Genomic DNA, 424,866 nt, shown 5'->3' on the forward strand with positions numbered 1-424,866 from the left:
AAATGTTGTCTCATGAGCTAAACAGAAAAATGTATTTTTTTGCACGTTTTTCCCCATATTTTCAGTAGTTCCTTCAATTGAGGCTTGCTATGAGTTGCACAGATCCACTTACTTGATCATATTTTCTTTAGATAGAGTATTAACTCTTCAGCACAGAAACATGGGAAGTCACCACAGTTCAGAAGCATCTACAGCTAGGTTTGAATTTTGGCCCTGTCACTAACAAGATGAGTTAACCATTGATGACTAAATTTGACTCTCAAACACTCAGATTACTCCATTTTAAACTAGAGCTAGTATAACCTACATGGCAGTGTAAGCATAAATATTTCATGAGATGATGTATTTAAAAGTGAAAGCACAAGAGGGCATGGCTTACAAAAGGTGTTAACAACATGTGATCCCTTTCACTATTCTTTTCTTTCTTTATCTTCTCCACTATGATACAGAATATTTTCAGGGCTAGGATTATCCCAAGGGCAGGAAAACCATAAATTTTCCCAAACCAACCCACTGGAAAAGGATATATGAATTTCAAAGTTTTGTTTGCCGACTCATGAGCTAAAAGTTACCTTTGATTTCACAAGGCCCCACAGACAGCTGGAAGAAATGTTTTTGGAGAAGATTCTCTGGGGTATTCTTTTTATAGTTGAAAGACACTTTTGAATGCGATATGGTTTTTCCACAGTAGCTTGAGGCCTTGAACAGGGAGAAAGAAAGGGAAAAGTGAGTTCAAGTCTCTATGACCTATTCTTTCAGAATTAGCAGATTTTAAGTATTTTGAATATATTCCTTTAAAGGATAATATCATGTCAGTAAGGCACAGTGATATTTTTTCCTACTATCATGATCTTGCCTCAGGCTTTAAATTAGTGAGGTGGGATCCATCCTGAGAGTTGCTGGGAAAGCAAAAGATTCATTCTCATTAAACCCAGAATGTGAATATTTCTCTTCTCTCCTCTTTCCTCTGCACTTCACTGAAGCATATATTATCTTCTTTCACGAGACAAGAGAGGAAAGGAGATCACACTGAATCAGCTAAGAGTTTTCCATGAGGTTCTCATAACCTTTGGGGTTTACAAGCACATATATTATTTGTTCTCCCCAGTTATTCAAATCAGCTATTCTTTGGAAGAGTGGATGATGATGTGAAGAGTCTGATAATGTTGTCTATAAAAGAAAAAGAAAAAAAGTAAAGAAATGAGGGAGGTTGGTAAAATTGAAAATAAATAAAGAAAAACAGAGAGAAAGGGACAACAAGGAGAAAGAAAATAATAGCACAGTTAATAACCAGTCCTTTATACTGTTTAAATGATAAATTGATTATGCATTATCTAAAATGTACTTATACAGTACTCCAGAGTTATGATCTCTTTCATTAAAAAGAAGGACAGAGATAGAGAGTAAGAAGTAGAGAGAGAGAGAGAAAGTGAAGTGTCTCAACACCCATCCAGTTATCTAAGTCAGAACTTTGGGAGTCATGACAGACTATATTCTCTCTCTTTTCTGCTGCTAATAATAAATCACTAAGACTTGTTCATTCTATTTCCTAAATACTCAAATCTACCCTTCAGCACACACACAAACTGCTAACCCTCATCATTGTTTTATTTTAGGCAGACATCACATTTGCCTGTTTCACTGAAATAGATTCCCTACAACAAGTCTCTTCCTTCTTAAAAACTCTCTCATCCACTACCTGAGTGATCTTATTAGAATGTAACTCTGATCATAGCTCTCCTGTTGAAAACTTTTTCCCTAAAGAAGAGATTTCAAACTTCTTATCATGGTATATAAAGATGCTTTTGATCTGGACTTCTGCTTCCACTCTGGCCTTCTTCCTTCTCTCCTAAGATATGTTGTTGAATGAATAAATCAATGAATATTTTCATCTTAACGTATCAATCTATTTTTAGTTTCCAAACTCTTCTATATTCTCTCATACTTCCAAGAATTTGAAAGCACTGTTTTCTCTGCTTATAAGATCCTTTCTTATTCCCTTCCTTATCTGTTTACTCTTTTCATTTGTACAGGCAGCTGAAGAATTACCTTTTTGATCATTCCTTTCTTAGCCAACCCTAAATTATGCATTTACTTGCTTGTCTGCATTACTAGACCATCTGCTATTTTAACACAGAAAGTTTCTTATGTGTGACTTTTTAACTTTTAACATGAAAGTGTACGCCTAGCAAATAATATATTTTAATTATTAAAGGATTCAAAGTAACATGTTTAAAGTGAATAAATAAATAAAATATAAGGTAATGTTATCATTGGTATTTCAATTTACTTTCGTACATCATCCTTTATTCCTATTCAATCTATCTGCGCTTAACAAATGTTTTGATTTTTATTCAAAATAAAAAATACAGTGAATAGCAATAGATCTTTTTATCTTATGAATATTCTCCATATTGATATAAGTACTAATCTCAATTTCTTGAAATAGGAAAACAATTAGAGCAAAATGCAATATAATATTGGAAAGGAAAAAAATAGAGAAGGACATGGACAATAACTGTTTCTTAAACTAGCAACAGCTAAAGTTATCAGATTTGATCATTATGTGCTAGAAAGACCTAACAAAATGCAGAACAGCGATTATAAAGACCCAAACCAGGAAATAACTAGGAACTGAACTGAACTCAAAAGCAATTTGACAAAAAACTGAAAGGCTAGTTTGGCTGAAATCTACTGAGTTTCTCACTGATATTTAAATACATTTATCTGATAATAAAACTCAGAAGAAATCATACCCCCATGATCAAATGCTTTACAAAGAAAACCAGGGATTTCAACTTCTCCCCAAATAATGTCTTTTTTTTTTTGCTTTGTCTCTCAAACTCCAAAACATTTAAAAATATTTAAATGTGGAATATATAGGATTTCACTAATTCTCAACAATCATAATTTTCATTCTATTTGCTCTACACAGGTAAGTGCATGAACCTACAGGTAAGCAATCTTTCACGCTAGATGATAAACATTTTCTGATACTGGGTCTTCAGAACCACACTGGATGTGGTGAAGTGAAGCATAGTTGGTGAGTGAAAACTGATTAGAAACATTCTTGCAAGATGCAAAATTATATTCACAGTAGCTTAATCAAAAAAGGAAATTCATTGGATACAGAGGGATTACATAAAAAGCAATAGTAGAAAATGTATAGTCTGTATTCAGAATGAAAGGAATCATGAAAATAGGTTATAAACTCGGATTACTCTCTCCATCTCTCTGTGGCCATGGGGTCTCTGATTTCTGCACCTCTGACGTCTGTGTTATTTCTTCTTTCTCTTTGCAGACCAGCTTTCTCTATATCTGATTGAACAAAGGCTGATCTATGTGATCCACCAATTCCAGCATTCATTGTGGACTAACTAGAGTTTTGCTTTGTTTTGTTTTACATTTTAAGTTCAGGGGTAAAAGTGCAGGTTTGTTACAAAGGTAAACTTGTGTCATGGGGCTTTGCTTATGTTCTAATTTCATATTCATAGGGAAGAAAATCTGACTGTTCCATTTCGCGTTAGGTTGGACTTGACAGATATAGCGAATAAATATATGTGTATCCTATGCAAAATTTGGGATATATTTAGTAAAAAAATTATACATTCTTTACCTGAAATTCAAATTTAACTGGGTGTCCTGTATTGTTTCTGTCCACGCTAAGTTAGGTGTTTTCTACTGGTCCTATCAGTTGTTGTCAGTGTGGGTGGGAACACAGCGAATGGAGCAAAGGATGGTGTTATACTTCACTAGGTAATTGGGTTATCAACTTTTCTCAGGAAGAGTGATGTGAGCTTAATATGCACATAGAGTAATCTATAAACAAGAGAGAATAATTTGGTTCTCATAGAAGATAAGAGGCCAGAATGTATTACCATTCAGATAACAGGTAGAAGTTTAGCCAGTTGACTCAGAGATAATTAAAATAATTTCAGTAAAGTGAAGTTTTTAAATGACATATATTTTTTAAATAATTTACAAGATTATTTAAAAAGACGAAATGTCATCAACATGATTGATTTAAATTTCATTTCAAAAACACAACCTGTCTACTTACTAGCATTTTAAAATTACATATTTATTCTTTTAATTCAGATAAACATTCTAAGAAATGCCATTGTTATTTCTGCTTTGTAGTTGAAGATGTTGAAGCTTAAAGAGGCTAATTATCTATCTAAGTTAACACAGCTAGAAAGCAACAGAAGCAGAATTTAAAGTCAGGGCTGCCTGAAACCAGAACCTTTCCATTGAACTGTGTTGCTTCCAAATGTCGTTGTTTTATAATCCTAACATCAGCATTATTCCAAGCTGCTACTAACAATTGCTATAGCTCTTCTGTTGGAATCTTAAATCAGCAGCCTCAATTTATGTGATGAAAGACTGAGGGACCACTTCCATATGAAGCAAAAGCAAGAGTGCTTGGCTCCGACCCAGTATTTTCCCCAGAATTGCTTTCCTTATCCCCGTCTATTTTCTAACCCTAAATGAGTGTAGCACTGGTTGAGGTACATTCCACACTCTTGAGAATAACAAATAACGTATAACCTATGCATATTCATGAGTAGAATTGTAGTTATGCATGAATGCTCTACATTAGTGCCTAATATCAACATCTACTTATTTTTCTGTTGTTTAAAATAAAGGATGGGCATGGAGGGGTGTTAGTTAGTTCAGTCACTAATCAAAGATAATTACACCATTGCAATTCCAAACGTTTATCTGGGCTTCTGTGAGGCAAGCATGAAATGAACATTTAATGTACTGGTTTAAGGCAGGCCCTATGAAATGGGTAACAAGGGTGATGATAGAAACTCTTTGCAAAATTAAAGCACCAGAGATAGTCCATCTGGAAAGCATAGACAAATTTAATTCAGTGCTTGGCAAGATGTTTTACAGTTAGTGAGGGCTAAATACATATTTTCAGATGGATAAATAAATTAATGAATTAATTATTGTGAGTAAAAGGTAAATCCCTCTAACATTAAAATATTTGAATGGCATGGAGGCAAGGTTACAATCTTTTCCATGAATCTTAAAACCTGTATTGCCTACCAGTAGGGCATTTTTTTTATATATACATTAGGTACTCAAACTACACTGTCAATGGAGAAATGATAAACCAAATTATGGCTCTTAACTGTGGCATAAAATGAAGTCATTGCTGATCCTAAGACTAGTCATAACTTTTCAGCAATAATTTTTAGGCATTTTTCTAGGCATTGATGATACAAAGGTGAAAAATACAATGACAGTTCTTGTCCACATGAAGCTTAGGTTTAGTGTGAGGAGACAGACCTTAACAGAAAAATTGAATGAAGATATGTTTAACATAAAACTAAGATATTAACAAATGTAGGAAAGTTACGTGGTACAATGAAAGTACAAATTTGGAAGGTTTTAGTTGATCAGAAGTTTTGAGAATGCCCCCCCGCCCCCAGCTCTGGGGAAGTGTGGTCTGTCGAGGAAATAATTCACTAGGTAAAGGGAGTAGAGACTTTTCCAGTCATAATACTCTCTGGAAGGGCAGACCATCACCTACCCTAGGAACTGAAAAAAAGTTTAGTGCACCTATAACAGAAAATGAGAGAATGAAAGAGGTGAGACTGTAAAAGTAGGCAAGGTCCAGACCATGCAAATTCTTACAGATGATGTTATGCAGGCTGGGTCTTATCCCAATAGCCAATAAAAGTTTTGGGAAAGTCAGTGTTAGATGGTAGAAGTCCATCAATGAGAATCAATGAGAAGAAACGCAATTAAGATTTGCATTTTTTTAAAGATCCCTCTGGTTGCAAATGGTAAATGGACAGGGGCCATGAGAATGAATATGGCTAGACAGATTAGGAGTCTGTTGGAATATCCCTCATGGGAAGGCACATTACCTAAGACCAAAATCAAGATTGGGAGTGTATGAGTGTATGTGTAAGAGCTAAAACTGAGGGAAATGGCAAACAATTTGATGTGAGAGATTAGGGTGAAGGGAGTATCAAATGTGATTTTCTAAGTCTCTGGCTTATGAAACTAGATATCTAGCATGGGAGAAATGGCCAGCTGGCTCCCCACCAACAATTTTTACTTTATCTTTCTATAATATAAAATTATTTCTAAGAAATTCCAACCCCATGCATCAAGTTTTTGCCAAGAAATATAGACAAAAGTGATGTGTGTTACGTGCTGTTGAAGTGGTTAAGAAGCAAGCATGCTTTCCTCATAGTCTCTGTCTATATTCCATGTGAGAGCCAAAAGTTGTCTATGCTTGCTATTTCCAAATTGTCAACACTGCAACCCACATACTTCAACTCATTTCAAATGGTAATTTTTTCCTAATGATGAATAATTGATACTGCAAATATTCAGAAAATGTTAAGAGGAGACAGGCTCCCAAGAAGGGTGAAAATGGAAAGAAAAAAGATAGGCTGTATTTTAACAGGAGATACTAAGGAAATACTGGGTTTCAAAGTAACTAAGTTGAAATTTGTGACAGCAAGAAATAGAAGAGTGTCCGGAATTGGTGGGTTCGTGGTCTCACTGACTTCAAGAATGAAGCCTCGGACCCTCGCGGTGAGTGTTACCGTTCTTAAAGGCGGCGTGTCCGGAGTTTGTTCCTTCTGATGTTCAGATGTGTTCAGTTTCTTCCTTCTGGTGGGTTCGTGGTCTCGCTGGCTCAGGAGTGAAGCCGCAGACCTTCAGGGTGAGTGTTACAGCTCTCAAGGCGGGGCGTCTGGAGTTGTTTGTTCCTTCCGGTGGGCTCCTGGTCTCGCTGGCTTCCGGAGTGAAGCTGCAGACCTTCCCGGTGAGTGTTACAGCTCATAAAGGCAGTGTGGACCCAAAGAGTGAGCAGTAGCAAGATTTATTGCAAAGAGCAAAAGAACAAAGCTACCACAGTGTGTAAGAGGACCGAGCGGGTTGCCACTGCTGGCTCGGGCAGCCTGCTTTTATTCTCTTATCTGGCCCCACCCACATCCTGTTGATTGGTAGAGCCGAGTGGTCTATTTTGACAGGGCGTTGATTGGTGCCTTTACAATCCCTGAGCTAGACACAAAGGTTATCCACGTCCCCACCAGAGGAGCTACATACAGAGTGTGGACATAAAGGTTCCCCACGGCCCCACCAGACTCAGCAGCCCAGCTGGCTTCACCCAATGGATCCCGCACGGGGGCTGCAGGTGGAGCTGCCTGCCAGTCCCGCGCCGTGCGACCACACCCCTCAGCCCTTGGGTGGTCCATGGGACTGGGCGCCGTGGAGCAGGGGGCGGTGCTCGTCGGGGAGGCTCGGGCAGCACAAGAGCCCACGGCGTGTGGGGAGGTTCAGGCATGGCGGGCTGCAGGTCCCGAGCCCTGCCCTGCGGGAAGGCAGCCAAGGCCCGGCGAGAAATTGAGCACAGCAGCTGCTGGCCCAGGCGTTAAACCCCTCACTGCCCGGGGCCGGCAGGGGCTCCCTGCCGCTCTGAGTGCGGGGCCCGCCAAGCCCACGCCCACCCGGAACTCCAGCTGCCCCGCAAGCGCCGCGCGCAGCCCGGGTTCCCGCCCGCAGCCCGGGTTCCCGCCCGCGCCTTTCCCTCCACACCTCCTCGCAAGCTGAGGGAGCCGGCTCCGGCTTTGGCCAGCCCAGAAAGGGGTTCCCAGAGTGCAGCGGCGGGCTGAAGGGCTCCTCAAGTGCCGCCAAAGTGGGAGCCCAGGCAGAGGAGGCGCCGAGAGCGAGCGAGGGCTGTGAGGACTGAGAGCACGCTGTCATCTTTCAGAAGGAGGTCTTATCTGATGACTTTTATTTTCTCCATGAAGCCGGTAAGGACATCTGCTGAGGTTAGCAACTTGGGAAAGGTAAAGGTTTGAGAAGAAATAATTCAAAAAAGTTATTTCAATGAGGAAAAAAACTAGGCTGGCCAGTTTCACCAGGAGTGTTGAAGGTGTGTTTGCTATTGGTGATCATGGAAATATAATGATAATAAGGTGCAATGTTAAGCAGATTTTTCTAGTATCACTTACATACAGACACAGAAAAAGTGGATAGTGGGTTCACAGACAGGGGATGGAATTTTAAAGGGATACAAGAGAGATTTTAAGTTATCGGCAAGACTCTTGCTAAAAAGCCGAACTCCGAGTGTTAAGCTGACTTAAACAACTTCCATTTTAGCCTTGTACAAAATTGAAAGGCCAGTAACAAATTCCATTTTTGTTGACAAGATTTGTGAAATCAAAACTTTGTACTCCTTTTGTTAGGCATAAGTTTCATTGATTGATAAATCTGTGGGTCCTGCATCTGCATGAATAACCTCTGATTTTGCCCTGTGCCCATATGGAACTACGACTTACCACCTCCTTGTATTTTTTTCCCTTTCAGTTTTTAATTTAAGTTTGGGGGTACATTTGCAGGTTTATTACGTGGGTGAATTGTGTGTCATTGGAGTTTGGTATACAAATTATTTTGTTACCTAGGTGGTAAGCATAGTACCTGATAGGTAGTTTTTTTATCTTCAGTCTCCTCTGATGCCCCACCCTCAAGTAGGCCCCAGCGTCTCTCGTTTTTTTGTTTGTTTCTGTGTACTCAATGTTTAGCTCCCACTTATAAGTGAGAACATGCAGTGTTTGATTATCTGTTCCTGTGTTAATTCCTTAGAATAAATGCCCTCCAACTCCATGTTGCTGCAAAGACATGATTTCATTCTTTTTTTAATGGCTGCATAGTGTTCCATGGTGTATATCCACTGCATTTTCTTTATCCAGTGCATCATTGATGGGCATCTAGATTGATTCCATGTTTTTGGTATTGTAAATAGTGCTTCAGTGAATATATGAGTACATGTGTCTTTGGGTATATATTCAGTAATGGGATAGCTGGGTCAAATGGCAGTTCTGTTTTAAGTTCTTTGAGAAATCTCCAAACTGCTTTCCACAGTGGCTGAACTAATTTACATTCCCACCAGCAGTGTATCAACATTCCCTTTTCTCCAGAATCTTGCCAGCATATGTTATTTTTTGACTTTTTAATAACAGTCATTCTGACTGTTGTGAGATCTCATTGTGGTTTTGATTTGCATTTCTCTAATGATTAGTGACATTGAGCACTTTTTTCTATGCTTGCTGGCCATGTGTATGTCTTCTTTTGAGAAGCATCTGTTCATGTCCTTTGTGCATTTTTAATGGAGTTGTTTGTTTTCTGCTTGTTGGTTGTTCAATTTCCTTATAGATTTTGGATATTAAACTCTTGTTGAATGCACAGTTCACAGATATCTTCTCCCATTCTGTAGGTTATCTGTTCAGTCTGTTGATAGTTTCTGTTTCTGTGGAGAAGCTCCTTAGTTTAATTAGGTCCCACTTGTCAATTTTTGTTTTTGTTGCAGTTGCTTTTGGAGTCTTCATCATGAAATCTTTGCTTGGGCTTATGTTCAAAATGATATTTTCTAGGTCTTCTTCCAGGGTTTTTATAGTTTTAGGTCTTACATTTAAGTCTTTAATTTATTGTAAGTTGATTTTTGTATATGGTGAAAGGTAAGCATCCAGTTTCAATCTTCTGCATATGGCTAGCCAGTTATCCCAACACACTTTATTGAATAAAGAGTTCTTCCCCCATTACTTATTATTGTTGACTTTGTTGAAGATCAAGTGGTTGTACATGTGCAGCTTTATTTCTGGGTTCTGTAATCTGTTTTTTGGTCTATGTGCCTGTATTTGTATCAGTATCATGTGGTTTTTGTTACTGTAGCCTTGTAGTCTAGTTTGATGTCAGATAGTGTGATGCCTCTGGCTTTGTTCTTTTTGCTTAGGATTGCTTTGGCTATCCATCTCTTTTTTGATTCCATATTAATTTTAGAAGAGTTTTCTTTAATTGTGAAAAACAACATTGGTAGTTTGATACAAACAGCATTCAAACTGTAAATTGCTTTGGGCAGTATGGGCATTTTAATAATATTGAGTCTATCCAAGAATATGAAATGTTTTTTCCACTTGTTTGTGTCATCTCTGATTTCTTTTACTAGTGTTTTGTAATGCTTGTTGTAAATATCTTTTACCTCCCTAGTTAGTTGTATTCCTAGGTTTGTGTGTGTGTGGCTATTGTGAATGCAATCGCATGTTTTATTTGACTCTTAGCTTGGACATTATTGGTATGTAGAAATAATACTGATTTTTGTGCATTGATTTAGCATCCTGAAACCTTGCTGAAGTTTATCAGATCTAGGAGCCTTTGAGTAGAGACTATGGTGTTTTCTAGGTATAGAATCATATCATCTGCAAAGAGAGATAGTTTAATGATCTGTTTCTATCTGGATGCCTTTTGTTTCTTTCTCTTGCTTGATTGCTTTGGCTAGGACTTCCAGAACAATGTTGAATAGGAGTGGTGAGAGTGGGTATCCTTGTGTTGTTCTGGTTCTCAAGCGGAATGCTTTCAGCTTTTGTTTTTTCAGTTTGATGTTGGATGTGAGTTTTTCATAGATGGTTCTTATTTTGGGAATGTTCCTTGTATGCCACATTTCTTGAAGATTTTTAACATGAAAGAATATTGAATTTTATTGAAAGACTTTTCTGTATCTATTGAGATAATTATGTGTTTTTTTTAATTGTGCTTATATCATAAATCACACTTGTTGGTCTGTGTATGTTGTACTAACCTTGCATTCCAGGAATAAAGCTTACTTGATCATTGTATTAGTCGGTTCTCATATTGCTAATAAAGACATACCTGAGACTGCATAATTTATAAAGAAAAAGGCGTTTAATGGACTCACAGTTCCACATGGCTGGGGAGGTCTCACAATCATGGCAGAAGGTGAAGGAGGAGCAAAGGCATGTCCTACATGGTGGCAGGAAAGAGAGTGTGTGCAGGGGAACTGCCTTTTATAAAACTATTTGATCTCATGAGACTTACTATCATGGGAACAGAACTGGAAAAGCCCATCCCCATGATTCAATTACCTCCCATTTGGTCCCTCCCGTGACATGTGGGGATTATGGAAGCTACAATTCAAAATAAGATTTGGGTGGAGACACAGCCAAACCATATCAATCAGGTGAATTAGCTTTTTGATGTGCTGCTCAATTTGATTTACTAGTATTTTGCTGAGGATTTTTGCATCAATGTTCATCAGGGATATTGGTCAGAATTGCTTTATGGTCGAGCATGTAGTTAATATTGGAGTATGTACCCTGTGTGGATGAGAAGAATGTATATTTTGTTGTTGTTGGGTGGAGCGCTCTACAGATGTGTGTTAGGTCCACTTGGCCATGTGTCAAGTTTAGGTCTCGAATATCTTTGTTAGTCTTCTTCCTCAATAATCTGTCTAATATCCTGGCTAATACAGTGAAGCCCCATCTCTACTAAAAATACAAAAAATTAGCTGGGTGTGGCGGTGGGCACCTGTAGTCCCAGCTACTCGGGAAGCTGAGGCAGGAGAATGGCGTGAACCCAGGAGGTGGAGCTTGCAGTGAGCTGAGATTGCGCCACTGCACTCCTGGGCAACAGAGAGAGACTGTGTCTCAAAAAAAAAAAAATAAAAATAAAAAAATCTGTCTAATATAGCCAATAGGGTATTGATGTCTCCCACTATTATTGTGTGATTATCTAAATTTCTTTGTAAGTCTCTAAGAACTTGATTTATGAATCTGGGTGCTCTAGTGATGGATGCAAATATATTTTCTTATTGAATTGAACCCTTTATCATTATATAATGCCCTTCTTTGTTCTTTTTGATTATTGTTGCTTTAAGGTCTGTTTTGTCTGAAATAAGAATAGCAATTCCCACTATTTTTTGTTTTCCATTTGCTTCACAGATCTTTCTTTATCCCTGTACTCTGAGCCCATGGTGCATCACTGCATGTGAGATAGATCTCTTAAAGACAGCCTAAAGCTGGATCTTGTGTCTTTATCCAACTTGCCACCCTGCACCTTTTATGTGATGGCATTTATGCTGTTTGCATTCAAGATTAATATTGATTTGTGTGAGGCTAGGCATGATGGCTCATGTCTGTAATCCTAGCACTTTAGGAGGCCAATGTAGGTGGATCACTTCAGGCCATGAGTTCAAGGCCAGCCTGGCCAACATGGCAAAACCCCATTTCTACCCAAAACACAAAAATTAGTCAGGCATAGTGGCGCATGCCTGTGATCCCAGCTACTCAGGAGGCTGAGGCATGAGAAACATTTGAGCACAGGAGGTGGAGGTTGCAGTGAGCCAAAATTGCACCACTGCAATCTAGCCTGTGCAACCCTGAGACCCTGTCTAGATAGGTAGATACATAGATACTAATTTAATCCTGTCATTATGTTGTTCACCAGTTATTATCTAGACTTGATTGTGTAGTTGCTTTAAAGTGTCAATAATTTATATACTTAAGTGTGTTTTTGTGGTAGCCAGTAACTGTCTTTCATTTCCATGTTTTGCACTCCCATAAGGTCCTCTCATAAAGCAGGTCTGGTAACAAATTCCTTTAGCATTGGCTTGTCTGAAAAGGATTTTATTTCTCCTATGTATATAAAGCTTAGTTTGGCTACATATAAAATTCTTGGTTGGAATTTCTTTATTTAAGAATGCTGAATAGAGGCCCCCAGTCTTTTCTGGATTGTACAATTTGGCTGCTGAAAGGTGTGCTGTCAGTCCGATGGAGTTGTCTTTGTATATGACCTGCCCCTTATCTCTAGTGGCCTTTACTATATATATTTTTTACATTAATGTCAGAAAATCTGATGGCTATGATTTGGGATTGTCATCTTTTCTAGCGTCTCACAGGAGTTCTCTGCATTTCTTGAATTTTAATGTCAACCTCTCTAGTGAGGTTGGGTGGAGACTATCCTCAAGCATGTTTTCCAAGTTGCCCTCTCTCTCTCCCTCTCTTTCATGGATGCCAATAAGTCATAGGTATGGTCACTTGACATAATTTTGTATTTCTGTGAGGTTTTGTATATTTTTAAATATTCTTTATCTTTTTTTTTTGACTGAGTTCATTTGAAAAACCAGTCTTCAAGCTCTGAGATTCTTTCCTCAGCTATGTCTATTCTGCTGTTAATACTTCCAGTTGTTTCTTGCAGTGAGTTTTTCAGCTCTATCAACTCTACTTTTTTTTTTTTTTTCTTAAAATGTCTAGTTTGTCTTTCAGCTCTTGAATCATTTTAGTTGATTCCTTAGATTCCTTGGATTGGGTTTAAACTTTCTCTGAATCTCAATGATCTCCATTGGCATCAAGATTTTGAATTCTATGTCTGTCATTTCAGACATTTCAGCCTGATTAAGAGTCATTGTTGAGTATCTAGTGTTGCCATTTGGAGGCAAGAAGACACTCGGGCATTTAGAGTTGCCAGAGTTTTTATGCTGTTTCTTTTGCATTCTGTGTGGGTTGTTGTTCCATTAATCCTTGAAGTTGCTGTCCTTTGGATAGGACTTTTTGCCTTTGTATTCTTCAATGCTCTTGAGTGTTTGGCTGTGGTATAAGTTAGGTTTAGTTGACTGGCTTTTTTTCTGGATGATTTCAAGGGTCAAGGCTCAGCTTAGCACTTCTGGGCTGTGTACTTTATCACTGGGTGGCTGGGACTAAGCTCACAGCTTTGTCCTCTGGCCCTTCAAGGTTAGGCAGCTGCTACACTGGAGAACCCAAGGTGTTCCTAGTCCACTGGCAACAATGTTTTGACGGGGAGTGCCAGAAAACTTGCTTCAGTGGGCCAGTGGTATTATGGTCCACAGTCACTCACATGTACCTGTGGCACCAGGGCAGCTGGATCCTCATCTGTGTGTGCTTGCTGGCAGAGGTGGGTTGGTGGTAGGGTAGTGGCATGGTGGGGTCTGCAGCATGTGTGCATGCCAGCTAAGTAATAAAATGAGGCTGTGGGTAGGTGGACACTGGCAGAGGCCCCTCTGCAAAAGGTTTTGATGGTTAAATGAGGGCTGCTGATGAAAGAGCTATGGTAGTGTCTGCTGAGATGGACCCTAGTTGGGCATATGAAGCTGTGCTGCAAGCAGATGTGGCCAGGCAGAAACTCTGTAAGAGGCTGGCAGATAAGAGTACACTTGGGTCAGACATATTGGAGACTGGGTAATTTATGAAGAGAAATGGTTTAATTGACTCACAGTTCAGAATGGATGGGAAGGCCTTAGGAAACTTACAATTGTGCTGAAAGGGGAAGTAAATGTGTCCTTCTTCACATGGCAGCAGTAAGGAGAAGTGCAGAACGAAGAGGGGAAAGCACCGCTTATAAAACATAAGCACCCCTTACAAAATCAGCTCTTGTGAGAACTCACTCACTATCATGAGAACAGCATAGAGGTAACCACCCCTATGATTCAATTACCTCCCACAGTGTCCCTCCCACAACACATGGGGATTATGGGAACTACAGTTCAAGATGAGATTTGGAGGGGGATACACCCAAATCATATTCTGCCCCTGGTCCCTCACAAATCTCATATCCTCACAATTCAAAACACGATCATGCCCTTCCAACAGTCCCCCAAAGTATTATCTTCTTTCAGCATTAACTCAAAAGTCCAAGTCCAAAGTCCCATCTGAGACAAGGCAAGTCCTTTCTGCCTTTGAGCCTGTAAAATCAAAAGCAAGTTAGTTACTTCCTAGATACAATGGATGTGCAGGCATTGGCTAAATACACCCATTCTAACTGGGAGAAATTGGCCAAAATGAAGGGGCTACAGGCTTTATGCAAATTTGAAATCCAATAGGGCAGCTATTAAACTTTAAACATCCACAATTATCTCCTTTGACTCCATGGCTGACATCCAGGGCATGCTGTTGCAAGAGGTGGTTCTCCCATGGCCTTGGGCTATTCTGCCTCTGTGGCTTTGAAGGGTACAGCTCCTCTCCCAGCTGCCTTCATTGTTGATGTTAAGTGTCTGTGGCTTTTCCAGGTGCACGGGGCAAGCTGTTGGTGGATCTGTTACTCTGGGGTCTGGAGGACAGTGGCCTTCTTGTCACAGCCCCATTAGGCAGTGCCCCATGGGGACTCTGTGTGGGGACTCCAACACCACATTTTCTTTCCACACTGCCCTAGCAGAGGTTCTCCATGAGGGCCCAACTCCTGTAGCAACCTTCTTCCTGAACAACTGTACATCCTCTGAAATCTACATGGAGGTTCCCAATCCTCAATTCTTGACTTTTGTGCACCTGCAAGCCCAATACCATGTGGAAGCTGCCAAGACTTGAGGCTTGCACCTTCTGAAGCCCTGGCCTGAGCTGTACCTTGGTGCCTTTTAGCCATGGCTGGAGCAGCTGGGATGCAGGGCACCAAGTCCCTAGTCTGCACATGCAGAGGCGCCCTGGACCTGGCCCAAGAAACCATTTTTTCCTCCTAGGCCTCTGGGCCTGTGATGGGAGGAACTGCCACAAAGGTCTCACATATGCCCTGGAGACATTTTCCCCATTGTCTTAGTAAGTAACATTTGGCTTCTTATTACTTACGCAAATTTCTGCAGCAGGCTCGAATGCTTTCCTAGAAAAGGGGTTTTTCTTTTCTTTTCTTTTTTCTTTCTTTCTTTTTTTTTTTTTTTTTTTTTTTTAGATGGAGTCTTGCTCTGTCACCCAGACTGGAGTGCAATGGTGCGATCTCAGCCCACTGCAACCTCCGCCTCCCAGGTTCAAGTGATTCTCCTGCTTCAGCCTCCTGAGTAGCTGAGATTACAGGCATGTGTTACCATGCTCAGCTAATTTTTGTGTTTTTATTAGAGATGGGATTTCACCTGACTGAACTCAAGTGATCGATCTGCCTTGGCTTCCCAAAGTGCTGGGATTACAGGCATGAGCCGCTGTACCTGACCTAGAATACCTGATACTGGATAACTTATAATGAACAAAAATTTATTGGCTCGTGGTTCTGGAGGCTGAGAATTCTAAGACTGGGGGACTGGCATCCTGTAAGAGCCTTCTTGCTGTGTCATCCTATGGTGAAAGGCAGAATGGCTAGAGAGGGAGAAATAGAAATAAAGTGAGAGGAAGAAAAAGACAAGGAGAAGGGGCAAGGGGTTACAAAGTTTTCCTTTCTTGTGATAATATCATTCTTGTGATGAGAGTATTAATCTATTCATGACAGCAGAACCCTAATGGCCTAATCACTTCTTAAATGTCTCACTTTTTAATCCTGTTACATTGGGGATCATGTTTGTAAGACATGAACTTTGGAGGACATCTTCAAACAATACCAGAGGGAATGTAGCCCTACCAACTCATCAACTTCAGACTTCTGGCCTCCAGAACTGTGAGAAAATAAATCTCTCTTGTTTTAAATCATCATTTTTGTGATAATCTGTTGCAGCAGCCCTAGGAACCTGATGCACATATTTAAGGACAAAATTTAATGTGACATTCAGGTTTTTATCTTCTGCCTCATTTACTGGTCTTTTCAGGGAAGGAGAGTAAATTCTGAATGTATAATTGGGAGTAGTATGTAGGCATCAATGGCATCACCTCTTCCTCTTCCCTTTTTCTATGGAAATTAGCTGTCACCAGGAGCCCTGTCTCTTCGTCTGCTCCTCTATGTTAAAAGTTGTCGAGTAGGGATGGGTGTGGCTGCATCATTTTTCCAGCACATCCTGTGACTAGGCATGTAGATATGTTTAATCATTAAGTCTAATATTATGAAGCCAATTGTTGCCACTCATACACCTAAGCCACAATCTCCTATTTCTAATTTATTAGTAATTAAAACGATATTTTTTTCTACATTGTTATCTCAGGGTTTATTTACATTTTAGTTAACCAAAATATTTCCATAACCCCTTCACCTCCATTGAGTCACCCAAGATGATTGAGAAGAAAAGAAAATACAAATTTGTATTAGTGGAAGAATATTTTATAGATTCACAGGACTCCCCCCACCACCAAAAAAAAGAATGATGTCTATATTCTTTTATTATTATTATTATTTTTAGACAGGGTCTCACTTTGTCACTGAGGCTGCAGTGCAGTGGCACCGTCTTTGCTCACTGTAACCTCCGTCTCCCGGGTTCAAGTGATTCTCCCACCTCAGCCTCCCAAGTAGCTGAGATTACAGGTGCATGCCACCATGCCCAGCTAATTTTTGTATTTTTTGGTAGAGACAGCATTTCACCATGTTAGCCAGGCTGGTCTCGGACTCCTGACCTCAGATTATCTACCCCCCATTGGCCTCCCAAAGTGTTGAGAGTACAGGCGTGAGCCACCACACCTGGCCATGTTTGAATTCTTAATGCAATTATATATCTAATTAAAGATAATATAGGTACATATTAAACATTTGGATAGAAAAGTATTTCTCAACCTAGAATCCAAATGCCCAGCCAAAATATCCTTTAACTATAAAGGTAGAAAAGGTCACTTTTGTAGCAGGGAAATAGAGCAATTGAGGTGTTTTTTTTCCTAGCTGAGCCACTATTTTATCTGATAATTTTGGCACCATGCAATATTGCATTGAAAGTGTTTTACAGAATCATTGGAAGATATAAAGGTATTTGTCAAGAGGTATAAGCAAGTTAAAAGTTATTAATGCCAAAAAATAATCAATGACATTAAAAAAATGGAAATTGGTTTATGAGCAAAAGTATTTATAGTCATAATACTTAAACACTATATTTAATAATTATGGTATAATCATATTGAAAAGGATAAAGAAGAAGAGTGAAAAGTATAAGAAAGGTAAAAGATTTTTACCTTTTATTTCATAGTACTGTGTCAATCAATACATTTAAATATTTAAAAGATGAGTGTGTGTGTGTGTGCATGCGCTCACAATTTTAAAGGTATATAAGAGAAGAAATGGATGGGAGGTAAATTTCCAAAGGTGATAGTAGGAGAATGAGAGGAACAGCTATATTTTTTATAAGCTTATGTTTATTTAACTTTTTAAACTATCCGCATGGATTCTTTTAAGAAACATAAAAGTTGATTTAAAATGGATAAAAATAAAAGTCCATAAATTTAGCATATAAACTTGATTTATTCACATATAGTCATAAAATAAATCTACAAACTATATAGTGAAAACAAAATAAATCTCACCCTGTAGTTATATATTGATTTACATTTGTGTGCAATTTGGTGATGAGAAACAAACAGGCATAAAATAAAAATTGGAGCCTTGGGCTTTAATATAAGAGTGAAAATTAAATATACACATAAATAAAAATATAAAGTAAAAATAGAAAGTTGAACTAAAGTACTAGGCAGCTATAAAATGAAAGCAGGAAAATGTAAGTAAAGTTTTGGGTGCTTATATTTTTGGGGCAGGAGGAAAAAGTATTGATGAACTTTACACTTTTAAAATATATCATAATAAATGTATATATGTAGCAATTAGTGAATTTATTAGAGTTATGTATATTTTAAAAGCCTTGTGTATCTGAGGCACTTTATAGTTGTGAATAGAACAAAGATATTTCTCATGAACATTATCATCTATACAAACACGTTTTAAGTTCACATGGAACATTTTCAAAATTTATCACGTATTAGAGTCTAGTAGTGACACATGTATCATGTATTAGAGCCTAGAGACTTCCTAAAAGGAAGTCTCAAGACAAACTAAAAAATCAATATTATTATTAACTAAGTGCTGTGACCAAAAAAATGCTATTCAAGTGAAAATCAATTCAAAAAAACATATTTAGAAATGTAAAGAAAAATGTCACATACACTAAGTAATTCATAGTCCCCAAAATATAATGAAAATTATAAAAAATTTAGATCATTGAAACAGTAAATACATTCTGTACAAAAATTTTGGAATGCAACCAAAGCAATATTTATAAGAAAAGCATATAATCTTAAATTCACATATTACAAAACAAGTTGCGCCGGGTGCGGTGGCTCACTCCTGTAATCCCAGCACTTTGGGAGGCTGAGGTGGGTGGATCACGAGGTCAGGAGATCAAGACTATCCTAGCTAACACGGGGAAACCCCGTCTCTAGTAAAAATACAAAAAAATTAGCCGGGCGTGGTGGCCGGCGCCTGTAGTCCCAGCTACTCGGGAGGCTGAGGCAGGAGAATGGCACGAACCCGGGAGGCGGAGCTTGCAGTGAGCCGAGATCGCACTACTGCACTCCAGCCTGGGCGACAGAGCGAGACTCCGTCTCAAAATAAATAAATAAATAAATAAATAAAAGTAAACAAGTCGCTAATCTTTTAAACTAAAAAGGTACAAGAACAGCACATTAAGTTTAAATAAATAGAAGAAAAAGATAATGAACAGAAAGTTGAATTTAAAAAACAGGCAAAAGCACAGCAGAAGACAATACAATCAAACATTATAATTAGTTCTTTAGAAAAATGCTAAATGAAATAACTAAAATGGACAAAAATAAATTTATAAATCAACAATATTAAGAATGAAAAGAAAGATAAATTTAATTTCTTTAGCTAATTTCAGAGATTGTTGTATAGATTATATGAGATTAATTCAAGTAAAGCATCAAATCATAACTATTATTATGGCATCTAGTAGTGAATTAATTGGTAACTATTAATATTTCCCCTACTGTGCTCACATTATATATTGTCCATTTTGCATTTGAAATAGTTAATTACATTTTATCTCTTTCTACATCTACCTGTTCCACTATATAGGGAGCTCTTTAAAGGCAAGGCAGAGGCTCTATTATTTTTAATTTTTCTAAATGTAAAAATAAATAGTCAATATTTGTTGTATTAATTACTAAATGAATAAAACAATTAGTCAATCATCCCATCCATCCATCCATCCATCCGTTTATCCACTAAGTGGAAAATCTTGGATCCTTTGGCTTTGCTATGCAGATTAGTAGAAACATGGGTACAAGAATGTTTTTGAGGATTTAAGTAAAAACTTATTTGATAAAAACGTCTAGATTTTTTCAAAAACAGTCTTGGGATGAGGCTTAAAACCTTTTAAAGTGTTTAAGCCAAGTTTTATTAATTTGAATTATCTGTCTTAGAGAATATATATATACACACACATATACATATATTTATATAAGATTTATATACATAATTTCACATGTAACTTTATATATAATTATACACATATATACACACACCCATAGACATGCAATTGTTCCACAGTATGTATGAGGGACTGGTTCCAGGATCCCTGTAAATACCAAAATTTCAGGATGCGCAATCACTTATGTAAAATGATGTAACATTTGCATATAGGGTATATTTGCATATACAATATACAGTCATCTGTAGATTTCTTATAATACCTAATACAATGTAAATGCTGTGTAAATAGTTGTTATGCCATATTTTTAAGTTTATATTGTTTTTTATGGTTACATTATTATTTTAAAAATATTCTTGATATGTGGTCGGTTGAATCCACAGATTCCAAACATGAGGACGTGGAGAGCTGACTGTATTTATATAATATATTCATATATAAACATATATAAAATATGATATGTATTTAAAGAGAATATACATACAACTTTTTTGTTATTAGGCTCTGCCTACATCAGAAGATTTGAAGCAATTAACACAACACAGATATTGTCTGGTGCCATTAAAAAGAATTATGTTGTGATGAGGTTATTTTTCTACGTGTAATGAGAACAAGTTGAGTTTTAATAAAAGTGTATCTTTAAGCTTCCGGGTAACCAACGCAAAAGGGTAACATATTTCTCCGTGTCTGATAGTGAGAAGTTCCTCTCTTAATCTGTTGATAAACTCATTGGTAGCATTAAAATAAAAGAGTTCCTTCATACATTTTATGGTAAGAGATATTGAATAATAATTTGAAAAATGTCTCCACTAGCAAGGTTACAAAAGGAGACTAGAGAATGATTTTAAATAACTTTTTTGCTTCAAGTTATATAAACTATTTGACTAAAAAGATGACTAGTCAGTAAGTCCTGCTTTAGGACTAGACTAGAAAGATGCACAATTTAGCACATTAATTTTTAATACATAAACGCTAAAATATTTGAAATCTTTGTAGAATAATTTGATAATCTCCTTCCAATATTAACAATTGTACCTGGGTTTTCTAGGTTACTAGGAAACCTCCTATTTAGCACTTTCTACACAAAATAGCCCTCCTTTCTATTCCCAGCCTGAATTAGGTATACCTCTCCTATGGCCACAAGTCTCTTATAGCACCTGTCACTTTGGGTCTAAGTAATTTGGGCATATAATTATCTTCCTCTTAATTGAGAAACCTTTATGACAGGAAACATCTATTAGCCATATTTATGTTCTCAAGCAGCATAGTTGGCCCTCAGCAGATGTTCTATGTATAAATTGATGGAACCATGAAATAATTAATTAATGAGCTGGCTTCTTGACCTTGTCTTCACAAACAGGTTAAAAAAAAGATTTGCATCTTCCAAATCATACCTTACTTAGAAATGAGAATTTCCAAATGAATGGCTGTTAGTTTCCTTTCTAAGCATGAAAATTTAATTCATTCTTGTTAAATGCACACTCTCAAGCAGGATTGTTGGCATCTCTCTATTTTCACCCTGGTAAAGGAAGTCGGAAGGACTACTCTGACAAAAGCAGCACTAAACTATAGAGTAATTACCATAAGTTACTGCAACTTCGGGATTTGGAAATTAATGGTGTTGGGGAGAAGGTTAAATATGCATTGCTCCCATTAGTGCAGGATTGGATTTTATTGCCATTTTCTACCCTTCTTTCAAGAATGCCTGTCATTCCAGAGCGAGACTCCGTCTCAAAAAAAAAAAAAAAAAAAAAAAAAAAGAATGCCTGTCATTCATGGGCATCATAATTAAAGTCCACTGCAAATAAGGAGAGTTGAAAAAGGAGTTTCAGACATTAGAGCAGCATCCTCTGCATATGACTCCTTATAACATTTAGTTATTTTTCTATGGCAGTGCTTTTTAAATATTATATATATATTATATATATATATATATTTTTTTCTGTTGCATCAGATTCTGTTGCATTTGAGCTTTCAATATGACCCTGAAAGGTGAGGGAAACAATCAATTACTTTTGACATTTCAAACCAATAATAAATTTACTGGATAAAATCCCAAAACTTGGAACCCTACTGTAAACTTTTTCTAAATTGAAATGTGGTATAACTGATTTCTGCTGTAATCAAAGTAAAGCCCAGAAGAGGAGCTTCTAATAGTCCTGATGTCTGTGGAATTGAATTTTAAAGCCTCTCTTCTATACTGTAAAGCCAATATTTCAAATAAGAGCTGGGAAAATGGAACTCTGCATCCTTAGCACATATTTAGCTCTTTTTGGGCCCTACCTTCATTGTTCACTCCCTGTATTGTTTAATTCCTGAACATGTCTCTCTTACCCACTCAAATGTTAGCTTTTTTCAGGGAAGCAGCTAAGCTTGTTTCACATTCATGCATATTTTTGAGGCCCTGGCTTATTAACTGCATAAGAGATTCATTATGTTCTAATTCAAAATGTACAATGTGCACAAAAATGCTCAGTTGTGGCACATTTGAACCTATTCATGTCTTTAAACATGAAGTTCAAGATAGAACATCTGCAGTTCTTTGTCTTAGGCTTTGCATTAATTTTCTATTGCTGTGTAACATATTATTAAAATCTTAGTGGCTTAAAACAATACAAAATTACTATCTCACATTTTCTGCAAATTAAGTCTGCAATGGTTTCACTAGCATCTCTGCTCAGGACCTGCATGGCTGAAATCAGCTGCTGGCTAGGGCTACTATTTTGTTTGAGGATCAGGTTCCCCTTCCGATTTTATTTAGGTTCTTGGCAGAATTCTTACCTCCAGTCAGGGGTTATTCTTAGTTTCTAGAGGCTGCTGCCATTCCTTGCCATGTGGCTGTCCCCACAACATGACAGTTACTCCTTCAAAGCCAGCGAGAGAATATCTCTGCTGCTTTGAATCTCTGATCTTCTCTGTTTCTGACCCGAGACCCAGATTTAAAGGGCTCATGTGATTAGGTCAGGCTTGTCTGGATAATCTTCCTTTCAGTTAACTCAACTGACTGGGAAACTTGATTATATCGGAAAAATCCCTTTGCCATATAAAGTGAAATAATAATGGGAGGGCTAATTAATCATACTCACAGGTCCCATCGACAGTCATTGGGAGGGGATTATATAAGGGTGAGGATCATCATGGGTCATCTTAGAATTCTGCCTACCACAAATTTACAAATTAAATTGTTGAGTTTGTAATTTAATATCTGAAATATTAAAATATATATATTTGTATTTAAATATATATATGTGTATGTGTGTTTCTGTGTATGTGAGTGTGCACGTGTATATATATGCAATAAACATTTCTGGATAGAACCTTCTAGGTCAATCAAAATTTATCTGAAAAAGGCACAATGCAATATGAACACATAACACTGTAAAATTACAATTTTACAGTTTCTCAATTAAGAAACTTCTAACTTCCACATACTGGCCTACCCTGGGGAATTTGAGAGCAAATACGGGCTTTTTCTTCAGCTCTTCCTGAAGCTGGGTAGTGTTACTCAATGGAAAATCTGTGCTCCATTCACTGCTGGACATTCTTGGGTCTTATTATTAGCATTTTACAGTGACCACGGGTAATTCATGTGACTTTTATGGCGACATGAAACACAGTGTGAAAATTAACTGCAGCTTCTTTCCAGTGTGGAATCTTCCCTGACTACTTCTGTGGGTAATTTCATGAGAGCATCCTTTTTAGCAACAAATCTAGTTTTCTATAACAATCTATCAGTGACCTGAGCTCCTCAACATATTAGACCCAACAATTTCTTTGTACTGATGCTTCATGGTCAGAAATGCAAACCAAATCTTAATTCAATTCATACTTTAAAAAACAGCTAAAAGAATAATAACTTCATTTTTCTTGAGCAATTACTCTCTTGCAGGTTATGTGATAACCATTTTACACACAATATATCCTTTTTAAGATGAAAAAGCTGAGGAAGAAATAAGTTTCATTATTTGCCATCACACAGTTAAAAAGAATCAGAGTCTAAGTCGGAGGCTCTCTGAAACCAAACCTCTTTTCTAGGGCCATTGGTTACCACTTCCTGTGATTTTCCATCTTGGCGAATAGCAAAATACCTACCCTATTCTTTTCCATTTTCATTCCTCAAGCTCTCAGGTATGCAATTAGGTTAATTTCTGGTTAACTGAGTAAATTAAAGTTGGGGGTATTGATTTACACCCCAGCCAGATTTTTTATTCAGGAATATTATTGGGGTTTTTTTTTGGCAAGTTAAACATATTAAAGCTTACGGTTAATATTTTTAAGCATAAATATATTTAAATACTCAAACATGAAATTAGCTTTTGTTTTGTCATAGCCATTGAAAATGTATGGTATTTACTTTTCTTTTTTTTGTGTGTGTGTGTGTTTATTCACCATCATAAACATTCCTAGCATGTATAAACACTACTCTGTTTGATATTGTGCTGACTTTTACATAAATTATCTCATGTAAGCCTCATAAAAATTTTCAAAACAAATATTATGAACCTCACTTTATTGGTTAATAAACTGAGTCTCAGGTTAAATAACATAGAAAGTCATATCACTAGTACTAGAGCTGGAAGTGAACTTTTTCTACTTCTTTCAAATACATCAGGTAATCTTCCCTGGCATACATTAGTGATCTAAAGGGAAGGGACCATGTTTTATAACTTTTCATTTTTTTTTGAGTGCTTAGCATGGTGTCCTATAAACCCTAGGTTACCTTGAAATGTTAGTTGAAATTCAAAGGCTAAAACGATGTTCTTTCATAGAAATTAATCTTAAGGAGAAAGGAAACTAGCAAAGACTACAGAATATTCATATTATTAATGTCCACAAGGTGTATCTTAAAGTTGGGAAATTTATCCCAGCAAAGATTGTAAATATTATTTTAATAGCACCAACTATTGGTATTGTTTTTGAAGAATAATAATAAAAACTTGCATTTGGAAAACTTCCTAGTTTATGACATACTTTTACCTTCTACCGTTGTCTTCAATCAATGAATGATTTTCATTAATAAACTTATAAATGCACCCCCAAGATATTATGCCAATGAACAGGAAGGAATAATTGCCTTAAACTGGAAAAGTTTAAAATAAATTCTTAGTTTAAAAAAAATCAGCCAGCAACAGGATATACTTCATCTGGCTGTAGCATTTTGTAAAGAATGGACTTGTAAGTCCTCCTACTTAGCTAAGAAGGCTTTTCTAGGTGTAGTGAGCTGTTTCAAGCAAGCCATTTCAATAATGCAAGAGTGTAAACTACTTTAGAATTACACTGTAAACAGAATTTTCAATCTTGTATTGCAATTATACATTAAATGCAGAATCAGCTTAGAATATAGAAATCCCCAAAACTGTTGACAGGAATAAAAAAGGGACTTGATTCTGTAAACAAGGGCACAATTTCCCAGCAGCTGGCTTGGGTTGCCCAGCAGCCACTCAATTAAGTTTTTGCTGCATAGGCAAGTTCCACAGACGTTTATTGTGAGCAACACATTCATGGAAAAAACTGGGCACTGAATACCTACATTAGTCATCTCTTTTTTTCCTCATTCTTAAAATTGCCTCAATGCAGAATAATGAAGCATGGGAGCCAGGCATGACAATGTGGCCAAAATCATGGATATTAGAATTGATTTGTCTGGGTTCAAATAGGAGACATGGCCCCTAAAGGAACATGGGCAATTAACATTTTAATGGTAACTTAGCCTTCCCATCTATACATTGGGGATAATGTTTCTATCTACCTCTTAGGCTTATTGTAAATTCTAAAAGATACAGTACATGGAAAAATATTATCTCAGAGCTTGAAAGTGTAACTCCTAAAAAAAGTATATATTTTTTCTTTTTTATTGACACATAATAGTTGCACATGTTTGTAGGAGAAACAGTAATATTTCTATACATGCACACAATGGATAATGATAAAATCAGGGTAATTAGAGTATCCATCAACTGAAATATTTATCATTTCTTTTTGTCATAAACATTCAAAATCCTGTTTTCTAGCTATTGAAAATATATAATAAATTATTATGAACCATATTTACTCTACAGTACTATGTCACTAGAACTTATTATTTCTATTTAACTGTAATTCCATGCCCATCAACCAATCTCTCCCTATCTTTTCTTCCCCGCTACCTCACAGCCTCTAATAACCAGAATTCTATTCTCTACTTCTATGAACTCATTTTTTTTTTAGCTTCCACATATGAGTGAAAGTGGATGGTATTTGTCTTTCCATACCTGACTTATTTCACTTAACATCATGTCCTCCAGGCTCATCCATGTTGCTGTGAATGACAGGGCTTCATATTTTAATGGCTCAATAGTATTCTATTGTGTACATATACCACATTTTCTATATCCATTCACCTGGCTGTGGACATTTAGGTTGATTGTATATCTAGGCTATTGTGACTAGTGCTGCAATAAACACTGGAGTGCAGGCGTCTCTTCAATATACTGATTTCCTTTGTATAAATATCCAGTAGCGAAATGGCTGGATCATGTAGTTCTATTTGATGTTTTTAGAGAAATCTCCATACTGCTTTCCATAGAGGCTGTACTAATTTACATTCTCACCTACAATGTATAAGAATCTCGTTTTGTCTGCATCCTAGCAAGGACTTGTTATTTTTTATCTCTTATAATAGCCATCATAATGAGGATGAGATGATATATCATGGTGATTTTGATTTGCATTTCTCTGATGATTTGTGATGTTCAACATTGTTTCTCATATACTTCTTGGTCACCTATATGACTTCTTTTGGCTTTGTCCACTTTTTGATCAGATTATCTATAATTAATGTTGAGTTATTTGAGTTTCTTATATATTCTGAATATTAGTCCTTTGTCAGACGAATAGTTTGGAAATATTTTCTCCCATTCTACAAGTTGTCTTCCCTCTGTTGATGTTTCATTTTCTGGGCAGAAGCTTTGTAGTTTGATATATTTCTATTTGTCTATTTTTGTAATTTTCACTTGTGCTTTTTAAATCTTACTCATCAAATCTTTGCCTAGACAAATGTCCTGAAACATTTTCCCTATGTTTCCTCCTAGTAGTTTTATCGTTTCAGGTCAAACATTAAAGGCTTTAAACCATTTTTAGTTTATTTCATATACAATGAGAGATGGAGGTCTAATTTTATTCTTCTACATATGAATGTCCTGTTTGCCCAGCACCATTTGTTGAAGAGAGTGTTCTTTCCCCAATGTGTGTTCTTGTCATCTTTGTTGAAAATCAGTTGGCTGTAAATACATGGATTTATTTATGGGTTGTTTGTTTGTTTTTGAGATGGAGTCTTGCTCTGTCACCCAGGCTGAAGTGCAATGGCACAATCTTGGCTCACTGCAACCTCCGCCTCTTGGGTTCAAGCGATTCTCCTGCCTCAGCCTCCCAAGTAGCTGGGATTACAGGTGCCCACCCCCGCGCCTGGCTAATTTTTGGATTTTTAGTAGAGACAGTGTTTCACCATGTTGGCTAGGCTGGTTTCAAATGCCTGATCTTAGGTGATCCGCCCACCCTGGCCTCCCAAAATGCTGGGATTACAGCTGTGAGCCACTGCGCCTGGCCTATTTATGGGTTCCATATGCCATTGCATTGATTCATGCATCTCTTTTTATACTAATACCATGCTGTTTTGGTTATTATAGCTTTGTATTATTTTTGAAGTCAGCAAGTGTGATGCCTCAAGCTTTGTTCTTTTTGTCCAGTATTGCTTTAGCTACTCAGGGTCTTTTGTGGTTTATCGTGAAGTTTAGGATTCTTTTTCCATTTCTGTGAATAATGTAATTGGTACTTTGATTCTCTAGATTGGGTAGCATGGTCATTTTAACAATATTAATTTTTTTCAATCTAGGAGCCTCAAATGTCTGTTCATATTTTGTGGCCTCTGTAATTTTTTTTTATCAGTGTTTTGTAGTTTTCATTGTAGAGATCTTTAACTTCCTTTGTAAATTTATTTCTAGATGTTTTTTAGTAGCAATTATAAATGGGATTGTTTCTTTGATTTCTTTTTCAGCTAGTTTATTATTACTGTATAGAAATGCTATTGAGTTTTGTATATTGATTTTGTATACTGCAATCTTAATGAAATTTATCAGTTCTAAGAGGTTTTTGATGGAGTCTTTAGGTTTTTCTTTATGTAAGATTATGTCATCTACAAAAAGGAAAAACATGATGTTCTCTTTTTCTATTTGGATGCCTTTATTTCTTTATCTTGCCTAATTGCTCTAACTAGGACTTCCAGTACTTTGAAGAATAAGTGTGGAGAAAGTGGACATTCTTTTCTTGTTTCAGTTCTTAGAGGAAAGGCTTTTAATTTTTCCCTGTTCAGTGTAAGATTAGTGGTTAGTTTGTTCGTTTTTTTTCCTCACTTGCCTCTTTTCCAAGGTGGTGACTATATAAAGGTTACCTCTCCAGTATATGTTCACAGTCACAAAGGGAGGCCTACGAGGGAATGCTGTGGTTTACTCTAATATGGAGAGGTGTAATCTCGTCCCTGGAGAACTCCTGTTGGTGTTTGCCCAGGAATGACTAATTCCCTATTTTTGGAGTTGACAACCACTGCCAAAACTCCTGGCATGGACCCTGCTCTGTGGCCAACTCATGCTGCTCCAATTCCTCTGATAAGTTCCACTGGCAGCCCTCTTAGCAGCTCTATACCCTGCTGGCAGGGCACACAGGACTCCTGGGGCTACTGCACATGGCATGTTGACCATGGCCAAAGAGGGAGTAGCCCTGAGTACTTATTTCTAGACCCTTTCCTCTGCCCTTGCTCCTCTGCTGCTCCTAAGCCTTGCTGCATGTGGTCAGGAGCAGCATACTAGATATTATTAGATTTTCCCGTTTCTTTCAAGGAGTTTTATCACTCCAATTTCCACTTTCATCAATACCTAAAGTGTTGGAAATTGTGGGTTCCTTTTAGGGACTCATGTAATATTCTCTCCATGGATTCATCCCCTGTAAAACATCCTTCTACTTTAGCAATGAGGAGCTTCTACTTGCTTTTCCTACCTGGGAGGAACTTTCTTTAGTTAATGCTCTGTCACCACTACATAATGGTTCAATGAAAAAAAAATATGGTTCAAATTATCCAGAACTAGATTTATATTTTAAAGGGATGCTTTAAAATTAATAAAATTCTTATCACTATAAAATGGGGTGTTCATTACTAATGTCTTATAACAGACTTCTTTGACCATCCAAAGCACCCACAATTACATTCATTTTAGCATTTATCACATTGTTTTATAACTGTGTACTTATCTATCTCCCCCTCTAAACTACCTGCTCTTCAGGGCATAGACAGATTCATTAATGCATGAACAGATGAACTTGAGCAGGAGGAAAGGGACCAGGCCTGAACCACTTGATCAAAGTAAAGATGAAAAAACACTTATGAATCAGTAAAACATGTATGAGCCAATAAGACGGTTTCCATTTTGTTCCCAGAAATGTTTACTATGTTTATGCCCATAGAAACCTCAGCAAATTCCGGACTTAAGAAATAAATTTTTATGGCCTGTTGTAACACTTTATTTTTTGTGTTTCTTAGAAGCCTAAAAAGGAAACCAGTATACTTAAATATATTAGTAAAATATTTGTATCGTTAAAATATTTGTAGTTTTACACATAATTGGGAAAAGGTAGCATGGTGTGACATGGGAAATTCTTGACTAAGAGATACATATTCTGTATTCTAGTCGTGCCATAGTTCCTCAATAGCTGCATGATGCTGGTCAAGTCATGTAAAGCTTAGTCCTCAGTTCCATGGCCTGTACACATTAAAACACTCACTATTAAGTTGCTACAACATTTAATTTGTGTAAGCTTCATATTCAGAAGATGTAAAGTCAGATGAGAAAAACACTACTTGAAAAAAATGTTATAAGAACTAAATGAGGCTATATTTAGAAAAATATGTTGTGCAGTGATAAGAATATAATAAAATATAAGATTTATATTTAAGATATATTAGGCACTTATTATGAGCTTACAAGAATTTCCTATGTATTAACTTACTTAATTCTCACAACAACTTTAACAGAAATCCACATAGTAGTTGTTATTATACTAACCTGACCCTCTATTGGCAGTATCAGATAAAGCTTTTCAGTTCTCTCAGCATCTAGTCTGTGTCTTGAATCATCATGTTTGCTCCATCTCACCTGCCACCAGGGCTAATTCTGTCCATGCTCACATGGTTCTGCTTCCTGAAGCTGATCAGCTATGTGCTCTAACAGACTTTGGATTCAGTTGAAGGGCCATATCACAAGGTATAGGACCTTGCACCCAAGGTGGTTACCAAATGGGTGAAGTGATGTAAACCAGAAGTGCAAAGGACATAGCTTCCTCTGGGGGGAAATGTTGATCACTGTGCATCAGAGGATAGGAGAAAGTAATTAGTCTTTTTTTTCTTCTCCCTTCAATAACAGTTCTGTCTATTCACACTTTCTGGAAACACACTAGGAACCTAAGCCAGTGTACTGACTCTGTCAACTAAGTGTATTGCCCTCACTCAAATAATGATACAATAACCAGTGTAACAATACATTGCTTCTCATCCTTCTCTGCCTTATTTCCCCTTTCCTTCACTTTTAATGTCCCAGGATTGCATGTCCCAAATCAGCATTGGCATCTAAATATTGCAACAGGCTCTGCTTTCCTGGGAATCAGGGTTAAGATAAATTCCTCCCTGACTATGATACTGATGAGAAACATAGTAATGACAGCCTCTTATATTTGTAGAATGCAATGCAGTTGTAGAGCTCTTCATCACTTTATTTTTCTCATGAGTATCATTCTACTCCAGTTAACAAAAGCTATTGTAAACAGAGCACTATAATCTCAAACTTTACATAACATTTCTTTAAAAAATATTTCCATACTGAAGTATTATTTATGTACAATAAAATAAATGCTCAAATCATAATTGTTGAAGATTGTTTAAACAATCTTAATTGTTTGATGATCTTTAACAAATAAAATTTCCTGAACTGTCATCACCCAAGTCAAGATACAGAACATATTTATCATCCCAAAAAGTGTCATGATGACTCTTTCTAGTCAATCATTTCACTTCCAGAGGCAACCACTCTTCTGATTTATATAACCATATACTAATTTTGTCAGTCCTTGAATTTTATATAATTAAATTATAGCATTTTATATCTGGCTTCTTTCTCTTAGAATAATATTTTGAAGATTCGGCTATGCCCTTTTGGGTTTCAGTATTCCATTACTTTTTAATGCTGAGTGGTATTCCATCTAATGATTGTACTGTAATTTGTTTACCTAGTTATTTGTTTACTTTGAATGACATTTCTTGTTCACATCATTTTTTTATTAACTAATAGCCAACTGATAATCTGAGCATGAGGACAATTTGTCTCTATCGATAGTATATACAGAGTAACTCTCTGTATCTGGATCAAAAGTGATAATTAATAATGGACTCTAGAAAATAAGCCTCTTACAACTAAATTTGCAGATGTGTGCTCTGCAAAACATAAAGTTCTAAGAACTGATTTTTTATAACAAAAGTTTTTGTAATCAAATAAAATGTGAAAACTCTGTAACTCTCTCACAAACATACTAGCTTCTTACAAGCTCTGAGATTTCCTGCAGTTAAAGAACCTTGTTTATTGTTTTGAACCCAGATTTCCAAAGTTTATTAACCTTAGAACTCCCCCTATTTGGAGTTTTCTTATTTATTTTAAAATCGTTGGTCTACATACATTTTTTTAGCTATCTATCTATCCATCCATCTGCATCTGTCTACATATGTACACACATACACCAATGCATAACATTGTACTACTACTAACACACATGTACATACATGTTTTTTAATGGTATGCACCTAACTGGATTATTGAGGCAGTTATCAGATTAATTTAATGAACAGTATTCTAACCCAAGTCTAATGCTCTATAAGAACAAATTCTCCTGTACTTAAGGAATAAAAACTCATGAAATATGCAGATCATATAAAATCCCCAACTGTTGGTATGAGGCACAGAGAAAGGTAGAGAGTTTTCCCAAAGCTACATTAAAGTTCATGGAAGAGCGTTAAAATTTTTTCCAATGATCCTCTCTAGTTTGCCTCTTTATATATATTAAACATTTTTGAAAATAAATATACACATGGAGATGAGGGATCACAGAAAGTGGGGCAAGCTGCATGCCCACTGGGGAGTGATGTGGTATGTATGTGTGTGAGGGCTGAAATGAGGGTAAAGGTGGATGGAGGAAGGGGATGATAGAGAGCAACTGAATGTCCGTGAGAAAGAGTGTAGAAAGGGCAGAGTGGGGGTGTATGGAAGGCCAATGTCATATCCTCTCCATAGAACAGGACTGTGTGTGCTATGACTATGGATTCTTGGTAAAGGTATCTTAGACTTTTCAGTTCAAACAAATTATACAACTGAGACTCTCATGAGAATGTTTCCTTTTAGATTTTTGTATGAAGACATTTGACACAGGTCAATAGTAAGATTCCTCTACAAGAACGTGTGAAAAATTATGACTCATAATTAAAATGTAGAATGAATGTATAATGCCAAAGATCCAAGATAAGCAAAAACATCATAAGAGATGGAAAGAAAACTAAGCTCTTCACCCAAGGGATTAACTTCTCTATAGAGAAATGTGCCCATTAGGAAGCAGCTCATCAGTCAGGAAGTGCAGAAAGGAGGAGCTAGAGATTCTAGTCCAGTCAGTTTCTATCCTCCCAGTGCGAAGGAGAGTCCTCATACAAATCCTCAATATCCCAGTCCCTGTGGCCAAGTGATTTATGCTGTGTAGATTTTCTCATTGAGACATCAGAGACTATGTCTGGTGATACTCAACACACTCACAACCACTGAGTGACCTGACATATTTCCATGTTCAGCAAGCAAATTTAGGTCGTAATTTGGCTTCCCAAGAAGATTTGCTTAGTGGGAGAGTGAACTGGTCATATTGATGCAAATGTACTCATCCTTTTGACAGTTATACTTCTCATTGTAAATCAATAAGATAGGCTCTGCTTTTTACATCACTCATCCTAAGTTTGATTTGTGAGAATTCAAAAGAGCACTTCTTAATATGCTAACCAGTTATATGCTTAATATGCTAACCAGTCTTTGAGCTGGTGAGGCTGAAGGCCAGCCTGTAGACCATGTCAAATTCTCTAAGACAAAGACAGCCAGCTGGCTTTTCCCTTGAAACCCTCAACTCTTCTGTGTTTTTAGCTTCAAATCTTTACCAATCCTATCCAGAAATGAAACATATGCCTAAAGCAAACTAAAGATTGCATTCAATGAAAAAATTCCTTTAGTAGGTGGGTTTTTCCCAAGCCCAGGAAAATACTAAATATAGTAATTATTAAAGAATACTGGAAAAACAATTGAATTTTTCCTGTCTTCAAACCTTCAGTTACATTTACTAAGATGTCAAGTTAGCTTTTTATTTCTGTGGCATATTATGTAGAGGGGAGTTTAGGTGCAAAAATTTATATTTTCAATGATGTGCACTAATGATTTTAGGAAATTGCCATATTGTTATTGCCCTGTTTTAATAAACATTGTATCTAAGGTATTCTCTGTGCTTCAACGCAGGTAAGATAAGCTAATTTATTCTAATACCTATCTTCTTGACACTGAGTAAATTCTTCCTAATGCACTAATTATGACTCCAGATAGACCAATGATTATTTCATATATGCTAATTAGGAATCACTTTATTCAGTCAGCCATACACATCAGTAAACAAGTGTAATGAATTCCCCAGGGAGGTGATAAAAAGACAATGATTTGCTTTTCACTACAGCTTGGAGAATTTACCCTACAATCAAGGAGTAATTAGAGAAGAAAATGAAGAGTTAGAAAACATATTTGCAGGTGTGAGCACTTGGCAAAGCATGTTTCTTTGCAAAGATGAAATTGAAATGGATATCTTCGTTACTAAACATATATGGAGAAATACGTTAGTTATTATGCTCTCCTTTCATAAGTAAGCAAAAAAAGATACAATCAAATGTAATCATCTCATTTAAATGCTAGATTTACACAAGGGCAAAAAATGAAATCAACTCAGTATGTTCCTAATTATTTATTATTTTATTGTAGGGTTTTACCCCCTCAATATCAAGCTTATTTTGCAATAGACCTCTCATTCTAACTTTGAGTTCATTGTTGAGTGATTAAAATAAGGAACAGAGGTGGTGGTTAGGAGACGCAGAGTCGTTAAACTAACTGATTTAACTGCTATCTGTATTGGACTTTGCATTTTCCATCCTAATTTTTGCTTCCAAAGACATTTTCAAAAACTGTCATGTTGAGGGAAGAGGTATGGCTTTACAATACATCATTTGTTATCTATCTATTTTTTCTTATCAAGTCAGATGTCACAAGTACAAGCTGTATTCTTCCAGTATAGCTTTTAGACTTAGTTTGACTCTATTTAATTTGCTTGCTTGCCAATTATTGTTACGTGGCGCCAGTAAATACAATCTTATAACTAATAATGATCCATGTTAGTTATGGTAAAATTCTCAGAGGTTCTATAGTTCACATTAGGGGTTGAAAGAAGAACATTTTAATTATTTGGAAAGCAGTCAAACAACAAATCAAACATTAACAGACTAAAAGCTTCTTTATAAAATTATAATTTAGCTTCTGGGCTTTAATAATAACTTGTTTTTCTGACCATGGAAAGACTTTAGAAAAAGTAAGCAAGCCATTCTATTAGTCGTAATTCAGGAATAAAATCTTGAACTCATGAACAACAGCCTGAAATAAGGGAGAAAGGTCCCAGCTTATTAAAATTAATGTCAATCAGTTTAGACAGGAAATCAATAATTGTCCACTTAACATTGTCCATTCTGCCATAATAGTGAGAAATAAGCTTCATATCTATTTTAGTTCCACTGAAACTTTACTAGGAATTTATTGTGGATGGGTAAGTTTAGTCATTTTGGAAAACACCTTGGAATAATTTGCCAAAATAATCATAGGCTTCATGCATTTAGCTGTGTTTCCTCTGTTAGTCTAACTTGGACTGATCATCAGAGGAAACCATGAAAAAAGATTTTGAAAGAAGAATGTGCAAGAACGTAAACATTGGTAGCATCTTTTGAAATCTTAAAAATCATCTTTTTTATTTAAATATGTTTGCTAATAAATAATGGGTTTATGACACTATAATAACACGTGTTTCAAAAGCAGAGATTATCTCAAAAGTATCATAATTCTAGTTCTAAAAAAGGAGCACATTTAGGCATAGGGCAATCATTTACTATCTTCATTTAATAAAGTTATGAAAATAGAAGTTATAGTAGCTCATGGATGATGAATTGAATGGTTATGACAAATGATGGGTTCCATAGAGAGGTAAGACTATTGTATGGTTCACTTCCTTCTAAATACTAAGTCCTAATTTTCAGATATATGTCCCACAAAAACCATTAGAGGAAACCATCTGGAAACTAAAACTCTCATTTACTCTTGAAAGGTTTACAGACATATGAGACGTTTTTTTAAAAAGAGGAAGAAAGTGAGAGAGCGATGATATGTTTATTGTGCACTGAGTATTAGTGGAAAGGAAATATTAGGATAGGTGTTGGAAAGGACAGGGAGCATCTAGCTAAAATATCTTACTTTATAAGAGAAAAGACAGATTTCCCCAAGAGCATTAGCTAATCAAAGGCAAAGCAGGAATTTGGAGGAATATTTTGGGGTTTCTAATTTAGCGTTCATTCCACTGTATCCAGCAATCTTATTTTTTCTAGCCCCAAAAGGGAAATTTTAATTTTAGTTTTCCTTTAATCATTTTTGAAATAAAATAAATTAATAAAATAGGGAAGCATTTAATTCTAGGTGATATCATGTTTTGCATTACGCTGAAATAATTGCTGACTTTAGGTGTGTAGGTATTTCTTCTCTCAGATTACTTATGTCATAATAACAAATATCGTAACATATCTCCATGAAACAAAATGCACTTAAATTCAATGATATTCTGTCACAACCACTCTTAAGAAATTACTCCATGAAGCTTTTAGCTTTAATCATTCAAGAACTCTACTAGAAAGAAATAATTAACGACCCCGTTGCAAGGTGTTAAGACACTGTCAAAAATGTTAAGCTCTGATTAATTGCTTTTTTATTTGAGTAGACATGAGATGCTCTTATGCTTTCCCAGCATGTAAAATGTCTCCTCAGAAGTAAAATAAAGCCATCATAAAAATAAACACGTTCTTATATGTCCAAGGCCTTTTAAAAATAAACACATAAGAGATGCTAAATACTGAAAGATGGCTGTCACCTAAGAAGAGGGTGGAGGCCATTCCTATATCAAAGTGGTAGTGGGTAGTGTCAAAGCATTCAAGTGGTGATTTAAAATGTAGCCACTTGAATCGTATTACAAACCCATACTATTTACGTTTGACTCTTGGCTCTCTACTTATGATCTGGATGATTCTGTGGAAGGTATCCAAATTACCCTGTGTTACCGGTGGCATATCCATGTGGGTGTGCAGCAACTTCAGTTCTTGCCTCCTCAGAAGACAGAATTCGACTGAGGGGTATAAGGCAGAGAAAGACACCAAGACACTAAAGCAAGTTTCAGAGCAGGAGCAGTTTATTTTAAAAGGCTTTCGAACAGGAAAGAAAGGAAAGTTCACTTAAGAGATCCAAGTGGGCTCCTGAAGATCAAAGAGAGCCTTTGACCTTGATCCTAGGGCTTTATAGGCTTGGGTCTTTCCCATGATTCTTCCCTTAGCTTGGGCTTCCCGCATGCGCAGTGCCCTCCTTACCCTTGGGAAGTGAGCACGCGCAGTGCGTTTAGGAAGTTGTACGCATACCCAACTGAAGCTTTCTTCCCTTCTCCAGTGGAGTGCACCTGGTAGGTCGTTTTTTGCCATTTCATCTCTTAACACACATTCCCAGAAAGTTTATTCTCGCTGGCATCTGCAATTCAATTAGTTCTTTAGTGTTGATAGCTGTGGATTTGATAGCTGTGGATGGTCAGGAGATTGTCTTCTCCCTGGCGCCCAGGCACTGGCTGCCAAATTATTATTTTTAGAGAGCAGTGTGATAATCGTCAAACCATCACCTGATACTCCTAGTGAGTAGGGGGAGAAGAGGCCTCTCCTGCCCCACTCATGCCAATCTAACTACCTGTAACATTTGCACAGGTGAAATAATCTCTCTCTACTTAACTTGTCCCATCTGTATAATGTGACTAATAATGGCATCAGTTACTATTAGGGCTTCTGTGAGAGCTAAATATGCTTGCTAAAAAATGAAAGAATAGCATAAAGCAAGCAATCAATAAATTTGACATATGCTGCAATGACAATTATAAACTCCCTTTCCTCTCTGATCCATTCCTATGTAGATTACCTAGAGAGGTCTGATCTTAGCAACAGATGAATGGGACATTGGCCAAAACCAATTTTCATATTTTAAAAGTCAATTATGGATTGTTTTATGTAAAAATATAGCAAGGCATTTGATTAAATTGGAAGTGAAGGTTTTAATCCGTTTTCTAGTCACATTTGCACCCTTAAATTCCATGTTTCTGAGACACTTTAAACCATTGACAAATTAAAAATATTACAATAAAAGACACAATTCTAACTCAAATATAAAATGCCTTGGCTAAAATATCTATTCCAGAGTTAAAACTATTGGCTAGCTTTGGGCTTAAATAGAAAAATCACAATTCATGATGCATCTTGAATTAAATAGAATATAGTTTAAATTTGGCAACAATTTAATTCTATTGGCAAATATTTCCTGTATCATTATACTCATTTAACAGCGACTCCAAAGCATAGGTGGAGATTAGTGTTTTCAGCCAACTAACGAAGCATTTATTGACCTGCTGCTGAGTACTGATTAATATCCTAGGAGCTAAGGTGTATCTTTAAGTTTCTCATTTACTTCTATTTTTTAAAATATACTGTCTGAAATAGAAAATTAGTAAGTCATATAAATTCAATTGAACAAACATTTATAATACCTAGCACTATGCTAGATGGGTAAGGGGAAAGTAAGATGATTGAAATAGGATGTCTTTCCTTAAAAATAATACAAATTTGCCGGGGAGATATTTATAATCATAATAATTGATAGATGTTACATGTTGTAGTAAGTACTTTATATGTGTTGTCTCGATTCATTTTCACAACCACCCTATAGCTAGGTACTAACCTAACTCATAGTAAGAAAATTGTATCTTAAAGAGGTTGAGGGACTTTCTCAAGGTTACATGATAAAGGCTGGGAGAGGTTAATCACTCATTTGCATCACCACGGGTGGAGCCTCATTGTTCTACCTCTGCGTAGGCCTCTGAAATCTCCAACAAAAATAGCTCTAGGCTTCTGCAACTAGACACAATATTCCTTCAGGAGCTTCACACATTCTCTCCTTCCTTACAAATTTTAGTATATATAGCCAGGCACAGTGGCTACTCCAGAGCCTGAAGAGCAGGCTTTCGAGGCCAGCCTAGGGAAGATAGCAAGATCCATCTGTATAAAAAAAAAGAAAAGAAAAGAAAATTAGCTGGGCATGGTGGTGTGTGCCTGTAGTCCTAGCTACGATGGAGGCTGAGGCAAGAGGATAGCTTAAGCCCAAGAGTTCAAGAGTTCAAGTTTAAGAGTTCAAGTTCACTGTACTTGAACTCTTGAACTCTTGGCCTTAACCTATCCTCTTGCCTCAGTGATCATGCCACTGCACTCCACCTTGGGTGACAGAGTGAGACACTGTTTCTGGAAAAAAAAAAATCAAATCCATTATATTTTAATAAAAATATTCTATGAATAATAGCTCTACTTTCTAAATAAAAATAATTGATAAAAAGATATAATTTTTAAACACCATCTAAATTTATATCATTTTGAGAGGTTATTTGTCTATCTTCTAAGTTTTTAAAAAACTAACAGATACAATTGTATGAATTTATATGTAACACTAGATGTTTTGTAGTATATATACATTGTGAAATGACTAAATGTAGCTGTTATAATTAACATTTGTATTGCCTCACATAGTTATCATTTTTGTGATAAAAAAACTTAGTATCCACTCGACATTTTTTAATTTTTAGTTTTTAATTTTTATGGGTACATAGTAGTTGTACATGAGATGTTTTGATGCAGGCATGCAATACATAATAATCACATTATGGACAATGAGGTATTCATCCCCTCAAGCATTTATCCTTTATGCTACAAATAATTCAACTTTACACTTTTAGTTATTTTAAAATGTACAATTAAATTATTATTGACTCTAATCATTCCATTCTCCTATCAAATAGTGGACTTTATCACTCTTTCTAATTTTTTGTTGTACCCATAACCATTTCCACCTTTCACCCCACATGGACTACCCTTCCAAACCTCTGTTAACCATCCTTCTACTCTTTATTTCCATAAATTCAGCTGTTTTGATTTTTAGATTCCACAAATAAGTGAGAACATGCAATAGTTGTCTTTCTGTGCCTGGTCTATTTCAGTTGACAGAATGATCTTTAGTTCCATCTATGTTGCAAATGACAGGATCTCGTTTGTCTTTATGGTTGAATAGTACTCCTTTGTGTACATGTACCACACTTTCTTTATTCATTCATCTGTTGGATGGACTTTAGGTTGTTTCCAAATATTGGCCATCATCAACAGTGCTGCAACAAACGTGGGAGTACAGATATATCTTCTATATACTGATTTCCTTTCTTTTGAGCGTATACACAGCAGTAGGATTGCTGGATCATGTGGTAGCTCTATATTTAGTTTTTTGAAGAACTTCCTAACAGTTCTTTGTAGCTTGTACTAATTTACATTTCCAGCAACAGTGTACAAGGGTTCCCTTTTCTCCACATCCTCAGCAGCATTTTTTATGGTCTGGCTTTTGGATAGAAGCCATTTTAACTAGGGGGAGGTGATAGCTCATTGTAGTTTTGATTTGCATTTATCTGAAGATCAGTGATGTTGAGCACCTTTTCGTATTCCTGTTTGCCATTTGTATGTCTTCTTTTGAGAAATGTCTAATCAAATATTTTACCTATTTTTAATTGGATTTTTTTTTCATTTAGAGTTGTTTGAGCTCCTTGTGTATTCTGGTTATTAATACCTTGTCAGATGGGTAGATTGCAAATATTTTCTTCCATTTTGTGGGTTGTCTCTTCACTTTGTGTATTATACCCTCTTCTGTGCAGAAGCTTTTTAACTTGATGTGATTCCATTTGTCCACTTTTGTTTGGTTGCCTGTGCTTGTAGAGTATTACTTAAAAAATGCTTGTCCAGACCAATGTCCTAGAGAGTCTCCCAAAGTTTTATTATAGTAGTTTTATAGTTTGAGGTCTTAAATTTAAGTCATTAATCTATTTTGATTTTATTGTTGTATATGGTGAGAGATAGACATCTAGTTTCATTTTTCTGCATACGGATCTCCAGTTTTCCCAATGCCATTTGTTACAGAGACTGCCTTTTTTTCCAGTGTATAAACTTGGCACCTTTGTCAAAAATGAGTTCACTGTAGGTGTGTTGATTTGTTTCTTGGTTCTCTATTCTGTTCCATTGGTCTATGTGTCTGTTTTTATGCCAGTACCATTCTGTTTTAGTCACTATATCTCTGAGGTGTAACTTGAAGTCAGGTAATGTGATTTCTCCAGTTTTGTTCTTTTTGCCTAGGATAGCTTTGGCTATTCTGGGTCATTTGTGGTTCTATATGAATTTTATGGCTTTTTTTTCTATTTCTGTGAGAACTATCATCAGTATTTTGGTAGAGATTGCACTGAATCTGTAGATTTCTTTGGGTAGTATGAACATTTTAACAATAATGATTCTTCCAATCCATGAACATTGAGTATCTTTTTTATTTTTGGTGTCCTCTTCAACTTATTTCATTAACGTTTTATGGTGTAATTATAGAGATATTTTACTTCTTTGGTCAATTTAATTCCTAAGTATCAAATTTTATTGACGGCTATTGTAAATGGGATTACTTTTTAAAAATTTCTTTTTCAGATTGTTAAATGTTAACATTTAGAAATGCTATGGATTTTTGTATATTCGTTTTGTATCTTGAAACTTTACTGAATTTGTTTGTCAGTTCAAATAGCTTTTTTAGGTGGAGTCTCTAGGTTTTTCCAAATATGAAATCATATTATCTGTAAACTAGGCTAATTTGACTTCTTCATTCCAGTTTGGAAGCCCTTTACTTCTTTCTCTTGTCTGATTGCTCCGAGCATCCTTGTGGTGTTCCAGACCTTAGAGGAACATTTTTAGTTTTTCCCCATTGAGTATATTAACAGACATGGTGTCTCAACGCTTGTAATCCCAGCACTTTGGGAGGCTGAGGCAGGCGGATCACAAGGTCAGGAATTTGAGACCAGCCTGACCAACATGGTGAAACCCCATCTGTACTAAAAATACAAACATTAACCAGGCGTGCTGGTACACACCTGTAATCCCAGCTACTCAGGAGGCTGAGACAGGAGAATCGCTTGAACTCGGGAAACAGAGGTTGCAGTGAGCTGAGACCACACCACTGCACTCCAGCCTGGGCAACAGAGTGAGAATCTGTCTCAAAAACAAAGCAAAACAGTGGGTCCACTGTATATGGCTTTTAGTATGTTGAGGTATGTTACTTCCATACCCAGTTTTTTGAGGGTTTTCATCATGAAGGGATGCTGAATTTTATCAAATGATTTTTCAACATTAGTTGAGATGATCCTATAGATTTTGTTCTTCATTCTGTTCAGTATGATGTATCACATTGATTTAACTACAAATGTTGACTTGCATCCCAAGGATAAATTCCACTTGGTCAGAATGAATGATCTTTTGTCATGTCGTTGAATTTGGTTTGCTAATATTTTCTTGAGGATTTTTGCATTGATGTTCATGAGAGATATTAGCCTATAGTTTTCTTTTTTTGGTGGGTGTTTGTCTGGTTTTGACATCAAGGTAGTACTGACCTCATAGAATGAGTGTGAAAGTTCGCCCTTCTCCTCTATTTTTTGAAATAGCTTCAGTGGGATTGGTATTAATTCTTTAAATGTTTAGTAGAATTTAGCAGTAAAGCCATTGGATTCTGGGCTTTTCTTCACTTTGGGACTTTTTATTATGGCTTCTATCTTGCCACTTGTTATTGGTCTGTTCAGGTTTTTAATTTCTTCATGGATCAATCTTGGTAGATAGTATGTGTCTTGGCATTTGTTTATTTCTCCTAGATTTTTCAGTTTATTGGGCATGTGGTTTCTCATAGTAGTCACTAACAATCCTTTGAATTTCTGCAGTATCAGTTGTAATGGCTCCTTTTTCATCTCTGATTTTCTTTGTTTGGGTTTTATGTCTTTCTTTTTAGTTAATGTTGCTAAAGTTTTGTCAATTTCGTTTAACTTTTCAAAAAACTGAGTTTTTGTTTCCTTTATCTTTTGTATTGTTTCCTTCATTTCAATTTTATTTATTTCTGTTCTGATCTTGATTATTTATTTTCTACCAGTAATTTGGAGTTTGGTTCACTCTCGCTTTTCTCATTCTTTAAGATGTATCGTTAGATTGTTTATTGTTTTTCTTCTTTTTTGATGTAGGCACTTGTATCCATAAACTTCCCTCTTAGTACTACACTTGCTGTATCCCACAGGTTTTGGTATGTTGTGTATCATGTGATTTGTTCCAAGAAATTTTTCAATTTCCTTCTTAATTTCTGCATTGACCCAGTGGTCATTCAAGAGCATATGGTTTAATTTCCATATATTTGTATCACTGGTCATTCAGGAGCATATCGTTTAATTTCCATGTATTTGTATCATTTCCAAATTTCTTCTTGTTATATTGATTAATAGCTTTATTCTGTTGTGGTCAGAGAAGATGTTTAATATTATTTCAATTTTTGAATATTTTAAGACTTTCTTTGTGACCTAACATATGGTCTATTTTTGATAATAATCGACACGTTGAGGAGAAGAATGTGTATTGTGTAGCCATTGAATAAAATGTTCTATAAATATCTATCATATCAATTTGGTCTATAGTGCATATTAAGTCAAATGTTTGTTGATTTTCTGTCTGAAAGATCTATCCAATGCTGAATATGAGATGCTGAAGTCTTCAGCTATTATTGTACTAAGGTCTGATATGGTTTGACTCTGTCCTCAACCAAATCTCATGTTGAATTTTAATCCCCAGTGTTGGGTTAGGGACCTGGTGGGAGGTGATTGGATCATGGGGACAGATTTTACCTTTGATGTTCTTGTGATAGTGAGTGAGTTCTTATGAGATCTGATTGTTTGAAAGTATGCAGCACTTCCCTCATCACTCTCTCTCTCTTCTGCCACCATGTGAAAACGTACCTGCTTCCCCTTCACCTTCTGCCATGATTGTAATTTTCCTGAGGCCTTCCCAGCCATGCCTCCTGTACAGCCTGTGAAACGGTGGATCAATTAAAACTTTTTTCTTCATAAATTACCCAATATCAGGTAGTTATTCACAGCAGTGTAAGAATGGACTAATACAGGGTGCATCTCTCTTTTTAACTCTAATAATATTCGCTTTATATGTCAGAGTGTTCCACTGTTGGGGCATATATATTTAAAATTGTATCCTCTTGCTGAATTGACCCCTTTATCATAATATAGTGACCTTCTTTGTCTCATCTTATGGTTTTTGTCTTGATATCTATATTGTCTGATGTAAGTATAGCTGCTTTTGCTCTTTTTTGGTTTCCATTGGCATAGAATATCTTTTTCCATCCCTTTATTTTTATTCTATATGTGTCTCTATCGGTTAAGGATGTTTCCTGTAGGGAACAGATTAATAGGTCTTTCTTTTTCTTCAGTAAGCCATTCTATGTCTTTTGATTGGAGAATTTAGTCCATTTACATTCAATATAATTATTGATAAGTAAGAACTTACTCCTTCCAATTTTTTGTTTTCTGGTTGCTTTGTAGTCCTTTCTTTCTGTCTCTTCCCTTACTTTTCTCCTTGCTCTCTCGCTTCCTTGCTTTCTTTCCTATCTTCCTTTTAGTGAAGGTGTTTTCCTCTGGTGATATGATTTATTTTCTTGCTTTTTTTGTGTGTATCTGTTATGTTTTGAGGTTACCATGAGGGTTGCAAATACTATCGTATAACCCATTATTTTAAGCCAATAACAACTTACAACTGTTTCCATAAACAAAAAAGCGGAAAGAAAACTAATAAAGACTCTCTGCCTTAACTTTATCTTCTACTTTTAAACTTGCTGTTGTTTTTGTTTATATCTTCCTATATTGTCTATGTCTTAAAAAGTTGTCGTAGTTATTATTTTTGATTGCTTTATCTTTTAGTCTTTCTACTTATGATAAGAGTAATCTACATACCACGGTCAAAGTGTCACAGTATTCTGTGATTTCATGTGTACTTACCACCTGTGTGTTTGAAGGATATTTTTGCTGGATACATTATTGTAGGATAAAAGTATTTTTTCCTCAGCACTTTAAATATGTAATGCCACTCTCACCTGGCCTTTAAGGTTTCCACTGAAAAGTTTGTTGCCAGACATATTAGAGGTCTTTGTATGTAATTTGTGTTTTTTCTCTTACTGCATTTGGGATCCTTTGTTTGTTCTTGATCTCTGAGAGTTTGATTACTACATGCCTTGAGGTAGTTTTCATTGTGTTAAATCTACTTTATGTTTTATAATTGTCTTGCACTTGCACTATAAGATTGCTGATATCTTTCCTTAGGTTTGGGAAGTTCTATGTTATTATCCCTCTGAGTAATCTTTCTACCCTTGTTTCTTTCTCTACCTCCTCTTTAAGACCAATAAGTCTTAGATTTGCCCCTTTAAAGCTATTTTCTAAATCCTGCAGATGTGCTTTTTATTTTATTCTTCTTTCTTTAGTCACCTTTGACTGTGTGTTTGCAAATAGCCTGTCTTCATGCTTACCAATCTGTTCTTCTCCTTTATCAATTCTGCTATTAAAAGATTCTGATGCATTCTTTCCAGGATGTCAATTGCGTTTTTCTTTTATTATTATTATTATTATTATTATTATTATTATTATTATTATTACACTTTAAGTTCTATGGTACATATGCACAATGTGCAGGTTTCTTACATAGGTATACGTGTGCCATGTTGGTTTGCTGCACCCATCAACTTGTCATTTACATTAGTTATTTCTCCTAATGGTATCCCTCCCCCAGCTCCCCACCCCCTGGCAGGCCCCAGTGTGTGATGTTCCCTGCCCTGTGTCCAAGTGTTCTCATTGTTCAGTTCCCACCTAAGAGTGAGAACATGTGGTGTTTGGTTTTCTGTCCTTGCGATAGTTTGCTGAGAATGATGGTTTCCAGCTTCATCCATGTCCCTACAAAGGACATGAACTCGTCCTTTTTATGGCTGCATAGTACTCCATGGTGTATATGTACCACATTTTCTTAATCCAGTCTATCATTGATGGACACTTGGGATGGTTCCAAGTCTTTGCTATTGTGAATAGTACCACAATAAACATATGTGTGCATGTGTCTTTATAGCAGCATGATTTATAATCCTGTGGGTATATACCCAGTAATGGGATGGCTGGGTCAAATGGTGTTTCTAGTTCTAGATCCTTAGGAATTGCCACACTGTCTTCCACAATGGTTGAACTAATTTACACTCTCACCAGCAGTGTAAAAGCATTCCTATTTCTCCACATCCTCTCCAGCATCTGTTGTTTCCTGATTTTTTAATGATCACCATTCTAACTGGCATGAGATGGTATCTCATTGTGGTTTTGGTTTGCATTTCTCTGATGACCAGTGATGATGAGCATTTTTTCATGTGTCTGTTGGATGCATAAATGTCTTCTTTTGAGAAGTGTCTGTTCATATCCTTTGCCCACTTTTTGATGGGGTTGTTTGTTTTATTCTTGTAAATTTGTTTAAGTTCTTTGTAGATTCTGGATATTAGTCCTTCGCAGATGGGTAGATTGCAAAAATTTTCTCCCATTCTGTAGGTTGCCTGTTCACTCTGATGGTAGTTTCTTTTGCTGTGCAGAAGCTCTTTAGTTTAATTAGATTCCATTTGTCTATTTTGGCTTTTGTTGCCATTGCTTTTGGTGGTTTAGTCATGAAGCCCTTGTCCATGCCTATGTCCTGAATGATATTGCCTAGGTTTTCTTCTGGGGTTTTTAAGGTTTTGGTCTAACATTTAAGTCATTAATTCATCTTGAATTAATTTTTGTATAAGTTGTAAGGAAGGGATCCAGTTTCAGCTTTCTACATATGGCTAGCCAGTTTTCCCAGCACCACTTATTAAATAGGGAATCCTTTCCCAATTCCTTGTATTTGTCAGGTTTGTCAAATATCAGATGGTTGCAGATGTATGGTGTTATTTCTGAGGCCTCTGTTCTGTTCCATTGGTCTATACATCTGTTTCAGTACCAGTAACATGCTCTTTGGATTACTGTAGCCTGTAGTATAGTTTGAAGTCAGGTAGCGTGATGCCTCCAGCTTTGTTCTTTTTGCTTAGGATTGGCTTGGCAATATGGGCTCCTTTTTGGTTCCATATGAACTTTAAGGTAGTTTTTTCCAATTCTGTGAAGAAAGTCATTGGTAGCTTGATGGGGATGGCCTTGAATCTATAAATTACCGTGGGCAGTATGGCCATTTTCACGATATTGATTCTTCCTATCCATGAGCATGGAATATTCTTCCATTTGTTTGTGTCCTCTTTTATTTTGTTAAGCAGTGGTTTGTAGTTCTCCTTGAAGAGGTCCTTCACATCCCTTGTAAGTTGGTTTCCTAGGTATTTTATTCTCTTTGTAGCAATTGTGAATGGGAGTTCACTCATGATTTGGCTCTGTTTGTCTGTTATTGGTGTATTGTCTGTTTTTGGTGTATAGGAATGCTTGTGTTTTTTGCACGTTGTTTATATCCTGAGACTTTGCTGAAGTTGCTTATCAGCTTAAGGAAATTTGGGGCTGAGACGATGTGGTTTACTAAATATACAATCATGTCATCTGCAAACAGGGACAATTTGACTTCCTCTTTTCCTAATTGAATACCCTTTATTTCTTTCTCTTGCCTGAATGCCCTGGCCAGAACTTCCAACACTGTTGAATAGGAGTGGTGAGAGAGGGCATCCTTGTCTTGTGCCGGTTTTCAAAGAAAATGCTTCCAGTTTTTGCCCATTCAGTATGATATTGGCTGTGGGTTTGTCATAAATAGCTCTTATTATTTTGAGACATGTTCCATCAATACCTAATTTATTGAGAGTTTTTAGTATGAAGAGAGGTGTTGAATTTTGTCAAAGGCCTTTTCTGCATCTATTGAGATAATCATGTGGTTTATGTGATTAATTACGTTTATTGATTTGCGTATGTTGAACCAGCCTTGCATCCCAGGGATGAAGCCAACTTGATAGTGATGGATAAGCTTTTTGATGTGCTGCTGGATTTGGTTTGCCAGTATTTTATTGAGGATTTTCACATCGATCTTCATCAGAGATATTGGTCTAAAATTGTCTTTTTTTGTTGTCTCTGCCAGACTTTGGTATCAGGATGATGGTGGACTCATAGAATGAGTTAGGGAGGATTCCCTCTTTTTCTATTCATTGGAATAATTTCAGAAGGAATGGTACCAGCTCCTCTTTGTACCTCTGGTAGAATTTGGCTGTGAATCCGTCTGGTCCTGGATATTTTTTGGTTGGTAGGCTATTAATTATTCCTCAATTTCAGAGCCTGTTATTGGTCTATTCAGAGATTCACCTTCTTCCTGGTTTAGTCTTGGGAGGGTGTGTGTGTCCAGGAATTTATCCGTTTCTTCTAGATTCTCTAGTTTATTTGTGTAGAGTTGTTTATCGTATTCTCTGATGGTAGTTAGTATTTCTGTGGCATCATTGTGATATCCCCTTTATCATTTTTTATTGTGTCTATTTGATTCTTCTGTCTTTTCTTCTTTATTAGTCTTGCTAGCAGTCTATCCATTTTGTTGATCTTTTCATAAAATCATCTCCTGAATTCATTGATTTTTTAAGGGTTTTTTGTGTCTCTGTCTTCTTCAGTTCTGCCCTGATCTTAATTATTTCTTGCCTTCTGCTAGCTTTTGAGTTTGTTTGCTCTTGCTTCTCTAGTTCTTTTAATTGTGATGTTAGGGTGTCAATTTTAGATCTTGCCTGCTTTCTCTTGTGGGCATTTAGTGCTATAAATTTCCCTCTACACACTGCTTTAAATGTAGCCTCCACAGCTGGGAATGTGCTGAGTCTCGTCTAAAGCCAACAAGTCTCAGTGTCTCACCCAAGGCACTCAAGAATGCACCTGAGTGTTGCTGTGGGTTATTCAGGACCCAAGGACTTTTCAGTTAGCAAGTGATGACTACTGCCAGAACTGGGTCCTTCTCTTCAAGGCAGCACATTCCTTGCTGGCCCATCATGTGTCTACAATATTCATGAGCTAGGGCCTGGAAAGGAGAATGCGCAACTCTGCCTCATGCTCTATTATGTTGTGGCTGAGCTAGTATCCAACATGCAAGACAAAGTCCTCTCCTCTCTTCCATCTACTTTTCTCAAGTGAAAGGAAGGGATCCTTTTTGGAGCCATGAATTGTGCACCCTGAGTTAGGGTAGGGGCGGTGCTAGCACTCCCTTAGCTGCTCCAGGTAGTATCTCAGTAGTTCACCTGTTCCCCCAATTCCACTGGCTCTGGGCCAAATTCATCACCATGACTCACCAGAAGTTGCAGTCTTTGTGTCCTAGAGTGTCTTTTAAGTTTATTGTGGCCCTAGAGCACTTTAGCCAGAGGTAGCGGGACTTTTAGGATCTCAAATTGTGACCACTGGGATCAGAGATACCCCTCTGACTTGGGCAGATGGGTTTAAATACTCCTACTGTGGGCAAATGTTAGCTGAGTTTTGTCTGTTTTCCCTACAGGGCAGCACTGAGTTCAATGCCTCACAGTTTTTGCCTCTTCCTCTCCCCAAAGCACAGAAACTCTCTCTGTACCACGTACCTGCTGCCAGAAGCTGGGAAGGAGTGGTGCTGGTGATTCAAAACTGATTTTCCTGCCTCTTCGATGCCTCTTTTAGTGACATACAGTTAAGACCAGGCACTGTGAGTACTCAGCTGATTTTTGGTCTTTATGAAGGTGCTTTGTTATGTGTGTAGATAGTTGTTAAATTGGTGTCCTTGCTGGGGGAAGATCAGTGTAGCCTTTTTTCCGGCCATCTTGTTCCACCCTTTGGTCTACTCTTTTGGCATTTTTTAAGAATACAGTACATTGTTTTTAACCATAGTCATCATATTGCACAATAGATCTCTTGAACTTATTGTTCCTAATTAACTGAAATTTTGTATACTTTACCAACATCACCCCATCCCCTTCCCCCAGCTCTTAGTAAGCCCCATCTACTCTCTACCTATATTGGATCAGCTTTTTTAGATTCCACATAAGTGTGAGATCATCCAGTATTTGTCTTTCTGTACCTGACATATTTCCCAACAAATAATGTCCTTTAGGTTCCACATGTTATCACATATGGGGGGAATTCCTTCTCTTTTAGCAGAATAATATTTTATTGTACATACATGCTACATTTTCTTTATTCATTCATCCATTGATAGCTACTTAAGTTGATTTCATATACTGAGTACTGTGATTAATGCTGCAGTAAAAATGGTAATGCAGATCTCTTTTTAAAATAATGATTCATTTCCTTTGGATTCAAATATAGTAGTGAGATCACAGATTCACATTATTGTTCTATTTTTAATTTGGTGAGGAGTCTCCATACTGTTTTCCGTAATAGCTGTACTAATTTGCATTTCCACCAAAAGTGTGAAGAATTACTTTTTTTCCACATCCTTGTCTACACTTACTCTCTTTTGTTATTTTTTAAGCATGAAAGCCCTCCTAACAGGTGTGATGTAATATTCTACAGGTTTAATTTTAATTTTGCTGATAATTAGTTATGTTGAGCACCTTTTGCTACAGTTAGTGGCCATTTGTGTTTTCTTTGGAGAAGAGTTCATTAATTTTATTCATTCCATTTGCTCATTTTAAAAACTGAATTATTTCCTTTTTTGTCTCCTGTACTGTGAGAGTCCCTGATGTTGGATATTAACCCTTTATCAGATCAATGGTTTAAAAAGATTTCATTCCATTTCATAGGTTGTCTTTTCACTCTGTTGATTTTTTTTTTCTTTTTTTTTTGTGCGGGAGCTTTCTATTTGATGTAGTCCCACTTGTCTATTTTTGTATTTATTGCCATTGCTTTTGGTATCATATCCAAAAGATTATTGCCAGGCCAATGCCACAGACTTTTTCCCCTATTTTTTCCTTGTAGTAGTTTTATACTTTCAGGTTTTACATTTAATTTTATGATCCATTTTTAGTTGATTTTTGTATATGGTGTGAGATTATGTCTGTTTTTATTCTTCTACATCTAGATATACAGTTTTTCCAACTCCATTTATTGAAAAGACTCTTCTTTCTCCATTTTGTAATCCTGGCACCTTTGTTTCAAACCAGTTGGCTATAAATTTATGGATTTATTCCTGGGCTATCCCTTCTGTTTTCTTGGTCTGTGTTTCAGTTTTGAAGCCAGTATTTGATGATATTCTGGTTATGATAGCTTTGTAGTATATTTTGAAGTCAGGTAGTGTGATGCATCCAGATTATTCTTTTTGCTCAAGATTACTTTACCTATTCAAGGTCTTTGTGGTTCCATAAGAATTTTAGAATGTATTTTTATATTTCTGTGAAGAATGTCATTGGCAATTTGATGTAATTGCATTAAATCTGTAGATCACTTTGTGTAATATGGAAATTTTAACAATACTAGTTTTTTTTCAATTTCTGAACATGAAATGTCTTCTCATTCGTGTCTTCAATTTCTTTCATCATAGTTTTATAGTTTTCAAGATAAATATTTTTCACCTTCTCAGTTAAATTTATTCCTAGTTTTTTTGTAGCTATTGTTAAGGAGATAGTTTTCTTGAATTAGTTTTCAGATAGTTTGCTGTTAGTGTATTAAAACACTGCTGATTTTTTGTGTGTTGATATTGTAGCCTATAACTTTACTGGATTCTTTATTAGTTCTAACAGGTTTTTCTGGTGTGTGTGTGTGGAGTCCCCAGGATTTTCTATATATAAGATCACATCATCAGTAAACAGAAACAATTCTACCTCTTTTTTTTTTCTATTAGAATGTCTCTTATTTCTTTCTCTTGATTAATTGCTCTGGGTAGAACTTTCAGTATTATGTTGAAAAGAATTGGTAAGAGTGGGTATCCTTATATCATTTCTGACCTTAAGGAAAAGCTTTCAACTTTTGAGTGTTGAGAATTTTCACTATGGATTTGTTATATATGGCCTTTATTGTGTTTAGTAACATTTCCTCTGTACCTAATCTGTTGAGAGTTTTATTGTGGAAGAATGCTGAATTTTGTCGAATGATTTTTCTGTATTTACTGAAATGATGATATGGGTTTTGTAGTTCATTATGTTAATGTGATGTATTGTATTTATTATTTTGTATATTTTGAACCACCCTTGCATTCTTGGAATGGATTCCACTTGATCACTGTGAATGATATTTTTAATGTGTTGTTAAATTTGGTTTGCTAGTATTTAGTTGAAAAATTTTGCACTGATGTTCATCAGGGTGTTGTCTTATAGTTTTCCTTATTTATAGTATCCTTTTCTGGCTTTCACATTAGGGTGAGACTGGTCTTATAAAATGCCTTTGGAAGTATTCTCTCTCCTTCAATTTTTTTTGAAATAATTTGAAAATAATTAGCAAAAGTTTTTTTTTTTTTTAAATGTTTGGTAGAATTCAGCAGTAACGCCATCAGGTTCTGGGCTTTTTTTTAATGAGATATATTTTATTACCATTTCAATGTACTTATTCATTATTGTTCTGTGCAGACTTTCTATTTCATCATAATTTAATCTTGGTAGGTTGTATATGTCAATAAATATATCAGTTTCTTCTGGATTATCTGTATTGTTGCTATATACTTTTTTGTAATAGTCTTTTAAGATCCTCTGTATTTTTGTTGTATAAGTTGTAATGTATTCTTGATAATTTCTGATTTTTTATGTCTTCTCTCCTTTCCTTATTTAGTCTAGCTTTCAGTTTGTTGATTTTATCTTTTTATAAAAACAACTCTCTGTATTTCCATTGCTATTATAATCTCTATTTTATTAATTTCTGTTCTAATTTTTATGATTTCCTTCCTTCCATTAAGTTTGGGCTTAGCTTATTCTTGTTCTTTCTAGTTCCTTGAGGTGCAACATTAGGTTGTTTATTTGAGATGTTTCATTTTTTTGGATGTGTTTATTGCTATAAAGTTCCTTTTTAGAAGATTCGTATGTTTCCATTTTCATTTGCCTCAAGAGTTTTTTAACTTCCCTTTTAATCTCTTTATTGAGTCAGTGGTTGTTCAGTAGTTTACTGTTCATTTTCCATGTATTTGTCAAATTTCTAAAGTGTCTTTTGTTATTATTTCTAGTTTGATACCATTGTGGTCAGAAAAGATACTTGATAAAATTTCAGCCTCATTAAATTTGTTAAGACTTGCTTTGTGGCCTAACGTCTGATCTCTCCTGGAGAATGTTCCATGAAGAATTGAGAAGAATGTGTAATCTGCAGCTGCTAGATGGAATGTTAGGTCCATTCAGTCTCGAGTGTAGTTTGTTTGATGTTTCTTTGCTGATGTTCTCTCTGGATGGTATATCCATTAATGAAAATGGGTTTTTGAAGTCCTCTACTATTATCTCTTCCTTCAGTTCTATTAACATTTGCTTTATATTTGTAGTTGCTCCAATGTAGGCTTATCTCATTTAGAAAATGCCAACATGCTTTCATTGGCCTACAAAGCCCACACAACCTAGTTTTATGCTGACTCTCTGGACTTATTCTTTCCTAGATTTTCCCTTATTCACTCTGCTCTATCCACATGGGATTTCTTTCTGGTCCTTGAATGCCATATTGCATGCTCAGGAGTCTGAACATATTTTATAAGCAATGTGAAACAAAATTTTTGCTTCACATCATTTCTTCAAGCAGGGCAATCCTTGTTTTCTTGGAGTCTGCTCAATCCTGAGAAGTTGAGGCAACATCTAAAATTTGACATAGTGGTTCCAATAATTTAAAACTTTATATTTCCTTCAAAGAACATTTTTATCATTCAGTGGATTTCAGTATCAGTTAGAGTCACTGAGCTGAGTTTTGGGTAGTTAAAGTTACAATGAGATAATTTTATTGAATACTGTACACCAAAAATATAAAAGTGTTTGAAGAGTAGTACAGAGAATGAAGGCTGCAGGAATTAACTTAAAAAACAAGTGAATATGTGCTAGACAGGTCAGAAAAGGTTTCGGGGAAAGATAATATTTTTAGTCATGTCTCGAAGAGTAAGCAGCAGCTGGATAAGTGAAAATAATCAGAGGGATAGTTCAAGATGCAGGATTCCTGAAGAGGGCAAAAAGACAAGGTTTAAGAGCAGAGCATCAAGAGGATCAAATTGGCTATAAAAATGAGCTTACATTAGAAAGTAAAGTGCATGAGATATTTATTCTCGGGTTTTCTAAATTTAACGAGCTTAATCCTTCTACAATCTGAAGGGTTGGTAAATTCTAATCTACAAGATTCCATGAGAATATTGTGTTGATTTGTGTGTATTTACAGCATCTTAGCTTGATTATATTTTTTATAGTAGAATATATTTATCTTCAAGATATGCAAATATTGGATTTCGATGGTATTTTTTTTTTCTCCTTAAGTGACAAAACATTCACAGTCACGTTGCTTAGTTTAAAAATCAAGCAAGTCTTTAAGTAGTACTTTTCCTTCAAGGTATCTGATTTGATTTGAAGCATAAATCAAATCGTATCTGATTATTATTTGATTTGTGGGCAGTCCATTGTAGGATAAGGAGCCAGCCAGCAGAGAAATACATGCAAAGCTCAGCTTCTTCCTTAATGCCATCAAAATATTCACTTTCCTCCAATTCATTCTTCCTGGCGACGAAAAAAAAAAAAAAAGGAACAAGCATGCTCATTATGTCAGTGACCCAGTTTCAGTATCTTTCTTCTCCATTTCTTTGCACTATTCCAAATCCTGTTTCCATAGTCGGTCTTTTCGCATTTTTCATTTGGAATGACCGCCTTTTGTGCTTCTGAGATGTTGCAAGTGAGTACAAATCAAGGAGAAAATAGGTTATCCAGGCACAAGTTTTATTTATGCTTTGACTCTAGTGTCATTGTCTTCATTGTTTTACGTGCATAGTTGTATTTTCCAAAAGATAAAATGTCACTATCTCAGGTTTTTATTAGTATACTGAAATTGATTTCAAGAAGCAAACTTGGCACAATTATTTAATTTTAGGCAACTTTTGTTAAAAAAAAAGAATGGTTTTACTTCAGAGCCATTTAAATTATATAGATTTACTTTTTTATTTAAGCATGGAAACAGAAGTTCACTATCAAACTTAGAGACAAAAGTTGGCTTTTATAAATTTTGAGATTAAAATTTAATTCTCTAGCCAAGGACAGTATCAATTAGTAGAGAAAAATTCTACCTAATAGAATATAGTTTAAATTACTTAACTGTGTAATTTCTAATTTCCTATTCCCAGATATTATTGGGTTCCTTTTTTTTAAATTATACTTTAAGTTTTAGGGTACATCACACACCGGGGCCTATTGTGTTCCTTTATAACTGTAGCAGGCAGTTACAAAAATTAACATTTGAAGATAATTGGTTATTTTTAGTATATTTGAAAAATGATCCTGCATATTACCTGATTTTTAAGTAAAAATATTTATGTTCATATTTTTGTCTGTTAATTGCTTCAAAAATTTATATCTTTATTGTCATTCAAAATCCATTTTACTCAGTTTTCATGAAGCCGTTCTTTTTTCAAAGTATTACTGAGATTTTGAAATTTGATGTTTTATTTTAGGCTAGATTATCTCCTAACTTTAAAACTTTGGATGAATAATTATAAAGCAGCAAATTGGTGTTGCAAAGAGAAGACATGAAAAGCAGAGTTTAGTAGATATTTTCTATGATTCACTCTTGAGAGAGATAACAGAAACTGAAGTGAAGTATCCTTGATCTTGGAACTCCATTCCTCCCCTGCTGAGTGAGAGGAGTCTCAGACTGTGGAAAATAAATGGCTGACAGAACAAGATCATAGAGTTTTCCTATATTCTGTAAGTTACTGACAAAAAGCAGGTTGAGTTAAAACTAAGTCCATGTAACCCAGCATGTTGAGAAAGATCTTTGAGAAAGAGTCCTCAGATTGTTCTTCAGCTTTGAGAGACTGAATGGATCAGACAAGGATAACCAAAACCTAGACCTTGTTGCTTTAGAGGAGTCAGGAATCAGCAAAATAATTTTGAAACATAATAAACATACTTTTTATTGCTTTGTCTTTGTCATTGGTAAAAAGGCACTCAGTTATAAAACTCTATGGTAAGCCATCTCTCCAAGCTAACACAAAAGCACAAACAACAGTCAATATCTCTTTGAAAATGATTTTAAGCTAGTTGTTGAAATATTTAATAATTGCATGGATAACATACTAAAAAGGGGGAAGACATTTAATTCTGAAAATCAGGTTCTCTCTCAACAAAAAGATTTCTGAAGGAGAGAGGGAGAGAGAGAGAGTCTGAAAATGTAGGGGTACCAAAAATTCAGTATTCCAATATACTGGTCAGCCATTTTCTGTTTCCATTTTGAAGAAATGTTTAATTTTTTTTGCTAATTTTTTCTTTTGACATCCATAGTTACATGCTCAGTCACAGAGCTTTTTATAGAAAAATGTATGATGTAAAGGCACAGGAGGCATGACTGTATTTCTTATCTGTGCTAATATAGCCAAGATGGTCTCAGCTGAGCATTTAGCGGGAAATTGGCTTGGAGTCTACTGAGACGTTCCTCTACTACTCAGGTGATATTTATAAAAATTTATAAGAATTTGGGGATGGTAGTTTGGAAGATTTTTAGTGATGGCAACTCCAGGCTTTTTCTTGTTGTTGCTTTGTTGTTGTTGTTGTTGTTGTAGAGAGAGCAGGGGCAGGGGTGGTAATTTGGTATACAGATACCAGGGAGAGATAAGAAACCACTGTGGTCCTGACACAAGCAAAGTTAAAAGGAAACACTAGGGCATCTGGCAGCTTTGCAGAGGGAAAGCAGTAATTTTAATAAAGGCATCAGTAGAACTGGCAGCACTGATAAAGAGCTCCAATCTAAGGGTTTGTGGGACTAGCCCTTGATGAGATGGCCAAAGTAGAAAAATATGAAATAATATGAAAATATTTTCTTACATAGTACACCACAAAATAATTGTAATGCACAGGCTGGTGAGATTTAGGGAAAATTAAGTTACACGATAACTAGCCATGTAGTCTTGGAAGTGACATTTTATCCATGTCAATTTCAATTACCTTCTTAAAAATTAGGTTGCCTAGGATCAAGAAATAGCAAATATATGGCTTGTCTGATATCTCTCTCCTGTCCTGGATTATTTATGGACACAGTTAATGGATCCCAGCACTCTCTCATGCAAACCTTTGGTTTGGTTTCAGAAATATGTATACAGCCATGCACATCATAATGACATTTTGGTCAATGATGGACTGCATATATGGTGGCTTTGTAGGTTATAATATATTTTTACTGTACCTTTTCTATGTTTAGATAGACAAATACTTACCATTGTGTTACAATTGCCTACAGTATTCAGTACACTAACATTGTACAGGTTTGTAACCTAAAAGCAATAGGGTCTACCATATAGCCTAGGTGTGTAATAGGCTATTCCATCTAGGTTTATGTAAGTACACTCTTATGATATTCATACAATGACAAAATTTCTTAATGACACATTTCTTGGAGCATATCCCCATCGTTAAGTGAAGCATTACTGTATATTTAATCTCTACATTTGAACTGTGCAAAAACAACCAATTAATCCAGGCTAACATGCAAGGATTATTTGTATACTAGAGGATCTCTGTATTAGTTCATTTTCATGCTTAAAAGACATCCCCAAAACTGGGAAAAAAATGTTTAATTGGACTTACAGTTCCACATGGCCACATGAGGCTTCAGAATCATGGCAGGAGGCAAAAGCCTCCTCTTACATGGTGGCATCAAGAAAAAATGAAGAAGAAGCAAAAGCAGAAAACCCTGATAAACCCATCATATCTCATGAGACTTATTCACTATTATGAGTGATAGTAATAGGAAAGACCAGCCCCCATGATTCAATTCCCTTCCCTTGGGTCACTCCCACAACACGTGGGAATTCTGGGAGATACAATTCAAGTTGAGATTTGGGTGGAGACACAGCCAAACCATATCATTCCACCCCTGGCCCCTTCAAATTTCATGGCCTCACATTTCAAGACCAATCATGCCTTCCCAACAGTCCCACAAAATCATAATTCATTTCAGCATTAACCGAAAGTTTACAGTCGAAAGTCTCATCTGAGACCAAGCAAGTTCCTTCTGCCTATGAACCTGTAAAATTAAAAGCAAGCTAGTTACTTCCTAGATACAATGGGGGTACAGGTATTGGATAAATACAACCATTCCAAATGGGAGAAATTGTCCAAAACAGAGGAGTTACAGGGCCCAGGCAAGTCCAAAATCCAGCGAGGCAGTCAAATTTTAAAACTCCAAAAATGATCTCTTTTGAGTCCAGGTCTCACATTCAGGTCATGCTGATGCAAAAGGTGGGTTCCCATGGTCTTGGGCAGCTCTGCCCCTGTGGCTTTGCAGGGTACAGTTTCCTCTAGGCTGCTTTCTTGGACTGGCACTAAGTGTCTGCGGCTTTTCCAGGCACATGGTGCAAGCTGTCAGTGGATCTACAATTCTGGCGTCTAGAAGACAGTGGCCCTCTTCCTACAGCTTCACAAGGTAGTGCGCCAGTTGGGACTCTTTGTGGGGGCACCAACCTCACATTTTCCTTCTGTACTGCCCTAGCAGAGGTTCTCCATGAGGGCCCCACTCCTGCAGCAAACTTTTGGCTGGGCATCCAGGCATTTCCATACATCTTCTGAAATCTAGGTGGAAGTTCCCAAACCTTAATTCTTGACTTCTGTGCACTCACAGGCTCAACACCACGTGGAAACTGCCAAGTCTTGGGGATTCCAACCTCTGAAGCCACAGCCCAAGCTGTATGTTGGCCTCTTTCAGCCACAGCTGGAGCAGCTGGGACACAGAACACCAAGTCCCTAGGCTGCACGCAGCATGGAGACCCTGGGCTAGACCCAGGAAACCAGGTTTTTCTCCTGATCCTCCAAGCCTATGATGGGAGGGGCAGCCATGAAGGTCTCTGACATGGCCTGGAGAAATTTTCTCCATTGTCTTGGGGATTAACATTAGGCTCCTTGCTACTTATGCAAAATTTCTGCAGCCAGCTTGAATTTCCCCCTAGAAAATGGGTTTTTCTTTTTTTATCACATAGTCAGGTGGCAAATTTTCCAAACTTTTATGCTCTGCCACCCTTATAAAAGTGAATGCATTTAATAGTGCCCAAGTCACCTCTTGAATGCTTTCCTGCTTAGAAATTTCTTCTGCCAGATACCCTAAATCATCTCTCTCAAGTTCAAAGTTCCACAAATCTCTAGGGTAGGGGCAAAATGCCACCACTCTCTTCGCTAAAACATAAGAAGAGAGAGTCACCTTTGCTCCAGTTCCGCAACAAGTTCCTCATCTCCATCTAAGACCACCTTGGCCTGGATTTTATTGCCCATATCACTGTTAGGATTTTGGACAATGCCATTCAACAAGTCTCTAGGAAGTTCCAAACTTTCCCACATTTTCCTGTATTCTTCTGAGCCCTTCAACTGTTCCAATCTCTGCCTGTTACCCAATTCCAAAGTTGCTTTCACATTTTTTGGGTATCTTTTCAGCAACACCCCACTCCTGGTACCAATTTACTGTATTAGTTTGTTTTCACACTGCTGATAAAAACATACCCAAAACTGGAAATAAAACAAGGTTTAATTGGACTTGCAGTTCCACGTGGCTGTGGAGGCCTCAGAATCATGGCAGGAGGTGAAAGCCTCTCTGACATGGTAGCAGCAAGAGGAAATGAGGAAGAAGCATAAGCAGAAACCCCTGATAAACCTGTCAGATCTCATGAGACTTATTTACTATTATGAGAATAGCACAAGAAAGAATAGCCCCCTTGGTTCAATTACCTATCCTTGGGTCCCTCCCTGAACACATGGGAATTTTGGGAGATACAATTCAAGTTGAGATTTGGGTGGAGACACAGCCAAACCATATCAGTCTCCAAAATAATACTTTTCAGCTTTAAAGCTCTATTGTTTTACCCTTGTTACTTAAGTCACATGTTATAAAAATAGCCTAGATTCTCTTTGAATGACTAGATGGGGATATATGAAGATTAATTATATACTGTTGCTGAAACCCAATAAAACAAAGCAAACATACATCAAGAAAAGAAAGTACTAATATGCTTCTTAATAAATCCTCCCATTCACTCAAATAATAACTACTATTCATTGAAGTCTTACTATATATATATATATATATATATATATATATATATATATAAAAATAAATAAAATGTGCTAATTTATGAACAATATGTAATTTATAATCTTTAACTACAAGATGAAACATCATTATTATTTACACTTGACAATCAATTTAAAAGAGGTTTAGGGGTGGATGCTGTGGCTATAAATTCTAAAAATTCTAACACTTTGGGAGGCTAAGGCAGGAGGATCACTTGAGTCTAGGAGTTCGAGACCAGCCTGGGCAACATAGTGAAAACCCCTGCTCTAAAGCAAACAAAAAAGTATAGCCTGGCATGGTGGAGCACACCTGTGGTCCCAGCAACTCAGGAGTTTAATCACATGAGCCCAGGAGATCAAGGCTGCAGTGAGCTGTGATCGCATCACTGCTGCTGCCCTCCAGCCTGGGCAAAGCAAGACTCTGTCTCAAAAAGAAATAAATATAAAAAATAAAAATAAAAAGAGTTTTAGAAATGGTAAGATGCTTGGCTAAGTTTACATGCATAATAAATTGTGTGTCTGGTCTTCACATTTAGAATTCACTAAAAGTGGTTGAGACCTTTAGAATTTGTCTATAATTTTCACATATGAAAAAAATCTTTAAATAGAAAACACGTAGTGCATATGGCTAGAATCTTATCAAGCTTTGTAAATATTGAGAAACACTTTTCTCTGTAATGATTAAATCTAAAATAGGACTTTATTAACTTTAAAACATTCTCAAGCTGTCATGAAGCAAAAATAACAACAAAGAAAACTGTTTGTATCTGTTCCCTCCCCTGGCTCAGCCACACTAGCAACTCAGAAAGTCAGCCAATTGTCAAAGGTACTCAGGTAATATACAACCTGAGTTCTCTGTATTTACCAGTGCTAGGTGACTACGGTGGCTTATCAGTTATCCAGCAAATTCACCTAGAACATAGGAAAATAAAGGAATCTCTGCAAAATATTTTTGATAAGTAATACAGGTGTCCTCACTTCATTCATCCACTAAAATTTTCACCTATAATGAACTTCCTCTCAGTTTTACTGCCAGTAGAATTGGCAACAGTGACATAGAGCTCTCTCAAAGAATTGAGTATAAATGAAAATAAATGTGAATGGCTTAGGCTGAGGAAGCCTTAGAAAGATTCAGAGTGTCACAACCTTCAACAAGGCATAGGAGTAGCAAAACAACAACAACAAAAAGTATTTATGGTACCCACCCAGAAATGATGGAGAGAGCCCCCTGAAGGAGCCTTGAAATAATTTGTCAGATACAAAAGAATGTCAGGAGGAACAGGTGTGATCCAATGCCCAAGAATACAAAGAAATCTTAGACTACCACGGATCTTAACAGGTGTCAATGTGGTAAGGACATCAAAGGCTGGTGGTTTCTATCATCTAAACACTTTTGAATGATATGTCAGCCCTGTCCTACATCCAGAATGTAGATATTGCCCTGAAGTAAAATTATTTCTCTCACCTTATATGAAATAAATAATTTTGCCATATATTAAATTAAATTGTATCACACATGCAGAAAAACCTTAGTTTCTTTGCATCATTTTATAAAATGAAATTTTTATCCATTGCATAAAAAGGATAAAAAACACACATATAAACAACCATAAATAAAAGGTATAGGGCAAAGAGAGTTTGATGGGTGTACTAGTCTGTTCTCATGAAGCTATGAAGAAATACCCCAGATTGGGAAATTTATAAAGGAAGGAAATTTAATTGACTCAGAGTTCCACATGGCTGGGGAGGCCCCAGGAAACTTACAATCTTGGTGGAAGGCACCACTTCACGGGGCAACAGGGGAGAGAATGAGTGCTGAGTGAAGGGGGAAGCCCCTTATAAAACCACTAGCTCTTGTGAGAACTCACTCATTATTTCAAGAACATCATGGGGAAAACTGTCCCTGTGATTCAGTTATCTCCACCTAGTCCCACCCTTGACATGTGGGGATTATTACAATTCAAGGTGAGATTTTGGTGGGGACACAGAGCTAAACTATATCAATGGGTGTACAAATAAAGTTCTAAATATGGAACTGAGAATAGGAGAGAACTTTCTTATAGTTTGAAAAATAGGTTTGAATTATGGAAAATGTATGTCAAGGAAAGTTATTTTTGCTAGGGTGGCACCCATTGCTCCTCTTTCTGCTAACAGCACCTTTAATTTCCTTTGTCACCACTGAGTTTCAGCATATGTTGAAACCTCTCTCATGCCACAGGAGTGAATATTTAACCCAGGCCTGATAAAACAGGATGTTTTTTCTGTAAAAATGAATATATAATACAAACAGCATAAAACTTTTGAAGTACACAGTTCATTGGTCTTCGGCCTAGATACATAGTTGTGCTACTATCATCAATATCTAATTTTCAGAAGAATGTTATTGCCCGCAAAAGAAACTTTGTACCTATTAGCAGTCATTCCTCATTCCTAATCACCATCAGCCTTTGGCAATCACTAATTGACTGTCCATCTCTTTGTATTTTCCTGTCTGGACATTTCATACAAATGGAATCATACAATATGTACCCTTTTATGTCTATCTTCTTTTACTTGGTATACTTTTTCCAATGTTTATTCATGTTGCACTATGTGTCAGTACTTCATTTATTTTTATGGCTAAATAATGTACCACATTTTGTTCATCTGCTTACCATTTGGCAGACTTTTGAGTTGTTTCTACCTTTGGGCCCCAAAGGTGGAAACATTCATGTACAAGTTTTTGTAGTAATATATAATTTCAATTATCTGGTGTACATACTATGAATGGAATCACTGTGTTATGTGCTAACCCTGTGTTTACCTTTATGTTTAACATGTAAAATAATAAAAACTATCTGGAGGGCCTTGAAGTAGATTTAACCTCATCCTTTTCTTTCCAGTGGCTTCCAGGCTGCTGGGTTTCTCCATGATTGTAGGTGGTTGGATTTCTATGTTGCTGTGGAGCTCAGATGAGAAGAATTAAAATAGCGATAGTTAAAACCCCCCAAATCTCACTGTTCTTATCAACATTGAGAATTTTCCTTGAATAAACACTCCCTAGATATCTGCAAACTTTTGGTTAATCATCAGAGTTCTGAAAAAGACTGAAAATTTCTGCCAGTGTTCTCATGGATTTTTGAAGATGAGATGTTTGGAGGTTGTTACTCTGACATTTATTACTGATATCACTTTCTCCCTAGTTTTTGCAATGATCAGTTCTTGCAGGCAAATGACTTAAGCTAGTCCTAAGAAAATGATTTTACTTTTGTACATGCAGAAGACTTGGGGTATGCATATAGTAGTTATTTAAGGTGCATTGTCAATATTCTCTAGCCCTTCTGATTTTACTGTATGTCTGGCAACTTCCAGTTACAGATGTTTGCATATGGTTGCCTCTGAAAGACTTTCTCTAAAGTAATATATGTCTGCTCTAACCTCAGGTACATCAGTCTGAATATGCTTGCTATAAACAATAATCGATGGTAGTTGGAGTACAAATATTCAATCTTCCTGGTTTAAGGTGGTACAAATTTGGGATATCTGTTGCACCAAATCACCCTACAAAGTCAAGCTTTAGTTGCCCACATTGATAGTTGATGTTATAATGTACATTATTGGCTTCTTAAAAAAATTTTCCCTGTCTTACATTCCACTGGCATTTCCTGTACCTCTAAAGTAAAGTACTTGGACTTGAATTTTTGTCTCAAAGTCTGCTTCTGTAACTCAGACTTAGGGAGGATTTCAGTCTGGAACCAAATGCAAACATGTTCTACAATAAGCATTCTTCCCTGAGAAGAAGCCATTTGGAGATAAGATTTGGGAGATCGGAGCTGAATTCTGGTGACAACATTTATACCCTTTAGAAACCCTGACTCTATGTTTTTCTGTGGTCATTCAGTTACATGAGAAAAAAAAAAGCCATTTTTTCTTTTAAGTAAGTTTCAGTTGGGGTTTCTATTGCTTGCCTCTGAAAAAATTCTGAATAATAAAATACAACATTGCTGACTATAGACAAAAAACAAACAAACAAACAAACAAACAAAAAACAAACAAAAAAACCCCAGCATGATAACAGTCTTCAATAAAGAAAGCAGTGTGAAACCCAGTAAAGTAATATACAGCACTTTGGCAGAGACCCAGTGGTCTCTTACCAGGAGAGATCAGTCAAAAGATATTTATAAAGTTTGGGATCTAACCTCCAGTAATTTAAATCAAGTCTTTTAGGGTAGGTACCAAAATTGAACTGAAAAATGAAACAATGTAATTGTTCAGTATTGGTGCACACAGCACAGTGAAGCAAATCTTAATAAGTAAATTGTTTGTCTGAGAAGCAAGCTATTTGCCCAGTTGAGCAACCATTATCCTATGAGAAACATTTGCTCAGATGAGCACACTACTTATTCAGATACACTGATATGCAGGAATATCATGAAGCAATCAGCTAAGTTGTTTATTGGCTTAACATTTTCTTGGAATAGTTAAGTCTTGTTGACACAGGTATGCTCAGCTTTCAATCCTCAGCATTAAGCTATATGATGCAGGTGGTCTTACTTCCTGGTAAAGATGAGCTGGATTTGTCTTTATGGAGGAAGGGTCAGTGTTTTTATGGAATAAGGACATTCTAAGCAAGAGAGAGAAAAAAAACCATGAAGGTGATGAAGAATGTATATAAAATATTAAAAATAAATAAATTATTTGTTCTTTGCTGGATTTGAGTGAATAGAGAATTAGCTAAGAAAGGGAGTTTAGGTTACATAGCACAGAACTAGGAATCAGAGCTCTGTTCTCTCAACAAGGAGGTGCCTTCAAAGCTTTTAAATATCTAACCTTTGGGAAATGTTTGTGGTTTCCATGGGTTTTTATTTAATTGTTGTTAGTTTGTTTTTTGGTTAGTTTTGATAGAAAATCTGTTTTGAAGTGGTCATACAATATAATATCAATTGAGAAACTGTTTCTCCAAATTTATATTTTAGGATATGAATATGTTTGATATTTTAATACGAAGAACCATGCTTTGAAGTTGATTGACAATGAGAGTCAAATGAGAGCAGAAGAGCGAGACTTTGTGCATCTTCACTTCCATCTCTGCATACATTATGGGGGTAGAGAAGAGGCATTATCTATTCATTTTGGAGGCAAGAAAGGGACAGTCCAAAATATGACTTAATATTAGTCAAGTAACACTGCTAAGATTCATGGCAAAGAGCTCTTATAGTGATCAATATTCTATTTTTTTTCAGATTCTAAGAAGTCCCAGGAAGAACACAATAGCAATTTAATGTTCTTAGACAAATCATGAGTTTCATATTTAGGCCAATCTAGATTCTAATCCTGACTCCGATATTTAAAAGGCATATGACTTTGGACAAGTTAGTTAACCCCGTTTTCTCTCTGCTCCCTTAAGATGATGCTACCTTGTGAATGTGTTGTGAACATTAAATAAGGGAGAAAAGCAGGTATAAGGAAAATGGCTGTGCTTCAGTCAAGAATAGGCTGAGGTAAACATCCGGTGCAGCATGACACAGCAGGATGGGAGTGCAGGCACAGAATCCCATACATTATATAACCACAGTTACGTAACCATGTTATGGGTGGGCTCATCACCTGGCTCTGAGCCATTATTGTCCGTGAGTCACATAACTGAATTGCACTGCTGACTTAGAGAAAGAGAGCCACCGGCCGCCTTGCAGGTGGACAGAGGGGAGCCAAGAAGAGGCCAGTGCACCAAGGAGTGCAGCTGCAGGCATGGGGGTGGGCAGGAGGCACAGAGCCGGTGCTGAGGGGCTGCAGTCAGAGCAGGAGGTTGAGAAAAAGGCTTATGGAGAGAGAAAGAAGAAAGCAATATCCCGTCTACCTACAGTCCCTTGAGTGTTCTTTCAACTACCTGCCACCTATCCACCAGCTCCCCTTGGACCCCAGCTTGGGTGGGAACCTGACACTTGGCATACTAAGCAGCATTCTGAGGTGAGTGAGCCCTCAGTCTCCAATAATCCCTGGTCGGCTATGTGTCCGTGCTCCTTGGATGGGCCCCGGTGGAAACATGGGCGGTGGTGGATGAGTCCCCCATGAGCATGGAGAAAGCACTGAAGCATCTGGAAGCACAGTGCACCAAGAAAGAGTGAGTCTTTGCCGGCAAAGTTAGGTGGGCATTTTTGCTGTGCTAAGGGAAGTGCATGCTCAGTCCCTGCAGGATGCAGTGCAGGTAGGAAACTCCCACTTAGTCTGATACTAAGGAGGAAAAACCCCCTCTGTGGGCTTGCCCCTTGGTCCACCAGAAAATAGAGCATGAACAGCTACTTGAGACCCAAAGGTAGGCCTTCTTATAGTGTCTACACCCCCCGCTGAGTTGCATAGGCAAACAATGTTGGCAGCATTCAGGGAAACCCCTACCCACCTGGGAAGTGCTGTTAACTTTGTGGAGGCAATGGTCCCCGGAGCAGCAATTCCAGTAAATGCCCACGATGGGGCAGGATGATGCTGCTCAACCCAGTCCTGCCTGGGTGCTCCAGCTAAAGGATTACTTGCAGATGGGTGGAGGAATACAGCCGTTTGTGTTTGATTAGGGAATTGGCTGAGGTGCCCAGCTTGGTGGGACACTGGATGACCAGAGGCCACATATGAATTTGGCAATCCACTGGTCCCCTACCAGGGTACAGTGGGTGCTGGCACTGGTAGATACTAGCACAGATTATAGCCTTGCCTATGGGAACTGGGATAAGTTTCCGGGCAAGGCTGCATACATATATGGGTATGAAGGCTGGTCAGTGAGTGTAACCTGTATCTTTGCACGTTGGCATCAATTGCTTGGCTCCCCACTTATACACTGTGTTTGTGTCTCCCATACCTGAATTACATTTTGGGAGTGGAATTATAATTATTATTATTAATTTTTATTTTTTATTTTTTGAGACGGAGTCTCGCTCTATCGCCCAGGCTGGAGTGCAGTGGCGCAATCCCGGCTCACTGCAAGCTCCGCCTCCCGGGTTCGCGCCATTCTCCTGCCTCAGCCTCCGGAGTAGCTGGGACTACAGGCGCCCGCCACCGCGCCCGGCTAACTTTTTGTATTTTTAGTAGAGACGGCGTTTCACCGTGTTGGTCAGGATGGTCTTGATCTCCTGACCTCGTGATCCGCCCGCCTCGGCCTCCCAAAGTGCTGGGATTACAGGCGTGAGTCACCGCGCCCGCCGGGAATGGATATTTTGCACTACTTGGCAGCTATGCCATCTATCATGGGTTTGATGGATTACTTGGCAATGTAATAGGGACAGTACCGCTATGTGGTGGACTTGACTTATGCATTGTTCTCAATTGACATTGCTCTAGAGAGCAAGGAACAGTTTGCATTCACATGGGAAGGGCGACAATGAACTTTTACAATGTTGCTGCAGGACTATGTGCATAGACCCACCATATGCCATGGTCTCGTTGCCACAGATTTAGCCACCTGGAAATGTCCAAAGGAGGTCCACCTGTTCCATTATGTTGATGATATTATGTTAATGTCTGATTCTCTTGCAGAGTTAGAAGCAGCAACACCCCTCTTGTGACAACACCCCTCTTGTGCCCACACGTGGTTGGGCAACCATAAATCCAGGGTCCAAGGACCTGGATTGCCTGCCAAATTCTTAAGAGTCATATCCCTGGCCCACCACAGTTGGGCAGCTGCAGACCTCTGTGGGCCTCCTGGGGTATTGCCGGGTGTTTGTGCCCTATTTGGCTCAAATAATAAAACCGTTGTATCGGTTGACAGAAAAGGGGGCTACTTGGGACAATGAAGCTGAGACAACATTTCTGGCATCCAAAGGGGCTATTCAGCAAGCACAGACCCTACAAATCATTGACCAGGAGCACCCATTTGAACTTGATGTGCATGTGACAACAGGTGGGTTTGGATGGGGCCCATAGCAGTACATGGAGCACTTTAGAACAGAAGTAGGCTTTTAATCCCAACTTGGAAAGGGAGCTGAGCTCCAGTACACATTAATAGAAAAGCAGTTAGCAGCTTCATATGCTGCCCTTCAGGCTCATGAGAGTGTAATGGGACAGGCTATGGTCATCATGTAGACAACTTACCCAATAGCGAGGTGGGTATGTTCATGGGTAACAACCCCCAGGAATGGGATGGCACAGTCATCCACTTTAGCAAATTGGGGTGCCTACTTAGAACAGAGGAGTACTCTGAGTATGAGACTCTTAATAGAATTACAAGAAGTCTTGGGACCTGTAGTCCTGATTCAAGATAAGGCCATGGGTCAGCCTGAGGCACCCTTAGACCCTGAGCCATAACTGTTTAAAGAGGGCCACTCCCCGCCCCCATCCATGATGGGGCATGATATATGGATGGGTCCAGCCAGGGTACTACTTCTACCTGGACCACTGTTGTGGTCCAGCCTTATATTGATAGCATATGGTTTGATACTGGGTGTGAACAAAGTAGCCAATGGGCTGAACTCAGAGCAGTGTGGATGGTGATCACCAAGGAGGTGACACCTATGGTAATCTGCACCAATAGTTGGGCAGTTTTTTGAGGCTTAACCTTGTGGTTAAATACCTGGAAGATACAGAATTGGCTAGTTGGTCACTGGCCCATTTGGGGCCAAGACATGTGGCAAGACCTAAGGGAGGAAGGATGACCTCCTCCAACCAGGTATGGGGATGAATGGAACCTGTCGTTGTCTGCCCCAACACCCCTAAAGGAAGGGGAACAAAAACCTGGCTTTGGCCATGGACCCTCCAAGCCCCCCACTGCAGATGGCTGGCTATTGTAGCCCCCTGATGGGAGAGTCTACGGTATGATTTATAAGTCACTTCTTGGGTATTTAATACATGGCCTCCATGATTGACCATTCCTTGGGGGACTGGCCTGGGGGTTCTGCCCCGTGAGTGCATCTCCCTACTAGAAGACCTCCCTTGGCCTAGCAGATAAAGTGTGAGGAAAATGGCTGTACTTCAGTCAAGAATAGGTTGAGGTAAACATCTGATGCAAGATGACACAGCAGGATTGGAGTGCAGGCACACAGTCTCATGCATTATATAACCACAGTTATGTAACCATGTTATGGGTGAGCTTATCACCTGGCTCTGAGCCACTATTGTCTGTAAGTAACATAACTGAACTGCGCTGCTGACTCTAAGAGACAGAGCTCCTGACTGCCTTGCAAGTGGACAATGGGGAGCCAGGAAGTGGCGAGCACACCAGGGAGTGCAGCTGCAGGCATGGGGGTGGCAGAAGCCATGGAGCCAGCACTGAGAGGGGCTGGGGCTGAAGATGGTGGCCGAGACAAAAGCTGATGGAGAGAGAGAGAGTAAAGCCATATCTATCTACCTATGGTCCCTCAAGTGTTCTTTCAGCTACCCGCCACCTTCCAACCCCTCCAGTTGAACCCCAGCTTGGGTTGGAACCTGACAGCAGGGGTTAACAGTTTGGTCCAAAATTGAAAAGCATTAAATATTAACATATCTTTTTAGCCTTTAGCTTACATAGAGTTTTATGAAAATATGCACAAAGAAGGGGGAATTATGACTCTGGGCCAAATTTGTAATTGAAACAGTGGCTGAATTTCAAGCCTTCTAATAAGCCCTGGCTTCTCATGCTCATGTATTTGTTTCACCTGCAATTTTCCCTGAGACTCTTCAGTCATATTAACATCACAAGGAAAGTTAAAGTTTTAAAGCTGGTTCTCTCGAGGACATCTATCTTTTGATCTCCCAGAGAGATCAGAGCTTTAATCTGAAAAGGAATGATTATGATTGGACATTTGACTATTGTGCAGAGAAAGCCCTCCAGGGAAACACACCAGAAGTAACTATTGCTTTATGGGTAAGCATGAGGAGTGTCATGGCTAAACTGGAGGTGACAGGCAGGGAATCAAGAGTTAGGAGACAGGCTCTGCTTATTCCTGTAGACATTCAACCATGTCACAACTTTATGCTCAACTTCTTTATCTATGAATGGGAGACTTTGCAAGGCCGTTACCAGTATTCTATGAAACAATGTGGGTGAAGTGTTTTAAAATTTCTAAAAATACATATGAATATGAATGTCAATAGATTTTTATATTGATTTTCTTCAGATACAGAGATGCAAGATAAAAGCAATTAAAATATGAGGCAGCAGCAGCCAAGTTGTTATGTGATCTCAGGTTATTGCAGAGTCCTTCCTACCACAGGAAGTAGGAAACTAGCAAAAGATTAGCAATAGTGCCACTGAAAAATCTTTCAGGAATTTGTAAGTTCTCAATGCATGAGACTGCAGCAACGGACAGCACTAAGTGGGAAAAAATGTCCTTTTGATACCTTTTTCTCATATTCTGCACAATGTTTAAACACAAACTTGAAAATTTGTTCTTAATCCTGCATTCTTTAGGAAGATATTCTATTCTATTATTAAACAAGTCTTCACTGAGCACCCACTGTGTGCCAAGATGTTGATTTCCACGTAAGGAGAGCCACTTATGTGCCAGGGATCATGTTAAACACTTTAAATAATTATCTTATTCAATTTTTATAACAATTTATAAGGTTCATGTTGATATGCCCTCTTTAATATATCAATAAATAGACTCAGAAAGATAATGTAACTAATATAATGTAGATATGAGGTAGATTTGGGCAGAATTGAGGTTTAAATCCAGTTCTGCACCATTCCAGAGGCTGTGCTCTCAAACACAATGCCCTATTGACAGTTGAGTCTTTGGAAGTCTTTACTCTTCTTCAACTGATTTAATTAAATTTCACAAATGTCTGTAAAAGAGACACAAAATGAAATTTAATTTATGTCAATTTTCAGAATAAATTTGCCTCATCTAGCAATTTATGGGTCAGGATAATAATGAAAATACTGTGAATAAACATTTGAATGTTCTCATGCAGGAGGATTTTAAGCAATTTTATTTCATATTTAGTCCTAAACAATAGAAATTTAAACTTTGCTTTACATCCCCAACTTTTGGATTCAGACGTCAGATATTCACAGTGTTTTATTTGTCTTTCAAGACAGGAAAACAGAGATTCTTTATCTTGTAGTATACATGTATTTGTTGTAGTCCAGCTTATTCCATTGAAATACTATAAAATATGTCTCCAATTAATTTATTTTTCATTCTAATTTTTATTTTAGGTTTAAGGGGTATATGTGCAGGTTGGTTACATGGGTAAATTGTGTGTCATGGGGATTTAGTGTCACCTAGGTAATCAGCATAATACCTAATAAGTAGTCTTTTCAATCCTCACCCTCCTCAAATCCTCCACCTTCAAACAGGTCTCAGTGTCTCTTGTTCCCTTCTTTGTGTCCATGTGTATTCAGTGTTTTGCTTCCACTTATAAGAGAGAACACATGGTATTTGGTTCTCTGTTCTTGCATTAATTCACTTAGGATTATGGCCTCCAGCTCCATCTAGGCTGTTGTAAAAGCCATTATCTCATTTTTTATAGCGCATAGTATTCTATGATAAACAGATACCACCTTTTCTTTCTCCAGTCTGACATCAATGGGCAACTATGTTAATTCCATGTCTTTGCTATTGTGAATAGTACTGTGATGTATATACACATGCATGTGTCTTTATGGCAAAATGATTTATATTCTTTTGGGTATATACCCAATAATAGAATTGTTGGGTTGAATGGTGAGTATTTTTTAAGTTTTTTGAGGAATAGCCACACTGCCTTTTACAATTGCTGAACTAACTTAAATTCCCCCCAGCAGTGTAATGGACACGGGTATCACTTTTATCCACAATCTCACCACAATCTGTTATTTTTTGACTTTTTAATAATAGCCATTCTGACTGGTATGGGATGGTATCTTGTTATGATTTTGATTCACATGTCTCTGATGATCAGTGATATTGAGCATTTTTTCATATGTTTGTTGGCTACATATATGTCTTCTTTGGAGAAGTGTCTGTTCACGTCCTTTGACCATTTTTTAAATTTTTTTTTCTTGTTGATTTGTTTGAGTTTGCTATAGTTTCTGGATATTAGACCTTTGTCGAATTCATAGTTTGCAAATATTTTCTCCGATTCTATAAGTTGTTTGTTTACTCTGTTGCTAGTTTCTTTTATTATGCAGAGCTCTTTAGTTTAACTAGGTCCCATTTGTCAATTTTTGTTTTTGTTGCAGTTGCTTTCAGAGTTTTGTCATGAAGCCTTTGCCTGGGCCAGTGTTCAGAATGGTATTTCCTAGAATTTTTTTTCTAGTCTTTATAGTTTTAGGTTTTACAGTTAAGTCTTTAATTCATTTTGAGTTGATTTTTGTGTATAGTGAAAGGGGTCTATTTTGAATCTTCTGCATATGTCTAGCCAGTTATCCAAGTAACATTTATTGAATAGGGATATCATTCAGAGTTACCAAATAAATGCCGTAAGTCACATATGATGGAATGCCTGTGAACGCCAGAAAGTAGTTGCAAGTGTGAGAGTAAAAGAGAAAGAGATAAAAATAAGTAAAATCTATTTTCAAAACTTTCTCAACAGCAATACCGATGCACTCAAATGCAGAAATGAAAACCCATAAACTGAAAATATTCAAGTCCAGAAACTGCAATGTGCAGTGTCATCAGAAGGCTTCATTTTGTGTCCAGCCCCACACAGAAGGGAAACCACAAATCACTTCAAATATGAATAACTATAAATCATAAACTTGGTTCCTTACAATTCTTCAAGATGAGTATTGCATGGGAAAAGATTTTGTATCTTGGACCAAAAAAATAGTTTTGGAGGCTTACAAATGTTTCCCAGTGATATCAACATATCACACAAGCAGGTAGCCAAATCCCAATCTTGACTTTCCATTTATCTGACATTATTTCTGTCACAGGAGAGGATCTGAGATGGTATAGAAGTGTTTGTATCCCAGCAGCAGGTGGAAGCCAGGGGATGTCTACCAAAGTTGTAAATGCATGTATTCTGTGGTGTAGCTGAGAGATAGCTGCCTCACAGAGTATGCCATGGAAAATTCTAAGGATGATGAGGCCAGACCACTCTGCATGGATCCACAGCAGGTACGCAATGGAATGAATGTGGCTGGCTGCCATTATTAAGAGGCTTTTTTTTTTTTTTTTTTTTTGCAATTGGAGCTAGGCTTTTTACTAGTACTAAAGGTGCAGAAGTGCAACTACAGAAGTTTATGCATCATATATCTATAGTAAGAGAGAAACATAACTCAATATGTTTAATTATGATGGTCAGTTTTTTCACTAGTTTATGACCACAGACACCATAGGCCATTTTTAGTCTATAAAATTAGGCAATTTGTAGGATTTTCTGGTAACAGAGCTAATACACCCGTTCTAGAGGATAATTTAGCAATACATACCAAAAGCCTTAAAATGTGCATATCCTTTGTGTAGGCAATTTCAATCATAGAAATTAGTTTTAAGAAGGATTTGTTCAACTATCTAGCTAAAGAATGGTTACTCATGACAACATTAGTCATAAGAGTAAAAATTAGAACCGATCTAGTTCCTGTATACAGAAATGGTTAATAAATTGCCATATATCAATAACTGAAATGCTATTCAGTTATTTTAATGGTCACTGTCACTGTGCATTATGATTCTTAGAAATTTGAGAGTCACAGACCATTGTAAAAATAGGATAAACATTATGGGCATTCTCCTCTTCTAAAATGTACATGGACTTACCTAAAATCATGTCCAGAGATAAGAACAAAATGCGAAAATGTTCATGATTTCCCAAGTGCATTTAGGAATCTGAAGTTAAAAATTTTACATTAGTGACTATTGAATTATAAAACATTCACAATATATTAGCCGAAAAAAGTCAGAATATGTATCTTATATACAGAATTATTCCATCTTATATTTATATGACATCTGCATCAGTGGAAAGAAACTATATCTTGAAGTTCACTTTTGTCTTTTTAGAAGTTTGCTGAACCGGGCCAGGCATAGTGGCTCATGCCTGTAATCCCAGCACTTTTGGAGGGTGAGGCAGGTGGATCACCTGAGGTTAGGAGTTTGAGACCAGCCTGGTCAACATGGTGAAATCCCATTTCTACTAAACATACAAAAAAATTAGCCAGGCATGGCAGTGGGCACCTATAATCCCAGCTACTTGTGAGGTTGAGGCAGAATTGCTTGAACCCAGGAGGTGGAGCTTGCAGTGAGCCAAGATCGCGCCACTGCACTCCAGCCTGGGCGACAGAGCAAGACTCCATCTCAAAAAAAAAAAAAAAAAAAAAAGTTTGCTGAAACAAAAAATACTCAATTGCCAATATTAAAGAGAATTTATAACTTTTAAGCAAAGGTCACATATTTCAACAAAAATATTTTATACATAAAGTAATGATAGGTCTTAATTTGGCAGTTTTCTGTGTTTCTGTGTAAGCCTTTTGTGCAGGTGGTAGGGGGCATGACTGAAAGTATTACAGTTAGCTGCAATTATTATAATAGAAACCAATTCTAGCTAATTTAAGCAAAATGACCGTTTATCAAAAGGACAGACACAAGCTAGATGACAACTTCTAGAATGGTGAAGACCCACATGAATTTCTCTGCAGTGAACCAACTATAATGTAAAACATCCAACTAGTTAATCTTTGGAAATTTTCATAAGGACGTAAAACAAATGGATAAACATTTATTCAAGAAAATCTGTTGAATTTCATCAGAATTCTGTGGCACTTGAGTTACGACTCACTCTTCCTATCTTAATTCACCATGGTGTAAATTTCAGTCCAGGTAGATGAGGCCAAAAAACAGGGCTCCTTCTGTCCCCAACACCTGCATTTCATTTAAGGACTATAGCATTTCCCTGGGAGAGGCGATTTGCCATATTTCCTTATCTTTCCAAGCTTCATGTTGGAGAGGCTAAAATCAAACTTTCTGCAGCTGGGAGGTCAAGAACACTCCTTTTCCACACAGTCCTGAAAAAATTAGAGCAATAAGCCAGTAATTAGTTAGCCTAATAGCTGAGTGTTATACCAACAGAAGCACACAGATTAAAAAAGAGATCAAAAATAGAGGTAACAAGAACCCTGCTAACACCACTGTAATCTCACAAACACTAGACACATGCCCCACACTCTACTTTTTGAGGAGTGAAGATAAAGTCTACACATTGTGGGAGATAATAGGCTTTATCCAAATAGCCTAACCAAAGAACTAAACAAATAGATAAGCCAATAACAATAAGCCCTGGATGTGGTCAGTAGGAAGTTAGCAAAATACATTATCTAAAATGGGCATATTAAATAAAAATTATGATGATAAATGAACAGGCAATAGAAACTGCCTGTCAGAGGGGTCAGATGTAAAACTTAGCAGACAGAAACTTCCAAGAAGCCATTATAATCATGCTCAAAGAAATAAAGTTATAAAAGTAAACCATAATTACACAAGAAAAGACAAAAATTCCAAACATAGAATGTAAAGTGATAAATGTCATAGAAGGTCTGAATAAAAATTCTATATTTGAAAAGTAAAATCATAAAAGAGAAACTCACTGGAGGGTCCCAACAATAGATTTGAATAGTTTAATAGAGATTATGTTATCCTCAGAAAAGAGGGAGAAAAAAAGATGTGAGAAAAATGAATATAATCCCAAAGAAATATAGGCAAATATTAAGCAGAAAAAACCTATGTATAATTGAAATACTAGAAAAAGAGAGGGAGAAAAGAACAAAATAAATATTCAAAGAAATAATACCTTAAAATGTCCCAAGTTTGATGAAATTATAAAGCTAACATCAAAGAAGTTCAAGAAACTTTACCTAAAATAAGCCAAAAGGATTGGGTCAGGCATGGTGGCTCATTTCTGTAATCCCACCACTTTGGGAGGCAGGGACAGGAGGATTGCTTGAGGCCAGGAGTTAGAGACCAGCCTGGGCAACATAACAAAAACCCACCTGTATAAAAAATAAAACATTAAAAAAATTAGCCAGACACAGGTACATGTTTGTGGTCCTAGCTACTCTGGAGGCTGAGGAGGGAGGATCACTTGAGCCCAGGGGTTCAGGATTACAGTCACCTACGATTATACCACTGTACTCCAGCCTGAGCAGGGTGAAAGAGCAGGATCCCATCTCAAAAAGAGATTCAATCTAGACACTTTTCAGTAAAAATATCGAGAGGAAGAGAGAAAAAATCTTGAGAGTACCAAGAGAAAAAATAACATATCAGATAAAAAGAAACCCCGATAGTATTTATAGTTAATTTCTCATCAGAAATAACAGATACCAGAAGGCACTGGGGTGACATATTCAAAGTGCTGAAAAATACACTTTTAAGCAAGAATGTTATATTAAGCAAAAGCAAAACAAGGTTTTAAAATTAAGGCAAATAAAAACATCCCCAGATAAAGAAACACTGAAAGAAGTTGTTGCTCACAAATCCACCTTACAAAAAATACTAAAGAGGCCAGGTGTGGTGGCTCTCTCTTGTAATCCCAGCACTTTGGGAGGCCGAGGCAGGTGGATCACGAGGTCAGGAGTTCGAGACCAGCCTGACCAACATGGTGAAACCCTGTCTCTACTAAAAATACAAAAATTAGCCAGGCACAGTGGTGCACACCTGTAATCCCAGCAACTCAGGAGGCTGAGGTAGGAGTGACCTGAGATCATGCCACTGCACTCCAGCTTGGGTGACAGAGCAAGACTCTGTCTCAAAAAAAAAAAAAAAAAAAAAGGGAAAAGAAATACTGCAGAAAGTTCTTCAGAAAGCAAATGATCCTAAAAAGAAATGTTCAAATCCATGCGTGTGCACACATATGCAATGAAGAGTACTGGTAAAGGTAATTATGTAGACAATTAGACTGTGTAATTACATTTCATCTCCTTTCATCTCTTAATTTCTTTAATTATCAATTATATAAAGTAATGTGTATATAATTTTACTGTTGAGCCTGTGACATATAGAAATGTAAAATATTTGGCAATAAAAGCAAAAGGAGGTGGGTGAGAGCAAAGCTATATTGGAAAAAGGAAATGACACCAGAGAGTAACTAGAATTCACAGGAACAAGTAAAGAAAACCAGATATGGTAAATAAGAAAGTTATTATTACAAACTCTACAATTATATGCTTGATGTTATTTCTTCTCTCAGCTTTATAAAAAATTAAAATTATATAAAATAATAATTTTTACAACAGAGTGTTGGATGTGTAACACATACTGATGTAGCATGTATATCAATAATGTTACATAAAGGAGGAAGAAGAAATAGACCTATATAGTAACAATGTTTTGTATTTCATTGGAATTAAATTAGTAAAAATTTGTAGAGGATTAGGGTAAGATAAGATATATATGGTAACCCCCAAAGGAAACACTAAAAATTTTTAATAAATAAAAATTTATAAAAGGAATAAAAATATTGTACAAGAAAATATTCACTTATCCTAAAAGAAAACCATGAAGAAGGAATAGAAGAACAAAGAAGACATGAACAAAATAGAAAATAAAACCAAAAGAGAAGATCATGTTCTAACTTATGAGAAATTATCCTAAATGCAAATGAATTAAACACTTCAATCAAAAGGCAATGGGATGCAGTGAAAGTAGCCATGCTTACAGGGAAATGTATAACTATGTTGGATATATTTAATGAGTAGAAAGATAACACATAGAAAACTTAACCTTTAATGTTGACACTGAACACCAAAAAAAAAAAAAAAAAGCACATTAATGCTAGAGCAAGCACGTGGAAAGAAATAATAAGGATTAAGGAGAAATTAGTGAAACATGGAATAGTAAAACAAAAGAGAAAATCAACAAAACTAAACATTAGTTCTTTGACTGTATCAATGAAATTGATGAAATGTAAGCTAACCTAACCAAGACAATAAAGGTAGAAGACTAAGTCAGAAAGGAAAGAGGGCACTAATGACTTTCGAGAAGTAAAAGGGATCATAAGGGAATATATATGACAAACCATTGTATACCCACAAACTAGATAGAAGAAATGGACAAGTTCCTAAGAAGACAAAACAACGACAACTTATTTAAGAAGAAATGGAAAATGTAAATAGGCCTATAACTAATAAATCAAGAGACTCAATTGGTACTTTAAACATTTCCCAGAAAATAAAAAAAGTACAGGCTTGTTGTATAAGGCCAGTATTATCCTAAACCAGATAAAGATATCATAAGAAAAATAGCAGACTAAATCCAGGGAACATGTAAATAGAATGATGTACCATGATAAAGTGGGATTTACCCCAGGAACACAAGTTTGTTTTAACATCTGAAAATCAATGTAATACACTGTATCAAAATACAAAAACTGCATGAGTATCTCAATAAATACAGAAAAACATTTGACAAAATCCAACACATTTTTAATAAAAAATACTTAGTGATCTAGGAATTGAAAGAAACTTCCTCAACCTCATAAAAGGCATCTACAAAAATCTAGGACTAAGATCATAGTTAATGGGGAATGACTGAGTGATCATAAAAAATACAAAGATATTGACTCTTGCTATTTCTTTCTAACATTGTAATGGAAGTTCTAGGCAAAATAATTAAGCAAGAAAAGGAAATAAAAGGTAGTTTATGTCTTAACAAGAAATAAATTAAACTATTTTCAGATGACATTATCTTATATTTAGAAATTTCAAAGGAAACTAGTAAAAAATAGAATAAATGAGTTTAACAAGGTTGCAGAACAAAATATTGATATACAAAAATCAATTATCTGTATATATATTAGCAGTGAACAATCTGCAATGATTCTGTGTACAATAGCATTAAAAATAATATAACACTTAAAAATATATTTAACAAAGCCAGTGAAAAAATTATATGCTGTGAACTATAAAACATTGTTGAAAGAAATTAAGGAAAAACTAGAGAAGTGGAACAAACCTTGTTTCTGGATCAGAAGACGTAGTTATTATTAAGATAGCAACACTCCCCAAGTTAATCTACAGATTCAAAACAAACATTATCAAAATTTCAGCTGAATTTTTTTTGAAGAATTTGACAAACTAATACTAAAATTTATATGAAAATGGAAGGGATTAAGAACAGCCAAAACAATCTTGAGAAAGGAAAACAAGGTTTAGGGACTCACACATCCTCGTTTTAAAACACTGCAGCTTGAATTGCCACCATTTTAATCAGTAGAAAAGTGAAGGACCTGCTGCCTTTATTGTTGTTGCAAGAAAAAACTTCCTCTTATGTCAGTAGCTCTAGGATGAACTATGATGATTAGCTAAGCTTAGGAACACCTTTCTAAACATGTTGGTCAAAAATCTGGGAAAGTGAGGAGAGTGTCTCCAGCCAAATAATCGCAGGCAAGATCAGCCTTTAGTTAGTACTTACAAGGTAAGGAATCCCTCAAATATAGAAAAAAATGTGCTGATACTGGGCAATCAAAACATGAAAAATGTCCACCCTGATATGAATATGGATGTGGGTACTCTAATTTAAAACAAACTGTGAAGGCCCCTACATATATATTTATTAAAAAGTTCTACAAGTTTTTAATACCAAAATCTTAAGCAGCTGAGACATTTTCTTCTTTTTCTGTCAATCAGTATTTTCTAAATATTTTAAACAATGAAATAATATTTATTTTTAATAGAAAAATTATTTTATTTTAATTATTTTTAAAAATGATAACCCAAATAGTTTTCAGTCACTGCTTTATTTTTTATAACTTTTAATTCCTCTAAGTATTCATAGGAACACCCAACTTGAATACTATAGCAATTCCTTCACAAGCATGTTTTTTAATTTTAATTAAATTGATGATATATGCATGGCACATTGAAAATAAAAACGATGCTTTTCACTTGTACCTTTTGGAAAGCTGCACATATCATCATCATATCTGTCATTAATGATTCAGTCATATACTCATAAATCTTCCATGAACAGTGTAGTCTATTTCTAATGAAAGCTTTCAGTTTAGAATAAGAAGCATTCGACTGAGGCATTTTCAAAGTTTTCTTTCATTCAAATTGCTGAGGAAGCTTTAAGTGCCCTGCTGTCCAAATGACTTAGTGAAATTAATGATCCAGATTCAAAGTTAAAGCGTCTGTATTCTTTCTGGAAACTAAATCAGAACACCAGAAACTGGGAGAAAGCATGCCAGGGAGTTGCACTAATAAGCCTGTGATACCAGTGCTTTTCTAAGGCACCAATAAATCAACATTATTTCAAATTCCCTTGGTTCCCTAAAAAGAGCAATTATGCTAGTCAATATAGTAGGGTTGGGCCTGGAATCTGAATCATATGCCAAGTGTGGTAGAAATGTTTTTATTGAAGCTCTCAGGCAACAGTTTAAATAGTTTTTCAAATGAGATATGATTTTGGGATAAAGTTAAAAACACAGAAAGTGCAGTTTAATAAGCTGGACTGTTCATAGCCGGACAGTTACTAGGTGTCTGACCTTAGAAACCATTACAGAAAGAAAATATTACATGAAAACAGGATGCATTAAAACAATGAGACTATATTCCACCCAAACCAGAAAGATAAATACATTGTATATATCTATAACTTTACTCCACAGGCAATTGGAGGGATGAATGCACATAATTTAATAAATATAATTAACTTTTAAGAGGGCTCTTTCTCTGGGTTATTTATGTATTTATTAATTAATACAGCAAATATTTACTGACCACCTACCATGTGCCTGGCATTCTAGTGATGTTTGTATGCACGTGGCAGCAGAATGAGGAATAATGAGGTGGAGGTTGTACATAAAGCCAAGTAGCTCATATTATTGAGGGGTGTGTGTGTGTGTGTGTGTGTAGAGTAGCTCAAAAGATGCATATGAAAATATCATACACACACACAGACACACATACATAGAAACACACACAGATACACACACACATGCATACACACACACACACACACACACACACACACACACTTACCAAAACATAAGGGGTTCTATCATCCTTATTTAGAATTTTGGGAGTCCAGAGAGAGTCTGATTCAATTTCTGCACTTATTTTAATGTAACATACTAAAACTTCTAGTAGGCCTTTTAGCTATATGGTCACTAAGGTATTTTTTAACTTGAAAATTTTAAAATTATTCTATATATCAGTTATATCAATAAATTTGAATAGGCTGAAGTCACCTATTAAAAAGAAAATTATTTTCAAAATTGTCTAGCAAAGAAATACCCAACTATAATCTGTATACCAGAGACATGTCTAAAGAATAATACAAAAAGGCTAACAAAACCGTGGAAAATATATATACTAGGCAAATAGAAACAATAAAGTAGACATTATTTTGCTGATTTCAAAGTGTAATTTGCATTAAGAAGTATCAAATTCAACAAAGGACGCTTTTACTAATGCTAAAGCCAATAATTTAGAATAATTATATAAGTTATATACACAAAATGATAGTAATTATCTTCATAAAGAAAAAATTACAGGAAATACATGAATACATAGATAAAAATACACTAATATAAGAACAATTTTAAATTCCACTTTCTGTACAAGACATATCAGTGGCCAAAAAAGCAAGTAAGAATACAGAGGACCTGATCAACCTAATCAGTAAGGACAACCTTATGGCTACATATTGAAGTATACATCCTGATAATAGCAAACACACATTCATCTTAAGAATATTGGAACTGTCACAAAATATAATCATATGTGGGGAATTTAAGAAAACTAGTAAGTTCTATAAAGTAGAAATATTATAACAGCATACACTAGTATCACAATAGAATAAAACTAGGAACTGTTAAAATAAAATTAAAATGAAGACCAAGCCTGAAAAATTCCTGGCAAACAAAACCAAATAGACCTTAAAAATAGCCTGAACCTTGCTTAAACTGCAAGCGTAAGTGGAACTTTCCATGGGACATTTCTGATAAATGCTTATGTTAGACAGAAACAAAGTCCTGCTAATGATGAGCAGCCAGCTAACATGTGGTTATGTGACTAGAGACTTTTCAATAAGGTAAACCAAAAAAGGGCAATTTGTAACTACAACCAACCATTGACCCTGTAAATACTTGTCTATGTCACCTTGTCATTGGAACACTAAACCTCTTTCAGCTTGGCATTTCCTGATTCAAGAATTGCTTACTTAAACTCTTTAAAATTGTATTATGCCTAAGAGTTTTCTTTTACAGTTTGGTGGCAGAAGTGAGATATGAAGGCAATCACCAGTGACTCCTGGGAGTATCATGGAGCCAGGTGAAAGGTCCACACGGAGCTCATTGTGCCCACTGCTTTCTTCCTGCAACCGGAGTTCCTGAATAAGTGTCTTTCTTATTCTGTGCTCCACATTTTACATCCTGAGCTTTCTGAGTTTGAGTAAATTTGTTCCAATTTGGTGTGGAGATTGGACTGAGTATTCAACAGGAACTAAACTGGTTCCAGTTGGAGGCATTGGGTAGGTAAAAGCTTAGAAGGACTGAGTGTGATGGGTTTATAAGCATTAAGGAGTCAGGGACTTCTCTATTTGGAATGCTAGCTAATTTTATGTTCAAAAATTATGGACTCAAAGCCTGCACCTTTCTAGAGACATGGTTGTACCTACCTTGCCGGAGATGATTTAGAGTTGCAGTGGAGAAGTTTTATTTGAGATAAAAGTATTCATTTATTGAATCTATTGGCAAGGAAGCAACCTTGAACACCCCAGTATCAATGGGATGCATTTTGTAATGGATATAGAGTCTTCTAAAAGACTTACTGATTACAAAATTGACTCTCTAAAAAGACCCTTTACTAAAGGGAAATAAGGCATCTAAAACTTAAACAACAAATTGAGGGTGAAAATAAATAAAATTATATGGTAACTGATGTATCTATGAGCATTTTTCTCCCTTTATCCTCCTCTACCTTCTCTAAAGGTTATTTTGAACCTTTAACCCATTTATTCAACTATCTTCTTGCCCTGAACTTACTAACTCTTTTGCTCAACTATCCTTTTGCCCCGAGAATAACGAGAAAAAGACAGTTAGCTTAATGTCTTATAAGGCTAGATCTTCAGAACAGCCAGATCTGGCTCTTGTAACTACTTTTACTCTTTGGTCAAAAACTAAACTCAGAGCTATAACAAAAGATATTTCAAATATTAGAGAAAATCCATTAAAGAATTACTGAGGAATTTAGAATCTTCATAGGGGCCTATAACCTGGTGATCCCTGATTTGAATCAGTTTATGCACATGATATTATAACCTGGGGAAGAAAATAAATAGGTAACTACAGGGAGATGGGATAAGCCTCAGGAAAGTGCTGATGACCTTTCAAGAGACACTTCTAGAAATGGCTCTTAAGTTGCCTGAAAAACTTATAGAAGATATTCCCATTGTCTTCCCAGAAAAGATTGACTGGTACATTATTAAATCATATAAATAGAAAAAAGAGATACATTTCTTTCTGATTTCAGGGCTAAATTGGAAGTCTTAGTTGTTAAACACTCTGGTCTTAAAATATAGCAGCATGTATTTCCTGGTGGAACTGAAATGGTTCTTAATGGCCCTATTCATTAATTGGCTTTGACCAGAGCTGCATGACCTGATAAAAACAAAATAAAAAAAAAAAACAACAACCCATAAGATTGAATGGGAAGTCACTGATATGACTGAAGCAGTCCCCATAGCTGAATATTTTGAGAGCACTTTAGAACAAGAAAAGAATCAAATGCTGAAATAAAACAGTGAAAAGATTGTTTCTGCATTAGATGAAATTCCCGAGAGCTTGACTCTTGAAACAATAATCAACACGGATGGGGCTACAAGAGATTTTCCACTAAGTTATTCTCATAATATCCTTAAATAAACATAGGGAAACTAAGATCTCAATCAACAGGGAACTATGTATAGTGTTGGTGGATGCCAAAGCCACCTTATCCACTTTAAACCCCAGCCTACTAAATCAACAAATCTCTTGGAGTAAAGAAAATATTTATGTGGTAGTGTTTTCAAATTAAGGTCAGAGAATTCCTGTGTCTAAATTAGTCCAAATGACTCTTAGGCCATTCTCAGAAAGGCATGCCTTCCTACTATGTAATATCATTCCAGTAAATTTACTGGGATGAGCTATGCTTTCCTAATTGAGAGGACGCATAACATTCTCTTCAGAAGGATAATTATTCCTAGAGTTTCCTGGCCCTCCTGAACCTCAATTGTTCTGTTCCCTACAAACAGGAGTTTATAATGTTGAACCCAAAACTTACGGGAAAACCAGATCTCTCTGAAGTACCCAAATATATGTGGGCTTCTTCTTCAGCTGACATAGAAAAAATTAAATGTGCTAAACATATGAAAGTTCAAATAGACTATTCTAAGCTATTGCCTAAATTGCCCCAATACCTGCTAAAGTCAGAGGCAATTTAAGGACTTTCACCTATTGTGGAAGATTAGTAAAACAAGGACTTACAATTCCTTCTGTTATTCCCTGTAAGACTTCAATTTTACTAGTTAAAAAATCGAATGGGGCCCGGCGCGGTGGCTCACACCTGTAATCCCAGCACTTTGGGAGGCCGAGGAGGGTGGATCATGAGGTCAGGAGATCAAGACCATCCTGGCTAACACGGTGAAACCCCGTCTCTACTAAAAATACAAAAAATTAGCTGGACGTGGTGGTGGGCGCCTGTAGTCCCAGCTACTCGGGAGAGTGAGGCAGGAGAATGGTGTGAACCCGAGAGGTGGAGCTTGCAGTGAGCCGAGATCGCGCCACTGCGCTCCAGCCTGGGTGACAGAGCAAGACTCCGTCTCAAAACAAAACAAAACAAAACAAAACAAAACAAAACAAAACAAAATCGAATGGATGGGGTTAGAGATCTGTTCAAGGCATATATACAATAAATAAAATTAGGGTATGCATATTTTCTGTGGTTGCAGATCCTAACACTTTGTTATCTAATGTGCCTACACATTCTAAGTCGTTCACGGTGATACAACTCTGCTCCGTCTTCTTTAGTATTCCAGTTGTTAGGAGAGCCAACACTTGTTAGCCTTTACCTGGAAAAATCAGCAATGTACCTGAACTGTAATGCCACAGGGGTTCACTGAAACCCCATCTTATTTCTTTCAGGCATTACACTAAGACTTGTCAATTGTAAAATTTTCTAGAAATTCCACTCTAATTCAATTTGTTCATGATCTACTGTTATCTTCTTTTATCAAGATTCAATTTATCTTTTACAGCAGTTAGCTTACAAGGGTCATATGGCCTTTATGGAAAAACTTCAGTTCTCTTCATAAAAGGTCCACTACTGAAGACATAGTTTGACAACAGAATGAATTTCCCTTTTACCTGAAAAAGTGAAGATAATTGAAGGGTTTCTTAGTCTGACAACTCAAAGACAATTAAAAGGTTTTGAGCTTTGCAACAACCTGTAACATTAGGGCTCCCAAGTAATAAATAATTTTTCCTTGTTTGTTCACAAATGTGATCATCAAGCCTTGGAAGTCCTTAACTCAGGAACAATGACATTAACCTATTGGTTATTATGTCCTACAGATAGATGCAGTGGCCAGAGCATATCCAATTTGTCTAAAAGCAGTGGCCACAGCAACTAGATTGTTAGAAACCTAATCTCACTTAGTATTAGAGAATGAGCTTTACCTACAAGTTCCACATGCAGTCAAAAACTTATTAAATTGCAATTACACCTAACATTTTTCCTCAAGTAGACTAACAATATATGAAATCCATCTCTTTTTATCTTCTAATCTCCATCTCAAATATTATATTCTGTTTAACCCTACCACTGTGCTGCCTTTGATTGAAGATGGAGAAGACTATAAGTGTGACATTATAACTATTGACTCTTCACATTGACTTACAGGAAACTACTAGGTAATCCTGAATTAATACTTTATGTTGATGGATCTTATGCAAAAATTATAGAAGGGAAATATGAAGAAGGATATGCTGTAACTAATTAACATGAACTAATAGAAAAGGAAACACTCTCACAATTTTATTTAGCACAACTTGCAGAATTATATGCTCTTACTAGGCTTGTTGTAGATAAATCGATTAATATGTATGCAGATATTACATATGCCTTTGGAGTTGTCTGTGATTTTGGAATAGTACAGAAACAGAGAATTTCTCACTTCCAGTGGAACCCCACCAAAAATGGGGTTCAATAGGATAAACTTCTTTCAGCTATTCTGCTACATTCATAGGTTGCTATTATTGACATTGATGCTTATACTTGTAAGACAACCTGAATATGAAAGAAATGCATTAGTAGGCTTTCATATCAGGTCAGAGAGCACTAAAATTATTAAAATATTTAATTTTCATGAACTTCATAAAACGTATCCCAATCAGATCACTTATGATAATTTGTTCAATAAAAAATGCTGTGCACCTGAATTGGAACAACAAAAATAGCATATAAAGTGATGCAAATTTAAATGTTAAATGGGACCTACTGAAGGCCTAGACAGTCATTTCATGCTTCCTGAGTTCCTAAAATTGCTACTGTTAAAGGTTCTTTACTCCACAACCCATCACGAAGTAGACAAAACGGTTCAAATTATGAAAAAGAACTTATGGGGTGATTGTTCTAAAGCAGTCAAAATGGTTTATAACCAATGTCTGACTGGTTAAACTCATAATACTAAAAAAAACCCTGAAGGTTTCCAGTGGCATATTTCTACCATATGCTGGACAATTTGAACATCTGCAGATGGATTTCATTCAATTGCCAACTTCAATTGGATATCAATATATTCTTGTGATTAAGAGCCTTTTTTTAAAGAGGGATTGAGGCTTTTCCTTGCAGAAAGAATGATGTCACAACAGTAGCAAAACTATTAAAATATTTGTTTCCTTTGTGGGGCATCCCTAAATAAATTTCTGGCAATAGGGCATACCATTTTACTGGACAGATTATCAAAAAATTAAATGAGATTTTACAAACCCAATGACACTAACATTGCCTTCATCATCCTCAGTTTTCTGGAAAGATTGAAAGAGCAAATGGTATCTTAAAAGTAAAATCTTAAAACTAAAATTAGCTAAGCTAACAGAGTTGACTGAATTACCTAAGCCAAAAGTTTTACCACTGACCTTAGTGGCAATTAGATCAATTCCTATGGGTACAACAAACTGACTCCTTATAAAATAATTAATGAAATACCTATGCCATTTATAATGGAACACCATGTTTTTCCTGCACTTGTTAAATCTGACTCAATACTGCAAGACCTTGATGCATTATTCCAAAGTATATTTTCACCAAATGAAAGATGGTTTCTGTGACCCATTTAGCAATGGTGATCAGGCCTTTCATTATCTAGAATCTGGAGATTGGGTCTTTTTGGATATAACACCACAGAAAAACTGCCTTTGAGCATCACTGGAAGATACTATATTTGGTTCTTTTTACCACACACACTGCAGCAAAATCTCAGGGTCTTGAGCCTTGGGTCAATGTCTCTCAAATAAAGAGAATTCCCTTAGACTTTTGTACTTGTTAAATACAGATGACTTAAAATTAAGGCTATGCAAAGGAGAGCCTTCCCTAGAAGCAAATGACATCATGAAGTAGACAGCTTTACCAATATGGGGAACAAGAGTCCATTTGACTCCACTCCATTGACTAAAACTTGTTTCTATTTTACATTAACAAAAAATGTTCAAACTCTTATTTTTTAGGAAATTTTACTATTTATACTGCATATCTTCTATAGTCTACTGTTGAAAATATAGCTACTTTCATTAGTGAAAGCAATTGCTGGCTATGTAGTCATCTAGATGAATGGGCACAACCACCATGAATACTAGAACATGCACCAGTACACACTTGGGTGATCAATTTAGGAAGCTGGATTTATAAAAAGTTTGGTATCCTTACTTTGGCAGGCATATTTATGCTCAAATGACTTGGCACTGGCAAAAAGCAATAGAAACAAGGGATACCCTATAGCTATTGATTTTATTACTGGTAATTTATCTTCAGGCATAGAAAACCTTAATGGAACTGGACCTAATCTAGGCTATATTACACACTCCTTCTGTAATGAAACACTTTGATTTTACATAAATAATGAAGACTAGACTTTTATATATAATGACACAGATATAAAATCAGAACATGACAATGATACCCTCAACCATGTTATCAGACAACTCCTCAAAACTAGACATGGGTTTATTGGAAACTCTAAAGGCAAATGGAATGCTTCTTTAGTTCCACTATCTAAAATAAATGATAGTCTTATTTATTGGATATATCAATATCTAAAGCATATTTGAGGAGGAAATCAATAATTCTTAGTTGGTTATGGCATACATGGGTTACTTTATCAAATTCATAAAATGTTTTTTGTTTCTACTCCTATCTAAACCATACAAGTTTAGCCTAGCAATATGTAGATGCAGATATGACAACAAATAACCATGACATTTATATCACCTCCAACTGGTGGGTGATAGGATCCACTTTGATCCTTTTCCTTTAATAGTACTGGATTATTCGTTGTGTGTGGCAACAACATATATAAAAGTTTTCTACATAAATAATCTGAATGCTGTGGTTTGGGCTATCTCCTACTTAAAATGACCAGATATGACTTTTTAAATGCAAGTCAAACTAATTTAGTGTCATTCATATGTAAAGCGACCCCTACAAATGAGCCTCTTATGATCTTCCAAACCCAATTATACAAAGGGGTTCCAGATTTCATTATTTTGTAAGAATTATTTTTTTCTCAGTTGGCAGTCTCTAAATTGAAAACATGCTTATTAATATTCCAGCAAGTATCATTTGAAAAAAGTTCAAATGATACTTTGAATTATCCTAAAATAGTACAATCTGGCATAAATAATTTGGCCTCAATAGTACTCCAAAATAGTAGTTGTATTGATATTTTAACGGCTTGAGAGGAATTTTTGCCCTAATTGTGAAAAGTGTTATTTCTATGTTAACAAATCAGACATGCCTTCAATTTAAAAGATCTTAAATACAAGTACATTTTTTTTTAATCAGATAAGCACTGCCTCCTGCAATTATTTATTCAGTTGGTTAAATCTTGGCTTCTGGTAATCTTTGCTCAGAGGAATTTTTCAATCCTTGGCTATTGTTCTCTTTATAGTTATTATGTTTACCTCTTACTCCATGTGTTGTATTCTTTCGAGGGTTTTAAATGCTTTCCAGCCGTTCCTTTCATGTCAGATGATTTCCATCATGGTCAGACAAGGAAACCAATACTGACTATGGAATTGCTGATGGTGGTTATATGACGCTAAACCCTAGTGAACCTATTGATAATAACAACATCTACTTGACTCTTTGTTCCAGCAATTACATCAATAGTGGTAACTGAGATTAATGTTATGCTATTTGGTCACATTCTTAGCTTGCTGAGAGAATGACCAAAAGAGGGGAATTGTTAATGCAAAGTTAAAATAGGTACTAGGCCTGTAAATTCCTGAGCAAAACCAACTGGGCTTTAAAAATAGCCTTAACCGGTTGATGCAGTGGCTCTCATCTGTAATTTCCGCACTTTAGGAAGCCAACTCAGGAGGATTGCTTGAGTCCAGGGGCTTGACATCAGTCTGGGCAACATAGTGAGATCCCATCTCTCCCTCAAAATTGGAAATATTAGCTGGGCATAGTGGTGTACATGATCACAGATCACGCCTGTCTCAAACACCTGGGCTCAAGGTATCCTCCCATCTTGGCACCTCCCTTGGGCCCAGATTTCTTGGGCCCAGGTGTTTGAGGCTGCCATGATCTATGATCACACCACTGTACTCCAAACTGGGCAACAGAACCAGACCCTGTTTCAGAAACAATAAAAACAATGAAAATAGCCCTAACCTTGCTTAAATTGCAAACATATGGAAAATTTAACTAGGGTCATTTCTGACAAATGCTTATGTTATACAACCTCAGCCATTGATAAGCAGTCAGTTAACATTTGGTTATTTAGGCACTTTCCAACCATGCTATGGTTTGAATGTTCTAAAACTCATGTTTAAATTTAATGTTAGAGGTGGAACCTTTGGGAGGTGATTGGATACTGAGGACTTTGCCCTCAAGAATGTATTAATGCCATTATTGTGGGAGTGAGTTAGTTATTGAGACAGTGAGTTCCTGATAAAAGAATAAAGCTTGGTCCTCATTTTCTCTCTGTCTTGCACACTCCCAATGTGATGCCTTCCTCCATGGGATGAAATCCTCACCAGATGCCAGCATCATGCTCTTGGATTTTCCAGCCTCCAGAACCATGAGCCAATACATCTATTTTCTTGATAAATTACTCAGTTTGTTGTATTCTGCTATAGCAGCAGAAAATGGACTAAAAAGATAAACCAAAAAAGGGAATTTTGTAACTGCAACAATCAAATAATTTATTTGCTTCTGTACTCACCTTCTAATTCATAACTACCTGCTTCTGAAAATTTGCCTTTGGAACGCTAAACCTCTTTCAGTTTGGTGTTTCCAAATTCATGAATTGCTTCTTACTCAAATATACTCTTTAAAATATTATTGTGCTCAGATTTTTATTTTGTAGAACTAATAACAATATAAAGAAATTCAGGCCCTTTAACCTGAAAATGAAAAAAATCATATAATAAATGACTTGTGAGTGAAAAAGAAAATTAAAATTATAGAGTTTCTAAAAATTAATAAGAAAATATAATAAATCAGAATCAATGGGACATATTTAAATAAGAATCAATGGAAAATTAAAATATACACAAATAAATGAATTCATAACCATAAAAGACGGAAAACAATGGGATTAAGTTTCTATCTAAAATGCTAAGAAAATGGTGCATTCAAAGCAAGTGTAAGAAACAAAATGATTAAATTAAAAGCAAATGTCTTGAAGAGCATAGAAATATATGTAGAGCATAGAAAAAACAAATAGATGGACTGCTAGTCAACTTAATCGAGGGAAAAAGGAAACATAAATATAAAATAAGATATGACAAAGGGAAAATAACCATTGAAACAGAATACATTCAAAAATGTTTTAAGAGACTACGTTATAGATTGCTGTGACCACAGTAGAGATGGAAAGCTTAACTATGTCAATTTCCATTGAAGAAAACAGAGAATGGTATTTTAAAAAAACATATAAATACAAATCCTAGATCAGAGTTCTACCAAATGTCCAAAGACCAAAGATAGCCCCAGTGATATGTATAACTTTCTCCAGAGCCTAGAAAATGAAGGAACTTTTGAAATTTCTCTTTAACAGTAATACCTAAACCTGATAAAGGTTGAAGACAGGAAGGAAATTACAGACTGATATCACTTATGCAAAACTAGAATAAAACCTTTTTAACAGAAGCCAATGTCACAAGAAGAAAATAATACCCAATGATCAAGTGAGATTTATGAGAAGAATGCAATATTTGTTCACTATTAGCAAATGTATTAATATGATATAACATATTAATAGATCTAAGCAAAACGCAATACATGATTATCTTCATAGACGCTAAAAAATCCTTTGACAAACACAATATCCACTTGTAATTGAAAAATACCCAGAATATTGGAATTGGCTATTTTACAGACATTGGATGTTATTTTGAATACAATGGGAAGTTAACGAAGAATGTTTAAGCAAAAGCAGTAACATGAGCTAATTTGTTTTCAAAAATACCACTCTGGTTCCTGTGCAGCAAATAAAAGACAAGAGGGCCAAGAGCAGAAACAGGGAGTCCAGGAGTAGCTACTTCAGTAAATTTCTGGTCTTGACCTGAGAGAATCCACATTGCAAGGAAAGAAGAAACAAAGAACCCTTCAGGAAACAGCCTTAGAAGAGGCCTAACCTATTTTCAGGTCATGGGTTGCAATGAAAAGCCACCACAAATTCTGGGGAAGTTAGTTAAACTTTGTGACCTATTTTATACATAGTTTCTTTTATACAGAAGTAATTATTGTGTGAGTTTTTATCATAGATTTATCAGACATTTCAACTCATATCTTTTCTAGGAGAAAATTCTAACAGTTGTGTTTGTTAAATTTAAACAAATAATTCTTTTTATTCAATTGCTATTATTTTTAAGTGTTAATGTATCCAGCCATAATAGCATTTTATTGATCTACATTTTTAATTACACATTCCATCACTGAAAGTTAATCTGATAATGATTATCCATTGAGTAAACATTGAATGGTAATTAGAAGGCTAGAGATGCTCTTGGGTAGTGACAGGGAAAAGTGATCATTCTCTCCATTAGAAATAGCATAATTACCGCACAAGACTAAGGAAAATGCATAGAATTCATTAATGAGTACATATCAGGCCTTGTTTGTGTTTCTATGAGAAACCCTAAGCTTATGCCTAGAACTTGACATTCAAGTGAATCTGGAAGAAAATGTTTGACCAACTGGGCATAGGTGCCGGTCTAGGTAAGCCTAGAAAAAAATGGCTCCTACTTACTGTTAAGTCAGAAATTATTTTTATTAGACATTATTTTCCTTCTCCCCTTTTTTACTGGAATTATTATGTCATCTGGATTTGTTATTTGTCTGTTTTTAAGCTCATTGTGTGTATGTTTCACACACACACACACACACACACACACACACACACACACACACTAATGCAAATGGCTCTGTGCCCTGCTTCAAGGGAACATTTCCGCCTATGATTGAAATTCTACTCCTCTTTCTTCAGAAGAAACAGCAAAACCCATTATCTTGTTTTCTTCGCTGTTACACAAGTGAAATCTATTTTACCCAAAGATCTAATTCATGTTGCTTTTTCACTTAAAATTCTTCAAAAATCCTCAGCAGTTACAGAATAAAGTCCACACGTTTTAACATTGCTTCCATAATCCTGAAGCTACTTTACCTTCTGAACTTCTTCCCTGTGATCTTTCCCAACTCAGTATTTTGGGACACATTTTCCCTTTTACTGGCATATTCTTCTCTTACTTCCTTGTTTGATGTTCTTCTATCCATTCATCAAAACACAGCTCAAATGTGATTGCCTTTGCCTAGAATTCCCTAGCATAGACATTTCTTATTTTGTTTATATGTAGCACATATCTTCATTAGAGTGCTTAAAATATTATTATTGTTTATAGCTTTGTCTCTAACCAATTAGTGAGCTCTTGGTGTTAGGAATTGATTCTTCATTTTAAATTTTTTAATGTTTTTATTTATTCAACAAATATTTATTAAATGCCTACTGTTTGGCAAGTCATGAAGTGATATAAAGTGAAGAAGACGGAAAGAAGCAACTTTAAATGGAGACAGCAGGGCAATTTCCCCTAAGAAGATGATACTTGAAACAAAATTGAAAAATGAGGAGGTGCCAACTAGTGAGGCTCTGCCAGAGATAAAAGCAAGTGGAGACAGGTTTAATACAGACATAAGATTGGCATGTCTGGGAACAGAAACAGACCCTTGAGACTGGAGAGGGAGGGATGGAGAAATGATAGAATGAACCAAACTCCTCTCTGTTTTCACAGATGGCGTACTGAGCCTGGAAAACAGAAAGATTTCTCCAAAGTAACTTCCTGAATAAACGTTGTGTTTAAAAGAAATGTTAATTAACCAAGTTGTTTAGAATGATATAATTTAATAACTGAAGAGATGTTTAGAATCCATCAAATCTTACCTTTTATCACAGATGGGAAAAATAATAATAGCCAGTCCCTGAGACCAATTTTCTAAGATATATTTATCACATGAAATCATTTCAGAGAAAATAAGCAAGAAATGAACAAGGTTTTTAATGGCAATTCTACTGAATGTTTAAAAAAACAACATTTCTCATAGTTGTTTCTTGTGCTGATCTTTAAAAACCAAACACCGCATGTTCTCACTCATAGGTGGGAACTGAACAATGAGAACACATGGACACAGGAAGGGGAACATCACACACTGGGGACTGTTGTGGGGTGGGGGGGGGGAGGGGGGAGGGATAGCATTAGGGGATATACCTAATGCTAAATGATGAGTTAATGGGTGCAGCACACCAACATGGCACATGTATACATATGTAACAAACCTGCACGTTGTGCACATGTACCCTAAAACTTTAAGTATAATAATAAAAAATCAGGGCATATTGAATTATTATTCAGTGGGTACATTAAGAACAGAGACTTCAACACTGTGCAATATATGCATGCACTTGTACCCCATAAACATATAAAGGTAAATAAATTTTTAAAAACAAAAAATGAATAAGTTATTATTCAGTGATAGACAACCAATTTAATAAAGTCTAAATATATCAGTTTCTGATTATGTGACTTGATATAAGGACATGTCTTCAAAGATTTAGAAGAGTAGTTTTCAAACCATACAGGCTCTAATACTCAGGAAAGCTACTGAGGGGATCCCAAAGGGCTGAGGGCCCAGCTGGCTGGCTAGTGAAATCACCTTGGATTCTACCTGCACCTAAATAAGATCAATTCTTTTTTTATCCATTTATATATCAAATTTCTGCACAATAATTATTTTAAAGAGAGTTATGCTACTAAGAATAATAGAAATCTGTTGATCTAAAGAAATATTTAGTTGTTACCTGAAGCACAATGTTTCTTTAAGTCACTTTTATATCTACTACTTTTTATATATACTTTTTATATACACTGCTTTTCCTGAGCACAGTGTAAAAGGCCAGGGCAAGCACATACTCACCTCACAAGCCTTATATCTGCACTTTTCCCATCAGTCTTCCTCACATGTGATTCCAACCTGTTACTGACTTTCTTGATACGACCTTAATATTCAGTGTCTCATGTCTCTCTTGCCTTGCTCTTTGGACTTTACATTCTTTACTGTTTTCCCAGCTCTAACCGCAGACCTTGACCCCTCTCCACAGCCCTTCTTCTTTTCTGTAAAGCAAATATATTGCTTTGGGTCACCTCTTCTAAACACTTCTATTGTTTCAATTTAGTAGTGCAACCCTCCTAACCCTGGCAGGACTCCTTGTGATAGTGCTTCCACCAAGCCCAGCTCACATCCTCAGTGAGAACGGCCATTAAGAGATACTGTGCAACAAGGGGCATGTTCTAAAATACCAGTTTCCTATTTAACCCTACTGACAACCTACTTTCGTTCTTTTTTTTTATTTTTTTAATTATACTTTAAGTTCTAGGGTACATGTGCACAACGTGCAGGTTTGTTACATATGTATACATGTGCCATGTTGGTGTGCTGCACCCATTAACTCGTCATTTACATTAGGTATATCTCTTTTCTACTTGATTCCTCCCTTTCTCTTTCTTTCCTCATTTCTTATATGACACAACTGACTACACTCTGTGGTAGTGGAAATAACACAATAAATTAGTGATAGAAATCATGAGTTCTGTGACTAATTGTAGGATAGTGAACATATACCAAATATATCACAGAGGCTCTGTACACATCTCTATTTTATGCTTCCAGAAAAATGACATCACATAGGTGAAAACAACTTAGAAAGTACAAATCGCCACACAGATGTTAATTATTAATATGATTGTGTTTTCAGCTATAGATTTTATTTCAAATGATTTCCCTTTATAGGTGCATTTTATAGCTGTTTACAGCCCTTTCTCCCTGTGAAGACACAGGTTGAATATCTATCTTCCTTTTGAATTATGGAACAATCCCCCTATGTCCGTATTCCATTCTTCAATTACCACCTCTACTTATCCTGCTGCAGAATTAGATAAAAGGTTCACCAAGCCAATTTCTGTATTTGTATAACAGTTCAAGTGTTTTAACAGTATTAATTAGATAAATTCAATCACATGCCAAAACTCAGTGTGTACATAGTACTTTCTAATAGGATAGCCACTTCAGGAAAAATATTGGAGAGGCTCTACTGTAATCTATGTTTAGAGTCATATCATTGTTATCATTCTCCTTTATCTGCAAGTATGACTCACTCAGAAAATGCTTCTTTAATTTTGCCTTTGTTTGCTAGCCCATGTTTTGAATGAACGTATTTTGCCAAACTACTTCAGTTATGGGTAAAATACTTTATTTAGAATGCCACTACGTGTAAGAATAATAGCAATAGTGACACAAAACAATGAAAGTTACATTTATTTGGGGACTGCTATATGAAACATTCAATTGGATGCCAATTTTACAGACAGGGAAACTGAAACTCAAAGAAGTTAAGCCACAGCAAAGTTTAGAGAGCTGGTTAGTGTTAACTGTATATGAAAACAAACTTTCCATATCAATATAAAATAAATACTGGGCCGGGCGCAGTGGCTCATGCCTGTAATCCCAGCAATTTGGGAGGCTGAGGAGGGCGGATCACAAGGTCAAGAAACTGAGGTCCCCCATGTTGGCCAACGTGGTGAAACCCTGTCTCTATTAAAAATTAAAAAATTAGCTGGGCCTGGTGGCATGCACCTGTAATCCCAGCTACTCAGGAGGCTGAGGGAGGAGAATTGCTTGAACCTGGGAGGCGGAAGTTGCAGTGAGCCAAGATCATGCCACTGCACTCCAGCCTGGCAACAGAGTGAGACTCCGCCTCAAAAATAAATAAATAAATAAATAAATAAATAAATAAATAAATAATACTCATCATAAAATAGCACACAATATTAGAGAGTGGTTATAACCTACCACAAAAGATAGTCTTTGAGATAACAAAGTGGAAGAGCTTCGGGATAAATCCAGCTTTAGGCTTACAAGAATCTAGATGGTTCTCTTTAAGAAAAGTAATACAAAATTAAAAATAAAAGTAGAAATTTATTTAGAATAAGAAAAGAAACATTAAGAAATCACAGAACACAAAGATCATAGAAACATAAGAGTATTTTATATTATTTAGCCGCTTAACATACCTTTATAATACTTTTTTTCATTTATTATTTGACTCTATACTCGTTGATTGAATCTTGATATAACAGATTTATAATATTATTATCTACGGAGAGACTACAAAGATAGTTTAGACTTTCTTTAAGTATTGTTAACCAAAAACAACTTTTGATAATAGTTTACAATTATTTTTGGTTCATGATTTTCATCATGTAAATGTTTGGAAATTTTGCTTTTGAAATGATCAATCAGGTTTTCTTTTTACACATGAGTTGACTTATTTTAAAACATGTCAAGTTTTCTCTTACTATGCTGGGTTTTAAATATTCTTGTACTTGTTGACCTTCATTAACAAGATTTTCTTAATATCTTTATGTCATATTCCTAGGTGAGTTAGCAGAGGAGGTGGCAAAAATATACCTGGAAACTGTTGCTACACTGGGCAGATTTATAATAACTAAATTTAGTGATAACTATGCCCAGAACTGACTGTGAACCACATAATACATCACCATGAAACCCAAGTAAATGGATCCCCAAGTCAACTTCTACTTCTCTGTATCCCAAAATTGCTCATAGCTGTTCCAATGCCACCTACCTCAAGGGAAAGGATAATAAAGGGAAGGTTAAAATGGAACGAGACAGCAGTGTTAACCTCTTACATTAAAATATTTCTATTTTGAATATTTTGTGAAAACATATAATCTGCCTTATATCACAAAAGCCACTAGGGCCTTGGAAGGGGTAAGTGAGAGGCCTAATGTTTACGTTTCTTTCATGTCATAGTAAATCCACTTCTGAGGAGAAGAATGAAAGCCAAGGCAGATATGAAAGAGCCATGGACTGCTGACCTTTGAACCCTGAGAGGAGTGCAGAGCTCACTCATATTCTAATGAAGTATTTTTCTACCCTTATTATGATTCTGACTCACTATACTTCTTATCAAAATTACATGATGAGGAATTGTATGTTTGAATAGCAGTCAAATGAGAAGAGACTTTATCATTTAGCAAATCTATCTGCCCAATTTCGTAGCTTGAGACAATGCAAAAATGTCAACCCATGATCTCTATCCCATTTTCTTTTGATTATCTCTACAGCTTGTAAAAATCTCTGTACTTTTTTTCCAGTTTAATTCTATCTAGGTTATATTATACATTGATTTAGTTGAATAAAATCTATTACATAATAATGCTTGGTGATTATTACTTTTATAAACCCAATTTTAGTCAGTTCAGTGTCATCCCAAAGGCACTGTTACATGAAATGGATTAAATTTTCTCCCCTTTCTTTCATCTTGTCCCAGTTAAAGTAGGAATAAGATGATGTTGAAAAAATGATTGACTCTGTGTAGTTGGAAGAATTCTAACATGACTCCTGTGATTCCTGCACTCTTGTATGCATGCAATGAATAATCCCCTACCCCTTGATTATAGGCAGAACCTATGAATATGAAGGGATATCACTCCCAAGATTAGGCTACATTATGTGGCAAATTGGAAGGGATTTGATGGACACCTTTTAAGATTCCTATTCTGTTAACTTTAAACTAATGAAAAGAGGGATTAGCTGAGTGGGCATGACCTAATCAGGTGAGTTCTTTAAAGGAGGATTTAGAGGTCAGAGAAAGAAGCAGTCAGCATGGTTGAAACCATCAAAGACTCTCTTTCTTGCTGGCCTTGAAAGAAGCAATATGCTTTGTGGTGGAGAAAGCCACATTGTCGGGGAATGGTGGGCAGTCCTAGAAGCCAAAGACTTCAATTCTGCAAACACAAGAAATTAAGTTCCACCACAAACAAATGAATATATGAAACAATCCTGCAATCCAGGTGATATCACAGCCTCTGTTGACACCTTGATTTCAGCCTGATGAAACTCTGAATAGAGGATCTCTGCCCTGACACCTGATCCATAGAAACTGTGAGGTAATAAACTTTGTCATAATTTGTTACACAGCAATAGGAAACTGATACGGTCTCATTTAACCTAAAGGACAACAAGGTAAGCCTTATACTAGAAAATTTAATTCAACAAAACTAATGAAAACATATTCCCCAAAATTTATTAAGTTTATGTCTGGGCTCAGTATCTTTCCATCTGTGAAATGGGAATTTAGGAGAAGAATATTATGCTTCAGCAGTCTTCCAGACTTTTGGCTTTCATAGACAAGAAAAATTTCAGAAAATTATTTTGAGACCAATTGAAAATTTTCAACTTTTTATTTTACTAAGTATATAACTATTCATTATTAGTAAGCTAGTATGGAAAATAAATAATGTTGTAACATAAATTGTGATAGTTAATTGTATGTGTCAATTTGGCTAGGCAGCTCTACCCAGTTATTCATTCAAATACTAGTTGATATGGTTTGGCTGTGTCGCCACCCAATTCTCATCTTGAATCCCCATGTGTTATAGGAGGGACCTGGTGGGAGGTAACTGGATCATGGGAGCAGGTCTTTCCCATGGTGTTCTCATGGTGGGTGGGTCTCATGAGATCTGATGGCATTATAAAGGGGAGTTTCCCTGCACAATCTCTTTTTGTTTGCCTGCTGCCATCCATGTAAGATGTGACTTGCTCCTCCTTGCCTTCCACCATGATTATGAGGCTTCCCCAGCCATGTGGAACTGTAAGTCCATATTAAACCTCTTTTTTGGAAAATTGTCCAGTCTTGAGTATGTCTTTATCAGCAGTGTGTGAACAGACTAATACACTAGCCTAGGTGTTGCTGTGGAGGTTTTTTGTAAATGTGATTAATGTTCATAACCAGTTGCCTCTGAGAAAAGATTACCCTAGATAATCTGAATGGGTCTGAATTAATCAGAGGAAAGGCCTTGAGACCAAGTTGAGGTTTGCCTGAGCAAGAAGAAATTCCACCTGTAGATAGCAACTTCAGGCCATCCCAGAGCATTCCAGCCTGCCCTGCAGATTTCAGACTTGCCTTGACCATCTCCACAAACTTGTAAATCAATACCTTATCTTTTAATATATACCTCCCTCCCATTGGTTCCATGTGTTTGGTTGAACCGTGACTGATAACACAAATATAAAACAATAAACCAGTAATAAATTCAAATAGGATGATTCACTACACCACAATTATTTTTATTCAATACTTCATGAGTTGACATTGGGATGAGACTAGACTCAGCATTAAATTTCATAACATTACTTTGTACTTTATTCTTTTCGATTCAAAAATCCGTATGCATCAGAAAAAATAAACAACTAATATCCTCTGCTTTCTCTAGCAAGCAAATAGGTTAACTGTTTATGAAAACTTTTATGATTACTTCAGGGTTCTATAATACAAAGAATAGAAAGTAATGCATACAGGAGAAAAGAAAGGAAGGAAGAAAAGCAAAATCCAGATGCCTGATTCCTTTACCTTCTGAATTGACCTTAACAACACTTAAGAAGGCTGCATCAAGTATGTATTTTATCTTGTCAGTCACAGTCATATCGAACTCTATTCTTGGTTTAAACATAAAAGAGCAAGATTCACAATGATTGGAATAAGTTTTCTTTGGCAAAGCTCTACAGAATTGCTATTAGAATTGCAATAAGCAATACTATTATCCACTTTCAGGAAGTATCTGTCCTGCTGATTGCCCAAATTGCACACATTACACACACAAGCTGGGGTTGAATTTTGCCAAATCTGCATTACAAAAGTAGCCTTATTCAGAGGAAATTCAGTATTTTCTTAATGATTACATTAGTTCTTGATAAGTACTTTATAGAGTACTCAAGAAGGGACTATTGTTTAAAAGCATAATGTTTTATGGACACCTTTGTATTGCCAGAACACTTTTGTTGAAGACTTGGTAAGCTAGATTTCCTGGTCAGTACCTTGGCAATGGTTTTAGAGCTACATGAGAGTTCTTAAACTGCACTAAAATCCTTCAGGCCATGCAAGCTCAGTTCTGCTCAAATAACATTGATTGGACATCTTACAGTTCAGAGATGCAACTTGTAACAACTAATTGCACTAAAAGTGCAATTATATAGGACCGGGAAGTTATGAACTCTTGAGAATCCTGGGGTAACAATAACAACAAGTCAATGTTCATTCACTGAAACTTGAAAATTATTTTTATATATCTGAAGTAAAGAGAAACTATAGTTTATTAGTTTGTTCTCATGCTGCTGATAAAGACATACCCAAAACTAGGAACAAAGAGAGATTTAATTGGACTTACAGTTTTGCATGGCTGGGGATGCCTCAGAATCATGACAGGAGGTGAAAGGCACTTGTTAAATGGCAGCAGCAAGAGAAAATAAGAAAAAAACTAAAGCAGAAACCCCTGATAAACCCAGCATATCTCATGAGACTTATTCAGTATCACGAGAATAGCATGGGAAAGACAGGCCCATATGATTCCATTACCTCCCACTGAGTCCCTCCCAGAACATGGAATTCTGGGAGATAAAATTCAAGTTGAGATTTGGGTGGGGACACAGCCAAACCATATTATATAGGAAACTTTATCAAGATTTTTTCAAAATTGTTTTTGACCAAGTTTAACATAGATCACAGATAGCCTACCTTAACAATGTTCAATGAGAGGGAGGAATTTTAATGTATATTCCATACAGAATTTTGTTTATATGCATATATATGTATTTTATATATATAGTGTATATATGATATATTAACATATAGTATATCTAATATATACACTATATATTAACATAGAGTATATAGATATATTTTTATATATATGATATATATGCCATTAAAAGACACAATTACTTTTGCACCAAATATAGGCTTAAAACAACAGAGATTTTTTCTCTCACAGTTCTGGAGGTAAGAATTCCAAAATCAAGGTGGTGATAACATCATACTCTATCTGAAGGCTCTAGGGGAAAATTTGTTTCATGCCTTTCTCTTAGTTTCTGGTATTGAGGCAAACATTAGCACTCGTTTGTTTGTAGATACATCACTCCAGCTTCTGCCTCTTTCATCACATGGTGTCTTTTCTCTTTGTGTCTGTCTCTGTATCTCTTCTGTTTTTCTTATGAGGAAAGTAGCCACACAGAATTAAGAACCTACTCTATTGTGACCCAAGCTTAACCTGTATTTTAATTACAACCAAATAAGCTCACATTCATAAATACTGGAGACTAGAACTTTAATATATGTTGGGAGTATATGATTCAACCAATAACAAGGAGCATAGGTGATGTTGCATAGAATCACATTATTTATTATATTTACAGAAAATAGCACCCTCAGACATCTTATCACCATCTTGATTTTCCAGAATCCAAACTAACATATAACTTTAGATCTGAATTTGTGAAATTACTGACTTTTAAAATGTAAAATGGGTATGTAAATTTTTTCAATGGGTATAAAGCCCTGTCCAGGGCCATAAGAAACTCTAGTTAAGAAGGATAGAGAAAATCCGCTGAGTTTCCTAAAACGTTGTCCTAAACTAACGGGAGAAACAAAAGGAAGGTCTCTAAGCACATGTGCTGCCATAAAAAAAAAAAAAAAAAACTTACAGGAATTAACAGTTTTAAGATATTGGAAAATAGCCCAGGATGATTGAGATAAAGAAACATTAGCTCTACCTTCCAAATTACTGAAGGGGAGAGTGGAGCCCAAACAGAGAACATATTAATCTCACCTGACTGTGAAAACAGGGTTCCATGTAGTCATGAAGCCAGAATTGGAAAGATTGGGTAGTATGGAAAAGAATAGTGAGAATAAAAGAAGTAATGAGGGTGAAGAAAAGGAAAAATCAGTTGGGTAGACAATTAAGATTAGTCCTCGGAGAAGCAGCCTCCCTGAAAAATCACAGCTACAGGCAAAAATAGAGCAGCCTGGGCGACACTCAGACTAACCTGCACAGATAAGCAGGCAAGGGAGGCAAGGTCCATCATAGAAGCCTTTTTATTCTTTATTATTATTATTATACTTTAAGTTCTGGGATACATGTGCAGAACGTGCAGTTTTGTTACATAGGTATACACGTGCCGTGGTGGTTTGCTGCACCCATCAACCCGTTACCTACATTAGGTATTTCTCCTAATGCTATCTTTCCCTGGCCTCCCACCCCATGACGGGCCCCGTTGTGTGATGTTCCCTTCCCTGTGTCCATGTGTTCCCACTGTTCGGCTCCCACTTATGAGTGAGACCATGCAGTGTTTGGTTTTCTGTTCTTGTGTTAGTTTGCTGAGAATGATGGTTTCCAGCTTCATCCATGTCCCTGCAAAGGACATGAACTCATCCTTTTTATGGCTGCATAGTACTCCATGGCGTATATGTGCCACGTTTTCTTTATCCAGTCTGTCATTGTTGGACATTTGGGTTGGTTCCACGTCTTTGCTATTGTGAATAGTGCTGAAATAAACATACGTGTACATGTGTCTTTATAGTAGAATGATTTATAATCACTTGGGTATATATCCAGTAACAGGATTGCTGGGTCAAATGGTATTTCTGGGTCGAGATCCTTGAGGAATCACCACACTGTCTTCCACAATGGTTGAACTAATTTACACTCCCACCAACAGTGTAAAAGGATTCCTATTTCTCCACAACCTCTCCAGCATCTGTTGTTTCCTGACTTTTTAACAATCGCCATTATAACTGGCACGAGGTGGTATCTCATTGTGGTTTTGATTTGCATTTCTCTAATGACCAGTGAGGATGAGCATTTTTTCTTATGTCTGTTGGCTACATAAATGTCTTCTTTTGAGAAGTGTCTGTTCACAGATGTCTTCTGAGAAGTGTCTGTTCATATCCTTTGCCCACTTTTTGATGGGGTTGTTTGTTTTATTCTTGTAAATTTGTTTAAGTTCTTTGTAGATTATGAATATTAGCACTTTTTTAGATGGATAAATTTCAAAAATTTACTGCTATTCTGTAGGTTGCCTGTTCACTCTGATGGTAGTTTCTTTTGCTGTGCAGAAGCTCCTTGGTTTAATTAGATCCCATTTGTCAATTTTGGCTTTTGTTGCCATTGCTTTTGTTGTTTTAGATGTGAAGTCTTTGCCCATGCCTATGATAAAACAGACTTTAAACCAACAAGATCAAAAGAGACAAAGAAGGGCATTACATAATGGTAAAGGGATCAACACAACAAGAAGAGCTAACTATCCTAAATATATATGTACCCAACACAGGAGCACCCAGATTCATAAACCAAGTTCTTAGAGACCTACAAAGAGACTTAGACTTCCATACAATAATATTGGGAGACTTTAAGACCCCACTGTCAGTATTAGACTGATCAACGAGACAGAAAATTAATAAGGATGTTCAAGACTTGAACTCCACTCTGGACCAAGCAAGCCTAATAGACGTCTACAGAATTCTCCACCCCAAATCAACAGAATATATATTCTTCTCAGCACCTCTTTGCCCTTATTCTAAAATTGACCACATAATTGGAAGTAAAAACACTCCTCAGCAAATGCAAAAGAACGGAAATCATATCCGTCTCTCAGGCCACAGTGCAATCAAATTAGAACTCAGGATTAAGAAACTCACTCAAAACCGCCCAACTACATGGAAACCGAACAACCTGCTCCTGAATGGCTACTGTGTAAATAACGAAATGAAGGCAGAAATAAAAATGTTCTTTGAAAACAATGAAAACAAAGACACAACGTACCAGAATCTCTGGGACAAATTTAAAGCAGTGTGGAGAGGGAAATTTATAGTGCTAAATGCCCATAGGAGAAAGCAGGAAAGATCTAAAATCGACACCCTAACATCACAATTAAAAGAACTAGAGAAGCAAGAGCAAACAAATTTAAAAGCTAGCAGAAGAGAAGAAATAACTAAGATCAGAGCAGAACTGAAGGAGATAGAGGCACAAAAAAACCTTCAAAAATCAATGAATCCAGCAGCTGGTTTTTTGAAAAGATCAACAAAATAGATTGCTAGCCAGACTAATAAGGAAGAAAAGAGAGAAGAATCAAACAGACGCAGTGAAAAATGTTATAGGGGATATCACCACTGATCCCACAGAAATACAAACTACCATCAGAGAATACTGTAAACACTTCTACGCAAATAAACTAGAAAATCTAGAAAAAATGGATAAATCCCTGGACACATACACCCTCCCAAGTCTAAACCAGCAAGAAGTCGAATCCCTGAATAGACGAATAACAAGTTCTGAAACTGAAGCAGTAATTAATAGCCTACCAACCAAAAAAAGTCCAGGACCGGACGGATTCACAGCTGAATTCTACCAGAGGTACAAAGAGGAGCTGGTGCCATTCCTTCTGAAACTATTCCAAACAATAGAAAAAGAGGAAATCCTCCCTACCTCATTTTATGAGGCTGGAATCATTCTGATAGCAAAACCTGGCAGAGACACAACAAAAAAAGAAAATTTCAGGCCAACATCCCTAATGAACATCGATGAGAAAATCTTCAGTAAAATACTGGCAAACCGAATTCAGCAGCACATCAAAAAAGCTTATCCACCATGATCAAGTCAGCTTTATCCCTGGGATGCAAGGCTGGTTCAACATACACAAATCAATAAACATAACCCATCACATAAACAGAACCAATGACAAAAACCACATGATTATCTCAATAGATGCAGAAAAGGCCTTCGACAAAATTCAACAGCCCTTCATCCTAAAAACTCTCAATAAACTAGGTATCAATGGAACGTATCTCAAAATAATAAGAGCTATTTATGACAAACCCACAGCTAATATCATACTGAATGGGCAAAAACTGGAAGCATTCCCTTTGAAAACTGGCACAAGACAAGGATGCCCTCTCTCACTACTCCTATTCAACATAGTATTGGAAGTTCTAGCCAGGGCAATCAGGCAAGAGAAAGAAATAAAGTGTATTCAAATAGGAAGAGAGGAAGTCAAATTGTCTCTATTTGCAGATGACATAATTGTATATTTAGAAAACCCCATCTTCTCAACCCAAAATCTCCTTAAGCTGATAAGCAACTTCAGCAGTCTCAGTATACAAAAACAATGTGCAAAAATCACAAGCATTCCTATATGCCAATAACAGACAAACAGAGAGCCAAATCATGAGTGAACTCCACCTGCACAGACCTAGGGGGACTGAACAAAATAGGGCAAACGTGGGAATAAAAGACAAAGACAAGAGAGTATATTTGGAAGAAGGGGTCAGGGGGCACCTTGTCTCTAGTGGACAAGGGCCCTGAGCTTTACGTAGCCCTCCGTATTTATTAGGCAACAGAGATAGTGAGAAAAGGGGGGTGATTGTTGGATAATTGTCCATTGGCCCTTTGTTTCACAGCAGACTTGTGAGACTGCATCCTTGGAACAATAGGTGCTAATTTTCTCAGTAGGTAACTTCAAGGAACCAGGGAGTGATGTCCCTCAGCAAACCTTTTGGTGGCAGGGTAGTGTGAATTTGCCCACATCCTACATTCATGATAAACAGTTTGCTGTTTGATCATATAGCCCCCAGCGGAATGTTGAGTTGGTCACGTCCCATGGGCCTTTGGCTCCCTGCGAACTCCCATTCACAATCACTACTAAGAGAATAAAATACCTAGGAATACAACTTACAAAGAACGTGAAGGACCTTTTCAAGGAGAACTACAAACCACTGCTCAAAAAAGTAAGAGAGGACACAAACAAATAGAAAAACAGTCCATGCTCATGGATAGGAAGAATCAATATTGTGAAAATGGCCATACTGCCCAAAGTAATTTATAGATTCAATGCTAACCCCATCAAGCTACCATTGACTTTCTTCACAGAATTAGAAAAAACTACTTTAAACTTCATATGGAACCAAAAAAGAGCCTACATAGCCAAGACAATCCTAAGCAAAAAGAATACAGCTGGAGGCATCACACCACCAGACTTCAAACTTTACTACAAGGCTACAGTAACCAAAACAGCATGGTAGTGCTACCAAAACAGATATATAGACCAATGGAATAGAACAGAGGCCTCAGAAATTAACACCACACATCTACAACCAACTAATTTTTGACAAACCTGACACAAACAAGCAATGGGGAAAAGATTCCCTATTTAATAAATGCTATTGGGAAAACTGGCTAGCCATATGCAGAAAACTGAAACTGGTTCCCCTTACACCTTATACAAAAATCAACTCAAGATGGATTAAAGACTTAAACATAAGACCTAAAACCATAAAACTCCTAGTAGAAAACCTAGGCAATACCTTTTTATCCTTTGTGTGATTAGCGAGTTCCCACGAAAAAGCTTGCTCGCCTTTTCAGGCATATACACAATGGTCTCGGAGGGAACTTGCACAGGGAGGAGGGGGGCTTACCTGAAACAATCCTACAGTTATATGAACAAGAGAAGTGGCACTTTGTGCTTGCCTAGAGATATACCCACAACTACATAGATAAGGGGGAGTTGTTCAGCTTTTCAGATGAGAGAAATTACTCAAAGAGCTACAGAGATGAGAGGAGTTTCTTATAAAAGCTTTTGAATTCAGCTGTAAAAATGGCAACCCACTAGGGCTTCCCCTCTGCTGTGGAGAGCTTTCTGCTTTTGCTTATTAAAATTTCACTCCAACCTCTCCCTTTGTGTCCATGCCCCTCAGTTCTCTTGGTCATGAGACAATGAGTTTGGATAACACCTTACAAAATGAGACCAGTGACCACTGACCTATTTCTTTAGTTCCGGAAATCTGCATAGCAATGACTTTGAGGCATTGGCCAGCTAATAAGCTGTGCATTCATAGAGTAAAACTCTTCATGGCTTATCAGAGAATACATACAGGGAAGGTGTGAGCTGAACAGAAATTGTGGGAGTGGCACAGTGCTAGGCTCAACCAGAGTGGAGAGACTTAATTTAACACACCAGGCATAATTTATTTCATACTATAGAAAGTTCTAATCTTAGTAGTAATACTATACTAGAACCAAAGCAAGGGCTATTGTAGATACATTCTAACAAAGGCTAACATCAGGCCTTAAAAGTATAAAGCCAATCTTCCAGTAAATTAACAGGCTGTCAGAGCAAAATTCAACATATTCTAAAGGAGTAAAATAAAACATCCTCTTATTGTAGTACTCATTATATCCAGTATAAATCTTTTAAAAAACTCACTATGCTAAGAAACAGGAAAATGTGACTCTAACCTGGTGATAAATAGTCAACAAAAATAGATACTGAGATAACACCAATGTTGGAATTAGCAGACAAGGGTGTTAAAGTATTTATTATATAAATTAAAGTATCTATATATTAATACAGTCATAATGAAAGAAAAGATGAGAAATCTCAGCTGAGATGTGAAAACTATTAAAAAATGGAATTCTGGAACTGAAAAATAGAATAAATAAAGTGAAAACTTTTTTGACTGAGCTTTTAAGCAAATTGGACATTTCAAAAGGAAAGATCAGTGAGTGTGAATCTGTATCATAAAAGCTATTCAAATTATAGCCCGGAAAGTAAAAAAGACTGGAAAAATTTTTAGAGGCCTTAGAATACAATATAAATGGACACTAAAAGAAAGTTTTGAAGTTCACAGCAATTATTTTGTAGAATATTTCTCAATTTAGATTTATCTGATATTATCTAATGGTTAGATTTAGGTTACAAATTTTTGGCAAGAATCCCACAAAGTGTAACTATGTTCATCTTAGAGCCTCACATCCAGAAGTGCATAGTATTGGTTTGTTATGTGATTTTTTTGTTTTTACCTTGAGACAGAGACTTGCTTTGTTGCCTAGGCTGGACTGAAGTGGCATGATCACAGCTCGCTGCAACCTTAACCTCTTGGTCTCAATTGATCCTCCTACCTGAACCTCTCAAGTAGAGCTGGGACTACAGTGCACACCACCATGCCCAGGTAATTTTTTTTTTTTTTGTATTTTTTGTAGAGCCAGGGTTTTTCTATGTTGCCCAGGCTTATCTCTAACTCCTGGGCTCAAGTAATCTGCCTAGCTCAGCCTCCCAAATTATGGGATTATAGGCATGTGTCACTGCACTGGCCAGTTTGGTTTCATTAACTGCGGTTACTTAACAAGATAGTATCTTCCCAGTTTTTCCATTATAAGGTTATTTTTCCTTTGTAATTAATACATAACTATTGGGTGAAATACTTTGAGACTCTCTAAGTATCATGTTCCACATCAAACTTGCACCCATTAATTATAGCATCCATTAATCATTCTATTCTTTCTATTCTATTATTTCTGCATATAGTACTACTATAAAGAAGAATCTTTCCTTTTTCTCCATCTATTTTTTAAATCAATGGACTTATACACTTTTACTGTTTTAGTGGATTATAATCTATTAGTGTTTTCACTTTTTGATTCTTTGATTACCCTTGCTTTGGACACTGGTATAATTGCCCATTGAGTTCTTCCTACCCACTGCATAAACAAAATCAATCCACTGAGACCATGGAGTGGCAGTAAAACAAGATTTTAATTGACTCAAGGCTGGTCACACCTTGTGTGGGAAGAGATATTACTGAAATCAATCACTCTGAAGACTCAAAGGTTAGGGGATTTCAAGGACAGTTTGGTGGGCAGGGGACTAGGGAATGGGGACTATCTATTGGTTGGGGATGAAATCACTGGGGTGTGAAAAATCGTCCTCGTGTGCTAAGTTCTCCTATTGGTGGGGCCAGAGGGTCAGCTGAGTCATGAATCAGGAGTTCCGGTGGGATTGATCTGAAAGACATCTCAAAAAACTGATCTTAGATTCTCTAACAGTGATGTTATCTATAGGAGTAATTGAGGAAGTCACAAATCTTGCTACCTCCTGCTACATGACTCCTGAGATTATATCCCCATTTTAGCAGTAATCAGGCCCATCTCTTAATCCTAACCTTGTGGACTTTCATTAATTTTACAATGGTGGTTTAGTTTGGAGAAGGGCTATTTTCATCCTTGATTTAAGGTTAAGCTATAAATTAAATTTCTCCGAAAGTCAGCTTTGTCTACACCCTGGAATGACCAAGGATAGCTTGGAAGTTAGAAGCAAGTTGGAGTTAACGATGTCAGATTTCTCTTATGATCATAATTTTGCAAAAGCCATTTGACTGGGGCTTGGGGCTTCAAGCTAGCTTCTCTGTTTTTGTGACATGCACCCAACACTTTTTAGCACTCCTTAATTTCTGGCATGACAAAATGTTCTTATCTCGTTTTGTACTCTCCTCCTCTAACCCTGGAATTAGCTATTTCTCCAGAGAGCATTGTCTCCTTTTAGTTGGAAATGGTATTTAGAACCTCAGATCTAAGAGCTCGGTGTGCTCACTGCTACTGAGATATTCTTTTCTAGGTGTCTTTTTCTAGGGCTTTTCAGTGGACAGAACTAAATAAATGTATTTACTATTTATCTTTCTTTATCTCATCTCTCTAAGAGTGTGTGTGTGTTCATACATATAATATTGAAAGCCACTAGTTTATAAATATTGAGATCTTGAATTCTAGTCCAATACTGCAGGGTTCTTTCTAGCTTCCCGCCTCTCCATATTCATATCTCATTTTTCTAAGAGTGAAAAATCTGGCTTCTAACATTAGTATGTTATTAATGAATTTGCTCTATTCTATAATAAACAGAAAATAGTTACATCTTTCTTTAAAAAAATTAAATCTACTATGTGAAATTCAAGATTTGTTTGATATTCCTTTTGTCTTTAGGCTGAGGGTATGTGGTCAAAATGCTGTGTGCAAAAGTGCTTTGAAGTAGTTTCTTTATTTCCTTCAGTGTGGCTAGATTAAATGCAGTTGAATCCTGTTTACATTAAAGTTGGGGGTTTTTCCTATCCTTAAAGTTTTAATTATATTTTCCTGAACATGCCTATTCACGTTGTTATAAAAGGCAAATCTATACAAAAAGACAGACACATTCAGAAAAGCAGCACTATCTCCCCTATGCCTTCCACTTCATTCCCATAGTTTACCCATTCCAAGTTTTGTTTTCTAATTTTTTTAAAAAAATCACTATACACATTATATGTAATTTTCCCTCTTTTCTCACATGAAAGATAGCTACTACATAAGTATTCTTCTGTATTTTTTGTTTTTACTCAATGTATTCACCATATCAGCTTACAGAGATTTTCCTCATTCTTCTTTATAGCTGCAGAGCAGTCTTATATGAATAAATCATAGGTTATTCCATCAATCTCATATGTTTGGGAAATTAGGTAGTTTATAATATTTTATAGTCACAAATATATTTTGTATCATAGGGAGTATATCTTCAGACAAAATTTACAGAAGTGATTTTTTCTTTAATGGTATATGCATAATAATATGTATATATGTATAATGCATATGTATCTTCACTGAATGCTGCCCAATTCTCAAGTGTAAGTGTTGGATCATTTTATGTTTCTTCTAGCAATGTGTGAAAGAGCCTCTTTCCCTACTGCTTCACCAAGTTTAAAACTTCAAATTTTTTCAACTTGATAGGTAAGAAATTACATTTTGGTTTTATTTTTTATTTCTCTTCTCATGGGTGAAGGTGAACATCTCTTAAAATGTCTAAGGGCCATGTAATTCCACTTACATGCATTTTCTGTTCCTGTCTTTTGCCCATTTTTCTATTAGATTTTTTTTGCTCAATTTTTATAAATTTAGTATGTAGGGATATAGGGATATTGGCCCTTTATCTGTGATATATGTTGCAAATGTTTTCTTTCAGTTGTCATTTGTGAGTTTTTTGTATTATTTTGTTAAACTTTTGCTTGCAATTTTTAGATGTAGTTGAATTTAATTATTTTCTTTTGCACCTGGAGATTTAATAAAGTTATAAATTCTTTCACAGCACACCCATTTTAGAACAATGTACTCATGTTTTATTCTAGTACTTTTTTTACATTTACATCTCTAATGTATTTGGAATTTATTCTTGTATGTGGTATGAGATATTATCGTAATTTTATGGGTTTCCAGAAGGCTATCCAGTTCTCTCAACATTATTTATGAAAATGTTTGTGTTTACCCCAGTAATTTCAATAGCATCTTTATCATATACAAAATATCTACATTTATTTGTATTCATTATGAACTTTCTATTTGATTCCATTGGCTTGTATGTCTTTTTATGTGCCATGAACACACAGTTTTAATCACATGCTTTATAGTATGTTTTAAATCTTGTAGCGTTGGTCTCCTTTATAGTGCTTTTTTTTACCATAGTTTGCAATATACTCTTAAATGTTATTTTTTCATATGAACTTTAGTATCAACTTCTCTAGCTCTAGGTGAAAGCTTGTTAAAATTGTATTGGAATTGCATTACATTATTACATTTATAAGTAAAGCTATGCAAAATCGTCTCTTTAAATTGTTAAACTTCTATGTCCAAGGACAGGTGATTTTTCCATTTGTTCATGACTTGTTTTGAGTCTTTCAGAAGTTTTAAATATTTTTCTTCTTGTAGGTTTTATATATTTCTAGGTAGCCAGTTTCTAAGTGTTTTAAATTTATGTGTCGTCACTAACTCTATTATTTGTATCTCTGAAGAATATTGATTGTTGCATGTTAATTTTAAATCCTGGCACCTTACTGAATTTTGTTAATAGTGAAGGCAGCATGCACACTAGTGAATTGAATGCAATGTTACCTGGATTGGGAGACACTCACAAACACACCAACAGAGTCACTTCTATTTGTGCCAGGAGTGCATGAATATGAGGAGTTTGGAAATGGAAAATATCGTGGTTGGTTTGGATGCATCCTAAAAAAGAGAGAATGGAATCGTCATGAGTGCAAAGAACTGATGTGGAAAGTCAATAAAAACACCGTCTAGAAAATTAAACACAAATTTTACAAGCTGGCAGTCAAGGATTTACTACTTGAGCTTTGAAAAAGCTTCCCACACAGTGTTGGAGAAAGAGTGGTAGGATTAACTTTTGAGGTAGGCATTCATCAAGCTCAGTCCCAAAGGCAAGGGCCCAAAGAAAAGAAAGGTCAATTTCTGGCAGTCAGTAGGGATGATGGAACGATTTCAGTGGAGCGGTAACTGGAGTCTAAGGTGCTAAACTGAGGCCTAGCAGAAGCAAATAATTGATAAGAAGAAATAAATCTGGAGGACAAAAGACATGGTGACTTATTTTCAGCAGATGGTGTCTTAGCCTAAAGGGACTACTTTTAAATTATTGGGCATATCGCCTCCTGGATCTGACTTGAAATCATAAGATATGTATTTGATCTTTGATAGCAATAGTTCAAGAAAAGCTAAATGCAGAGCCAAGGTCTTAGCCAATGTGTAAAATAGCTAAAGATCAAGCCAAAGACTATGGAAATTGAGAAAATATATCTTAAGTCACATAATGTCCTGAGGAAAAAAAAAACAGAGTCAGAGTATTTTGTTAGAATCCACACAAGATGGTGGCAAACTCAGAGGCTGAGTAGAAAAGTCAAGGTGAATTTTCAGAACCCAAAGTCAAGTTAAAATTCTATCACAAGGGTCTGGTGCGGTGGTGCACGCCTGTAATCCCAGCACTTTGGGAGGCCAAGGTGGGTGGATCATAAGATCAGGAGATGGAGACCATCCTGGCTAACACGGTGAAACCCTGTCTCTATTAAAAATAAAAAAATAATTAGCCAGGCCTGGTGGCGGGCGCCTGTAGTCCCACCTACTTGGGAGGCTAAGGCAGGAGAATGGCATGAACCCTGGAGGCGGAGGTTACAGTGAGCCGAGATGGCGCCACTGCACTCCAGTCTGGGTGACAGACCGAGACTCCATCTCAAAAAAAAAAAAAAAAAAAAAAAATTCTATCACAGAAGTCAGCTAACTTTGACCAACCCAGGCCACAGGGAGCTGACAAGCCTGAATGTATGACTAAGGATTTAGACTGAAGTGGTATTTGGATAGAAGCAGAGGTAAGGAATACAGTTTGAAGTAGAACAATGACTTTTAAGCATTTATTTTTTAAAACAATGAAACATTTTGATTTAAAGGAAATCTAACATAAAATCTTAGTACAGGAAAGAGATGAAGTTTCTGACTAATGTGCGGGCCATGTTCTGGGAGAGAGGCAAGCTCTATCCTCTCAGCTTCCACTGTACCTTTTGTAGCAAAACTTTAATCACTCCCACAGAAACCTAGTGCTTTAAATAACACAGTTTTGAAATTATCCGGAGCAGGAGACTGAAGGTATCACATCAGAATCTGCAACTTGCAAACAGATTAAGTTAACAATCGTAGTGTATCAGAAAAAGCAAGGTTTTTGGAGTCTGACGGACCTTGTTTTCAAATCCAGTTCTCAAGTTGCATGACCTTGGTGGATTTGCTTTATCTATTGGAACCTCAGTTTCCTTATATGGAAAATTGGTAAATAATCCCCATATTGATGAATTATCCTGAAAATTCAAAGATAAAAAATGAATAAAGTACATAATAGGGTATTAACTTATGTTAGTGTGTTTCATGCATTTTAGACATGACTTTTGCTGTCAGATAGGAGCTGCCTTTCCTGTCCCTGGTTTCAAGTAAAATTCATGGTTTAGGCTAATCAGAAACTGTGTGTGGAGGCTGGTTTCTGGTGTGCATGTTTCTGCTCTTTGACTTGTGATGAAGGGTGCAGAGAGGTACTCTGAAGTGCTCTCCTGGACATAATGAACCGTTCATCAGATCTCTCCCAACTGCCTTTTCCAGTTGTATTTCCTTCTACTTTCTTGTACTAGGGATTGATATTCAGCCTGTGCAAGCAACTAGAGTCCCAGATGTTTAAGGTCAGCACTCATACTGATTGAGATATGCCTGTGTCATATTCATTTTAAATATTTTGAATATCATTCCTACAAAGAGTGAGTTAATCACTGTTTGTACAAAGAGTTAATTTTAATTACAAAGAGTTAATCACTGTCATATGCTTAGTACATACATTATGTCAGGCATTATGCTAATATTATATACACATGAACTAGATTCAATATTCAATATTACATGCAGATGAACAAAATTCATGTGCATATAATATCAGCACAATACCTGACATAGTATATGTACTAAGCATGTGATAGTCATCCTCTGAGAGAAGTATTGACATTATCCACATAATCATCATTTTATAGAGGAGGAAACTCTAGTTAGTTCTTTCCCTGAAGTCTCACAGCTAAGAAGTGCCAGTGTCAGTATATAAACTTAAATTTCTTATATTCCAAATTCTGTGCTCCTTTCATTATACCATATTCTCTCTCTTAGCACAGATATTCCATAATTGAAAAGCCTGAAATGTATTATGATAAAATCAGGTGGCCCATTATATGGTATGCAGGAATAGGTGACTTCTAAATCCACTGATGCTGAGTTTCCAGGTTTTTTTAGGCTAGTATAGAAGTAACTTGGAAAAAAGATAAGTAAAAACTGTTGTAGAAGTACAGTGAGATTTGTTTTTTTGCATGAATGCAAATAGAATCAAAATTTAAACAGTCAAACTCTTAATTAGAGCAGTAAAAAAGAGGGTCTTAGTAATTTGTTGATTTAACTAGCTTTTACAACATTAAGTTGGATGAAGACCTTATCTAAAATGGCAAGGGAGGCTAAGAGAGATCAATTAATAGTTTTAAATATTGGCTTAGTGATAAGAAAATAATTATTTTTTGTGTCCGTGGGTTCATAGAGCATTGGTTTTATGGTTAGTTGTTTATCTGCCTTTGGGCTAAAAAGACTTTGTATTTTTAATTGTGTGTCCAAATACATTTTATGGTGAAATTATCTCCCATCAATATGTCTCCAAGTTATGTTCTTGCTACTGATGGCTAAGGATAAGAATGAGCATAATTTAGAGCAAAGAGAAACATTAACTATTCAGGTTGCCAGCATAGCTGAAGGAGGAGATGATCTTTAAGTTTCTTTTTAAATTTTAATTGAAAGAAATGTAGCTGTCCTCTAACTAGAGATTTTAGAAGAGACTTATTCCCTGACTACCTCCTCTAATTCCTTCACACTTAAATGGGCATCTTAAAGAACTAAACATATTTGGCTTGGAGACATGAAGTAATCTGTTTTCATTTAATTGAATGCTTGATTTCTTTTGGTACAGAGAAGCCTAGCATCATTTTATAGGATCAGTGGATTTGGTCAAATGCACTGAGCTTGAGTTGGTAAACTGAATTAAGGTTCTTTATAATGGACAAAAGCCTTGTTAAGTTCACACAACTTCAAAGATTATTAGTTTCATTTTCTGAATCAAAATCTGCCCACTGTCAGACTTGCAAAATTCATGACAGTTTTCCTTTCAACTGAAATCTTCCAAACCCGGAAGGAAATCATATCTGGATTTTGGAGGTTTTAAAGGTGGTAGCTCTTAGCTCTCACGTGATCTTAATTTCTCAAATTCCTCATGCTTATCCAGTTTATTTTGTGCTCCATCTCCAGATTCTTTTTTGTGTTCTTGCAGCGTTCAGAAAAAAAAAAGAAAATCCTCTTCAGAAGAGTATGAGTTTCTATATTATGGCAGGGAAAAACACTTGTTATCACACTGAGTAGCAAGACATCCTAGGAAACTAGAGTTCAAAGAGCTCTCTCACCCCACCCATTGAGCTATTCAAAGGAATCCTGCTATGTTATTTGCAATGGAAAGAACATCCTCACGACTTAAAATGTTTCAACATAGACTCAGGCAAAATCTGCAGGAAACATGTCCTTGTTTATCCAAGATGACAAAGATAGCTTTCATATTTATTTCTGACTGTCTCTGGTTCTTAAAGCCTTCGTTCAGCTCTTTTCGTTCAGGGAAATAACTAATACAGGAAAATACTAATATGGTTAACTTTTCAAACTAGAGTGATTCTAGTAGCAACCCTAATTTTTCATGCTGATTGATTTTTTTCACGTGTCTAGTTTAAAAAATCTGGAATGCCCTTGATGAATCCATATTCTTAAACAAATTAAAATTGGCATTCTTATAATAAGAGGTCTCTATTAGTAAAATTTTGCTTGTCATTCATACAGAAATAATTGATGCTTATAATGATGACTTAAGGCTTTCAAATATTCCCAAGTGCCATTTGAATTATCAAAAAACATTAGGTTGCACTCAGCAGAGATTTATTTGTCAGTTATTAAACTTTTAGTCTGTTATCTTTTCATATTACATGATTATACTTTATTAAATTTTCTATTTGATTTATTAGAAAATCCCCTTCCACATCATCCTATGCAACAGCAAGTGTTCTGAATTGAATTTAGGCTATGTATGACATAGTCAATATTATAAAGGGGAAGTTCCTGAAAACTTAGTACATGCCAGGTCGTTTTTGAATAAACACTGTAATTTGGAAATGTTTTAGACTTACAAAAAAGTTGTAAGGATAACACAGAGAGGTCTCATGTACACCACACCCAGTTTCCCCTATTATTAACATGTTAGTATATTTATCACAATTAATAAATATTAATATATTATTATTAACTAAAATCCAGAGTTTACATTAAGATTCACTCTGTCACATAGTTCTGTGGGTTTTGGTAAATATATAATATCATGCATCTATTGTTACATTATCATATAGAATAGTTTTACTGTCCTAAAAATCTACTGTGTTCCACCTCTTCATCCCTCTTTCCCTTCTACTGTTCCCTTGGGAACCATTGATCTTTTTATTGTCTATATAGTTTTGCCTTTTCCAGAATGTCATATGGATGGAATTACACAGTGTGTAGTCTTTTCAGACTAGCTTCTTTCACTTAGCAATATGCATTTAGGATTCCTCCATTTTCTGTGAGTTGATCCTTCATTTCTTTCTATTGCTGAACAATATTTTATTATATGGATATGCCACAGTTTGTTTATTCATTCACCTATTGAAGAACATCTCGTTTGCTACCAAGATTTGGCAATTAAAAATAAAGCTGTTTTGGGAACTTTGTCAATATCTACAAAATCTTTCTGGAAGTTTGATTGAGATTGTGTTGAATCTATAAATCAAGTTGGGAAGAAGTGATACTTTAACAGTATTTAGTCTTCCTATTCATGTACATGAAATATGTCACCATTTATTTATATCTTCTTGATTTGTTTTAGAGTTTTATAGTTTTCCTCATATTGTTACATTTATACCTAAGTTTAATGGTTTTGGTGCTAAAGTAAATGATGTTTTATTTTTAATGTCAAATTCCAACTGTTGGCCGGGCATGGTAGCTCATGCTTTTAATCCCAGTGGTTTGGTAGGCTGAGGTAGGAGGATGGCTTAAGCTCAGGGTCTTGAGATCAGCCTAGGCAACGTAGCAAGACCTCATCTCTACTAAAAATGAACATAAATAGAAGTAATTCCAATTGTCCATTGCTAGTATAGAGGAAAGCAACAAACTTTTATGTGTTAACTTTGTAAACTTGTGATAATTACTTATTAATTCCAGGAGTTTTTTGTTGATTATTTAGGATTTGCTACATAAAAAATCATGTTTTCTGCAAGAAAAGACAGTTTTTTTTTCCCAACTTAAATATTTTTTCTTCATTTATTTCATTAAGTAGGACTTCCAATATGATGTTAAATAGGAATGGTGAGAGATGGGATATTTTTACCTTTGTCCTGATCTCAGGAAGGAAACTTGAAGTTCCTCACTATAAAGCATATGAGCTGTGAATTTTTTACAATAAATGTTTTTTATAAGTTTAGGAAATTTCCTTCTATTTCTAGTTGGCTGAGAGTTTCTCACATGGATGAGTGTTGAAATTTGTCTAGTTTTTCTGCATCTGCTGATACAATATATGATAGTTCTTCTTTTAGCCTGTTGAATGGATGAATTGTATGATTTGATTTGTCAATATTGAACCAGGCTTGCACACTTGGAATAAATCTATTTGTAGTATATACAGCAGTCTCCCCTTATCAGCAGGAGACATGCTCTAAGTTCCTCAGTGGATGCCTGAAATGAGGAATGGTACCAAACGCTATATGTGTTGTTTTTCTATATATAATACACATTATAAAGTTTAATTAGGTACAGTAAGAGATTAACAACAATAAGTAATAACAGAACAACATAGCAATATACTGTAATAAAAGTTATATGAATGTCATCTCTCAATATATCCTATCATACTATATCACAGGTAAATGGAACTATGGAAAGTGAAACCGTGGATAAAGAAGTACTATAGTAATTCATTCTATACATTTTTGGATTTGTTAATTTTTTTGAGGATTTTTGCATTTATGTTCATGAAAGATATTAGTCAATAACTCTTTTAACATTGCATGCAGGTTAGGTCTGTTGGTGATGAATTCCATCAGGTTTTCTCTGAGAAAGCCTTCAACTTTTGAAGAATTTTACTGGATATGGAATTCTAGTTTGAATGGGGATTTTTTTCAATACTTTACTATTTTATTCCACTCTCTGTTTATTTGCATGGTTTCTATTAAGTCCACTGTAATTCTTATCTCTGTTCATTTATAGGTAATGTCCTCACTACCACCACCACTTTCTAAATTTTCCCTTTTTTGTTGATATTCTGTCATTTCAGTAAGATATGCCTTGGGATATGTGTGTATGAGTGTGTGTGCGTGTGTGTCGGTATTTATCTTGCTTGGTTTTCTCTGAACTTTCTGGATCTATAGTTTGGTGTCTATCTTTTTAAAGATTTTATCTGTTATTATACTTACTTCAAATATTTTTTCTGCTCATTCTTCCTCTCTTCTTCTGCTATTCCAATTATGTATATGCTACATCTGTTGATATTGTCCCACAGTTCTTGCGTGTTGTATTTTCATATTTGTTCTCTTTGTATGTCAGTTTAGGTTTCCATTGACCCATCTTTAAGCCCAGTAATCCTTTCTAGGCTGAGTCCTGCCTACAGATGAGCCCATCAAAGGCATCCTTCATTTCAGTAACAGTGTTTTTGCTTTGTAGGCCTCCCCTTCCCTCCCCTTCCCTCCCCTTCCCTCCCCTTCTCTCCCCTTCCCTCCCCTTCTCTCCCCTTCCCTCCCCTTCTCTCCCCTTCCCTCCCCTTCTCTCCCCTTCCCTCCCCTTCTCTCCCCTTCCCTCCCCTTCTCTCCCCTTCCCTCCCCTTCTCTCCCCTTCCCTCCCCTTCTCCTCTTTTTGAGACAGAGTCTCACTCTGTTGCCCAGGCTCAAGTGCGATGGTGCAAACACTGGAGCCTTGACTTCCTAGACTCAAGCCATCATCCTGCCTCAGCCTCCCAGGTAGCTGGGACCACAGACGCACACCACCATGCCTGGCTATTTTTTATATGTATTTTGTAAAGATAGGGTATCGCCATGTTGCCCACGCTGGTCCCTAACTCCTAGGCTTAAGCAGTCCTCCTGCCTCAGCCTCCCAAAGTGCTGGGATTACAGATGACAGCCACCACTCCTGACCTCTAGCATTTTCTACTGATACTTACTTAGAATTTGTATATCAATGCTTACATTACTGATATATTCTTACATGTTGCCTACTTTTCCCACTTGAGCCTTTACTATATTACTCATAGTTATTTAAAATTTCCAGTCTGACAATTCCAACATCTGTAGTATATCTGAGTTTGAATCTAATGATTACTTTGTTTCTTTAGACTGCATATTTGCTCTTTGGCATGCCTTGCAATCTTTTGTAAAAAGCCAGGCATGTTTTATTAGGTAATAGGAACTGAGGTAAATCGGTTTTCTGTGTCAGGATTTATGTTTATCTTGCTAGGTCGTCAGCTGTGTTTAATGTTTTCCATAGCTATACAGGCCAGAAGCTTCCAAGTCCTCTAGTGCCCTTGTTTTTGTCTTTCTTCCTGACTTTGTGCTTCCCTCAATACTCCTCCTCAGAGACGTCCTCTGCCATGCAGTTTGTTAAGCTGTCATTCACTGTAATTCTATTGGAGACTTCTTGATATACTGCTAGGGTATGGGGGAGAGAGAACTTCCTATAATCTTCCAATTATATCTCAGTCTTTGAGTGGGTCTGTCTCGTGGCACTGTGACCTTTGCAAATGTTCCTCCAGTGATACAGCTTTTTTCCTCCTTGCTTCCTACTCCCTTCCCTGGCTGCATTATTACCAACCTGTTTTCATCAATCCCTGACCAGTGTTGAAAATGTGTTTCTCCCCTCTCAGCTGAAACAGGAACCCTGAAGGAAATAGAGCGGGAGCAGTTTCTTTCCCCAAGCTAGGATAAGGCTCTGGCAAAGTTCCTTCTGCTGGAAAGTAAGTATTTGCTATAGAAAAGGCTCTGGGTATATTTTGCAATGATTACTCTTCTCCCTGACAAAACCACCTGGGGGTCTGTCTCGCCTTCTTAGATCTCCCTCATGAGAGCCTAATGCATTTCATAGTGTTACAGCCTGTGAAAGTGTGAGACAACTAAACTGCAGTGACCGGAACATTCTCACTCTCAGGCTAATGCACACTCAACCTCCAGCAATTCATCAAAATAACCATTTCAGTGTCCCTACCTGTTATGGCTGCAGCAAGTTCTGCTCCAGGTAAGCACATCTCAGCAGTGTCCCTTTAGATGTGCCAACCGCTCCAGATTTAGGGCTGGTGGTCTGTCCAGCAACCTCAGTTTTCTGATGGGCCCACAAAATACATTTAGTTTTAAGTTTATTCAACTTTTTCTTGTTGCAAAGACCTTGAGTGATGACATTAAAGTTCTTTGCATGCTGGAGCTGAAGCTGAGCAACAGTATTTTTAAAACATATCTTGTTTAAACTTCAAATCAGTACTAAGATAGAGGAAAGTAATTTGACAAAAACCATACAATTAATAAGACAGAAAAGGAACCAGAGTTTATTTTTTATTATTTTATTTTGGTTCTAATTTATTTGAGATAGGGACTTGCTCTGTCACTCAGGCTGGAGTGCAATGGTGCCATCATAGCTCACTGCAGCCTTGACCTCGTAGGCTTAAGCAATTCTCCTGCCTCATACTCCTGAGTAGCTGGGAATGCAGACACACGCTACCATGCTAGCTAATTAATTTTATTTTTTGTTGAGATGCAGGCCTTGCTTTGTTTGCCCAGGCTGGTCTCAAACTCCCAGCTTCAAGTGATCCTCTCGTCTCAGCCTCCCAAAGTGCTGAGATAATGCCTGGCCAAGAGCCAGAGTTTAAATTTAGGTCTCCAAATCCAAAGCCTTATGTCATCCCATTACCACATGCTATTTCAGCACTTATCAGTAGTAGCAACAGGAGCATGAAAGATTGGTGTAAATTTAGGAGGCAGCAGGTTAAATAAGCATCTGAGATCTGTAATTATTTTCAAGCTGAAAAATAATTTGTTCAGTAACTACTATTCAAAGAAGGTCAAATCATTTCCTACTGTACTTAGTGATGGATAATACAGTTCAATAGCTTTCACTTGGGGAGTTTGTAATGTTGCCATTGACCTTGTACATCGGCACCTGCATTATGAAGGGGCAAATTTACTAAGTAACTGAAAACTCACAAACATTGCAATAGACCAACACCCTATAACACACATTCATTCAAAGGCCAATAACAGCCAAATGCTATAGCATTTGAGGGCTTGGAAAGGAGAACACAATAACAATGAAAATGAAATATTGGCTCTCCAAGTAATTTTGTAACCTTCCATTAGCTCTCATATGAACAAAAAACAAATACTGCTATTGTTTTGTTTACTAATTTTTTTCTTTTTTTTCTTTTTTTTTTTTTTTTTGAGATGGAGTCTTGCTCTGTCGCCCAGGCAGGAGTACAATGGTGTGATCTCGGCTCACTGCAACCTCTGCCTCCTGGATTCAAGCAGTTCTCCTGCCTCAGCCTCCTGAGTAGCTGGGACTACAGGCACACGCCACCACACCCAGCTAATTTTTGTATTTTTAGTAGAGATGGGGTTTCACCATGTTGGCCAGGATGATCTCAATCTCCTGACCTCATGATCCACCTGCCTCAGCCTCCCAAAGTGCTGGAATTACAGGCGTGAGCCACCAAGCCTGGCTCTTGTTTATTAATTTTAAGGATTTTGTTCTGTATTGTTTATAAGTTTCATAATGCATGCAAAACAGATACTATCATCCCAGTTTTGCAAATAAGGATATTAAGACACTGAGCCCCAAGAATTGACCCCAGATTTATTATAAACAAAGCTCTTCTTCCTTCTATCAAACTAAGCTGTGGAGAAATTGATTTTCATTTGTTTTATGTGCAAGAGCAGCACAAGTAGAGTTTAGGAGAGAGAAGAAGGTGACTAACCTCGATAAAGTGATACACTTTATAACTCTTTTTACTGGAACTCTTCAACTAGATTTTTTTTTTCCTTAAGATGTGGTATGGGCAATGACAAAAGTCAGCTCCTGGCTTTGGTAAAAATAAATGCACAGATATTCTGCAGCAAAGACTAGTTCGCCACTTGCTGGTATTCACAATACCCTGAGTGTACACTTTCTTTATTTGTTTGAATGTATATTCTATTTCCTCATGCATATGTAATCTTGTAGAACAAAATGTGGCCTTTAGTTAGTTTTGAATTTTTTTTAATTCACCCCATAAACGAGGGTCTCTTTTGTGTACTTCCTTGCATTTTAAAGGTTCCTAATTTATATATTTCAGTTATATTAAAAAATTCTCTAATGCAAATCAATAGACTGACCACATAGGCCAATGACATAAGCCGTTTTACTAGCCATGTATAGTATGTATGATTCCCTTACTTAAACTTTAAATAAGTACTTTATTATTATTGTTAATTTATTATTAGTAGTAGTAGGAGTAAGTAGTATCCATTAAATCATGAGAAGTCTAGCCCCATAGTAGTACATATTTGCAATGAGGATACAAAGCAGGAAGACTGGTGAGGAGGAGAAACAGATGGCTGCCTGCAAAACCTCATTTTTAGTATCATTGGGAAGCCACCTGCTAAAAATATGCCTTTCACTAGCCTGCTTCAGTGTGGGTTTTCTAACATTAGAAGTTCAATTTTTTGGTTTATAAGGAATTTATATTCCAAAGATTTAAAAATATGTTTGAATTCAGTGAGCTTCTATTATATTAAAGCAATTTAATTAGTGCAAAGGAAGGGAAATTGTTCTTTACAATGGATACCTTATAAGGTAGTGTGTGATCAATGCCCTTTAATCTCTAGGATTTTGTTATTGTTGTGGTTTGCTTATTTTTTAAACCACATAGATATCTTTATAAGGAATAACACTTTTTTTAAGAGTTAAAGATAATGTAGTGTGTATGCACACTTCCCACCTAAGAGGATTGCCTTGTAGTAAATGAAATAAATATTAAGATATAGGTCATGATACAGATATGATCTAAGGACAGTGTATCCACAAGGAAAGGATAAAACAATTCTATCTGGGAAGACTAGGCTTGAATTATTTCTGAAGAAAAATGAGATTTCAGGAAGACTTTGAGGAGAAGTTAGTGGGACGCATAGTAAAAACTGTACTTAAGAAAGAATGTACACAAGTTGGCTTACTTCTACCATACTTAGGTGTATAACTTCACCTCTCTGAGACTTAATTTTCTTATTTATATGAAGTGGGAATTAGCATAAATTAGGAATAAAAAGAGCTATATGTTTGCTCCCACGGCTTCCTTATGTGTCACTGACAGATATCATTAATGACACAAATCACTCTACAAATAAACCTAGATAAAGCCTAAAAATACTTTCCAAAACAGCAGGCAGATGTAGATAACCTTATGGAATCCACAATAGCAACAAAAATAAGTGAGAAATTAAGAAAAGTTAACAAAGCTATAGAATACTGGATCTAATCACAAAAATCTTGTATTTCCATGTTCTAGTAAGGAAATATTAGAACATGAAATCAAAGTTATAATAGGTCACCTTGACATAACCCTGCTTGCTCTACATACTAACGTCTGCCTGGTGTGGCTGGTTTTTAATTTTACCCATTCTATCAAATGTAGAGTAGTATCTCATTGTAGTTTAAACTTGTATTTCCCTAATGATTAATGAAGATTAGTATCTTTTAATATTTAATCCATACATCTTTTTTGGTGAAATGTCCATTGACACCTTTTGTCCATTTTTAAATGGATTTTTGTATTCTTGAGTTTGGAAAACTTTTGTAAGTTCTGGATTCAAGTCTTTTATCAGATATATAGTTACAAATATTTTATTCTGATATGTGGCTTGCTTTTTCATTTTCTTAAACATGCTTATTGAAGAGCAGTTATTAATTATTTGAAGTCCAATTTATCAATTTATCCTTTTATATATCATGTTTTTGGGGTCATATCTAAGAAAATTTTGCCTAAATACTGCAAATATTTTTCTCGTATGTTTTCTTCTAGAAGTATTAGTTTTAGGTTATACATTTAGGTTTATAACATATATTTGTGTATATGATATGAAGCATAGAATTATGCATATGGGTATCCACATTTTTCATTACCATTTGTTGAAAACATTACTTTTTTTGACAGAATTATCTCTGTAACCTTATCAAAACCCAATTAATCATATATGTATAAATCTGTTTCTCAACTCCATTCTCTTCCCTTAATCAAAGTATCTTAATGTTAATATATTACCTTGATTACATTAATTTTATGGTAAGTTTTAAAGTCTTGTAGTATAAGTTATTTAATTTTGTTCTTTTTAAAAGTTGTGCAATCTAGTCTATATTCTTTGCATTTCTATATGAATTATAGAATTAGCTTGTCAGTTTCTACAAAAGAATCCACTCTGATTTTGATTGGGATTACATTGGCTTTGTAGTTCAATTAGGAGAAAATTAGCATTGCAAGAGTATCAAGTCTTGCTATCCATGAACAATATGTATTATCCTTTTATTTAAGTAATATAATTTCTCTCAGCAAATTTTTATGGTTTTCTGCTTATAGGTCAACCACATCTTTTGCTAGATTTATCCTAAGTATTTCTTATTTGTGGTGCTATTGTAAATAACAGTTTATAATTACAATTTTCAATTGTTCTTTACTAGTTTATAGAAGTAGAAATTTTTTTACATAATAATCTTACGTCTTACAACATTGTCAAACTCACTGATTTGTTCTAGTAGCCTTTTTGTAGATTAAATCACATTTTTTTCTATGGACGGTCATGTTATCTGCAAATAAAGACAGTTTTACTTCTTGTCTTACCTGGATATGTGTTACTGCTTTTTCTTAACTGAATGTGCCAAATAGAACCTTCAGTGTATGTTAAATAGAGCTATTGACAGAAGACTTCTTTCCCTCATTTTTGACTTAAATTGATTAACTGTCTCCTTACTTGCAATGTTTTCAATGAAAAATTTGCCATCTTTCTGTTTTTCTTTATACAAACTGTTTATTTTTTCCTTTGATTACCTAAAAATTATATCATTATTTTTAAAAAATATGATATAATTATGATGTTCCTTGCTATAGTTATCTTCATTTTTCTTATGCTTAGGGTTCATTGAGCTTCTTGGATCTATAACTTTATAACTTTCATCAAATTTGCAAAATTTTCTGCCACTGTGTCACACACACACACATACACATACATACAAACACACATACAATTTTATGTTTGTTTTCCCATCTCTTCTCTTTCAAGAATTCCAACTAAAAGCATGTTAGACTGCTTTAAGTTGTCCAACTGCTTATTGTTTCCCTGGTTATTTTTCCTTATTCTTGTTTCTCTGTGTGTTTTATTTTGGAAAGTTTCCATTGTTAAGCCTTCATATTCAAAGGTTATATTTTTTCTGCAATGTCTAATCTGCCATTAATTCCATCTAGTATATTGTATCTCCAACATTGTAATTTCTATTCCTGGAAGTTTGATTTGTTTCTTCAATGTATTTTCTATGTCTCTTTTGTTTTTTATTTTTTGAGACCTAGTCTCGCTCTGTTGCCCAGGCTGGAGTGCAGTGGCACTATCTCGGCTCACTGCAAGCTCTGCCTCCTGGGTTCAAGCGATTCTCCTGTCTTAGCCTTCCCAGTAGATGGGGCTACAGGCACACACCACCACGTCTGGCTAATTTTTGTATTTTTTAGTAGAGATGGGGTTTCATCATATTGGTCAGGCTGGTCTCAAACGCCTGACCTCAAATGATCCACCTGCCTCGGCCTCCCAAAGTGCTGGGATTACAGGCATGAGCCACCGTGCCCAGCCTATTTTCTGTGTCTCTACTTATATCATGTTCAGTCTTTTCTCTAGCTTAAGAACATGTGGGATACAGTTGTTTAACTGTTTTAATTTCATTGTCTACTAATTCTATAATCTGTGTCATTTTTGGTTACCTTTCCACTGACATTTCTTCTTATTGTGAGCCATAATTTACTGCTTTTTTGCACTTCTAGTATTTTTTTTTTTTTTTTTTTTTTTTTTTTTGACGTAGTCTGTCACTGTCGTCCAGGCTAGAGTGCAGTGGTGCGATCTCGGCTCACTGCAAGCTCCGCCTCCCAGGTTCACGCCGTTCTCCTGCCTCAGCCTCCCAAGTAACTGGGACTACAGGCACCCACCACCATGCCCAGCTAATTTCTTTTTTCTTTTTTTGTATTTTTAGTAGAGACGGGGTTTCACCGTGTTAGCCAGGATGGTCTCGATCTCCTGACCTCTTGATCTGTCCGCCTCTGCCTCCCAAAGTGCTGGGATTACAGGCCATTTCTGGTAATTTTTTATTGGAGGCAAGTCCTTGTGAGTTTTGCCTGTTTGGAATGCTGAATATTTTTTGTATTCCAGAAAATATTATTTAACACATTTCTGGGTTTTGCTTTTAAGATTTGTGTGGAGGGGGAGAGTAGCTTTTATTCAAGGTTTAAATTTTTCTACTACTAAGGCAAGATATTTTTAGTAGTCTAACTGATTTCTTGTGAATTATGAGGCCTCTACTCTGATTGTTGAAAACAGGTTCTATTCCTGCATTTTGTTAAGAGCTGGTCGTTCTTTCTAATTTTTCAGAGGGTTCTTTCTCTGACCTTGGGTAGTTTTACGTGCTGATTGGTACTTAACTAAATACTTGAAGAGGACCCTGTAGGGATCTCTGGCATTATGCCTGTGTAGTTTTCTTCTCTCTGGCACTTTATCCTGTTAACTCTCACCACCCTTGCTTCCACAGAATGCTGGCTCCATCTTCTTGCCTCACTGAGTATAATGAACTTGCCTAAGTTCTCCACCCTTTAATGCAAATTATATGCATCAGAGCCATTAAGCGATGGAAATTATAAAGTTTCTCTCATTTTTTCCATATCTTATAAACTACTGTCCTTTGTTGCTTAATGTCCAATAATTTGAAAGCCATTTTTTATACATTTTGTGTACTTTATAAATTGTTTTTGTTTGGAGATAAATCTAGTTCCTGATAATCTATCTTGACCAGAAATATAAGTTTCACATTATTGATTATTGCTGTTTTAACTGACCACCTTAACATAAAGGCTTTTATTAAGAGGAAATAGAGACATGAATAAATCTAAGGAAGAGGAGAACCTTATAGAGGAAGTAAAACATGGCAAAGACCTAGGCTAAGAATAAGCTTCTACATTTAAAGAATAGCAAGAAGGCTGATGTTGAAGAGGGCTGAACCACAGTGAATGAGGGGAGAGAATAACGAGACAGATTTTCATAGAGTTAAGAAGGTAGGTGATATACAACTGTCTCAGAACTTAGAGTACTTTTCTTCTTATTAGTCCATATTATGGTTCTGATCAGGAGAGTGAACTGTTTGTATGTACATTTTTAAAAGATGACCTTAAATTTTATTTGGAAAATTGACTTTAGGAAGAAATAATAGAAATAGAGAAGTTAATTCAGGAATTGTAATAATCTGGATGAGGGAAGTTGGTAGATTAATGTGTTAACAAGTAGAAAGGGTGAGTAGTGGTCAAATTCACAACGTATTTTAAAGATAGAGATCACAAGAGGTTTCCATGAATTGGAAGTCAGCCATGAGAAAAATAGATAAAGTAAAGCAACTGCTGGGTTTTGGGCTGATGCTATGCTGTTTCATTTGTTCAAATGCAGATTAGAAGAGAAGTCATTCTGAAAGCAAAGTAAGGCAAGAATTTAATTTTGGCCATGTTCAGTTTTGAATTACAATTACACATCGAAGCAGAAATTTAAGTAGCCACTTGGAAAAGCTAGTCTTCTACAAATTAATCTTATGTTGTAGCAGTGAAAACTCACCTCATCCAGCAAGCTGTTTATGACTTCTTCCTCCCTCTACTATTTGCCATGTCTCCTCAGAAGTTTTCACTGGGATTTAGTCTCTGGAAGCAAGGCACACTATAATTCTCCACCACACTCCTCTCTGCAATTCATTATGTAGTTCTCAGTTCTTTTAACCTCTAAGGAAAATTCCTCATATTAACTCTTTAAAAAAGAAATTCTTTTAAGGGATTATATAGTCAGCACCATTATTTTTTAGATAATACAATTATACAACCACTTCCGCCAAAACCCCAAGTTCTGAAATGAGGCTTAATGGTAAAAAGGAAAATTTGATTTCCTTAGGGAAATCCTTAGAATCCCAGAAACAAAGAGGGAAACAAGCATTGTCTCCTCAGTGTCATGTTTACAGTTTTCTTCATATTATTTGCCTCTTATTTCTTCATAACCTTGAAGTTAAGTAAAACTTTATTTGACAAACTGAATAATTCAAGTGTGGGGTTCTACTCTACCCCCTTTATATCACTGTACTAGATATTTTATAAGTTAAAAACAAAGATCTTAATACTTAAGAAATATAAGGAAATATTCTGGAAAACAATGAGAGTGAAGAATTTGTTGCTGCCCAGTCCTGATGACAGACTTGAATATTAATCAAATATTAATAATAGCAATAATGATTATATTCCACATGGTGATGTTTTATGTCTTTCTATCGTATTCACACCAGTGAGCACATTCTATCATTCTAAAACAACTGGTCTAATTTTTTGGATATTCTCCATTAAAATGCACTAAAATAATATTGCCTATCACTTGCTAGTCTTAAACTGAGAAAAAAGGAAATCTTTACCGCAAAGTAGTAAAACTCTGAGAACCTGCAGCTGAATTCAGACTAAAAATCATAATTCCAGGTTAAGTCTAAATAAGTTTTTAAAGAGTTAAAATATACACGTCCTAAGATGAATTAGTTTGACATGATTTGGTAACATGATGTGGGCATCCAGATGGCTCATAAAAATGTTTCTTTATTTATGTGGCCAGTGTTACTCAGCAGAAAGTTAGTTTGCTATCTGAAATGTCAGTTCCCCCAATTCAGGCAATATTTTCCCTGATTATATTTTTGTGCACATCTGCACCCACTAACCTTCTCACCTTCATTCCCAGTCCCAATTCAATCCATGCTTCAGTAGAGAATTTGAGCAGCTTCAGTTCTTTTTTTGCTTCATTGTGTATTTGAAATGGGTTGAGTTGGGAGACTAATTATTAAACTGCTCTGCCTGTTGGCATCAAAAGGAGCTTATGTTTGTATTGGTCTGATTAGAGACCTGTTTTCTTATTCTCAGGTGAACTAAGGACATTTATTTCCTCTAAATTAGTGGGACTTAATACAAAAAACACAGAGCTGATAAGAATTAAAGAAAATAAACTTTTAACGCTGCTTCTCATCCCCTATAAATCCAGTGGTTTGAAAGAGGTAGATTCTTCACCCAAAGGAAAGTAAAGGATTTTAGTTTTTCGTGCTCTAGAATATCAAAATGGCCTTATATGCTGCTGCTAACAAAGGGGCATGCTTCAGGAAGCCCATGCCCATGAGGAGCTAGACTTCCAAATTTCTTCCACACCTTTAGAAAACACCATAACATCATTGTGGGTCTAACCACGACTTTTAATGGCCATATGCTTCGATACTCTACATTAAACCTGCACTACCTTCAACTTGGCCAGCCTCTCCTTTAATCTGCTCATCTTGCAGTGAGTATAGAGCTGTGTTACTCTGATTCAAAGAAACACTCTAAAATATAGCATGTGATGGACATTGTGATTAGTTCCCAGCACCCATTTCACCCTTGCCAATGATTCACCTATCCAGAAAAATGTTCATGTGACACAATTCTGATCATGGAGGAAAGTCACTTGGGTGGGGATTAGTCTGATGAAAGTCTCCCCACTCCCAAGAAAGATGAAGAAAGACCACTCTACCCCTTCCTATGGACGTTGACCTCTCTGAACGTAATTCCATAAGAGCTGTAGCCATCTTGCCACACAAGTTGAAGAAGCAACCTCTCAGAGATGGTGACTAAAAATATAGAAAAAATCAACGTCTTTAATGACCCTCCCTGTTGGGCCCCAGATTACGCTGTTTTGGAGCTCAGTATCTGTGGTATTCCAGTTATGTTACATGAAACTTTTTTATTTCTTTTCTTTTTTTTTTTTTTTTTAAGATGGAGTCTCGCCCTGTCACACAGGCTGGAGTGCAATGGCGTGGTCTTGGCTCACTGCAGCCTCCACCTCCTAGGTTCAAATGATTCTCCCACCTCAGCCTCCCAAGTAGCTGGGATTACAGGCATCTGCCACCAGATTTTGTATTTTTAGTAGAGGCAGGATTTCACCATGATGGCCAGGCTGGTTTCGAACTCATGACCTTGTGATCCACCCGCCTCGGCCTCCTAAAATGCTGGGGTTGCAGGCGTGAGCCACAGGGCCCAGCCTAGATGCTACTTTTAAAATTATTTTCTTGGTTTTTTTTTTTTTTGAGACGGAGTCTCGCTCTGTCACCCAGGCTGGAGTGCAGTGGCGGGATCTCGGCTCACTGCAAGCTCCGCCTCCCGGGTTCACGCCATTCTCCTGCCTCAGCCTCCCAAGTAGCTGGGACTACAGGCGCCCGCCACTACGCCCGGCTAATTTTTTGTATTTTTAGTAGAGACGGGGTTTCACCGTTTTAGCCGGGATGGTCTCGACCTCCTGACCTCGTGATCCACCCGCCTCGGCCTCCCAAAGTGCTGGGATTACAGGCGTGAGCCACCGCGCCCGGCCATACTTTTAAAATTATTTTCTATCATTTTAAAGTAAGATTTTAATGGATATGGACAAAAGAATCCTGAGGCATGATATGAAGAGTTTTAATTAATGCCACTTGTCCGTGACAAATCCTCTCATAATAAAGTCAAGGGTTTTTAATAGATGACTTAATAGAAAACATCAGTATGAAGAGAAGCTGTTCTTCCTCTTAATATGTGAAGGGTTATCAATTTCTAAAATTAATTCTTTATTTGCCTGGTCCCCATGTAGCTTTTCCCTGTAGTACCAATAGCTATATTCTTCTGAAAGTGAAAGTCTATATCTTTAGATTTGAATGAATGAAGAGTTATCAAACTGAATATTCATCATGCACTCTAAAGAATTATACCTAATCTGACTTTTTTTCTGATTTTGAAAGTAACAGTCAGAATAAATAAAATGATATCATGACATTTTATTAATGGATTCAGTCTCCAAAAGTTGTTGAATAAACTGAAGAATGGCTGTAAAAAAGGAATTTAGATGAATTCCTTGGTGTCTAACACTTTTCTGGATGCAGCTGCTCTTGTATCTGCCTGAGCTTGCTGGGCCTCTGGGGAACCCTGCTGAAAACCTACTTACCAAAATAGAAATTAGGACATTGTAATCATCAAATGTGGAAAAGGAAATAGTTGGAGATGGGAAAGCTTATAAGCCTTTCTTATTTTACTTTCTAACAGATAATTTTGGCATTTTTATTTTAATGGATATAATTATTAATAGAAATGTAAGTGTGCCTTCTTATGAAATAGTGCATTACATTTCTTAACAAAGATTTAATGTCCTATGTAAAACATTTGCTTTATGCCCTCTCTATTAATCTGAGACATTATATCATGCACTATGAAATTTATATCTTGAGATGGCATATGTTATATCACATGATGTTATATGGTATATCATTTGTGGCACCTCATTAGGGTGAGAAAACTGAGTTCACATTATTTGTCTCTGTTATATGAGGAAAGCCCTTTTGTGAATCTCATTTCTCTATCTCTAAAGGAAGGGTAATATTTGACTTACCTTGTAGAGCTGTTGAAAGAATCACATAAGGTACTATAAGAATAAAACCACTTTGTAAGTTTTATAAGTAAAATGCAGTTGTATTTCTACCACAATGCCAAGTTTGACTGAAACATAAACATTCTATTTAATGCATAAAATAAATATGTTGTCTTTTTTATAAATGGAGTATTGCATGTGAAATAAAAATCATATAGTAATCAGAAGTGATACAGAAGGGTGAGCAGCTACAGTGGCCAAGGGAGCACTTAAGTTACCCCTCCCCCCAACACCAGGTAGTGCAGCTCAAAGCTCTGGGAGAGACTTCTTCCTTGGGCTTGAAGAGAGGGAGGAGAGAGTAAAGAAAACTCTTGCTACTTTGAGACCAGCTCAGACACAGTAGGATAGGACAACAGGCAGAGTCCCAAGCCTCCCATTCCAGGCTCTAGTTCCCAAATGGATAACATTTCTAGACACACCCTGGGCCAGAAGAGAACCCACTTCCTTGAAGGGAAGGACACAGTTTTGGCAGGATGCATCATTTGCTGATTAAAGAACCCTTGGATCTTGAATAAGCATCAACAGTAGCAGAAGCTCTTTAGTTTAATTAGATCCCATTTGTCAATTTTGGCTTTTGTTGCCATTGCTTTTGGTGTTTTAGACATGAAGTCCTTGCCCATGCCTATGTCCTGAATGGTATTGCCTAGGTTTTCTTCTAGGGTTTTTATGGTTTTAGGTCTAACATGTAAGTCTTTAATCCATCTTCAATTAATTTTTGTATAAGATGTAAGGAAAGGATCAAGTTTCAGCTTTCTACATATGGCTAGCCAGTTTTCCCAGCACCATTTATTAAATAGGGAATCCTTTCCCCATTGCTTGTTTTTGTCAGGTTTGTCAAAGATCAGATAGTTGTAGATATGCAGCATTATTTTTGAGGGCTCTGTTCTGTTCCACTGGTCTATATCTCTGTTTTGGTACCAGTACCATGCTGCTTTGATTACTGTAGCCTTGTAGTATAGTTTGAAGTCAGGTAGCATGATGCCTCCAGCTTTGTTCTTTTGGCTTAGGATTGACTTGGCAATGCGGGCTCTTTTTGGTTCCATATGAACTTTAAAGTAGTTTTTTCCAGTTCTGTGAAGAAAGTCATTGGTAGCTTGATGGGGATGGCATTGAATCTATAAATTACCTTGGGTAGTGTGGCCATTTTCATGATATTGATTCTTCCTATCCATGAGCATGGAATGTTCTTTCATTTGTTGGTGTCCTCTCTTATTTCTTTGAGCAGTGGTTTGTAGTTCTCCTTGAAGAGGTCCTTCACATCCCTTGTAAGTTGGATTCCTAGGTATTTTATTCTCTTTGAAGCAATTGTGAATGGGAGTTAATTAAACTAAAGAGCTTCTGCATAGCAAAAAAAACTACCATCAGAGTGAACAGGCAACCTACAGAATGGGAGAAAATTTTTGCAATCTACTCATCTGACAAAGGGCTAATATCCAGAATCTACAATGAACTCAAACAAATTTACAAGAAAAAAACAAACAACCCCATCAAAAAGTGGGCAAAAGATATGAACAGACACTTCTCAAAAGAAGACATTTATGCAGCCCAAAAACACATGAAAAAATGCTCACCATCACTGGCCATCAGAGAAATGCATATCAAAACCACAATGAGATACCATCCCACACCAGTTAGAATGGCAGTCCTTAAAAAGTCAGGAAACAACAGGTGCTGGAGAGCATGTGGACAAATAGGAACACTTTTACACTGTTGGTGGGACTGTAAACTAGTCCAACCATTGTGGAAGTCAGTGTGGCGATTCCTCAGGAATCTAGAACTAGAAATACCATTTGACCTAGCCATCCCATTACTGGGTATATACCCAAAGGATTATAAATCATGCTGCTATAAAGACACTTGCACACGTATGTTTATTGTGGCACTATTCACAATAACAAAGACTTGGAACCAACCCAAATGTCCAACAACGATAGACTGGATTAAGAAAATGTGGCACATATACACCATGGAATACTATGCAGCCATAAAAAATGATGAGTTCATGTCCTTTGTAGGGACATGGATGAAGCTGGAAACCATCATTCTCAGCAAACTATCACAAGGACAAACAACCAAACACTGCATGTTCTCACTCATAGGTGGGAATTGAACAATGAGAACACATGGACACAGGAAGGGGAACATCACACACCGGGGACTGTTGTGGGGTTGGGGGGAAGCGGGAGGGATAGCATTAGGAGATATACCTAATGCTAAATGACAAGTTAATGGGTGCAGCACACCAACATGGCACATGTATACATATGTAACAACCCTGCATGTTGTGCACATGCACCCTAAAACTTAAAGTATAATAATAATAAAATAAATAAATAGATAAATTAAAATTAAAAAAAAAAAACAGTAGCAAGGCAGTACTTGCCACAGGGCTTGGGTGAGACTGAGTGCCATGTTCACTTCAGGTCTGACCAAGCACAGTCCCAGTGATTGTGGCACAGCGGTGCTTGTGTTACTCTTTACCCCAGCTCAAGGCAGCTCAGCATGGAGAGAGACACTCCATTTGTTTGGGGGAAAGTAAGAGAAGAGAACAAGAGTCTCTGCTTAGTAATCCAAATAATTCTCTCAGATCATACCCAACCCCACAAAGGCAGGACCTCTATAATACTGCAAGTGTCACAGCATTACTGGTCTTGGCATACCCCCTGATGCATATATGGCTTAGATAACAACACCCAGGTCATTTCAAATACCTGGAAAGTCTTCTCAAGAAGGAAGGGTACAAACAAGCCTGGACTGTGAATACTACAATAAATACCTGACTTTTTGGTGCCCAGACATCAACAAACATCCACAGACATAAACACCATCCAGGAAAACAGGACCTCATCAAACAAACTATATAAGGCACCAGTGATCAATCATAAAGGGACAGAGATATGTGACTTTTCAGACAGAGAATTCAAAATATCTATGTTGAGGAAGCTCAACAAAATTCAAGATAATGCAGAAAATGAATTCAGAATCCTATCAGAGAAATTTACCAAAGACATGGAAATAATTATTTTTAAATCAAGCAGAAATTCTGGAATTGAACAACTAAATTGACATACTGAAGAATGCACCAGGGTCTTTCAATAGCAGAATTGATAAGGGAGAAGAAAGAATTAGTGAACTTGAAAATAGGCTAACTGAAAATACACAGTCAGAGTAAACAAAAAAAAATTTAGCAGGCTTATAAGATCTAGAAAATAGCTTCAAAAGGCAAATCTAAAGAGTCTTAAAGATATATATATATATATATATATATATATATAGAGAGAGAGAGAGAGAGAGAGAGAGAGAGAGAGAGAGAGAGAGAAGGGTAGAAAGGATATTACTCAAACATATAATAACAGAGAACTTTCCAAATCTGTAGAAATATATCAATATTCAAGAACAAGGAGGTTATAGAACACCAAGCAGATTTAACCCAAATAAGATTACATGAAGACATTCAATAATCAAACTCCTAGAGGTCAAAAAATTAAGAAAGGGTCCCAAAAGCAGCAGGAGAAAAATAAATAATATACAAAGGAGCTCCAATATATCCAGGAACAGACATCTCAGTGGACAGCTTACAGGCATGATATATTAAAAGGAAAAAAGGAAAAGACATTTTCCTGGAGTAGTATATCCAGTGAAAATATCCTTCAAAAATGAAGAAGAAAAGACTTTCCTAGATGATCAAAAGGTCATGGATTTCATCAATATCAGACCTCTCCTACAAGAAAAGCTAAAGAGTGTTCTTCAATCTGAAAGAAAAGGACATTAACAAGGAGTAAGGTACAAATCTTTCACCTGAAGGTACAAAACTTACTGGTAATCCTAAGTACACAGACACAGAATATTATAACACTGTAATTGCGGTATGTAACCTACTCATATCTTGAGTAGAAACACTAAAAGTTGAACTTCTCAAAAATAATAACTACAACAACTTTTCAACACAGAGGGAGTATAATAAGATAGAAATAACAAAAGGTTAAACAGTGAGGATCAAGAAATTAAAGTTAGAGTTTTTATGAGTTTTCTCTTTGCTTATTTGTGAGTTTTTTATGCAATCAGTGTTAAGTTGCCATTAGTTTTAAATAATGGGTTATGTTATTTGCAAGCACCATTGTAACCTCTAATCAACAAACTTACAACAAATACACAAAAAGTAAAAAGCAAGAAATTAAAACATGCCATCAGAGAAAATAACCTTCACATAAAGGAAGATGGGAAGGGAGGAAGGAAGGGAGGTAGGAAGGAAAAGACCAGAAAACATACAGAAAACAATAATAAAATTACAGTAGTAAGTTTTTACTTATCAATAATAACATTGAAGTTAAATGGACTAAACTCTCCAATCAAAAAGACAGAGTGGCTGAATGAATAAAAAGCAAGATCCAATGAGCTGTTGCCCACAAGAAACCCACTTCATCCTTAAGGACACACATTGAAAATAAACAGATGGAAAAAGCTATTCCATGCATATAGAAACCAAAAAAAGAGCATGAATAGCTATACTTATATAAGACAAATAAATTTCAAGACAAAAACTATAAGATAAAAAAGATCATTATATAATGATAAAGGTGTCAATTCAGCAAGAGAATCTATCAATTTGAAATATATATGCACCCAACACGGCAGGACCCAGATATATAAAGCAAATAATATTAGAGCTAAGGAGAGAAACAACCCCCAAATATGATAATAGCTGGAGACCTCAACACCCCAATGTTAGCATTGGACAGATGAGCAAGACAGATAATAAACAAAGAAACATCAGACTTAATCTATACTGTAGACTAAATGGACCTAATAGATTATTTAAAGAACATTCTATTCAATGGATACAGAATACACATTCTTCTGAGCACATGGATCATTCTCAAGGATAGACCATGTTAGTCTACAAAATAAGGCTTAAAAATTTCAAAAAAGTGATGTCATATTAAGTATCTTCTGTAACCACAATGGAATAAAACTAGAAATCAATAAGAAGAATTTTGGAAACCATACCAACACATGGAAATTAAGCAATATGATCCTGAATGACTAGTGCTGAATAAAGAAATTAAGAGGGAAATTGAAAATTTTCTTGCAACAAATAATAATGGAAACCCAACACACAAATCCTATGAGATACAGCAAAATCAATACTAAGAGGAAAGTTTATAGCAATAAGCACTTACATCAAAAAAGTAGAAAAATTTCAAATAAACCTAATAATGCATCTTAAAGAACTAGAAAAGCAAGAGCAAATCAAATTCAAAATTAGTAGAAGGAAAGAAAGAATGAAGATTAGAGCAGAAATAAGGAAGATTAGACCACTGATACAAAAAAACCAATGAAACAAAAAGTTGATTTTTTTGAAAAGATAAACAAAATTGACAAATCTTTAGCTGCACTAACAAAAGGAGAGAAGACTCAAATAAAAAAAATCACAGATGAAAAAGGAGACATTATAACAGATACTGCAGAAATTCAAGGGATTATTAGATGCTGCTATGAGCAATTATAGACCAAAAATTGGAAAACCTAGAGGAAACGGACACATTCTTAGATACATACAACCTAACAAGATTGAACCAAGAAAAAGTCCAAAACCTGTGTAGATTAATAACAACAAATGAGAGCGAAGCTGTAATAAAATGTCTCCTAGCAAAGAAAAGCCCAGGACTTAATGACGTCAGTGCTGAATTTTACCAAACATTTAAAGAATAAGTAATACTAATTCTACTCAAACTACTCTAAAAAATAGAAGAAGAGGGAATATTTCTATACTTATTCTATGAGGCCACTATTACCCTGATACCAGAATCACACATGGACACATCAAAAAAAAAAAAAGAATATTACAGGCCAGTATCTCTGATGAATATTAATGAGAAAACCCTCAACAATGAGCAGATACAGTGGCTTATGCCTGTAATCCCAGCACTTTGGGAGACCAAGGTGGAAAGATGGAAGGATCACTTGAGCCCAAGTTTGAGACCAGCCTAGGCAACATTGTGAGACCCGTCTCAAAAACAAAAACAAAACAAAACAAAACAAAAAACCTCAACAAAAAAATACTAGCAAACTGAATTCAACAACAAGCAACACATTGAAAAGATCATATATCATGACCAAATGGTATTTATCCTGGCATGCAAGGATGGTTAAACATACACAAATCAATCAATGTGATACAGTGTATCAACAGTATGAAAGTCAAAAACTATACGTTCATTTCAGTTAATGATGAATAAAGCATTCATAAAAGTCAACATCCCTTCATAATAAAAACTGTAAGAAATCTGGGTATAGAAGGAACACACGTCAACATGGCAAGCCCACAACTAGCATTATACTGAACATGGAAAAACTGAAAGCCTTTCCTCTAAGATCTGGAACAAGACAAGGATGCCCACTTTTACCACTGTTATTCAACACAGTATTGGAAGTCCTAGCTAAAGCAATCAAAAGAAAAAGAGAGAGAGAGAGACAGAAGGAAAAGAGAAAAAGAGAGAAAGAGAGAGAGAAAGAAAGAAAAGGGAAAAGAAAGAAAAAGAAAGAAAGAAAGAAAAGAAAGAAAGAAAATGGAGAGAGAGAAGGAGGGAAGGAAGGAAAGAAAGAAAGGGCATCCAGTTGGAAAGGAAGAAGTCAAATTATCCTTGCTTGCAGTAGATATGATCTTATATTTGCAGAAACCTAAAGACTTCACAAAAAACTATTGGAACTCATAAACAAATTCAGTGAAGTTGCAGGACACAAAATCAATATATAAAATAAGTACCATTTCTATATGTCAGCCATGAACAATCTGAAAATGAAATCAAGAAAGTAATCACATTTATAAAGCTACAAAGAAAATACCTAGGCATTGCTATTTATATACATAAAAGAAAGGAACACAGTATATTAAAGAGATATCTGCACTCCCATGTTTATTGCAGCACTATTCACAGTAGCCAAGATTTGGAAGCAATCTAAGTGTCTCTCAACAGATGAATGGATAAAGAAAATGTGGTACATATACACAATGAAATACTATTCAGCTATAAAAAAAATGAGATTCTGTCATTTGCAGTAACATGGATGGAACTGTAGGACATTATGTTAAGTAAAATAAGCCAGGCACAGAAAGGCTAATTTTGTATGTTTTCACTAATTTGTGGCAGCTAAATTTAAAACAATTGAACTCATGTAGACAGAATGATGGTTGCCATAGGCTGGGAAGAGTAGTTGCAGGGGGAAGCAGGGGTGGTTAATGAGTACAAAAACAGATAGAATGAATAAGACCTAAGTTTTGATAGCACAACAGAATGATTACAGTCAACAGTAATTTATTGTACATTTAAAAATAACTACAAGAGTATGATTGGATTGTTTGTAACACAAAGAAATGATAAACATTTGAAGTGATGAATACTTATTCTGATGTGATTATTATGCACTGTATACCTGTTTCATGATATCTCTACGTACCCCATAAATATATACACCTACTATGTATGCATAAAATAGGAAAAAAAAAGAAATGATACAAAGGAGAAAGTAATTTACTCAGTCTATGAGTATAGTAGAGAAGTCCTCAAGAACTGACCACCTGAGCTGAATTTAGAGGACCACTTAAAAAACAAAAAACAGTTAACCTGTTCTTCTTTGAGAGCACAGAATGCTAGGTAAAAAAACATGGAGGTAGCAAAGAAAATTCAATGTGCAGAAAACCATGATTAAGTTGGAGTGGCCAAAATCTAGCAGTGCTGGGGATTGGTTGGTGCTGTGAGGGTGGGGGTCAAGTTTAATGTAGATTGCAATGAAATATAAATCTAGATGGGACCAAACCAGAAGGTCTGTATATGTGATGATAAAGGATTGGGCCTCTCCTGTAGGCCTGGTTGTTCACTGGAATGATCCATAAGACATTGGAAATTATTATTGACCTCACCTCAGACCTTTTGATTAAAAACTTGGCTCTGGTGTGGACTGAATGGTGAGACTTGGAACTACAACTACACAAGTAACGCATCAGTCAGGTTTCAGAACCACTGATCTGAATGAAAGAAAGCCACTGAGGATTTTGAACAGGAAAATAACAGGGTCAGATTTGCATTTAAAAAAAAATCACACAAGCAGCTGTGTGGACATCAAGGGAAGGGAATGCAACCTAAGGAATATAATTTAAGGCATGGCAAAAACCCAGGAGCCAGACAAAAAGACAGATAGCAACAAAGAAGCAGGCAGGCAGAGTCAAGGAGCCCAAGGTGGTAAGGGAGGGAGCCAGAGGAGAGAGGAAGGAATGAGGTTAGTGGTGTGACAGCATTCAAGACAAGGAGGCCTCTGTGGCCAATAAAAAGAAGGTGGCTTTTCCCTAGAAAAACATGGGAAGTGATTGAAAATCTTAAGCAGGACAGTGAGGTGATCCATAGCTGGGAAATCATGTTTGCCCTAATTGCAAGAAGTTTTATTAACAAGTGGCGCTTTAGGAAAAAAAAATTTGGCTTAGGGGGAATGTTTCCTTAGCATGGGTACTAACAGGTGAGAGCTAAAGTAACTGGTCTCTGACATCTTGATCAGAACCACAGTTTGCAAAGCATGTTAATTCAGATGACAGGGACAGAGGAGGCAGGAAGGTCTGATTTACAGGAATATATATATATATATATATATTTACAGGAATATATATATATATTTACAGGAATATATATATATATTTACAGGAATATATATATATATTTACAGGAATATATATATATATATTTACAGGAATATATATATATATATTTACAGGAATATATATATATTTACAGGAATATATATATATATATTTACAGGAATATATATATGTGTGTGTGTGTGTGTGTGTATATATATATATATATAGCCAAGGCCCTGGTGTAGAGAAAAGAAGGGGATATCTCAATACCAAAAACATCAGCCAGTTTTTCACTTAGGGAAAATAAATAATGTCCTATGATCACTGAGTTCAGTCAAACAAATACAAAAACCTATGCTCTGTGAAGCAGTGCATTTTAGTTGCAGCAACTATCTACCTTGGATTTCTTATAAAAGTTCCAGTTTAAGTATTCAGCATTGTGGCCATGTGTCCATCTATGTGTCCTGTGTTTTTGGGGGAAGGGTAGTTACAAATACCAGCTCTGTTTTTGGTTTCATGTGGCCTGTGTAAGTAATTTAATCTTCTAGTTTATTATACTGAACAGAATTGGATTTGCAATTATGTAAGTCTATATCTTTATCTCACGTTTTTCCACTGGACACTTGAACATGTTCCTTAAACTCTGAGAAACCTAGTTTCTACTTCTGACATCTATTTATAAGCTCATTATGAGAATCAAAGGAGTTAAACTGGGTTATATACCAAAACAGTGCCAGATACATAGTAGGCCTTTTGTAAAAGCTAGCTTCATTTTTCTAACTGTCTTTCTTCATTTTCAAAATGAGAGACATAGGTAAGAAGGGTAAAACTGTCCAGCATGTAGTCCCCAAGCTGCTATCCCTCTCTTTATGCCTTCATGGCAAACATTGTAATTGATCACAGCCCTCTTTGTTTTGAAACCAGAAGGAGCTTTAAAATTCTTTCCAATACCCAACCTTGAACTGCTTCTACCAGGTGCATGGACGTGACATTTGAGATGAAACTTGTTTGTCATCCCTGGAGTGGATACTCTCTAAGGTTTCAGCTGTAACAATCCAAGCCCATAACAAATGGAGCCTAATTTCCAAATGTACAAATGAATGGAAGGCAAATTTTTAAAAACTAAGAAGATATAAGCAATAAGATATGGGATATATCTTGTATAGGATATATCAAGATATATGATATAGGATAAACTAGCCTGGCAATTGAGCCTTTTGGGAAGTCCTGAGAGGGGAGATGACATTGGAACTGGTCTTTGTGATGGGAATAATTTTGCCCCCCACAAAGATGCCCATGTTTTAATTCCTGGAACATGTGAACATACTACTTTACGTGGAAAACTAATTTTTCAGTTGTTATTAAGGCTCTTAAGATGGGAAAGTTAGCCTCAATTATCCAGGTTGGCCCAATACATTAACAAAGATCCTTCTAAAGAGAGAGAGGGGCAGGAGAGTGAGAGTCAGAGGAGATTGGAGCATGGAAGCCAAGGTCAGAGTGAGGCCCCTCAGCAAGGAGTGCAGGAAACGAGTTGCTGGGAAGGGTGAGGAGCTGGCTCTCCCCTAGAGCACCCAGAAGAAATGCAGCCCTGAGGGTTCCTTGGTTTTATCCTCATGAGACACATTTTGGGACTTCTGACTTTCAGAACTATAAACTAACACATTTATGTTGTTTTAAGCCACTAAGTTTGTGGTATTTTGCTACAGCAACAATGGGGAACTAATATAGGGCTTGAAAGAAGGATATGGAGTGAAAATAAAGAGGGACAATTTGGGTGAGTGGTAAATGATGAGCAGAGGCCTAAATGTGAAAAGAAGCCAAGTATATGGTGGGGAAGTGTGCATTTTGACCACATGGAAGAGGTGAGATGGGCTGAAGACAAGAAGGACAGCAGCTGAGGAGTTAGACTAGTCTGATAAGCCTACTGAATAACCTTGGGCCAGTTATTTAACTTCTCTAGCACTGCAGTGTTTCTTATCTATAAAAATAAGTATGACAATACTGCCTGTTTCACAGGTTTAAATGATATAGTAGATACACAGTTTCTGTTACTGAATAAGTGCTCCATAATGGAAGCTGCTATTTTCATGAATAAAAAATAAAGTTGAATTGCCAGCTTACTAGATAATAGGAAACTCTGAGGAACCTCTGAGGACTAGGCTAAAATTAGTAAACTTTTTTCTCTAGCTATTGGGTGGCCACTGGAAGATCTTGACCAAGAAAGTATTAATAACTTACAAACAAAAACATGCTCTTATGGTAAATTAATATGACAAAGAAAAAAGACAGAAAAAACATCTACCTAAGGGAAAGGTTGAGGGAAGGAGGTTGATCTTCACATGGACATAGGAAAAGCTGGGCTTTTATTGCTCAAGCATGCCAGCTGACTCTAATGGCTTACTAAAGGGGAAGAATGTGGTAATGAACACATCACTAGCCTGGGAGTTGGGAATAAAAGTTCTTACTCTGGTTGGGTTAGCCACTCATTGCAACACTGAGCAAACCCCTTGCTGTGTATGATCTTGAATCCCCGAGTGGTGAATTCAAATAGTCTTTGTGACTCATCATTTGCTGAGGCTGTGCTATTTCAGAATCATACTTTTCTTGGACTAATCTTTGTGTGCCTGAGGTCAGATGATTTATCTTGAGAAAACTGCAAGGATGAAAGAGCACTCCTAAAAGAAAATTAGTTCTAATTGCTATGAATTTCAGTGACTATTTAAGCCTGACATAAACCAAATAATTAAATCTTTTATGAGGATGTGAAGACTACCTTCCGGACATTAAAAAGGTATAAATGAACATGTAAATATTGTGTTTTGTGTGCAGTTAGATATTTGCTATCTATGCTAAGCATCTGCTGTGTGGCATCCTTTGGTCAGGACCTTTTGCTTAAATCAAGCCAGGAAAAAAGAGTATTTTTACCCCATGCTTTGATGTTCAAATAGGATTTTGCAGAAATATATCCAAATTATAAATATGTCTCCTACTCATGAAACTGGCACACTTGTTAAAAATATGGAATTATTCTCATGAGGGAGAAGAGCTCCAATAAAAATTGTCCAAATACTATGTGAAAATCAGCAAAAGATAAGAGACATTAAATAGTTTTTGGTCAGAAAAATTTCCAATACTAAGTGGAAACAGGATACCTTCTGCCTTAGCCAGTGACCCTGTGGCCTAACCTACCCTTTGGAACAGAGGGAAATGCTGATGATAATATGAAGGAGAGAAGTGCTTTCATCAATAGTCAAGAGTCAGTAGGACATCCTTGATGCTAAAGAAAAGCTACCAAAAATTTTTTTTTAGAGACGGAATCTTGCTCTCTTCCCCAGGCTGGAATGCAGTGGTGTGAGTATAGCTTACTACAGCCTTCACCCCCTGGACCCAAGCACTCCTAGCAATTCAGGCTTTCAAGTAGCTGAAACTACAGGCTCACAACACCAGGCCCAGGTACTTTTAAAAACATTTTTTGTAGAGATGGAATCTCGCTATATTGCCCAGGTTGGTCTCAAACTCCTGAGCTCAAGTGATCTTCCTGCCTTGGCTTCCCAAAGTTCTGGGATTACAAGCATGAGCCACTGCACCTGGCCAGAAAGCTATTTAAATTCCTGTTTACAGAAGAGTAAATGAATAAAAATACAGCAATGAATAGGGAACACTCATAAGTGTTATTTACATTGCCCAAATGTCACTGAATCCTCTAACATCCTGAGACCCCCTTGATTTGGTATCTAAATAAAAGAACTCCAGACTCCCAGTGCACAAAATGTAAGAAGTCCAGTGCATTGTCAGGTTTTTGATAACTCCTGGGGTGGGGGAGGGTGTAGCTTGTTTACTGCCCTAAGTATTATTTTAGCTTCTAGCTCAGTTCTTGATCTCTCTCAGACTGACCCTGCCACCCTGCCATGATTGAGAGCTGCTCCAAAACTTGAATACATTGTCCCTCTTCCACACTACATTTTCTCATTGTTAGTCACTTAAGTTGTCAAAGCGGAGTTTAATTGAAGATCACGGAAAACAAAGTAGAATTATAGAATTAATCAGAAAACACCTGAACATCGAACATCAGATCTGCATGAAATTAGTTTGCCAGTTTTCACTCTCCGTAGACCATAGCTTCTCACTACATTGCCTTTACCTTCTCTTAGGAAGCACTCCTCCAGAACTTCTCTTTTCTGAATGTGCAGAAACATCACTTCCATTATGCATCACTCTGAGCATAAAACATAAACTTAAAGTTCCTAACACTTCATTATGTACAGCCATTTAAGTCCTCTAGCCAAGATTTCGGGAAATGCCTTTATCCAATAAACATGCCCAAGTAATGACTTCTTAAATCAAAGTGCCACCTAACCTGAGGCTCCATCCTTAGTGCAAAACAACCAGCAGCTTGGAGTTTGGGTGTTTCAGCATAAGTTTACTGTATCTGTTTGTGTGAATGTGGGGGGTTGCAGGAAGGGGGTAGGATTGGGGAGGTACAGAATCTCATTTCTCTACCAGAACAAACCCCATGTGTGCCAGGTTTGTTTTTGTTGCTGTTGTCCTTGTTGTTGTTGCTTGCATCATCCTCCATCTTTCTGTTCCCCTTCCTTTTCTTCCTCCTTCCTCTACTCTTTCTTTTCTTCTTCCTTTTCTTTTGCTTACTCTTCTTCCCCCTCTTTCTTGTAGCCTTTTTCCACCTCCTCTTCTTCTTATATTAATTTTTTGGAATATTAACTCTAAAATGGATTCATAATTTATTCCACCAGAGAAAATCCAGAATCTCTAATTTGTCTTTCAAATCTCTCTCTTAATGAGCCCAGCCTACCTGACTTACCACTTGACTCCTTTGAATAGCCTTCGTTTCAGCAAAATTTAATCATCTACAGATCCCTGACTGTTCCCCCCAGTTGAGGTGCTGCTCCTTCCATTTTTTTGTTTGTTTTTTTGAGATGGAGTCTCGCTCTTGTTGCCCAGGCTGGAGTGTAGTGGCCCAATATCGGCTCACTCCAACCTTCGCCTCCCGGGTTCAAGAGATTCTCCTGCCTCAGCCTCACGAGTAGCTGGGATTACAGGTGTCTGCCACCATGCCCAGCTAATTTTTGTATTTTTAGTAGAGATGGGGTTTCACCATGTTGGCCAGGCTGGTCTTAAACTCCTGACCTCAGGTGATCCACCTGTCTCGGCCTCCCAAAGTGCTGGGATTACAGGCGTGAGTCACCATTTTTATCAATCCTATATTTCCAAACCCAGCCCACACTCAAAATTCATTTCAGCATCACATTTTTCATTACTCAAGTGTAGATAATTTTCTTACCTTGACTACCTTTCAGGGCTCCCAAGAGAATCCACCTCATAGATCATAGATGGCACATACCTTCAATCCGCTTCCAATTCTACTACTATGAGTCAGATTACAAAGCCAGAAAGACCTGTAATTCAGTTCTAGCCCTGCTTCTTCCTAGTGTGTGCTTGTTTGTTTGTTTGTTTGCTTTTACCTTGGATAGATTAGTTTGCCTCTGTGTGCCTATTTTCCTCATCTGTAAATGGGGATTAAAATAGTACCTACCTCAAGGGTTACCGGGAGGATAAAATGAAGGAATGTGCACACATTGTTTGACACAGTGCCTGGCACATAGCAACAGCTCCATAAACATTAACTATGTAGTAATATTTTCTAACATCAAATAAGATTCCATGATTTCAAAACACACTTCCAGGTTATTAAATAAAAACATCTGGTCTACCCTGTGAAATGGGTAGAATAAATTTCTAATGCCTATTTTGTGGACGAGGAAACAGTCTTCGAGACAAAGACCAACTTTGCTGGACTTTAGCAACAATTAAAACTTAAGATAACTGCCACCATTGTTTTGGTTTTTACCCTGAATTTAGGTACAGATAAATTACATTCACCTGGACAGGATCTTCAGTCTTTAAGGAGTTTATAGGAGTGTCCTAGAAATAGAAAATAGTATGAGCTGCCTGGGCCCTATTGCCACTGTTCAGGAGACTGAAATAGGAGTGGAAGGAAGAAAGAATGGTTTTATCTCTGGTTGTGAATTCCCCAGGGGGAAAAATAATTGAAGAACTGTTTATGATAGAAAACTATAATGAGGAGTAATGGAATGCAATTAAGGGAAGAGAAATAACAAGCTTATAATAAGGTTCCAGTATGAGGTATTCAAATTTAATTGTGTTTTTTAAGTAATGTCAGACTCACAGATGCTGTAGCAACAAAGACTGTATACAAATGGGTGCATAAATAAATGACTTTATAATCTACACAATCACAGTGGTGTGCCTTTTAAGCCAAGATGCCATTTTGCAACTGCACATTCAGAACTGGCATTGCAAATGCAAGAAAAAAAAACCTCCTATTGAGCGGAGAATGTGATTGTTTCCTATTTCTCATAACTTACTAAGAGGAATAAAAATATCCTCTCCTCCACACACACACACAATGGAAAATTGCCCAGCCTTTTCAAATTATTAGGTTTGCATACGTTGTGATCCATTTTTGAGTTGAAGCATTACACACTAGGAGGTTAATTTATCCAACAGAATGTTATAATCAACCATTTCAAATGCATTGCTCAGATCCCCAGAGACCTTAGGGGTGAAAGGAAAAAGATATTCAAATTAATTTTTATGTCTCCCACACTGCTACAGAGATGCAGCTAAAAATGTCATTCAGAACTAGTGCTGCAGGAAAAGTGGGAACTTGAAGAAGATCCCCTGCTTTTCTGCTGTTGGCTTCTCTGTGGAATCGAATTATTTGGAGTTCTTTGTTTTAAAGTCATTATTTTTCATTAGATGGGCCGCTGCTGTTATTCAAAAGTTAATAGCAAGAATATGTCTGGCTGACACAACAAATACAGCCATAGTTCTACAGTTATTAATGCCAGTAACAGTTTGAGATACAATAAATGACTGTGCACTGTGGCATTTACCACTCACACAATAGCAGGGAACTGTGCTGACGATCCGTCTTCTGAAAAGAGAACACACACACACAGACACACACACATCCATATGTGTGTACACACACTGAACCCTTAATACTCTTGTGATGATGGCTACCAGATACATCATGGCAACTAAATGAAGTTTTATAAGTGTAGGGTTTCAAAGTATGATTTATGATGTAAGGGAATAAATTGTGACACAAAGCATTTGTCTGGGAATTTGGAGGGCATAAGGAAGAATTGGCAGTCATATTGTACTTCTCCAGATTGTAAGGACATATACAAATAACTCACTAAAATGCTTGCATGATTCTTTCAGCCCTTTTATTTCCAGTGGTAATTGTGTCACCAGTCACTGGTTCCAGGGCTTAAGTGATTTGATTCAAGGCTAGCCTTGGTCTCAGGCATTATAATTGGATTTTCCTTTTTCTTAGAGATTTACAAGGTGCATAGGCATATTAAAGTCTTTATGGAGCGCTGCAATGCGTGGATATAACATATTTTCAACATTTAACCTTTTCTTTTTGACTTACTAATTAACATTGTATATAGCAGCATTTTATGAGTACTAGTTTGGAAACATGGTCTTAATTCCCTTCTTCCCTCATATATACAAACACACATGAAGAATTTTTATGATTCAATAGAAATGAGGTTGTTCCCCATATCATTCCAATTGATGAGACTCAGATGCTCAAATTATTGGAGAACTGTTACCACCCTTCTGCTATGTGTTCTTCCACTGAACCGCCAGCCTGGAGAGGACTAAAGGTTGCAAGATTCTCATGGGTCTTTTGGGTTTCAGTTCTTGTTCTGACCCAGTGATCTTCTATTGTCCGATTAATTTCCAAACTCCACCACTGTTGGGGCTATTTTTCTCCTCCACATAAGAGCTCTCCTACATCATAACAGGGACAATTAATGTGCAAAATACAAAACTTTGTGAGAACAGCAGTCTTTCCTGTATCACCAGCACCTACCCCATGCTAGCCACAAAGTCAAGGCTTACTAATGATCATGGCTAAATTAAATGAAAAACACCAGAGCTTTTCACAAATCCATTAAGCCTGCTAGAATTTTGGCCAAAGATTTTTCAGACCAATTTTTGGAAGGCTTATCACTATGCTTCTAACTCCTAATTGCTTCATGCCTATCATCAATAAGCATTTATTCAGCAACCATATGAACAGATGAGTGCTTCGCAGGGCAAGTTTAATTGACTTATTCTCTTCCCTTTCAGAGCAGACAGTCTTAATTTCTTTTTTCGATAAGCGTACATATCTTCATTCAGTTAATAGAATGTGACAAATTGCTATTATAACTCTTAAGTACCTTTTCATATCTAGCAGTTTGTCTCTTCTCCAATTGCATCAGGTTCCTAGGTAGATCAGTACGTATTCAATGCAGACTAAAAACATTCATAAGCTTGATTGTTCAAGTCATGGCCTAGCTGCTGTCATTTTCTGGTTAACTAAAGGTCACTCTCCAGTCTGCTGTTCTGTTTTGTTTGACATTGAATGGTTCCCCAACTCATCATCCAATGCATCAGTTCTGTGCTGTGTTACAGATAGAGAATCATAGACGCAGGATGTCAGGCGTGAAAAGATGTTAGACATTGTTTAGTAGTAGTTGTGTCGATGGTAACATTTTCACTACCTTACCTTTGTAAACATTTTTAAATGTAGGAAATATTTTCTCATATCATTTGATCCTTAGCATCACCTATAAAGTCAAAGACAATAAATCAAGGAGATGCTGATCTTCTCAATGTCACAAAACACCAGAACTTTTCCAGTCTTTGGACTCTGAATCTTCCATTCTTTCTCTATTGTCTTAAGAAGGAGGTTGAAGAAGAAGAGAAGAATAAGAAAAAAGAAAGGGGAAATAAAAGAGAAGAGAAAGATGAGGGGGAAAAGAGATGAGGAGAGAAAGGAGGGAGAGAAGAGAGGTGTTAAAACAGAAAAAATAAAGGAAGACAAGTACTTGACTCAAAGTATGTGTTTAGCAAATATTTTTGAATGAATGATAATATTTATTGTATGCATATAAAAATCATTTGTGTTTAAGTTTCCTCATATTTTTCTCCACCTCTAGTTGTTGTGAAGATTAAATAAATATCTATTCAAAATACTGTGTGTATGTGTATGTGTATATGTATATAATGTTTACAATAGCTCAATACATAGTAAATACTCAAATAATGTTAACTGTTATTAAATTGATAGTATTTTACAGGTTAAAAAATTTTGAAAATAACATAATAATTAACCTTCAAGATAACCCTTTGAGATCAGTGATTATATCTTCATTTTATAGATGAGCAAACTGAAACACTAAGTATGAGTGACAATATCCAGCAGCAATACCTAGCTATTTACCTACCACACAGCTGCCTCCTTCAACTAACCCACAAATGGGAGTGGAGACTTCACAGTATAATTGGATATGTCTGTGATTTCATGGTTAATTTAGATGCAGGATATTAAGCTACATGCACCCCAACCTCAGGACACAGCCTGGATACTGAAAAAATCTTATTTTATCTTTAATTGTCCTAATTGTTAGCTTGTTACTTGAGATCTGCCTCTCTTGATAAGAATAGTTCAGAAAGAAAAAAAAAAGAGCTAGACAACTGGTATAGTTAATTGAGCTCTAGCTAACTAAGATTTTACTTTCTAATTATATCTTCATATTAGAACATTTGTGAACACTCACTGTAAGACAGAGATAAATTGGGAAGGAGCGGGTAAACCAACCTGAGTTTTCACTGCATTTGTAAGTCAAGTACTGGCTATAAAACGGGGAGTTCTCCTCTCCCAATCTGGAGCTTTGTCTTTTTCCTTTTCTATTTTGTTACTTACAAAGGATACAAATACATTTTCCCAAGTCAGTTGGATTCTAACCCAAACTAATCCTCACCAAGAAGGAAGAAAACGAGACACAGTTCCCAGTGTCCACTTCAAGTGCAAGCTTAAATTAGGCCACAGCAAATGACACATTTTTTGCATTCTATCTTTGATGGATTGATTACATGTGTCATACTGAGAGTTGTCTCCTTTGCCTCAGTTAATAAGCACTGTTCAAAGTATCAGCTGGCAATTTTCTCATTGGTTAAGATTTTTATTAAATCAAATGTTATGTGATTATGGTATCATTATAGGTAATTTGATATTAGGAGGGCTGTGTTAAATGTTGACTCTACCGTTTACTTACTACATCTTTAGTATTTACCACATCTTTAGCTCCTGGAAAGGTTGCTTAAACCTCTTGAGTCTCCAACCAAAAACTAGGATATTAATATTTACCCCTGGAAATGGTTGGAGAATGAAATTAGTTTTTTGTGCATTAATGATAATTTCTCAGTCTAAAACAATGTTATTTACAGTTAGGTTACATGAGTAGGTGTTGAATGTTGACTAAGTATCTTTGATTGTGAAATGTTTGCAGTGAGTTAACCCTAGTCCCTTGCTTTAAAAATCCTCAGAGCTTGAACCTCCATAGAGAACCTTGCTGCTGCCAAAGCCTAGAAACTTCAGATGGAGGGTCTGATAAAGGCAATGCTTCTAAGGATTTTGGGCAACTTCGTTTAACCTAGCAATAAGATTTAGACCAAGCTCTCCCAAGTTGGTCCTTAGACCTAACAACATCTCTGTCTTTGTCTCTCTTGTTAATTGTGTCCTACTGGCCTGTACTAATACTACAAGGCAATTAGCTGTGTTAATTAAAAATACCAGCCAAGCAAGATGCTTAGGAATGTTTCTGCCAAAGGCAGTCTCCAGTTTTAAACAGCCAGATTGATTTAAGGGCTTTTAACCAACTGCTCTATAAATTTCACAACCAATAGCGAAGTGCTATGGAACAGCAAGTGAAGGTTGAAAACCCAGTGGTTTGCAAGCTCCCTACCATATGAAGGAGCCACAGAAGGAGAGTGAAAATGAAACTTAACAGCCTCAGGGCAGTGGGAGAGGTTTTGAGGGAAGGCTGTTGAGCAACCAAGAGAAATTAAGCGTGTTATTTCAGAGCTAGATGTAGATGGGTTAGCTTCTGTAACTTACCATAGTCAAAAGGGAACTTTGGAAGGTGCTGAAGCAGTAGAAGGTAGATTGGAAAATTTCAGTGGACCATTCTAGTTGTTGAAGACATAGAAATGAGGGCACTGCTTGGCAGTGAGGGTGTTTATTTACCGAAGCCAGGCTTGTGATCTATTGGAAAAGGAATAGACTATACAACTCTGTGGTTTTAGAGCTAGGGAAAATAACCCACTTCAGAAACCACCAGAGTAGCTGGCTAGTCCATATATTATCCCATGGCCCAGATGGTAGACCATAGTGAGAGTCTCAACCATTAGCAATGCATCCTGAAGCCTCTGGAAGCAGATGGTAAATCTGTGGTTCCAAATAATCTGTATAAAACAGGACTACATCCAGTTAGTGTATGACAAGGGAGCAGTACGTAGTCCCTTTCTTTCCAAATCCCCAGTAAGTCTAGGCAGGGTGTCAAAACCCCAGCAGAAGTGGATTAGTCATACTCCTGAATGTTCTAAAACATATGCAACTTTCTTTTTGTGTATTGAAATTACAATCTATCTACATTTTTAATACTTGAGACATTATTTCATATGCTAATATAATATTCATCAGACTTCACTGGGCACCAGAAGCATCTATAAAGTTTAATTACCTAGGCCTCCATACAGACCTATTGAATAAGACTCTCCAGAGGCTGTACCCAAGTATCTATATTTTTAAGAAATACCACAGGTAATTTTTATATTCACCTAACGTTGAGAAGTATGGTGTTTATAGGTTTTTAAAGGGTAGAAAGACTGCAGTGTAGTGTGTCCATACATGAGCCTTGGAGTCCAACAATCTTAGCTTTTATACTTAAAAGTTGTGAGATTTGGGTAAGCTATATAGCCTTTTTAATCTTCAGATTCCTCAAATGAAAATGGGAATAATGATAGTAATTCCACATAGCACTGATATGAAGATTATTAAATGAGTTCATATGTGTTGAAAGCTTAATCCAGTGTCTGGCAAGTAGTAAGTACTAAAGAAGTGGGGCTATTATTGACTGATGTAGTAATTTGGTCTTTGCTCCTTTTAGAGCACAGTCAAAAATGAAAACACCCCTAAGAGATGTAGGCTATTAAAAGAGCAGAATATAATAGTAGAAAGAATACAGGCAGACTCTGGGTTGTAGCTACCACTCCACTACTCTCTAGTCTTAGGGAAGAAATTTGAACTCATGACCTTTAGTTTATTCATTAGTAAATTGGCATCATAAATTATGGGGTGACCCAAATTCAGTTATGGTCTGATTTTGTGTGCCCCAACCTAAGAATGATGTTTACATGTTTAAAGGGTTGTTAAAAAGGAAATACTATATGTGGCCCACGAAGACTAAAATATCCACTGTTCTTAAAGAAAAAGTTTGCTGACCTCTCCTAGATCGGCATTTTCCAAACTTTAATATGCATATAAATCATTTGATGCCTTCTTTAAAATGCATATTCTTATTCAGCAGATCTGGGGTTGGGCCTGAGACTCTGCATTTTAACAAGCCACTGAATGGTGCTGATGCTGCTTGCTTAGGGATCAATGATGCTGATGTTACCTGCTCATGTTCAGTATCAACCCTGGATATTCAGCTTTAACTGGTAGTGGGTAGGGCCGGGGCTTTTCTTATATTTGTAAAGCTCATGAGCTGATTATAATGTGCAGCTAAGGCTTAGAGCATCTGATCCACTTTGGAGCCCCTCTGCAGAATAAGTTCAATCAGCTGTCATCTTAGAAAACAGAATCAAGGGCCAGGCATGGTGACTTACGCCTGTAATCCCAGCACTTTGGGAGGTGGGGATGGGCCCAGGAGTTTGACATCAACCCCGGGCAACATGGAGAAAACTCATCTCTACAAAAAAATACAAAAATTATCTGGGCGTGGTGGTGAGGGCCTGTGGCCTCAGGTACTCAGGAGGCTGAGGTGGGAGGATCACTTGAGCCTGAGAGGTGGTGGTTGCAGTGAGCCGTGATCGCACCAGTGCATTCCAGCCTGGGTAACAGACCAACACTTCATCTCAAAAAAAAAAAAAAGAGAAAATAAAATCGAGTCTCTAGGAATGTGATTCAAAACAGATGAGTTCTAATAGGAATAAAAGGAACAGCAAAGGAAAGAGGTCTGGTTGTTAATGGGCTGCACATAAAATGCAACTGTTTAGTTCTTGAATTTTTATAGCTCAGAACATTTGTCTGGTTCCTTATCTGTTTGTTCCTTATTTTACCAGCCTTGCTTCTTCACTTTCTATTAAGTTAAATTAATTAATTAACTGGTTAATTTGTGGATCCCTTTCTAGATATGTGCCCTTGCTTTCCTGGACCTATAATGGTACCTGCATTGCGTTGTTTGTTATCTAACCCTATAGAACTTGACTTCTGGTTCACCTGAATTGAGTAGCTATCAACACCTTCTGTTGGATTTAATTCATGGCCCAAACCCCAGACTGAAAATATAGAATGATGGAACCTTAAGTATAAGAGCTAGAAAAGAATTCAAAATACTGTAGTAGAAGAATGTAAAACAGTTTCTGCCACCATTTCTGTCCTGCCCTCCCGTTCTCCTTCTCCTATAGCTATACAACATCATGACACAAAACAAGAGAATATAACTAGCATTTAAGAATATGAACTGAAGGGTTGATCACTATCCCTCTAATATCAATTAGAGGAATGAAAATATTGACAATGAAAATAAAAACCCACCTTCTGATTTTGTACCCAAGGAAAAATCAGTAAGTCATCTCTGATACTTCACAAATTTACATATTTGAAAAGGTTTCTCAGCTATAACTTGGGATTCGTAAGTGAAAAATATTTAGAGAAGGTCTTCAGGCCTGCTGGCAGTTTTACAGAAGTGCAGCTATTCTGGGATTCTGTGATCTTAGGCATTTACTTATTTGACTCTTCGACTGACTGAGTTAAGGGTGACATGAAACATAGTGTCATCACCTGAAGAACTTAAAAATAGTGACAAAGATCAGGCAAAGCCATAACCTCTCACTGTGGTGCCTGGGAAGAAACAACATGATAGAGGTGACCTGTGGGCAGTATAAAAGAAGATACCAGAGTGCTAGTAATGAGAAAAAAACAACTCAATTTGAGCTCCAAGCCTCGGAGCCTTGTTTCACCCAATCACTGTCAGCTGCAGCAGTAACCACTGCATAGATCCAACCAGGGTTGTTGTGAAGCAAGTGTATCAGTGGCCCATCCCATTCAAAGCTAGCTGTTAATTTATGGTTGACTAACACTTTATTTTACTGCCTAGAACTCCCCGCTATAGTACCTATTAAGTTATATATGCCACAAACTAAGTGAAAACTCCACTGACAGTTATCATTGGTCATTGATTGTCCTTTGTCATCATTAGACAAAGATAATGGTTTCTACCCACTAAGTGAGGGTTATTTTCTATAAATAGACCACTGCTCCCAGCCCAGTTATAGTATGCTCAAAAGCCATTCCAAAGTAACTTTGAACTATTAGTGTGCTTTAGAATGGCTCTACTGTTGGCACAAGCAAGATGTGATGTATTGTTAACACAAATGTAATGTATGCTTTGTAATTAAAAAGAAAAAAAATAAGCCAGGCACGGGGGCTCATGCCTGTAATCCCAGCATTTTGGGAGGCCGAGGTGGGCAGATCAGTTGAGGTCAGGAGTTCGAGGCCAGCCTGGCCAAAATGGTGAAACCTCGTCTCTACTAAAAATACAAAAATTAGCCAGGTGTGGTGGTGCATGCCTATAGTCCCAGCTACTCTGGAGGCTGAGACAGGAGAATTGCTTGAACCCAGGAGGCGGAGACTGCAGTGAGCCAAGATGGCACCAATGCACTCCAGCCTGCACAGTAGAGAGAGGCTCTGTCTCAAAAAGAAAAAAAAGAAAGAAAAACAGTAAGTCCTCAAAAACAATGTTTGCCTTAGAGAATTTAAATTATGGCTTAGAAAAGAAAAAAAATATCAGGATTAAATTGGAAAAGCTCTAGTGTTCTGGTTATTGTTTTTTGATTTCTGTTTGTAATCCTGGTAATGCGGATGTAGCAAAAAATCTTTTCAGTAATTCCTAAATATTGCTTTATAGTCTGGCATAATTCACTGATAATTTTATAATTATGTGTTTTTACAAAATCTAGTAAGCACATGTATGTTTGTGTTTGTGTCTAAAGTTAAGATTTTCCTTTAATGAATCATAAGAGATCAGAGAAGTCATGCATGCCTTCAAAGGTACAATAAACGGGATTAACACTTTTACCAAAAAAAATCACCTGCTATAAAAATGTTAAGGTACTGAGAATACACTCTTGTCCCTTCACATTAGATTTTTCATACTTAATCTTTATGAATCTTAATTTAAGGTCATAATGTATACCTTCTTGCACTATATTGATGCTTAAAATGGAATTCCACGTTTCCTGGCTTGAAAAACACATCACATTTTAAATAATTTTAATCACACACAGTATATCCTATCATTGGGCTTTGTCTGGATCTGTCCAGAGTAGAATTTGGGGACATCAGTGCGGCCTAGTCAGTATCCATGGAGGTACTCTACATTCAGAAAGTCCACTGGCCCACAACCCAGCACCCTGAGTGCTCCTCCAATCAGCAGGTAGTGGTAGGACAGGAGGCAATTTCAGCTTCCCAGAGGTGGGGCCGATAGAGGAGCAGGATGAGAGCACAGTGCTATATTTGATCACGGCAAGGAGAAACAATGGGCCTCTCATGTCAGCAAATATATTTTTTGTCATTTAATATCTCTGTGCCTCAATTTTCTCATCTATAAAGTAGGAATAGTGATAATGTCTTCCTCATAGGTGTATTATGACAATTAATAGGTTAATATATGCCAAGTAGTTGAAATACTACCTGGGGCATAGTAAGTTCTACCTAAGTGTTTAATGATTACTATTAAAACACTTGATTATCTATCACAATACGGGCTGTGGATAAATGATAGTTATCATCTTACTTTCTACAGTTACTTCTTTCTCCAGCATGAAGTAAAACAACTTGAATAAGCCAGACAATAAAATTTCCATTGCCATCAACCCAACTGTCATTTGTACTAAGTCACACAGTTAGTAAGTGACTGGAACAGAAACTTGAATCTAGATCTATCAAACTCCATAGCCCAAGACTACTCTTTCAAATTCTTGTCTCCCTGCACTTTGATATTGGCATAATGAACAAGCCATTCACAAGGAGAGCCAGATTAGTGCACAAGCCCGGTTCAGCACATACCACCTGAAGTTACCTGCAGCTTCAGTAGTCATGGTAAGAAGCTTGTTACCATCATCCCAGTCGGTGGAAATGCTTTGAAAGGGAGGAGCTAAACCCACCATAACGTGGCACTCTCAAAGAGGGTGCCAAATGAAGCAGCTCAATAGAAAAGTTTTGAAAACTTTAATCTGGTCTAAATTGAGATCAATCTGTCCCTTGTGGGCATCAAACATAATGAGGCAGTAAGAGGTGACTAATCCAATCCAGAAGTTTCCCCTCATGCCTCCCACTGTGGTGAGGCCTGCGCTACTGTTCTATAAAAGGCTGTTTCTGACAGCAGATGTGACACAGCTGATGTACCTGCTAAACACACCTGTACCAGCTCAGCAGGATGCATGTATGATGAGTCTGTAAAAAGGTGGTAATACAGGAATGAACATAGAGATCTCTGGAGGATCCAGTGACATTCTAGCTGAGGGATAAATTGTCCATGGGGAAAAAATTGTGATCAGTAGATTGAAGGCAAAGATCTTCTCCCACAATAATGTGGAGTTGTTATTACTCTTTTGTTTCTAAATCTGGACATTTTCCTAGAAGAGTTGCTAAGACAATGGATGTAACGTGAGCTCATCTCCTTCAGGTGCTGCAGAGAAAGAGATAAGAATATGATCCAACCATAAGAAGCAGTATTACTGTACATTACAGAAGAATGTTTGAATTCAAGAGACTTCCTAGTCCTGTCCATGCTTCAGGACAAACACTATTAATGCACTACTAAGCCTCAAATACTCCTCTAGTAAAGGGAGCAAAATTTTTTTAAATCATCTTTCAATATTAGGTTTTTGGGTGAGGTTAACAAGGTTTTCGGAATGAAACTGCCCAGAAAGTTATGTTTGGAACCAATCAACTCATTTAACATTTTATGTCAGTGTTGTTAAATGGAGTTTTATGCAAATTGAGTATGTTAACATTGTTTCGTGGTATGAATATTTGTCCTGTATTTCAAATATTCCCAAGAGAGATGAGAAGGGGAAATTTGCTATTATTTGGCAATATTCCAGAAAGCTAATTACCTAAAAGAGGATTTATGAAAGACTGCATAGATTGTTGTTCTTCACATGCTTTTTGCAAAGGTGAGATTTTTTGCTTGAAGTATTTTTAAAATTTCTGTGCCTTCATACATTCTGTTTCTGGAGCTGAGGATGTCTCTTGCCATTGTCCCCAATTTTTCTTGCAAGTAGTTACTTATTGTATCAGTCTGTTTTCACAGTTCTGTAGAGAACTGCCAAAGACTGGATAAATTATAAAGAAAGGAGGTTTAATTGACTCACAGTTTCACATGACTGGGGAGGCCTCAGGAAACTTATTCATGGCCGAAGGGAAAGCATGCATGTCTTACATGGCGGCAGGTGAGAGAGAAGAGAGCAAACGAAGAAGAGCCTTTTATAAAACCATCAGATCTTGTGAGAACTCACTCACTATCATGAGAACAGCATGGGGGAAAACAACCCCATGATCAAATCACCTCCCACCAGGTCTCTCCCCCAACATGGGATTACAATTCCAGATGAGATTTGGGTGGGGACGCAAAGCCAAATCATATCACTTATCCTTTCAGACTCAGTTCAATTGTCACTTTTGTTATGAAGCCTTTTATAACCCTCCTTGGCAAAATAGACCATGCCTTTGTGCCACTTATATACACAATAATCGCATTGTTACTACATCATTACATTTTTTATTTAAATACCTGGTCCCCCCAGTAGCTTAGTAATTCCTCCTTGGTGTGGGCCAATGTCATATTTTCTTTGAACCTACAGTACCTATAATCAATCTTTGAACCTAGATCTCATTAAATATCTGTGGAAGGAAGGAAGAAAGGAAAGCAGGGATGGAGAAAGGGAAGGAGAATGGGAACAGGGGAAGGAGAGAGGAAGAAAACATCATTACCCTCAAGCTAGGGGAATTTCGTAATCCTGGAGAATAAAAATGTAGGGGGGAAGAAAGAGCATAGGACTAGAATACAAGCTTAAATTCCACACAGTGTCTGTGACTTTGAGCAAAAGCTAAACCTTGGATTTTTTGGTAAAATTACAAGGATGTTAGAATTAAATGAAATAATATATATGTATGAAAGCACGAAACACATAGTAGTTTCTCAAAGATTTAATCATTGAATATTGGTTCAATAAACCATAAACTAATTATCTTTTAAAATCCTGAACAAAATAAAATAAAGCACACTTGGCAAAGACTCTGCCTTCAGAATTTCTGTGTATCAAGATAATTTTCTTGTAAACATCAATTTATTTTTGTACTGCTAAAGCAATAGCAACAGCAAATTTTCTCAATGGAATGCCTCCCAAACAGCTTACTTTATACACTGACTTTTCCTGCCAGAATTAATTTTAGGGGGTAAGACATTTTTTATAGTCTCTTTAGTCCATGAAAATGCATCGTTTACATAAAAATCCCTAAGCTCATTAGTAAGGCAAAAACTCATATTTAAGCAATTAACCATAAAAATAGAAAACTGATCAGAAGCACAATGAATTGGATTGGCAGATTTCTCTTTCCACACTGCAGAAACCCATTTTATCTTTAGCTCTAATGTGCATCTCCAGGAGAATCTCATCTTTATCAAACTATTCTTCATGTATATTTCTTTGAGACCCCTGTCATCACAATCTGTTTTGATTATAAGAGAAGACAGCTTCCCCTTCACCCTCTTGCTTTTCACACACTACTTGAAGCACCCATGCCAAGATTCCAGTAGAAAAAGAGAACAGGAAGAGATGTGCATTTAAGTGCTATAGTCTGGTCCTATGTAACTATTTGAACTGCCCTTTCTGAACCACCTTCTTAGTTCCAATCTGGTGAACCTCTCCTTTCCTTTACATCTACATACTGCACGCGTAGCTTCTTGCTCCTTTTTTCTGTGCCTTTGCTAATATAACACTATTCTCTCTCTCCCTCTTTCTGATGTTCTCCTTGTTCTTTTCCATCTTTCAAGACCCAACCTAAGCTCTAATGGGCTGCTTTAAGCTCGTTCTCCCTAATCTCTGTGCTGAGTTTATATACATACCCAATAACCAGCACGTTGTTCAAGGCAATCTTATTCTTTAATAATTTATTTTTAAAACTTACCATTTTATACCAGATGGTTTGTGGCTTATTCTCTCTTTCATACTATGTGTATACTCTTAGAGAAATGAACTCAATTTCAGCACATAGATAGGCACTCAGATAATGATTTTCTTTTTTTTTTTACTAATCGAAGGTGTTTTCATTACAATACTTAACTGAAGGCAGACCCCACATAAATACACATACACATGCATTCTGTTTGTCATCAGAAAAGCAAAGTGCAGATTATAAAACATCTAGGTTCCAATCTGTTTTGTCATTTACTACATTTGTAGACTTGAAAAAATTACTTTTAACATTGATTTTACAATCTTAATTAAGAAAATAATACCTGCCAAGAAGGTGTTTTCTTAGCTGTAAAATGAAGATAATAATTGTACCTACCTCATAAATTTAATTATGAGAATTTAATGAGAAAATAAAATAGAACATTTCAGAGCTGTACTGGGCACAGAGAAGGTGTTTAATACATTTGGTTATTATTGATATTATTATGGTTCATAATAATGTGACTAATATATCCTGCGTACTAATTAGCACATGGTAGAACCCCAATAAATGGCAATTCTGTGCCTTCTGTTTTCTTCCTTACATGCACCTTTTCCTTCTAAAATTTGAGAACTCCAGCAGGTTTTTATAATCAATATCATGAGTGAACTTACAGTGAATCTTTCCAATTCATTTTCGCAGCAGGAAAATAGCTGATGTATTATTGACCTCTCTTAATATGCTGAAAACTGGTATTACAATGCTGGGGAAAGATGATGCAGCAAATATGTTTCATCCATTTGTTCTATAAATTATTGATGGAATAACTACACCAGACATCATTCCAGCCCTGGAAGCATAGCAGTGGATAAGGCAAACAAGCATCCTGTGTGTATTGAGCTTACATTTTAGTAGTATAAAAAGATGGTAAGCAAACAATCAGATAAATAACCATTTCAGGTATTGACAAATATGATGAAAAAGAGAAACAAGACAATGTACCCTAATACTAAGAGGGGTTGGGTAAACTGGATATGGTGGCTATGGAATCGCTTCCTGGGAAGATGACATTTGAACTGAGATCTGAGTGATGAGAAGGATACACATATGCAGCAATCTAAGAAATAGTGTTCCAGAAAGAGGGAAGAACAGTGTAAAAACCCTGAAGCAAGAAAAAATTTGAGCTCATTACAATTTTTCAGGTGTAATAATACATTGACAAAGAACAAGTCAAATACAATAACTGATTACACTTCCTGGATATATGGCATTTGGGTATTTTTCATCAAGTCTCGAGTTCTGGCTATGAACCTGCACCTGACAAGGGAATACTATGTGTTAGTTTACACTGTGCATTCTGCAAACTCACCATTCATGGCATGATACCAAATGATTCCTATTAGAGAGAGGAACATCAAGCTTTTCTTTTTATAGCCAATGTCTCTCTTTTAGGACAGAATGCTGTAAACCTACATTTTCTTATTCAGCAAGATTCCCCATCCAAGGCCTTATTTTTAGAATTATATCAATAATAATTTTCCTGTGATGGCCCATCATATTTGAGATCCAATTCATTGGTGTTTATACAGCTGATTAAACTTTTCACTCTGCTGTATCTTAGCTATAATGTGTCAACAGTTTTGTCTACATTGATAACCTCCCAGTGCAGAGGTGCCATAATTAAGCATCTTGTTTTGACAGAACTGTTACTGTACTGGCATTTAGAAGGACAGAAAAAAAGTAAGAAATAAAAAAGCAATTTATTTTCCTAATATTCAGTGTTTATGTGTGCAGTAGATGCTAAATATCTGTATACCCAATGCTCTGCAAATAAGTGGATTGGAGGAATTGCTTTACTGTAATATTTTTTATCAGTATAAATAAGATTTATAAAATTATGATACAACTAATTTTTCATCTAAAAAAAGCATCTTTTAAAAACAAGGTCTAAAACAATAGTGAAAATTGGTGCTGTTTTAACATTTGTTGTTTTTTTCCACGTGGATGGAGAATTAAATTACAACAAAAGTTATTGATAACATTCTATGGGTAAGGTAGCACACCAGATACTTTAAGAAAAAAATTAATTATTGATCCTTTCTGTTCTGGGAGTTCATAGTCTGGAAAAAGACAAGATGTAAGATATGAACCTGAAAGACTATAAAATATTGACCTGAAAGTGATTTTTTTAATAAAAGAGATTCAAAGAAAATGTTTTGGTGGTCTAGAGTCAGGATTGATTAGGTTTCATAGAAAAGGTGGCATTTGAACAGAACATTAATTGAAAAAAAAATGGTTTTTGATCAAAAGTATTGGGACAGGAAAATATGAAGATGAATGGAGACCTAGGGTAATTCTGTAGGACCATACTGAAGAATTCACTAGTGAAATAAGCATGGTAAAGAGGTGGCATTTTTAAAACTGCTAGGTGAACAAAGTGGAAAGTATGCAACAAGGCTTTTGGTTGACAGTCCCCAAACCTCCCCAGGTGGTGGCATTATTCTGACAAATGTACTTTCCTTCCTTCCTTCCTTCCTTCCTTCCTTCCTTCCTTCCTTCCTTCCTTCCTTCCTTCCTTCCTTTTCTTCTTTCCTTCCTCCCTTCTCCCTCCTTCCCTCCCTCTCTTTCCTTCTTTAAATTCATTCCTTTGTTATAAATGTATTGTTCTAACTAGGTGCTGAGTTGAAGTAATATATAAAATAGGCCTCATCATTTGCTCTCATTGGCTTATTATTATTTATATACTCTTGTGAGGGAGATAGATAAAAGCCTAATCCTAAAATAAGTAAATTTACAGCATTATAAATCATGTAAACATTATTGAGAAAATAAAAAAGAGTGAAACCAAGAAGTATAAAGGTTTTTCTAAAGATGTGGCATTTAAGCGAGTCTTTTTAAAAAAAATGCAGAAATAAGACTTTTAAAGAAGATCAAAGGAACATTCCAAGAAGAGGAAATATTATTTGCATAGGCCTTGAGCAAGGTTAACAGTTTGGCCTATTCAGGATATTAGAAGAAAATAGGAATGGTTGGAGAGAAGTTAAGGATGGGGAAAAAGCTAGGCAGAGACCAGAATATGTGGTAATTTAATGAAATGGGTTTTTAATGAAATGGGAAATCAGTCACTGATGAATTATAATATTAAGTGCTATTCCTGCTATGAAAATAAGTCAGTGGGAGTGAGGGTAAGAGTGAAATTAGGGAAAGTAGCTAAAAAATTGTATCTCAAGCAGGAGATGGTAGTACATTATGATATCATTAGTGTATGATCTTTAATGGTGATAGCAAAACTGATTGGAGGTGGGACCAGGTATTAAACTCCCCAATTATTTTTCTACGACTCAAAATCTGGAGATAAGACACTTTGAATCCCTCTTGACAGCAATCAGCTGACTACCAATCTGTTGAGAGCACCACATTGACAACCCTGTCACCTTCCTGTAATGTGCAAGTCCATAAATAAACAGTTTCTGAGTCACTACCTTCTGACCTCTATTTACACTTTTATGCAATCAGTCTTGTGACACAGCATTTACAGTGAAATCTTTATCAAGCCCATTAACGATGTAATATGGATAAGTGAGAGAGAGCAATCAATACACAGGGAGAAATATATACCACCTAACTTGGCCTCAACCACATACAACTGAGGCCTCAGTCTCTGGGATGAAACTATGAGCTTTGATCCAACCTCAACTCTCTTTCCTATGCTCCTTAGAGCAATGTGCATTTGGTATCCTTAGTTTCTTCTTGGCAAGCATTCCAATTTGCATATTTTCAGTAAGTTACTTTATTTCTAAACCTTCTACTCACCAGCATTCTTTTCCCAATGACAGAACACCTAAAGGCTTGAGGTATCTATAACTTAGCCTTTATAGGCAATCATCCTGGAAACTTAGAAGCCATTGTCCTTTCACCCAGAAAAAAAAATAAACACACACGCACACACACACACACACACACACAAACAAACAAAAAACACCTCCATTCTCATCAGACCTCAGATCATCTCAGCCACAAATTTTCAACCAAATGTTCAAATACTGTTATGAACATAATCTCATATAGTTGTCCTTAAAAAGCAGACAACCAAACAAAAAAGATTCCAGGATTCAATAAGAGTTAAAAATGCTACATACTTTAATCACCATCTCCCACTTTAGAGATCCATGATGCATTTTAGCATATACAAGTTTTGTGAAATCTTACAGTAGACAATCTTGAATTTTAAGTAACAGAATATTTGGCAAATTCACCTAAGGAAACTATTCTGTGAATACCTACAAATATTCTTCTGGATAGAATTCTGCAAAATATGCCTTGGAAAATGCTGTTGTATTATTTATTGCTATTTTTATCCATATTTCTGATTAATTAATTTATTTATTTACTTTGAGACAGAGTCTTGTTCTGTCTCCTAGGCTGGAGTGAAGTAGCGTGATCTCGGCTTACTGCAACTTACGCCTCCCTGGTTCAAGTGATTCTCATGAGTAGCTGGGACTACAGGCACAGGCCACCACACACAGCTAATTTTTGTATTTTTACTAGAGATGGGGTTTCACCATGCCAGGCTGGTTTCAAACTCCTGGCCTCAAGTGATCCACCTTCCTTAGCTTCCCAAAGTGCTGGGATTACAGGCGTGAGCCATGGCACCTGGCCAATATGTCTGATTAAATTAAATCACTATGGTATCCATGAGGGTGCTCACCAATACCTCTCATTCTCCATTTTTTAGATCCACATGTGGATTTTACTTTCCCTTTCCTTTTAAGTTAAGCATGGACATATGACTGCTAGAATTAGTAAAATATGAGCAGAAGTGTGTCACTTTCAGAAATAAGAATTTAATTTCTGGTACGAGTCTGTCCAGAGTGCTCCTGATCATGCTATGAAGAAGTGCTTATCATTCCTATATTGTGAATGACAAAACTAATTTTCAGAGAAAACTAGGGAAGGATTCTAATCTGTGTGTTTCAAAGTCCATACTTTTTCTAGTACACCTTGCTGCCTGAAGTTTATATTTATATCACACTAAGAAAATGTTAAGGTTTATATGCACCTATCATCTTTCAAAAAGAGATGTTATTCTTTTAATGGGTTTAATTTTGAAACCATTATTCATGCAAAATTCAGTACACTATTCCACCTACTTATGTTTTCATTAGTGTGAGTGTCTTGAGTGAAAGCCAACATTACTCATTTCCCAACAGCAAAAAACACATATCTATGCATTTCTTCCTTTGAGTTAGTAGAAAATGACAAAATATAATATGTCCTTATGTTATTAAAGTACTCAAACCAAGTTAATGAAACCATTCTAATTGAAGACAGCAGGATGTCTCCTATATATCTCTTTTGGAGAATTAGACAAACGTTCAGGAAATTTTGATCCCTGTTCTGCTTTTTACTTTAATTTCCTGTTGTGTTTGGGGAAGTCATCAAACTCTTTCATTTGTAATTTCCTCATTTGTAAAATAAGGATAGTAATGTCTGCTTTGAAAATGTCATAGGTTATTTTTATTTATACACTCATGAAACTTAAATTTATACGTTTATGAGATTACATAAAGACACATGCACACACTACCACTTTGAACCTAAAAACACTCTTAATATGTAGTATTATTATTCTCTTCTAACTCATTTCTCTTTTTATTATTTTCATCCAAATTACTTATTATAACTATAGTCATTGTTTTCTCTATAATGACCAAGAAAAATAAAAAATTTTCACTATTTCAACAATACTTTTACCAATATCTTAAACTCTCAACAGTAGATTAACAACTAGTTATTTCCTGTTATCTGAATCCTACTAACTGAGCACTGCTGGAGAAAGTCGTATTACCAAACATTTACATCATAAAATATATGATAACCAGTCTCACATGGGCCTTGAACATCATACACAAACCTTACCATTTCACTCACATTCTCCTTAACCATTTTAAACATTGCCAATTCTCTTAAAACTCTGATATCCCCAGGAGCCATCCAATCATACACACATATGTTTTTGTTCACAGCAGATACAACCTCATCTTCCACTTCACAGAGGAAATTATTTTCAGTATAAATGCATTAGGTGCCTATTAAATAACAGGCATTGATTTAGTTGCTGGGAATATGGTTATCCAACAGACATATAATGTCCCAGGTTTTTGAGTCTTTATATTCAAATAAAAAAAACAGACAATAAATATGTGAACAGATTTCAAATAAACGTATGGTTAGATAGAGAAAATTCTAGAAGAATAGACAGACAAGGATTGATCAGTATCATAAGTTCAGGTAGTGATGTGTTTTGAGGACAATAAACCAAAATAATAAGATAACAATATGTATACCTTATATACAGTGATCAATAAAGGCCCTTCTAATGAGGAGTCACTTGAGCAATGAGGCAGAGACTGCTGATTATTTATCCCAATATCAGTAATTCTTTCTTAGTAATAGAGCTCTAATTTTTAGTGGGCACATGATCACCAAGAAAAAGTAACACATTTCCTGTACTCTTCTGTAGCTAAGTGTTGCTATATAACTGAGTTGCAGCCAGTGCAATATTAAGAAGTGCCTTTTGGTACTACTGGAAGTTCTTCTTAAAAGGGAGGAGATGAGATTTTTTTTTCCACTTCCTCCACCCCACTGCCTAGATTATGTTGCAATGTTGCAGTTGTAATGGGAAGATACTAGCAGAAGTAGGAGAAAAGGCCTGTGGAATATGTCCATATTTGCATTTGAGAAACAACACTGGCTGCTCTCTGAAGAGACTATGCGGAGCAGAAACAAAGCAAGGTAACTCATTGGGAGGTTATTATGCTCACTCTAAGGCAGCATGATAGTAGCTAGGGAAGCTGCAGAGGGTATGATAAAAGGGGTTGTATTTTGAATATATTTTGCAAGAAGCTAACAAGGCTTGCTAAGAGTTGAATGTGAAGAGTGGCAAGTGGGAAAGACATGCACCAAGGCTGACTCCTAAATTGTTGGCCAGTGAATTGTGGTGCCATTTACTCAAGTGATAAAGACTGGGGAAGAAGCAGATCTGAGGGAAAGTGGATAGTGAAGAATCTTAAGTTTTATTTTGGATGTGTATGTTTAGCCTGGCATGTCTATGAGACATTCAAGTGGAAACATTGAGAAGACATTTGCGCATTTCTGGAGCCCTGGGAGTAAAATAAGATATATACATCAGGGAGTTATAAATATACAAGTGGCATTTAAGCTATGAAACTAAATAAAATCAATTAAATAGAGAATCTAGATGAAGAAGGACAGGGGATTACAGACCATGTGTCACTGCAACTTTTAGAGTCCGGACAGATTGAGGGAAGTCAACAAAGAAGTCTGAGAGGGAGAAATCTGGAAGGTATTACAGAGAAAACAGGAGGGTGTTGAGTCACAAAGCTTGGTGAGAAAGTGCTGCAAGAAAGAGTATCAGACGCTGCTGAGAGATTGAAGAGGTAGAGAAAGAGAATTCATCATGAGTTTGCAAAGATGGAGAGCAACGACCTTGATAAAAGCTGTTTTGGTGAAATGGTAGGAACAAAATCCTTCTTGGGATGAAGAGAAAGGGGAGGAAGTAATTGGCTGTTCTATGAAGAGGAGCAAGGAAATTCCACAATAGAAGGAGTGTGATGAAGAGCGAGTTGTTTGTTCGTTTGTTTGGCTAGTAGGTTTATTGGTTTTGTATATTTTTATTACTTTCTAAATAGGAAGATATTTTTAAGTGTCAGCAAGAAAATTGGAGTAAGCTAATCAATAGATAAATTAATAATGTAAATAAAGGCAGGCTAGAGTATACCAGAGGAATGGATCTAAAAGTAAGAAAGGCAAGCTGAATTTACAACCACGAGAACTGGGATCATGTCTGCTATTGCTAACTATTAAATCCTCAGTTCCTAGAATAGTGGTGAAGACATAGTAGATGCTTATTTATTAGATGGTAAGTAGTTAGATGAATTAATGAATGCTAGGTCTATAGTTTTAACCTGCATATTTTATTACAAAATCTTTCATTCTTATTATTGCATTTTCTGCTTAAAATATCTTGGAGCTTCCCATAGTCTGTTTTAACAGGGATTGTTTAAATACAAGCCTCAAGTTGGCACAAGGACACATGATGTGTGTCTCTGCCACATAATGGCTGGTCTCTGCCTGTCACTGTAGTCTCAGTTCTCTACATTCCCACTTGCATCCTACTCTACATTCACACTGAAGTGAATTACTAGCTCTACAAGTACATCATGCTTTAGTGCCAAGTGTTCTCTGTTCTTGCAAAAACTCTCCCTCATCAGCACCCTGTATTTGCCAAATCCAATTTATCCTTTAGCAATCAGCTTAAACACCATTCCCCCGGGAAGATTTCTCTGACCTGATTTTCTGAACTAGACCTTTTTGATGTTCCCAAAGCAAATGCACAAAGCTCTTACAAATAACTATGATATAATATTAATTTTGTTTATTAGCTTGTTTCCGTAATTAAAATTAAACTCTAAAGTAAATATGCTTTTCATCACTGAATACCAAGAACTTTACTTAAGACATTTAGTTAATGCCATTAAGTATCAAAAAGATGACCATGTCATTTAATCAACCAAAAATATTTACTCTCTCAAAGTCTTCAAGAAATGGGAGTGTCTACGTTGAAATTTTCCTCATATTTTCTTGTTGCTATCTGATTAAAAATTCAAATACTTAATGAGCCCCAAATCTTAAAAGAGCTCATAATATAAGTGAGCCAGGTCATATAAAGTAGCACAGTATCATCATGAGTTAGTGTAGGTTCGCAAATAACAGGGTTTCCATCTGGCATTCCTTCATCCTTTGGCAAACATCCATAATTAATTACAGTAGCCCTACTGAGATGGGATGTGGCCTTAGAAGCTGTTTTAGTGCAGTATTTTTATGCACACTGTATGAAAGTTTGCATAGAAAATGAAATCTATTTTCATTCCCTGAGTTAGTACAGTGAATTGGATAAGAGTAATGTCCTGGGTAAATGGAATAAAGTTCAATTCAACCTTGATGGAAATAGGGAGATAAACTAAGGAAGGTTTACAGCATTGTGTATGCATTGGGAAAAGGGCAGGTAGCCTCATGACACCAGATAGCTGACAAGAAAAAGGAGTTTAGCAAGAGAATGAAAAAGAGATCATGGATAAATTTGAGATATTTTAAAATCTAGTATGGTCCGGTGGTTTCTTATAGAGACCATAAAGTTTCTCCAGCCCTGACATGAATCTCCATGAACATTAGTGCAACTCTTAGTCATCTGGAGGGCTGTAGCCTGGGCCAGATGCAAAGGAATAGATTGATCTTGAAGAGTCCGAAATCTGGTGTTCAGAAATATAGCTGATAATTTACCTGAACAAGGAAATACCTTAGCAGAACTCTGAGATTCCTAGCGCAAAAGAACACTATTACATAATAAAAGCTGTGAAATTCTTGAAGGCAAGAGCTTCAGTTTAACAATCACTGAATCACCTGACATGGTTGGTACCTAATAAATATCTATTCTAGGACTGCCAGCAGTGCCTCACAGTGATATAGTTTGGCTGTGTCCCCACCCAAATCTCAACTTGAATAGTAGTTTCCATAATCCCCACGTGTCTTGGGAGGGACCCAGTAGAAGGTAATTTAATCATGGAAGCAGTTACCTTCACGTTATTCTCATGATAGTGAGTGAGTTTTCATGAAATCTGATGGTTTTACAAAAGGCTTTACCCCTTTTGCTCATTCTTCTATCTCCTGCTGCCTTGTGAAGAAGGACATGTTTGCTTCCTCTTCCATCATAATTGTAAGTTTCCTGAGGCTTCCCCAGCCATGCTAAACTGTGAGCCAATTAAACCTCTTTCCTTTGTAAATTACCCAGTCTCAGGCAGCTCTTTATTAGCAGCATGAGAATGGACTAATACAGTTAATTGGTACCCGGTAGTGGGGCGCTGCTGTAAAGATACTTGAAAATGTGGAAGTCACTTTGGAACTGGGTAACAGGGAAAGGTTAGAACAACTTGGAGGGCTCAGAAGAAGACAGGAAAATGTGGGAAAGTTTACAAGTTTCTAGAGACTTGGAGGGCTCAAAAGATAGGAAGATGTGGGAGAGGTTGGAATTTCCTAGAGACTTGTTGAATGGCTTTGACCCAAATGCTGATAGTGATATGGACAATAAAGTCCATGATGAGGTGGTCTCAGACAGAGATAAGGAACTCATTGGGAACTGAAGTAAAGGTCACTCTTGCTATGAAAAAGACTGACAGCATTTTGCCCCTGCCCTAGAGATCTGTGAACTGTGAACTTGAGAGAGATGATTTGGGGTATCTGGTAGAAGAAATTTCTAAGTGACAAAGCATTCAAGAGGAAGCAGAGCATAAAAGTTTGGAAAATTTGCAGCCTATCAATGTGATAGAAAAGAAAAACCCATTTTCTGGGGAGAAATTCAAGGCCGTGAAAGTATCATGAAAGAGGGGGTCAATAGCCTGTAAAGCCACAGGGCAGAGCTGCCCAAGGCTGTGGGAGCACACCTCTTGCATCAGTGTGACCTGGATGTGAGACATGGAGTCAAAGGGGATACTTTTGGAACTTTGAGGTTTAATGACTGCCCTGTTGGATTTTGGACTTGTATGGGGTCTGTACCTCCTTTATGTGGGTGATTTTCTCCCACTTGCAACAACTGTATTTACCCAATGCCTGTACACCCATTGTCTCTAGGAAGTAACTAACTTGCTCTTGATTTTCCAGGCCCATAGGTGGAAGAAACTGCCCTTGTCTCAGATGAAACTTTGGACTTTGCCTTTTGAGTTAATGCTGGAATGAGTTAAGACTTCAGGGGACTGTTGGAAGGGCATGATTGTGTTTTAAAATGTGAGGACATGCATGAGCTTTGGGCGGGGCCAGGGGCAGAATGATATGGTTTGACTGTGTCCACACCCAAATTGCATCTTGAATTGTAGTTCCCATAATCCCCACATGTCATAGGAAGGACCCCTTGGGAAGTAATTTAATCATGGTAGCAGTTACTCTCATGATGTTCTCATGATAGTGAGTGAGTTGTCATGAGATCTAATGGCTTTATAAGGGGCTTTCCCCCACCCCTTTGCTTATAATTCTTGTTGCTGCTGCCATATGTAGAAGGACATATTTTCTTCCTTTTCTGCCATGATTGTAAGTTTCCTGAAGCTTCCCCAGCCCTACAGAACTGTGAGTCAATTAAACCTCTTCCTTTATAAATTACGCAGTCTCAGTTATGTCCTTATAGTGGTGTGAGAATGGATTAATACACACAGTAACAGTGTAGTTTCTTAATCTTCCAAAATGTCTCCTGACCATTTAGGGAATATTGGTCTCATAAATGCTCCCTAAGAAATGCCTTAGAAATCTCAGGCACCCAAAATGACTGGATAAGCTATAGTGTAGATCCCAGTAGTGAGCTTTGAGGAATAAATCAACAAGATAAAGATGACAAACTAGTTTGTAAATGTTATATAATCTGACAATATAAATGTAATATAAATAACAAAAATGGGAGAAGATGAGACTAAGTGGATAATGGAATATGGTTGCTGATGACCTCATTAGTATTGACTTGTAAGAAAAATGAAATAACAAAAGCTTAAGCATTTTTAAAGAGTCGAAAATATCTTTAAGGTAATGTTTGTCATTGAAATTAAGTAATGGAGGAGAGAAAATGAGAAAAATTGATGCTAGCTATCTTCATTATTGTTCATTGTAAGTAGCTAATAGACATCATCCAGAAAAGACAGTGCTATGGATATTATATAAAGAAAGGTATTGGTATAATGAAAACCACTAGAACAAAAAGATAAACTATCCTAAAAACCAAAATAAATACCATCAACATTTAAAAAAATCATAATGTAGTGAAAGATTTACTGTGTGTAAGTGTGTGATTATATAAATATAATGCAAAATCGTATGACAGAAATTAGAATTTTGAGTAGCTCATTAGTAAATATAAATGTGCTTAGCTTTATTAAAAAAACTAAAAAGATGTTTAGATTGGCTAACAAATTCATATCCAATTGTTTGCTGAACACAAGAGACACACCTAATATAAAATGATTTAGAAAAGTTAAAAATAAAAGGATGGGCAAAGATACATGAAGAAAATACAAATGAAAAGAAGAAGTTGTAATTCTGATATCAGACAAGGTAGAATTTAACCAAACAAGAAAACTTTATAAACTAAAGGCCATAATTAAAAACACAGGTAAAAGAGTTATTTGTGTGCTTTTAAAAAACATAGCAGCAAATTTTAATAGGACATACTAGAATAAATTCATTACTGTTTTTCTTAAGATACATACTTTCTAACTTTCACAACAGGAAATGTTTGAAAGTAATGAGAGTTTGAGAACACTTAGTTCATCTAGTTCCCAGGTTGTGGGCCCAGAGCCCCAGAGGTAATGTCTAATCCCAGATGTGGGGAAACATAGGTACTCCATAAGTCTGTCATTTCTTTTTGCTGGAAAGAAAGGGGATGCACAAAGACATATGTCATGTCAAAGGGTCACTGTCAAACATGAAGGGACTTCTAATGGCCAAAGATTCAAAAATGACAAAAGTTAAGCATTGAAAAAATAATAATTGAAATTGATTCAGACTCATTTCATATATAAATACCTGTAAAATTATGATGATATGTAGAAAGAAAGAAAGAGGTAGGAGAAGAGAGCTATCCACACCTCTCCCAATTAATTGGTTGTATTAGAAGTAACAGGCCCCAAATCCTTTCTCTAACAACTTAAGAATTAAATGCTTTTCTTATTGCAATTGTTTTTCAGTTTGCTCAAATCATACTATTATCTAAATATTGAAAAGTTATTCTTTGTTAAAATAATTATTACTAATATATGTAGAAGAAATGATAGAATTACAAATATTTTGCAATTTCCCATTTAATCATTGGGGCTGGCACCAATAATTAAAAACAGGAGACAATCATGGGAAATGCTGATAAGAAAAAGAATAAGAGGATGGGGCTGTCACACCCTGAACTCACAGGTAAATCATAGCATCACCAAGAGATAGTTACATATTTTGTGTCTCTTGATATGGTGAATATAAAATATTTAGCACCATCTGTAAAATATTCTTACCAAATGGTTGAACCTGATTCTAGTAGAATGTAAGTCATGAGAGCTCATTTCCAGTTTTCAGGAAATAATAAGGTTAGAAAAAACAAAGACATATCTTCAATATGGAACGTCCTTCAAATTGGCTGACCTATTTTGTTTTCTTTTTGCGTAAATCAATAGCATGAAAAAAAGGAAATGTACTAGTCCAGCATTAAAGAGGCTCAGATTCATAACAACCATATGTAATGATAGACGTGGGTTGAACCCTTATTGAAGCAACCCATACTTTAAGTTGTAAGGAAACAACTGAGGAAATATGATTATAAACTAAGTATTAGATGGTTACAAGGATTTGTGTTTAAAAGAAAAAACAAGTAGAAAAGAAAATTGAATATAAAGAGACAGATAAAGCAAGTGTGGCAAAACCTAAATAATTCTTGAGTCTGAAAGATGTGTTTGTGGGGTTTTTCACACCATTGTCCTTATTTTGTTAATGTTTGAAAATTTTTAGAGTAGCTTTTAATAAATGTAAATAATAAAAAGGAAAAAGTTCTCATCTGTTTTATAAACTTTGAGAATAATTAAAAGAATAAGGCTTCTAGGAAACACAAAGCTCTAATCAGGAGCACAGAATGATGGCTAATTTGTTTTCAGAAGTAAAACAAGTACCCAGCACATAAAGCCATTTTTTTATAAACCTTACTCAAATTGTAATGCAACTGCTAACCTTTGTAAATGGGATTTTTTAAATAAAAATGTGCCCTGAGGCAATTTATATTTATTGTCATGTCTATGGCTAAAACCAAGGAAACCAAATTCTAGTTGCAAGAAAGATTGTATTTCCCTTCTTCGTGAGCCTAGTGTAAGGGAGATTGGTGGCTTTCCGTTTCCTGCATTTTTCCTTTTGTAATAAAGCATTTAAGTTTATTTCTTAGCAAGACCTGTTCTGCAGTCAGAAAAGCTCTGGGGAAGATTTGGGCTTTAATGCCAGCAAATGGAATCATGGATGGTGATGTTGATCTAGCGTTTGGCTTGTAAGAAATGCTGAGCCAAATAATCCTGCAGTGTTCTAGAGGGATCTTGTGATATAGTTTGTCTTTCTGTCTATTCACAATCAAAAATAAATCACAGGATTAGCTTACCTAGCAACAAGCAATGGGATGTTGAGTTTTAGAGAAATCAGAAAGACTTGATCTATGCAATTGAATGCCACTCACCTCCAGAATTCTGTTCTAACTCATTAGGGTGGGCATAGATGTCTTGGACTAAGTGAAAATGCAACATCAGTGAAATGTGTCATTTAGCATCTGCTAACCTCCTTGGCTCTCTTCTTTCCATCATGATGTTCCCCTTTCTTTTGGTCAAACATAAGCTTTCCTGCCCCATTTAGTCTCTGGCAATGAAAAAGTGGTGAACATATTTATTACAAGTGTCCATGACATCGTAGACAAACCTTCCCAGGACTATTGACATTTTAAAAGCATTCATAATTGATTCAAAGTGGATAGTAATCTATTAGAGGGATTTCGGTAACCAGCACACACTATATATGGAAAAGAGGAAAACCCATACCTAATTATGATAATAGCTAATATTACTTGGGCATAGACTACGTGTCAGTTATTTTCGTGCATAATTAATTTAATCTTCACAACAACCCTGAAGTATAAATATGATTATCACTGAATTACAGGAAACCTAAGACACAGAGGAGAAAAGCAGTTTGCACAGATCACACAGCAAGTGAGTATCAGAACAATGTTAGGACTCAGTCAGTTTGACTCTAAACTAGTGATTAATATGAGCCTGGCAATGTGCTAAGCACTTTGAATTATATATTGACTCCTCTGCCTCTGTGACTTGTTGCTATTGTTTGTTTTGGCATTTGTTTTGTTTATTTATTAGTAATTTGTCTGAATTGATTTTGTGAAGCCCATTTTCCCTCCCATGTGCAGCCTCAGATGTCCCTTCTCAAAATTTTTCTCCTTGTTTGCGTCTTTTAGCTCAGTTTCCTGAGATTAGCCCCTGAGTCCATAAACCCCAAATATTGGTTAAAGGTTGTGCTTCAGCCCCATTGGTCAGTTAAATTTCCACCACTCATTACCTCTGGATATGTGTGTGTGTGTGTGTGTGTGTGTGTGTGTGTGTGGCTTGGATATTTTGGATATTGCTTTCATAATTCAGGAAGTTTATGTTTCACATTCAACCAGGGACTAATAGCTCAGAAGTTTCCTCTCCAGTTATTCATGAGAGGGCTCAGCTTTGGCCAGGCACACTCTTCCAGACCACCAGGGTGGAGAGTGATTACTTTTAAGCCTGGTTTCTAGGTATTGACCCTGGATCAGAGGATTACATTGTTCAGCTAGTGTTTAGTTAGATGTTGTGCTTAATCCTCTTGAGTCAGTGAGGCTTCTCCCTTTTGCTGATGGATCTCTGTGTTGCTTAAGGAATTCTTTCCATTCCGCCCCATGTCCCATTCTGATTACTTGAAATGAATGCAGCCTAGTGTATGCACACTCCCTTTCACACCCCCAGGGATAAGTGTGATCCCAAGAGGTGTCTCCTTGGCTGTCTTTTTCTGTTATTACTTCTGGCTGGTCTTCCATTTTTAATTTCAATAGGATCATAGAACTACCAGCTACTCTTAATCACTTGTTAACAAAATCTGCATTTATCTTTAGCCATGAACTCCCTCATGCTTTGTGCCAAGTAAAGTCAGTCCGTTTAGTCAGAGCCATGAAGCTGAAAGCTGGGAGTTGGGAACAGCAGTCCTTTGACTCCTTTACTTTAGCAGCACTCAGGGGTACAGCAGCCTTTTATCTTCTCAGCTTGTCCTTCCCAGCATAAAACCTCTATACTATAAACAAGTTGGGCCCCAAGAGTTTTGACCTGTTGTGTCTAAGGCAGGGCTTTTGTCCAATGAGTGGAAACTTGGGTGAGGGAAGGGAGCCTCATTCCTCTCGACCATGCTCACCCAAAATAAAACTTGTAACATGGAGTTTGGAGGGCAGATCTAAGAGATGCCTGTGGCCTGCTCCTTTCAGAGTAAAACTGTTGGTTGCCCGAGACTAGGAATTGCAGGGACAGACAGCCTTGTCTTCTTGGCCATAACCACCCAAAATAGAGCACCTGAACAAGCAGTTCTAAATCTGAGAGCTGATGGGGAAGCTGTGCATGGGATAGGAGCAGGTCCTGGCCTGGCCTGGCCTAAATGCAGCAGATTCTCACTCTTCCTGTTCAGATTTCATAGGGCGTCTCGTACCCCTGTTTCTCCATTTGATGCATGCTGTTAGGACAACTTTCAGAGATTTCAGTGGATTGTTTATGTTTTATAATTATAACTAGTTAAATGACTTTTTTCCCCAGGGAGATAATCCACCAACCTCCTCGCACAGCCATTCTGGAAGTCCCAAGTCCTGCCTCTAGAGACTAAATGAAACTTACTTGTCTCTTTTTCACTTCTCTCACATCTCTGTTAAGTGACAGGTTGGCTAATCAACTTAATGAATTACTATCTGCCTTTAGTCATATCTGAAATAAAGTGGGAAAAAAGGAAATGAGGAAAAGAGAAGATAATAAGAGATGAAGGGAAGAGGGTGGAAAGTCAGGGGGAGAAATCAGGGACAGAAGAAGCAAAAGGTGTAAGCATCTTTAAAAGTTGTAAGACCTCTTGCCATCAATAATCTTATTTTTTGGCTGACAATAATCTCACAGAGGAAGGCAGGGTGGGAATGATTACCTCATCCTTTACAGTGAGAATATCAAGGTCAACAAAGGTTGGAGATTAGCTTAAAGTCACATGGTACATGGAAGAGCCCAGAGAAGATCCAGGTCTTCTGACCCCTGGTCTTTCATCCCTTCCACTACACTCTGAGGCCCCAGTCACTCCCTGGAAGGAGTAATGAGAGGCTATCTGGTACTGTAGCAGGCCCATCTAGGAAGATAATCTGAGGAAAAAGAGCCTTCGGTACTTTATCACGGAGGTGGCTACTGTATATATGTCAAGTCACTCTTCTTTTTAAATATCTTGTCTCTTGGAGTTTGGAATGACTGTTTAGATGAAAGCACCCCCTTAAAGACCATTCTAAGGAGCCACCGAAATGCAGTGCTTTCAAAAATTAAACAAGACACATTTTACAATTTTCCAAACATCAGACAATTACTAACCCTCACTCTTAGTCCTCTGTGAGCACAAGTGATAACACAGGTCACACAGATGCCTTTCTCCCTCTTTAGATCCTCTTTAATACCTGGAAATTGGTTTAAATTTCCTGACTGCTCTAGGTGACAGTGGTTCTTGCAACTCTTCAATTCTCTTCTTTCCCCCTTTTTAATCAGAAATCAAGATGCTGCCCTGAGAGTCACCTCTCATGCAGAGTGAGAAATCTAATAACTGAAAGCTTTTCTAATTTTTGCCCTCATTTCCAACTTAGGAACAATGGGATAAAGCCAAATATGCACACCTAATCAATCACATACGATACCCTGCTTCTAGTTAGCTTGTCTATAGCTTCCCTGTGCCAGCATAACCAAAGTTTTCCTTTTTTTCCACTGTAAGGCTTTCTCTCTCTTCTGCCTGCCTTGGAGTCTTTGCCAGAATAAGGGATGGTGGCTGATTTCCTTACTTTAGTAAGCTCTGAATAAATAGCCTTTGCTTGTTCTCACTGTGGTGAGCTTCATTTATTTCCTATATCATGGATTCAAAATCCTTTACAAACCATGAAGCAATATTAAAAACATTATTATGGTTATCATAATCTGTTACTTCCCAAATTGTGGACCATACGACTAGAAAGGCCATTAAACATTTCCTAGTGGTTTTTGTTGTTGTTGTTGTTGTTGTTTATTTTCCTTCAAATGAAAACCCAGTGAGTGTTGAAAAGGCCAAACCACATGTCTCTTTCTCATATTCTAGTTCAGGCCTTGCAGTGTCCACTCAAAATCTACTGATTTAGTTGAATTACCTAATTATTCAAATGAAAAAAGTAAAGCTCAGAAAGAAGTAGCTTGCCCTGAGTCACAGAGCCAGTTACTAGAACCTTTCTTATCTTCTAACTTCCTGTCAAAGTTAACTTCTCATACACACTATGTCAATGCATTATAACACTGGGGGAGCTGTATGTCCTGCCAGGTAACCTGGGCGCAGGGATTTACAAGCTCTCTGGAAAGAATTGCAATTATGTGGAAAGAGAAAGGAAAGGAACAAAAGGGTGACATCTTGGCAAACAAAGGACATATACCCACTCATCGCCTGAACAGAATAATTTTTAACATTAAAGGAGGTAGCTAGAGCTCAACTATTTCCCTTTTATTTTCAAAATAGTGGGAACCTCCCTTTTCTACAATTTAAAAGAGTAAAAGATAAGAAAGGGACAAATAGACAAATAATGTGAAGGAAGAGCAAATGCTACAGACAAAGCTTATGAAGAGGCAGTCTTGTCTGGGTGATGGTGAATATGTTGATGCATTGATGTGCATGATGCTTGGAGACTAAGAAAGAAAATGCCAAATGAGCCTGAACAGCAGTGCATGTTAAGTGGTATTGATGGATTTGAGTATAAATTGGCTGAGGAAAAGTGGTTGCAATAGATAGCTCATGCTGGGGATCTGAATGTATTTCTAATTGTATTAAAGGAATATGACTAGACATCCTACATTATGCTGGTCATCATTCTCCTCATCACCGTCCATATTTCCCCCAGTGGGGAGAAGGAATCCTGTGGGAAATTAAGGAGAATACAAGTCAAATCGGAGCCTTCTCTTGCCTGGCTATGCTCCGGGCTCCCTTTGTGCCACTTTGTGTAGATTTAAGAAACATCAAAATTTTGATGAGCATCATTTCATTGGACTATAAAGTTCATATTTTATATTTATCCTTTAAATGATGTATCCTTTTTAAATGATGGATCCTTTTTAAATGATGGGTTGTGAATAGGAACCAGACTCATTCAAGCTATGCCAGACTGGGTTTTCTAAGGCAATTACCCATTATTGTTGGGATGCTTCCTAGTTAATAACTCTCAAAGGGTAGCCTATAATTGAGCCTCTGGATAACCATAAGTCACATGCACATTTTCAGTGAGATTTATAGTTTTTTTAATTCTCATTTAAATAAATCTATGAAGCTAAATCTTTGTTTTTCCTGTTCCATTGATGAGACCTGTACAGTTTCATTTTAGAGAGTTTATTCCAGATTGTTCCTGTCCCCAGTGTTAAGGAAACCTATAAACTCATAAAATATTAGTAGGTCAAACTCGAAGAAACTTAAAAACTATTTATTCAATATTTAATTTTATTTCACGAGATCATTTATATGCAAAGATATTAAGTGACTAGGCCAAATTCACAGAAATAGTTTGTGCTACTGCATGAACCAGGCTTCAGGTAGCCTCATAAACTCATTCTATTTGACAAAGAGGTCTAGCTATCCCCCTTAAGGGAAAATGACATTTCAAATTAACTTGCCAAAAAAATATGTTTGTTGTGTCTAGAAGTTTCATTAGGTGTCAATTTTGGCAGATATCTTTTGGAAAATTCTTGTGACAATATTAAAGTGAATGCTTGGAAGTCACGCCCTGTGACAAGAAAATAAAAATTGGTTTTCTAATCAAGTAGGCATATATAATTTAGGTAGTAAATGACCAAATGGTGTGCGTTGCTGTTTTTTTTACCAATTACAGAAGTAATTTGTAAAGTAGAGAAATAACTGAATCTTTCACTTGCAAAGATAAATCTATTTATAAATAAATCTATTTGTCTGCCTATAGCATAGTCATCTTAAGTTATGAATATATAATATTCTCCCAGAGAAGTGTGTGTGTGCACACGTGTCCCCTCCTAAGTTTACTTAGAAATTAAATAACAAATGTCAATTTATGGCCAAAGATGTTTGCTACATCATGTTTATTACTTGGCTGAGAATACTCAAATGCTCACCTAAAATATGAAAAAAAAAAAAAAAGCAATAGATTAGCCAAAAAACAACCTGTATTCAGAAAAAAAAAAAATGTAACCAGAGTTACGGAGCCTCCAGAAAGAGGATTTAGATCATTAAGTCAAGGGAGTGCTGTTCATAAAAAAATCAGTATTACCAAATGAGGGTGCACATTAGAATGCCCTAAAGAGCTACAAGCAAACATTGAGGTTCCCAGGCCCCTTTCTCAGATATTTTGACTCAGTACGTTGGGGTAAATTCCAAGAATCTATATTTTTCCAAGTTTCTCTGATGACTGTCATGCAGTCAGTCCATCTCTCAGCTTTCAAGAACCACTGCATAAAATAATATTCCACTTCTTCTGAGAGGCAAATATATTCTAGCAAGAAATGACAATCAGTATTTATTAAGTATATTTTGTAGCATTTAATATAAGGGTTAGGACTTTTAAATATTATTTCATTTAATCTCCCCCACAGTCCTGAGAGGTGGGTACTGTTTTCTGAATTTTCTTACCGAAGGAACTGAGCTTTAAACACCTTAAGCAAAGGCCCAAGATCCCAAACTTAAGATTCTAAATTCTCTGATCTTTAAACCAAATTATGTTGCCTCTTCATTGCTACAAGTATCTTTGAGGTTTCCTCTTGGACTATTTAGTCAGCTAACTAATATTTACTGAGCATCTACTAAGGGCTGGCTAATGTAACTTAGTTATATATGTTGACTACTCTCTTTGAGAGCTTTTTTGCTTGGATAAAAATAAAAAGTCAAGTACTCATTTAAAATGTATTTTAATGTGTCTCTCAGTGAAGAACTAGACCTGTACTTAAGCAAGGATGGCTGGTATCCGCCAATGACAGTTGGTGTTACGGACACTTAGCACCAAAACATCTTCTCAATGATATTTAATCTCTCTTGCATTCAATTTAGCATGAACAGTGAGATTGTCTATGTGAGGCAATGTATAATTTTGAAGAAATAACCAACAACAGTGGAACACAGAACGAACACTGGGATTAACACCAGAATATCCACTTAATTCCTGGGCTCTGTCACTAAGTGACTGTCACTTGAATTCTGTGTATGATGTTCCTCAAATATAACATAAGGAAATGGGGCAAATGTTCCAATTCTAATGATCTGTGATTAGTATGTCTGAGAAAATATTTTTAACAGGGAGACCTTTCCGCCAGTCCTTAACCACCCTTTTTTTCCCTACACAAGAGCACACAGACTCAGACCCAAGGAAAAAGCTATCAACTGTCTTTAAAACTGAGTTACTTCACTTCTAAATATCTACCAACGTGTCATTTGGAAAATTTTATAGATGGGATAGTCAGTAAACTTATGCAACTTATTTTATAGATGGGATATTCAGTAAACTTATGTATTCACTCCAAAAGCAACTGCATATCAGCAACATGAGAGCTCTTTGCAAGGTGTAGGTCATTTGGAAGAAATATGTATTAAAAAGGTAGCAGTTGAGGTTGGTCATGGTGGCTAACACCTCTAATTTCAGCACTTTGGGAGGCTGAAGTGGAAGGATCACTTGAGCTCAGGAGGTCAAGGTTGCAATAAGCTATGATCATGCCACTGTGCTCCAGCCTGGGAAACAGAGTGAGACCGTGTCTCAAAAAATAAATAAATAAAATTTTTAAAAAATTTAAAAAGTTAGCAGTTGAAATCTCTGATGATAGATGGTTAGGGTGCAGTCAAGCTAGACGCTGGAGTAGTTTTTGGCAAGTTGTGCTTGCACAGTTAGTTGCTGAATCTGTCATCTTCAGTTAAGGCTTTGATGACCACGTGCCTTGTGAACATGAAACTATGTAGGTAGCTCAGTTAGGTTTAGGGAAGGATAGCCCAGGCCACGTAATTTATTCAGCTAAAAAGACAAAGCATTTGAATGTCAGGTAGTTGGCAGTGACCCATAAGTGCTATTGCCTAATAGCTATTGGCAGCCATTTCAAGAATTCCAGAGACCCAGATTGTAGAATTCACTCAGTACAAATGAGATGGATGACCTGGAGCAAGTCTCTTCCCCTTTCTGAGCCCATGTTTTCCCCGTGGTTGATTATGTATTATGAGTGAAGGCAGGGGGGCCTTCCTTGTTATTCCAGCTTACCATTAAATACTCAGCATCTAACTGATAGTAAAAAGTAAATTAGTTTTTGTTGTCTTAATGAAAGGGGCTAGACTTGATGATCTCTAGGGCCCAATTAGCTCCGGCATTCTACAGTTGTATCTTTTCTGGCACATACTCACCTTCACATAAGTCCTTGCTCTAGGCTGCTCGATTTATGCCCTGTATTGAAACTTAGGTAAGAGCCTCCCTTTTGGGTCAGTCCCTTCCTCTTGATTTCTCATCATTATACTTGTGACCATAACTTAAATAAATTCCAGTATCAACCCACAAGCCTGATGCCATGCACTGTTATCCATCTTTCACATTTGTGTATTGTTTATATGTGTATTTTCATTCTCCCAGTGCTTTCACTTTATATAGATCATTACAGAGTGAATTTGAACATACTTAAAAATTCAATAATAACCCTAGAACCAAAGAAATATAATGTTTTTTTATGTCCTATGAAGCTACCAAGAAGAGAAATATTAATAGCAAAAGAGATACTTCTAGAAATTTTTAAGACATCCTGAATATACAGCTATGCAAAACTAAATAGTAGTTTATTCCTAAGGTATGAGGTTAGGAGAGGTAACTACACTTTGATAAAAGTTTCATATTCAGCATAATGACAGGTGTCATCAACTCTTAAAATCACAACTTTCACTTCTGGAAAAAAAAATCTCATTGATCTTGCCCAATTCTTGTACCTCACTGGTGAGACACTGATTGAAATAACTTATTTGCCTTTCCTAACTTCAAGTAACATAGGAGTTGCAAGATTATTTATTTATTTATTTATTTATTTTCCAGTGGCCGAATTCTCTGAGCTCAGGACATTATTCTAAGGACTTGTTTTATTTTAGTATTTTTTTTAAATAATCCCCCGATGCCCTTTGAATAACTGGAGTAACACAGACAGTGTAATTGCTTTGAGGAACTGATGACTAATATTCCCAAAGCAAAAAGAAGGCAAAGCATTTAGATAATGAAATGTCAATCAGTGTAATAGAAGTGTCACTTACTTATTACTTACCAGTGTCTGAAAAGATTGCATGGTATTTGAAGACACATCTGTGTGTCAATACAACCAAAAACATTGTGCATGCACACATGCAGTACTGTGGCTCTCCTTACATGCTTCAAGATACTCCACCTACAATAACGTAGCTACAAAGACTGGTATGTAGAAGATTATGTGTGCATGTGCATCTGTATGAGTGTGTCTGTGTGTCCATCTGTCAACTTTCAGGATTCTGTGAAATGCTGGCCTTCTTGATCTAACACTGCAAAGCCTGCATCTGCAGCTGCATTTTTACAGATAACCAGGATGTTTTGTTCAGAGGAAACTGCAGTGCCCTTGACATTGAACAGTGCCAGAAATCAACTCAAGACCATCAAGCAAGGATTTTAAGTGCATAAAAGAACAATTTTTCCATAAATATTTATAGGAAACACTGCTCTGCATGAGTGAAAATGATAAGGATACGTAGTCAATAATCAAGTTGGGTTGTTATTTGTATGTAAACATTTAGAAATGGGCGAAAGAAAGAGAAAGTCCTACATTTTATTAAATAATCCAGACATTGCTTCAAATATTATGTTTTTCTGCCGGGGCTCCTTGCATTTTCCCTCATGCTGGCATCAGATTTTAACTTCTTCACAACCCTATATGTGAGTACTTTCAATCTCCAGAGCAAAGAGAAACTTTATTTGTTGGAAGCAAATGACATTTCAGAAGCAACATCTTAAAACTGAATGTCAAAATTAAGAAAATTTAGGCCAGGTAGCTTCAAACTAACATTCGAAGATATTTTTTGTGTTACTCAGGTAAAAATGACCAATTGGCAGTTGTGATTTTGATACAATACATATAAGAACGTGTTATTTTCCTGTGGCTGCTATAACAAACCACTGCAAACAGGCAGCTTTAAACAACATAAGTCTCTTGTCTCACAATTCTGGAAGCCATATGTCTGAAATCAAGGTGTTGGCAGGGCCCCACTGCCTCTGGAGGCTCTAAGGAAGAATCCTTCCTTCCCTCTTCCACTGTCTACTGGCTTCAGGTATTCCTTGGCTATGGTTGCCAAACTCCAATCTCTGGGTTTGTCTTCACAAAGCTTTCTTTTCAATGGCTGTGCCTTTTTCTTCATTTGCTTATTATAAGAATACATGTCATTGAATTTAGGGCAACCTGGATAAATTAGGATAATCTTATCTCAAGATTTTCCACTGAATTATATATGTAAAAATATTTTTTTTTTCCAAATAGAGTCACATTAACAGTTTCTGGGGGTTAGAAAATAAATGTATGTTTTTGGGGACCACCATTCATTCCACTACAGCAGGGGCCCCCAACCCCAGGGCCAAGGACCGGAGCCTGTCAAGAACCAGGCCACACAGCACGAGGTGAACATTGAGTGAGCGAGCAAAGCCTCATCTGTATGTACAGTCACTCCCCATTGCTGGCATTACCACCTGAGTTCTGCCTCCTGTCAGATCAGTGGCAGCATTAGACTTTCAGAGAAGCACAAACCCTATTGTGAACTGTGTATGCAAGGGATATAGGTTGCATGCTCCTTGAGAATCTAATGCCTAGTGACCTAAGGTGGAGCTGAGGTGGTGATGTTAGCACTGGGGAGTGGCTGCAAATACAGATTAACATTAGCAGAGAGGTTTGACTACACAGAGACCATCATAAATCAATTGCTTACAGACTCATATCAAAACACAATAAGTGTGTGGCAAGTGACAAGCTGCATCTGGTAGCAGGCTTTATATTGGCAAGTGAGTTGATGTACTTCAATTGTCTGTTGCATCTGGTGGCAGGCTTTAAGTCACAATCTGACACTTATTTTAGTCTGCAGATGGCCTGCACATTATTTTATTTACCACTTCCATTCGTGCCTCTTTTCCACACTGTGCACTTGTCTCTGTCATGGTGTTGGTAAGCCCGCAAGCTAACCCTAGCTAAAATGAGTAAAAAACAAACGTCCCTACAGAGCTTCTATGAAAAAGGGGAAAGACCCAATGATGAGACAGCAGAAGACTCTAAAACTGCCAACAAAAAGAAAGCTGCATTTAAAAGAAAATACCAAGAGTTCTACTTAAATTATGGTTTCATTGCAACAGGAGATTCACCTTGTCCAAGCCCGCTTTGTATCATATATGGCAATCGGCTATTCAGTGAAGCCATAAAACTTTCAAAACAGCTGTGCCCCATGGAGACTAAGCACCCTGCATTAAAAGGCACACCTTTGAAGTTTTTCAAAAGAAAAATACAAACACAAAGAACAGACGCAATTATTGAAGGCCACCACTTCATCAAATGTGTGTGCACTGAGAGCATCATTCTTAGTAGCTAATCGCACTGCTGAAGCTAAGAAAACTTTTACTATTGGTGAAGAGTTGATTCTGCCTGCTGCTAAGTACATTTGTTGTGAACTTTTAGGAGAGGCTGCAGTTCCAAAGGTGGCACATGTTCCTCTTTCAGCTAGCACCATAACTAGATGAATTGATGAAATAGCAGAAGATATTGAGGCATAATTGTTAGAGAGGATTAGTGAGTCACTGTGGTATGCAGTCCAGGTTGATGAGTCTATTGATGTTGACAACAAAGCAACAAGGCTTGTTTTTGTACAATATATTTTTCAGGAGGATGTGTATGATATGTGCACTTCTGTTGCCAACCAACACCACAGCTGCAGAACTACTGAAGTCTTTGAGTAATTACGTATCAGGAAACTGAGTTGGTCATATGGTATTGATATATGCACAGATGGAGTGGCTGCCATGACTGGATGGCTTTCTGGTTTCGCTACTTGGGTCAAAGAGGTCACTTCTTAATGTGAGTCTACACGCTGGGTCATCCACAGAGAAATGCTGATGAGCCAAAAAATGTCACCTAAATTTAACAACGTTTTCCAGTATGTGATTAAAATCATCAACCGCATTAAAGTACATCCCCTTAACTCACTTCTGTTTGCGCAGCTCTGTGAGTATATGGACGCAGAGCGCATACGTCTTCTCGTATACGCAGAAGTGAGATGGCTTTCTAAAGGTAGATCACTGGCCAGAGTCTTTGAGTAGCACATTTTAGTGGCACAGAATGGGTCACAAGACTTGCTTATTTGATGGCATATTCAACCTGCTCAATGAACTCAATCTGTCACCTCAGGGGAGAATTACAACTGTGTTCAAGTCTGCATATAAAGTGGTTGCATCCAATGCCAAACTGGAATTAATGGGGGCAATGAGCGAATGTTGGGATTTTTGACATGTTTCAAAAATTAGAAGAAATTTTGAAAGATACTGAGCCAGGGCCTTCTTTCTTCCAGCTGGTGCATGATCACCTATCTCAGCTTTCAAGAGAGTCTGAACATTATTTCCCAACCACAAAAGACCCACCTCCACAACTGGGAAGGAATGGATCTGCAACCCATTTGTGAATAAGCCAGGTGAATTGACTTTGTCTGTGCTGGAAGAGGATCAACTGCTTGAAATCGCAAATCGAGGTGGCCTTAAAAGTATGTTTGAGACAACTTCAAGTCTTTACACATTCTGGATTAAAGTCAAGGCAAAATATACTGAGATTGCCACGAAAGCACTGAAAAACCTGCTTCTATTTCCAACATCCTATCTTTGTGAAGCAGGGTTTTCTGCAGTGACAGCAACCAAAATAAGATTACAGAGTAGACTGGACATAAGCAACACACTTGGGGTGTCACTGTCTCCCATCACCCCCATTTGGGACAATCTAGTTGCAGGGAAAAAAATTCCAGGGTTCCCACTGATTCTATGTTACGGTGAGTTGTGTAACTATTTTATTATGTATTACCATGTGATAATAATAGAAATAAAATGCACAATACATGTAATGTGCTTGAATATTCCTGAACCCACCACCCCCAAACCCAGCCGTTGGAAAAATTGTCTTCCATGAAATCAGTACTTGGTGCCAAAAAGGTTAGGGACCGCCGCATTACAGAATGTCATAATTGCTGCCTTTTATGACGAAAATGCTGTGTCTCAGTAGCTAAGACAGGCACATTGATCAACAACTACAAAATCTAAGTGTATTTAATATTAAGGTCTTTTAGATAACTTAATAGGCTTTTGAAACAACAGAGAAGCCCTCACTTTGCAGATGTGTAAGTAACTTTTCCATAAAGTTAAATGAAACCATTAAAATATTTTCAATTATTGGTAATACATCCAAATAGTATGAATGGGGAAAATAGGATTAGTGTTATCTGATTGCCACTAGGGGGAGGAAAAATCAGCAAATGAGCAGCAAATATGAACTGGAAGAAAATGCTCCAAAAAGTTGGCGTGGCATATGTATTTTGGTTAACATTTGTGAAGTATAAGTAGTGCATTACACAATTAAAGAAACATTTTTTATTTTTTTACTTTTCTATATATTCTACATTAAAAATATGTTCTAATTATACACACACATTTAAAAGAAAAAAGTCAAAAGACATATAAATATCATGGGAACATGGAACTTTAGAATGAGTCAGGACAAGTCTTAGATAACTTTGCTCAGCCTCTCTCCTTCGTGTGACATCCCTAGTAGAACAAGGTACACCTACCTCTACTTGGAAACTTCTGGTGATGGGGATCTTGTTTTTTTTTTTTTTTTTTTTTTCAGTCTAACTCACTCTAGTATTGATCATCACTGAGTCAGAAACTTCTCCCCAAAATGGACTACAACATGGCTACATTTTATATTCACTTGTGGCACAGTGTTACCATATATTGAACTACAGGTTGTGCACTGCACAGCTTCATAGATTACAATATGCATAGCACACCCTGAAGATCAGCAGTGTCACAGGGTCAAGATTCCTTTCATGGCCTATATCATTGTCCAAGTTGTATATATTCTTTCTTTGTCTTCCTTTTTCTCTTCCTCTTCTTCCTTTTTTCCTTTCTTTTAGCATTACTTGACCTCTTTAGAGGGAAGATGTGGCTCAAAATATTGCTTTGGGTTAATGTTCTTTGTCTTACATTTTTCCTGGAAAAAAATTAATCAGTGGTTTTTTCTTGATTTTCCACATTTACGAAGTTTGCTTTTAGACTGCAAAGTAACTCACAGCACAGTTTCAGATGACTTTTATTGACTCATGATCAAGGGAACCCTCAACACACAAAAGAAATTGAGCATGAATTTGTCATAACTACTGACTTAAGGCTAAGCAAGGCATATATACATATATATATGTGTGTGTGTGTATGTTTATCTAATTCTCACAACTAATCTGTGCAATAATTGTTATAGCCACAGCTCTGTCCTGGAGTCACATTAAATAGTTCCCTCATCTGCCAATGCTCCTTTATTATGGGCTCTCATGCATACTATCCTCTCTATTGAAACACTCACTCTGACCATCCCAACTTCCTCTTTTGTTTATTCTCTCTTTTGCCTGACAAACTCCAACTTATAATTCAGGTTTCAGAATAGACATGGCCATTTCCATGATCTTCCATGACGGGCTAGTTGCCCTCCCTATTTGCTCCCAAATGCTTTGCATGTCCCATATTTTATCCCATAAATTTATATTATAGTTGCCTATGTACTAGTCTAGTCTCGTGTGCTAGACTGTCTAACAATAGTCTCTTGTATTAGACTGACCACCGTGAGATCCAGGACCATAGAAGGGGGAACATAGTTTAATCTACTACAGTGTAGTGAGGACATGGAACCTGCACCTATGCTTCCTGGATGTAAATCCTGTCTTTACCACTTACTAACTGAGGGTCTGCAGACAAATTAAATGAATGAGTCTGTTTATTTGCAAAATGAGAATAAAATAGTCCATACTTTCTGCAATTGTTGTGAGAGAGAACACAGAAAAGGCGCTGAGAGGGTACATGGCATGCAGTAAGTGTTATTCGTTTTATTGAGGCTAGTCATGAATGTAATCTCAAGCTGGCACATAGTAGATGCTCAGAAATTTTTGGAGACCCAGGATCATCTCAAATGTAACTTCTTCTATAAAGCCTTCTCAAATGCCCCATTTAGAAGTCTTCCTCTCAACTCAGATGACACCTTACCTCCTACTATTTAATAGTACTTCTTATCTATTACCATATATCCAGCGAATGTTTTCTGCATGTCGTTTTCTTCCTACCAAGCCAAAGCTTCTAGCTGGCAGGCTCCATATTTGTCTCTATTCATCACAACACCTATGGTAGAAAACAATTGTTGGATGAATTAATGACTCAATAAATCAATTTTAAAAAAAAAGTCCATGGCTGGGCGCGGTGGCTCACGCCTGTAATCCCAGCACTTTGGGAGGCAGAGGCGGGCGGATCACGAGGTCAGGAGATCGAGACCATCCTGGCTAACACAGTGAAACCCTGTCTCTACTAAAAATACAAAAAAAAAATTAGCCGGGCGTGGTGTCGGGCGCCTGTAGTCCCAGCTACTCGGGAGGCTGAGGCAGGAGAATGGCGTGAACCCAGGAGGCGGAGCTTGCAGTGAGCCAAGATTGCGCCACTGCACTACAGCCTGGGCGACACAGCGAGACTATGTCTCAAAAAAAAAAAAAAAAAAAAAAAAAATCCAAAAAATCAAAGCGAGTCCTTGGAGACAGGTTGAAAAGGGAGACTGAGACTGAAAATGGGGCTGAAATTTGAATATTAAGCTAAGAAATTTAGAAGAAAACTGCAAAAAGAAGATGTCTTGCGCACCAAAACTCAGCACAACTGTGAAAGGTAGGTGGTTGCTGCTACTAGGTGATCTGTCAAACTTTGTCACACACAGGAGCCATGTCACAAACCAGGGGCCTGATAGGTGCTGCCTTTGCATTGGAAACCATAAAGGGAAAGACTTCACTTCCAGAATTGGCTACTTTGTGCCCAGGAAGCAGAAAGACAACACTGAACTTTTCACATGGTCTTTGATAAAAGCGCCTGCACAGTGCATGATTGATAAAGGAGAAGACAAAGCTGTTCAACTATGAGACATTACTGGATTTTAAATATTTAAAGTTGATAATTTCTAGTTCAAGATATTGAACTAGAAATGTGAAGAGGTAGGGATGGTGTTCACACTTAACTTGTTGGAAAGATGACCACACATCATATGGAAAATCCAAGTCCAGTGAGAAAACAGAAAAATAAGTGTATAACAATTTTTGAATGATGTAAAAGTGAATTATTTCTGGATGAGTTTTCTGAAGTATGTGCTGAAAACATAACATCCAACAGGTTAGTCTTTCTAAAAAGAGTTCCCCTGATCAAATAGATTTGGGCAAATGTGCATGCTCTAGGTCTCTCGGATAATGGACATCACAATATTAAATGTTCTGAAAAGTCTGGAAGTAATAAAACTTAAACTTCACTTGAACCCTGAAAGGCAGTGACTTAACCAAAATGATCCCTGTTGATAAAAAAAAAAAAGGAAGAGAATTTACTTCTATTTTAAATTTTCATTAAAAGTGTTGTGACTCCTCTTATTGACTTGATACAATAGGATTATGGAAAAATAACTTTGAAGAAGTTGAGAGATACCCTTAGCTCCTCTTTTTTACTGATACTTACCATGTAGGAACCAGTCTATAAACACTGGTTAATGTCTGGATTCTTGTACATAGGCAGTGAACTGCACTTGGATGTAAATCTTAATTTCCTCATATCTAAATTTCAAGATCATTCCAGTTTATATACTCATATATTCAGAAGGGAAGTCTAGTTTCCATACCTACTCACTTCTCCCACTATAACAGCTGGGCTTGACTTCTGAAATGTTCCTCTGTCTTCCTCCTAGAAAACTCATATGATGTCCTCAGTAAACTTCTCAATAAACTTTTCTGTTGTTGTCCCCCCCAAAACTCCAATGCTTTCTTTTGTTGTTCATTTGCCTTGATCTTTCTGCAGCATTACCTGTGGCTCTTCTCTTCTCTTTTTAGCTGAATCCTTCCTTATTTATTTTCCATATCCAGGATGGGTAATTGAAATAAAGTGAGATTTGATTTAAATTATAGAACAAGGCAGTGTCATTCTTTTGCTGAACTGAAAATTGCAATGGAAAATCTTTCTTGCAACTTTTTCTTTTTGGTATGGATTTTTTTTAAATGTGAGGTTAAGACCCAGGAAACCTGGAATTCAACCCTAGGCCTTGCTATTAAGCAGTAACATGATCTTGAATAAAAATCAATTCCTGGCCCTTTGTTTTTTATCATCTATGGAATGAAGGAGAGAAACTTTAGAATATCTATACGTCTTTCTTTTACTGACATCCTGAATGCTCAGAAAATGCTTCTTCACCATATTTATGTGACTTTATCAAAATATTTGTCTCAGAGCCTACATAACAACACTATTTTAAAGAAAAAATCTTAAAATGGATAGCCTAGTGTTTAACTGTGCAGACCTTCACACCAGAATGCCTGAGTTCAAATTCTACTCCCACCATTTCGTGTCTGTGTGATGTTGGAAAAATCACTTAACTTGTCCGTGCTTCAGTTTCCTCATCTGAAAAAAAAAGAAAAAGAAAAAAAAAAAAGATACAGCAGCAGTTTCTCCCTCAGAGAGTTTTGAAGATTAAAGAAATTAATAAACGGAAAGCACTCAGAATGCTGCTGGGTATATAGGGAATGCTATGTACATGTGGTCTTTATTATTAATGGATCTTGACAGTGGTTGAAAACAAAGTATTTAAATATGGTTTTATCCTTTTCTGTCTAATTATGCAGCATTGGTAATTTTTTCACTGCTTGTGAAAGTTTGATTCATTGCAGAGAAAACCAAATACGTCATTGATAGCTTTAATTATAAACCCATACTCTGTCCACAATAATTTTTTAAAATTAAACATAGTCTCACTTTTCCTACTTTAGTAGACTATGTGAAAAAAAAAACCTTTTGATTGACAAAATGATGACTTTGTGATACATATACAAAGAAAGTAGCCAACAATACGTTGTTATAATTCTTTCTTTATATAAACTTGGTGTCTCTCAGAAAAGCTGAGAGGAGAAAGAACAGCAATCATATATTCGCAGCATTTATTATAGTACCCTTCTTATTTACTATTTCTGGTTCTTGGCATTTGTGTTTGTATATTTGAATTCCTGTCTGGTGTGAGTTCCTTAATCAAATATAGCTTTGTTCCTACTCAACTCCTTTGTGCTATAATCATAACTTGATGTGATTCTTTAATTTGCCTTCAGTTACTTGAAGCTAGCAGAGGTCAGTTCATAAGTTAAAGGAATAAAGTTTTGTTCATATCATAAAAGTGCAAGGTGAGGCTGCAAATGCTGATGTGGAAGTTACAGTAAGTAATCCAGAAAATTTAGCTAAGACAATTGATAAAGAGGGCTATGCTAAACAACAGACTTTGAATATAGACAAAACAGCCTTATATTGGAAGAAGATTCCATTTATGACTTTCATAGATAGAGAGGAGAAGTCAATGCCTGGCTTCAAAGCTTCAAAGGACAGGCTGACTCTCTTCTTAGGGGGTAATGCAGCTGGTGACTTTAAGTTGAACTCAATGCTCATTTACCATTCTGAAAATCCTGGGGCTCTTTAAAATTACCCTAAATCTATTCTGCCTGTGCTCTACAAATGTAAGAACAAAGCTTGAATGACAGTACATCTATTTACATCATGGTTTACTGAATATTTTAAGCTATCTGTTAATACTTACTGCTCAGAAAAAAAAAAAATCCTTTCAAAATATCACTGCTATTGAGAATTCACCTAGTCACCCAAGAGATCTGATGGAGATGAACAAAAAAGTTAATGTTTTTATGTCTGCTAAAAGGACATCCATTCTGCAGTCCATGGATCAAAGAGTAATTTCTACTTTCAAGTCTTTCAACTCTCAAAGGCATTTCTTATTTAAGAAATATATTTCATAAGGCTATAGCTGCCATAAAGAGTGATTTGTGTGATGGATCTGGACAAATTAAATTAAAAACCTGCTGGAAAGAATTCACCATTCTAGATGCCATTAAGAAAATTCATGATTCATGGGAGGAGGTCAAAATATCGACATGAACAGGAGTTTGGAAGAAGTTGATTCCAAAACTCATGAATGAATTTGAGGGATTCAAGACTTCAGTGGAGAAAGTAACTGCAGATGTGGTATTAAATAGAAATAGCAAGACAACTAGAATTAGAAGTAGAGTCTGAAGATGTGACTGAATTGCTGCAGTCTCATACTAAAACTTGAAGGGATGAGGAGTTGCTTCTTATGAAAGAGCAAAGAAAGTGATTTATTGAGATGGAATCTCCTCCTGGTGAAGAAATCATGGACATTGTTGAAATGACAATGCATCCGGATATGAATGTAGAGCCAGTGGCCTGCTTTTGTCTTCATGACTTTCTTGCTTTGGCCCCAAGGTTGTGAGCAGGGGCTATGTAGCCTCTAGTCTTCTCAACCTCTCCTGGTGTGAACATTGAATTATAATAAACTGAGATGAGGGTTATATGAGCCCCATCTTCTCAGCATACCTCAGCACTTCCTCCCTCCATGAAAGGTAAAAGCTGTCTTTTTTTAAATTAAACTTTCTATATTGAACAATTATAGATTCACACATAGATGTAAAAAATAATTCAGAGAAACCCCATATATCTTTTATCTAATTTCCCCCAGTGGCAACACCTTGCAAAACTTTAGTATAATAACAGAATTAGAATATTGAGGTTTATATAGTTAAGACACAAATATTTTCTATCAACACAATTAACTCTTTTGTTGCCTTTTTATATTTATATATTTACTGAGACAAGGTCTCACTTTCTTACCCAGGTTGGATGGAGTGCTGTGGCCCAATCTCAGCTCACTGCAACCTCCACCTTTCAGGTTCAAGCAATCCTCCCACCTCAGCCTCCCAAGTAGCTGTGACCACAGACACACACCACAACACCTGGTTAACTGTGGAAACCACTAATCTGTCCTCAATTTCTATAATTTTGTCATTTCAAAAATGTTGTACAAATGGAATCATAGAGTATATGACATTTTTGAATTCATGTTTTTACTTAGCAAATTCTCTGGAGATTCATCCAAGTTTTTCATGTATCAGTAGTTTGTTCCTATCAATACCATAGTATGAATGTACAACAGTTTGTTTAACTATTCACACATTAAAGGACATCTGGTTTGTTTCTAGTTGTTGGCCATTATGAAAAATAAAAAGGCTGCTATAAAAATTTACATGCAGGATTTTTTTGTGAGCATAGGTTTTTATTTCTTTGAGATTTATGCCTAAGAGTATAATCACATAGTTGTTGCAGTTTTAGTTTAAGAAACCACCAAACTGTTTTTCAGTGTCTGTGTAATTTTACATTCTTTCCAGAAATCTGTAAGGTACCTGTTGTTATGGGCTGAACTGTATCCCTCCAAAATTCATATGCTGAATGCCTAACCCACAACGTGGCTGTATTTGGAGATGGGGCCTTTAGGGAAGTAATTAGTTTAAGTGAGGTCACGAGAGTGGGTCCCTAATCCCATATGAATGATGTTCTTATTATAACAGGAAGCAACACCAAAGATCATTTTCTCTCCTTTTGTGTGAAACCAACCTAATTGTGCCATAGATAGTTTATGGGATAATCATAAAAATTGGCCCTGCCAGTCTTAAAACTTGAGAAACTTACAACTGCCTTATCTGAGTTTCTTTCTCAGGAAACCAACCATCAGGCCTCCCAGATAGTATCAAGAAATTGAAACTTAACCAATCATCACATCTGGGCAATGAGACACCAGACCCCCTCATTCATCGTGATTGTTTCTTTACCTGCTGTAATTATTGGTTTACTAAGGGACCACCTGCTTCCTATTGACCAACTCCTCTTCCTTACCCCTCTCTAATTGCTGTTTTCCTGCACATAGCTACATTCCTTTTCTGCTATATAAACCTTCAATTTTAGTTAGTCAGGGACATGGATTTGAGACTGATCTCCCAACTCCTCTGCTGCAGCACCTGAATAAAGCCTCTTCCCTGGTCATTTTCTGCTCAGTGATTGGCTTTTTGTGTGGTAAGCAGCAGTATCTAGACCAAATCCCAGAGTTCCTGTAACATATACACACACAGAGAAAATGCTTTGCACAGACATAAAGAGAAAGCAACTGTTTGCGAGCCAGGAAGAGAGAAACCAAACTGGAGAGCACCTTGATGTAGAATTTCTAGCTTCCAGAACTGTGAGGAAATACATTTCTGTTGTTTAAGCAACCCAGCCTGCCATATATTGTTATACAGTAGCCCTAGCAAACTAACACATTGTTTCTCTACATTCTTTCCCACTTTTGATATTGCTACTCTTTTATTTTAGCCACTCTAAGAGGTTTATAGTGATATTGCATTATACTTTTATGTGAATTTCTCTAATGACTGATGTTGAGCGTCTTTTCATATGTTTATTTGCATTATATATTTCTTCTTTGGTGAAGTATCTTTTCATGTATTTTGCTCATTTTATAATTGGATTTTGTTTTAACGGGTGAGTTTTGAGAGTTCTTCACTTTTTCCTGATAGCTCAGATATGTGGTCTACAAGTGTTTTCTCTTATTCTGTAGCTTATATTTTCATTCTCTTTAGAGGGTCCTTCACAGAAGAAAGTTTTCAATTTTTATAAACTCCAACATACCAAATTTTTATTTTACGGATCATGCTTTTAGTGTCAAATCTACAAACTCTTTGTCTACCCCTGGATGGCAAAGATTTTCTCCTTTTTTTTTTTCTCAAAAGCTTTGTGGTTGTATGTTTTACACATAAGTCTGTGGTCCATTCCGTGTTAATATTTGTGTAAGGTATGAGAAGCCAAAGTTCAGCTTGTTGCCTATGGATATATGTTACAATAAAGACTATACTTGATCTTTGTCCCTGGTTTCTGGCATATGGGAAGCTAGAATGGACATTCTGGCTCTCCACATGGTCTCCACTGACACTATAGTAGTGGCCGCCCTGTTACCACTGAGCAATGGGGCAAATCCTTACTTGCCATTAGGCCTCCTCTGATACAACCCCACGGGGACCAGGAGGGACATCTCATTTTTGCTGGGTGGTTGTAGAATCTAAGGCTTTCCACACGATCTCCCTGATATTTATTTCTTGATCCTTTGGCTAGGAAGAGGAGGCTTTGTTTTGGGGCATATACACACACGTTGGTGTTTCTGGGTTGCTGGCCCCTTTAGCTCCAGGTCTGAGATACATAAGACAAAAAGAGCACCCAGGGATCTCACCACCCTGTTGCTCCTCCAGTCCTGAAGTCTCTAGTCGCTTTCCTTCTTCTTTTTACTTTTCAGAGGTGTATTTTCATTTCATCTGTAGTATCCAGTGATATGGTTTGGCTGTGTCCCCACTCAAATCCCCAGGTGTTGTGGGACAAACCATGTGGAGATAATTAAATCCTGGGGGCTGTCCCCCTATCCTGTTCTCATGATAGTGGTTAGTTCTCACTAAATCTGATGGTTTTATAAGGGGCTTTCCCCCTTTGGCTTGGCACTTCTTCTTGCTGCCGCCATGTGAAGGAGGATGTGTTTACTTCCCCTTCCACCATGATTATAAGTTTCCTGAGGGCTCCCCAGCCATGCTGAACTGTGAATCAATTAAACCTCTTTCCTTTATAAATTACTCAGTCTTGGGTATGTCTTTATAAGCAGCATGAGAATGGACTAATACATCCAGGGTTTTAGTTGTGCTGAGAAAGAAAAACAAGAAGAAGTAAATTTATTTCATCTTTCCAGAATTTGAAGTTTCTGAAAATGCTCTTTTAAGCAGAATATGATGGACATTCAATTGGCCAATCAACTACCAAACATAATATTTTGGTTTATGGAATCTACCATTTTTGAAGTCTTGGTGGGAGGCAGAGCCTTACCTTGCATTTATAGAAGTGAAAGCTGGTGTCTGGGCATATGACTTAGTCTTGTTCAATCAGATGCCACCATGGAAGATTTGATTCTGTAGTAAATGGCACATGAAAGAAGAGATAGTTGAGAATTTATTTCTCTGCTAACGGTATCATGCAGGGTCCTGGCACTCAGTGTCCAGTGGCAGTAGCAGTGATATTCAAATTAGGCTATTTTTAATGATGATAATTTAGTTGGTACTCTGGATATCTACTTGGTTTTTTACCATTTTATTGGGGTTCATGTTTCTCTTTTTTTTTTTTTTTTTTTTTTTTTTGAGACGGAGTCTCGCTCTGTCGCCCAGGCTGGAGTGCAGTGGCGGGATCTCGGCTCACTGCAAGCTCCGCCTCCCAGGTTCACGCCATTCTCCTGCCTCAGCCTCCCAAGTAGCTGGGACTACAGGCGCCCGCCACTACGCCCGGCTAATTTTTTGTATTTTTAGTAGAGACGGGGTTTCACCGTTTTAGCCGGGATGGTCTCGATCTCCTGACCTCGTGATCCGCCCGCCTCGGCCTCCCAAAGTGCTGGGATTACAGGCGTGAGCCACCGCGCCCGGCCTCATCTTTCATTCTTCCTTTAGATTTTGTGTTCTCCAAAGTTTTATTGCAATCAAAGAGAATTGTATTTCCCATTAGAGAGACAGGAGATGCTGAGGGATTAAATAAAGAGAAAGAGACAAAAGCAAACTCCCAGCTCTTGGCAACCCCTTTCTTTTAATCTTTGCTCTTTTCTAGCACAAATAATATATATTCTGCTCAGAGAAATTTATCTTGTTAACATTAGCTATTGTTATAAAACACACACACACAAATATATACAAGAATGATTTAAGAATTTTTTTCTGGTAAAAATATGGATAATTGCACGAGGCAAATATGCAAGGAAATATTGTCATGGTGATTTTTACAAGCCAGTCACCTGCAGTAATAATTCCTAATGACCCAAAAATATTCAAAAGAGAGACAGTAAAAATCCAACACTCTGGCTGCACATGAAGACTGCTTTCGTGCTCTAAGCCCAGCCCCCAAGTATGAAAAGTAAATAAATAAATATAACTGGAAGCCCAGGACACACGATGGGTTCAGAACATAAAACGGAATTCCACAGCACAGCAAGAAACCAAGTGGTTTCTTGACAGGCAAATTCCTTTCCACAAAAAGCATAGGCCTTATTAAAGTGTTTCTCAAGTTCAAAGACAGGCGAGATAGATGGGGCTGCACACTGTAGATATGGACAACTCATCAGAACCGTTACCATATTTGTTGGGAAGCAATAGACCAAACAGAAAACCTCAGTCTCACCTCTCACTATGTAATTTGCTGTATTTATCTGGTAGGCAAATATTCTTTGAATTAAAGTTGCTTCACAACTAGAAGACTTTTCTTAAATGCCATTTCAGAGAAGGCAATGTTTAACATTCCCACATCAGAGAAATAAAAACAATTCCTAATTCTTGTTAAATGTATTTCAACTCTTTGACATGTCTTCACGTCAATTATATAATTCCAATCTCAAAACAACCTGTGAAGTCATCAGGAAAGGATAGGAAAAAATAACATATTTACTGAGTGCCTACTATATACTAGGTTAGATATATTTTTTCATTTTATCCTTACACCAACCCTTTGATTTAATGTATTTAATTGATGAGATTGAGAGAGATTAACTGGTTGCTTCAGGTCAGTCAGATCCAGGGGTAGATCCCACGTCACTTGGCTTCCAAGTCTATGAAGCCTTTTTCAGATTCTGTTGTGGCACTTTTTGGTTCACTTAATGGAAAAATAAAGTCATATGCTAAAGAGTAAGGAAACTCAACCCATATTTTTTGTGCTTCTATTTAAAGCATGATTTTGCCTCTGAGTGGATATCAACAGGAAATAGTTCCTGTATCATCAACAGAACAAGCAGCTGGACTGAGGAAACAAAAACACAAAGTCCAAAATAGTGATATTGGCAGGGTAGACATTACACGCAGGATACCGGAAGGCCAGTCAGACCATGAGGGCTTATGCTGCAACCCCTAAGGTGAGAGAAGGCTCCAGAACCACTTTTAAAAATGGTACTGTATAGTGACATCGGGCAAGTCACTTAATCTTTCTAGGTATCAGGTTTGTTACCTGCAAAATCTTTAATTTAACTCACTAATTTGTAGTCTGAGGTATAGGAGGAATTGAGAAGCCTAGAAAGCCTGGTAAAGGGTGGATGGGCACAGGTACTGACAAGGATGTGAAATCTGTGAAGCTTTCCCACCTCCCTTTTTGAAGCATATTTCTTTTCATATGATAATCCTTTTTCTCTCATCCTTTTCCCATTCTTGCTAATCCCATTCATGGATTATTGATGTATTCCTCCCCACAGTACATCAAAACTCTGAAGGCCCCCTACACCATATAACATGATACAGGCTGATAAATCATTACATATATATGCACACGTACACACTCATACCCTAAGTTTCTCTATACATACACCTAGACACATATACCTGATTTTGCTACAAAACATTGAAACACGCAGACTCATCCCAGCTGTGTAACTAGCCAACTCTGTAACCTTGGGAAAATCATATCATCTTTCCAGGTGTCAGTATCTTCATCTACAAAATAAAGAGCTTAACCTAAATTATTTCTGAACTAGCTGATAGTCCTCAAATCCAAGAATAGCTTGTTCTCTGTTACTCAATGTTCTTATGCTAACTCCAACTGAAAAATTAACATATGGTTTCTTCCTCACTACTAAACAGATGAATGATCTTTGTTATCCATTATGCAAAAGGAAGACTTTATAAAATACATAAATTTGAAATTGTATGTGTGTTAATCAACCAAAAGATTATTAAGTTATATTCATTGGAGTCCACTAATGGTAGAAACAATTTGGAAAGATATATATATGCACATGCACATAAATTTTTAAATTTTTAATTTTTTTTCCCTATAAAACAAACACCTTCACCTCAGAGATTTATTCTCTTATCATTTTCCCAGGTCATAAGATTTGAAATTAAACAAAGTGGCCACTCAATGACAGCTCTTTACATGGAAGTTTCAATTCCAGGAAATCCAGACTTGAATTCTTAGGCTTCTCTCTTCATATCTGTTCCAAAAGAGCAGCTCCTAAAAGTATAGCATTTCCAGCTGTCAGATTTGATTCAGACTAAAGAATATATAGTAATTTTCCACTTTGAAGTTTGGCCTTGAAAAAATATATATCTTCACTCTTGTTCTTATTTAAATTATTATTTTTTTTTTTTTTGGCAGAGTTTTACTCTTGTTGCCCAGGCTGGAGTGCGATGGTACGATCTTGGCTCACCGCAACCTCCACCTCCTGGGTTCAAGTGATTCTCCTGCCTCAGCCTCCCGAGTCACTGGGGTTACAGGCGCACACCACCACACCCAGCTAATTTTGTATTTGTAGTAGTGACGGGGTTTCTCCATGTTGGTCAGGCTGGTCTCGAACTCCCAACCTTAGGGGATCCGCCCATCTCGGCCCCCCAAAGTGCTGGGATTACAGGCATGAGCCACCACGCACTGCCTTAACTCATTCTTTATATAAAATATTACATATACATTTCAGAAACATCTCATACGTGTTCAGTTACATTTCTCACTATATTTATAATAATTATATTGAAGGCCCAAGCAAGTGACCTCACTAGCTCTTTTACTAACATAACTATGTTTGCCTTATAGAAAGTCACTAATGATAAGGAGCAGAAGAAGAAAAAGAGTTTTTCCTTTATCCCTTCCTGGTCCAGCTGTGTATTTTTCACATGAGAAGATGGAAAACCTCTCCTCATCCTAATATAACCCATCTGTTAGTGGCAGAACCTCAGAGGCATTAGAAACAGTTCTCTTTTCTGTTCAAAATATTCACAGTCCTTGAATCATCTGCATGTTAAACAATATTCTAAGCAAAATCCACACCACTTGAATAATTGTACAGACTTCTAAAAGATCTACCTAGAAACTTGTGGCTTATATCATGTATGAAGTCTGATAAGTTTGTTCGTTAAAAAATCGTATCACCTTATCATCACATATTGCTTATTGTTGATAAAAAGGAAGAAGCAATGCCTCTTGTTTTTAATCTATTATGACAATACAGAATTAAGGAAAATGAGTTTTAATAGAATGTTTATTTATTGTGCAGTTTCAGAGTCAAATTCAGAAAAATACAGGAGTTGGAAAACTGAGTGCAAGCATTTGTTTTGCAGTTAATGCATTTGTTCTCATTCAGCAAGTCAATGGCCTCCTCTAGGATCCTGTTACCTCATCCATAAAAGAAAAAGGATTTGGGAATTCTAAGTACCCTGCAGTTCAGACACACTAAGATCCTTCATCTCATCCATTGGCTTATAGAGGTGACAAGTTAGGTCTCCTGAACAGTTTCCAAAGGCATAAAAAAGTCGATAGAATGATTCTTTCCAACATAAGAAAAATAGTAAAACTGTACATAGGACACTATAAAATGACATCGAAGGAGACAGAGGCAATTTGCTCATTTGGAGAAAATAGCAAGATAAGATATGAAGTGCAGTGTAGCAGGGGAATGACACTGGATCATAACACTGAGTAAAAAGATTTTGAATAAGAGGTAGGCAACACATTCTGGAACAAATTACATTGTGGAGGGAAATTGTGTAAATATATAAGCTTTAGAGATGGTAAACTAAAGCTCTTGAACCAGTGGACTAAATATAAAAAAAGAAGTTCTAGAAGAGGGCATTTCTACATTTATCAAAGCATGCACTTCAAAGCCTCTTTCTCCTTTCCTACCGCACCAACTTTGAGATTTTAGCTTTCTTTGTTAATAAAGTATAATTCCTGTGACCAAGTGATGGCATCATACACCCCAGGAACCTTATAATAAAGTCTCTCCAGCCTTAAAAAAAAAATCACTTAAATTCAAGAGTTCATTTCTAGGTAAGCTAGCCAATGGGTCAAAGTGAAAAAATCCAAAAGTTAAGTTTGTTTTGATTTGTTTTTCCCCACATAATTATGACTTCCATAATTATGGCTCCAATTAAAGCAGAAACTCTGAGCTCTAGTAGGATTTTCTCTGTGAAGTAGCTTGTATGCTCCCTTTCCTGGTTTTCCAGATTGGCTTATAACTTCTGAACAAGGTTTAATAGCTGATTCCCAACTGCACTTAATGGAGAGTGATCTCAATACCAGTGTTGTGGAATGAGTCAAGCATAGATGGGGTTCCAAAATGCAGGGCTTTGGATAGAGTTTTAATTCACACTTGGCTGTAGGGAGCCCTATACTCACAAATAAGCCAAATTTAACTCTAGGTTTCCTCCCTGTCACTTTATCTACTACGTGCAACTTTTTAAATAGAAGCCTACCTGATTCTTTAAGAAAACTTTCTGCTAGGACATCTTAGAAAGAAAAATGACATTGTGAGGATTTAAATATAGCGAGACATTTTAAATCTTCATGCTATTAGACTAACCAGCTATCATCATCAGTGATAGTGGTGATAACTGTATCATGGTCTAGCAGATGAGAAATAGGCAAGCAGAAGCTTTTGTTCCAATTCCACCTTGATCATTAGCTCACTGAGATATTTCTCATAAGTAAAAAATACTTCAACTCCCATTTCTAAAGCTTGATTATTAAAGAATTGTTGTTTGCTGGCTTCAGTTAAGACATATATGGAATAAGTATATTTTTTAAAAAGTTAATTGAAATGATATGCCCTTATTTTAAAGGTTCCTATAGGGTAACGCACTTCAACCTACAGAATATAATAACCTTTACATTGACTTCTTATGGAAGCTTAAATATCTCTTCCTGTCAGAAAGATAGAATTGACATACTTCAAGTTCTTATGGGATGTGTTTAAGTGTAGCTTGGTTTTGTAGTCCAAAAATTCATAATCTATAGAAAAAAATTTCAGGAGACCAAGTAGGATTCTATTTTAAAAGCAAGAAAAGTCAAGTAGCATCCCCAAGTCTTTCATGAAATCACACCATTTCACGAAACTGCTCCATCTTACAAACTTCTTGGGTAGTAATCAAAGTAATCTGCTCTCTAGTAACTTCCACCTGTATCATACAGTTGAAAAAAAATGAAGGCTATGGAGTTACAACATTATAGTAATTGAGCTGCCTAACCCCAGACCTGTTGAACCAGATAATGTGTTTGTTTACTCTGTCAATTCTGTGTGGGAGTGCATAGCTCCAAAAGAGCATCCGTCACTCCCTCCAACTTCCCCATCCAGGAAAACAGCTACATGCTCATGCAGGTCAGAATCATTTATATTGCAAAATATATACAAGTCCTACCCTCAGTATCTTCAGATATGGATATATATTGCTTGCTTGGATTAATCTACCTCTCTATTCTACAACCTGAGCCATTAAGATTACTTCTGCCATTGCACCCCATCACAAGTTCAGCTCATATTCCTATTGATGGATAAAGGATGCATCAATAAATAGGGGAACAGTAAGAATAGAGACAGTAATCATTTTTTTTCTAGAAAATTATTTAATGGGACCTGACTCCCTAAAATTCCAATGGGGGACAACTAACTATTCTCAATTCCTGATGTGTTCATATTCGTCCACATTTTTATTTAACATATTTTTGTTTTGTTTTGTTTTGTTTTGTTTTTGAGATGGAGTTTCACTCTGTCGCCCAGGCTGGAGTGCAGTGGTGCGATCTCAGCTCACTGCATCCTCTGCCTCCCGGGTTTAAGCAATTCTCTACCTCAGCCTCCCGAGTAGCTGGGATTACAGGCACCCACCACCACACCTGGCTAATTTTTTTTTTTTTTGTATTTTTAGTAGAAAGGGGGTTTCACCATCTCAGCCAAGCTGATCTTGAACTCCTGACCTCATGATCTACCCACCTCAACCTCCTAAAGTGCTGGGATTACAGGCATGAGCCACCTCGCCTGGCCTAACATGTTTATTGAGACCCTAATATGTTTCAGACACTGTGCTAGGCTTTAGTGGTTCAGTGTTGGCTCAAACAGTGTTTGCTCTCAGGGAGTTCATGCTCCAATCTGGCAGAAAGATAAGTAAATGAAGTCATACCTCAGAGATATTACAGGTTCAGTTTCAGACCACCATAATAAAGCAAATATTGCAATAAAGTGAGTCACACATTTTTTTTGTTTGTTTTACAGCACATGTAAGAGTTATGTTTATATTATATTATAGTTTACTTGGTATTCAGTAGCATTATGTCTAGAAATGCACATATTTTAATTTAAAAATGTTTTATTCTTAAAAATGCTAATGGACATCTGAACCCTAAGCAAGTCATCATCTTTTTTCTGGTGAAGGTTCTTGTCTCAGTATTGATGGCTGCTGACTCATCAGTCTGGTGGCTCCTAAAGGTTGAGATGACTGTGACAATTTCTTAAGATAACAGTGAAGGTCACTACATCGATTGACTCTTCCATTCAGAAAAGTTTTCTCTGTAGCGTGTGATGAAAAGTTTGATAGCATTTTACCCAGAGTAGAACTTCTCTCAAAATTGGAATGTATTATCTCAAACCCTGCCACTGTCAACTAAGTTTATGTAATATTCTAAGCCTTTTGTCGTCATTTCAACAGTGTTCACAGGCTCTTCACCAAAACTAGCTTCTATCTCAAGAAACCATTTTCCTTGCTTATGCATAAGAAGAAACTACTCATCTATTCCAGTTTTATCATGAGATTGAAGCAATTCAGTCACATCTTCAGACTTCACTTCTAAATCTAGTTTTCTTCCTGTTTTCACAACATCTAAAGTTACTTTCTCTACTGAAGTCTTGAACCTCTCAAAAACTTTCAATCAGCAAGGATTGAACTCAGATTCTTCCAAACTGTTGTTCCTGTTAGTATTTTGATCTCGTACCGTGAATCATGAATGTTTTTAATGGCCTCTAAAATAATAAATTCTTTCCAGAAGGTTTTCACTTTACTTTGCCCTGATCACTATGGTAGCTCTAGTGAATCACTATGGCAGCTATAGCCTAACAAAATGTATTTCTTAAATAAGAGGACTTACTAATTGAGATTACTCCTTGATCCATGAGGTACAGAATGGATATTGTGTTAGCAGACATGAAAATAACATTAATCTTCATGTACATCTCCATCAGAGCCCTTGGGTGACTAGCTGCATTGTCAATGAGAAGTAATATTTTGAACAGAAACTTCTGAGAAGCAGGTCTCAATAGAAGGCTTAAAATATATAGTAAGTCATGATGTAAACAGATGTGTTGTCACCAAGACTTTGTTCTTCCGTTTATAGAACACAGGTGGAGTAGATTTAGCAAAATTCTTAAGGACCTTAGCATTTTCAGAATGGTAAGTAAACACTGAATTCAGCTTAAAGTTAACAGCAGCATTAACCCCTAACAAGGGAGTAAACCTTTGAAGCTTGGAACCAGGCAATTGACTTCTCTCTAGCTGTAAAAGTCCTAGATGGTATCATCTCATAATATAAGGCTGTTTTGTCTATATTGGAAATCTGTTGTTTAGTGTAGCCACCTTCATCAATTTTCCTAGCTAGATTTTCTGGATAACTTGCTGCAGCTTCTAAATCAGCTCTTGCTGTATAACCTTGCATTTTTCTTTTATGAAAACGGTTTCTTTGTTTAAACCTCCTGAACCAAGGTCTGATAGTTTCAACCTCTTCTGCAGCTTTCTTACTTCTCTCAACCTTCATGGAATTGACAAGACTTAGACCCTTGTTCTGGGTTAGGCTTTGGCTTAAGGGAATGTTGTGAGTGGTTTGATTCATTAAGACCAATAAAACTTTTTCCATGTCAGCAATAACACTGTTTAGCTTTCTTTTATTTGTTGTTCATTCAAGTAGCACTTTTAATTAAAAAAAAAAAACTTTTATTTTGCATTCATAATTTTGCTGATTGGCACATGACACTTAGCTTTTGGCCTATCTGAGCTTTTAACATGCCATCTTCATTATGTTTAGTTATTTCTAGCTTTTTGTTTGAAGTGTGAGATGTGTGGGAATGGAGCAAGATGGTAGAATAGAAGGTTCCACCAATCATCCCCCTGCCACTACAAGGACACCAATTTAACAATTATCTACACACACACAAAAAAAGCACCTCCATAAGAACGAAAAATCGAGTGACCACTCACAGTACCTGATTTTAACCTCATATTGCTGAAAGAGACACTGAAGAGGTAACAAAAACAGTCCTGAATTGCCAATGGCACCTCTCCTCCATCCCCCAGCAGTGGTGGCATGGTGTGGAGAGTGTTTCTGTGCACTGGGGAGAGGGGAAGCACAGAAAATATGTGGCATTGTACTCAGTGCTGCCCTATTATAACAAAAAACAAAACAGGACCAAACTAAGCTGACAGTCACCCACGGGTTTAAACCAGCCCTAGCTAGGGGAGTCAACCATGCCAGTGGTCAGAACTTAAGTTCTTGCAAGCCTTGCCCCTGAAGTCTAGAGTGTTCTGTGGTTCTGCATAAACCTGAAGGGTAGTCTAGGCCACAGGAGCTGCAGTTCTGTGGCAAGTCCCAAGTGCTGAACTGGGCCCAGAGCCAGTGGATGAGGGGGCCATGAGACCTACTGAAGCATCAGCCAAGGCTGCTAAGGGAGTGCCGGCATCACCCCTCCCCTAACTCCACGCTACACAGCTCATGGCTCCAAAAAAGTCCCCTTCTCTCTGCCTGAGGAAAGAAGAAGGAAGAGTGGGAAGGACTTTGTCTTGCACCTTGGATACCAGCTCAGCCACAGCAGGATGGAGCAGTGGTCAGAGCCATGAGGCCCCGTTTCTAGGCCCTAATTCACAGACTACATTTCTAGAAACATGCTGGGCCAGAAGGGAACCTGCTGACTCAAAAGGAAGGACACAGTACTGGCAGGATTAATTACCTGCTAATTGAAAAGGCCTTGGTACAAATAGCCAGCAGGAATACCCAATACTACATCAAGGGCTTTGAGTGAGACTCTGAGACTTGCTGTCTTCAGGTGAGACTGAGCACATTCTCAGATGTGGTGGCTACGGGGTGAGATTCCTTCCCATTGAGAAAAGTGGAGGGAAAAGTAAAGGGGACTAAGGAACCTGGTGCATGGAAGGCAAGGATCCAGTACTGTTAGAATTCATCACCTGCTAACTGGGAAGTCCTTGGGCTTTGAATAACCAGCAGTGATACCCAGGCACTATGCCAAGGGCATTGGATGAGACTCTGAAACTTGCTTGCTTCAGATGAGACTCAGCACATTCCCAGATACAGTGGCTATGGAGTGAAACTCTTTCCACTTGAGAAAGGTGTAGGAAAAATTTAAGGAGACTTTGTCTTATACCTTAGGTACCAGCTTGGCTATAGGGGCATAAGAGCACCAAGTGGGCTCTTAGGGTCCCTGATTCTAGGACTTGGCTTTTGGACATTTCTGGACCTGCCCTAGGCCAGAGGGGAGCTCATTGCCCTGAAGGGTGAGTGCTAGGTCAGGCAGCATTCACAAGCTTACTGGAGAGCCCTTGGGACTTAAGAGAACATTGGTAGTAGTCTGACATTACCTCCTGTGGCCTGTGGAAGTGGTGGCCATGGAGTGAAGCTCCTCTGCCTTTGGAAAGGGGAAGGAAGAGTGGGAAGGATGGCATCTTTTGGTTTGAATGCCAGCTCAAATTCAGTACAATAGAATACTAGGTGGACTTCTAAGGTTTTTGACTATAGTTTATGGCTCACAGCTGCCACCTCTGGACCTGCCTAGAGCCTAGCAGACCTCATCACCCTGAAGGGAAGGACACAGGCCTGGATGGCTTTGCCACCTGCTGATTATAGAGCCCCAAGTCCTGAAGTAAACATAGGTCATAGACAAGCAATGGTTACAGTAAGCACTGGGCAAGACCCAGGGTTATGCTGGCTTTACATCTCATCCAGTACAGTCCTAGTGGTTGTGGCCATGGGGGTGCTTGTGTCACCCCACCCTCTGCTCCAGGTGGCTCAGAACAGAGAGAGGGGCTTTGTTTGGGAGAAAATAAGGGAAGAGAACAAGAATCTCTACCTGGTAATCCAGAGAAGTCTTCCAGATCTTGCCCAAGATCGTCAAGGCAATACATGTAGAAGTTTGCAAGAACCACAGTGTAGTGAGCTTGGGGTTTCCCCTAAAACAGATGCAGCTTAGATCACAACACCCAAGTCCTTTTGAGTATCTAGAAAGCCTTTCCCAGAAGGATGAGTACAAACAAGCCCAGATTGAGAAGACTACAATAAATACCTAACCCTTCAAGGTCCAGACACTAAAGGACATCTACAAGTATCAAGACCATCCAGAAAACACGACCTCACCAAAAGCACTAAATAAGACCCCAGAGACCAATCCAGGGGAACCAGAGATATGTGACCTTTCAGACAGAAAATTCAAAATAATGATTTTGAGGAAAACAAAAAACTGTAAGATAACACAGATAAGGAATTCAGAATTATATGAGACAAATTTAACAAAGATATTAAAATAATTTAAAAGATCAAGCAGAAATGCTGGAGCTGAAAATGCAACTGGAATATTGAAGAATGCATCAGAGACTTAATAGCAGATTTAATCAAGCAGAAGAAAGAATTAGTGAACTTGAAGACAGGCTACTTGAAAATATACACGGTCTAAGAAGACAAAAGAAAAAGAATAAAAAACAATGAAGGACACCTACAAGATCTAGAAAATAGCTTCAAAAAAGGCAAATCTAAGAGGTTTTGAACATAAAGAAGAGGTAGAGAAGGAGATAGATATAGAAAGTTTATTCAAAGAGATAATAACAGAGAACTTCCCAAACATAGAGAAAGATATCGATATCCAAGTACAAGAAGGTTATAGAATACCAAGAAGATTTAACCCAAATAAGACTACCTCAAGGCATTTAGCAATCAAACTCCCAAAGGTCAACGATAAAGAAAGGATCCTAAAAGCATCAAGAGGAAGGACACAAATAATATACAGCAGAGCTTCAATATGTCTGGCAGCAGATTCCTCACTGGAAACCTTACAGGCCAGGAGAGAGTTGCATGACATATTTAAAGTGCTGAAGAAATAAAAATTCTTACCTCAGAATAGCATATCCAGTGAAACTATCCTTCAAACATGAAAGAGAAATGAAGACTTTCCCAGAAAAACAAAGGCTGAGGGGTTTCATCAATATCAGACCTGTCTCAGAAGAAATGCTAAAGGGAGTGCTTCAATCAGAAGGAAAAGCACAGTAAAGAACAATAAGAAATCACCTGAAAGTGCTAAACTCACTGGTAATAGTAAGTTCACAAAAGAACACAGAATATTATAACACTGTAACTCTGATGTGTAAACTACTCTTGTCTTAAGTAGAAAGGCTTAATGAACCAATCAAATGTAATAAGTACAACAACTTTTCAAGAAATACACAGTACAATGAGATATAAATAGGAAAAAAACAAAAAGTTAAAAAGCGGACGGATAAAATTAGGGCATGGAGTCTTTATTTGTTTCCTTTTTGCTTATTTGTGTGTTTGTATTGCAAACAGTGTTGTTATTAGCTGCAAATAATGGGTTATAATATTCTATTTGCAAGCTTCAAAGCAAAGGTTACTATTTGTAACCTTAAAGCAAAAACCATGTAACAGATACACACACAAAAAAGCAAGAAATTTAATTATATCACCAGGCAAAATCACCTTCACAAAAGGAAGATGGGAAGGAAGAAAGAGAAGGCCACAAAACAACAAGAAAACAGATAACAAAATGGAAAGAATAAGTCCTAACTAATCAATAACATCATTGGGTGTAAATGGGCTGCACTCTCCACTCAAAAGACACGGAGTGGCTGAATGGACAAAAAAAAAAAAAAAGAAGACCCAGTGATCTGTTACCTACAAAGAACATACTTCACATACAGATGGAAAATAAAGAGATGGAAAAACTTATTCCATGCCAATAAAACTGAAAAGAACAGGAGTAGTATACTTTTATATCAGACAAAATAGATTTCAAGACAAAAACTATAAGAAGAGACAAAGAAAGTCACTATATAATAATAAAGAGGTCAATGCAGCAAGAGGATATAATCATTTAAAATTTATAGGTACATAACATTGGAGGACCAAGATATATAAAGAAAATATTATTAGAGCTAAAGAGAGAAATAGGCCCTAATACAATGATATCTGGAGACCTCAACACCCAACTTTCAACAATGCAAAGATCTTTCAGACAGAAAACTAGCAAAGAGAATAGTGGACTTAATCTACACTATATAACAAATTGACCTAAAAGATATTTACAGAACATTTCGTCTAACAGCTATATATGAGAATAGACTATATATTAAGTCACAAAACAAGTCTCAAAACATTTTTTAAGTGGAAATAACATTAAGCTCCTTCTCTGATTATAATGGAATAAAACTATAAATCAATAACAAGAAGAATTTTGGAAAAATATAAATACATGGAAATTAAACAATATGCTCCTGAATGACCAGTGGATCAGTGAAGAAATTAAGAAGGAAACTGAAAAATTTCTTGAAACAAATGACAATGGAAGCACAACATACCAAGACCTATGAGATACAACAAAAGCAGTACTAAGAGGAAAGTTTATAGCTATAAAGGTTTACATCAAAAAAGAAGAAAAAATTCAGATAGAAACCTAATGCTGCAACTTAAGGAACTATAAATACAAGAGCAAATCAAACTCAAAATAAGTAGAAGAAAAGAAATAATAAAGATCAGAGTAAAAATAAATACGATCAAAATGAAGAAAGTTATAGGAAAGATCAATGGTATGAAAAGTTGTTTTTTTGAAGTTAACAAAAATTAACAAACCTTTTAACAAACCTTTAGCCAGAAAATGAAGAAAAAAAAGATCAAAATAAATACAATCAGAGATGAAAAAGGAGACACGATAACTGATGTTACAGAAATTCAAAGATTGTTTAGTGGCTACTGTGAGCAACTACATGTAAATAAATAGAAAACTCCAAAAGAAATGGACAAATCCCCAAACACATACAACCTACCAAGATTGAACCATGAAGAAATTCAAAACCCTCGCAGACCAATAACAAGTAATGAGATCTAAGCCATAATAACAAGTCTCCCAGTAAAGAAAAGTCTGGGACCTGATGACTTCACTGCTGAATTCTACCAAACATTTAAAGAAATCCTACTTAAACTATTCCAAAAAATATAGAAGAAAGAAATAGTCCAAACTCATTCTGGAAGGCCAGTATTACCCTGGTACCAAAACCACATAAAGACACATCAAAAAAAGAAAACTATAGGCTAATATATTTGATGAATATTGATTGAAAAATTCTTAATAAAGTACTAACAATCTGAATTCAATAATGAAATAAAAAGATCATTCATTATGACCAAGTGGGATTTATCCCTGGGATGCAAGTGTGGTTCAACATATGCAAATCAATCAATGTGATACTTCATATCAACAAAAAGAAAAAAAATGATCATTTCAATTGATACTGAAAGTGTTTTATAAAATTCAACATCCCTTCATGATAAAAAAAAACTCAAAAAACAGGATAAAACAAACATACTTCAACATAATAAAAGCCATATATGACAGATCACAGCTAGTATCATACTGAAGAGGAAAAAACTGAAAACATTTCCTCTAAGACCTGAAATATGACAGGATGCTCACTTTCATAACTGATATTCAACACATTACTGGAGATCCTAACTAGAGCAATCAGACAACAAAAAGAAATAAAGGGCATCCAGCTTGGGAAAGAAGTCAAATTATGCTTGTTTGGAGATGACATGACGTTAGATTTGAAAATGACATGATGTTATATTTGGAAAAACCTAAAAACTCCACAAGAATCTATTAGAACTGATAAGCAAATTCAGTAAAGTTGCAGAATAAAAAGTCAACATACAATAATCAGTAGCATTTCTACATGCTGACAGTGAGCAATCTGAAAAAAAATTTTAAAGGTAATCCCATTTACAATAGCCACAAATAAAATTAAATATCTAGAAACTAACCAAACAAATGAAATATCTCTACAATGAAAACTATAAGACACTCATAAACAAAATCGAAGAGGACACCAAAGAATGGAAGGATATTTCATGTTCATGGATTGGAAGAATCAATATTGTTAAAATGTACATACTACCCAAAGCAATCTACATATTCAATGCCATTTTTATCAAAATACCAATGACATTCTACACAGAAACAGAAAAAAAAAATCCCAGAATAGCCAAAGATAGCCTAAACAAAAAGAACAAAACTGAAGGAATCACATTACCTGACTTCAAATTATACTATAGAGCAATAGTAACCTAAACAGTGTGGTACTGTTACAAATACAAATACATAGACCAATGAAATGTAATAGAGAACCCAGAAGAAACCCCACACACTCACAGGAGATTCATTTTCAACAAAGGTGAAAAGAACATATTGAAGAGTCTCTTCAATAAATGGTGTTAAGAAAAGTGGATATCCACATGCAGAAGAAAGGAACTAGGCCTCTATCTCTTGCCATACAAAAATCAAATCAAAATGGATTAAATACTTAAATATAAGATCTCAAACTGTGAAACTACTACAAGAAAACATTGCGGAAATTATCCAGGACACGGTCCGGACAAAAATTTCTTGAATAATACGCCACAAGCACAGGCAACCAAAGCAAAAACTGGACAAATGGGATCATGTCAAGTTGAAAACCTACTGCACAGCAAATGAAACAATCAACAAAGTGAAGTGACAGTCCGCAGAATTGGATAAAACATTTGCAAACTACCCATCAGACAAAGAATTGATAACCAGAATATATAAGGAGCTCAACCAACTCTATAGGAAAAAATCTAATAATTTATTATAAAAAAAATGGGCAAACGATTTGAATACACATTTCTCAAAAAAAAAAGACATACAAATGACAAACAGTCATATGAAAATGTGCTCAACATCATTGTTCATCAGAGAAATACAAATCAACACTACAAGATATCATCTCACCCCAGTTAAAATGGCTTGTATACAAAGGACAGGTAATAAATGCTGATAAGGATGTGGAGAAAAGGAAACCCTCCTACACTCTTGGTAGGAATTTAAACTAACACAACCACTACAGAGAATGGTTTGGAGCCTCCTCAAAAATCTAAAAATAGAGCTACTTTAAGATCCAGCAATCCCACTGCTAGGTATACACCCAAAAGAAAGAAAGTCAGTATATCAAAGAGATATCTGCGCTCTCATGTATGTTGTAGCCGTGTTTCAATAGTCAAAAGTTAGAAGCAAACTAAGTATCCATTAACAGATAAATGGATAAAGAACATGTAGTACTTATACACAATGGAGTACTATTCAGCCGTAATGAATAATACATGGATGAAACCGGAGGTCGTTATTCTAAGTGAAATAAGCCAGGCACAGAAAGACAAACATTACATGTTTTCACTTATTTGTGGAATCTAAAAATCAAAGCAATTGAACTCATGGAGACTGAGAGAAGAAGGATGATTACCAAGGGATGGGAAGGGCAGTTGGGGGTATCATGGGAAGGTGGACATGGTTAATGGGTACAGAAAGGATAGAAAGAATGAACAAGGCTAGTATTTGATTGCACACAGGGTGGGTATAACCAATAATAATTTAATTGTACATTTAAAAATATCTAAGAGTATAATTGAATGGTTTGTAACACAAAGGATAAATGCTTGAGGAAATGGATACCTCATTTTCCATGATGTAATTATTACACATTGCATGCTTATTTTAAAATATCTCATGTACCCCATAAATACAAATACCTACTATGTAAAGACCAAAATTAAAATTAAAAACTAAACAAAATAAAATGAGAGATATGTGTTTCTTCCCTTCACTTGAACATTTAGAGGTGTACTTTCAATATTTTTGTATCTCAGGGAATAGGGAAGCCCAAAGAGAGGGAGAGAGTTGGAGAAATAGCTTTTCAGTGGAGCAGTCATAAAACATCCAATACTTACTGATTAAGTTCATTGTCTTATGTGGGAGCAGTTAGTGGTGCCTCAAAACAATTAGAATAGTAACATCAAAGATCACTGCTCATAGATCACTGTACCAGATATAATGATGAAAATCTTTGAAATATTGTGAGAACTATTAAAATGTGACACAAAGACACAAAGTGAGCACGTGTTGGAAAAATGGTGACAATAGCCTTGTTAGACATAGGGTTGCCCCAAATCTTTGATTTGTAAAATAAAAAACACTATCTCAGAAGTACAATAAAATGAGGTATACCTGTTAATAACAGTTCACCGTGATAAATGCTATGTTAGATCAAGTCCATGATGCTGAGGGTAAAAAGGAGGTAAAGAAAGGTCTTCTGAAAAATTATTCTAAGTTGAGTCATTATCTAGCAATGAGTCATTATCTAGCAATGAGAGTGAAGAAGGTTTGCTGGGACCTTGAAAATGGTCCAGTATGTCTCATGAGACCAAGATGAGAGAATAAAGGGATAGAAGTAAATAGAGTTTGTCTTTCAAAGAAGTTCTGAGATCCACTCATGGCATGATATTAAGCTCTCTGTGTATATGTATATTATGAACAACAAAATAAAACATGGCATCAATTAAGGACAGTAGAAAATGTTTGGTTCAGCTATAAAGATGGTGTATACATTTTTCTGAATGTCAATTTTATAGCTGAGAATTAATGCAAAAACATGTTCATTGATGGAAAACATAAACTTTAATTCCTTTTTCACGGATTAGATACTAAGGTGGGAGACATCCTTAGGTAACAGAGAAGTAATGTTCCCATTTCACAAGTGAGGAAATTGAAAGATAAAGTTCAGATAGGTTAAATCTTGATATTCACAATTAAAACCAGAATTAAAATTTACTAATGTCAGATAAGCATGTCTAGCAACAAATGACATGCTGCAATTATCACTTGGCATGCACTCAAGAAGAGCTAGGCTCTTGCTCTAACTTGATTTGATATTTAGGCAAATGGCTACCTAGTCTTGAAATGATAAGGAAGGTCCATTTTATTTCTAACCTTCGTAGATTCTTAAATATTTTACTTTCAAGTACAAATAATTTTACTTTGTACCTACCAATTTTAGAAAAATGTAAATTATAGAATATTCTACTATGTTTAATTGAAAGTATGCCAACCTGTTAAATAGGTCAGTCTAAGCTTTTTCTGTATAAGCTTTAAGATTTCTAATTGCACCATGGTACTAAAGATTCGATGACATGAAGTATTGTTGAGTACAGAACTGTTCCCAAGCAAATGTCTAAGCGGTTGTTACAGGGAACTTCTTCATGTTCCCTATGGCTATTTTCTATTTGCTTCCACCTCAGTATTTTCACCTGTGGATGCTGTGGTTCTAGACGGAAAGTGTTAGAAAACCTACATGTAAGTGTTCCCTAGACTTCAGCAGACATCATCTTATCTGGGAGAAGTTTATATAAATCTTGAAACACTTAACAATTGAAGATTTCTATGTTAATTTTTTCTACTCTAGGCACAAATTTCCTCCTTATAAAAGTGACCATGTGACTTGGATGCTTGTGTTTATTGAGCACTTACTATAGGCCTTTCATCTCTCCAGGTACGTTCCCTATATTATCTAATTTGATTCTTATAACATCCTTATAATTACTCTTACTATATTTCTAATATCTATTTAACAAATAAAAATATTGGAGGTGGGGGTAACATAGAGACACTAATCAACTTGCCCAAAATTGTACACCTAGTAAACTATTCAGTCAAAATTCAAATCTAAACTATCTGATTCAGGAAACTGGCTTCAGGTTTTTTTCTAGTTGTGAAGATACTCCACACTTTGTGAAGTAATGTAGTGTTTACAAAACATTCTCATTCTTTTCTGTCTCTGGAACTGAAACAAATCATCCAAGGTTATTAGAACAGTTATTCAGATCTTCACTTTAGAGAAATAGCTAAGTCTCCGAAGGATGATTGATTTAAGCTCTTAGAGCCAGAATCCTCTAGGTTCACTGATTCATTTACTCTTTCTAGAAGAAGGTATTTCCCCTGCTACACATGTTATATTTTTGCAAGGGAAGTAAAATAGGAATGGAAACACATCCCAAACACCATTCCCAACTATTTCTCTTAGCTTTTTAGGAGCTAAAATTTGGTTAAGGAAATTACCAGATGACAGCACTTTTATGTTGAAAAATGCAACCATAGCTGAAAAGAACTGTTGTGAGTCCAAGAGAACAAATACATTCAATGGGAAATGTGGTAACCATACTTGGGTTATTCTCACCACATACCCTACGTGAGGAGACAAGTTTGTAAAATCAAGGAGTTTGACAGTATAGCAAATCAGGACTAACAACAGCATAAGCAAGAAGCAGGATGATGTGTGCAGAATATATTAAATACCTACCAACCTAGGCTAGTTACTCAAAGCCATATAATTCCAAATGTTTTGTCAGAAGATAAATCAGTAGGCTTGAACTACTCCACACAGGGTGTGCTGTGTAACAAAATCAAAATCGTAAATCTGTTAAAGTTTTTCGGGTACCTGAATGAGGGAAATGTTTCCTGAAGGCATCTGAGAGAAAGTTGGCACAGTATGGGAGAAAATACCCAAGATCAGAAAGCAAGGGACTCTGATTCCAATTACTGCTTTTGATTTCATTTGTGATGACGTTTTACAAAAGCCTTTTAACCTTGTCATTATCGCTTATCACTTGGGAATTATATATCTGTCCTGCTTGGTTTGACAAGTTAATATGACATTCATGTGAGAAAGGAGTTGTGAAAGAAATTTGTAAGTTGGCTGGGCATGGTGGCTCATGCCTGTAATCCCAGCACTTTGGGAGGCTGAGGCAGGATTGCTTGAGTCTGGTCATTCAAGACCAGCCAAGAAAACATAGCAAGACCCCATGTCTACAAAAAATTTTTAAAATTAGCTGGGTATAAAGTGGCACACACCTGTGATCCTAACTACTTGGAGCCCAAGGCAAGAGGGTCACTTGGGCCTGGGAAGTTGAGGTTGCAGTGAGCCACTGCACTCCAGCTTGGTGACAGAGCTAGCCACTGTCTCAAAAAAAAAAAACAAAAAACAAAAAACAAAGAAGAAGAAGAAAAAAAAATTTAGCTATGTGTATGTAGGGTTAGGTGATATAAGCAATAAAAGGAATTGCTTTTAGATAGGTCAACTGTACACAATATATCTAGGAAGGCACATTTACTGACAGCTATTAAATCTAATGAAGAGGAAGCCATTAGCCAGAGGTTGTTTCTGTAATAAGAACTTCGAGATAAGCAAACCAAAACTCAATTCAATGTAAACAGTAAAACAAAACTTAATAATTCATAAACTGCAAACTAACCTCTAACTAGGGACTTTCCACCAGATAATACCCAAATAAGGCAAAGTCTAGGCGAAGTCTAGTTGTAGCCAGCCAAGTACTTTCTCTTCTTTTCTTCCATATTCCATCTTTAAAAGCTCACTGCACATGCTACAGAGGAGAGCACAGAGCTCTCTGAACTTCTTCTGGTTCTGAGTGCTGCCCAATATATATACATATACATATATATACACATATACATATATATTTATATATATATATACACACACACACATATATGTATATATAAATAAAGGAAATTCCTGGATGACTATATATATACATACATATATGTGTGTGTGTACCTATATAGGTATGTGTACATATATATAGTTTGTGTATATGTATATTTCTTTGTTCACATATACTCTATCAAATTTAATTTGTCTACAGTTTTTCTTTAAAGCAGCATATAATAAGCTTTGCACTATGTTAGGCACTTCTCAGTTTCCCTGATTGTCTGTCATTATCATTTTACTGATAAGAAAATTCAGTCTCCAAGAGGTTAACGATTTTTCTTAGGATTACACAGCTAGTAATCTGTAGCACAGAAATTCAAATCTATATGTAGTCTACCACAAAAGAAAAAAAAAGGAATGGAAGAGACAGATGAAAGAGTCAGAGAAACAGGTGAACTGGAAAAGTGCAGCATCATGATGGCATAGGGGTGGAGAGAAAGCTTTCCTCTTGGGCCGCTGAAGGTTCACTGAACCATCAACTCACAAAAGGCAGATTAATTGGAGAAAAAGCATCCAAATATATTTAACATGCAAATGGAGAGAATCAGAGTGATTACTCCATCCCCAAGAGGATTCAGAAGCACATAATCTTCTTGGCAAAACAGGTTACGGGACAGGGTAGGAAAGCAATTCTGTTGAGGGGAATACTAGAGAGAATGAGTGGATCAGGGAACAGAGATCAACTGTATTATCTTGTGAAAAGATCTGTTTAGGCGTGGTTACATTCTTGGTCTTACAGGGAGGAGAAGAAAAAAAAACAATTTTTCTCCCTTATGGGTCTGGATCTTAGGCAGATAAATGAACTTCAACTTCTTTGGGAGAAGTGGTTGGGGGAGAGGTCAGAGAGACCTTGAGGCATCTTCAGTTCAGCATGTCAAAATGCCATATTCTGGGGTAACATTTTGTGAACCCCAACAATGGACAGTGGATGAGAAGTTTTCAAGGAAGAAATAATTCGATGTTTGAGGCCTGGAGAGGTCACTTGAGACCTTTTGAGGTCCAGCTTCTATGAGTGTTATGATGACATATAATTCACATTTCAAGGCAGTAAGCTGCTGTTCATTCCCTAAAGAAACTAATTTGCTTCTGTTCTTCCACAGTGAGAAGCTGTACTCTTCTCCCTACAGACTACCTTCTTTATTATAACAGAGACTTTGTGAAATGTTCAGATGGATGATTCAGGGTGAAATCTGTGACCATTCTCAGGAAAACTATCTCATAGTACTTGTCCTGTGAAAAGAGGATGAGATACACCAAGTGCATTTTCTCCTCCTCCTCCTAATCCTCCTCCTACATTTTAGCATCATCATCATCATGAAAGCTGGAAAACTCCTCTAGTTTCCAGCAAATCATTTAGCCTTTCTCATCATATTGCCTCTATTTGTAAAATAAGATGGTTGGATCAGGCTATTTCTGCAGTCCTCCTCAGCTTTAAAATTTGAGAGAATTGTAAAATTAATCACAGTGAGCTCACTCTGTATAAGACACAGGGAAAAGAGCATGACTATAAATCATAATCCTTACCCTCAAGGGGCCTAAAACTAGAGTGAATCTGGAAAACTGGGAATCACAACAAAAATTAACAGAAAACATCACTAGGAAATACTAAAATCTTAATATGATCTTATATGATATTTAATAATATTTACCATTGAAGGTTAGATTGGGCTATTTACCTCTTTCCTTTATCAGATAACCCTTTACTTCACTACCTCTGCCCATATACTCTTTCATTTTCATTTTTCAAAATTATATTTTTGATTCAAAGCCCAAGCCTCAAATACCTTCTCCAAAAGGCTTCCTTCCCTCAACAAAAAGGATCTCACCATTCTTTATATTCCAGGTTTACTTTCTGATTTACCCGTACAGTATCATAGCCTGGAGGCTCCTGAGATGCATTCTTTTTTGGAAGGGGCCTGATTTTGAAGTCTGACTCAGCCACTGATTAGTGAGCAGGCTTTCCTAAATCTTCCTTTCCTCTCTAGTAAAGTAGGTCAGATCGTAATCTCTTCCTCACAGGACCATTGTGCAAATTAAAGGAGATAACGTGAATGGTTTGGTAGCAACTCAATGAATGTATCTGAATCCTCCCGTCAATTTACTCTGCTGTCCATTATAGTCAGTTATGTATCTGTTTTATCCTGTCTGGTCGAGAATGGAATCTGAGGACCAAAACTCCTCTCTTACTCATCTCTGTGCATTTTCCTCTTTGCCCCTGCCCCTTCCTCCAACCCAGTACCTAGCATGGTTTCTTCATTTATGTGTAAATTTTATCAAAGTGGTGTCAGTCTGTGCAAATCATCTGCTGAAGTCTGTTAAGAACGTTCAGCAATATACACTTCAACAGTAACAGGGACAGTGTGGAAAACCCTTGTTTTCTTCCTACTCTCCAATTCTTCTGCCTCTTTCCACTGCTTTGGAGAGGAGGTTACAATCAGAGTCATTTCACCATAAGAAAATCATCAATTTTCTAATGAAAACCCCCCTCCTTAAATATTCAGCCGTGGCACAATCCCTAAAGGAGAGAACACATTAATGCAATGCACTTGGCCAATTTGTGAGCCCTGACTTGTTGAGCACAGACTCTTCCCTGACCCTGGAAGACAATCGGCAGGACCCCTGAATAATGAAGTATGAATGCTCACCATTGTGCTATCTCTAGCTACACCAGCTTCTACCTAATCTTTTTTTTCCTTTTCATTGCTCTCCTTTGCAACTTCCTAAGGATTTGGCCATTTTCCACTGTGTCCAACCTACGAAGCTGTAAATACCTGACTGAGAAACACAAAATGTGTTTATAGGACTTCTGATGGCTTCTCATCTAAACCATAAATGTGAAATGCATTTCAACATTTCTCAGAAAACACCCCATCCCCCAGATTCAATTGGCAGCACAAATTTACTTCTCAGAAGACAGCACCAAAATCTCAACATTGGCATTTTGAATCAAGCACACACACGCAGCTGCATTGTGTTAACAAAAGTGAAACATTATTAGGTCGCATACTCTGAGTGACAATATCCTCGAATGATCATTTCTGTGAGAAATTAAGCTATGAGAAATTCAATTTGGTAGCATTTGGGCATTACAGACAGCTAGTCTGTTTATATCAGCAAGGCTTTGATGTTAAGACTCTGTAACTGCAGCCACAGGAAAAGCAGACTGAATACAGGGTGGATAAGGTCACAGATATAAAAATCAGATAGAGTTCTGTTCTATTATCTACATAGTGTGTACTTTGGGAAGTTACTTAATATTTCTAAGCCTCAGTTTCCTCATAAAAATAAAAATGGCAAGCAATATGAAAACTATCTAATAGAATATTTGTGACACTAAATTGTAATAATGTATATAAATCACTTAGCCTAGTATGTGGCATTTATTAACACTCAAGCAAAAGTGTAATTTTTTAAAAAAAGACTCTTATATCCCTTACATGACAGAAATATTAAGACCAAAATGGTTACTGAGCCCTCAAAGGTATTATCTCATTCTGGCTGAGCTATCTGGACCTGGAGAAAAGTCTAGAAAGACTCTATTTCACTCCAAGTTTCTTGACCCTATCTTTATTTTTTATCTTCTATCCACTAGGACCTGTGATCAGGCCAGGATTAACCAGTGTTCTCTAGGATTAACGTTTTTGGCAGCTGGGGATGATTGCCTAAGATAATTGTTTTTGTGTCTGCCTCTCCTGCTAGAATGCAAACTCTCAAGGGCAGGACATATGTCTTTCTTTATCCTACCTGTTAGTGATCAACAGGAGAAGGCCACTGCTTAACTGTTAGTGTCAGGTCAGCTCCAAGCTGGTACTTCTTAGGAACTCTTTTCTTTTCTTTTTCTTTTTCCTTCCTTCCTTCCATTTCTTTCTCTTTCTTCCTTCCTTCCTTCTGTGATAACTAATTTATCTCATAGATGAAAAGGACTAGGAAGCCCTTGCCATCATGCCATGTATTTTATTTACATGCTTCATCTCATATAAGCTTCATAATGATTTATGAGATAAACCATTTCTGTTATTCCCATAGTATATACAAGAGAAGTGGAGATTACAAGGGTTAAATAAATTTGTCAAAGGTCTTCCAGCAAGTGACTGAGCCTGAATCCCAAACCAGACCTTGCTTTGTATATAATTTACAAGTATTGATGGATGTAATGAAGCTGGATAATTGCTATGAAATATTATTTATGGATTTCCCTATTATGTTTTCAGTTTTTATATGTATCTTATCCCAGATCACAGCAACTGACTCCCCTTGAAAGTTAGAGAGCTCAAAACTGATTTATCAATACAACCACCTCATATGACCAGATTTTCACAGGGTCAAATCTGGTCCTTTTATTCTCAGAGTTCAAGTCTCAACATTAAAATGTATAGCATCAGTATAACCTACCCTGTAGAAAGCTCCCCAATATGTAGCAAGGCATGCTCCTTACCCCACACATCCTTACTGGCCAGAGGTTTCTAGAGGAGGAGATCCTATATGCAATGTTGGTCCACTATCTCTCCATTTTTCTATGGCTTAAGTAAAAGAAGATATTGACTTTGGGATGTCAGCTCAGAGACTGAACAAAGATGCCTCAGTGAATAGGAATATATGCTCTTAGCTGGGGAGTAAATGCCAGCTTTCACTTAAAATACATCCAGGGACCTTACTTCCAGCAAAAATCCCTTCCAAAATTGAGGCCCTAAGAGATCACTAGAGATATGTGAAAGACCTCTGTACTTGGTCCCACAACAGGCCAAGTTTGTATTAATTCTCAGGTGAAGACACATGAAACAGGTTTAACCTATTTTCAGATAGCCCAGAAATCAGTCAGTGGGGAGCCAAGAAAAGCTTTGAGGATGATAAAGTCATTTACTTTGTATTAACAGAAGTTAAGAAGTCCTTTTCTGGAATCTTTATTTGGAAGTCCTCAATGCCTCCCTAACCAAAATAAATCCTTCCCCCCGCCTCTTTTCTTCATAAGCCCCTGGTTACTGCACAGTATCCTCTATCCACAAATATGCCTGGCTAATTGATCCTCTTAATATTAGGGGGTGACTTTCTCAGATGATTTCTTCCTAACCTTTTTGGCTGCTTATAATCCTATTAGCAAGCTCCTATCATAGAACATTAATGTGGTTGTATCTGATTTAATTTTTAGCCAATACCCTACAAAATGCAGTAGCTTATTAGTGATTTTTATGTCATGTGGTTTTAGCAAAATTGAATGATAATGGGATGTGATTGGGTGGAAAATTATAGCAATAGGGTGCTTGGCTTCTATAATTGCAGCATAGGCTTTAGTTAGGAATGGGACTATCAGAATTTCTTTTACTTAAAAGTGATTTCTAAGGCATGGAAAAATCACTGTGTATTTACAATTTATCCAGTAGATGATTAAGTGGCTTTCACTGGTGGATAGTGAGACAGCCTTGCAAATCATAGAGACGATCAAGGAAAGCAGAGGGAAGATAACAGTGGCATTGTCTCATCTGAAGCTTCATTTATTTCTCTCCCCCATAAATGAAGTAGAAAGGGATATAGGATCATGGCAGTAATGGTGGTCTTATCTAAAATAAACTTATTAAATGAGACAGATTCTTTATTAACTAGTCAGGAGTCAAATGATTAAACAGCTTTTCTTGCCATTGAATTTCTAGCAGAAATCAATGTACATTATACAGTTGCAGCAGCTGAGATTGCAAAAGCCCAAGGACAGCGTAAAGACTGATTTACTGAAATATTTTATCAGCATAATGGTCAAGAGATGCAGTTCAGTTTGTCTGTGGAGTACAGCTTATCTTATTCATTGTTGTATGTGTTAGAAAAGCTACTTGCATAATCTTCCCAATTGTAATATTCCTGCTGCAAAACCATAACTGTTCCAACCGAAAAGAATTGTCCACATTCAGGATATTTTTAAGAATGAAAAATTGGTTTATGGGGACTTAAATATTGTCATTCAACTGTAGACAGTGCTACCCAATGGGTTTGGCATGGTTGACGACCAATGCGATGACAAAGGGTTGTTAGACACAATGCCAGGTGCTGGCTGTACCTCTGCACAACACGTAAGAGGCACAGAAAAGACTGCAGTTTATGCTCTTGCATAATTCAAACAACTCACTTGAGCTTGTATGCAAACTTTTTTTAATGCCTACAGCTTTTGGGAGTTTGTACAAATAATTGTCTTTCCAATCTAAAATTAAGAGAATGATGTAAAGTTTAAAAAGAAGAAAAAATATAAACTTAAAGTACAATGGTCAGCAGCTGAAGAATTTCCTTCTCCTTGATTATCAGTAAAGAAAGTTTATTTAATTACTTGTGAAATGTCTGCTTCTAAAAAGGATTTAAAGTGGCTTACAATAAAAGCCATATATAATCAAAAAACCACTTATCTAATACTATGTAATCAAACTAATCCAAGAGTTAATGGTATAAAATAACAAGCACTTTTTTCTGCTCACAATTCTGTGTGTCAGGACTTGGGAAACGAAACAGTAGGATGGTTTGCCCTTGCTCCACAATTTACTGGGGTGATTTGAACAACTGCAAATTTCTGGGATCATATATCTAGAGCCTCAGGTTGTATGGGTCTTCTCCATGCCACCCCTGCTAGGGATGGAATGCTCAGAGTGGCCCTTCAATTATGTCTTTGGTTCTGCTGGAATGACTAGGACAGCTGGGGCTCCTCAGGACTTTGATGGACTCTTCCCAGGCAGCTTCCTCACAGTATGTCATCTTGGGATAGTTGGGCTTAACATGGCAGCTAGTTGTCCCTCGTGATCCGAGATGCATGAGCAGAAGCTGGAAAACTTCTAAAGAATGAACCTCTGAAGTCCCAGAACCTTCCATGTGTATCCTCCATCACATTCTAGTGGTCAAACAGATCACTAAGGCAGCCTTGACTCAAAGGAGATAAATTAGACAGTACTTCTCAGTGGAAAAGAGTAGCCCCGAATATGCAGTCATCTTAATTTACACCACAGGCATAAGGTGATTAGTAATGATAATTTTAAAGTAAGAGGAGCTGTACCATTGAGGAGACAATTATCCTAGAAAAAGAGGTTAATGACACCTTCTACTATAAGCACAGAATTTAACCTTGAACTTCCTAGTGATCAAGGAAAAAGAAAAAGGAAGAACCAGCAACATAATGTTTATTATTTCAAAAAATTAGAGAAAGGTTTTTTCTCAATTATTTTCCAAAGACTAGAATAATAATCAGCAAATATAGAGCATGACATGTGTATTTTATACAGTTCCTTTCTTCCTAAATCTCCCTGTTTGTCTCAGTATCCCAGCCTACCTTTGTGGTGGTAGTCATTCTAGATAGGAAAGTTACTGCTTAGAATGCAGGCTGAGACTAAGAGGGGTGGAAGAAAGAAAGAGGAGAAATGAGGGTAAGCTGAGACAAACACAAAGAAAAAAAATAAATGAGCACAGAGAGAGAAAGAGAGGGAACAAGAGAGAGCAAGAGAGATAGTGAGACAGAGAGAGAACTAGGCAGACAGAGTTTGGCTTGCTCGAACTCAAATGTCTCTAGGACTTGTTTGGCAGGTACCTAAAATATCTGCAACACATGAAGCCAAAATGATAGAAAGAAGTGGATCCTCTGTCAAATGGAAATGTGCATGCCTCATCTAAAAGCACTGTTGTTTTTTATTATTGATTTAATGCCAAATATACCCATTTTTATGGCTGACTTTAGGCTGCTGCTGAATGTCAGGTTATATCGCTTGAATTTGCTTCTGTGGAGAAATTCTGAGCTCTGAGTATGAATAATTATACTGCTGGATTTTTCAGGTCCCTCTTGGTAGAGAGACCCTCCAGGATGGCATTGAGGGCTGATCATAGGGATTCACATAAGTGACCTCCTTCTGTTCTCAGCTACTGAGAAATAGGACCTATCATCTTCTGAAATACTCACTTTGGAAAAAATAAGAGGAGAATTATTATTGCCCATAAGGGATAAAATAATGAACTAAATGAAGCTAGTGCCAAATACTCTTGCTGATCCAGAGCCTTAGAACTGAGAAATGCATCAATGTATTTTGTAATGCAAGCTACCACCATGCCATTTACCTCTGATTGTTACCTTTTGGACATCTAATGTACTAAAAAACAAAAAATGACCATGATGTGTTCTTTACTAATAGAAATACAAGCAATGTTAGCACTCCTCAAATTCTGACCAAAGGGTTATTTTCCTTTTCTTCCTCCTCCTCCTTTTAATGGGCTATCATTAGAACCAATAAATACTCAGAAAAGTGTCATAGCTTCTTGTTTACTTTCTTTTAAAAAATGTGTATATTTAAGGTATACAACATTGTTTTGATATGCATATACATAGCGAAATAATTACTACAGCTAAGCAAATTAACGTTTCATCACGTTCCATAGTTACCGTGTGTGGGTGTGTGTGTGTGTGTGTGTGTGTGTGTGTGTGCGTGTGTGTGTGGTAAAAAGCACCTGAAATCTACTCTCAGCAAATTTTCAGTGCACAAAACAATATTATTAACTACAGTCCTCATCCTATACATTAGATCTCTAGATTTATTTATTCTACCTGACTGCAATTTGTACTTTTTGATCTATTTCTCCTTGCCTCCCACTTCCTGCCTTTGGTAACCAACATTCTACTCTGTTTCTATGTATTTGACTTTTGTAAAATATTACATGTATAAATGATATCATGCAGTATTCTTTTTCTGTGTTTGGCTTATTTGACTTAGCATAATGTCCTCCAGGTTCATTCAGTTGTTGCAAATGGCAGTATCTCCTTTTTAAGGGCTGAATAATATTTCTTTATACATTAATCTGTTGAGGTTTACTTACATTGTTTCTATATCTTGGTTATTGTGAATATGCTACAATGAATATAGAAGTGCAGCTGTCTCTTCAACATACTTACTTCATATTCTTTGGATATATACCCAATAGTAGACTTGCTGGATTAAATGCCGATTCTATATGGTAGTTCTAGCTTTAATTTTTTGAGAGACCTACATACTATTTTCTATAATGTTTTACCAGTTCATATTCTCATCCACAGTGTACAAGCGTTCTTTTTTCTCTTCACCTTCACCAACACTTATCTTTTTGATAAAAGCCATTCTAAAAGATATGAGGTGACATCTCATTGTAGTTTTGATTTGCATTTTTCTGATGGTTAGTAATGTTGTGCACCTACATCATAATCTGTAGAAGAACACTGAAAGTGCTTTCTCTAAAATCTGAACAAGTACAAGGTACAAGGCAAGGATGCCTATTGTCAACACTTTTATTCAACATAGTTCTAGAAGTTCTAGCCAGAGTAGTCAGAAAATAAATAAATAAATAAATAGCATACAAATCAGAAAGGAATAAGTAAATTTATTTGTCTGCAGATGCCATAATTCTATATATCTAGGAGCTTAAAGCCTCCACCAAAAACAAAACAAAACAAAAACCTGTTAGAACTAACAACTGCATTAAGTAAAGAAACAGCATACAAAATCAACATATAAAAATCAGTTGCATTTCTTTATATAAGGATCTTTCTGAAAAATAAATCAAAGAAACAATCTTATTTACAATGGCATCAAAAATTAAAATATTGAGAAATAAATTTAACCAAGATCTTCACAAACAAAACTATAAAATATTGATGAAAAACACTGAATAAGACACAAACAAATGGAAAGACATCCTGTGTTCATGGATTATAAGAATTAATATTGTTAAAATGTCTGTATTATCCAAAGCCATATACAGATTCAACACAATCCTTACCAAAATTTCAGGGGCATTTTTCATAGAAACAGGAAAAACAAATCTAAAATTCGTTTGGAACCACAAAAAAACCCAAATGGCCAAAACAACCTTGAGAAAGAAAAACAAAGTTGGAGGCAACACCCTGCCTGATGTTAAATTATATTACAAAGTTATAGTAATCAAAATAGTATGGTACTGGTATACAAACAGAAACATAGGCCAATGGAACAGAATAGAGAGCCCAGAAATAAACCCAAGCATATAAAGTCAACTAATTTTCAATAAGGCCATAAAGAAGAAACGGTGAGGAAAGGATAGTCCCTTCAGTAAATTATGCTGGTACTCTTTCTTTTTAATCAAAAATATTTTTTCTTAAAAAGTACACTTTTTAATAAAAATAAAACATGCTCCTTTCTATTGCCACAGTTTCTCTCTTCCTTTTTTACAATTATGTGGCAGAGGCTGACAGTGTTTCTAATTTTCTGAACTCCCCTTAGGTAATACATGTTTGTTTTCTAGCAGAGTATATGGCAACCCAATTTTTCTTTTGCTAGTCTCTTCAAATTTAATTATTTTGTTTTTTCCAGTTGTGAGGGAGTCAAACCTGGACATGCTTTATATCTATACCCCCATGGCTCTCCCTGCAGTGTGCCATGTGACAATGTGCTCTTTCCATCATAATGCATCACTTCAATTTAGACCTCACTTTATGTCCAAAGCAGATTTTTTTCAAAGACTGAAGCTGCAGTTCCTTTGATGCCTAAATTAAATGTTAACTAATAGTCAATTTTTCAGATTCCACTCAGGCTATACGAAGTTGGGAAAGAGTCCAGATACCTAGTGGGTCATTTTGAAACAAGTAACTCAAATGTCAATAGATACTAGCCTTTGCTGAGATATGCAAAGTTCATCTGAGTTTCCCCAAATGATGTAGATTCTAAATAGTTTCGATCCTTAATGTTTTCTTTGCTGGTCAGTTTTCTCTGATTCATTGATTGGGAAAAATTAGGTAAGATACAAGAAATTGGACCTCTTTAGATTGGGGTTGATTATCATGAATAAATAATTTGAACTTTCTAGTAAAATGGCCCTGATGGTTTCCATTCATGTATTTGCCAATTAGTTATCTGTATTCCATAAGAAAAAAGGTTTTAGTTCCTATTAACACATTTTACCATTCAGTTTTAATTGCAGTCATAGACATTTGTACTCTAATGTAACAGAACAAAAGATATCATGAAAAAATGAGTTCTATGGGAAAGAGAAAAAAATCATTTCATCTTAGACAAGGAAAATGTATTACAAGTGGGAGCATTCTAAATCCTTAGGTTTCATGAGTATTCCATTTTTCTTGTTAATAGACAGCTGTGCTTTTTATGAACTTCTAAGAGTTGACCAACTTTAGTCAGAGTTGGAGTTATTAAAGGCTGAGGACAGAAGACATAGACTCTCTCCAAAGTGGGCATTTGCAGTGTGGAATTACAGTAAGCGTTCTCATCAACCTTTAGATTGACATTCGCAGTAATGGAATTTATTGTCATTCACTCCCTGCCACAAAGAGTCTAGAATTAAAAGGTCTTGTCCTTCATTGTTAAATACTGATAATTTTCCCCCCTTCAGAATCTTTTGTGAAGCTCTTGCTGGTCCAACTGATACTATTTTTCTTCTAATGAAAAATTTCTTTCCTCTGTAATTCATTTTAAAGGGACCCCAGCAAGTACCCAAACAGGCAACACCTATGTGTAACCAGGCAGAGAGAATGGACCAGAGAAGGGACCCTTTTTAAATGAGGTTATAGGGATGGATAAACGCAGGGGACCCCAAGCAATTGTATATCTCAGGGAATCATGGGATTATATGGTCACTTAAAGTGGAAGTTTAGTAGAGTCTTAGAAGACTCACCAAGTCCTAACAGGTGAAAGACAGAAGCCAAGGTATACCTTAAGACAGTATTGACAAGGAGACAAGAGGCTTCTGGAGTCTGGGATTGCACTGAAGAAAGGGAGTGGAAACTGCAGTCCCCACGTTATGAGACTTTGGTAAGATTTCTGAAAGCTTTGTTACTTCAAATTTTTTTTTGTTATTTTTATTACCACTGTTGGTGTACCTGAGTGAGAAAACTTATTAAAGGGGAAGAACTTGGGTACCCTGCATCTTCCCACAGCTAGACTTGAAAGGATTTAATCTCTAAAGGAAAGAGTGTTAGTGGCTGCTGGAAGAATGAGAATGAGAACATAAACAAGCTGAGTCATTTGTGCTCACAAAGAATAGGCTGGTGGATGTGAGCTGAGCAACAGACCAAGAAGTTTGACACTCACAAAGTCCTTGTGGTCTCTCTACGTCTATAACTCACTAACACAATTACAAGCACCGTGTCCATTTTAATGAAAAAATTAGGGCCATTGGAAGAATAATAGTTTAGCAGAATTAATATTTTACATGATTAATTAAATATTATTTTATCTTTAAACCAACATTCTCACAGCATTGGTCTCATAAGAGTAAATGAGGTGTCATTTGTATCTATTATTTTTGAAATGTCTATTTTGCAAAATTTTAAGAGTGAGGCATGATTTTGGAAGGAAAGATGCTTTCATTAATGGCTTAGATTTCTGACATTGCTTATAAGTAAGAATTATTTGAGAGGTCCTAACAAATAATAATAATTAAGAATTAAAAGAAGCTTTATTTGAAAGAAAACACTGATTCATGCTATGGTTTCCTCTTTGTATATAACCCAAAGATTACAGGGTACTAAATATCACTTGAGAGATGAATATACCCGAAATAGCAAATAGGCACTAATTATGTAAATATATTTTTTAGCAAGAGAAACACGTTTTTGTGGATTTATTAATCCTAGGAAAAGAGAAGAAAAAGCCATTATAGGGGGAAAATAACGAGAAAAAGAGAGAGCGACCAGGAGAAGATATTGAAAAAGCACTGAAGCTCAAGCACAGATTTACTAGGTATCAGATGAACCAGTGATTAGGCTTATCATAAGACCAAAAAATACCTGCCTACTAGTTCTTGTGTTACTTAATATTATCTTATTAAAAATATTTTTGGGGTATTCTCTTAACTTATTGGTATTAGTGAAGCAGGGTGTTTCCCCTATCTCTTCATGAAACTCACAGCAGGAGTACCTCGTTTACTCAGCCCGCTGCTCTCAACTACTTGCGGGAGGGAGTGCATAAGTGAACGAACCAGGACCTGGAGTTCATGAGTGCTAGAACCGGCTGGCCTGGCCACTCTGTCACCCGCGGCATCAAATTCTCTGATGTCCAGCCATAGTCTTTGATGTCCACCTGCTTCTCCCCTCTGCTGGCTGAGCCTGGGGTCTTTATAAGGCACAGGATGGGGTGAGTCAGGGCCATGGGTGGTTTACGAAAAGGCAGCATTCCAGTGGGAAAACATGGATATAAGTTCTCACTTTGGGCCCCATCTCAGGCTTTTTGGCTTGAGAGTGGAATTTCGCCAGGGACCCACCCCTCTCTGCCTAGAATTATTCTGCCTCCTGTTGCTATCAGTAGTATAATTTGGTAAAACCATTCTTGAGGGCATTTGGCAAAATATACACAAAGCCTTAAAACCCAGCATATTTTGTTCACTCTAATTCTTTTTTCCTGGAGAAACATGCACACCACATAAGCATGTTTCCTAATGTGAATAAATGAAAGTGACCTAAAATTCTGATGATAGAAAATTAGATAAATAATCTATAATATATTCAGAAGATTGAATACTCTGTAGCTATTAAATAAAGGTTATAGAAGATTAATTATATGGGAAAAATTATCATAATAAATTAAATAAATGAGGTAGCTATTTCATAGTGCTAGAGCTCACAGCACTAGAAAAGTGTGAAGAATCTAAAAGTCGTATATAATGCACTGGAAGGAAGAAATACAACTTTGCTGAAGGATGCCTGAAAATATTGATTGTGTGTTTCACTGATTTCTACTAGGTCAGAAGGAAACTACTTGCTCAAAAGGAGACCAGAGGAATGAAAATGTGTAAGACTTTGATTTGTTCATTCATTATTCATTTACTTATTCATCTATTCATTCAGCCATCACTTTTCAAATGCCTACCACACGCCAAGCACTGGGCTAGATACAAAGTATGACTGAAGAGTGAGGAGTGATGAAACTAGATAAGCACAAAGAAATGGCTCAAGAAGATTCTCTACACGCCTTGTACCTGATTTGGGGTAATATTTCGGGCAACGAGGAGTCATTGATGAATTTTTGGTAGGGAAATGACAAGGTTAGATTTTTACATTAGACCATCTTGGCAGCAGTTGGGAGGATGGACCATAGGAGGAGAGGACTAAAGTATGTAGTGATTAGGCTTTTGGGGTAGTAAAGTGAGCACCAGGGAGGCCTGGAACCAAGGCAGTTGCCCAGGATATAGAAACAAGGGCAAATATTCAAAAGATACTTAGGAATTATAATTCAACATAGAGACTAATTGTTTATACAGTGCACAGGAATGGACACAGTTTTTGATACATCTTGGGTTTTTAATTTGGATGGAGAACAGAAGAGTTTGGCAAAATATTTTGAATAGCACTCTATGGCACTTCATACTTTTTTAGTATCTCTATATACATATATGTGCTTAGATACAAACTCTATCATAGGAGCTTTTTCAATACAGAAAAGCTGGTTTTAATCCTCTACTATGGACGTTTTTTTGTTGTTCACCTCACTCTCTATGGCTTCCTTTGATAAAGTCAGACATTTGCCACTGAAGTTTAAACTTCTAAAATTTCTGATGGAAATGTAGAATGAGATAATAAAAATGAACATTCATGGAGCACTGACAATGTACCCAGGTCTAGGCTAAGTATTTTACACATATTATACAATTTATTTATTACAACAACATTAGGTAGGCATGCTCACTTTACAGATGAGAAAATGAAGCTCTGAGAAATGACCACTTGCCCAAAATTATACAACTAGTAAGTTGCTCAGCCAGAATTTGAACCAAGGTTTTCACTTTTAAACTTATATCCTCTAAACTCTATCAATTACCATCTGAAATTTCAGACATTCTTAGAAACCATATCTTTCCGTAGGCATTATGGATGAGTTTTGGTGATTTGAGTGGCAGTGTGATCTGATGGCAAGATCATTGAACTGAGGGTTGAGAGTCTAAATTCCTAGTTTGAGCCAGACAACACATTTTTTTATGTGTGTGACCTTGACTAAGTTACTTAACAGCTCTGGGTTTCATTTCCTTCATTTTAAAAATAAGCAGATTGAATTAGGAGTCACTTCCAAGCTGTTATTGTATTTGTAACTTGAGAAATTTGAAATTTCTCTTTTCGCCCACATAGGACAGGGTTTCAAAGCCAAATATAGTTCTATATACTAATGGAATTTGCTTATTTCAAATGCAGAAAAGCTACATTCTGATCAGTTTTGAGTATCAGTTTTCTCATCTGTAAAATGGAATAATATTAATACATAGCAGTGTTACTGTGAAGATTGAATACAAAATTATAATCCTAAGTGGTTTTCACTAGTTCAGTCATCAGAAAACTAAAACAACAAATAAAAATGTCTGTGTTGGCCAGGTGCGGTGGCTCACGCCTGTAATCCTAGCACTTTGGGAGGCTGAGGCAGATGGATCACCTGAGGTCAGGAGTTCGAGACCAGCCTGGCCAACATGGTGAAACTCCATCTCTACTAAAAATACAAAAAGTTATCCAGGTGTGGTGGCAGGAGCCTGTAATCCCAGCTACTCGAGAGGCTGAGGAAGGAGAATCGCTTGAACCGAGGAGGCAGGGGTTGCAGTGAACTGAGATTGTGCCACTGCACTCCAGCCTGGATGACAGAGCAAGAACTCAGTCTCAAAAAAAAAAAAAAAAAGTCTGTGTATATTTATCTGTATCTGGTCTACATAAATATTATTAGATTAAAAAATGAAGTAAGAAGTAATTTGATAAAATTCATTATTCCCCTAGGCCTCTAAGACTTCAAATAATAAGGGGAAATAAGCAAAGTTAGAATTTTTCTATTGTTCTGATTTACATCAGGATTCAGGAATTATTTACAATTAACTTTCTATACTTGTCCCTTATTGATCACTTGATGCATATGCTTTTCTGGAATTGGATTGTTATCCAAGCATGGCAAATTAAACTTCCGATTTAACAATTAAAACCATCAGGCTGACGAATGAGACAGTGAGGCTGATTTATTCTGGGTTAGATTCTGGCTCCCAGGCATAAATGAGACTTTCTTTGTTTTCAAGAGAAGCCTAGCAGGCTGGCTCAGGTGGCACAAGCCTGTTACTGATCTCGACCTATCACAGTCTGCAGGCATCTCCAATGAACGAATGATGATCCTAACGGTATTCAGAAACAAGTCACTTATGATGATGCCAAAGTCATTCTCCCTTCATGGCCATTAAAGACTGGTTTATTACTCAGAAAAATTAACTATCTGGAATAAGCTTTTAATTGGCCTCTCAATAGATATATAGAGAGATTAGATGGATTTTATAAATTAGTCTTTAGGTTTCTCTTTGGACTACTCATACTAAGTGAAACCTTCTATTAAAATACACATACAGTCCTTTAATTACATGAGAGGATTATGTTACAAAACACATACCTTTGGAATCAGACAGATGTGGGATCAAATTTTCGATTCAAGATTTACTAGTAGTTATATGCCTTGTGTATTAGTCCCTGCTTACACTGCTGTAAAGACATATCTGAGACTGGGTAATTTAAAATAAAGAGGCTTAATTGGCTCATGGTTTGGTGGGCTGTATGAGCTTCTGCTTTTGGAAGACCTCAGGAAATTTACAATCACAGCAGAAGGCAAAGGGGAAGCAAGCATGTCTTCATATTGCTGGCAGGAGAGAGAGAGAAAGAAAGGGAGACAGAGAGGTGCTACACACTTTTAAACAACCAGATCTCATGAGAACTCTATCACGAGAACAGCAAGGAGGAAGTCCACCTCCATGATTCAATCACCTCTCACCAGGCCCCTCCTTCAACACTAGGGTCTACAATTTGACATGAGATTTGGGTGGGGACACAAAGCCAAACCATATCACCTTGGTTATATAATTTCTACCTTACTTACATAACCTAACCTCTCTGAGCATCAGTTTATCATCCTGGAAGTAGAAAAATATAACAAATATTAACACCTACCTTACGGGATTATTTTAAAGATTAAGAGTAATGAATAAAGTGCCAAGCAGGCCCCCTGGCACATAGTAGACACACAGTAAATGGTAGTTTCCATAAAAACTGGAGTGCTGTGGTTTGAATGCTTTTGTCCCCTTCAAAATTTATGTTTTGGAAACTTAATCCCTAATGCAACAGTGTTGAGAGTAGTCACATTTTAGGAGGCGATTAGGTCATGAGAGTTCTGCCCTCATGAATGTATCAGTGACACTATAAAAAGGGCTTATGGGCTTCCTCTCTTTCTCTCTTCTGTCAGGGGAGGACACAGTGTTCCTTCTGTCTAAAGGATACAGCAACAAGGAGCCATCTTGGAACCAGAGAGTTATTGGTTTTCAGTCTCCAGAACTGTGAAAAAAAAACTTCTATTCTTTAGAGTTTACCTAATCTGTGGTATTCTGATAGAGTAGCACAAAACAAAGACACAGAATAATCTCTGTTACAGTCCAGGCCTCTTCCTTTAGCAGTCATTGCATGTAAGAGTATCTAGAAAATACAAACATAGTTCATAGTCATTTGGGACATTTTATTAATGTTGTGAAGTAAGACCTCTATATGGAATAGAGAAATGTGACACCTCAAGCATCTTCTAGAAGTTCAATATTTATCACCCCAAAACCTTCTTTCCTCACTAAATAGTTACAGAGGTCATTCTTAAATCTAACTTTTCTGAAATCATGCCTTCTTTCTAATGTCCGTGGAAAACAGAAACAGCATCTGTGGATAATTCCCAGCCATCTTGGATTTCTGAAACAAGATTGACATCTTATCTACATTTAACTAATTAAAAAGAAAACAGAGAATAAAAAAGATACTCCAAAAAAATTAAACCAGCTTAATAGAAGGACCTTATTAAAAGACAGTATATATGCCAATATCAGGACATTCAATCTATTCTACTTTTAGCTAAGTGTTGAATTCCCAGTCAGGAGGTAGATGAATTGCTAAACATTCTTGTTTGTCTGCATGATTTGCTTCATTGTTTTAATAATAAGCCTCATGACCTTAAAGTATGTTACAAAAATCTCCCTCCCATTCCTCACTGTATCATCAGTAGTCACCAGATAACAAGTTTCAATCATTAATATGCAACAGTATACTGAGAGTACAGCAGAATTATAAATAAACATACATACAAAAATATTTCATAATTCATTTCCAATAACTGAGTGCCTTCCATCACCAGGATTCCTGTTCCTTTGCTTCAGAATAATATTCCTCTATATATCAGATAGTCCTAAGTACCTACCACAAACACAGGCACTGTTTTGATGACAGAGACACTGCTGTTAAGGGAAGAGGGTCCGGGGGAGAGTGAGAAAAGAAAATATTCTCAGATCATTAATCCTTTTTACTTTTTCTTTTTTAAATTGCAAATGTTTTCACTTCCACAAAAATACTGAATGTGTATTTCCCACTAATGTACAAAAGGGAATTTTCTGAGACCTATCCTGGAGGAAAAATAAAACTGTCAAAGAGACTTCTATTGCTAAAAGATTAATATTATGATAATTACTTTCTAAGATGTAAATTAAGAAAGCGCCAAAATAGTCTCTTGCTGACTTTACATCTCTATAAAATGCAGCCAAGCTGACATCTATGTTGTATCTGTGGTAATCTGACTTACTTGGCTCCCAGGGCTGCTGGAGGTGTGTGTCAGCAATTTCTTTATCAGTTCTTACCTTCCAGAGATTTCTAACTCTTCACAATGCAATCATGAATATTCACTAGAAGCCAAAATTGCACAAATTGAGTCCCAGCAGAGTACTGTACTAGTGTGTATGGCTAATAACTCGAAATCAAGATTCCCTAAAATGTTTCAGCAGAGTTTTGTAAAAGAAACTAAGCGATTTAGCAAAAGTTAAACAACAAAACCCTAATCAATATTCATCACTCTTGAATAACAGAAAAAGGAGCACTGGTCAGCATGTTGAAGGATATGAATTAAAGCACTCCTTCCTCTATTTAGTAGGTTTAATACTAACCTTTAGGCAAGTCATTTCACCTTTCTAAGATCTGTTTGCTCCTAAGATGGGAATAAGCCTTCTTAGATTTTAAACATTGGACTAGTGTCTTAACCACTCAAGAATTTGATTTCTTAATCTGTAAAGTAGGATAACGATTCTTACCTTATTTAACACCTTACACAATGTCAAGAAGAGTAGTGTATCTGGTCTACCCAGTTTGGTCATGGTTTCTAACCAAAAAGACATATTGGTTACACCTGGACTCGGGTAGATTGCCTTAACAACACCTGAGTGCTTTCTTCACTTGGTCTTCTGCTGGAAACAAAGAAGGACTAACTCCACATCAGGAAGTAAACTCAAGCCATTACTAATCCTTAACGTAAATACAAAGATACCTCGTAGAGCACAGCTGTAGCCATGGCGTGTTAATTATCCGGGGTATTAGATCTGAAGATATTCCTGCCTTATTCACAAAGTGCGTATTTATACACACAAGAACTCTTCAACAAAAGATTATCTTTTATGGAAATAATGTGGTCTTTTTTATTAAAATTATTCTAGAGTGATGTGGTTTTAACTATCAATCTCTCTGTTGTTGCAGGGTATAACCAGGAGTTGCGAAGTGGTCGTAGTTGTTCATGTCTCAATCTGGATCATCTTTGCTTTTTGCTTCTGCTTTGTGCTATCCCTCTTCCCGTACCTCAGTTCTATCTGGTGAGTTTGAATATCAGGTCTGATTTACCTCTATAGCATTCTTAGTCTCTTAAACTGCAATTGTACAAAGTTCAGCCATCTAGACTGTGGGTTTTTCCTTGACTACAGCAGAACCTATAAACAAAGTTCCTATTTGCTATTGTAGAAAATCATAAACTTAAGAACGGAAAAAAGGGTTATTGCCCTTTGAGATATTTATGGGGACTCACTTTGCCTGCTATAGTGAGATTCCTTTTATAAGCACCTCTGGTTTTTAAATGGGAAAGAACTATATTTCAAGTAAATACTCCCTGGAAGCATCTTCCCCATTGCTCAAATATCTTGTGCCCAAGGCTACACAGGCTAAGATAAAAGCTCTCCATTTGGGACAAAAGATTTTCCCTGACCTGGGGTTACAAATGGGTTTTTTAGACAACTAAACAGTGCACAAAACTGTTAGAAAAAAATCCCCAAATGTAGGAGCTGTGTTTCTTTCTTAAGAGAGACAACGCTCTTACAGAAGCCAAGAGTTTATCTCTCCCCTTCTTGGCTCCCATCAGCACTCAGATGGTTTGCTGGTTGTTTCTCCTACCCCAAACTGCTTGAGGAAGCAACAGTGTTTTATTCATACAATATGTTTGGTGCTTAGCATAGTGAGTAGCACACAATGGGCACTTACTAAATGTGTGTTGATTGATTACAGGCATGGATTCTAATACATGCAGAAGATATGAATGAGCACCAACCATGTCCACGGTTTTTCAAAATGCAATTCTTGATAGATAGTTGTATCTTATGATATGATTCTGACTTCGCCTCTCTAAAATGCAGTGTAGAGTTAAATATTCTGCTTGAGATTTTACTGTATATAATTTTCCAGCATACCACAATAGTAAATGTACTCTGGAATGCAAATCCAGTAATTAAGCTGGGTATGCTGCAAAGCTGGCAATGTCTTTGAAAACATATTTTCTAGAGAGTAGGCCTAGCTTAGATTTTTCCGCCTAATTTCCATTCTGTTCAGACAGGCTTCATGAGCAGTAACTTTTTCTTCATTATGGGTGCTTTGTTTATTATTTTTTAAATTCTTCCCACAGACAGGTCATTACTAACCAGCTAATGAGCTATTCTTTACGTATGATTTATATGAAAGCAGCAGAAAATATGCCCTATTAAGATTCGCTGCAGAATATATCCCCTTAAAAAGAGGTGGCCTGGAGAATAGCGTGAACCCAGGAGGCGGAGCTTGCACTGAGCAGAGATCGCGCCACTGCACTCCAGCCTGGGCGAAAGAGCAAGACTCCGTCTCAAAAAAAAGAAAAAAAAAAAAAAGAGTTGGCCTAATATAATAAATGTGGAAACAGTCTTGGTAAGGAATATTACCTGATATAGAAGTTTTCATAAAGAAGCCCTAGTTTGTGATGTTGAGAACTGATCTTTTCCTTGGACCTGTGCCATTGAGCCCAGTTCTGGCTCCCACAGTGCAGGTCTTCTGTGTGTGCAGAACAAGTGCATGTGGCTTTGAAGTTGCCATACACCATATGAATGAAAAGACAGAAAGAGTCCTTAAATAATTAACTGCTATATTAGATCTGCAGATGTTACAGTCAAACACATGCAGTGCACGCTTGCATGACACACAGCAGTGGTGTCTGGAGGTAACTGTTCATCTACTAGGAAAGTATTACATAATTGATTAAAATAATCTTAGGGAGTTGGCACAGCATACCCCTCTGCTTTTGCCAATGGCTGAGCCAGAGATTGAGATGCATTTTGGAAACACAGAAATCCAGTTTTGTTGGAATTAGTTATCAAATTAATTCAAGAGCTTAAGAAACTTGACAACTATCATGCAGAGTAAGTAACAAAACCCAAGACAGGCTGATTATCAATCTATGGTCTTAAGCACAATTTGCTATTAGACACTAGCTTCCCAGCCTGACTCCGAGTCTAGCTTTCATTCTCTCTGCAGTCCCTTCCAGGGAATTCCCTGTAGGATTTCCCCACAGAGCCCCTCCAGATAAATAGAGCTTCCCCAGCTAATCAGGCTGCTAAGATAGTCAGGCTTGGACCAGGACTCCTGCTTACTGGAGAATACAATAGACGTATACAACGTGGCCCTGCTGGGAAGAAACTTATAGTCTGCTGAAGAAGATCAGCCTATGGGTTAAACAGTAAGACATATGAAATGGTAGATTATTAAAATGAAAGTATGAGCCTGGGGTTTCAGAAGTTTAAGATAGAGATTCCATGATGACTAAAGTGATTTTTAAAGACTCTATGGAAGAGTTCAAATTTAGATTGAGACTTCAAAGATAAGTGGAGTAAACAAGAAAGGCTATGGGATAAGAGATGAGAGGAAAAGTAGACTTACTGAGTCTCTGAGTTGCCATACGTCTTCTTGGTCACAGTCTGTATCCTCTCTGAAGCAATGATTTTCCCCATGCTACTGTTACACAGATAACCATAAAACCTCTTGCTTGTACATGTTCAACAATTAAAAAAAAAAACCAAAAAACTCCCTTCTGTAGCTTTTAGCTTTACTGTTGGACACTGTTCATGACTATCATTGTGAGAAAATGCTTCTGATTTCCCTATAACTTGCCCTCATTGTCCCTAGTTTTGCCATCTGGAGTAGCATAGAACCAGTCTGTTGCATGAGGAAAGGCACAGAGCCAGGAATGAGCACTATGCCTTCCTGAGACATTAAGGGGTAATGTTCTGATTATAGTGGAAGATTTACTTGGAAGACTTAATTAGATAAGTCCACAGAAGCTAGGAAAGTAGCTTGGGGGAGGAGTTTGAAGGAGGAGAAGGTAAAAGAGGAAGAGATGAAGTCAGCAGCTATTATGTATCAAATGCTATTCCTTTTGCAGTAAATACTTATTGAATGCCTACTATTATTTCAGACAGTCTACTAGGACTTGGGAATGTGACAATGAAGAAGGTAAATATTGTGTCTGTTGTAGTAACCAAGATAGACTACATTATGCAACCCCAAATCTCTGTAGCTTAACACACAGAAAACTTACTTCTAACACATACCACAGGTCCAGTGCAGGACATCAGGGAATTCTATTTCATGTAGTCACTCAGGGGCCTAAACTGATGGAGGCTCCATGTCAAGCTACATTGCCATGATCATTAGAACAAGACAAAGAGAACTGGATAAGGGAATCAGCTACTGAAGCTTCTACCCAGAATGACCGTATCACATCTGTTCACAGATGATGGCCCAAAGCAAGAAATATAACCACAACTATCTTCCAAGTTGAAAGGAAGTTCAATCTTCTGGCACACTTGGCAGGTCAATTGGAATATTTAATAGAGAATACTGATTACTACCATATCTGACATTATGGAACTTGGAACATAGGTAATTAGGTGAAAACAGGCAAGTTTACAGGCAGTTATGATCAGTACAGTCAGTGCTATGATACGGGAAGATCTGTGGGAGGAGCACCTAACTCAGATTTTTGGAATAGTCAAAAAAGAATTACAAGAAAAACTGGTAAAGCCAGAAAGATGAGTACAAATGTAATTTAATAAAGAAGTAATTGAGACAGGGACTGGCAGGAATTTAGACCTGTAAACACCTAAAGACAAAGTATGTTAGAGGATCCAATTAAAAATAGCTGGATAACGGTGTTGGGGAGAGGTGTGCTTGGTAAAATTGGAGAAGCAAGCATTGCTCAAACCATGCAGAGGCGTTGTCAGCCTCACTGATGAGTTAGTGTTTAATCCTGAGAACAGTGAGGGACCATTTGCTAGACTTGAAAAAGATCTCTTGTTGAAGTGTGAAAGATGGATTTTGGTAGGGGGTGACAGTATTCTATTTGCAAGATACTTCCAGTACTTAACATATCCACAGGGTAGTTGTTATTATTTCCACTTCACAGATAAAAAAAAAATCAAAGTTTTAGAAAGGGTAAGTATATTCACAAAGATCATAAGGTTGTTAAGCAGATGCATTCAGAAGGGAGAGTAGAAGAGACTCAAAACCTGAAATGCATATGGTATCGAAGTCCATGCTTTATGGACTTCGTTATGATGTTGCCTCCTGATCATTCTAGAATATAATAACAGCACAAGAAGTGCTTCCATCATGATGAACTTATAACCTAACCTCTTGACCAAAGAGTGGCTTTAATTCACAGGGGAAGTTGGCATAGAAGTGTTTATACTTTACATTTTACCTCATTGACCTGGGTGACTGGGTCAGCATTTGGAAAGGGATGAGGGGACTGCCCCATCACCTCCTCAGTTTCTGTAGGTCATAGGATAAGAGTAGCAATGCTCTTAGTGAGAGAAACTCTCAGGGAAAAAAAATGAGGCTATAATAGGCACTGCTTCAAGTGAACAGTGAGATTTTTCTCCTTGTCAGAAGTGTCTGCTCAATCTAGGAACTAAAGACCAGCCTGGGTGGCTCTTGCCTTTCACAGCTCAAAATAGCAAAAGGCCTGGATGCATAAATACAGTGAGATCTGACAAGCCGGTAAAGAGGACAGCTTACTTTCTGTACCTCCCTTGGTACCACAATCCAAGGATGAGATACAACTAAAGTTGATTTCCATATATCACACTGCAATCTTTTCTAAGATTGATTTTCAAAATTGTTGCTCATGGGGGTGTCATTTGTTCAAATACATAGTCCAAGTTGTCCTTCACTTGAGATTCCAGTTGTTCTCAGAAGCTGCCTTTGAATCAAAGTTCTAGTTTTCAATTTTTGCAATTGCCTTTGCACTTTCCCTCATGCTTCCAGGGGTCCAGGTTAATAATGTTGGCAGCTTCCAGTGTTTGATCAGTTATTTATGATATCTTAAAATAAGTACTAACTGTGCATTTCTCTGGTATAATTTTGATAAGATTTGTTTTAGCTAAAACAAAAATTAAAATGTACAACACAATTCATTAATGGTTACTGAAAGTCTTCAATGCATTAAAACATTTGAATTTAAAATAGGTTATTATGATAGAGATTTGTATGTGTGTAGATGAGAAAAATTTGGAAGATGTTTACATATAGTGATCATCATATAATTAGCTTCTTTGGGAAAAGAATTATCTTATTCACTGTTCACACATGGAGATACTCGGAGGGTATGAATTGAACAAATGAACAATTTGAGTTGCTATAGAAGTGATAATAATCCCTTTATATTTCTCTACCACTTGAACTATTTGCTGAATTGAATAATCTCATCTTCAATCTCATTTGAATATTTTGAATATCCTACGAAGTATATGGGCTTGATGTTGTTATCCCTATCAGGGAAGATCCTGCATCTATCTGATCATGGATACAAGGAATTTAAATACAGATCTTTTCATAACCACTCCACTGCACCAGGCATAATCTGCAGCATTGCTTTAAAAACAATTACTTGATTTAAGAAAAATTGTGAATAGATACAGGTTTTCTTTGCCTTCTGAACCCTATCATTCAAATACCCTTTTTTACCTTGGGAATTTCTAGTGAAGCCTGTGTGAAGCCCTCTGAATGCTTTTTCCTCTTAGGTATTCTCTCCTCAAAGCTTCTTCTCAGAAAGGATCTGAGAAATGCTGTCATACCAAATCATAGCTTAATAGTGACCTCTTTTGGAAGGTTTTGTTTTTAGCAGAGTATATTACACAATCTGGTACTGTTCATTGTCTTCCCTGGTCTTAAAGTGCAGCTGGTGTGTCATATCACTATACAAGAAGCTCGTAAGAGCCAGCTCACTATGGTCAAGATCCTTGGACCAGGGGCTGGCCCAGATTGCCCTCCTGCTTGTCACCTTGACCTGCTCTTATAGTGCATGCCTTCCATGGCATCATAATGTGGACCCTCCTATGTGACTCAAAACCTTCCTATTTTTGTCGACTATTTGGACATTTTTCTGCAGCTTCCCTACATCACTTAGTCAGGATAGATAACCTGCAGCTTCCCTACATCACTTCCCATTTTTCTGCAGCTTCCCTACATCACTTAGTCAGGATAGATAACCCACTGTTAGCAGATATATATCAAATAGGTATCATTTCTGCCCACCATCAACAGCAGGATTTCTGGCATCAACCACCAATAGGAGGAGTTGGGGAAAATAAAAGAACATTCTAGAGCTTCTGATATCACATTTGTTCTGCATCTGCTTAAGACTTATGGCTATAACCTGTTTATCATAGCTGATTTCTTCAGTGAATGGAAGGATGTAAAAACTGCTTAAAATATTGATAGCATCCTTTCCACAAGCTCTTGTTTATCTGCCTTTTGTCCTCCCTACTCACTGCCCCTGTATCTTCATTGTTCTAATACTCACTGCTTCCAATTCCAGCTCGCCAACTCCAAACACCACATTGTTTGCACAGCGTGCAAATGGCAACCTTACCTGATATCTGACCTAAACTCAGGGTTTGGCACCCCAGTCTAAGCCTATCAGCCTAGTCCCAAATTTATCCAGGAAAGGAAGATCAGAAAACCCTTATCATGTTCTTCTGGTATTTTCTAACCTTAGAATTCCTGACTCTAAAAAATTAGACATCTAACCCTTTTCCCTGCCAAAATTTCTGAGTCCAAGTAGTGCCTTGATTATTTTCTCTCCTCTCTCATATAGGCCCTGGTATAACAATGCTGATTCATACATTATGATGACAATAACAGGCAATTAAATCGAGTATTGAGATGATAATTTATGGAGTATATGAAACTTAAAATCAAAACTTAAATATACCATTATCTCCATCATAAGGAACAATTAAGATATAAAAGCAGTTTACAAAAATGAAATGTTTAGGGAAAAGTGATTGAATAATGAGTGATGATAATAAAGAATTTACAAAATATGTATACAATCACACTTAAAACTAGGGGAAAATTACTGTTGGTATTGGAACCGAGAGATATGACCTAAAGACATATGAGATTAGGACAGAATGACAGTCGCTCCAATAGAACTGTCTATTCATGTTCAGAATGAAATTTTAGAATATAAGCTGTATTTTCCCCTTCAGTCTATGTAGATTTGTTTTTCCTCCTGTGGGTTCTCTGCAAGTCAATGTAACAGTCCCAACCACTTGCCAATTAAGCAAGAGGAGAATATTATTGTAAACAAGAACAAAAAGATACTAGTACACTCAGAATACCATACCATGTATAAAGACAAAAACGGGACTCTCTTAGTCTGTTTTGCTATGACAAAATACCTGAGGCTGGGTAATTTATTTTAAAAAGAGACTTATTTGGCTCATGATTCTGGTGGCCAGAAGTTCAGAATTGAACAGCTATTTGGTGCATACCTCGTGATGCTTCCACTCATGGTGGAAAGCCCAAACTGGGGAGTGTATGAAGAGATTACATTATGGGAGAGGCTAAGAATTCCTTTTGTAGAACCATAACTATTCCATTCCCATAAGAGAGAGAGCTCACTCCGCCTGGTGGGAGGGCATTCATCTACTCATGAAGGTCCTGCTCTTATGACCCAACTACCTCCCACTATTTCCCATCTCCTAATGCTGCCTCACTAGCATGACACATTAACATGACAGTAACATGAGTTTTGGCAGAGACAAACCACATCCAAACCACATCAGGGTCCCGCAGTCATTGTGGCTTCAGACAATTGTTGGTGTCTTTTTTGCTCCAAATACCTTTTGCCCTTTGCTGCCCAGTTCTCAATTGTACGTTATCTGTTCCCTGTTGAAATGAAGCTAAGAACAAGAATTCAGGCAAGTGCTTTCATAGTGAGAAAACATAGTTATAGTTCTTGACCTCAACAACTTATTTATTTTATTTGGGGACAATTTCAGCTGAACTGAAAGGCTGTCACTCAACACAGCTTCTATTTATCCACATGTTCCTTGGCTAACCCATGTAGAAGATAAAACCTCTTTACCAAATTGCTATTGTAGAGGTTAGAGATCTTGGTCTTTTAAAAGATAGCTCTCTTTATTTCACTGCCTTAAGCTAAGGTTCCAGGCTTAATGATCTGACATGTTAGTTTGTAGAATTTTATCTGGCAAAGATACGACTAATTTATTTCTGTGCAAAAGGTAAAACCAAAAGTTACATTTTGCCCTGTAGGACATTCATTTTGCATCTGACCTGGAAATCTCATCCTAAGAATTTTTTGCTGAATTGTCTATAAATACACTTTCAACTGGTCTTAACATCTTACTGTTTCTCTAATGAACTGAATAAAATCTATGATATGTTCACTTCACATTTGTTTTATTATTCCTATCAGAGAATAATAATAAAACATGAGGGTCATGGTCTTAACTTTTTAAAGATTTTGCTTTAGCGGTTTTAGAAAGTGTTCCACCAAGATACTTACTTAAGTAGACTAACCTGACAGACAAGGGAAGGATAGGGAGGGAAATCAAGACTAGAATTAGAATAAAAATACCTGAGTCAACTAAACTGAATGACTTGAAAGGACTACCTCAGGGTTTTTTTAATCTCAGGCACATCTCTTCCTGACTCCCCGAATATATTGTAAGCAGCAATACAACTTTAACATTGCTTACCCTGTTTCTCTAAGTTCATTTGTTACTTTTTTCCGATTTGTAGTATTTTTTTTTTTTCTGGTTCGCAGATGGACTACAGGTTTGTCTCTATTGGTAGCAAAATTGATAAAGTATTTGGCTTTATGATGCTACCATTTGGGATCTCTGTCAAATGATGATATTTATTTTCTGTTAGATAAAGGTAGAGAATCTGATTTGATATAATTTGTTTGCCTCTGTATCAATTGTGAGCTCAAATCAATTAAGAATTTTGTACCTGCTGGAAAAAAGAATACATCTTTAGGATGTGGACTGGAAGGTTTATATATTGCTCTGTTTATTTTTAACCTCAGAACTGAAACTATAGAGCTTTCTCTGTATTTCTGTAATTGATAAAAACTTTATATCTTTCACTGTATAGGTATGAAATGTTTTCCTACCCTAAGAAGATATTGATAAATTAGATTATAACATTTTTAAATTGAAGAAATTCTGCTCTCATAGAGAGATAAATACATTTTTATAGAAATTAATGTTTCCCAAATTCAAAGAAATAAGAAAACTGAAATAATATTATAGTTTAAATATTGTAGACTTTAAAAATCTCTAGAAATTCCTAACTCAGAAATATTTTTACTTAATAATACAAGTTCACATAACTAAGGTGAATCTTTGTACATATCAAATCAGTTTAATAATTTTGATTTTTAAAAAATAAAAGATAGGTATAAGCTTTTTCCATAAGTTTATCAGTATGGAGTATAATACAAGTATATACTTTATTTTTAAATAAGATTTGGGTTTGTTTTGTCATGAAAAGTTCAGTTACTCTGAGGTTTCTAAACTTCTTATGCTGTTTATTCATATATCAGGGAAGCCAATATTACTCCTACAAAATGTAACATAGGGAATGGACCTTCTAAGGAAATACTAAGTTTGTATCTGTGTGTATGTGAGCTAAGCCCTTGAAATAAGACTTAAGGGCTACCATGGATGTGATGCTTTAGAATTTCTGAGGTGCTTCTCATTAATTATCAAGCATAAAATATAACAGAGGGGACAAACATGCAGTGTTTACTACTATTGGGTAGAAAATAAAATTATTTTATTTAATTTTAATCTCAAGAAACAGGTATTGCAAATATTATATTCATTTTATTGAGAAGAGTGAGTCAAAAACGTTAAGTGACTTAGAAGATAACCCAGGTAATAAGTGGTGAACCTAGAAAATAAGAGATACAAAACACATCCTTCTAGCCAAGTGCTTTCTCCATTATAATAGTGGACTCTATATTTTGAGGACTACAAACTTTTAACAATATCTACATTTTGAGCATGCATCCCCTAACATGTAAATATTTGTTCACTTGCTTTATGTGTAATATTCATCTATCACATATACTATAAAAGAAAAACAACCATTTTACATTTTGAGATATAAAAACATAGAGGAGTTCTACCCTTTTCTCCCCATAGCAAGTGAATCATCCTTACACACTTGAGGGAATGTGCTATACATTAATTTCCCATTTATAATTTGTATTATTACTTATTTGTATTATTACCTATTATCTCAGTATATGACCAGCTTGGAGCCCCAAAGATCAAAGGAGATATGAAGAATCTAGAGAAAAATGGATTCTCTCGTGTTGGCCCTAACTCCTCTACAGTTACCATTTCAGAAATATAGTCCTTATTTTTGCCTAGAAGTCTAGGTTCCAACACATTTGTCACCCTCTCGCTTGGCTAATGTGCCCAAAATGAAACATATTGCATTTGTAGCCTTTGGGCTCCACAGTGTGCTCTGAGTTCTGCTAGGACAACTAGTGTTTATGTAATCAGAAAGGCCTTGACTATGGAAACGAATCACCTCTTCCTCCAAGTTGAATGTATTTATTTTTTATGCTTATCTTCAAAACCTTTCTGTGAGGTGTGGAAATCAGATATTATTTTCCATTTAATGGGGAAGAATCCTGAGGCTCAATATTAAGTATTATTTGCCTAATACACTTTAAATAGTAAACTATTAACAAAATTGTGTTGAATGAATGAATGAATGAGGCTAAGGAGCAGAACTATTTCTAAAATCTAAGTTGTCCAACTTCTAGTAGTGATGGATATTTTTCTTAAAATGCAATTGCCCCAGACAAGGGAAGGATAGGGAGGGAAATCAAGACTAGAATTAGAATAAAAAGACCTGAGTCAGGTTCTAAGTCATTTCTTAGCTTTCTTACTTCAATAAGTCACTGAGCCTTAGATTCCTTAGATTCTGTAAAATGGTGTATTTAATACCTGTGCAGCCCATCTCAGAAAGCTGTTAACAAAGTCAAACTAGGCAATCCATATAAAATTGTCTAAGAATCTTATTTCCTAAATCCCCTAGATGACTGAGAGGTAGGACTTTTTTCAAAATACCTGGATCAAGAAAGCCGTAAGTATGAAATATATTTATCAGCTATTCTGATAAAAGTATTCATCAGAATTAAGGGCTTCATTCTTCATCCAGTCACAAAATTGCATTATGATAAAAACTTTTATTCAACATGCAATATGAACTCATCACCAAATGTTATAAAAGCGTCCAAGATGTTAGGAGTCACTTCAAGGTAATTACAATCTATTTCTGAAAATTTATTATTATAATTTATTTTTTATAGCTCTGGAGGCTCAGGGTTTGGTTTCTTCTGGGGCTTCTCTTTTTTGCTTACAGATGGCCACCTTCTCCTGTGTCCTCACATGGTCTTTTCTTTGTGAGCATGCATCTGTGGTGTCTCCTTGTGTGTCCAAATTTCCACCTCTGATAGGAACATCAGTCACATTGGATTAGGGCCCACCCCGAAAACGCCATTTTTACTTGATCACCTCTTTAAAGGCCCTATCTTCAAATACAGCCACATTCTGAGGTACTCGGTTTTAGGATTCCAATGTACATATGAATTTTGAAGGGAGACTGTTCAGCTCATAACAGAAAGATAATCTAAAAATGCATGTGTGACAAAGATGAAAAGATAAGACAGAAAACTATGCTGTATAAATTCTGATAAAAGATAATTACCAAGGATTGAAGAGACTTATGAGAACATTTTTAGAGAAAATGAGATTGTGGTGGGTTTTGAAGTAGAGAGAAATAAAAGAGTGGGTGCTTGCTCACAGGAAGAACAATATGGACATTTGATAGGAAAAAGGATGTAAGTGAAGTACTTGCCTTACATGGCTTATCTGCCCCTGCTGCATCTCAAGATAATAAATAATAGTATTTACTATTATGGGTAACATTTCAGGTTATAAAATATTTTCATTTACATTCACTTGATCATAGTATTCACCTCCTAATAATCTATATTACAGCAACCTAGGTGTACTGACTCCAAAACAAGTTCTTGCCACCACATGGCCTTGCCCGAGCATTATAACTTTTAAAATAACATTTGATGTCCCACTTTATACCCTTGGATAAGGTAGAGCTGAAGTGATCTGGATATCAGATGTCAAGAAGGAATGAAAACAGGATAAAGCAAATGTTATTCGAGTTGGGGGCCAAATAAACACTATGCTATTCAAATAAACCCTAAACACAATGGGTGTCTGAGCTATTTTTATTGTATGTGTTAAGATGTAATTAAGAGTTTTTTTCTCTTCATATTTTTCCTGTATATATTTGAATCTAGAGAATCCAAGTCATTCTAAAAGATGTCACTCCTGTCAGCTTCCAGCTATTTTGTATAGTGTTTAATCAACTGATGAAGTTGGGTGCATGTCTTAAGATATGAAGTCATTTTGTCTGATTTGAAGTTCCTTTATTATCTATGTGATATATACTGTATATGTATTCTGTACCAGGAATGCATTTATAAATTCTTTCCTCAGCAACAGCTAAGATTTTTTACAAACTCAACATTTAAAATATTTAACTAGCATAAAAGAGATGGGACATGATCAGATAGCTGGAAAAATATTACTTAAGCCATTATTAAAAAGGTCAGGATATCAGGTGTCACATGGGTCTGTAGGCTGGCAAAGCTACAAAGATAAAATTATACAGAATAACTTCATCAAAGACTTTATTTGAAACTTCTTGCTCATCTGGTAACATATCCTAAAATGCATACCGAAACATGTACCTTACAAAAACCAATTATACTTTTTAGTAATATATCCAAAAATAAATAAAAATAACCAGAAACCTAGAGAGATGTTTATGTATAAAAAAATTATTAGACTAATATGTATAAAAGCCAAAGGGTGGTCACATTTCTGACAATATGGAAATTATTATTATTTTTTAAGGTGATTTGTTATTTCTTTTTTTTTATTATTATTATACTTTAAGTTTTAGGGTACATGTGCACAATGTGCAGGTTAGTTACATATGTATACATGTGTCATGCTAGTGTGCTGCACCCATTAACTCGTCATTTAGCATTAGGTATATCTCCTAATGCTATCCCTCCTCCCTCACCCCACCCCACAACAGTCCTCAGAGTGTGATGTTCCCCTTCCTGTGTCCATGTGTTCTCATTGTTCAATTCCCATCTATGAGTGAGAACATGTGGTGTTTGGATTTTTGTCCTTGCAATAGTTTGCTGAGAATGATGATTTCCAATTTCATCTATGTCCCTACAAAGGACATGAACTCATCATTTTTTATGGCTGCATACTATTCCATGGTGTATATGTGCCACATTTTCTTAATCCAGTCTATCATTGTTGGACATTTGGGTTGGTTCCAAGTCTTTGCTATTGTGAATAGCGCCACAATAAACATACGTATGCATGTGTCTGTATAGCAGCATGATTTATAGCCCTTTGGGTATATACCCAGAAATGAGATGGCTGGGTCAAATGGTATTTCTAGTTCTAGATCCCTGAGGAATCACCACACTGACTTCCACAATGGTTGAACTAGTTTACAGTCCCACCAACAGTGTAAAAGTGTTGCTATTTCTCCACATCCTCTCCAGCACCTGTTGTTTCCTGACTTTTTAATGATTGCCATTCTAACTGGTGTGAGATGGTATCTCATTGTGGTTTTGATATGCATTTCTCTGATGGCCAGTGATGGTGAGCATTTTTTCATGTGTTTTTTGGGTGCATAAATGTCTTCTTTTGAGAAGTGTCTGTTCATGTCCTTTGCCCACTTTTTGATGGGGTTGTTTGTTTTTTTCTTGTAAATTTGTTGGAGTTGATTATAGATTCTGGATATTAGCCCTTTGTCAGATGAGTAGGTTGCGAAAATTTTCTCCCATTTTGTAGGTTGCCTGTTCCCTCTGATGGTAGTTTCTTTTGCTGTGCAGAAGCTCTTTAGTTTAATTAGATCCCATTTGTCAATTTTGGCTTTTGTTGCCATTGCTTTTGATGTTTTAGACATGAAGTCCTTGCCCATGCCTATGTCCTGAATGGTAATGCCTAGGTTTTCTTCTAGGGTTTTTATGGTTTTAGGTCTAACCTTTAAGTCTTTAATCCATCTTGAATTAATTTTTGTATAAGGTGTAAGGAAGGGATCCAGTTTCAGCTCTCTACATATGGCTAGCCAGTTTTCCCAGCACCATTTATTAAATAGGGAATCCTTTCCCCATTGCTTGTTTTTCTCAGGTTTGTCAAAGATCGGATAGTTGTAGATATGCGGCGTTATTTCTGAGGGCTCTGTTCTGTTCCATTGGTCTATATCTCTGTTTTGGTACCAGTACCATGCTGTTTTGGTTACTGTAGCCTTGTAGTATAGTTTGAAGTCAGGTAGTGTGATGCCTCCAGCTTTGTTCTTTTGGCTCAGGATTGACTTGGTGATGCGGGCTCTTTTTTGGTTCCATGTGAACTTTAAAGTAGTTTTTTCCAATTCTGTGAAGAAAGTCTTTGGTAGCTTGATGGGGATGGCATTGAATCTATAAATTACCTTGGGCAGTATGGCCATTTTCACGATATTGATTCTTCCTACCAATGAGCATGGAATGTTCTTCCATTTCTTTGTATCCTCTTTTATTTCATTGAGCAGTGGTTTCTAGTTCTCCTTGAAGAGGTCCTTCACGTCCCTTGTAAGTTGGATTCCTAAGTATTTTATTCTCTTTGAAGCAATTGTGAATGGGAGTTCACTCATGATTTGGCTCTCTGTTTGTCTGTTGTTGGTGTATAAGAATGCTTGTGATTTTTGTACATTGATTTTGTATCCTGAGACTTTGCTGAAGTTGATTATCAGCTTAAGGAGATTTTGGGCTGAGACAATGGGGTTTTCTAGATATACAATCATGTCGTCTGCGAAGAGGGACAATTTCACTTCCTCATTTCCTAACTGAATACCCTTTATTTCCTTCTCCTGCCTAATTGCCCTGGCCAGAACTTCCAACACTATGTTGAATAGGAGTGGTGAGAGAGGGCATGCCTGTCTTGTGCCGGTTTTCAAGGGGAATGCTTCCAGTTTTTGCCCATTCAGTATGATATTGGCTGTGGGTTTGTCATAGATAGCTCTTATTATTTTGAGATACATCCCATCAATACCTAATTTACTGAGAGTTTTTAGCATGAAGGTTGTTGAATTTTGTCAAAGGCCTTTTCTGCATCTATTGAGATAATCATGTGGTTTTTGTCTTTGGTTATGTTTATATGCTGGATTACATTTATTGATTTGCGTATATTGAACCAGCCTTGCATCCCAAGGATAAAGCCCACTTGATCATGGTGGATAAGCTTTTTGATGTGCTGCTGGATTTGGTTTGCCAGTATTTTATTGAGGATTTTTGCATCAATATTCATCAAGGATATTGGTCTAAAATTCTCTTTTTTGGTTGTGTCTCTGCCCGGCTTTGGTATCAGGATGATGCTGGCCTCATAAAATGAGTTAGGGAGGATTCCCTCTTTTTCTATTGATTGGAATCATTTCAGAAGGAATGGTACCAGTTCCTCCTTGTACCTCTGGTAGAATTCGGCTGTGAATCCATCTGGTCCTGGACTCTTTTTGGTTGGTAAGCTATTGATTATTGCTACAATTTCAGATCCTGTTATTGGTCTATTCAGAGATTCAGCTTCTTCCTGGTTTAGTCTTGGGAGGGTGTATGTGTCGAGGAATTTATCCATTTCTTCTAGATTTTCTAGTTTATTTGCATAGAGGTGTTTTTAGTATTCTCTGATGGTAGTTTGTATTTCTGTGGGATCGCTAGTGATATCCCCTTTATCATTTTTTATTGCATCTATTTGATTCTTCTCTCTTTTTTTCTTTATTAGTCTTGCTAGCGGTCTATCAATTTTGTTGATCCTTTCAAAAAACCAGCTCCTGGATTCATTAATTTTGGAAGGGTTTTTTGTGTCTCTATTTCCTTCAGTTCTGCTCTCATTTTATTTATTTCTTGCCTTCTGCTAGCTTTTAAATGTGTTTGTTCTTGCTTTTCTAGTTCTTTTAATTGTGATGTTAGGGTGTCAATTTTGGATCTTTCCTGCTTTCTCTTGTGGGCATTTAGTGCTATAAATTTCCCTCTACACAGTGCTTTGAATGTGTCCCAGAGATTCTGGTATGTTGTGTCTTTGTTCTCGTTGGTTTCAAAGTACATCTTTATTTCTGCTTTCATTTCGTTATGTACCCAGTCGTCATTCAGGAGCAGGTTATTCAGTTTCCATGTAGTTGAGCAGTTTTGAGTGAGTTTCTTAATCCTGAGTTCTAGTTTGATTGCACTGTGGTCTGAGAGGCAGTTTGTTATAATTTCTGTTCTTTTACATTTGCTGAGGAGAGCTTTACTTCCAACTGTGTGGTCAATTTTGGAATAGGTGTGGTGTGGTGCTGAAAAAAATGTATATTCTTTTGATTTGGGGTGGAGAGTTCTGTAGATGTCTATTAGGTCCGCTTGGTGCAGAGGTGAGTTCAATTCCTGGGTATCCTTGTTAACTTTCTGTCTCGTTGATCTGTCTAATGTTGACAGTGGGGTGTTAAAGTCTCCCATTATTATTGTGTGGGAATCTAAGTCTCTTTCTAGGTCACTCAGGCCTTGCTTTATGAATCTGGGTGCTCCTGTATTGGGTGCATATATATTTAGGATAGTTAGCTCTTCTTGTTGAATTGATCCCTTTACCATTATGTAATGGCCTTCTTTGTCTCTTTTGATCTTTGTTGGTTTAAAGTCTGTTTTATCAGAGACTAGGATTGCAACCCCTGCCTTTTTTTGTTTTCCATTTGCTTGGTAGATCTTCCTCCATCCTTTCATTTTGAGCCTATGCATGTCTCTGCACATGAGATGGGTTTCCTGAATACAGCACACTGATGGGTCTTGACTCTTTATCCAACTTGCCAGTCTGTCTCTTTTAATTGGAGCATTTAGTCCATTTACATTTAAAGTTAATATTGTTATGTGTGATTTTGATCCTGTCATTATGATGTTAGCTGGTTATTTTGCTCGTTAGTTGATGCAGTTTCTTTCTAGTCTCGATGGTCTTTACATTTTGGCAGGATTTTGCAGTGGCTGGTACCAGTTGTGCCTTTCCATGTTTAGCGCTTCCTTCAGGAGCTCTTTTAGGGCAGGCCTGGTGGTGACAAAATCTCTCAGCATTTGCTTGTCTGTAAAGTATTTTATTTCTCCTTCACTTATGAAGCTTTGTTTGGCTGGATATGAAATTCTGGGTTGAAAATTCTTTTCTTTAAGAATGTTGAATATTGGCCCCTACTGTCTTCTGGCTTGTAGAGTTTCTGCTGAGAGATCCACTGTTAATCTGATGGGCTTCCCTTTGTGGGTAACCTGACCCTTCTCTCTGGCTGCCCTTAACATTTTTCCTTCATTTCAACTTTGGTGAATCTGACAATTATGTGTCTTGGAGTTGCTCTTCTCGAGGAGTATCTTTGTGGCGTTCTCTGTATTTCCTGAATCAGAATGTTGGCCTGCCTTGCTGGATTGGGGAAGTTCTCCCGGATAATATACTGCAGAGTGTTTTCCAACTTGGTTCCATTCTTCCCATCACTTTCAGGTACACCAATCAGACGCATATTTGGTCTTTTCACATAGTCCCATATTTCTTGGAGGCTTTGTTCATTTCTTTTTATTCTTTTTTCTCTAAACTTCCCTTCTCGCTTCATTTCATTCATTTCATCTTCCATCACTGATACCCTTTCTTCCAGTTGATCACATGGGCTCCTGAGGCTTCTGCATTCTTCAAGTAGTTCTCGAGCCTTGGCTTTCAGCTCCATCAGGTCCTTTAAGCACTTCTCTGTATTGGTTATTCTAGTTATACATTCTTCTAAATTTTTTTCAAAGTTTTCAACTTCTTTGCCTTTGGTTTGAATTTCCTCCTGTAGCTCGGAGTAGTTTGATCATCTGAAGCCTTCTTCTCTCAACTCGTCAAAGTCATTCTCCGTCCAACTTTGTTCCGTTGCTGGTGAGGAACTGCGTTCCTTTGGAGGTGGAGAGGCGCTCTGCTTTTTAGAGTTTCCAGTTTTTCTGCTCTGTTTTTTCCCCATCTTGTGGTTTTATCTACTTTTGATGTTCAATGATGGTGACGTACAGATGGGTTTTTGGTGTGGATGTCCTTTCTGTTTGTTAGTTTTCCTTCTAACAGACAGGACCCTCCGCTGCAGGTCTGTTATAGGAACAGCTCCGGTCTACAGCTCCCAGCGTGAGCGACACAGAAGATGGGTGATTTCTGCATTTCCATCTGAGGTACCGGGTTTATCTCACTAGGGAGTGCCAGACAGTGGGTGCAGGACCGTGGGTGCAGTGCACTGTGCGCCAGCGGAAGCAGGGCGAGGCATTGCCTCACCGGGAAGGCAAGGGGTCAGGGAGTTCCCTTTCCTTGTCAAGGAAAGGGGTGACAGATGGCACCTGGAAAATCGGGCCACTCCCACCTGAATACTGCGCTTTTCCGACGGACTTAGGAAACGGCACACCAGGAGATTATATCCCGCACCTGGCTCGGAGGGTCCTACGCCCACGGAGTCTCGCTGATTGCTAGCACAGCAGTCTGAGATCAAACTGCAAGGTGGCAGCGAGGCTGGGGGAGGGGCACCCGCCATTGCCCAGGCTTGCTTAGGTAAACAAAGCAGCCGGGAAGCTCAAACTGGCTGGAGCCCACCACAGCTCAAGGAGGCCTGCCTGCCTCTGTAGGCTCTACCTCTAGGGGCAGGGCACAGACAAACAAAAAGACAGCAGTAACCTCTGCAGACTTAAATGTCCTTGTCTGACAGCTTTAAAGAGAGCAGTGGTTCTCCCAGCACGCAGCTGGAGATCTGAGAACGGGCAGACTGCCTCCTCAAGTGGGTCCCTGACCCCTGACCCCCAAGCAGCCTAACTGGGAGGCACCCCCCAGTAGGGGCAGACTGACACATCACATGGCCGGGTACTCCTCTGAGACAAAACTTCCAGAGGAACGATCAGACAGCAGCATTCGCGGATCACAAAAATCCATGGTTCTGCAGACACCGCTGCTGATACCTAGGCAAACAGGGTCTGGAGTGGACCTCTAGCAAACTCCAATATGGAAATTATTAACTAAGTTATGATGCAACCATAGGATTAACTATTAAGCTACCATTAAATATTAGAGGTCCACGTAAACTCTCATCTTCAGTCTGGGAATCCTTCACCCTATAGCTCTAGAGCCTGGCTACTCAAAGTGTAATCTGTAGACCACTTGCATCAGCATCAGCTTGTTAAAAATGCAGAATCTCAGGTTGCTCCCCAGAGTGACTGAATTAGAATCTACATTTTAACAAAATCCCAGGAGGTAGCTATGCATATTAGAGTTTGAGGCATCATGACCTAGAAGAAAAAGGAGTGTCACGTATGTCTGATTTGCAAATAATAACACTAAGGCATAAATATATTCTCTGTGAGACGGAAGCCTAGGTGGGGCTACATTCAACTATCTTTTTAAAATGATAATTTAACTGAGATAGTGCAAGTTTATTTACTGTTATTGTGTTTGGTAGAATTTTTCCAGAAAATAATTCACTTACTAATAGATAATAGCAAACTGGTTAAAAAGAGCATGAGTGAAAACATTTATCAGCTACTTTGTCCTCAGAATCTCTGGCTTCAACCTTATCTCTAAGCCCACTTAGAAAGTAGTTAAGTTGCCACAAGGAAGTCATATGCAAGTCTTATAGTCATAGTGCAGCATTACAGACAAAACCAAGGAGAGGCAGCTCAGAATCCTTGTCAGGTATAAAAAAAGATTCCTGGAGGATGTGGTTCCACTTAAACTTGAAGGATGTTGTAACTACATAGTATTCTGAAAATTAAGACCAAGTATTACACAAGTTATGAGACCCCTTCAGTGCCATACTATCTGGATTTTCAAAAAGATTTTCCAATGTCTCAACTAAGACCTTATATATAATACCTTCCCTTTCACATGTTTAACAATCAGATGATTAAGACCAAATATTGTCTCAAAAAAAGCTCTGAGAAGCATATTACTCTGACTTTTTATTCATGCCAGCCACACAATTATTCATTCATTTACCTTTGAGCAACTACTATGTGCCAAGTACAATGGCTTTATGATGGAATGCTAAATTACCGCAATCCCCCATAAATGGCTGATCATCTAGGCAGACAAGTAGTAAAGTGACTGAATCAATTAAGTTCAATGTGAAATATGCCATCATATGGACATGATACAAATGCTTAATGGAAGTATTTATTTCATTCTGAGATAGGGAGAAGTGTAAGGTTTCTCAGAGATAGGAACACTCATCTGGCTTCTATTTACACCACTTTGTTAATACTCTCCTAGTCCAGAATATCAGAGCCATCTGATTTATTCTGCACCCCACACCTAACAGAAAAAGATTAGTAGCTACCATACTCTGAATAACTGCTATAGGTGTTACAGTAGGTAGTTAGTCAGATATGAGCGGGATAGGAAAGGCTCCCACCACCACTAGGAATGTCACGCAATTATCAGGTGATGGTCAGGTGGTTATTAAACTGTCTCTCTAAAATAATAATTGGCCACAGCCAGCACCAAGGAAAAGCGGTCTCCCAATAGGTAAAAACCGGAAATTGGTGATTAACAGCTTCCCAATAAAATCTCAGGAGTTGGGCAAGTGGACTCAAGAATGCAGTTTAAGAGGCAAAATGGCAGAGTTTAACTGGTGTATTACCTACTATATGACCTTCTAGGGACATATGATTGGTAAGGGAAGAATGCCTCCAGTGAGCATGTGTACAGCTCCAGTAAACACATTGTGCATGCTCACCTCCCAAGTGCGGGTGGGCCACTGTGCATGCAGACAGCCCACCCTAAGGGAAAAATCAGGGGAGAAGGGATGCAAGACCCCAGAAACATGCCAACATATAAAACCCGAAGTCAAAACGTCAAACGGTGCACTCGATCTCTCAAGTCACCTGCTAGGCCCTCTTCCAAGTGTGTTTATCCTTGCTTTCATTCCTGCTTTAAAGCTTTTTGATAAACTTTCATTTCTGGTCTAAAGTTTGCCTTGGTCTCTTATTCTGCCTTTTGCCCCTCACTGGAATTCTTTCTTCTGAGGAGGGAAGAATTGAGGTTGCTGCAAACCTGTACAGATTTGCTGCCAATAGAATATTTGGTGCTGTGTCTCCAATATGTTCCACTAACATAGGTGTCAGACCTTCTGGGTGTTGGCACACTTCTACCCAATCTTTGCATCTCAGTTAATATCTCCAATTTCCATATAGTTGGTTAGGCTAAAAACTGAGGAATCATCTTTGAGTCTTTTCTTTTCCTCACCCCCACAATGAATCCAGTAGCAAATCTTCTCATGTTTACCTTTAATGTAAATTCCCAATCCCCACTTCTTTCCTGTCCACTGCCGCCACCAAGTCTAAGCCTCCATCACTGCTCACCTGGATTCTGCAAGATCTTCCTATATGACCTGCCATTCCTTCTCTTGCTCCTCATCAGATGTTTCTTCTCACAGTAGTTAGAGAAATTCTTGCATAATACAGACAAAATTGTACTATTCCCTGTCCTAAAGCCAGCTGATGTCTTCCCATTCACACATGGAATAAACAGAGTGTCTATTAGAACCTCCATGATTTGCTCCTGTATCCCTAAAACCTTACCACATGCCAGCTCTCCATTCCATACTGGTCACATTTATATTCCTGATGTACTTTCTCATGGCTGAGCTCTTGCTTGTCCTGTCTCTCTGCCTGGAACTCCTATTTATCTTGCTGCTAGAATGACTAACTCTCATTCTTCTGGTTTTAACTTAATTACCATTTCAGAGAGGCTTTTCTAAAATAGTATGCCCAAGCCCTACCCCATTATACTGACTATATCATCTTGATTATTTTCTTTATACAACTTATCATCAAGTTATCAAATGCAATGGCTTAAAGAAGAGGATTTATGGTTCCCTATAATCTCTATCAGCACACATAAAGTCAAGTCACATAACATAACATCTACATTACAAGAATATGACTGTCATATTTCAAGACAACACTCCCAGCTGCCCACCATCATCCAAACAGGTTGCAGACCCTAACACCTATATAAAATGCTAGCAGTATCACTGATTATCCTCAAGTATTATTCTTTAACTCATTTATTATTTGTTTACTGTCTATCATACTATAATATAAGCTTTTGATATACCTAACATATAGCACAATGCAAGAGCCAATAAATATCACATAAGTAAATAAATGGGTCAACTATACAGACACAGCTGTACTTATAATATCAATAGAATGTGAGGACCATGATCCATCCATTGCCTTTTGTCCCCTCACCCTTTAGCTATTCATTAATTCCTTGATTCATTTAGTCATCAAATATTTAATAAAGATTACATTTCTAAGAACTAGGAAGACAGAAGTGAACAAGACAAACAAAACCCCTGCCCTTGAGAATCTTATATTTTTCTATTAATTTAGTTGGAAAAGACAGACAATAAATACAACACATAAATAAACTATATAGTAAGTTAAATATGTCATGAAAAAAATAAATTAGGGTGAGGAAATAGGAAGTACAAAGGGAAGGGTGCCAAATTTAAACAAGGCAGTCACGATAGGTGATACGTGAGCATAGAGCCAAAGGGTGTAAATTGCAGATTCAGTTTTCAGAATGGGTTTTACTAAAATTGATTGCATGCTTGGATCTTAGTCATAGAATAGTGGACCAGGAAGGCATCTTAAAGATCTCTGAGCTGGGCATGGTGGTGCCACCTGTAGTCTGAGCTACTCAGGAGGCTGAGGTGAGAGGATCACTTGAGCCCAAGAGTTTGAGGCTGCAGTGAGCTGACTGTGCCACTGCCCTCCAGCCTGGGTGACAAAGCAAGACCCTGATGCTAAAACAAATAAACAAACAAAACAGCTCTGTGTAGTGGAGTACCATTCAAGACAAGCCACAACTTCCCAAAGGACTCTAATACAATTGAGGATGTCTAGGTGATGCTAATTGTACCTGAAATGACCTCACATCTTCTCTTTCTTTGTTTTGTTCTTTGATATGTGTTGTGTTACATCATTTAATTGCGTTTTATTTGGTGTGTAAGCATGATAGAAGACAGTAGAGAAAATATGAGGCTAGCTCAGAAGATAATTTGTTGGTCTAAACCCAGAAGAATACATCTTCATCTCATGGAATGAATTAAAATCATCACTTCACCCACTGTCTGGCACAAAGAAAGCACTTGGAAGTTGTTAACTTTAGGAATTGTTAACTGACAATATCCTTGTCATCATCTTCATCATCATCACTTCATTTACTCCTCAGGGTTTTGAAGAGGGTCCTATTACTACTTCCATTTAACAGATGAGAAAACTGAAGGTAGAGAGATTGGGTCAACCTAACTTCTCAAGTGAATTCAAACTAAACCAATATGACATTCATTTATAGTGCCCAATTAATTTGCCAACTAATTGTGGAACAGAAGATTGGAGAAGACTCTGTACTCTATGCTCTATCCCACCTTATCCTTCATTCATATTTTCAGCAAAGGAAATAAACGAATCTACTCCTTTACCCTAGACTTGTGCATAAAGACTGCAAGGATTTCCCTTTTCCCATTTACTGGCATTCCACCCTAGTCAGAGAAGAATGGCTTAGGAATGCTTTACATGGGCACTAGTTCTAGTCATGGCCCACAGCCAAGATGTAAGTGATTTTTTAAATAAGAAACTTCCAAAAAATTTGGAAATGTTGAAACACTTTTTAAACAATGACAAATCATATTCAGAAATCTAAAGGTACCATCATGTGCCATTGCTTTCAGAATCATGTTCAACTGGTGAATTAAATAACAGGAGTCTTGGGAGACACTGTGGCAAACTGAGGGGGCAGCCAGCAAATTCACTAAAAGTATCAATTTGGAATTTCCTACTCTGTCTTCCCTGAAGATAAGTTTAAACATTTACATGTTTTAAAGTTCCTTAATCTGACTTACCTCAATAATTCTATCCTTATGCTTTCTGGTTTGTAATCATTATAAGTCAATTTCTCTCCCAAAGGCAAAATCTAAAGAAATATGTATATATATATATACATATTATAGACATTTATATATATTCATTCCAAGACAGCTTACAGCTGACTTGGTTTTTCTCTCCTATTTTTATGTTGCACAGAGAGAGGCTGAAATCAATGTAGTGCCTTTTTGCCACCTAGTGGGAAATTTAATTTTGCTATTTCTTCCTTATCTCTTTTTTGCCAAGAGATAATAGAATTCTGTGCAAACAAAGCAGAAACAGGGAAGTCTATGTGTATACCTTCAGCATAGAATATCAGAAAGACAATGTATGTTTCAGAGAAAAGATCTGTCAGTGGTTAGAAGTTCAGGAGTAACATTCTTCCACTGTATTCTCAAGTCTGGTATTCTTTGATATCATTGTACTATCATTTTCTCTGCATTCATCTTTTAGGTTGCATTTCATGAGATCAATAGTATAAATATTATTCTGAAGAGTGTAGACCTAACAAATTAGTTACATCCAAATTCAGTATGCCTGAGGCTTCAAGGTCTCTTGAAAGAAAAAAAAATTCTAACGATAAAATATCCAACAATTAAAAATTTGCATCAAGAAGAGTAAGAGCTTCAATTTAATGAGAGTTTATTATGTATGGGATGCATTATGTATGTGAAATGTTGAGCAGAGTAGCTATCACATAGTCAGGACCCATAGTTATTTTATAAGAAAAGCTGTTAATTACCTCACATCTATTATTTTGCTTTATCCTCACTATTGCCTTCAAAAAATGATATTTTTCAGATTTTACATATGAGAAACTGAGACTCAGAGAGTTGAACTTATAAATGGGGAAGCCAGAATTTTCACTCTTGTGTGTCAGCAACTAAAATTTATTTCATAACCTGTACTCATTGTCCAAATAAGTCAATTAATAAACAAAATAAGAAATTCATTGCACTCCTAATAAGTAGAACTTTTCCCAATACAGTCATGTTTCATGTAACAATGTTTCAGCCAATGAAGGACCTCATATATGACTATAAGAATATAATGGAACTGAAAAATTCCTATCACCTAGTGATGGATTAATGATCCCGACCCTATGTAGGCCTAGGCTAATGTGTGTATTTACATCTTCATTTAAAAAAAAAAAGGTTAAGAAATACAAAAAATAAATAAAATAAAAATTAAGGTTTTTAAATAGAAAAAAGCTCATAGAATAACAATTTAAAAAGTATTTTTATACACTTGTAGAATGTGTTTGTGTTTTAAGTTAAGTGTTATTATAAAAGGGTCAAAATGTTTTTAAAAATTAAAAAGTTTATAAGATAAAAATGTTATAGGAAGTTAAGGTCAATTTATTATGGAAGAATGAATTTTTTTTTTTTTTTTGATACAGAGTCTAGCTCTGTCACCAGACTAGAGAGCAGTGGCGCGATCTCAGCTCACTGCCACCTCTGCCTCCTGGGTTCAAGTGATTCTCCTGCCTCAGCCTCCCTAATAGTTGGGACTACAGGCACATGCCACCATGCCCAGTTCATTTTTGTATTTTTAGTAGAGGAGGGGTGTCACTCTGTTGACCAGGATGGCCTCGATCTCTTGACCTCATGATTGGCCCGCCTCAGCCTCCCAAAGTGCTAGAGAAGAATGAAATTTTTTATAAATGTAAGGTAGCCTTGGTGTACATAGTTTATAAAGTCTACAGTAGTATACAATAATGTCCTAGGTCTCACATTCCATATAGCCTATAGCCTAGATGTGTAGCAGGCTATACCATCTAGGTTTGTGTTTATACTTTATGATGTTCATACAAGGATGGAATCACCTAACAACACATTTATTGGAAAGTATCCCTGTCATTAAGTGATACATGACTATATATGACTCTACAGCAATGTTGCCCACTTTTTTGACAGTAGTATATTTATCTATATGGGTACGTTAGACCAAAGAGCAATAAGACTTAGCCCCAGGTGCCAAGACCTATGAACAGATCAATAAAGACCTTAATACGACCCAGTGGCCTATAAGAAAAAGCCCCATTGTTTCAGAGGAACTGCTGATGGAATTGTTGCTATTCAATTGGTATGTTATTATAGTGGTGTCCTGGTAACCACAGATTGATGGGAGAAATACCAACACAATGGATAGAACAATGGTATATTTTGGTAGCGTATGAGAGGTCACACAGCATCATCTTTATGATCTTTGACTCTGGAGCCAAACAGCCTGGGTTTGAATGATGGCTCGGCCATTTACTAACTCTGTGACTGTATGCAAGCTACTTAACCCCAAATGCGTCAGTTTCTTCATCTTTAAAAATAACAATAACACTTCCTACCCCACTGGGATATTGGAAGTGCTAAATGAGTTATTTAATATAAAGCCCTTAGGATGATGCTTGACTAAATAGTAAGTGTCAATAAATTTTAGACATCATAATAGAGCTTTTTTTTTCAGATCTGTGACTTTATATTCAATCTGTTCTTCAGTTCCTGTGGGAAAGCAGACACAGCTCACTAGACTCAAAATGAACTATACCAGGCATGAGATTTAAAAAAAATCATTCACAAGAATTTTTCTCTGAGAGAAAACTCCATCTTTGATCATGAGAATGAGTTGAGGTGAAATGTAAGAACTTCCACAGATGGCTTCAAAGAGAGAGACAGACAGAGAGAGAGAGAGAAAGAAAATTCTTCTACAAAAGGGAAGAAGAATATGAGATTCCAAAGGGTGAGTGAGGGGCAGTGGATATATAAGTGAAAGACAACAGGAATCAGAAAGGTAGAGGAATATTGGGGAAATGGTAGAGAAATAGGACTTAGGAGCAGCAGCAAAGAAAGTTCATAGAATTGTCCAAAAAGGGATTTTTAAGTTGTGTGCTAAAACTGACCCCTATCCTCGTTCCACTACAAAATCTAAAATAAATTCTACATTCCTTACTAATGCTTTTGTGTGAGGAAATTATTTTGGAAAGTTCAAAGACATTTTATATGGGTTCAGGTGGATGCCAGGAACAGAGAACAAACAACAACACAAAGGCTCAGAGGCTAGCATTAGAGGCAAGAACTAGAACTAGAGGTAGAAATCCCCAGATATCAGTAAAACTATGAAGAAAGCTACAGGTTTCCAAGGGCATAGAATTGATTAGAATCTTAGTAACACTGACTCTGCCTTAATTTAACTTTAGTGATGTTTTAAGTATGACAAAAGATCAAGACATTATTACATTTTATGATTTTTTTAACTGCAAGAGTATAACCAGCAGAACATATAGTATTCTTTTGTAAGACATTTAGCAGAGACATGGTATTATATAGAATCAGGATTATAGACTGAGAATATTCCACAGAGAAGAAAAATAAGGGGAAGCAATGCAGGCAAAGATCAATGACACTTGTCATGGTAATGAGGCAAACTAAAAAGCTGAGTGTACATGAAAATTTATTTCAATTAATAATAGACATTTTAAAATTTCACAAATATATTCCCATCCATTATTTCATTTAATTTTCATGCTATGCCTATTATTAGGATAGGACAGGGATTATTCTTCCCTTTTATTTGAAATAAACCCAACAACCTTTAATAAGTTCTATCTTTAGTAGAAAAACAAAGCAGAATGCACATTCAAATTGTCTGACCACTGGTCTAAAACTTATTTGTTCTTTCATTCGATAAGTATGTATTGAGGGCCTACTAACGATCTGGCTCCATGCTATATTCTGTAATGAGACATCTCTTGAATATAAACTATGCCTTCTTGAAAATAATGACTTGCAGGGGCCAACAGTTCACAAATATTTTTCTAGAGAAAGAAGAAAGTGAATTGTGTGTTAAGGGTTTCTTCCTACTGTTTATACTTCAAAAGCAAATATATCCTTGCAATGGTGGTAGCTTCATGTCACACCACCTACCAGACTCAGGCCTGGAAGAATATACTAGGAAACCCTTGGATATTTGTGGCCAGATGCATGTACTAAACATTCCATTATTCTAGTTTCTTTGTTCCAGGGGCAGCTTGTTCTGTAACCACTGAATAATACTGCTTAATTTCAGAGTTCACTATCATGGTTTTGACTGGTTTAAGCAAATATAATTTATGATCTCTATGTGCCACATGGGACGCTGGAAACTAGTTTCCACAGTACTTCCAACAACTCCAATATAAGTAAATCCCTGTCTCTCATCCTATGATCCTCATTTATAAAATGAGAATGGTAACAGTACTCAATTCACAGGGTTACTAGAAAATTTGATGGATTTGTATACAGAAGTACCAAACACATGGTCGGTGCTTAATGATTGTTATTTTTTGTTATTAATATTCTGTTATAAATTTAGAAGGTTAATTATTTAACCAAGATCCCATAGCTAGTAAGGGGTAGGGGCTGGTTCTGATTCCAGAGCCAGGGATTTTAAACTCAGCTATCCTAAAGTAGAAATGTAATTATGTCTGGCAATGAGACCCAAGCAGAGGGTCAGTGAAAATGAAGTTAGAATGGTGAGCATAAGAAAGGGGAAAAAAATTTAAAACTGTTTCAATAACTTGACTTGATGAAAGCAATGACTAGATTCTGTGAAAAGAAATACAAACTAACGAGCCTCAGGGCAAAAAAGTAAGAACAGGGATTATTATCTAAATGGCTCATTTGCTTCTAAACATTAAACTGGTGAAGGATGGAAAGAATATTGGGGGCTAAGGCACATCAGAAATCATCCTTGCTTTTAAGAAACCATAGAAAACTTTGAAAGGCAATATGGGCACATATGATAAGCTGGCACAGACAAGGAAAGGAAATTTATTTGAAAATTTACACAAAAGCTAGAAGAAAAACTCAAATATACAAGAAATGAAGAAAATAAGAATTGTTTTATAGATTGGTGTTCAAAGGAAAAAATATGAGAATGCACATAGCAAAGTGTCCATAATGTTTCGAAACATGGAAGGTTTCAGTGTCCCTTGGCAATGAATATTTTAATATATTATTTCAAATAATGTAATTATTCAATCAAAAGATCTATCAGACTGTGTCCATTACCTATTATATCCCACTTCTAGGTATCAATATCTTTTAGCTGTGTAATATTATAAACCAAAACCTTAAGCAACAATGAGTTGTTTATTATATCTTATAATTCTGTGGATCGATTGGGTAATTCTTATGTTCACCTGAGCTCACGTGTGTGTTGCATTCAACTGAGGAGGTCAGCGTGGGAATGGACTTAGCAGGTACTGCTAGAATGGCTGCAGTTCTCCTCCTAGGTAGATTTTTGTTCTTGGCTGATTTTCCAACATGGCAACTTCAGGGCAGTGTTCAGGAGGCCAAAGGTATAGGCTACATCACCTAGGTTGCATGCAAAAAAAAAAGCAAGTCAGAAGTCCAGTACAGATTCAAGAGATAGGGAGGTAGACAACACTCCTTGATGGTAAGAGGTGCACAATATTGTTGATGTGGTTTTCAGCCTACTTCTGGGAGTGTCATAGATTGAAATATATTAGAGGTTCTCCTGACTGATCTTTATTTTTTGTACATTATGAAATTTAGTGATGTGCATAATCCCTGAAAAATCTTAAATCCATAATTACCACATCTCCCTCAAGATTAATGGCATTGATGTACTTTTTCATATATACTTTCTTTTAAATGATATTATAGGAAAATAAGACTGTGACCTTTGCACTTTATCACTGAAGAATCCAGACTCAAAATAGTGTGAAAAGAATGTATGTGGTTTCTTATAAATATCTCAATTTTCCACATTTAGAGAATTAAAAATTAACCATATAAGCCTGATATGTCACATCTCAGAATCCTTTGCAAATATTTCTCTCATACATATCTTTAGGGATTACTTATGGGATAATTTGCCATGTAAAGGCCTGAAACTGATAAATTTCTGGAGATAGAAAAAAATAAGCCAAAATATATGTGCTTTCAGAACAAAATGTTTCTCTTCTGTCACGAGATCTGGGAATCAACTTTCATTCAGGTTGACACGCATTGTTGTAAACACTTGAAAGAAAGTATGTAAAGACTACAAATTTATTATATTAATTTCATGTAGCTTTACTGCCTTTCTATGTTTTGATTCATTCAAAAACCTAGCATGGGCCTGAGACATCGATGGTATCAACAATAGTGGCAGCCTGGCTCACTGTACCTGAGAAACTCAATTGTGCCCTGCCCACTTGCCTATTCATGGGTTCCCTACCTTGTGCAGGAGAAAACAATGGTAACCGGCATCACTTTAGGGAAGAATCTAAGACTACCTAGGCAAAGGAAAAACCTGAGTACATTCTTCTTCCAATTTTCCAATGTGCAATAAAACCACTGTTGCTACATTAGAAGATCTGTAGATTGATTAGGAGAGAGCGGTGGTGTAGGAAATTCCTTCAGTTTAGATGTAGGTCTAAAATGTACCTTTGTTCAGAACTCTATATACATCTTCTGAAGTAAAACAGCCCAAGCTATGGTGTCACAATCCCAATAGCTACTTAACAAGATCTGCACTGATAACCATTGCCTAATCCATATTAGCTCCACTCCTAATATACTGCATACTGTTGTAAGAAAACTGCACACAAAGCACAACTGTAACCTATTTACTGTCTTACGAGTAGATCTTAGATTTTTTTTCCAGAATGTTTAGAAGCACATTTCAGGTTTCCTAAAGACATCTCAAAACTGGAAGTTGAAAAAAAATTTAAGCAATTAGTTTAAGAAAAGGTAACTGAGAGCATTTCATATACTAGAACTACCTCAAAGTAGTCAGAATGTGTGAGAACATAGGGAAGGTGGGGTGGTTCCTGAGAAGAGCGATGAGCAGCTGAGTACAACTCACAGAGAAAGTCCTGCCTGAAGGATTTTCCTGTTGGTACAAGCACCCTGCTCCTCTGGCAGCATCCTCAGCAGAAGTTGGAATCTATGCCTCCTGGAACTTACCTGACATGTGTGGTACTCACAATAAGAAAATGAAGCCATCTTAATCTGAGATAAAAACAAGCTTGAGGTCTCCCTGGACCTGGGTCAGTCCACATTTTGCAAAATTTTGTAAACATGACGTGAAAACCTAAGGTCATGCGCTAAGCCCATGCACTAAGCTGTAAGGGAAACATTATTCCATCGCAATGTTATTTATTTTTAATTTTTACTGGGAGACGTTGAATCATTAACTTGAGAAACACATTTTCTAGATCCACTTATAGTCTAATAATCGAGAATTACAAAATGAGCTAAACCCTTTAACATACTATCCAGTGTGCTTGGTCTATTGGAGTCCAATTTCTGGATTATTCTTTGTAGTTTGTAGTCATCCTAGACAATGTGTTAATTCTTCAGGCTCTATCAGGCATGGTGTAGGACAAACAGCAAAATATGTTTTTCTGTTATGCTTCCAAATAAAACAGGTGCTAATGACAACTATTTATAAATAACCACTAAAGTGTTTCTTATGTTGTTTTAGGTGTGTGTGTGTATATATATGTATATGTGTATATATGTGTGTGTGTATATATATACATAAACATGTGTTGTATGTATATATATACACACACACTTATATACCCCACACACATATATGTGACTCACTTTTTACCATATATACAGATACATGGCAACATATACATATACATATATACATGTGGTATATATGTGTATATATAAATATATATGGCATACACATAGATACATGTATCTATGTGTGTACATATGGTAAAGAGTGAATCAGACCTGGAAAAACATGAGGAAATTGGCATCATATGTAGCGCATTCCTTTTGTATGGACTGAAATGGAAGTCAACTAGAATATAGTTACCTTAAATGTTTGTCCTCACTATTTCAACTGAAATTTTGTGGCAGTTCTGCTAGAGTTTGGTCTACATCAAATCTTAACTATCATCTTAATTAAGAAAATCATCATGTTTATTGCATTATGGTAGCTTCTCCACTGTTCCAGCTTCTAGACCTCTGAGACTTGTTCACAAGTGGATTCAAAAAACAATAATAAAATTGAGGATCTTATTTATGCTCTACATGAGTTATTGTACAGTGATTCAAATTTAATCACATGGATGATTAAAATAGGCTCTCAATTTCTGTTGAGCAATTTCAACTTCACTCTTTTCTTGGTAAATAAACAAACACATCAAACTACTGGTTTGGAGTGGGCTGTAAGCGAGACTCTGGTGACATCAGAATGAATAATACACATTTTCCATTCTCATAAGGATATATGCTGATTTACTGCAATTCTCAACTTTTCTATTCTTAAGACTTCTTTATACTCTGAAAAATTATTGAGGACTGTAAATAAATTTTATTTATGTGGTTTATAATTATGGATGTTTATTATATTAGAAACTTCAATTGAGATATTTTATTAAAATATTTAAATAACAATAAATCCATTAAAAATTAACATAAAAACACATTGTTGTGAAAAACGACATTTTAAAACTTTTAAGTACATGGACTCATAACATAAGGGTTTGTTGTATAGATTATTTCATCACCAGGGTATTAAACCTAGTACCCATTAGTTATTTTTCCTGATCCTCTCCTTCCTCCCACCTTCCACCCTCAGGTAAACCCCAGTATCTATCACTTCCCTCTATGTGTCCATTTGTTCTCATCACTTCAATTCCATTTATAAGTAGGAACATGTGGGATTTGATTTTCTGTTCTTCTGTTAGTTTGCTAAGAATAATGGCCTCCGGCTCCATGTATGTTCCCGCAAAAAACATTATCTCATTTTCTTGTGGCTGCCTAGTATTCCATGGTGTATATGTGCCTTATTTTCTCTATCCAGTCTACCATTGATGGGCATTTAAGTTGATTCCATGTCTTTGCTATTGTGAACAGTGCTGCAATGAACATACATACACACGTGCCTTTATGATAGAATGATTTATATTCCTTTGAATATATATCCAGTAATGTGATTCCTGGGTTGAATGGTAGTTGTGTTTTTAGCTCTTTTAGGAATTGCCATGCTGCTTTTCACAGAGGTTGAACTATTGTATACTGCCACCAACAGTATATAAGAATTCCTTTTTCTTCACAACTTCATCAGCATCTGTTATTTTTTGAATTTTTTTTTATTATACTTTAAGTTTTAGGGTACATGTGCACATTGTGCAGGTTAGTTACATATGTATACATGTGCCATGCTGGTGCGCTGCACCCACTAACTCGTCATCTAGCATTAGGTATATCTCCCAATGCTATCCCGCCCCCCTCCCCCCACCCCACCACAGTCCCCAGAGTGTGATATTCCCCTTCCTGTGTCCATGTGATCTCATTGTTCAATTCCCACCTATGAGTGAGAATATGCGGTGTTTGGTTTTTTGTTCTTGCAATAGTTTACTGAGAATGATGATTTCCAATTTCATCCATGTCCCTACAAAGGACATGAACTCATCATTTTTTATGGCTGCATAGTATTCCATGATGTATATGTGCCACATTTTCTTAATCCAGTCTATCATTGTTGGACATTTGGGTTGGTTCCAAGTCTTGCTATTGTGAATAATGCCGCAATAAACATACGTGTGCATGTGTCTTTATAGCAGCATGATTTATAGTCATTTGGGTATATACCCAGTAATGGGATGGCTGGGTCAAATGGTATTTCTAGTTCTAGATCCCTGAGGAATCGCCACACTGACTTCCACAATGGTTGAACTAGTTTACAGTCCCACCAACAGGGTAAAAGTGTTCCTATTTCTCCACATCCTCTCCAGCACCTGTTGTTTCCTGACTTTTTAATGATTGCCATTCTAACTGGTGTGAGATGGTATCTCATTGTGGTTTTGATTTGCATTTCTCTGATGGCCAGTGATGATGAGCATTTTTTCATGTGTTTTTTGGCTGCATAAATGTCTTCTTTTGAGAAGTGTCTGTTCATGTCCTTCGCCCACTTTTTGATGGGGTTGTTTGTTTTTTTCTTGTAAATTTGTTTGAGTTCATTGTAGATTCTGGATATTAGCCCTTTGTCAGATGAGTAGGTTGCGAAAATTTTCTCCCATGTTGTAGGTTGCCTGTTCACTCTGATGGTAGTTTCTTTTGCTGTGCAGAAGCTCTTTAGTTTAATTAGATCCCATTTGTCAATTTTGGCTTTTGTTGCCATTTCTTTTGGTGTTTTGGACATAAAGTCCTTGCCCATGCCTATGTCCTGAATGGTAATGCCTAGGTTTTCTTCTAGGGTTTTTATGGTTTTAGGTCTAACGTTTAAATCTTTAATCCATCTTGAATTAATTTTTGTATAAGGTGTAAGGACGGGATCCAGTTTCAGCTTTCTACATATGGCTAGCCAGTTTTCCCAGCACCATTTATTAAATAGGGAATCCTTTCCCCATTGCTTGTTTTTCTCAGGTGTGTCAAAGATCAGATAGTTGTAGATATGTGGCGTTCTTTCTGAGGGCTCTGTTCTGTTCCATTGATCTATATCTCTGTTTTGGTACCAGTACCATGCTGTTTTGGTTACTGTAGCCTTGTAGTATAGTTTGAAGTCAGGTAGTGTGATGCCTCCAGCTTTGTTCTTTTGGCTTAGGATTGACTTGGCGATGCGGGCTCTTTTTTGGTTCCATATGAACTTTAATGTAGTTTTTTCCAATTCTGTGAAGAAAGTCATTGGTAGCTTGATGGGGATGGCACTGAATCTGTAAATTACCTTGGGCAGTATGGCCATTTTCACGATATTGATTCTTCCTACCCATGAGCATGGAATGTTCTTCCATTTGTGTGTATCCTCTTTTATTTCCTTGAGCAGTTGTTTGTAGTTCTCCTTGAAGAGGTCCTTCACATCCCTTGTAAGTTGGATTCCTAGGTATTTTATTCTCTTTGAAGCAATTGTGAATGGGAGTTCACTCATGATTTGGCTCTCTGTCTGTTGTTGGTGTATAAGAATGCTTGTGATTTTTCTACATTGATTTTGTATCCTGAGACTTTGCTGAAGTTGCTTATCAGCTTAAGGAGATTTTGGGCTGAGACAATGGGGTTTTCTAGATATACAATCATGTCATCTGCAAACAGGGACAATTTGACTTCCTCTTTTCCTTATTGAATACCCTTTATTTCCTTCTCCTGCCTAATTGCCCTGGCCAGAACTTCCAACACTATGTTGAATAGGAGTGGTGAGAGAGGGCATCCCTGTCTTGTGCCAGTTTTCAAAGGGAATGCTTCCAGTTTTTGCCCATTCAGTATGATATTGGCTGTGGGTTTGTCATAGATAGCTCTTATTATTTTGAAATACGTCCCATCAATACCTAATTTATTGAGAGTTTTTAGCATGAAGGGTTGTTGAATTTTGTCAAAGGCTTTTTCTGCATCTATTGAGATAATCATGTGGTTTTGGTCTTTGGTTCTGTTTATATGCTGGATTACATTTATTGATTTGCGTATATTGAACCAGCCTTGCATCCCAGGGATGAAGCCCACTTGATCATGATGGATAAGCTTTTTGATGTGCTGCTGGATTCGGTTTGCCAGTATTTTATTGAGGATTTTTGCATCAATATTCATCAAGGATATTGGTCTAAAATTCTCTTTTTTGGTTGCGTCTCTGCCCGGCTTTGGTATCAGAATGATGCTGGCCTCATAAAATGAGTTAGGGAGGATTCCCTCTTTTTCTATTGATTGGAATAGTTTCAGAAGGAATGGTACCAGTTCCTCCTTGTACCTCTGGTAGAATTCGGCTGTGAATCCATCTGGTCCTGGACTCTTTTTGGTTGGTAAACTATTGATTATTGCCACAATTTCAGCTCCTGTTATTGGTCTATTCAGAGATTCAACTTCTTCCTGGTTTAGTCTTGGGAGGGTGTATGTGTCGAGGAATGTATCCATTTCTTCTAGATTTTCTAGTTTATTTGCGTAGAGGTGTTTGTAGTATTCTCTGATGGTAGTTTGTATTTCTGTGGGATCGGTGGTGATATCCCCTTTATCATTTTTTATTGTGTCTATTTGATTCTTCTCTCTTTTTTTCTTTATTAGTCTTGCTAGCGGTCTATCAATTTTGTTGATCCTTTCAAAAAACCAGCTCCTGGATTCATTGATTTTTGGAAGTGTTTTTTGTGTCTCTATTTCCTTCAGTTCTGCTCTGATTTTAGTTATTTCTTGCCTTCTGCTAGCTTTAGAATGTGTTTGCTCTTGTTTTTCTAGTTCTTTTAATTGTGATGTTAGGGTGTCAATTTTGGATCTTTCCTGCTTTCTCTTGTGGGCATTTAGTGCTATAAATTTCCCTCTACACACTGCTTTGAATGCGTCCCAGAGATTCTGGTATGTTGTGTCTTTGTTCTCGTTGCTTTCAAAGAACATCTTTATTTCTGCCTTCATTTCGTTATGTACCCAGTAGTCATACAGGAGCAGGTTGTTCAGTTTCCATGTAGTTGAGCGGCTTTGAGTGAGATTCTTAATCCTGAGTTCTAGTTTGATTGCACTGTGGTCTGAGAGATAGTTTGTTATAATTTCTGTTCTTTTACATTTGCTGAGGAGAGCTTTACTTCCAAGTATGTGGTCAATTTTGGAATAGGTGTGGTGTGGTGCTGAAAAAAATGTATATTCTGTTGATTTGGGGTGGAGAGTTCTGTAGATGTCTATTAGGTCCGCTTGGTGCAGAGCTGAGTTCAATTCCTGGGTATCCTTGTTGACTTTCTGTCTCGTTGATCTGTCTAATGTTGACAGTGGGGTGTTAAAGTCTCCCATTATTAATGTGTGGGAGTCTAAGTCTCTTTGTAGGTCACTCAGGACTTGCTTTATGAATCTGGGTGCTCCTGTATTGGGTGCATATATATTTAGGATAGTTAGCTCCTCTTGTTGAATTGATCCCTTTACCATTATGTAATGGCCTTCTTTGTCTCTTTTGATCTTTGTTGGTTTAAAGTCTGTTTTATCAGAGACTAGGATTGCAACCCCTGCCTTTTTTTGTTTTCCATTTGCTTGGTAGATCTGCCTCCATCCTTTTATTTTGAGCCTATGTGTGTCTCTGCATGTGAGATGGGTTTCCTGAATACAGCACACTGATGGGTCTTGACTCTTTATCCAATTTGCCAGTCTGTGTCTTTTAACGGGAGCGTTTAGTCCATTTACATTTAAAGTTAATATTGTTATGTGTGAATTTGATCCTGTGATTATGGTGTTAGCTGGTGATTTTGCTCGTTAGTTGATGCAGTTTCTTCCTAGTCTCGATGGTCTTTACATTTTGGCATGATTTTGCAGTGGCTGGTACCAGTTGTTCCTTTCCATGTTTAGTGCTTCCTTCAGGAGCTCTTTTAGGGCAGGCCTGCTGGTGACAAAATCTCTCAGCATTTGCTTGTCTGTAAAGTATTTTATTTCTCCTTCACTTGTGAAGCTTAGTTTGGCTGGATATGAAATTCTGGGTTGAAAATTCTTTTCTTTAAGAATGTTGAATATTGGCCCCCACTCTCTTCTGGCTTGTAGGGTTTCTGCCGAGAGATCCGCTGTTAGTCTGATGGGCTTCCCTTTGAGGGTAACCCGACCTTTCTCTCTGGCTGCCCTTAACATTTTTTCCTTCATTTCAACTTTGGTGAATCTGACAATTATATGTCTTGGAGTTGCTCTTCTCGAGGAGTATCTTTGTGGCGTTCTCTGTATTTCCTGAATCGAATGTTGGCCTGCCTTGCTGGATTGGGGAAGTTCTCCTGGATAATATCCTGCAGAGTGTTTTCCAACTTGGTTCCATTCTCCGCATCACTTTCAGGTACACCAATCAGACGTAGATTTGGTCTTTTCACATAGTCCCATATTTCTTGGAGGCTTTGCTCATTTCTTTTTATTCTTTTTTCTCTAAACTTCCCTTCTTGCTTCATTTCATTCATTTCATCTTCCATTGCTGATACCCTTTCTTCCAGTTGATCGCATCGGCTCCTGAGGCTTCTGCATTCTTCACGTAGTTCTCGAGCCTTGGTTTTCAGCTCCATCAGCTCCTTTAAGCACTTCTCTGTATTGGTTATTCTAGTTATACATTCTTCTAAATTTTTTTCAAAGTTTTCAACTTCTTTGCCTTTGGTTTGAATGTCCTCCCGTAGCTCAGAGTAATTTGATCGTCTGAAGCCTTCTTCTCTCAGCTCGTCAAAGTCATTCTCCATCCAGCTTTGTTCCGTTGCTGGTGAGGAACTGCATTCCTTTGGAGGAGGAGAGGCGCTCTGCGTTTTAGAGTTTCCAGTTTTTCTGTTCTGTTTCTTCCCCATCTTTGTGGTTTTATCTGCTTTTGGTCTTTGATGATGGTGATGTACAGATGGGTTTTCGGTGTGGATGTCCTTTCTGTTTGTTAGTTTTCCTTCTAACAGACAGGACCCTCAGCTGCAGGTCTGTTGGAATACCCTGCCGTGTGAGGTGTCAGTGTGCCCCTGCTGGGGGGTGCCTCCCAGTTAGGCTGCTCGGGGGTCAGGGGTCAGGGACCCACTTGAGGCAGTCTGCCCGTTCTCAGATCTCCAGCTGCATGCTGGGAGAACCACTGCTCTCTTCAAAGCTGTGAGACAGGGACATTTAAGTCTGCAGAGGTTACTGCTGTCTTTTTGTTTGTCTGTGCCCTGCCCCCAGAGGTGGAGCCTACAGAGGCAGGCAGGCCTCCTTGAGCTGTGGTGGGCTCCACCCAGTTGGAGCTTCCCGGCTGCTTTGTTTACCTAAGCAAGCCTGGGCAATGGCGGGCGCCCCTCCCCCAGCCTCGCTGCCGCCTTGCAGTTTGTTCTCAGACTGCATTGCTAGCAATCAGCGAGATTCCGTGGGCGTAGGACCCTCTGAGCCAGGTGTGGGATATAGTCTCGTGGTGCGCTGTTTTTTAAGCCGGTCTGAAAAGCGCAATATTCGGGTAGGAGTGACCCGATTTTCCAGGTGCGTTCGTCGCCCCTTTCTTTGACTTGGAAAGGGAACTCCCTGACCCCTTGCGCTTCCCAGGTGAGTCAATGCCTCGCCCTGCTTCGGCTTGCACATGGTGCGTGCACCCACTGGCCTGCTCCCACTGTCTGGCACTCCCTAGTGAGATGAACCCGGTACCTCAGATGGAAATGCAGAAATCACCCATCTTCTGCGCCGCTCACGCTGGGAGCTGTAGACCGGAGCTTTTCCTATTCGGCCATCTTGGCTCCTCCTCCCTTGAATTTTTAATAGTAGCCATTCTCACTGTTGTGAGATGATGTTTTACTGTGGTTTTGATTTGCATTTCTCTAATGATTGTGATGTTGAGCTTTTTTTCATATGTTTCTTGGCAGCGTGTATGTCTTCTTTTGATAAGTGTCTGTTCTCGTCCTTTGTCCACATTTTAATGGGTTTGGTTGTTTTCTTGTAAATTTGTTTAGGCTCCTTATAGATGCTGGGTATTAGACCTTTACCAAATGAATAGTTTTCAAAATCTTTCTCCCATTCTATAGGTCATCTGTTTACTCTTTTGATAGTTTCTTTTGCAGTGTGAGTAGCTTTAGTTTAATGAGGTTCAATTTGTTAATTTTTTCTCTTGATGAGAAATTTTTTCATCATAAAATCTTTGCCCATTCCTGTGTCCTAGTATTGCCTATGAGGTTGTTTTCTAAGGTTTTTATATAATAGTTTTGAGTTTTACATTAAATCTTTGATCCATCTTGATCTGATTTTTTTATATGGTATAAGAAAGAAGTTCAGTTTCAATCTTCTGCGTATGGCTAGCCAGTTATACCATCACCACTTATTGAATAGGGAGCCCTTTGCCAATTGCTTGTTTTTGGCAGCTTTGTCAAAGATCAAATGGTTGTAGGTAGCCTTATTTCTGGGTCTCTATTCTGTTCCATTGGTGTATGTGTCTGTTCTTGTACCAGTACAATGCTGTTTTGGTTACTCTAGTCTTTTTTTTTTTTTTTTTTTTTTTTTTTTTTTGAGATAGTCTCACTCTGTCACCCAGACTGGAGTGTACAGTGTCATGATCTTGGCTCACTGCAACCTCCGCCTCCCAGGTTCAAGCAATTCTGCCTCAGTCTACAGAGTAGCTGGGACTACAGGAACAGGAGCTCCTTGTAGAGTTTCTGCTAAGAGTTCTTCTGTTAGTGTGATGGGTTTCCCTTTGTAGGTGATCTACAATGGGAAGGTAATTTAACATTTTTTATTTCATTTTACCCTCTAGAATCTGAAGATTATGTGTATTCAAGATGGCCTTCTTGTGAAATATCTTACTGGAGTTCTCTGCATTTTCTGACTTTGAATATTGACTTCTCTAGCTATGTTTGGGAAGGTCTCATGGATGATATCCTAAAATATGCGTTCCAAGTTGCTTCCATTCTTCCCATCTCTTCCAGGAACATCAATGAGTAGATTCTATCTCTTTTCACAATCCCATATTTCTTAGAGGTTTTGTTAATTCCTTTTTGTTCTTTGTTCTTTATTCTTGTCTGTCTTATTTCAGAAATTTTAAAACTATACTAAGGTCTCAATATCTTAATCTACTCTCATAAACAGCATAGTCAATATTTTAGTATATTTGGAGTTATTTCTAAATTGAAAAGTATTGGTTTATCAAATGCCTAGGAAGCCTTCTTATTTGAAGCTCAGTTTCTTCAAATGAACAATCAAATATTTCATCCAAAAGAGAAATGTATGTTTTGATAAAATATGAACAAAAGATGACCCTTGATAAAGGCATTTTATTACTTAGAAAGCCAATATTTCTTTGCTGTAATTTTTAGAAGATATATTCTTATTAGAAAAAGGCATTTTTCTTAATAATATACATTATGGCTAATTGTAATAGAGAAATAGAAAATTACTGAAAAAATTCAGTTGTTGCTTGTCTATAGACAAATAGAAGCAATAAAATACAATAATATTTTTTCCTCTTCTTTCTTAGGACCATATCTAAAAAGAGCATGTTTTCTGGCATATTTTTCATTATTCAGGAGTTTTTGAAATATGGTCTAACTTTTGAAAAATCAGTATAATAAAAGCCCTGTCATTTCAAACCATCTGGAACCAGTTTCCTTATTTACTTTTTCTTTACCAGTGCACTTTATTTCTTCATTTGATCTTAAGTTTTTGTATAGTATTCTCTTATTTCACTATAAAGGATTCCTTTAATATTTCTTATACGGCAAGTCTGTTAGCAATACATTCTCTCAAGTTTTGTTTATATGGGAATTTCTTAATTTATCTTTCATTTTTGAAATATGGTTTTATCAGATATAAAATTATTGGTTAATAGTCTTTTCTTTCAGCATTTTGTGTATATCATACCGCTGCTTCCTAGCCTCCATTTTTTTTATGAAAAGTCAACAGTTAATCTTATTGATGATTCCTTATATTTGATGAGCTATTTTTCTCTTATTGTTTTCAAGATTCTCTCTTGTTTTTGTCTTTCAATAATTTGAATGATGATTCTAGGTGGGATCCCTCTGAATTTACCCTATTTACATGTGAAACTTCTTGTTTTTTTAATCTTTATTTTAAGTTCAGGGGTACATGTGCAGATTTGTTACATGATTGTTTAGACTAAGATATTTAATCAAAATTTGGAAAATTTCAGCCATTAATTCTTCAAATATTTTTTCTTTCTCTTTGTCCTCTCCTCCTGTAACTCCAATTATGCACATATTGGCATGGTTATGGTTTCTGACAAAGCTCAGAGACTGTGTTTATTTTGTTTGTTTTATTCCTTCTGCCACTGAAAATGGATAATCTCAACTTACCTAACTTCAAGTTTATTGATACTTCTGAGAAGTCAAATCTTTTGTTGAGCCCCTCTAGTGAATTTTTTATTTTAGTTATGATAATTTTTAACTCTAGAATTTCTATTTGGTTATTTTCTATAATCTTTATCCCTTTACTTTTATTCTCCATTTGGAAAGACATTATTTGAAGACTGTCCTTTAGTTCTTGAAAAACTGTTTCCTTGAGTTCTTTGAATATACTTATAATAGTTGATTTAAAGCCCTTGCCTAGGAAGTCCCAGATTGACGCTATCTTACAGACTATTTCTATTAACATTTTAAATAATATGGATATGTAAATGCTGGAAATAAGACATCTTTTCCCCTCTGGATTTTACTGTTGTGGTTGTCTGTTCTTGTTGCTGTTTATTTATTTAATAATTTTTCAAGTCGCTTCCAAGATGGCCAAACAAGAACAGCTCAGATCTACAGCTTCCAGTGAGATCAGTGCAGAAGATGGGTGATTTCTGCATTTCCAACTAAGGTACCTGATTCATCTCATTGGAACTGATTAGACAGTGGGTGCAGCCCACGGAGGGTGAGCTGAAGCAGGGTGGGGCATCGCCTCACCCAGGAAGCACAAGGGGTAGGGGGATTTTCCTTTCCTAGCCAAGGGAAGTGGTGAGTGGCTGTAGGAGCAATACACTCCTGCTCAAATACTACGCTTTTCCAAAGGTCTTTGCCGCCAGCAAAGCAGGAGACTTCCTCCCTTGCCTGGCTCAGTGGGTCCCATGCACACAGAGCCTTGCTCACTGGAGCCTGGCTGGGGGAGGGGTGTCAGCCATTGCTGAGGATTGAGTTGGCAGTTCTATAATCACAGTGTAAACAATGTGGCAAGGAAGCTCAAACTGGGCAGAGCCCACTTCAGCTCAGCAAGGCCTACGGCCTCTCTAGATTCCACCTCTAGGGGTAGGGCATATCTGAACAAAAGGCAGCAGACACCTTCTCCAGACTGAAACGTCCCTGTCTGACAGCTCTGAAGAGAGTAGTGGTTCTCCCAGCACTGTGTTCGAGCTCTGATAACATACAGACTGCCTCTTCAAGTGGGTCCCTGAACCCTGTGTTGCCTGACTGGGAGACACCTCCCAGTAGGGGCCAACAGACACCTCGTACAGGAGGGTGCCCCTGGGGGACAAAACTTCCAGAGGAAGGATCAGGCAGCAATATTTGCTGTTCTGCAGCCTCCACTGGTGATACCCAGGCAAACAGGGTCTGAAGTGGTCCTCCAGCAAACACCAAAAAACCTGCGGCTGAGGGACCTGTCTGTTAGAAGGAAAACTAACAATCAGAAAGGAATAGCATCAACATCAACAAAAAGGACATCCACACCAAAACCCCATCCATAGGTCACCAACATCAAAGACCAAAGGTACATAAAACCACAAAGATGGGGAGAAACCAGAGCAGAAAGGCTGAAAATTCAAAAAATGAGAATGCTTCTTCTCCAAAGGAACACAACTCCTTGCCACCAAGGGCACAAAACTAGATGGAGAATGAGTTTGATGAGCTGACAGAAGTGAGCTTCAGAAGGTTGATAATAACAAACTTCTCTGAGCTAAAGGAGCGTGTTCTAACCCATTGCAAGGAAGCTAAAAACCTTGAAAAATGGTTAAAAGAATGGCTACCTAGAATAATCAGTGTAGAGAAGAGCTTAAATGACCTGATGAAGCTGAAAACTACAGTATGAGAACTGCATGAAGCATACACAAGCTTCAATAGCCAATTCAATCAAGCAGAAGAAAGGATATCAGTGATTGAAGATCAAATTAAGGAAATAAAGCAAGAAGATAATATTAGAGAAGAAAGAGTGAAAAGAAAGTAACAAAGCCTTCAAGAAATATGGGACTATGTGAAAAGACCAAATCTACGTTTGATTGGTATACCTGACAGTGACGGGGAGAATGGAACCAAGTTAGAAAACACTCTTCAGGATATTATTTAGGAGAACTTCCCCAACCTAGCAAGGCAGGCCAACGTTCTAATTCAGGAAATACAGAGAACACCACAAAGATACTCCTCAAGAAGAGCAACCCAAGACACATAATTGTCAGATTCACCAAGGTTGAAATGAAGGAAAAAATTTTAAGGGCAGCCAGAGAGAAAGGTCGGGTTACCCACAAAGGGAAGCCCATCAGACTAACAGCAGATTTCTCTGCAGGAACCCTACAGGACAGAAGAGAGTGGGGGGCCAATATTCAACATTCTTAAAGAAAAGAATTTTCAACCCAGAATTTCATATCAGACCAAACTAAGTTTCATAAGTGAAAGAGAAATAAAATCCTTTACAGACAAGCAAATGCTGAGAGATTTTGTTACCACCAGGTCTGCCTTACAAAAGCTCCTGAAGGAAGCACTAAACATGGACAGGAACAACCGGTACCAGCCACTGCAAAAACATACCAAACTGTAAAGACCATTGACACTATGAAGAAACTGCATCAATTAACAGGCGAAATAAACAGCTAGCATCATAATGACAGGATCAAATTCACACATAACAATATTAACCTTAAATCCAAATGGGCTAAATGCCCTAACCAAAAGACACAGACTGGCAAATTGGATAGAGTCAAGACTCATTGGTGTGCTATATTCAGGAGACCCATCTCATGTGCAAAGACACATAGGCTCAAAATAAAGAGATGTAGGAAGATCTACCAAGAAAATGGAAAGCAAAAAAAAGCAGGGGTTGCAATCCTAGTCTCTGATAAAACAGACTTTAAACCAACAAAGATCAAAAGAGACAAGGCCATTACACAATGGTAAAGGGATCAATTCAACAAGAAGAGCTAATTATGCTAAATATATATGCACCTAATACAGGAGCACCCAGATTCATAAAGCAAGTTCTTAGAGACCTACAAAGAGACTTAGATCCCCACACAATAATAATGGGAGAATTTAACACCCCACTGTCAATATTAGACAGATCAAAGAGATAGAAAATTAACAAGGATATCCAGGACTTGAACTCAGCTCTGGACCAAGTGTACCTAACCGACATCTACAGAACTCGCCACCCCAAATCAACAGAATATACATTCTTCTCAGCACCACATCGCACTTATTCTAAAATTTACCACATAATTGGAAGTAAAACACTCCTCAGCAAATGTAAAAGAACAGAAATCACAAAAAACTGTCTCTCAGACCACAGTGCAATCAAATTAGAACTCAGGATTAAGAAACTCACTCAAAACTGCACAACTACATGGAAACTGAACAAACCTGCTCCTGAATGGCTACTGGGTAAATAACGAAATGAAGGCAGAAATAAAGATGTTCTTTGAAACCAATGAGAACAAAGACACAATTTACCAGAATCTCTGGGACAAACTTAAAGCAGTGTGGAGAGGGAAATTTATAGCACTAAATGCCCAGAGGAGAAAGCAGGAAAGATCTAAAATCGACATCCTAACATCACAATTAAAAGAACTGGAGAAGCAAGTGCAAACAAATTCAAAAGCTAGTAGAAGACAAGAAATAATTAAGATCAGAGCAGAACTGAAGGAGATAGGGGCACAAAAAAACCTTCAACAATCAATGAATCCAGGAGCCGGATTTTGAAAAGATCAAAAAAATAGATAGACTGCTACCAAGACTAATAAAGAAGAAAAGCGAGAAGAATCAAATAGATGCAATAAAAAATGATAAAGGGGATATCACCACCGATTCCACAGAAATAGAAACTACCATCAGAGAATACTATAAACACCTCTACACAAATAAACTAGAAAATCTAGAAGAAATGGATAAATTCCTGGACACATACACCCTCCCAAGACAAAACCCGGAACAAGTTGAATCTCCGAATAGACCAATAACAGGTTCTGAAATTGAGACAACAGTTAATAGCGTACCAACCAAAAAAAGTCCACAACCAAACGGATTCATGGCCAAGTTCTACTAGAGGTACAAAGAGGAGCTGGTACCATTCCTTCTGAAACTATTCTGATCAATAGAAAAAGAGGGAATCCTCCCTAACTTATTTAATGAGGCCAGCATCATCCGGATACCAAAGTCTGGCAGAAACACAACAAAAAAAGAGAATTTTAGGCCAATATCCCTGATGAACATCAGTGCAAAAATCCTCAATAAAATACTGACAAACCAAATCCAGCAGCACATGAAAAAGCTTATCCACCACGATCAAGTCAGCTTCATCCCTGGGATGCAAGGCTGGTTCAACATATACAAATCAATAAACATAATCCATCACATAAACAGAACCAAAGACAAAAACCACATGATTATCTCAATAGATGCAGAAAAGGCCTTTGACAAAATTCAACAGGCTTTCATGCTAAAAACTCTCAATAAACTAGAAATTGTTGGAACGTATCTCAAAATAATGAGTTATTTATGACAAACCCACAGCCAATATCATACTGAATGGGCAAAGACTGGAAGCATTCCCTTTGAAAATCAGCACAAGACGAGGAGGCCCTCTCTCACCACTCCTATTCAACATAGTAGTGGAAGTTCTGGCCAGGGCAATCACGCAAGAGAAAGCAATAAAGGGTATTCAAATAGGAAGAGAGGAAGTCAAATTGTCTGTGTTTGCAGATGTCATGATTGTATATTTAGAAAACCCCATGGTCTCAGCCCCAAATCTCCTCAATCTGATAAGCAACTTCAGCATAGTCTCAGGATACAAAATCAATGTGCAAAAATCACAAGCATTCCTATATACCAGTAACAGACAAAGAGAGAGCCAAATCATTAGTGAACTCTCATTCACAATTGCTACAAAGGGAATAAAATACCTAGGAATACAACTTACAAGGGATGTGAAGAACCTCTTCAAGGAGAACTACAAACCACTGCTCAAAGAAATAAGAGAGGACACCAACAAACGGAAAAACATTCCATACTCATGGATAGGAAGAATCAATGTCATGAAAATGGCCTTACTGCCCAAAGTAATTTATAAATTCAATGCGATCTCATCAAGCTACCACTGCCTTTCTTCACAGAATTGGAAAAATCCACTTTAAACTTCATATGAAACAAAAAAAGAGCCCACATAGCCATGACAATCCTGGGCAAAAAGAACAAAGCTGGAGGCATCATTCTACCTGACTTCGAACTATACTCTAAGGCTACAGTAACCAAAACAGCATGGTACTGGTACCAAAACAGATATAGACCAATGGAACAGAATGGAGGCCTCAGAAGTAACACCACACACCTACCACCGTCTGATCTTTGACAAACCTGACACACACTAGCAATGAGGAAAATATTCCCTATTTAATAGATGGTGTTGGGAAAACTGGCTAGCCATATGCAGTAAACTGAAACTGGACCCCTTCCTTACACCTTACACAAAAATCAACTCAAGTTGGATTGAAGACTTAAATATAAGACCTAGGACCATAAAAATTCTAGAAGAAAACCTGGGCAATACCATTTAGGACATAGGCATGGGCAAAGATTTCATGTCTAAAACACCAAAAGCAATGGCAACAAAAGCCAAAATTGACAAATGGGATCTAATTAAACTAAAGAGCTTCTGCACAGCAAAAGAAACTATCATCAGAGTGAACAGGCAACCTACAGAATGGGAGAAAATTTTTGCAATCTATCCATCTGACAAAGGGTTAATAGCCAGAATCTACAAAGGACTTAAACAAATTTACAAGAAAAAAGCAAACAACCCCATCAAAAAATGGGCAAAGGATATGAACAGACACTTCTCAAAGGAAGAAATTTATGCAGCCAACAGACATATGAAAAAATGCTCATTATCACCGGTTATCAGAGAAATGCAAATCAAAATCACAATGAGATACCATCTCACACCAGTTAGAATGGCAATCATTAAAAAGTCAGGAAACAACAGGTGCTGGAGAGGTTGTAGAAAAATAGGAATGCTTTTACACTGTTGGTGGGAGTGTAAATTAGTTCAACCATTGTGGAAGACAATGTGGCAATTCCTCAAGGATCTAGAAATAGAAATACCATTTGACCCAGCAATCCAATTACTGGGCATATACCCAAAGGAATATAAATCATTCTATGATAAAGACACATGCACACATATGTTTATTGTGGCACTATTCACAATAGCAAAGACCTGCAACCAACCCAAATGTCCATCAATGATAGACTGGATTAAGAAAATGTGGCACATATACACCATGGAATACTATGCAGCCATAAAAAGATGAGTTCGTGTCCTTTGCAGGGAATAGATGAAGCTGGAAACCATCATTCTCAGCAAACTATCACAAGATCAGAAAATCAAACACCGCATGTTCTCACTCATAAGTGGGAGTTGAACAGTGAGAACACATGGACACAGGGAGGGGAACATCACACACTGGGGCCTGCAGGGTGTGGGGGTTAGGGGAGGGATAACATTAGGAGAAATACCTAATGTAGGTGATGGGTTGATGGGTGCAGCTTTCCACCATGGCATGTATATACCTATGTAACAAAACTGCACGTTCTGTACCTGTAACCCAGAACTTAAAGTAAAATAAAATAAAGAAAAATAATAATAATTTTTCTGTACTATTTGTTGCTTGGGGCCACTGACGTCTCTGCTCATTTAACGTAGAAGTCAGCAAATAATTAGGCAGAGATCTGCTTAAACACCTTGAATTAGTCGGTCTCCTCCTCTTTGTAAAGGCTCTCTTTGTGTGTTGGAGCATGCCTTCGCCTTTCCAGCAGTTTATGACTGTGTTGACTGTGTTTTCTTTTTCTTTTTTTTTTTTTTTTTTTTTTAGAAAGATTCTTGCTCTATCACCCAGGCTGGAATGTAGTGGTGCAATCTTGGCACACTGCAACCTCCACCTCCAGGGTTCAAGCAGTTCTCCTGCCTCAGCCCCTCCAGTAGCTGGGATTACAGGCATGCTAATTTTTGTATTTTTAGTAGAGACAGCATTTTACTATGTTGGCCAGGCTGGTCCTGAACCCCTGACCTCAGGTGATCTGCCTGGCTTGGCCTCCCAAAGTGCTGAGATTACAGGTTTGAGCCACTGTGCCCAGCCTATGACTCTATTTTAACCTTCATATTCTGCTTGCACAAAGGCTCAATGTGAGCCAGAGGTTAAACACCAAGACCTTATCAGGTCTTTGCTGGGAATACCCCCAATACTGCACCTGCATGCTCCCTTCCAAGTCCTTAAAAATATTTCTGAACTTTTCACATACCTATGGAAATCTTATTTCCCAAATTTTCTTTTTAAATTGTTGGGTCAACCTCTTGTTTCCCTGAATTTGTATTGCTACCTTAGGCAGCTATAATATTAAACAATAGAAAATGATTGTTGGCAATAAGAATACTGGAGATATGGCTTTTATCACTGAGTAAGCCTTGAGTTTGATCATATAAAGATAAGCATTGTGAATTGAGCTTTTCCAGGGAGCTGCAAGACAAATTAAATAATGACAATTCTATGAAGATGAGGTCATTAAGCAGCATATGACTACAAACTTATACAAATAAAAAAAATTTCGGAGTTCTGAAGTAGTCATGGCAGTGTGAGCATATACAGTGCAAATAATACTCAAAGTGAAAATAAATTCAGCCCACAGACACACTACTTTTATGGCCTTAAGGACTTAAGGACTTTGTAAATTCTGTTATGTTTGCAATTAAACAAAGATGGAAAGAGAGAAAACTTTAAGAAAGAATGGGAAGAATGCATTTCAATAAATTAAAAAGCCTCCAGAGTTTCCAAAGGAAGGGACATAACTTAAGCAATATCAGAATTAACTACATTCAAATAGTACAGAATGTTTCAATGCAATTTAATTTGAATTGCATACATTTCTGGAGTTTAAGAAAGCATTTACATTTAGAAATAAAGTTAGAGCAAATACCAGTTTTCTAAACTCTTTTCTTCTTTCCCTCAATATTAGGCTTACTAGATATAATACAAGATACCCTAATAAAATTGAATATCAGGTAAACAACAAATAACTTTTTGTATAAGTTTGTCCCTAATGTTGCATGGAACATATGGAACATTGCTGTACTAAAAAGATTTTTATTATTTACCTGAAGTTCAGATTTAACCCAGCATTCTGTTTTGTTTTTGCTGTTTGATTTTTCTGTATCTGACAACCCTACTCAATATGCAGTACATTCAGATAATCCATGTTCTTACTGTCTTTGCCCTGGAATCCATGTTCTCAACCTTATCCCCATAAGTGGAAGTTCCCACTCCAAAATGCAAAGAATGATATTTTGCTCTCCACAGATGATAATGTCAGTACATAGCATCCTTCAAAACAATTTAGCTTTAACCTGCTTCTACTGCTTTAACTATCCTTTCTCTTTCGAAACACACAAATAAACATATTTCTTCCCTTGGAAATCTGTGCTCCAGCCACATCTTAGCTTTTGTATAATCTTCCTTCTGTTTGTAACAAGCTCTTCTTTCTGCATTTCCCACCTTCTGCTTATTTTACACCTACTCATGTATCAAATCCAAGCTCAAATACAGCCCCCTTTCTATAAATTTCCACTCCTTCAGACAGAGTTAGGGAGTCATTCCTCTATGGAATTGTGCTCTCATGTAACGGTGTATTTATTCCTATTGCAGTACTTATGCTACATTGAATTACAGTGAAACCCCACAGTAATAAGAAATTGGATATTGCTTGGTTGGTAATTAGCTCCTTCACTTGCTCCTCATTTTTATAGTGGAGCAGGAGGCAAGCTAAAGTTTCATCTTGGCCTGGGGGAAAGGGCAGGGTGTGGGGGAGAGATGCTGAAGGCAATCCCATTATGGGATGCATTGCAAGGGGTAGACAAGGAATCTTTTGTGATCCTTGATTTGAACCACCTCAAATTTGTGAATATGGATTCCTCACTCAAGGTAACAGACAGCTTCCTGAATTACTAACTCTCCCCAGGAAAACCAAAACACCATTACTGTCTCCATCCTTATTCAAGCTAGAACAGATAAGCACCAATAGAAAGCATTGAATTGCTCTTTGTAGGTCTCTAAGAACTTCCTTTATGAATCTGGGTGCTCCTGTATTGGGTGCACAAATATTTAGGATAGTTAGCTCTTCTTGTTGCATTGATCCCTTTGCCATTATGTAATGCCTTTCTTTGTCTCTTTTGATCGTTGTCGGTTTAAAGTCTGTTTTATCAGAGGCTAGGATTGAAACCCCTGTTTTTTTTTTCTTTCCATTTGCTTGGCAACTATCCCTCCATCTCTTTATTTTGAGCCTATGTGTGTCTTTGCACATGAGATAGGTTTCCTGAATACAGCACACTGATGGGTCTTGACTCTTTATCCAATTTGCCAGTCTGTGTCTTTTAGTTGGGGCATTTAGCCCATTTACATTTAAGGTTAATACTGTTATATGTGAATTTGATCCTGTCATTATGATGCTAGCTGGTTATTTTACCCATTAGTTGATGCAGTTTCTTCATAGTGTCAATGGTCTTTACAATTTGGTATGTTTCTGCAGTGGCTGGTACCGGTTTTTCCTTTCCATATTTAGTGCTTCCTTCAGGGTCTCTTGTAAGGCAGGCCTGGTGGTAACAAAATCCCTCAGCATTTGCTTGTCTGTAAAGAAAATCATCATTCTCAGCAAACTAACACAAAAACAGAAAACCAAACACCGCATGTTCTCACTCATAAGTGGAAGTTGAACAATGAGAACACATGGACACAGGGAGGGGAATATCACACACTGGGGCCTGTTGGGGGGTGGGGACTAGGGGAGGGATAGCATTAGGAGAACTACCTAATGTAGGTGATGTGTTGATAGGTGCAGCAAACCACCACGGCACATGTATACCTATGTAACAAAACTGCACGGTCTGCACATGTACCCTAGAACTTAAAGTACAATAAAAAAAAGAAAATGAAATAAACTGTATAAAAAAATACGAAAGCATCAAATTGCAACGTTGATGGAAAAATATAGGTGGAATCCTGGAATATAAAGAAGGCTAGCTTTATGCAGTCTTGCCTTCAGCAATCTTGCAATAATGTGACCATATTTTTATAAGATTTTATTTTGGAGGAAACCCACTGGTCAAATTAAGGCAAGGTGTTCTGTGTTATTTTCCCCCAAATGTTTCTTTTATTGGACAATGAGCTCCACGAGTACAATGATTACGGTTTACTCATCTCTGTAATCTCAGAGCCCAACGTAGTGCCCATCTCAGAGTAAGTAATTTGTAAAAGAATACAGTCATTTGTTGAGTAAATAAATGAAATACAGTGTATCTTTTGCTTTATCAAAAGTTGGAAATATTTAAATCTGGTGTTAGTATGATTATACAAATTCATTTAGCTTGCCCAAACCTGCCATTCTATAATTGTTCATTTTCATCATCATTTATCTCCCCAATGAAAAGATATTTCTAACTCTCATTATACTATTAATAAAGCTTCTTGTTTAGGTCTTGATAATGCTATTGTTGTGGAGTAAAGCGATCATACTTGACTGTGGATTACAACACTATCCCTAGAGGTATTACATCTTCAGTGGGTTTTTCATATCTTAACGAAGAACCACTAAGTTGTAGATTAGAATTGACTTGTATAGACACAAACTGCATTTTTTAACCTGAAGTATTTTTAAATCTTAACTTAAAAAATAATTTTCAACACAAACATTACGATCATGGGTACAGAGATGGTGGTATGCATGTATATTCAAATATGCAAGTTATACCAAAGAAACTTGTGTTCTTGCTTTCAGTACAAAAAAGTTAGCTATAATTTTAATGTAATTATACATCTCACAATTTTTTAATAGACCTGATTTCAAGAATTTAAAAATTTTTATTGACTAATAGTTATATATTTACTAAATGTTCAATGAAATAATATTTATAACTGAATATGATATAATTTGTGTATTTTTTAAGTTTCTTACATTAATATATTCACTTATAAAACTATCCTGTCAAACAAGATTAATTGCTTTGTTTCAGAAATATGGTAACCAGCAAACAGGGTTCAGCCCATCCAATCTTAGCCAAAACATCTATGTGTTATTCTGTATTAGTACATACTTTTGGTTCAGCATTTCCTTGACCCCTTTGTCTCTTCCTTTATTCATTTTACTCTCTTTTTTCCTTTTCCTTATTGGTCTATCCCATCTTCTAGAGGCTGCATGAAAATGCAAGCAAAAGTTTGAAACAAACTGACAAAAAGATATAAAGAAAGAAAAAGTGCCATTTGGCTGCATTGAATTGCTCTTCAGAACAATGTTGTATATTATATTACAATAACACAGATTATAACCAGAATGGAGCTATTTTCTCATTAAGATGAATGTAATGAGAATGATAAATGAGTTCAAATAAAACCTATTCAAAACACATTGCTAAGCTTTATATCCCCTCCTTAGATGCTGTATATAGCCTTGTTTCATGATGTCATTATCTCTTTGTGAAATTTAAAAAAAAAATTAGCTGACAGTTTAAGAAATCTGTCACAACAGTTGTATACTACAATCTGTCTAATTTAGGAGACATTTTCCTGTCACAGCACTGTTCTGTGAGTATTTAATCTGTTTGCCATTGAGTTTAGGGTAATTTGGAATTACTAAAGATGATGAGTAGTATAACAGACAGAAAGAGTCAGCTGATGTAGGTTCTAGTTTCAGCTCTGTATTAGTTTCCTACTGCTGCTGTAACAAATTAACACAAATTTAAGGGCTTAAAACGATACATTTTTAATACTACAATTCTATAGATTATAGATATAACACAGGTCTCACAGAGTCTAACCCAGTCCTGATCTTGTGGGCCCCATTCTTCCATCCTCAAAGTCAGTAATTTTATATCTCTTCGACCATTGTTTCACAGTCACACACTCTCTGGCCCTTCCCTCAGCTGTGAAAGGTACTTTTAAGGACTCATGTAATTAGATTGTGCCCACATAGATCATCCAGGATTATCTCTGCCTCTCAAGGTTCTTAACTTTAATCACATCTGCAAAGTCCCTTTTTCCATGTTTGGTGGTAACATATTCATAGGTTCTAGGAATTAGACATGAACACGTTTGGCAGAGGGCATTATGATGCCTACTACAAGTTTCATTCATATCACTTTATGACCTTAGTTAATCATTAAGTACTTTAAACTCTTAGCTCCCTTTTCAGCAAAATGGTGATAATTAATCACTCTGCTGATTAAGGAGGCCTTCCTTTATTTTATTCTCTTTGTCACTTTTCCTAAGATTTGTCATAAAGTGTAAGGTAATGAAGGTGAAGTTATTTGCATTTTAGAAATCAGGTTATATTAGTCCCAGATTTGCTTTGCAATTTGCCAACTTATTCATTAATTCATATACTCACTAAGTAACTGTTGAATACTTACTATGTGTCCAATGCTGTTGTACATTTTACAGACATGGTGGTGAACAAATAGACAAGATACTGACTATTGAGGAGATTTAATGAAAAGATAGGTCATGTAACTGAAAGAACACTGGGCAGCTACTCCAGTTAGGGTGAACAAGGACTACTCTGAGGAGGAAAGCTGAAATGTAGCATACTCAATTTCCAGGAATGGCAAGGAGATCTGAAATAAGAGACCTTGCAAGACAGTAGGAAGAGCATTTCAGGAAGAGAGAAAGGATCTAAAATGGATTCAAGTTTGGTCAGTTCCAGGAACAGCTAGAAGGCCAGGTAATTGAACAAAATAAGGAAGAGGGGAAGTGAAAGGACTAGGTTGGAAATGTAGGCAAATAATTTGGTCAAGTAATTAAATGAGAAATGGTGAGGAACAGAACATATGTTCTTGTTGACCAAGTCCATATAAGTTTCTCCTTCCCTATTTTATTGTTCTTAAAAGATAACTGACAAAATCACCTTCCTGGGTTTTTGTTGTTGTTTTAATCTAGATAAGCGGTCCCCAACCTTTTTGGCACCAGAGAGCAGTTTCATGGAACACAATTTTTCCACAGACAGGTGTTGAGGGGATGGTTTGGGGATGAAACTTTGCCACCTTGATCATCAGGCATTAGTTAGAGTCTTGTAAGGCGCATGCAACCTAGATCTGTCCCATGCGCAGTTCACAATAGGGTTCCCACTCCTATGAGAATCTAATGCCTTGCTTATCTGACAGGAGGCGGAGTTCAGGCCGTAGTGCTCGCCTGTCGCTCACCTCCTGCTGTGCCACCAGGTTGCTAACAGGCCAGGAACTGGTACTAGTCCGTGGCCCGGGAGTTGGCGACTCCAGATCTAGATGATAAGCTAATATAGTAATAAACTATCCTGTAGGGAATTTAGAGAAAAACAAATAAACATGAAAACCAATATTTCAGTACTCTCAGTGCAAAAACTAACTAGTAAGAGAGGCCTGGGAATTCTTGGTCTTTATCAGCTGTGGTCTGAGGATGGAAAAATGATTTGAGTATTTATCTAAATATATCTATAGTTCACCATTACTCTTAAATAGGAAGTTTAGCTGGGCATTACATTCTAGTTGGGTACTTTTGCATTAATACATAAAGATACTGTTTCATTATCTTCCGGCATCAGTCTTACTGAAGAAAATAAAATTTTGTTCCTTAGTAAACAGCCTTTCTCAACTTTTAAAGATATTATATTCTCATTGCTTTTGGTTTCTGAAATCTCACTATGATGTGCCTAAGTTGGATTTCTTTTCATCCTCCTAAAATTTTGTATAATTTTCAAATTATGGATATTTATCTCTTTTTAATCTCTTGACTATTATATCTTTAGATATTGCCTCTTCTACATTCTCTGTTTCTGGAACTCCTGTAGGTATATGTTTACGTTTTTAATGCCATCCTTCATGTCCCTTAATCTTACTTACATATTGTTTACTTTTTCCTGCTGCAACATTGGCAACTTTTTTGTTCTGCCTTCAAGTTCAGTAAGTCTCTCTTCAAATAGTAATAAAGAGCAAATACTTTTAAAAATCTTTCTTGGTATCAGGAACTCTTTGAAGCCTTTTTTCTACATTAATTCATTTAATTAGCACAAAAAGCATAAGCCATTTATCATCTTATAGATGAGGAAACTGTCTAATTTGCTTTGAGTTTTTTATTTCAGTATCTGCATTTTTGCATGTTCTGCTTTGTTACCAATTTCTGCTTATGAAAAATAGCCACAGTTACCTTTTCCAGAGCCACATTATTGTATTTAATGAATTTCTTCCACAAAAAAATAGTGTTGGTGTATGTAGTTTTAGATTTAAATAAATTATAATTTCTATATATCTTATAGTTTCAACTTGTATCCAACTCGTACAGTTTTACTCATTTACCTTCAACTTATATGTCTGATTTCAATTGATTATTTTGTCATATGTAAAGCATATGTCATGTTTTACTTAGCGTAAGTTAGATTATGCTGTGGTAGCAAATGTCTCCATCTCAGTTGCTTACAACCACAAAGATTTATGTTTTAACATGCTACATGTCCATCAAAAGTCATCTTTCCTAGCAGTCTCTGATAGAAATGGCAGTTTTCACATTCCATTGGCTAAAGTAAGTCTTGTGGACAAACCTGTCATTACTGGAGTGAGAAATTAGAATTCTTCCTTGGGGCCTGGCAGGGTAGCTCAAGCCTGTAATCCCAGCACTTGGGGTGGTCAAGGTTGGCAAATTGCTTGAGCCCAGGAGTTCGAGACCAGCCTGGGCAAAATGGCAAAACCCAGTCTCTAGTAAAAATACAAAAATCAGCTTGGCATGGTGGTGCACACCTGTAGTCCCAGCTCCTGAAGAGGCTAAGGTGGGAGGATTACTTGAACTCTAGAGGCAGGGGTTGCAGTGAGCTGAGATCATGCCACTACACTCCAGTCTGGGTGACAGAGTGAGACTCTGTCTCAAAAAAAAAAAAAGAATCCTTTCTAGAAAGTGTAAGCAAATACTGGTAAACTGTTGTTCTACCTTCCACATCCACGCTTTCAACTGCCCAACATTTTATTTCCTCTCGCTTTGACATGTAGCACTCACTCAGTAATCCTTCAAGAGAGACAAGCCCAAAAGTCCTAACCATTCTCTGCTCTAACCACAAATCCAGAATCAGTGACTGGTGTTGGGTCTCTTTATCACTTCTAGAGATGAATCCTCTTAGTTAAAAAAATTTTGATATGAATAAAATGTTTAGGACCTTACACACTCTCAAAACACGATGACAGGACAGAGATAAGCTCGTTCAGACGTGGAAAGAAGGCGAGGATGCCTCCAAGGGCCTGGGAGAATACCCTACTACATTTGTCAGTAGCAATTCCCAAACCTTGCTGGGCAGAAATGTCAAAAAGCCCCTGTCCTCAGGGTGAGGGACATTTTTTTCTAGGCCGAGATTCTACTCTATAAGATTAGTTCCATAGTCAATTATGCTCATAAATTTTGGCTCCACTCGAGTTATTTTTCTCTTCCATGATCTTCTTGGGCACATCTCAAGGAAGCATTTAAGAATATTTCTTGCTAAGAAGCTGAGCAGCTCTCTCAGTCTGCTTTCCAGAGGATTTGGGGCCTATGTTTGTTAAATATCACAAGCGATTTATATCTAGGTTTGTAGTGCTTCTACTAGTACAACTCTCTCAAAAACATCCCTTTCTCAGTTACTGCCACCTTGAGCCTATAAAACTGCACTGGAGAAGCCACAACCTTAGACTTTTTTGCAAAAATACTTTTTTCTAACCAAGAAAATTTACTGGGTACAAATGTAATCAATTCTATGGTTTTAACAACAAGTATAAGGACAACACTATCAATTTGATTCTTAATAGGAATTTGACTTTTAAGCTTTCAAGTCACTCAAATAAGTTTTTGACTTCATTTTTTACCAACTGAGAATGAGAACCTGTTGTTGTCTTCCACACCTGAGAGTTTCTCAATTACTGGAATTTATTCTTACAGCAGACATTACAGGATATCTTTTTCGCGTTGCCACGTCAGTACTGGCTGTCTCTCAATGGATAGTACCAGCGTCTCTTTACCTGTTACATTTCTCCAAAGCTCTAGAAGCATGTTCTGCCTAAGTGCATGGCAGTGGATGACTCTGAAACATGTCTCCCACACCATTTTTGAATGCTTCCAAGTGAGATTATGATACAGTGCCAACAGAGGTAGCTGGCTTGAATGCTTTCCTTTCTCATTCCTCCCACTCCCTATTTGTGTTTCCTCTTCATCCCAAATAAATTATTTTCAGTTTAATCCTTGGATAACAAGATCAACTATTGGGAGAATTCAAACTAGCCAAGTTCACTTTTATTCCTGTGTGAAACCTGACAATTCTTTGCCAAGTACAAATATTTATTGTATTAATTTGTTAAACAAAACAATTTTGACCAACCAACCACTATACCAATAGTCTTGTTGTTGTTAATCTCTTTTCCAAAAGCTACAGACTTATTACATACTTTAGAAATTATTTCATTCAATAGTTATACCAAATTGTTGCCCGTGATTAACATGGATCGCCATCTTTCCAGATTCTAACAACAGTTTTTTCCCTACCCCTTTCCAACCTTGAAGCCATTGACACATAGTTTAGATTGTATATTATTGAAAAATCATATTCATGGTACAATTTATGCATTATTCAGGACTGGCTACGTTGTGCTGCAGTAATTAATGATCTCCAAATCTAATTTGCTTACAGCAGAAGAGATTTATTTATTAGTTGGGCTGGATGTCTTCATTCTGGGGCCAAGAATGAAGGGTTAAGCTCTATAAAAATTGCAAGTCATCGTGGCAAAGAAAAGAAAGGATGAATGTAATAAAATACAAACTGGATCTTTAATAATGTCAATTAGATAAAATACAGAACATTCAATTACATTTAATTTCTGATAAATGATAAATACATTTTCTGCATAAGTATATCTCAAGTATTACATGGGGTACACTTATAAAAATTACTCTTTGTTTATCTGAAATTCAAATTTAACTAGATGTCTAGTATTTTTACTTGTTAATGCTAGCAACCCTACTACTATGGGCTGAGTTGTGTACCCCCAAAATTTATATATTAAATCCATAACCCCAAAACCTCAGAATTAGACAGTATTTGGAGATAGGGCCTTTAAAGATATTATTAAGTTAAAATGAGGTCTTTAGAATCTGCACTAATCCAATCTGACTGGAGTCCTTATAAGAGGAAATTTAGACACACAAAGGGACACCAGGGATGCATGCACCCAGAGGAAAGGACACAGAGATGTGAGGACACAGAGAGAAGGTCGCCATCTGCAAGCCAAGGAGAAAGGCCTCTGGAGAAACCAAACATGCCTGTACCTTAATACTGGACTTTTAGCCTCCAGAACTGTGGGAAATAAATGATGCTTAAGCCACCCACTGTATAGTACTTTGTTATGACAGACCTAGGAAACTAGTACACCTACTCTTTAAGCTTCTGCTAGAAAGTGACACATGCAATTTATGCTTGCATTGGCTAAAGCTGATCACATGGCCAAGCCTGACTTCAAAGGGACAGAGATACACAATTCTCCCTCTTGTTGGGGAAGCAAGTATTGATGGAAAGTAACAAAATCTATCACCTTTTTCTATTCCTTTACTACTAGACATCAAAGCCCCATTAAATTATTTGCTCTAACAAACGATAAAGAATCTCATCTATTTGTGCATTAGAAATCAACAAATTCTCTGGGATATATACACCCAAAAAATGTAATTGCTGGGTCACTGTGCATATGCACACTAATTTCATTAAGAATTTCCTGGAAGCTCTCCAGAGTGGCTACACATCTGGTCACTTTCTCACAAGAAATGAGGTTTACCTTCCCTGACATTCTCTACAGCCTTTGGCATAAACATCTTTCTTTTTCTCTAACTAATCAGTATGAAGTGGCTTCACATTAATTTGCAGTCCTCTAATTTTTAATGAGGTTGCACATTCCTGCATGCATATATTAAACATTTAATATCCCCTTATGTGAGTTGTCCTTTCATGTCCTCTGTATCCATTTTTCTATTGGGTTTTCTGTATTGATCTTCTAACTCATAGGAGTTAATTGTAGTTATTAATTATTTGTCTCTTAAATTTCCAAATATCTTCTTTTAGTATGTCACCCATTCATTAACTTTAATCACAGTGTCTTTCCCTGAATATAAATTCACTAGTTTAAGATAATTTTTTTTCTACTCATAGCTAGTGCTTTTGTAGACATGTTTAGAAAAATTTTCCTTCTGGATTTTTCACAAATAGTTTCTGAATATTCCATTGGGTTTATAGTTTTACTTTTACATTTGGGGTTTTAGTAATTTAGACTCTATGGGCTATTTTTTTCTATATGGACTATATGGCCTATATGGTCTGTATGGACTCTATTTTTTTCTGCATAGTAACTAAATGTTAGTTACTAAATGTTAATTTTCTACATGGTAACTAAATGTTCCTAACACCAACCATTGTATAATTCATTGATTCCCCAGCAATTATGATGTTATTCCTATTAGATACCATATCCCTATATTTCCATAAATCTATTTCTGGGCTCTCTATTCTGTCCTCTGAATTCTCTGTTTCTTTATTAAGATCTTACCTTATTAATTATGATGATTTTGTACTATGTTTTAAAATTTTATAGAAAATATATTCCCTTTTTCCCCTTATTTTCAAAATTGCCTGATATATTTGAGGATATTTATTGTTCTAGTTATATTTGGATTACTCAAAAATTCTTTTTAAGATAGAAATTGAATTTAAAGGTGAGTGGTTGATTGTTAACATCTTTACATGTAAAATTATCCTATCCATAAATATATTATTCAGATGTTCTTTTGTGCCCTGTAATAGAGTTTAAATTATTATCTGCAGTAAAGGTGATATGTATCTTAGTTGGGGCAATTCTCAATTTTTTATTCATTTAGTAATCGATACCTTTTTCTTATTTTATTTCATTATTATTGATTTTCAGAAACGTCACTAAATTTTTGGTATGTTGACCTTATATTCAACAACTTTCCAAACTCTATTATTGGTTGTTACAGACTATTATTAATTCTACTAAGTTTTGTAGGGAAATTATCTCATCTGCAAATAATAACAATTATGGTTATCTTGTCTATTTTTCTTGCACAATTATATGTTATGCTTATGTCAGATCTTTCTGCACTTTAATGGACAGTACAATTGACAAAGAATCACTGTCTTAATGCCAGCTTCAAAGGGAATGTGTATCAAGTTAAGGAAAATGTTAATGCAGGCTTTATTCAGAGTCTTTACATATTTAAGTTTTAGCTTTTGTTTTCTAAGAATTCTTTTTCATCATCAGTAAGTGTAGGCCTTTTTTCAAATGCTTTTGCTCAATCTATGGAGTTGGTCATTTTAATTTTTCTCTTTAGGTATATTAATACGGGTAATTATAGTAAAATCCATCATTTTTTTCTCCTCATGGCTAGTATTTTTCAAATTGCGTTTAAGCAATCTTTCTCACCAATATTTCTCACAGATCGTATCCTATTATTTATTTTACTGACTTTATACTTTCATTTTTCACGTTTTGAGCCTGACAGATTTTCTAAACTCAGCCCATCTTTATATACTTATTTGATAAATATGTGTCTTTTATGTTAGTTGGTTTGGGCTTGTAATATTTTGCTTATGATATTTGCATATGTTTTTATGAGTAAATTTGCTCTTTTTTTCCTCACATTTTCCTTATTCTATTTTAGCATCAAGACTATATCAGCCTCATAAAAAGAGTTGGGTTGGGCCGGGCTTAGTGACTCACGCCAGTAATTCCAGCACTTTGGGAGGCCAAGGTGGGCAGATTCCTGGAGCACAGGAGTTCCAGACCAGTCTGGCAAACATGACTAAACCCCATCTCAACAAAAAAATTAAAAATTAACTGGCATGGTGGTGCCTGCCTGTAGTCCCAGCTACTCAGGAGGCTCAAGTGGGAGGAATGCTTGAGCCCAGGAGGGCGGAGGTTGCAGTGAGCCATGATCGTTCCACTGCACTCCAGCCTGGGTGACAAAGCAAGACCCTGCCTCAGAAAAAAAAACAAAAACAAAAACAACCAGCTGGGTAATTTTCTCCTTTATTACTTTTTTACTTTCCAGAACAACTTTTATTGAAGAAATATTTGTTCCTTTATAATATCTAGACATTAAAATTTTCTGGGAAAATATAATTTTATTTCCATTCTATTTCTTCTTGTGTCAATTATTACATTTTATTTTTACTTATCTATTTCACATTTTAAATGTATTAATGAATATTTTATAATATTTTATAGTGATTAATCCTCCTTTGTCTTTTTTGAGCAGAAACAATTTCCATCTTTTCTCCTTTTCTTCCTCCTTTTTTTTTCACTTCAGTCTTACCAGAGATTTATCAATATTGTTAGATTTTTCAAAGAACCATGCTTTGGTTTTATTAATTTTATCTATAGTTTATTCCCTATTTAATTGACTAATGCCCCAAAATTTACTATTTCTTTCTTAATTCTTTGTGTTTATTCTATCTTTATTTTTATAGCTTCTTTCGTCAAACTTTTTGCTTACTTGTTTTCAATGACTGCTATTTCTTCACAAAGAGTCAAAATTTTAAATTTTCATTGCGTACCACTTTAGATTCATGCTACAAATTTTCACATGTGGTGTTTTTATTGTCATTCAGTTTTAAGTTATTTTATTTTTATGATTTCCTGTTTAACCAAGTGATAATTTCATATAATTTTTTAAGTTTCAAGGCATATGGGATTTTAAGCTATTCTTTGGTTACCGATTTCTAATTTTAATGCATTATTACCAGAGAACACAGTTTGTACTATTTTGTTGGGATGTACTGAAGCTTCTTTTTCTTATCTACTTGCAATGGATACCATGGCAGTCTTTCTAGATAGTTTCTTCAGGGATGATTTCCCTATATTCCAACGTCCAGAAGCATTGGTTGCTGATTGCTCCAAGCTTGTCCCTCACAGGAGATAATCCTCAAATGCAAGGAAATGCCTGTTTCAAGGATCTCTCCCTTCCCTGGTTCAGCATGTTGCCAGTGACTACAGACAGTGACATGCAAAGTCCCTTTCTCTCAGTTTGGAAAATCTTGGAAGAGCCCTCATTAGGATTGGCTGAGCTTCACTAGCAACCTTTTTGTGGGTCACGTTCCCTTTCTGCCTGAAACTAGTGTGTTCACTTATGTACAAATATATCTCCTAAAAGCACATTCCCAATAATATTCTGCGTATTGCTCTCCATCTTAGAGTCTGTTTCCAGAGAAATGTTAGTGACTGGAGCATGCATGTTAAAGAGAGTGTGTATTCTGTGTTTGTTGGTGTAAAATATTATAGGCATCTTTTATATTGCCCTGCTTAATTTTTATTGTTTTTTAACATGATTTATTATTTTCTGACAGGAGTTATTAAAATCTTTTGCCTACAATTATTATTTTGTCAATTTGCCCATTATTATCTAGATTTTACTTTGTATATTTTGAGACTATATTGTTAACTGCATATGTACTCTGGAACTTTAAGTATTCTTGATAATATTCAGTACGTGGTAATTTTCTTTGATGCTTTGGCATTTTTGTGCCTGAATTTCTTTATCTGTCTAACATTACACCTTTACCAAATTTCATTTAGCTGCTCTTTGTCTGCTACACCTTTATATCATCTTTCATATTCAAACATTCCACGTGCTGCAGCTCTAAATAGGAGAGATGTTAATGAAATGCAAAGACTGTCTCAACAGTTAAAATAAAGGGGTTTGTCCTATTATAAAGGGAAGAGTGAACCAGAGTAGAAGTGAGCCCGTGATAGGTATCTATTGTTTTTCCTCCAGGTGTGTCAACAACCTAGGTGAACAATTTCTTACTCTGTTTCTCCAATGCAACAGTAAAGGCAGAGCCTCACTACCCACAGATTATAGGATAATATTCAGCCAGCTATGAAGAGCCAATAGCAATGAACACAGGCCAAACTGGACATTATTGAGAGCGAATATTAAAACTTTAGTTTATAGTAACCTTGGGACAACTAGCATAAACTATGCCTGACCTAAGGAAATTGGTGTATATAATCACCCTGATTCTCCCTTTATCTCCCACCTCTGTCCTATGTACAAAGTACTTACAACAATGTTTTTGAGGAAGAAATCCAACAAGATGAAACAAAAGAAAGTCCAAAATGCTCTTCACAATTGTAGAGATTTTTTCTCAATTTAAAAACAAAACAACAACAAAATACCCTAAGTATATACCACTCAATATATTGAATGAAAAATTAATAAACCACAATTCCTATCTAGACATATCCCAGCAACATATCTGAATTAGATGAATAAAGAAAAAAATCTTTCAAGTATCTATGCAGGAAAAAGTTCATCTACAAATAAGAACCATGCTAGCCTCAGACCCCAACAACTTAAGATACATAGTTTCAGAAAAAAATGGAATAATTTATAGAGAATATGAGAAGTGAAATGATGTGATATTTACAGGGTATAGTTAAGAAACTTAGCCTTTAAATATTAATAACAGAAGAAAGACAATCTAAATATACAGGAGCTAAGAATATGCCACTCAACTTAGACAAACAAAACTGAAGTCAAAAAAAGAAACCACAAGAGACAATTTGCTAGAATAAAAATGGCCTGGAAGACATTCCTGTGGGACTCTAAAATATATGATATCCAAATCACAGAACAGTGCTGATACCAGTGAGTACCAAACCAGATTAACCTCAACACAGCATTCAGCCTGCAAGAAAGTGGATGTGTTTAGAATTCCTTTCACAGTGACACCAAAATAAAGCTTCAAATAAACAATCTCATGATTGTCATACTCTTCAACGGCAGTAATACTTTAAGGCCGCAAAAAGAAGTCTCCTACAAAAGCCATTATTTCAAGAAGGTTTACCAACAAATTCAAAAGTCCGCTAAATATGATTGTAGCTTCTGTATTGAAAAACATAGGTTAACCTTTAACAACAATAACAACAAAAACTACAAAGAAATATGCCAACATGTTGGTGTAACTTTACCTGGTTGTTTAGATAAGATTGATGGTTTTCTTTAGAATACTTTAATGTTTTAAACAAAGTATTACTTTGTAAATAAAAAATAAACTTTATATGAAAACCAAATGTTCAAATCTAGATCTCCCCCAAAAATATAAATTATTATTATAAACCCAGGTTACCATTCCCCTCATCCCTGTCTTATCCTCCTGAACTGTATTTCTAGAAATTGTTTTTATCTATTGAAAAAGCAAAAATGTCACTACACACAACAGAAGATGACAGAATACACAGAGTGAAGGGAATTTGGAGATGTTGTAGTTCGGTGGTTCAAAACCAGGGCTGATTTTGCCCCAGTGATATTTGGCAATGCCTAGAGACATTTTTGGTTGTCACAATTGGGAAAGGGGTTGCTGCTGTCATTTACTGGGTAGAGGCTGGGGATTCTGGTAAGCATACCTCAATGCACAATGCCTGCCCAGTAACAAAGAATTATCCAGCTCTAAATGTCAAAAAATACCAAGTTTGAGAAAACCTGATCAAATTCAATTCCCTAGATGTATAAATCAATGAGAATATAGTTAACGCTACTGGCTATGCATTTAAAAATTGTTAAGATGGTAACTTTGATGTTGTTATTTAAAAAATAAATTATGATAAAAAGATAAAAAAATATGGTCAAAGAGATTGCAACTCTTTTCCAGCGTTGAACAATTATTATGTGACAAAGAGTAAGCAACCACTAGTGACACAGTTAGTACATGGCAAAAAGATAAAATTGTGTGATTAAGAATTTAGTTGTTTTTATTCTAGAAGCAGAGAAGTGGTGGAGATGAGGCCCCAACTCCTTCATATGGACAATTTTTTTGTCTTCCTTGGGCAAGGGCCTAGATAATTCCCAAACTGTGCAGATCCAAGTTTTTCCTGCTGTGCATGTGTCAACCAGCCTGCCATATAGGCCCCTGAGGTCCATCAAGGTGGTTGTTTCTGCTTAAAAAATTTATGAAAGGAAAGATTGCTTTTCCTCCATAGTTAACGAGGAAATAAAAAAGGGTGCAGATTTTTAAATCTCTGCCAGATGTTGTTTAAAAATATCATCACTCTTTGAGAAGAGTGAGTTCTATCTGCAGTCAGCTAGGTCATCCCCCCTAAAAGTTTATGGTTTCATCAATTTTCTTTATGTGGATGTAGACAAGACCAATAGTCTCAACCCCCAACTATTTATAAGCACATTTTCTTCAGGCCTTTAAACACAGGCAGATAAAACTGAGTTGAAGACACTTTGGGCCAGGGCACTATTTGAATTATAATATTCCTGTGCTAAAGTCAAATTATACACGGTCTCTGAATTAGAACTATTAATTTTGAATCATGTTGTATTTGCTTACAGAATATTGGGTCTATGAGGTAGGAGCAAATTGTGTGAATACACCCAAAGAGAGGAGTCACTTTATGAGGGTTCTAATGAGAAAATAAACTAGTATATTAAGAGGAAGACTTGATTAAGTCCAGGAAAATAAGTACAAAAGTAAAGCAAGAAATAGGAGGATTAGCAATGAAGTGAGATATTGAAAGTTTCAAGAGCAAGACAAAGTAAGTTTAGGTTTAAAATGGTAGGTACGTTGAGAATTCTTTCGCTGTCTTTTTTATGGTGCCTTTCCTAAGTTACTGAGAAAGAATAAAAGCTTTCTAAAGGGGCAGTACAGAGCTCAATAATTAAGATTCAATTTCAGTTTGAACGAAAATGTTAAATTCCGTAATTTGAGAAGGAAATGACTTTTGTTTTTGTTTGTTTGTTTGTTTGTTTGTTTTTTGTGGTACAAAACCCAAAAGAAGGGAGCTCAGTAGTGGAACAAGGATCTGGCAATACATCTTAGACTCTATAAGGTAGCAGAGTTTGCCGTGAGTGGCCATAGAATGGAGTTAGTGTGAGACAAGAGACACAGATTCTGGAGTGAGCAATGAAGACTCATGTATTCAAGTGACTCAACTGCTTTTATTTTTCTGGTTATGCAAGCATGAGTCAGTATAAATGACAAATTTGGGAGAGAGGATGAAATGCTGAATGGGAAGCTTTGGGTTGTTTTTAATTAATAAAATTTAAGCAGTGTAGTTCTACATAAAAGGAGTAGTGAGGTTAGAGAGGTGTAGTAGAAGAATGTGTGTGTGTTAGAGCATAACAGATCTGGGTTTCAATTCTAGTATTTCTACCTAGTAGTCTCTTACTTCTTCTTTATCTTCATATTTCTCATCTAGGTAATGGAGAAATTGATATAAATCTCATCCATTAGTTGTATAAATTAGCTACTTAATGAGTGCCTAGCACACGTAGTATCTCAATGAGTAAGTTCTTTTGTTATTGTTATCGTTAAAGTTTACTATATCCTATTTCATGCTCAGGGTTCATAGACTTAGCTTCCAGTCTTATATACCCTGACACATACACCTCACTATGTTTCTTCAGCATTTCCCTAAATTGGATATGAATCATAATATGTTTGTCTGTACTTTATCAGTGTTCCTTTTGCATAATGCATTTTCTAATTTAGTGAACATTTACCCTAAGTATTCAATTTATCCCTCTCCTTAGGTATGCTTTTATTATTATTAAAAAATTTTTTTTCATCAAATTTTATTTTACGTTCCAGGGTACATGTAAAGGATGAAGGAAGTGCAGGTTTATTATATAGGTAAACATGTGCCATGGTGATTTGCTGCACAGATCAACCCTTCACCTAGGTATGAATTTCAGCATCCATTAACTATTATTCCTGATGCTCTCCCTCCCCCACTCCCAACCACAGTACCCAGTGTGTTGTTCCCCACCATGTATCCATGTGTTCTCATCATTCAGCTCCCACTTATAAGTGAGAACATGGACAGTGTTTGGTTTTATTTTCCTGAGTTAGTTTGCTGAGGATAATGCCTTCCAGCTCCATTCATATCCCTGCAAAGGACATGAGCTTGTTCCTTTTTATGGCTGCATAGTATTCCATGGTGTATACGTACCACATTTTCTTTATCCAGGGTGTCATTCATGGGCATTTAGGTTGATTCCATGTCTTTGCTATTGTGAATAGTGCTGCAATGAACATACACATGCATGTGTCTTTATATACATGTACACATGCACGTATACACCCAGTAATGGGATTGCTGGGTCAAACGGTATTTTTGCTTCTAGGTCTTTGAGGAATCACCACACTGTCTTCCACAATGGTTGAACTAATTTATACTCCCACCAAAAGTAAAAAAGTATTCCTTTTTCTTTGCAACATTGCCAGCATCTGTCATTTCTTGACTTTTTAATAATCTGCATTCTGACTGGCATGAGACGATGTCTCATTGTGGGTTTGAATTGCATTTCTCTAATGATCAGTGATGTTGAGTTTTTCTCATATGTTTGTTGGCTGTATAAATGTCTTCTTTTAAGACCTGTCTGTTCATGTCCTTTGCCCACTTTGTTTTTTTTTTTGATTTGTGTGTGTGTGTGTGTGTGTGTGTGTATGTGTGTGTAAATGTGTTTAAGTTTCTTGTAGACTCTGAATATTAGAACTTCGTCAGATGGATAGATTACAAAAATGTTCTCCCATTCTGTAGGTTGTTTGTTCATTCTGATGATAGTTTCTTTTGCTGTGCAGAAGCTCTTTAGTTTAATTAGATCCCAACTGTCAAATTTTGCTTTTGTTGCAATTGTTTTTGGTGTTTTGGTCATGGAATTTTTGCCTGTGCCTGTTTCCTTAATGGTATTGCCTAGATTTTCTTCTAGTGTTTTTATACGTTTGGGTTTTACATTTAAGTCTTTAATCTATCTAGAATTATTTTTATATAAAGTGTAAGGAAGGTATCCAGCTTCAATTTTCTGCATAGGGCTAGCCAGTTCTCCCAGTACCATTCATTATATAGGGAATCTGTTCCCCATTGCTCATTCTTGTCAGGTTTGTTGAAGATCAGATGGTTGTAAGTGCGCAGTCTTATTTCTAAGTTGCCTATTCTGTTCCCTTGGTCTATGTGTCTGTTTTTGTAATGGTACCAAGCTGTTTTGGTTATTGCAGCCTTGTAGCGTATTTTGAAATTGGGTAGTGTGATACCTTCAGCTTCATTCTTTTTGCTTAGGATTGTCTTTGCTATGTGGGCTCTTTTCAGGTTCCACATGAATTTTAAAATAGTTTTTTTTTCTAATTCTGTGAAGAATGTCAATGGTGGCTTCATGGGAATAGCATTGAATCTATAAATAACTTTGGGCAGTATGGCTACTTTCACGATATTGATTCTTCTATCCCCAGCATGGAATATTTTTCCATTTGTCTTCTCTGATTTCCTTGAGCAGTGGTTTGCAGTTCTACCTGAAGAGATTCTTCACTTCCCTTGTTAGCTGTATTCCTAGGTATTTTATTCTCTTTGTAGCAATCGTAAATGGGAGTTAGTTCATGATTTGCCTCTCTGCATGCCTATCGGTGGTGTATAGGAATGCTACCAATTTTTGCACATTGATTTTGTATCCTGAGACTTTCTTGAAGTTGCTTATCAGCTTAAGAAGCTTTTGGGCTGAGACGATGGAGTTTTCTAGATACAGGAGCATGTCATCTGCAAACAAAGATAATTTGACTTTTTCTCTTCCTATTTGCGTATGCTTTATTTCTTTCCATTGCCTGATTGCCCTGGCCAGAACTTCAAATGCTGTGTTGAAGACGAGTTGTGAGAGACTGCATCCTTGTCTTGTGCCAGTTTTCAAGGAGAATACTTCCAGCTTTTGCCCATTCAGTATGATATTCTCTATGGGTTTGTTATATATGGCTCTTATTATTTTGAGGTATGTTCCATCAATACCCAATTTATTGAGAATTTTTAACATGAATGGATGTTGAATTTTATCGAAGGCCTTTTCTGCATCTATTGAGATAATAATGTGGTTTTATCTTTAATTATATTTATGTGATGAATTACATTTATTGATTTGTGTATGTTGAACCAACCTTGCATCCTGGGGATGAGGGCAGCTTGACCGTGGAGGATAAACTTTTTGATTGGCTGGATTCAGTTTGCCAGTATTTTATTAATGATTTTTACATCGATGTTCATCAGGGATATTGGCCTGAAGTTCCTTTTTTTGTTGTATCTCCACCAGGCTTTGATATGAGAATGATGCTGGGCTCATAAAATGAGTTACAAAGGAGTCTCTCCTTTTCAATTGTTTGGAATAGTTTCAGTAGGAAAAGTCTCAGCTCCTCTTTGTACCTTTAGTAGAAATCAGCTATAATTCTGTCTGGTCCTGGGGTTCTTTGGTTGGGAGGCTATTTATTACTGCCTCAATTTCAGAACTTGTTATTGGTCTATTTAGGGGTTCAACTCCTTTCTGGCTCAGTCTTAGGAGAGTGTATGTGTCTAGGAATTTATCAATTTCTTCTAGATTTTCTAGTTTATTTGCATAGTGGTGTTTATAGTATTTTCTGATGGTTGTTTGTATTTCTGTGGGGTCAGTGGTGATATCCCTCTCATCATTTCTGATTGTATGTGTTTGATTCTTCTCTCCTTTCTTTATTAGACTGGCTAGTGGTCAATCTACTTTATTAATTATTTCAAAAATCCAGCTCTTGGATTTGTTGATATTTTGAAGGGTTTTTCGTGTCTCCATCTTCTTCAGTTCTACTCTGATCTGGGTATTTCTTGTCTTCTGCTAGCTTTGGGGTTTGTTTGCTCTTGGCTCTCTAGTTCTTTTAGTTGCGATGTCAGATCATCCATTTGAGATCTTTCTAGCTTTTTGAGATCTTTCTAGCTTTTTGATGTGGGCATTTAGTGCTATAAATGTCCTTCTTAACACTGCTTTAGCTGCGCCCCAGAGATTCCGGTATGTTGTCTCTTTGTTCTCATTAGTTTCAAATAACTTCTTGATTTCTGCCTTAATTTCATTATTTACCCAAGAGTCAGGAGCAGGTTGTTCAATTTCCATGTGTTTGTGTGGTTTTAGGTATGTTTCTTAATCTTGAGTTCTAATTTGATTGTGCTGCGATCTGAGATACTGTTTGTTATAAATTCAGGGGTTTTTTTTGGCATTTGCTAAGGAGTGTTTTACTTCCAATTATGTGATAATTCTTGAGTAAATGTCATGTAGTGATGAGAAGAATGTATATTCTGTTGTTTTTGAGTGGAGAATTCTGTAGATATCTACCAGGTCCACTTGATCCAGAGCTGAGTTCAGGTTCTGAATATCTTTGTTAATTTTCTGTCTTGATGATTTGTCTAATATTGTCAGTGGGGTGTTAAAGTCTCCCACTATTACAGTGTGGGAGTCAAAGTCTTTTTGTAAATCTCTAAGAACATGCTTTATGAATCTGGGTGCTCCTGTATTGGTTGCATATATATTTAGAAGAGTTAGCTCTTCTTGTTGAATTGCGCCCTTTACAATTATGTAATCTCCTTTTTTGTCTTTTTTGGTTTTTGTTGGTTTATAGTCTGTTTTATCAAATACTAGGATTGCAACCCCTGCATTTTCCTGTTTTCCATTTGCTTAGTAAATTTTCCTCCATGCCTTTAATTTGAGCCTACATTTGTCTTTGTATGTGAGATGTGTCTCTTACCACACACCAATGGATCTGGACTCTTTATCCAGCTTGCCATTCTGTGTCTTTTAATTAAGGCATTTAGCCCATTTATATTTAAGATTAATATTTTTATGTGTGAATTTGATCCTGTCATCATGATGCTAGCTGGCTATTTTGCAGAATGGTTTATGGAGTTGCTTCGTAGTGTCACTGGTCTGAGTACTTCAGTGTGTTTTTGTAGAGGCTAGTAACAGTTTTTCCTTTTCATAATTAGTGCTTCCTTCAGGAGCTCTTGCAAGGCAGGCCTGGTGTTGACAAATTCCCTCTCCATTTGCTTTTCCAAAAAGGATTTTATTTCTCCTTAGCTTATGAAGCTTAATTTGGCCACATATTAAATTCTGGATAGGAAATTCTTTTCTTCAAGAATGCTGACTATTGGCCCCCAATCTTTTCTGGTTCATAGGGTTTCCGCTGAGAGATCTGCTGTTAGTCTGATGGGCTTCCCTTTGCAGGTAACCTGGCCTTTCTCTCTGACTGCACTTAATATTTGTTATTGTATTTCAACCTTGGATAATCTGACGATTATGTGTCTTGGGGTTGATCTTCTCATGGAGTATGTTACTGGGGTTCTCTGTATTTCCTGAATTTGAATGTTGACCTGTCTTGCTAGGTTGGGGAAGTTCTCCTGGATGATATCCTGAAGTATGTTTTCCAACATGGTTCCATTCTTCCTGTCTCTTTTAGGTACCCCAATCAGTCATAGGTTCAGTCTTTTTACATAATCTCATAGTTCTCGAAGGTTTTGTTTGTTCCCTTTCATTCTTTTTTCTCAATTATTGTCTTCCTGTCTTATTTCAGAAAGATAGTCTTAAGCTCTGAGATTCTTTCCTCCACTTGGTCTATGTGGCTATTGATACTTGTGATTTCATTGTGATGTTCTCATTTTGTGTTTTTCAGCTCCAGCAGGCCATTTATGTTTCTTTCTAAACTGGCGATTCTGGTAATCAGCTCCTGTAATCTTTTATTATGATTCTTAGCTTCTTTGCATTGGGCTAGAATATGTTCCTTTAGCTCTGTGAATTTTGCTATTACCCACCTTCTGAAGCCTACTTCTGTCAATTCATCAATTTCAGCCTCCACCCAGTTCTGTGTCCTTGCTGGGGAGGTGTTGTGATCATTTAGAGGAGAAGAGGCACTCTGGCATTTTAAGAGTTTTCAGCATTTTTGGATTGATTCTTTCTCATCTTTGTGGGCTTATCTACCTTTGGTTATTGAGGTTGCTGACCTTTGAATGGGGTTTTTGTGGGTTCTTTTTTTGTTGATCTTGTTGTTGTTGTTTTCTGTTTGTTTTTCTTTTAAGAGTGGGGCCTCTCTTCCATAGGGCTGCTACAGTTTGCTGGGGGTCCACTCCAGACTTTAGTTTGCTCAGACTTTCCCACACCTGGAGGTCTCACCAGTGAAGGCTGCAAAACAGCCTGCTCCTTACTTGGGAGTTCCGTTCCAGGTGAGCACTGACCTGATGCCAGTCCAAATGTTCCTGTAGGAGGTGTCTGGAGACCCCTGTTGGGAGGTCTCACCCAGTCAGGAGAAACAGGATCAGGGACTCACTTAAAGAAGCAGTCTGCCTGCCCCTTGCCAACATGAGTGTTCTGCACTGGCAGGAACCCTCCTCAACCAGATTTCCAGGACTTTCCAGAGCCAGCAGGCAGGAAAGGCTGCCAGCTGATCTGCCGATATGGTGGCCACCCATCCCCCTGGTGGCTCTGTCTCAGGGAGAGATCAGCGTTCTGTCCGTAAAACCCAAGTCGGAGTTGCTGAAATTACCACAGGGAGGAACTACCCAGTGAGGAGGGATGGATCAGGGTCCCACTTAAAGAAGCAGTCTGGCCACGATCTGTCACAGCAGCTGTGCTGTGCTGTGCTGTGGGGAATTCCCAGACTCCCCAGAGATGGCAGGCCAAAATGGTGAACTGGAGCTGCAGAGATGGCAGCCACTCATCCCCCCAGGAACTCAGTTATCTCAGGCAGTCTCCAGTCTGGTGCTGCTGGCCAGCTGATATTCCAAGCCAGTGGGTCATAACTTGTGAGGTGCTGTGGGAGTGGGGCTCGCAGAAGGACACTGCTTGTCTCCCTAGCTTCAGCCCCTTCCTAGGGGAATGAAGAGAGGATCTCCTGTCTCACTATTATTTCCGAGGCTGGGGAATGCAAAAACTCCTGGGACTTTGTGCCGGCCTGAGTGGCTGCTGAGACTCCACACAGCTCTGTGCTGCAGGCCTAAGGCCCTGGTGGCATGGGCTCACGAGAGGGTCTCCTGATCCGCGGGTTGCACAAATTCATGGGAAAAGCATGGATTCCTGGGCAGGGTCACACAATTACTCACCACCTCCCTTAGGTGGGTGTAGGGGCCCATCTGGTACCGTGTTGCTCCTGGGTGGGCCATCACTCCACCCTGCTTTTCCTCACTCTCCATGGATCACACCGATCATGTAGTCAGTTCCCATGCTAGAACCTGGATACCTCAATTAAAGATGTAGAATTCACTCATGTTTTTGTTCTCCGTGAGAGCCAGGCAGACAACAGCTGCCTCTCTTAGGCCATCGTGGCTACCGGCAGCTATGCTTTTATTTCTGTCCTCTTTGGCTCACTATAGTCACAAAAAAGTCTAAAGATGATAACCTTCCAAGTGAGACTAAAACTAAAAGTAAGTAAAGTAACCATACATTCCAGTTTACCCAGAACTGTATCCATGGATGTGTCTGGCCTCCTACATAGTTAAACATCTGTCCATTTTTTTAATGAAGTTTTATTATTAACAAGTGTATTAAAGAATGCTGGAATAGGTTTGGTAGACCTTTGCTTTGTGCTCCCAGCATCTGCCGAGATTTCTCCCCGTAGTGTCTAAAACAGATGGGCAGTTAACAGAATACTCACTGTAATAGGAGAATAAATCTGAAATATGACCTGTGATGACCCCTTTCTGGTTCTTTCTTAAATTTTCAAGGAGTTCAATTTCAAGGACACTATATAGGATACTCATTCATAAAACAAAGTGACCTCAGACTAAAGCAGCCTTGGAGAACTAACTCTTCACTTTGAGGTAGTAGTGGATTACTTTTTGATTCTGTTATGCCTGCCACTAGACGAGGTAGCCAATTTTACTGTACTACGGCATTCAAAATGTTTATATCCACCAGATTACCAGTCGGTAGGGTTAGTACAAATCAATAAATATTATAACTGGATTATACATGAAACATGTGTGAAATACAGGCTGAGAAATCCTGCCATAGATTAGATAGAGAGTACTCAGAATATTCTTGCTACAATGGTTTTGTCACATATAATGGTATAAATCTAAAACTATTTTATTATTTTGTAACATTTATATTTATTTTGTAATAACCCCTTTGGCAACAACGTGTTAACAATAAAAAGATATTTGTACAAAATTTTAGGTACAGAATTTCATTTTCTCACAAAAGTTGACACTTGCACAAGTTTTGTGTCAATATTTACAATCCATCATGGAGACCAGGGTGGTATTAGTGACCAGAGAAAAACATAAATCTGTTGGGGTATCTCTGTCACCTTCAAAAGTTAGTCAGAAAAAATGTACACAAAGATGACAACTTATCATCAGCAAGTTTATGTAATGTAAGTTTGTGATATGTAAATTGCATGCTATATATCACTATGTGAAGCATGACTGTTCAGTTAGATTGCATTACTATTCTTCAAAATTAAATTTGCTCATTTTCAATTCCAAGTTCTTTTGGGCATATACAAAATTCAAGGAGTAGCTAATGCATTCGCTCCATTAGTAGAAAAAAAAAGAATTTTACAAACAGTTTTAAATGATTAAACTTTTATATCAACTTTAAATAGAAAGTCATGTAGGTACAATAATATTTCAATAATTTCAACCCATTCATGGAATCAAAGTAAAGCATTTTGGTGTTTGTTCTCTAAAAGATGAAGCATCTGACATTACTTTTAATATAAATTTAACTTAAAAGTTCAAAATTAAAAAAATGTTATTGTGGTGATAATATGAATAGAAATTTTGGTAGACCATAATGTTATGATGACAAACAAGGTGTGTAGAGAATTTTAGGACAGAAATATAATTGAAATTAATTGTACTAATAATATAATTTACATGTGTATTAAACTGTTATTCTACTAATTAAAGTTGTAATTGCATATATTTACCAATGCATATGTGTGTGTATATACACATATCCAGAAAGAAAGATGTACAAAGTGAAAAACTACAACACTTTTGAGATAAATTTTATGTTAAATACTAAAACAATGCTTTAAGATGGCAGACCATAACTGCTCTCTATACTGTCCTTTATCAATAGGAGCCTTTTAAGAACTATCTTGTAAATAAACCTGAAATGCTTGATATTATTTAGCTTTATTGTAAAAAAAGTCCTCCAAAAATTTAATCTTTTAAAAAATCGTTTTGAAAATTTTAATCAAAATATTCAACAATGAATCACCAAAACAATAAAAGAACATTATAGAAACAAGAAACTAAACAAATCAAACAATAAGGATGCAAATTGTGCACTAATATAATTTTTAAATTTTACAATGGCACTTGGAAAGATCTTGTGTTTTGGCGAAAGTCTTTTGATAGTGATCTTAATTTCAATTGTATATACACTGTATTTATATTCTGTGCCAAACTGTAATGAAACTAGAAGGCCTACTATGTTACAATATGTAATTTTGATTAAGTATGCAAAATAATAGTAGAGACCACTAATTGAATGAGTTTGTCTTATAAAAGTATGTAAAAAAGAGAAGCACTATGAATTGTTATAATAAGAGTACAGTAAAAATGTTTGGCTGAAACATTTACACACTTCACAAAATAAAAGTTAGAATTGACAATACACTTCATTTAGAATAACATGCTCTGAGCCATGCACCTTTGCACAGGGTAGAGAGATTTTTTTTACATTAAAGGTATGATTAAAAGAGTAAGCATTAATTGAAGGTGTCAGCACTTTCAAATTTCCTAGCCAGAAGATTGTAGGCAATCTTACTAAAACTTTAATAAGACTATTAAAATATACTTTTCAGATAAATATCCATGACACAGTATTAAATGTAAGCAAGAAACTGATTAAAGTATGTAAAAATATATTAAGAAAAATTATTATGCTTATGCAATTTTTAATGCTCAATCAACACAATAAATGGTTGGGTTGCTGTTTATGTATTTGATTTAACATTCAAAGATCTATCTTATTTTTAACTGTTTTGCATCCTTACTTTTTTTTTTTTTGAAACAGGGTCTCACTCTGTTGCCCAGGCTGGAGCACAGTGGCATGATCTCAGCTCACTGCAGCCTCCACCTCCCAGGTCAAAGCAATTCTCCCACCTCAGCCTCCCAAGTAGCTAGAACTACAGGTATGTTCCACCATGCCTGGCTAATTTTTGTATTTTTTGGTAAAGACGGGGTTTCACCATGTTGGCCAGGCTGGTCTTGAACTCCTGACCTCAAGTGATCTGCCCGCCTTGGCCTCCCAAAGTGCCTCCCAAAGGGATTACAGGTGTGAGCCACTGCACATGGCATATCTTTACTTTTGAAAATAGTTTTGAACACAAATGAAAGCGATTTGGAAGTAATATTACTTTCCAAATTGCTTTCATTGTGTTCAACACTAATTTAATTTTAACTATTTTAATAGATATGTAAGTTATTTATAACTTACATATTGTATGTTAAGTTATAACTTATAATTTATGTAATAAATATATAATTTATTATAACATAAATGTTAAATATTAATAAATATATAAATTATTTTAATTATTTTAATAAAATTTTATATATATATATGCACATACACACACATAGAGAGAGAGAGAGAGATTGAGAGAGAGAGAGCATTCTTACATTCTTTATTCTTAGAAGTGTCCTGGTCTAGACAATAAGTTATATGGTTATCCTGCCTAGGATGACTCTCTTTTTGGTCACCCTCTTCTCATAAATTGGATTCAGCCAGTGGGGAAAAAAATACCTTAATTATATAAGCACCTTATAAGGAGGGATAAGGGGAAAGGAAAGAGAAGTCATGGGGAAGGGAGTAGAGGAGAAGAAGAGAGAGAGAAGGAGAGGGAGAGGGAGAAGTGAGAGCGGGAAAAGGTTTCAGCCATTAATAGTTCTGGATTGAGGGGGGAGGCCAAAATTCTACACCGTTTCAAATTTTCAACCTGATTTGTTCTTTCTTTTTAATTATTTTTAAATGTAGAAGTAATTTATATATAGTCTATTACAAAAGTCTGCTCTGTGTATTGCTCTGCATATTGTTCTATGAATTTGTATCTATGTATGCACCATGTGATCATTACTTAGTCAATCTCCCAGAAACTTCTTTTTTGTCCATCAAAGTCAATATGACCTCCTTCTCAGCCAGCCAGAGGGAGTCACTATTCTAATTTCCCCATAGAATATTTTTTTCCTATTCTTGAAACTAAAATTAAAATAAAAACTTCTTTTTTGTCCATCAAAGTCAATATGACCTCCTTCTCAGCCAGCCAGAGGGAGTCACTATTCTAATTTCCCCATAGAATATTTTTTTCCTATTCTTGAAACTAAAATTAAAATAAAAACATATAGCTAAGTACTCTTTTGTGTCTGATTTATTTTGCTCAAAATAATGTTTTTATTATTTATCCATATTGTGGTTTTTTTCTTTTGTATTACTGTGTAGTATCTCACTGTAGGAATATATCACTGTTTATCCATTCACTTGTTTATAAACATTTAGGTTGTTTTCATTTTAGGGCTATTGCAATTAAAGCTAATATAAACATTTTGTACAAATTTTTTGGTGAACATACGAGCATTTTTCTCTTAGATATATATCTAACAATAGAATGGCTGGGTCATAGGGTAGGTGTATATTTAGTTTATTAGAAACTTCCTGGAAGTTTTTCAAATGTTAAGACTTATTTTACTTTTAAAGAGTTATAAGTACAATTTTGTTGCTCTACACATTTACTAATATTCAATATCATTAGTTTTGTTTCTGTGTGTTTTAATTTTTAGTCATTATGATGGAAGAGCAGTTTTAATTTACACTTCTCCTATGAGTAATATTATTCAGCACTTTTTTCATACACTAAATGTTCATTCGTATACTTTCTTTTTGAAGTATCTGTTCAAGTCTGCTATGGGCTATGGAGATGATGTATCTTCCTTGCTGATCTGTAGGAGTTCTATGTATTTTCAGTCTATGAGTCCCTTGTCAGATGCAGGTATTTTTAAATAAATTATAAATATTTTTCCCCTGTCTATAGTTTTCCTTTTCTCTTACTTAGTGGTATTTTTTGATAAGCAGTAGCTTTTAATTTGATAAAGTTCAAGCTATCATTTCTTCTTCTTTTTTTCTTTTTATGCTGTTAAATAAAATGCATAGCAGGCTGTTGGATCTGACTGAGCCCCTGCACTAGATCCGACAGACCAAATAAACCAAGGTGGAGTTACTCATGCTAAAGTACCATGCCACCAAGCCAAAACTAAATTATTTATCTGACCTTCCAAGAAATCCATCAAGTTAAGAGATAATAGCCAAATCTCCAAACAGATCAGTGTTAGCCAGCATAATAAGGAAGTCCTCTCTGCGTTAACCTTTGCAAGGAAAATAACTTTAAAATGACCAATCTACATTTTCTTCTGTTTCTGCTTGCTTAAGCCCTTTTCTGCCTATAAAACTAATGTCTCCTGCTCAGATCATTGAAACACTCATTCTATCTTCTGCTTTTTAGAATGAGTCATTACCCAGTGCTATAATTACAAATAAAATCCAATTGGATCTTTAAACTAAATTTGCTATAATTTTGTCTTTTGACATTGCTTAATATCTTCACCCATGCTAAGGTCACAAGGACATCTTCCTATGTTTCCTCCCACTCTCCCATTTATATCTATGATCTATCTTAAATTAATTTTTGTATATGATGTGAGGTAGGTGTCAAAGATCAATTTTTTTCCCAAGGAACATCTAGTAGTTTCAGTGCTACTTATTAAAAAGACTTTTATTTCCTCCACCGAACTTCATTAATGTCTTTGTCAAAATAATTATTTCTTTTTTAAACCAAAAGAGAGAGGTAAAAGGGCTTTGTTAAACAGTCATTATACAATTCAGCAGAAAACGTCCTTCATGGAGAGCGGAAGAATTTGAGGTCAACTTAGGGTTCTAAGCAAGCTGGACCTCACATTAGCTTTTGCAATCAAAAGCAGCTTCATTGATCTCTTCTTCATTTCTTTTCTCTCTGTTTCTCATTCACAATATCTATAAGGAACACTCAAACTGCTGTTTTAATTGTATGGATTCCTTGATCAAAACAGTTATTTCTCAATATACCTAATTACCTGGTTTCTAAATAGCCTTGACCGGAAAATCTCTTCTACTTATTCCTCAGATGGCATGAGGCATTAGCTATAACAGAGTGTGCTTGGAAAAATTTTTATAAGGAGACTGGAGACAACTCTTTTCCCTGGATTGCCACTGTGGGTGACCTTGGGCATGAAGCTTATCAGTCCTTGTTCTTAACATCCTCATCCATCAAATGATGGTGTTAGATGTTTGATGTAAAACACCCATCGGCCCCAACATTCTAGGATTCAATGAGGGAATGAATGTTTTGCCTTGATTAACAGCCTCTGCTTCATCATCCATTAGTATGCTTGATAGCAGGGAAAAGAGTGACGGACTTTTTTTTCCCACTCCTTTTATTAAACTACCCAATCCAATTAACTCCAATTAAAATTTGTAGTTTTAATTAGTTTGTCTGATGGGTTTTTTAAAAAAACTCATAAATGTAGATCTTTGCCCTTCCCTTTTTAGGCTTGGCAGCTGTCATGCTCCTTCTAATTTGAGCTCCTCTCACCCTTTTGTGCCACCTTTGATTCATTATTCTTTGTTCTTGTGTATTGATTATGTCTTTTTTCTCCTTCTCCTGATAGTGATAATACCTTGCTTAAACAAAATTTTAGAAGGAGAGTCACAAAGATTTTGAATTACCTAGAAATGGTTTTATTCATGAGAGTTAAGTATTGTTAAAGGGCTTCTAGCCAGTAGAAATATGTCAGCATCCCAGACACATGTTTTTGACATTTTTCAGATGTATATCATACATCACCCTTCCATGACCTGCTGAGGCTGACACCTAAAGCATAACGTTCCTGAGGAGAAGAAGGAAAACTCTCATACCCAATATACTTTCCACAGCTGCACATGTTCACTGATGCTTGGTTTTGTAAGCAATACATTTAATTATATTTATTTTTGTACATCAAAATCAACTTAATAGGAATCTAATATTCATGAGGACAAAGTTTTTGCCTGTTTTTAAAACTGCCAGCACGTCAAATCATGCTAGAAAATAATGGATAGTAAATACTTGTTGAATGAATGAGCTTATAAGTTTAAAACTAAACCAATTAAATAAATTTATTTAATTGTATATTATTTAAAATATTAATATGTTATTTTACTTCAAAACCCTTCTCCATTACTGAAGATTTATTATTAAAAAAATATATCTTGAGCATAAACTATGCACCAACTGTTATACTAAGTTTTAATGGGCATTTCGTTATCTACTACTCAAAACAATTTTATGAGAGAATTGCTATTATTATTTTAACTTTTAAATTATTAAATTCAGGGTTCGAAAATAATAAATAACTTACTAAGATGTTAGAATTAGTAAGCAACAGAATCAGAATTATAGCTCAATTGCAAATAAACCCATAGAAAAATTTTGACATTGAGAAAAGAAGAAAAAAAAATCACCATAACACAATGATAATAGTATCATTATTCTGCCTTTTTTCACATAAATTTTTGGTTTCAGATAATGGTATCAGATTATATGTTTAAAAACTATGTTTAAATTGTTACACCAGGTGGCATCTTGTTATAACTAGCATCTTAATGGTTGCATATATCATTAATTAGTTATCTTTCAGAACCCCATGAAATGAACTAACTTGGGGAATAATCCTTACTCCTGTTAGGCTAAACTTATTCTCAAATAAAAATCAATAATATCAATAATACCATAAGGTAATATTATAGTTGTTCTTACTATTCCTGATAGTGATAACTAAATATGCTGAAAATTTATCAAGAGCCAGGCATTGTAATAAGTACAATGAAATGAGATACTATCCAATTGAAGGAAAGAAAGGGAACTGAAAGCAGAATTTTGCTTTGGACTCTAACACCAAGGCTGCCTTATTTAAACCCAGCACTGCACAGACCCCCACAAGCCTTGATTCTAAGCTGGTACCCGTAGACTGAGCCTCCAGACCTGCCCCAAAACTAGGCAGGAACCTATAGGACCTTTGAGGTAAACTTGGTTTGCATCTGCATTACTGCCGGCTGACTACAGTAATCTTGCGCTCCAGAAAACTTTCAGTGGCAAGCAGGCCTAAATAACCTTGGACTTGTAAACTCTGGGCATGACAGAGCTTCATGCCAGCCTCAAGAGTCATAAGATTGCAGCTCAGCACCATGTTAGTTGCAGCAGCCCTGGGCTTAAGAAATACGTTAGACAGCCTGCAAAGAATCACTGGATAGGTTTACTGTTCAAAAATATATATTCCTAGACAAACCCAGTTTGTGAAGACTGGAATGAGTATGTATTTCCTACAATGTGCTTATTACTCATGGCCAGAAGTATCAAAAATAATCAGGAAATTTGACATCAACAAACCAACAAAATAAAATGGCAGTAACTGACCCTAACAAAATGGAGATATATAAATGACCTAACAAAAAATTCAAAATAATTGTTTTAAGAAAGCTCAGCAAACATTAAGAAAATACAGAGAAACAATTCAATAAAATGAGGAAAATAATAAGTGAGCCAAATGAGAAATTTAAAACTGAAATTGATATGATTTTAAAAACCAAACAGAAATCCTAGAAGTAAAAAATATAATAATTAAAGGGAAAATGCAAGAAGAAGCATCAACAGCAGAATTGATGAGGCAGAAAAAATAATCTGTAAACTTGAAGACAAGTTATTTTTAAAAATATACCCTGAGGAGTAAAAGGAAAATAGAATGTAAAGTTTGATGGTTAATATTGTCAACTTGATTAGATTGAAGGACGCAAAGTATTGCTTCTAGGTGTGTCTGTGAAGGTGTTGTCAAAGGAGATTAACATTTGAGTCAGTGGAATGGGAGAGGCAGACCCACCCTCAATCAGGGTGGGCAACATCTAATCAGCTGCCAGCCTGGCTTGAATAAAACAGGCAGAAGAAAGTGGAATGAAGAGACTTGCTGAATCTTCTGGCCTTCATCTTTCTTCTGTGTTGGATGCTTCTACCTGGGCACCCAAACTTTCTCATACATCTTCTGAAATCTAGGCGGAGGTTGCTAAGCATTCTTCATGCTCATTCTGTGCACTTAAAGGCTTAACATCATGTTGAAGATGCCAAGGCTTACAGCTTGTGTTATCCATAGTGGAAGCAGAACCTGTACCTGAGCCCTTTTAAGCAATGGCTGGAGCTGGAGAGGCTGGAATGTAGGCAGCATTGTCTTGAGGCTGCACATGGCAGCAGGAACTGGGCCTGTCCCATGAAGCTATTCTTTCCTCTTAGGCCTCTGGGCCTGTGACAGTAGCCTCTGCTGTAAAGTTCTCTGAAATGCCTTCAAAGCCTTTTCCTCCATTGTATTGGATAGTAGCACTTGACTCCTGTTTAGTTATGCAAATATCTGTAGCAAGTGGTTGCTTCACAGCTTGCTCGTATTTCTCTCCTAAAAATATTTTCTTTCTCTGCCACATCTGCAAATTTTCCAAACTTTCACATTCTGATTTTCTTTAAATATAAATTTTAACATAAAGTCATTTCGTTGCTGCTACATCTGAGATAGGCCCCTAAAAGCAGCCAGGCTACTTCACGAACACTTGTTGCTTAGAAATTTCTTCCATCAGATACCCTAAATCATCACTTTGAAGAAAAATTTTCCACAATACTTAGGACATGAACAGAATGTAGCCAATTTCTTTGCTAAGGCATAACATGCATGACCTTTGCTCTTGTTCCTAATAAGTTCCTCATTTCCACTGGAGACCCCTTCAGACTAGGCTTCACTGTCCATATCACTATCAGCATTTTATTTACAACCATTTATCCAGTCTCTAAGAAGTTCCAAACTTTCCCTTATCTTCTCCTGAGCCCTCCAAACTCTTCCAGCCTTTGCCTGTTACCCACTTCCAAAGCTGCTTCCACATTTTCAGGTATCTTTATAACAATACCCCACCCCCAGTCTGATTTTCTGTATTAGGCCATTCTTGCATTGCTATAAAGAAATACCTGAAGGGGTTGGCCAAGATGGCTGACTAGAAGCAGCTAGTGTGTGCCACTCTCATACAGAGAAATATAAGGGGAAGTAAATGCAGCACCTTCAATGGAAACATCCAGGTATGCACACTGGGACTCAACAAGGAAACAGCTTGACCCACAGACAACAGAGAAAATCAAAGCAGGGCATCCATCCACCCAAAAGTGACACAGAGCCAAGGGAGCCTCCACAGCCCAGGGAAGTAGTGAGTGAGTGAACAAACCTGGGGACCCACATTTCTTCCATGGATCTTTGCAATCCTAAGGACACCTCAAGAGCCCACTCCACCAGGGCCTTCCATCTGACACACAAAGTTATGTGGCGTCTCAGCAGAGCAGACACTCAGGCACATGAAGAGGCCCAGGAATCTTAGATACCTGGGCTTCCCAGGAAAGGTTACTGCAGCTCCAGCAAAGCTGGAGGTTAGAACTTCATACACACCCCTAGGAAAGGGGCTTAATTCAGGAAGCTGAGCAGCAACAGGCTGAAAGCCCTGCTTCTATAGAAACCCACAGAATAACACTGGCATAGGAGTTTAGCAAGCCATTGGTAGCAGCATTGCACCTCCTTGACATGGAGCTCCCAGGGGGAGGGGCAAGCCACTATCTTTGCTGTTTCACAGCCTTAATTATTGTTTCTTAAGCTCTAGGAAGTCTGAGGCAACTGGAGTCTAGAACGGTCCTCCAGCACAGTTCAGCAGCTCTATGGGAAAGTGGCCCAACTGCTCATCCATCATTTCTCTTCATTGAGTGGAATCTCCCAACCAGGGCAGGGTCTTCAGTCACCCTTGTCAATGTTTTCCAGCCAACAGTGGATACAAACCTCCCTGGGACAGAGTTCCCAGAGGGTGGGGTAGGCTGCCATCTTTACTGTTTCACAACCTTAACTTTTGTTGCTTTCTGGATTTGGAGAGTCAGAGGCAACTGGGGGCTAGAATGGACCCCCAGTGCACCACAGCTGCTCTACAATAAAGTGACAAGACTACTTTTTTTTTTTTTTTTTTTTTTTTTTTTTTTTAACACAAGTCCCTGATCTTCCTCCTTACTGAGCAGGACTGCAGGACATCCCGACCAGGGACTCCAGCTACCCCTGCTGGTGTTTTCTGGATGGCAGCAGTTTCAAATCTCCCTGAGATCACCCTAGAGCTGCAGTCTTACAAGAAATCTCAAAGGGGTACTATATATGGAAAGAAAAGGCTGTTACCAGCCAATAAAAATACACACTAGGTACACAGACCAGTGACACTACAAAGCAACCACACAAACAAGTCAGCATAGTAACCAGCTAACAACACAATTACAAGATCAAATCCACACATATCAATACTAACCTTGAATTTAAATGAGTGAAGTAACTTGTTTAAAAGACACGAAGTAACAAGCTGGATAAAGAACTAAGATCCAATAGCATGCTGTCTTCAAGAGACCCATCTCACATGCAGTGACACCCATGGGCTCAAAATAAAGGGATAGAGAAAAATCTACCAAGCAAATGAAAATCAGAAAAAATCAGAGGTTGTTATCCTAATTTCTGACAAAACAGACTTTAAAACAACAAAGATTAAAGAAAAAAAAAAACAGAAAAATATTACATTATGGTAAAAGGTTCAATTTAACAAGAAGAACTAAATGTCCTAAATGTATATGTGCCTGATACAGGAGCACTCCGATTCATAAAATAAGTTAATATTTACCTACAGAGGGACTTAGACTCCCACACAATAATAGTGGGAGACTTCAACACACCACTGACAGTTTTAGATAGATCATTGAGGCAAAATATTAACAAAGATATTCAGGACCTAAATTCAACATTGGACAACATAGATCTAATAGACATAAACAGATCTCTCTACCCAGAATATACATTCCTCTCATTGCCACCTGGCACATACTCTACAATCAACCACACTATCGAACATAAAACAACCCTCAGCAAATGTAAAAAGAAATGAAATTATATCAAATACACTCTTGGACACCAGCACAATAAAATTAGAGATCAAGACTAAAAAAATTGCTCAAAACCATGTAATTACATGCAAATGAAGCAACCTGCTCCTGAGTGACTTTTGGGTAAATAATTAAATTAAGGCAGAAATCAAGAAGTTATTTGAAATTAATGAGAATAAAAATACAGCATACTCAAGTCTCTGGGACACAGCTAAAAGGGTGTTAAGAGGGAAATTTATAGCACTAAATAGTTATAAAGATCTCAAATTAACAACCTAATATCACAACTAAAAGAACTAGAGAAGCAAAAGCAAACCAACCCCAAAGCTAGCAGAACACAAGTAGTAACCAAAATCAGAGCTGAACTGCAAGAGACTGAAACATACTAACAGAAAGATACATTCAAAAGATCAACAAATCCAGGAAATGGATTTTTGGGGGAAAAAAAATAGGCCACAAGCTACACTAAGAAGAAGAGAGAGAAAATTCAAATAAACACAATTAGTAATGGCAAGGGGATATTACCACTGACCTCAGAGAAATACTAATAATCATCAGAGACTACTATGAACATCTTTGAAAATCTAGAAGAGACAGATAAATTCCTGGACACATACACCCTCACAAGACTGAACCAGGAAGAAATTAAATCCCGGAAAATACAAATAATGAGCTCCAAAATTAATCAGTGATAAACAGCCCAAACCAAAAACACCCAGAACCAGACAGATTCACAACCATATTCTACCAGATGTACAAAGAAAAAGTGAAATCATTACTACTGAAACTATTCCAAAAAATTGAGGGGGAAGGATTCCTTCTCAACTCATTCTATGAAGCCAGTATCATCCTGATACCAAAATTTGGCAGAGACACAACAACAACAAAAAACATTCAGGCTGCTATTCTTGATGAACAGATACAAAAATCCTCAGTAAAACACTTGCAAACTGAATCCAGCAGCACATTAAAAAACTAGTCCACTATGATCAAGTAGGGCTTATCCCCAGGATGCAAGGTTGATCCAACATATGCAAATCAATAGATGTAATTTATTAAATAAACAGAGCAAAAGACAAAAACCACATGATTATCTCAATAGAGGCAAAAAAGTTTTTTGCTAAATCAACATACTTTTATGTCCTCAATAATCTAGGTATTGAAAGAATATACCTCAAAATAATAAGCCATCGATGACAAACCCACAGCCAACATCATACACAGTGGGCAAAAGTTGAGAGCATTCCCCTTGAAAACTAGCAGAAGACAAGGATGCCCTCTCTAACCACTCCTATTCAACATAGTATTGGAAGTCCTGGCTAGCAATCTGGCAAGTTAAAGAAATAAAGGGCATCAAATTAGGAATAGAGGAAGTCAATCTATCCCTGTTTGCAGATGACATAGTTCTACATATAGAAACCCCATAGACTCAGCCCCAGAGCCCCTTAAGCTGATAAACAACTTCAGTGAAGTCTCAGCATACAAAATTACTGTATTAAAATCACCAGCATTCCTATACACCAACAAAGGCCTAGCTAAGAGGCAAATCAGTAATGCATTCCCATTTACAATTTGCCACAAAGAGAATACAATACCTAGGAATACAGCTAACAAGGGAAGTGAAAAATCTCTACAATGAAAATTGCAAAACACTGTTCAAGGAAATCAGAGATGACGCAAATTGGAAAAGATTCAAATTGGAAAAGATTCCATGCTCATAGATAGGAAGAATCAATATCATTAAAACGGCCATGTTGGCCAGAACAATTTACAGATTCAATGCTATTCCTATCAAGCCACCAATAATATTCTTCACATAACTAGAAAAAACTGTTTTAAAATTCACATGGAAACAAAAATTATCTGAAATATTCAAGGTAATGCTAAATAAAAAGAACAAAGCTGTAGGCATCACCCTACCTGACTTCAAACTATACTACAGGGGCATAGTAACTGAAACATCATAGTACTGGTACAAAAGCAGAAAAATAGACCAATGGAACAGAATCAAGAGCAAAGGAATAAGGCCACACACCTACTACCATTTGATCTTTGACAAAGCTCACAAAACCAAGGAATGGGGAAAGGACTTCCTATTCAATAAATAGTGCTGGGATAACTGGCTAGCCATATGGAGATGATTGAAACTGGAACCCTTCTTTACACCATATATAAAAATCAACTCAAGATGGATCAAAGACTTAAATTTAAAACTCAAAACCATAAAAATCCTGGAAGGCAACCTAGGTAATGCCATTCTGAACATAGGAACATGCAAAAATTTCATGACAATGACACCAAAAGCAATTGCAACAAAAGCAAAAAATGACAAATGGGATCTAATTAAACTAAAGAGCTTCTGCACAGCAAAAGAAACTATCAACAATGTGAACAGACAAACTGTAGAATTTGCGAACAAATTTTGCAAACCTTTAGCTGGACTAACTAAATAAAAAAACTGAGAAGATTACAATAAACAAAATCAGAAATAAAGGAGGAGATATTACAACTGATATCACAGAAATACAAAGGATCATGAGAGATTATCATACACCAACAGATTGGATAACCTAGAAGATACAGATGTATTCCTGGACACATACAACCTACCAAGTTTGAATCATAAACAGAAAATTTGAACAGACCCATAATGCCTAAGTAACCAGTAATAAATTTCTTTCATCAAAGAAAAGCCCAAGACCAGATGGCTTCAAGGCTAAATTCTACCAAACGTTTAAGGAACAAATACCAATTCTCACACACTTCCAAAAAACAGAAAAGAAGAGAATACTTCCAAACTAATTTTATGAGACCAGCATTACCCTCATTAAAACCAGAGAAGGACACCAGAACTGTTTTCCTTTCTTCTGGTGTCATTTTCTGGTTTTAAGATTAGGCTAATCCTGGTCAACCTCCCTTGTGAATGTACATGCAAAAATACTTAACAAATTGTTTAAAAAATAAATTCAACAGTGATTAAAATGAGCATTCACCATGATCCAGCGGGATTCTTTCTAGGTATATGTTTTAGTCCATTGTCGCATTACTATAAAGAACTACCTGACACTGGGTAATTTATGAAGAAAAGAGGTTTAATTGACTCACAATTCTATATGTTGTACAGGAGACATGGCTGGCTGGGGGGCCTCAGGAAACTTACAATCATGGTGAAAGGTAAAAGGGAAGCAAGCTGGTCTTCACAAGGTGGCAGGAGAGATAGTGAGAGAAGAGGGAAGTGCTGCAAACTTTTAAACAACCAGATCTCATGAGAACTCACTCACTATCATGAGAACAACAAGGGGGAAATCCGCCTCCATGATCCAGTCACCTCCTACAGGTCCCTCTCCCAACATTCGGAATTACAGTTTGACATGAGATTTAGGTGGGGACACAGAGCCAAACCGTATCAGTATATGAAGGTAGTTCAATATACAAAAATAAATAAATGTAATACATAACAAATGACACAAACCATATGATCATTTCAATAGATGCAAGAAAAGCATTTGACAAAATTCAAAATTATTTCATGATAAAAAGATTCAACAAACTAGGTATAGAAGGAATGTACCTCAACACAATAAAGGCCATAGATGACAAACCCATAGCTACCATCATACTCAATGGCAGAAAACTGAAAAGTGTTCCTCTGATATCCAGAAAAAAACAAGAATGCCCACACCTACCACCTCTATTCAACATAGCACTGGAAGTCCTAGCCAGAGTAATTAGGCAAGAGAAAGAAATGTGGGGCATTCACATTGGAAAGGAAAGACATGAAATTGACCATGTTTGCAGATGACATGATCTCCAAAAACACTCTACCAAAAAAACAGTTAAAACTAATAAACAATTTCAGTAAAGCTGCAGGAGACAATATCAATATAAAAAAATTGTGTTGTTAATATAAATGAACAGTGAACTATCTGAGAAAGAAATTAAGAACACATTAACATTTGCAAAAGATTTCTTAAAAGATAATATTCTTAGGAATGAATTTAAGCAAGAAAGTGAAAGATCTCTACATTAAAAACTATAAAATACTAATAAAAGAAATTAAAGAAGTCACAAGCAAATGGAAAGATATTCTATGTTTACAGACTGGAAAAATTAATATTGTTAAAATGCCAAGAATAGCCAAAGAGATTTACAGATTTAATGTAATTTCTATTAAAATACAAGAGATATGCTTCACAGAAATTGAAAAACAATCTTAAAATTTGTATGGAACCACAAAAGACTCAGAATAGCCAAAGCAGTATTAAGCAAAAAGAATAAAGCTGGAGGAATAGCAGTACCTGCCTTCAAAATAAATTAGAAAGATATGGTAATGCAAAGAATATGGTACTGGCATAAAGACAATGGGACACTATAAAGAGTCCAGAAATAAATACACACATTTACAGCCAAATGATTCTCTTTTTAAATTGTTATTATAGATTCAGGAGATACATGTGCAGGTTTGTTACATGGATATATTGAATAATAGTGAGGTTTAGGTTTCTAGTGTACCTATCACCCAAATAATGAACATTGTACCCAATAGGTAATTATTCAACCCTCACCCTCCATACACTTCCCCCACTGGATTCTCCAGTGTCTATTATTTCCATCTTTATGTCCATGTGTTCCCATTGTTTAACTCCCACTTAATAGTGACAGTATATAATATTTGATTTTCTATTTCTGAGTTATTTTATTTTGGACAATGACTTCCAGCTCCATCCTTGTTGCTCCAAAAGACAGTATTTCATTCTTTTTATGGCTGTGTAGTATTTCATGATGTATATATACCACATTTTCTTAATCAGTCATGTGTTGATGGGCACTTAGGTTAATTTCATGGCTTTGCTACTGTGACTAGTGCTGTGATAAACATATGAGGGCTGGTGTCTTTTTATATAATGATTCCTTTCCTTTGGGTAGATGCCCAGTAGTGAGATTTCTAGGTTAAATGGTAGCTATATCTTTAGTTCTTTAGGAAGTTTCCATACTGTTTTCCATAGAGGTTGTAGTAATTAACATTCCCACCAACAGTGTATAAGCATTCTTTTTTCTCTGCATACGCATCAACATTTGTTATTTTTGACTTTTTAATAACAGCCATTCTGACTGGTGTAACATGTTATCTCATTATGGCTTTGATTTGATTTCTCTGATGATTAGTGATGATAAACATTTTCTCATGTGTTTGCTGACTACTTCTATGTCTTATTCTGAGAATAATCTCTTCATGTCCTTTTTTGACTTTTTATTGTTTTTTATCTTACTGAGTTCCTTGTAAATTTAACAAATAATATTAGTCCTTTGTTGAATGCATAGCTTGCAAATATTTTCTCCCATTCTAAATGTTGTGCATTTACTCTGTTGATTATTTCTTTTTATGGTCAACTAGTTTTTGACAAAGTTGTCAAGAAAACACAATGGAGACAGGATAGTCTCTTTAATTGTGTTGGGAAAACTAAATATCTACATCCATAAAAATGAAATTGGATTCTTATTTCAAACCATATACAAAAATCAACTCAAAATGAATTAAAAACATAAACATAAAACCTGATATTATGAAACTAGGAGAAAACATGGGGGAAATACTCTATAACACTGGTCAGGCAATAATTTTTTTGGATATGAGATCAAAAGTACAGGCAAGAAAGGCAAAAATAGAAACATGTAATCACATCAAATTTAAAAGCTTCTGCACAGAAAATGCAACAATCAGCAGAGTAAAGAGAAAACCTTAAGAATGGGAGAAAATATTTGCAAACTGTACATCTGATAATCGGTTAATATTCACAAAATACAAGGAACTGAAGCAACTCAATAGTAATAAACTTATATCCAATTTAAAAATGGACAAAGAACCTCAATCAACATTTCTCAAAAGAAGACATACAGGTGGCTAACAGGTATATGAAAAAATGTTTAACATTACTAATTATCAGAGAAATGCAAATTAGGACCACAAATAGATATCACCTCACTCCTGTTAGAATAGCTACCACCAAAAAGACAAAAGAAAAAGGAACCCTTGCACACTGTTGATGGTAATGTACATTAGTACATCCACTATGGAAGACAGTTGGAGGTTCCTGAAAAAACTACAAATAGAATTACCATATGATCTAGCAATTCCATTACTGGGGATTGAAGAGATGTTGGTAAACAGATACAAAATTAGATAGTAGGAATAAGTTCAAGATACCTATTGTACAGCAAGGTGACCATATTTAATGATTACATATCTGGAAAGACGCTAAAACAACTTCCCCTGTCTGAAATATTTTATTCCTCAGCAAGACACTTCAGCACTGTACTCAAACCTTCAATTGTTCTCCTATAATTTCTTATAGTTAGTTTCCTTTTAAATTTCTCTCCTCTAGGAGCCTTCCAAGACATCTACTATGCCACCAGTATTGTTAAGCACCTTCCTGTGTCATTCCATAGTCTTGGAGTTACCCCTTAATACATTATTTATAACAGAGCACTCTGCATTTCTTTGCCTATATTTTCCACAGAACACGAATATATATAAGGTTGTGTCATGTCTTATGTCCTCATATTTAGGGACTCAATGGATTTTTCTTTGATAAATTAATGAGCTTGCCATACCCTTTCTAATCTGGCTTTCTTATGATCAGAATTACTTATTGGCAAAAGTGCCGGTAGCCATGGAATGTGGTAACAATAAAATGCCTCAAAGAAATATAACCCATTACCTTAAGTCTTATATGTTCATATTTTCCTGCCCCAAGTTAATGTTTTCACCCCAAAAATCTCCTCATGAATATTAATATAGTGATTTTCAATCTTTCCTATTCTTGGGCACACTTTAAATTCTAGAATTTTCATCCCAAACTTGCAGATTACATTTATTTATGATATTCCACTATTTTCTTAGTCTCCTTTCAGTAGTCCGTCATTATTGGGTAGAACATTTCATGATATTACTCCCTTCGCTTAACAGAGATCTTTCATGTTTCTGTAAATGAGCCATTTCCATCTTATGCTACCCTTTTTGCTTTATTCACAGCAAGAGGTACTCACTTATATAAAATCTTGCAAAGCCCTCTACTTAACATTCCATCTGCTATATGTCAAAGTAATAATATGTATTCTCTGTTGCTTCTAAAGCAAATTTTATGCATCATTTAAATTTCATGGCTGGCCCAATACTGAAGGGTTTGACTGACATCAGTGCACTACGGCTGACTTGTTACAAACGACCTTCCTAAAAGGACTTTTCACATCTATATACCTCTGACCATCAGTGAAAATGATTTTATTATGGCCCTTTGCAACCCAGGTCTTCACACCTTCCTTAAACAAAACTTTTGGCAAAATAACCACATGTGGCCTCAGAATAAGGAGTTCTTGATTCTGCACCTCAAAAAAAATTGTTCCATAGCAGCACCATCACTACAAATGTTCTCATTTATTCTAGCATTATTTTATCAGGGGCTAAATTTGTTTTTGGAAAGAAGGTGATCTTATTGAAGAAAGTGAGCATGCAAAACAAACGTTGTCAAAAAGTTTCTAGCATGGTCATTCTGATCGTGTCTCTTATGTCCTTATTTTATGTTAAGATGGGCTACATCGATCCCCTTTTTCTTAAGGAAAATTGAGAAGTGAAGCATCAAGATTTAGCTAATATAATACACTAGGAAGAGATGTCTGGAAATCCATATGGAATTTATGTCCCTTCATTTTATAAGGCCCAAACCATCTTTGTTACTCAATGTGTGTGTGTGTGTGTGTGTGTGTGTGTGTGCGCGCGCGCGTGCGCGTGCGTGTGTGCATGTAGGTGGGTGCTTAGTGGGTGCTTTCTGTTGTCCTTAATAAGAATTAAATTCCATCTTTTTTCTTAAGAAAATAAGTGACCAAAGTCATCTAGTGCCTTAGGCCCTAAATCCTAGCCAGAGTAACAGATTCATTTCTTTTCTTTTTTTTTTTTTTTTCATTCTAACTTTACTAACTAGCCTTCAGTCACTGCAATTCTTAACCAATAATTAACCTTACTTCAACAATAATTAACCATGACAGAAAAAGCGTAGCAGGAATAGTTAGAGTGAGGGGGTGGAGAGTAGTACACGTTTTCTTTCATGAAAACAGAGTCGGTTTTACAAAAGTTAAATTCAACTGAAGAGATGTGACAAGAAAGATATAACAAAAATGGTAAAAATGGTAACCAGGAGGAAGAAGATGAACCTCTGCTGTATTTTCATAGCACGTTTCCAAACCTCTATTCCTATCCTTAGTATATTGAATTGTAAATATTGTTCACTGGCTTGATAAATGATGAATGAACAAATAATATCTCCTGGTTTGTAATGAGCATGGAAAGTTTCGTAATGGTTCTAGGAACTGAACTCAGTGCTCATGAACTACTAGGAATCCAGATATAGAGAGTGCCATGAAAAAGACACAGAAGACAGAATGAACTCAGCATAGTAGTGGGACACTTAGTTTAGTGCAGGTACAGAGATAGGCATGACCTTAGAATCTGTCATCTCTAGCCAATTTAATCACAGGGGTACATTTTTCTTTCTAATGAGAAAGAGTAATTTGCAACCACTTTTTTTTCTATTTTTACAACCTAATACTTGTAGTGAAGGAGTCAAGTCTTTTGGGCTCCTGGTGACTATTAAGGTGGAGGTTGCAAAGCAATGTGTGTAAATAAAAGAAAAACCTGAAAGGACACATCTATCACAGCTCAATTAAAAGTCTTATTAGAAATAAAGCTCTTTTATTCAAACAGCTTTATTAAATATTGAGAAAATGTATATAACTAGGAAGGCACTATGTAGATAACATGAAATATGCTGGTTAATTAGTTATACTTTCAGATGGCAAAAAACTTTCTTATTGTAAAATGTCATCTGGAATGTTATCATTTAAAAGTCAGTAATGAAAACAAAAATTAATAAGAACTTTAATGCAATACCAAAGTGTGCAGGAAATAAATGTCACCAGTCTGCAGAAACAAGATCTCTTCTGGCATTTATCATTTAATTTGGTTTTCCATCAATCTTAGCTTTAAAAAAAACTGAAAAGCCCCTAGTCACAATTTGTTAGCCTATTTAGGAAGCCACTGTCTTTAATAACAGAGACAATAAGAAGGCCAAGTGGTTCTAGCAGTCATCTACACCCTTGATGGTTGTCTGAGCCTTCCAGACCTGAGACTGAGTTATGAGCTTAGTATTACTTTTTCAAAAAATTTCAAGATATTTCATGATATTCTCAAGGCATTATCCTCTCTCCCCAGAAATCTACTGAATACCTTAGAATCACCCTATACTGCCCCTCCTCTCTCACATCTGCCCTTACAGCACACACTTCCGGGGCAAACAAGTATTTTCAAGTCTTCAGAAGATGCTATGCCATAAGTTTTTGTTCTCCATCCCTACTGCCACAGATCATATTTATTTTCTGAGATCTGGACTGTTTTCATCTCAGCTTTCTAATGAATCTCTTTATCTTTGGCACCTTTTCCAGGGGCAAAATGTGTGTGTGTGTGTGTGTGTGTGTGTGTGTGTAGAATATTAATTTTACAACAAATAAATTGGTGTGTAGAGGGATTGCCAATATTGCTCTGATCACCACCATTTCTTCTTTATTCATTTAGCAAATCATGTCTGGTTCCTGTGCCAGGCATTAGGGCTATAGCACAAAGCAAGGTAGAAGCAATACCTGTAAATATTAAGCCTACAGTTTAACCTGCATTTAAATATATAAAATCTAAAACTCTTTTACTCAGAAGCCTGCACAATGTTTATCTTTACTAGAACAGAATTGTAAAATAAATATGCTGTAAATCTGCCTGACACTCCACATATACCAAGTAAGTCTCTTGATTTCCAGGTTTACAGTTTAAGTACCTAGGGGTCAAAAATGTTAAATGACGTCACAAAATGGCTTTAGGTTATTGGAATTAGTAACGGCCATCATATATTAATTAATAATAATATATTATTAATGGAAGTAATGATATCTCATAGAGTTGGTGTGAGGGGTAAATGTGGATGTGCGTATGTAATATCCAGCATGTGGCTGATGCTCAAAAATGTTGATACAAAAAACTGTTGATACATTTTCTCTTCTTGCTAGGAAAGATGAATAAAAAATATGAAATGTCCCAAATCAATATAATGCTACAATATCTCCCCAAATTACACCCTTTAAATATGTCTACCTATAGTGTTCTTAATAAATATTTGTCTTGCTGTTATCAAAATTATTACTGAATTATCAAATTTTTATTGTAAACTCTCATCCTTTTTTTTCCTTATCTTATCCTTGGTCTATGAGAATGAAAGTATCCCAGGATGCTATATTCTCTGCACCCCATTTAAATCCCCTCTATAGCTTATCATATAAAAAGGAAACTTACAAGAAATGTACGTAAGTACACTTGTCTGAGCTTCAAATGCCCAGATCTAAGCCTGTGAGAAAACATTTCTCATAGTTTTGAGACATAAAGCTGAAATTTTGGATCCTCTACTTTTCTTTTCTATTATGAAAGCCAGTGAGTTCATTACACAGACTTCTCTCAACCTTATTAGATTTTGCTTCCAGCAAGTTGCTCATGTTGGGAACACTTCACAGAGATACCCACTATTCCATGATCTTGTTTGTCTGAGGTTTCAAAATCTCTTGGCACCCTTTGCATCCTAAACTTTCCTCATGTCTTCTAGCACAGACCTGTTATTTTATAAAATGTATTGGGGATTTTGACACCAAGTTTAACATGTGGTGCAGCCTGTCTTCATGGCAGCTGCTTTCCACTAATCCCATTCCCAAGCAGTCATGTTGTTTGGCAGATGACATTCAACAGGTGCACACCATGTCTTACAAGGTCTGTGGCTGCCACAAGAGGCATAGCTGGAAAAGATCTAACACTGTTGTTGATCTGCAAGCATCTGTTGTGGCCTGGCAACCATGGCTATGGGCAAGAATTCAAATATAGACCAAGAGGGCATTTTGCCATTTTAGCAGATGGACATGCAGAGAAATAGCCAAGAGCCTCTGTAACAAGCATCATGCATGTGGCTGGAGGACAGGACGTGCAGCCAATAACATTTAATTGGCTTTTTATCTGTTGCTTAGAAACCTTGGGTTCAGGAACAATGTCCTTCCTAATTACAACTTGAGCCTTGGACATTCTCTTCACAGGAACCATGATCTGTGACTGCCATGGAAAAGTGTTGGGCAGGAGGAGGCCAGCTGGGTCTTTGAAGTTGACAATGGAGCCAGGAATGAAAGCTGCACTTAGGATGAGAATTGCTTTCCCTGGAGCCAAGTCAGCAAATGCAGTCTGGTTGTCAGAGCTGAGAGGTAAGGAATAAAGATGAATCATTGCATACTTGTGTTCCTTTCCCCTGCTTTCACTCTGAATGAAGAGGAAAATCAGGTGAGACACAAAATAGCCAGGAAATAAATCATTCCTCTACTGGCAAGACAGACTGGGCTGTACTAAACCAGAGTTAGGAAGAAAAGGAAAACAAATGAGAGAAAACTGGACTCTGGATCAATACATTAAAGAACCTGCAGGATTAGAGTAGAGGGTCATGTTAAGGGCTTGAACTCAGAAGTCAGATCATCTAATTTCAATTTCAGCACCTCTCTTACTAGCTTTGTAACTATAGTCAAGCTAATAAACTGTCTGACTCTCATTTGTCTCATCTAGAAGATAAGGATAAAAACACAGTAACTATAAGGCAGTTGTAGTAATTAAATGAGTTAATGTACATAAAGCACCTAGAACAGTGCCCATTACATCGTAAGCATCACATAAGTATTAACTCTCATTATCACATTTAAAGGTTAGTCTCTCTCAGGCAAGCTTCAGTTAATTATGTTCAAACTCCATTAAAAAATGTACTTTGTACCAACCTGCCTCAGTTATATTGCCCCCAGCCTCTTGTAAGATATTGTATTAAATTTTCCTCATTTGGCTTCCTATTATCTCGTAGTAACTGTCATTGTATGTACAAACCATCCACCACTATTCCTAGCCCCAGGAAACCAAAACAAATAAAAAACAACAAGATCATTTAAGAAGTAATCCTCACCCCATTGCTTGACTCCTTACATAAATGTTTTGGTGTCTAATACATCTACCTCTATGGCTGCAGCTACCTCCTCTCCAATAACCTGAAGTCAAAATCACTCTTCAGAGTCCAGACCTGTTTATCCCATGGTATATTAGCCATATATACTTGGATGTCCCACAAGTCCTTCAAACTTTGTGTATTGATCACTGAAGATATTATGTTCACTGCCAACCCCCCGCAAAATTGATGCTGTTTCTTCTTCAATATCCCTAAACCATTCATATGTCCTAGGTTGCTCTTTTAGTCTTAAAAGTGTCTCAACTTGGATATAAATATATAATTGCCTTGTGTATCTCCCATCTCAGTGAACCAGCCACTCAGTTGCTTAAGGCAGAAATCCTAGCTTTTCCTCCACCCAACATAACGCAAATCTAATATATCACCAAACCTGGCCAATTATACATTCTAATTATGTCTCAAATTTACCCCATCCTCTTTAACTACATTGCCACTGCCTTTATGTAATTCCTCACCCCATTTTTCTACTGGCATAGGTTTCCTGAATGGTATTTCTACATTTTCTGTCCCAAAATATCATTCTGAATACCACCATAGCAGTTTTGTTCAAAAACCAAATACGACTATATTATTTCCCAGCTTAAAACTCCGTTCAGTGGCTTTAGTATATAAAGGGAAAATACAAGCTTCTGCCAAACAAAATATTTCAGCCTAATATCTGTAAATGAATGACTTCCAAATGTACATCCCCAGCACCATCCTCTCCCCTAAAAGACAAATTTGAGTGTCCAATGACCTATTCTACATTTCTACTCTAATAGACATCTCAAGCTAAAATTTTCAAATTTCAGGCTTCTGTTTGCCTGAAAAAGGCTTTATTTCACTGGTTTTTCTTAAATGATTATTTTACACGGTACAGAATTCTAAGTTGACAGTTCTTTTCTTTCAGCACAATAAAAATGTTGCCCTACAATGTCTTCTGCTTTTGACTCCTATCTTTGTTCCTTTGTATATAATGTGTTATTTTTCTCTACCTGCTGTTAAGATTGTCTTACTATAATTGGTTTTTACGAAGTTGATTATGGGTGCCTTGGTGTAGTTTTATTTTTATAATCAACTTAGGAATCACTGGGCCTTATCAATATGTGGGTTCATATTTTTCATCATCATACTTGGAAATTTCCAAGCTAAAATATTCAATTTTTTTCTCTCCTCATATCTTTTTAAATATATTGCAATTATATGCATGTTAAATAATTTGATACTATCTCACAAGTCAGTGATATTTATTTTTCAGGCTTTTTTTCTTTCTGTGTTTCTACTGCTGTATCTCCAGATTCTCTGATCTTTTCTTCACAGTGTATAACTTGCAGTCCCTTCCAGCCAATGTATTATTTCAGATATATTTTTAATCTCTAGAAGTTCAATTTAAGTCTTTTTTGTAATTTTCATTTATGTCATTATGGTTATATTTTCTTCTATCTTCTTAAACATTGGAAACATGTTTGTCATAGCTGTTTTAATGTCCTGGCTTGCTAATTTCATTCTCCCTGTCATTTCTGGGTCTATTTCTATTGATTAGTTTTTCTCCCAGTTGTGGGTTCTATTGCATACTTTTTTGTAGGCCTGATAATTTATTTTTTATTTTTTGAGACAGGGTCTTACTCTGTCACCCAGGCTGGAGTGCAATCATAGCTCACTGCAGCCTCAAACTGCTGGGCTCAAATGATCCTTCCACCTTAGGCTCCTGAGTAACTAGGATTATGGGCACACAATACCATATCTGGCCAAATTTTAAATTTTCTGTAGAGACACAGTTTTGCTTTGTTGCCTAGGCTGGCCTTGAACTCTTAGTCTCAAGTAATCTTCCTACTTCAGCCTCCCCAAAGTGCTGGGATTACAGGCATGAGCCACTGTACCCAGCCAATGCCTAGTTATTTTGATTGGATGCCAGACCTTGTGAATGTTACATATGCTGGATTTTCTTGTATGCTTTTGAATAGTGTTGAAGTTTGTTCTGGCACATTGTTAAGTTGTTTGGAATTAGTTTGATTTTTTTTTTTAGGTTTGTTTTTAAGTTTCATTGGGGCAGATCCAGAGTAGTATATGAAATTTATTTATTCCTGCTATAAAGGCAATATACTTCTGAGTACTCTAATTGATGCCCTTATTCATGGGATCTTCCTACTCTGATTGGTGGCTATACAAAATATTCCTAGCTCTGTTTGACTTCTTGAAATTACTCAGCTTACTTATTCCCAGGGGATCCTTCTCCAGCCTTGCATGGTGTTACACGTGCAGATGAAAATTACTACCAAATACACAAGATAAACTCTCTATAGATCTTTGGAGTTCCTTATCTTTATAGGCAGTTGTCTCTTCTCTTGTCTTAAAACTTGCAAATAAATACTGACCAACTTGGTTTCCCCAAACATTATCTCAATCTTCTCAATTTATTAAGACTACTAGGTGCTCTTTGGGTTCTCTTGTTTCTGTATCTATGGCTTGAAAACTGCCTCCAGGCAGAATAAGGGTGAAACTTTAAACCTAATCTTGTTTGCTTTTCTTCTATCAGAGGCCAAAGTCCTGTGCAACTTATTGTCCAAAGTTTGAAAATTGTTTCTTGATAAATTTGGCTCAGTTATCTAGTTTTTTAGAGCAGGTATATATCTACATATATATGTGTATATATGTATATATATATATATCTACATATATATGTGTATATATGTATATATATATATATCTACATATATATGTGTATATATGTATATATATATCTATACATATATGTATATGTATATATATCTATATATAGAGATATATATCTATATATAGATATATATAGATATATATATCTATATATAGATATATATAGATATATATATCTATATATATATATATCTAGTTCCTGTTCAATTTGAAAATACAGAAAAAAACTGGCATAGGCAAGAAACTCTCTCCTGGGGCATTTCTGCCACATCCATTTTTTTTAAGCCATTATCGATCATGGAGGCTGTATCTCAAAGTGTTTAAAAAGCTCACACTCTCAGTGTATGCCTTTAAGCAAGCCTCTTAAACTCTTCAGGGTTCAATTACCTCATCTGTAAAATGGGAATAAGAATAGTTCCTGAAATATAAGGTTGCAGCCAGATTAAATGAGATAATAGGAATAATGTACTTTGCACCAATTTCATCATATATTAAGTGTTCATTAAATATTAGATCACTGTTTTGTTTACAAAGAAAAACAAAAGCCATGGAAGAAAGGGAAATCTGTACTTTAAAGGTTTTTAAGAAAGGATTTACTAGCAAAGAAATATATAAAGAGAGTAACTATGAACTTTAGGGAAGGAAAGGAACAAGCTGTGTCAAGAGTACAGAGGCAGAAGTTTTAAGTCCTGGATTGTTTCATGTTACTCTAGGGCTTGTAAAGAAGTCACCTCACTTCTGTAGATCTCAGTTTCTTCTAAAAGTTGGAATACAAATACTCTCGTGTTTCCTGGCTAGGATGTTGTAAAGATCAAGTGACATAACTGAAGTGAAAGTCTTTGGAAAGGTACACATATCATGTAAGAAATGTTAGATGATGATAGTATTAATGGGCACCTTATAGCCATAAATAAAATGAGCAACAAAGTGTATCCCAGACTCTATGAGAACTACTATCATCAGTTTTATATCAAATAAATAGAAAGTGATGCAGAAGGAAGTCCAGTGGGTAGACAAGAACCCTCAGGGATGCAGTGAAAGAACAAGGGCTACAATTTCAGATTTTTGGCCTCATGTCTAGTTCTCTTTTCCTGCACAGGCTCAGAACTGTTACATTCCTTTCTAAATCTGGATCGGTGACAGCACTTTACATTCTGGTCACAGGAAAAACCTTCTCTGTTGCTGTTATGTTGTTTTGCTGGAGAGCCCCCAAACTCTACACTGTGCAAAAACCACATATCTCCCTTGAGGTCAATGATATTGACATTTTCTGCCTGATTTGGAGATGTTTTATCCACAGCTACAGTAAATGTGATTTAGTCTCATTCTCCATCTCACTGATAATTCTGACTTTGGCAGAAGCATCTGTCCTGACAGAGAAACAAAGTGAGGAAGAGAACCTGATTCTGAGACCCAAATATGATGTATTATGAAGGGTTCTGCAGTTCAGCTCCAGGTTTTGTTTGTTTGTTTGTTTGGGGGGGATTGTTGTTTGTTTGTTTTTTACCTAGAATGGCATTACTTCTAAAGAAACTTAGAAATAAATTTTACACAGAGTATCAAATCCCACTCAAACTGGTATTTGTCACCACTTTATCTGGCTTACTAAGTAGGCTGTTGAAACAACTGTGCAAACAGTCACAAAAGCTCCCTTGTTTATGGTAACATAGGAAGGTGGAAGAAATGGGAGGGAAAAAATAACAAAATATATCTTAATGAGAAAATGCACAATTTCTTTAAAAATAAGGTGAATTTTATTAGTAGTTAAAAATATATTTAGTAGTTAAAAATTAGTAGTTATTAGTAGTTGAAAATCTACTTAGAATATATAGAAGCAGCCATTGTCTTTTCTCACAAGATGCTTTGGGCATTATAGGACCCCAGTCTTAGTATCATAAATGTGCGTATAGCCCCAAATCCAGATTTGGAAAGAAACACACAGAGTGCTTCAGTCTACCCACCCCTCCCCCATTTATACTGCAGATTTGTTTTATTTTTATAGCCTTTCTTCATTCTTCTGACAGCAGCACACTACTTTTCCTATTAGGAATCATGACTGTGTTCATGTTGTCCTGGTGGAGCTGTCAATTATAGTGACCCTTCTTTTCATCATAGCTTGTGATCATGTGATTCAGGACAGCCAATCAGTGTATTCCATTTCCCTTGTTGCAGTGATTGAGCAAAGAGTGTACACATGGCTCACAGAAGTCCAGGCCTTTCCTGATATTTGACATTTGGAGAGTGAAAAACAACAACAACAAAAAAAGAGTCCGTTTTCTGAATCACAAGCTACAAGGATATAAGCTTGGGCATTTTTTCCTATCATAGAAAGTCTTACTGAGAATGGGACCCACATGCAGAAGGTAGAAATGCTAAAAGATGAAGACAAAAGAAACAGACAACAAATAAAACTCCAATATTATAATTTGTGTCACTGAATCTTGCTATGTAGAATCAAGCTGAACCTAAACTTCCAGATACATAAGCCAATATTTTCTCCTTTTAGTTTCAGGAGTTTAAATTTGACTTCTGTGGTTTTGGGTTAAAACAGTGCCTACTACAATATATAGTAAAATATTTCATGATCATATATAGTAAAATATTTCATGATCATAATCTCTAGGACCATATTGTACCAGTGCAAAACAAATACAAACCAATTTGCTTTTGGTGCTTCTTTTAAATAGAGAATATTATTTAAACAAAACTGTCTGAGAATATGAGACATCGGCCATATTTAAATTGTGTCTGAGTCACTCACAAAAGTTTAATTGCCTTTAAAAGAACATTGAGGACAAACTCTCAGGAGACACACCAGAGACACAGGATGAAGTACTGACCCTCTCATTCCTTAAGGAGTGATTATATTTCTGTTTCAACACCTATGAGCAGTTTTGATTAAATTTCATAAAAGGCTATTTCATTAATTGCATATTTTATGTAAGTGATGGCCATGAAAAATTGCTTTGATGTACAAGTGAGGCAGAGTAATATTTTGAATTGTTAACCAAAGTTTTTTCAAGATGTTTCCCCTCACCTAACCACTTCTCCTAATCAGAGCAACTGGGCGTCTTGTCTTTACTACTGCAGGGATGAGACGACCCAGTAGAATGCCTAATTCAGTTTGTAGCTTCTGAAATGTAAATGACTAGGTAGAATAACTCAGAGAGAACTGAAGAGAGCTGGGAAGTGGGTGAGATTCCTGAGAAGAGGCCCTCAGAAACAGAGTAGAAGTGACTATGTGATACATGCTTGATAAAGCTCCTTGATCCATCCAGCCCCTAGTTGTTCATAGCCTTAGAGTAGGCAGGGAGTGCAGCCAATGGTTTTACACACTCGCGGCAGAAGTTTTGAGGCAGTGGAGAAAGCCAGACCTGGAGCAAATGATAGCACAGCAGCAATCTGTAGGGATTGATGACCCAGGACTGGCACAGATAACTGATGTCACAGAAGATGCCTGCATAGTCAGGTGACAGTCAGGAACCAGACATCACTGTGCCCTGCAACATGGGCTAAGGAATTTAGCCACCATCCTGGGGAAAAGTGGCAGAACCTTAAATAGGTTGACATTTTTGTTCCTGTTGTTAGGTAAAAATTATAGGAAACTATTGTTTTGGACTAAACTCCTGCACTAAGCCCCAACAGATCAGATTTTAAAGAAAAATAGCTTTGAAATGACTAATGAGCTTTTCATTCTCTGCTTCTGCCTTCTTTAGCCCTTCTCTGTCTACAAAGCCACCCTTCTACTCAACTTCTCTGAACACTCATTCTATTTTATAGAATGAAGTGTTGCCCAATTCTACAATTGCGAATAAAGCCAAATGAGATCTTTAAACTAAATTTGTTGTATTTTGGCTTTTTTTTTGACACTTTCTTAAGAACGAGGCCTTGAAATAAAATTATATTGAATTATAGAAAGCAAAAGTTACATTTCTTCAGCACTAGTGTGACTGGGTAGACAAAGAGTCATACTATCAAAATATCTAAAAAAAGTTTTAGGGTAAAATAACCAAAAAAATCTTTCAAAACCTTTTATTCAATATTTGCATTTAAATTTATGAATCACTAAGCTTAACATTTTGTGTTAATGAAGTTCGTTGCAGGCAGTCAGCACTTATTCCACATGTGCTGTGGCCTCCACACACCCTGCATTTCATCAGCTTGTGCCTAGGGATATTTCCTCTTCACCTTAACAAATACTCATCTACCATAGGCCAGGCATTATATAAAAGTGAACTGTTAATTACAAGGAGGGGCTGGGCGTGGTGGCTCATGCCTGTAATCCCAGCACTTTGGGAGGACAAGGTGGGCAGATCACGAGGTCAGGAGATCAAGACCATCCTGGCTAATGTGGTGAAACCCTGTCTCTACTAAAAAATACAAAAAATTAGCCAGGCAAAAAAATTAGCCAGGTGTGGTGGCGGGCTCCTGTAGTTCCAGCTACTTGGGAGGCTGAGTCAGGAGAATGGTGTGAACTCAGGAGGCGGAGCTTGCAGTGAGCCGAGATTGCACCACTGCACTCCAGCCTGGGCAACAGAGCAAGACTCCATCTCAAAAAAAAAAAAAAAAAATGCAAGGAGGGTTGGGCTAAATGAAGATGGCCAACTCAAGCTTTCTAATTAAGACCCTCAACTGCAAACTCACATCCTCTGACAGAGAGTGGACAGAATCCCATCTGTGTGCGAAACAAGACACTGAGAAGTGGGGAAAAGGAATTTCCCATATTAGCATTGCCTAATACAAAGAAAAAAATCTTTTTAAAAATTCAACTATGATGATATTTTCTCTTTTCTTCATTTTAAGAAGGGAATCATATTTATTGAATACAACTCATACATCAGAAAATGTGCTAGGTGCTTTATGTACATTATCTCACTTAATCCTCACAACGGCACTGTCTGGTAGGTTTTAATATCCCCATTTTCAAGTAAAGAAAGTGAAACTCAGAGAGATTTGGCAATTGATCATAAGTGATACCCCTGATCAGGGAAAAATTGAGAATTAAAGTAAAATTAGCATATCTCTAAAGAGTGTGCATTTCAACTATGCCCCACACTTCCCAAATTTGAACCACATTAAAAGGCCCTTGATAGTTTAGTGTTAAATGGAAATTCATTAAACACTGTGGGAGGAGCTGTTTGGGCAATCTCACCCTTGTTATTCCTTTGGCCAAGATTCTCTGACCCTACATATTTATATAACTGAATTTTTTTCATCTTCAGATCTAAGCTAAAATGTCATCTCCTAAAAGAGATGGCCTCTAATGGCCTAATCTAGAGTGAAAAAAAGGGGCCATTCAGTCCCCAGCCTCTGTCACATTAGTGTTGTAGTTCCCCATGTTTGTCATTTCCTGAGATGGTCTTTTTTTCACCTGCTATGTATCTCCTCCTGCTGAAAATTCTCTATATACCCTAAAGGGAAGATTTCTGACTTCCATTCTTGTGCCTATACCCTGATGTCACTCACAGTAGCCATATTATCATGTTCCTCTACTCAGCCTCCTCAAAGTCTTCCTATCTCACTCAGGGTAAAATACGAAGTTGTTACTGAGTTTGGTTTCTGAGAGCCTCTCCTTTTATTCTCCCCAACTCACTCTGTGCCAGCCATGGTTTCTTAAAAGACTTCAGGGTCTGCAAACTGGCAATTCATCTGCCTGGAACAGTATTTGCTCAGATATCCTCATCCCTCATTTATTCACTTTCCCCAAGCCTCTGTTCATTCTGCCTGGTTGTTTAGAATAACAAACGATGGCCGGGCGTGGTGGCTCACATCTGTAATCACAGCACTTTGGGAGGCTAAGGCAGGCAGATCAGGAGGTCAAATTGAGACCATCCTGGCCAAGACGGTGAAACCTCGTCTCTACTAAAAACACAAAAAAATTAGCTGGGTGTGGTGGTGTGTGCCTGTAGTCCCAGTTGCTTGGGAGGCTGAGGCAGGAGATCAATCACTTGAACCTGGAAGGCGGAGGTTGCAGTGAGTTGAGATAGAGCCACTGCACTCAGTTTGGTGACAGAGCGAGAGTCCGTCAAAAAAAAACGAACACAATATATCTTTACTTTTATATTTAACCAAAATTACTTTGCAGGCACCCTTACAAGATGAATTAATTGTTTGAGTCTACTGACCCCCAAGTGTATAAGTTTTTAAAGGAAGAAGTAAAAAATTGCTCATCTTTCTATTTCTAGAAAAGAAGTAGATTTAATCTACCTTTTACTAGTCAAAGATTTAAATAATTTTATTTTTTAACCATTTTACTTTTATTTTTGTAAGCTGGCATTTATTTGTTTCCTTTATTGGTTCATTATTTATTAATTTACTTTTTTATTCAATGTACATATTGTGAGCACCTACTAAGTATTCAGTGGTGGAGATAGAAAAATGAACAAGACCCATTTTCTGTGCTCAAAGACCTCACAAAATCTACTAAGAGATTCCAACAAACTGTTAGGAAGGTCACTGTGACATATGTGCCAACCTAAATAGCCAACAGAGACAGACTCTCTAAAAGAAAATAATGTTTACTTGGGACGAAAGAACTGCAATTAGCATATGTGTACCATAGTAAACTACATACATATTCAGGGAGGTAGAGGAAGACAAATATTTTTAAAGAAAAAAATGAGGAAGATTACGTAATTGTTTTGAAATAATTATCACTGGCTACAAAGTTCAATAACTAGCATGATGCCAGTCTGAGGGTGGAAAGGCAGTTGCTGTGCAGATATCCTTGCAGAAGTACTTTTTGTGTAAAGTTGCAATGATTTTTGTGCAAGACTGTAGTTTTTGCAGTCTTTTGTGATAGCTTTTGTTATCAGGCTCACAAGTGTGAGAGCCCTCTCTTCATAGCCTTCCCCACCTCTATTTCACTATTTGTCAGCGTTGTTTGTTTTTTGTTTGTTTGGTTTAACATTAGTGACTCCATTTTGACTCTGACAATTTTCACAGTTCCCCTTTTGATCAAGATCTTATTTCAAAAGCATCACTAATCAATCATCCTATAGTTAGTTTTTGATGTCTCTTGGTGCCATGATGGACTTGTCCAAGGGGCTGGTCTCATCTCATATTGAAAGGGATTGATTGGAGACTAGGATCCAGGGTCAACCCTTTAGTCCTTTAGGGAGTGGCTCTCAAGCTATGTCTGCGTGGAGTTCACTATTATGTTCAATTTTGTCTGCTCTGTAGTCTTTTGTTATCTTAAAGTGCTGGGCCAACATTATTTTGTTAGGAGTTAGTACTTCCATAGAAATTTAATAAGTAACAGATACAAAATTTAGAAAGGTAAAATAAATGGTAATATGACAATTCAAGTTTGCATAATGATTTTGAGCCATGAACCTAAACTTAAAAGTAACCAATCGAATAAATCAAATGACCACAGGGAATTAGGTAAGACCCATAGTAAGAATATGGTCTGTTTTCTTATTTTATGCAAATGACTCTCAATTTTCCAGAGGAATTTTACCAGGTACAGCATGTAGTATTAGCAATAGCAAAGACATTTTCTTATTTAACCAATAGATACTAAAGAATGTTTAGGTTCTGTTAAGTTGCCAGCAGAATCTGTTGATTGTTAAACTTTACACCATTATCTTACCATGTGAAATAGGGAGGTTAGAGTAGCATTAAGGTAGGTAATAATCCCATTGTGATATGAAGACTTGTTCCAATATCTTGGGAAAAACTGTCTACAGCATGAAAACATCAACTTCTCCTGGTTTTCAGTTTGAATATCTCTAGTCATGATATTCAGTTTGATGATCTTGTGGTGACCACACATCAGGCACAAGTCTTGTTGTTTAAAATGTATCTAGTTTCAACTTACAGGGCTTTAGGATTAGAGCAGTTTTTTGTTACTAGCTGGAGAGTTGTAGCCAAATATTGGATGAAATTAGGATTCAGGATCTAGTCTAGTCTACGGGTAAATAAGAAGAACTTGAAACCTATGAATAAGGCTACAATCTAATAACAAGTATATAATAGTTCATTTTTTCTTCAAAATAATATTTTCACTCTGCATTCATCACATAGGAGTCTCAGATTTTAATACTTCTTGAGGGAAGGAAGTCAAACCAGGGCAGACTTTAGATTTCACTTACATTCTTTAGTTTTCCGGGCCTGCTAGGAAGTGACAGTTTTCCGGGCCTGCCAGGAAGTGACAGTTTCTAATCATTCACTGTGATGCTAGGAACCATTGAAGCCAGTTGTTTCATGCACATCCTCAAATACGATACTTCAGTCAAAGCCTTGGTAATGTAACCACTGTTTTCAATTCTATCCTTCTATAAAGAGAGAGCAGATTTTTGTTGAACTTATGCAAGTAACTACATTATCATTAAAAATATTATGAATATTTTTCAATTTTTGGAGGAATTGAGCAGGGAAAATTGAGGTTTTGGGATTCGGACTTGCTTCCTTGCCCCTCAGCTTGCAGACAGTCTATTGTGGGACTTCACCTTGTGATCATGTGAGTCAATACTGCTTAAAAATCTCCCTCTCATATATACATCCATCCTCTTAGTCCTGTCCCTCTAAAGAACCCTGACTATTACAGAGAAAAAGTAAATACTTCCATTTTTTTTCACAAAAGTATACTTTACCAAAGTGTTGTAAACTATGTTGTAAAGCTTAAGTGTTGTAAAGCTTAAGAGATAACTTTTTTAAAAATCTTGAAAATATTTAAGTGAATAATCATTGTTTTACATAAAAATCATAAAAACATTAGCTTTGTCAATTACTTAATTTCATGTAACTAAATTTTTACTGCCTGATCTTGATGATCACTTCTATAAACTCATACATTTCTTCTTTGGAATTCTGGAAATTTTTGTTCAGTCCATTGATCTTAAAGTTATCAGAAGTCTGTGTTCCAGGGTACTTCTTAGAGACTTTTTCTTGAAAAGCAATTTTGAGCTGTAGCTGATTACATATGCTATTAGAGAATAATTTAAAACAATAACTGTGGATGACAAAAACTTAAAATAACCATGGTTAAAAGTCTGATGAAAATTCAAAGTTGACAAGGAAATGTAGTTATTACATGCAGCATTTTAAAATATCAACCAGAATCATGACTGACAGCATCAAATTAGTACCATCGCACTTTTATAAATTTTATATATGCTTTAGAGTACTTAAATTCATAACATATCCATTAAAATAAAACTTTAGAAAATATTTCAGAAAACCAAAATTATGGCATAACATATCAAATTTTTACAAATTTATATAATTTTTAAACAGTTATACCAAGAATACACCAATAAATATAACTGAAAGAAGATCTAGTATCACATCATTTGACAATGCTTTTCATACAATTTGCCAAATAAGCCTTATCATTTAATATATCTACGAGATGAGAGATATATTCTTTGAGGCTCTACAGAAGCCCAACTGTAAAATTGCAAAGTTAGTTGTAGGTGTCAAAAAAGCCTTAATTTAGGATTTTGATCCTGGGGAAACCTGTCAAAGATGTCAAAAAGTACAAAACACTTGATAAAAACAGAATTAAAGGTCCCTGTAAAATAATAGTCATTCATTTAACCAGAATGATAATCAGAGATCTTCAAAAGCAATACAGAAAATTAAATGAATATAAAATCCTTAACCTTTTTAAAAGGTCAATTTTCCTAAGTAAAGAAAAACACCCTAATAAAGTCAACACAGGGCCAGGTGCAGTGGCTCCTGCCTATAAATTCCCAGCACTCTGGGAGGCCAAGACACGAGGATTGCTTAAGGCCAAGCGTTAGGGACTAGCCTGGGCAACTCTAAGACCCTGTTTCTAAAAACTTTTTTCGTTAAAAATTATCCAAGTATGGTGGCACATGCCTGTAGTCCCAGCTACTCAGGAGGCTGAGGTGGGAGAATCACTTGAGCTCAGGATTTTGAGGCTGCAGTGAACTGTGATTGCACCACTGCACTCCCGCTAGGCAACAGAATGAGACCCTGTCTCTAAGGAGGAAAAAAAAAAGATAACACAGGAAATTCTCTTAATAGAATTTAAAATCTTTGTTTTTGTCGTCGTTGTTGTTGTTGTTTCTTGAGATGGAGTCTTGCTCTATCGCCCAGGCTGGAGTGCAGTGGCATGGTCTTGGCTCACTGCAACCTCTGCCTCTTGAGTTCAAGCAATTCTTCTACCTCAGCCTCCTGAGTAGCTGGGACTACAGGTGTGCGCCACCACACCCGGCTAATTTTTGTATTTTTAGTAGAGATGGGGTTTCACCATATTGGCCAGGCTGGTCTCAAACTCCTGACCTCGTGATCCGCCCTCCTCGGCCTCCCAAAAAATCTTTGTTTTTTAGGTTAGTTGCCAAAAAGTTAAAGAAAAATGTTCTGCAGCATGATTGTTTCTCGGGAAGCCCATTTAGATAACCTGGAAATCAATCTTGATGGAAGGGTAATTAAATTTAATCAGACACAGAAAGAATGTGTTCAGGATTATGAGTACATTGTATTACAGAGGAATGTAAACAATAAAACTTGTACATTGAGCAGGGGAATACATGGATTTTACTAACAGTATGGGAAGTTTCCTGGTTACGTGGAACAATTCAGATACATCAAGAAAACCCAAGAGCACAGAATCAAGTTACACTAGAGAAAAACTTTGCTTTTCTAAGTCTTTGAGAAAAATATTTCAATGTCAGGCAACAAACTCAGAGTTAAAACTGAGGAGAAAAAAAGTTAAAGGGGATGACAAAAATGTTAAAAGAAAGAGTGGGCAGCCTAGCCTAGCAAAAGGATATAGCTTTATAAGGGAAGAAAGGAGAGCCGAAGGCAAAGATGATACATGACCTGCAAATCTCATGCAGAAGATACAGGAAAGGTTGAATTCTGACATATAAATATGAGAAGTTTAAAAAAATAATTTTACCTGGAGAAATGAAATGGCCATTCTGAATAAAAAAGACAGCATTTCAAATCTGAAAGTAGTAAAATTAAATATATCTCAGCAAGAAATGCAACAGAAATAGAAACTGTCTGTAGTTTAGAAGATGGCTGGTGGCCGGGCGTGGTGGCTCACGCCTGTAATCCCAGCACTTTAAGAGGCTGAGGCAGGCGGATCACCTGTGGTCAGGCATTCAAGACCAGCATGGCAAACATGGCAAAAACCCATCTCTACTAAAAAAAAAAAACAAAAATTAGCCATGCATGGTGGCATGTGCCTGTAATCCCAGCTACTTGGGAGGCTGAAGCAGGAGAATCTCTTAAACCCAGGAGGCAGAGGTTGCAATGAGCCGAGATGGCGCCACTGCACTCCAGCCTGGGCAACAAGTGAGACTCTGCCTCAAAAACAAAAAAAGAAGGTGGCTGTTAAAGAAACAGATTTCAGAATCAAAAATCAAAATGAATTGCAACTATTCTAAGCATAAATCAATACTTTGTTGTTCCTACATAGGGAACCGAATTTTTAGTTTTGTATGTCTTTTTTTCAATATTGACTCTTCTTTAAAAATTATTATAATTTTTTTAATTATAACCAATTTGATCACACACAAAATTCTTTTTATAAATACCCCCTTCACAAACCTTACCAAAACTCACAATATTTATGATATTCTTGGACTCTCTGCTCTGTCCTGTACTTCCTCCTTCTTAAATAACCAGTCATTTTACTTTAGGACAAAAATTTTCTACCCAAGGTTTTTTCTCATACAAAATTATTCTCTTTTCTTCTTAACCTTCCTTGCAATCAGAAGATTTTTTAGAAACACACAACAAAAAATTCCAAACCAAATCCAAAGAAATCAAGTATTCACAGAAATCTTAATGCAGGCACGCAGATTGAAAAAAATATTAAACTAAACCTGTGGCCCGAAAGTGAATTCACCAGAAAAGACATGCCTCATGAACAGAAAGTAGATTTTGTAGAAGTAAGAGCACTCAATCCAGAAAGACATGTGTCTTTACACCAGAAAGGACTTACCGGAAAAGACAGAAACACTTTTATCACCTCAGGAGGGACATATGGTCTTTTATTAAAGTGGCTTTACCAGATCCAGATTCCAAATATAGTCAAGAGCTACTACCAAAAAGAGGGAGGCTCAGCCTTAGAGAATACTCACCAGAACAGAAAAGGTGAGTCGTGAAAGCAGAGAGCTCAAAGGGCTCAAGTGAGTATTGCATACTGGTTCTAAGAATCGCCAGTTTCTTTCAATGGGTGATCTTTTTCATGTTCACTTTTGTGACCATATACATCAACCTACGTAACAAACAGAGAAAGAAAAAGATGTTGAGGGAATAGAGCATTGCAATGAAAATACGCATGCTGTAGTAAACTATGTGTGTATTCAGGGAGGTAAAGAAAGACAAATCCTTTTAAGGAAAAAAATAAAGAATACACAATTGTTTTAAAATAATTTTCATTTGCTACAAAGATTAATAACAAGGGTCACGCCAGTCTGAGTCTGGACAGGTAGTTGCTGTGCAGATGTCTTTGCAGAATAATTTTTCATGTAAGATTGTGATGGCCTTTGTGTATGGTTGTGGTTTTTGCAGACTCTTTTGTGATAGTTTTATCAAACATACAAGCATGAGAACCCTTTCTTCAAAGCCTTCCCTGGCTCTATTTGTCAAGGTTTTTTTGTTTTAACATTAGTGACTCCATTTTGATTTGAACAACTTTTACATGTACCACCTCATCATTTCCATGGAGAAGCTCTCCATTAAACTATTACAGAAATTCATTCTCAGCATTAAAAAAATAAAAGGAGAATTCTGGAATTTAATTTTTAAAGGGTCAGTATAATAAAAGACACACTATACACTGGTGAAATTTAGTGTTCCTACAAAACATATGTTCATTTTTACATTTCTAAGTATCTTAGTAATAAAAAGGAGTTTTAGTATGTTCCATACTTTTCTTATTTCAGTGTTTAATGTCCAGCGAACTTGTTACATAATTGATATCTATGATGAAATAGAGGGGAAAGAGTAGAAGATGGGCAAGAGCCACATCTGATATTTGTTTGTGACACTATATAGACAAATGGTAACATCTGCTGATTCCTGCTCCAGCCCTCTTTCCCTCGGCCCAACAATTCTTCCTGGGTATGGAGAATTAAGAGAGAATACGAGGAATTCAGAATAAATCATGGGAAACACTGGCACTAAATTTTCATTCAATCATGATATTTTTGTGACCAAACAGTTGCATTGAATGTCAGTGGAGAAGGACTACAAGTAGAGTGCCTTCAGAAATCCAATTTGTTCCTGGGTGCACTGGGGTTTGGATACATAAAAGAGGCAACATTTGGTTCTATTGTGGTAGATGAGGTAATAACCTTAAAGGATTCTAAACTATGGCAGGTCTGTAAAATGACTTTATTGTCATAAATGATGTCTAATGATGGTAAATTTCTTTCGATGTTTTGACAATCAGTTTAAAGAAATGTTAAAGTTTGAAAATTAGAGTTATATTAAACATCATCTCTATTGTGAGATTTAATTTAAACTGAGTGTGTAGACACAATACAAACATCCAAATAAAAGGACATTGTGGCCAAGTGCAGTTGCTCACGCCTGTAATCCCAGCACTTTGGGAGGTCGAGGCAGGCAGGTCACTTGAGGCCAGGACTTTGAGACCATCCCAGCCAACATGGTGAAACCCCATCTCTACAAAAAATACAAAAATTAGCCAGGCATGGTGGCACACACCTGTAATCCCAGCTACTTGAGAGGCTGAGGCAGGAGAATTGTTTGAACCTGGAGGCAGAGGGGGCAGTGAGCTGAGATAGTGCCACTGAACTCCAACCTGGGCCACAGAGCAAGATTCCATCTCAAAAAAAAAAGAAAGAAAAATCACTTTGTACACATGAAGAGGACAGTTATTGATTAGCCTGTTGGTGTAGTCAGTATAAAATGGCAAACAAGATTTCATTCTTGGAATTAAATTCTTACTTTGATCTATAGTGTTCAAATCAACTGCATAATTGCTGAGTCTTGACTATGAAGCAGAGCCAAGCATACAATTGAAACAATTGTCAGATAATTTAAGTTTTAAAGAGACACACATGCACTTTAGTCTAAAATAATCAGGGCTATCGAATCTAAATATTCTGTATAAATAAAGTAATTATCTCTTTCACAGGCAACCAGAATAAAGTAAAGTTTTTGTGATTATTCTGGTACGGTGACCCACATAGACATTCAAAACAGTCATGACCTCAACAATGTATAAACAGGGTTCCCTAACTCTATTGTCTTTCAGATCTGGAACATGTGCTTTAAATCTCAGAAATTCAGTTTGGGTATTAAGATGTTAAGATTTTTCCCTATGCCCATTTTAACTTTTTTTCTAAATGGGTTTAATCTTGTGATTAAACATGAACAATGAGAGGAGCTTACTGATCCTTTTCATTGCATTTTTTTGGAGAGCATTGTTTTGTTTTGTTGCTGTTGTTAGTTTGGGTATTTTTAAAATAAGAGTAAGGTCATATTGGAATTAAATTTAGTATTTATATTGGCTTTGAAATGCATATTTGCAAAAGTATATTAAATATCAAGTATCTTAACTGCACATCATCTTCCAACCCAATTACACTCTACCCATTTCAGGGAAAAACAACTCCTTGTTTTTGAACCGCAACAGCATAACGACTATGCTGCTATATTGCCCAATTTCTGCTTTAGGTTATTATTCCAGGGGAAGTAATGGAACACATGCTGAGTCAATGAGAGCCCTTACCTGGGATTTTTTTTGAATTCAGAAAAAGTAATAGCTCTTGGCCGGAGAAAGTGAAACAACTGGAAACTCTGCTGTTGTTAGTGGTCAAGTCAATTGCCACACTGGAAGAACCCATCTGCAGTCAGAGAAAACAGAGTTAAGCTAGTTTTAAGAAGAGAGGAAGACGAGAGAATCCTGGTAGTAATTTAGGCCCAGCTGTATTCCTTCCCTCACTGCAGTTGTGTGTTGCTTCTTTGAGCCAACAAATTTCCACTTTAGGCCAAGCTTGACTTAGGTGTCTCAATTAAACTAATATAAATTGGCATGTAATATCTGATTATTTATCAAAACCAACACAAACAAAAAACACCATAATTATTACAACATGGAAATCATTCAAATCACATTTCAATTTATTCCACTGCTTGCATATAAACAAGATGAATTATATTACATAACCACCCCTCCCCATAAAAACGGCTGTTTAATTCTTTTCACCTGATTGAGTTAAAGTTAAATTATATAATTAAAATTTTCAAAATACTGTAGCTTGAACTCTTCATAGACTTAAATCTGCAAAGGTTTAAAATTCGGGGCGGGGTGGGGGGTGGAATGTGAATGTTAAGCTTATTTTTACCTCAGCGAGCTTTGTTGTATTTTAACTTGCTCTACCTCCCTCCCTGGCTCCCCTGGGCAGCCTTGTAAAGTACTAGTGTCCACTCTTGATAACAAAGGGAGCAGAATAAAGCTAGAACTCTTTCAAAGCCCCATTTCCAAAGAATTATCATTTTACCTTTCAGATGGTTCCCTAGAAGATCTAACATGAAAAGCTTGTCTTTATATGGCCTGAATCAAAGCTCACCTAGTGCTAATAACCTCATCCTAAAGGGGCATTTATCAAAAACATCTGCATGCAAGCATTTAATATTGCAGCTACCTTAGATGATAGGTAAGAATTGGGGTGAACAATGGACTAATCATAAGGCTTAAAAAGAAAATCTGAGGAAAGAGATTTTCTAAAGGGATTTAGAAAGCTCCAATACTCCTAGGAATCTAGAAGGCCATGCATATTCTTAGGGCCGTGCACATGCTCAAGAAAAACCAAAAAAAAAAAAAAAATCCCTAAACTCTCAATTCTGGCTGACTTTGGGGCTCTGTAAAAGCTAAAGCAGCATGGTAAACAGCCTGACTAAATGACAAGAATAGGGTCCTATTGATAGTAGGTTTGGTACTTACGTTGGCATTTAAATAGATATTTGTAAATAATAGTGAAGGCCTCAACACATCTAAAGCCCATCAGCAAAGACTAGAAGATTTATTAGTTTCAGGCATTTAAGGAAACTTCTGTCCAATCATTAGATGACCACTAAGCTAGCTGAGTCTAGACTCAATGACTACACATGACAAAGAATACGGACTTCACAAAATTAGTTCAGAAATTTACCAAACAAACACACAACTAGTACTACAACAAGCAGCAACAACAACAGAAAAAGAGAGAATTTGATTCCCAGAATTGCTATATTATATTATTTTAAGTGTCCAGTTTTCAACAAAAAATTATAAGACATGCAAAGAAACAAGAAAGGGGGAAGAAATTAACAAATAGAAAATATCCCTGAGGAAGCTTAGATATTGAACTTATTAGGCAAGAAACTTAAATTAGCCTTTTACATTATGTTCAAATAGCTAAAGGAAACTATGTCTAAAGACATAGTATTATGTCTCCACAAATATAAAATATAGATTAAATGATAAAAATATAAAATAGAATAAAGTAGAAAATCTGGAATTGAAAACCATAATAGCTGAAATAAAAAATTTATACCACAGGGGCACCAAAGCAGATTAAGCACACAGAATAAACAATCAGAGATCTCAAAGACAGGTCAATCAAGATTATTCTATCTGAATAACAGGAACAAAAGAACAAAAAAGTTATCAAGGCCTGAAAGACATGTGAAACACCATTAATCATACCTATATATGCATAATGGGAATCCTAGAAAGAGAGAAAAAGGAGCAGGAAGAATATTTGAAGAAATTATGGCCAAAACTTCTAAAATTTGATAAAAATTGCTAGCCTATGCATTTGAGAAGGTCCAGGAACTCCTAGTAGGATAAAATAAAGGAAATCTACCTCTATACCCCTTATAATTTAATTGTTGAAAGTCAAAGACTACGAGAAATTTTGAAAGCAGCAAGAGAGAAGAAACTCATTATGTTTAAGGAATCCTCAACAAAATTGAAAGCTAGGTTCTCAGTAGAGGTAAGGAGATAGTGGGATGACATTTCAAGATGTGAAAAGAAAAATCTATCACACAAGAATTCAATATCTGGCAAACTATCCTTCAGACATGAAGGGGAAATTAAGATATTCCAAAATAAACAAAAACTGAGAGTATTCACTGCTGACAGACCTGCTTTACAAAATATACTAAACTAAAGAGAGTCTTTCAGGATTAAAGGAAAAGACACTGACTGGCAACTGGAATTCACATGAATAAATAAAAAGCCCTGGAAAAGATAAAGATATAGGTAAACATAAAATACAAAATAAATGCAGTGTTTTATTTTTAACCTCTTTTTTTCTCCTTTCTGATTTAAAAGATAAATGCATAAGGCAATAATTATAATTTTATATTGATGGGTACACAATGTATAAAGATGAAATTTGTAAAAATAACAACATAAAGAGTGGGGAGCTATAACTGTTCTATATATAAACAAAGTTTTTGTGCACTATTGAAATTAAGTTGATATTAAACCAAATTGAATTGTTATAAATTAAAATATTAATGTTAATTCCTAGAAAATAACTCAAAAATATATAGTAAAATGTACAACATAAAATTTGCAAGTAAACTAAAATGGTACACTAGAAAGATCTCTATATTACAAGTTAGGTAATTGCAAATGAGTAAAAGAGCACCACTCAACGGTCTGATCTAGAAGAGACTCACTTTATACTCAAAGACACAAACCCAAAGCAAACAGAAGGAAGAAAAGATTAGTAAAGAAATAAATGAAATAGAAATTAGAAAAACAAGAAAAATCAATAAAACTTAAAGTTAATTATTTGAAAAAAATCATCAAAATTTAGAAACCTTTAGCTAGACCAACCATAGAAAAAAGGACAGAAGATTCACATTTCTAAAATCAGGAATAAAAGAAGTGATATTGCTACTAATCTTAAAGAAACAAAAAGGGTGATTAAAAAAATACCATGAGCAATTGCGTGACAACAAATTGAATGACCTAGATGAGTTGGATAAATTCCCAGAAAGACGAAAATTTACCAAGATTTAGTCAAGAGAAAATAGAAAATCTGGATATACCTATTGAAATAGAAAATCTGGATATGCCTATTGTAAGTAAAAAGACTGAGAGAGTAATTTTTTAAAAACCTCCACAAAGAAAAACCAAGAAAAAGATGGCTTCACTGGTGAGTTCTACCAGATGTTTGCAGATGAATTAACACCAATCCTTCACAAACTTGTCAAAAAATAGAAAGGGAGGGTACATTTCCAAACACATTCTAGGAGGCCAGGATTTTTACCTGATAGCAAACCAGACAGAGCCATCACAAAACAGAAAAAATACAGAATACCCTTTATGAATGAAGATGGAAAAACTAGAAAGAAAGCACTAACAAACTGAAACCAGCAGTACATAAAAAAAGATTATATACCAGATTTATTCCAGAATCCAAAGTAAGCACAACATACAAAAGCTAATCAATTTATACCCAAAAATGATAACAAGGGGAGAGAGGAACACGTTCATCTCAATAAACACAGAAAAAGTATTTGACAAAATCCAATCCTCTTTCTTAATAAAAGCACTCAATAAACTAGGAATAGAAGAGAATTTTCTCAACATTTTAAAGTGAATCTATGCAAAACCCACAATTAATGTTATACTTAATGGAGGTCAGGCACAATGGCTCATGCCTACAATCCTAGCACTTTGGGAGGCTGAGGCAGGAGGATAGTTTGAGTCCAGGAGTTTGAGGTTACATTGAACTATGATCATGCCTCTGCACTCCAGCCTGGGTGACAGAGCAAAACTTGTCTCTAAAAATAAGTAAATAGAATTAAAATTAATTATATTTAAAGATAAAAGACTAAATGCTTTCCTTCTAAGATCAGGAACATGACAAGGATCACAACAAGGATTCTGCTGTCACCACTTGAAGTCAGGGTAATATGGAGGACAATTAGGCAAGAAAATGAAATAAAATGCATCCGGATTGGAAAAAATATACGTAAAAGTACCTCTATTGGCTGATGAGATGATCTTATATTTAAAAAATCCTAAAGAATCTGCACTCCCAAAAAACTCTATGAAAGCTAATAAATGATTCAGCAAGTATGCACAAAAAGATCAAGAAAAAAATCAGTTGCATTTCTCTACATTATCCATAAACAATCCAAATATGACATTAAGAAAAAAATTCTTGTACAATAATATCAAAAAAAGATACTTAGAAATAAGTGTAATCAACGAGGTGCAAGACATTTACACTGAACACTACAAAACACTGTTGAAATCAAGAAGACCTAATGAAATAGATGTCCTAAGTTCATGGATTAGAAGATTTACAGTTCTTTAGATGGCACTTTTTTCTAAATAGACCTATAGATTCATTGCAATCCCCATCAAAATTCCAACAACGTTTAAAAGTTATTTTTAGAAATGGACAAGCTCATTCTTTTATTTATTTATTTATTTTTCCAGATGGAGTCTCACTCTGTCGCCCAGGCTGGAGTGCAGTGGCGCGATCTGGGCTCACTGCAACCTCCACCTCCTGTGTTCAAGCAGTTTTCCTGCCTTACCTCCCGAGTAGCTGGGACTACAGATGCCCGCCACCACACCCGGCTGATTTTTGTATTTTTAGTAGAAACAGAGTTTCACCGTGTTGGCCAGGCTGGTCTCAAACTCCTGACCTCAGGTGATCCACCTGCCTCAGCCTCCCAAAGTGCTGGGATTACAAGTGTGAGCCACTGCACCCAGCCCTCATTTTTAAATTCATATCAAAATGCAAGGGAGGCAGAATAGACAAAACAATATTGAAAAAGCAGAAAACAGTTGGAGGACTCAAACTTTCCCATTTCAAAACTTATTATAAAGCTACTGTAATAAGTAGACTGTGATTACTAGGATAAGGATAGACTTGAAGATCAATGGAATAGAATTGAGACTTCAGAAATAACAATATATGTATAGTCAATTGATTTTTTACAAAGATGGCAGGACCATTCAATGGGGAAAAAGATAGATTTTTTTTTAACAAATGATGCTGAAACAACTATCATCCACATGCAAAGGAATGAATTTGAATAACTACATCATACCATATACAAAAATTAACTCAGATTATATCAAAGACATAAACATAAAATCTAAAACTATAAAGCTTCTAGAAGTATCCCATTTAATCTTCAAAATACCCTTTATAGATCAGTCTTATTATTTTCATCCCCATTTCACACTTAGGGAAATGAAAGCTTTTCACAGTTACTGAAAGTAAGAATTCCAAATGAGGAAATTGGCTTCACTAGTCATCCCCTTAACCACTATACAATATTACAGTTATGAAGCCATAGTCATAGGTTAACTGTAAACAAATGAAGTTATGATAGGAGGCTCAAAAAATAAAAGTTCTAATTGTATGAACAGAAATAATCAAATAGTTAAACAAAAAAAAGGAGGCATGTAAAATGGCTCCGTAGGAAATGCTGTGGTAAGATCAGATTTTGAAAAAAAAAATACATGTGAAAGTTGAAGGAAGAAGCATAAATATAAAGACATATAAATGAACATCAAAGAACCATATATTGGAGTAGAGAAAACTCAAGTCCAGCATGGATAAAACTCAGGGAAAATATCCAAAATAAGTAAATTACTTGAATTTTATTTAGAGAAAGCCAAACCAGTGCCTATTCTTTAGAAGTGACACAACAATAACCCATGACAGAGAAAAGAAAATTAATCATACAGGTCTTATTACATTTAACCTCCTCCATTTCAGAATAGAATGCAAGTTACTTACATTTATTGGGCTACTTTTGTCCTTTAGAAAATCCCACAAATATGTATCATTGCCACCATTTTACACATGAAGAAATTGTGGTTTGGAAGATACTGTTTACTCAAAGGTATAGCTAGTAAGTTGCAGAGATGGAATTTGAACTGAAATCAATCTTGTGCTAAATCCACATTTTCTTACATGAAAGATGTGACTGGTAAAAATTAGAATTACAGATGATTGATACTTAAAAAATTAGATTTAAGTGTATGATAATCTAAGCTGAATTAGTGTGCACAAATAGGTGGAAGTCCCATGAATTCTGATATTCCCAGCCCAGAGATAAATGATTCTGCTTTCATAATAGTTTTCCTTTTGTTCCATTTGTTGTCCTAGTTAATGTCTAGTTAATGCCTTTGTTAAGTTTTATCTGTGATAGCCTACAATACATAGTCCCCTCCTGCCTAGCACTTCCCTCACTACCCACACTTTCTGCATGTGTAGCTTTAGGTAATTCAAGGGAAATCCTGAATCCAAAATACAGCTCAAAGTTATAGCTAATGAGCCTTATCTACCTAGAATAAAATTCTGAAATAACCTTTTAGCATTCTTTATTAACGGATTGTTAAGTTGTCACAGTGACAGAAGGAAACAGAGAAGATACAATACCAGGACTCTATCAGTTACCTACTGCTGAATTATAAACCACCACAAAATTAGAACCTTAAACCAAAAAAATGCACAAAATTTTAATTCCATCACATTCTGCCATACAAAGCAAGTAATGAGGCCAGTCCAGATACAAGTCTACTTCTTGATGGGAGGAGCAGAAAAGTCACATTGCAAAAGGATGAGAAATTTCTGATTTGTTAAACGTTATTTTCTTTAAATTGGACTTTGGGCAGACTTACTATAATATGGCAACTCCAAAGATTTTGTCACCTAAGTTGTATCTGTCTCCTCTTAGCTAATTCCATCCTTTCCTGTATTGTTGTCATTTCCTTAATATTATTCAGCCTGAAAAGGTAAAATAAATGTCATTAAGTGGGAATTAAATTACTATTAGGCAGCTTTTTTCCTTAATAAAATGTAATCTATAGAATATTAAATTGTTATCAGAATCAATGAATTAGAGATATATATATGGCAACATGGAGAGATCTTCAAAGCATAGAATTTACTTGAAGTTAATAAAGTGAAATATATGTATTCCCATGAGGAGCATGAAGGAAGTAAAAGAGATAACTGTTCACCACAGGGATCGAATCAGGTGGGCTAGGCTGTATGTGTCATCAGAATCTTATTCTTCTAGGCATCACCTTTCTCTCCCAAACACATAAAGAAATATCCCAGCAAAAATGAAATCTGGCTTTATGTAAGTGCATATTGGTTATTTAGAGTCCCCCTATTAGTGCATATTACTCATATAGAATAGAGACTATGCTTTAGGGGTAGGATCAGAAAACCTGTGACACTACAACGTGGGAGATCCTGCATCACTGTGGAGTTTGGCATGGCCCCTGAGTATGTATGTTCAACTACATAACCTGTGCTGATCCTGTGTCTGCACTAAGGCACGTTATAATGTCTTAATATCCATTTTTAATGAAAGAATAAATGCAAAACACTTAAAACAGTGCCTGGCAAACAAAAGGTGTTTGAGAAATTCAGTTGCTATGATCATTATATATTCAGTGCCTTCTCTATGTCAGGCATTATTTGAGGCTCTGTGGAAAGATCAGTGAACAAAATGAACAAAACTTTATAATCTTATTGAGCTTATATTTTAATGATGAAACAAACCATAAATAAATAAACAGAATATGTAGTATATAAGACGGCGATAAGTGTCATGGAGAAGAACAAGATAAAACAGATAAGGCAATGAGGGTTTTTAGTCAGGGTGGGGGTTGCAATTAAATTAGAATGGTCAGCAAAGGTGTCACTGAGATGGTGACACTGGAGCAAACTGCTACAGAATGTAAGGAAGAGTCATGCAGATACCTGCTTAGAGAAGGCCCCTCATAGTATGACCCTTTAGCACACATTGTTTATGAATTCACTAGTCCATGACACTGTGCCAAGTCCTGTGTGCAAAATAATAAAAGTAGCAAACAATTATTAAGTACTTACTGTGTGCTGGGACCTATACTAAGCACACTACTTGCAATATTTCCCTTAATCTTTATAAAAATGATTTTATGTGGGAAGTAGGACTTAGAGAAGTTAAGTATCTTATCCAAAGTCAATCAACTAGGATTGTTACTAGCAGCAGCACTAAGATTTCAATTTAAGATTAGGACACCACAGCTATTACCTGAATGTCATGTTTATTTATTGAACATAAGATATTTCTATACTCTCACAGAGCCTGGTACTTTTCCTTGATAGCCTTTAACATTGTATTTAATATATTATTCATACAACTGTTTTTTCAGTGCCTTTTTTCACATTAGACTGCATATTATGTGACGGCAGGGATGAATCAGGCTTCCCTCATTCACCACTGAATTTGCAACACTTAGTACAGTGTCAAAGCACACAGAGTGCTCAATTCATGTTGCCTGAATTAATCAATATATCATATTTCATTATCATTGTTTCTTTGTAATATTTTACTGGTTGCAATGCTCACATGTTACTTTTCCCAGCTTTCAAATAAATATTTAATAAATAAAATTTAAGGACACCAAATGGTCTTTGATATGGTTTGGCTGTGTCCCCACCCAAATCTCATCTTGAATTCCTACATGTAATGGAATTATGGGAGCAAGTCTTCCTCATGCTGTCCTCATGATAGTGAATAAGTCTCATGAGATCTGATGGTTTTATAAAGGGGAGTTACCTTGCACAAGCTCTCTTGTCTGCTGCCATGTGAGTGTCTTTCACTTTCTGCCATGATTGTGAGGCCTCCCCAGCCACGTGAAACTAAGTTCACTGAACTTCTTTCTTTTGTAATTTGCCCCGTCTCAGGTATGTCTTTATCACCAGCATGATAAAAGACCAATATAGTCTTCATATTATGAGTAATATGATCAAAGTAGGGCTTTAGGAATATTATTCCAGTTTATAATTGTCTGTAATTGAAGTCTGTAATTCTTCCAGTCCAGCACCCACTCTAGTGACATAGCCCTTCAATTACTTTTTTGAATACCATCTTCTTCCCATAAGACAGTTCAGTGGTAAAAGTCTACCCCACCTCTTGTTCCAAGGATGGTTAAATGACTTAGCTCTAACCTCTACCAGTCTAACCACTGGCCTCAAAGACTTGCACGCAACCCAAGGCAGGCCAAAAAGATGCAGTCCTAAATGTTTGCTTAAACTATTGGGAAAGAGATACTTTGTTTCTCAGTATTGCTAATGTTATGGTTAATATTAGGTGTCAACTTGATTGGATTGAAGGATGCCATGCCTAGATAGCTGGTAAAGTATGTTTCTGGGTGTGTCTGTGAGGGTATTGCCAAAGAAGATTGACATTTGAGTCAGTGGACTGAGAGAGGAAGAGCCACCTTCAATGTGGGTAGGCAACATCCAGTAGGCTGTCATCACAGTAGAACAAAGCAGGCAGAAGAAGTGGGGGAAGCTGACTTGCTGAGCCTTCTAGCTTTCATCTTTCTCCCATGCTGGATGCTTCATTCTGTTCCTCCTGCCTGCAGCTTTCATCCAATAACTGCAGGGTTTTCAGTCTTTGGACTCTTGAACTTATACCAGTGGTTTGCCAGGGGGTCTCAGGCCTTCAGTCACAGACTGAAGACTTTTGGACTCGGTTTGAGGCACTACTGTCTTCTTTCTTCCTTAGCTTCCAGACAGCCTATCATGGGACTTGCAGTGTGATCATGTGAGCCAATTCTCCTTAATAAAATCTCTTTCATATATACATATATCCTATTAGTTCTGTCCCTATTGAGAGCCCTGAGTAATATAGCTAACATGTTAAGATTTACAACTGGAGCTTCTTCAGTTCATCTAGTTTCCTCATAAGAATGTGTCTGCAAAAGAAACCAATGAAGGAGAAAAGCAAGCCAAGATATGGGATGAAACAGATTTCTGACAAATATTTTTTTGCACCTGAGTTCATCCATCCGTAAAGCCATGCCCTTGGACTTTTCTGCTACATAAGCAATAGATACTTTTTCTTCCTTAAGCCAATTTGAATCTGTATATTAGCTATCTGCAGTTCATAATGAATGGCTTCAACATTTAATGGTTGAAAACAACAAAAATCACTTATTATCCCTCAGTTTCTAATGAGCAGGATTACAAGTGTGGCTCAGATGGGATGTTCTGGCTGAGTCTCTTATGATGTTGCTCCTAGATGTTGGCTCGACTGCATTTATTCAGTGGCTCAACTGAAATGGAGAATCCTTTCAAAGGTGGCTCACTCATGGCTGGCAAGTTAGTGCTGGCTGTTGGCAAAAGTTCTCAGTTTTTTTTTCACATGGGCCTTTCCATAGGACTCGTTGAGTGTCTTCATGGCATGGTAACTGGCTTCCCCCAGGGTGAGCTATCCAAGAGCCCAAGACTAAGGCTGCACTACTTTTTAAAACCTAACCAACTAACACTGGAAGTTACACACTATTACTTCTGCCTTACTCTCTTGGTTACACAGCATCAGCCCTATTCATTATGGAATGGAACTTTGCAAAGAGAGAAATAGAAAGCAAAGGTCACCAGAAGCCATCTAGGGTGCTGAATACCACAATCAGGTTTCTGTAATTGCATTATAAAGTCTCCTGCCTGAACTTACAATTTACCTAAATATAATGTAAAGTGTCTATGTATTCTGATGAAAAGCCTTGATAGAATAAAGAAAACAGTATAAGCAAACAACCTCATCAAGGTAGACTCCAGGGAGACAGCATACCTGAGCCAGGCTTTGAAAATTATTTCACTATTTATTTGTTTAAGTAAGGATGAAAAGAAGTCATTTCAGGGCTGAGAAAAGGAGAGGCAAGAAGGAGTAAAAAGAAGACTGTTATAATTGATGTAAACAGAGGGGTCCTAGTGGAAGATAACACAGTGAACAATTAATGGAACCAGCTTGGGGCGGATCTCTGACTATATATCTTCTAGAGCTCAGATTGAATTCTGTAGCAGTTTTTCCTCAGAAATATAAGCAGTAATTAAGCAAAGGGAAAAGATAAGGGAAGGCCCAGCCATACTTCTGTACACACAATGCTAAACACAAACTTACCAATTTCCAAGTAAGAAGGTTGTTGGTAGCTAATGTGGTACCTTGCAAAGCCTCCATGGGCCTAAAACATGATCCTCATCTTCTCAATGTCAAAAGATCTCTCCTATTCATTTATTCAAGGTTGATCTGATTCTAGGGGACTAACTGATGCTAATAAAACTCACTAGAGATTGATTAGCAACTTGAAAGCTAATTTCTTGATTTATAATGAGAAACTTTATTGCCTCATGGACCAAAATTCTCAAGTCAAGTGGATAGTGTATCCTCTTTCTAATAGGGAAGTTTTCTTGGGAACTGAATTAATATGAGAAAGTTGCTCAGTAATTACAGAGGTAAAAGAAAGGAAATATAATTATCTCAATGAATTTATGATTAATTGTTTTCTCTTCTCTATACTTAAATCATTTGACATGTTTGTTCACTCCAGAAACATTTACTCAGCATCTTCTATGTGCCCTGCCCCATATTAGTTGCTGAGCCATGTAAAAATGTACAAAAGCCTTTGCTATCAGCAAGAGGACAAGTGGGGAACCAACATAATTCAAGCTTCTAATATTTGCCAGACCTTATACTAGGTGATTTATATCATTGATTTTTTACAACAAACTCTGTAAGAAATTAGATTTTATTTTTATTCTTCAAAGATGATAAAATATATTTAAAAATAAAAAATGCAATTTAAATAACTTATGCATGATCACAAAGATATGTGGTTTCATTACTGTATATGCAGTTAACCCCTGAGCAAGAAAAGTGTTAGGGGCACTGACCCCCATGCAGTCAAAAATCTATATATAACTTTTGACTCCCCTAAATATTAACTACTGATAAACTATTGTTGATTGGAAGCCTTTACTGATAAAATAAACAGCTGGTTAACACATATTTTGTATTTTCTATGTATTATATACTCTAATTTTTACAATAAAGTAAGCTAGAGAAAAGAAAATGTTACTAAGAGAATCATAAGAAGGAGAAAATATATTTACTGTTTATTAAGTGGAAGTGAACCCTCTGAAAGATTTCATCCTTAACACCTTCACACTGAGGAGGAGGAGGAAGAGGAGGAGTTGCTCTTGCATCTCAGAGGTAATAGAAGCAGAAGAAAATCCTTGTATAAGCGGACCCATGCAGTTCAAACCTGTGCTGTTAAGAGTCAACTGTATTTGTCAAAACTGATATCATACGTAAATTATACCTCAATAAACTGATTAACGAAAACCATGTCAGAAAGTCAAAGAGAGGATTTGGAGAGACAAAATTTTGAAAAAGGCTGTTACATGGTGTGAGTTCCCAATCCCCAAACTTTGCCTCAGGCCTGCTGAAAAGAGTTTCCATGGTACCACTAAAGAAGCAGAAATGTGTTCCTTGAAGTTTCCTAGATGATTAGTTCTGAGTAAAGGTTAGTTTTATTTGTTCAACTTAGCTAGGCTATGATGCCCAGTTGTTTGATCAGACACCAGTCTAGACATTTCTCTGAAGGTATTTTTTAGATGTGTGTATTAGTCCATTTCACATTGCTGATAAAGACATACCTAAGACAGGGCAATTTACAAAAGAAAGAGGTTTAATGGACTTACAGTTCCACATGGCTGGGAAGGCCTCACAATCATGGCAGAAGGTGAAGGGCACATCTCACATGGTGGCAGACAAGAGAATTGAGCTTTTTCAGGGAAACTCCCCTTTGTAAAACCATCAGATCTCATGAGACTTATTATCACCAGAACAGCACAGGAAAGGCCTGCCCCCATGATTCAATTACCTCCCACTGGGTCTCTCAAGATGAGATTTAGTGGGGACACAGCCAAACCTTATCAATGTGATTAACATTTAAATCAGTAGACTTTGAGTAAATCAGATTACTCTATATAATATGGGTGGGCATCATCCAATCAATTAAAGGCCTAAGTGCAAAGACTGGAGTTTTTCAGGGAAAGAATTCTGTTTCCAGATTGCAACATAGAGATTCTGTCTGAGTTTCCAGTTTTCAGACTCAATACTACAACATCAACTCTTGCTAAGATTCACTAGCCTCCATAATCTTGTGAGCCAATTCCTTAACATCAACCTCTCTCTCTTAATCGGTCTGTTTCTCTGGAGAACTCGGACTAATACAGATTTTGGTACCCAGAGTGGTTCAAAAGGAACAAAATCTTAAGAATGAGTTTTCCAAATTGGAAAATCTAAACATCAGCTAGTCCTGGTTCACCAGCAGACTGCCTTTGGACTCACACTGCATCTCTTTTCTGAGTCTCAAACTGCTAGCCTCCCTTATCTTATTTTGGACTTTCTAATCCTCCACAATCACATGAGCTAATTCAAAAATAAATGTGTTAACAAATAAACAAACATCCTACACGTTCTTTTTCTCTGGAGAACCCTGATTTATATAATCCCCAAAACTATCCTGTGCTTATTTTCCCAGTTTTAAAATTCAGAATTGGTATAGACATGCTGAGCAACCAGGGAAGAATCCCCACATTGGTTTTCTCATCTGTATATTGAGAGCTATTGTGGTAGGAAAGGCTAAGTGTAAGCCACTAGACCTGTCTCTACCAAGGAAAATACTAAACTGAAAGCAATACCACATTACTGGAGGGATTACAGAGATAACAGCCACCATCCTATTCGATATGTCTCTCTGGAGAACACAGTCTGATTCACACCTAAGAATGTTAGTCAGCCCATATAAGCAAGATAGAGTTAGTTTGACCTGCATTTTCAATTTTGGGTTTGGGGACAAGGACTGAAATGTTTTTTGTGAACTAGATGTGGGCCTCTTGAGATTATCTTGGTCCTCATGAATAGAACTGTACAGAGGATTGAGGATTCATGGCAGCAGAAGTTAGAGTAGATAATAGGTTACTGAGAATGTTAGCAGTCAAGAGTGAATGCATCTGTCCAGGTCAAAGGAACTGTAGAAGAAAAGTCTCTAGTGTCAGGAAGCTTTCAATAATCCAAAAATGTACATCACCCAATTCAATCCATAATTTTTTATTTAGTTTCTAGACAATGTTAAATAATATTTTAGGTGCTAAAGATACATTAACACACAGTACAGACACAAATTGTTGCCCTTGGAGAACTTTTATTCTAATGGTAGAGGCAAACATAAAAACAAGGTTGTAAACTGGATCCCTTCCTTACACCTTATATAAAAATTAATTCAAGATGGATTAAAAACTTAAATGTAAGACCTAAAACCATAAAAAACATGGAAGAAAATCTAGGCAATACCATTCAGGACATAGGCATGGTCAAAGACTTCATGACTAAAACACCAAAAGCAATGGCAACAAAAGCCAAAATAGACAAATTGGATCTAATTAAACTAAGGAGCTTCTGCACAGCAAAAGAAACTACCATCAGAGTGAACAGGCAACCTACAGAATGGGAGAAAATTTTTACAATCTACCCATCTGACAAAGGGCTAATATCCAGAATCTACAAAAAACTCAAACAAATTTACAAGGAAAACAAACAACCCCATCAAAAAGTGGGCAAAGTATATGAACAGACACTTCTCAAAAGAAGACATCTATGCAGCCAACAGACACATGAAAAAATGCTCATCATCACTGGTCATCGGAGAAATGCAAATCAAAACCACAATGAGATACTATCTCACATCAGTTAGAATGGCGATCACTAAACAGTCAGGAAACAACAGATACTGGAGAGGATGTGGAGGAATAGGAATGCTTTTACACTGTTGATGGGAGTGTAAATTAGTTCAACCATTGTGGAAGACACTGTGGCAATTCCTCAAGGATCTAGAACTAGAAATACCATTTGACCCAGCAATCCCATTACTGGGTATATACCCAAAGGATTATAAATCATGCTACTATAAAGACAAATGCACACGTATGTTTATTTCAGCACTATTCACAATAGCAAAGACTTGGAACCAACCCAAATGTCCAACAATGATAGACTGGATTAAGAAAATTTGGCACATATACACCATGGAATACTATGTAGCCATGAAAAAAGATACGTTCCTGTCCTTTGCAGGGTCATGGATGAAACTGGAAACCATCATTCTCAGCAAACTATCACAAGGACAGAAAACCAAACACCGCATGTTCTCACTCACAGGTGGGAATTGAACAATGGGATCACTTGGACACAGGGCAGGGAACATCACACACTGGGCCTGTCGGTAGATGGGGGGCTAGGGGAGGGATAGCATTAGGAGAGATACCTAATGTAAATGATGAGTTGATGAGTGCAGCAAACCAACATGTCACATGTATACCTATGTATCAAACCTGCACATTGTGCACATGTATCCTAGAACTTAAAATATAATTTTAAAAAGTGAAAAAAAAAACAAAGGTCAGACTAAGGAGAATGAGGAATGCCAGGGTAGACAGGGTAGTCATCATTAGTAAAAGAAGGTAACAATTTGAGGAATGATTTGAAGGAGATAATGAAGTAAGCACACAGGTAGAAGAAACAGCCAGTACAAACACCCAAATGATGGAAATTTTCCTGGCATGCTTCAGGAACAAGAAAAAGGCCAATGTAGCTGTGCTAATACAGCAAGGAAACCCAATCATAGATGAAGTCTGAGAGATCATGGGGACCAGATTATGTTGGGCTTTATAGTTCATTCTAACAACTTTGCTTTTGCTATGAGTAAAACAGAGTCATTTTAGGGCTTTAAGCAAGGATCACACTAGCTTCTAATTAAGCACAAAGGGACAAGGGTAGAGACAAAGAGAGCAGGTTGAAGAAAATAATATAGATGAGAGATTGTAGTGGCTTGGAGTCCACTAGTAGCAGTAGAAGTTGTGAATTCTGGATGTATATTGAAGGCAGCATCCTCAAGATTTCCTGAAAAATTGAATATATGAAAAGAAGAGAGAATCAAGGATGACTCCAAAGACTCAACAACTGGAAAGATGATTCCCTGAGATTGAGTAGACTGGAGGTGCAAGAAGTTTTAGGGGAAAGGTATTGGTTGATCTTTGGACATCTTAAATTTAAGATGAGTATTAGAAATCCAAGTGAGCATGCTGAGTAGGCAGTTTGAAATATGAGTCTGGAGATTAAGGGAGAAATCCAAGCCAGTAATATAACTTAGGATTCATCATCACAGACATAATGTTTCACACAAAGATGTCATGATTTAAAATTGCCTTATCCTCTCATCTCCTCTTCCTATTGAAGGAAATTTTAAAAAAATACACCAAAATATATTTCTTTGACATATTTTGAAATGGCTGCCCTTAGCCATCCTGACAGAAGTGGCCTTGCAAAGCTGAATTAAGTGGGGAAAATTTCCATCTATAGATAATCTCCACTAATACAGTCATGCCCCCTCCCTTTCTACACCTTTCCCCAGATCCGGGAGGGATTGAGACTCTGACACCTTTAAAAGACTGAAAAGAAACATTTACCATCTATTCTTTCTAGGGGAGGCTTCGCTACATAACAAGGTCACCTTTGCTGGCCAGAATGTAAGCCCCCATTCATTCCATAACCTCAAAATGGTATATTAAGTTTCTGTAACTCTTTGGGAAATTAGATTTTCATTCTAAAGGCTCCAATGTATCTATGCTAAATACATTTGTATGCCTTTTCTCTTATTAATCATGTTAGTGATTTTTAGCAAACCTTTAGGGGACCAGGAGCCTATGGCCCCCACACTAACTTTTCCCACTGTTGTATGAAAGACAAAAGAGGTGAGTGGAATAAAGGAGAAAGATCTGGCTGTATCTCCATTCCTATAGACAACTTCAGTCTTTACTTTGGGGATATAGGAAGGAGGGAGGACACTTACCTTTGAATCACGATTGAAATGTGTAAATAATATCTTGGACTTGGCTATCTAATCTAATCTCTAAAGATTTGAGACTTTAAGAAGTTATAAATCTATTTCTTATCTCAGTGTGAGGAGAAAAGTCAGAGGAAATTCATAAGTTTTAATCCAAATGCATGGAAATATTTTCCCTCATGAATACAGTTGGAAAGGGCATTTGGAGACAAAACAAAGCTGCCAGTTACTAACACAGCAGAGCAAGTACATTAAGAATTAGTTTATGCACTATAATATTTTTCATTTATCCATTTCTGCTAATCCTTCTTTCTGCAATCATGCAAAGAAAGAAACTATTGGTGTTTAATTGCAATAAGCTTCTAATTATGAAGGCATCTGAAGCTTTTATGAATACCTGAATGGATGAAGCTTAAGATTTCTGCAAATTTCTCTGCTCAACACTGAGCAATTTCTAATAAACAATTGGTCTTTATTGATACTTCCACTTTTACTGCAACTGTGAGAAATAAATGCCCTTGATTAGGTGCTTGGAAAAATAGACTATGATAAGGCAAGCTTCTTAGAAAGGTATTTGACTAGCTTAGTATTCTTACTTTTATGCAGACACAGCTCATCAGCTCAATTGATAAGATTCAGCACCAAGTTGTGGGTTGAAATGTCATGATGGTATACAACATCTTACTTGATGGCTCAAAAAGCTCCCTGACTTAATTTACTTCAATTTTCCCTCTTTATAGCAAAGCTCTCTTCTGAAAAGATACGTCAGATTTTTATGACTGGATGGAAATTATAAATGCTGCTTTTATAAAGCACTCAGAGAAAGCATCAGGTGTCAAGATCTAAAACAGGCTGTCAAGATCTAAAACAGGCTGTCAGGATGATCCTGCATTGACTGCTGTTCTGGCTGCTTTAAGGAGCCTAAAAATATTCACCAACATGCAAACCCAACAGCCCAGACACACATAAGAGGACAAAGCAGGGCCAGAGGCCAGCTATTTGTTATATAAATAGAACATTAGCATAATAGAAGGTATTTGCTTGTTTCAGCAAGACTACTGTCATAAACTTTGCGGAGTAATATGTTGCCTTTAATAGAACAGCTCAGCAATCATTACCGGCAGCAGCCACAATATGTCTGGGATAATAATGGATGGCTGTTCAAGCCAGAATTTCCCACCCTATGTTACCATTTTAGGAAGTTTGTAAAGGCAAACTGGAATGATAAAAGCTTCAAATATCAGGTGCACTATCATAGCCCGTTGGATGCAAAACCAGATTGAGAGCAGCAAGAGCTATGCAATTACCTAGGATATTGTCAGTCTGCTACACTAGCAAAGTTCCTGGGGCCTGGCCAAGTTTTAGCTCTTTAATACCAGCTCTCCTTGATCCTAGATTATAGAAGATCAGGTGTATTAGTATGTTCTTTCATTGCTGTAAAGAAACACTCGAGACTGGGTAATTTATAAAGAAAATAGTTTTTTTTTGTTTGTCTTTTGAGACGGACAGTTTTTTTGTTTGTCTTTTGTCGCCCAGGCTGGAGTGCAATGGCATGATCTCGGCTCACTGCAACCTCTGCCTCCCGGATTCAAGCTATTCTCTTGCCTCAGCCTCCCGAGTAGTTGGGATTACAAGTACCCACCATCACGCCCAGCTAATTTTTGTATTTTTGATAGAGAGGGGGTTTCACCATGTTGGTCAGGCTAGTCTTAATTGACTCACATTTCTTCAGGCCATGCAGGAAGCATAGCTGCATCTGCTTCTGGGGAAGCCTCAAAAAACTTCCAATCATGACAGAAGGCAAAGGGGGAGCAAGACTTCTCACATCGTGGGAGCAGGAGCAAGAGAGAGTGAGGGGCCCCATGCTACACACTTTCAAACAACCAGATCTCGTGAGACATATATTAGGAGAACAGCACCAAGGGGATAGTGCTAAATCATTCATGAAGAATCCACCCTCATGATGCAATCACCTCCCACCATGCTACCCCTCCAACACTGGGGATTACAACTGGACATGATATTTGGGTGGAGACATAGATCCAAACCATATCATCAGGCAAAGCCATTTCTTCAAGGAAACTAAATTTCTGCTTATACTTAATCAAAGGTAAACATGTGCAAGGTTTAGAAGATTCATAAGGGAAATCAACCGAGATAAAACAGCATTCTGAAAAGTGTACTGACTACCTGTTGTGCCTACTTAGACCACTGGAATTGCTCCTGCACTCCCTCTTCCTCTCTCTCTAAGAATGTTTGCTTCTTTATATTTTAAATTAGCACATCTTTTCCTGTAGATAACATAACAATTTATAAAGATTTTATCTATCATATATTCCTATAATTCCTCCAACTACAAGAAAACCACTATTAATATTTTATTTTTCCCAGTATTTAATATTTATTATAAACAAGCATGTATGATATAGTGTATATATATCATCATATTTATATGATCATTTATATTAATGTATAGTAACTATGTATTATTATTTATATTATTATAAATTTATGGTATATTTACATTAATTAATATATCATAAATATATTACAATTATTTATTTATATATTTATTTATTATATTAAGTATATAGTAAATTTATTTTTAAAAATACATAAAAAATCTTTAAAAATAATTTTTTGCAAATTTCATAACTTAGCAAGGCATATTGTTTTATTTCAAAATGTATTTCTTTACTAGCAAAGTTGACTACTTAAAATATATCTATATTGAAGCACCAGAACTGCTGACTATTACAAGTTTGTAGGGTCCATAAAGTCAAGCATATCTTTATACTAATGTGTAGAAAACCTCTTTCATTTGAAACTTTATGAAAATCAAAATGATTCATTAATAAAAAATGATTCTTAAAAATGTATTATTTACAGTTTTTAAGATATAATGCTATTACTACTTAATAGACTACAGTATAGTGTAAACATAACACTAAACTGTATTATTGTACAATAACCAAGGAAATCTACTCAAAATAAACTTTAAAATTGGGAGTGACTATGGATTTTTATTAATAAAAGGGTTTGACACGCTTGAGAAATTAAAATACTTGCATCCAATATGAATCCTGGTCCCCACATGTTCTGTTCATCTCATAACTATTCATCTGACATTCTCATTATTTGATTATGCACTTGCTTAATTTTTCTACTAGTTATAATATTGAACATTGGTTTCTATAGAGTATAATCCTTCCAACTTTCTCTTTTCTCTGACAGCATAGGAGTAATTTAATGAAACTGCAACTCCCTCTTTAACCTGATCATCTGATCTATAGTCCTCATTTCTATAAAAATTCTGTAATATTTGATAATAGGAACGCAGTTTGACATCCCTAAATGTCACTTGTTGACTGGAAGGGAATCCTAAGTGAAAATGTCTTTTGTCTCCAACATTGCAAACTGAACTACAACATTTTTGTTACTATGCTCTATAAGTAATAGTTCAATAGTATTTCTCCTTCATTCTCCTATGTTCCATGTGTGACTTGCTCAGGCACTGCTTTTTTAAACAACTTCTGCAATGTATAGTTATGTACAGATAAAAATTGCTGAAAATTTTTCATATAGACAAGGTCTAAAATTCCAAGTTTGGATACCCGTAAAATAATATCTGTGGATTTTTCTGTAAGTAATTAGTCTAATCTGACTAGAAAAAGAAAGAAAGGAACAAAGAAAAAGATGAAAAGTAAAAAATATATATACAAAGAGCTGAAAGTATTTGGTTTTAATAAAGCAAAACTTGAATTAAAAGTAATGGGTTAGATGAGGAGAATGAAAGGGAAGTAAAATTTGTCAAGCATCTACTAAATTTCAGTTACAGTATGTTATCTACTTGCCAATAAGCTACTGATAAAAACAAGGATATGTTCCATTTTTTAAACCAGGCACTGTACTAAGTACTTTACAATGCTATTACATTTAATCTACATAGCAATATGATTACATATGATATATGTGTGTGTGTGCTTATACAAATGAGGATACTTAGATTTATATGCTTACAAGATTAACTTGCTAAGAAATTGGCACACCTAACTTTATGGATACAAATTTGTGTGACAGTAAGTTACAGGCATGTAATTACTGTGCTTTTACTATCTTCTCATAAGGTTTATTTAATCCCCAATTTTAGAGTTCAGGAATTGAGGGTCAGATCCACTGAATAACATAGCTAAGGACATTCAAGCCCAAATCTGTTTTGTCCCAAATAAGCTCTAAATTACCCAACACCATGGAAAATAAATACTCAGTTTTTCAGAGCAAATCTCCTGGGTATGAAAATATGGATCGCTAAAAAACAAAGCTATCAAGCAATGTTAATCAAATGAATAGAAAAAGAGCTTCTGATTACTCTTCCAGGTAAGAAAAGTAAAGGTTCTCACCAATCCTAAACTGTAAAGATTTTTTTCCATTCCCATAAGACCAGTCCTGAAAAAACACCAATTCTTTAGGTCAAGATGTTACATTTAATTGATTATCTCTGCTTTGGTGTGAACAATCAGAACACATACTCATCAACAGGGCAAACCACTTGAAACAAATCATTTAGAAATGCAAGCAAGACAAAGAGGAAATTCTTCTCAGGGCAGCTTTCTGAATTTCCCTAACCCATTAAAATATCATTCCCTATAACAAATGATGGTTTCACCATGGAAATTCTGATTTGTAGGTTTCAGGATAGCTAAAGCATATCCATATTTCAGTATAAATACATACCAAACCATCTTTTTCAGCAATGAGTCAGAAAAATTCTCTGTGAAAAAGACTTTACAGAGCTACAGAATACTCACAGAGTGACATTTTTTCTCAAAGGGTAGAACTTCATGATTAGAAGATCTATGGTAATGGTTTTTGTTTTAAATATACTTCCTTCTTTCCTAGGCTTCACCAAGTCAAGTAGGGGAGGACATCTTCACTCTGCAACTTGCCCTACTGAATGCAGAAAGTACTGTCTACTTAGATAAAGCCTACACTAAAAGGGAATTGAATCTCTGCAAATAAGTATGTGGATCTAATTTCTACCTTCCAGATTAAAAGTATAATTAAAAATGAAAACCTTTGTAGGACTAAATTGATTTTGCAGACAAATCTCACTTCTTAGCTTGAGCTGACTTATTCCCAATCTTAAACCCTAATTAATAACATACAAGAATGAGTTTTATTATACATGCCACTTAAATTAACTGTTAATATCATCTCCTGAGCTGCCAACAGAACTTTTCTACAATGATGGTAATGTTCTATATCTGTGCTGTCCAATGTAGGAGTGAAGAGCCACAGGTATTTATTGAGGATTATCCTCAATATCTGCTAGTGTGATTGAGAATTTTACATTTAATTTAACTTTAATTACTTTTTACACTAAATTTAATAAACAATTTTGCAACGCTAAACTTGACAACTTAAATAAAGTGGGCAAATTCCTTGAAAGATCCACATTATCAAAGCTCACTCAAGAAGACATAGATAACCAGAATAGCCCTTTATCTTATGAAGAAATTGAATTTCCAGTTATAAACTTTCCCACAAAGAAAACTTCAAGCCTGGAGTTTATGGCTTCACTGGTCTATCAAGCATTTTAAAAACTAGAAAAGTAATGGTCATACACAAATTGTTCATTTCTTCTAGAAAATTGAAAAGAAGAGAATACTTACAACTCATTTTATGAGTTTTGTCAAAGCCAGACAAAAATATTACAAAAATACCATTACAGACCAATATCCCTTATGAACATACATGGAAAAATTCCTAGCCAGTTCTTAGTAAATTAAATTCAACATTGTGTGAAATGGACAACACATCATGATCAAATTGGATTTATATCAGGAATAAATCTTGTTTTGACATTCAAAAATGAATCAATGTGATTTATCACATTATCAAACCAGCCAAAGAAAAAGAATGTTTATATCAATAAATGTAGAAAAGTATTTGTTGAAATTCAACTTCCATTCCTGAAAAAACAAAAACAACTCCACCAAATAAGAATAGAAGGAATTTCTCTCTGCATTGATTTTGTATCCTGAGATTTTGCTTTAGTTGCTTGTCAGCTTAAGGAGATTTTGGGCTGAAACGATAGGGTTTGCTAAGTATACATTCATGTTACCTTCAAACAGAGACAATTTGACTTTCTTTTTTCCTAATTGAATACCCTTTATTTCTTTCTCCTGCCTGATTTCCCTGGCCAGAACTTCCAATACTATGTTGAATAGGAGTGGTGAAAGAGGGCATCCTTGTCTTGTGCCGGTTTTCAAAGGGAATCCTTTCAGTTTTTTCCCATTCAGTATGATATTGGCTGTGAGTTTGTCATAAATAGCTTTCATTATTTTGAGATATGGTCCATCAATACCTAGTTTATTGAGAGTTTTTAGCATAGAAGGCTGTAGAATTTTGTTGAAGGCCTTTTCTGCATCTATTGAGATGACCATGTGGCTTTGGTCATTGGTTCTGTTTAATGTGATGGACTACATTTATTAATTTGTGTATGTTGAACTAGTCTTGCATCCCAGGGATGAAGCCAACTTGAATGTGGTGGATAAGCTTTTTGATGTGCTGCTGGGTTCGGTTTGCCAGTATTTCATTGAGGATTTTCACGTCAATGTTCATCAGGGACATTGGCCTAAAATTCTCTTCTATTGTTGTGTCTCTACCAGTCCCAGTGAGATGAACCAGGTACCTCAGTTGGACATGGAGAAATCACCTGTCTTCTGCATTGTTCTCCCTGGGAGCTGTAGACAGGAGCTTTTCCTATTTGGCCATCTTGGAAGTGCCCCATCATTTCTTCTAAAAATATTTAAGCTTCTTGAGCACCAATTATGTTTCAATAAAATCATGACAATTGTGACTTAAGAAAGATTCATTACAAGATGACTATAAAATATCATGAAAGATGTGAAAGTTAGATATAAATATTACTGTTTAATCATCTGCCTGCCTAGACTTCTTTTTCTCAACAAAGTACCTTACCCTATCCTTTTAAATGGCCTGTAAATTCTACTGCATTTCACTATGACTGGATCAGATGACATGGAGCAAATGGAATCCTTGTAGCAGTCACATCATGTGGAATACTGACAACATAACACAAGTGCTTCCATTTCCTCTTCCATATCCAGAGCATATACTATATTTAATCATGGCACATGACTTCAGTAACTTTGCAAATATCTTGAATGCTTTTAATAGTCTAGACCTGCAAATGTGGCTAATTAAATCACAAATTTTAACAGCTTTTTGAGGCTTCATTGACATATGATATGGTTTGAATGTATCCCCCCAAAGTCCCTATGTTGGAAAAAATCAGTGTGCAAAAATCACAAGCATTCCTAAACACCAATAACAGACAAACAGAGAGCCAAATTATGAGTGAACTCTCATTCACAATTGCTACAAAGAGAATTAAATATCTTGGAATACAACTTACAAGGGATGTGAAGGACCTCTTCAAGGAGAACTACAAGCCACTGCTCAATGAAATGAAAGAGGACACAAACAAATGGAAGAACATACTATGCTAATGGATAGGAAGAATCAATATTGTGAAAATGGCCATACTGCCCAAAGTAATTTATACATTTAACGCTATCCCCATCAAGCTACTACTGACTTTCTTCACATAATTAGAAAAAAACTACTTTAAATTTTATATAGAACCAAAAAAGAACCTGCATAGACAAGACAGTCCTAAGCAAAAACAACAAAGCTAGAGGCATCACACTACCTGACTTCAAACTATACTACAAGGCTACAGTAACCAAAACAGCATGGTACTGGTACAAAAACAGATATATAGTCCAATGGAACAGAACAGAGGCCTCAGAAATAACTATCATCAGAGTGAACAGGCAACCTACAGAATGAAAGAAAATGTCTGCAATCTATCCATCTGACACAGAACTAATACCCAGAATCTACAAAGAACTTAAACAAATTTACAAGAAAAAAACACCCCCAGCAAAAAGTGGGCAAAGGATATGAACAGATACTTCTCAATAGGAGACATTTATGCAGTCAACAGACATATGAAAAAATGCTCATCATCACTGGTCATCAAATAAATGCAAATCAAAACCACAATGAGATACCATCTCATGCCAGTTAGAATGGTGATCATTAAAAAGTCAAGAAACAACAGATGCTGGAGAGGATGTGGAGAAATACGAAAGTTTTACACTGTTCTTGGGAGTGTAAATTAGTTCAACCATTGTGGAAGACAGTGATTCCTCAAGGATCTAGAACTAGAAATACCACTTGACCCAGCAATCCCATTACTGGGTATATGTCCAAAGGATTATAAATCATGCTACTATAAAGACACATGCACACATAAGTTTATTGCGGCACTGTTCACAATAGCAAAGACTTGGAACCAACCCAAATGTCCATCAGTAATAGACTGAATAAAGAAAATGTGGCACATATATACCATGAAATACTATGCAGCCATAAAAAAGGATGAGTTAATGTCCTTTTCAGGGACATAGATGAAGCTGGAAACCATCATTCTCAGCAAACTATCACAAGGACAGAAAACCAAATACCACATGTTCTCACTCATAAGTGGGAGTTGAACAATGAGAGCACATGGACACAGGGAGGGGATCATCCCACACCATGGCCTTTTCGGGGGTGGGGGTCTGGGGGAGGGATAGCATTAGGAGAAATACCTAATGTAAATGACAAGTTGATGGGTGCAGCAAACCAACATGGCAAATGTATACCTATGTTACAAACCTGCAGGTTGTGCCCATGTACCCTAGAACTTAAAGTATAATAATAATAGTAAAAGAAATGTTTTAAAGTTTTACAGAAACGATTTTACCTACCTAGAAATAAAATAATAAATCACATTTTTGAAAGTCTTCATTCTTATTACCTAAAACATATAATAGCCCTATTCAAAAAAAACAAAAAGATTATCATGGCTATAAGACTGACACACACTGCTATAAGGTTAGGTAGTAAAAGTTATATCATATGTCTTAGGATTCATAAGAACTGAAGTGTGAATGCTGTAGGCAATATGTGGGTGTATTATTTTGTTTGCGTTGTTACAAAAGAATACCTGAGGCTGGGTAAAATAAACCTATTTCCTTCATAAATTCACAGGCTGCAAAAGAAGCATGGTACCACAGTTTGCTCCAGGTGAGGGCTTCAAGCAGCTTCCACTTGTGATAGAAGGGGATAAGAATCCATGTGTGCAGAAATTACATGATGAGTGGAAAACCATGAGAGAGAGAGAAAGAGGTGCCAGGCTGTTTTCAACAACCAGTTGTGTAGGATCTATAAATGAAAACTTATTCACTCCTGAGAGAATGGCACCAGGTCATTCATGAGAAATCCAGCCCCACGATCCAAACACCTCCCATTAGATTCCAGCCCAAATATTGGGCATCAGATTTCAACTTGAGGTTTGGAGGATCAAATATCCAAACAATAGCAGTAGGGAAAGGGAGACACTAATAATATGAACTCAGGTAAATAAAATGTAAGATTGCATTCTGAGTATTAAAACTCTAATAATTAAAACTCTAAATATTATAACTCAAATAACTCTAATAAACTATGTATATAGTTTATATAAAGTTATACTATATATATAGTTATACAAACTATATATATATAAGCCTCTCAGATTAGGGGAGATATCTATCTATATAGATAGATAAATATATAGAGATAAGTAGAGATATAATCTATATAAAATCTATAATCTATATATAATCTATAGATATTATATATAGTGTCTATCCATCTATATCTACAGATGGATGGATAGATGATAGATAGATAGATGATAGATATATAGATAGATAGATAGATAGATAGACAGATAGATAGATAGATAGATAGACAGATTGATAGATCTCCCCAAATCTGAGGAGAGGAATGGACATCCAAATTCAAAAAGGTCAACAGGCCTGGAATAGGATAAATCCAAAGAATCCTATACCAAGATACATGATAATCAAATCATCAAAAGACAAAACAAAGTCAAAATTTTAAATGTAGCAAAATAAAAGTGACTCTTCATGCACAAGAGAGTCCCTGTATGACTACCAAGTGGTTTTCTCAGCAGAGACCTTGCAGGCCAGAAGGAAAAGGGCGGATATATTCAAAGTGCTGAAGAAGAAAAAAAAACTCTGCCAACTAAGAATGTTAAATCTGGCAAAAGTGTCTTCTAAAAATGATGAATGAAGAATGCCTTTCCCAGACAAGCAAAAAATGATAGTGTTTTCTTTGTTTTTTACCACTAGATATGCTTTACAGGAAATGCTAATGGGAGTTCTATAAGTCAAAACAAACTGATGCTAAATAGTAACACAAAAACATATGAAAGTATAAACTTTCTATATAAATGTAAAAATACAGAAAAGTCGAGAATACTGTAATAAGTGATGAGGGTATCTAAATCATTTTTTATTTTAGTATAAAAGTAAAAAGACGAAAGTATTAAGAACATAACTAAAAAATGTTAATGGATACATAATATAAAAATATGTAAATTATGATGTAAATAACATAAAATAGGAGAGGAATTAAAAGTGTAGATGTAAATGGAGCAAAAGAACTATAAGACAAATGATGTGGTTTAGCTGTGTCCCCAACCAAATCTCATCTTGAATTTACATGTGCTGTGGGAGGGACCTGGTGGGTAATTCAATCATGGTAGCAGGTCATTCCCATGCTTTTCTTGTGATAGTGAGTAAGTCTCACGATGTCTGATGGTTTCATAAGGGGGAGATTCCCTGCACAAGCTCTTTCTCTTTGCCTGCTGTCATCCATGTAAGACATGACTTCCTCCTCCTTTCCTTCTGCCATGATTGTGAGGTCTCCTCAGCCACTCAGAATTGTAAGTGTATTAAATCTCTTTCTTTTGTAAATTGCCCAGTCTCGGGCATCTTTATCAGCAGTGCGAGAACAGGCTAATACAACAAACAAACAAAATAGCAATAGTAAGTCCTTTGCTAGCAAAAATTGTTTTAAACATAAATGGTTTAAAATTCTTAATCCAAAGACATAGAGTGACTGAATAGATTTTTTTTTTAAAAAAAGACCCAACTATATGCTGTTTTCCAGAGACTCACTTGAGATTTAAGGACACACAGACTAAAAGTGAAGGGATAGAATAAAAGGTATTTCATGCAAATGGTAAACAAAAGATTGCTGGGGTGGCTTTACTTAAACAAACACAGAGGAGGTGCAAGGTGGCTGACTAGAAGCAGCTATTGTGTGCCACTCTCATGGAGAGGAGATAGAATGAGAAGTAAACACTAGCTCTTCAAATGGATTATCCAGGAGGTAATGTTGGGATTTATCAAATAAGCAATAGTGACCCATGGAGCTCAGAGAGAAGTAAGGCAGGAAAAGCACACACCCAGGATTGGCATGGCACCAAGAGTGGCTCCCCACCAAGAGGATAGAGTAAGTGAGCAAGAGCATCTCAGGACCCATACTTCTGCCATGAGTCTTTGAAATCCTTAGCACAGAAGATCCCCTTGACCTCCTCTTTAGAGCCTCCAGACTAACATGGAGAGTTTTGTGAAAGCTGGGTAGATCTGCCACTGAAGCCTACATGGAGCCCCAATGGTCTTAGATCCCTAAGTACCCTGAAGCCAGCTTCCATAGCTCCAAACAACAAGGGAGGCCAGCCTATCTCATGCGCTCTCAGGATAGGAGCTGCATCCTTGGTGCTGAGTAGATGGACTATAGACTTCACCTCTGCTGCACATCAACAGGCAAAGCCCATTGGCCTGGGACCCCGATGCAGCCACTCCACCTGTATTAGTCTATTTTCACACTGCTGATAAAGACATACCTGAGATTGGACAATTTACAAAAGAAAGAGGTTTAATGGACTTACAGTTCCATATGGCTGGGGAGTCCTCACAATCATGGAGGAAGGCAAGGAGGAACAAGTTATGTCTTACATGGATGGCAGCAAGCAAAAAGAGAGAGAATTTGTTCAGGGAAACTCCCCCTTATAAAACCATCAGATCTCATGAGATTTATCCGCTATCACAAGAACAGCAGAGAAAAGACCCACCCCCATGATTCCATTATCTCCCACCATGTCCTTCCCACAACACATGGAAATTAAAGGAGTACAATTTAAGATGATATTTGGGTGGGGACACAGTGCCAAACCATATCATTCCACCCCTGGTGTTGTGGGAAATCAGGGACCCCAAACGGAGGGACTGGCTGAAGCCATGACAGAAGAACGTGGATTGTGAAGATTTTGTGGACATTTATTAGTTCCCCAAATTAATACTTTTATAATTTCTTATGCCCGTCTTTACTGCAGTCCCTAAACATAAATTGTAAAGATTTCATGGACACTTATCACTTCCCCAATCAATACCCTTGTGATTTCCTATGCCTGTCTTTGCTTTAATCTCTTAATCCTGTCAGCCAAGGAGGATGTATGTCGCCTCAGGACCATGTGATAATTGCATTAACTGCACAAATTGTAGAGCATGTGTGTTTAAACAATATGAAATCTGGGCACCTTGAAAAAAGAACAAGATAACAGCAATGTTTAGGAAATAAGAGAGATAAACTTAAACTCTGACCGCTGGTGAGCCAGGCAGAACAGAGCCATATTTCTCTTCTTTCAAAAGCAAATGGGAGAAATATCGCTGAATTCTTTTTCTCAGCATGGAATATCCCTGAGAAAGAGAATGCGCACCTGGGGGTAGGTCTCTGAACTGGACCCCCGGGGCGTACCTGTCTCTTATGGTCAAGTCTGCAGAGATGAAATAAATTCCAGTCTCCCATAGCGCTCCCAGGCTTATTAGGAAGAAGAAATTCCCGCCTAATAAATTTTGGTCAGACCGGTTGATCTCAAAACCCTGTCTCCTGATAAGATGTTATCAATGACAATGGTGCCCGAAACTTCATTAGCAATTTTAATTTCGCCTCAGTCTTGTGGTCCTGTGATCTCATCCTGCCTCCACTTGCCTTGTGATATTCTATTACCCTGTTAAGTACTTGATGCCTGTCACCCACACCTATTTGCACACTCCCTCCCCTTTTGAAAATCCCTAATAAAAACTTGCTGGTTTTTGTGGCTTGTGGGGCATCATGGATCCTACCAATGTGTGATGTCTCCCCTGGACACCCAGCTTTAAAATTTCTCTCTTTTGTACTCTGTCCCTTTATTTCTCAAGCCAGCCAACACTTAGGAAAATAGAAAAGAACCTACGTGATTTTCAGGGCAGGTTCCCCAAAACCCTGGCCCCTCCAAAATCTCATGTCCTCACATTTCAATACCAATAATATCTTCCCAACAGTCTCCCAAAGTGTTAACTCAGTTCAGCATTAACTCCAAAGTCCACAGTCCAAAGTCTCATCCAAGACAAGGCAAGTCCCTTCTACCTATGAGCCTGTGCAATCAAAAACAAGTTAGTTACTTTCTAGATACAATGGGGGTATAGGCATTGGGTAAATACAGCTGTTCCAAATGGGAGAAATTGAGCAAAGCAAAGGGGCTACAGGCATCGTGCAATCTGAAATCCAGCAGGGTAGTCAAATCTTGAAGTTCCAAAATGATCTCCTTTGACTCTACATCTCACATCAGGGTCATGCTGATGCAAGAGATGGGTTTTCATGGTCTTGGGCACCTCCGTCCCTGTAGCTCTGCAGAGTATAGTCCCCCTCCTGGCTACTTTCCCCCTGCATGGGCTGGCATTGAGTGTCTGCAGCTTTTCCAGGTGCACAGTGGATCTACCATTCTGGGGTCTGGAGGATGGTTGCCCTCTTCTCACAGCTCCACTAGGTGGTGCCCCATAGAGATTCTGTGTGGAGACTTTGACCCCACATTTCCCTTCCACACTGCCCAGCAAAGGTTCTCCATGAGGGCCCACCCCTGCAACAAACATCTGCCTGGGCATCCAAGTGTTTCCATACATCCTCTGAAATCTAGGCAGAGGTTCCCAAACCACAATTCTTGACTTCTGTGTACCCACAAGCTCAACACCATGTGGAAGCTGCCAAGGTTTGAGGCTTCCACCCTCTGAAGCAACAGCCTGAGCTGTACCTTGGCCCCTTTTAGCCATGGTTGGAGGAACTGAAATGCAGGGCACCAAGTCCCTAGGCTTCACAGAGCAGGGAGCCCGGGGTCTGGCCCAGGAAACCATCTTTTCCTCCTAGTCCTCCGGGCCTGTGATGGGAGGGGCTGTCATGAAGATCTCTGATATGCCCTGGAGACTTTTTCACCATTGTCATGGGGAATAACATCTCGTTACTTATGCAAATTTCTGCAGTGACTGGAATTTCTCCACAGAAAATGGGATTTTCTTTTCCATCACATAGTCAGGCTGAAAATTTTCCAAACTTTTATGCTGTTTCCTTTTTAAAACTGAATGCTTTTAACAGCACCCAAGTTACCTCTTGAATACTTTGCTGCTTAGAAATTTCTTCTGCCAGATACCCTAAATCATATACCTCAAGTTCAAAGCTCCACAAATCTTTAGGGCAGGGGCAAAATGCAGCCAGTCCCTTTGCTAAAATATAACAAGAGTCACCTTTGCTCCAGTTCTCAACAAGTTCCTCATCTCCATCTGAGACCACCTCAGCCTGAATTCGTTGTCTATATCATTATCAGCATTTTGGACAAAGTCATTAAACAAGTCCCTAGGGAGTTCCAAACTTTCCCACATTCTCCTGTCTTCTTCTGAGCCCTCCACACTGTTCCAACCTCTGCCTGTTACACAGTTCCAAAGTCACTTCCACATTTTCAGGTATTTTTTCAGCAGCACCCCACTCTACTGGTACCAATTTACTGTGTTAGTCTATTTTCATGCTGCTGATAAAGACATACCTGAGACTGGGAAGACAAAGAGGTTTAATGGACTTACAGTTCCACATGGCTGGTGAGGCCTCACAATCATGGTGGAAGGCAAGGAGGAGCAAGTCACGTCCTACATGGATGGCAGCAGGCAAAAAAAGAGAGAGTTTGTGCTGGGAAACATCCATTTTTAAAACCATCAGATCTCATTAGAATTATTCATTATCACGAGAACAGCACAGGAAAGAGCTGCCCCCATGATTCAGTCATCTCCCACTGGGTCAGTCCCACAACATGTGAGAATTATGGGAGTACAATTCAAGATGAGTTTGGGTGGGTACACAGAGCCATAACATATCACCACCCTTGTCTGAGCATTTAGACCAGTCCCAGCTCTGCATTTCTCTGATAGAGCTCCCAGAGGTAACCAACAAGTTTGCAGTGTTTGCCACTGCCACAGCCCCTATCCTATTGCCCTCATGATGGAGATCTGAGAGCTCAAGAACTGTCAAAGGCCTTCAGTATACTGCAGCTGCCATGTGGAAAAGCAGACAGATGTTTTTCATGGAGGTCCCTGACCCTCTGGATCCTCACTGGGCAGGGCCTCCCAAACTGGGCTCCCAGTGCAGCCGCCCTACCACTCTCTGATCACCTCAGTCAGTGGTGGCTCTGTGTTTCTCTGGAGAGGAATTCCTAGAAACAACTGACAGGGTTTCTGTCATTGCTGTTGTGGTGGTACCTGTCTTTGTTGGTCTTGTGCTACAGAGCAAAGACCCTGATCACTTTGCTTGCACCTCCAGAATTCTACAGCCACTGTGTGAAGAGAAGCCCAGTCTCTCTTCCCTATGAGTCCCTGACCCCAAGCTATTCACGAGGTAAGACCTCCAGTTTGGGCCTACATCACAGTTACCCCATCACCAGCTTATCATTCTAATTGGTAGAGGATCTGTGTTTCTGTGGGGTGAAACTCCCAGAGACAAGTGACAGGCCCTCTGCCATTGTCAATGCCAAGGTCCTTGCCTCTGCTGCACCCAAGCTGAAGAGGAAACAAAAAGCATGAGCTTACCCTAAGGCTGCGGTGCATAGCCTGGGAGTACCAAGCTGACATCTGTGGCCAGCACCTGAGTGAAAGAGGAGTCCACAGTTTCAGAGCACTGAGAAGGGTATGGCTGCAAAAATGAGGAGATACAGAGGAGCCACGCAAAATAATACCCTATCTACCAGCCATTATGCTTAAGTGCCATCTACTGGATCATAGCTCAAACTACAACACCAAAAATAATTTTCTTAATACACTTCCATGTGAAACCAAGGGCAAGAATTCAGCCATAAATAAAGACCCTGCAAAAGTCCTCTGAAAACAGGCAGAAATGAAACCAAGGGACTGTACTCAAATTTTTCCACAGTTACAAGACCATTAGCCCACACAGATGGGAAAGAGCCAGTGCAAAAACTCTGGCAATTCTAATATCCAGAGAGTCTTCTTGCCTCCACACAACTGCACTACCTCTCCAGCAATGGTTCTTAACCAGAATGAAATGGCTGAAATGACAGACGTACAATTAAGAATCTTGATGGCAATGAAGATCATTGAGATCCAGGAGAAAGTTAAAACTTATCCAAGAAATCTAAGAATCTAGTAAAATGATTCAAAGGATGAAAGATGAAATAGCCATTTTAATAAAGAAACAAACTAATCTGATACAGCTTAAAAACACACTACTAGAATTTCATAATGCAATCAAAAATATTAACATCAGAATAGACCAAGCTGAGGAAGGAATCTTAGAGCTCAAAGACTGGTTCTTCAACTTAATCAGAAAAATAAAATTAAAAAATGAACAAAACTGCCAAGAATTATGGAATTATGTAAAGAGACTAACCTATGATGCTTTGGCATCTTTGAAAGAGAAAGAGAAAGCAAGAAAATTGGAAATCATTTGAGGATGTTGTCCATGAAAATCTCCCCAACATCACTAGAAAGGTCAACATTCAAATTCAAGAAATCCAGATAATCTGTGTGAGATACTATACAAGATAACCATCCCAAAGACGCATAGTCAGAAGATTCTCCCAGGTCAATGCAGAAGAAAAAACATTAAAGACAGCTACAGAGAAGGGGCAGAACACCTAAAAAGGAACCCCAACAGGCTAACAGTAGACCTTTCAGCAGAAACTCTACAAGCCAGAAGATCCTTAAGGAAAAGAAACTCCAACCAACAATTTTTTATCCAGCCAAACTAAGCTTCATAAGTGAAGAAAGTATGATTCCTTTCAGACAAGCAAATGCTAGGGGAATTTGTTCCTACCAGAACTGCCTTAGAAGAGATCCTTAAAGGAGCGCTAAACATGGAAATGAAAGACTTACCATAAACCACAAAAACACCCTTAAGTACATAGACTATTGACAATATAAAGCAACTACACAATCAAGTCTACATTACAACCAGCTAACAAAACAATGACCGAAACAAATCCACATATTTCAGTGTTAACCTTTAACATAAATGGGCTAAATGCCCCATTTAAAAGGCACAAAGGGGTTAAGTTGCATAAAGAAGCAAGACCCAACTGTATGCTGCCTTTTAAAGACCCATCTCACATGCAATGATACCCATAGGCTAAAAGTAAAGTCTCTGTTCAATGCAGAAGAAAGAAAGAAAGAAGATCTGATAAACAATTCCAGCAAAGTTTCAGGATACAAAATCAATGAACAAAAATTGTTAGCATTTCTACACCTCAATAACATCCAGGCTGAGAGACAAGTGAAGAACACAGTCTCATTTGTAATAGCTGCAAAAAGAATAAAATACCTAGAAATACAGCTAACCAAGGACGTGAAAGATCTCTACCATGCGAATTATAAAACACCTCTTAAATAAATCAGAGATGACACAAAGAAATGGAAAAACATTCTATATTCATGGATAGGAAGAATCAACATTGTTAAAATGGTCATATTACGCAAAGCAATTTACAAATTCAATGATATTCCTATAAAACTACCAATGATATTTTTCAGAGTTAGAAAAAACTATTGTAAAATTCACATGAACCCAAAAAGAGAGAGTGATAGGCCAAAGCAATCCTAAGTAAAAAGAACAAAGCTGGAGATATCACACTGCTCAACTTCAAACTATAGTACAAGGATACAGTAACCAAAACAGCATGGTACTGGAACAAAACCAGACACATTGACCAGTGGAATAGACTAGAGAATCCAGAAATTAAGCTGCACACATACAACCAACTGACCTTTGACAAAGCCAACAATAACAAGCAATGGGGGACAGGGCACCTTATTCAATAAATGTTGTTATAACTGACTAACCATATGCAGAAGGCTAAAACTGAACTCCTACCTGTCACTATATACAAAAATTAACTCACGATGGATAAAAACCCTAGAAGAAAACCTAGGAAATATTATGAATATCAACCCTGGCAACATTTTCATGATGAAAACCCCAAAAGCAATTGCAACAAGGACAAAAATTGACAAATGGGACTTAATTAAACTAATGAGTTTCTGCACAGCAAAAGAAACTATCAACAGAATAAATAGGCAAAGTATTTGTAATAGGGATAAAATATTTGTAAATTATGAATCCAACAAAGGTCAAATATTCATAGTCTATAAGAAACAAACAAGAAGAAAACAAACAACCCCACTAAAAAATTGGTAAATGACATGAACAGGCACTTCTCTAAAAGAAGAGGTACACACCACCAACAAGCATACAAAAAAGGCTCAAAAGCACTAATCATTAGAGAAATGCAAATCAAAACCGCAATGAGATACCATCTCACACCAGTCAGAATGGCTATGATTAAAAACTCAAAAAATAACAGATGCTGGCAAGGGTGCAGAGGAAAGGGAATGCTTATACACTTTGGTGGGAATGTAAATTAGTTCAGACACTGTGGAAAGCAGTTTAGAGGTTTCTCAAAAAAAAAAAAAAAACTTAAAACAGAATTACTATTTGACCCAGCAATCTCATTACTGAGTATATACCCAGAGGAATATAAATCATTCTACCATAAAGACCCATGAACACATATGTTTACTGCAGCACTATTCACAATAGCACAGACATGGGATTAACCTAGATGCCCATCAGTGATGGACTGGAAAAAGAAAATGTGGTACATAGACACAATGGAATACTATGCAGCCATGAAAATGAATTAAATCATGTCTTTTGCAGCAACATGGATGAAGTCAGAGGCCATTATACTAAGGGAATTAAAACAGGAACAGAAAACCAAATATCACATGTTCTCACTTATAAGTGGGAGCTAAACACTGAGTACATGTAGACAAAAATAAGGGAACAATAGACACCAGACCTCTTTCTTGTGGTTAGAGGGTAGGAGGAGGGTGAGTGTTGGAAAAATATCTACTGAGTACTGTACTCATTGCCTGGGTGACAAAATAATCTGTACACCAAACCCTTGTGACACACAATTTACCCATGTAACAAATCTGTACATGTACCTGAAATCTGAACCTAAAATAAAAGTTGGAAAAAATAAAAAATAAATAAATGAATTGAAATCTGAAAAATACAGAAACAAAGTAGATGTTAAGTCCAAAACATTAAATAATGATAAAATTATCAATTTATCAGTAAGATATAAAAATATAAATATATATACCCCCAACATTAGAGCACCTACATGTATAAATCAAATATTTATAGAGATGAAATAAGATAGATAGCAATACAATAATACTAAGAGACTTCAATATCCCATCTTCAACAGTGGACAGAACATACAGACAGAAAACTGGTAAGGAAACAGTAGACTAGAACAACACCAGAGATCAAATTGTCCTAATAGACATATACAGAACATTTCATCCCAAAGAAGATGAATACTGGACATTCTTCACAAACATACAAGGGGAATTGTCCAGAATAGACCACATGTTAGGTCACAAAACAAATCTTAACAAATTTAAGAACATTGAAATTATATCAAGTATCTTTTTCTTACCACAATGGTTTGAAACTAGAAACCAAAACCAGAAGGAAGATCAGAAAATTCACAAATACGTGCATATTAAACAATACATTCCTGAACAACAAATGAAACAATAAAGAAATTTAAAAATCAAAAAATTTCTTAAGAAGATGAAAATAGAACATGCTAAAAGTTATGGAATGCAGTGAAGCACTTTTAAGAGGTACATTTATAGTGATTAACTCCTACATTAAAAATCAGAAACTAACAAGTTTTGGAAATTAGGGGGCAAAAAGAGCAGAAAGATATTAAATAATAAATTTACCTTTATACCTCCAGAAACTAGGGGAAAAAAAAGAACATAGCTCAAAGTTAGCAGAAGGAATAAAATAATAGGATTAAAGCAGAAATTAATGAAACAGAGACTAGAAAAACAATAGAAAAGATTAATAAAAGTTTTTCTTGAAAAGATAAACTGACAGTTCTTTATCTATAGTGTATTAGTCCATTTTCACTCTGCTACAGAGAACTACATGAGACTAGGTCATTTATGAAGAAAAGAGGTTTAATTGACTAACAATTCCACATGGCTGGGCAGGCCTCAGAAAACTTACAATCATGGCAGAAGATGATAGGGAAGAAAGGTACATCTTTGGAAGAAGAGAAAAAGATAAGGGGAAGTACCACACTTTTAAGTGATTAGATTTTGTGAGAACTCACTCACTATCACAAGAACAGCATGGAGGAAAACTCCCCCATGATCAAATCACCTCCCATAGATTCCTCCCTCAACACATAAGGATTAAAATTTGAGATGAAATTTGGGTGGGTGCACAGAGCCCAAACCATTCCATATAGTTACTAAGAAAAATGGAGAAAACTCAAATAAATTGGAAATGAAAGTGTAGACATTAAAACTGATATCACAGAAATACAAAGGATCATATGAGAGTATTATAAACAATTATACACCAACAAATTGGATAATTTAGAAGAAATGAATAAACTCCTAGAAATATACAATGTACTAACACTGAATAATGAAGAAATAGAAAACCTGAACAGACCTATAACTAGTATGGAGATTGAATTAGTAATCAAAAACATCCCAACAAAGAAAAGCCCAGGACCAGATGACTTCACTGGTAAAGAGTTCACTGGTGAATTCTACCAAACATTTAAAGAAGATTTAGCGGCAGTCTTTCTCAAACTTTTGTCAAAATAATGAAGAGGAGGAAATACTTTGAAACTCATTTTATGAGGCCAACATTATCCTGATACCATTATAATAGCATTTTTTAATTATACTTTTAAGTTCTAGGGTACATGTGCACAACGTGCAGGTTTGTTACATAGGTATACATGTGCCTTGTTGGTTTGCTGCACCCATCAACTCGTTATTTATATTAGGTATTTCTCCTAACGCTATCCCTCCCCGAGACCCCCACCCCCCAACAGGCCCTGGTGTGGGATGTTCCCTTCCATGTGTCCATGTGTTCTCATTGTTCAACTACCACTTATGAGTGAGAACATGCGGTGTTTGGTTTTCTGTCCTTGTGATAGTTTGCTGAGAATGATGATTTCCAGCTTCATCCGTGTTCCTGCAAATGACATTAACTCATCCTTTTTATGGCTGCATAGTATTCCATGGTGTATATGTGCCACATTTTCTTTATCTAGTCTATTATTGATGGACATTTGGGTTGATTTCAAGTCTTTGCTATTGTGAATAGTGCCACAATAACATTTTTAAATGCCATTTTACAATAGCATTAAAAAGAATAAAATACTTAGGAATAAACTTAACCAAGGAAGTGTAAGATTTATACAATGAAAAGTATAAAACATTGATGAAAAAAACAAAGAAGACATCAATATATGAAAAGATAATCTGTGTTCATGGGTTATAATAATATTACTAAAATGTCCGTACTACCCAATGTGATCTACAGATTTAATGTTATCCCCCATGAAACCCCAATGGCATTTTTATAGAAATTTTTAAAATCCTAAACTTTATATGCAATCACAAAAGACCTAGAATAGCCGAAGCAATCTTGAGAAAGAACAAAGCTGGAGGCATCACACTTCCAGATTTCAAAATGTATTACAAAACTAAAGTAATTTAAAAAGTATGGAACTGGCAGAAAGACAGATACATAGAATAATGAGACAGAATAGAGATCCCAGAATTAAGCCCACATATACAGTCAACTAATTTTTTTACAAGAGTATCCAGAATACACAATGGGTAGAGGATAGTCCCTTCAATAAATGTTGGGTAAGATAGATAGGCATAGGCAAAGAATAAAATTGAACCCCATTACATCATACACAAAAATCGACTCAAAGTGGATTAAAGCCTTAAATGTAAAACCTAAAACTGCAAACTTCTAGACTGAAACCCAGGAGAAAGTTTTAATGGCCTTGGTCTGGGCAATTATTTCTTGATATGGCACCAAAAGCACAGACAACAAGAGGAAAAATAGATAAGTGGGACTACATTAAACCAAAAAGCTTCTGCTCAGCAAAGGAAACAATAAACAGAGTTTAAAACAACCTACAGAATGGGGAAACATTATTTGTAAACCATTAATCTGTTAAAGAATTAATCTACAAAATATATAAGAAATTGCTACAGTCTAAGAGCAAAAAGCAAATAATTTAAAAATGGGCAAAGTAGTTGAATAGACATGTTTCCAAAAAAGACATAAAAATGGCCACCATAAGGGTAAACTTTATACTGACAAAAAAGAGCATTCTAGGAAGATGACTGAAATCTCTTCCTACTTTTCAAACTTACCTATCCATGAATACCTATCCAACAACCATTGCTCCCCTTCGTACTTGTAAAAAATAAACAAACAAACAAACAAAAAATGAAAAAAGAAACAAACCTGGCTTTATTAAACTATCAGATGGCCATATTTTTTTCAGAGAAATCTGAACCTGTTGCAAACCTAAGAGATGAACCATAATAGGCTTAAACCAATATTGTGGTGGAGTATTGGGAAGTACAAGTCAACAAAAATGCTCCTGTATTCTCCCTCTGAGATGTGGTAATCTGAAAATAACACCTGGCACCACGGCAGCTATCTTGACATCATGAGGTTAGTCAGCCGGAGGAAAAAAGACAGGAGGGCAGAAAAATGGAAGGAAAACAGGCCTTTGATGATGACATACAGACACTGAGTTTACCAATGCTAGAATTTCCCTAGCTTCAAGTAAAGGTTTTTCACACTTGTCACTATGGACATTTTAGAGGAGATAATTTTTTTTTTTTTTTTTTATAGAATGCTGACCTGTGCATTGTATGAATACAGGATGCTAATCAGCATCCCTGGCCTCTACCCACTAAATGCTAGTATCATTCTTTCCCTTGGGTGACAAGCCAAGTATGTCTCCAGACATTGCTAAATGTTTTCTGGCTAGCAAAACATTCCACAAAGCTGATCTTGGCTAAGAACCACTGATTTAGGTTTATCGTTATATAAGATATGTTTCTTATTTTTTCAGGCATCTTAACTGGATATGTAGCCTAAAGAATCCTAGTCAAGAGCATTATGGCATCAACCGTACCTTTTTGTTCCATTTTTACCTTTTATTTATTTATTTTTTGTTTGGGTATCTGTTTGCAAAAGCCTTTCTTTCTTTCTTTTTTTCCCTCCCTTCCTTTTTTCCTTTCTTCTTTCCATATTTCTTTCCTTCCTTCATATTTTGTTTCTTTTTTTCATTTGTATCAGAAAAATCATGAGTCTGGATAAAATAGTTATTAGAGTTAGATTTGATAAGCTTGAGATGATTATGATTCATGCATTAAATCAGAGAAGTTGGAGTGACAAGGCCACTTATCAACTGATTGTTGAACAGAATGGCAAGAAATGAATTACTGCATCTGCTCCTCTTTCTCAGAGGTATTGTCAAGAATAAATCATAGATGCTGATTTTGAATCTCTTGATGAGATATAACAAAATATTCTGCTCACAAACAGGCTTGAGTCACTCCAGGCAAAGCTAGGGTGGATGCAGCATGTTGAAGGAAAAAAATACACAAAAATATTGCTTAGAGATCATCCGTGAAAAGTCCTTACTCTCCCTTACTACCTCTGACAGCATAATATCCTAACCCTTTCATAATGACAGCCATAACCTTTACTTTTGTATACACTTCTGAAAAAGAAATTTGTGTATCAAATTATAAAAATTAGCATTATCATGAAGTGAATTTACTTGAAATGAGTTAAAGATATGTACTAAAATTGCTATGTTATGTATTTGGGAATATTCTCTTTCCCTAGAATTCTTCTATGGCAGATATAATGTAGCTATAATTACAGATTGTCAAAATCGAGTTTTGCTTCAATTTAACATAATTAAAACTAGTTCTACCAAATTCAGTGTCCTTATTTTTGTAGCAAAAATAACTTAATGTCTTCTTTCTGTAGTTGAAAAACTACAAGCCTAATGGAGCATTTGTGCTTCAGAATTCAAGTGCCATGTTTGTCAATGATGCATCTATATTCAATGCCAAGGTTTTTATTAGTTATGCTATGACAATTAAATAACAGCTTTACAATTTCAGAGGCAAGTCATTATCACAATTTAAATGGAATTTCTAAATAATTGAACTCTTAAAAGACGTATATAGCTTTTCAAATACTGTGTATGATTTACCACATGGCAAATTTTATTATTCAAAGAAACTTCAGATCAACCCTACAACTTCAGTAAATGGTCATCCAACTGGGGTTGCAATGCTTTGTTGCAAAGTGCTTCATTCCATTGGTGAACAACTCTGATGCAATTCCTTCTTCTTTCCCACCCTCTCTCCTCTCTCCCTCTCTTCCTACTTCCTTCTTTTTTTTTCTTTTCTTTATTCCACAACTTATTAAATGCTAAAATGTGGCAAGTTCTGTGTTAGGTCTGTGGATACATTAATCAACAATGCTATAGTATGAAAGTTTGTATCCCCTCACCCCACAAATTGAATATATGTTGAAACCTAACCTCCATGGTGATGGTATTAAGAGCTAGGGCCTTGGCTGGGCGCGGTGGCTCACAGCCATAATCCCAATGCGTTGGGAGGCCAAGGAGGGTAGATCACTTGAGGTCAGGAGTTTAAGACCACCCTGGCTAACATGGAGAAGCTCGTCTCTACTAAACGTACGAAAATTAGCCTGGCGTGGTGGTGCATGCCTGTAATCCCAGCTACTTGGAAGGCGGAGGCAGGAGAAACGCTTGAACCTGGGAAGCAGAGGTTGCGGTAAGCTGAGATAGCACCACTATGCTGCAGTCTAGGCAATAGAGTAAGTGGTACTCCACCTGAAAAGAAAAAAAAGATCTAGTGCCTATTGCAGAGTGATTGGGTCAAAAGGACAGAGCCCTTGTAAATGGGATTAGTAGCTTTATAAAATAAGCCCAAGGGAATTTATTCCCCCTTTCCACCATGTAAGGACACAGCAAGAATGTACCGTCTATGAACCAGAAAGCTGACCCTCACCAGACACCAACAGAAATAAGTGTCTATTGTTCATAGGCTACCTGGTTTATGGTATTTTGTAACGGTAGCCTGAATGGACTAAAACAAACAAGATTCAGTTCTTGACTTCAAGTAGCTCGCAGTCTATATTGAGGTACTGTAAAGTAAGCAGGCAATATAGGATGAAAGTGCCAAGACAAAGATAAGCTCAGGTAAACTGGATGCAGAAATCAGTAAATACTTACTGGAAACCTATTGGATCTTTTGCACTGTGCTTGGAGCTAGGGGGCTTACAAGACAATTTGTACTTAAAATAAGGCAAAACTTGCCTCTTTGTCACTTTGTTACATTAGGTTTAGTTCTGCCCTCAAAAAACATGCAGAATGATTCTAGTCTTTTTGCTATGTTCAAAAGTTTTGTCAAAGAATGGTTTTTCTTATTTTCTTGGCAAGCACTAAAGGGCAAAGCCAGATAGTCTATAATTATTCCCTCGATGAGGGATACATCTTTAAAATGTTCCTATTATGGGAAAATACAAGGGAAAATTTATTTGGAATTTTCCACCTTTGTTAATTTCAATTGTGAAGACAAAGCACAAAATGTTGTAGTCCTTCAGTTTCCCAGAAAATGTTCTACAAACAGTGGTATTGTTAAGTCATCCTCAACATTGACATAAAAGTCAGTACTCAGATTAGCATTCCAGATAGCACTTGCATTTCAGATGGTAAAAAATGCCAAGGTCCTTAGACAACCAAGGTTATCAAAGATCCATTTTTTCCTGATGGCATACAATAGAGACTTTTGGTTTTCCTTCATTTTTTCCCCTTTGTAAAAATTTTTCAATGAATAATAGGGAATTTAGAATTTGATGTATAAACTATTAAGTGTGAATTAACTGGATAAACTTTTTCTTGTGAATCAAGAATTCTATTCCCACTTCTGTCACTAATTTGCCATGTGACCTTGGGAAAGTCACTTCATTATTCCAACTGCCTATTGATAAGATAAACCTAATATTCCCTATTACCACTTTCATTTCTAACGTTCTATGATTTTGAAATAATTTTATTGAAGAAGTAGCTAAGAAATGTGAGAATCACACAAAAACTGTGTCTATAATTCTTATCCACATCCCCCTTCCACCAGTAAATCTAAGAAATCTTGTATTTACCTCGTATAATATTTGATATTAAGTTGATAAGTCAAAGGGTGAGTGTGGTTCAGACAAAACTTAAAATAATTGAGTATCTCCCAAGCACCAAGCAATATGCTACATCCTTGACATATGTGTGTTCATTCAATCTTGGAATCACTAATTGTCTATGCTTTTGTCAAGTTTTTCCAACCCTATCATTATTGTGTTGTTGAATTAGAGGATAGGGACAAATAATTGTTGAGCTATCACTATGAGCCAAGAAATATTTTAAGCATTTTACAAGCATTGGTGCAGTATTTGGTACATTTTAAAGGTTCACCAAATGTTTCTCAAATAAATTAATTTATAAGTAAGTTAAAAATGATTTCTCAGTAATTATATCATATGACAACTGTATGATTTCTTGTGTTTGTGGCCTACTATTTTTGCCTTGAACCAGTCTAGTTTTTACTAGGTTTTATTTGCTTATCTAGGAGAGCGGAGAAATGCCTCATAAAGTGTTTGTTAGGATCAAGTGGGATTTAAAAACAAAAATTTGTTCGATTAATATGAAATTAGTATAGACTTACATAGTTACAGTGTATTCTCATACTTAACACGGCTTTATAAATTCCAGAAATTATAGCAATAAAGAAGAATCCAGAGATGGAGGTTGAGGAGGGTAGGCTGCCCTTGAAAACCATTCATACCGTATCATCATCAATATTGCCATTGTCATAATTCCTTTTTATTCTTTCGTTAAAATGATTTTTTTTTTTTTAACACAGAGTCTCGCTCTGTCACTCAGGCGGAAATGCAATGGTACAATCTCTGCTCACTGCAACCTTCCCCTTCCGGGTTCAAATGATTTTCATGTCTCATCCTCCCGAGTAGCTAGAATTACAGGCCTGTGCCACCACACCGGCTAATTTCTGTATTTTTAATAGAGTAGGGGTTTCACCATGTTGGTCAGACTGGTCTCAAACTCCTCGTCCCGCCACCAACTGATCTGCCAGCCTCCATCCGCCTTGTCCTCCCAAAGAGCTGGGATTACAGGCATGCGCTACCATACCTGGCCCTCATCATCATCATCATTTCAAACATCAAAGCCAAGTCCTGGGGTGGGGCACAGTGGCTCATGACCATAATCCCAGCCCTTTGGGAGGCTGAGGCATGTGGATCACCTAAGGTCAGGAGTTCAAGACCAGCCTGGCCAGACTGCACACCTGCAGTCCCAGCTACTCAGGAGGCTGAGGCAGTAGAATTGCTTGTAACTGGGAAGTGGAGGTTACAGTGAGCCGAGATCATGTCACTGCACTCCAGCCAGCCTGGGCGACAGAGAGATACGCTGTTTCAAAAAAAAAAAAAAAAAAAAAAAATCCAAGTCCTAAAGCAGGGTCACAAAATCAAATGCCTACAGGGTCTAAGCAGGTATGAGAACTGAGGTAGGTGAAGGTTACAATCACGTTCAGAAAATATAACTCATTTTAACTGGGCTACCATTACTCACTTCTGATCCTGGCCTTAGAAATTTAGGACCAGCATTACCAGACCTTCCAAATTTTAAAAATAGGTCATAAATTCATTTTTTATGATTTTTTTCCATTTTTTTAAATGTCATGCAAACCAAACAAAACAGATTGCACATCGTATCTGGTTTAACATATATTTTCTTACATCAAAACTAAGGTTTTTTGTACTGTTTTTGTCAGCCCCTTTACTGAATGGGTAATCATTGTTCTATATCTTAAGCTTATCCTTTTCCCTAGATATCCCCACTATCATTGAAAGCTAAGCCCTCATCATCTTATGCCTGCATTACTGCAGTGGGCTTCTAATTGGTTTCATTGCTTCTTTACCAGATTAATCTTTCTGCAATACCACTTTAATCATTTAACTCCCATGTTCAATAATCTATAATGTCACATTAATTCCATATTCTTATGCCTGGCTTTTAGGACTTCCTCTAATTGGATTCCCTCTTATCCAATCTTTTTTCTTCTACTTTTTTCTAAAGATGTATATTGCATTTTTGTTTTCCCTAAGCCTTTGCTCAGGCAAGTCCCCCAACCTGAAATACACTCTGACCTCACCATACCTATCAGACTCCTCCTCTTTTCATGAAGTCTTCCTTGATACCATAGCCCATACTAAATAGGTACTACATTTTCTGAATTTCTATTTCACATACATTCAGGAGACAATAGTTTAACATTAAAATTTTCTCTAATTGTGTCTCATGTTAGTCTTGAATATCCAATTGGGTTATAATCCCCTCAAAAACAAAGGCTATATTTTCTTCGTTAGGCATTCCATTGAATCTAGCGTGGTGCTGAGTACCTTAGGCAATCCTCAAAATGTTAACAAGAGTAATATGGTTAAAAGCACATAGAAGCCTGGATGAGAAATCTTGATTTTGGATGGTGCTTTGTTGTTACATAGATATAGATCTAAATCCAAGATGTGTTATGTAAGGCTTGTGTACCTTGGGTTCTGATAACCAATTTTCTTATATTAAATGATAATAATAGCTAACACATAGTGAATACTTATTTTTCCAGGTGCTGCTCTAAACACTTTATCAGTAATTTTCACAATAACCCACTAGCTAGATAATATTCTTGTTCCTATTTAGTAGCTGAGAAAACTGAGGCAAAGAGAATAAAGTTAAGTAACTTTCCCAAGATCATGGCTAATATGGGTTAGAAGCATGATTTGAACACAGGCAATCTTTGTTCAGAGTTTACAATTATAATCACAATGCTATGGGAATAGTACAGTACCTACCAAAGACAGTTAATACCAAGTGATGGTGATAGTTGTTAGGCAAGTAGTAGCTATTTTAATTTTGGAAAATCACTTCGTTTCTTTGGCATTTAGTTTTCATTCTACTATACAGACTTCATTGGAGCTATTGGGATACACAAATGAGATAATCCATAAAACTTTAAGTGCACTATATAAATTATGGTTGTTTTATTAACATTATTATACTATGAATAACTTCTCAACCTTCTCATTTCTAATACATTCTTGAAAATGCTTTAATTTCTTCCTGAACCATTGTAATCAATGCCAACAAAGTTGATCAGGGCTTTTTACTTGACATCCATTGCTTGCTTGGGAGAATACTGGAAAACTGTATTGGTCTTATAGCATTCTCCACATTTCCAAAGTTAAGCAGTATCTACCTGAGTTTAGCCTACTTCTGATTGAGACCATTATTAAGGTTATTATAATCTTCAAAATTACAACAAAATTTCCAGTCTCTTCTAGCTAATACAGTCCTCCTTTCAACATAATAGCATAGTCACAGAAGTAGTTATAAGGGGGAAGAGGTAAGAGATGATGAAGGAAAGCTAGTTACTCTAATTTTGCCCTTTTCCTAATACATTTTTATCTCATTCTTTGTAATTCAAATTAAGCTATGACTAAAATTTTTGGCAGTTTGTGCCAAATATCCCCAATCCACTATTCTATATGTTTGCTTCCAAAATTGAGAGAAACAAATGTTGTTCACCTTTCTACCTTTAATTTAGTTTATACAGGGTGTGGCCAGGTGCCAGGTGTATGGGTATACTTACTAATTTTATTTTTTAAATGGCTACTCCATATTCCTTTATTTGGATATATTATATTCCAATTAGTACTACATTATTGGATATTTGTTTTCTCTGATTTTTGTTAATGTTCATGTTCTCTGCAATCAACAACCATAATACATACATGTTTAAGGACTTTTTTAAATCTATTCTTTTATTTGAGCTATTTATCCTGAAACTCTCCCTCCACCATCTTCTACCTCCCAACAGGCCCCAGTGTGTGTTGTTCCCCTCCCTGTTTCCGTGTGTTCTCATTTTTCAGCTCCCACTTATAAGTGAGAATGTGTGATATTTGGTTTTTCATTCCTGCATGAGTTTGCTGAGGATACTGGCTTCCATTTCCATCCATGTGCCTGCAAAGGGCATGATCTCATTCCCTTTTATGGATGCACAGTATTTCATGGTGTATATGTACTACATTTCTTTATCCAGGCTATCACTGATGGGCATTTGGGTTGATTTCATGTCTTTGCTATTGTGAATAGTGCTGCAGTGAACATACATGTGCATGTATCTTTATAACAGAATGATTTATACTCCTTTGGGTATATACCCAGTAATGGAATTGCTGGGTCAAATGGTATCTCTGGTTCTAGATCTTTGAGGAATCATCACACTGTCTTTCACAATGTTTGAACCAATTTACATTCCCATCAACAGTGAAAAAGCATTCCTATTTCCCTGCAACCTCGGCAGCATCTGTGGTTTTTTGCCTTAATAATAGCCATTCTGACTGGTGTGAGATGATATCTCATTATGCTTTGGATTTGCATTTTTTTAATGATCAGTGATGCTGAGCTTTTTGATTTCATTTGTTTATTGGCTGTATAAATGTCTTCTTTTGCGAAGTGTCTGTTCATGTCCTTTGCCCACTTTTTAATAGGGTTGTTTGTTTTTCTCTTGTAAATTTGTTTAAGTTCCTTGTAGATTCTGGATATTAGACCTTTGTCAGATGGATAGATTACAAAAATTTTCTCCCATTCTGTAGGTTTTCTGTTCACTCTTATAATAGTTTCTTTTGCTGTGCAGAAGCTCTTTAGTTTATTAGATCCCAGTTGTCAACTTTTGCTTTTGTTGCAATTGCTTTAGATGTTTTTGTCATAAAATCTTTGCCCATGCCTAAGTCCTAAATGGTATTGCCTAGATTTTCTGCTAGGGTTTTTACAGTTTGGGATTTTACATTATGTCTTTAATCCATCTTGAGTAAATTTTTGTATAATGTGTAAGGAAGGGGTCCAGTTTCAATTGTCTGTATGTGGCTAGCCAGTTCTCTCAGCACCATTTATTAAATAGGAAATTCTTTTCCTATTGCTTGTTTTTGTTAGGTTTGTCAAAGATCAGATGGTTGTAAATGTATGCAAGTGATTTTTGCACATTGATTTTGTATCCTGAGACTTTCTTGAAGTTGCTTATCAGCTTAAGAAGATTTTGGGCTGAGGCAATGGTGTTTTCTGGGTATAGGATTATGTCATCTGCACACACAGATAATTTGACTTTCTCTCTTCCTATTTGAATACCCTTTATTTCTTTCTCTTGTCTGATTGCCCTGGCCAGAACTTCAAATAGTGTGTTGAACAGGAGTGGTGAGAGAGGGCATCCTTGTTTTGTGCCAGTTTTCAAGGGGAATGCTTCCAGCTTTTGCCCATTCGGTATGATATTGGCTATAGGTTTGTCATATACGGCTCTTATTATTTTGAGGTATATTCCATCATTACCTAGTTTACTGAGAGTTTTTAACATGAAGCGATGTTGAAATATCAAAGACCCTTTCTGCATCTACTGAGATAATCATGTGGGTTTTGTCTTTAGTTCTGTTTATGTGATAAATTACATGTACTGATTCGCGTATGTTGAACCAATGTTGCATCCCAGGAATGAAGCCAACTTGATCATGGTGGATAAGTTTTTTGATGTGTTGCTGCTGGATTCAGTTTGCCATTATTTTATTGAGAATTTTTGCATTGATGTTCATCAGAGATATTGGCCTTAAATTTTCTATTTTTGTTGTGTCTCTGCCAGGTTTTGGTAGCAGGATGATGCTGGCCTCATAAAATGAGTGGGGAGGGGGAGTCCCTAACTTTTCAATTGTTTGGAATAATTGCAGGAGAAATAGAAACAGCTCCTCTATGTACCTCTGGTATAATTCAGCTGTAAATCTGGCTGGTCCTGGGCTTTGTTTCGTTTGGTAAGCTATTTATTACTGCCTCAATTTCAGAACTCATTAGTGGTCTATTCAGGGATTCAGTTTCTTCCTGGTTCAGGCTTGGGAGGGTGTATGTGTCCAGGAATTTATCTGTTTCTTCTAGATTTTCAAGTTTATTTGCGTAGAGGTGTTTATAGTATTCTCTGATGGCTGTTTGTATTTCTGTGGGGTCAGTGGTGATAGCCCTTTTATCATTTTTTATTGTGTCTATTTGAGTCTTCTCTTTTCTTCTTTATTAGTCTAGCTAGCTGTCTATCTATTTTATTATTTTTTCCGGAAAATCAAATCCTGGATTCACTGATTTTTTTTGAAAGGTTTTTTGTGTCTCTATTTCCTTTAGTTCTGCTCTGATCTTGGATATTTCTTGTCTTCTGCTAGCTTTGGGGTTTGTTTGCTCTTGGTTCTCTCGTACTTTTAGTTGTGATGTTAGGATGTTGAGTTGGGGTCTTTCTAGCTTTTTGATGTGGGCATTTAGTGCTGCAAATTTCCCTCTTAATACTGCTATAGCTTTATTAAGCAATTCTGTTATATTGTCTCTTTCTTCTCATTAGTTTCAAAGAACTTCTTGATTTCTGCCTTAATTTCATTATTTACCCAGGAGAAGGTTGTTCAATTTCCATGAAGTTGTGTGGTTTGAGTGAGTTTCTTAACCTTGAGTTCTAATTTGATTGTTATGATCTCAGATACTGTTCGTTATAATTTCAGAGGGTTTTTTTTTTTTGCATTTGCTGAGGATTGTTTTACTTCCAATTATTTGATTGATTGTAGAGGAATTGTCATGTGGATCTGAGAAGAATGTATATTCTGTTGTTTTGGGGTGGAGAGTTCTATGGATATCTATCAGGTCCACTTGATCTAGAGCTGAGTTCAAGTCCTGAATATCTTTGTTAATTTTCCGTCTCAATAATTGGTCTAATATTGACAGTGGGGTGTTAAAGTCTTCCAGTATTCTTATGTGGGAGTCTAAGTCTCTTTGTAGGTCTCTAATAACTTGCTTCATGAATCTGGGTGATCCTGTATTGGGTGCATATATATTTAGTATAGTTAGCTCTTCTTATTGAATTGAACCCTTTACCATTATTAATACCCTTCTTTCTCTCTCTCTCTTTTTTTTATTGTGTGTGTTTGTTGTTTTAAAATCTGTTTTGTCAGAAACTAGGATGGCAAACCTTGCTTTTTTCTGCTTTCTATTTGCTTGGTAAGTGTTCCTCCATCTCTTTGTTTTGAGCCTATGTGTGTCTTTGCATGTAAGATGGATCTCTTGAATATAGCACACCAATGGGTCTTGTCTCTTTATCCAGTTTGCCTTCTGTGTCTTTTAACTGGGGCCTTTTGCCCATTTACATTTAAAGTTTATATTGTTATGCATGAATTGTATCCTGTCATCATGATGCTAACTGGTATATTTTGCAGACTTGTTGATGTAGTTGCTTTATAGTGTCATTGGTCTTGTACTTCAGTGTGTTTTTGTAGTGGCTGGTTACGGTTTTTCCTTTCCATATTTAGTGCCTCCTTCAGGAGCTCTGGTGGTGATGAATTTTCTCAGCATTTGCTTTTCTGAAAATGATTTTATTACTCCTTTGCTTATGAAGTTTAGTTTGGATGGATATGAAATTCTGGGTTGGAAATTTTTTTCTTCGAGAATGCTGAATATTGGCCCCCAATCTCTTTTGGCTTGTAGGGTTTCTGCTAAGAGGTCTGCTGTTAGTCTTACGGGCTTCCCTTTATAGATGAACTGGCGTTTCTCTCTGGCTGCTCTTAACAGTTTTTCCTTCAATTTGACCTTAGAGAATCAGACAATTATGTGTCTTGAGGTTGACCTCATGGAGGATCTTACTGGGGTTCCCTAGATTTCCTGATTTGAATGTTGGTCCGTCTTGCTAGTTCTTCTGGATGATATTCTGATGTTTTCCAACTTGGCTCCATTCTTCCTGTCTTTTTCACTACTCCCAATCGTCACAGGTTCTGTCTTTTTTACATAAGCCCATAGTTCATGGAGGTTTTGTTAGTTCTTTTTCATTCTTTTTTATCTAATCTTGTCTGCCTGTCTTATTTCAGAAAAATAGTTTTCATGCTTTGAAATTCATTTCTCTGCTTTGTCTGTTTGGCTATTGATACTTGTGGTTACATTGTGAAGTTCTCCTTTTGTTTCACCTCCTTCAGGTCATTTAGGTTCCTCTCTAAACTGGTTATTCTGGTTAACAGCTCCTGTAATGTTTTATAATGGTTCTTAGCTTCTTTGCATTGGGTTAGAACATGCTCCTTTAGCTCAGCAAAGCTCATTATTACTCACCTTCTGAGGGCTTCTTCTGGCAGTTCATCAATCTCAACCTTAGCCTAGCTCTGTGCCCTTGCTGGAGAGGTGTTGAGATTATTTGGAAGAGAAGAGGCACTCTGGCTTTTTGAGTTTTCAGCATTTTTTCATTGATTCTTTCTAATCTTCATGAGTTTATCTAGCTTCAATCTTTGAGGCTGCAAATCTTTGGACAGGATTTTTGTGGGAACTTTTTTGTTGATACTATTGTTGTTGCTTTGTTTGTTTGTTTTTCTTTTTAACAGTCAAATTCCTCTTCTGTAGGGCTTCTGCAGTTTGCTGGGGGTCCACACCAGACCCTATTCACCTGCATCCCTCCCACACCTGGAGGTGTTATCAGTGGAGGTTGCAGAAGAGCAAAGATGGCTGCCTGCTCCTTCCTCTGGAAGGTCTGTCTCAGAGGGGCACCGACCTGATGCCAGCAGGGATGCTCCTGTGTAAGGTCCCCGGTGACCCTACTGGGGGATCTCACCTAGTCAGGATGCACAGGATCAGGGGCCCGCTTAACCAAGCATCCTCGCTGCCCCTTGGTGGTGGGGGTGCACTGTGCTGGGGGGAATCCCACTGGTCTGGACTGCCTGTATTCCTCAGAGCCAGCAGGGGGAAAGACTAAGTCAAGTCCACTGATTCATGGAGACAACTGCCACCCCTTCCCCAGGGGCTCTGTCCCAGGGAGATCAGAATTCTGTCCATAAACCCCTGGCTGGAGTTGTAGAAATTCCCTCAGGGAGGCCCCATCCAGTGAAAAGGGATGGATCTGGTCTGGCCTAAAGATACAGTCTGGCCATGAACTGCCACAGCCACTGTGCTGCACTGCGGGGATTTCCTCCTGGCTCCAAGCCACCCAGGCTCCCTGGAACTAGCTGGGGAAAATGACAGACTGGAGCTGCTGTGATGGCTGCTGCCCCTTCCCTGGAAACTCGGTAGCCTTAGGTAGTCTCCAGTAGAGTGCCCACCGAAAATCTGCACAGCTCTGTGCTTGGGACCCAGGGTCCTGTTGGCATTGGCTCACAAGGGGATCTCCTGATCTGCAGGTGGCACAGATTCATGGAAAAAGTGTGGTTTCCTGGGTGGGGTAGCACAATCACTCACTGCCTCTCTTGGCTAGGGGTGAGAGCTCGCCTTGCCCCGTGCTGCTCCAGGGTGGGCCCTCATTCCACCCTGCTTTTCCTTGCTCTCTGTGCATCACACCAACTTCCTAGTCAGTCCCAATGAGAGAACCTGGATGCCTCAGTTGCCGGTGCAGGATTCACTCGCCGTTTTCGTTGTTCTTGGGGTGCACCTCCAACCGCAGGTGTTTCTACTTGGCCATCTTGGCCCCTCTGAGTATATTTACTTAATAGGCATAATCTAACTTGATTAGCTCTGAAGGAAAAGAACAAAGGAAAGCCACTATGCAGTAATATGGAATAATGCTCTTCTGCATAAATATGAACAATTTCAGTCTCCTCTCAGTTCACTAATAATTCTATCATTTAGACTTCAGTATGCTCAATTATAACTACATATTATTCTCTTCCAAAATAGCAGTAGCCTGTTTTTTTAATATAAATAAGTAATTATGAGTATGGAGGTTGATGGCATAGAGAGGGCATTCATTAGGTTTTTTTATTAGGTATAATGATAATACCAGTAATGGCCTTATTCTCTTTCTTGTTTTTCTTCTTATTGACCTTTCTTTTCCCTCCAAGCAATAGTGTTATGAAAAGTGAGTGAGCCGAAGAAGCCTAAACCAACACTGGGAGTTGGATTAGCTCTTACCTGATAAAATATGTCATCTTGTCTAGAGATATGATGCTTTGGTCTTAGAACTTTTGAAAAGGGGTGTGCTTAGTCAGTTTGCACTGCTATAACAAATCACCATAAATTAAGTGACTTTAAACAATAGAAATTTATTTCTTAACAGTCTGCAGGTTGGAAATCCAAGACCAGGGTGGAAGCATGGTTGGGTTCTGGTGAAGACCATCTTCCAGGTTGCAGACTGCCAACTTCTTATTGTACATTGGTATCCTCACATGGCAGAAAGAGAGTGAGAGCTCTGTTGGGTCCCTTATATACGGGTATTAATTTCATTCTTGAGGGCTCCACCCTCATCACCTAATATTCTCCCAAAGTCCCCACTGCTAATACCGACACATTGAGTCTTAAGAGTTCAACATATAAATTTTGAGAGGAACACAAACATTCAGTTCATTTTAGGGAAAAATTCTGGAAAACTAAACCTTTTATTTCATCCTATATTTTCAAAATAGAGGAAAGTGACAAAGAACTTAATTTATTTTTTGACCAATACCAGTATGAAATAACTAAATCAACATTATGAGATAGCAAAAGGAAAAAGAAAAATCATTCCCAAAGGGGCCACTATGTTACTCGCTCCTCTCTTACCTACCTAAAGCAGAGGCTCCTGACCAACATCAGGACCCTGCTATGCTAAAAGGAGACTAAATATCTGCCCAGATGCTAATCCTCATATTCCTCTCCATGGCTAGATGTAGCCTGGGGTGGTCAGAGCTATTCATCTTTTATATAATCATAACCATTAAGTTTACCCAATGTGCCTATGAATATTTTTATTTCCCACATGTGCCATTATAAGATAAAGGTTAAAAAGCACTGACTGATGTAAATTCTGCCCAAGCCTTCTCCACAAGACAGATTGCACTTATCTAGCAATTTATCTCTCTCTCTTTCTCTCTCCCTCTGTGTGAGTGTCTGTGTGTGTGTGTGTGTGTACGTGTGTGTTAGCGTTCACAATTACCCTAAACATGTTTGGAGGCGGTGAATCAATATTATACAATTTTACATTTAATACATCACTGTACATATAGTGAGATCTTTATAATAAAATGCTGGTTGATATAAATCCATTTTATGTCAAAATAAATGAATATGGCATGACACATCACTCCCTCGCCTATCTGAACCAGCATTCAGACAGATCCAGAGAAGGGCATGATTTCTACTTTCTTTCTTTCTTTCTTTTTTTCTTTTTTATTTTTATTTTTATTTATTTTTTTTTTTTTTTGAGACGGAGTCTCTCTGTCTCCCAGGCTGGAGTGTAGTGGTGCGATCTAGGCTCACTGCAAGCTCCGCCTCCCGGGTTCCCGCCATTCCCCTGCCTCAGCCTCCCGAGTAGCTGGGACTACAGGCGCCCCCGCCACCACGCCCGGCTATTTTTTTTTTTTTTTTTTGTATTTTTAGTAGAAATGGGGTTTAACCGTGTTAGCCAGGATGGCCTCGATTTCCTGACCTCGTGATCCGCCCGCCTTGGCCTCCCAAAGCGCTGGGATTACAGGCGTGAGCCACCATGCCCGGCCGTGATTTCTACTTTCAACATTTAAGCCACATTCCATATCCTGATGGAAGTTCCAGAGAAGAGTTTGCATACAGTGTTTCCAGTTGTGTAAGTAGTTATTAGTATGAAAATATTTTATTAGACAAGTAAAAACCAAGGTTGGTGTGAAAGTCACAACTCAAACTGCTGACCAGACCACTGGCAGCTGGTTGCTGGTCCTCAAAATAGCTTTTTTTTTTTCCATGTATAAACTTTAAAAATCCATGCCTTTGGTTTTGAGTCACACAGTCTGTGGGTTCCCCCTGCTGGCTCTTTAAGTATTAGGACTCACAAGCTAAAAAACACGTAGGGATACCTATACACTGAAAACCAACTCCAGAGACAAAGCATCAGAATGATGCCTTGTATTGGAAGATTCCAGTTTGGAAGGGCAGAGAGATGTGGAGATAATACTAAGCTTATTTAACCTAAGAACCAGTGAGACTCAGCCCATTCTATTTGACATGTTTACCCACTTATTGTTTTTATGAATTGGTTACTAATGTGTAAAATTTGAATTTTTCGTTTCCTTTGAAAGGCTGCCAACAGAGAGTCAATATTGTTCCACAGCTGTGGTAAAGTAGTGTTTGCCCTTCTTAGATGGGGCATGCCCACTTGCCCACTAGAATTTGCCACAGTTACTAGTATTTGCTATGCCATGACTCACACTTACCGGGTGTGTCAGTTGTCCATTATCATCAGGCATGAGCTGTTTTTTTTTTTTTTTTTTTTTTTTTTTTTTTTTTTTTTTTTTTTTGTATACTTAGCCAATTTCACTCATTACAGTTTGGTGCCCAGATTCCACCAGACATTTGAGTTTTGAACTTCCGCTTTGAAACATAGGGCAGGTACCAATTTCTCCAAAACTCACTACTGATTCCTCCAAATCCTTATACCTCAACCCCTTGCAAACTAAGTGTTTTTGTTATTTTGACATATGTAATTTAGAACTTAGCTGCTCGTAATGAAGCTACTTTTACCGCTTGGAGCTGAAATATGATAAAAATACATATAGAGATTCCTCTTAATAATGAACTATCAAAAGAATACCCTTACAGTACTGTTTCACTTCTGAATCAATTTCTATAGCTGCAGCAAGGAAGAAGAGAGAGACTAGTATTTAAAAAAACTTTATCAGTCAAGTAGCAGAAGAAAAAATACACTGTGACTGAGAATGGGATGAAAGAAATATCTGAGGTCTTTTAAGAAAAGACCATATAATCTTATCTAGACCTGGCCACGACAAGCTGAAATTGAGGAAACCCAAAACTCCTTTTACACCGCATTTGGGTAAAAAGCAAAGCCTTGACCTGTTATTACCTGCCCCCAAGAAACCCAAACCTGCCATCAGGACTCACTGCTTCTTGATAATAGAGGTGCCAGGCACTGGTGGTTCACCAAAGCAGCTGTTAAGTTTATATATTTAGCATGAAATGAGTTTCTTTGGGGAGGGTGAAGATGGACTTTTTTTTTTTTTTAACACTGGAATGGTTAAATAATGATTTTCTGAGAACTTTCTGTTAAAAGGCCCTCCTATTCAAGTTCAGTTTCTTCCCTTCATCCACCTCTCATTCCAAATCTTCATTTTCCACATCTCAGTAGTTCTTACTCTATTAAGAGATAACAAAATGAAGCAGTATGAAGATTCTTGCCGGGGGTCAGGATTTCTGGATCCAAATCACATCTCTGCTGCTGACCATTTTCTGGACCAGTTTCTCCCATTAGCAAAATATGAGTTTAGAATACAGAAAAATGCATTGCTTTCCTTAATGACTACTACGTAATTAGGCATCCATGTACGTGTGCTTATCTAGTATAATCTTTTAAACTAAACACAAAAGCAAGTCAAAGGGTCCACAGTTAGTGTATGAGAATTATACATGACCCAAATATAAGCAAGTTGAATATGGGGGCCTTATTCACGTCTATTTTTTCTTATGGCAGAAATCTTTTCTAAGAATTTCTTGTTGTTTTATGATAAAATGTTCATAAAATGAAACCAAGCAGCTCAAACTGTATAATGAATTACTAACAACATTAAATACAATAACTAATATATCCAAGCCAGCTAGCCAGACACCTCTCAAAGAGAAATAAATGATTAGGTCCCAGCGGCTTGAAAGATCATGAATGGTAATCATGTCTAAAGCAAAAATTTGAAAAGTCCTCAGGGCCAAGTGGGCCATATCTGTCTCATGGGGTAAATAGTGGGCTTCAGATATTAGGCAATCGTTAATGTCTCTGCTCTTTCTAATATCCCCTTCCTCATCCTTCTTGCTAAAGTAGTATTTTCCAAAGGGAATTTCATGGGATATCACTTGGTATCCTAAAGAAAAACAAGAGAGAGGGGGTAAGAGGCTCTATAATTTTTTAGGATATGCTGAATCGAATAACAATATGGTAGAAACAACTAGTGGGTACCAGTCTTAATACCTGGCTGATTAAATAATCTGTACAACAAAATCCTGTGATATAAGTATACCTATGTAACAAACCTGCACTGATACCTAGGAGATTAAAAGTTAAAACAAAACAATATAGTGAAAACAGATTCTTCCCTGAGTCTTTAATATACCAACATGACAAGTGTTCTGGGAATTTGCATAAGGCGATAGCTACAGTAGTTCTCAATGAGGTTTGGTACCATCCTCCAAGGATCATAGTATTAGTCTGTTTTCACACTGCTAATAAAGACATACCCAAGGCTGGGTAATTTACTTTTTTATAAAACGTTTTAATTAACTCACAGTTCCACATGGCTGTGGAGGCCTCACAATCATGGTGGAAGGCGAAGGAGGAGTAAAGGCACATCTTACATAGCAGCAGGCAGGAGAGCCTGTGCAGGGGAACTGCCTTTTTTAAAACCATCAGATCTCATGAGACTTATTCACTATCATGAGAACAGCATGGGGAAGAACCCGCCCCCATGATTCAATTACCTCCCACCAGGTTCCTCCCACGACATGTGGGGATTGTGGGAGCTACAATTCAAGATGAGATTTGAGGGGGTAGGGGGGCAGAGCCAAATCATATAAATCACTTATAAATGTATTAAGTCAATTTTGATTATCATGATGATGAGAACCTTTACTTGCATTTAAAGTCCAGAGAACATGGATGCTAAATAACGTGCAATATTTGGGGATAATTGCAGAAAACAAAGAATTGTCTGGCTGTAAGTGCTAGTAGCCTCTTGTTGACATCAGCAAAGACTGCAGCATTTCCAAAAGGAATTTGAACAAAGAGCCTTCAGTTTGGAGTGAAACTTGTGAGACTACTATTTCCTGGAATCCATTTTGGGAAAGGTAGCTTAAGATACTTACTTAAAGACTTAGTTATAGCACTAGTCACCACCCACCACCACCTATGAATTTCTTTTTTTAACTGGGACTTGGTGAAGACCCAGATTATTTCAATCCCTTTAATCAAAGTGAAATGAAGGCAGTGGAAGGGAGAAGCGTAATTGTGGGCAGAAATCCTGCCTCAAATACACTTAGGCGGAAAACCGCTTTATCTCTTCAGAGCATTTGTGGCTACTTCTCTTCCCTGAAGCATTAAGAAGACTCCATAAGCAAAGCCCTTCCACATCATAGGACAAATTGCTGAAGTGAAAGAGAGCTACCCTCTACTTACTGGGACTGGTGTGAGGACCTTAACCAAGAAAAGAAGATACTGAATTGTAAATGTACCTAGGGGAATAAAATCTGAGTCTTACAAGTGCCTAAGAAATCAGCTTGTGGAACTTCCCAAACTTCCACATCAAGAAGTCTTTTCCTCTCCATTTTCACAGAAACTTCAAATTGTTACCCTTTTGATACTTTTTCCCCACCTTCACTGCTATTTCGATATAATTCATCATCTGATTTTATCATTAAATATTAAAAGGATTTTCAGAGAGTGTAAGGAGGTATAAACAACACATGTGATAAACATACTCTTCTCACCCCTTCCCCAAATAATAGCTATTAAGTTCTGCACCTAATACAAAGCTATTTAGCTGGCTGAACTTGGGAAAATCACTAATACTTTTGGGAATCTTGGTTTTCTTGTCTCTAAAATAGAGTTACTAAAAATGTTCACTTTACAGGGTTGCTGTACACATGAAATGAGATCATGTTGCAAAAGGCTTTTGTCCTGTTGCACAATTAAGTGATCAATTGATGGTAAAGCTGTTATTTTTATTATTAATAGACATGAAACCGGTCTTCTAAGTCTTCGTTCAGAGTTCTTTGGCTACCTGAAATTCTCAAGAAGACCGTGCTGCTTCCAGATGTAGCTGAGAAGGTGGCTTTTCTAAACTTCTCAGGCAGCACTGGTGCAAGCAGACGGCAGCTGCAGCCTACTAGCCTGGTTTCTTATTCACCTTCTCAGGTTCCTTCTTCCACTCCCTTCTCCATCAGTTAAGATTTCCCTCAAGAAGGCACAGTAGCAGCAGAGGCCACCAAGTTAACAACTTTTCTTCTCCAGTGTTCAGCTCTGTGGGATTTACTGTTCCACTTTTTTAATCTGAACTGATCCTCAGGGTAATTCATAAATAGCATTATATTTGTTAGTCTTTATTACCTGGCCCATTTGGCAGTTTGCAGGTAATATTGGCATAACATGACTCTATACAGGAGAGTGAGGGATCCACAGTCAGAATTGACTAGAGCTCTATATAGCAATGAGGCCACTCCTCTCACTTATATTTCACAAGTAGGAAACGTAAGGTCTAGAGGGGGCACTCATTTGCCCAGGCCTCACCATGGTAAGTAAACTGCAGAACTGGGTCTGGATCTGGTTCTCTTGGCTCTTTCAGAGTACAGAGAATACTATTTTGATTGTACCTTAGTACCTCTTCTAGCCATAAGCATGAAACCAGGAAAATTCAGCTATAAGCATCTTAGTAAACTAGCAATGTATTTAGCTTAAATTCACAATGTAGATATTTCGTGTCAGGGATTCTGACTAAGAGTGCTGGATTACATAGTACTATTTCAACAAAATAAACTTCGACCCACTAATACCAGTCCTCAGAAGGAGCATCTGGAAGGAAGACTTGCCCAAGAAGTTATGGGTGTGTCTTATCAGATTTTCACAGGGATCCTGCTCTTAAGCCCCACTCTTACACCACCTCCTGCTGAATGCATTGGCTTACAAAGTGTGTAAGCTATTCTGTGCTCACCTGAACACAGTAGTGACATGGAGAGGAATTTTTACAGTCTTTACCTGCATAGTTAGAGGAAGAAAAAGAACTATGAATCTCCTCTCCCTAAATGCACTATACAACCCTCCTCAGAGGTTCTGTTATCTCTACAGGGCACTTCCAGGAATCAGGGCTTGGATTGCCACAGACCCAGCAACCACATACCTTCCTCTCTTTTCCTTAGCCCTGTACTGAGGGAAACTTGTCTCTGCCTTCCATTTTCCCCAGCGTCTCACATCAAACCCTCGTCTTCCTTTTCATTTCTTTCAATTGACTTTGACAGCTTATTAAACCCAGATCCTAAGTATTCCCATCTTTCCTTGAGGGAAAGAAATTCATCTTCAAATCCTTCCAGAGGTTAAGGAGAAACTTTGTCATTCAATTCCTGCTGAATAGCAAAGAAAGGCAAGAAAAGCAAATCAGTTAAGCCTGTATTTTAAGATTATCTGAATATTTATATTCTACTATAACTTTAAAAGTAAGGTAAATTTAGGGGGACACAAAATCCAAACCAAATTCCTCACCTTACTATAATTAACTAGTTCTCTGTTCTCAGCTTCTGATTTCTTCCATAGGGTTTGTATCTGGTAAATTCCCTCACTTCATTTAATCTGCAGCCTCTTCCTTCTTAATTTTCTTTTTAGACTTATCCATTCCCGATCTCAGTGCAAACTATACATTAAAAAAAAATACATGGGGACATGGAGGGGAGGGCAGTCCAGCAATATAGTCCAGGACAAAGCAGTAACCAGAGCTGTCCTTTTCTGTAAAAGGGGAATAATAATAGAATCTAACATATAGTGTTATTATGAAGATTAAAAGAAGATATTTCATATGAAGCATTTAGCCCAGCCCTTGACACATGTAAGTATCCAATAAATGTTTGCTCTTATTAAATTTTTATGGTAAAATTACCCCTACACAGTAACCATATGGTTCTTTCTCTAAGTGAGGCACAGTACACCCACCTTTCAGTGACACTATGCATTTGGAATCATTAGGAGAAAAACATTAGTTAACTCCTTCAATTTGATTCCACCACCTACAAATTTAAAATGAAATTTAAACAAGGAATCTCTTCTAGGCACTTAATAAGGGCTTATTTTTAGCCAAGCATTACTCTAGGTTCAGGGCAGAGAGCAAAAGGAAAAGGCAAGCATATTGAGAACAAGAATTTACAGTGTCACTAGAAAATAACACTTGGGTTTGGAGGGTGAATTAAGTTTGCTTTTTCCCTTTCTTACTTGTCATTTATATTTGTATTCAGAAAATTTTAGAAAAAGTATTCTTTATAAGACTTGCTTACCTCGTGTTTCTTGCTAAGAATGTGGCCTCTGGTTATTTGACTTATTCGGGAACTAATCACCAAAAACTGATTCATATGGTTCCTGTTTCTCAAGTGGTCCCATTTGAATGGCATTACCTTGAGATATAAGGTTCCTGTCCCATTAGACATTTTAAATAAACGTGTTTTTACTAAAAACTAGAATCAGAAAACTGTACCCAATAAAATCAATAAATTAAGGCTACTCCGGCAAAACTCCTTGATTTTCATTGAGCATATGCATATCCCTTAGGAGTTATACAAGTACTACATAAAGTACTATGGAAAACATTATGTAAAATTTAACTATATGATGAAGCGGTTATTGCCAATACAAATAGTAGTAATGACAACACTCAGCAATAGCCATAATACCATGGCAGGAAACTCCAAAAGAGAAAAAAAAAATCAAGGAAAACTTTCTAAAAATAAAATCCTGACTGCCTCCCTTTCACTCTCTCTCTCCCTTTGTGTGTGTGTGTGTGTGTGTGTGTGTGTGTGTGTGTGTGTGTGTGTGTAGAAACAAGAGGCATCCAGAAAGCCCAATCAATCAGGGTCTACACAGAGCATTCAAATGAGTTCTGCTTTTGGCTTTGAAAATAAGTATAAGAAGGGTGCTGTCCTTCTCAGTAACATGGATGGAGCTGGAGACCATTATCCTAAGTAACATAATTCAAAAACAGAAAATCAAATACTGCATATTCTCAAAAGTAGGAGATAAACAATCAGTACATGTGGACATGAAGATGGAAATAATAGACACTAGGACCCCCAAAGTGGGAAGAATGGGAGTGGAGAGGAGGTTGAAAAATCACCTACTGGTTACAGCATTCACTACTCGGGTGATGGGTGCACGAGAAGCCCAAACCTCACTGCTTCTCAATATATCTAAGTAATAAACCTCCACATGTACTCCTTGAATCTATAAAAATAAGTAAATAAATAAAAAGAGGGCTGTTAAAGGAAAGACATCACACTGGACAAGACAGTAAACACCCAAGTTAGTTTTGTTCCAATTTGATCACCAGCAATAGGAGAAAGGGCACAAAGTCTGCACACTCAGCTCCACTAAGAAAAGGGGGAGAGAGTCTTTATTAAGAGCTGGGGTTGAGGGTCATAAGCCATCTGTGTTTGCTAACTGGCCTTACCCATAGGAAAAGAAGACTTTCTTATGTCTTCCTAACTGGAGGTCCTTTCACAACTTGGAACAAAGCATTTGCTGAAGGTAGGTTCCTAACCTTCCACAAAAACTGGGAGATAGGGATGCTATCTTCCTTGTTCATTATATTTCAAAGAGTACATTTCCAAGTTTTTAGGAAAGCATTTTCTGGGTGGTAAAACTAGCAAGAGGCTTTTTAAAATATTAACATCTCAAAGGAGCAGAGAATTTAGGATTACAAATATTCTAAAGTCAATAATCCAAGAAAAGAGAGGTGAGGGGCTTAATGTAGAGAATAAATATGTCTAACGGTTAGTCAAGCTGAGGGAAACTTTAGGCCTTATTGGTCAGAGGCCATTCACTTGCATATACACAAGTATATGTGGAGAAACCATGGTAATAACGTCAGAAAGGCTAACTCCTGAACAGAAATAACATAGGTTCACTCCAGAAAGACAGCTGCTATATTGGAAAAGTATATGACAGTTGTCATAGGAGCCAGGTAAAGCCCTGCACTTAGATTTGAAAAATGAACACATCTTTCCAAGACTGCAGACATTTTATGGAAGCTCTGTTATGCTGGATTTTCCATGCTGACACCCTCCTCACCCTTCCACTCTTCATCAGAATGAACTTGTTCCATATTCCATTTGCTGTCTCTGACAAATCAATTTTTGCTAGGGTAATAAAAGGTACACTAAGAATTACAAGATGATTGACTATTTTAAGGCAACATATAGTCTGCTATTTAGTTGCTTAAATATTGTAGTTGCTAAAATAGATGAAGCCTTAGTCACATTTCCTAACAAGGAACAGTGACTGTCTACTTCTACAATGCTGAATTTTATCCATTTATAAAATATACTTTGTTGATTTTTCTTAAATGCTGTCTGCTTTACTTGGTATCCATTCTAAAAAAAAAACTGAGTGAATGTAAAAGCTATACTCAGTGCTTAGATTTATCTAGGAATCTTCCTTTTAAGTAATAAAAGCAATAATATTTATATTGCTTTTATATGTTATCATGTAGCATACTCATATGTACTTACATGAATATATAGAACTTCATAGTTTGAAGCTGCTTCTCTAGCTACTAATTCATTTCATCTTCACAACAATCCTTGAAGAATTATTATCCCAATTTTACAAGAGTTAAGTGAAGCTCACTGATGATAGTGGCCGAAGTCTTATGCCAAGGAAATGTCAAAGCTACTAACAGAAAAACAAGAGAAATTGTTTATGGCATTGGCTTCCAGAGGCCTCCATCTTAACAGGGAGTCCTTTGCCAACTTTGAAATAAGGAGTTTAGGCTAAGTGAGGTTCATGTCTCTTTCAGCTCTGAGTTTGTGGTTTTGCCTTGGTGGTTTTTGTAATTACAACTTCAACTCTGTGTCCATATGATACCTTGCATGGTAATATATTTGCATTATTAAAAGGTCTTCTGAAGTCCAAGTTGTTTTTTAAAAGAAAAACTCAACTTTCATGTTCTACTTTGGTAAAAGAAAGAGGCTAGATGAAAATATATCTAAGATACTTTTTCAGTTCTATTAATTTACAAAGTGTTTAACTTTTTGTTTTTCTCATCTCTTTCTGCTTTAAATATGCTTACCAATATTCTTGCATTTTTATGTAAAGTCATTAAAAAATCTGTCTGCATTCCCTAAACACACATGCACAAGCAACTTCAGAGGCTCAGAATCTACCAGCCTGAGTCCACCAACTAGCAATGAGCCAGAGATCTGCTTTTCTGCTTTTACTTGACAAGAGATTTAAATATAGCCAATTCAAGAATATTACAGTGTTCCCTTCCCAACCACAAGTAACATTTCATTCGTTTCACTGAACATTTATTTTCTATCCAAGGACTCAAATGAAACCACATTTAAGAGAATGCTCTATGACAATGGTTGTACTTATACTGTGTGTACTCTGAAGTACTTGGCAAAGGTTCCGCATGCTTGCATTAAGAATCGGATTGGGGGTGGCATTATAAAACTAGAGTGATTGCTCAAAATCTATACCTTGCCCTCCTTTAAATTATGTAGCTACCCAACCTTAAATTTAAACATAAAATTTATAGGCTGGGCACAAAGTGGCTCACGGCTGTAATCCCAGCACTTTGGGAGGCCAAGGAGGGTGGATCACTTGAGGTCAGGAGTTCAAAACAAGCCTGGCCAACATGGTGAAACCCCATCCCTACTAAAAATACAAAAAAATTAGCGGGGCGTGGTGGCAGGCAACTATAATGCCAGCTACTCTGGAGGCAGAGGCAGGAGAATCACTTGAACCCAGGAGGCAGAGGTTGCAGTGAGACGAGATCATCCCACTGCACTCCAGCCTGGGTGACAGAGTGAGACTCTGCCTCAAACAAAACAAAACAAAACAAAACAAAACAAAAACCATAAAATTTATAGTATGTAGTTAAAGAAATAAGGCAAAAAGGAGAGAAGACACTACCATTCAGTTGATTTTGTGTACTGTAGATTAAGCAAGCTGTGAAAAAGGCAAGGACGGTGCATAAAGGCCTTCTATCTCCTGCAATCCTCCTCCAGCCCTGCTCTCATTGCCCTCAGCTTCTGTTCAGCTGCCAAGTGCCAGCGTTCCCTCAACTTACGCCAATCCACAACCTCTCCACCCAACAACATACTTCCCCCAGCCAGCCATGTAGACAAGTAATCAGCCAACCCATGCTGGTGTATCTCTTACTTTATAATTGTCACTCCCTACCATAATTGTCTCCTTTTTTTTCTAATCCTAGGAACATTCCCATTTCTTACCTATGTAAGAAATTCTTGGCTGTAAATAATAAGTATATGATTTACCTTATGTAAGGCTAAGAGTCAGGTTTTGGAACTAGGCAAACTGCTCTGCTACTTATTGTGTGACATTAAGTAAATCACTTAACCTCCCTGAGTCTTACTTTCTTTATCTGTAACATGGAGATAATATTACTGTCTTCACTGGGTTTTGTGAGCACATAGTTTCTGCCCTGAAAATATAGTCATTGTTGTTGTTGTCACTTTAAAAAAGAGAAAATTGTTCCAGAAGATAACTCATTTTTTTTTTTAACAGCGGTTTGAAGTTGCATGATCTTGTGGTTAAAAAAAAAAAACAATGATACTACACTGGACTGGAAGATTTCAGATCTAGTCCCTGCCTCACTTCCTCATTGTGTAACAGAGGGCACTAGAGACACATTGCCGAAGAAGGATTTTCCTTTCTGGTTCTGATGAGCTGGCTCAGAAGCCCTCTGCAGCCCACACAACTTCTCCCATGCCCAGCTGTTTCAGTGAACTGCTTCTCTAGTGCCCAGTTCCTGTACCAAGTACAGCTTCCCCAGAGCCTAGCTCCTGCAGCAGACAGTTATCAGGAGCACCCAGTAGGCAGCAGCTTCCCCTGCCATCCGCTCAACCAGGCAATTTTGTATTGGAATGCCTCAGGCAAGACAACTTCTGTGAACAACTTTTTCCAGTCTCTAGAGTGTAGATTTTCTGTAAGTTTCTAGAGGGCAGATTTCCAGCAGTTTCCACTAGTGAGGTGCCACAGCAATTTCTCTGCCATCCAATGAACCATAGCAGAGCCTTCTCCCAAAAGATCTGGGTCTCAGCCTGGGAGCTGGGAGTGGATCTTCCTTGGCTGCTGTATCTCAGCCTATCTCAGTCTGGGAGGTACTGGCTGCTCTTTATATTTGCTACTCCCGTATTCCTTAGAATTCTCTTTACTTCTTAAGAACCAAACCCTTATTGTGCCAATCCCTTTTTATAATTAATAATTCTTTAAATTTTTCCCATTCAAATTACCATGTAGTTTTTGTCTTCTGATTGGACATTGACTGATACACTCAGAAATACTATTATTTCCAGAATGCTATTGTTAAGAATGAGATCTTTTTTTTTCCTTTTTTTTTTTTTTTTTGACACAGATTTTCGCTCTTATTGCCCAGGCTGGAGTGCAATGGTGTGATCTTCGCTCACTGCAAGCAATTCTTCTGCCTCAGCCTCCCAAGTACTTGTGATTGCAGGCATGCACCACCACGCCCAGCTAATTTTGTATTTTTAGTACAGATGGGGTTTCACTATGTTCAGGCTGGTCTTGAATTCCTGACCTCAGGTGATCCACCCACCTCGGCCTGCCAAAGTGCTGGGATTACAGGCATGAGCCACCGCGCCCGGCCTAGGAATAAGATCTTGTAATTTCACTGCTAAGCCTCTCTAAGGAGCATTGTTTTGGAGGTGAGACGTCAGAAGAAAGTAACAAGGCTTTTGGAATGGCAGAACCACATGTGAAAGACACAAAAACCTTCACTTAGAATACAAAACAGATATGCATAGAGCCCAAAGTCATCTAAATAATCAAGAGGGACATTCATAAGTTTTATTTGGTTTTGTACCACTTAGAGTTAGCTAGACTGCAAAGTTAAGGTCACAGTCCTCTAGACTGCCAAGTCTGCCCAAGACTTTTGAAACAGACAAGTTTGGGAGGCTCCCAGAATCATCCCCAGAATCATTCTTGGGCTCAATAATTTGTTAGAAAGACTCACAGAACTCACTGAAAGTTATTATACTCAAGGTCACTTTTATTAAAAGGAAAATATACAAATTAGAACCAGACAAAGGAAGACACACAAGGCAGAGTCTTGGAAGGATCCAAACAAACACAGGGCATCTAGTCATCCTTTCTCCAAGGAGTCAGGGATGGACAGGGTTACCTCCTTCTGGCCACAAGCTATGGCACTACACATGGGTATTGCCAGCCAGAGAAGCTCAATTGAGGTTTGATGTCCAGAATTTTTATTAGGGTCCATTACTTAGGCAAAATTGATTGAATCACGCTCCCTGAAGGTTAAACTGAGATCACATGGTCAGAAGGGCTTACCATGAGTTACCTTTATAGCATAAACTATTAGCGGATCCAGATCAAATGACAAAGACACTCCTATCAATAAGGAAATGCCAAAGGTTCCAAGGTTACCTCCCAGGAACCTGAGACAAAGGCCAGATCTCTTTATGACCTGGCTAAATTCCTTGCTACTCATGTACCAAATACATTGAAGAGCTGAAACAAAAGAAGTTATAGTAATTATTACCCTAAAGACAGATTTTCTTGGAAACAAATGTAGTTGTTTCTATAAGGTCAGTCTCATTGGAAGGATAATAGATTGGATATAAAAAAGGAGAAGGAGCAGCCAAAAATGTCATAGGGTTTTCCTTTTCTTCTGTCTTCTTTTTAACTTTTATTCTAGGTTCAGGTTTACATATGCAGGTTTGTTATATATGTAAAGTGTACCTTATCAGTTTTTAATTATTTTTTCAACCTTGGGATCCCAGGTTTTATGTACTCGCATGGAAAGCTGATTTAGAAGTGAAATTTGTCACATTAATTTCCTGTTTTCTTTCTTTTATATGACATCATTTTCATCTCTGTATACTTTCATGCTTCATCTCATTATAGATTTGCCTCTATAACCATCCTGAAAGCACAAAGAAATTATTCTATGCCTCTTTTCTCCCTCCCCAACTCCAGGAAGAGTTAGTATATCAAAACGTCACTATCCCACCAGAATCTGTGGTCATGTGGTCTCTCATGTTCTCTTTCTTCTTGTTCTAAATAGTTTCATGTGCTCAGTGATTAGATCACTGTTTTGCATGTGTATGTGTTCAATTACATTAGCAGTGATCCAGGGAATGCCATAATGTTATTATATATAGTGAATGGTCAGGACACTATACAGGCTGTCTGAAATAGATGTAAAATGTTATTTCCATGGCTGCTTTATCATTGTATTTGGTCCAGTTAAATTGTATGTGGTAAAAAGCAAAATAAAATAAAGGTGAGGAAAGCAGATTGGATACGCTATAAATTCACAGAAACCAACCCTGATATAATTGCAACACTATTAGTTCATCCTTCTACATTTATATGGTGAGCTCATTTTCTTCTATCACTACACTTATTACTCTATCATCAAGTCTTAACTCTCCATTTTATTCTTAAAATTAAGCAGATGATGTCACCATTTACCTTACAGGGAAAATACAAACATTACATATACATGCACACACTCACACAAATACATCTCTTCCCTGCCAAGAAATACGCAAATTTGCCATATATACATAACTAATTTAACAATATTTCTCCCTGGTTAAAATAAAGTGTATCTCCTTTCTATCTAAGGGCAATGCTTTCCTACATGCTTTCAGATACATCACCTTTACTTTTCTCCAGAAAATTGGATTGTTGATTAACATTGTTATTCCTTTTCCTTCTCATATGTTGCAACATCTCTGTGGATTCTTCCTTTGGTGTTTAAACATACCCAAGTTTCTCCCAATTAAATATAAAAGTCCTTCCTTCAATACTACATCCTATACTAGTTAGCAGACTATCTCTCTTCTCACCTTTAAGGCTAAATTTCTATAAAGAAATATTTCAACTCACTTCTAACTCACTCCTCAAACTACTCTAGCCTGGAGTTTTGCCTCCATCATGCTACTGAACCATGTCTCATGAAGATCACCCAAAATCTCCTGTTACTAAATCTGTTACTGGTGGAGGGTATCTGAGTTATCAGTGGCAAATCTGTATGAGTCTGCAGCAACTTCAATTCTTGCCTCCTCCGAATAAAGAATTCAACTGAGGGTCATAAAGCAGAAGAAGAGACCAAGGTGAGTTTCAGAGCAGGAGTGGATGTTTCTTTTAAAAGGCTTTAGAACAGGAAAGAAAGGAGGCCTATCACCTGAGGTCAACACAGCAAAACCTCATCTCTACTAAAAATACAAAAATTTGCTAGGCGTGGTGGCAGGCGCCTGTAATCCAATTACTCAGGAGGCTGAGGCATGAGAATTGCTTGAACCCAGGAGGCGGAGGTTGCAGTGAGCCAAGATTGTGCCACTGCACTCCAGCCTGGGCGACAACGACAAGAGCAACACTTCCCTCTCAAAAAAAAAAAGCAAAGTACACTTAGAAGAGACCAAAGCGGGCACCGAGGTCAAGTGTGGTGTTTGATCCTAGATCTTTATAGGCTGGTCCCTTTCCCATTGTTCTTCTTTTAAGGTGGGCTGCCCATATGCACAGTGCCCTGCTAACCCTTGGAAGGTGAGCATACGCAATGTGTTTAGGAAGTTGTATGCATGCCCATCTGACTCTTTCTTCTGTTTTCCGGTGGTATGCCCCCAGAAGATCGTACTCCACCATTTTGTCTCTTAACGTGCATGCCCAGAAATTTGCTTCTCCCTGGCATCTGCGTTGAATGAAACACTTTAGTGCAACAGGTATGGATCATCAGGAAATGGCCTCTCCCTGGCACTGGCTTCCAATTTATCACTTTTAGAGAGGCAATGTGATCATTGCCAAATCATCATCCAGCATTTCTAGTGGGTGGCAGGGAGAGCCCTCTCCTGCTCTGTTCATGCCTGTCTAACTACCTGTAACAAATCCAATGAATAATTTTGGTTCTTATCTTGCATAAGTTCACAGCACTCTTCAACTCTTCTGACCACCCTTTCCTTCTTGAAACACTTTCTTCTCCAAGATCCCAGGATATCATATTTTCTTGATTTAGTAACAGCTCTGCCTACCTGCTTTGAACCTTTTGGCCTTCTTTGCTTAGCCATTTAATGTTGAAGTTCCTAAAAGTTCTATTAAGACTCTATTATATTGTCACTTTGCACTTTGTAGGAACCATCATCTATGCTTATGTCTTCATTGCTACTGAAACATAAATGACTCCCAAATCTTTATCTTCAGCTGAGATAGATCCTTTGTATTTCAAATCTGAATTCGTAAACCAGCTTGACAACTTGTCTCAAAAGATCTTCAAATCTAATATAGCCAAACTAACCACACTCATGACTCTCCTTTCACCAAAAATTGTACCCTTCTTGGAATGGGCCATGTCTCATCCATTCCATCGAATAAGACAGAAATCTAGGGTTTATCCTTAATATCTCCCCGTCTCCTACGTCTTCTATCCAATCGATGACCAAGTTAGAAAATTTTATCCCTTAAGAATTTCTTAAAGACACCTTCTTTTTAAAATCTCCACTGACACATTTCAGTCCAAGACTAATATCTCTTCAAAACAATAGAAATAATCTCCTCACATGTGTTACTGTATTCTTGTTTATACATCTTCTCACCCATGCCAAACCAATGCATTCACCATCCTAGAGCCAGAGTGATTTGATCATGACACCTCTGCTTAAAATATTTTGGTAGTATTGCTCTTCAGCTACAGATTTTTCCACTTCTCTTAGACTACAGATCAAAATCCTTGAGTAGCTTACAAGACAGTTTGTCCTGGCCCCTATTCATCTCATTCTCCACCAGCCCCCATCCCTTGCTTGTTTTGTTTTAGCTACATTAACCATACTTCAATTAATAAAAATGCTATGCTGCTTCTTGCCCCGTATTCTGCATAAAATATTCCTACTTCCTAACTGTACCCAGGTAACTGGTAATTTATCTTTAGATCCCACTTCATTCATCACCTCCCCTAGGAAGATTTCCTGATACTTCTGTATAGATCAAATCTTCCTATCAGATAGTCTCATAGTAACACTTATTACTTCTCCATTATGTGTATCAATTCGATAATGTTATAAATATTTATGCAACCATTTAGTTAATCTCCACTCTAGGACTATACACATAAGGACAAGGAATATATCTATTTATTGCACTCCTGGAACTTAACATAACACCTGATTATCATTAAATTTTGTTAAGCATATGAGTAAGTGAAAAAAATTGCTAGTTTTTGAAATATAAAATAACTTACAGACAGCAGAGTTTATGCATGTGAGGGTAAATTTCAACAACTAATAGGAAGGGAAATTTTTTTGAATTTCTCTTTTGCTGCCCTTATTGCTCAAATCGCATTCCTCAAGAAACTGGGGAGTCTCAGAGGTGACCCAGGGGTCAACTAGGGATTAGACAAGAGGGGAAGTTAAATGGCAGGGACCAAAACAATCCCAAGCTCCCTGCTCCACTTTAGCCAGATTATTTTTGATGTTGCCTGTGTTATGCAGTAGAATTCCATGGACTGTTTTGTTTGAATAAGTGTATACTCCATCTGTGCCACCTCAAAAAGATTTGGAAGTTACTGAACTAGCCAATTTCAGTGTACAGATGAGAAAGCTGAAGCCCATATTAAGCAAGTGAAATAAGCCAAAGCTGCAGAGTTGGTTGATATCAAATCTTTATATTACATGGAAAAAAATAAAAAAATCCTCAAGACTGGGAAAATCCCCTGGAAAGAATATAGTACTCTTCTGATAACAAAGAAAAATAGCTCCTTTATGCCTCTTCCTTTCTCTTCTTTGCTAGTTCCCCTTCTCTCATGCTGATTTTATTCTCACAATATTTGCTAACGTATCATGAAATGAACTTCACAGGATCAATGTGAATATTTCATTTTCTTACCTTGTAAAGGATGGTCACTCTGGTAACTAGGTTTCCCACTCAATTTTCATTCTTCATTTGCCAGATAGAAACCCCATGTATGTATTTTAAAGCTGAAATTCTCCCAAAATAACGAATTGACTGGCACTCATTTTTATTTCTGGACTAAATTTGAAAATACTTAAGCATTTCCTCAATCTGTATACATACAATTCATTTATAGCAAGGAATCCTAAATAAACAGAAAACGGAATGGAAGCAAAATGTATTGTTATCCTTTCTTTGTAAACACTAGAGGGCACTAAATACTGAAGAAAAAGTTAGAAATTTTGCAAGGCATACACAAATATATCTCACTAGAAGGACTAAATAAATTAAAATAATATACTATATATGCTCTTGAGTCTCTACCTAGATAGAATATATACACTACTTCAAGATAGGGGAATGCATATTTACAGTAATCTAGAAAAACATATCAGGAGAATATAATGAAAATCAACTAGAAAATGATCTATTGTTCGGGAATTTTAAAGTAATGTAAAATCTGTATCGAAATCACATATATCATTGCTTCCCTCTCTCTCTATCCCTCTTTCCCCCCTTCTCTTCCTCCCTCCTTTCTTTCTTATCATCTCTGTCCTTATCGCTTTATTTCTATATCCTTCTTCAGCTATAGCTCTAGCTTTATCCTTTGATTATATATGAGATAATTTTATGTAATATAAAATTTATATATATAATTATAAAATATAAGGCAATTATGTAAAACTCTAATATTCCAATATAAACATGCTTTACACATGTAGCATAATCACTAGTGGCCATGTATGTATATAATGTATATACTATATATGTATGAAATATATATACTATATACATATATAATTTTGAGCTACAATAGTAATCAAGCAATGAAATAGAGGACAAAAACAAAGTTATAATATGCAATGCTGGTAAGCAGATAGCAAAATAGGCCCTCTCATATACAAAATGCATGCGTATTAAACTGGCAAAAAAAAAAAAAACTCAGAAAGCAATGTGGAAACGTGTGGATAGGTA

The 424,866-nt window shown here is 36.8% G+C and overlaps 3 long non-coding RNA genes across 11 annotated transcripts, besides 8 other annotated features; 2 read left to right on the forward strand and 1 right to left on the reverse strand.

Moving 5' to 3' along the window:
• The first annotated feature begins 7,263 nt into the window (after nucleotides 1-7,263).
• LOC102723370 (uncharacterized) lies at nucleotides 7,264-373,957 on the forward strand. 9 transcript variants are annotated; one of them, XR_931111.3, is made up of 6 exons: nucleotides 107,847-107,888; nucleotides 110,399-110,469; nucleotides 231,210-231,258; nucleotides 237,024-237,136; nucleotides 333,599-333,760; nucleotides 373,784-373,957. It is a non-coding gene; the product is annotated as an uncharacterized LOC102723370 (long non-coding RNA). The 9 variants fall into 9 exon arrangements; XR_007062617.1 differs by lacking the exons at nucleotides 107,847-107,888; nucleotides 110,399-110,469 and adding exons at nucleotides 198,794-198,969; nucleotides 215,399-215,485; XR_007062619.1 differs by lacking the exons at nucleotides 107,847-107,888; nucleotides 110,399-110,469; nucleotides 231,210-231,258 and adding exons at nucleotides 7,264-7,784; nucleotides 48,835-48,962.
• Nucleotides 10,732-10,901: an enhancer, noted in NCBI's record as "experimental_20487 CRE fragment used in MPRA reporter constructs". NCBI's record gives its function as "activates a minimal promoter by MPRAs in K562 erythroleukemia cells, with activity observed for both the introgressed and non-introgressed 11:21778305 variant alleles {active_cell/tissue: K562}" and the evidence as "EXISTENCE:reporter gene assay evidence [ECO:0000049][PMID:34662402]".
• Nucleotides 16,396-16,565: an enhancer, noted in NCBI's record as "experimental_20507 CRE fragment used in MPRA reporter constructs". NCBI's record gives its function as "activates a minimal promoter by MPRAs in K562 erythroleukemia cells, with activity observed for both the introgressed and non-introgressed 11:21783969 variant alleles {active_cell/tissue: K562}" and the evidence as "EXISTENCE:reporter gene assay evidence [ECO:0000049][PMID:34662402]".
• Nucleotides 53,554-53,723: an enhancer, noted in NCBI's record as "experimental_20562 CRE fragment used in MPRA reporter constructs". NCBI's record gives its function as "activates a minimal promoter by MPRAs in K562 erythroleukemia cells, with activity observed for the non-introgressed 11:21821127 variant allele {active_cell/tissue: K562}" and the evidence as "EXISTENCE:reporter gene assay evidence [ECO:0000049][PMID:34662402]".
• Nucleotides 64,111-65,310: an enhancer, noted in NCBI's record as "MED14-independent group 3 enhancer chr11:21831599-21832798 (GRCh37/hg19 assembly coordinates)". NCBI's record gives its function as "activates an origin of replication core promoter dependent on BRD2, BRD4, P300/CBP and CDK7 cofactors, and independent of MED14, by STARR-seq in HCT116 cells {active_cell/tissue: HCT116}" and the evidence as "EXISTENCE:reporter gene assay evidence [ECO:0000049][PMID:35650434]".
• Nucleotides 115,267-115,793: an enhancer, noted in NCBI's record as "OCT4-NANOG hESC enhancer chr11:21882755-21883281 (GRCh37/hg19 assembly coordinates)". NCBI's record gives its function as "activates a minimal SCP1, AML or CMV promoter by ChIP-STARR-seq in naive H9 embryonic stem cells {active_cell/tissue: H9 hESC(naive)}" and the evidence as "EXISTENCE:reporter gene assay evidence [ECO:0000049][PMID:30033119]".
• LOC105376587 (uncharacterized) lies at nucleotides 166,653-186,793 on the forward strand. The gene is made up of 2 exons (XR_931117.3): nucleotides 166,653-166,714; nucleotides 186,407-186,793. It is a non-coding gene; the product is annotated as an uncharacterized LOC105376587 (long non-coding RNA).
• Nucleotides 275,160-275,759: an enhancer, noted in NCBI's record as "H3K27ac-H3K4me1 hESC enhancer chr11:22042648-22043247 (GRCh37/hg19 assembly coordinates)". NCBI's record gives its function as "activates a minimal SCP1, AML or CMV promoter by ChIP-STARR-seq in primed H9 embryonic stem cells {active_cell/tissue: H9 hESC(primed)}" and the evidence as "EXISTENCE:reporter gene assay evidence [ECO:0000049][PMID:30033119]".
• Nucleotides 282,583-282,752: an enhancer, noted in NCBI's record as "experimental_20715 CRE fragment used in MPRA reporter constructs". NCBI's record gives its function as "activates a minimal promoter by MPRAs in K562 erythroleukemia cells, with activity observed for the non-introgressed 11:22050156 variant allele {active_cell/tissue: K562}" and the evidence as "EXISTENCE:reporter gene assay evidence [ECO:0000049][PMID:34662402]".
• Nucleotides 319,479-320,115: an enhancer, noted in NCBI's record as "OCT4-NANOG hESC enhancer chr11:22086967-22087603 (GRCh37/hg19 assembly coordinates)". NCBI's record gives its function as "activates a minimal SCP1, AML or CMV promoter by ChIP-STARR-seq in naive H9 embryonic stem cells {active_cell/tissue: H9 hESC(naive)}" and the evidence as "EXISTENCE:reporter gene assay evidence [ECO:0000049][PMID:30033119]".
• LOC124902645 (uncharacterized) lies at nucleotides 349,253-423,981 on the reverse strand. The gene is made up of 4 exons (XR_007062622.1): nucleotides 423,826-423,981; nucleotides 358,817-358,922; nucleotides 351,896-352,010; nucleotides 349,253-349,411 (listed from the first exon to the last, which is right to left on the reverse strand). It is a non-coding gene; the product is annotated as an uncharacterized LOC124902645 (long non-coding RNA).
• Nucleotides 423,982-424,866: the final 885 nt, after the last annotated feature.

Source organism: Homo sapiens, chromosome 11 (assembly GCF_000001405.40).
Source record: "Homo sapiens chromosome 11, GRCh38.p14 Primary Assembly".
Taxonomy (NCBI): domain Eukaryota; kingdom Metazoa; phylum Chordata; class Mammalia; order Primates; family Hominidae; genus Homo; species Homo sapiens.